Source organism: Larimichthys crocea, chromosome III (assembly GCF_000972845.2).
Source record: "Larimichthys crocea isolate SSNF chromosome III, L_crocea_2.0, whole genome shotgun sequence".
NCBI classification, from domain to species: Eukaryota; Metazoa; Chordata; class Actinopteri; family Sciaenidae; genus Larimichthys; species Larimichthys crocea.
In genome coordinates this window covers 2672936-3249651 of record NC_040013.1, presented here as the reverse complement: position 1 = coordinate 3249651, position 576716 = coordinate 2672936, and the positions used below count along the sequence as shown (strand labels likewise).

Here is a 576716-nt window from a genome sequence, read left to right as displayed (position 1 = left end):
AACAAATGTATCACTCAGATGTAATGCGATTACCTAACTTGATATCTGTTTTTCTTACTGCATATGCCAGGGGACAATGGGCTGTCAGAAGACTTGCGAGGTGGAGAAAGTCCTGAAACAGTCTCAGAGGGAAGTAGTGTGGAGCCAGAGACAGAGGTTAGCCACAGCAAAGAAGAACAGCCGGATGAGAGGCACAGATAAGGTGAGAGCGACGTGTTGTTGCCTTGTTAAAGCTTTCGATGAATAAGCTTTGATTCAGCCTGTGTCTGGACACTAGCCGGATCAGCACTTGTTGATGCCTGCAGCCATAATCTGACCTCACCCTGCGCTCCTCTTTACTGTCAAGGCTCATCATTAACAAATGCATCCATATGTGGCACTCAGTGATTTTATTTTCATCTCTTATGTGGGTGATTTAGCTACCAAACAAGATGTCGTAATGCTTTATTATTAGTAGTTTTTGCTCGTATTTAAAGAGATTACCAAACATGCCATTATGTAATATGCATTTTACTAAATTAATCCTAAAATATACAGGATACTTTGGTAAATATTTTGTATTGTCTATAATGGTAGATACCCACACTTAAACAATTTGTGGAAAACTCATTTAGTAATGTTAGTTTTAAGGAACATTTCACCCTTAAAGGGACGTTCTGGGTTATTTGAAGTAGGGTTGTATGAGGTACTTGTCATAGATGGCGATTGGCACGCCCCCCAGTTTTCGAGAAGCAGACCGGAAGACCAGCACGGAAGCTAAGCAAAGTACTGCCTGAACAAATCAATATCAGTCATCATTATCAATCAATAATGTGTTAAAACCCCAAAGTCACACAATAACACAGCGCAGTGGTGAACCAGCAGCTCCCATGTTCTGCAAAAAACAACAACATTAAAGTTACTGTCAATGAAGTCTGGTGGTTTTGAAGAGAGCATTGCCTTTTTTAAATGTCCAAAGCAAGATCATTGCTCAGCTTCTGACACAACCCCACTTCAAATAACTCAAACTATTCCTTTAATATGACATACGAGCTGTAGGTCAAAAGAATCAAACTATTTTCCTAGAAACTAAACATAATACACCTATTGAACACACAACGGTTGTGACATTGAACTACTGGTAGCGTAGTTGTGTGCATATTGGACTCACGATTTAAGAGAACTGATTCGCAATTGCAGAAATTAGATGGTGGTGTTACGGGAACAGGATTTTAAAAAGGGTACACTTCACTTAAAATCTATATTAAGCTGATTCAACTTAAAAGTTAAAAGTTAACTGAACTTAACTTGAATACAAATGCATCTCTTGAGTTGTAAAAAATCTATTTTAATAAACTTCAGGATACAATTTAAGGGTAAAGATTAAGATATTATGTTCAATCAACAATTGCTGACTTGACTTTAGACTTTTAGTTAGATGTTCATCTATTATTACTTGTAATTTAAATTTGGAATGATAATGAGATATTTAATAGCATTTAATAAAAATAAATAAAAACTTAGTCACAATAACATTTAAGATACAGAACTTAGAGATTATGGAAGTCCTGTTTTTATGCATGACAGGGAGAGAGAAGATGAACAGAGACACCGACTGCATGCTCACTTTTCCTGCCAACACTTCGCAATTTTTGCCTCATTTGGCTGATAAACGTCATCAGTATTACTCGTTTATCTTTCATCCTCTACCGCACCAGTCCCTCTTGTTTCACCTCATTTATCAACCACGTCACAATTATCCGACTTTCTAAAGAAACTCTTGGACACTTGCGCTGCCGTGATATTTTGCGATAGCTCGACTACGTAGCAACACGGCCCATCAATGTGATGCTAAAGCAGCAAAACTACGGGGCCATGTTGTGAGATTGATACGCACACTGCCTACCACCTGGACAGGGGGGGTCTACTACAGGTGGTCTACATGTTTACTTAACTGTACTCAGTATTAATCCCTCAAAATGACAGACGGCCTTCAGATTTTCTTTATTTTTGGTCATACTGACAAATCTGTCATCCTTCCATAACAGCAGTGACTCAGCATTGTCAAATACCAAGCGCAGAACTAGTGTCCTTGCTCTGTTTTTTTGGCCAGGTATTGATGGAAAGTAACTCATAGCTCAAGGATGCAGGATTTAGAGCTGTACGATTATATTGCAACACGGCGTCTTCTGTTTGGTGTTGATTCAGTCCCATTATGTTCACAGTATCATTTTCCAAGAAGAAAGTTTCTTATGGCTACGTGTGAAAGTCGGCGCTTGTCTCTAGCGTCCTAAAAGTGTTGGATCACTATTAATGTCACGCCGTCCTCTCAGCGGGCCATATTGCTACTGTTCACAACATTGAACAGCTTCATTAAACGGTCGTTTGCTTAAAAAGACTGTAAGATGCATGCAAAGAGAGTAGCACGGGTTTGTTGTTTGCTGTTAAGAAAATCCTCAGTCCATTGAGGAATGCATGTGCGTCATTTCAGCAGACTCGCTTGGCTCACAGATGCTCGTTTTGAGATTGGAGCCAAAGTCTTCAGACGGGACTTTGATGCAGAAACAAGAGGCGTGCAAGTGCTCAGCGGATGCTGGTATGGACAGCATCACAGCACTTCAGTTCTGAAGGCAGACAGCAGGAGGGCAGGACAGGACCTGCTGTACAGGGAGCTTCATTAGGACTGAAGAAGTGCCACAAAGGATAGCATTTATGCTTTGGAATGGGGAATGGTGATGAACTCGATATAATATGAAATACAAAACAATTGAGCAATCAGACTAGATATTATTTACGTGTTTGGAAACCATATTTTTATAAATCTTACATCAATATTTCAACATAAAACATTTGTGTTGCTGCCTCTTGATATGTAAGCTGCCATAGCACTCTGTGATATTGTTGCATCTCACACCGTTTTTTTGTTGTTGTTAATCTGCAGAACCCTTCACAAAAGGGAATGTCCAAACAGTTGTTCACACCTCCAAATGTGTCTTGGCCAGCTGAGTTAAAGGCAGGCCCGGAGCTCCCTGGTCTGCCTTTCTGACCTCCTTTGACAGCTGTCTGAACAGGTTTGGTTCCCTTTTAACATTTGAAGGTAGGCGTGCGTCATCTGAATCATTATGAAACAGCACCAGCTAGTCGATGCACCTTACACAGCCCTGCCCTCCCGTGTGAAGGGTCAGTAAAATGCCTCGATCGCACTTAGCTCAGACATTTGCATCTTGGCATTAACGGCTTTATTAAAATGTTCCATCAGTCTCTCGTCTTTTCCACTTGACCCCAAACTTTAAAAGCACTCATAGCGACAGTGTTTGACCTGCTCAGCTTTGATGTGTCTTGGGAGGGAAAGTACTGTAGAGCTATAAATAAAGGACTACATTATTCTCCTTCATGGAGACACATTAAATCAGACGTTTGGAGGTCATCCGTTACCTCTACAGATTCACAAACACAGTTTTCTTGTCAGAATGCTCAAGGAAGTTTAATGCTTTTAATCCTGCTGTGTAACGGTGTTAGTTAATTTACTAATGGGGCCTGAAGGAGAGCTAAAGTACAGTGCAGTTGCCCCGTAGCAGCTGATGTTGTGGTGAAAACATCAGGTGTGCTTCCTGCTCATTGTCAGAACGCAGCCCCTCCCCGTTCAGTGTTTACACACCAGGTAGAGGACATGGGCGGGAACATTTGGCATCCACAGTGTGCGATGTAGTCGTCGTCGCCGCTGAACAATATAAGCTCTCAATTGGGATTGCAGAGAGGGTCCCGCTGGAGGGGGAGGGAAGGCTCTAAACAGAGGTAAGGACCTGCTGTGGTTGCTAGGCATCCACACTGAGGAAAGGATATCTGTTTTGGGCCCTGCTCCTCCTCTCTCCTTGTTTTTTTTCTTCTTCTTCCCAGCACAGAGTGCAGCACTGCTGTCGGCCACAGAGGGCAGCCATACTGCACACACCAAGCTGCTCCCCTATAGTGGAAAAAAAAAAAAACCCAGGATGGCCCAAATAATCCCCTTTAATACCCTTCTGCACTTGATTTCCAGATCTGTGATTGGACGGTAATGGCGTTGCTGCTGTTTGTGATAGCTGATTGGTCTGACCCACCGTTCAGTGAGTGAGGGTTTGTCAAGCTGGGGGAGCCTCTGTGACATAATGACCCATGACGAGGCAGAGTCCCTGTATCAGCTTACAAAAAAATAGAATAACTGAGATACATTGCAACAAAACTGGGAGCCAAAGGCCAAGAGAGGAAGGGTGGTGGTGGTGATGGTGGTGGAGGGGATGCCAGAGAACCTCACATGACCTTGCCATCTTCAATCATGGCTGCTCATCAGCGGCGGTTGTGGTGGAGCACGTGGCTGGAAGGGTTTATTGACAGGATTGTCTGTGACTGCCGAGAATAAAACACAGAATGACCGGCTCTGATTAAGGGAGACGAGAGACATCCCGGAGAGGGAGTGATGCTCAGTGCTGCTGCGCACTGCACTGCCTCTGCACCCCTGCGTGCCTGTGCCTGTGTCTGTGTGACTAAGCGAGTGTGTGTGTGTGTGAGAAAGTGAGAGAGGAGAGAGAGAGGGAGAAAGGGGGCGTGTTGATGTGTGTGCTCTGCTGCACAGCCATGGTAGTGTGAGCTGAGTGATGCTCGCTGTCTCTCTCTCTTCCTCTCTCTCTTCCTGCGCTGCCTGGCTGTGCCTCTTTCTGCCCGAGCAGCATTGATGAACCATTTTATGCTACAGAGCTGCCATAGCCGTCGTACCGGTCCTGCTGCTGGCTGCTTTTCTGTCTCTCCATCACAGTAGGAAACACCTGCCACTGCATCGGCCCTTTAACCGCTGCTGCTGCTGCTGCTGCTGCTGCTAAGGTACTGTACCGTCTACTGTCTGCTGTCAGAGCCGTGTGTGTTTTTCTAAAGCAGGGGTTGTTGTGCTGCCTCTGCTGCAGGATCCTTGTGATGCTGCTGCTTCTGCTGCTGGAGGGATAAGGATGATCATAACATGTCTCAGACTCTTAGAGGCTACAGTAATTGAAATGTGCCCTTCTGCTTACGTACACATGTAGTCCTCTACCCCTTATTCTTAAGGGATGGATCAGCCTGTTCTGAGCTGTTCTGCACGGGAGTGCAGAATATCCAGTTTAGACGGCACCGAGAAGAGCCAGAGGACATTGCACATCATTTGCATGCAGAACAGGATTCACTGTCATATTGTTGTACTGTTTGAGTTTTGGTTCCTATCTGGAAACATGCTGCAGTGTGTCTTAAGAGAACACCTCCGTCTGCACAGCGAGAGAGAGCGTGTGTTTATTGTCTCTGGGTGATATAACATGATTTTTGGGGGTTGACGTTGGTTCCGGTTGTCACTGCCATGCCTGTCAGAGGTGCTTTCTGTGGAGTCTGCATGCATGAGATGTGGCAGTCTTTAGCTGAGGCAAATCATTTTGTTGTTTTAATGAACTGGAGATATGAATGCTAATCAGCAGACAGCGGTTATCTGATACTGATCTGAGTTGCTTGCGTGGATTTTGTCAAGCATTTGTGCAGATTATCCATCACCTATGTAGACTGTTATCAAGGATGCAAGGCTGTTAAGACAACAGCTGATACTGTACTGTTTTTCACATACCAAAAATGTGTCCTTGAGTGTGTGTGTGCATTATAAATTGATACTGTGAGGCTGTCAAGGGCATTAATGGATATGTAAAGCATACATGTGTTTCTGTATCTTGTGTCATCAGCCACAGAGCTCAGTTTGCAATGAGACAAGAGCCTATAGGTGGCAGTCACGAGGGGCCTAGAGGGTGGCGGTGGGAATTAAGGCTGAAACCGTGCGAAAATATGTCATCTGTGTGTACGTACGTGCACGTGTACACAGGTATGGATGTTTCTGCTGCCTCCCAAGGTCACTCATTTGAAGAGCTTCCATAATTAGGGCTGTCAGTCTCGATCCACACCTCGGATATGACGGCAAGCTCATGATGACAAACTCCCATTCATGCCCGTAGCTCCTCCTGCCCACCTTGACAAGCCGGCATGGCCATTCATCATTTCGCTGGTTATCCCTGAGCTGCCAGCATGTGACTTTTTTTTTCCACTCCACACGGGAGACAGGTATTCATATTTCTAACCTAAATTTGTTTGCTCTGCAGTGAGTTGATTGCAACGGAGGAGGGTGGGAGGGTGGTGTCGGTGTTGGGGGAGTTCAAGGAGGGAGGAAGAGTAGTTTTTAAATCCAGCTCTGGGTCAAATGATATTTGCATAAAATTCTTTCTGTTTATTTCCTCCTTCTGGCAAGAAAACGGATGGTGTTCACCGCACTGGGAGTTCAGACATTTTGTTTTCAGACACAGAAAACTGTACTGAATTTAAATTAAAAAGCATCTGCTCGATGATTTTACACCATAGTGAAGCCATCTGGTATTTGTCCATATGTTATATGAAGAAGACTCAAGCATGCAAGATTTCTGAAGTGTGATATTTGAGTTATGTCCTATATTCATATATTGGCGGGCATTTGTTTTATATGAACACGACGCTGACATATTATCACATTTTAAGTTAATATAGTGAGCTTGTTGGCAAATCGTTTCCTACTTACACAGCCACCAGACACGCAGCAACATTAGCATTCATTTTGAGTCCACCCGGTAAGTGTAAATCTAATTTTCAAGCCTCCTTTTAGCTCTGTTTTTGGTCTCCTGCAGCTCCTGGTGGAAATATCTGCCTCTTCAACTGCTAAATACTCCTGCTAGTCAGTAACCATTTTTCTTTTGCTGAAACTAGCTGCCTACTGGGTCTGAAATAAGGCAGATGAAGTAAAACTGGAAAGTTGTACAAGCACAGACCAAAGCATGGAGGGTGGACTGGTAGCTGGAGAGGTGCCAGTTCACATACTGGGTACTGCCGAGGTGCAAGGTAACGAATCCCCAACTGATCCCAGGACGTCGCTACATGGCTGCACATCTCTCCACCGTGTTTGCGTATGTGTGTAGTATGTGTGTAGTGTGTGTGGCCTATGTATGTAAAAACTTGGATCAATAAAGTATCTATTCTATTCTTTCTGCAATAATTCTTGTGTTCATCACTAGACCTGACCTCTTGTACACAGTAATTAAGACATTTGATCCATTGTTAATGTAAAATGATTCGTTAGAGCAGCTTTAAAGTTGAAAAATCAACTTGTCATTGCTGTCAGGTGGACAGTCTTTGTAATAGGAGAAGTGTTTCTGAATTACCTCAAACTTATCTCTGACATTCCTGCACTGATACTGATATACATGCCAATATCGATCCACCTGTGATGAGCAATAATCCTAAGTATTGCCGTACTTGAGTATCAGTTTGGCTCTGAATCAAACTCCCTTTTGAAGCTGATCTGTTCAGGACACAACACTCACAAAAGCAACATCGTGCAGCATTTGCATCGTGCAGTGTTATTAGAGTTTGATACCCCAGGTAGTGACCCAATTGGCAATCTTTTGGCCAGTCTATATTACACATTCAATTAGGCCAGTTTTTAAAACCATTCAGCAGCCTATTTAAAACCTTTTTTTTTTTACTTTATTAATAATAAAACAGCTCTGAATGTAAGATGCAATCAAACTCTGCAGTCCCTCTCCTGTGATCCTGCTGGAAAGTTTGTCCAGAAAGTTTAGTGTTTCTCAATGGGGACTTATTCTTTAACTACTGCTGTGCACTTACAAGCACTTGCCAGCTGGGGCAGAGTTAAACTGGTGGTTTTCAGTGTCAATGTAACCTTTTAATAGCCAGCAAAACCAACTGTCAATAGCCAAAAAGCCAGAAAGCTTGACAAAATGTCAATTCATGAAAGAAATCTGTAAATATCATGCATGATCTGTGCAACTCAACAGAGATGAGGAGAAAGCTTTGTTAGTTACTTTCATGCACTTATTATGTAGTTTGCTTATTTTGTCATATTTATGTATGCCTGGACACCTGGAGGGCTGAATGTGACCGAATAGAAATTAAATAGGTTGGGTGGTTTGAAGTTTTCTTTATCTCCCCTTCAGTAAGTGATTTGGATATCCGGTTGAATCCCAAAGAGAATGCATCAGTGCCGTAGCCGTCTGTCATGTATACATTGCTTGGTATAGCTTGGCATCGCTGGTGTCAGAGAGACCAAAGTGAAGGGAGGAGTGCCGAACATGGCTGCAAAGTGGAGAGGATGTAGCAGTGTGAAAGGAGCATGGCTCAGCATAGTCCTGAGTGACTGAAGCTAGGCTGTAGTAACAGCTGGAACGCTGCTGCTGCTGCTGGCGCCTGGATGTGGCCTGGATAAAGCACGTGACCCCCCCACCACCACCACCACAGTGTGAGGCATTAGCAATATGAACAGCAGGGTCCAGGGCCGCTGTTACATAACACCATCTTCACTGGGAAATCTCTGTAAAGATGGCTCCGGGAGAGTCAGTGACAGCAGAGTGAAAGTGCATTATCATTGTCAGCAGCCGCATCACTCGCTCTGATTGTCGGACTGTCCCGTGCATGACAAAGCAAGCGTGCGTCCTGAGGGTGTTTTTCATGTGGGGGCAGATTTGTGTAGATGTTTTGTGCCGTATAAGCCTCCAGATTAGATTAGATCCGCTCTGCACACATGTTCAGTGTATTTGTTTCCATGTATGTGACTTTACAGTACATGAGAACTGCCCGTTGTGTTATGCCATAGCTCCTGCAGCTCAGAGGTAATATAAGTAGATATGTTGTGCCAGCTGTCTTCATGTTGGCAGTTTGACTGACTGCTGTGTTCGGCCAGGAGTGACTGGCTGCTGACTTCAGTGGAGGTCAGAAGAAAGTAGGCAGTAATCACCTCAGGGATCTGACTGCATTCATAATTGATTGTTCCTGGAGTTGATCAGGGCTGTCCATTCACTCTGTCAGATGGAAAACACTGATCTGGTGTAAACAGCATGAGATTAGATGAACCCCCCCACAAGTTAGTTGTCGTGGTTTGTTGTTATGGCAGTCTCTGTGTGAAGTAAACCTTCCGCTATCTTCTGACACTCTTTCGAAAGGCCGGCGTGGTTGCTGCACAGCTTTATGCTGCTGAGTGTGATTCGTTTAAGGAAATCCAAAAAAGAGCTGGCTCAGTGCTAAAATGAAATATTATTTTTACTCCAGCTTACAGATGGAACTGGCTACTCATTTCTTGCTGTGGCATTTTCACAACAACAAATGTTTGGATTAAAGAAACGACGCGTAGGAATGGGTATTTTTGATATGAGTGTAATCCAACTGTCATAAATATGGACAGCTGTACACGTGTTTGTTCCGATTATATTACTTATGATCGAAAACTAGCGAGTCGACAACAAGTGCAACAACACAAAGACATAGCAGCCAGCTAATAATACTTACTAGTCCAACAGCAAGACGCCCAGCTCGGCGTCTTTCTTCTTGCTTTGTCTCTTTTTCTCTTCTTAGTTTCTTTCATCAACGTCCTCTTCTGCCACATAGAGGCTGCTGAGCCCGGTTACGTTACCGCGCCCCGGACCTGAAAACCTTTTCTTCCTGATGGTCACCACAACACCTGTGCACACATGTACACCTGTACAAACACTAACAACGCTGCTCTGAGTTCACAGTCCGGGCAGCCCGGCTAACAAACACAGTGTCAGTGTAGGAAGATTATTTAAAATCTGTTATTTTACGTTAGAAAAGTTACTCAATCTTTGCATTAAAAGCAGCAGACCCTACCGTGGCAGTATCAAACTCCATCAGTGTTACATCGTTATGGACAGGTCATTGATTGCAGGGGGTGTAAACTCTAGTTTGTCCACCTCTTTGAAATGAGGCTGAGGGTTTACTCACCTATTAAATAATCAACTGTATCAATCAATGAGGGGAAACAAGGTGGGTAGACTCCAGTTTGGAGTTTGGAAGAGTTTATCCACTCCTGGATTTACCACTACACCTCTAATTGATTGTCTTTGTAGGAATTCATAGCAGGAGTTGGACTCCCAAGTTAAAGCATCAACAGGATTTTAGTTTGCAGCGATGCGCGCCTGAGGCAGTAGGTTGGGGGGGGGGTGATTATGTGGATCTTGCCAAAATCCACAGGCAGTGATGATTATTTGTCAGGATTTGCTTTGTAATAAAAAAGCTTATCTGCACAGGTTCAATCTCGGTCTGTGTCTCTGCCTTTCTGCTTACAGGTTTTTTTTGCTTACTGTGTCGACACTGAACTCTGAACAAAATTGCGTTCATAGCGTAGACGTGACAGTTCATCATGAACGAACCCTACACCTTCACCGTGGAGGTGTAATTATAGAAAACGGTTGTTGAATCTCAACTAATAAGCTGCTACAATGTCACAAATACTCTGAACTGTTATCTAATATTTTTCCAGAAAGGCGATGCATAGTGATTTATTCAGCTTACAATAGGCAACAGGAGCCGGTTCCTCTGATCTTCTGAGGTAGTTGTTGAACACCGTGTCCAATGTTTGCGTCTGCTGTGTGTATTGTCCACCGTGTTGGAGGTTAATTGGGCACTCTTTGATAACATATTATTGGCAGGCAGTGCTGCAGACTTCACTGTGCGAGTCAGTTCAAGGCACACTCGCTGTTTCTACAGTACTTTTTAATGTTGAGCCTGATTAATGGAATGCTAATGTGCTCCGGAGTTGATGCTTTGTGTTTATGTGGGGATGTAATTGATTCCAATGTCCCGATCAAGTGGAATTTCACAGCAGATCGCTAGAGAAAATAAAAAAATAAAAAGAAGCTTAGCCGTGCAGTGGGTGCTGCAGCGCAGTGATTCATCTTTGTTAACTGTACGCTACATTGTTCTAGGTTATAGGTCTCTGTGGGGTTGGTAAAGGCTTCTGTCCAATCCACTGCCTCCACGTTGGTCCATCAGTGAACAGGGGCACAGGCTAATTGCATGAAGACGCTGTAATAAGGTGGATTGAATTAGCTTTGGCCTGACTAAAATGAATTAAAGAAGCCGTCATGACATACAGAGACTCGAAACTGACTCGTTATACGCGCTCAGCCAGATATATCATAATGTGGTATCATCCTAGAGATGCTGACAGTCTAGGAGCCCATCGTGAGTTTGTATAAATGCCCGTATGCTGGAATAACAAACAGTGTCTAATTCTGCTTAATTAGACATGCCTGCGTGGAACACTCGTCCTAACAGAGATGAAAACAGAAAGCTTACCCTCGACCCTCGCAATTATCACAAATAATGAGCTCATACTGTTCTGAAATGACATTCAATCAGAATCCCGTGTTTGTGTGTGAGCAGTCCAGTCATGTACACACTGATGAAATGTTTGCAATTTCACATCTCAGAACTCTCAAATAATTGATTAGTTTGATTATTTTAAAAATTAAATGGAATTTTTAAAGAAAGACGTTTTTCAGTTGTGAGGATTTGCTGCTTTTCTCTGATTTATAAAACTGTAGAAGGAATATTTTGGGGGATTTTAGACTGTTTGAAGATGTCACAAATCAGAAAATTGTTGTTGGCATTTCTCTCAATTTTTCTCAGATTTTACAGAGCTGCAGAGCAGATTTCTTTAATAAATCATTAGTTGTAGCTCTATGATGCACTGAGGGTGTCGCATTGCGTAAGTAACCTACAAGTAGGTGTTTGAACAAAGGTTATTATAGTTAACTAAGCGCCAAACCTCTGTAGCTGTGAAATGAAGCCAACTGCAGTTCCTCTTGTCGTCCACCTGAGGCTGGCTCCAGAAGTGAGTCAGTCTCCATAAGTCCCCATGTTCAAATGTCCAACTTCACAGCAGAAATAAACATGTTTACAGCCTGGTACAAAAAACAGTTTTGGTGGAACAGGTAGGTCCGCCAATGAGCCACATCTTTGCCCATTTTTAGATTATCCAGGAGTCGGGAGAGCCAGGATTACCATCAAGGTGTTTTTTTGCTTACTGTGACGACACTGAACTCGTATTTTCTTTAAAAAACAAAATTGCGTTCATAGCGTAGACGTGACAGTTCATAAACGAACCCTACACCTTCACCGTGGAGGTGTAGTAATAGAAAACGGTTGTTGAATCTCAACTAATAAGCTGCTACAATGTCACAAATACTCTGAACTGTTACTGTTATCTAATATTTTTCCAGAAAGGCGATGCAGAGTGATTTATTCAGCTCACAATAGCCAACAGGAGCCGGTTTCTCTGATCTTCTGAGGTGGTTGTTGAACACCATGTCCACACCACGGACACGTTATGTGCCACAGATTTTGAGCCTTAGTGTTACTTTGGAAACCTCTGTGACATCCATTTGCTATACTGTCACATTGTGTAAGTAACCTACAAGTGAGTGTTTGGACTGAGGTTATTATAATTAACTAAAAACTAAAACTAGGTGTGAATAATCATAAATAAAAATATAAACTAGACTTTGTGGTTCAACACTCACAGTGAGGAGCATGTTTCTTACTGAGACTGGGAAGTCAACAAATAAACACACTCTGGACTCCACACTGAGTTAAAAACAAAAATTATAAAACAAAACAAATGAAAACTAGAAAAGTATAAAGTAAGAGCTCTGATTTTGACTTATCAAGGAGTCACTTTTACTTTTTAAATTTAAACACTGGCACAGGACGAAATCACTTTCAGCCAAGGCCATGAATTATTGCATGAGTGGGTATATAAGTCACCCTGTTTCCAGAGCGAATGACAGCAGATGTTGGGGAGAAGAGCTTCTCAGCTCCTTTTAAAGGTGGACGGAAGGACTACGTGGCTCTGGGGGTCGTGCCTTGCGGCGGGGGTACAGGGCAGGACAGAGAGCCTTTGTCCAGATGTCTGTTTGTGTTAGGGAGGTTACGGCACTGCCTCTCGCCATTAGAAACAAACACTAATTGCCCATTGGCCCCGGGTTGGAGATGTGCAGCTGGGGACATGTGGCTATAAATAGCACTGCTTGTTCCCATGAGTGGCGGGCACACAGCACCATAGCATTAGTATTCAGCACTGAAACATGGCATGAACAAAAAAAAAAAAAGGTCATCTTCTGGCCATGGCCACAAATGTCAGGGTGGGGTACAAATGCGACACCAATGCGGTTGGTGGGGCGGGTGAACTGTGAGCCGAACCTCAGGCTTCGCCCACATTTGGACCAACCTACTGAGGCGTCGTCCTCTGTCTGAACACTTGCAGGAAAATGTCACATGGAAACAGCCGAGCGAGTGTCATGACATCCCCGTGTTTTGTCCGTAGTCCAGCAGCATCCACGCCCCTCTCCCATGAAGTCTTCACCTTCCATGCTTGAGTCGAGTTACAGCTCTCCCTCTATGACACAAAAGCAGCATCTGGTTCCACCTGACTGGAGCCATGAATAATTTAATAGAGGGGGCATTATTATTTCCAGCCAGCTCCACTAGCTTGGCAATAACAAGCAGTTTAGGTAGTGCTATCAGCGTTGCTTGGCTAAGTGGTTGAACATGGAGAGAGGATGTTATTTTACCTCGTTGGCATTTTATACTTGTGTGGGTTTGTAAGTATCTGGTTGAATGAGTGCTTAAGTGTTATTTTTTTTTGATACACTACGTCAACATGTTGCTTGGATGTTTGCAGATTTCAGATGTGAGTGGGATAGGCACCATTAAACCAAAATCAGTTGACGTCTTGTGACGTCGTGCACAGATTAATAAGCACAACCCGTGGGAGCTAATTTGTCATAAAAAACATTCTTCTTTTGTTATCGTTTGTTGTGATTTGTTCAAAGTTTGGTGGAGCGCTGTGTTAAGCGTGCACTCAAAGCTGCAGGTGGGCAGGTAGTCCAGTGGATTCATGCTATTGTGCAACAGAACCTGTGGAGATCAATGAAGGGAGAGCACACTGTTTGCACGGCATGGGTGTACCTGTTAGCTGTTTTTCCACCGAGACCACCTGCTGGCTCTGAGCGCCCCCTCCTCCAACACTCTTACATGCAGATATTAGACGGGAGACCAGTGGTGAAGGGTTGATTCGGCCAAAAACTTCTTTGTTATCAGTTTGAAATTCTGTAAACAACTTTGTGTTCTTCTGTTTGTCTCCCGCCTCCCACAGCTTAGAAACGAAGTTTTGCCCCTCCAGCTCCAAGGCGTGCAGCGTTTGGACAGTTTTCGTCTTCTAGAGGACAACAGCCGAGCTCTGAGACTCAGCCAGGAGGCACTGAGTCACCAAAGGCTGAAGCAGAAGTTACTGGTGAGTTCTCTGCGTGAGAGCAAGATAAAGGCTCGTTGATGCCGGACATGGACCATTAGGGACTGTTGAAGACCGCTGTGGAGGCTTTCAACAGCCGCCTGGCTTTCCTGTTCCGCTCCCTGCTTTGGATTGTGAACTTGTGAACCATGAGTTGTTTCTTCCCTTCAGTTGTTGGTTTTAAATTTTAAATGAGCCGTGCGTCCCGTCGTCATTGGGATTAATTGGGGTCAAATTGGCAGGTTTGTTGTCAGCAGACGATGCCTCTTAACTCAGGCCTGTCCAAGGAGGAGACCAAGCCTTCAGGGAGTTGTTGGCAGACGGTTAACTTACTTTCCACACTTTTAAGTTTAAGATGCAATAAATTATCCATATTTTCCTCATGAATAATTAACCTGGGTGGTGATTTTAACCTTTTTCTTCATTGTCAGTGATGCTGTGAAGCTCATGTTTGAGTATGTAGCATCAGTTTTGTGTTGGAGATTGTATAGATGATTTCCCCTGTGAGGATGTTAGTAGGAGCTATATATATGTATGTACCGTAAAATCAATGCATGGCTGCTCATCAAAGCTGGACAACAATCAGTGTAAAAAAGCAGACAGCTACCCCCATGGCGTCCCAAAGTCATCAGGATCAGTCTGCAGCAATCATCGTAAATGAGTTTGTACCAGTAACGTACAAATAAACTGAAATATTAAAGGTCATTCAAGCAGCCTTTGTTTTACTTATAGTACTCTTGGCACCCTTAAAAATACAAACGTAATACCTTTTAAATGTATCAGCTAGTATCATTTATACGTGGGGGAAATACTTTGATAAATGTAATTAAGGGATAATTAACGATTAGCCTAATTAAGAGAGCAAGGGTGGCACACATGTGATTTTTGGCCCGGGGCCCCCTAGTGGTTTAATTTGCTGCTGCTTATTTGAAAAAGTTCCAAAAATATAAATGTGGCTGTAATAAAATATGAATCTTTAACAAGTTTTAAAATACAGGATTTAGAGCTGCAGTGGTCAGTCTGTTCAATTAGTTGTCAGCTATCAAATTAATTGCTATTGTGCTAAGAAATAATGTTCAAATTCTGCAATTTTTTCGAGTTTTTTAGTCTTTCATGACAGTAATTTGGGTTGTAGACAAAACAAGACATATGAGGAAGCCATCTTGGGCATTTTCTGACATTTTCTGGACCAAACAATTAATCGATTAATCAACAAAATGATCATCAGGCTAATTTATAATGAAAATAATCATTATTTGCAGCCCTGGAAAGATTGGTTCAACACGGTGTGTATTGGTGCCACCACCAGCCCGCAGAAACCCGTCTACCGGTCAAACGTTAAGGTTCATTTTCCTCACAGTTAAGATGTATATAACACAGTCTGGTTTAAATACTGTTGCACCTGTTTAAGTGTCATTTCCCTCAGAGTGAGGAGACCCAGTGGCCATGTTGTTGAGAGCGCTGTGCACAGTAAACAGCAGGTTTCCTGAGCGAAGGAGCTGGGTTTGTCTTTCCTCAGGCTTCCTACAGGCTGCGATCTCACAGCGGAGGCTGCTTGTAATTCCCCCGGCTTCCCCTGACGTCTGTGGTTCAATATGAATGAGCTGCATCGATTAGACCTCAGTGTGGTGCTTGTGCAAAGGGGATGAGTCGTGTGTGTGTGTGTGGGGCGGCTGGCTTTCTATCCTGTGTCTCCTCGGCACTCAGCAGACTGTTGTTTTCGCAGAGGGCGACGTTCTGGGTGACATCTTCTAGCTGAACCATAAACTGTAGCTTTGTTATTAGCAGTTTCTTCTTGCGTGTTAATTGTAACCGACACTGCGTGATCTGCAGAGGAATGCACGTAATCGACAGTTAATCGTAACATTAGAAACTTGCAAAGGTGTCGTCTGTGTCGTCTTTCTCTTCCCTGGGTTACATTCGGACACATTTGCACAGATTTACAGGAGCACATGATGTTCTCACACGCCTCTCACAGCCCTCAAAACCTTCTCGTCTCACACGCTGAGAGCATGGCCTTCTCGTGTTAAAGTCCGCCAGCTGTAGTCTATAGGGGTGCGAGGTTAGCGCTGCTGACTGTGATTGTTTGCATAATGAGGGTGGTGTGAACTTTATTTTTAAACTCTCCGCCTGCTCGTGACAGGGCTACTTGATAATTAGCCTGTCAACATTTTCTTAAGGGGATCGCCTGCCATTTCAGTCATGTGACACGGCCACATCTGAATAATGACGTGTTTTTTCCGTCGAGTATCATAATTCATTCATTCTTTAGGGAGTTTAACTCCTTCCTAGCCTGAAGGAAGAGAAAGAGAATAGATACTTTACTGATCCATCGAGGGGAAATTCTTTTTTTTTTTACCTGAAATACAACCTCACACACACACATGGGGTCATAGACATGCAGATGATGGTGGAGTGATGGGCAGCCACACAAAGCGGCGCCCTGAGGGCAGTTGGTGGGTTTGGTGCCTTGCTCATTGGCACCTCGGCAGTCCTCAAGAAATTTTATTTATATAGTGCCAGATCATAATAAAAGTTATCTCATGACATTTCCATACAGAGCAGGACAAGACTGTACTTCATAATATTATTTACAGAGCCAACAATTCCAGTCCACCTTCCATACTTGGGCACACTGGACTTGAACTGGCCACCCTCCGGTTCCCAAGCGAAGTCCTGAGCTTCTGCCGCCCCCAACTATAGAAACTATGGTGGTTGGAAAACATGAAAAAAATGTGAAAGGCCTCATGGGGAGCCAGTGTTTAGTGTAGAAACAGTGTCTGTAAATATAAAAAACTCATTCTATGGTAACAAAACCATAAAAATACTTATTTTCAGGTTATATTCTGTAAATAGACACAAAATGTTTAGTATGAAATATGGAGTTGATAGTGTAACTTAGCAGTTCTTCTCCTCCATTCAGTCCTAATTCAGTGTATCTCCTGAAAAACTACAACGTCATGCAAAAGCTCTCTCCTCGTACTTTTGGCATTTGCTGGGAAACGAGCGCGTTTGAAGTCAACGCGCATCCTGTCGTGTCATTAGGTTGGTGTTTTGCACCGCTTAGTCAACAGAGAAATAGACTGGGAGGAACAGGGGTATCGGTGTGAGCTGGGGTGGGTGGGGGGATTTGGAAATGGTGTTGTTTGCTCCCTCAAGTGGAAAAACAGCTGATCATGGATCCTGAAAGATTGGCATAGCATCAGTAATTACCAATACTGGATGGTCCCACGTAAGACTGAGTGAAGTGGTAATGAAAAACTGACAGAGCATGAGGCACTTCTTCAGCAAGCTCCATTAGCCTGCAGCTCTGTTATCTTATGATGGAGATGCAATCAACAAACCGCAGACACGGCCTGGTAAAGGTATCGTCCTCCTCGTGTGCGGAGCTGACTGCAGTCATTACATCTCTGTGTTTTCCTTGTAACTACAATAAAAGTGACTTTTTTTAGCCTTAGAGGGTTTATGCTTAAATTTTTTTGAAGTACAAATGTCTTTTAGGCGTGCAGATTTGTGCTGAAGGGGGAATTTCACAGATACTGAATTATACTTGTTATTCTGCAAAAGTTGACATTTACACAGCGTTTTCCTCTGTTAAAGGACTTTTTAGCGAATGACTGGAGCAGTTTTCGAGATCAAGGGAAGTGGCAGAAGAAAGGAGCAGTTATCTGCCTTCAGTCATTCTCCTGCCTTTGAATTATGCATCTAAAGTGGGAAAATGCAGTCACAGGAAGACGTTACGGTATAACATACAGTATTTTTGAGCATCCAAACAAGCAGAACAGATATTTTCAACCAATCAACCAGCTAGTTCTGTATTCTCTGTGGAAAGTTCAGGTATTTTCCTCCAAAATGACACTATTCACTAGCAAGGCCCACAACATCAACAAGATATGTTTGAAGGATTTATTAACAAATGAAAGAAACGTGAGCTATTATACTTCTTCGGTCTGTTGCTGCGTCGTGGTGGGGAATCAACGGACCCCTCTGAGAATCCGATGGGGAGTAGGAAGGAGAGGGAGGAATAGGAGAAAGAAATAAGGTGGATAGGAGAGGTACGGATTACGAGAGAGAACGAGGTCGAGAGGGTTAGGAAGATATTTATAGGAATGTTTGAAGTGGCATGGTTGAGGTGTGGTCCTGCTTCTGAAGCGGCTGCTAAAAATCTTCAATTGTGTAAAAGTAGAACAAAATGTATCATCAGTTAATGCAGCTATTTAAACCAGTGGTCACCGAGCAAGGTTGTATGGGCAAAATCTGTGAGTGCCATGGTGTGTTTTACTCCTCATTTGCAAGAGGAAGAATGTTTTATTCCTCCTTTTTAAAAGTTGCTTTAAATCGTCTTGAAAATCAAGCAGGACCGGCTGTACCGGGGCTGTTTCTCTCCCCGATAAGCCGGTCCTCGGACATGTTTTCCTCCCGCTCTGCTGCAGGGGTTGTGAGTTGTGAGGTAAATTGGCAAGCTTTTCAGGACGTCAAAAAATAAAACAGGCGCATCTGTCAAAGACCGGTCGAAGTGATGCTTGAGCATTTTTGATAGATGTGAGTAGCATGAACAGATGTGCTCTTTAAAGTGGAGGACATTTTACTGATTCACTGCAGTAATGGGATGTTTTGGCAGAGAGCTACGCTTTTGCATTTCTGTTTGTACCTTTGCAGACCTTCTCTGCCTCCATATCTGTCGGTTTTTCCTCCTGTGCTCCGATTGGCTCGCCGGCATATTGAAAAGCTGAGGATGTGACTTATTACCCATCTGTCTCCGAGAGTGTCTCATTGTCGCAGCCGGGATGGAAAGGGGCGAGACTTATTAGGGCTGTGAACACTTTCTCCTTGGTTAACTCCTGCCCTCATAACTATTCATCACCGGGAGCGAGCCTACAGTCAAGCCTACGGGTTTGCTCGGGCTGCGCTCAGTTGGATGGTCAAGTGAATCATCAGGCCAAGGCACATCGGAGTGCTGGTCATAAATATGCATGACGCAGATTGGAAAAATCACACTGACTTCGCAGTATAGATATCATAGATTGTGGGCACCCATCATGTTCTTCTAAACAAACACAACTAAAAATATTCCCTGGTGTCGTCTTAATGTGCCTACACCACCATCAATGCCAGATTTATCATTTATTCATATTCAGAAAACATAAACATCACACAGAAAGGGCTGAGAATTGATGTCCTCCTCGCTGCGAGCCACCGTACTGCACCAGATCTAACAGATTTATTGACACTTCACAGATGCTGCCCAAACACCGCGCTGAATCTTTCAAGTCCCGGGCTGAAATCTCATGTATGTGAGGACAGGATGTTACATCAGACAAACTGGCTTATTTCTGCAGGTATTTTTGTGGGTGTGTTGATGCGGGAAGGCCCCTCCGTGCTGGGGGGGGGCAACCACATGTTTACATCACTTGTAATGAAATTAGAGCCGCGTGGCACCCACACTACAGGCCTCCACTGATCCTCTAATTCAATTACCCCCCTTATTAACGCTCAGATGCTGCTGGCTGACCCAGGACCACACTCTGCTTTTTTTTTTTTTTTTTTTGCTACACACCATTCACTCAGTGGCTCTTTCTGCTTCTCTAGTGGACTGAGTAGTTATCAGTCAGTCATTGTCTTACTGATGCTCAGGGGTCATCTGATTTTCTCCTTCATATCGATGTGTAGCAACCCCAGGTCTCTACTACAATACAGGCAAATACAGCCTAAGAGGGAATAGTTTACATGCCTACAGTAAGGCTGGAGCATTTTTTTTTATGTTTTCTTCACCTTGTCTTGTTTCTGTCATCTATTTTTACTAGATTATATGCACAAGGTGTGAAACACAAAGTATCAAAGGCTGCGGTGTAGATATGAAGTTAAGTTCAGAATAAAGCTGGAGTGTTGTTGCACAGGTGTTATTTTTACCTTATGATCTGGCACCTTGAAGACTTGACAGCGATGATGAAATGAGGTTAGGGACCGTCTCAGAAGTGCATTCAAAGCGATCAGGAGTGTAGACTTCAAACCACCTGTGTTTTCCTTCTGGACCTCGTCCCGTTTGTGCGTAAAACCCACAAAAAGATGCAACGTTGCAGTGTATGCTCGTATGGATTTGTATTTAAACTTAACTTAACAGTAACTTAACAGTCTCCTCCTCCTAAACCGAACTGCAGTTTTTAAAGAAAAAGATATGCAGTGTTCCTCTCAAACCTTTACCACTTATAAAGCTTAGAAGTTACATATACATACATACAAGGAGTGTAAACGTTTAAAAGATAAAATGAAGCAATCTGGACACTTCCTTTATAAATTTGAATCCAGATTAGGGCTGCAACTAGCGACACTGAATATTCTTGATTCTTCATTTAGTTGTTTGGTCAATAAAATGTTGTTTTATCCACAACCCAAAGATATTCAGTTTACTGCCATAGAGGAAGAATCAGAAAATTGACTCAAAATGATTAATCAATTATCAAAATAGTTGGCTATTCATTTAATAGTTGACAGTGAATTTAATCGACTAATCATCGCAGCTCGAATGCCGGAGGAATCTCTTCAAGAGTACCCAGAAAAAGTAAATACACTGTGTTACAAATAATTGCTTCAACGCTAATCGGTGCACAGACGAAATCCTCCATGAGGCGTGAACATGCTTCTGTCTTATTTCCTGACTGAGACACAAGCTTTGAATGTAAACTGTAAAGACTGTGTTGCTGTTGGAACAAGGCCCATTGCCTCTCTGCTGTAACAGGTCTGCAAGGAGCTGGCGGGGGATGTATGGCATGATTTAACAAACAGGGTGTCTGGTGCCAGCACGCACACACACTGACAAGGGCAAACACACACACAAACATACATACACACACATCACTGTATGTAGTCACCAGTTGGGCCTTTACCTCACCAGATAACGGTACACTTATGATGCCGCGATAAACCTTATCGCGGCCTTATCAGAGATAGCAGGGAGAGGGAGAGAGTCCTTTCCAGTCTCCTCCAGGGTCAGGTGTTTCCGAGCCTGCTGACACCGGCCACCTTCATCTACAGTCTGGTCTGTCACGATGGCCATGGGCTTCAGCATCACGCTACTCTCTCTGTATTCATTCAACACAGCGATGGGAAAAAAAATCAGCATTTGTGCAAAACATGCAGATTTGAGATAACAACAAGACGGTGTAGTAAATAAAACCTGTGATATAAAAATACATGTAGTCCTGATAGGATCTTATTATGCTGAACTAAGAGGGACTAGAGTAAAAATAGCAGTGCAGCCGTTGCTTCATATTACAGATTAAAACGCGGAGGGGAAAGTGTGTGTCAAGTTAAGCCGGTTAATGGGTTTATCACAGGTTTGCAGAATCCCTTGTCTTTTGACCCGCTTGAGTGCATGCATGATACAATGAGGCTAAATCATCTCGTGCCCATATTCAGGATTTCAAAGCTTAATCTCTGCCAAGTTTCTCAATCTCCAGCCACTGCATTGAGCTTATTAAAATTTCAATCTGCTACAGGCTCCCTTTCTCGCCTCGCAGGATGAATGTGCCCTTTTAATAATGTAACCGGTTTTAACAAGATCGTAAAATGTTCATCTAACTTTCATAAGCCCTGTTAGCAAAGTGACAAATTCATGTGATGGCAGGAATCACTTTGGCAGTCCCTCAGTTTTTGAAATGAGAACACTTTTTTTTTTTTCTGCCTTCCTTTCGTTGCTGCTCCACGGAGAGGCCCGCAGAGTTGTGCCTGAGTTTTACAGCCGCCTGCAGGGAAGACTGAGCTTGTTGCTGTGTCACCCCTGTGGCCCTGAAATCGAGGTTAGTCATGATGGGGGGGGGGATTTAGATTGGCCTTCTGGTAACTGATCCTGTGAACACTCGGCTTCTCCTCTGCCTCATCCATATTGTACACGAGTTACACAGGGCTAAACGCTCAGAACGCCACCTTTTCTGACTCGGCTAGAGAATCTGCCACGTGACGGCTTTCATAATCTATTCACGGCTGATGAGCTCTCTCTGTTTTTACGCTCATACAGTACGTAGTTCAGTGACATTAGCTGAACTGGGGCAGGGTCGGGGTGGCGTGAATGAAAAAGCTGCTGGCTGATTTAGTTGAGCGTATGCGTGTGTGTGTGTGTGTGTGTGGTTCACGCTCCCAGGCACCGCTGGAGTAATGTGACCTTCATAGGGAGATTAAAATATGTAGCAGGCGTGCATTGATTTTTTTGGACTGGCCACTGGTATTTATGGACTCAGTCAGTGCATAAATATTGATACCCTCCCTCCTAAAGAATGATCTGACTTTGTGTATCTGTGTGTGTTTCTGCACAAAAAACAACACCACCACACACACACACATGTAAAGGGCTGATGCACCTGATGAATTGGTGGCTCATGTGTTTTTTTGTAACCTAAATCTTCTTGTGACCCAGCAGCTGCTTAATAGGGTCATTCCCATTATGTGCTGGCTAATTACAGTGCCTGTGAAAAGTCCCCACGCTGCACTGTCAAGTAAAAGAGCATTAAAGAGTTAAAGGGACAGTTCACACTTGAATGCTCGAGGTTTGACTCGGATGTCGGTCGGTTGGTTCGTTGGTCCAACACTTTGGTTCAGACTGAACTGATCTGTTGGATGTGGATGGTTTGCCATGACATTTGGTAAAGTTATGCTCAGCGTGGTGGCTCCTGGCAGCCCTGCGTCTGTCGGCTCCCAGGTAATCTATAAATAGGCAAAAAACGTGGAGCTTGAGGAGTGGTTGCTCAAATAAACCACTTGCTACAACACCTACCTGTCGATTTCAGCAGCCGTGCTCTTAATCCTGCATAACTTTAAGCCTTAATATAATGTGAACAGGTGAGTTGTATATAAATTCACCCTCAGTACAGTTGTCATGAACGGGGAAATTAGCTACAGAGACCAAAACTGTTTTTTGTGCCAGGCTGTAAACATGTTTATTTCTGCTGTCTAACATGGGGACTTATGGAGACTGACTCACTTCTGGAGCCAGCCTCAAGTGGACGTTTGAGGAACTGCAGTTTTTGGCACTTCCACATTGGCTTCACTTGCCAAATACCTTTTTAAAAACTAACAACACTCCCATCAGCCTCAGGTGTAGAGCTCCATGTCCACAAACTTGGTACCACTGCCCCACCCAGCTATTTAGATCTGATATCCTCAGGTCTAGATAATGTTTTTTGCTAAAAGATGCATTCAGTGGCATTTCTTTTCTGCATCCTAATGTATTTTTTTTTTATTGTTTGTCTTTAATTCCATAAATATGCACATTCGTAGAACACGTTCTCAACTTTATTTTGAAACCTTTGTGTAATTGTAAATCATCAGGAGGTGGGTGATTGTGCTCAGTCTGGAGCCCCTTAATTAGATTGGTGCCTGGGTGGAATTAAAGGCCAATGATGGCTGCCAGCGTTTCTCATACACAGACACAGGAGCCGGCTGATAAGTCGGCCACTCACTGTGTCAGAAGAGTTGCGATGAGCTGTCTCCGTGTCTGGGGTGTTGTTATTGTATCCCGCTATAACCCTCTCTTGCTTCCTCCGATTGCTCCTTTGTCTCCGCTTGTTCATCAGAGCGTTTTGTTCAGTGGTTAGGAGTTGTTGTTGTTTTTTTCTTGAGGCTTGGTGTCGACAGCTCAGACTCCTGCCTCCTTGCTACATTTGAGGTGCTGTCCTCTGTGAGATTTTCTTCTTAGCAGGTACTTTGGGATGAGTGTGAGGGGCAAGCGGTCCTGACAGACCGACTTGGGCTGACTCACGCTGCTGACATGACTTTTTGTCCAATGAGTTCACCAGAAAAAGGTTGTTTTCTGGGTCATTTGCTTAGATTGGATTTCTCTTCGTCTCCTTTTCGTTCTCTTTTTCTGTTTTTTTTCTTTTTTCTGTTGATGTCTCAGGTATCACACAGCTTTCCAGTGAAATGAGAGCCAGCTTTGGGAAAGTCCTGTGAATGTGCCGATGAGAGCAAAAATCATAGTGAATAAAACTCTACTGTATTAGGAGCCAATCTCCCGCTCCCAGAGCTGCATCTTAAATGTACTTAAAGTGTAGTCTGACAGAGCAAAACGTGGCACAGAGCCACTAAATATTTAACTCGCACTCCCTGAGAGGGAGAAAGAGTCAGAAAATACCTGTTTACACTGTCGAAAGAAACATTTGTTTCTACCGCAGCTGTCTGCTCCCACATGTAGCTGTTATATTGGCCTTGAGTTGGTATTAATTTACCGTGTCAAACACAGTTCTTATCAGGTAGAGTCCATGATGGCGTGTTATTGGCCGACTGGAGCGATTGCAGCACGCTGTAATTTAATCAGCAGGCTTGGATAACAGCATGGACTTCAGCTGAACTTCTGGATCAGGTTGCAGACTTGTGCCCAGGTTTCAGAATTCTGCTAAAAGAGGCCCGTCTATCTCGCCATCGCCGCAGTCCGCAACAGTCCAGACAGACTCACGGAGACAGAACACCTACAGTTTGTTACCTGCTGCTTGTCTGGACATGAGGGAACTAGTCTTTAAGGCTTGCACCGTCTCTGTGTGGGAGAAGGTAAGGACAGGCCAGTGAGAGAAGAGAAAAAGTTACTTTTGTTCAACGTCAGTGGAAAGTTTGGACAGATGTCTGATGTTTTCATGATGGGGCAGGTAGTCAGTCTCTGTGTGAGCAATTACTCTTTAATTATAGTCTTATAAAAGCTGTTCCTTGCAGAAGAATGTTTCATTGATAACAAGTGCATACTTTCACAGTCTCACTTTTCAGATTCAGTCTGGGTAACAAGTTGTTTTTATGTAAACTGGTGAAAAGTATATGTATTCATTTTAACGTGTCATTTCGTCTCATATTCAGCCTTAATTTTTACATAAAGCTTTGGAGCCTGAGGTAGCTCCACCTCCTCCGTCTCCGTCTCTGGAACGTTCCAGAAACGAGCGTCATTACTTCACGATAAAACAAGGTGCAGATTCCTCCAGGTAGACGCTTCATTTAGTCAGAACTTAACAGCTTTGCTCACTTTGTTGGACTCTGATGATAAATGCTGCAGTTTGTGCAAATTCTATGCAAATTTATTGCATTTTAAATTATTCATTCATCTGATTAATTATTTAATCTTTAGTGTATAAAATGTCAAAAATAATAAAAGAATGTCCGTCGCAAGTTCCAGTCTTTAAATGTCTTTGAATATTTAGAGTTTTTGCTTAATCGTTGACTTGAACGTGCAGTTTGTAATCTCCGCAACAACAAAAGACGTAGTTTGTTGACATCGAAGCAGCATGGGATCATGGGAGTTGGTGTCTTCATTGTTAATTGCTGATAAAAATCTGTTTGACGTTAAGTGTTAACGGACGAGGTCGTGTTTGCAGACTTCTTTCTTTACTCTCTGACGTGAGCGACGTATCCTGAGTTTACCCGGACGTTACAGCAACACTGAATAAACATTTGGTCTGCTCCTTTAACTGTGGAAGTGTTCCAATTATATCTTTTAAACAATAAACCCAATTATCAAAATTGCTTCCGTTCCATCAATTATTCGACTAATCATATCAGCTCTGAGATCGACCTTTGGAGATGTAATTTACTGAGCTCTTTCTGAACAGTGTTTTACATTTACCCTTCACTCATTTCATACCTTGTAAACAACAGCGCTGCGTGCAGATCCGTCTTCATTACAGTAATACGAGCACGGTGGAAAGTCGCTCATTATTATTCAAACACTAAGCTTAGACTTGGCCCGAGCCAACAGTGTCTGACGCTCTGATCATTCACATTAGAGTTTAAGACTGAGACAGCAAATATACTCAGCAGCCTGGCAGTCTTTGACCTGTTTGATATTTGTGGTGGATTTTTTAAAAATTCTGGTAAAGAGGCAGGGCTGTTTGGTGTTTCCTTGCTGCATTGCTGCCATAAGCACTGCCTTCGACTTAAAGAATGCCTCTCCCTTCTTTCTCTCTCTGCACTGATGATGACTCACACTCCAACACACCCTGCAGAAATCTCCTCTCATGCACCCGAGAGAGAGAGAGGGAGACAGATAGAAGAGAGGGATGTGTTCTTTTTACGTGGCTCTAACACACACAATACCTGTTCATGTGTCCTGATCTACCTGCTCTGTTTACAGAAATACCCGTGCTCATCAGTATTCCCTATGGTTCCCCGCAGGGTGGAAATGCAGCCGGTGTTTTTTGCACCGCTTGACCCCTTGAGTGTATTTTGCATTTATTCGGGCAGCCGATTCTCTTATCTGTAACCGAGGGGCTTCAGGAGTGCATTTACATTCATCAGATGCCTTCACTACCTACTAAAAAAAAAGAAAAAAAGCCCACGTTTGAGGTCATTATTTCAGCAGAGGGAGCCGAGTGTCAGATCTACGCAAACATTGCATCCGTAAGGTGCAAAAGTGCCATTTATAGATGGTTCTCGTGATCCTCTCACTGTATGCTGCCCTCCAGTGAGCGAGCTAACATTGTGTGACATTTGCAGTGATGCTGAAGTCCAAGCCTGCACGTGCTGCTGCTGCTGCAGCGCCGTAGGCCGGCTGCCCTCGGGCCTCCGCTTCTCTGGAAACAGGAGAAAAAAAAAAAAAAGAGCAAAAGAGACCGAGCGTGATTAATAGCCATGTATGTGCAGCAAGAAAACACACAACAGGGCCTGTCTGCCGCCATTTCCTAACACACGGACCCACAGGCTGAGAATTACATAACGGATCTGCGAAAGTTGCTCATGCTGATTCTTAATTGCTGTGGTTATGTTTTTGTCGTTTTGTGCGATTTGCGGTTGACATGCGTGTCAGGCGGGATCACGGTCTCGCCGAGATGGGTCCAGATTCTGAGTGATTTGTCCTGCGACGGATCCCTCTCGTCTTATTTTCCGAGCCCCCTGGTCCAGCTCTCATGACTGTCTTTGGATGTGAATGTTGTACCCCCCCCCCTCCTCCGTCCGTCCCTCGGATTTGACTGGCACTCTGTTTTGTTTTTTTCTATTAAGAATGTGCTATTTTTAGCGCTCTGTGTCAAAACACGGCTGTCTCATCCTGTGTATGCATGTGCTCACTGAAATAACTTCCCTTCCCCAGAAGGCTTGAGTGGTCTCTTCAGCTACATGTGCTGAAGCCCTGTTTGCTGTGCTTCACACTGCATGCAGACTCATTACGCAACCCTGTGCATCAGCCGTGGGGGCCACCGGGCCAGAATGGCAGCCAGCTACTAATCACTCCCTCCCGTTTTCATCTCATGTCTCTGTTTTACCCTTCTTTGTTCCTTTCTTAGTCCCTGTTCTAAAGGTAAAGGAGAGTACACGGTGCACTGATTTGCTTGTATACCAAATTGCAGCAGTCTATGTTTTAGGGAGTTGGTGAAAGCTGTGGATTGCCGCTGGCGTGCAGCGTGGTTCTCTCTCTCTCTTGGTGTACTGGAGTGTGAAGGCAGGTCAGCAGGGGCCAGCGGAAGAGGAGAGGATGATCTGTCCTTCGTTGTCAGTGGGCTTCCTGCGCGCTCTGCCTCATCTTAATGCAAAGTAGAGGGTTGTATTTTCAGAAGTATCGGACCTCTGAATGGACGTAGCCGGCTCGCACTCCACTAATTGTCTGATCTGCCATTTTTTTAGACAGTAGTCTTGGCAGATTTAACAGAGCTTTGAATGTGCTTTGAATTCCCATTATGCTGTCTGCTGATAATGATGATGTGTAACTGGAACATGCGTGTCGTCGTCATATTCTCATGAAAAACATACCGTTCTCTGTTAAAGGCAGATTTAATTGGATGTCTACATGTGAGGATTTTCTCGTTGGAGAGTTGTTTTTTAAGAATCAGCGTGTTGTCAGTAGCTCAGTAGTAGTTTATTACTCACTGGAGTAATATTGGTGAGTTTCTAGCTTTATATTCATCGTGCAGACTTATGAGGCTGCAGCCAAAGACCGTATAAAGAATGGACGTTGTATCAGTGACGTCACCAACAGGTTTCTAAAGAGCTGTGAAGCTCAGTGTGGTGCAGTTTACTTAATATGCAATGTGACACCGTCAGTTGGTCAGACTACAACAAGGCGGGCTGAATGAAGCCTGGTTGCTCAAACAAGCCACCTGTAACAACACCTACCTGTCCATTTCACTGGCCACGCCTTTAATCCTGCAGCCTTAATATAATGTGAACAGGTGAGTTGTATATAAATTCACCCTCAGTACAGTTGTCATGAACGGGGAAATTAGCTACAGAGACCAAAACTGTTTTTTGTACCAGGCTGTAAACATGTTTATTTCTGCTGTGAACATGGGGACTTATGGAGACTGACTCACTTCTGGAGCCAGCCTCAAGTGGACATTTGAGGAACTGCAGTATCTGGCACTTCTGCATCGGCTTCAACCTTTGTTCAAACATATACTTGCAGTTTACTTATGCAACATGACACCGTCAGTTTGTCATAAACTACAACTAATGATTATTTGATACACGTTGTGGTTAGGCCGGTTGTTTCACCCCGTCCCGTCCACAGTCGTCTCCAGGGTAGCAGTTAAGTTAGATTAAATACAAACCTACAACTCTGCAGTCGAAGCAACACACATCATGATAACTTTTGAGTTTGAAAGAGAGAAATTAGAAACAAATTAAAAGCACATTATGTTCCATTCAAGTCCACTCAGTGTGTTGAGTGTGTCTGCTTTGACATCTCACGCTAGCTGAACCTGAAGACATCAACATTAAGGTGGTAAATGAGCCTCGCACAGATATCTGAAGTAGTTTTAATTAAATGAAATCACTGCCTCCAAGAAATACACGACGTTCTTCTGTTACTGATGGATTTATTCATTTTGATTGCACTGAAGTCAACATCACTGTCATCAAATCCCCCTGTTCAAACACATGACAGTGTACATATCACGCACAAACTGCAGAGCCCTCACTATAAATATGCACTATTAGACCTGCTGCACACAAACAAGAGGGAGCGAGGTCCACTTGAGCAAACATAAATCTTCAAAACGGGCAATGAAATATCAGCTCGCGTCCTTGAACAACACGGAGCGTTACCGTAGCTCCTGCGTAGCGTCAACAGAAATTAATATTAATGAAAATAAATCACATGAATAATATTTCACGGCAGTTAAAGTTTGACCCTCTTTTTTTTCACACACACACACACACACTTTTTTATTCCCTGTGTTGGAAAGGCAAGGCATGAACACGCAGCCTGTGAAACACCTGTGATGTGGCGTTGCATTGTGTGCGTCTCAGCACAGTCGAAGTTCTGCATCGACTCGTATGTAGATGCGAAACCTTTTTTTTTTTTTTTTGCCAAACAGCATCCCTTCACTTTCAAATACAAACTTTTGCTTTGCCAGCACAAATGCCATGGTAACTGCTGAGAGCGGTGCAACATTTGCTTAAGTGTTCTCAGTGGAAGGATAATCAGCGCGGTCCTGTGTTGCACAAAGGGTGGAATATGGCTTATTCTGCAGTGTGCATTCACTGATTGTACTGAACTGTACTTTTGTAGGAGCATCCATCAAACTCTATGCATTGCATTATTACTGTACGCTGGTAGCTTTGCAAAACGACGATGAAAAGGCGGACATGCTCGTTGTGTTTAGACTTTTCAACACATGCTTGCAGTGCTGATGAAAGCCCTCCTATAACTACGTATTGTTGTGAGCTCCAGTGAGCCTAAACTGCTTGGATCAGTACTAATGTTGGCGCTGTTCCCTCCGAGCCAGCGTCACCCAGGCGCCCCTGCTGAGTGGAAGCAGCAGAGATTGATGGTGCTACAGTTGTGTCCTTTCTAAGAACCGAGCACATACATATTCTACACTGCTCGCAGTCGGGTCAAGTCGGTTTTATTTATTTATATAGCCGCATCTATCCTTAGACCTTTGGATGGAATTAGATACATTTAGATACATGTAGACAAATGTAAAACATATGTGATTAAGGCTAGAAATGTAGGACATGAGCATGGACCTGGAAAGGTCCACTCTGTCTGGCAGTCTCCGGGTATATTGTCACTGTTTGAGGCAAGAAGCATGACATTTTAGTGTCCATTCATCATAATTACTCCACCTCTCTCAATCCCACTTGTCTGCTTTGGAGACTTCTGAGTCAATTTTAGCAAAGCAAAAAAGCAAAATTGGAGTTCTTTCTTGTCTTAAATGGAGTTGATAGTGATAGAAATGGAGAGTCCAATGACTGACAGGTTGGAGTGGTGTTTTTCTGCTGTTTATCCTCTCCCCCTGTGTGCAGGAATCAAAGTCCTGACAGCCCCTCTCTGATTTCTGGATGAGGACCAGCGAACATATTGACAATCGAGCCTTGTGCAGGAGCAGCCATCTACTCCGGGCTGTTGTTTATATGCTAATGCTGGACTGACTCACTCTCTGTTGTGCTGTCGGGCCGTGCACAGCAGCAGGCTTCATATTAATCTCAACTCCTGTTCACTTTGACAAAAACGTCACCTGTGATGATCTTTCTGTCTGGAGCTTCCGTGAGATCACGATAGCTGCTAAATTTAGTTTACCGGCAAAGGTCTGTTGATTATAAAATTTACTTCACTGTGGGTTCTGGGCAGCCATGGGCCCAAAACAAAATTAGTTTCAGATTTGCAGTTCTCATTTACCCTGGAGTTACGGGGCTCTCTGCTGTAAAAATAAGTAATTTGTTTTCAATTGAGCCTCAGCAGGGACGCCTCCTCATTTGTTCCAAGCTATGTGCGACCACAGTGTCTGCCTGCGTACGTGAAAACGTGTGTGTACATTTTCTCATATACTTCCATGCATGTTTCGCTCCATTAACTGACACCTCCAAGCGTTTTTGTCGCTATAAAATATCTTGTAATACCATAAAGGGCACCTGATATTAAGACTATTTTTAGCCACGTTGGCGTCATGGTTTTATGGCGGTGTTGGTTGGTTCGCCACTTTGGTCCTGACTGAAATATCTCAACAACTATTGGATAGACTGCCATGACGTGCAGACATTCGTGGTTGCAATAACTTTGTTTTTTGTATCATTGGCACATCAGATTTTTAATTTGTCAAATACTTCTACTACTACCTGGAAAACTAATTACATTCATAATGACTTCACCTGATTAACAAATGTTTGCACGCTAAGGTGACAGACATTACATGTTAAACATGTCGCCATGCTGCATGTGCATTTAGTACAGTATGCCAATGTTACACGGATGTAGCAATGTCCTTTAGTGTTTAGCTCAGTCTCACAGGGCTCTTATTTACACAATACAAATATACTGTATTTATGAATATATAATGATCCAATTAATCAATTAATTCTGTATAATGTCCTTGATGGCTCAATTAAAATGACTTCCTGCTCCCTCACACACACATCGTTGCGTTGTGTGTCTGATCTATTTATTGTCTCTCCTCTTTTTATTTGCCTGTCGTGTTTTAATAACCCTTCCCTACAGATTGTATTGCAAGCATTATGATAGCAATAGAGCGTAATCAAATTTGTCTGTATCAATTGCTGGCATTATTCAGCTTCTCCGTCTGACCACTTGTACGATTTGGCACTTGGACGCTGCAGGCAGCAAGTCCTCGCTCAGGTAATGACCGGTAATTGAGTGTCCTGTAAATTGGCAGTGATGGTGAGAGAGCGTCCCCCAGATGGGAGGCAAAGGCGTCTGTTTATGCTGCGATTGTGCCAGACTCCTGCGGGGTGAGAGCCTCACTCTTTATCTCCTCCTGGGCACCACCTGTCTCCCATTACTGGACACAGGATCTCTCTTCACCCACACCCCAATGCGAAAACTCCTCGCGTCACAGTCTGTCTGGATTTTGCGAAGGCCAAAAGCCAAGTCTGACACCTCATAATGATCAATTCACAGACGGGCAGCCTTTCTAACTCGGACACGTACAGGCAGATGATCCTCTACACCAGGCCATGTACGACCTTCCTCTCCATCTTCCTCTTTTTCTGGCATTAAAGACTCATTAATGGACACCTCTGTTGGGCCAGTCTGACAGCAGCTCTTGGCAGGTACTGAAGACTGGTCAGGGGGAGGGATGTTTAAGCCTGGGGCTGAGGTTAGACAGAACAAGGATCTGTCTGAATGTGTCAAAACATGCAGTGTTGTACAAACTATATTTTGCCAACATTAAGTTTGTTTCCCTCTGACAAAGGATATAAAAGTTAAGGTGTATTCATTATATTAGTTATGCAATCTGGAGAGCAAACTAATTGGTCACCAGCTGTTGAAATGGTACTTACTGAATAAAAAGGCGTTGCAGAGCTGTTCCCTGCATCCAGTACAGCTCCTCCCTGCAGGATGGAGCAGCATATGTCGGTGGCTCTGGCTCAGGATCAAAGTGGGAGACGAGCCACCTCAGCTGGTGACAGGCACTTCGCCTATGACGGCCAGAGCTCTCGCTGTGTGGGGCAGGAAGACGGTTAAATTAGCAGCAGCTACTCTAGAATTAGTCTTAGCGAAGGGTTTATCATTACATTCAGTCAGGATTGAGCTGAGGCAAAGGAAAGGGGAAGCACCATGAGTGTTTGACGTCAAACTCCACTTCAACACAGAGGTGTTATTGCCGTCTGACGCTGTTGAGCACAGGTGGTAATGAGTCTATGTGCTCCTCATTATTTTGCATAAATTACAGGTGTAGATGAAATTATTGGACACAATTATCACAGCTAAGGGTAAACAGTCATGTGTGTGCTAAAGATCTGCAGGGTTCACTGTATATACCTCATAATTATCCATCTTAGTCTACCTTGACATTTCATAGGTCAGTGATTTTGCATTACCCGGCACATCGGGATAACACTGGATCAGAACAAATAGGACAGCATGTAATATTTTGTGTTATAATCAGCTTATCTGGTTGGGGCCCAAGTGTGCAGACAAACCGGCAGCCTGGTTCGATGTGAATTAATTCGATCGTGGCAGGTTTGTGAGATTCTCTTTCCCTGCTGGCTTCCGACCGAGAGGGCCGCAGATGTGCGAGCACGACTCCCCCGTCGACGGCCAGCGAGCGATACCAGCGCAAATCATGACAGCATGAGGGGAAACATGGCTGCTCTTATTATTATTATTATTATTGTTATTATTATTGTTATTATTATTGTTATTATTATTGTTATTTCTAATCCAATTCTGATTATAGGAACTGCATCTATTATTTAGATTTATGTTTTTATTGTGATTAGTCTGTGGCGCCATGAGGTAACTTATTTTGTAGACGTTTTAACTGACAGATCAAACTATTTAATACGTGGCTTTGTCAAATACTCAACAGTGATTGGTCAGTTCTGCTATGAATGCAGTTCTGACCATATCATAATTTTTAAATCCATAAAATCATTTAAAATCAATACTTTGTTTCAAATTATTCACTACAAAGTGGGATAATGTGCAGCCAACGGTTCACTGTTGCAAAATAAAGGCTGCTTCCTGTACATTATGCTGAAGTTCAGTTTAATTATCACATGTAATCATACAGGTACACTCCTAATGAAATGTAATAAGCTTCGCAGACAGTTGGAAGGAAGCACAGTTGTTTCACATTTACAGAAGATAAGATTTAAAGTAATCTGAATCAACTAATTACTGTCATATCTGTATCTGTGGCCAACGGCTGCTAAGAAGTATAAACAGAAGCGTCTGCTGTTGTTAATGCGCTGGCCCGGGCCTCTTGATTTCCTGTGTGTACAGTTGCATGGTATTAACGGGCTTTGATTCATGGTTCATTTGTTCTCCCGTTTGCTCCCCTGCTCAGTTTCCAGTGTTGACACTGCCTCCTGAGGGTTGAACACTCTGTCCAGACCGCTCAGAGAACAGTCCATCATCTCAGTTAGCTCATCTACCTGCACGGCTACTGGCCACTCTAATGAGACTGAGGCGGCTGTGAAACAATGGTGTGTATTTACACACACAGTCCATCTGGATACCTCTCGTAAAGGTTTTCAGCATTATTTTATATGTTTATACCTATTTATTCACAAACCTGTCATGTGCTGAAAGCAAGCTCTTTTCTGTTATCCATAGGTGCCACCATCTTTTTTTTGTGAAATTGGATATGTTTGGATATTATTCTGGTCATTCATTTCTATAAAATGCCTGCTGGGTTGTTTCATTCCTAACAGGATCCTCACAGTGCTGGATGTTAGTCTGGTGAAATGTGATTGATTTTGCAGTTTGACTGTTTTGAAAAATTGGGATGCAATTTGCAGCTTTTTCTTTATTTATTTTTTTTGGCAGAAAGAAATTGGTATTTGGAGTGATACCCAGCCTGCAAGTGAGCTCTGTCTGAGAAATAACTTTGGGTTGACATAGGAGTGTAATAGTTTTGTATAAATAAATCAGAAAAACATGCAGTTGTTCGTCTGTTTTGACCAGTTTTGCAGGAATATTCAGAGGATTGTTTGAAATCCTCCTTTGATCGAAAACCCTTTAGAGAAATGCAGATGTTTGGATGTCCTCCTGGCATGTTTCGTTCCCTGTTTTAGAGCAATTAGCTTGTGTGTGTATTTACGCGATTAAGCCCGCTGTGAACCTCTGAAGCTCCATAGATCTCTGTTGTGTGCAGTTGCACTCTCTAATGAAAAGGAACAACACGGCATTAACTACACACCGCCTCACACATCTCTGTGCTGCAGGGAGTCAATCCCCAAAGTTTACAGTCCATAGAAATAAAATAACTTCCTGCCCACCCCACACACACAAACACACACACATCACCAGGCACTTTGCAATTGATGTTCTGGTTTTTGGTCAGATGAGTTTTCTCCAGACAGCCGTCACAATAAAAAGCCGCAGAGGTGATCAGTGTTTTGTTACACGGCGTTGATGAGAGGCGAAGGTTACCATGTGAACTGAACGACAGTCTGCAGAAGCTCGGCTCAGAAAATCCAGCTGGGGATGAGTAATCCTCCGTGTCTGAGTGGGCAACAGAAGTGGGCTTCCAGCATTCGCTTGCTTGCAGCAGTAATCATCAGATGTTCTCTGTGGACCTTTAGTCAGCGAAATGTTTCCACCTGCCAAAAAAAAAAAAAACAGGAAAATACGACCTGTTTATTTCTCCATACAGTCGTTTTCAGTGCATCACTGAATCCGGCATTGTCGTAGGGAAATGGATGCATATCACAACGCTGCACAGCAGCCTCCTACAGAGATAAAGGAGGCTGCTGTGCTGTCCATTTCCCTACGACAATGGTCGCATGAGTCATTGTTTAGTTTCCATTAAGGTGAAAGTCTCATCTGACATCTTTGTGTTCATGCACTGGGATTATCAGATTTACAGTCCTCTCTCTCTGGAGCCTCCCATACACACTGATCCTGCTCTTTCAAATTAGCCTCGTATTCCAACACTCTTGCATTTTATTATAGAGCCTGTTATCCTTTTTGTTCTGCTCCTGTCACTCTCCCTTCATCACTGCTTTCATCACCGAGGCCTGTGATCGTAGCAGAGCTCCTCTTTCTGTTGTTCTTCTTCCATCCAGTATTCCCTTGTCTTCTTCACTCTTCTTCTTCTTCTCCTCCCTTTGTGCTCTTCAGTAGTAGACTCAGAAGACATCAGCAGTCAGGTGGCGTAGCGTTCGGTGGCTCGGCGAGGTCAGACCCCGGTGATAGTGGCAGCTTTATTTCTTATTCTACAGCACGCCGGTGCTTGTGGATCCTGGTGGGGATGGGAGGGGGAGAAAAAGAAAAGAGGGAAGGAAGGAGAGGAAGTGGAATCCAGACTAGGCTACTCCTTTTGCCACTGCTGCATGATGTTTAATATGCCTGATAGAGGATGCCTCGCTGAGGTCTTATACCGCGGGACAAAATGCTGCAGAGCCGAGGAGCTTAGACGGTAAATCCTGCCTCCATCCCATTTTTCATTTTGCCCATTCTCCCTTCTTTTTTCATTTGCATTCATATCTAGGCCTCGCTGCATTTACGTATCTCCCCTGTGATCATGCGTTCATTCACTATCCCTCCTTTTTTCCCTCCCTCTCACCTCTTTACCCTTTTCTTCCTGCTGCTCGTGTGTGTGTGTGTGTGTGTGTGGAAGCATGTGTTGACCTCTGGGAGTTGCACTTGTTTTTCCTGTAAATCTGTGATTCAGCAGTCGGTCTGCATGTTGCCGTGCAAACATGCACACGGGCACACACTTGCAGGCGGCAGACGAGTACAGTATTAGTGGAGTGCAAGCATCTGTGCCTGCGCGCACAGACTTAAGCGGTATGGGGTTATGTAACTCACTCTGCCATTTCAAATGATTTGAAATCACACAAATGCTGTGCTGTGCTGTGCTGTGCAGGACTAGAATACTGTGTGTCTGAGCTGGCAGCATGTGCAGCACATTCACATGCTATATGATAAGTGGAACTGCTTGTTTGGGTGTTGAGTAAGAGGGGAATCCTCTCTTTAAGACCCCGGCGACACTCTCACAAGCATTGGTAGTCTTTTCTGCAGCCTTCCTTAATGGCCTTTTTTCCCGTGGCTGCAGCTTGGCTGGAGAAAAGAAACAAACACATAATAACAAGGAAAAAGCCTCTCAGGACAATATATATATCTCAGGGAGCACCACTGACATTTTGAGAGGCAACAAATTAGCTGTAAAGCTAAAGTATTTGCCACAGTTAAAGGTGATGTACTGTACTACTCCCAGGAAAAAGTCAGTTTTACTATAATACACACTGCATGCCTGTATATTTCTTAAAGGATCAGCATTCGGCGTCATAATTACATGTGAGGTGGCTGGTTTAGAACTAAAGTCTTACTCCCGTGCATGTCTGTCTATATTTGATATCCCCATCAGATGTCTGCTGTTTGCATACTCTGCTAGAAAACTCAGCCATAGGCAGGATTATTACCCATCATTACGCATCATGCATATTCAACACAACAAGGGATGAAAGAGAGAGAGAGAGAGAGGAAGAGGGAGAGGAGAGAATAATGAGGTTACCCCTGCTCGCCAGAGATTATGCACAGAGCTTTCCCAACTACAAAAGATCAGAAGCCTGAACGCTGAGAATAGGATGGGGAAAGCCTTCTGTGTTAATTAGTCATTGCAGAAGTAAAAGTGTAGTATTTGAACCTCATTTTATCAACTTGTTGGTGAGCCCTGAACTCGCAGTGGAGAGTCAGCAGCACTGAACCGCGTATTATACTGTACTGTACATTTAATGTGTATATATATGCAGTATATACATATGTTTTTACACATACACACACCCCACAGGTTACTGTTGTGTTGTCCTGGGGGAACTCTCCATGGTGCTGAACATTAAGGCGTCCATGTTCAGGGCTCACAGCTGAGGCTCGGCTGTTTCTTTTGCAAAACATTTGCAAAACCTCTGCTGCTTGATTTTACGTCTCAAAGAGTGAATGAGAACGAGTGCTCAGTCATCATTAACCTATAACCTGGATGTCTTTGGACTCTGGGAGGAGGCGTAGGAAAAACATGCATCGTGCAACTTCACACAGAAACATCACAGCTGGTTCAAACCAGGAACCTTCACCGCCACCAAACAAACAAGAGTGAAAAGCAAGAAGCTAAATTAGTGCCGCACGATAGCCAGTGTGTTGCGAGATTGCATTCCAGCCGAAGCGCTCCACATCTGTTTGCCTGCATGCAACCAAAGCCCGCACAAATGTGATTGGCCAGCGCTATTCGGACTACAAACGGGCTACAAACAGAAACCCAGAAGGCTTTCAATGCCAAAATCTTGATTCTGCATTCACATGCAGATATTTGTTGACAGAGATTAGAAAAACACTAACAAGACTCAGCTGTCTGTACTTGTACCCCAAAATATTCACTCTAGATATAAAAAACTGTCGTATTTGAGGAGCTGGAAACTGAGAATATTAAAATTTTCTGTCACTTGGCTTAATGATTAATAAACAAATCTTTTCAGTGTAATCAGTGTTCACAACAAACCAGACCCTAACCTTTTGGAGCGCTTGTACTACACACTAACCTGAAAAGTTAAGTCAAGATATTGAGTTTCAAAGATTTTCCACCGTGAAACAGAATGTGAAACTCCTGCTGCAATACACTGTAGTACACAGGAGACACGGAGGAGGTAGTGTAGGTCACTGTGGATGCATTTGCATTAGTGCCACTGAGGCACGAATGCTAGAGATCCAGCCTAAGGGAATGGTCTTTCTCATCTGTCTTCATCTGCTGCACAGTAAACGCCTCTTCACTTACACAGGACCTCATTACTCACAATGGCAGCCATTTGAATCTTTTATCAGAGGGATTTTTAATTGAACATTGGCAAATGTGCTCCAAACAAATGGGCCTAAGCAAGCCTGAGAGCTGTGTGTGTGTTTGCATGTGTGCATGAAATATTCGTGGTGTGTTTTGTGGCCGTCTGGTCCTGAACACTGTACACATTAGATACCAGCCCACATGGCAGAGATGGCAAGCTGTCTGCGGAGGCTCTGTGTGATTCAGTCAAAGGAAATCGTTTCAAATCAACGTGGCAGTGTATACGTAGACTTTTTCTTATTTTTGAACATTTCATTCATCTGTTGACTGTATCTGTTTTATTTTGTCTGAAAGATTTTTTTCAGTACAGAGACCACAAAGCTGGAAGCTGGAAATCTCTCTCTTGTAGATGAACCTTCATTTTAGTAGTTTGATCCTTAACTTACTTTTAACTTAAAGGTCCAGTGCGTAGGCGTTGGCAGCGAGCAGCGAGGCTGCAGATTGCAACTGACTGAATACCTTTCGCCTCACCTTCTCCCTCCAAGCGTGAAGGAGAAACTACGCCGGCCACGAAAACATGAAAAGTCTCACCTTCATCTTAACTTTTCATCCTAAGCGGGTATTTAATCGTCAGAGGACATATTCTCCACATCCTTCTGTCCTTTTTTAGTTCTTTTTTTAGAGCACATGCTAACACATACATACAACAGAGCCGGATCACTGATCGACCAGCTACCGACGGATAAGGGGTCAAAGATTTAATCACACCAACTGTCACTTGCCCCCGAGTGAAAACGCCACAAGGTTACAGAACTCGCGAGGGTCAAAGCTCGTTCCTCATCCTTTCCGCTTGTCCTGTTCTCTGACCTTATTGCTCACTGTCTTATTAAATATTGTCGGCACTCGCGGGTCAAGAGGGGGAAACCGGCTGATGTAGCAGAAACAAAAATGTCTTCCGTTTGAACGGATTCCAACATACTGTATATTCAAAGTCAAACCGAGCTGTGAGCTGTTTCCGTGACGTGACGTTCTCCCGTGCAGCATGCATTGTGTGCTGTGGGCTTCTGGTGCTTATTTTAGTCTTGTTCAGGGACACGTGGTGCCATGCTAACAGAGCAGAGATGTGTGTGTGTGTGTGTGTGTGTGTGTGTGTGTGTGTGTGTGTGAGCACACACTGACACAGATAAAATCCTGTTTAATTCTATACGCTAATCTTGGAACATCCAGCTGCACTTCCACTCCCATCCATAGCAGGGATGTTCCTCATACACTGATGGAGAGCTCAGGATCTGTTTGGTGATGTAACGCGTTGATTTATTTTATACTGTAACAGTACAGCAGTTGATAAATTAAGGTGTGTATCCCCTGTTTGAACGGGGCAGGACACACAGGCAGCGTTGATGGGGGGATCTCCCGTTTTGTGGCTGTCTGCCTCGAGTTTGAACATTGATAGACGAAACAACTCATCCTCTGTGGAAACCGTGGCAGACTTTAGTCATGTTTCTCGGCTTTCAATCGCATGTTGTGAAGAAAGCTGAACTTCTTTTTGTAATTGCAGCGTTCAGCTGTCGGCTCAGTGAAGCGGCTGCTTGATGGAAACACAACAGGCTTTTGAAAAACCTCATATTAGGTGTGAGCTAGTCACCGGTTTACCCTTTTTTTTATTACAAAGGGACAGGATGTAATCTACAGTACACATGCAAACATATTTAAGTGTATTTATCCATTCAGAGACAGAATAAAACTTTAATTGTAGATTTTTTTTAACATATCTCAGCAGAAAAAGGAATAACAGTTAGTTCAGACTAGTATCCGTGCCGGGGATCTGCTGCTATTGTGCACGCTGCCTCACTGGGACCCTTAAATGGAACACAGCCATCGTTAAGGTTATTAGTTATTGTGCTTTTCCTGCTACGTCAGTAAAAACCTGAAAACCTCCAACTCAACAACTAACAACGTGAAAGATGTAACGTGGTGTTATATTTAGGTTGCAACTAATGATGATTTACAGTATAGATTCATCTTCTTGGATTCATCCATTAGTTGTTTGGTGATCACTACTTCCCAAATCCTAAAGATGACATCCTAATATGTTCAGTTTTGTCCACCACCCACAGATATTCAGCTTACGGTCATCGATGAGTAAACAAATCAGAAAATATTCATATTGGAGAAGCTGAAATCATCTTTTTAATCAATTTAATAACTAACCACTAACAGATTTAATCCATTAATCATTGCAGCTCTTATCAGCACAGATGTTATGCACATTCTTCGGCAGGTTAAAGCCACCTGCAGATCATTGAATTATCATGAAACCATTGGCATGACTGTGTGCTGCAAACAACGTGAGCAACTGCTCCAAGGCAATACCAGAGGTCAGAAACTCCACGGGGAACATTTAATAACGTTTCAATTAGTACTTTCAGTTCCAGGTGTCTGATATTGTGCATGCTGCTTTTTCTGCTCCACGTAGACGTTCAAACTCAAAAACAATCTGTGACAGCGATATAAGAGATTCAAGGTGACGTTTTTAGATACGCAAAACATCCTAGACTTGTTGAATGTCAGCGTGTTGTTATTGTCAGTGTGCTGCTGGCAAGGCTGTAGACCGTGTGAGCTTTAGTATGAGGTCTGATTTTGTTTGGCGTGTGACGGTCTGAACCGTCATATGAAAATTCATGTGGCTTTCATGTCACTGACTCGTCTGAACTCTCTCTCTCTCTCTCTGAGTCTTGTGGTGAGGCGCTGACAGGTGAAGTTAAAAGAAACCCTTGAGATGTGTTTCTGTGTGAAGCCTGTCAGGTGACGATCTCACCTCTCCACACACACACACACACACACCTCAGCCATTGCTCCACAAAAAGCCAGAATCTTCCACCGTGCATCAACTTCTAAATGAAACCGTGAACGCTGACTTCAGTGGCCTCCTTCTGTACGACAACATGCTGCACATCCAGGGCCTGTTAAGGACCGAGACCTGTGCACATTGGAATCCGATATGTGAAGGGCTGAAGTGTGGACGTAGACTTAGTCCTGTTGTTTACAACAGATTAACAGATTTCTGGTTTGATCCGTTTCATCACATTATTCCTCAAGGACCGCAGCCTCAACTTTTGAACCGTGGAATCACTGCAGCCTCCTGTCTGTTTTCCCACAACAAAAACATTTTGTAATATCTATTAGATAATCTCTGGAAGTCTGCACACACACACACACACACACATATGCACTCACTCGCCTAAATACTGTTGAATAATGAAATGCTCCAGCTCCCTTTCCCTTCGCCTGCCTCGTTTCGAATTCTCTGATGAAGCTTGTGTTCCTGACAAACCATAGCAGCTGTCCTCTCTCTCTCTCTCACTCTTTCTCTTTCTCCCCAGGAGACAGAGATCAGCGCCAGAAGGAAGGAGTGTGAAACACTTGAGGCAGAGGTGAAGAAAAAGAATCAAACATGTCAGACTTTGGTAAGTGCTCCAAAAATATACCCCCGGCCCTCTGAGCGTAAAAAAAAAAAGGACGGAGGCTAAAATTGATTTGTACCTGAGAGCCTCGCCTGCTATCATCACACACACAAACGTCCCCTGAGAAAATGAGTGGCGGTCTACTGTAATGATAGCTCGCTTCTCCGGCTGGTGATGACTGAAATTGAAAAATGGGAGCAGTTAAGTGCAAGTTGCGGTATCAGTGGGTCGGGTTTTGTTAGCGTGGGGGAATACATTTGCGAACGAGAGATGCATTTTTTGTAGCAGCAATCATTTACTGTGTGTGATCAACACAGTTCTCTTTATGAACAAGTATCCCCAGGCCGGGGCTATATCGGCTTCTTTTGTACACAGAACTTCATAAAGCTTCTGCTGTTATTCACAGCCGTACCACGTGTGTTTATCGTACGTTCCACAAGTCTTATCATTTCTGTTCGGTGCCTTTCTTTAAGAACATTTTCTCACAGTGCCCCAGAAATGTCATTCTGCCTGCTGGAGTGGCCTTGACTCAGGACAAAGAGAAGAACCTGCTGAGAAGGAGAAAAAAAAAAAAAAGAATCATGCTTTTATTTTTTATACGTCTCATCTTGACATTTTAGTAAAAGCTGCATGTTATTCTTCTTTGAGTGCTCATAATATGACAAGTTAATCCAGATCAATGGTTAGTTTGAGGTTTGTATATATAGTGGAACGTATGGAGTTACTTTCTCGCTGTCCGTCATTTTGACAGACAGCTATTATTATTATTTTTTAATCCTAATGAGACTCTAACAGCGTTTACTTTTCAAAATCATCTCGATCACAATGATATTTAATACACAAAACTTACACATGATGCATTTTTAAGGACACGGAGAGTAAAAGATGAACAGACGCCGACAGATGAATGATTTTTACCTCCTTGCTGTCACTCTCTTCCCCCGTAACATTAGCTGCCGCTGGCTGATAATCGTTATCAGTATCACTTCATTGTCCTTCATCCTCCACGGCATCAATCCCTCTATTTTCACCTCGTTTATCAACCACGATCACAATTATTGGGCCTTTTTAAAGAAGCTTCAGACACTCTGCTGCCGTGACAGTCCTATGTGAAGGCTGAAGCCAGCTAGAGTTGAAAGACTACTAGACAAATTGGACATTTGCTTGAGGTTGATCACCTTAATGTCAATTTGTGAAAGAGACACTGTCAGTGTTTATAATATTTAGTCAGCGATGGAGAATATTCGATCAACTGAGCAACTACCAAGCTCCTAGTTGAAGGTACCCTGTGTTTTTGACCACTAGTGCTGCAGAGTGACGTTTGAGCGTGTTTCCCTGTATTGTTTGCATGTCAGGGGGTGCATGGTGCACGGTTTGTGACTGCAGAGGGCTGCAGTAGTGGCAGTCGTACCCTATAAAAGATGCACAACAGCGATACATCAAAGAATGAACGAAGAAGTCTGGACTGCGATATAAATGATGCATGGCTGATGTATGAGTGATCTGTTTCATCATTTGACGAGTTCAAGACGGACTGAAGTGAAGTGCTGGAGACCAGATGTCCACTAGAGTCTCATGGCCACCACTTTTCCGTTGGTTGAAGACTGCGGCCGTGTTAGAAGACAACAGTTAAAGTAACCGCTGACCAGCAATTAGCAGCCTTGCTATGTTATATTGTAGGTTTTAAATAAGAGGAGTCATCCGGCTCCATCGCTCTCACAGCAGGACGACACCAGAGTTGTAAATCACGGCACAAATAAAGCTTAAGCGAACGGTTCTGGTCTGTGGGTTTGGGAGCCCCACTAAGCAGAATGACTAATCACTTCATATTATGTTATCCTGAATGGAGAGCTCTGCTCAGCTTCTGTTGAGGTTTATTCTCAGAGACATCTCACTGCTATGATGTTCTCTCAAAGAGTGGTCCCTGTGGGGCCGTGCAGCAAAAATGTTGGGTTTAATTTTAGTAGAATTCACTTGAATTTTTAGAGAAGTGCAGACGTTTGTAGGCCTGCGATCTGTGGTTTGGGACTTGTTAAAAAAAGAAAACAACACAGGCTCTTAGATGACTGACATAAAAGCCACTTTGTGAAAGTTAAAGTTTAGTACTACATAAAAAATGATACATGTTTGTAACCTGTGGAAACAGGAGCAGGCGGAGAGTAGCGCAGATGGCCCGGAGTGAGATTTTTCCTATGAAAGGAAGGAGCTGGAGAGATTCAGCAGTGATTGAAATGGCACTGTTTGGTCCTGGACTATTTGAATTCATTCCCTCATGCCCCCAAAGCCCCTTTTTCTTTAGATGAACTGCCTTTGTGTGTGGCTCTCTGCCCCAAATAAACACTCCATTAGTACTGTTTTCTTTGCTGAGCTCCTCTCACGTTCCCTGCCCACAGCAGCACTTCCCCTCCTTTTGCCCATTGTCAGCCTGCTGACTCCCGGGGAAGCTACCCAAAGGACAAACTGTCCCCAAATGGCGTGCAGAAATGGCAGGCTGGTCTCCACAGACTGCAGCACAGCTCTTATCTCCTCCCGCGCTCCAAGCTCCGAGAACAGAGACACAAACACAAGACAAGACCAATGAGCGAACAGCGTCGTGAGGGGATGGCGAGTTGACATGACTGTCGCTCCTTGTTTGGTCTGAAGTGGCTCACCTCTCTGTGTTTTTTCTCCTTCTCGGGTTAAAGTAAAGGGTGCACATGCAGAATGAGGTGCAGCTGTTAGTGACTCAGTGATTTTTAACAGCTTATAAAGGAATGCACGTTGATGTTTTTTTTAATAAATCCCAGCTGGTATCAATGCCATGTCTCCTCATGGTTAGTTCAGCTGTCGTGTACATAAACACTGAGTGTGTGAGTGACGGTAAACATAGCCACAGCCATCTGGCAACTGCACCTTCCTGGGTATCGGGTGTGTGTGTAACTACAGTCCATCAGAGGAGAGTGCGCCCCTCTCTCCTCTGGCATTTAAGTCCTGTTACCATGACGACAAGCATCTGCTGTGCCAGCGTTGCCCAAATATATGTATATGTATTAATCGAATATTAAATACCGAGGCAGACGGCGGGCAGGCTCAACAAGTCCAAAGACCGGACTGTGCTGCGGTGCCGAGTGTGAAATGTCGGGCCTTTGTGGTCAGCTTGGCTTTCATTATGAGCCGTTTGTAAGCACAAACGCAATCTGTCAGAGGCTGACCTAGAAGTTCTCACCGCTCGGACACATGGCATACAGTAAGACCTGCAAACGCAGGAATGTCAGAGGTCGGAAATGTTTTTTCCAGATATACATTAGTCCTAAAAAGGGAGGTTTGTGCTCTACTAAGAAATCATATTGCAATTATTTAGATACATACCATGCTATATGATTGCTAAATGAAGGTCACACAGAATGCATAGCAATCTGCGGAGTGAAAGAGCAAAGTATTTGTCAGACACTTGACCTTCTTCCCACAGTCTAGCTGTGCAGGAGACGTCATATGCTAGTTATCATAGTGCAAGGGCATCATCCTGCTCGTCTAGGAAGAAATATATGACGACTGCAAGAGAGGAAAAACACTTTATATAGCTAGTTGATGGTTGAAATAATTCAAAACGAGCATCTTAATACAATTCTACAAGCACACATCCGAATCACAGTTGGTGTAGAAAAAATATAGAACTCTTTTACGCCATGGTGTGCAATTCTTCACGGTAATTTCTTCATCTTCAAACTTATTTGAAATAGTTTATACCTGTCTCTTCAATGTTACAAATAGCCTGTATTCAGAAGAGTAACGTTCATCATACCTGTAATATGTGTACGTTCAGTCCTTACAGTGAGAAGCTGGTCATTAGTATAATGGAGACGCTGTGTGCTCTGAGTCTGCAGAGTAAGTGGGTGAAGTATTCGCTTTGCTCGCGTGTTAAATGGCAGAGTTGATTCATCTGTCCAAATTAAACACACGGCTCTGCCTCGCCAGGCTGAGTCACGTCTGGACAAAACACACGACTGCCTCAGCACTGCTTTAAAAACATAGAAGTAACTCAGGTACTCCGCCCCAGGCCTAATAATACTGTCCCACAGTGTATTATTTATGAAACTCTTCGGGCTCGTCAGGAGCTCCTGAAAAGACTCCCCTGTTCATCTCAACACGATCATGAAATGTTTTATTAAGATTTAAAAATGTGTTTTCATGTTCAGTCTCTGAAATCATTTCATTTATGCTGCGTTGCGTTTCATGTGTACGTCGGTGTTTGTGTTCAAACAAAATCTGAAAGTCAGCAGGAAATCTTTTCAGCTTTTCAGCTGAATAACGTTGGAGGCGGCGATGTATTCTGCGTGGAATTCTCTCCATCACTGCGCTCGCAGGCTCGCCACAAAAAAAATGAATGTCTTGCCAAGGGATTATGACGTCTACTGATCTGTTTAAAGCGTTAACGCGTTGACAATGCAAGACAAAGAAACAGCTGATTCTGTGTGTCCAAGACAATTTGGTTTGTGTCACTACGTCTGTGTGTTTGTGTCCAAATCCCCTCCCTCCCTCCCTCCCTCCCAAAAAACGAGGACGGCAGTTGTGTCGAAATGCTTGAATCAACAACAAGCTTCAATTCCAAAAGTATTTCAGTGTCATTGTTCTCGTCAGTGTGTGCATACAGTACGCTGTTTTCTCAGTTTGTCCTTCAGAATGAACACCTGGAGGCTTAGCCGGGCCCACATTAGCTCCGAATTGAAGGATCAATGGATATGAATAGGGATGCCAATGCAATCCTAGTGCTTGTACGGGAAGCATTAAAATTGACTGGACACAATTGATGCAGGTTGAAATGCCAATATTTTTTGAGGGAAGAGGGGGGGGAGGAGGGGAGCGTGACAGAAATGAGATTAATGGAAAAGCAGCAGATTTCAGATGTGACTTTGGGACGGTCTTCAGGCTGTTGTTTACTTCTCACTGCTCGTCCTTGACGGGATTTCTCCTCTGTGGTGTGCATAAGTTCACAGAGTACATGTCCATATTAGAATCCATTATTATTATTATTATGAGTGGCAGTTATTCACATACAAATATAGAAACGGATGACAGATATTGTGCTACATGGATCATATCATCATTGTTTAATAACTTAAATGTGGCAACAGTGTTAACTTTTAATCAGGTGGTGCCATGTTGGCTTTGTTCCTGACCATTTCTTTCAGATGAATATGGAATATTTCAGTAGTTATATGATATACAGCGTGTTATTTTCAACCGTGTCTTAACTCAAACCTAGCAGAACATCAAACATGCTTGTTAGAAGTAGTACTAACAGCAGAAATCATCTGGTGACATTGTCAAAAAGTCGAAAGGTGCGCTTGAATTCATGCCAAACGACAGCCTCTTTTTCACAGCAGATTTTTTTTTACTTGCCGGTGCAGGAAAATCAGGTGTTACTAATAACATCAACAATACCAGGAACCTAAAACTGAAGCTGCTAAATGGAATTCAGCCTCCACTGACCACCTTTATCAATTGTGATTGGTTAAATTGCTTCACGTGCACTGTAAACACTGCAGTTGAAGCGTTATGTTATGATATTTTATGTTATCGTCTGGTTCTGGTCACAACTTAAAAGTTATTACACCGGTTTTAACCGCTGACAGTAAAAAGAACGGACAGCGTACGCGTAACTAGAGCCGTTTTTTAAAGCTCAAAATCTGTGGATCCTCAGCAGACCTGAGGTGGGCTTTATGACGCCTGGGTGCCCAAACGAGCCATCTGTGAAGTTGGAGCCAGCCTCAAGTGGCTGTTTGAGGAACTGCAGTTTTTGGTACAGGCTTTAATTCAAAGTTATGGTGGAGGTTGCCACTTGCTTGAAACCTGTGTAATATCTTTAATGTAATATTGAGTTTTAATTGTGCAGGATAGGACATGTCAAGTCTGGGGATTGTCTACGGGGCATTTTTGAAATTGCAATTTAGATTTTGACAGATCCATCATTTTATTAGTGTACCTTACATAATATTCCTACTGTGATGTCAAAACGTCAGTTTTTCTTGTGCATTTACCAGACAACACACAAATCACCGCAGCAAAGGAATTTGCTTAAGATTTCCTCCTGTGTTCACGTGTGTGCATGCATTCTAGTTTTTTTTATGTTTACTCCTGTCTGCATTCGGCCTCTGCAACATCCTTCATAAGATAAACATGAGGGAGCTGGAACAGGCGCACCATCACCAGCCATTAAGCAGCCCTGTATTTATTGTAAATGTATCATGCATGAGCCGGTAGGTTTTTCCGAGCTCCCGACGAGAACAACACTTGGCCTACATGCTGCTGTAGCAGTGCAGTGGATTGCACATCTCAGAGAACTCTCCAGTTGACACTGCAAATTGCATCCACGGCACGCCTCATGACTGTTGATTGAATGTAATTAAGTTTTCCTCCTCTGCAACGAAGACATTTTTATTTTTTTCCCCCACCATCGGCTCAACACACTTGGTAGCAAGGACGGGAGGTTCTTAGTGTGTGTGTGTGTGTGTGTGACTGTGTGTTTGATTTACATCCATTTCTTATTCCATCTATTCCAGTATGTTTAAGACGTTGACATAAAAGCTAATATTCTGACTGCATTAGTGTTCTGCTGGAGCGGCAGCTCATGCTTTCTAGAACATACCAGAGAACCTCGAGACGTCTCCTCAGGTGAATAATGCATGGGCTATCTCTAACAACCCGCTGCTTTCTGGTCTCGTCGTGGTGACTTGTCGGGGTTCTGAACGTTGTTTTCTCTCTGCCTCTTTTGCACAGGAGAATGAGATTCAAGATTTCCTCCAGGAGAACAAGCACTTTAATCTCCAGCTGTACAACAATAGCCACAAGGCATCTGAATATGAGAAGGTAAGAGGCTGAGGGGCCTTTGCTTTTTGACTTTTTAAATACAAAACATTTGCACTTCATGCCAGCGTGTCTCTTTGGGTAACAGTGTTGTCGTTTGATCAAACAGACTGAAAGGCTTCACCGGTTATTGGATGTTTTGCCATGAAATGGTTCCCTGATTGTTTCTGGCGTGCAACCTTGTGGTTGACGTTGACATCTGTTGGATGAGTTGCCAGAGACTTTGGTACAGGCATTCATGGTTCTGCGAGGACTTTAGTGTTCACCTGACTTTTCCTCTAGCGAGACAAAGAGGTTTCAAACGACGTGTCTTGACAACTATTGGATGGATTGCCATAAAATGTGGTTCAGAAATTCAGACCCCACTCACACCAGGTATTAAATGTAATCAGTATCCAGACACCAAGTAAAGACGCATGTTAATGTAAGGTGTAAATGTGTTCGGCTGGCATCCATACACAACATATAAATGATACAAATATTTGATATTTTAGCTATTACTGGGACAATTTAATTACATTTGCTGAGGGGACAAATAATTACAGCAACTCAACAGCTCACAAAACTCTCTTTTTCTCTAGAGGACAGATCTGATTAAAAAATTAAATATTTGTAATAACTAGTGCCACAGTCAGGCCAAGATTTCAGGCCTGTAGACTCCCAGTCTTGAGTCTTCGTAGGCCACAGCCTCTCTGGTCTTTAACACTATCAGATGGCTTTCTGGGTCACAATATAACTTAGCCCTAGGATGCTGTATATATGTTTTTTTTCCCCATTGAAAGCAACGAGCCTCGAATTCCTTTAAAACACCTTCACTTTCCTTTTAGCCCCAAGACCTCAAAGGCCGTCAGAGCTGATAACACAAAGTCAAAGTAGATCAACAAACAAAGAGCGCCGGGCCTCTCTCTCTATGGACAGGAAGGCAATTTCCTGAAGGAGCTGACTGGCAGGTAGTTGCTGTTGGGGGGGTGAAGAAGGGCGGGGATGCTGGTTATCGATGTCTTATCAGGGCTGGGGGTGGCTCTCGGAGCAGCTATACTGAACTGCTATCACACTGACGGATATGAGAGCGGCACTCTTCAGGGCAGTGCGGATATTAGCCCTCGCTTACACCCCCCGTGTTCTGATCCCTATCGTCTCTGAATGAACTAGGAGGAGCTACAAACAGCACCTCCCTCTTCTCATAATAGACTATTGACCTGCTTCTGCTGAATCCAATATAGTTTCATTCAATCGGTCTGCATTAGGTCTGACAGTCACTCCTATCCGTGTGGAGAGAGAGTTTTCTGCTGTGTGGAGGCGGGCTGTTCGGAGGCAGACTCACTGCTTTGTGTTTGTGTTTCGCTTTGCTGATGTTTGTTGAAACGCCCTCCTCGGGGAATCATTAGTCATTCATGGCTGCTCCGAGGAAGGGGCTTTGCCACGTTACGGCTGCAGGAACCAGGGTCCCTTTTTTTAAGGAAAAACTCCTGCCTGTTAAGTCACGATGTAACCGGTCTGTGGGAGTCAGATCATGAAGAATATGTTGAAATACAAACTCATCTGTGTTGAATCGGTGCACGGTGTTAATATAATGTGCAATTGCTTCACTCGATTGAATGCTTAGTGTTTGGTTAACAATAAAGAATGAATAATTTATTAATGTTTTGGTCTACATCCATGGGAGTCAGTGAATTATGTCTTATGTATGCATAATTATAACACTTAAAAGCTTTTCTTTTGTGCCTCTTTAAGAACTTGAGATGTTTCAGGTGGCGTTAAAGCAATTCTTTAAATCAACACTGACTACCTGAAAAATAAGAACAGCTGAATTCAATCCAAAAACAAACAGCTCAACCTTTTATGTTCAGTTATTGTCCATGTATCAAAGAGGCACTGATTTCACTCCGGTCACTCTAACTCTAGGCGAAATAGGTTGGGAGGCTTTGTGCTGTTATTGGATTATAATGAACGGTCTTCCTGATGCTTTGTCGATCCTAGAAAAAAGGAAATTGGGCCACCGCAGGAAGTGACTGGATACAGTTCTAATCGTATTATCTAATTTAACATAACGCAGCTTTTAAAAAATATAAAGAGAGTCTGATTATGATACGAGTAGGGAGAGACGCTGACCCTTTTTCCACAGTGACTTCGGCCTGTCACGACCCTGCAGTGAATACATTATTATTTTAGTCTGCAATTATGCATCTAATGTAAAGCATGGTATGATTAGGTAATGGCAACACAGATTTGAAGTACTCAAAGCTGCAATGTTTTGATGACCCCACTTTGTTTGCACCTCGTCGGTGACACGATACACCTTTGCACTATTACAGATCACCAGTTTTATGAGGAAGGAAACTCTTTCAAAAATGTTGTTCAGCCTGCAGGCTTAAAGGAAGCATGTGTAAGGATTTAGTGACATCAAGTGTCAACAGAAGTGGACTCATTGCATAGAGGCACAGAGGTACGGAGACCAGGTATGAGACAAAAAGAAACTTTAATCACTTACTCGTTGGGTGGTCCTGTCGACACATAAGGAAGGAAACACGGGAACTAAATAACATTGCAAGACAGGTGTCAAACACAGGCGGGAAAACAAGGCAGGAAGTCGAAATGCAAGACACAGTCAGGAGAAAACTACAAAATAAAACAGGAAACCAACTCAAAATTGTTACATCTAGTGATGTAGTTGCTGGTTACAACTGCTTTGCCTCACTCCTTCCTAGCATGAAGAAACTATGATGGCTGCAAAATGCTTGACAGTGTGAAATATATCTAGAGCGTGTTTGGTTTGTCCATTTTGGGCTATTTGGAGACCTGTAGATATAAAAGTCTCATTCTAAGGTAACAAAATCATAATTTCAGGTTATTTTCAGGTGACTATACACTCAAATGGACATACCAGGAAAGGATAACCTCTTTCTTGGCGAAGCTAGACAATGACCTCCAAAGAAAGATCCTTCAAAAGGCTTCAAAAGATGCAACTGATCCAAAACAGCCTAGTAAAACCAAACTGTTTGCTCCTTGCTCCTTGTTCTGTCTGCACAGGTGAAGTCTGAGTATGCCAAGCTCAATGAGACCCTTGGTGCTGTGACGCAGGAGAGAGATTTAGCCCTGTGGGAGAGGAACCAGCTCCAAGACAAACTGGAGAACCTAGAGCAGGTGCTCAAGGTGAGGAAGCCATCTCTGAGCCCACTATCTGTCAATACTGCGTGCATTTCTAGTTCTGGTAGTCCATCTGTCCTCGGGATTCCTAACTCAGGTGTTTTTTATGGAACCTAACCCTTTGCCAGTATCCTCCCCCCCTCTTCTCCCACCTGTGCTACACTGCCTCCATCTGGTTATCTTCAGCTAAACTGTCTAATGTCCCTGACATTTCTGTTGCCTTCCAGTGTCGTGTTGGGAGGTCTGACCAGGAGCTGTGAAAGAGTAGAAGCTTGGAGCAGTCTGCCCCCCCTTTCCTTTCCCATTCCACCCTTTCATGTCGTCCCACCCTTCCCCGACATGTCCCTCCCTACTTCCCCTGTCCCCTCTCCCCCCTGCTAGATTTATAAGGTATCACTGCAACGTCCATCTGTTTAGGGAGCAGTCCTACTCCGTCCCATTCTGAATGCTTTCTGTCCACCTCAGTGGCTGTGCTTTTCTCTCCCTTTATCCGTGGGCTGCTTACCAGACATATGAATGGTCACCTGGCTATACGACCACGGCACTGTGGAATGTGATTTTTGCATGAGGCAGGACAAAGAGTTTGGCTTTATGACGACGGGATGGGGAGGCAGAAGGAGGAGGATAATGTCACCTATGAGTCTGATGACATTACCTTGTCTTAGATCTTAATTTATCTACTGGCATGAAGATGTCATTTGCTTCTTTCACCTGACAGTGTCGCAAAAATATTCACATGTGTGTGTATATATAAATATATATAGTGGGAGCAGTGATGTGACTGGATGACGCGGGCATAATGTGTTATGAAGAGCCTAGCATTCAGTCTCTTGTATTGTATGGCTTCTTTTGTTGTTATGGATGACCACAGACAAGTGAGCACGCTACGGTTGTTTGCTCACCCTTTTCACGTAACGTAAAACCCTGTATTGATCACGCAAACGCAACATCGCTGAGGACAGCTTTTTCCCAAAACAGTCCCAGTGACCAGACTTTTCTGACGGGTATTGTGTTACCTAAAGGGGGCAGCAAACCTGACCTGTGGATTGATGTTAGTGTCCTTTCTGTTCACACAGCAAAGCATCTCAAGTCCTCATCCATAAGCACCTTTCGTGCAAAATCTGATCTGATCTCTCCCGCAGATCATTCGACATAAACTGTTCTCACGCGGCATAGTTTATGTCTTTCTTGTTCTTAATGCTTTAAAAAAAAAAAAAGGTCAGTACACTGTTAACCAGCCTCTGTATGTGTGATGTGTGTGCACATGTAAAAACACCTGTGTTGTCTCTGAGTGTGGAGTAGAAGACTGGAGATGCATTTTGTATTGGCTCAGTGCCATTTGGGTTTTAGCTCCACTAACATCAGCCCCTCTCTATGCTCCTTCCCCCCCTTTTCTCCTACAATCCTTCCCCCCACCTCCGTCTGGCTCTCCACCCCTGCACCCCCTGCGGACAGCATATGCGCGAGGCTGCGGAGCGGAGGCAGCAGCTAGAGTTGGAGCATGAGCAGGCCTTGGCTGTACTCAATGCAAAGCAGCAGGAGATTGACCTTCTTCAGAAGGTAAGGGGACTCAACAACACTCACAGCAACCAGAGGTTTGGGGCCGCATGCGCCTGTGTCGTGGGGTCAAAGAGCTTTTTGTTGTGCGCGCACAGTCCAACAAAGGTGAAAGTCGCCTCAAAGACTGCATCATAAAGAGCACGGGGAAAGAAAGGTTCTCTCTATAGACTGTAGCACTCAACATTTTCATCAGAGCTCCCACAGTGCAGCCTCTTAGCCCCATCCTTCAGCTGTCCATCACCCTCCAAACCCCCGAGTGCTTAACATTTCAGGAGCACTCCTCTTGTTTGTTACAAGCAAGCAAATCAAACATTCAAAACCCAGAGTAGATATGACACTTGAACAAAAAAAAAAAAGAAAAGAAACGCCGGCCGAGGCCTTTTGATGGTCGGCGCTTCGTCGTCTGTGCACTGGAGCCGACTGTAATGTCAAAACAAGCCCGGCAATGACTGAGATTGCTGATAGTGCGAACGTGATAGGAATTGTCACCAATTCCTTCTCTGGAAACAGTGTGTGTACCCCTACAGTGTTGCTGTTGTTGCTCTGACTTGACAGTCAGCCTTTCACAGGCAGAGTTCTCAGCTTTTTTCCCCTCATTAACAGAAGCTCATTACTGCCTTATCTTCCTTCAGACACTGGCTTGCTTCTCTGCATTCTCCTAAATTAATTGCCTGCAAAGTAGATTTATGAAATTGTAAAGTCCACAGATGCTCTCATATTCATGTGGAACACTTGTGTTTCTCAACAGATGTTTCTAGTTCCCATAAGAAAAATGGCACGTATTTATGCTGCGTTTCTATACGGTTTAATGCTTCTGTAATACCCAAACCGTATTCCTCTTGAATGCACAAGCCTCCTTTATTTATTACGGATGGAAACACGATGCATGTTTTTTTCTAAGCCGCTTTTCTTATCTGGCTAGAAATAACAATTCAAACATGCACCCAGGCGACGTGTTCAGAGTTTAACCGAGGAGCTACTGCAGGTAATCATCATTTAAAGAGAAGTAGTAGGCAGAATCAGACATGCAGTGCAACAGATAGATCTGGTTTCAGCCAGTGTTTGATGAGATGATGAGCAAAAGGAAATTACCTGGTGGCAAGTGTTCTTACCTAGGATTCAGCTTTCTGCTTGTAAAATGATGCAGGACAGAGCTTTATTAAACTCCAGCTCCAGGTCCGAGCTTCTTTTAGGGTTTAACAAAGAGCCGTGTGGGTGTCAGGTGTGCTGTGAAGAGTGCTGTTCAAAACTTGTTGCATGCTAAATGTGAGTGTGGGTAAGACGAGAAGATGGATACCACCCGATACATCTGTCCTTTTTCGATATACATGCAAATATACAAACGGCATATTTAACCGACAGACTTGAGAGTGGTATCGATCTTGTTCTTCTCGAATGCCAAGTTTAAATATTCCTAACCAGTTTCAGCTGTAAAAAAATAAAATGATATCCATACTGGGGGGGAAATCGTCATTTATTTGTTGGTTAGATTTAAATTCTTCGATGGCTCTCAGGCTGGTAGTTTGAGATGCTCTCAAGTTGTCTTCGCGGGTGAAATGCTTCCTTTAAAAACATCAAAATAAAAGGTGAACATGGTGGAAGAAAAGCCACAATATCTCCAGCCTGGTTGAGTCAGATTTTAATGTTAAATGCAAAGAAAAAGAATACGTTTCGACCTTCATCGCCGGCTGATGGTGGCTTTCTTTTCATGCCATTTTCACCCCAGCTAACGGTGAATGAAAAGGTGTTTCCGTCAATGTTTGTGAAGGCCTTTTTTTTCGTTGGTGTTTTTATAAACTGAAACTAAACTGCAATATAAATGAAAGTGAACTGAAACACTGCACCCTGTGTTTCCCAGGCTCAGGTTGAGGCTAAAAAGGAACATGAAGGCGCTGTCCATCTGTTAGAGGTGAGCGTCTGGACTCTTGGGGGTTGGTGGGGGTGACTGTGTGTTGTTTATGTGGTTGCTGCTGGTGGAGGGTAGGGGTGGGGGTGAGTAAGTCAGCCCTGGGGCAGACCTGTGTGTGTAGATACCTAGAGCTTCTTGACCGCACTAGCTGAAGCTGGTGTGCTGAGTTTAGAGATTACTTCTCACAATGCTGTTTGAATTAACTCGTGAAGTTCTATAAATAGAGGTGAACAGACAGACAGACAGTGTGAAAGCAGACTTTAATCTAGAGAGTGCTGTGCTTTAAAGATGTGTATGAGTGATCACATGTGTAATTGTGCTTTATTTCTTTCCTGCATCTCTTTTTACTGAATGGGTGTGTGTTTATGCTTATACAGAACCACTTGGACAGCATGCAGGTATTTCAGAATTGTTTTTATTTATTTACATATAGTTCATAAGGGTGTGCAGTAGCTTGTTTACTTGTGGCGCAGGAGGTGATGGCGATGTAACGCCACATAACGAACACAGTAATTGATCAGGATCTAAAGTTTTGTATTGAATGATGAACACGATTTACTCAGAAGGTGAAAATCCAGCCAGTTAAAAAAAACTAATCTGATGTGTGATCTTTGCTTTTTGGTTTTCAGAAATATTCAGGGCTGCTTCTTTTCTTGGGCTTTACTACCCACTCAGCTCTGTTTCACATTTCCCATCAAAGCAAACTCACAAGTGGAGGGCTTTTTTGAAAGTCTGGAACATGACTGACAGCATAAACTGGAGGTCTGTCTGACTTGATAAAGAAATATTCAGCCACACTCGCTTTAACAATTGATGAAAAGATTCTACTCGTAAAGTCAAGTTTCAGAATATGGATCGACTTCAGTTAAAGACGAATGCCCGGGGACCTCAATTCCACATAATCAAAGCCCATCAAGACATTGAGGCGAGCAAATTTAACTTTATAAAAGCAAACACGTGTTCAAAGTGTGTGTTTTTTTATTTTAGATGTGACCGAACTAAAAAATATCAGCCTACGTTGAGTGAATGCAGAACATCTATTTAATCAGTTATTAAAAGTCTTTGGAAGTCTTTATGTTTTATAGATATTTTAGAATTAAATCTTCAGTTTTCCATCCCGAGTGCTTAAAGTTTTTGTATTGTTATCAAAGGATCACATCGCCAGACGGTGACGAATGTGATCATTTGCAGCATTTGCATGTATGTCACCGAGCATGTGTTCTTGCCATACAGCTATGAACTGTATGACGCCATCAAAAGCAGTAACTCCTTATTCACTAATTCTGTTCCACAAGCGCAGGACTACGCCGTCTGTCTGCTAACCGCATGTTATTTCCAGCAACGACCTGTCTGCATGAACTGGACTCTGCATAGACACAGCATAGAAAGTATTGGAGTAGTAGCAGAGGGTGTTGCTGTGTTGGGCAGCGCTTTAAAAAAAATTCCACGGTGGCTTCAGCGTCCTCCAGATCGTCTCCGGTTTCAGATTGTTGTCAGTTTGAGATTGATGTGTTGGTGACTTTTGACAATCAATCATTCGGCTTGATGAATCACGCTCCAGCACCTGGAATTTTTCATTAAACCTGCCCAAACAGTTCTGTTTAGTTTATCACTGTGACTTTGTGCAATGAAGTTTCTTGCTCTTAAAGTATATGACTGGTGTTATTTTTATATATTTTTGTTATTGTTATTAAATCCCATGGAGAGAAAAAAAAGACCATACCAACATTTATTTATTCGTTTCCTCACCCTGAGGCTTAAAAATCTCTATTTATTTTCAACTGTAGTTTTTAAGCAAAACTGAACTGTCGTGAGGCCTTCTTGAGTTTAAGCAAAGTAAGAAAATTCAAAAATATATCAGCATTTTATTCAATTCAGTGAACAAAACTAAAATAAATTGAAATTAAAAAAAAAAATTGGATTATTATTCAAGATGTAAACTCAAAGAATAAGGACACGGTGAAGAGTGTTCACTCTCCGCTAAACATCCTCGTCCTACTTTAGAAAAGTACATGGTTAAAACAACCAGAGAGCAAGCAGAACAATGGACCATTGTCAGGGAGAAGAGAACACAGAGGAACAAAGTATAAAAAGTGTTTAAAAATATCAGGAAAACTCAGCTCTGATGCAGCATTGACAGAAAATAACACCTGAAACTTAACTACCTGGCTTAATAAACCTTTCTGTCTGTTGTACAGTGCATCAGCACTGGCTTGTACAATGTACGAGTACGTGGAATTGACTTAAAATAAACTCCAACGTGTCACCCAGTGTGGCTCATTGATGCATTTTTAATCATTTTTTGGACAACAGTGGAGCAGAGGAATAAGATATATAAGACTCTGTCTGGCACGGCTTGTTAGTATGATTAAATGAATGTTGGTTTTGGTCTTTTCGAGGGATTACTCGACAATGAGAAGAAATATAGAACACCACCAGCCTCATGCTCTAAGACACTGGGTAGTTTGAGTCTGCATACTCCCCTTGAAGCAAGAGGCTTTTTATTTATTTTTATTTATTTTTTTTAGCACTGATTGTAATTGTGCATGTGATTTGTACACGATGCTGGTTGTAGTCGTAGTTAAAAAGTCATTTCAAGAAGTTTTTCTCTGTAATGACTGATCCACGTGTCTACAGTAAATCTCATTCCATGTTTTATTTGTGTGCAGACAGTAGACGTATATCATTATATACGTAGCTACTGTGTGTGTGTGTGTGTGTGTGTGTGTGTGTGTACTCTCTGTGTGCAGAATGTTCAGTCCTGCATGCTATGGTTTCCTTATTTTTTCTTCTATTTGTGTTCCTTTGTTTCCCATCCTCTCTCTCCCTGTCTGTCTGTCTGCCTGTCTGTCTTTCTGTCTGTCCCTCTCTCTCTCTCTCTTTCTCTCACCCCTTCTCTCGATGACTCTCCTCCCTCACCGTCATCAGGCCAAAGTTCGCGAGCTGGAGGAAAAATGTCGGAGTCAGAGTGAGCAGTTCAACCTCCTGTCAAAAGAGCTGGAGAAGTTCCGGCTCCAGGCTGGGAAGTTTGATATTCTCAGCAATGAACCCTTAACTTTATGTGAATCTCCCGGGTCGCCCAACAAATCCCTGTCACAGCTCCTTAATGGACTGGCTGCCCCCATAGGAAAAGGTATGTGTGTGTCAAATCATATCGATGCTCAGTTTTATGTTGTAGAGGTCATATATTAATATTTAAGTATTTTTAGCAAAAGAAAATAGTAAGATTGATTTATTGTCACATGCACAAGTGGCTGAAATCTCATTTATGACTGAAGTTAATAAATTAAGCACACTCTTACTAAAGTGCTGTGCAATTGAATAAATGAATTCACTTCTGCCGTGTGAGAGCTGCTGGCAGTGACTCCACACAGAGTACGTATTAGAAGAGGAGTCCCTCACAATGGGGTGGGGAAAAAAATCAGCAGCTGAAAATTAAAAGTCTGAACGGGCTTCTGACTTAATCTGCAGTAAACATAAACTGTTAATGAAATAATCAATCATAGTGAGAAATAGCCTCTAGCTGGCTGAACTTGTTCTCTGTTTGTGTTTGACTTGTTTTTGTGAATACACAAATGCTTCACTAATTACAGTACGAATCATTCCACTCTTGCTGTGAATTTTTAATTTGTTAATTTTTTGGTGGGGGATAAATGACTAAAAACTGAAGAATAGAGTTCTGTGAGATGTGCTTAACATGTAAACCTGCTTTTATTTAAGTAGTAGTGCTGTTACTATTACGGCTTTTGTTTCTGTATTATGTTAAAGGTATAGTTGAGGTTATTTGAAGTGTGGTTGTCCTAGCTACAGTAGATGACGGTCGGCACGCCCCAAGTTTTGAGAAGCAGACGGCAAAGAACTTATAAATGTGCTGCTGTGGACGGGGGCAGCAATAAAACCTTTTTTTCAGACACCTAAAAAAAGCCAGACCCCCCCAAAAAATGTCATTGTCAATGTCATTCTAAGTGTGCACTATATTTAGAATATTTTCATCGCTTTAGTGAAGCAGTTATATCACTCTCTTTAGAGCGACCAGACCAGACATTGACAAAAACAGTTTACCATCGCCTCAGTCCGCATCAACTAACTTTAGTTTGGGTCTGGATTAACGTGTTAAAACAGCAAAGTTCTGGTGGCTTTGAGAGCATAGGTCGATATAAATGGAAAGGGCTGTGTGACGTTAAGGTAAAGCAGTCAAGATATTCTAAATATAGCTCACACTTAGACTGAAATTGATTTTTTAAGGTGGCTAAAATATGTTTCGTTGCTGCTAGTCCACAGTCGTCATTGCTTAGCTTCAGTGCTGGCTTCTCCAAACTGGGAGGACAACCATGTGACTGTGGATAAGTTCCTCATACAACCCCACTTCAAATACTGAATGAGTTTTTGTCACAAGCTTGATATTATTGTTGATATGCGAGGATCTGATGAGGGAAGTTTTCTCCGATCCACAGGCAATGAGCCTCCAACAAGCAGATCTTTGATATCCGAGTTCATCCGACCGCTCCAGATCAGTGGAGACAAGCCGGAGCTCCTCTCCGTCAAGCCAACATTCCTCACTCGCAGTCGAGCCCGCAGCCCAGCACGGGCTTTCCTCTCTGAGGTATCTAACAGCGTCTGTTTGTCTTTTTATTGCTTTATTGTTGCACATTTCTCCATTTGCACGTTGTATGACATCTATTGGCAAAGATTGAGTCTGATGGGCTGCAAGCTGCACAAAGCAACACTATCTAAACATCATAAATGACACTGTGAGGAGAATCCCCGAGTCATTTAGATGCTTTATTTCTCCACGTTTTACGTGGATGAAATCCTGCTGTCGGGTATGCAAACTTCCACCAACAGCAGTCTCTCCTGAGTGGGCTCCATGTTTGATCTGTTACCTTGCTCATTTCCTTGTTATCCTTTAATATAGACAGCACTTTGTAACAATTTAGGGGAGAAACTCGGCTTCATTTTAATCTAAGTAATGTGTTTGAGGAGAACGAGAGAGATTCCTTGCAGCAGAGATGCAGGAGGCATCCCAGGTTTCACTCCTGCAGACTGACTATTTGGGATTTATCGAGATATTTTTAGTGCACAAATTTTAAACAAAAGAAATATTATGTGCAGTGTGTGCTTTTTGAAAAATACAGTTATCTTGCAGTTTGTAGATTAAACTGCAGCAGGACATCTAGACTTTCTGGGAAGGTTTTCATCGTATTTAAGAGACGCCTGGATGGAAAGCTTACCACTCCAAATAACACAAAGAATGAGCACAGAGCATCTTTTTTTTGCCTTCTGTAGATGGACAAAGAGTTCAGCTCAACTACCAGGTCCAAACCGAGGTTCACAGGGAAGGTTCGTCTCTGTATTGCTCGGTACAGGTACGTACAACGCAACGCACAATCGCCAGCAATTCACAGCACAACTCGTTTCTCGTTGCTTTGCACCAACCCCCTTTACATACTTCTTTACAGTAAACAGAAATGGCTGTCACAGACAAATCTTGCTGAGATTATTTGCTTTCTCTCACAGAGCTTTAGGCTATGGTCTTAAAGATGATTCAGTGTTTCTATCTCCAAAGAAAATTACCTGTCAGCACAAAAAATAATTGGAATCCTCAGAGCACAAATATGTGAAACGGGGCCAAAGCTTTCAACCCGTGGTGTCCTCGGCTCCGTCGTGTTTGTAAAGAAACAAAATAAATGAATCAAAGATAGAAGCAAACTTCATATTTTAAAAGCAGCACTCAGTAAATGGATTTTCCCTGACATATATATTGCAGAATTGCAGTGTTTGACATTAAAAAATAAAGGTTTGTGTTTTTTGTTGTAGTTACAATCCTTATGACGGGCCAAATGAGCATCCTGAGGCAGAACTCCCGCTGGTGGCAGGGAAGTACCTCTACGTTTACGGGACGATGGACGAGGACGGCTTTTACGAAGGTCTGATCTGCCTCGGTATTGTTTAAATCCTATGTCATTAATATCACACACAACACCAACTATCTCCCTTTGGTTCCTCAGGAGAGCTGCTGGATGGACAGCGGGGACTCGTCCCATCCAATTTTGTGGATTTTGTCCAAGATGAGGAGAAACCCTCTGTCCAACACAGGGACACAATAGCTAAAGAACCTGGCTACCTCAACCACAGTAGCCTGGGGCCTCAGAGACTGGGGGTCGGCACAGGAACGGTGACAGGCATAAGCAGCCTGCTGTCTGACAGTAAACTAGACTGTCTAAGCACCAGCAGCTTGGGCATGGACCTCCTGGGCTCCTCCAGCAACGGGACAGGAACCTTGGATGTCAGCATTGACGAGGTTGGTGAAGACATTGTGCCTTATCCCCGCCGCATCAACCTGATTAAACAACTTGCCAAGAGTGTGATTATTGGCTGGGATCCTCCCGTGGTCCCACCAGGCTGGGGCTCTATCAGTGGCTACAATGTCATGGTGGATAAGGAGTTACGCATGAGTGTCCCCTACGGGGGCAGGACAAAGTCTCTTATTGAAAAGCTCAATCTGGCCACCAACACCTACCGTATCTCAGTGCAGAGCATCACTGACCGTGGCCCGTCGGACGAGCTCCGGTGCACTATGCTTGTGGGAAAGGATGTGGTGGTGGCACCTTACTACCTGCGGGTGGACAGCATCACGCAGGTCTCCGCTGAGCTCTCTTGGATGCCCAGCAACAGCAACTACAGTCACACCATCTTCCTCAACGGTGCAGAGTACGACATGGTCAAGGCGGGGGGCTACAAGTACAAGTTCTTCAACTTGAAGCCCATGACAGTTTACAAGGTGAAGGTTGTGGCGCAGCCGCATCAGGTGCCTTGGCAGCTTCCGATGGATCAAAGGGAGAAGAGGGAAATCTCTGTGGAGTTCTGCACTCAGCCTGCAGGTCAGCGTCCAAAACATTACTCACATTAGCACTTTTATCTGTTTAGTAAACCGCAGCGATGCAAGGACTTTCTTTTATGTGGTCCAAGGTGGCGTCCTCAAATGTCCCGCTTTGTCCACAACCCAAAGATATTGAGTTTCCTGTCATAGGGGACTAAAGAAAGCAGAAAGTATTCACATCTAAGGAGCTGAAATCAGAGAATTTGGACATTTCACCTAAGAAATTACATAAAACGATTAATTGATGATCAATTTGAAGTGTCAGCTTTGGCTGGAAACAAAGTTGACGACTGAACCAAAGTCTCTGTATTAGTGCTAACAGGTTCCCCTCAATCTGATTAAAGCAGAACAACACATTAAAGTCATCTGATATTTCACAGGCAAAGCCATCTGATAATTTACATCCAACACAGCGATCTATTTATTTACTCAACCCTGTGGAAACCTGACAAACATCTCAGCCACTTTTAGATTGCCCACGAGCATTTGTGTGCATACTACTGCGATAAGATACATGCATGGTCGAGAAAACATTGAAACATTGAACCAAAAACATGGAAACATTGAAGAAGAATTTGCTGAATGAAGCTGCAGAACACTGAAAACGAGAAACGTCTCTTGAAGCCAAATTAGTGTAAATAGTGAGCGTAGATCTCTGGGATTTCTTCTCCCATGGGGCTCGTTGTTGCTTTGTTGTTTGCCAGCACGAACTCGGGTCTCGGAGACTGTCTGCCTTGCTACGGGAAAGGGAGCTATATTTATGGCACCGTTGTGTGTGTGTGTGTGTAAAGGTACTCTTACACGGCAAGCATGGTTACACAATTGTGGGTGCAGATAAAAGGGTCAGACATTTCATATTGTTGCTTTTTTTCCACAGCTGAGAGCTCATTGTTAAGGTACCAGGATGAGAGAAGCACAGACAAACAAAACATAACAGAGATATTATGAAGAAGAAACAATGTTGAAAGGGAGGGAATGAAGGGAGAACACAGAGGGAGGGAGAGAGGAAGGGAGTGGGAGGACAGAGAGAAGTTTGAATTGACATTTTCTGTTGGCAGCTGACAAGCTAACATGCTGAGAGTTCATTAAATGATCTATCTATTGAACATGTTAATTAGAGGCGTCTGAAATAGTCTCAGTATCAGTGGCGGACAACTGTTGTCGATAAAGAGGACAGTGTCTGGAGGCAGTATATTAGGCTTTCACACTCGGCGCGTGCAAGCGACTTCATTAGTTCTCAGCGATACAACTTTTTTTTTATATTAATATTTGTGGCACAGAGGCGGTTCCCTGCCTGGAAATCAGCGTCTGCTGTTTGTGTCCAGTATGAATGAAGGTGGCTGCACTGAAATAATAATTTAAACACTTATTTCAGTTCTCAAATTAGCTCATTTGTGACAGGCGTAGTCTAAAAATTAAATCTCAGGTGCTGCTCCTGTTTCTACGACTGCATGTATGTATGTCTGTGTGTGTGCGTGTGTTTTGTCTGCTGACAGTCAGCGTAGAAATGTGATTACGATTGCACTGATGTGGATTCTCGGACGCACAAACAGCTGCGCGTTGCAGCTCGGAGATACTGCCGACTGCATCTGCTCACCCTGGCTCGCTGTGTGACTGCAGGGGGAGCAGCAGCTCTGCACAGATGGGTATGTTGTTTGGTATGCAGGCAGCCGTACAGATTGTGGAAACAGCAAACTGTGTTTCTTTGATGCTCCATAGAATATTGTCAGCGAGATTCCTGGCAACAGGATATGTGCTGTACACACGATGATGGATGAATGTTGGCAAACTTTGGCTTTTTTTTTCAGCCCGATACGCATGTGAATAAATCTCAGGATACACACCGTGAATCTGCACAGAGATGACTTACAATATGTGAATATAATAAACACGTTCAGCTGTGTGTCACAGCTAGAGCTGTCACTGTGTGGTTGGGTCTCTGTAAATGATATACAGTCTAGTCCCTAACCATCCTGACCCCGTGACTAACCACTTGAAACCTCATCTCAGACTTCAGACATATCTAGTACAACAACAACACTAAGGATGCAATAATGCATTAATGTTTTCTATCCTGCTCTCTCTTCACAATGTGGGGAGCATGGTGATGGTAGACTCTGTGTTATCTGGTTGATGGCCCGTGCACTGCCTTTGGCTCTCTAACCCCCAAAACTGTGTTAGTCGTCGGACAGCACAGGGAGAGTCAGTGCAATAATCAATAAGCCTAACCCCAACCCTAATAAAACAGAATTGAACTGACGATTACTTTTGTTATCGATGAATCTGCTGATTATTTTCTTGAATAAATAAATAGTTTGGTCAATCAATGTCAGAAAATTGTGAAAACGTCTTTAAAGATTTGATATAAAACAGAAAAAAACATGAAATCTCCATATCTGAGAGGTTGAAAACGGCATTTTCTGCAATTTTTGGATGAAGAATTACTTAAACAATTAACCATTATCAAAACAGTTGACTAACAGCACACGTCAGCTGTTAAGTGCAGCTTTTAAAATAATGTCAGATAAATGATGTTTTTCATACAGCTCTTGGCAAAAGCACAAGGTTAGGCTGAATGCAGCACTCTAGATGTGAGATATATAATACAGCTCCCCTAGAATGAAAATATCCTCACTTCATAGCACTGTGAAATGGTTATTGAATGTCCATAGTACCGAGGTCAGCACATTCTTTTTCTTTTTCATCAAATAGGCAGAAATGCTTCAGCCGCTGTTGAGCTGTCTTTTTTTTTTTCTTCTCTCCTTATCCAGTGTGTGTGTTGTGTTCCCCAGGGCCCCCTCTCCCTCCCCAGGAGGTGCAGGTCCAGTGTGGTCAGACGCCCGGGGTCCTGCAGGTCAGATGGAAGCCGCCGCCTCTGACGTCTTCAGGAACGTCCAACGGGGCCAGCGTGATCGGCTACGCCGTGTGCACAAAGGGACAAAAGGTACCAAACGTCACAACAAGTCATTTTATCTTCAGTTAAAGTAGCTGTGGTCTTCCTCAGCGGTGGCTCCTTCTATGAGTAGTTCTCTGTTGCCATCTCCTGGAGAAGTGATATAATGCTGCCCCCAGGGATAGACAATATTGAAGACATAACTGCAAAAAAAAAGGAGCTGTAACGGGCTCCAGGATTATCCTTTTTCCACAGGGAGGTATTATTTTATGCCCATGAACCATGCACGCTTTAATTTGAAATTAAAGTCAGCATGCTGGAAAGAGATTATAAAAATAAAGTGACCATTTTCCATCAGGCCTGCAAGGGGTGCTATAGTGAAGATAGTTAGATAGTTTCAGGTGTTTCTCTTCATGTAGGTATGTTTCTATGATGTTTTTGTATGTGACATGCTGAATTTATAAGAACTCTCTGGTTCCTCTGTGAATGCAGATAGCAGAGGTCTTGTATCCCACAGCAGACTATGTGACCGTGGAGTTAAACAGGATTCAGTGTCTGGAGGCCAGGGAAGTGATTGTAAGGACGTTATCAACTCAAGGAGAGTCCCAGGACTCGCCCGTGGCCATCATCCCGCACAATCTCTTGGGCTCTCCACGCCTCTCCCACCGAACCACTGCACCTCCCCACCCACAGTCCCATCCAGTGCACTCGCAAACCCATCCTCCTTACCCGTCGACGTACCCCCCGAATCACCCTCAGCCCCAGGTGCAGCCTCTGCCTCGAGCTCAGCCCCACACGCTGCCCCACGCACAGCCTCACTCGCAGCCTGTCCACCACCCGCCTCCTCCTTCTCCTCACCCCTCGCCCCAGCCTCATTTCCAGCGCCACCCCATGCCCAAGTCCAAACCATTAGTAAGTGCCAGAGAGCCAGAAACCAAAGAGCATGAGGTGGGCATGCGATCAGCCCAGCCCTGGGAGCGATCTCCCTCTCCGCTGCCTCCCATGCGCGGACCAAACCTGGAGCCGCCACACTTCCAGCCACGGCGATCGCCCTCTCCTCAGAGGATCCTGCCGCAGCCTCAGGGAGTCCCCATCCCCAACACCATCGCCAAGGCCATGGCCAGGGAAGCCGCCCAGAGAGTGTTTGCTGAGGGCAACCGGGTGAGTGGGGATTTAATTATAAAACAGTGTATGTCAGGATGATGAGGTAATCTCACTTGTTCCTTAAAATCGGCTTGTTTGAAAAACCATTAATTAACAAGTATCCAAGGTTTCAAGACAGAACTGTTAGACACTACATTGGCAAAAAGTAGAAAGTACAAGTCTTTCTTTTTCAATCTAAATGCCCAACATTTCTCTCATCAGGCTGAGAAAAGGAATATCTTTAGTGAGCGAGGTAACGCCTCGCATCCGCTCAACTCTGATGAGGAGGAAGATGGCTACGACTCTCCTCATGCGAGGAGGAGAGGAGCCTCGGTGGATGAATTCCTCAGAGGCTCCGAGTTGGGCAGACAGGTACTTTACAGAAAAACACAACAAGCTTGTGCTCGGCCAATCAGTGAGTGTGCATCACTTGTTTCTGGGAAGAGGCGAGGTTCCACAGAGTAGTCGCCTATCAGAACTACTAGTCGAGCATTGTTGTAGACTAATCGTTCATGTGTTCGACGATGCATCTGCAGCTGTTAGGCAGCTGGGGGCGCTGTAATCCTAACACATCATAGTCCTCTATTTAGAGCTCTTGAGAGGCCTTCTAACAAAGTTGGTGTTAAATAATCAGAGTATAAGGGAATTAGAGAAGAAAACACTTCTGTTAGTCCTGCAGTGAAGCAGCTGTGTTGTTCAAGCAAGCTTGATGGGGGTTTAATCCAATCAGATCGCAGCTTTGTAAGCAGCCAAACGAAGAATTCATTAATGCGAGGCACCACTTTTTGGGAGAAATTGAAAATGCAGCAGTCGTGCATGCACTTTCTTTCGTCTCCTTGCAAATATCGCCACGTAATCCATCACCAAAGACGTCACCAAAGTAAAGTGATAAGAATATGAAGTTATGAAGTCGAAGCTGATCTCTACCTAATAAGCTTCTTTTCCCAACTTCCTCCGTCCTGTTTCCTCTCAGCACCATCACCACCACTACAGCCACAGTGAGGAGTACCACACAGAGAGCAGCCGGGGCTCGGACCTGTCTGACATCATGGAGGAGGACGAGGAGGATCTTTACTCTGAGATGCAACTGGAGGAGGGCCGCAGGCGCAGCATTAACTCTCACAACACTCTTAAGGTACATACTGCACACCTTCAGCCGGTCGTGGTTGGGGTGGGGGGGGGTTGAAGAAGGTGGGGAGGAAGGAGGTTTAGGGATGGAGGGGTGGAGGGAGGGTCTCGCCACCTGCAGTGGTACCTGCTCTCTCTCACAGGCTCTACTACCAGGCCCGTCGTGGCTTTGCCTGGCTGAGCTACCCCTGCCTTGCGTTAGCTGAATCTGCCTCCCCAACCCCAGCCTTGCTCCTCCACCTCCTCCAACACCTCCTCCCCCACCCCCGCCCCTCCAGCACTTGCTTTATTCATTCAAGGCTGAGTTCATGGGAATGGCTGTGTATACATAACTATACAGCATGCGACAGAGGAAGGTTTTTTTTTTTTTATGGTTTGCATTGCATTTTGATGCTCTGAATACTGCACCGGAGAAGTGTTAAAGTGTTAGAATGTGATACTAAAGTGCAAATTTTAATATACTGTACTGTATCAAAGGGTCATGGCATATGAAGTGCATATGGGAATCTCATTTAAGTGAGTACTTAAATGGAAATATTCACTTTTGTTCATGTCTGTCATGTCCGGATGTTTAATTTGTCTATGGTCGATGTAGAACATTGTCGGTACATGCTCCTGTCTTCATTCGGTCTGTCAGTGGGGATGTGTGGATGTAAAACCAGTCGTGATAAATCAAATATAAGACGTCTACAAAGTCGCTGCTAATTTGGTTCTTGTTGTTGTTGTTGTCCAGTTACCTGTACAGTTTGTTGTGTTAATGAGCGGTTCTTATTGGTGTATTTACCCTTTTAAATACACCAATGCTGCATCGCCTGCATTTTTGTCATCGCCATCTATCTGTAAATCACTGTTGCACATTATCCACTGGCCTATATTTCTGTAAAAAATAAACCATTTTAAAGTATGTATAGTTATGATGTTAAGATTTAAATTAGATATTGTTAAGAAGAGTCAAATTTGACTTTTCTCTGAGCGCATAGAAGGAAGTTGTGTTTGTTTTTGAAATTGTCCAAAGATGCAGCTGATTCTTCGGCTCGCTCGGCTTCACGTTGTTCATTTCTGGCTTTTATTTCTTCATTTCATCCACACTGATGTTTTCATTTCTTCCTCACCCGTGGCACTAACTAAGCCTGTCACCTTTTTTTGTTTTTGTTTGGATATTTCTAATTTCTCACAAACGAAATTCCCTTTTTTCCACGTTTAACCTCCGTGACCACGCTCAGTTATTTGAGTTATCACTCCATATTTGAGCCTTCACAGATTCCTGTTCAGAGCATGCCATTTTCTTCTCACGGAATGAGACTGCATGTCTTACTACATTGCCACAAATAACTAATTCTGTCTTTATTTTGTCTTTTCCCCCCCATTTGTTCTATTCACATACTGTGTTGTTTCCTGCCTGTTCTAAAAACCTTCGAAAAAAACAAAAAACCCTCTCGCACAAAAAAACAAATCTAAACTTTTTGAATTGAACTGACTAACTGAACTGTGAAATTGTGGAACTTTGCCTCTTGGTCGTGACTGAAGGCATATTACAAGCGTCAGGACTTAGCTGAGGAGAGAGACTGCTGGGACCTCCAGAGGGAGGTGGTGAAGCAGAAGTCGCTCCGCAGTAAACGTCTCCACAGCATCCCCGAGGTGGCTGAGGAAGAGCTGGACGGCGTGGATGGCATGGGCCAACGCCTGTGCTTCGAAGACGGCGGGCGGCCAGGAACGCCACACACTCAGCGGAGGATGTACCCCCAGGACAACCACGTGCACAATCACCTCACCTCCGGCAAGACCTCCCGCCACCTGCAGCGCCAACGCTCCTCCCCTCGCTTCACCGACAGCCGCTACTGCTACAACCCAGATGAACGCAGCCTGGGACGACCCAACCGCCAGAACACCAAGAGTCCTGACAGCGGGTTGGACTGTGGCAGCGAGGAAGAAGGCTCTCTAGGCCGTGGTTATCGAGGGTACTATGCTCATGGGAGCCCCATGCGGGGACCCGTACACATCATCCACTGTGAAGGCCCGGTAGAAAGGCGGGCTCTAGCTATGGGCCGTAAAAGAACTCTGACCCGCCAGTGCAGCGTGGAGGAGGAGTTCTCTGATATCCCAGCGACTGCAGCCAAGTCGGTACACACGGGTGACTTTAGGAACAGGGACCACTTTGGGCCTGGTCGGGAGGCCGGGTCGCGAAACTACTCCAGGGAAGGGGCCCTGAGCGAGGGCAGGCTGAACGAGCTGGACAGGGTCTATTACAGCCCCCACAGGGAGGCTAGGGCCCAGTCTTTGTCCAGGCTCAACCGGGACCAGCCGCTGGTGTGTGATTCAGACTTTCTGCTGTACTTTCCATCAGCAAGCTGCAGCCATTCTGTTTCCTTAATGTCGTCTGTTTTTCTTTACACTTACCTCCCCCTCCCCCCTCTTTCTTTATTTTGGCATTCTGTTTTTTCATTTTGTGACGAGTTCTCACACGTTCATGGTTGTTCTGATTTGATGTTTTATTTTGTGTGGATTACTTTGCTTGTACGCAGAATGTCAGGTGGATTTTTTAAAGTAAAGCTTTGAATTATCTAAAGGCCATTTAACCAAGTTTTGACTTCTCATGTCTCTGAGGGGAAAGGTTCCATTTCTAAAGGAAAGTCTCTGTGCAGTGCATGGGGACGTGCCGCTCCCCCGCTTATCTTCCCCTTTGCCGCCCCTCCTGCCTCTTCTCTGCCAGCTGCCGGCTTCATCTGCCGCTCTCCATGTCTCTCTTTCTGCGGCTGTTGTCGTTCCACCGTGTGCTTGGAGATTTATTTCAGCATCTTTTGCCTCTCATTGCTTCACGTACACAAAATAAGGCCAGATCAAGACTTTTTTTCAGCCTGAGGCGATTCATTTAACCCATGCACATCATCTCTCGCTTGTCTCTTTCACTTTTTCAGCAAAAAAAAAAAAAAAATCTCTTCTTCATCATCAATTTTCATATATCAAATGTTTTGATTGTTGTAATACGAAGCCCCAGGCTGAAGCTATAATGGCTTTGCTCATCTAACCACATCACACACGCCCTCCACTTTTTCTTCTCGTCCACTCTTTCTCTCTTTTTTCCTTGCTTCATCGTTTTCTGTCTTGTCGTGCCGCTTTCTTTTCTCATCGAGGAGCTGACATGCACAGAACAAAACAAACCAAACAAATGGTCTTTAGCTAAACATCTGACCCTTCCTAACCCCTCCCCAAGTCCATGTTGTTGTGTTGGGGTTGATTTGATTTACTTGTTGATGGTTTAGGTTTCCTTATCGTTTATTTTACTATTATTTTGCCTCCCTAAGGACAAATGGAAGCCACATCATTTGCTCTTATGGTTTTTTTTAGTTGTTTTAACAGGATTGTGGGATTCTTTTTTAATTGATTTTCATTTTTTCTGTCATCTTCAAAATGCAGCCAGTCCGTCGTTCTGACCTCTCATCTGTTGTTTTTCACTCTAAAGATCATTGGGAACTCACCGTCCCATGGAAGCGCTGATCGTCTGGACCACTCAGGGAGGAGGCTGGTTCACATCGGCACCCCCCCTCAGCAACGGCCCATCCCATCCATTGGTTAGTGAGGTCACCACATGAGGAGACGTCTCATCCCCACCTGCAGGGCCACTGATGTTTGTGCTATTTATACCATGTGTTTCCCTTTTTACCCATGTGAGCCGAGCTGTAACATCTCTCCCATAGAGCTTAAACAACCACGTAGACCCTTATTTTGTGGGGGGGGGGGGGTCTTGCGTCACCCCGGTAGCTGTCCATCCTCACGAGCTGGATTCCGCCAAAATGTTCACACGCAGTTTTGCAGGAAAGTCATCCCAGATACACTCCCGATGCCTGTGTTTACTGTGGGTTAACATGTTTACCACCCAATCTGAACCCCCCCTTCCTCCTCCCGCAACAGTGCAAGCATTGCTGTTTTACACCCAGTGACTCCAGAGTGAAACCTGTTGCCTTGTACACCCACCTTTCCCCCCTCCCCACCTCAGGGCAACCTCATCATCCTACTGTCTCAGCATGAGTGAATGGGCCATGGGGGTAGAGCAGAGTGTGTGTGCAGGGGGATCTCTGACCGTAACGCTGTGATTGGTGTCTTCTGTAGAGATCACCATGGACAGTAACAGTGAGGGGAGTGAGGGGAACCTCTCACCCGTCAAGGAGGATGTTTACTATGGCAGTGTAGCTCGGCGCAGGATATGGCGATCTATGTCCTCAGAGGATCAATATGGTATGTGGTGCAGCTTCTCTCCAAGATGACAATTCACCCTGACAAGGTCAGAAAAGGCAAAGAATCGTTCTTGAACACACATGCAGTGATGTCATGGTGGTCTTTGTTCTGTGCTGGACAGTCAGCTGCTTTGTTTAGTTTAGCTGAGCTTAGCTGAATAAAGCTGACGGGGGAAGACAAGACTGGCCACTTTTCCCCGTTGCTGGAGAATGAAAATCCCTTCCCTGTATGTACTCCTACACCTTTCAATCCCAAGAAACCCCCCCACCCCAAACTCACTCACTCTTCCCATTCACCCTCCATATCCAGGCCACTCTCCCACCCCCACCGCAACTTAGCCCGCCCTAATTTTTCCTAAGCTTCTCCGCCACCTCCTCTTTTCCTTCTCCTCCCGCCTTCATGAGCCAGTAGCCCCATTTCCTTTGATTTTGCATGACCCATTTACAATACAGTGAGAAGGAAAGACACATTATTGGATGAGTTGGTGCATTCTTGCCTTGTTGGTATCGCTCGGTTGCACTCATCAGAATCAAACATGTCTTTACGCTCTTTGAAGCACATTTTACATCTTTCCAAAAAAAAATGCATATTTAAGTTCAGTTAGCACTGGTTGAGCCATTCTTCTGACTTCAGACATTTAACATGGTGATCCATGAGAAGCATGGAGAACTGATATCAGGTTCATCTCTTCCCCCTCACTGTCCCTGATATCTGCGTTGCCAGGAACTGCCGGGGCATTTGATGTATTATCTCCCCTCGGGAACGTGCCTCCCTTTGCCCTTTTTTTATTACCGCTGCACATTGTTTCCGAATGTGTACCCCAAAAGCATGACAGTACACCTGAGTTTGATGTAGGAATGCTGCCCTCATCATGTCAAATCCCAGGAAAGCATGCATGTTAATCAGCCTCTGTGAGATAAGGCAGTGAAACAGCAATGAACAATAGTGCAGTGATACTTGTGTCCTCCTGGTGTGCACAGTCATTCAGTTTCCCTTTTGCACCTTCCAAAACTGCTTGACATGAGTTTCCTGTCCTGTGCTGTGTTGTATTGATGTTTGGTGACTGTCACGCCAGCAAGCAAGAGATGTGTGAACGAAGAACCCTGCTGTGCTACGATTGTACCGAGCCTGTATTGTAAAAAGCATCCTTTTTTTGCTTTTAGTGCGTGAACGCAACAGGACTTTTCAAAGTTTGGAAAAAAAAAAGATTAAAAACCTAAAACGTATAATTATCGCATTCGATCTCTGGCTCTTTTTTCACACATGCATCTCATCGCCCTCTCCCCTGTCAGCTCTAACAAAGAGACATCTTCTGCTCTCATTGCCTCTACAGCCAGCGTGGCTGTATAAGGCTGGTAGTAGCAGCAGAGGCCTCCTCTATGTTTCAGACGGCTATGGCGGGCGTAGGCAGGGGCGGGGACGGCGATCCCTGGATTACTATGACGAATCAGAGCTGGAGGAGATGACCCGCGTGTTCGTGGCTCTGTTTGACTATGATCCCATGTCCATGTCGCCCAACCCTGACGCTGCTGATGAGGAGCTGCCGTTCAAGGAGGGCCAGATCATCAAGGTGGTGATTTCTCACATTAAGAAGGCATTATCTAACGATGAAATGACAAAATGAAGCGAAATAAACACTTAGATCTGTACTTTGGGTGTTTTCCTTCCACTACTCTGCAAGAAGACATGCTACGGAAGCAAAAGAGGCAAAGCAATGCTGTGTTTTTGCCTATCCCCTATGCTTAAATGTTGTCTCAGCTAATGCCTTAGAATTACATCTAAATAGTAGTAATCTTTGCCAGTCCTAGTTGCAGGTTTACAGATTCCGGTCATTGTTTTCTGGCTGCGTGTCCGCCCCTTCCTGACGCTCTGTTTTTCCTTTTAGGTGTTTGGGAATAAAGATACGGACGGCTTTTACAGGGCACAGATCCGAGACCGAGCGGGTCTGATCCCCTGTAACATGGTCTCTGAGATCCAAACGGAGGATGACGAAATGATGGACCAGCTCCTCAAACAGGGTTTCCTGCCACTCAACACTCCTGTGGAGAAGTTAGGTGAGATGTCGTTTTTCCTACACGACCTCCTCAGCTTCTTTTCTTCTCCCTTGCACCCTCTGTCTGTGTGACCGACCTAATGCCTTTTACTGACACGTTTCTCCTCTCCTCTACTCTCCCCCACTTAATCGTGTTTTTCTGCTTTCCTGTAAAGTGAACTGTGATCGTTTCAAAGATGGCCGCTCAATAAATCGCAGGTCCAGAAAATCCAAGAGAGGTCTGTGTCCAATGAGATGCTCTTCTCCTCTCTGCTTCATCTCTATTGCTCTTTTTTTCCCACTTCTCTTCATCCTCATTCATCTGTCAAGTGCCTTTAGCTAAACTCATTAACTGTAAACGTTGTTTTACCTTGCAAGCCGGATGATCAGATTGCAAAGATTGTCGGACTTGCAAGGACTGTCATGCATCGTCACTGGTCATCACATCCTTCAGCAAAGTTTCCACGTTATTCCCGCTGACTTTAACGTCTTTTATGACTTTTTCTCTCCACAGAGAGGAACAGGCGGAGCGGCCGTCAACATCCGATGTCGACGCGGAGGATGATTGCTCTGTACGACTACGACCCCCGAGAGAGCTCCCCTAACGTTGATGTAGAGGTACTGCCCTCCTGTGGCTCCAGCTATTCGCTTTGTCTTCACCATTCTCTGTCACCGCCATCATGTTGACGAAAAGCAGCCAGAGCGCAGAATACTTTGAGATGAAAAATGTTGTTTGTAGTTTATTCAGAATTTAAAGGAATAGTTCGACATTTTGGGAAACATCGAGTTAAATACAAAGTTTGATGCCACTTTCATGTCTGTTCATTGAATATGAAGCAGGGCTCGACAGTAACAGTTGCCAGGTTGCCATTGGTAACCATTTGAGAAATTGGCATCCAATCATCAGGAATCAGGGAGAGCAAACCCCAAAACAGATACATTGTTGATTGAAATATTTGCTTTTACAGTGTGAACTGGAACCAGACAATGCTGCGTGAGTATTAGGTTGTTTTACTGTTGGGCTGACACGTTCGACTAATATCACCCCAAAAAAAAAGTCTTGAGATTCGATATACTTCAGCATCTTTGAGCTGGACAGAAAATTATACTGCAAAGCAACCAGCTGAGTTTATTTTTGAGGGATCTGTGAACAACAGCTGCTCTGCTATTTGCATATTAGGAATTAAGGCTGGACACGTTTACTCTAACACTTAAGATTCAAGTTCTCTTGAAAAGAGTCAGGTGAGGTGGTTTAGGCATCTGATCAGGATGCCTCTTACAGAAGTCTTGGTTTGGAGGTTTTCTAGGCACGTCCAATTGACAGAACGCCCCAAAACAGACCCAGAACTCGCTCGAGGGACGCTGAAGTCCACCTGGCCTTGGGATCTGGGTGGCATTGCTCTGGAGAAGGACATCTAGGACGACCAGCCGCCACCACAACCCCGAATAAGCAGAAGGAAATGGATGGATCCTGTAATAAAGCTTTTAAACATTCGTTTATGTCACATTTTCATTGTTGAGCTGACGTCTATCTGCAGATCTTAATTACTCTAAAACATAAAGTGACTGAAAACACAACCAAACGCTGATGCCTGCTTTCCAGTCTGGCAAACCACTTTTCAAATGTCAGTGTCGAGCCCTGTAACGTGTTAATTGGTGAGCTTTAGAGGTGCTAGCAGACAGATTTAGTTTCCCTCACACAGCCAGCCTAGCTGTTTCCCTGCTTCCAATCATGTCCTCGCTGTAGCTTCATATTCAAGGGACAGATTTAGGAGTGCTATCGATCGAGATGATGTCAAACTATTCCTTTAAGTGCGATTCAGAGCAATATGTGCGGAAGTTGGAGGAGGGATTACAGTAAGCACTGTGTAAGCTAGAAGATTGAATTACTTTCCCGTGCTGTTTTATTTTCATTTATTTTTTTGCCCCTCCCCCCCGTTCACTTACTCTCACCTTTCTATTGGCACTGCCACCGACACAGTATGAGGGCAGCAGACTGAATGAGGAGGTGAGTGAGGGTGAGGAGGGTATGGTACTGTCTGCTCTGTGTGTGTTTCCTCCCCCCGTTTGTCGGAACGCAAACGAGGAGGCTGGGGCTTCGGATGACGGGCCACGGCCCTCTGTCCCTGGCGGTCATGAATACAGCCCCTCATGCATTGCCTTGAGCCAGCATCTCCCCTCCTCAGTTTGGTCTTTCTGTGTTGACTTCTCTCCTACATACTGTACATACGCTACGTTTGGTCTGTGTGTGTTCTCGAGAATCCCGTAAGGAAAGATGTGCCCAGTGTGTTGCAATCCTGTCTTCAAAGTTTCCAACATCCGATGCATCTGCAGTTGCAACAGTCCGTCTGCCGAGACTGAATTGACACTCGTGTTTAAGATGCATCACGTTGGGGTTTGGAGAAGGAAGCACGGCATTTCAAACTCATCAAACCACAGTAGATTTGATGTATTGGAAAGTTCTCCGGCACGGTTAAAGTGCCGTAAACAACAACAACAAAAAAAGGCACAAATGTATCTCAAGGCTGTTTCTTCTCTGACAGGCTGAACTGACTTTCTGTGCCGGTGACGTCATCACAGTTTTTGGTGAAATAGATGAAGATGGTTTTTACTATGTAAGTACTAAACATTTTTAGGAATTTTTTTTTTGGTGTCCCTGGTCCTGGAAGTACAAGTGCTGTTCATTTTCTGCATGTACACGTGGTCTGAGTACTTTCAGGACTTGGATATTAATATCTCCCAGTTATATCATCACCACAAAAGATGATTCTTTGATTAAAAAATTAGGAAGAAAAGTCCCAAAAGAGCATATCCGTAAGAAACATCCACTATGTCTGTTGAGCTTTATGTTGTTGCACGAGGCCGCGTTGTCTTTATGTTGTTTCTTGATTTCTACGTGGATCTTCAGCTGTGAGGAGGCTGAATTTGCCTCCGACACAAAGCTTAAGTCTTAATGATGTGAAATGAGTCACCTGAAAACAACTCATTAAACTAATGTTAAATTAATTAGCTACAGCTGATCAAAAGTCATCAGCTACAAATGAGTAACCTGATTTTGCCGACCTCTGAAATCAAGGCCCAATCTAGAAATAATGAACAGTTCTAAGCAGTACATTTGCCACTGAGCTGTGCAAGAAAGACATATATGATTGATAGGTGTAGTTATTTATATACAGTATATACACCTCTTTTTTTCACCTTCTTGTATGTACAGTATTTTTATCCTGATGTTTCCTCGTTTTCAGCTGTTTTCTATTTTCTGTCCGTCTTCCTGACAATAGTTCTTTAAACTGTGTGTAAGTACACCGACGGCTGCATCAAACCAGAGTCAAATTCCTTGTATGTGCACACATACTCGGTCAAGAAAGTTGATTCTGATTCTGAGCAGATGTCCAATAACGTTGCAAAGAGAGAGAGACGAGTTTGTTGTCGAAACTCTCTCACTTGAATCATCAGCACTGAAGATTACTAAGAGCTGCATTAGGAAATATCTTAGTCCCAATTTGAATTTCAACATCCAATCACTGAGCTTGAATTTCTGTGACATACGCTGCAAGCAGCAGGTAGAAGCTAAAAAATGACGGTGTCCGTCTGCAGCTTCAATCAAGTCCCTTTCAAGTTCTGGTTCAGACATGGGTGAATTCATCTGATTTGTGCCCGAGGCTCATGGGTATTGTAATATTAAGAATATTGCTTAAAAAAATTGAAATGAGAAACAAACCCATGTGGGGAAAAACACCTGTCCTCCCGTGCATCATTAGCAGAGGGTAAAAATAATTCTCCCCATTCCTCAACTCTGTTGCAGCGTTCACTTGAAATTCCCATGTGCCTCCTCAAAGCATGGGTATAAATAGTTAAACGACGGGGCTAATTCAAAGTCAAACACAGCGGAGAGTGTCTCACTGTCTTTGTGTACTCTGCAGGGCGAGCTCAATGGACACAAGGGACTTGTTCCTTCCAACTTTCTAGAAGAAGTGCCTGATGATGTAGAGGTTTTTCTCACTGACTCACCATCTCGTTACGCCCAGGACACTCCAGCACGGATAAAGACCAAAAGGGTACATGCTCCTTCGCAGTACTAGCCCTCTGTCATCCCGTCATTTACTCTTTTCAGTTCCCTCTATCTCCTTTTAGTTCCGTGTCTGTGCGTGTGTGTGTCTCATTGACGTACAATGGGATTTCTGACTGTAAATAAATAGATGTCTAAGATCTATGAAGAAAAAAAAATAAAACTTTAAGACTAATACTTGACAGAGGTACTTTTTATTTTTCATGTTTACTGCTGTGAAAGGGGGGGAGGGGAGGGAGTTCTGCATTGTATAATACATGGATATATTGTATTCATAAAGCATTCTCAATGAGAGTAAAACGGAGGTGGTGGGGAGGGGAGCTCCTGTGACTTTTTACTTGTTCTGTCATGTCTTGGAAACAACAGCAGTTAACACTTTTTTGCACACGCATATTTAGCATTCTAACAGATGCTTTATGAATATATTCTGTGTTTGATCTCAAATCATTTCTAATAGAGTAAATAGTTTTGTTGTACTGAAAGATGAACTATGTAGTCTGTAGCTCAGCATGTTCTATAGTCCAGATGCATGAATTCTTGAACATTTTATATAAAGATAAGTCCTAGTGTAGTACAACTTTTGTATCTGCTCCTGAACGCCTTGTTTTTGTATATTGCTTTCTTGTAAAGTAGCACGCAAAAGGTCACTTAGCATATGTTGCCATCAGAAGAGAATAATTTCAGAAGCTAATTATTTACTAAATGTAAATATGTGATGTTATTTTTGTGTTTAACAAATAATGCAATTGTTGAAATATTAATAGGTGTCATCGGATATTTCTTTCCTTGTATTCTAATTTACCATTGTCATAGTGCAAACTTATTGAAATGCCATCACCATATATATTTTTTTTATTTCTTTTCCTCACCCGCTTGGCAAAACAGAAGAAGAGTGTTCATTTCACACCTTAAAGGCTCTGTTTCCGTCACGTAAGTGAGCAACTGAGGATACCAAGATTACGCTCCCCTCGTCTAATGCAGATGACATGGGTACCCCTTAGTTTCTGGTATGCAAACATGTGTACTTTATATGACATTCCTTTAGTGCTGCTCTGCCTTTAGGTAGTTTTAGGAACCTTCTTTTGTTTTCACCAAAACAATCAGTACTGTCTGCTGGTAGGAGGTAGTGACCCTAGCCAATGCATTAGACAAGAAGTATGGTATCTTCAGTTGTTTCTCTGAGTGTTGTACATGACAATGTCCGTCTCCTGCAATAAGTCTCCTGCTGTAACTCATGGTAAGCTAAAAGGCCATAGTTGTACTAATTGCCCTCAAATATCAACGAGTTCTGTTTAAAATGAATGGTACGAACATTTAGACTGCTCAGAAAGAAAATCCAGAAAATCCACAGATTCTATGCAAAAACCCAAAGAAAAGCATAAAAGTTTTTTTTTTTTTTACTTCAAGAAATTTAGGAACACTTCCTCCTGTATGCAAAGAATAATGTGAAATATAAAAACGAATCAGTTAGCATTTTGGTTTATCAATTTGATTTGGTTTAAAGTGAGACGATGCAACTTTTGCTCAGCAGCAGCTACAAATAATTATGGGATAATACTAAACTGCAACACACACTGACTGTAAACAAGGCGTGTGTGTGACATGTTGGCTGTCCTGCTTCTTCTGGCAGAATGACATGGGTGCTCAAACAAGCCACCTGTAACGGCACTTACCTGTCAATCAGAGTGGCCACGCCTTTAATCCTGCATAACTTTAAGCCTTAATATAATGTGAACAGGTGAGTTGTATATAAATTCACCCTCAGTACAGTTGTCATGAACGGGGAAATTAGCTACAGAGACCAAAACTGTTTTTTGTACCAGGCTGTAAACATGTTTATTTCTGCTGTGAAGTTGGACATTTGGACATGGGGACTTATGGAGACTGACTCACATCTGGAGCCAGCCTCAAGTGGACGTTTGAGGAACTGCAGTTTTTGGCACTTCCCAGCCACGGAGGTTGCAGCTTGGCTTTTTACCATTTAGCTAAAATGCAAAATTATTGTAACAGCAATATTTACCCAAAGTTTTTAGCCACAATAAGCTGCTAGTCATAGCAGACCAAATAAGATTGTAGCCACGAACCCCCCTCTAGTGTACTGAACTGAAAGAATAGAAGTCAAATATTTGATCTGTTCTGTCAAAAGTTGCATATTCTCACTTTAAACTTTAAGAAAATACCAAATGCAGCAGAGTGATTTTGATATTTTAGATGTTCTGGTGTTTAAATTACACTCACACACACACTGTATATGTAAATATAGCCTCACAAAAATGGAATCTTGAACCATCCGTCTTCCCAAAGTGCAATTTAAAAGAGCCTTTTAGCTCATGATTACAGAAAAGGAATAGTGACTCGTAGTTTCTCTGTAACCCAGTTGTATCAGTAAATATCTATAAATATAAATAGCTATATATACATACATATATATATTTGAGAGGAAGGAAAGTGAATGTGATATAAATATGTCCCAAAATGCAAATGTATCTGTTTATGTGAGAGAAACTGCCCTGCCTTTGATATTCATTGTTGGGAAATGTCGTCACCTTACATTGATGTGGAGGTTAGTCAATGTCATGCTTAAATTCTGTGTTGTTGTTGTAGCTTATTCGTTAGCAGCTTGATTAAAAAAACAAACAAACTACTGTTTCTACCTGACAGAGAGGGTGGGGTGAGGGAGGGAGTGCACAGGACAAACATCCAGGGAAGGTAGACTTCAGAGCTATGGTGGCCCTGCTGAGACAGGAAGGACTTTTAAAAAAGAGAAGCAGGGGGGAGTAGTGAGGTGTGTGAGAGACGGTTGGCTTTTTAACACCCTCAACTGTCCCTTACGGGTCTCCCATTAGGTTCCGTTGGAAAAATCGGGTCCGCCCAGAAGAGCAGCCTCTCCCACAGTGCGTCCACACATCCCCGGCTCTGGCTCTGCCACCGTGGGGCCCGGCACGCCCATCAGGGCCCCACTGGACATGTACTACTCCTCCAAAAAGAAAAAGGGACTGCTCTCCAAAGGGAAGAAACTATTGCAAAGACTTGGCGCTGTAAAATAATTTCTCGACACACTTTCTTGTAGTGTTTAAACAAAAACAAAAAAAAGAAAAAGGGGAAAAAAAAAAATCTAAATATAACACAGTTGACAGGTGGCATTTGTGAGCTCAGCAAATGCTTTATTCTTGTACATCTGTTGTATACTAGAATATTTGTATTTTGTTAACAGTATCAACTTATTTTCAATAACACATTTCATATTTTTGGTCCCGAAACCTTGTGGTGTCGGCCGATGTAGTATTAAGTATCTTACCTCCAAGTCTCTGGCTGATGAAGTTGTGCTGTAGACAGAGACGGGGCCTGGGGGCATTCTTCATTTTGCACTTGGTCAAGTCTGACGGGTCAGCGTCTGTGTGTGTGTGTGCAGAAATCAGAATGTCATTCAAACACAGAGGGCTCGGTTAAACGTTGGGGAGTCCGCTCTGAATCTGAGCAAAGACCCCTTGAGGACCACGAGGACTTGAGCTCGTTCAAAAAACAGCCAGTCACGTCAGCTGTTGAAGAGGTTTGCATGCTTTACTTCAGCACATTCCCTCCCGATCCCCTCGAGACTGCATGCGACATGATGGGGGGGGGCTCAAAACCTACGAGCATGCAGTACTTTAATACTTGCTGTGCAGTAAACTGTGACAAATCAGCAGAATTAACTCCTAATCTTCTGCCCTATCTCGACACTGTGATAGAGGCAAGTGCCCCCCTCCACCCTCAAACATCTCAGACACCTACAAAACAAGCACATACTGTACCTACGACAGGGTCTCTGCAGTAAAATCAGCCTGAATGGAAATGCCTAGTAGATCCAACCTCCATGTATTTGCCTTATAATCGCACAATGGTTAGTACTTTGTCCAGTAGAGCGTGCAGTTCCATGCCTACTATTCATTTATATTCTTACTTCATGAGACGAGATCTGTTAGATGATGTTAATCCTCACTTGTGATGTGCAGGGTATTGTGTGATTGTCGTGATTTCCCCCCCCACCCAATAGGACCAGAGCTCACATATAAACCAAGTCCGAGGCTCCTGTGTTGACTATCATCCACGTTTAAGCCCCCCCCAAAAATTACATTTTTAATTTTTTTAAGTTTTTGGAGCTTCTGAGTAAACAAAGGCACTTCATTTTTTTATTTAACCTCACTGTTTTTGATGCACATCTAATTTAAAACAATGACTACTCTACAAAAAGAACAAAGAGTTGATCTGTGCGATATAGCATCAGCAAACGAAGTCCTGTTATTGTACTGCATTTGATTCATAACATGCAACAGTTTTGGGCGTCACTAGAAGACTAAAGGTTCGACTGTTTTCACAGCAGTTTAACGGTGAGACACAAGGCTACCTCTGCGCTGCCCCCCTCTGCCCCAAATCTATTAGATCTGAAAGATGTTTATTCAAGCCAATCTGTCATCGATGCCTGTTCAGTGTGTCCCGAGTTATGTTGGTGCAGGATACAAGTACTGTATATCAATATATATAATATATATATATCTACACCTTAATGTAGAGTAGTGAATGTATGATGAATTGAAAGCCAATGTATTTTCAAAAGCTGCCCAAAAGGATTGTGCAGATGTCAGTCTTTGTGCGTGAAATGAAACAGTCCACCTTTATTTCCTCGCACCATTTCCATCTCATCCTCATGTATTTTAAGATCTAAGCCTATTTTTTCTATAAAACAACAAGAGTTGAACTGAAACTGCCAAAAAAGAATGTATGCAAAACATTCTGTAATACTTTCTGTACAATTCTCGGCCAACAGCCATGTTAACCTACGGTAAAAAAAACAAACTGATGTACATCTTTTCCTATTTCTGGACCATGTCTTCAGACATTGCTTCTGTTCATTTTGACTGTTGCTCTTTTTGTACTTTGTCCATTTGTAAAATTGTTTTTAAATGTTTATACTTGATTTTCAAACTGCCTTTTTTGTACATTTAACTTTATAATCAAACAGTGCAAGCTTTCCCCATGGTGTCTTGAAGACCATATTGTTTTAAAAGTCTGCAATTGTGTGCTAGCTTTATGATAAGAGTTATCAGCCTATATTGATGGTTACAAATTATTGTGTGGGTGTGCATGTGCAATCTTTTCTAAAAAAAAAAAAAAATCTAAATAAATTTGATATTTTGTAATGTTTGCATGTGTAATTTAACTTAACACAGAAATTATTTACAACACAAACTTTTTTTTAATTAAATGCGTCGCAGCAGCATCAGCCTCATTACGAACAAAAATAAGACATTTCAGCAGATTTTTTTCTATCTACAAATCACCAGGAGGCTCACTGGTGTAAGAAATAAAATAAATAAAGACTTCAGGTGCTTAACTTAGATATTTGTCCTTACTCAAAAGTCCAAACATGAACCTAAATGAAGTTTTAAGTGAATACAATGCTGACATGTAGTTCTGAAACCGTTTGGATTAACCTGAACCTCAAGTGTGTTTCAAACATATTCACAAATGCTTTGAACTGAACTCTCGTCTTTGCACTTCAATGTGTAACGCAAACCTCAAACTGTTCAGTTTAAATGAATCTAACAAAAAGGCTGACACACATAAAGATCTTAAGAAGGAAGCTGAGCAGAGTCCTCGTGTCTTTGACCTCACAGGTAGAAGAGGAGGTTATCCAGTTGCACATGGGGCTGCCTGTGGATGCTCTGACCCACAAGGAAAGCCAACTTGTGGGCGTACTGGCAGGGAGCGGGCACTCTGATCACCCCCTGAAGCACAAACAGGAAAATAAATCTGAGCATGTCGATTGTGTGATCAGCTCTAATGGTTGTTCTTCTTAAATATCCAAAATGTTCAGCCTACCTGCCAGTTGTAGTACATGTGGCACAGCTTGTAGGTAAGCCGCTGCATGTGATCAGGCTTCAGTCCACTTGTGTCGTACACGACGTTGTAGTGGGATGGGGAGACGCATCCAAACGGGACAGCCTGGCTCACGATGTAGAAGTCGTACCTGATAAACGAAAGTCGCAGCAGTTTGATAGCAGTGCTACTAAATGAGTAAATCAAAATACACACACGCACAAAAAACACGCACCACTCTGGACGGGTGACCTCTGAGTCAATGACGGTCCCGGGGGGAGGGTTGGACACTTTGCCATTGGCCCGAGCGAAGAACCTGCTGCTGATGCGCTTCTTCACCACCACCACACTCAGCTTGGGCCTACGACCAACAGATGAAGCAGGTCCATCAAAAACTGGCAGGAGAACTGAAGCTTTGTTCTGATTATTTTGTGACTGGTGACACGGCAGAAGTAACGTCAGCACGTTGGAGATTTCACAAAGCCTTAAAAGATGAAGAGCTCACATGTAGTCGTGCCCCATGGACTTGATGCAGTCCATGATCTGGGAGACCTCATAGTTGACCACGCTGTGCAGCTGGCCGTCTCCCACCCCGTCTCGGTACACGATGATGCGTGAAGGCAGGCAGTTGTTGAACTTCAGGTATTCCTTCAGGGCACCTGGAAAACAAAGTTGTGACAGTTATTGCTGAGACACTTGACAGATGGTTGACGTAACAATAAAATGAATTTGTCAACTTAAGGAAAGAAACTTGCCATTTAAGGCCATCTTCAGTCCATCCATGATTTCCTGGCCTCTGTCCTGCAGCACACACTTTGAGTACCACCTTGACAGAGAAATTCAAAATATCACAATCAAACTTACCGGCTATAGACTAAGGTCCAGTTGAGGAGGAGTCACTCAGCTGCTTGTACAAACTAACCTGCTCATGTTCTGGTTGAGGCTGGCCACGAGAGCGCCGATGGACCTTTTCCCAGCAGTAGTGTCATGGTAGCAGTCGATGCCCACAATCATCACATGTTTGAGCTGGTGGGACAAGTGAGCAGCACAGTGTAATGTTCCACTCCTGCAGTTTCACAGCTTGTTGACTTGCCGCGGTCACCGTAGCAGATAGAAGCCAGTCTAGTCAATGAGAGCACTCACACAGGGCGCGGCTCTGAAGCGGCTCTCCGCGCCACGGCGCGAGCTTTCCGCAGTATTTCTATTTTTTCCCGCGAGCCGCAGCTAAACCTCGTAAATTTCAACAGAGCACTGCGCACCAGACAGGAAATCCGACACAGAATCAACGTAATAAACTTCCGCCCCCTTTCAAAATAAAACACAATACGCAGTTCATGTAGCTTTTTACAACTTCACATCAACGTTACGTCACGACCGGTGGCACCAGGTGATCAAAGATCGATCAAAGGGTCTCAACGAGAGACTAATTGTTGAAGTGGAACAACACACAATCATTTATGACACAACAGATGCTTTTTATAATCTCCTCCACGTCGGAGAAGCAAAGTCAGCCATTTGTTGTTGTTTTCTTTATACGCTGATTATCGCGGGGTCTCGGGTATGTCCAGGATTCTCGCGTGATCTCGTGTGAATACGGCCGCTGGCGTTCCGCGGCTGATCCGCGACCGGTGTGAGTTGAAGCCGGGCAAAGGACCGTTCCGCTGCCGTTCCGCCTCCTGTGTGAGTCCCGTGTTAGTGACACGGTACCATTTGTATTCTCCATCTGCTGAGATCTGAATTCTTTAAGGACACACCTTGTGTGTCGAATGAATGACTTACAGGGATTTCCACACTCCAGAGCTCTCCTCCCATTTTGCACGCCACCTGCAGTGCAATCTTGGTGCCCACAGACATGAGCGCCTTTCTCAGAGTACGGGCAACCACACACTGGCTGGGAGTGGGACACTCCACACAGAGGAACCTCTTGACGGTGTCGTACTTGTCCTTCCTGTCAGTGGGGAGGATCACCACTACCTAACAGACGGAGAGAACGTGAAGGTCTCATGCATACAACATATGAAATGTGACAGCATTGATTAGGCTAAAGTCAAACATATGAAGGTCACAAACCATCTGTGTATGGGGTCCAACATTCTGCTTCAGGGCTCTGAGCAGAGACTCCTGGTGATCCTCGTACTCGATCCTGAATCAAAGGACAGCAACACAAAACGTCTCCCGGTAAGAGGTACCAGATCAACAGCACCACCGACTACAATAGTTTAATAGTTTCTCCAAGAATCTTGTTTAGTTTGATTCACAGAAAAATAAAATACTGAGATACACATATTCATTTTTAAACATGTTCTCTAGCATTCCTTAAAATCAAGAATTCCTAATAAACCGTCAGTGTATTTAAATGTATTCCACACTAAATGTGATCCCTACAACAAACAAATATTGCAAGGACATCAGTTGGACTTTGATAACTCTTTTTACACAAAGCCTGTAGAATACATTGTTCTCTTGCCAGAACTCACATGAGAGGGCTCCTGATGCGGATACCGAGAGGAGCCGAGACTGTTTTGAGGGTCTGCAGGAGGGACTGGGCTTCATTGCTGCAGCGACGGGTGCAAAACATGATCCAGTTATCCAGCGGAGGACTGTTCATCAGAGGTATGCCACGCATCTGTCTGCTCCAGCTCGCATCCGCGGGGCCGTAATCGTACTAGGTGACACAAATTATGTTAATCTCTCAATTAAGATCGTATGAATAAATAAATTTAATGTATTCAGAAGAACCACAAGCAAATTATACCGATCTTGATCCCTGGAAAAGCGTCTCCCTCGGGAGGACTCTGCCAGTCAGATTTAGGACTTTGGAATCAAAGTTGAGGCCCCACTTATCCAGCTCCGCCTGTGCATCAGCGTTCCTAACAAATCAAATCAAAGCCCGGGATTAAACTTGCCTGAAGATGTTGACGGAAACAAAATCATGGTTTAACTTCTGTGCATATGAACAGACAAATTACACAGCGAAGAGCCTACCTCTGTATGTTATTGATGAATCTGTTGACGCCTCCCTCTCTGGCCTCTGGTGACAGTTTGGTGTGGCTGTCCAAGGCCTTCATGATGGTGAAGTCAGCTCGGATCTTCTGGGTCAAACCTGTCAAACACGACATGTTTCACTTCGTGGTTATACTTTACCAAGTTCTGCAGCAGACTGGGTGTGTTTTTTTTAGTTCATGGAGATGTTTGGATCATATCCCACAGCTGACACTAGCAAGAAGAATCACACACACTGTACAATGACCTGTGAGGTAGCACAGCTCTGGGATGAGCATGGCCGGGCCAGGAGGGGGAGCTCCAGCAGGACCCAGCCTCTTCACATGGCTGACGAGCAGGGCCTGGTTGTCATCGGTGATGTCCAGGCCATATTGCTTCGAACAGAGTGAACAAGTCCGTGAATAAGCCTGAGGTTTAAGTGCTCTGACTAGATTCAGCCTATGAATTCCACAAGTCACCTTAAACTTGAAGATGGAGGAGTAATCTATCAAGTTCTGAGTCTATATTTGTTTCCTTCTCTTTGTCCAATCCCAATCTTCCAACTCAACGTGCCACTAAAGAGTTCAATGCAACATTTAGTTGCCAGTAAGCATACTGTTTATCGTCCCGCAATACTTGACACCTACATTCTTGTAGTAGTTCTTGAAGGAGATCTCTGTGTCTCTCCTCGAGAAGGTGTTGGTGGGAGTGTGATCCCAGGCGATATCATCAATCCTGTAGGTTCTGTTGTTGTATCTAAAGAAATTGAGGCAGCAGAAGAACAGAGCAAGTCCAGTTACACAGAGGTGCTTTTGAAACCGATGCATCACTTCCAAGCCTAGATTCAAAACTTCTGCATATTAATCCAAGAATGTGAGTATAAAATGTGGATCCTACTTTGTGAGGACTATGAGTCCGATGAGCTCCTTCGCGCAGATGTCAGGGAAGCGCTGATTTCCAAACTGGTGCCTCAAGTTGACCATAAAGTCAAGGACCGTCTCACTGCGCAGCACCTTGTGGCTCTGGTCGATACACAGCATGATGGACGACTCGTACCGCAGGATGGTGGTGCTGTAGCCTGGCCAGATGGTCAGCCTAGGATAGCGGGGACAGGTGCAAAGTGTGTCATTCCAAATTTAATTAAACAGTTGTTTGCCGTCATATCAGACTGCCCCACTAACGAGTTCAGAAAAGTGAACTGCTACAGCTTCTGACTGGACTTAAATCACTTTTAAACATCAGGATGTGAAAAAACAAAACAAAGACGAATGAACAAACTTGTGCACTGGGATGTCGAGTGGATCCTGGGGGTTGTAGTAGTTGCGTCCAATCTGCTGCATGTTGAGAATTCTCAAGACCCTGTGGAAATTTAAAAACTACCGTTAATGAGAAGTTTGGAACTTTCCAAAGATCCAAAATGTCGTGGTGAACTGTATCCTTGTCTTGTATACATACAATCCAGTTATTGGACTGGTGCTTCACTTATTTTTTAAGAGACCTGAAAACTGGAAAGTTTACCTTCTGAATATGATGTTGTAAAACTGAATGCACATCGGAGATGTGGGTGGCAGTTCGTTTGTCAGGGTGACTGTTATCTGAACCTTCTCTCCATTCCTCGTCTCGCTGTGCAGCACAGTCTCCTAAACACAAGAAAGAAAACCAACATTTGTCAGGAGCTGAATTCATCAAAACAAACTACCGAACCTTCAGGTCACATTCAAGGGAACAGTTTTGCAAACAGGGCAGTTGTGTGTCTTCAGTTTGTTTTAATCTAAGTGTTGGACGTTGGAATGATCACATCACCTTGCTGTGCAGTCTGTTAGGCAGAAAAAGCAGGGCTCCGTCAAAGCTCCGCGCTGAGCCTAGCACTTCTTCGTGCTGGAAGAGCAGCGCAGATCTCAGGCGTCGAGACTCCATTGGCGGGTTGTAGTCCACGTGGTACTGATAGAGAACCCACTGAGGGCGGGACACTATGCGGAAGAAGTTTGCTGTCAAGCGAATGGGGGAACCGCTCGTTCCTGAGGAAGTACACACACACAATTTCAGGGAGTAAATTATAATCCTGTCCACCAATGACACAATTTGCTGAATCAACATCAAGTGATGACAGACCAGTCTTCGAGTCCTTAACGTGCGCCATCGCCTGCCTGGTGTTGATCCCCGCATCGTTAAAATCGCGGCGGCGTCCTCCTCTCTCCCCGAGCTTCACCTGCTGAAAGCCGACTGAAATCTGTTGAAGAGCTGATGGAAACAAATTCAAGCCATCAGAGACGTTAAATGAACCACACGCAATAATCCTGAGAACCTATGATAGGCAGAGAAAATCTTTTAGGGATCGCCACAAGTCTCCTGCACTGCAGTTAACTTTATTCATAGAAATTGTCTACGATACATATTTTAAATCCCTTTCACAGGAAAAAAAGGAATAACCGAGATCACCTGACGTAAGAAACAAAACATGTGATGACTGTATGTTACCATCTCCAGAAAAGGGTCCCGGAGCACCTCTCTGCCTCCCTCTACCGACCAGCTCTCTCTCTGTGGGCGGGGCAGCGGCGGCGGCGGCGGCTGGTGCAGCCTCTTGAGCCTGGCTCTTCAGAAAGAAAACAAACAGGAAAAGGAAACGGTCCGTTCTTTCTAGTGAAGGAAGTCAAGTTTGTAACGCAGTGTTCAAACAGAATCGCATATGTCAAATTTCAAAATTACCATTTTACATTTTGCACAACAATTTTCCAATTAAGCTGTTCAATTTCTCCTCTTGGTTTGCTTCTGCATTTTGCAGCACCGGCGTCTTGTGAAGACCCACCTTGCTCGGACAACTGCTGCTGAACAGATTCTGACACCCACTAGAGGTCAGCAAAGCTCTGAAGGGGGGCTGTGAGGCCTTGATTTTAAGTTTTGGTACAGGACAACTTCTGTGTGAGACTCACCCCTAAAACACACTGCATACGGAACGACTCCGGAGCCGATGCGTTTCAATTTTAGTCAATGTGTCAGCTCACACAGTCTCCAGTTTCATATAATTTCTAACCTAATTTTATCAATCATTACAGTATTAGTGTTGTCTTATCACTATGCACACTCTAAGTTAAAATAAAGAAAAATAAAAAAGGTCACAGTGAAGGTCACAGTGAAGGAGACAGTGAAGGAGACAGTAAAGGAGACAGTAAAGGAGACAGTAAAGGAGACAGGGAAGGTCACAGGTCACAGTTAAGGACACATTGAAGGAGACAGTAAAGGAGACAGGGAAGGTCACAGGTCACAGTGAAGGAGACAGCGAAGGACACAGTGAAGGACACAGGTCACAGTGAAGGACACAGTGAAGGACACAGGTCACAGTGAAGGTCAAAGTGAAGGACACAGGTCACAGTGAAGGTCACAGGACCAGTGAAGGAGACAGTGGAGGACACAGTGAAGGACACAGGTCACAGTGAAGGAGACCGTGAAGGTCACAGTGAAGGAGACAGTGAAGGTCACAGGTCACAGTGAAAGACACAGTGAAGGTCACAGTGAAGGAGACAGTGAAGGTCACAGTGAAGGAGACAGTGAAGGTCACAGGTCACAGTGAAGGTCACAGTGAAGGAGACAGTGAAGGTCACAGGTCACAGTGAAGGACACTAGTCACAGTGAAGGAGACAGCGAAGGACACAGTGAAGGAGACAGATCACAGGTCACAGTGAAGGACACAGTGAAGGTCACAGTGAAGGACACAGGACACAGTGAAGGACACAGGACACAGTGAAGGACACAGTGAAGGACACAGGACACAGTGAAGACTCCTCTTACCGCTCCAGGTGCCTTGGTCTCTTGACCTCGCGCTCTGCCTCGTGCTCTTGCTCGTGCCCGACCAGTCATTTTTTTTTCTTTTTAGCAGCTGTTTAATTAAGAGAAATATTTTTAATGTGATGATCTAAACTTTAATCTGATCTAAACTTTAATCTGATTAAAACTCAAACTAACAGTTTTACTCTTTAAGGCACAAAATGGCGCCCGTATAGCTCGACCGAGCTAGGTTAGCTTAGCTTTAACGGTTAACGGTCAGTTCTTAAGAGTGACCGTTAAAACCGTTTTTTTTTAACCGTTTACCGAATACGACACGAACATATTGAACTTTAAAAGCAAGTTTAACACGTTAACTCCACATTTACGTCGTGATATTGTCATTTTTTGACGGATTTATTAGCGAATTTGATTAAAATATTTAATGTAAATATTAAAAAAATACATTTTACTTACATAAACTTTTGGATAAAGTTTCGTCGTAAATTGCGATTCAACGGAAAAGACACGCGCGGTCTGCCTCGAGGAGGTTATAGGCCTCTTCACTGAGAAGATTAATACGCTTGACTTGTTTTATTATTTTTAAACACTTCTTCAGTTAATATAAGACATCTATAACTACCATTTAAGTGCAGTTTGTTTAGTATTAATCTAATAGAGACGTTATTAAAAAGGTTGAAGTTATTACTCGGAAAAGATGAAGAACTACTTTTTCTAAGCGGAGTGATCCCGTTTTTAATCTAGTGCTGCTGTGCGCCTTATTTAAAGCGGTGTAATCTCAGCTGTGGCCACCAGGTGGCAGCAGCGCTCCTGCAGTAAACATAAAGACTCTGAGCTCTGATACACACACACACACACACACACATTATTGCTGCATTTAGAAATCAGCAACTAACTTGACACATGTCAACTTCAGCTTTTCAGCCCATAGCTCATCGTGCACCACAATAAGAGTAAATGCCAACTGTCCTAACTGCAGAGCTCTGCACTCCAAAACAAGTATGAACAAGAACAGTTTGTTCCCACCACGCCATCGTTCTGATTAACACCAGACACGTGTCAGCAACAATCACTGTGCAGTAACCTCCAAACATCCACCAAACCTGCAAATTATTTATCCCCATTGTTTAAAGTCGGCTTGCACAATCTGTGCGCACGCTACATATAAACTACCTCCTCTACATAAAGCACTATTATTATACTACGTACAGGCTCTACACACGTTTATTTTTATCTCATCTAGCTTATATCTGTGTATATATGCTGATACGAACTGGTCTAGACGTGCTATATCTATATGGAAAGAGATAACCTCTGTATGATTTGATGTTACATAAATAAAATTGAGATTTAACAAATTAGTCTTAAGGGCTAGTAAGTACTAAGACTAAATGGATTGAGGCCGAGGCTTACTGCGAGATCTTGGTGAGTTTAACTTATAACGATGATAAAAAAAAATAAGTAATGATTCAGAAATGAAAGTGTTAAGAATGTTTCTACAAAATCCTCTTATCCACTCCTTTTAAGAAATACCTGATCACGAGCTATTATTTCTTCCCAAAGTTTTCCTCTCTTCTCCACATCCCACCATTTGAAACAGAACTTGGCACCTCAGAGGGCATTTTTATGAAGATGTACGCAAGTCTTTCATGTCTGAGATCTAAGAGTGATTAGAGATTCAGACCTGAGGGACTAGTCTGCAGAGGACCTGCTTCAGTCACTGTTTACCTACTGGAAGACGACTGAGGTGGAGATGAAGAAGAAGGGCAGGTACATCAGTGTCATCAAGATTGATTGTGGGGGTAAAAAGGGGAAAGTAACACACAGAGGATTGGGTTTTTGTGTCTATGAGCATGCGGGAACAGTTCAACATTATACACACGTAACTGTATCTTGTCAAAATGCAGAACAATGTGCACATGACAAAGTCCAGTACTGTAAGTTTTCTTCAAAAACCTACTATCTCTTAAACAACAACAAAGGCCACTGAAAAAGAGTCAAATATGAAAGAAAAAAAGATGAAAATGTGCCCAGGGAGAGGGCTGCAAGCTGAGCAGTGCGAGGCTGAGAAAGGTGCACCCTGCCAGGGACGTTGATGAATGCGCTTCAGGCTTCAAGCTTGCCCTGCAGCCCCCCAGTGGTGTGGATTCCACGTTTATGCTAATCACACTCTGTGAGAAAGCTGATGAAAGGAGACACGCAAGTACACAGTTAGTACATCAAACTGGCTGCACTTTATCATCATCACAAACAAACATGTCATTATGGTCATCAGCATCAGTGCCAGGAACATGTTTCTGTATTAACAGACAGTGTTTGAGCGGTTCGGCCTCACGTTTCGTTTTCGAAACGATGAAAACAAAACCTCTCGTTCTACATGAATCACAGTGGTCCCATTAAGCTTGAACTCCAAATCTAGAACAAGAGGGGATTCGGAATAATAAGGAGCTACGGTGCCACGATATCAGTAAGCGGGTTAGCAAAATTAGATTATTCTTTCGCCTGCCGTGGAACCTAATCTGCTCTGCATCAGTGCGTTTATCCTTTAAAAAAAAAAAAAAGATGCAGGCACACACACACACACACACACACACACGCACACACACACACACACACACACACACACAATTTGCACCGTGGGTTTCCGAGGCCGTGCTGGATGAAGAAGTCAAACCAAGCATACAGTATCTGACACAAACTGGTTTTCTATTTATAATGAAGACAGAAAAAACGGCAGAAAAAAAACCAAAACAGTTTCTGTCTTTGTTAGCGATGGTGCACAGTCGGTATTGTCAAAATCACTGAGGTTGACTTCCATCAGACGGAGTGGTTCAGTTCCACACAGACTTTGAATGAGAAAGCACCATAAAAAGAGATGATTTCCTTCCATAATAAAGGTCCAGTGTGTCAGAATATGGAATATAATATACATTACTTTGTTTCTGATGTTGAACCGTCATGTTTCTACAGTGGCCTAGAACAGACAAACACTGACTGTAGATGCGGACATTGTTTTGGTGTTTTGGATCCATCATAGTTTCTCCTTTAAAGACTGCGATCTGCAGCTTCACTGTTGCCACTGAATTCTACGCACTGGTCCTTTAAATCCTTTAAATGTTTTCTGCAGCATCGTGGTTCTAATAGATTTTTAAAGATCCAGTTTGTGGGATTTAATGGGGTCTAGCAGTGAGGCTGCAGATTGCAACCACTCGCTTGTAGAAACATGGTGGACTCTGTTCTCTCTGTGGATATATATAAAAAACTTTCAGGTGATTATACACTAATGAATATTATATTCCATATCTGTCACTATATCCTTCTGCATTGTACACACTGGACCTTTAAGAGACAGATTTTCTGCAGCATCGTGGTTCTAATGGACGTTTAATTCCATTTTTCCAACATTTTGTGGTTAAAATGAAACACACAATAAGGCCGAATCTCTCTTTATAAAACCAAAACGCTCACACATCATCATGATTCAATCCCTTATCTACATTTCCTGCAAGCCTGAACACCAAGGACGTATCCCATTCGGGTTCCATTTATTTGGCAAATGCCGCTTCCTCTTTATTTGATAACAAAACCCTCTGGTGGTGGCCTTGACTTGTTGGAGATTATGTGTGTATACAGACACAGGGAATCTGGGTAGACAAAGATGTGATTCAGTAGGCATGGATTTGTCCGGAGAATAGAGTCAATGCAGAAAGCAAAGTGGAAAAACTGTCTGGAAACACATTTGAAATGTTTGTGAATATGCTTGATGTGTTCAAACATGAGCCCAACCCATCTTTTTTTTATTTTTTTTAAGAGAGGCAGGGGGTAAAGCCAGCAGGGGGAAGGAGGCCCGTGCTGACCATAGCAGAGTCCTGCAGAGGCAGAGCCCCCTCGGAGCCAGGCACAGTAAGGATGCCATGTGATCTCTGAAAAGTCAACAAGGGTTGGTCCACAGCTGGGCTGCAGGAGAACAGAGAGCAGACACGTAGCAACACCCTCCTGCTGGGAGCAGCCGAGGATACGGAGGACTCACAGCCTGCCCATGAATCTACTGTAGATTTCGCCCCCTGAAATGTGAGAAGACAGCAGGGAGGAATCTTCCCCATTTCGGTTTTCATCGTTTCAGAAGCAATTCCTATGTTTAGCGCTCATTTTAGTTTACATACATGGTTGGATACTAACCCTTCGGACTCCTGCATTTCAATTCTTCAACAATAAATATCACGCTGCCTCCGTCGAGCAAACACACAATCCATCTCCGCTGTGCCAGAGAACCAGCGCACAATGGGAGCGCTGCAGATTTAATTTCCTCAAAAGATTAAGTTGCCTTCTGCATCACTGAAACTTTCTAGGGGTTTGAAGCTGAAATCTCAGTGGTTATTCCTCTCTTTGTCCAAAGCATTGGTTTGAACAAAGGTGCAGTGAAGCATCAGCACCAAAGAATCTAATAAGCACAATGTGGGAATAAAGCAGAGGGGAGTGAGCATCAAAGGCAGCCAGGCACAGCATGACTGGCATCGGTCTGAACTCCCAACCTAGGACACTCAGCATGCGCTTCAGCAATCACCCCCTTTAGACCAGTCCTGGGCAGTAATTAAAACCATCGTTCCCACTGCCTCAGTATCTCATTAGCCACAGGACCCTAGGCTTTCATCCTTGCTTGTCCAAAAATATCACAACTCCACACACCAGCAAAGATGAGCCCGGCACAACCAAAAACACACGATTGTGACATCTCAGAGATGAACAGAGCATTATCTAACTATCATCTAACTCCAAAGAACAGTGGGCGATCACAAAAGCCTGTCTCTCCATGTCCAATGTAATTATTATTACACCTAACAGGGATGATTTGGAGAGAAACTGTCACCCTGCTGTTGGTTGATTAAATCTACCTGTGCAGGAAACAAAGAATAAATACAGACATGAAAGAGTAACCAAAACGTAGCTGCGACACATTTGCTCAGCGGGGAACAAGGCAGAGAAAGAGTGCTTTGTATAATTTTGTTTTCAGCTGCAAACATCAACCAGTGTTTGCGACTGAAACCCATTAAAAAAATGAGGACAAACTGATACATTTGAAGCTCCTACGCTTTCAGTATCAAAGGGAGGATTTGAAGTGGGCGAGTATCGGTTGCAGTGGTCAGATTTAGTACTTTGGCTGTAGATAAAAAGAAACTCTTCTTCCCATGTTTAATTCAGTATGAGCCATGACTAACTCATGTAATATACTGGGCCTCTGAAGTCAATCGAAGGCGCTTTCGCTCTCTTTGTGTACTGTAGACAGAAATGAACGTGTCACTGTATTTTGACGATGATGCACCTCAACGTGCGGATGCAGGTCAGGAAAATACGTTGGGATAGGTATTTTCTTCCCCTGCTAAATCGGTTCTTCATTGGCAGTGCAGAGCTATACTAAAACCTTAATCCACCGCATGTTATTAACCTACTTGGCATCACTTCCAGGCTGTTTTTGTGCTTTGAAATGACAGCAAGAGAACTAATGCAAAAGACAGGATGTCAGCAACAGCATTGTGTCTGCATCTGTCTTTAGGTGGCCTGTTCTATCGTACAAATATGTTGAATGTGCCATGAGCCACATCAGTTGGTTCTGCAGCAACAGTGGCCCGTAAAACTGGTTTCGCAAAGAATTTACGACATGTTGTGTATGAATTTTCAAAATAATTTTATGGTCTTCCATTGGAGAGTTGCAAAATAGTTGCAGTGCCGAGATGCCCCACCCAAACATATAAAGTCTGTTCTTGAAGAGTGGTGTTACATCGCCCTCACAAACATGCCAACCACTCCTCCTCCTCTTCCTGCTGCACAAATGTGTGTATCTGTGTGTGTGTAGTGTACGTACCTGAAATGGAGTCTCCCCATTCTTTGGTCACGAGAAGCTCTCTGATCTTTCAATGACACAAAGACTAGTGCAAGATGAGGATGAGCTCTCAACCTTTGTCAACATCCAGTCTGAAGCCGCGGCTCTTTTTTTAATAACAGCGGCGCATTGTTTATGTGAGTGTGTTTGCTCATAAAGGGCCTTGATGCCACAAAATAAAAACATTATAGAACCGGGTCCCTGTTTCCTCCTCAGTGCCATTATGAGTCAGTCAAAATTAAAACCCAACCACAAGCTGGTTCTCAGCCAAATTCAGCTAACCGACTCTCTCCCGCTCTGTTTCTTTGAGAAGCCTTTGATGTTAGCAGGGGGCTTTTGCACTCGCAGTGATGGTAACGAATGATACTTTAAGCGATTCTTTTTTATCCGGCGAGCTTAATGAAAGATTAATGGGTTTGATATTTTCCCTTGTTTATATTTTATTCAAAAAGTAAGCCGCGGTCCTTGGAACCTGTTAAAAGCTTCTTGGTAATGATTTTATGGATCAGTGGAAGTCACATTATGTTCTTTGGCTCTGAATGCATTGAGAAGTGTCGATTGTCTTCTTCGCAACATTATCTCAACATGAAAGGCGTTGACCTTGAGCGCCGCGCCTACGTCTACGTCTGATACGGATGGGGCATATTGCAGCTGTGGCAGAAACGTGTTAATTTCCATATGTCCTAATTCAGCTTGCTGCAGACTCCCATTTCACAGCTCAAAGGATGAAATGATTCAGGCTCGGTGGATTATGTCGTGACAGTCTATAGATTTTCCCTCCAGTAGAAGATACTGCTTGTTGAACAGATGGGGAACTTATGATTTGATAATAGAGAGGAAATTTACAGCTGACGATCAGAGAAGATTGGTTCTCTTATTCCAGGGTTGTCAGTAGAGCTGATATCATGTACTTGTTTATTGCTGAAATCTGTCTAATGTTGGGAAAATTAAAAGATCACAATTAAAGCCATATCTAAACACATCTGATGCTGATAATAGAGCTGGATTGCACTCTTTAAAGAGTCACTGAAATGGTTCAATACTGGTTTGAGACTGATGGAAAACTGATGGAAAACATGAAGAGATGAAGATCAAAGACTCCTCTAAACAATATTTTCTGCTGCTTTTATGGGATGCATTCAGAAGAAGCCCATTGTTCATTTTGAATATAATCATATGCCGGTTATCTTTCTGACACGTACTTTAAATAAACTGGTGATCTTCTTGGTGATTATAATGATATGTTGTTATTCATCGTGTAGTCAAGGGTGCCTCAAGGGGCACACTACTGATTTTACACATGAAGTTCATGAGGCGCTCTGTCCTCTCAGTAAAAAACAAAAGCGCCAGTTGTTTCAGCAAACGCCCCCAAAATAATGACTCCTGTCCGCAGGGAGCAAAAAGAGGAAGTAGTGTCACGTTGTAAGACCAGACAGCCATCCCGTCATCAAGCGCCAAGGCTGTGCTCCGTTCTAGAAGAAAGAATAGTTCTTTCATGTCATTTAGATGAGAACAAACAAGAGAAGGGCAAAAAGAAACTATAAATACCCATACTGAAAACCAAAGCTTACACACACACTCATGAGATGAATGCATTCCAACTCCTCCCGGTGGATCCGGAGGTGTTCCCAGGCCAGATGGGCTATGTAGTCCCTCCTGCAAGTTCTGGGTCCTGCCAGTTGGATGTGCCCAGAACACCTCAAAAAGAAGGAATCAGATGTCCAAATTACCTCGTCTGGCTCTTTTTGATGCAAAGGAGCCCGCAGATCTACTTCAAGCTCCCTCCGGATGTCCGAGCTCCTCACCCTGTCTCTAAGGCTGAGTCCAGCCACCCTGTGGGGCAAACTCATTTCGGCCACCTGCATCCATGATCTCAGTCTTTTGGTTACTAGCCAGAGCTCATGACCATAGGTGAGGGTTGGAACATAGATTAGAGCTTTGCCTTGCCCGCTTAGCTCCATCTTCCCAGTACAATACTCCCGCAATACTGCAGACGCCGCACCAATCTGGAGCTGCCAGAGATACTTGGATTTCTTTGCTTGGGGTAGCAACTCACTCCCAACCAGGCTGCAGTATAGGTCATAAAAACTCAGCCCCCCTCATGTTAGCAGATGGCACATGGGCCAAACTAAGTCATCTTAAGTGGTTCTTATCACACTGATAATAAATATAAAAAGGGGGTTTCACTTCATGATTGACAGCTGAGCCTTGTGGGTGTACGACGGGATCTGAGATGGCACAAGATGACAGTTGATGTAAGGATGTGGAGACGTGGAGATGTCCTTACGTCGATGTTTTGGAGCTTCGTAAAAGAGACTAAAAGTTTCTTAACTCAATAGTAAGAAGTGATGTGGTGGGTCGTCCTGGTGGCCTAGTGGTTAAGACGCACACCATGTATGCAACATCACTAGCTGGGACTGTTGATGGCTGTCACCCCCCCCTTCTCATCCGCCTCATTCCTTGTCACCTCACTTCTGTCCAGCTTCAAAATAAAGGCACGGATGTGCAAAACATGATATTAAAATGTAAGTGATGTGGTATTGCGGTAGAATACCATGTACTGCATTTCACTCCCTAAAGACGTCTTAGAGGAGTAAAATGTGGATAGATTTGATCTTTGACACATGTAGAGAGTCTAAAATTTCTCCAGAGGGATGTGGAAACAAGAGGAACGGCAGAGGTCCACATCAGCAGTCACAGCCGTTATTTCCTGTGGTCTGGTGAATACTGCTTTAATGTGTACAGGATGAAAGAGTGCCGTGCAATCAGGGACCCACAAGATCCAGTAAAGGACCCACTATAGTCCGACTGCCACAGCCACAGGAAGGATGTGAACTCTATGTTTGTGTTTGACTGTGTGGGAGCGCCGGCAGAAAGAAGAAAGAAAGAAAGTAAAAGAAGGGACTGAGGGGGAGAGCATTTAGGAGGGAACAGTATGTCTCTGAGTGTCAGGGCCTCCTCCGGCCCTGAGGCTATATACTTTCTCTCCCCCTGTCTCTCTCTCTCCAACCTCTCGCTCTGTGATTTATGCCTAACCTCTGTAATTACAGTGCCAACCACAGCAGCCGTCAGGTTCAGATTGGGTGAAGCACAGACATGCCCCATCACCTGAGAGCAAGCGACTCGCCAGCTCTACTGCTAAATACAGCTGCAATTTTCCCTTCAGCCTAATCTCCTTGACATTGGCTCTAGGAACATATTTGTGTGACAACAAGACACCGCAGCGCCAGACATCAGTCAATTGTTTTCCATTAGAAGACGCAGTAAGGTTATGAGGAACATATGCAGCAAAATATGAATGTCTGTTGATTGATTTTTTTTTTGCTCTCATCTGCGAGCTTTTCTTTTACTGTCGTCCATTATTTAGACAGCGTAGCGTAAGGACGTAATAATTGTAGCTCAAAGTAATAATGCGCATGACACCGGCTCACTTGGCATGAGGCGAAACAGTCCTCCGCTCAAGCTGCGGGATGGAATATGATTGGCGGTTATTTGGACTTGGTGACCTGCAGTGTGGATTCACCACCTGACCCGACATGTCCTTGGATACAAAACACCCGCTCAGATCGCACAACAGAGAGGAAATATATCTGTTGCCATGCGTTTTTGGGGAAGTGAAGCCTTTTGGATTTTTTTTTTTTTTTTTTAGAGGCTGCTCTTCTTTGCACTGTATATGTATAGGGATGTCCATGACACACCAGGCATTGTCAGCGGACAGAAAGCTCTCTTTGGCAGCCCCCTCGGTGAAACAGCACGATAGAAAGTCAGAGAAAGAAAAGAAAGAGAGGAAGAAAGAGAGAATGTGCCCACATGAGTGTGACATAGTGCAGCCGGACTGATTTGCTCACCATGACAACCGCACAGAGAGAGGCGGGGGGACTTGGGGGACCCCCTGGCTTTTCGGCCCGGCACAATACGGAGAGGCACGGCTGTCTTAACCTCAGTGACATCCCTGTTGTCAGCGGGTCAAATCCTTGAATATCAATGAACTGACTCAGTGCCCCTTGCAGTGGTCTTCAAAAGTGTCCGACTCACATAAGAAGCTCTTGCTGTCCTCTCTGACCTCTCCTGACCTGCTTCCAGCCTCTCGCTGCATTCAGACCCCGAAAGAGTGATTCCTCCGCAGGGTTAAACAACACTTAATCAGCACACACGCATTCCTGCTTCCAGTTTAAAGTCGGCTCAGTCACTTTGTTGTCTGTTAGATCGGTGATTCCAAACTCGCGGCACATAGCTGCCAGGTGGAGAGATTCTGGAGCACCTCAGCCGATATGATAAAGAATTTACTTAACTGCAAATTGTTGTGATGCTGATCTGATATATTTATTGTTGCAATGCATGAACAAGTAGGCCACAGGAGTCAGTTGTAACACATGAAAGGCATATGTTGCCATAGAGCATGAAAACTAGTTGGCAAATGAGAAGAAGCGTCAAAATAGTTTGGATAAAATGTTTAAATAGTTAACTAAGAGTGGATAAACATTTGAAAGAGCTAGCCAAAATAAATTGATGAATAATTAGAATAATTACCTAAGATTATGGACAGTATTCGATTAGTTAACAACCTAAAACCTGCATTCTTTTAATGACCAGTAGGGGGCAGCTCCATTGGCTGCAAAAAGAAATACATTTGTATTGACTGCAATGGAAAAACAACTGATTTATTACCTCCGTGAACAGTTTCCTCATGAGTTTATTATATCAGTCTCTAGGCATGCTTTAGGGCGTGGCTAACATGTGCTTGACATGTCATTCTCAGTGAATCAGACAAACTGTCTGTAGCTGTCTACAAACCAATGGATGACGCCACAGTGAGTTGACACTTTACCAAACTAGTCTAAACATTAATAATCCCATTGTATGAAAAAATAACAACATCTACTATTATATAGCATTTCACACGTCCGCTTTAAAATCAACTGAAACCAACACCTTCAGACATAGACTAGGAGGTAAATCACATGAAAAGGGTTGGTAACTGTAAGAAGAAACAGATTTGTAAAGCACGTGAGCAAACTCCTAGTGTTCCTGCAGCAGCGCCACCTATCAGTCGATTCCCCGTCTGCTTCAAATCACGTGTTTCCTGCTTAATAGAACATTTCGTTGTCTGCGGCACTGCTTCTTTCTCGCCTTTGAGAAAAGCAGAAAGAAGAACAGAGGCTTGTCTTTATGATGTTTTTGCGAATCTACCCATGTTGGTTCAAAGCGTTGTCCGTGACCCGAGGCACCGATCAAACAGGGAGCTAAATTTAGTCCCTCATTTTCATGTCAGACATTCTTGCCTATGATACACTACATGATGAAGATTCATAAGCATACAGTGCAGGTGTTGTGCAGTAAATATGCAGACAAATAGTTTGCATGCTTTTGTGGAACACCCATTACCACAGTGCAAGTGCGATGGCATGCCTTTGGCTCGAGCCTTGTACTTATGACAGCTGTTTTATGGACTACAATCAGTTTTCTTTCTTTATTTTTTTTGGGCCATGTAAATCCTGGTTATGTTCACATCTGTTCTTGAAGACTGGTAGAAAGAAAGAAATCTTTTGGAAACTTTCCTAACCGATTGTAACTAAAAATACAAGTGCGTTTCATTCAAGCGTTGACAAGTTTACGGAAAAAAACAAACCTCAACCAAACATCAAAAGCTCAGGAAATACATTTCAGTGTGAAGAAATGTCTCAAAGCCAGTAAGTCACTGTGTAAACAGAGGCAGCAGAGGGGCACAAGTGTTTCAGCTGGGTTGTCATACTGCAATCACAGATTGGCCCTTTAAGTGGGTCCTTATTTTCCACTCACGCCAGATAAGTAGGCTTTGACCCCTTCTCTGTGTAGATTAGCTGCTGCTGCCATCACTCCCATTACTATTATCAGGACCAGACAATCTGGCCTGCCACCAGTGTCCAGGAAACCGAGATTCTTTCTCCATGCAATAGCCTGATTACTCAAAGGAACACATGCACTGGTATCAGATACAGTCGCAAAAGCCAACAATAAAGTCATTTATCATCTCAACTGTTCCTCGATACTTTTCCCAAATTGCTTCCAGTCCTGTCACTGCGTAAAGCCAGCTGGGAGCAAAATGGGACATTGTCTTGGACCGCCATAGAGCAACACATGTTATGTGTTGTGTGTGCCCATTCATATTAACTTGATGCCCAGGGGGAAAAAAGAAAAGAAACACTCTGCGAACATTCGTCCTATACTGAAGAGAATGTGGCCCAAACCTGAGCAGTGAACAAGCTGACAAACAGTGTAGTGTGTGCGTGTCAAAACAAGACTTTGAATTGCAAATGCGGGATCATGAGGATATCAAGTAACTGATCAGCCACAGTGGACTGTGTGCAAGTCAAACCCCAAAAAAACAGACACCATTATATTTTTGTTGCTGTCATCGTCTAAACTGTTTCCCCCATGAGGAGGGGGTGCATCAGCTGCAGGAGAGAGGTGTGGAGAGCAGCGCCAGGTGAGAGTGATTGGCACACCTGTATCCAGTTAACTAATCACTCTCCCTTTTTAACACAGAAGTGTGCTGGACCTGCGAGAGCAGTCAGAGCAGACAAAGCCACTGCGAGGCGGTAGCAAGGGTTGCACAGACGAGAGGTCTCAGAAGCCTGCGATCGTCTCAAAGCGAAAATAAAAAGATAGAATCTAAAGTCATTTGTTTGTACGTTGTCTGTGCCAAAGAACCCGCAGTGACGACTAACAACGTGTAGCTCGACTCAACTGCAACTTGCACAACAGTAAAATACTTAGACATGAATATATCAGCAGTCATCACTCATAAGGGCCAATTTTTTACTTTTATTTTGAATGCAGGACTTCTTCTTGTATGTTTACATCGTGGTATTGTTACTTCTGAATGCTTCTTCTGTCACTTGCAAATTCACTGAAACTCCCCATGGCGCCTGTTATCCCGTTTTCCATTAGTTTCTCAGTATGCACTGTGTTTTAGTGTGTTGTGTGTTGCCTTCTGAAGAGATTTTACTTTGCAAATGTCCATCAGCCGGATGTGGTCAAGCAAGAATATTTGAAATCCCCATGTGGCCTAAATCACAATTGAAAAAGATCAGATTCCACGTGATTTATGACGTTCTCACTGATCTCATACTGTGTGAGTCACAGTTCAAAAAGATACTGAAATCATGACTGTGTGAGCAAAAAAAAAAATGGGTTGGGCTTGAAGTTTGATTATGGCTTTTGACGAGTTTGTATCACTTCTTAACAATAAAGTATACTAAGTAAATAGCCTTGGTCATTTATAATTTTATGAATTGTTAGTATGTTGTTTGTCTTATGTGTCAGCCCCCTGATGAACTGGGGGCTTGTCCAGGCTGCGTCCCGCCTCTCGCCCAGTGCCAGCTGGGATCAGCTCCAGCTTCCCGAGACCCTGATGACGATAAGCGGTTACAGAAAATGCACGGATGGTTTGATTTTATAGATGAGTGAGTGGTTAGAATGCATGCATCGAGCAGTGTGCTCACAATTAAGCGGTTGATGTGACATTCAAAGTCATTATTAAAGCGATGGCGGTGGTGGTGGTAGTTGTGTTATTTTGTGTCTTGCTGCCTTTTTTAGTTTATGTAAAAATAGTCAAATGTCTGCTTACAGTATATTCAGCCAGCAGGGCCAGGATGTTTTCTCCAAGTTTATGTGAGAGATGATTGTGTAGTTTCCTTTCATGTTCTCCCCCTCTGTGCCATCTTTCTTTGTTAAGTTTGCTCAGAGTGTCTTTGAACCACAGGCATTTTCTCCCAGCGGTGTTCGTAAGCCCTGCCAGATCCATCATCATCCCCTCTCCTTCTGCCTGTCCCTCTATAGCTCCTATAGTGTCTGTAAAACTCACGCACAAAAAAATATATACACATGTAGAAAGTCTCCTGTTGTGTCTCTGGTTCTCTGCACTCCACCGTCAATCTCCGTCGCTGCCTTCGCCTCTTACATGTGACAAACAGGAGCATGGTCACACACACACACAGTTGAATACACGTATGCGCTTTTAGATATAAGAAACACAAATCGTTTGTTTGTTTGTGTGTGAGAATGTCCACTGACAAAAAGAAATCCGCCCCTGTAATTCAGCTGCGTTTTAAAATGATCAGCCCTCTTTGCAGTGCGGCTTAGGAAGGTGGCAGATTAAGAGTCTGCTGCTAAATCAAACCATGGCGAAAGAACCTTTTTGCTTCCAGCTGACACCAGACTGTTCACATCCCTCCTAACCACACTTGCCTTCTCAGTCACGTTGCAGCACATGGGTGCTGGCGCTACTCTCAGATCTAAAAGGAAGTAATACTACTTCCTTTTAGATCTGAGAGTGTTGTGTTGCATATCTGTCATCGTGATGAACATGAACATTATGCTCCACTTGTTGTTATTAAAAAGATGAATAGTTTGTCTGCTGAATATAAGGATAACAGCTCTTACAGCTGACTGTGCTGGTTTCCCCCCTTGTGCTAAGTTAAATTATCCAGCTGTTGGATGTAGCTTCATACTTGCTGCGTGCAGACATGAAAGTGGCGCTGATCTTCTCATCTTACTCTCAAGCAAGAGTGTGAATCAGCATATTTTCCCAAATGTATAGCTATTTCTGTACGGATTAAAGCTTGAGAACATAGGATGAGTATATTTTGAGGACCCTCGAGCCTGCTGCGTTCAAGTTCTCTGTTTTTATCAGGATGGGGGACAACTCTATCAGTGCTTGACGTTTGAAGCCGAAAACGGCGGCCACCATGTTGGATGTACTGCTTCTTTCACCTCCCGGTTGATATAAATATTGGTAAAGACGTGGATCATCAGCAGACCTGAGACAGAATGACGCTCGGCTGCTCAAACAAGCCATCTGTAACGGCACTTACCTGTCAATCAAAGCGCTCATGCTGTTAATCCTGCATAACTTCACAGCCTTAGCCTTATTCGAAAGGAAGAAGAGTTAAATAATAAATCAAAAAAGGAAAACCTGGTAGTGAATGTTGAAAACATTTTTACAGCTATTTCTAAAACCTGGGTTGAACAGGCTCAATCTCGTGCAAGTTGGAATATTCGGTCGTCTAAAAAAAAAAAAAAATCTAAATGAAGTTTACAGGGATGATCATGCTGCCTGAACCTCGCTGAATCTTGATGAGATGTTGTGGTCCGATATGATCTACTGGAAAACCCCTTGCGGCTCTTATCCAATTTCCATTTGTTGCACAGTGTGCGCTGTGTTTTTTTGTGCGGCGTGCGTGCATGTTTCTGGAGAAATTTTCAGAAATGAATCCGAGGAAAACATCTTTGATGAGTAGCCGCCAGTTATTGGTGTTCTCATCTCTTGGTGTAGTTTGCCAGATATCAGCGTGCATGCTTTCACATGCAGCGAACCAAACAAGGCAAGTTTTATGAGGAAGGGAAAAAAGGGAGTCTTAACGGAGGAGGCTTATCATAAAGAGAACAATGTCTGCCACGCTCTGATGTTGCATTCAGCCTAACTAGTCCTCCGAGGAAGTGCGCCGCTGCCCTTCTTGTATGCGGGGAGGGGGAGTGTCTGTTTGCACAGGTCTCTGTCAGTTAACACTAATCTGCCTGATCTCCACCTCAAAGTCACTCACTTCTCCACATGCAAATAAACATATTCAGTCGTCTTTCAAACCAAAGCCACTATCAAACACTTGTTTGATCAGCAGAGGGCCTGCGAGGCAGTTCATTATGCATTTGAAAAAAAAAAAAAAAAAAAAAAGTGTCCTGCCCTCGCTTTGCAGGCAGAGAACTCATTGTTGCCAGGTTTTTATGTAATTACTCTCACCTTCAGCAGCGGCTGGGAACAAATGCCTCTACAGCAGACAGAGGGGTGTGTGTGTGTGTGTGTGTGTGTGTGTGTGTGTGTGTGTGCAGATTGGCCATATGTACTGTACTTTTACATCGCCCTAGATTCTTTTGCTATATGGCTCGATTCAGAACACGACGCCCACCCACACCTCCTTCAACCATGATCCTCGGAACTCTGGATTCATGTACCAGAAGAACTTGAGGGATGAAAGTGTGCTTTCATTGCATTCTCTGATAACACTTTGGTCTATGAGACTTGCCGCTCTCTCTGTTTTTTTTTTCTTTCTTCAATAACCTCTTTTACTTGCTGCTGCTTCAGTTGTCACGATTCTTCGTCTCTGGTGCAGCCAAACTCTCCAAAAAGACAGAGGCGACAGATTTACATTTAGAGCAGCTGTCTAATAAGAGAAACAAGTGCCAAGAATCTGCGCATTAGGAGCATACATGTTGGAAGAAATCCACCCCCCCCCTGAGCACAAGCCAAATTCCTTTGTGTGTATGTTGTGCGTCATGTATGAGTCTATGACATTGAGGAGGCTAAGCACTGCTTTCCAAACAGACAGGCCTGAACTGGTAAACAGGTGCTGCTTGGAGCAGCTGAGGATGAGGACATGGGGCGTCTCCACAAAGCCTGATCAAAGAGGAGCTGCCACAGCCACCAGTCATCCCTGCAACATGATTTATGTCACCGTGTCAGAGAACTTTATGACTGCTTTACTTTGTCTGCTGCAAAAACAGCAGACAAAGTAAGGTGTTGCTCTGCAGCCTCACCTACAACAACAACACGGCCCGAGAGGAGAAGAAGAAGGTGGAGTCGTGTGTTGATACAGGAGTGTAATTTTAAGGTCTGGTGGAACCAAAATGAGCCTTTGACATGCAGAGGAGGCTTAATTGTTCTGTCATGTCAACTTTATGTTGGTAGTACAACTCACTCTGCAAAGACACTTTACATCAGCTCAATTACAGAGTGTGGAAATCTGAAAATGAAGGCTTGATTAAATCCAATCAAGTGGATTATCAACGGTTTGATGCTTTCACACGCCAAAACAGACACCTCCACCCCCCCTGCATGCCACAGCAGACAGACTGAGATCAAGGATGATGGCAATCGTCGTGGTGGAGTTTATGGATACGTGGGTCTGAGATTCATCAGCCTTAGTCACATGGTCATGGCGGGATTCCCCCCCCCCCCCCCCTTTTCCTTGTAAAACATGTCATCACAAAGAACGTTTAATGATCAGCGACACTACACGAAAGATGTTTCAACTCCGGCTGACAGAGACACGTCTGGCTTGATAAACCTGTGATCTGATGAAATAAGATCTACTCTTTAAAAAAAAAAAGAAAGAAGCCTGAATCCATTGATACGTAAAAACTTTCTCGCTAGCAATACTTTACCCTTGCTCTGAGCAGGATTTTTCCCCTCCTTTGAAGAGAGGAGAAGAAGAAGTGAAGCCTGCTTGGCTGAAGAAGCCCTGGAGGGGGGTGGTAACTGTCATTTATATTTACAGCCTTCCCAGACACCTCGGGGGCTGTTATCCAGGTGGCCTCTGTTGAAGCTCTCAGAAGCACTCACACCTTTTTCGCAACTCAGAGTATCAATAGACACTGGCTGACTTTGATTCAGCCACATAAAGGTTGTGAGTCATGTGCTTTTGACTGTTAAAACGGGTTGGGTTGACGCTGGAACTTGAATGCCCTGCGGGATAAAGCATTACTACACTTCTGAAACTTTATTAGACCATAGAGGACTCTCCGGCATCGGTTTTAAGGATTTGAAAGTGAGGCGGATAACGGTAGAAAAAGGTTGTGTAGTCCAAAACTGCATGAAATATGCTTATTAAATGTATCCGTATTCTCTTGTGGTTCTGTCTTATGTTTGACATACTTACGTACACGTAGTCACGGACTTTTAAGTATCCATGTTTCACTGTTGCTCTGACAGCACTGTCAAGACAAAAGTCAATTTCTGTTGCTCGGATTCAAGACTAGACTTGTGCCTCGTGTCCCTTGAAATTGTTTCAGTGTATGGATCGTTTAACACCAAATCTCTCAGGATACCACACAATATATTCGGGTTTGCTCATGCTTTTAGAAAAGCCTCTTCAGTCAATATGTAACTACTTCAAATCCAGGCCAGATGTGTCTTTTGAAATGTCACTATGCCCCCGCTGATAAGAAGAGAAGAGATGACAGATATTCTGTATTTTTGGTTCGCAGCGATTCTCCCTTTTTCAAAGTCAAACCCTTCAAACAGTCTAATCCTGTCCTGAATGAGAGCTGGATTATTGTATAACCCCCCTCCCCACACACACACACACACCCTCTTCGCTGATACCGACACATGCAACACAGCGAGAGAAAGTGAGAGACTGGGGGAAGACTAAAATGAAGTTATATTCACTTCAGCTTCAGGGCTGTATAAATATCCAGCATGAAGGCGGTGAGGAATATGACATAAAAATCATTAACAGGTTGTCAAAACTCTGATGTAAACTGCACCTACAACACTGGACACTTTCCCTTTTGATTACAACTCACTTTCCATCTTTATGAACATTGGCTGTAATGTCGACTAACAGGAGTAAAGTGTGCACGCTGTTTCAAGGTGAAATTTTCTCAGCACATACTCTAACCTACCTGAGAATAACATTGTGATCTAAGACTAAAACCTATACGCATGAGTGACTCTGTTGCCTTATTTGTGCTGAGCATAAACAGGGAAGACAATCCTTTCATGTCACACATTCTTTGGCATGAGGAAGTCGCAGGGTGACATACATAAACGTCCCATTGTTTCCTCCTGAGCGTTTGAAAACAAGATGTTTATGTGCATGGTTACATACTTTTGAGCTGCTGAACTGGCCATAAAACCATTAGTAAACACTTTAGCAAAGACGTGTCACTTTCTGTATGATAATACCCAGCTCTGACGTTCACAGAGAAACGTTGATTGAAATGTTTCTGCTGCAGGCTGAGAAGCTGCATGCAGATGTGTGAGAACTCCAACAGAGGCAAGAAAAAAAACAAGAGTAGCAGTACACAAAATGCACCTTCACAAACATTTAAAACTAGAACGTTTTATTAATTTTTCTATAAAATCTTTTTCTTTTCTTTTTTTTTTTTTTAGAAATAATATAGACAAACGTTCCCTTGTGCTATAAAACAGCAAAGACACACACACACACACGCACACACACGCAATGGAAAACTCAACCGCGTGTACAAATAACTTTTTTTCAATAACGAGTGCTTGATTAATTTATGGCGTGGATTTGCCTCACAATGGGGGGCAGTTCGTAGGGTCTTTTCAACAGCTGCTCTCACTCCAGTTCAAACGTATATGACACTGCCTCGATTTCCATTAAAAAGCCTCCAAACACAACACTCATCTCTCTGACCATTTGCCTCCATTGTCTGTGGGGTCCTTTCATTGTCTGTAATCTGTCACTAACAGTACAAGTGTCTTTTTTTTTTTTTTTGCCTGTAAGGAAAACATCTATTGCACATTATTCAAGTAACCCCATGGCACATCCAAATGGTTTATTCCACTCTTTTTGTCTTGGGAACAATAAGATTTTTTTTTCTTCCTCTACCAAGTTCCTCAATAGGATAAGTGAATCCAGGAGTTTCAGTTTTTTTTTCTCAAACAAAGGCAGCTCTTGTTGCATGAGATGGCTCAAGATACAAAAAAAAAAAACCACATTGCATGATCTTCAATGGAGTTTGCATAAATAAAACATAAACCTTGATTCTTTTGATGGCACTCTGATTACAAAGTCCCGTTTTAGGGTAAGGGCTTTACACATATTTTTGGGTTTATACAAAGAGAGCCAGCTCATACACATGTCGGAGGGGGCCGTGTAGGCTCATACTTAGTATTGGGCCCTTTGAGAGATGGGTGAGGTTTGATGTAAGGCCTGCTGCTGGTGAACACGCTGGCAGCCTTCCTTCTCGTCCTCTTCTTCAGCTTCCTGCTGAACACATTCTGCCACGACTGCAGCGTCTTTGAGGTCCAGATCCACATGCCGCTTGTGATGCCCACCACCAACAGCATGAAGATCTTCACCATGAAGATCTCAACGGCGGGGATGGAGGTCTTCATGACGCACTCGTCCGACTCCGGCCCGTTGCTGTCCATGCACTTCTGCTCCCCAGCCAGGACGCGCCAGTAGTCCATGTTGAGCCTCTCGTAGAAGTAGCAGGCGATGACGCAGGTGGCCGGGACGGTGTAGAGCACGGAGAAGACCCCAATGCGAACCATCAGCTTCTCCAGCTTGTCTGTGTTCTCTCCTTCTGTTTTCATTATCTTACGGATGTGAAAGAGGGCCACGAAGCCCGACAGCAGGAACGAAGTGCCAATAATCAGGTAGCAGGAGAGGGGAATGAGCACGAAGCCTGTGAGAGCTTTAACGTCCATGCTGCCCACGTAGCAGACGCCCGTCAACTCATCTCCAGCCACCTTCCTCATCACCAGGATCATGATGGTCTTCACGGCCGGGATGGCCCACGCCGCCAGGTGGAAATAGCTGCTGTTGGCTTCGATGGCCTCGTGACCCCACTTCTTCCCTGCAGCCAGAAACCATGTGAGGGTCAGGATAACCCACCAGAGGGAGCTGGCCATGCCGAAATAATACAGGATGAGAAACACAATGGTGCAGCCGGTGCTCTCCAGACCCTCCTGGATAATATACTGGACCCCATTGTCTCTGTCACAGGCTATTCTGTCAGCTCCCACAAAAAGTCGGATGAGGTAGCCCACAGAGTAAACACAGTAGGACATGGAGAGGAAGATGATCGGTCTCTCTGGGTACTTGAATCTCTGCGGGTCTATGAGGAAAGTGAGCACCGTGAAGGCACTGGAGACAAAGCAGAGGATGGACCAGATGGCCATCCACACCAGAGAGAACTGCTTGTCGCCCTGACTCCAGTATACATCCACTTTGGGGTAACATTTAGGTGCACACGACTCACTTTTCTCCACAAAGTGGAACTTGCCAGGATTGCTGCAGGTCTGCTTGCTGCCGCTGTCTTTAAGTTGCAGGTCCTGCCCGCTCAGAGGCCGCTGTGGTCTGAAATCTGGAGGCTGGGTGTGGGAGACTTTGGGTGGCTCATCTGAGCCGTTGTTGGGCGCCTCCATGCAGAGGTTGTTGGGGTCGTTTTTGGTCGGCAGCCGGGAGCAGTCCAGAGAGTCGGGCCAGGGGAAGTTAAACTGCTCCAGAATGGGCGAGCATTTCAGCTTGACCTGCTCACACATCACCCTACATGCTGGGATCGGGTTGGACACCTGCTCGGTGCACATCGGAGCATACAGCGAACACAGGAAAAACTTGAGATGACTGTGGCATCCAAACTGAATCAGCGTGGCAAACTCCTGCAGCTTCATTGCCGCCTCTATTTGGTCATCGTGGCCCATGAGATTTGGCATGCGGGTCATGTTGTAGCCAATGTCTTTACACTGGGGGATGTTGATCTGTTGACATCTCCCTTCTCCTGACCAGTCCGGGTCTATTGAGCTAATGGCTGAACTCCCATCACTCCACAGGAGCAGTAGCACACAGATGAGGCTCAGTTGAACAGTGGAAAGCATCCTCTCCTCTTGATTTAAAGAAAACAAATGAGGCCAAATGTTCACCACAAACCACAAGTTTCTGTCATTAAAAAGTCAGATGAAGCCTAAGTTGGTGTGACAAGATGGAAAAACTTACAGAACTATCTGTTGCAGCAGCACCTTTCCCTCATTTCAGGTCTGGAGAGTTGGATAAAAAAGGTCCGAGAGGGTTTCCCGTGCGTTCTGGTCCATGCTTTCATGCGCTCAGCTTGTCTCTGAAGTGTTGGAGCTACTTATTCAGACCTCTCGCAGCGTGCGTATCAGTCTACTGAGGGTGAAACAGACTGAGTATGAGCTCCGATTTGTTCCTCACTTATTTCCAGAACACTCACACGTCCGTCCGCACCGCATGTCACTTTTTCTCCCCGGAGTATATGTCCTGGTAGCGGCGCGATTTCACTCCAAGTTTGGTTAGGGGGAGGAAAAAAAGCAACCAAAAATAAATCTCCTCCGGTCTTTTTGCCTTTTCACAAGGCACCGAAACACTCAGCCAGTCAGCAGAACAAAGTGGAATAAATATCCTCGGTTATAATCAATAAACGCGTCCCTGAAATGCGGGATTGTGCTCCTCCCGCAAAAGCCGCCAGTTGATGCGTTTGGTGGCAGCGCTCGTCTGAGCTGGTCGGAGCCTCCGTCCCGGTCTAACCTGCCAAAAGATCCGCCTTCAAAGACAGCTACTTTGCATAAGAAAGATGACACTGACACGCGGATTATTTTCAAATCGTGCGGAACAGCTTGTTCATTACAGCAGCTCTCAAAGGCTCACAGCGTACTTCCTCCCCTCTCTCTCTGTTTGTTTGTGCTCAATCCACAAACTTCGACACGAACAGGACACACAGACGTTTTAGGAGATTTTCACCTCACTTAAATGTTGCGTAATGTGGCTCCCAGGCGCACCGGTCCAGAGGCGCACCACAAGCAGAGCTATTGACACCACTATGGTTTTATTCTTTGACACTTTAATGCTTTATCCAAGTTTTGGACTGCACCTCCCCTAAAATATCAGATAAATACAACATATTGACAGTTTTCTCCATCTCTTTACATGTTCTGGATCAGTGCAACATTTGATTTTTGCATCATATGTTTCATATAAGATAGATGTTTTACTTAAACTCAGAATATAACATGAGGACATCCAAACACAGAGATGATGCTGCTCTTCTGCAGAGAGCAGCTCAGGTACTTTTCAGTGTAAAAATACTGCAACAATGCAGAAGTTCAGTACTTTAAATAGTAAAATATACTTCTTAATCTTGCAGTTGATCCAAGGTGGAGCTGATTTGAACTCCGTCACATCTTGGTTTGATAGTTTACTCAATAAAAATGCATCAAATTTGATTTGTTTTGCATGTAAAATATGTTACACCTGTCAAATAAGTGGTTTTTCTAGTACAAAGTAGCATCAAACTGAAGAGTGAGTACACACGGTGCATCTCGAGTTTGTCCTTTAGTTCAGTACTCCATCACTCACACTGACACCTTCTTGCAGAGTGACTGGGATCATCTGAAGTGATTTTCTGGTGTAGAAAAACCTAAAACATGGTGATCATAGACTGAAACTTTCAATATTATGATAGCAAACTGAATGCTGATCATCTATTGTAGATGGACTTATCACATCTCGTAACTCACTTCAACTGAACATGCTTCGTTTATTCCTGGGTGGGAAAGACGAGTTTGCAATCAACATCCAAGAAGACAGTGGATGTAAAAAGTTAAAATAACAGCTATATTCTGTCCTGTCTGTGTTCTGCATGAAACCTCAGGGTGTTGATAAAATCATATCCCCCTCTGAGATCCATTCAGACGTTAGTCATGGAGCGATCTGCGAGTTCTGGCTGATTGTCTCAGTGCAAAACACTTTGCAGCCATTTCCTGTCTTTTTTCCAATGAAGGAAGTGATTCAGTAAACAAATAAGAAGGTTAAATTCCTTCTAAAACATGTCAGCCCAAAGTGTTGACATTGTTCTATTGTGAAGCTCACGTCAATAATTCAGACACAGCTTAGCTTTCCTCACAGTGACATCGTATTCTCAGCAGATCTGGACGTTTTGAACTCCGTCTCGTTGGGATGTCCACGTGTTCACTCAACAACGTGGTTGTTTTGAGCCAGTATGGCTCAATATCACACATAAATCCACCCTCATTTACACATTTCTCCCTTCATGCGCCTTCTATGAATCATTTATTATCGTCACTGACTCTAATAAGAGTCGCCGTTAACGTCAAGCTGAACGTTTCCCAACATGTTTGCGGCGGAGAATATTTTTTATGCCTGCAAGATTTACTATATTGTGTGAGTTAGATGATGAAACATTCCCATAAATCAGAGAAAGATATTTCCAATAAAAAATTAATGCGTTAATCGCATTACTCAACAACATTCATAAAGCGCTGTCTACAAGTCAGTGACTCATGGGGAGAGAAAAAGGCGCCAACAAGCTGCCCCTGCTGGTTGAATGTGTTTGATTCACTTCAACTTCCTCGGGAATCAGTGTTGTTCTTTTTGAAATAACTTTCACATTGACTGACTGAGTTTCTTCAGACTTGCAGTGTCTGTGCGGATGTGTTACACATGTGCTAGCCCTGTGATAAATCGTCCGGCGTATGTCCTGGACAGGCTCCAGCCTCCTGCGACCCTGGACAGGATAAGTGGCTTTGAAAATGAATGGATGGATGGTCTTTTATTAGTCTGTTAAAGCGAGACAATTCCTGTAGAGAGCCGGCCTACATACCAAAGTCGTAGTCCATCATAAAATAAACGGAATACAAGATATCAACACATAGACTGCTGAGATAAATGGCTAGAGTAAACCCTGATGATGCATCGTTGTCACAGCGAGTAAGAGCTCCATCGTGTTTCTTGTGGAGGAGCTGAAAGGCATGCGAGAAGATCCGCCCGTGAGGCCTTCTACCTTTTTTTTTTATGTGTTTGAGAGATCCTCCAGACCTCGCTCATATTACCTTGTAAAAAGTTTGTGGCGGCAAGATTTATACCCTAGCCTCGGCCGTGGTCTTCATCACGGGTGAAATAGTGATCACAAGTAAACAGGGGTGCTTTTAGTACATCACTAAAGTGCTTTTAGAAGTATGTCAGAAATGTGTCCGGGCAAGATGAGAAACCTGGCACCAGCGTGCATAAATGGTTTAAGCACAGCATATCTTCGCAGTGGCATTTCAGCTGTTAGCGCTCAGCGTGTGGAGCAGGAGCATAAATATAGGGTATGAATACACTTATGAACACAATACCCTCCTACTATGCAGCACATGTGCGTCTCAGATTTCACTTATCCAGCTGTTAAATGTTTCGAAGATGTTTTTGGTCCAAACTTCAACATCTCGAATAGAATTAGCCACGAATGTGTTTCCAGCTTGTACGCGAATGCCTTTAATCGCCTCGTTGGTCTGATCTCGTGCCTTTTGAACCCGTCGTGTTAAAATCATTTTGCTGGGAAACTCATAAAGATATGCAAACCATTTTTTTTTTCCTTTTGTCAAAAAGCCCAGATGCTGCAGCAGCAGCATGCATTTTATACATCCTGACCTCTCCACAAAGGCAAGGACAACAGCTGACATGCCTGCCCCGTCCCTCCCCTCTCCACTAGACTTTTATTATGTAGCTGATGTGTGGGAGTAGAACAAAAAGAGATGACAGCTTTAATGTGAAGAAGAAGAATGTAATATCAATGCATTTCCCAGAGCCGGGGCCATGTTCTGCTCTCCATTTACTGATCATCCGGCTTTCAGGAAACCCCGTCTGGCATATTTTAAAGCAAATATCTGCCCTTATTATCGCTGCCTTTGGTGTAATGAAGCTGACAAGATAATACTGTCACACAGTCTAATAAGAAGACACAGTCTACTGGTTTGTTGTAATTTGTCGCCTTTGTTCTGTTCTCGCTCCCGTCTTTCCTGCTGCCTCCCCTCTCTTTCATGATTGTTTTTGCCGCTCGTGATGATATCTCTTTGAAAACGAGACGGGGGGGTAAAAAGGAAGGAGGGATCAGGCCTGTTCAGTCTTTAGCATCTGTAGCCTCTGCAGCTACTCCTGTCTCTCTTTTTACGATTTCTTTTCTCTACCACCCCCTGTTTCATATACAACCCCTCCTATAGCTCATTTCTAGTCACACATGTGCATAACAGACACATTCACTCACTCACTCACTCACTCACTCACACTGCAACTTTATCTCATCTCTGCAACCACAACAGTGCGACGAAGAAAAGCAGCGCAGCTCCATCTCTGAGAAATCAGCAACTGTGAGATAATTCTGTAACTAATAAAGTGAAAGAGGGGGTGGGTGGTGGTGGGGGCCGCCTTTGATGGCTGAAGCTGAAAAGATATTTTATTTTTTTTGTGTGTGGGATTTGCGATGTGTGATTCTATGGAGCGGGCTCGCTCCCCTGCTGCTAGGCTCTGGCTGGAAGCTGGCCCCCCTCTGGCTAATGTTATGGAGAATCGGAGGAATTTTATGGCTGTCTTTTCCCTCAGCCCCCTTTTTTTTTTTTCTTTTGTTCCCCTTTGAAGAATGACTTTAGACATTTTATTTACATATTTAACCACGGATGAAAGCAATGAAGGGTGAGGAAGCAAAGCTCCTCGCGTTCTTAAGGGAATTTTGATCAGTAAAAAAAAAAATGAGCCGAAGCTGAAACATTTTTGTTTGCGCAGCCTGAAATTAGATGGCTATCAAAAAAAAAAAAGGACGGTGACATTTCTGAAATCTGGGAAATCTGATCTACTCCCAGCCAACGCTGCATCAGTAAGAGCACTCATAGTGTTTCCCCTAATTGCGCTGGTTAGATGACTGGCACGCTGTTCCAACATGTGAGGTATGCTATGGGAGAAATGGGGGGACGTTTTCGACATGTTTGGCATTGTTGCCGGCGTTGAAAGGGCATGTTGATTAAACGTACGGGTGGGGTAGGGCTATAATCTTCTTAACCAAGGCCCTCCTCTTCTCTTTCAGGGGGCACAATGAGAAGAAACAACACACTCAGTTGGAGGTGAGACTATTTGTCCACATGGTCTGCACATTGTCCGAGGATCCTGTTCTCCCTCCCGATCGCACGCATTCAGCGTTTAGCTCAGGATGATCCTATTTATCAACATAATCTGTTATTTTCTCTCTCACGTCGCCACTCCACGCAATTTGTGAAGAGGTCGGTGCCAGAAACCCCCCCCCCCCAAAAAAAAACATGGGTATGGTGGTAGAAGAAAAGATGCTTGAACATTAAAGTAAAAGTCTGTTTTTGCAACTGCCGGCAGAGATAATTCTGTTCAATATTATACGTGTTATTTTTTTTTTTTTTGCTGTCTCGTTTTTGAAACGCTGGAGCTTTTAATAAGAGCACCAGTTTGAGTAAAGGGTCAGACGTTTTGAGGAAACGCATATGAATCAAGCTATTAATTATTGAAGAGCTCCGTCAACATCAAAGCCCGCAGTATTCTTTGCTCATATGGTTTAAATAGTTCAATAAAGTAATTTATTAATGAGGACTAATTCGTTGCACTCTCGTCTTTGCGCTTTGCTCCGTTGAAAAATCAGCTTTTGTTTCAAACCGCTCGGCCCCATCAGCTGAAGGTTAACCCTCCGACCTCGTTCATTGTGTATTGTGGTTGATAAGAGGAAGTCGCCGCGTTCCTGCGACCTTTTCGAGTGTTTATAGAGCAGATTAGCGTAATTATAAGCATGGTGGACATTTATGTGATTGGGGCGAAAGCCGTCAGCCAGCGTGCAATAAACAGCGGCGTGATGAATTTTTGTTTTGTTATGAACATCTGGGCTGAGGCTGCTTTTGCAATATTAGCTCAGTGTTCTTACATCATGCTCTTTCATGTGGTGGTCCTTCAGCAGCAAAGAGAAGAGAAGAGGAAGAAGTGGTGGAGGAGGAGGAGGAGGAGGAGGGTGGTTGTTGGAGTTCAGCAGCTTGTGACGAAGCAATGGACCAAAACAGTTACAGTCAACTGCCTGCGGAACATGTTTTTTATTTTGTTTGTCTTAGAAAGTCACATCAGGCTCGGCGGAGGACGTGTGCTGCTTGTGATTAGTGGATGTTCTGGATGAAGGAGGAGGAGGAGGAGAAAGTTTAAAAAAAAAAAGGAGGTGAAAACTTTATTGCATGCATCGAGGAAGGACACTGATGGCAATATTATTACCCGAGGTCCTCGTGGGGGCACTTGAGTGTGAATTGCTAATCAGGAAGGCCTTCTCTGGTCTAATCCCTCTTTGAGTGGCCGGCCTGGAATCAGCACGTCTGGGGAGACTCCCCACTGCTTCTGGCTCTGGAGGCTCCATTCAATAGTGCAGCCCTCCTGTCCCATTCCCACAGTCTCCTCACACTGTGCACTGCACACACACATGCATGTCCACGCACCCACACACACACACACACATCCTCCTCCTAACCAAATTAGATTAGACCCTTCCCTTTCTCCCCAGCAAGGCGCTGGTCTTTTCTCTGCCTTGGTCATTTATCCTACCCCTTTTGTCTCTGCTTTATAAAAGAGAAACAAATTCCCAAACAACTCTCCTCCTAAGAATGCACCGGTTTGGGGAAGAAAGAAAAAAGGATGAGGGAAGGGCAGACATCTCTAGCAGATCTTCGGTGATGCTATAATATCGCCGTCCCTTTGGTGTGTCAGCTCTAATGAGGGGTGAGGGGAAGAAGAAGAAGAAGAAGAAGAAGAAGAGTGGTGTGGTGGCGATGTGGCCGAGCAGTGAGAACGACGCCAGCTGTGCATCTTGTCAACCTGTTACCCGACAACAACACTGAGCCGTTTCTGACAGCAACACTAAGGATCTCTTTATTGTGGCCCCCCTCGCTAACACTGTCCAACATTTGCTCTGCTTTGGCCTGACTGAAACAGATAAAGTGCAGTTGGTGAACTGTCTGCGCGGGATGTGCAGCAGTGTGTCAGAGCCCTGCAGTATCAGTTGTTTTTTTATTCCTCGTATCTTTTATTCTTCGCGAAGCAGTAATGGACACCGACGCATATAGGCAAAATAAAGGCCTCAGTTGAAAGGGTCTTTTTGTAAGAAAGCCCCGGTGGAAGCTTTATTCCTCCTGGTTGAATGTGCAGCCAAGCTATCCCAAAAGCAGCAAATTGAGATCAAAGCAAAATTAAAGCTGACTCGTTCAAAGCAAGATAAAAATGTGTGAGCCTGCAGCAATATTTTCTCTATTGATTTCCTCCTTTTGCTTGCACTCCGTGGGACTGCGCTGGCTGTGCTGTGCTCAGCGCCAGCGTCGGAGACGCTAAGGCGGCTGCTGCTGCTGCTGCTGCTGCAGGGAGAAAGGAAATGACTATCGATACAGACACTGTCATAACGATCAGGGATAAACGGATTTCACAGAGCGTAAGAGATCTAAGTGATTGGGTAACTTTTCATTGCCGTCCGAATCTGTTTTGCATTAAGACACGGGGAATGAATAATGAGAACGTTTGATGGCGAGCATGAGAGTGGCATAAAAGAGAGCGAGCATGGGAACGGCATTGTCTTGTGCTGTTATTAGCTGTGATTCTCTGATAGAAGCAGGCGTGCACAGCCAAGTTTTGTCATTGTCTTCTCCTCCGGCACATCTCTCTCTTTTTTTTTTAAGGGAACCACATGTGGAGTCCATTTCTCTGAAGTTTATTTAGATTTGCAAGAACACTGAAGAGCGTCTTTCACACACATTTCTCTGGCCGTTTCTTTTTATGCGCTTTTATGTTCAACGCGAGCACAAAGAATCGGGCGCAGATGAAGTTTTCTCAGTGCTGCACAGCAGATAACTGCAACTGTTGGAGAGATGTCAGCTTTAATCAGAGAGAGCTGGCTCGAACGTGATGTTCCAGTAATAACACAAACAGCACTAACAAAATGCCTTTGTTGCGTACGCTGAGCTCAAAGCTCGGTAATTATGTGTAATTTACCATCGCCGTACTCGCGCCGCAGGTTTGCACGGCAAGAAGGCGTGAAGGGATGAGTGAAGGTGCAGGTGAAAGATTCGGGCGCTTTCGCGTTTGAAGTCTGCGGAGGGATTGACAAGCCTCGCAGTGAAACCTGAGCAGGTATGAAGACAAGCTGGAACAATCAGACGCCGCAGACCAAGAGTGTTTCTCTCTCTCACTTGATGTATTTCTTCTCATGTTGGATCTTTACACAGCCTTGCGCATAAATCTTTAGCTACAATGTGGCGAGGATGTCGGAAAAGAGCCGATAAGGAATCTGAAATGTCTGACAGGCGACACTGGAGATTTCAGCGACTGATAATAAAACAAACAAAATAAAAAAGCGAACTCTCTTTATTTTCTGCTATTCTTGTGCACTCGCACACCCTTCATGCACTCTTCACCTTTCCGTCATGACGTGCAGCACCTGGGCGAGCTGAAAGGAACATGAATCAAGCTGAGGAAAATGTCTTTTAATCTGTTTCAGATATTGTTTCATAGCTGTAAGCAGTCTTACCTCATCTATGAAGCTTCCTCTTCAGACAGAGGGATCACTGTGTCTGTAGGCATTCCTCAGGCTCAAATATCAAAACAGCAGTAAATAACCTGTCATACACCCTTCCACCCTTTCTCTGAACATAGACCCTGCTGCGTGATCAAGCTTGTGGTCCATTTTCTTTTTTTAAAGGGGGGGAAAAATTACCCTACAATGGTGTAACCTCTAGTTTAAAGGTTATACCACTGTAAGGTCATTTATAGACAGAGCTGAGGTGTTACCTGGAGATGAAGGGGGACTAAAAACACAGTAAAATCCATGTGTATATATTAAAAAACAGTTAAAATATCTTGTTTTTATAAATTTAAGCCCTTGTCAAAGAGACAGCTGTTGGTAACCCAGTTCTGGAATGTGCCCGTGGGCTTTTTACACTCTGAGCAAGTGCAATGGCTGTTTGACTTCTGGCGCGTTTGGTGTTCAAGAGGTGTCCCAGACAACATCGCTATCAAACCCAACACCAAGCTTTTTTCCTCTCGTTTCACATCGGCGCCTCCCGAGTCGATCGAAACAGGGGAGCCCCGTGAGATATCCAACACCGCCAAAAAAAAGACGAAGCCACTACACGACAGTCAGTCGAACGTCGTCCCGTTCGGAGCTGCTGACATGCGAGTTTCGTGCTTCCCGTTTGATATGTTTTAGTTTTTATCTCCAAAGCGAGCAGGATGGTATCTTTGGGGAAGGGCTGTTTTTCCTACGATTAAACAACGCATGAAACAATTCATCTGTATCTATCACACCTCGGCAAACACACGAACACACACACACACACACTTTGAGACCATTGCTGCCTCTTGTCACGGGAAAAGATGTTGACGTAGAGGCTTTAGTACGAGGGATTTTAAAGCAGTTTTATTGGTGGTGGTGGTGGTGGTTCTGATAAGAAGCCAGAGACTTAAGCAAAAGAAAAAGCTGCACACTGAAATGTTCAAAGACGGCTGCTGTTTTTTACGATTTACAAGAGACTGATGCAGATTGGGTGTGACGGACTCAGGCTAGGTTTGAGCTTTTAAGCTCATTATTAAAAGCATTCATGGCCTAAAGCTTAGAGTGGCTCTTTGTCTGCTCTTTTAAAGTCGTTATTATTTCACTTAAAATAAAGTTTTCTTTTCGTTACACACATGCACGGTAACCGAGTCGAGGAGAATTTATGTATTGAAGATGTTTTGTGAATTTGACTTAAATGTTTGAGCTAAACAGTCCACACACTGGCTGATACTTAGAGGTCAGATGTTGCGGGTCCTCTGCCACAGAGTAAGTAGTAAACGCTGACTCTAAACAAGTTGGCGTGGTGAGGTGAGGGGACTGCAATCAGCAACCACAACTCACTGGTCCATTGAAGCAACAGTTTGACATTTTGTGTTTAAATCCAAAGTTTGCTTTGACTGTTGATGAACTTCTCAAATCTGTCCAGTAAACACCAAGCCACAGCCAACAGCTGGTCAGCTTATCTAAAGAGAAAACTGTCCAGTCCTCCAAGTCCACCTACCAGCTACTCTAAAGCTCATTATTTAATGTCTCCTTTACATTTTTACCTTGCAGTAACCTCACAGTAGCAACACAGCTTCAGGAAGTCACATTTGGCGAGAGCTCGGCTGGCTGCGTCTCCCTGTTTCCAGACTTTGCTATGATAAGATAACAGGTTCTAGCTGCACAGACACAAGAGTGGTAACTTCCTATTTAACACTCAGCTGTGTGCAACTCAGACTGTGTGCAGGAGTCGGCACGCTCCAGAAAATCTTTGTCTCACAAATTTGTGCGGTTTTTATTTCACGTCAGAACTCATCGCCTGTTAATTTTAATTTATGCACTGGAGTCGAGTCTGTTTGTTCGGCGTGGAACATGACACGCCCTTTTTTTAATTGCCGTTCATCATGTCGTTATGTAATGGACAGATATTTCACAATTGACACATGTTTGTGTCTGTTTGTGCATGTTCCATCTGCAGTTCATACTGTGACACAACCTCTAAACTCTTCCCTGTGATGGAGGAGAAGGCCTGTGTGAACCTATTCAGTTTCATCTTCACTACAGATGTTGAGAACAGGATCCACGCCTTCATTTCGAGACCAAAAGGAGGGTAAACAAAACTTCTTAAGTGCCGTCTTGAGTGTCAAGTGCTGTTGACAGCCTGGGTTCAGAGCAGGAGGACTGCTCGCTGTCTAAATAGGGTGACAGAGGACGGTTCACTGTAGTTCAGGTCAGCAGGAGTGAAAGACAACACTGGCTTGTCTTTCCCTCTGTCCTCCAGGAGCTGACACGACCCCAAACTCCTCTCCCTTGTGACTGACACTCTTGTCCCCTATCCCCTAGCTACCACCGTAAAGAATAGGACATGCTGTCACCACCATGACCCTCTCTGTCTGGACAAACAACTGACGCCTCTCTCACCTCTTTCTCCCTCTGTGGTTTTGACAGAGAGGCTGGTTGTTTCAGGTTCAGGACGTTTCCATTAGCACCTTTTGGTGAAGCCCTTTCATCCAGCCGTCGCAACTCTTGTGATGTGACCACGGCCGAGGCTGTTAACCAGCCGCCGTGACGACGTCGAGGCAGACAGATCCGACAACACTGGGAGGAAGTCCTCAGTTCTGTTTGCTCTCCCTCTCTGATAATTGTTTGCTCTGCCGTCTGGAGGTGTTTGTTTACGTCTGTTGACACATGGCTCAGTGTTGACGTCTGATATGTGGTAGCGATATCTGTCATGAGCGAATGTCATTCCCGAGTACAGAACAGTTCATTCTGAGATGGAGTGTCTGACGCTGTTGTTTTAGCTCAGAAATGTGAAGATAACATTTCCTGTCGGCGTCCTTACATGCATTGTATTGGATCGTTTTACTCTGCAGGAATGTTTACACGGCGCACATACAGCTAAAGACTCGGTGTCACCTTCAATGTTCAACCAGCTCCTGTTAGTTAATTCAGTATTTCTCACACCTGTCTTGGGATTTCTAAGATGAGTTAGCATCTTCTGCCTCTATCTTCTATTAGAAATTAAAAATTTGCAGCTTTAAATATTTAAATGTAGCAAAGAAATGTTTTTTTTTATTAGTGTTACTAGTTATTTGCATTTGCATAACAGTAGTGGATAGAAATTTTGCTTTAGTTTTAAATTTGCACTGCATTTGGATAGAAACCTGGTTTATAAAACTCACTGCAACACCACCCATTGATTTGTAGACAACCTAATCTCTACTGTTGTTGTAGTTTCCATTTATAATCTGAGTAGTCTTGACTAGTCATGGTTGAAATGGCTAGTCTGTGTGGAGAGCAGACGAGAACACATTGGCTGATAGACAATCTTGGAACCCAGTATCTATCGATTTAGCTTTTTATTATCTTTCTATAAAGTCATCTGCATTCATAAGCAGATATGTGTTTGAGATTTGCAACCTGAATGAGGAGAAAAACACATTTATGCTGATCAGGCTGCAGAGGACGTCTGGCCTGGTTATCCGTTATCCATTTTCTAGATATCTACTAGCTGCTCGCTTGAAGTCCAGAAACATCAGAGGCTGAATCATTGTCAGACGATAGTCGACGGGTTTTGAGATTGTGACGTTATGGCCTTTGCCATGCTGGTTTTTAGGAGCCAGAAGTGACTAAGGATGGGAATTGATAAAACTTTTATTCCGATTCCATTATCGATTCTGCTTAACAATTCGATTCTTTATCGATTCTCATTTGGGGAAAAAAGAACAAAACAGTTTCATCAGCATCAACTTTGTTTAGTTAGAAGTATCACGACCTTACAAAACCAAAAGAGGCATGCAGCATGTTTAACAAAGAAGCACATGGCGCTAACATGGTAGGCAGTGTGTTATTTACCTTCCGTAGTAACTGCAGAGGTGGTCATAGCCTGGCTGCTGCTGCTGCTGCTAGGTTGAGATTCATCTCCAGTCCGAAGCGTGTCAAAAACACGACATTCATTTTAAAATATTGCATGTTGTGTGCGCAAATGTTTATGCGTGTTGGTCGTGTTCCCTCCCGACGCTGTTATCTCCACTTTGCAATGATTGCAAGTCGCCCTGTTGCCGTCTGTTTTGGTAAATGCAGCCAAACTTTGGAGCGTTTGAACCGAGTGGGTGCCATTGTTTACTACTGATTGCACTGCACGTGCCAAACTTGCGTAAGTTACGTGGCGTAATTAGTCGTGCTTGCTGGAATCAAGCGTGCGTAACTTCTTGCGGAAGTTACGTGACGTAATTCGTGCTTGCTGGAATCGATGAGAGAATCGTTAGATAAACTGCCAAACGATTCCATGAAATTGAAACACACAGAACCGGTTCACGATTCCCATCCCTAGAAGTGACCATATCTGGACGGCATGGTGAGGGATGTACTGCAAGTCGGGCTGCACTTAGCTTTGAATCAAGCACTAGTTGGACACAAACTAGTGTCGAAACTTGGTTCCGAAGAAAAGCAACTGCGGTCACGCCAGCCGTCTCTCGTTTTCGCGTGGTCACGTCAGCTGCTCCAATATTTTCTATTTACTTTGACGTAATTCGTGCTTTCTGGAATCGATAAGAGAATCGTTAGATAAACTGCCAAACGATTCCATGGAATTGAAACACACGGAACCGGTTCTCGATTCCCATCCCTAGAAGTGACCATATCTGGACGGCATGGTGAGGGACGTACTGCAAGTCGGGCTGCACTTAGCTTTGACTACTTGGACACAAACATTCTCGTATAATAGCTAAAACATGTTTGAAGACATTTGAGCAGAGAAATAGTCAATGCAGTTACAGACTCACCGAATGACTCGTCAATCCTGAAGTAGCCACGCCTTAAAGCATACCCTGCTTTTTTATATATATATTTTTCTCTACATGGGACCAATATTTACAAAATGAACATCATGCTGTGTGGAAGAAGACTTCAAACCAGAGCCCATAAACTTATGAGGAGACCGTTTACTGCGGTAATAAATCATGTGAGAAGAAAAAACATTTTTACATAGCTCAATATAATTTGCCTCCTGCTGGCCATTAGAAAGAATGCATGTTTGGGAGTCAGTCCACTAATGATACCGTCAATGCTGATGATAGATTTGTCCTTATAAAGACATAAACAGTGAACTACATGCCTCACTGCTGACATGATTTTTAACGAGGAACTTGGATATTCTGGTTTCACTCTCTCCATAGTCACGTGTGCTTGTGGTAGAATTATAAATGGATTAACCATCTATAGTTATGAAGACTGGCCTGTGTGGAGTAATGTGGGCTTCTACCAGCGATTCATTCTCAGCCAGATTATTTATCTCTCACCGTTGGCATCCAGTAAGTCAAACCATTAAAATGATTAATCAAGTTCTCATTGAATACCAAGGGACATACTTCAAATGATGGAACAAACAATTAATGGCATCCTGTTTATTTGAAGTGATTACACTGGGTTTGTTCCCATCTGCCTCGTGGGAGGAAGTGGCGTCCCTGGTGCAGATGCTGTTTGTCAGAAGTCAGAACGGTGAAGCGGCGAGCCAGCGTGCAACAGAAGAGAGAGATTCAAGCAAACTGAAATAGAACAATGGCTCTTCCAAGCCTGTATCCTATTTCACAGGGAACAATGCTTAGTTTGTGGCACTTTTCCATACACATGAAAGCCAAGCAGCCATGCCTCTGTAGCTATACACTGTACGCATTTTTGTGATATTTTGGTTCCGTTCGCTTTGAAGTGTGTTCGGGGAAAGACAAGCCTCTGCACGGCATCAAATGCTTCGCTCACTCGTAAGGATTTGTGATACGGATATAATCATTTAGTTCCAGAGTATGTTTTAATGGTTATAAGCACAGCGTTTTTATGATTAGATGCTGCATCTCACGCCTCGGTCCTTGCAGGCAGTTCGAGCTGTAAATGTTGCACTGTTATATTGCAGAGGAGGTTAAATTCAAGATGTAGAAAAGAGGCAGCTGGATATTTTAGTGACGGCTCTCCTCTTTGCGAGGACCCCCGCTGACCAAAGTGTGGTTTAGAGGGACTCCTCCTCCACTTATTGTCCAATGGCATGATTGTTTGTTGTCCTTGCGGTATTGTTTTCGCTGTCACATTTTGATCTTTGGTTTATGGTTCCAGATGTTGGCAGAGGGGTGCAATCCCACAGAAAAGACATTCGAGGGCTGCGTCTGATGTTCTCTGTGGTGTAGTTCTGCAAAAACAGCAAACACAGACTCTTCCTTCTTTCAGAAAAAGCCCCCCAAGCAGCCGTCGGCCTGTACAGAAAAGAAATCCAGCCCAAGCCTGTGGCAACCTGTTTCTTAAGTTAATAGGTTTTATTGTTTTGCAATTACAATAGTCTACTCAGATTCTCAGACTCGGTAGATTTCTGCATTGTGGTTACAGTACTACTGTTTTTCTACAGCTTGTTTATGCCGGGGCTGCTGTTTCCTCACATGAATGCTGGGAAATCTACACCCATCTCCTCTCTCTATAGGTGACTCCTACCTCCACTCCTCACTCACTCCTCTGGTTGCTGTCCGATTGGTGTGAAGAGGCCACCCCGGTCTTTTTCTACTTGTGTAAAGGTTAGGAGATGTGAATGAATCAGTTCTGTGTGTGCCCAGGGAAGAGGCAGCACAAAAGCCTGTTGTGGGGGGGCGAGATGGCCCCAGTATAGCTTCTTACCACCAATCAGCAGTGATAAAATAAAAAAAAACGAGGAGAGGGAGCCAGAGGCGGCAAGGGGAGTAGAGCTCCTCTGTAATTACAACATGGTCTTAAAAAGCAAATACCAAGCCCTAGCAACCTCAGCCGGGAGACAGACAAAAAAGACGAGAGAAGGGGGGGGTTAGTGGAGAAGAGGGGCAGAAAAAAAATAGGCAAGGGGAGTTAAGAAGCGCCACAGAGAGCGACCCTGCAGTGACCTCGGCTCTCCAACAATCGTCCCCTGCCAGCTGGAGCCAGGGTTAGGGGCGAGAGCGAGGGGCCGGGCAGGATCCCCTCCGATTTATGACTGACTATAAGGCCCCTGAAAGAAACCCAATCACCCAGGATTCCTGCGCAGCATGACTCTGGCTGGAGAGAATAGATAGCCCAGGAGAGTGTGGGACTGGGGGGCTTCGGCGGCAGAGCCAACGGCTCACACACAGGCACTGACACAGAGGGCCACTTTACCAAGGGGAGGGCCGGTGGGCACCGGCTCTATTATCTGCAGCACTCCGCATTGAGCATGATATCATTGCACTGCGCCGACTCTAAACCTCATCTGCCCAAACTCATCCTCTGAACTCTGCCTTTGTCCGACATATTTTGCAACCTGGATTTACATGCACCCGGTTAATTGCTCTATCTGTCTAATTAGTAGAAATGTAATGGTTATTAAATTTCAACCTGCTATCAATGTAGAGTGGGAAAGAGAGAGGCAGGCTGAGAGTAGGGCATGAAAAGAAAGGGAGAAGGCAGCTGTCTTTTAAAGCGGGGTAAGCCGCGCTTGGAGCTACCCCGCTGATCCATTAGCATATCTGAATGATCCTGTTCCTGCACAGCCACCACCACGCTGCAAGGTGGCACATCTGAAGAACGCGACCCTTTGAATGCGCTTGCAAACTGGGGAAACTCTTATTTTTCAACCCGTTTGAAAATCCGGAGACAACTTGATGCTTGAGAAGCCAACAAAAATAAAAGAGGGAGAGGAAAGGGAAGAGGGGGAAGGGGAAAAAAAAAGTTTGAGATTTTGAGGAGGACAGAGTTTTACAAGCTTTTTGAAGCTGGATACTCAATAATTCACTTGATGCTACAAGCAGCAGTAAGGCAGTATGGAAACACACTCATGCATGACAACAGTTTTCATCGCCCATGCGTTGTCAAAAGAAAGTGTGTCAGGCAACAGGAATGTAGTACTTTATAAAAAGTCGTGTTTCAGGGATCCTTAAAAGCAAACTCATGTCCGAGGATGGATTTTTGTTATTCGTGCTCACAAAAAAGTCTGGCTTAAGTATTACCTCCACTCTCTGCCCTCAGAGACAGCTAATATGATCCTGAAGTGGCTGCAGCTTCACGTTCAAAGCACAATTATAGTGCACTGACACCGTGAGGCGCCTGCCTCACACGTTTGCAAAGAATATGTAAATAATTATGAAGATGGTTGGTTAAAAAGCAGGTTTGTCCAGATGGATCTCACCAGAGAGACACACCCAATATTTGTTGCACAGAATCTCACGAGCGGTTCTTGAATGTATAATATATGTCTGTGTTCTGATTCTGATCTTATTTGGTAAATGTGTCAGAGCTTAGTTTTTTTTTTCTTCTTTCTTTTTGATTAGCCTTGAAGTTGGTCTCCCCTCGGCCACAAAGCGGTCTTCTATTGACTGGTTCCAGGGAGCGTATTGATGGTTCCATAATTTGGGCACAGGAACACAAAAAGGCTGACCCCCGCTGGGCTCAGCACGACAGCCCAGTCAGCAGGGAGGCTTGCATTTATTAGCCTGGGAGAGGAGCTCCTGCAGAATTAAAGCACATTCACCCACCCATTGATCTCTGTCATGAAAACAATACTCGCCTCCCTCTCTGGCAGCGAGCTAGGCACTGCGTGCTCTGAGGTAATTCGGCGGCCATAGAAAACAGGATGGCTCACACCCTCGGGCTCCAAGTAAACTATTTGAAAAGTGAGAGGAATAGGATGAAAAAAAAAAAAAACTAAGCCATATTAGATTATCAATCCACCTGTCTGATTGTATTATGCCATGAATCGGGATGAATGGTGGGTGTATATGAATGCAGCTGTTGTGTGCGAGCTTCCAGGGTGCAGAAACCAGTCTTTGTTTTTTTGGCTGTGTTGTGACATGTTGAATGCTACTTTCAGAGCCCAGGTTTCCTTTTTTTTTTTTTTTTTTTTTTGTGAAAAGCTGTTTGTGGATTGGAGCGAGGCCGGGCTTCACGCAGCGCTTTACTGGACTTGCTTTTTACTTTTTGGCTCTGGCATTATGGTCATACGAGAGGCGCAGACAGTGTTTGCATAGCTTCCCTCTGTCTCTCTCTCTCTAAGGGATCTTATCAGCTGACCGGTGGACAAGGGTGATATATGGGATACAGGCTTAGGGCAGTATGTTCCAACATGCTACGCCCCCCCCCTCCATCATCTTAGTTTCTGTTAATCCACTGATAATGGACTTCATCACCTCCAAAAATACCAGAGAGTCAGTCACAAGGCAGGAGCACGCCTTCCAGCATCTGCTATCTGATGTGTCCTGAAACATAGACCTAAAACCGCTTTACAGCCGAGACAGGATTCATGAAAACTGAGTTATCATTTGACGTTTCGGTCTGCAGGCCTTCCTCTGGACGCACAAGAAACACATCTCGAGGAAGCTACGAGGGGGAGGGCTGCACTGAAACTGCTCTCCCTTTGTGTGTGTGTGTGTGTGTGTGTATGTGTGTGTACACACAGCCCTGACTGTTGACCTAAGGAACTTGCAGGGCTTTGATGCTTGCCCTCAGTGGCTAGTGTCCAAGGAGCACAAGGGTGGTGGTGGTGGTGGCGGTGGTGGGACTGGACTGTCCGGTCAACTCCTCACACACGGGCCGCAGTGTCAACACATGACACAAGAAGACAGAGAATGTCACACTTCACACATAGTTGAAAGGAGCGGTGCGTCTCATTATGCCACCTAGAGCTGCTTTTGTCAGCCGGGGTTTTGATGTGTGGAGGGGAAGGGCTCAGGGAGACGCCGCGGCCCGGTATGGGGGCCTGCCGCATCCGCGTTTGAAGTCGCTGTCGGGACAACGTCTTTCATATTTACAGAAAAGAGAGGAAAACTCAAGGGATGGTCGTGATTGGCACGCTGTTTTGTTAGCGCAAAAAATGGCTTGAGCTAATCACCGTTTGCACCCGCCCCGTTCATCAACCCTCTCGCATCCCCAGGAGTTTTAAAAACAGTGCTATGCAGGCACTTTTTTTTGGCTCCTCAAGCGTGAAACTTCCTTTAATCTATTCTTACTCAAAAAGCCGTTCAAACATCTTACATAAATTATGCTCTTAGCATTAGAATCAAAGGCGAGCATCTCTCCTCATGCTGTCAGTGATCCTTTTTGATAGACAGATATATCGAGGCTCGCTTTATGGGAAGCATATGCGTATTGTGATTCCAAGAGCGACTTTGAAACATGACTGCATTGCATCCCCTCGGTTACAGGGAGAGTGGGAACCGTCGCAGTCATCCTTCATGTCGGAAAGAACGCTGTTAAAAATGTAACGGGACAAAAATTAGAGCAATGTCTGCAAGCTCGGAAGATATCAAAATAGTGCGCAATGGAAATGATTCACTTTACTACAAGAACTTTACTTTACTATCCCTCTGTACCTGGATAAATCCTACTAAATATACCAAACAATATGCATGAACTATGACCTGCTGTGAGAAGCCAGCTTCAGGCTAGCTTCTTAAATCATTACAGAGCATTCCCACCACAGCAACACTATACTGTATATTATATATGAAAAGAACAGCTTGGTTGCACAGAGTTCATCGTCTGTTTGTTCCATATGAAGCTGCAACCAGCAGCTGGTTAATTAACTAGGAGGCCAAAGATGCTCTAGAACAGAAAATCATGCATCACAAGCTGCAGCGATGATGTGAAATGGTTCCCGTCCCCACCTCGTCAAGTGTTGTGTGTGTTATTGATCATCTTTGGTGAAAGCAGACCGCTAAAACCAGGAGAAGAGATATCTGTGTTGACAGATCTTGCAAAATTGTTGCTGCTGACTGTGTCAGGTCAGTTTCAGGAGCCGGACCACACCTCAACCTCCTAACCCTCTGGTTCCCTTCGTTTCTTTCACCTTTCCCCCTCTCTTTACTCTCCATAGGGTTCTGATGGGGGGTCCATCGTGCCCGGGTGCTACGGCGGATTCCCTACCGAAGCTTCCCCACACTGCAGCATCAGACCGAAGAAGTACAATAGCTCACGCTTCACTCTCAGTCCTTCATTTTGTCAACGTATCTTGTTGATGGTGTAGGTCCATGCTAGTGAATTATCCGTTTGGATGTTTCCTTCAGTGCTGGTGGATCTTCAGCTGATCTCCCAAAGAGGAGTGACAGTGACTAAACTCATGTGACACACATGCAGGAAATGACTCTGACAGAACCGGGTTAGTCAGAGGTGAGCTAATCATACACATGTTATAAAACAATGAGTGATTTCTGATTGTTCATGTCTTTATGATAAGCTAAACTAACAGTCATCTGCTCTGTTTGATATGTATGGACAGATCCGGCCTACAGGCTGCTCTTCAAATAACTTTCCCTCTTTATTCGGGCTTTGTGCTGCACATAATCGGTGAGATTAATGGCCTAAGTGTTCCTCCTCTTTCCTGTCTTTTAGCTCTTTGTATGTAGTCTGTTTCTAATGTTTAACAGGAAGAGCACACAACATTAAATATGCTTTGTACTCTGGACATGTAAAAAAAAAAAAAAGAAAAACTAGGCCTATGATCCTGTGTCCTTCCTCTATATTTCAAATGAGAATAGGAAGACTTAGTGGTGTTGACTAGTACACCTCAAACCGCCGTGGAAGGTCATGGTCAGGGCCTCACTTTGTAATAAACACAAGCCTTCTTTCATAAACAAAGGAGAGACGAAGATAGAAGAGAGGGTGTGTGTGTGTGTGTGTGTGTGATGGGGGTGTAAATAGACTCTGTTCTTATCTTTGTTCAAAGAGTGTGGAAAGGGAAAGTCAGGATATAAACAAAAGGGAGAAAAGGAGAATGGAAACAAAGCCAGGTACAAGATAATGACAAGGTCAAGTGTGCGCTCAATGGCTCAGTTCAGTCGGAGAGAGATAAGGCTCAACCTGCTGACAAGGTGTGTGTGTGTGTGCAGCAGAGGGGAATGGGAGGTCAGGTGAAGCTCTGGGGATAGGTCCTCCACAGACAGACCAGCTCTCCAGCACCACCTGCTGGGTAAAAATAAGCAAAAGTAGCTGCTCGGGCATAATGTGAGTGACAGCAGAGCAGAAAAGATGAAGTACTATCACTGAGATCGTCCTGTGAAGTGGAAGCTGCAGGAGAAGGTTAATTTCATCTATCACTGCTCTGCTTGTATCATGTCCTGGTGTCTGGAGTCCAGCAGCGTGGGAAGCTTTCAAAACCCAAACCCGAAAAAAACAATGCAGGCCCCGAAAAAGGCACGTTGCCAGTGCATTCATCAGCCATTTCCGAGAGCAACTCCAACAATAACCAACAGTCTGACTGGAAGGATTTTTGTCTTGCTTTGATGTTTAAGTTTCTTCTGTGCACATCACAGACTGAGTGAAATTTAAAAAGGCAGCGAGCTCCCGTCTGACACGGAGCATGACATTAAGCGTGATTTCAAACGACAACAAATAAAGTGCGGAAGGGGCTACGGGCTCGCAACTTACTTCCACAGAGCATAAAGGATGGGATTAGTTGAAGGCCATCTCTGATGTGTCACTCATCTCCAGGAGAGAGGAGAAGGAGAACACATGATAAAAAAAAGTCTTTCGGTGGACCAGCAAAGCTTAGAGAGAGGAGAAAGGGAGATGGAGAGATATGCCTCAATAGATATCTGATACAACTGATCTAGACACTGACCCTAATCCTGATCTGGATTCTGATCTCATGCCTGGATAAAGGGATAAAAAGCCTTTGGGGGGTTTCAGGCGAAAGGAGAGGCCTTGGACGGGATACTCAGAGGTTTGGGCTTGGTCAGTGGGACACCAGGCCGCACTTTGACCACAGCGAGCCTTGAAGATGTGAGGCGCCTGAGGTCTGTAAAGTCTCATCCAGCACAGCAAGGCTCACCGAGAGAAAGCACCAGGAGAGGGGGCTTGAAGTGAGCGACGGGGGAGCAGGTTAGCTATGCAAGTGTGTGGCTGATAAAGCAGAGAGTCAGCAGCTCCGTGCTCGCCTTCATTTACCTGCTTTTGAGACCAAGGACTGGTCTTCCGGGAAGCGGGGGTCTTATATCACACCATACTTACTGATTGCATATTCGAAAAAACCACAGTGATGCTGACATTTAGATCAGCGGTTTCCAAACAGGTGCACTTGTACCCCTGAGGGGAACCTCTGCATTCGGCAGGATTTACGAGGAAATATTGCGGAGTAGCTCAAGTGATTTGATAAAAAAAATAGAATTTGATTAAGGAATATGTCTACATATTGATTCAAGCCAAGTCAATTTATACAGCCCAAGGACAAAACAGTTATCTAACAGTAATGGATGAACGGTTGAAATAAGTGATCATAATCAATAAAACGCTGTAGTCTTTAAGGTAATGGATGGAATAGATTGATTTTATTTGCGTCCTGCACCATGTGGTGTCCAGCGCAGTCAGGGTGGCCACGTGCCAACTCATAATGTACAGTTCCACAAATTCAAACAGACAAACATTCACTTCTCATGACAGAAACTTATTATTATTATGATGCTGGAGGCTGCGTTCTCTGTCTTAATTAGCCACGCATTCTCTATTAATCTCACTAAGGCATACTTCTCATTAAAGAGCAAACTCAACATCAGTTTCAAAAGTTCTCACGCTTCTTCAGCTGGATCCGTTTCAAACAGGCGGTTCCTCGAGATGATGGAAAACACACAAACGCTGCTCCTCAGGAAAACCTGCCCACCTCAGCTGCCAGCGTTAGTGCGACCTCTGCCCTCTCTTTAAATTGAATGTAATCCAAGGTTCTGTGTAATAGTCTTGCTTGATTTGAACACAGTTTCTGAGCTTTGCATTACACCAAATCAACATTGTTCCGTCTGGATCTTTAGGTCAGCCTTTCTCCGGCTTTCAGAACCGAAACTTTCACATCTCTGATCTACAGGACCTGATGGAAGTCAGACATGCTCCCTTCAAGAGTCCACTTAGCAGTATATTTGTGGACCTCAAGAAAACCAATCAGGCCTCGACTTGAAAAATAGCATTACTATCAGAGCCATCCTTAAAAAGAAAAACAACTGATAAAAACAGATGTAAGCAAATGCAACTGAAGCAACTTAACATTGACAAATGTGTAAAAGTACTGTAATATCCACTTTTAGTGTTGAATAACTTCCAATTTAAAATCCAACATGACGGATAGTGTCAAGGAAAAAAGGTTGAAAACCACTGAGATCTTACATCAAGTGAAGGAAAGGAGCAAACATAATATTAGTAATTTTTCTAAATTGTTGTCATCCAAGTGTTGGTTGAACTAATCTGTTTTAATTTAATAAAAAAAAAAAAAACTACCCAATTTATTTTAGCTGATGTTGCCATCTAGTGGTAACACTTGTGTATTTGATTAATTAGAACTTCAGCAGGTCCCTGTTGCTAAAGCAGTTAATGGAGGAATGCGCTTGGCTTTATATTGTGGAAATATGTAAAAAATGTCCAAACTAACGACATGCACTCACGCCAAAACGAGCCAGAAGGCAGCTTGCATCTCGGAGGAAGGCAGTCTCGGGTCAGAGATGGAGGTTTACCCAAACACAGAGTCCCTGCCAGAGCTTGTGCTCTGTGTGCGGAGGATTAATCGGCCATAGCAGGGGCCCTGATGGAGGGGGAGCCGAGCGTAGAGAACATGGCCGGCCCCCACTCTATCAATCAGACAACTCTTCTTCTACCCAAACCAAATTGACCTGCCGATGCACTGGCCACGTCCAAAGCTCTGCCTGGAAATAAATCACATTGGATGAGAGGTAGGTACCTGTCAGCTCCACTGAATGCACCATCCCTCCCTCTGCTCTCCCCGGATCGAAAGATTTGTTTGTGTGCATGGCTTGCTGCCTCACACAGACTGAGCAGTTGACTTGAACTGCACATGCAGACGATGCAAAGAACTTGTGTTTTTTTATGTACGATGTGTTATTTTCTTTATTGTACAATGCATTTTTAATCCCCTTGGATCATCCAGCCACTCTGCGGCCAATGCAGACGAGGTTAAGTGGAAGTTTTGCAGTCAAACTTTAACCTCCTCTCCTTGAATGAGAACAAATGAGATCTGTCTAGCTGGCGCTGGTGCAGAGTTGTCGATACGTCCTTACCTCGGTGCTGACAAGACAAATTCCCTGACACTCATTGTACTTGATGAATACAGTGATTTGGAGTCTAATTCTAATTAGAAATACAACCACAACAGTGTGCACCCGATGGTGTTGCATGCTCCCCCTCATCCTTCAGCCTGTCCCTTTATCCCCCGGGTTGTAAAGTCTGTTCCAGTGGCTCTTAGCTCCAGGAAGCCTTGCAACATGAGCAATGGTTCGAGGGGAGATAATGTGAGGAGGGCCGGCTCTAAATCTCACTTCTGCTCATCTCCTCTCATCCACCGGTTTCACCTACGCAGCCGGCTGACAGATGAGACAGTGTGCGGTCCGGGCTGCATCTCTGTTCCTGGGTCATTCATTGCTTCCCCGGAGTGATAAGTGGCTCTGTCCTGGCGTGGCTCATCCAGCTGCATACACAGTCAATCACAGGGGTAGAACCACAGTACAACAGCAGCCTGTGGAGGACAGCAGAGCAATAATAAAACTGGAGGTGACATCTGTATCACCCGAAGTGACAAAAGAATAGTTTTTACTGTGCTGGAGGTCCAGTAGAGGACTGGTCGCGCTACATTTGCCACCATAAATGTTAATTAACCATCAGCAGTAATTTGTCTACCACTGCTACTGATTATCCACAGATTACAGAGGGACTATTTCTTCAGTAGAAAGTTGTGTTTTAATGGAATTTCAGACTATTTCAATATTTAAACGGGACGCAATAATAAACACAGAACAAACAGAGTCAGGTCAGAATCCAAAATCCAAACAATCTGAATCGATAATAAAGAATTAAAAGCTGTAAACAGAAGAAAAGTGATCTTACTTTTTCCAGTCTTGGACTCGACTCTGGACTCGAGGCGTCTTATCTGTTGGCTTTTTCTAAAGCAGCTTTCCCGTTCCAAAGAAAACAAACAAAAAACATCTGTGTTATTTAACTGAAGCATGATATTTGTGTTCCATTTTCGACTGGCAGCCCAGGAGAAGCCGGGAACAATCATTTATTTTTATTTCGGCTGTTCACACAGTAAGACACACTGTGACACACTGGAGAGATGAGAGGTGTGTGTGAGTTTGAAATAATCTGTGTAATAAATGGAAAGGCACACAAAGGTACATCCTGTTTGAAGATATGATTTCTTTTTTTTTGTTATTTACCTGCATGCAGGATATTATTGTTACACCAGAATAAAAAAGACTCAATGTTCTACAATGCTGAGTCGATGAAAATGAAGTGAAGATGCACTACAAAGATATATATGACTGATGATATGACTCGGTGACTATACTACAGTGTTTTTATGCTGCACTTGCAAAATGATCATGAAGTAGAAGATATACAATCTCTCTATAGTCTTGAATAAGATTGTTTTTTATGTCTCCATCTCTCTGATTCTTGACTTGGACTCGTAACCTTTTTGGACTCGCTCAAGGTGACTACAGCTCTGCATCATATATACAAATTAATATCCTTATTATATGGAAATCCTGAAAAAGAAGTTCAAATCAAATACTTTCATTCCACACAGACTCAGTCTCATCCTGTCAGGCAATTCAAACAAAAAAAAAACATAAAAACAACAACTCTGACTGTCTTCTGATTCCCTCTGGGATCACGCCTTACTCAAGACATGTGCACTTCTGGCACAGTAAGATGCTCTGAATTAAAAAGTGTGTGCTAAAGCGTAATCCCCTGCGACACACACACACACTCACACACACACTTCATGGGAGATAAATGAAAAGAACATTTTAACATTTCACTGCGAGCTGCAGCCTCGCAGCACTAGATGGCAGCACAGCCGCGCAGCAGCAGCTCCTCTCTCCCTCCTGATTGAATATTTAGACGTTCACACATTTCACTTGATCATTTGTTTGACATAACATGATTACACACAATGTCATATCTGTCCGTTCACCTGCTGTTAGATTGACGTGTTGCCTTGCCCTCAAACTCCTCACGTGCTTACCAACCTCCCGAGTAAGAGGAGAGAGAAAAAAAAAAAAAATCTAATAACATGGATGACTAACTGCTCAGCCTGCATGTCATGCTGTTGTGAGCTTGCACGAAAAAGAAATATACATAAATTAAAGTTGAGCTCTGACATCAACTCGCTGGCCTTTTCCTAAAACCAGCCTCTGGATGTGGAAAGAAAAAAAAGTCAGACTTTTGGAAGAGAATATTCCTCTTAATCCTCTGGACCTGATCGCAGTTCGCCAGGTAATTCCTGGAACTTGGCACTCTATCAGTGAAAGGGAAATTGGGCTTAAGATGTGGAGCCCCTCTGGTGTTGCAGGGAGTCTTTAAGAATGCTGAAGGGAAAGGCTTGGAAGTTTGATGTTTACAGTCTGTGCGACTTTACTTCTCAGGCTGCTGTTTCTGCTTTTCATGTGTAGGAACTCACACACTTTGGGTACTTGCATCCAGGACTCCCAAGAACCCGGCTCCCGTGTCCGAATAGATACCGTGGCTGTGAATACATTGCGTGGTATTTGGTGTATACATACTTATCTCACTCGGAGATTCCGGCCCATCTTGATTCATTCCATCGTGGCTGCCTGTGTTCCCCGGAGCGTGAGGGGGAGAAGCTTATCATCTGTCTCCTCATTTCATGCCCTGTAGCAGGCCGTCTTCAGCTATGGAACAAACTCAAGATGTAGCCGTCACCGACACACCTTCATTGCTACACAGGAGACATATAGGAGAAGCAGCGGCACACGTTTAATCATCATACCCAAAAAGAGAGTTTTTTTTTCGGGGTGCGATATCCACACACAAAATGTAACCTTTCCGCTGCAGCGTTTTCGGGATAAGGTGAGCCGGCTGCAACCTTAAAATGTGCTGTAAGCTGAGATAACCTATCCAATATCAGCAACTAATGAGGCAGAAAGAGGAGCTGGAGCAGACAGACACTATCATTTCAGCTCCATACGTTTTCTTGTGCAAGATAAGCTTTGTCAGAGGTCAGATAGTGTGTGATAGTTTGACCAATTTTCAGCACTATTTCTGGCAACGGCTGTCGATTTGATGGCAGTTTGGATTGCCGGCCGTGGTGAATGAGCAGCTGCACTGCTTTTGGCTCACAGGGGAAATCTGTTTGGGCTGCCTGGAGTTGAACTGCAGAGCACTTTTACTCCTGGTGAGAAGATTGCTCTCATGTTTTATTGAACGTTGCCCCCGGCACCTCTCATCCTTGACAATCTGATTCTACCAAGGTCTACCTCATGACCTTAATGTCCAACCAATGGGGTGTTGCAATTCACTCACACTGACCCCTCCATCAACCTCATCAGCCTCATAGGTCCTCTGGGTAGCATTTATGGGCCTCTCCGAAAGTGGATTAATATCGTCGCTGCCTGCCTGCCTGCATTCTACTTACCTGTCCTTGCACTTAAATAACCTGTCATCTTTGCCCTTTAGTTCACTTGTCCGATAACAGACAAGACCAGACATCACTTTATCATCTATTCCTGGTTCTCTTTCACGGTTATAGTGCGCAGCCAACAACCTCCTCATTCTGAGTATGTACAAACATATTAAATTTGGGTCAAGGCCTTTCAGCTTGCCAGCAACTGAAATAAGAGTCTGTCTAGTCTCCTTGTCTGACCTCTAGAGCTGTCACCTAAACTGTATTGTAGTAGAGATTTTAATCCACTATAGCTGTCATGGAGCCAGTAAAAAAACAAACCCAGTCCTCTGTTATCCATTTTACCACTTAACCTCTCCACCGTTTAAACAAAAAGCGGGAATACGGAGGAAAGACGGAGGTTATTCTTAGAGATTTTACAACTCCAAAGTGACAAAGAGTCTGCAGCTGCTATGGGGCAGTTATATTAAACCGTACCTTTGACCAAGTGAGGTGAAGCTGCAGTTCCTCAAACAGCCACTTGAGGCTGGTTACAAAACTATATTATATTTATTTATATATTAAAATGTTTAGAGCCTGGATTTGGTCTCTACAGCATAGGGGGATTTTCTATACATCTCATCTGTTCGAATTATAGTAAGGCTTATGCAAAATCAACTTCATGACAGGTGGGAGCTGTTACAGGTAGTTTGTTTGAGGAGCCAGCCCTCATTCAGTCTTTAGTTATGCTGCGTTCCAGACACCTTGAAATTAGATTCAAATCCATCTACCCTGACTTCACGAGGAAGCTGTCTGACGTCAGACAATCAAGAGGAAAGGAAGTTAGGATGAACCTTCCATACTCCATCTGACTGTTCAGTCGCCTTCGTGGCATCTTGAAATTCTGTATGCACATTTTTATAAATCCTGTCCAACCTTGCTCTCCCTTTGCTCCAGGAGATCCTGCCGGTCGATTCCCTGCCCAGTCTGTTTTTCTGCCACCAGCAGCCCCGCACCTCTCCTCTCCCATCCAGTCACTTAGTGCTTAAACTGCTCAAACTGATTCTGGACTCTGATTGTTGTGTTTGCGTTCTGCTACCATTCCCTATGACAGTAACCTCATGTGTCTGTTTCATTTACATATGCAAGGAGCCTGCACTGCTGACTGTTTAACTAGTGTTAGACAAAGTCAGGGGCTCATAACAATTCATCCTCTGGGGGCTGTAAATTAAAGGTGTAGTGGGTAAGATCTGGGGGCATTATTGGCAGAAATAGAATATAATATTCATAAGTATGTTTTCATTAGAGTTTAATCACCTGAGAGGACGAATCATTGTGTTTTCATTAACTTTGAATGAGACTTCATATCTATCTTCTGGGCGGCTGTGGCTTGGAGGTAGAGCGGGTCGTCCACTAATCAGATGATCGGCAGTCTGCATGTCGAAGTGTCCTCGGGCAAGATACTGAACCCCAGATTGCTCCTGAAGGCTGCACCAAAAACTGACGAGCAGTAGGCACCTTGAGTCATACTACGCCGTAGTTTCTTCAACATGCTTGGAAGGGGAGGTTGAGGCGAGCAGTATTCAGTTGGTTGCAACTTCATCAACCACATGCTACTAAATGCCACACACTGGAACTTTAAATGTCAATCTAGTGGCCGGTAAATCTGGCACAAATCCACAAATATCAACCGTAATGATGGCGCCGGAGGAAAAGTCAGAGCATGCCCCGAATAATTAGAATTCATCATCTGATATTTAACAAATATGTGTGTGTACAAAATCTCCATAAAAGTTCCATTCGTACAGCCTTGTTAGCAGAGACACGCATTTGAAATTAGAGATGAGCGAGACAGACGATGGGATCAGAACAAGTCTTCGGTGAGATATGTATTCTTAATTATGGCCTGAATACTGCATCACTGATTTCATTTCTTCTACAACCTCCTTAGGATAACTAAACTTGAAATTAATGAGACGATTATTAAAACATGGGGGATTCTGTGTGTAACAGATGATCTATGTGGGAGACAAACTAACTGTCTGATAATTGCCTCAGATGTATTCATTTCTTCTGTGGGCTTTAAAAGGAAACAAATCTTTAGATGTCGAGACCTTATTATTATTTTATGTCACTATTGTTAACATATTTCTTGGATAATTGTCAAGGCAGCAGCCTCCGGTAAAAATTATTGTCTCTCAGAGACATCAAAGCTTCCTCATTAGGCCAAAAAAAGAAGAGAAGAGAAACCACGAGGATGGAGAAATGTTTGCAGAGTGGGAAGCAGAAAGCAAACATCTGCTTTTCACCAGCTAGATTCCATCTGGTTTGAGCTTTTTTTTTTTTGAGACAGATGTGAGACTACACAGCGGGGTTACACTGGATTTTTGTCTTTAGAAATTTTGTCTCGGCTCAGCGATCCTCGAGATGCTATCACCATCAACTCAGGGGGAATCAACCAAATAAAAAGAACGATTCCTCCGGTAAAGAAGATTTCTTTGAAACAGGGGCGTCATTTATGCATTTAGATAAACAGTGTGCGCGTGAGGTGAAGAAAGCCATATGTCATAAATCTCAATCACACACCTCCCAGATTGGATCCCGAGAAAGTGACTCAATTTCGCTCAAAATGCACAAATCAACAAAACAATCCTCAGCCGCTTTGTGGGTTTTTTGTTGTAAACATCAATTCAGTCATCAATCAAGCGTGAGAGCCAATTTTCATGTAAAGTGGCTCTTCCAACTGTGTGCGTCTGCTTGTGTACGTTACACTGTGTTGCTGCAGCACCCCGTCCCGCCTGCCCTGGTGTGTCTGATTTCTCTGTTGTGGGATGGTGGGATTACTCTGGGGATTAGCAGGATACTGGCAGCACCCATCGATGGGACAGTGATGACAGTTTCCATCATGTAGTCCCCCCCGCTTCAACCACCCCCACCTCCACCCTCGAACAACTCCCCGGACTTAAAGTGGCACAAACAGCAGATTACACGAGTACGACAGCAGGGGAAGAAGTCACACATCCCACTGAGGAGATTAGGCTTGAACAAACTCTTCCTCGGCTGCCTCAGGGTTTTCAACCCAAACACGGAGAGCTGTCTCTCATGGCCCAGTTTGGGTTGGATTAAGAGGATGCTAGACGGCACAAGGGTTTGGAGAAAAACAACTATTGGTGTGCTATTCAAATAAGGGTGAACTAATACGCCTGTTTGCAGTTGTAAGCGTCACTATTTACACTCAAGAAAGAGCGTTGGCAGGACTTTCATCTTGTGTTTGTGCGGCTTACTCCACAAAAAATGATGCCAATGCACATTGGGCACTGTCAAAGACTCGAACATGGAATCACCTGCATGGCTTGATGCTTTGCATCTTTCTCTACAGCTAACTTGTACGCCTCTAGGACCCTGAGACATGAATGCAGACCAGGCTCCCGGGTGTATTTGAGCCATCTGAGCTGTGTTTGCTCAGGTCTCGCCTTTGTACCTTTCAAGTTTTACAGACTTGCTATTAATGTTTGGAGAGCGGCTTGTGTGGGAGCGCGGTGGAGGTTTGTACAGGCATGTAATATGAAAAGGACACAGAAGCCATTTCCTCTGTTATTTAATAGGAAGGAGCTTCCAGCATATCAAAGATTTGTCTATTGCTGTTTTATCCAGGATATAATAGAAAAACGTGCTTTAGCAGTAGAGGCCTTGTTATTCAACATAGCTTGAAGGTTTATTGGGTGAGAAAGTATAGACGGAGCCCTGTGCTGTAATTGCATGTAGTGACTGACATGCTTACAAAGGCTTTAGTGGGTGTAGTCAGATCTTATACGTCGCTCTGCGTTACATATTTATTTTACAGTGCGGTTTCTTGAATCATAGCCGCCACCACCAACTGTAAAATGCGTAAGGTTTCCACCAGACGACACTTTGTTGCTATCAAGGTCTTTTTGCTTTCGTCTGTGTGTCACCGACTCTGCTAAAGTCTTGTTTATTCTGGTTAATTGCCTGCCGTGTAGTACAGGACCTCAAGTATGTATTTAGAAAATTAATCTTAGTCTTAAAATTCAGCCTGATGCCAGGATTCATACGAGTTAATTAAACACCTTGAGCAGATTTGAATATTCAGCCTTCTTTTTTTTTTTCAAGGTGTTGATTTATCCGCTGAGAAACGTCGACACTTGTTAACTCAACAGAGATCAGGCGAACGAGTAGCATGGTGCTGATTTTCAACACATTAAAATGACAAAGTCTTCTAGAAAATTTATTTCTAGTGTATCAAAGGCCATCAATAAGAGAAAGCAACATTAAAACGTGGTAAGACTTTCACCTCCTCAGACACGTAAAAAGTCAATAAAAACAAACTCAAACGTGTCAAAATCAGCCGTGCGATGAAAAGATGAACAAACAAAAGCTGCATTTTGCTTCGTTTTCACGGCGAGTATCGAATCCGACTGTCCTGTGCGAGTCAGGCATGTTTGTTTTATGGCTGTTGTTTTATTCTGTGCTGTTTTTATTCATTCCATTTTCTTTAAATTGGTTCATATTCGGAAGAAACTGTGGTCAGACATGAAGATGCAGGAGGGAGGATGTGTTTGGGTTATGGGGGGTGAGGGGTGGATTGATCTGTGTGATTATATTTTTGCACATTGTTGCATTATTCAGCCCCGAAGGTTGTTATGCTACAAAACCAATAAAGATAACCTTGAAAAAAAGTTTCTAGAGTTTGCAACATTTTACATATATACTGTATATCTATATAACTGACGTCTTCATTAGTGGCTGATAAACCATTTGCTGATGTTTCAAAAATCTAATAATCCATCAATAACAACAACAAAACTTGGTTTGCTAAAACCTTTAAGCGGGTATTTATTCTCCTCAAACTTTGTCTGTCTGGTTTGTTTTGTCAGTTCCTGGGAGAGAGAAGAAAAAAAATCACAAAAAGCTGCAAACGTCTGGACCACACTGCATATTTTTAAACTATTTATTAAACAGAATAGAGTGACATTTGTGGAAATGAGCTCATTTGATTTGCTGCCAAGATTTAGAAGATACCACAAGCTTATGAAGCGACAACCAGCAGCTGGCGAGCTTAACTTAAACAGCCTGCGTAAAGGTAGAATCCAGACCGGCCTTATTAACATTAACCCTCCTGAGATGTATGAATCAAACAAATAGAGATTGTGTTACCTTTACAGGGCCATGATAGCTGTTGCCCCAACCAGCAACCTCCGTGAGGCCAATGTGGAAGTGCCAAAACTGCAGTTCCTCAAACATCCACGTCCAGAATGTCACGTGAAAGATATCTGTCTCATCACCATTACCACTCCTAGATAGATTGAGCTACTATCCAGTGTTTCAAAGGTGGTTCTCACTCTAAGCAATGTATTTTTCTGAGCTTCAAAACGACTCTTTAGAAACCTGCGCGTGGCGTCACGTATACGCTGTCCATTCTTTATACTGTCAGCGCGTTGCCCCCTGTGTCCAGTCTTTATACTAATCTAGAAGAAGCTAAACGGCCACTGTCAGCTGGCAGCTTCCTTGCTATCAGACAGTCATGACAGAGGTATCAATCTTCTCATCTAACTCCTGGCAAGAAAGATGAATGATCAAGACGGCAAATTAGAAAGTGAGAAACTCACTTGAAGGATTACTAACATTTACATTATTATCACGCAGAATCACCCGGCAGACGCCGTTAGTAAAACTCAACAACAACTGATATAGGACCACTGGAAAGGCCGAATGAAAGACATATACAAGAGTATGCAGATTAAATCCGCACATAAATACTCTATGACTATATATATCCAACGTCAAATGGTTAGGAACAAAGTTATTGTAAAGATATGTAAATCTGAGTGCACTCACTTTCTGAGTTTGCGACGAAAATGGGAATGGAAACATTAGAGCGTCGCGTGTGGCTAAATGCACCTCAGCAGAAGCTACCTCTATCTGTCAAACAGAAGGATGATGTACATTGAAAACACATTCCCTTCCTCGTGGCACTCACATCTATCACCAGTTTATGGCCACTCTCCCCACTCTAGCACGTCTCTGCTGTGACATCCATCTATGTCAACGTCCTAACTTGCATATCCGGAGGCCTGTGTTGTTTCTCTGTCCTTTAAGTGTTCATAACATATTCTTGACAGGCGTCGCCATATGTTTTCTGTGCATCTGCAAGCTGTTGTGGATGTTTCTTATGGAGGGAGGTCACCAAATTCAGTGTTTTTTGTTTTTTTGCAGGGGCTTAATGCCGTCGTAAAATGATGTGTGACACTTTTGACAAGTGGTTCTCCTTAGGTGCTACATAAGGTGACTAAAAAGAAGCTGTTTCCTTACAAGAGCATGCTTCTGCTACTTTAATGAAGATTCGGTTGGGAGATCATTCAACCGTTCAGCTGCCAATTCCGCAAGTCGAAACTGTTTAATTTACATAGCAGAGGGAAATGTGGCTCTTTCAGCCGAATGTCATGAAATATTTGTATTTGTACGCATACATGACGAGTATTCCTCTCCATGCAGTCTCCGGTTCTGGGTTTTGTGAGTGAACGCAACATTAAAAGGTGCATCTGTAGAATTACAACAACTTCAGCACCAGGTTTGGCGGCTGCAGGGGGGGAGGTAAATCTCCTCAGCCTTTCTTAATACACAGTGTAGTTGCTGGCTCTCTCTCTATGTGAGGAGCAGGTAAATAAGAAAGGATCTAAATGATCCTACGGCAGCACTACAGCATACTGGAGCAACCCCAACACACAGATGCTGCTGCTGCTGCTGTTGCTGCTTATCACTGTGCTGCAGTGCTGGGGAGGAGCTCAAATAAGCTCACAGCAGTAGCTTGTGGCAACTTCCTCTTGTCTCCAGATACTGTGAGGTTTGGTCACACACTCTGCGTGTTGATATGTTGGTTAATCCTCTTTATTAGTCAATAAAGCGCCATTACATCAAGTACAAGTCTGCAAAAAGTAACTTTTGTTGGAGTGAAAGAAGTCAGTGCGTGCACCAAGTTCAAATGAACTGTGAATATTAATACTGTGCGTTCCCAAATCGTGCAAAAACAGGGTGTTGCATGAATCCCACGCAGCATGTGTTGTGCGGACAGATGCATGAATATAAATTCAGATTCATCAGATTTCCTGTTAACAAAACGAGCTAAAAATGAGTTAAAAACCTGATAATTTCTGATGCAACTGACCTGCAAGCAATACCCCAAGTCACTCACCTTTTGCTTTAGAAGCAACTCTTAACCATCAGAGGGCACTAAAAACCCACCTGATGCTCTCAACCTCAAACGCAGAGGCCGTTTCCATCTAAACACAACCAGAACTAAAGACAACGCTTCTTTTCATATGTAAAAACAGGGTGCTCGAGTTCAAGTCTGCTTGTATTATGTTCAACAAGATTAATCTTTAACCAGTCTCTGAATTCTGAACGGTAATAATGAGGTATGTGTGATGTAATCATGTCCTAATTAGCCTCATTTGTCCTGGTTGAATATTAAATGTAATTATTACAAAGCACTCTTTCCTCCTCTACCAGTCAAGGTCTGTGACAAGGTTGCACAATTCTTTTGGCTGTCAGCGATGAAAATCAGACATAATTTGTGAAGAATAATAAACTGTTGATGTTAAATAAAGCAGGAAATTGAATGAAATTGTGCTGCAGAGAATTATGGAAATTTAAAGAGAAGCTTAAGTTCTTTTGTTTCCAAATGGTGAATTGGTGATGCAGTTTGTCTATATTAGTAGACTTCCATCCAAATTAATCATCAGGTGTATCAAAAATAGATTACATCTTCAGGAAAGTATTAATTTTTACACCTGAACGCACTGTAATCTTTAATTTTTCATCAGCCTGAGCATATTTTCACAACACTGAGAGGTTTGTCAAGTGACTTCCACTACATCCACTGCTGGATCCATCATGGCTGCACACTGCACACTGACTCTGGGTCAACATACAATGAAATCCCACACTAAGAGGTCAAAAATCCGTGGACACTAAATGCATCACGTTTGGTGATTTCTTCTCAAAGCGACGCAGGGTTAATCCCACCAGCTGCGCACTGGACGTCGCTTCCTGAGCGGATGAACAGTGACAGATGATGAGTTTAGTGCCCTGAGGATTGCGCACAAGACAGTCAGTGATCTGCTAACAGCCGTTTAACAACGCACCGAGTCCCAGCCGCGGCGGCAGACCGGGAGACTGCGGGAGTCTCAGTCTGGAGGACTTGTTGAGATAATTCGCTAAGAGGGTTAATATCGATCGAAAAAAGGAACCTTCTCCGTCACACAGCATCTTCTCACCGGACACAAAGTCTTCAGGAGAGGCGTCTCCTGGCTCGTTACGCACAACTTTTACGCACAACCCTGCCGATGAACAGACCTCGACGCGCTTTCCATGTCACTTGCAGCACGGAATACTACTTCATACTCCCACAGGTGTGATTATGTGAAGTGAGCTGCGAACTGCAGAGATGGATGAAACGTTCAGCTTCATGCTCCGCTGAAACAAGACAGACACCACGGAACACTGGGGGAACTTGTCTGGAACGGCGAGCCGCACCGGGTGCCAAAATGAGCCTTTGCTACCGGAGCTGGAGGATCTTACAGATATTCTTTGCGACAATTACAGCAGTCCTCACGCAAGGTAAGCGACCCCGGGGGAGTAATTGGTTTGCGTTCTGCATTGTGTTCACCAGGGACGAGCATAGGAGCAGCTTATGCCAAAGCGCAATGAATTAACCCGAAGCCCCCTGAGGGGCTGTCTCTCATACAGTGTGTGTACACTGCATTTAATGATCACAGCTGAAAACAAATGAGCTATCTGTCCATCTTATTAATGATGGAGGGAGGTGGGCCTTCACTCAGCAGTGCCATGCCAGCAGAAACATTTTTTTTTCTTCTCTTCAAGTATAAATAATACATAAACGTCCTCATTTGTGCCACAAACTTACATCTAGTGAGCTTAACATGTACTGTATGTGTTTCACTTGTGGTGAGGGGGTGTCACAGCAGTGAGTGGGATATAGAAGATTCAGGATGAGATTGGTGAGTAGTAAAAAGGACTTGATGGTTATATTACAACTTGAGTCGTGCCTGAACGCTCAGTGCTTTGCCTCTCTCTGGGAAGTAACACTTTCCTCCCCACCCTCCTGATAGACAGTTTACCAGAATCCCAATGAGGCAAACGAGGAGAGGACAATCTAAATCGTCAACTTTGATAATAAAAAAGCACGTCACAAAGGCGTTTACTGTAAAGCCCATAACTGCCTCGTAGATGGCTATTTCCAGGGAAGGCAGGCCGGCTGATTTATGGGGATAAAAAGATGGAGAAATTGTGATTTTTTTTTTTTTTTTTGTTAAAGCAGCTTTAAGAGTCTCATTGGACAGAGCAATCCCCACCAATCACTGCACAAGCTTAAGTCTCTCTCTCTCTCTCTCTCCTCTTGTCCTCCCCCACCCCTCTCACCATACCAGGCCATCAGAGCACATGCTATATGATCATCTCTGTGTGAAGCTCGATGTACGATGAGAATTTGCTGCTACGAGATTTGACTGATCAGAAACGTCGTCATCTAACATTTATCCTGGAAAGTGCACATTACTGCCGGGCCTGTTCTGCAGCTCGGCTGTTGTCAGCACATAACTCACTGTCGTAATAACATAAAGTAAATGGTACAACAACAAATCTGCAGGAGAGTGGTGACCACAGAACACAAACCACCCCTGACTCATCATTTTAAGTCAAGTTTAATGTGTGCTGCAGGTTGTAACGACCTTAAAATTAGCACAAGCTCTTGTCATTTAATGTTACCACAAGGCTTCTGTGCTGCAGACGACACAGCTTGTACACACAATATGTCTTCCAGACCTTTTTTTTTTGTATCCCCACTTTCTAGCTGACCTTTTATAATCAGCCACAACACTGAAAGATACTTCAAGTCTTTGCAACTTTGCAACAAAACCCCCTAGCGGCTCGTCTCTCCTCTGTTCTTTTACCGCCCCAAGATGACTGCTCAGTTTGTCCCACAAACTCAAATCTTTGTTTTCAGGGGACCGATATATCAGCAAGCTGTCAGATCCTAATGAGACTTTTTTTGGTGCTTTATTAAAGGGAAGATGTATCGCAAAGGTCAGCCGGGTAAAAGATAAAAACACACAGTGCTAATATCAGTTGCAGAGAATGTTGTCCGCTACAGGTGCTTAATTAGTGCCATTAGTATCTGGGCCATTTGCCAACCGTTCCCTCCTTTTTATAATTAAACTATTACCAGAGATGTGACCTATGAGCAGAACATAAAAAGTATTAAAAAAACCTTTGTGTGAAAGAGAAACTCTGAGACACAAACAGCTCATTTTATCTCTCGATTACCGACTGAAACGCAGACATCCATTGTTGTCTTGTGTGGAGCTGGTGGTGGGTGGTGGTGGTGGTGGTGCTATTGGGAGTCGACTCACTTCTGCAAGCTGTTTTGCACATATGGTAAAAGTCATTACCGCACATTAGAATTCAAAGAGGCTGCTCGGGCTTTTGCGCATTTTAATAGAATAATACAAAGATTGATTACAAGCGGACAAACAGTGCTAAAAGACAAACACATGGAAAATAAGTCAGCTGACGTGCCTGTGAGACAAACTGCAGGGCAAAATACAGCTCATTACATACAAGAGTGTTTTTTATTGAAACTGGTGACGAGGAACATTATTTTGAAATGGATCCGCGAGCCAAATCTCTGTTACTGTACTATACTTTTCAAAGTTAAACACCGGGTTTAGCTGCCAAATCTCTCATTGAACTGAGAGATAACGTACACATGAAAAGCTCCGTTACAAAAAAAAAAGTCATTTTGAAAAGAATATCTCCACCTGAAGTTCATTTTCCACCATCACTCAATGGCACGGTAATATTACTTTCAAATGATGATGAAAAAACAACAACTCCTGAATCTAATTTCATACACAGAGACACAAAGATTTGATTAACATTGTACGATTCAAAGCTCGACATGAAGAGAATCTACACATGAAGCACTTAACCTACATACTGTGGATGGGGGGAAAGAAGCGTCTGCATGGCAACACCGATGCTCTCTGACCGAGCCAAGAAGTGAAAGGAAAAAGCTCAGGGTCTTCAAAATGAGTGATTTGAGAGGCTGGAACAGCTGGTGCAGTGGATTTGCTCTCATGTTTATCAGTCGAGGGCAGGACTCTCATCATGATGAGAGGACCATAAAAGTTGAGTTGTGTCTCACATTGGCTACTTGTTTAATATCTGAAGTATTGGCAAAGGAGTGCCTGCAAAGTGAACACAGCGTGCTTCATTCAAACGCCGTCGTTTGGGGGGTTTTATCCAATGAAAAGCACGTCGAAGAAGAGGAAGAAGAACACAGGCGATCCATCAAAGCTAACTGTAAAGGGATGCTCTTGCATGTGATGTACTTTGTTGCCACGTTTGGTGGTGCGTTCTTTCCTCCTGGAGGCTACAAGACAGTTTATGTTCACTCCAGCCGGAGCTGCTGCCAGCTCTGGTATTAAACAGCACATCTGTCACTGTGGACACTGGTAGGCTAAGCCAGGACAGCCCCTGTTCCCAGCTCCCAGTCTCTCATGCCCACTCTGCAAACATGACTGACACTCTTGTCTCTGTGTGGGAAAGACAAAATATAATAAATAAATAAATAATGCTGTTGTCTTCTTCCGAGGACAGCCGGGTTGACATGGCCGTGACACATACAGTATAGTTATTGCCGTGTGAACTGTCAGGCATGTCGTGACAGCCTCTTTGCTGGGTTGGATGAGGGAGGATGAAAAAGCAGACCATGATGGACGGACCCGTTAAATGCCAGCAACCATGAGGGACAAGACGACTGATACTGACACAGAACAGGCTTCCTCAATGGACAAATAATTAATAATTCAGTGACACACAGAGCTCTAACTGACATCTTTTGTCATCATTTCACCAATACATCTCGCACACATGTACAGATAGCAGTGTATAGTTTTGGGATGATGGTTTGTTTAGGTCTGAGATGCTGCTGAAGCAGTTTTCTCACCATGCAACATGCAGCTTCTTTCACTCTGCGATAATCTGCAGACTGTTTTTGTGTCCTTAATTCATCAAGTAGGGCAATTAGCCACCAGATAAACAGTGCACGCTCAGGTCGGGGCCGCCATAATCTTCATAATTCTATCAAAATAGATGTTTAATGGGGACACGTGACGGCAGAGTGACCTCTGCCTCATCGTTAAGCTTTAAACCAGATCAGATCCACGCTGTTGATTTGTTCACTCATATATAAAAATGTGATTCATTTGTAATCAGTATTTAATAGTAGACTAGTAATCCTTGTATAAGTACAGTGTCCAGCACAAAGCACCTGATGCATAAAAACCCATCTTACTGAATAATATAACATTTTTCTGTCCGTATTCCTGCTCTGGTTCACTTAATATTTTCATTAGAATCTGCTCCCATCATGTTTTACTTCTTCTCTCACCGGATTCTCGTTTTTCATCTTCTCATTTTTCTCCTTTTCATCGAGGATCTGCTGGGTAGTCGCAGCCTGCTGACAATCTGAAAAGCCATTTTTAATCCCAGTTTTTTTTTTTTTGATGGCTGATTTCCACCTTGTGCCAGATGTATTAGATCCCCACCTTCCCCTCATCATGTCAGAGAAAACAGGTCATCCATGAGGGAGGTGAAACTGGGGCGGTGGAAAGGAAACTATGTACATACAGTACTATAACATGACGGGCAGCATTTTTAATGAACATTTGACATTTTGCGTGGTGTGACAGTAAAGAGCTTTAAAAAGTCAATTCTATGGGAAATGAAGAAACAGGTGTAATCCCCCTGTGACAGGACGTTAGATGGTCAGGGTGTTGTAATTTTGTTGGACTTTGTAAGAGCAGCGTATTACTTTGTATTCATGTTGTAAAAGAGAGATTTTCGAGCCTACTTACAGCTCAAACATGTCAACATTCACATAATCTAAAGTTATTAGAAAACCATCAAAATGACGCCACCTGCCATCAGATAACTAGTGGACAATATCCTCGCTCTCCTCCCGACAGTAACAAAGGGAGAGGCGTTATCTGTTATCACGTTGAAAGACGCGGACACATCATTTATTTTACAAGCACGGATCAGGTGAACACGCCCGGTTGGTGCCGATGTCCTTTGGTGGTACCATGTTGGTTTTAATCGGCTAAATCATCAACAATAAGACTCCTCCACATGTGGCTCGCCTGCTGCTGCTGCTGAGAAAATTGAGGATTTTGCGGCGACTTCATAGAAATACTTGTGTTCCTGTCTGATACAGTGAGAGAAACAAAAGAGAGGCAGGGTGAGCAGGTGTGTGTGCAATAAGAAAGAGAGTTTGTGAGTAAGCACTAAAATAAGGTGGGGAATTAAAATGGCAAAAAGACAAATAACATACTGGAAATATGGTAATGTATTCAAAACAAATATAATATCCATCCTGCAAACGCTGCAACTGGTCCTCAATATGTGTTCACTGACCTTTCCTGTACAGGTTGTTTAATTAAAACTAGAAGAACTATTGTTTTTTAACAGTTTACAACAACTTTAGCTCAATGCCTTGCTCAGGGAACCCCCCGACCACCGATCCATGCCAAGAGAAACATAAAAGTTCGTAAACAACTCAAATAATTTGTGTACGGTCCCTTAGCAGAGCTGCAGAGTTCACCGTTGCCAGAGGAACTAAAACGCTCCCGAGCTCCTCTTGATGTTCATTTACATTACTCCACCTATGTGCTCCATTACAGACAATTTTATGGTGAAGCTCAGAGGCCTTTTAGTGTAATACCATCAGGCCCCACTCAGTTGATCAGTTGGCCTCGGCTGACTCGTGCGCTCAAAAGGTTTAGTTCCTGAAACACTGCTGGTGTATTTCATTAAACGTGGAAGAGAAGTGAGATCATCGCTTCTAGAATCCGAGTGAAGTGTGGTAACATAAATTCCTCTAACAAGCAAAGTGTCATTTTTTAATGATAAATATCTTGCACGTTTTAAATATTCTGCATACTTTTGCACACAATCTGCTGAATGCTTTTCACAGCCCTGCACAAAACTGTGCAGCTCTTTTCATTTAAAGATGAACACATTGTATTGCATGTGAAAATCTATAAACCTCTTTCTAAATTCTTTTTCTCCCTCACAGATTTGAGCAGTAAAGAGCTGATGGACAGTAAAGGCCCAGTGCCCAGTGCCTTCTTGCCGGTCAACTACGAGGTACGTGATGCGGACTACCTCTTCCTAAAGGAGGCTGGGCAGGACTTTATGAGGAACTCCAGCATGCAGAGTCACACGCAGCCCTTTGTTATCTTAAGAGCCAGTCGCCAGCCAGCTGTCAATGCCAGCTACGGCACTATGTCCACGGAGCAGCTCGTGCCTCTAGATCTGGTCCAGTCGGTTCGGCTCTTCAACGCTCCGGAGGTCTTTACGTTTAATTGGAAAATCCAGGCCTTCATGCTGACGCCTCGGGTTTTCTCCTCCAAGCCCAAAGTGCGGGTGCTCTTCTACGTGGCGGGAAGGGACTGGGGCAAGGGAGAAGGAAGTGTGGATGAGCTACCGTGTGTGACGGCGTATGCTTTCTGGCAAACTCAGGAGGTGAGGGGTTCCTGTGCAATGGGAGGTGAAAAGGGAACCTGCATGGCCGAGCTGGCGCCTCCACCTGGATGGTTTGCTCAGGGGTCAGAGGGCACCAGCAGGGAGAGGCAGGATCCATCTACCGGGAACCCTGTGGAGCTGTACTACCAGGCACAGCCTAAAGTAAACGGGAAGTGTAATTCTGTGGATGGAAGTCGTTGGGGTGGCTCGCAGCAGCAGCAGCAGGCAGAGTACGTTCCCGTCACTCCCATGCAGAGGATTGGAAGCGTACGTCTCCTGCAGGTGCCTAAAGGGATGGCAACACTCTCTCGGCTCAAGCTTGGCAATGCCATCGTCATTCGGACATCCTCCAAACCGCTGAAGAAGACTGATATCGCCACCTTCTACATACTCATGGCCAGCTCGGCTCAGCTCACTAACTTCACTCTCAGGTAAGACTGTGTTTCCTGTTGTCACAGTTTGTAGAGGTCGGGTTGGCTTTACTGTAAAGACACATATTCCCCCGAGGTGGCATACTGCCATCACTTCTTCAGAAGGCACTGCAGGCCAAATTAATTAGTCATTTAGAATTGAATACAGGAAACTACTCACTAGCAGTCCTCTTCTCTAGTTCTTGCACAAAACCTGTGCCATCAAAAAATAAGTGGAAATTACAGGAAATGAGATTCTGCAGGATTACGGCGTTTCTCTGAAAATACGATGAGGTTCACTGTCTTTCCGGGAACTGTAAGCGCGGCTCGAGGACACTGAAGAGCGGGAGTCATCGAGATTGACACGGATCAAATGAAATCACGTGCAGCTTTCGACTCATTATTGCTCTGCTTTAAATGGTATGCATTATGTAGATATAACACAGGTCCCACAGATCGGTATTGAATGTATGGAGATCATGGGGATTACCAGCTAAACTCAATTTAATTTAAAGGCTCTTTTTTTTTTTTATTTCGCTAAATGTTCCTACCATCTTACAGCTCATCAGGTCTTTGTCCAATTATCTATAGCTATTTTTAAAGAGATATACTTGTATTTTTCAAAAGAATGAATTATTCTCTGGAAGAAAAGGCAAATATGAACGAACAGAAGAGAGAAAAACAGGATTTAATCGGTTCTCACCGCTTTTCCCTAAGATGTCAGGTTGTTACTCTCATCTTCAAGGTGAAACGATGCAACATGGAAGACAACTGGATTTGAATTAAACGCCTCCATCTCGTTCTCGACGTTTCATCGACGGTTTTCATGGTCACCTGGCGCCACAATGCCTTTTTATTATCGCCGAGCAGACGGAGATCAGAGAAGCATGCTGCGGCGTCGAGGTTAGCTGTCAGAGCAGACAAGTGGAGATTTACGCCAAATTGATTAGAGCATATACTTTTTATTATTGTTATTATTCAAACATTATCTGCTTTGCTCCAAGCCGATGAATAATGGACTGTCAGGAAAATGCATTTTTTTTTCTGGCATGTCTCAGTTATTCAGTTTTTGTAGATTTGGATCAAGAGTAAAATCCGTCATAAATCATTCAGATGTGCTTTGGATTGACATCATGTGAAAAAAATGACCTGTGTCTGCAGTGTTGTTGGGAGATGTCCAGTTAGGTGTCCTGACCTAAGCAATAAACTTAACAGGAAAGTACTTCCTCCGCAGATTGAGAAACGCTGGCGTACACAATCAATATCTGCAGAAAAATAAATAATTTCAGAGTTTCCTCCGCCTTGACTTGTTCATGCATGCTTCAGTGGAGGTGAGCAGGTGAGGAGACAGTCATGGATTATTAATTCCCTTTTCACCTGCTCCTGCGTTCACTCGCTTAGACAGTCACTTACTTGGACCGATTGTGAATGCAGGAATAGGTAAATATTGATTGAGCGGACAGCTGTGCATGGGTGCACAAGTCCTCCACGTCAGCTGATTCTCTGCAGAGCATTCGCTCTCAGGTATTCAGTTCTTTTCTGGCGTGCCGAATGGAAATAAAAAAACCGAAACCCAGTGTTGAAGGTGTTTCGTCCGACATTTCATGGTTTGTCAGGAGTTTCTGAGAATCCTTAACTTGCATAACAGACCTCTGCATTCATATTTGAATGATTTGGACCGTGTATTTTTGAATAAATTAGCTGCTTTTCTTTCCTCTCTGTCTCTCCGATGTTTGCTGAGGCAAAGAAACCAAAAACAGAAATCCTGATTTCCCCTCTTCAATCTGTCACTTTTAATCGTTGCTGCTTTAATTTGTTTTTCTCAGACGCACACGTTTCTGAACAAAAAGCAGATAGCAGAAATGTTGCCTCTCCTCTATCTTCTCTTCTCCTTCTCTTCTCGTGCTTCTCCTCCTCCCCTCTCGGTTTCCTTTCTGTTGTTTTCCTGCCCTCTCACCGCTTGCAGATTGGCAATCTTGTTAGGAGACTTCTTAGTAATTAAACTTGTGCGATTGACACTTTGGTGTATTGGTGATTAAAAATTCTCTGAAATTCAATTTTTGTTTCGATAAACCTGACATGATTCACTCACTCTTCGTCACTCACGTAGTCAGCGCCACAGTGCCACCCTCCCCCAGCTTATCAGCACATTAACAAGCCCTGTGCATCCGGTCCTCAACAGCTGTCTGTGTGCTTTATCACTGTCTGAATGTCCCATTAAGCTTTGCTTAATACTCTCTCATCAGCATGATAAACCTGTTATTGATGTCTATAGCTGGAGTCAAGGGACACACAAATTGGAGGTTGATTGAGAAAAAGACAAGCCACACCTGTCCATTCCGGCAAAATGAACCTGTCATTCTCAGCGAGAGTTTGATAAAGGTCACCGATAAAGTATTGCACCGCCATCATCACGCTGCCAAGTGAAGGGTAATTAGATGATCCTTTTGGTGTGTTCTCAGGAAGTTGAGTGGCAAGAGTTTCTTTCTAGTTTTTTATTTTTGTTTTCTCTCCAAACCACTTAAAAGTCAGCGATGGAGCACAGCGGATTCTCGAGTTCTCGAGTTTTTTTTGGGAGAGTTTGGGTTACTTGAAGTGGAGTTGTATCATAGACAGGATAAAGAATGGTCGTTGTATCTGTGACGTCACCCACAGGTTTCTGAAGCTCTCTTCACAGCAGCACACACACACACAGATGTTACCAATGATACTAATTAAGCTTCCACTCAGGTCAAAGTGAGTCAGGGTGCTGCTGAGGTGCATGTTGGCTCACTGGAACGGCTGTGCTACAGTTAATTTGTATCATTGGGAGCATCTGCATTGACCATTTCAGGTCAGAATGTCTTTTTGCTTTGAAAAAGGTCTATTAGGTCACTCTGCCTGCAGTCCTTCCTCTGCTGCCTCCTGGCTAATCTAAAAATCAGCAAAGACGTGGATCGTTGTGGACCTGAGGCAAGCTGAATCATGCCTGGGTGCTCAAACAAGCCACCTGTTCAGCGGGTCAATTAAATATGAATTCAGCCTCGGTACAGTTGTCATGAACGGGGAAATTCGATTTAAAGACTAAAACTGTATTTTTGTACCAGGCTGTAAATGTCACAGAGAGGGCAAGGGCTCATGAGTGGACCCAAATGCAGACACAGGTATGTTCACAGAAGATAACTGTAATACTCAGGAGCTGAATTAAAAAAAGGTAAACACAAGACAAACTAAAAGGCAGCTGGTGATCAGGACAAAAACATACAAATTCAGTCAGAAAAATCTGAAGCTAAGAACTAAACCAGGAAGAAACACAGGACACCAGGTGAAACTACTCAGGGACAGGTGCACAGACAAAGACAGGCAGGTAAACAAGGCACGAAGTAGAAATGCAAGACAGAGAACTACAAAATAAAACAGAAAACAAACTCATATCTGTCACATAAAACGTGTTTATTTCTACTGCGAATTTAAATATTTTAACATGGGGGCTTATGGAAACTGACTCGTTCTGAAGAAGAATCATGTGTGATCTCTATATTTTGAATATTTTCAGCGCCTTAGTGACAGAAGCCATAACGTCACCTCGTAGAACACAGAAGTTGCTGGTCCACTGAAACTAGTTTCTTCGACTTGGATGTAAACTAATGCTAGTTAATGCAAATCTGCGAGGTGTTTATTTCCCCCCTTAGACTAATACTGATTGTTTTTGGGTAGCTAAAATATTTTTCGCTGCCCTCGCCAGCATTTCATTGTTTACCGTCCTCCTGTCTGCTTCTCCAAACTGGGGGCGTGCCAGCCGCCGTCTACTGTAGGTAACTGTGGATAAGTGCCTCATCCAGCCACACTTCAAATCACACAAACTATCGCTTTAAAGGCAGAATTGTGGCAATAAATAAACTGGAGCCTCTGTGTCAACAGGGCGCCGTGTGAGTGAGCTCTTCAACCGGGGAGCCTAATCATTCATCTGTGTGACAAATAGGACTTTTACATCCATTTTTAGTGCCGTGTTGCTTGCCATCTGGCAGGAGTGCTGGCACGAACGTCTCCCCCAACTCCCTAAACTGCTCCATAAGTACGATAAGCACGTTGCCGATGGCTGGCCATCAGACTGGCTAAACGGTGGACATTTGCCTGCATAATTAACGATTGCATCTGTTTCCGATTGCGCCGGGGTTCACCGGCGGTACCGTGGCCCCGCAGTGATGCGCTCACGAAGCCAGAGATGGGAACACAAATTATATCAGGGAAGTAATCACAAACACTATGTAGCGTCTCGATAGCCTGTGATGAAATGCATCTGGGCCAGGCTCGCAGAGGATAAATGCATCTCGTAGATGTTTAATCAAATTCAGTCTCTGTTTCATTGCATTATGTATTCGCTTTTTTCTTTTTTTTGAATTGCCTCATTGTTTTACTTTCTTTACTTGGCCCACGACTCTGTGATCCTTCAAACAAGTTTAAAGAAAACAGCAGTCCACAAATAAAAGAAAGGAACTGCCTAAAAAAAAACCCAAGACGGTCTGCTTTGAGTGTGTTTGACAGTGTGTGTGTGTATTCGTGTAATCGTTTGTGTGTGTGTGTGAGAGTGAAAGAAGAGTATGTAAAAGGTGAAACAATAGTGCCACTCAAGCCATGGTCAGAAGTGAGATGGATGGCAGGTGCAGCACCTGAGAGCTGCTTTTCTCACACACTGTCAGCTTCGGTCTCCACAGCCATCCATCTTCTCTGCCCTGGTGCCTCCCCCTGCCGGCTACCTCCTCAGGGTCTGCTATCCAAAGCCATGGACACTGGTTCCTGCTCCCAACCACTCAGAGGGGAGAAAGAAAAAACGCCTATTCCACTCACACGGGAGGTTTTTATTTTATTTCTTTTTCTTTTACACAAGGGGAGGGTGAGAGAGAATGAAAGGGCTTCAGATAAGTCTTCTTGTTACTGTCACTTTTTATTAGTTAAACTCTCCTCCACTCAGCTCAATACAGAGGTGTTTGATCACAGCAGGGCATGTTATTCACAAGTCATTACTGGATTAACAGTCCTGTTGGGTTCTCTCATTAATACACCGAGCATGCTAGCCTGCTTATCTCATTGATTATGCTGGATTAGAGTTTTTTTTTCCCTCCTCCCAGTTGAAAGCAAATGATCTCATCGCACTTACAGTTTTGCACAGTCAGCATTAGGAGTGCAATTGTATACAGATATATGGGATGAGAGTTGGGGAATAGAGTTCATATTGTACATTTTGTTTGATAAATTCTGCATCAAACCATGCCAGCAGCTCTGGGGATGGCAGTGTCTGATGTTCAGGTGTTTGATCCGCCACTTTTGTCCCAACTTGAAACTGCTGGATTGCACTGGATGCAAATAGTTCCAGGCGTTTGTGGTTCCCAGAGGATGTACCCTAATGATCCTTGCAAACACCAGCCAGACGATCAGAATCATTTTAAACAGGTCACAGCTCAACTCTGGGTGAGATCCAGAACAGTGGCAGGGCAGGTGATAGCAGTAAACACCTGGAGGAGGTTGCCGGGACGAGACTGAGCTGGACAAGGAGAGATAGGATTCAGGTTTGTTGTGTATTTTAATCAGCAGGGGGTTTATCGGATGATGAGCAGCAGGTGGTGAGGTGACATTCAGGTGAGAGGGCGATTGGAGGCCACGCCCAGCAACACACACACACACACACACACACACACACACAGATAAAAACAGGGACAGAAGGAGAAGCGTAAACAACAGGAAACACTAGGAAGTCAACTTTTCGTTTGCCGGGCTTTAATGTCGCTGCATGTTCATTAGTGAAGCAGCGGAAGGAGGGGTGGTGCACAGGTCTTGGCCAATGACCTGTGTTCCGGCTGTCGCAGTGCATTGTGGGGTTTGTAGTAAGAGCAGTGGGAGTGCGATTTACCAGCGAGCCATTAATAATTATCTGATGGACCGTATGAAAACGAGTGAGATCTCTCAGCAACATTTTTAATGGGTTGTTAAAATATAGTTGCGATCAGCCTCAGCTCTACTTTCTGTTCAGTGCTTATAAGAAAATGTTTAAAGGAGCAATATGTATGTGAAGAAAACATTTGACACGATGTCAACAACACAGAGGTGGTTTTCTTGTTGGCTTTGGATGAGCCTGATGATGTCTTTGGCATCCCCGGAGTCAGAATCCTGGCTGTGGATCACCTCATTACTGTATCCCCCTGATGTCAAACTGGACTCTGTCGGCTTTTGGGGGCTCTGTTCTGTCCTGATTTTGCTTCGCTGGGAGGGTGCTGAGCAGCGGTCTGCAGTATGAGTCTGACAGGTGCACCTGCAAACAAAATGTGGCATGGTGGTGATCTGCGTCTTGTCTTTTGCAAACAAAAGAGACACATCTAAAAAACTAATCATGCACTCACAATAATACACTTTAATCTGAGACTGGATATTGGGTTCAAATAGTGGAATAGAAAAGCGATTCAGAAATAATTAACTTCCTCTCCCCTCTATTGTTCTGTCATTAACATGGGTAACAGGGTGCAGCTGCTTTCCATCTTATCGCTGCATCTTTCATCTTCCCTAACCAGAAAGCTGCAGCCTCTTTACATCAAAGCAGCGTGTGCTTCTCTTTGCTCATTTGGCCGAGACTGAGTGTTTGTCCCCCGTGTTGTTGGCTCTGCTGCCTCCTGGGAACCTTCTGACTGATAACAACAGACCGGCTGACCCTCTCTGCTCATTCACTCTAATGCACAGCACACAGAGGAGCTCGTTTCATTTACTAACACAGAGACCATGCAACACCTACAGTATTTGGCTTCTTTTTGTGCTTTATTGGATGAGAGCAGCTCAGAGCCAGAAGTAATTTAATTAGTTGCAAGTGTGTTTCCTGGGACACGTCTGCAGGAAACTTTGTGCTACACTGAATCAGGGGTTAGAGGCATCAACACTTAGTTTCTGGTAAATAAGATGGCCAGCGACTCTAAAACTTTGGCACAGATGTGTGCAATAATGACTAAAATGCAGGCAAGTTTTCCCAGCCAGACGCAGCTCCAGATGATTTCACCTCAGCCCTCTTCTCCCTGATTGAACTTGGTAATCAGATAAATTAGCGGCTGTTGCACGCAGCTGGAATGGAAACCGTCGGCCTCGTTGGCACAAAACTGAAACCACTATTGGAAAAAAATAAATAAATAAATAAAAAATGCTGCTCAGTCATCTGGTTTTAATTTTGACATTTAACCTGTGAGGTGTTTGCCACAAATGTCACAAATGCTACAAGATAAGCCAAATTCAATCCATCTGAGAAAGAGGAGGGAGCTTTCTTTCCATGTCAGACCTCCTTCCTGGGTACACATCCTTCCTGTGGACGCTTGCCTAAAAAAACATTAAAAAGATGTTTTAAGTATTTCTGAACTGACTCATCCTTTGTATCTTTCATTTTAGCCAGTTGAAGTTGAGTTGCAGAGGTACCGACGCACAGAGGCGCTCATCCAAGTCTGACGTGGTTTATTGAACTGAAATCTTCACTTTAATTTCTGAAATTACAAAACTAAATTAAAACGAGAAACTTAACATGTAAGATCTAAATATTTGTGGAACGCTCGACACCTAACCACTCCACAAGCGTTCACAAATTAAATACTGTCATCACCAAACTGAGATAAAATAAGCAGTTTTAAGTTTTAAACTCACTTCACCAATTCTGGATAATTTCCTGCATAATTTCTTTTATAAATTTTATGATTACTGTAATTAACTCAGAACAAGTTTATATATGAAGATTTAATATGGCTCCAACAATTTCAGTTACCTTTCTGGAGTTTGCATGTTCTCCCTGTGTCTGTGACGGTTCTACTTCGGTGTCCTCCCGCAGTCCAAAGACATGCAGGTTAACTGGTGACTGGAAATGAATCACAAATGGTTAGGCTGTCTTTATTTGTTAGCCCTGTGATGAACTGCCGACCCAGCAGCTCCAGGCCCCCGCGACCCCGATAAGGACATACGGTTATGAAAAATGAATGACTGTTCCGTGCTGAACAGGGAGTAATGTCTCCTCTTCTTCCGTCTAGTTTTTCGAAGCCCAAACCTCGGGCACCAAAAGCAAAGGAGAAGTGCTCTGATTTATCATAGATTACACCTCCTCGGAGACTCATAATGTGCTCAACACTTTGTGCTCATCTCAAAGATTCGGAGATAAACCGCGCAGCTTTGCATGCAGATGAAAACGACGGATGTTGTTCTGAACAATTTGAGACAACTCGTCTGAGAGTCATATAAAAGAAGTGAGGACAGTTATCCATGTGGATTTATAGTAGTGTTGCAGCAGTAGCATTATCACACGCATGCTTCCTCTCGATCAACTTGATCTCAATTGTTGTAGAAGAATATCTCATTAACATTTGACCCACTGCAAGCTGCTTATGCTGTAGCAGATCACTGGGGAGGTCGACATGTTCAGCTGTGTAACGCTTTCCATTTGCAAATTAGAGGCCAAGAAAACTAACGATCCATTTGTTGAGTTTAAATAATGAGAGCACACACGAGGATGAACAGAAAGACCGACGCTTTCTTTGCTGTTTAAAATGCACAGAGGTGTTAGGGCAGTGGGGTACAGGTGAACGTAAATCATGTTTTTATGTGACTGATAGCTCCTGTATGTCTAATAAATATTCAGCTTCATGTTATATGTGTGATATCAAACACAAGAGGTTGCCTTCTTGCGGAAATTGCAGATTTATTGTTATAACCTGGTTGTTTGGGTGAATAAATTAAATATATTCTGTGTGAGGAAACTGAATTTTTATGTGGCAGTTTAAATCTATCGAACTCTAGCAAGGAACAAGTCAGAAGAAATGGAAAAAACTCAGAGATCAGATCAGAAAGATTGGATAAATATGTTTCATTAATGGTTCACACTGCAGAAAAATGGAAAACTTTTCCACTGGTTGTTACTATGAAGACATTTCTCAGTTACACACATTCTTGACCTTTTTCATGTTTGACTCGTCCACAGAGCGACAGTAAAGAAAGGCGTGACCTTTCGAACAGCGACACCCACTAACTCTTTACTGTGGGACATCACTCTGGATATGGGTGCAGATGGAGCCATCGCTGTTATTTGTCAGAGGAAGGCTCCCATACCTGGGAAAAGGCAAGTGTGTTCTCTTCACATTACTCTCTGTGCCATATTTTGTTGTTTGTATTCTGCTGTAGCTGGGAAATGCATCACACGTTTAGAGGCTAAAACCGCTTGTTTGAAAGGGACAAACAACACTCCAAAGGTCCAATGGGATTTTCTTTTCATGTGCCGCTGGTTGCCAGCGTCTCTGGCTGTTCAAAGTGGCACTGTTGTAACATATATACTGGGAAGCATATCAGCATTTGTCTTCGCGCCTGTGGAGTAGAAGACAAACAATCTGTGCAGCACAAGTCTGAAGACGGCTTACCGCAGAAGCACAGTGCCGTGTCCTGGGATGACATCTCTTATACTCTCTAAGCACAGGTTGGCTGCAGGTGCTCCTGTAAAGCTGCCCCTTGTAAACAGCTATTGCTTTTTCTCCTTCATTGCCCACCTTCTCCACTGTGCTTTAATCATTTCTAAACATTTACCAGCCGTGCACGTCCATGCATTCATTGCAGGCTGTATAAAATATGTTTTAACCTATGACTTAAGAGCAGCAAGCGTGGACTGTAGTTATATCAAAACTTAGAACAAACATGAACTATTCACACGACGTCTCTGCAGGTCGGTCTGATCAAACTCAGCTCTTTGGGCTCCTAAGCAGTACTTAACTTGCCCCCATAACCTCATTAAACGGGGCTACACCCTTTTCCCAACATGCAGCTTATCTCAGACGTCCTTTCAGGTTCAGCTGAGTGCAGCTCATTGAACTGAGGCGCATGCCTCCTGAGATTACGGGACATCCTCTGTTTTTTAAAGAGGCATAAGACTTTCAAGGCCTCTCTGTCTTGTGTGGTGGCTTCTTACCTTGCTGCCACAACAGTGGCCCCCCGAGTTAAAGCTCTGTTCTTTTACATTACGTAGACTATAACACTCTTATGGCTCACTGAAAAATATATCACGCGATTAAGACTCCGAGTTATAGCCGTGCCAGTGGCTCTGTGAGGCAGTGTCTATGCACAGAGGAACATGCTGACAGTGACAATGCAACATGCCGATTAGCACGCTTTACGTGTTGTCAAAGCAGGTCCAAAGTGATTATAATTCATCCTGAAGGAGACGTGAATGCGTACCAAATTTCATGGCAATCCATCCTACAGTTGTGGAGACACTATACTGTAAACCACACATGGTGGCACTAATGGAAAAGTCAGTGGATCACCAAAGTACAAACCCCTAGAGACCATAGAGAGAGAGAAAAAAAGTTGAGTCCATGTTAGATTAGAAAAGATAGACTTTAATGATCCCACAACAGGCAAATTCACTTGTCACAGCAGCTCGGGTACACAAGGTGGATAAGAAATGACTCATAAATAAGAAATGTGTAGAAGAAAGCTGGTGTGAAAATGTGTGTGGAATGAAGGAGCTGTGGCAGCGCTCCGTCTAGAGTCAGCACAACAGACCGCCCTTTCTCCTCGAGGCACAAAGCAGCGGTACTGCTTCAAGAGTTCAACCAACCAGCTGTACACTGACAGAACAAAGTACACAATAAAAGAAACCTGAACTTGGCGTTGATTCTTCACTTATTAAAGTCTGCGTTGACTGACAGTGACATACTAGTGTGGCTTGTAGTTTATACTGTATAGCTGGTCCAGCTATCTTGAATGCAACATGCGTTCAGGAGAATATTATGTTGTTTTTGCTGCTGTGCACTTGGTTTTAATTATCTTTGCCATTCAAGAACTCAAATAGTACCATTTAATTCTGCCTCCAAGAAGCGCTTGTAATAACATTTCTAAATGATAAGAGTTAAAGATAAACTCGCTCCAAAACTCCCTGCAACTAAACATGTGGCTCAGTCTGACACCGACTCTTCAGAGGTCAGACAACAATAGGCACAGCTTGCTTTAAAACAGAGCCCGGAACAATGACCTGCTCGTCATTATTGGCTTGACCTCATTAAGTTGTTTTCCCATTCGGTGTGGATTATGACATTGTTTATCACGAGTTCTTTACGGGTTAACATATTCTGTCACCCAGTCATTGCCGCTAATCCTCTCCAAAATGTCACGAAACTAACAGGACCCCTGCAGTGAGCGTCTACTGTCACACCACTGTGGGGATTTCTCTGACTTTTTGTCTCGTACGGGCTTTAGTGAGTACTGAAAGTGTTTGCTGTATCTGTACATTAAAGCATTCTTTTATCCTCTGTTGCAGCAGCTTGGCCTGGATCTTAATATTAAAGCACTGCTAGTCACAGACAGAGTGTCGACCGTAAACAAGTTGTTGCAGCATCATTCCCCTGCAAGCTTCACAAGAATGATTGAGGACGTAAAAAGCGCGGCAGAATCCCCTTATTTCATCTTGATATCTGTGTAAATGCATACTTAAGGGCATGCTTATGTGAGTTTGTTTTGATATTTGACAGAAGTCCTTTATGATCTTTTAATCTCAGGTCTCTGGACAATATGCTAAGATGATTCAATTACAAAAAAAAACCCTCTGCCTTGTCCTTAATAAGGGCAGATATAACGAAGCGCTGAGCAAGAGCAGAGAGAGCATGCTTTGTTGTCAATTTGAAACTTAATGGAGGATTAACAGAACATGATTTGCAGTTTCTCCAATTGTTCTTGCTCCGATGCAGAAAGGCGGCTTGATGTGAAGCCCTTTCTCTGGAGGTCATATTCATGCAGTAAATTGGACTTACTGTGCATCTGCACAGCCCTGACACAGATATTTATAACACACACCACACAGAAACACTGAATCTGATAAATGTCCATGTGGGTACGTGCATGCTTATTGTATTTTTGTCCACCAATATATCTTTTCTATAGTTCAATAAACCATTGCCAAGGAAAGAAGAAGAAAAAAAAAAACAGGATACTAACTTGGGCCATGGGAGAAAATTGAATCCATGGCGAGGACACTCTGTTCTCGCTGGCATCACTGAGAAGCCATTATAAGTTACAAAGGCTTATACTTTGTTGTGTATGCAGGATGACGCTGTCCTTGGACCACCTTTTATTCAGTTCACATTTCACAATACCGGTAACTCAAGGGTAGACCCAGAACAGAGGAATTCATTCTTTCTGGTTTTTGTTTGTTTTAGTTTGTGAAAATACCTGAAGATGCAAGGGAATCAAGTAAAAATAAAAAAAAGGGACTGGTCGCAACTTCAGGGATCACAAACGTCTTTCAAAAATCTCTACACTTTCTATCCACAAGGCCAAATTCATTGCAAAGTCACAAAAAAATCAATCTTCATCAAGTTACTTTATACTTTTCTTTCAGCAGCCTCCTTGCAGACTTTTTTTTAAAAACTGTCATTATGAGCTAAATGTTGATTGTGCGTCGTAATGGCTTTAGAATAATGACACCATCTGCATTTAAATTGGTTCCTTATAAGCCTCGCCTTCGCTATACAATTGTCTCTCTGCAACTGGGCATGATATTTTGAGTTATGAGACTAAATGAATGAAATAACATTTTCTCTTTTCTACACTTGTTGCCACTCCTCCCTCCATGCTGACGCCCGCCCTTTGCTGTAGTTAGTACTTCGTGCAAAGCAATAATGTTGCTCAGACTGTTATCATTCCTATCAACCAAAGGTTTGACTGTTCCCAAAATTCAGTATAAAAATGACAATTTACCTCTTCAGTGCACATGCTTCTTTCTTTTCTCTTCCAAAGTGGTGTAGATCATTTCTTCACAGAGGTAGACTCTGAAGAAAATGGATAGCAATCCTGTTGTTGCAACAGCAGCACAATAATGATAGAACTGGGAGACTTTAGAAAGGAGAGTTTAAAAGTTTCCACGTTAAAATAATGACTGAGTCCATGAGTTAGGGGTGTGTATTGTAGTGCTCATTAGAGCCTATATAATACACACTTGGCGTCATACAATAAATGAGATATTATTAACACAACATTACTTAGAAGTTGTTTTTGCAGTTTAGCTTAGCATTTGAGTTATAGCCTTTTATTTCACCAAGCGCTCACCAACGACTAAAAGTCAGTCCCAGATTTACTCTTGTCTAACAACCTCTCAGCTGCTCTTGTTTTCACTTCTCAGCTTCATCCATCATTGTCCTATTTGGTCTTGCATCTGCCATTATGTGCAATGCTCTGCTTGCCCAGCTCCGGTTCTGGCACGACACCGGCTCTGCTCCCTGTCGCCCTGGGGCTGAAAACATCCTGGTGTGGGACACTAATTGGTCTGGGCTCCCAGTCCTGGAAGCACGGCTAACAAACTGAGCTAAGATGAACTAACAGCAGCTACAGTTGGCAGCGGTTTACTTTACTGTCCTATCAGGAAACTCTGTAAATCACAGAGAGTTGATGTGCAGAAACCAGAAGACACAATATGTATACGCCAAAATCAGCGAAATAGTCGGTGGTGTGTGACTTGGTGGCATAAAACTTTACGTACTTACAGAGTACAAAGTTACATAGTATGAAAACAGGTGTGTGTGGGGTGCAGAGTGGGAATGCCAGTCATCAGAATTATTTAAACTCTGTCTAATCAATGTTTAAAAAGCGACTCAATGGGGATTTAATACATTCTCAGCTGGATGCCTCCACATCATGTTTGTGTACTTCTAGTTAGAGTTAGAGTTAAAATGATTGTGCTTGAGGTGGCTGAGGTCATACGGGCCGCAGTTGTTTCACATACGATGAAAAACATTTGGGTATTTTTATCCTGTGATACATTCTGTGTGCGTAAAAGACAAGATGAGCCTAAAGGAAAGTGGAGCACATGGGTTTCTGTGCTAGAGGCAGGTCAGCATGCTGTAAGCAAGCTCGACGGTGCCTGAGCACAGCCTAACAGAGCCGCTAGCATGCCTGCAGACACTTGGTCTTGTTTAATGCTATTTATCAAATGAAATGTCTGACATTCAAATGCAGACACAATACAACAAAAAGCCCAGACTTTGCTTTGGGCTCAGCTACGATTTGGATCTACACTGACTTGTCCTGTTCTGAGAATAATGAGCCACGGGCTGAAGTACAGGAAACACTGCGGTGTAATCACTGCACCTTTATTCAGGTGTGATTATCTCTACAGGAATTCATTGTGCGGAGAGAGAACTGCAGACCCCAACGGTGAAATAATCATATTAAGTTATTAGGGGTGTGATGGAAAGATTCTGTCTTTGCTGTGGTAATTTGCATTATGGAGAAGTTGAAGATATTAGATCCCTTACTGCCAGTAAAAACACAAAAAGTAGCACTTCTTGCACCGCAATTTGTCAAATTTACAATCAGTTATTTTCAAGAAATCACAAACATCATTGCATTTGGAATTACAGATGGATATGAGTGCATCTCTCTAAACAATCCTGCTTCCCATTGCAGGCTTGAGAGCAGTCTGCTGGAGGTGCTTCAGATGGATTTCGAGGTGGAGGAGCTGAGCAGTCCTCTCGACAGCCAGGTGATCATATGGAAACTGGAGCTACCGTCCGAATCCAAAAATGTACCCAAGACCGAAGGAGCCATGAGGATCTACACCACGCAGAGAGACTTTGTCGGCCTGGCCCCTCTTGTAATGGTGAGTCAGCTGACAGCTTCCATGATCGTTATTAAAGCCGGCGTCGATGTTACTGACAGCAGTAATGCCAACTCTTGAACTGCATCCTTTGAGCGTTGGTGCATGAAAATATCATAAAATGCACTCTGCTCTGAACCATTCCTGTCTGGTTTGCATACACAGAAGGCTGGATATGCTTTGTATTGTTTAGTAAATGGGTTCTATTTTGAGCAGAGAGTGACCTTGTGTTGTTGACTGTCAGCTAGCTGATGTCTCTCTTCTGTGTTCTTCTGCTCTGTTCTGGCGTGCAATATGTGGTCATCCGCTGCTTCGAACAGCTGCTTCATGTGCTGCTATTTTGGTGCCGCAGGCCTCTTTATCATGCTACCTCTATAATTAATCCATGATATAATCTCCACCACTATATACGGAACATTACACAAGAGTTTACACCACTTTGATTTGCATTATTAAATCTGAGTTAAGGGTCATCAGGGTCGGTGCACCACTGGAACAATAGATGGCAAAGACATGATTGTAGAAGTACCTAGATTTTTTACTTGAGTGAGTACTGCACAGTACAAATACTCTGTAAAAATTATTGCTTTTATTGGCGGAATATGGCAGAAATATAATATGTATAGCTATGTTTTCATTTGTATAATCACCTAGAAAAAAGGACTGAACATTGGCTTTAGATTGGGGAGTTTCACCGCCACTGTAGGTGAGGCGAGGGGTATTCAGTCGGTTGCAACTTCATCGCTACATCTCAACAAATCCTGCACGTTGTCTTTTTTAAGTTTAAGTACAAAAGTATTGAGTGATGAACTGAAGCAAGTGTGAGTATATACAGTATTTGAAGTATATATACGGTAAAAGTATTCGTTATACATAATGACCTCATTCAGAATAATGTATATTATATTACCGGATTATAATTAGTGATGCATTAATGGTGTTCATCACTTTAATGTTGCAGCTGGTAAAAGCTGGAGCTGATTTTAATTACGGTATAATGCTGCTGGGTGGCTTAACATACAATAATACATCATAATTTATTTATTTATATGTTGTTTTATAATCTAAATCTGCAAAGTAACTAGTAACTATCAAATACATGTAGTGGAGTACAAGTATAAATCAGTTTGAAATAGTACAAGCACCTCAAAATTGCTCTTGTAAACGTACTGAGCTACTTTCCATCACTGAACATAATACACTCAGAGCACCATTTTTCTTTTCTCATGTGTGTTTAGCCACACAGTACGGATGAAATATGTAATTTATACAATTAAAAGTTAAGACTGATTACAGTTCATGTTATTCTTTGGGGCAGTAGGTTACTTCCCGTATATTTCACAGTTCTCTCTGCCGTGTTTCCATCATACTGGTGCTGAAGTACTTTAAATTATGAGGATATGCCACAGTGTTCTGATTTGTGAATTCGACATGGTTCATCTCTCTTGTGGATTAGAAGCCGACCTCAGGCAGAGGGCCAAACACGAGGAGATTTGATAGTTGGCTCGAGGGGCCATTAGCGCTGACTGATCACTCTTAGCCTTGTGCTGTGAACTCCAGCTAGTGCTGCTGCTCAATACTTCTATATAATGGCAAAGGCCTCATTGACACGGGCTTCATCTGATCTGAATTTTTTTTTTTTAAACTATATTGTAATGACAATGTTCACTTATTTCAGCCTCATTTAAAACCGTTTTTGCAGTTGAGGGACTCGTATCCATCTGCTTCATTTTTGTACTGAGTGGCCAAGTGTCTCTTTAAATTTGATTCGACTTATCATTCACGCAGCTGACCGGGCGGCGCTTCACAGCACTCATACTAATTCACACACATACGAACACACGCATACACACACGCACTAGTGAATTATTTCAAGCTCATTTAAAACAGTTACAGAAGAGGACACATCTCCATCTGTTTGATTTTCATGCTTTGATTATCCATGCATGCATACAAACACACACGCTGCATTTATATAGGGTTTTCATCCAAAGCGCTTTCTAACTTGCCTTACAGTCACACACATACACAGAGATCGATGGAAGCCACCCACCATTCAGGTTGGCAACCTAATCATCCTGGAAAAATGGGACGTCTTGCTCGAGGACACTTGACATGTGGACAGAGGGACCCAGGGATCGAAGAACCAACCCCGCTGTGATTAGCGGCCGACTCTACCTCTACCTGCCACAGCCGCCCCGTATAATAATACAGTGCGTGCTAAAGAACAGCCGGTGCTGTATATGTATAGAGATTATTCTTAGTCCAAGTCCATGGCTCTAGTAATTTGATCATGTTTGAACTGATATGACATCGCTCCGGGGGACATGCCTGCCCAGAGAAGTCCAAGATTAGGTCTTACTTCTGTTTGGTGACCTGGCCTTCGTACCTCATCAGGACTGCTGAGTCACACATCATCGCCCCTGTCTCTCCTACCTCCACTTTCCTCCCACAGTGCTCCTATCCTAACAACTTTCTGCCCTGAAAACATCAGCTAAATGTCTATTTTTTTTTGTCTTGTATGTGGTTTTCTATTCTATGGAAGTAAATATGTAGTGACTGAGGTTGATTTCCCTCTCTGCAGGACACAGACATCCTGAACACAGCCGTTCTGACTGGAAAGAAGGTGGTGATGCCTGTGAGGACAGTAGCTGTGGAGGAAGATGGAGTAGTCACTGATGTGTCTGACTACACAGACTGTGGCTCCACTGATGAAGACGTACTCAAGGTATGATTTACTCCTCCTGCTCCTCGTTATATACCCCCACATGCCGCACCGAGAGGAACAAATCTCTGGATTCATCTTTGTGTCCACACATTCCAAGTGTGATTGTTTTACTGCAGCTTAAATGGCTTCTTGAAGGTATTTCATAATTGGATAATTGACAATGAAAAGGTAACAGGTGAAATTGCTTTGAATTATTTTCCAAAAAACATTTTTAAAAAATTTGATCCAACCTTGGTCACTTGTGCTGCAAAAGTTTTATGTAAAAGATGTTCAATCACTGCTGGTGAATGGTTACCTGAGAACAGAAATGAGTTCAGCAGCAATAAAAAGAATGTTTTCTATTCGCACACAATACCGAACTTGCCCATGAGCGATTCGATATGGAGACGTCGTCTTAGATTATTGAGGAACAATATAGAATGGTGAGAAGGGCTACAGACCTATTGAAACAAGATTTCTCAATGTCATGAACGATAGCCTTCCATAGACTGTATTTCACCTTCCGGTGTACAATATCCTTTGTCCAAAATAAATGTGTTTGCATGTATTAAAGCGAGGTCAGTTTCTTCGGGGTCACTGTGCTGCTGAGGATTTTTTTTCTTTTAGTACTGCTCTTCAAAATCCTGGACTGAAAACTGAAAGAAATCTCAGAATTTCTCTCAAAATGCATTAAAATGCTTGGATTTATATAATCAGGGTCAGACTGGGAACAAACTTTGGCCTTGGTAGTTTTAATCTGGACCGGCACATGTTTATTTTTTTGTTCTTTTGTTTATTTCATTTGTATTTTTGATTCAAACTGACCTTTGGCATTACATGGACGGAGCCACTTGAGGGGGTGGTGGGAGGCGGTGACCTGCCTTACTGTCTCTGCTTACAGTAAAATTAGAAATCATTGAAATGAAGGCATGTCTAACTCCAAATCTCATGGTCTATTCCAACATCAAGTGGGCCACGACCAGAAACTCAGTTGCCCACTGGGTCGGCCTGCCCATCTGGCGTTTGTCAGAATTTCCAGATTGCTGGTCCAAGCCTGACTGTACTAACCCCCCTCTCGCAGGACTAGGACTCATGAACTCAGTATTTTTAAAATGTTGGCTACAGCTCTAGCCTTGACACTTAGAGACAGAGGGGTAGTTTAGAGTGGTTCCATAGGGGCAAAGTTGGTTTCATGTGTGATGGTAAGGACAGATGCAGACAAATAAGTTGTACCAAAGTCACCTCTGCTCTCGGTCTCTTTTCCACACGGTAAAACAAACTATTAGCTGGGCTCCAACAACACCACCCATCAATCACTCCGACAATGAACAGCCACTGAGCTAAATCACTCACCACAAATGACCTCACAGTCTGCCACTGTGCTCCCATCCCGTGACTTGTCCCTTTTATCCTGAACCTGAGCACGGCTGACTGCCAAAAGCCGGCTTTGTTTACTGATGAAATTGAAAGTCAGGCCCCTGGCCCCTGAGGTCAGGGTCTGTGAATGTATTTACTCAAGAGTAAAGTGGAATTGTAAACAAAGAATAAATACATGCAGCGGGCTTCAGACGTCTTATACATTTCTTTTTTGCTGTTCAAATACGTCCCAAAGCAGGTTTAGCTAATAAATAAATGCAGTACTGTACTCCGATTGCTGCTCCCTGAGGAGACTCACAGTACAGTACACAGTAAGTGCACATGTATTAAGTGCAGATAGGCGTCGGCTATAAGGAAAGCAGGATTACATGAGGATGTCAAGAGGCTGGATGTGGCCTAAATCATTATTTTCAACCCTGTAATGTAGCCGTCTTTGCTGTTGTTCTAAGCTTACTGTAGCTCCCCAGTGTATTTGCTGACCGGAGAGCAGCTTCAGTCACAAACATTCTCTGTAATCTTCTTAGTCTAACAGCTTGACTCTGATATCTTTTCTCCTCTGGTGTGTCTGAAGAGTATCAAATCTGCTAGTGATAGATGAGGGGGGGAAGGATTTATCTAGAATGGATAGCTCATGTGACAAAACAAAAGCAAAACAAAAGTCTAATCTGCTGTGATGGAAAGGTTATTTTTTATTTTTTTTTAAATGTGCATGAATAACAGAGCGACTGAAAATGTGCCCAAGCATTCTCTTTGTCAGTTAAGGACTCAAGGATTGACACTTGAACATTTTAAGCGGGGACATATTATGCGAAAAACATCTACTTGGCTGATTAATGAGGACTTTGTCATGTCATGTCATCGCGATTTGACTGAATCTAACTGATTTACATCTAGCCTGAACTGAACCGTAAGCCTTGAACTCAACTTGCCCCTTTCCTGTAGATATATTAATATTAACACACACACGCATTAAAACTTATTTAGCTTGTGCTATTTGCACAGCCGTGTCATTTCTGCCTGTCTTTAATACTGTACCCTGTGATGAAAGTCGAATCCCATTTGAAGTAAATATCTATTTTGACACCAAAAACACTGAAGGGATATTCTTGGCTGCAGGATGAGATTGTGACTGGGATGAGTGGGCGGCTGACACGTTAAAATGGCATTCCCTTTTAACTGATGCTTCGCAATATTATTTGAACGCGGCTCATGGAAGTTCAGCAGAGCTCTTGGAAGAAGAAAATAAGAAACAAACATAGTGTCTTAAGATTGTGGATGACTGGTTGACTGCCTCCGATGCTGAATTAAAAACAAGAAACCTCGAGATGACTTCACTGGAAATAATCACTCCTGGTCTGTTGTTCCATGCTTCCATTAGGAATTTTCTATAACTGGAAGAATCAGTGCCACATATTTATTGGATATAAACCAAGCATAGGATTATTTGCAGAGAAGAGGTCAGGTCAGGGCGATCTCAGTTAGCGGTGACACATAGTGATGTGGTCATTTTTAAAGCTTAAGCTCTGCAGGATAACTGATGCTCAGATGACAAGATCCTCTCAAACACAGCATGTCCCTGTGACAGCACATCGTCTGGCTAATTGTTGGGTTCATAAAAAGAACCGCTATTTGTATTCCTCCTCAGGCTATCTGTCAAAGTCATTGTTTTGTTTTCCCCCCTGTGCACTTTCAGGGGCTTGTGACTGAATTTCAATGCTGCAGTAATTATCCAATTTGTTTAAAGCAGCGGCTTTAGAGAGGACCGAGGAAAAACCTCCTGACTCTCATCTCAAAATGTCCATGAGATGTTTGAGCAGACGCCCAAACTTGCCAAGGTCACCTTTGAAATTACAGTGTAATGAATGCACTTGGCTGTGAAGGACTGATGTTCAGCGCTGCACCACATGATATTTTGATTAACATAAAATTGCAATGCTGCCTCTTCCTAACGCTTCGGACCGGTGATCATCACAGTAGTTTATTAGAGCCAGCTGACATTACTCTGGTAACACATGCAGTGCAAAACTGCCGCAAGGCCAGTTGTTGTTGTAGGAATGGCCTATTTGTTAAAATAGTGACTTTTATGAGAACATTTGATCATTTTTTGTCATTGGTTTGATGACTAACATCTCCGTCATTGACAACAGCATCATTCTGAGTTTGATATAGATTGTTTACACAAGCGTACTTTACACAAACTCTTTGGTATAATCAGGGAAATTAAAATGACAAATGATTCACGTTGTGATTGATCGTCCCTTTTATATTTATCATTTCCTTTTATCCAGGTGTCGGACAGATGTGACTATGTTTTTGTGAATGGCAAAGAGATGAAGGGCAAAGTGAAGATGGTGGTGAACTTTACCTACAGCTACCTGAGTGCTCAGCTCGAACTGAACGTGTGGATGCCCCAACTCCCTCTCCAGATTGAGGTGTCGGACTCAGAGCTGAGTCAGATAAAAAGCTGGAGGGTTCCCATACTGACCTCAAAAAGGTGGGACACACAAACAAACAGTTTTTCACCATTAAAGCTAAAGGTTTTAGCATTGTACTGCAATATCTGAGTGGGATCCAATCAAGCAAAGAGGCAGGGGCAGACTGAGTGATTGGAGGACAGCAGGTCAGAGTATTTATCATGTGACAGGTGTGACCTGCATGTGTGTTTTTGTTGTGCTCGTGTCCCAGAACTGGCTGGAACAGTGAAGAAGATGACAGGAAGGGGAAGGGCTGCATGCTGCAGTTCCAGCACGCCCTGGTGCGAGTGCTAACTCACTTTGTGGCAGAGCAGGCGGACCCTCGGGATCCAAAAGCATATTTCCTGGGCTCGGATTGGCAGGTGGATGTCACGAGGCTGGTTCGATACTTCATGAAGGTGGAGGACCCTCGTGTGGCGAGGCTGCAGGCAGGAAGGGTGCTGTCAGGGCGAGATCTTGGGACCACCACCATCCAGGTAATAAACACCAATTTATATCCCAAACACTGGTCCTGGTAAGAATACACTTGGAGACACCCTAATTAATTCACTGTATCTAATATTGTTTTGTGACAGGTGTTTTCTCCGCTGTCTGATGCTATGTTGGCTAAGACAACTATCAAAGTTGTGGATGACAAAGTGACCATCACAGAGTTGGGGGTCCAACTGGTTACAGGCCTCTCCATGACTTTACAGCTCAGTCCTGGAAGTAATAGGGCCATCTTGGCTACCACAACCACACAAGAGGTTTTACAGAGCCCCAAACAGGTAACAGTCTTCATCCATTGATTTTTCAAAGATGAACTCCTCTGGGGTTCGAGCAATGGCCCTATCAATTGCCTTTGCAATCACTGTTGATTGCTCTGATGCCAGAGGTTTGGAAGAGCAATCACAATCTCTCCTATTTTCTATTCTTTCAGGAAGCCTTGGTAAGTGCCTGGCTGCAGTTCAGTGATGGCAACCAGACACCTCTTGACATTTATGATCCTGCTTACTACCGAGTGACGGTGACATCTCTAGATCAGGGAGTGGTGTCAGTGCAGGACAAGCCTACGGTCGTGGTGGCAGAGGGCGAAGGCGAAGGAGTCCTGGTCAGAGTAGAGATGTCCATTTGCGAGGACTGCCAGAAGTCCAAACGCAAAAGCACTGTGGCCGTGGGCAACGGCAGCCTCAAGGTCAAGTTTCAGGTGAATGGCCGGCGCCCGGGAGGCAATACCAGCAGCACTGTTGGTGGCAAAGATAACAGCAGGAATGACGGGGAATCCCAGAATCCTCCACCACGTAGCTCAACCTCTGATAGAGAGGAGAGCGCAATGCAGAAGATCACAACCACGATCAAATCTACAGAACGAACCTTCATGACCAGCGGCAGCCTCGGAGGAGTGGGTAAGACCAGCAGTTCAGGAAACCCCGGCAGTCCTACCAGCGTGGTGAACATCAGCATGATGAGCAGCCCCAGTGACAGCAGCAAAGCATATGGCTCAGACAATATGATAGTGGAGGATATGGGCAGTGTTAGCTTTACTAGCACTGTGAAGGCCCCTGGGAACCTGGTGAACTACAACAACTTCCCCACCAAGGTGGAGGTACCTGGGCAGGAGACGGAGGTAGAAATGGGTGGTGATGAAATGTTGGCCAACAGGCCGCTCACAGACTTGGAGATTGGCATGTACGCTCTGTTGGGCGTCTTTTGTCTGGCGATCCTGGTTTTTCTGGTGAACTGTATCTCGTATGTTATTAAGTTCAGACACAAGAAGCCTCCATCTCATGGCCAGGAGCCCACAGGTCACAGGCATGACTGGGTATGGCTCGGCACAGACGCTGAGTTAGTGATGAGCGTGCCAGGCAGTCCTGTCCAGCAAGACTCCCAGACCGCAACCACTATCATAGACATTGGGCCGGATAAAACTGCCTCTCTGTCCAGAAGGCCCAGTTGCCTGGCCTCTGTTACAGACTCTCCCCTTGGCTGCGTGGGCTCCCTCAGGAGCAAACCTATGCACACCGAGTCCCTCAATTCACCCACGAGCAAGAGAAAGAGGGTCCAGTTCACCACCTTCTCCACTCTGGAGCGTCAGCATTCACCACATCTCCCGCACAGGGAGAACGGCCATGGCATCCATTGGGTTGGGAAAGAGGACAGTTGTGAGGAGGACCCCCAAGTGCCCATTACAGAGCCTGGGCAAGAGTTTTAATACAGAACCTGATCAGACCTCACATGTACAGTAGATGTGGCTTTGGTCACCTCAATGCCTTTGTTATCTCCAGCAACTGTGTAGAATATGTGATTTTGGAATTTCCCTCCTCCACATTTCATTACCTATCAAGGCCTTTTACATGTACATGTACTGTATATTATTGTTAATAACAGAGAGTGGACGTGTGTGGTAATGTTTCAGATGGTTGAAAAGATGGACTCTTATTTACACAATGTTTAAAGCCACCAGACGTTAATGCTGCATGTGGATATCTACTTCTCTAAAGTTTTGCGCTCACATGCTGGTATAAACCGTAGAAAAACACACTGAAAGAGTATCCCGAATAACAAACACAAAATACCGGTTAGACAGATATGGGTTTCACCAAAAATGTGGCTTTGATTAAACAAAAAGTCTAAATGAAATTTGTGTTTTTCTATCATGTAACATCCAACACCTTTATCTTTGTAAATTTAAGTTGATCTAATTTGAACTAGATTTTGTTGTTTTTTATTTATCATTAAAACACCAAGACCTTGAATTCCACCTTTCACTTGATTTTCTGTGTTAAGCACACACGTTTTTTTTTCTAACACGCAGGTGTTTCAAGTCGGATATCTGTTTATAGTTTGATGCTTAATTTCAGAGTTGCATCAATAATGTGGCACAGTGCAAAACTTTTGCAAAGTGTTGCCAAAAATTTACTTTTGTAACTGCAAATTACAAGAAACCTTTTGTGGCCCTCTGCCCTTAAAACAAATTGAATTTTTGCTGGAAACTTGAATGTGTGCAACCCAACAGTTGCACTGTATTAAAAATGAATGTGTTGGCATACCGGCTAGAAAGAAAAGAAATATTGGAACTGTTTTTTTTTTTTGGCAATAGTAAATTAGCTGATCCTGCACTGCACAGTCAAGTTTTCGTGGCACTTTCAGAATTTTAAGTATGACAAACAGCTATTTTTGTATTAATAGAAGGAATGGTAATTTTCCAGACGGTAGCGGTGCCTGAGGGGCAGAAAAGGGGGTAAGTCGTGATGCATTCGAGGTGAAACAGTTCCAGACCTTGGTCAAGATCAAAACTGTTTTGTTATGACTCAGATTTAAACTTCGAATTATTCAATATTACTAATCTTGTAAAACATGGAGCTGCCTACATTTTCTCCACCATATCATGTTTTATCTACAAAAACAACCCGTGTAATTGTTATGTCTCTTTTATTAATTCGAACAAATAGAGAATCAATCATTCGATATTTATACTCAAACATAAATAACACTTCATCATACATTTCAAATATATTAAATATATTTTAAAAAACAAACAAGCACTCCTGATCTTGGTCTTTGGCTCTGCAGCATAATTTCAATCTGGCAATGCAGATAAAACAGGATTATTTTGTAAAGACACCTTTGTAGCCTGATTTCTTAAAAGACTGGGAATAAAGACACTTGTGATAATTATATAAATATATATGTAAGATATATGCACCTGTGCATTCTGTGTTTGCTAAAGTTCCTGAGAAAGTATACAAAGTGAGGCTGAATGCTGTGCTCAGAGCAGAGTGTCCACCAGACACCGGTAGGTTTCTCTCTCCTGTTTCAGGCTGTGATGCTCTTCCACGTAGAGTTTTCCATTTCTCGCCACTCTCTCTCTCAGCTCCTGGTCTGACACCAGCCTCTGAGATTGATGCACAAATTCCTGGCAAGCATAACGGCAAAACGTGAGTCTCATTTACTGCCAAAATGCCACTTAAAGCTTGTCATTGAAGCTGCCTGAAGATGTGTTTTTTTAAAGCACAAAAGATAATCCAAAAGCGCGAGAACAGAACTCAGATAAAAGCTGTGCGCTGATAATAAATACTTCAAAAAAAGTGTGTACATTGCCAAAGAATGGAGATATTTGTGGCTCTGGATTCAAATCCGGCTATCCAAAAGACCTTTTCAGTCTAATCTAATAGCTGCTACCTCTTACCTTATGAAAAAAACACAAAAAAAACAAAGTGACTGCTACACTCAAACACCCTAACAGCTGTCGCAGGGACATGGGGAGTGAAAGATACGGATACAAATGATGGGACCGTCATTGAGATGTGTTGATTCCAGACAGCATCCTCAATCCTGGTCGCTCATTTGTTTTTCCCAGCAGACAGAGCAGAGTCTCCAACAAATGAAAGTGAAAGTGCCTTAAAGTGTTCCTGCAACACAGCAGCCAACATTCAGTGCAGTAAGGAGCCAATGGGCACGCCGTGGTTTAGCCACTGCCAGTCAGCAAGCCACTTCACTATACTTCACTTCACTCGAGTGATGTGATTATGTCTGGAGAGGCTCTTGGTAGGAAACAGCTCTTCTGTATGACTATATGAGTGCTACAAATCCTCAGCAACAGGATTAAAGCTCAACTTATGAGCAGCATGCATATAATCACTTCACTGTTAGTGGAAATTACTAGGCAAGAAATGCAATTTTTCTCTTTAAAGCTTTAAAGTGCTCGTGTGGTTTGTTTCTTTTGACACATTTTTTGATACCTATACTTTCTCATGTAATTACTTTGAAGGCTTACCGAAGCAGAAACACTGTCACTCAAAAAGAAGAGAGGATTTTAAAGTGTGTTCAGCAAGTAAAGTTTTGGCTGAACGGCTAGCGTCAGTCATCGGTGCCCATCCGTCCTGGCTGAGGTCGATGGTTTATCCAGCCATCTGTGAGAGCTTCGTCCTGGCAGCTCAGCTGAGCACACGTGACCTCCGTCCAACCCCCCCGCAGAGGATTTATCTCTGCCGCTACAACAACATGGTGTCTTGACAGCGCCGTGCTCGAGCCCTCTGTGAACTCGCCCTAACCTCTGCTATTTTCCTTGTGCATCAAACCTCATTAAGTATCAGACTGAACAGTTCTCGAGGGAGTTCCCACTTTGCACTTGCCTGCATCCTTCTTTGTGTTGCATCACTGCGCGGTTAATGTGGTAACTCTTCGCTCTGTCCCTGAAGGTTGCGCTTTTGGATTCTAATGAAACATCAGCTCCTTTTTTATTGTTATATTGAACCTGCTCAGATTAGTTTAATGATGAGAATCTCAAGTACAAAGTTTTACACAAAAGGATGTAAAGTTTTCCTACTTAAAACTGGGAGACTTTTGAAGATATATATACACATCTTCAGACATCCTGAGACAGTGCTTCAATAGTACTTATCAGCAGTAGGTACTTTTGTAGTCAGCTGACGTAACAGGAGTAGCTGCTGGCAGAATATCTTCTCTGTAGTCCATCAGAACAGTCAGTAGTTCAGGTTAATGAAAGAGGAGTTGTATGAAGTACTTTAATATTCTAAATAGAGTTTAAGGTGTTTTAGGTATTTAGGTATTTTCTTGCACCTCATGGCACCCCACTTTGAATAACCTGAACTATCCCTTTAAAGCATGAAACATGACTTAACACGGGTCAACGCCGACCTTAACCCGGGTTGGCGTTTGTCCCTACACACCTGAGGAGATGAGTACAAGAGGCCAGTGATCTCATGCTTCACCACAGCTGCGTTCCCTGGAATGTCCCTGGCCAGCACGGGCACCCCAAGATCCATGGCCTGTTGAAGCAGAGAGATTAAATACTGAACTCATTAAATATATATATATTTTTAAAGATACTCACAGACTCACCTTGGAAACAGTACAACTCGGCTGTTCTGCTCTTTGGTGCCTTATTTCGCTTACAGAATTAACTATCTGTATCGGCTAATACCTTCAGCTAGTTGCTGAGTGAAACATGCGAACACATTAATCAGACCTTAAGCCCGCTGTGGCTTGTCTTAATCGACTGTGTTTAAAAGAGATTAAGTGGATTTACAGGTTTTGCTCACTCATGAATTGGAGTGAGGCAATTAATTTGGGTAATTGTCCCCGAAGTGGTCAGATAACATTGTAGCTGAGTGGGAAACAAGGAAGATAAGGACTCCTGTAAATATTCACAGGGTTTGAATTTTAAAGGCTTTGCATGGCAAATTCTAAGTGTATATTTTTAAAGTACCACAATGCACGAGCTATGAAATGATACAAGTGTGTTTCCGCATCTGTCACCCATGAGTCCTGAAGATGTTTACCTCTAAGATGGCGGCCGACATGCCCTCTGAGACGGAGCTGTTGACCACGGCGAAGCACCTTTTCATGGCAGCGTGAAGCTCCTGCTGGCTCCTCTCCTGGGCCAAGAAGACCCCTGCTGTTCTGCAGGAGCAGCGGCAGAGCTCAGTTCTGCGTGACTCAGGGCTCACAGGAGCGTGAATGATGCTAAAGGGCAGTGACAAGCTCGGGGCAGGGGAACACGGCTGAGCTTATTGTGTGACATACACAGAGAGTCCAAGTAAAAAATAAATAAATAAAAAAGTCCTAACCAGAGAAGGCAGCTTCCTGCCACACACATCTTTGTAGCGGTGAAGGCCCTTTGGCGAAAAACTGAAAGATCAGCCAAGACTTAAGAGTGGGAGGACAGATAAAAAAAAGAAAAGGAAGAGAGAACATCTTGGCGTTCTCCTCAGATTTTTATTTTGTTCACATTATATCAAGATAAATATACGTTGGGATGAATAGACGGAAAAGTCTTTGAATCCTCACTGAAGCAAAGCAATTAGACTGTCAGATCTGGAGTTTACTTTTATGAGATTTGAGATGTTTAAAGAAGAGAAGGCTTACCTTTGAACAACAGCTTCCACTTCAGCTGTAAGTACAGGATCAATCTGAGAGAGAGCGACACATTACGGGCAAGTGAAACCCATTTCCTGACAGTTAAAAGCTTTTCATCAAGGATGAGAGCAATGACTTAATCACTGGGATACAATCAACAATGACGCAATTAATCATTTCTATCGTGAGCAAATCATTCTCTGAAAATCCTGTATTTTCACAGATTGGGGTCAGGGGTGGGGTGGGTGGCCAATCTGATTAATTGCAATGTGGGATTTGCGTGCATTAGCCTGCCCACAGTAAAAGTCAAAGCAGAGAGCAATTTAGGTCAAAGACGCTGCCAAGCAAGCTGCTACTTTTTCCCCTCTTTCATTCTATAGCTGGCGGTATTTCGAAAATGGATTCTGCTGTAAAGCACGTGGACGTTAAAAGGAAGAATCTAAACTGATAACATGTTTGTATCCTGGTGTAATCTGGGATTTAGATAGATCCCGATAAAGGCTGTATTAACACACACAAATGATTTAAGCACTGCGCTGAAATCCGCAGAAATCCTCGTGGATGTGCAGAACCTGTCGTACCTTTCCTGTTTTATGATAATTGCATTGTTGTTTTGTCCTTTGCTTCGTATTTTTCCTGTTCTTCAGGAGACACACTTCCAGTGAAGAGGGTAAAAATCTTTTGACTAATAAGATATCAGCATGAAACTTCCCCAGGTTGATTACGACATTAATTTTTGTTTTGCAAGTTTAAAGAAATTGAGTTTAAACATGCAAATGAGGCGTAATCTAATTAAAATGTGCTAATTTGAACATTACATGAAGACAGGTTCACAATTCCTCTTTCACTTTGTTTATATATTAGAGCCAAAGCTTTGTGCAGAGATGGATATGTATAACAATTATAAAAAATACATTTTTTGCCATTTTTTAAAACTATAGTGACTATTCTACAGATACAAGCAGACAAAGTGAAGTAAAATAAACACCTAAATGTGTATTTGGGTCATTTCCTTTCCACTCGTCTGAAAGAAGACACGTTATAGAAGTAAAACACATGTTTTGTGTCTCAAAGGAAAAATTTGGTCCAAAAGCTAATGTCCATGATTTAATGTTGTTTTTTTTTTTTTAAATACGTTTCAGATTTATTTGATTGAAAAACAGAGAGCATGCTGCACATTGTGGCGCGAGTGAAATGTGTCACTGCTGATAAACTGACCTGGATTTTCCTCCTAATGACAGATGCTGTGCAGCCAGAGCGCTTATTACTTGAAGGAGTAGCTGTGGATATATGGTACGTCACGACAGCGTGAGCAAACTTCTGTTTGTATTCTTGGATTTTATGATTTGCTTAATTGATTCTATTAATAATATTCATGTTTGAAGGAAAGTATATTCTGTAATTCTCAAGGGGAAAACTGCTGGTCACACAAACATGGTAAATATGTTTGTTATAAAGATAGAATATATGGCTTTCATTTCTCACATAAACAAACAAACAAACAGGCTTCCTGTGATTCAGGAGTGTCGAGATGAATCACACGTCTCTGCTTCCACTGAACTATTTCATCAAATAACAGCATAGCGGAGCAAGAAGCGGCAGTAAGAGCGTGCACATAAGCCCCTAGCCGTGTCTAATTAAGTTGTTTCTGGGCAAAGCTGAAGCAGAACATACCTTTTGCCTGACACCACTGTTTGAAAGAAAGAACAGACACTAAAATACTATACACTCAATGTCATATCAAAGCAAGTCAGGGGGAAGAAAAGATGAAGAGAAACACGGAGAGAAGTCAATGAGTGGCAGATTGGAAAAGAAGTTGGGAGAGCACTGAAGCTGCTGTTGTTGACTGCGATATGACTTACATCTGCAGTGCTAAGCAGACAGAAATTCATATATAACAGAGAAATGCAAACACTAAAAAATAAAGAAATAAATAAACATAAAAAAATCCTCTGATTTGATTGTCTGGCTGACTGTTTGATTTATGAACATCATAAATCATGGCGGACAGGAAGAATTGTTGTTTTCCCAATTATATGACGCTTGGCATGAAGCCACATATATGTGCAGTTAGGAACAATACACAAGACAGAAGCATGGTGGTGTGTGACAGCGCTACAAAGTGCTGCAGCTGTAATTTATACCAGCACATCATCCCCACATATAAATGCCCATCCATGTGTATGAAAATGAGGCAGCTCCACACAGGTCACTAGTCAGAGGTAAAGAGCTAATCTGGAGTAGACAGTGCATCAGTATATCAAGCAGTCAGCCACTCAGACACAAAAAGCTGCCATTGCCATTTCCTCCCAGCGTTAATTCCAGCTGAACAGCTAAAGCCAGTGTCTCTCTGCTACATCCAATTAGAGGCTGCTTGAATTCCCAGGGAAGGTTTCTAGGTAATTTCAGTCACGGTACAGGAGGGGAGACAGAAATCTGTATAATGACTGTGCACTTACCTTTGGCCCGATAATGACCAAAACATTCAGGGGATTCTCACAATGCCACTCTGAAAGACAGAGAATAAAACTGCCGATGTAAGAAAACAGGACAAAAGTGAACCACAGAAGAAGTTCAGGTGTTTGTTTTTGTTTTTAAGCGTGTGAAAAGTTCATTCAAAGACATGCCATGTGAAAATACACACACACACACACTCATATCCGGATGAAACATTAATATACAATTTGACGCCCCCTAGTGCTGTCTTATTACCATAACTGTGTGCCAGGAAAGCCACAAAAAATATTAATAAAGAAAGAAGCCGCTGATCGGTGCCAATTCTCACAGCTGACTATATTAAATACATATACGATATATAAGACAGCCGTCTTAAAAATAAACAGCAGGAAGGTGAGCAGACTCGAGCAGATAAGATGTCTTTGTCAGGCCGGCATGAGCAGTCAGAAGAATCCCACTGCACTTTCACATGAATTTTCAATTGGCTGAAACTCAACCGCAGAGATCTGACTTCATTCCTAATTGATGGTGACATTGCCACTGCTGCTACCACAGGGCACTACAGAAATACAGCCAGGAAGGCTGTCTAATTTGGAGGTTTACCTGACATAAAGTTTGAACAAGCTGAGAACATGCCAGCAAGTAACACCCTCCCCTCATCTGTGGCATGTCTCTCCATCCTGGGAGAGGGATCTCTCCTCTCTGTGGCTCTACCTGAGGTTTCTTTGGTGAGTTTTCCCTTACCTGGATCGAAGGTCTACTGCTGAATGATGTGCAGACCATTACATACATAAAATAGACCTATAGATATATAATGCTACCTGAAAATCCCTCCACCAGGTAGAGGGGGTCCTTGACTCCTCTGAGGCCACAGACCAACAGGAAGACGTGCAGCTCATCCACATGCTCGCTGCTCACACCTGGGGAGAAGCCAGACACACAGAAAGACAGCGCCACAATATCAAAACACTGCATAATGAACATCCCAAGTACATCGGCAGATAATGAAAGCAATACATCACCCAAGGTCATGAGGAAAATAAGACAGGAGTGACTAATGTGCTCGCACAATTCTCTGATCGCGGCGGCAACACTCAGCAGGGGAACAGTCTGCTGAAAACATTGGAAGGTTGTAGCCTAATCAGTGTGTAATATGGCATCGCAACTACAGAGGAGGAGTGCTCGAGTGACAGTTTACTCAGTGAACGGCGCTGGATTAAAATTAGCCAACCCTGCGTCGGGCTAACGACATCAAACATTTCGAGAACCTCGCTTTAATTGAGAGGCAGCGCCATTAAATTGGCTCTTTTCCCAGATTTCAGGATCAACCCAGAGATTAGACACAAAACTCACACTCAACCCACAAAAACATAATCAGTGATCTTTTATTAAAGGGATAGTTCAGGTTATTTCAAGTGGGGTTATATATGAGGTACTCCAAAGTCAGTGTGTTACTAAAACGTGTTTAGCCAGGTGTGCACATCGTATTTAAACTATTTTCACTGGAAACCGAAGTGATTTTATCTCTCACTCCAAAGCCACCGGGCTTCACTGGAAAAATGATTTTACCTCACAGAACACGGGAGTTGCTGATCCACCGCTGCCTTGATCGGTAAGTTTGTTTGTGTGTTAGTTCACAGCTAATATTTGTTGTTGTGGACTGAGGCGGTGGTACACCAGCAGCTCCCGTGTTTATGGGAGGTAACATGATGTTTTTTTGGCTGGTGGCTTTGGAGATGCCGATATAGCTGCTTCAGTTTCCTGTTGGAAAAAGCCATGACATGGTGATATTCATTTTCATAAGTTTGACTTTCTTAGGTGGCTAAAATACATTTTGTTGCAGCACTTTGCTTCTGTCCTGGTCCTCCTGTCTGGATGTGCTGAACACTCTCTACTGTAGGTAATACACTGACTACGGAGAAGTACCTCATATAACCTCACTTTAAATAACCCGAGCTCCCCTTTTTTGGGCTGAGGGATCAACCAATCTTTAGAATTCATCCTGAGGGGGACATGAACGTATGTGTCAAATCTTATTGGAAAAGTTATGAAGACATTTAACCTCGCGGTGGTAAGGAAAAGTTAAAGGATCATCAAAGTCTTTAAGATGCATCATCTGGGAACCATGAATGTTTTGTGCCAATACATGAAGATATTTCACTGGATACGTGAAAGATTTTGACCTGCTTTCCATTTGCCAAGTGGAATATAAACCTCATGTGAAGAGGAAATTTAGACATCACATCAGTTTTAAAGCCATTATGCTCAGCTCTTTACAACCTCTGAGAAAGTAGTCTAGGTTTTTTAAAGGAAAGTCAACACTTTAAGGTCAAAGTCTGCTGGCTGAATGGAAACAGATATATATTAATCTGCACCAAAACGGGCAGATGTATAACGATATTTTCACATTAGACCGTTCCAAGTGTTACATTTTTAATCCTTGACCTTTAATCCTTGACAATGACCCGAAAGGATAAATCAGAACTGTTGTGATGGTCCTGCTGGCAATGGTTTTGCTGGTGTTTTTAAGTAAAGCAAGAAATAAAAGCTCACAATAAATTGTAGCTTGTGGCAAACCGAGACACAAACCAATTTGAAAATAATACCGCAGACAGACAGGAGCACGTGCTTAAAGCACAGTGACAGTCGAATGAAATCCCCTGCTGCCAGATAAGTCCAGATCAGGAGGCTGAGGCAGCTCTTTTAATGCTATTAAAGAACATCTTAAAATGACAGCGTGGAGTGCGGGTATTGACCCTGATCCTAGGAGCCGATTGTCACAAAAAAAAAAAAAAAAAAAAGCTCTTTGCGGGGATGTATCGAATTTTCTTTGCATTGATTGGCGGGATGAGAAAGCACATCAGCAAAAAGGGGGAAACAAACATGTCACTACCTCGGAACAAGATGCAGGAGCTGGAATCACACCAGAGCACACAGCTGTCAAAATGAGCAAGAAATTCAAATAACAATACATATACATATACATATACATATATATATATATATATATATATATATAAAAACTATTCATCTTTCCTCGGGGGAGAAAAAACAAATTGTATAAATCATCTGTGGTGCCAGCAGCAATCCTTTCTCCCTCTCTCTTTGCAGTTCTGTGACTTCTATGCAAAACACATTGTTTTGTTTGTTCGCCTTTCATTTCAGAAGAGCGTCCTGAACAATCCCCAGCTTTAATCAGGATGTGTGTGTGCACACACACTGGGGTGTGGAGGAACACACATGTATCTGAACAGCTCCTTTAATAAATCTGCTGAGTGGCACACGGTGACAACGGGAACAGACACTGCAGGAAGTGGACAAATCCATGACAGCACGAGTGTTGAGATAATTAGCTTAAGTGTCTCAATTTTAAAGGGGTTTGACAATCAACCATTCTACGGCAAGACACTACAGGTGAAAGATTGGAGATTTTGAGCTGTATGGTTTTGTGTCTTCTATTCACATTAGTTTGCATTAGATAAGGCTTAATTTGCATATTTAAACATACAATTTTACTAAACTTGTAATACAAAAAATAAATGTTTTGATATAAATAATCAACTGAGGAAGTTTCATAACAGTGTCTTCGTAAATTCACCTGTAGCGTCTCACAATACATTAAAGGTATACATCATTAAAGGTAATTTAAGCTTAATTTATACATTTCATTCCTAAAAACATGGAGTTTTTTTTATGGCTGTTGACAGTACATTTAGATTCAGAGATATCAAAAAATTATGTGCAAATATTCAACATGGAAAGTTTCATTAACGAATTCCAAAGAGAGAAAATTGTGGGTGGGTGCTCGCCACAAATCTGAGAAGGCGGAAGAGCTTTGGCTAGTTTCCTTCTCTCCACCTCAGGACTGCCAGATATCAGACGTGAGAGCAGCGATATGGTCAGCCAAAATGAATTAAACATTACATAAAATCTTATATATAATATGGGCCTTGACACTTGTTTAAATAACAGACATAGGCAATCAATACAGATCACAGGGACCGAGTGTAAGTAATTGTGCCTGCGACCTAAAACTTTGAGGGTAAGCCAAGATAAATAATCATTTGAAATATCGTTTTTTTGATATGTCAGTGATCTATTTTTTATGTGTCAATGTGGAAAACTCATCACGGTAATATAAACAACCAAGAAGCACGAGGCCAATGTCAAACACGGCATGACCCGCACTGCTCCCTGATCGTGTTCCCACACTGTAACATGAAAACAAGCTCTGCTCTTGACATCTCACCTCCCCTCAACCCACCTCTTCCCCTTTTATTTAATATTTTACACATAATAACACACAAGAATCACACTATTCTTTGAGAAGCAAGTACATGGAGGTAACAGCAGACTCCCTGCTTGTTTCCCCCTCATCCGCCAGTGATCCAGAAGCATCGCACCTCACTTTAATTCGTTCTTCATGTATCCCTGTAACCCCAGCGCACAAGCACCACACAGCAGGGGCCCACAAAAAACACACGGCGAGCGGCTCTCATGGACTGACAGCTTCTGGATCCCTTGTGCCTTGGGAGAGTGCATAACACAGGCACACACACACAGTATAGTCATGTATCTTCAGTCAGGTAGGAGGGTTGCTTTGCCTCTTTTATGTTCACAGGTGGAGGTGTTTTGTGCCACTGCAGCACTGGGCCACACAGAATACATTTATCCTCCGCACTCACACACCAGCCACCGTAAACTTACGCTCTAGATTTTTCTATTTAGTTATGATTTATTTACACTCAACAAAAATTTATAAGCAACACTTTTGTGACTGAGATTTCTTGTGTGCACACATTTCCTGTGTGTGAGTGCAGAGATAATCCATCCAGTTGACAGGTGTGGCATATCAAGATGCTGATTAAACAGCATGGCTACGGCACACAGGTGTGTCTTGGATAGGCTTGCAAAATTAAGGGAATTTGAACTTTCCATGGGAGTTTATGGGAATAAATAGAAATATGCAACTACACTTGAATATCTGCTATCACATGCACACTGCTTACTGCAGAACTGCTACATGCACAGATGATTTCAAGAACCCTGGACCATTTTTGGATATATATACTGTTCAATAAAATAATTAAAACTTGATAAAGTTTACTTTCTTAACTTTGTTAAAGTCTACTTGTATTATTTTGCCTGGATGTCTGCTCATAAATTCGATAAATCACATGGAGTTGCTTTCGGAGTACATTTCCAATATTCCCCAGCTCCAGAAATGTACTGAAAACGTTCTGCCCCTTTGAACTCTACTCTTGGACTTGGCTCCTCTAAAATGTGCAGTTTCATGCTGAAAAAGGACATTTATTAAGGACTAAAGGAAAGAAGAGTAAAGCTTTATCTATGATTCACACTGACTCAGCCTCACATATAAACACCTGTGTTTGTCCTGTGGTGACAACACTGACTAATCCACATCTAGACCAACTAACACCATCAGACAGCGTCTAACAACAATAACAACTACAGGTCAGATTACAGTGTTTCCATCATGTCTGAGGAAAAGCACAATAGCAGTGACTCTGTTTCAAGTATAACAAATGGAGAAGTGACTGTGGGCAATTAGTATTACTTGCACCGGCTGTGAAACGTGGTGACGAATGACTCTGGGCTGGGGAGCTATTAATCAATTGCTCCTCTCTGTACTCAACGGCACTCTCTATGAGCGCTAATGTACCTGAGATGAACGTCATCTTGCAGTGTCCAATTTAAGGTCCATGCTGTTTGTGCAGGGGATTCTTCGAGTGCATACTTACTGAGCTATCCAAATGGGAGTTGGAAGACTGAAGAGAGAAGGGAACAGGGTGGATGAGGGGAGTTCCTCTACTAACTCCCCGACCACCACACTTATGCGTCTACCAGAACACAGAGTAAATGTATTTATTTATTCAGGTTGGGGGTGGTGTATGAATGTATTCCCTGTCGTGCTCCCAGTGGTGGCTCCGCTGCACTGCACTCTGACTGATAGTGGGACAGGAGAACAGTCACATGGTAGACTTATATGTACAGTAACACAAATATGAGGCACACACTGTGTGTAAATGGTCAAACGACAACAATAAAAATAAAATATTTGGGCATAAATTTCAGTGTGCAGTTACATTTTATTGCACCGAGCACTGAATCCAGCACCACTGAGCTTCTGTGGATGTGCACACACTTATGTTGTATGTATGCGTAGACCTGACCAAAATACTACTTGTCAATAACAAGCTGTTGTTGAAGAGCACAAAATATGAAGCTAAGATGCAGTGTGACAGTTCAGTTCTCTTGTGAAAGAGTCACTTCACCATCTAGACCTGTACATATTGTCCCAGGAATAACTGCAATAAAGAATATAATTGTTATTGTAAGACCATTTTATGCCACTGATATAAGGATAATTTAATAGCACGACAAAGCAAGTGCACCCTTTCAAAGAGCAATGAACTTTTAAGTTAAGTATAAAGACATTAAATTAATATAACATAACTAAAACAATAAATAAAATGGGCTCTCTGGCTTTTGGCTCTGTTTGCACATGAATAAATACACAGGTACGTTTGTCACAGGTGTGTAGAGCATCAGTTATTCTTTAACAGACAATAGAGGTGTATTGCTGGAGTGCTTCTCAGAGTCCATTTGGACTTTTTTTTACCCAAACTCATCAACTGGCTGGAAAAATTCACTGGGAAAACACCTATTAGCCTCGAGTAACATGTTATCTTCACTTCACCTGGTTCGCTGTCACTGTGTGTGTGTGTGTGTGTGTGCAGGCGCAGCCTGAGACCCGGTATCAGTGAGCAGACGATGAGAAGACAGCAAAACATGTCTTATTTTTCTGTTAATTCATCTTTGGCTCTGCGCCCGAGTGTTATAATTACGGAGGAGAGACCTCGCTGTTTCTTCTGTTTCATCATGTTGGCTAAAAAAAAATTTGTGACATTAAACAAACGCCAGTTTTTCTGACCTCGATAAGTCGTTAACATAATTATGGTGGCAGGCTCAACACCAGCTGGAATTATAATATTTTGCTCGCTCTGGACGATCCACAGACCTCCCTCAGGATGAGATAAAAGAAAAGAAGAAATAAACAAACCTGAAAACTGTCCACAGTGAGGTCTATGGATTATCGAGCCTCACATTATATAGCTGGAATTAAAACCAACTGAAGCTGAACAGTACCTGAGCTCCTCAAGAATTCAGTCCAGCAGAATTTCTCAGCCACTTCCGTCTGGATGCCTTTAAAATAAACACAGACACAGTGTCCTCGGTAAAGCTTTTACTGCACATCAACACTGAAATCCATTATGCAGCAAACGGCCAACATGGTTTGATAAATAGATAAATACATTCAGAAGTGTCTTTTGGCTTTGTGATGCACCCAATATGAAAAACATCACTGTCGTCCTGTGTCCTTCATAACCTTTATTCACATTAGAGGCACACATTTAGGGTTTGCATGAAATTAATCTGAGCTGTATGTGAATTAAAGTGTTTTAAAAATGTTTCAAAGCACTTCAGCATGATAACTATCTGGTGTAGCTCTCCCTGGTCCAGGCTCAGCCATGCAACCAGCCAAGGGCTCTCCTCTAATCTCTGAAGAGACACTATTTGCCAAACACGGCTACTGGTGGGAAACAACATGGAAGAGTGATTTGGACTGTCCTACATGGAACCGTGGCCAATGGCAAGAGCAAATACGACTCTGCACTGCAGACGGCATGATAATGGAGGGAAAAATGTCAAGGCTGATTAATGCAACACTTCAATGGCGAGTCAGGGATGCACAGAATCAGGTGAGGATATTCATCCTGCAGAGCTTACCTTGGGGCTGGACATAGATTTTACTGCTCTGGGACAGCTTCAGAGAGAGAGAGAGAGAGAGAAAAACATGTTATTTTGAATTAATCAGTCATTATTTGTCGCGTCTGCTATTATATTTAATTATTACTAACTGTCTTTCTCTTTGTGCCGGACAAAGAGAGAAACAGTCAGTTAATGCTCTTTGTGTTCCGAACATCTAATCCAAACTTTAAAAAACAAAAGACAGTTAGGGAAGCAGTTGCAAAGATAATAGGGCATGCTACAAAATAAATCAGAAGGGATGGAGAGGAAATTGACTGGATGTTATCACGCTAGATCCATCCCCTATGTGTGTTTTCTGTCACAATAAAAAGTGTGGCGATGCCTCTCACTGCCTGTTCTGTCTGCCTGCTGTCAGCACTAAAATGGCAGAGATAAAGCATGACGCTCGCCTCAATCTGCGGCCTGCGGCTGCAATCTAATCTGAGAATAAAACACGGTAATATTGTTTTAATGCCAAACTATTACGGGACAGGGCAGGGTATTGTGTTTGTATAGTAAAAGCACTTCTGTTTTATTTATTGGAGCTGTCAGGCATGTGCCGTCTCTTGAGGTGCTGTTAAATATGAACAAAAACTTTTGAAATCCTCGCAGTAGCTTTGAATGTGGGTCAGTATTTTATGCTGTATGTTCAAGTATAACTTCTGACAGTCAATTTTATGTCAGGGGTGGGGGTTGCTGGATAGCAGGTAGTCAGAAAAGTGTCGATCAAGCAGCAATTAGCTCATGCACAAAGTTTCTAGTAAAACTTAAATGAGTACAACTGGTAAGACAACTTAGACACAAACCTGCACATGCAAGCACCAAGTCACGTCATCAGTGTGTATGAGATAAAAACTACTGCAGTCGGTCCATTAAAATACAAAAGAATATAATCATACCAGAAATAACTCTGCCTCTTCTTTCATTCTGTCAGTAAATGCAACTGCAAACCTGATTTTTAAAAAAAGAAAACACTTTATTATCACCCCTGTGAAAGCCATTTCGGTAAGATGAATATTCATTGCTGACAGCAAGTTTTAGCCTTTTTCAAGCAATGACAATTTTGACAACAATAGAGGGGAAAAGGCAGGGGTAACAACAGCAAAACAAAAAAGTCTCCAGGCTGAGACTGAGTGCGTGAGAGCAGAAAAAACCGCTTGTGGTTGCGAAGGCAAAAGGATTTAAGGATGAATACACAGAGAATACAAAGAGGAAAACAAAGAGAATGTGGAGCAAAAAACAGTGGGGAGATATTAATTTGTGCGTGTGTGTGAGCGTGCATTATTAAATGGGCCAGCGGGCTCAGAGTGGTGACTGAATTTCTTGATCAAGGGTTGTGTGTGTGTGTGAAGGCACCACAGTGGGAGGTGCGTGGATTCAGATGTTTGAAGTCATGAGAGACTTGGATCTCCCCAGATCTCCCAGAAGGCAATTATCCCCTTAGATTTACAAGATGGATGCCCTACCACCTATTTTCAATACAGCGATAACAGAGACACCACTGTGTGTGACGCCTGGGCACGGGACGAGGTACTGATAATTATGTGTGCACGCTGACTGTTCTGTGTTAAACTAGGGGAGGTGTGAACACACAACCTGCACAGACGGGGCTGGCTTGTATGTGCTCAGCCTTTCATGCGAGTACTCCAGGCACATAGAAACATCATTGAATCAGTCAATATGAGCAAAATGCTATAACTATAGTAAAAGGATCACTGCTCTGCCTACAAAGGTCACATATGCACTGGTTACAAATGTGACAATGATCCTTTGAGGCTATAAAAGTTTCATTATTAGTGTGCCCAAAAGTGAAAATCACACCATAAATTAAAGGTTGTCTCGATTTCATGTGAACAATTTCAAGTTAAGAGGCGTAAATGGTCACATTTACTTCCTGCTCGCACTTCAGGATGGTGTCGTCTGCATCAAACCTCTATGAAAGGAAGTGAAACATGTGGTGATACATTACGAGCATATCTGGTAATGACAAAACGCCTCATAAGGTAAGTCTATTTACTCAGGCTACTGACTTTTTTTGTCCACAACCCAAAGATATGCAGTTTTCTGTCATGGAGGAATGTTCACATCTGAGAAGCTAAAATCTGAGATTTTTTGCAGTTTTACTCTGCAGTTCTCCACTGCTGATAAAACATAACGTATATTTTCTTTTTTTCTCAAACTTTAAAAAAAAAATCTGTTTTTAAAGGTTTAAAAGTCCCTGTGATGTATTAAATTTAAGGATTAAGCTTCATGTAGTCAGTTTGCAGTTATTTGGCATTAAATGGGTTAAAAACAGCGGTTTGCAGTAACATCACCTGGCTTTCAGTAGCACCTGCTCCATAACCGCACGCTTCTGCTCAACTTTCACATCTTCATTTATGTCTGTTCCGCCAAAGATAACGCCAAAGGGGACTTGGGTGTCTGGGGGAAGAAGTTAAAAACTAGTTAAAGTCCTGAATCTGTGGGACAGGTAGCATCGAGTGTAAATGTTGACAAAAGATAAATCACATCAACAACATGGACGGTTACCTAAGAGAAGTCTGCCTGCTCTGAACAGATGAATGGCCACTGCACCCTCAAACTGAGGATTTTCAGACACTAGGTTTGCCACCTCAGCAGGAGACTCAAACTGTGCTGCATCTCGGAGCTCACAGGTGTGTCCTGCTGATTCAATGTGGGACCTGAAACCAGAATCAGAATCGCTTTATTGGCCAGGTATGTGTGCACACAAGGAAGTTCACTTTGCGCTCAATTGTACATGCAGGTATAGACATAAGTACAGTTTAAAAGACAGGCAGGCGCAAACATAACATAAAAACATAAAAAAATAACTATATACATATTTAAAGAGGTATATGGAAAAGAGTATCTATCTATAGACATTTGTGAACTGGGTAAACAACTGATGATCGTGCAATGGTGCAGGTGGAGGAATACATTTCTATAAATGGTTGTATGTGCATGAGGTAACACTACCGTCATACCATCAGTACTTTTACCATCATCTTGCCACTGTACTGTTGCCACTTTTATTTTATTTTTTCTACTTCAGTATTTTATTCTATTGTATTTTTATTGTATTCAAATATAGACTGCTACACCCACGGTGTAAGAAGGAGAGGTTCTGCAGGTCCTTCATCCCTGCTGCTGTCAGACTTTACAACACCTGCACCACCTGATCATGTCGTAGTCTCCTGTTCATGTCTCATTGCAATTTTTTTTTACTATTTTATTTCATTTATACCTTTTGCAGTTATTATTTGTATCATGGTCACTTTCTTTGCAACATTTCTCACACTATGGTCACTTTACATTACAATACTCTTTTTATATATCATGCCACTTTTATCCTCAGTACTTGGTTGTTTGTTTTTTAGTGTTTATTGTGTAGGTTATAGATATTTCTGTCTGTTTATTGTGTTTTGTTGCCTTTTCTACCTTTTTCTAACTCTGTAGTGTATGCTGCACTTTCCTCTGCTGCTGTAACAAGTACATTTCCCCGTGGAGGGATGAATAAAGTATATCTAATCTAATATAATCCGGTATAGATTATATTAGATTAGCTATAGTTTATTCATCCCTGCTATGACGACCTAATTTCCCTTCAGGGATTAATAAAGTCATCTATCTATCTATCTATCTATCTATCTATCTATCTATCTATCTATGTTTTTATTTTACTGTCACTGGTTTTATTTAACTGTTATTTATACATAGTGTGTACATAGTGTTAAAATAGGATATTGCATATCTCACTTAACGTTTGGGAGCTGCTGTAACAAAAAACAATTTCCCTGCAGGGATTAATAAAGTATTTCTGATCTGATCTATAACAGACTGAATGTAAACAGCGGATAAAATAAATTATAATGAGCAGGTATTGCACAGAGTTACAGAGTAACATTACAGACATGCAGAGTAAAAGAAGAGAAACATGAACAAAGATTCAAATTAACTTTATTTTTTAAAGAGCCCTGCTGCAGCTTTAACAGCAGCAGCAGCTTTGTTTTGTTTTGGGGTTAAAAGTTAACTAACCAGCAGTAATTAGCACCACCTGCAGCAGCTAAGCACGCTTCAGTAACATGCAGATTACCTGATCCTCTCAGCTGTGGTGTGGTTCCCAGTGCTGGGGCTGAGACAGGCGAGAAACAGTAACTTCATTGCTTTGACGAGCTAACTTCTCATGTAAACACGTGTGGAGCAGGTGAATAATGCAGCGAGCAGAGCGTCTGTGTGTTTGTCTAACCGACTCCTCTCACATTTCCTGAACTCATACCTGGAAGTTACACCACGTAAGCTACAAAAAAAAAAAAAAAAAAAAAAAAAAAAAAGGAGGCTAGCTCCGTTAGCTGTCAGTGAGCACATGTTTACTACAAGTCCGCCTGCTAATGTGCTCCCATGGAAACACATGCCGGCAGCACATATAGCACAGGATGAAGTGTTCTGTTGTTTAAAAGCGAGTCACCGAAACACCGACTTAAAACAAACACCTGTCACCTGTCAGGTGTGTCAACAGTAGATTTAACGGGTAAACAAACAAAACAACAACGCCTGCGCGAGCTCCGCAGACTCACAAACAACACGGATAAGGCTGCTCCCGCCTTTTTCCCACTGCGCATGTCTTTTGTAGATCGTCGCCACGGCAACGCAACGACGTGACAGCTCGACGACCGAGCTGCGTGTCACGCGGTAGCACCGTGACACAGTTTGTTTGTTTGTTGACTTCCAGTTTCTTCCTTTGACGAAGTTGATGAGTTAAAGACGGCACAGAGTGAATGTTGAAGCTGTGAACATGAGCCACGTTAACGGGGAGAAGTGAGGAACGCTCCGTGGGTTAAGGTAACGTAAAAAACTACAACTCTTACCGAGCTACCGAGCTAAAGCTAGCCCCTAAAGTGTTACATATGAGGATTAAATTAGATTATATTAGATTATATTAGATTATTCATTCCAATGTACTTGTTACAGCAGCAGAGGAAAGTGTAGCATACACTACAGAGTTAGAAAAAAGTAGAAAAATCCACAATAAACAGACAGAAATGTCTATAACCTACAACAATAAACACGAAAAACAAACAACCAAGTACTGAGGATAAAAGTGGCATGATATATAAAAAGAGTATTGTAATGTAAAGTGACCATAGTGTGAGAAAATATTGCAAAGTGACCATGATAGAAATAATAAATATTATTGCATGAGTAGTGACCATAATATAAATAATATTATTGCAATAGTAGTGATTATAATATAAAGAATATTTAAAAAAGTAAGTGACCATGATATAAATAATATTACAAAAGAAAGTGACCATGATATAAATAATAACTATATAAATGAAAGAAAACAGGAGACTACAACATGATCAGGTGTCACATGTGTTGTCTTTGTTTTATTTATTGTTTTCTGTGCAGATTTTCAGCCGTTAAACAGTGCGAGGATGGCGTACAGCAACAGGGATGCCGGTGAGAGCACCCCTCTTTTGGACTCCGATGCTGGGAGCAGACCTCCACCACCGCCGCCATCCGTTTTCCAGGGGAGGAGGCTGGCATGTGCAGCCATCCTGCTGGCCGAGTCGCTGGAGCGGATTGCGTTCTACGGCATCACGTCCAACCTTGTGCTTTTTCTCAACGGCAGCCCTTTCTATTGGGAGGGCACCCAGGCCAGCCAGGCGCCTCTGATGTTCATGGGAGTCACCTACCTGATTTCGCCGTTCGGAGGCTGGCTGGCGGACGCTTACCTCGGGAAGTTCTGGACGATCGCTTTCAGTTTGATCTTGTATATTATGGGCATGCTGTTTTTCCCTTTCATATCTAACGAAGACACCAGGATAGAATTATGCGGAGAAGAGATGGCGTTTCCTGTGCAGCCTATCGAGTGTACAAACGGTACCCCACCAAGCAACGTAACGTGCCCCATCCGTGCCCCATATTGTGGCGCAGTAGTCTACAGTGGACTTTTTCTAATTGCAGTAGGTGTGGGTACCGTGAAGTCCAACATCACTCCCTTTGGGGCAGACCAGGTAGAGTATTAAACACTTTCAGATCTCAGAGTTAATATTAGAGGAGGAGACATGGAGTTTATTTCAGTCATCACTGTTTCCTGTATAAGATTGATTATGCAGTGTGACGACATGGAGGCCAGACATGTGATTGGATTTCCGTTGCACCACTTAGACATGCATACTTTTGAACACCACGGCCAGTCTTCTTACCCCGCTCACACTTGTGCACAAACACGCACGTAAGAACAATCACTTGACTGATAGTTCACTGGTGATAAGAGGTGAAACACGACACATCTGTTTGGTGACGATACAATGCCAAAAGCATTATCCTGAAAATGGGGAAAGCTCATCAATGGACTCATTGTTTTTCAACATAATCCAACCAGAAGTGGGTAAAACCTTTCAAAAGGAGACCAGTGGATCAAATACGATTAGTTCTTGAGCCAGCTACGCTCATTACAAGATTTTCACGTTTCTGTCAATGCTCCCCTTGATCACACGCACAATGCACAACAAAGCAAAATCCATACGTTTGAGGCAAACAAGAGAAAAACGTCAATATAGGGAATAAATCAGCTACAGCCACAGTGATTGCAAGCAAGAAACAATTATCAAACCTGGCTAAAATACTTATTTGTGAGTTGCGAACATCTAACGTGAACCGCGTCACTCAACGGCACAATCTTCAGGCTAATTCCCCTCCAGCTGAAAGTCCTAATTAAATGGCAGTGGTGGCTGTTAAATACTTGAAATGTGGCTGGTTTGAGTAGAGTTTAAGATCGCTTGGAACATGCATCTTGATTTCTGTTGAAGAAGTAATTGCACCCTCTTGCAACGTGAAAATTGCCAGCGTCAGTGTTGTGAGTTTGTTTTTAAATGAACGTGGAACTTGAGCACAGTAATCATAAAGTTAGAGTTTTGCTGGTGCTGCTGATGAAGCTGTGTGGGGAGCTAATAGATCTTAAAGTTGGGACATGAAATACGACAGGAAACTGTATTTTTGTCCTTTTTATGAGTCACTGCAGATGTGACGTCTGTCATCTTTTGGCCATTCTAATATTTACTCATCACATTTTGCGTTTGATGGAGGGTCAACACTAAAACAAGACAGTAAATTAAATGTTTGTCTCGTCCTGACGTGATGGAAGTCTGGAGGGAACACAAGCACTTAGTTTGATTGATCGTCTGTCAGGACTAAATGTAGACGAGGCGCTCCGAAAGTACCAATCTCTATATTTTAAAATGTCTTATAATGCACTTCTTGGTAACACGTGGCAATCAGGTGGTCAGTTTAAGCGTGATGAATCATTTTCTAACTCGGCTGCACAGCTGCAGAGAGGAAACCCCGGAAAGATTTATGCTCCGCATCGGCCTGTGAATGCCGTGACATTATCTCCACAGTAGTTAATTGTAGCTCTACCACTGCATCCTTTGTGCTCACATACAAAAGAAATATCCACTTCATCATGCATTGATAAAATCTTATCCTCCACTGGGATAACTATATGTGGAATGGATCATTGCCATTATGAGAATAATATTATTATGATTACATAGATATTTAACTGAATTTATTGCTGTTTTGGTAAGCTAATGGTGGAAGCTCATAGAAAATTCTGTACGAATGCCCAAAGCAACAGTGAGCAGATGAATAATAAAGCGAAAGTTGCTTGTGTACTTCCACTTTTTCACTTTCATATGGCTGTAGGCTTTCTGTATGATGATATATGAAACAATCCCACTATTTTTATTAAGAATGTAATGTCTTGAAAGAAATGTGACATCATGTCTTCGTCTGTCTCAGCTTGTAATCGTGGTTCCTCTTTTCTGTCTCGGTGTTTCGGCACATTTTGTTCCTTTGGGCAGCTGCTGTTTTACACGCATAAGATTGCGTCTTTCTTGACTCATTTTCCCACCATGTGACTTTTAAGGATGGGTGTCAGGATGTGGTAACAGCTCCTTATTCAAAAATGTCAGCTCACTTCTCTAAATTTAATGAAAGTGCAACTATTTGCTGTGACTCAATACCTTGAATCTTTGCATGTCATGTCTTTCCACCATCACCAGTACTGATATCAATAAAATCCTACAGATACACGCATCCATCGTGACTTTAAAAACTCAGATATCAGAGTGCACACTTCTTTTCTAGATGACAGATGTAGCTAGTTGACAATCACGCCTTGTATGACACACAGAGTTCAATGTCTTATCTTTAATTGTTGCTTCCTGTATGTCTGATCTGATTTGTGGCTATCATGTGATCTCAGGTCAAAGATAGAGGGCCAGAGGCCACCCGCAGATTCTTCAACTGGTTCTACTGGTGCATCAACTTAGGAGCCATCATGTCTCTCGGATTTGTCGCCTACATCCAGCAGAACTACAGCTTCGAACTTGGCTACATCATTCCCACCGTGTGCCTCGGGGTCTCCTTCCTGGTCTTCATCCTGGGCCGCACCGTCTTCATCAATAAGCCTGCCGATGGCAGCGCCTTCACGGATATGTTCAGGATCCTGGGTTTTGCCTGCTGCTCCCAGAAACCAAAGGAGACTAACTTAATCCGGTGAGAGTGACATCTCAACTTTGTGTGTCAGGCGTTTTTATGAAGTGACATAGTATAAAACTGTATTGTCAGGCAATAAATGTGGTATGTTCATTCCCTAAATGACAAACTGCACGCTCGGAGTGACTGTGGAGTAGCAGAGTGTTCATTAATCTCAATGGGAAGGCACTTTCCAGCAGTGAGAGGAGTATTTTAGTTTATGGCAAAGTTCAGTGGGACGGTGACTGTGATGTTCAGTGGAATAACACAGCTAGGTGTTGTTGGTAGACCTTTATGTTAAAGCCTCCTCTGATCCCCCCCCACTGGTCCAGGCATTCATCTTCATTCATTCCCATTTTCTCCAGAGATGAGGATTATGGGCTTTAAGAATAAAGTTATTTTTCTATATCTTGAAGCGCTCTTATTTAAGGGTGAGATGATCACTTCAGTCTCACACATCAAGAGTTTAGTATCCTATATTTATGTATATTTCTATCAATCACAAAGTATTTTAAAGGTCATTTTATCTTTTTCTTTACTCCCATGAAGCAACAAACCAACACTACTAGACAGTGCCAAAGTGACCTACGGAGGAAAATTTCCAGAAGAGAAAGTAGACGAGGTGAAATCTCTGGTGAAAATCCTCCCCGTTTTCTTCGCCCTCATCCCGTACTGGACCGTGTACTTCCAGGTAACATCAACCCATATTAAGCCGAATCAAAATGCATGAGCCGCGAGCAGTCACGTAAAATGAAAAATCAGAATTTAATATGGCAATATTATCTTTTCTTGGATGCAGATATGCATGTGTTTAATACGAGGGAAGATTATTTTCCTGTTTCAATATTGAAGAGGGATGGTTTTTGTGCCAGACATCCCGGTGATCATAAAGTAGAGAATCACTTCACGCTGAGACTGTAATCTCCTTTATTGTGTTGCAGATGCAGACAACCTACATCCTGCAGAGCCTCCATCTGAAGATCCCTGGTAGTCCTCCGAACAACACTGCCGGCTTCCACCAGGTAAACTAAAGTTAAATAAAGTTCCTGTTTCTTGTTAAATTATTAAAAACATGGAGGGTTGTCTAGATATTGTGATTAGTGTTTCACAACCACTTCCATTGAGGTTAAACACATTAGTTCGCAGCTCCAACCTGCCTCCACTGAACTAGATTTCACTGCTGAAACTAAAGGAGTCAGTAGGTCACTGACACACATCGGTGGGCAACAGCTGGAGGCAGTAGCAAAGGTTGCTAATGCCTTTTGGGATTAAGTCGGGACTTGACTTCACAGACTAATACCTCGCAGATTAGCAACCTGGCTGCGGTTGTACATCCACAGAAGCACCTACAACTCATCCTTCTTCCTGTCTGGTGTTGCTTTTGTCTGACGGAAATGAAAGACTTGTCAAAAATCAAAAAGGTTCAAGAGCGATGAAAATGGAATAGACAAGGAAGTAAAGAAAGTACAGTGTGCGTGTTCTTCTTTTTGAAAAGGTGACAAAAAAAAAAGTGCACTGACTGACTTCATGGAAATGTGAAGTGAAACTCTTCCCTGCAAACCACACAGTCAGAGTGTTGCACAAATGGCATCCGTACAGTGTACATTCTTACATTCAACAATAACACGCACTGAACCCCGTGACACCGCGAAGCCGTCTGACAGTTTTGTTTACTCATATTCCTCCGTGTTTAACTGTGCTTTCACGACTGTACTGCTCGGTCTTCTCTTCACATGCTGTTTAGTATCTTTAAAAAAAAAAAAAAACAGAACTAAGCCTTTTCTGCTACCAGCCTTGACACTTCTCAACATCAAAAGGGAAGTGAGATTAGATGCCTCTGTGAATTACTCCCTCACCTCACCTGACACATTTCAACGACTGAGACGAACAAATACTGCCTCTCGAATGAAACGGCGCCCATACGAACGGTAATGAGTGGCAAAGGGAGGCAGGAGCGAATGTGTTGTAATTGGATATAATAAGATTAGGTACAGAGATTACCACTCTGCTGGAGCGGCAGGTATTTTATGTCTCTGTGAATAGACAGTAGATGTTTTTGCATTCATTATAATTTGAATTGCATTTTAATTTGTCTTTATTTAACCCTGTGATGTATATAGAGAAGCTGCTTCCAACCCCCTTTAACTTGAGATGCAACACAATTAGCGCTCCGTCTAAAAAAATAACACGTTTTAAGCAGAGACGAAATTATTTTCTCACGTTCTCACGCTGTTTTAATCTACTCAGCAGAGATATAAACTCTATAAACCTTCATGAAGTAAAGTATCTAAGACACAAAAGGTTTCTTGATCTTTTTCTTCACAAATGTGTTAAAGTCCACCTTTTATCTCGTCAGACACAGAACTATCTCTATTTCTCACAGACTGCAAATAACATGTTGTTTTTTTTTCCCCCAGTCGGGCAAAGTCATGACCCGGCCCCCACACCTGTGTCACAATCATGCTGTTTAATCAGCATCTAGATACGCCACACCTGTCGGGTGGATGGATTATCTCGCAAAGGAGTGTGTGTGCACTATCGTGAACTTTAACACGCTTTGTGTGCAATAATTGAGAGAAACAAACCTTTTACTTCGACTAATGAAATATGGAAGCAAAGAGTGTCGTGTTTATATTTGATTTAAGTACATTTTAATGCCAGTATTCCAGAAAACGCAAAGATTAAATTTTAACTTCCCTGATAGCGAACCATGATGTAGATCATGTATATTCATCCATATGCATCTTTAGTTCATTTCAAGAAGTACAAAAAGCAGAACGTCATGCTAACCGCAGACTTGGACCTGCTGAGCCACCTCTGCCATTCATACCAGGCTTTCCTTGGCAAAGTCTCACTTAGCACTTCCTATCATTTTGAATATGATAATGCGCAAACAAGGGAGGAAAACAGTCTCCAAGGAGCTGCGTATGGATTGCCGGCGGTGACTCGGAGAAATGGAAATTCAATTTGAGAATAAATGATGCTATCAGAAGTGTTAAACCAGAGACACATCAGGAGCTCAGATGGCACTCGGAATTTGAATTGCAAAGAACGTCTCCAGCAGTTTGCAGCCTTTCATTGCTCACTCAATGAGATATTGCCTTAACTTGTAGACACTTTGTTTGCTCACAATGGATTTTCTGTTTGATTAATACGTCTTCCACTGTGTTTGCACAGTGTAATTATTCCTTTCATAGGTTCAACTAAAACTTTAATTTTAGTCTTTGAGTACACTTTGTTTTGTCTCCCTCCTACATTTTTAGTAGATATGTAAAAACACAATGCTGCTGCTGCTACTAATGAATATGTTAACATCAACAACAATAATTCTAGTACTCGCATCCCAATTTATTGATTTGAATCTCTGCTTTCTCTTCTGTGATTTGCATGAATATTTTTTTCATTTCATTATGTTTGCCTTTGACCACCTGGGGGTGCCAAAGCAATATCAAGCTGAAAGTAGACACACATGCACACAAACGCTGGGTGAGCTGTGTTGGAATGCACAGACATCCTCTGTAGTTTTCATGCTTTGCTGCTTTTCTGCACAGCTTCACCTCATCTTTCTCTTCTGGATCTCGCCCCTCTCAGATGACGTTCCGTTTCCCAGCCGCCTGGCTCACCATGTTCGACGCAGTGCTCATCCTTATGCTGATTCCCCTTAAGGACAAAGTGGTGGACCCCATCCTGAAACGCCGCGGCCTGCTGCCTTCCTCTCTGAAGAGGATCGCGGTGGGGATGTTCTTTGTCATGTGGTCGGCGGTGGCGGCAGGTGAGAACACCGACTGACGTGTCCCCCTCTGTGCTGTCACATGAGTTGGTCACACAAACAGAAATGAAACAACAAAGTTAGTGTTTGTGGTGAATGTCACATGCAATCAGTACTTACAAGGTAACAAGCAATGCAGCTGCAGTGCTACCACATCTAAATCATCATGCTTCTGGAACATGGTATATGAAAATAGTAAAATATACATGTTGATAGCTGTATGCTGCACAAAAACTATTTTTCTAAATCATTTCTGACTGACTAAATTCCTTTTACTGTGTTGTTTTTTGTGCGACTCGGCAGATGGTTTGCCACAGATGTTTTAATTGTCCCTGAATTATAACATCTGTCACTGATGTATTAATTGTCCCTAAATCAAAGCACGACTTTCCACCTGGGGAAAAAAGAGCGGGGGAAAAAAAGCCCCGGAGGTTTTTCTTCTTTTTTCTTTTTGCCCTGTAGAGCACAGGGGGAGCTGTGGCATTTCTCTTTTTGGTCCTGAATGGCTGCATCCGCATGCAGCAGCAGCAGCGGCAGCGCTGCTCAGTCCTACTTCCAGCCTGTGGATTATTTTGGAAATAAAGTCCCAGCCAGGCCTGTCAGCGGACACTGCTGCATTGATACATCCAGGCTAAAATGTTTGAGAGAGACAAGCCTGGAGGCAGGAAGAAAGAAAGCAAATCAGTAACACTCCTGAGAATCAATGCACATTATATTTTCTACAACCACTGCCCTTTCTCCTCTCTCAGATGCACAATACATCTGCCACATAGAATATGAACATGTTCTGTCATTAGTGACCTTTCAGATATTGACTGGTGTGCTTCAACCTGATTGCCAGTGGACTGTTAAACATGCACTGAATCAAATTTGACAATGATTGTGAGGGATAATTACATTTTTTTGTGAGTTTGTTAAATATTTTGTTCATGCGAATTAAAGTGAACATAAATTAGGCACTGACAAGATTGATATATGATCTGATTAAGTCTTTTTAGAGCCTTAAAGCATCTATTAGAAGCCTGAGCAGCTCTGGTAAATGTTTCAAATGATGATTTTTGAGTCAGTTCCCTCCTATAAATAATTCCATAAATGTAATTTGCACATATAACAATATCAGATATGATTTCCCTGTTGCCAAAAAGCAATTCTTTACCTATATGTTACATGAGCAGCTCCACTGCACTTTGCAACAAGGCTACAGGAGCCGAATAGAATAAAATCAAACTGTATGTGTCATGTCACATTCATAGACTGGTAATTCTCTTCATCCTCATCTGCATAATTAGGTTATTAATTAATCTGACAACAGATGTGTAAAAGGCAACATGATCAACAGACAAATGTATAAAAAAACACATTATTTAAATGTGATATCAATATAAAAGAAGGAATTACATTTTTCATGTATGGTATAAACTCATCTTGAGGCATTAAAGGTTATGTTAAGAAATAGAGCACCAGTCTCAGACTCCAGTGACAAAAACAAGAAGAAAGAAATTTTACCTCACAGGTAATTAGAAACTAAATAAAATACAATAAAAACAATCACCATTGTTGGTTTAAAATAACTTTCAGAGTTAGATTTGAACTTTTTCCACAACCCGGGCTGCAAAAGCGGCAACGTATTTAATCCTTGAGGACAAATGCGCCTGTCAGAGCACATCCACTAAAAGTGCTTGATTTCCTCGGGCACAGATTTTAAGTGTCTGGCAATATTATGGAAAGGATCCCTACAGAGATAAAAACTTTTGTTTAACCAGAAACAGGCATTTTATCGCTCCAGAGTCCACAGACACAAACTGTCATTCAAAGTGGACAGAAACAAATCCCCCAAAACCGACTTTTCAAACACAAACTCTTTTAAATAAATCCTCAATTCAGAGATTTAGATGAGAAAAACAGCTGTTTGAGTCGCACTAACATGCACGCACGCCAGCCCGGCTTAACAAAGCACAGAGAGACTGAGATAACATCACAGGCAGAGGCAGCGCAACGCTATTCTCCCTCTTTACATAGCAATTACTCAGTAATTACTGCTGCATATTAATGTTTTAAATGATCCATAGACTGAATGTATGATCTGTAGAGTAAAAGGACTGAGACAGACGTCTGTGCAGTGATGTTTGAAGTGCAAAAGAGAGACGGGCGCTGAACTAAACTCTCATCCTGGTGCTTTACTTCATACGACATGTTGAAAAAGAGATGAGAAAGTTTGAGGGAGAGTCTTCGGATGTTCCCGTCTGAGAGTTATGAAGGCCTGACTTAACCCATCAGAAACATCCTTTTCAATCAGCGAGATGCGGTAGACGGTCTATTAACCAAATCTAATATGTCTAATGCGTTTCGCTTTAGAGTAATGTTTTCCTTTCAGAGGACATGAGCATTCCAAGAAGGAAAGGTGCTCCAACATGTTCATTTCAGATGTTCAAAAGCCATTCAGGTATTTACTTTTCCATTTGGCTGCCTGAAAGAAAGTGCAATCCTTGCATTTGAATTGAGGCTAAATAAATTCTGAATATTGCAGAAAGCAATTTTAAAAGGCCCTGCAGTGGAGAGAAAGGGTTTACGACGGTGCAGCGGTGTGGCCATTGGTCACAGAACAGTAGTGTGCAACACAGTTCTGACCTGGATTTTAAAGGAGTCAAATCAAACGACTGGATCAGATATGTACTTCAGATATGAATGAGCTGCAGCATTAATGATACTGTATCTTTTTATTTGAACTTTTGTTCAGCCAAGAATGATTCGCTGAGCCTCTGCGCTGTTTATCCCCAGCATTGCCTCTCTTCACATTTATTCAGTCACACACATCGACTCCTGGTGGCTGACTTACACCGTTGTTGCGTTTTGAACCGCATTTCCCTCAGAGCTTATCTGCATCCGTCTACTAGCTCACACCGCGCTGTGTTCAGAGACTGACAGTTGGGAATGTAGTAGTATTTTTTTTTTTGCCTAGAGAGTCGCCAGCCTAACACATTACATTGTCAGCCTGCCACTCTGCGTCCACACCGCTGCTGTTCAGAATCAATTTCATCAGCATGTGCAAGAAATGTGCAGAGCTTTTTTTCCATGATGACATTGGTGCAGCGATATTTCACAGGGTTTTCTGTCATGCTTGTCGACACGAGTGGCGCGAGGACGGCTGGACCTCCCGCGCGGGGCAAAGAGACAGCTGAAGACTCGCTGTCAGGCGGACAGCGGACTTGTTTCTGATCCTCTTTTCATTTGTGTCCAACAGTCCCAGACTTCAGCCACATACTGAGTCCAGCTCTGAAAAGCCGTGCTGACATTGCTTTTGAAGAGATTTCCTTTTTAGTTTTATCACATTCCTTTAACTTTACATACTAATCTGCTTTAGTTAAAGCTCAATAGCTTCACGCTGTCCAAAGACATCTCTTCTTTCTTTTAATAAAAGCTGGAGCAGAGTTGCTGAGAGAGGGATCACACTCGGTTGTCCGATGTGTCATGAAGGGGGGGTAAAGATGTGTGTTTATAGCGAGACTTGCTCTGGGCAGCCCAGTGGCCACACAGCCTGAGATGGACGCCGGGTATTATAGGATAGCCGGATTACAAGACTACAACTCCTCTCAAATGCAGCATTAAGTGTAGTTATGATAGGAGGCTGTCTCTGGGAGTTATCTGGAAATAGCCGCTGGTTACATGATAATAGCTATCGAATAAAGCTTTCAGGAGACGGCAGCGGTTGATGACAACGGCTTGGCTTTTATCATTGAACCGTCTGCACTGATCCGTTACTAACTGCCATAATATGGAAGTGTGCAGATGTGATCTTAATGAAGTTTTAGGGTAGCCTTAAAACTCGCCAAATGCTTAATGGACTGTCGCTAAATCCTTGAACTCTGGATGTTTGTTGGTGTCATGAGTGTTTTTTTTTTAATCCTGACTAAGATACACAAGCCTAGATACAGCCAGTTTGTATTTTTCCTCACTTTAGCGTGTATTTTGCCGAGTTATGCTTATTTTTGCGTGTGGTGTTTTAGGAGAGTACTCTCAGCCAACTGTTCTTATGTAAATTTGTCTGTGCGTCTGCCCTCTCAGGTATCTTGGAGACGAAGCGCCTGGAGATCGTCAAGTCAAATGGTACCATTGACCAGGTGCTTGGCAACGTTATCTACTACGCAGCAGATTTACCCATATGGTGGCAAGTGCCTCAGTACGTGCTGATAGGAATCAGCGAAATCTTTGCCAGCATTGCAGGTACAGTTGTCCGACATCTCTCGTGTCTCATTCAGCACTGCGGGGTCAGGTAGACATGATGATTCAGACTAACGGTGATGTGCAGTATCCTCCAGTGACGAGCCTTATGGTTTGAGCTGGACTCATTCACCTCCACGATTGTAGCTTATAAAAAACAAACAAACGTAGGGCCCATTCCTCTGAGCAGAATGCGATGAAGACTAAACCCTTTTTCTGAACAGTTTGTTTGATTCATTGCCAGACTGTGCCACCTTTAATGTGTTTGCAGGTCGTAGTAAATAGCCCAGGAAGCTAATAGATAATTGATTCACCGGATTTTCCCAAACCACTCCATACGATGTGGATAAAGTAACCTTTAACTGAAACGATGACAGCTGTGTGTTCACTGCAGCCTCATATTACCACTCTTACTCTCACTATATATATATGTGCACTATATGCTATACCATGTATCCTTGAGGGTATTGTCGTCATGGCAACACAGTTGACATCATAACAAACTTCCTCACCTCCATGTTCAGTCAGCTGGTGTGTTAAAACTTGAACTTACCAGCTTGGGGTGTCATAATTATCTTAGCTTAGCTTCTAATTTTAATTATCAAAATCAAAAGCAGGATCACTGAAGCCACGCAGCCGTCCACTGTCGCCAACATGTGTCCGAAGGTGGAAGAAAAGAACAACAACAACACAGCTGCACTTTTCAGCTTGACACCACGACTGCTGCCAACTCAGAGATGAGTCATCCTGGTTCCCTGAAGTCCAGCAGTGTGGAAAAGTGTTGTTGGTAGTTATATCACACCAGATATCATGTAGCTGATCCTTTAAAAATCTGAGAGGCATAAAACAAAAAAAGGTTGATCTTTACAATTTAAGATATAGTTTAATAATCAGATAGCTATCAGCGATTAAAACAATATTTAAATCAACTCGTGACACCTCTAAAACCAGCATATGAAATAGTAATCATAGTGAGAGAGAGAGATAATAATGACAAATTGTACTGACATACGCTGTAGTGCAAGTTCAACTCTTAATTATCCGATTAGAACAGCTGTTCGTGGGGACTTATTCCACTTGAATACACAGAAAACGATGGTATGTTTAATTACCAGTCCACCACATTGAGGATGCTGACAGTTCTATTTGTACGTAGAGCAAAGACTTCCAATTTTAGAGGCGTCATCGTACCGTAGAGTCGACTGCAGGTATTAAAAAAGATTCTTCAGGTTGACAAATCTCTCGCTCAGAATTTGATTAACCTCCGTTGGAGTAACGGGGTGGCAGCCAAAATTTCTAAATGCAGATTTCTCGAAACCTTGGCACAATAAACTGAAACTATCTGCATGACTAGATACCATTTGGAGTGAGTGTGTCTTTGGTTAATTAACTCTTTCTGAAAAGTCCTACATTTTGTAATAACTCCCCTTCCCTCTAAATTATTTTGTCACACTTCATACCAGAACTGACAGCTGCAAAACTTCTTTTTGATACTTCCAGGGTATCAGCTGAAAACCCGCTCTGCAAGCCAGCTCTCATTTCTTTTCGTTTTGTTTGTTCTTGTGAGCTGTGACCTGAACGGGGAAAATACCCATTTCATTAAAGAAAAATACTGGAAGTAAGGCCTTATTGCACCATTCATACAATAACATGACAAACTGAGAAATTGCTCTCATGTTATATCAAATTGCGGCAGCGAAATCTGAGACAAGAATGGAAACAACAGCTACAATATTCTCCTTTATTAAAAGAGGGGACTTTGTGTCTGTGGAGAAATGCATTGAATGTGATGTAGCACAGTGCAATGTGGCAGCTGTGGCCCATTTTTGTCCCACACAATATACTCTACAATGCACGACAGAATTCGCTTTGTGTTGCGTTTATCTGTTTTCTGTCTGTATAGTTTGTTTTCCTGCTTTCTTTATGTCTTTTTTCCCCCGCATGCCTCCAGGCCTCCATTATCTTAGTGATTGGACTTTGTTAAGACCTCGAGCCACGATTGAGTCGTTCACCTATTACTACGGGTCATGTTGTTGCAGGTTCTTCCGTAGAGCGCTCGCATTTATTTCTATATCAACAGTGAAGATTGAACCATTAATATTTTAGATCTCTCTTCGCTCGCCACAGTGGATGGATTATCTGGCTGATCCAGTCACTGCAGGATTTTTTATAGGGATGAGCGTTCACATTCGTCATGTTTGAGTTTAAAATCCATGGATACTGAAATTTGTTTAATAAGCTTGGGTATTATAAAGCTCTTGAACAGAACTCCACAAGGCGTCTATAAAACACTGGAATTCGCACAAAACTATCAGGGTCCCTATGAAAGTCAAATCCAGACATAACAAAGCTATAGGGATCCTTAAAATAAACTTAACTCCTCTTCTCTCCCTCTATACCATCCCACAGGGCTTACCTCAAGGAAAATTGGCTGACAGAATTGTGACATATGTCTGGTTAGGAGGAATATTTCCCCTTAGTCTTCTTCTTCTTCTTTGAATAAATCTGTTTAAAACCTCCGGTGCCGTTGAACTTCCCTCGCCGCAATCCCTCGGTCTTGTAGGACAACGGGGTAATTCTTTGCTTGCACACCACCCAAGTTTGTCTGCTTACAGGCAACAAGAATATGCAAAAAAAAAAAAAAACTTTTGCAAAATGACTCCCTACAGTATTTTTAATTATGTGTTTGCACTTTTGAAAATGTTAAAGGGTAATATTATTTTCTAAGAAAGAAAAATCACCCCTGCAATGACGCCCTTGGGAGGCAAAAATTCTCTCCACATTTTGAATTCCACGCCTTTCTCTTATTTCCTCTCCCCTCTCGAATGATTCTGCCTCTTGGATCGAGAAAGGTCAAGCTGTTTGTTTGCGCGTGGCGATATTTGTGGACGTCACTTTGATTGTTTCTTGCATTATTATTGTCACAGACAGACAAGAGATGGATCCAACATAGCGTTACTCCGTCCGCACCGTGCACGGCCGTATCTGAGAATCCTCACCAACCTTTGCAATTCCCTCTGATATGCATAGCTATTGACCAGTTCGTTGCTATCAAAAGGTTAACTTAGGATATAAAACAAATGTATTGTTGTGAACTTCATGAAAGGTCATTCATGTTTCCCACTGAGTAATAAGCTTATGTTTGCCATGCTCTTATCTCATTCTTTTTCTCATGAAGCTTCTTCTTTCTTTGCACAGCTAGCGCAGGTATCTGTAAGGAAACTGTTTGTCACATTAATTTGTGCGATGTCCTCCTCCAAGGAAGGTCTTAAACAGCAAGCGTATTTAACCACGTCTCCCTAATCTCTTCCCTGACAGATGTAGCTATAGGGCCTCATTTGAAAAATCACATGTTTGAGGTGCCATGAAATTATCAATGTCAGCTCGCAGGCAGACAGATCTCGAGGCAAAAAAAAAAAGACCCATATTTGATGTTTTTTTTCCCCACTCCCCTCATGTCTCTTTCTCTTAGGTCACTTGCCCGTTTTCTCAGCCATTTAATTTCTTTCCAAGCAATAGAGTGATGTGTGTTTTCCAGAAATAACTGTTTTGACAAGTAGCAGGCAGCAGTAGATGTCCAATGAGGACACCACAGAGGAGTGCCGCCATGGAAGATTAGCTGTCAAGCAGCTTCAGGGGAAGCCTTTTCCTGCCACATACAACAAACTGAAAGGAAAACAGTCACTGTCAACAAACCCCGTCATGTTACACAGATGTAAAAGACAGATATTATACCCAAGAACATGGAATTACCTTGTTTGATCCACTATCACAGACACGAACTTGACAGTATGTGTTCAGGCAAAGCAACACAACACCATCACTGGCAACAGGTGTCACTTTTTCCACTCATTGAATATTCAGTTTAACAAATATCTGTCCTTGTTGCAGGTCTGGAGTTTGCCTACTCAGCAGCCCCCAAGTCCATGCAGAGTGCCATCATGGGGCTCTTCTTTTTCTTCTCTGGGATCGGCTCCTTCGTGGGCTCCGGTTTGTTGGCTCTGGTCTCCATCAAGGAGATTGGCTGGATGTCCTCCCACAAAGACTTTGGTAAGACACGCAGTACTTTGTACAGTTATAATATGTGCAGTCACAGTTCATCACCAAGAGGTAGAAAATGTAACACATTAAAGCAGCTATAATCCATATTTTTATAATAACAACAGATCAAATGACTATTTGTAATTTGGGGTCCAAAGGGGTCACTCAACCCAGAGCATTTTAGCTTCTTTCAGCCCACTGATTGTATATTGTATAATCATCAGGTGGTAAGAAATAAAACTCTGCTGCGGGATGTGTAAATACACAGCTGCTGTTCGACATATTAACTGACAATAATGGAAGTCCTACTGGGTTTAACTTAAAGGTTATACATAAGAAATTCACTGACACTAAATGTCACACTAGATCACAGCATCTCAGACCAAAACAAAGACTAAACAGACTCCAGTGACCAAACAGTAATTTTATGCTGCAGATAATCATAAATCTTCCTAAAAATTCAAACTGGAAAGAAACAGAATAAAACTCACTCTTACACTGCTGGTTTGGATGAAGATTTCCACAAAATCACACCAGGGTACAAGGTGACAGTGCAGCTAATCCTTGAGGACAAATGTGTCAGAGAAAATCCTCTAAATGTTCTTGATAGTTCAGGTTCAGATTCTTATTCTAAATGTCTGACTATATTACGACAGGGTTCACTACAGAGATAGACCTTTTGTTTAACCAGACCAGAAGTCACTCATCTCCAGACTCCATAGACACAAATGATAGTTCGACCTCGCAGAACATTGTAACTTTACTCAAAGTGGACAAGAATAAAACAAAACTCACCAAAACCTCCTCTGTTAGTCTTTCCACTGTTCCAACAATCACTCCACTTTAACATAACAAATATTTCTGTGCTGCATATTAATGTTTTGAAACACACACACACATTTACTGTATGTAACCTTTTAAAGAATGATGTTACTGTCTTGAAAACAGCTTCAGCACACAGCTGATTGATCTTTACTCATACAGTTTTCTTGGGGCGGTCCATAATCCTCCTGAATTGAGCATTACAGTTGTCAAGCCTGCTGTTGGTGCAGTATTGACTCTGCACATCGACTGTATGTATGGACTTGTGGAAATAGAATAGTAGGTATCGATTCAGAATCCAGAAATTCATTTTCCGGGGACATACCTTTTAAGAATTTTAATGGCTTGTGCTGATTTAAAATCCACTTAAGAGTTTGTAGGTTAGACGCAGAGAGAAGGGGGAGGAGACAACGCTGTGCAGACCTCTTGTTTTAAGAGTGTTTCCCATAATAAATAGACATGTCAGGCTAACGACAAAAGGTTTGTGTAAATCTGTCCATGTGGTAGAATGAATAGCGTAGTGGTGGCAGCAGATGGATGGGCTCCCTAGCAAGAGGAGGCTCCCAACCCAGATGCACTTTTCCCTGAGCATGCGGTAAATAAGCCAACACTGTAAATTGTTTACCCACAAACACCTAATAGCTCATTAATACAGTGTGCCGACAGGTAGGGAGGTACTTTTGATGATGTTAGCACTGGAAGATGCTTGGCACGCTTCATAAATCCACCCTTTGCTCAGCCTTGCTTCACTCGGGGGGCAGTTAAACTCGAGCCGGATTGCCTGTAAGACTTCTTTTTGCTTTCCAAAATAAGTCATTTTAAAAGGTGAGCTCCAGAAATGGAACAAAACATCCTCCTGGCCACTGATAAAAAGGCACACGACACAAAGCTTCAGCCATTGAGTACAGTCAGGAATCACGCGGTTTGTTTTTGTGGCTCTCGCACGTTAGCTTCTTCCACATCTCATGGCTCTCTAGGTGGAATGGATTCAACTTATTTCCATGGCTGCGGGCACAATGATGTGCAGTAAACAGCATCTTGGGTGAGCCGTGCTAAGTTGTACTGAGCTACACGGGCCTGAGGACAGATGAGCAACATTAATCACAGGCTGGGGGTCTGATTACATAGCCCTGCTTCTCTTAAGTAAAGCTGTCCCTGCAGCATTACACGGGGATGGCGCTGCTCGTCTGCCATCACATTGGTAGATGCTCAGCTCTCCTGTCGTGCTGTAGCTCCATCTCTCCCCGCTCCACTCTCACTAATGTTAGCCGGCGTTGCCAGAGTCCATCGAGTCTGTCCGATGTTACGGTTACCAGCTGATTTTGGAAATGGTGAAGTTCAAGTCTCACTTTCTTGGTTTGCTAAAGACGTCCAGGGACGATCATGGAAAGAAAAGTCATACCGACATTCATTGTCTGTGTATAGCTAGATAAGTCCCTCACTGATCCCGCACTCAGGATAGATACAATCAAGACTGAAACTTTGTTTTCGTAGTTTAAACATTTAGAGTCAGCAAAGGAGTTCAAGTATCTTGGGGTCTTGTTCATGAGCGATGAGAAAATGGAGCTTGAGATGGACTGGCGGGTTGGAGGATGTACCGGGCTGTTGTGGGGATGAGGGAGCGAAGCCCGAAGGCCAAGCTCTTGATTTTTTTCAGTCCATCTCCACTGCAACCTTCGTTTATGATCATGAGCTTTGGGTAGTGACTGAAAGAATTACATTGTGGATACAAGCAATGAGCTTCTTCCACCGGATGGCCGGGCTCGGCCTTAGAGATAGGTATTGGAGCTCGGACATCCAGAGTGAGTTAGGAGTAGAGCCGCTGCTCGTTGGCATCAAAAGGAGCCAGCTGAGGTGGGTGAGTGGAACAAAATGGATGGATGGATGGCATTTAGAGTAACATTCAGTTTGATGATGAAGGCTTTGAGAGTGTAGACATCTTTAGTTAAGGTACTGTAAGTGCTTGAATTGTAAGAACCCAGTTAATAGTTGCAGCCCCATTAGTCGTTTCTCCATATGTGCCGACCTTTTCACAACGTCCTGTAAAACACGAAGCATAAAATTTATGTTATGTGTTTCACAAGCTTACATAACAAGGACATTACCAAAGAAAACGCTGGTTCTTCAAAGCCCTCTCATGCTTTTGAGTCTCCATAAGTGACTGACCACATGTGCGGGTGAAAGCTCGGGGCATCAGTCCGCAACTCGGTGATGAAAGTGGTTTGACTGTATTTCAGCCACATCTGTTCTCAAACTTAAAACACAGCGAGCTTATGTGCTGAAATTATTGATCCTTCTGCACATTGTTCCCCCCTGTGGTCACATCTGGTTGAGTAGTCATCCATCACGCTTTTATTTGGTGTTTTTATAGGCCTGGTATAACACTATCTCATCCTTTTTCCTGGCAGAGAGAGAAGCTGTTTTAACCTCTGTAAGTCAGTCAAAGATCATCCTCCTCACCAGCATTATTCTTCACACGCAAGAAGGTTCAGCCTTTGTGTCGAATGAATGTTTCTCTTTGTTAGCCACATGGTCACATGACAGGAAATGGCTTCTTTGGCCAAGTCCTGACTGATCTCCTATCAGATGTCTGGGACGTGTCGGAGCATTCAGAGCGAGCTGACATTCGCACATCCTGCTCGTGAAGTGTTGGATCACACTCAGCGAAATGTCAGTGTTTTAATGGGAGCCTTTAATGTCAGATCTGGCAATTTTAACATCAACTCTTATTTCTGTCTGAAAGGGCTCTATCGGAAAATGTCTTTTTTTTTTTTTTGCAGTGTGTATTAAACATGTCAGAGGCAACAGAGGGCGCATGGAAATACTTGGCCTGTTGTGACCGTTTACAAAACCGCATGCATCAATCGTGAAGTTTTAACGAGCGCCGGAGAAAATAACTATATTTATATCTGAAACAAACATGCATTGATTTCATCTCTGATTTCATTCCGAGGCAGACGATGGCATCGAACGCATTGGAGCATTAAAATATTGGGTCATTGCACTGAAGGCCCGGATCAATTGATCCATTTTCAAACGTTAAATTGATATTGACCCGTTTCATCTGGATTCACAAGGTTCTGCCTCAAAGCCACTCGCAGGTGAATTGTCCCACAAGTTTTATATCGACGGCTGACCCACTCTCTGTTGGGGGCGCTCCGTGTAATCACAGTCTTGTCATTTACTAACTCAGAGCTGTAAAACAAGCCCTCAGAGAAACACGTGGAAGAGGAAAAAGCTCTGATTGGACGCTTTGCCTTTTAAAAGAACTGTCAAATATTCATGGGCTTCGTTAAAGTCCTTGTTTAGTCTTTTGCTGCTGTAATTAGCCTTCCATATTTTTTTGAAAATGCTTAGCAGCCGAGTGGGCCCTGGAGGGCGGAGGCTGAAAGGGAGGAGGCAGAGCCTGTTTTAATGTATAATGGATATAGAACAAGAAGCATTACAAAACTGAAACCTTGCACAATTTTCAGGACTTTTTCCCACTGAAAAGAAAAAGCTTTTTTTATTCCTCGGGTCCTACTTAAGAGGGACTTTTTGAAATCTGGAACAAAGGTTTGAGAGCCAGTCATCTGTCAGAATAATCTTTAGGCCGCGCTAACAACATTTTTTCTCCAGCAGCGAAGTATAAATGTCCTAAAATCAGGATTTGTTGCATGCCTCACGCTGACATTTAGCAGCTGCTTAAGAGTCGACTCAGAGAGTGTTTATATCAGGCACTTATTTTCCATATCTACTTTAAAAGGATCATATTTTACTAAACGCTCCTTCGCCCAGGATACATACCTCTTAATAATTCCTGTTCCTTGTTTTTTTTTTGTAAGCGATGCCGCTCCATTAATTAAGTTTGCAGAGGCAGAGACTCTTAAGGTGAATTATCGATCGAGAATACAAGCGCCCTCGCTGCAAATGCACTTCCTTTTCCTGCCGCGCCTGCCTGTCAAGCACATTGTTTTGCACCTCATGAATAATTCAAACGCTGCTTTTGTTTTTGATGCATTCCTCACATTTGACCAGATTAGGATGACAAATAAGTTAAAACTGTAACAGGAGGTCAGCTTTTCCATTTGCCACTCATTTCATTAATGCGCTGGCTGGGGAAAAAAAAAAAAACTTGAGTCATCAGCCAACTCTCTGTTCCTCGATCAAAGGTTTCAGCCTATAGAGCTGGCCTGACTGATGAGGAATCGCTCCTGTGTGATGCATCCTATCATTACTGCGTTCCTTTATTTCCCTCGATATCTAATTATCCACAAGAGTACGCACACGACAGAGAGCGCGTGGAAAAAGAATTATTTATATGCGCGATAGTGACATTACGGAGTGTGATCCGCTCTACTGATCGCGAGTGATCATGCAAAGCGCCGGGATCGCTTGTTTCAAATGATTTGATCCTGCTCTTTGATCAGGGAGGAAGGACGCGCTGCTAAATCATGTACGAGGACATGAAGGTTTCCGTGTTAACATGAAGCAGCCGCCTCCAATGCCAGCGAGGTGGATGTTACACAGGCCCTCGCTGTGAAGCTGTTGACATTATGCAGTCTAGTTTAAAGAAAATTTATAGGTCATCACCATGTTTTCAGTTGATGTGTATATTTACAGAACCTCCTCCCACTTGTCAAGGACCAATATTTGCTTCTCTGTCTTCTTTGATTTTCCTTTATTTGATAAGCGTAACTCAGCAACTGTTGACTGAACTTTGGTACAGGACAAACTCTAATGACTTAAAGTGTGCTCACGATTAGTTCAACTGGTTTGTAATTATTAAATTTAAGAAGTTTTCTGAAGTAAGTAAATTCATTTGCTAATAATTATACATAGTATAATTGAACATAGTCCTGAAGAGTTTTCAATGATAGATGAATATTAATTAAATATTTATTCATCTTTAATAAATGGATATTTATTTGGGTTTTAAAGGAGGTTTAGTGACACTGATGAAATGTTTTGTTTTTTTAGGGATGAACATGAGACATTCAAAACATGCATGAGATTTTCCCTCAGCAGGTTAAAAGTTGTGGAGTGTGCTGTTTAGGGATTTTTAAGACCTGAACCTCCCAAGCCCTTTATGAGGGGCCAGCCTGCACCACCAGACCATCAAAAATATTCAGGAATCAACGACTTGAACCCAACCCGACCAGCAAACTGCCAATTTTATGCATTATAGCAGCAACGGCCATAAGGACAGAGCGCCGCGGTGCTCTCTGAGGGGCTGATCCAAGCTGTCCACAGCGCTCTTTTTTCTTTTCAGTCCTGCAGCAGCTCTCCAAACTAACGTCGTATTGTTGAATAGCAGAGAAATTATTCCAGTAAAAGATGACTGAATAAACAGAAATGACTAGAATATGATGATAATTAATAAGCATGTTTGTCTTGAGACTAAATCTAAAACAGCTGGCAGCTGTCCGAGGAAACCTGCAAGGTGATGAACATGTAAACATTATACCTTGTAACCATCATCATAAACCACTAGTATGGCTGTAGCTATGCCAACGGCTTTTGAAATGAGTTTTGACCCTCTGTCAGGCCCAGCTCACGGTGCACGCGGTGCACAGGTGGGAGATTCATTCAGATGAAGCAGTGCAAATCGAGTTTTTGGCATTTTGGACTTTGAACGCTGAGAACTGATGTTTGAGAACCACGTCTGTTTGTGTTGCAGCGTCAGTCTGCTGCGATCTGACGAGTGTGTCAACAACGGCAAACAAAACACGCGAAGAAAGTGTGCAACAATAAACTAACAATGTTTAAAAAGTTAATAAACAGTTTTAATGACTCCCTTCCAGCAGATGTGTCCACACAGATATCAGAGAATACCGTTTAATGTGGTCAGTAAATCTGCACTGATTTCTAAATGAGTTACTCTCGTAGCAGCTGCTTTACACTGAATGAAAAGCTTCTCCTTTAGTTCATTAAATCCCTGCAGCCGGATAGACATATGTGATAAACCTGCAGCGTCCTATTAGAGGAGCACAGGGGCTATTACGCATGCCCGTCCACTGTGTTTAACTCCATTTAAATTACCCCCAAATGACACCAGACTGCTACAGAACAACCACACACACACACACACAGACCGGCTGGTTAGAACTCCGCATTCTGCTGTTTATGCGGGAGACATCGGATTAGCAGAGCTCGTTAATCCGGCGCATCACAGCCTCCTTTCCAATTTATTAAAAAAAATAAAAAAATTAAATCAGCAGCTCATGTGTTATTCTTGAAATTCATTATCCGGCACTCTCACACATATGATGTAACAACGTCAGATACATTCGAATTACAGTACGACTGGAGGAGCATGATCGTGTAAAGTGCTTCACCAAACTATGTTTTTAATTTGACTTTAATCAATTTCTGATCACGGTGCTAGGGGGAAAAAAAAACTCAAAAAAGCCACACCATCTGCCTCTGGCTGCAGATCTCTGGTCCGGCGTGTTCACGTCATGCCTCTCTGCACCATATTTCCATTCGTTGATCTGTTGATGTCATGCTTCACTGTGATTGGCACAGCGGTTTCCGAGTGATAAGACCAGCGACGTGACTGAGCGTATTTATCTAAGTACATACACAAATATATATATTCATTTTTGTATTTATATTTACTGCTATTGACTGCTCCCCTCGGGGATGTTAAAGCTTTACGTTTCTCTGATTTATATTCCACCTCAGCCCTTTTGCACTCTGTGTTGCGGCACAGAGCTTGGTGATGCCCACATAGTTTCTGTGTGTGTGTGTGTGTGACCTACCGCATTGCACTTGTCATTGTGCTTGTTTAATTAAACCGGAGCTCTTAGTCTTGTTAACATCTTTCAGCAGCTCATCTTGTGTGTCAGCACGTCATTCCCAGACTGTACAAAGGCCAGGTTAATTGAAGCGACGGCAGCTCTTTGTTTGCAACACTTTCGGCTGCGGACAGGCAGCGACCTCGGCGGTACAGATGGATTTAAACTGTTCTGCCTTCTCCTCCGAAAGTAAACATTTCCAAAAGAAAAGTTTTGGCAGTTGCACAAACAAGTTAGCAAAGTATCCGGTTTCTGCTGTGCTTGCATATATGTGCACGACACCGAACACAGAATGATTCAATAAGAGTAAGCTGTGAAATAAATGAACAGTCGTGACCCATGGGGCTGTTAATTGTAAACTGACAGGTATAATGAGACTGTACTTAAATACACGCACGTGCACGAGCACACACGCGCACATCCCGCCAGGTGAATAGGCAGAACTTGAGCTGACACCACCATATCTAATTAAAATCAAGCCTCCTTCTTTTTCTCTGGCTCTTTTATTCGCTGTGACAGCTGCACATGGAGGTGCTAATAGGAGCCTTCTGAGATGTACGGCAGCATTGCCCCGGGGGCTTCACATCCACTCGTTTGACGATAATGTAGGATGTAAGCTCTATAGGTATCACTGTCCACTGTGCCCGAGGCTGGACGCCTGTTCTTAAATATGCCGAAGCGGAAAGAAAAATTAATCCTGGTTTTGCTCGGCGTGAGGCAAAGCTTCACCCCAAAGAGCGTCCTCGTCCAGCAAAGCGGTGAACACAGCCGCATGTCGTGCTGTCGACTACAAAGTCAGTTGGCCCGCCTGACATGGTCAAGAGGACAAAAGCTGCTCTAATGCCAATTCAATTGTTTCCATACTCAGCGGAGACGATTGTACTGTCGTCAGCTTTGCCCTTCATGTAAAACTGGAGCGAGGCGAAAACAGGATTTGTTTAGAGCTTTACTCCGGAGCTTTGTTGCTGCATGAGGACGACCTCTTCAGTCAGCAGTGCAGCAAACGTCGAGACGGTTCGAGTTTAAAGGCTGCTGGTTGAATTCTCCAGGCCTGGTAGGAAAAAAAAAAAAGTCAACAAATAGTGCCCTGGAAACTTTATTTCCTTAGTGCTGCGGTCTATTTGTCTTGACAAGTCACACAGCAAATCACAGCAGAGGCTTCAGTTTATTTCTCCTCCTTTTTATTGCATCCCTTTTTCCACAAGGAAATAAACCGTCCTTTGATACCGATGAAAGACTGCGACTTGAATCACAGCTGTACTGCTCTGTTATTTCCGAAACTTCATCGTCAATACTTCTTTTCTGTATCGATGGTGAAGGGTGGGGAGGTCAACCATCTTCACTTTAAGGTTTTTTTGCACCATGGTGAGATGACAGAATCGTCTCTCCCTGCTCGACAGAAACACAGAACCCTGCCACATTTTGCAGGCTGTTTACCTTTCTAGTATTTCCTGATCAAAAACAACCCACCCGCTGAGCTCCTGCTGCTCGACTGCTGACCACATTTCCTTTTGTCATCTCGCAGCACTTAAGCATCATCTAAGCACCGGTCTCGCCTCTGAGATGTTTCATATTCTGACGCATTAACGTTCCTCCTCTGTCTTTCCAGGTAATATCAACGACTGCTCTCTGCACTACTACTTCTTCCTCCTGGCGGGGATCCAGGGCGTCACCTTGCTGGTCTTCCTTCCTATCTCTGTTAAGTATGACAAGCAGAGGAGCAGAGCGGGAAGCCAAAGGCAGAGAACCACGTCCTCTTGACCCACACAAATGTCCCTGTATTCCCCTCACCATGCCTGCCTTCTCCAGAGCCCAAAGACCCTCATACATACTAATGAAATCCTAAAGTTCGGTTTACCTCTTTAAGAAGAAGTCACAAATAATCCTGTCATGACTATATATATATTTCTTATTTATGTTTAGGTTTTAAGTGGGGACTCTTTGTTTTTTTTAAATAATAATAATGGTTTTACGTCACTGAATGAATGCACAGGCGAAAGTCTAGCGATGAATGCAGGAGCCACGTTTGAATCCTTTCTGCTGTGCTCCCTCACTCCTGTGTTTACTCTTGTTGCCTTTCTTTGATCGTTTGCACTTGACTTGAGGAGTGGTGCCATTAAAAACAAAACAACAACATCTAGATATTTTCTAATCACGAAGAGTACGCTGTTGTTTTTATAGTTAGAGTTTTACTTTCTGTTTTCTAACAAAGTCTTATTTTTGTACTAACCCTTTTACTGACCACGATATCGTCAAACTGGCTGTTTAAAGGTCCCATGTTTTACATTTTTGAGGCGTTATATGTGAAGAAGAAAACATATTTGTGTTTTTTTTAAGCACCAAAAACTCCCAATATAGTTTCTCTCTTGAGCTCTAGCAAGAACAGGTTGTTCCGTCTCGTTAATATTAATGAACCTCTCTTCTGATTGGCTGATTTGTGAGTGATGCCCGACCAGGCCAACCACAGGTACAGTGAGCCGAAAGTACAGTTGTGACCTCACAGCCTCGCATAAGTCCTGACGGCTCGTTTAAAGGCACAGTTTACAGTATTCATACGTCACTATAATCAAATAGAAATGTGAATCTCACTTTCTACAATATGGGACCTTTAAATGGTTTCTAGACAAGCTAAAATCGGGGTATTTGTGCATTAAATGTACTTGAATATAAGCATTATTTCTTGATTTCAGTATCTATGCAGTAACATAGTTGTGATCACAGTGAATGGGACGTTTGTTAGACTGCAGTGTGGCATTGCTGTAAGTGTGGAGACAGAATGGGGCTTTTGTTTGAGGACTTAATCTTTCATTCAAATCTAATATTTGGAGAAAAACATTTCCAACATTTGTTTCCGCTGCTGCGCGTAAATACATACTGTAAATCCACACAAATCCTCAAACAGAGCCATACATGAATAATGTTAACTCCTCATGTTAAAAATACTCTGACTCCCGCAAAGCTGTTTTTTTGTTGTTGTTTTTTTTAAATTCTGGTCAAGCTGCAAAACCGTATGTCGGTATGACAAACCACTAATTAGAAACTAACCTCGTGCCTAACGAGCAAACCTTGAGCGTAGCTCTTAAAATATCCGCTGCAGAAATACTTCAGGATCAGGGTGAGAAATACAAACAAATTAAAAAATATAACCCTTTCACACTGACATCATATTTAGATTTTGAATTTCATACAGCAGAAATAAATCACAACTTTCTAAGTATTTGTTGTCAGAAAACTTTCTGCAGTGTTATCGCGGCTTTGCAGCTTTGCCAGAAAATGTTTAGCTGTATTTATTAGACTGTGATGCATTTGTTTTAGCTTCATTCTCTCAAGAAAAATGCCTCTTTGTGTGAGTGAGTGTGTTTCTTTGATTTGTCAGAACAGGTACAGCACAAGGTACTGAATTTTATCAGAGGAAGAAAACTCAGGGCTTGGGCAATAGTGTCGAGTGACATAACTCTCCAGGAAAATGTAAAACTACCTTTCAGAGCTCCGAACAGTTTTTCTCCAGTGGTGCAAAGTTAAATCTGTCAGAGCACGTGAAGAAGCAAGAAGCTCAGTACGGAAAGTATGTGGCGCCCGGTTTGTTTGTTATTTTCGTTTGTGTTTAATTGGTCGGATAAAGAGTTGTTCCTTCATTTTATTGCATATTTTATACACTGTGTGCTTGCTTTGACATCTCAGTCAGATTTATTTTGTTTATTTTGGAACTATATTCTGTTTTCATAATGCTGCAGAACTGGAATATTGTTTCGTGGTGATATTTGTGGCCATTAAAGGATATTAAACTGAGAATTGCGTTTGTCACTTTCAGCTGTCAAACCCGTCACTTCACCTGCTGTTAGTTAACACAGCGCTCATAAAATGTCTTTTATTTTCTCCACACTTTTATTATGCATATTTAGTATTCTTTCTTACAGCTTGTGCAGTCAGTAGAGTCATACATATAAATGAAAAATTAGTGGCCTAATTTTATTCTGTTCACTATATCTCTAAGTGTACTCCTTTGTTCTAAAACATTCCTGATGTAAACAAATATTTTAAGCATCAGAAAACACAATCTAATAATAACAATTTCAAGTGATGAACATCCAGTCCTGTGTTTGAAATTCAGGTAGCGGGCTGACCCTGTTCTTAACACGTGAATCACGGATTGTGCCTTTAAAGTCAGCCCGGATGCTTTCATGATTAGGCTTATGGTTTGTTGACCCTCAGGGAAAGTCAAAGTAGAGTGCCTAAATTATTTATATTACAAAAAAACACACCTTGAGGCAGCTGTTTGGAAAAAAAGGTTGCAAACACAGAGGTGTAAAGCGTCATTTTGCATTCCCAGCGGGGGGAAGGCAGCATATTTCTTCGTAGTTTCATCAGACATAGAAATCAACACGTCATCACAGATCATTTTTTAATGCCGAGCCCTCCCAGCCATGAGGCTCAGAGAGGGCCATTTCCTGTTTAATTTGGTCAGAGAGCCCATATAGCCGTGACTGAGCAGACAGCTTGATGTTTGAAACCAACACAATGCCTCCGGGTCATAATTCTAGTGTGGCGGCTTGTTTCTCATGTTGAGAGGAATTTCTTGACACATCGAAATGGTTATGGAAGCAGAATTGCGAAGGCAATAAGGCTGAGATATATCATTTTTTTTTGTACTGGTCTCTCACATATATTGAGTTAATTTATCAGCCAGGATTTAGGCAAACAGCAGCGCCTTGGAAAGAACACGTGCTGCATATATTCATGTTTGGTCGCTGTTTGCACCAAGATAATGCATTTCAGTTAAATCATTTAAAAACAACCTACTGTACATATATTTTAGCACACCAAAACACCAAGGTGAATTCCTTGTATGTGATTCTGAAACATAGTGGGTTACGTCAGGTATGGCAACATCCAGTGAAATAACTCTCACCAGGCATTCATGGTCTCCAGGTTTTATATATCTTGATGACTTTGCTGGCATTTCCTCTAGCACCACCAGCTTTTACTTGTATCTCTACATTTGTTGGATGGGTTGGGACTGTGGGACAATATTTTGGACAGACATTCGTGATTCCCAGAGGATGAACCCTGACGATGTTGGTCGTCTAGCATCACAACGAGGTTTGTTTTTAGTGAAGCTATTAAAACAGTTTTTTGGTATACACATTCATGTCTCCCAGGATGAAGGGTCATTTCAGTGATCCCTCAACTTTTCTTTCATCCATCATTTTTCATTTTCCATAACGCATCGCTCCCAGCTGACACAAGAGGCGGGTTACACCCTGGACAGGTCGCCAGTTCATAACAGAGCTGACACACGGACAAACAAAGGACCACTCAGATTCACACCTGAGGCCAATTTTAGAGTCACCAATTAACCTGGAGCACCCAGAGAGAACCCACACAGACAGGTGTCACCGTGCCACTCCCCGTAACTTCTCAGTGTGTCTAAATATCACAAAAAAACAACGAAAGTCCCACGAACCTCAGCGTGACCTCGTGATTTAAGCTGATCATCAAATGTTAGACAGTATTCATCATGAACATTATAGCTGCTTACATGCACAGCACACACTCACAAAGATGATGCTATGCCTGAGAACAGCCTCAGAGAGCTTCACAATGGAGGGATGGATGGATGAAAGACACTTTATTGCACTCTATTTCCTATAATTACAAAAATAACTCACCACACAGTGATTCACAAGGACCTGGGACCCTTTTACATGCTTCTTGATGGAGAAGACCAAGAGGATAATGATGGATTAAGATGTTTTTTTCTTTTGTTTGTGTTTTCTTCCTCTTACTTAAGTTTAGCCTGTACAATCTGTGTTTTTTTTTTTTCAGTTGAGAGCTCTCTTAATTCATGATGAATGGAAACACGTCAGAGGGACATTCATGAGCAGCGTTTGGACGGCAGAGGCTTTAGTAGTTTGGATTTGTAATTTGTCATGTAAAAAGCCAACAAAGTCAATAAAAAATAGATTTAGACAAACCAAAAAAAAAAAAAAAGAAAAACGTTACTGCCATTTATTTTCCCAGTTCTAGGTAGAAGTGTATCACCATGACTGTCATGTTTTGCAGTGATGCACGGGTTGATCCAAATTGAGCGGGTGCCCGCGGTCACGAGTCACCAAACTATATTTTTAATGATATTTGGGTCGTGGTCGGTCGGGTCGTTTGAAATAAAGATGTCGAGTAAAGTTTTGTAATTTATGTAGCAGACAAAATTTTCTGTGAAATGCACAGACTTTATTGGCTGAATAACTGGGGTGAAGATGCCACAAGCTCTACAGGAGGTAGAGAAAGTGTAGACTACTTTTTAAAATGCGGGTCAGGAAGCGGGTTGGGTACAATAATTCACAATTATTTGCTGCGGTCCGAGTTCGGGCGGGTTAGTTTAAAATGTCGGTCGGTGCAGGTCGATCAAACATGGACCTCCGCATCACTGATGTCTTGTTAAATCATGTTTTCAGTTCTCCTTATGTTTCACCTGTGTGTTATCCCCGCTCTCTGATTACCTGCCTCTCCTAATGTGTTTCACCTGTGCCTGATTTTGTCTGAGCGTCCCCTCCCCTTTCCTCTCTGTATTTAGTCTCTGTGCTTCCTTTGTTCGTCTTCTCTTGCACAGCGATCCAGCGTTTCCTTGTCTTGTATTTGGTTTTTGATTGACCCGATTCTTGACCTTGTGCCTGTTTTTTGATTCTTGCCTGATGATTTTTTCGCCCAGACGTTTATTGCACCACCAAGTATCTGTCTAGTAAACTCTTTGCATTTTTGAACCTCTACCACCGTCCCTGAGTCTGCGTCTCAAATCCTTCTGTGTGCCCCGTGATAATGATGTAAAGTAGAAAAAGTTTTGAGTGTGTATCTCTGGGTCTATTCTCTTCATTGCTTCATTCACTTTCCGCGCTGTACGTCAGACAATTCTGTCTCATCCCCGTCTACTTCAAATGACTTTTCGGGGACATGTGACAATCTAACATAATCTACAGAGCGCTAAGCTGCTTTTAATTGTATTACTGAGTCTTACCTGTGTAATGAGCGACCAGCAGATGCTCCAGAAGATGTTTCTCCAGTAATTGGAGGATTAGGAAGTATCATCACATGTTAATTAAGATAAGCTAATGCAGACACAATGTTTTAAAAAAAACAAAACAGCCAAATCGGCCATCTCTAAGTACTAATCATCCGCATTTACATACTTAATTATCTGAGCTGTTGCTATCCTGGAGCCTTTTCAGTGTTCTGACCAGAGTTAATCTGTTTCTAACATGCTATCGCCGATGAAGTCACGCTCAGGTTATGAGCCGCAGCAAAGAAAAACAACGTATGTAGAGCCTGTCGTAATCTACAGGATGTTTTTCTGCGGGCCTGAGCACGGCGGCATGTTAAGGGTGTTCATTCAGACAGATGATCTGTGAAATAAGCAACCATAAAATGCTTTAACAGCGTACATCCATCCGGATTTACGGCGTCAACCTTGGTTATTAGGTGCAAGACCGATGGTTCAGAGCGTCTTATTTGTACAGAATGGGCCTCGACTCCCATAAAACAGTACAGGTATCAAGATAAATCTCTCTCACCGAGGAATACTATTCTAGCAGGTGTATCTCGGTAGCCCCTTGACCTTCTATTGTTTTCCAGCAGGCAGAAAAATGCCCCATTCTGTCTCCGAGTGCCGGCTGATATGTCGTTCCCCCTGTGCACGCTCCCTCAGGGCTGATATATCTAGAAGACATGGTTGGGAGTTCACTTCATGCTGCTGCAGGGCTTCACTAGCTACTAGTTGTTTATCGCCTTCTGACTTTTTGATTCACTGCTAATAGTTTTTGAAGTGAATATGTTCGTACCGCCGTGTGTTAGTTTGTATTCAATCAAAACCTGACTGTCCGCTGTGTTGTGGGGATGTGTCTCCATCAGCAGGCTGATCTCCACAAACACTTTCATCAAGAGGGGCTTGAATTAAGGGTCAAAGGTCCAGTGTGTAGGATTTAGAGGCACCTAGCAGTTGCAGATTGCAACCAAATGAACACTCCACCACGCCTCAACCTCTCCTCCCAAGCATGTAGGAAAGACTCTGGCAGTGACATTCAGATAAAAAGCAAAAGGGCTGTATCCAGATCAGTGTTTGGTTTGTCCGCTCTGGGCTGCTCCGTTGATTAGGACTCACTGCAGATATAAAGGGCTCATTTTAAGACAATAAAAACACAATCATTCTTATTTTCAGGCGTTCATACACTAGTGAAAACATATTATTGATTATTTTACTCAACTCCTGCCAATAAATACTCCTAAATCTTACACACAAGTCCTTTAAGGTTGAAGGATGGGGTTGGTGGTGTTCCATATTTAATTTTCTGTCAACAAATCCCATGAAGAGACTAAAACCAACATTAAATTGACCCTGCAAAAGTCCTGCACCATGCTCCAAACCCAGGAGAGCAAGACTCGGTCAGAAGTCAATTTTCTCCTGTCCTGTGCATAGATATGCTGTGTTGAGACAATATATATAGATAATATAGAAAAATATAGAAATAGAAAAGTGACAGCTAGAATATATTTAGTTATATCTATCCAGCTGATAACTAATAGCAAAATGCAATAAATCTATGACCATGACTCCTCGCTCATTTCCTTGTCTTATTCACTTCACTGTTGCACTTTTGATTTGAGTCAGACCCACATATATCATCTTACTGTTGTGAATACTCACTGGAGCACCAAATGTGTATTAATCCGCAGGTAAAAGTAGTCCACAATTAATGCAGTATTAACTCCACTGAATGCATTGTCAGATTGTCACTGGCAGTTTAGTGAAGTCATGAAGTATTGAGAGACGTGCAAACACACTGTAGGTCTTGGTAATAAAAATACAGGATTCGAATTAGGTTTAAGGTCAAGATTAAGGTGTAATGGGTTAGACTAAACATAGTCATTAAAAAGCACTTACATGGCTAGTTAGACAAGTTGCTCTGTTAGTGGTTACCTCGAGGGACACATTTCAGACTAGAGACCAGTTAATTGGGGATGTTTTGTCCAATTGGGGACAAAAGCTGCATCCCCAAATGAGAAAAGGCTGACTCCTGGTTCGTTGGTTAAGGTCGGGGTTATCAGTCTGCAGGAAATGGATGTAAGCCTGTGCAAAAGTGACCTAAGTCCACTAGTGTGTGTGTGTGTGTTTGTCTTCACACTGTGGTACACTGGTCAGGTGGGAGATTGTGTTTACAAGACACAGATTTGGCACATGGGCTTTGTTTGTGAACAGTGTTGTCTTTGGTTCCCTGCAGCTCCATCTGTAAAAATTGGTCAGACTGGAAAAGTCAAGCTGACCTTGCCAGCTGCTCTTTGGTTCCTCTGCGACAGCGTGCGCCTGCTTGTTTAGCTGCTGTAAAACTGCTGTTAACTGATTTAAAAAAAAAAAAAATCAAATTCAAAAGAAGAAACATAAATCAAGTAGCAAATAATCATTTGGAAATTGCAAATCCAGACCCGGCACATTAGGACCACAGGGAACCCTGCCAACCATTAGTGAGAGTTTGTTGGTCTCACATCATCAATTTAATTAAAAATCTATTTAAGATGGAGGCCTGGGGAAGGTTTTTTTCTTTTCCTTTCAGGGAAGTCAAGACTTCAAGGCCAACTAAAATGATTCTTGAGTTACCGTGCTCCAAGAATGGAAGTTAATACAACCATTATATCTCTTGTGCCACATACCAAAGCCCAAGAGGTTAGAGACGATGGTCTTTAATAGGCTTCACTGTTCTCTTCCTACCTGGTTGAAGCCACCGACGACGGTCACTGAAAAGGAGTTGCAGTGGTGTTTTAATTACAAAGGGCCCTCCATCAATCATGCCCCCTGTGGCTGACAGTTAAATCCCTCCCCGGACCCGCACAGGCTCTCCTCGCCCTTCACAGTCCACGGGCTGAGCACAGCAGCCGTGGTCCCAGAACACAGCAGAACTCGGCTGCACATGGACCCGCTTCAATCCCCTGCAGCCACCGATAGAGCCGCAGACGCAGGAAAATCACACGGGAGACGGCAGAAGAGACAGAAGAGAGTTTTTTTTTTCCTTTTTTTTCTGTGTGTGTGCATTCGTGTGCAAGCTGCACGGCCTCTATCAGCTTTAACAGCTGAACTGATTTATTGTGGATTTAGTCTTTGAAAGTAGATTGTAGCTTAGCACAAAGACTAGAAACAAGGGGAATCTGCTAGCCTGTCTCTGTCTGAAGGTAATAAATAAGCTCACCAGTATTTAACATGCTATATGTTGAGCCTCCAGGGGGCGCACTGACCGCTGTCTATTAAGCTAAAATAAGAAGAAAGTAAATACAAATAAAGATATACTAGAAATAGAAAATAATCTATATATGCATCAGGACCTTATACAACCCCAAACTATCTTTTTATAATGTGCTGATGTGGTTGAGGCCCAGTAGGATTCATCACTATATTGAGTCATGAACAAAACTTTGTTTACTGCTAACAATACTGTAATGAAACAACACAGTTTAATTTATGCATGCTGTACATAACGGCAGACTTTACCCCAGTGTGTACTCGTACCCGTTAACCCTCGTGTTCACAACAGCGTGTGATATTTCACAAGGAATAAACAAGGTGTGTGGAATTTCTTCATTAATTGAGCATTCTTTAAATATAATTACAGCAACTGAAATTTCCCTTGAGCTATTAAGGCAGTTTTGGGTTTTATTTACTTGAATAATTTAAGAATATCTGCGCTTACAATGCATCAGCATCAGGCTAGCAGTTTCAAGTTAACTGTCTGCCGGGTTGAAGCTCCGTACTTCCACATGAGAGTGTTATCGACCTTTTAATTTAATGCCACTTTGCAAGAGAGCAAATAAGGTTGTTATTTTTCTATTTGAATTCCATTTGTTTCTGTTTTTTTCCTCCCGCCGTGTTCATTCAGCGTCGTGGCTCAGCATGCAGCCGATCGATAGCAGCACCACAGAAGTATAAAAGACAATCAGTCAACACGCTGCTCGAACTAATTAAATAAAAGTAGAAAAGCCACTTAACTTTCATCCAGGTGTCTGAGGGGCTCCGTTCAGCGCTGACTGTTGACATAACCGAGCTAATCTAAATGGCATCCCTAATTATGCTCAAGGTAGTGCTACCGTTTGCCGAAGCGTCTCGCCTCCCCCTCTTCTTCCAGGCTAATGTCTTGAGCGTTGCTGATTAACAATCTGATCCACGCTGCAGCAACAGTTAACATAATGTGAACATTTCTCTGCTTGATGGAAAATAATAACACACACACACACACACAAAAAAAAAAACGCAATCAGCCGACACCACTGTGACGATAATAACGTTCACTGAGCAAAATGCAATTTTTTAGCCGACTGCCCCTTTTTTTTTTTTTTTAGGAAGTTTTCAGAGACGATTATTATTTGTGCAATTATCTGAATAACAAAAGATCCATTTCCAAAAAGAAAACATTTCCCACCTTGCCTGTAATTATCCCTCTTTGTATCCACAAGCTCCCCCAGAGACAGAGAGCACGTTTTCATCCCGGTTTGTCCACCAGTATGCTTTTCCTGCAGGCTACGGGTCCAGAGGTTAACGAGACCTTAATTGGCATTTTCTTCAAAGCTCAAACAACTTTAAACTGAGGGGGGGTGGCAGGAGAAAATGTCACATTACCAATTTCATTTAAAAGCTCCTTCATACACTGGCCGTCATGTTCGGGCGCTGTGTTCTAATAGTCGAGATGAGAGTATTAATAGCCGCTGCCTTCCTCCACTGGCCGGCATTAAAGGGGAGCTGATTGTGCCGTGGCTTGTGGCTAAACTGCATCCCGTAAAATTCTCTTGATACAAAAGATGAATGTGTAATTGGCTTTTCCTCCTTCTTCTTAAAATGAATGGCCTGGTGATGCTGCGGTCAATAAAAGCTAATACACGCTCTTGACATTGTTGTGTATTTCTTAAATGTTATGAAAATACAATATACAGAGCAACAATACAATGCTTTGGAGACTGTTCGGTATATACATAACAGGTCTTCTGCCGTGTTAAGGAGGATGATAATGAACCGGAAAGTTGTGCCTCTTTTTTTTTTTTTTTTAATCTTTTTTTTTTGTTTTTTTTTTGTTCCAACAACATGCAGAAATTTCTCTTGGCTTTTGCTTTGGCCTCCCCAGAACTCTTCCACAGAATAAGGATCTGGCGTAGTAAAATTAATATCCAAAATGTTACAAAACTTCCAAAACCATTTAATGTACACACACATTCAGAACATCTATCTAAGTCATGTTACTGTTTTTGTTTTAACATTTACATGTGGTCTGGATTATCACAGGTCATTGTTGGCTGCAGGATCATTACTTGATTCTACCTAAAACCCTGTAGTAATAAAACAATGATAAAAAGGTAATCATCTGATAAACAAATGAAAAAGAAAAGAACCACCTGACGTCCTTGTTCATTGAAATATTTTTCCGTTACTTATTCATCCTCAGTCACTTGGACAATCCTCTTAACTTTAATGACCCTTTGGCAGTTTGGGGTGATTCTGAAGTCCTCCTCTTTCACCTCCTGGAGGTCCGGTTTCTGTCCAGACCCGCTTTCCTCTGAAAGGCATAAGGGTGAGTTTGTTACAAGTGCACGTACAGTTTATTATGCCACCTCTTTTAAAGCACTGTCATTTAACCTTTCCATGTAGTTGCGCAACTCCTTGGAGTCTCCCAGCTCTACGTCTTGGCACACCCACTTAATGTCCTGGCTGTGGCTTCCAGTCAGTGTGTTGACAGTGGGGTAGCTACTGTCCGACGGGATGGTGGTGAATGTGGTGAACTTGACTCGCTTCCTCTTGGTCGTGGGTGAGTCTCCTTTGCTGTCCTTGGCTATGCAACCCGTGTCCGCCGCCCGATGCACTTGGCCCTGCACGTTCTTCTGAGCCGAGCCTCCGTTCAGCAAGTGGCTGCCTTCCTCGAGTCCGCTGCTCGAGTCCATCATGGAGGTCTGCTCCTCCTGCTGGGGCGACAGGCTGATCTGGCTCTCCAGCAGCTCCGCCTCGTTCCCCAACCACACCCAATCGTGGGCGTGGTTCATGTTCTCCTGGCCCTCGATCGAGAGCTCCTTGTGGCGGTATTTCAGGGTATAGGAGATGCAGTTGATGAGGAAGACCAGGATGGCGAGGCAGAAGACTCCCAGTAGGGCGTACATGCCGATCTCCAGGTCTGTGAGCCCACGAGCAGTCTGAATGAGGTCGTCGTCCATATTGCGGCCACGGGGGAGGTCCACTTGCGCGGGGAAGTCAGCAAAATCAATTGGCATGTTTTGGCTACCATCATCTGAAAGCTTATTGCCATTGGGTCTGCGCATTATTGCGCTTCTCGTGGTGGTGGCTCTCCTCAACACCCCATCCTCCATGTCAGAGATGGAGCTACCATAGTAGTGGGTGTCAAGGCCAGTCCTATCCTGTGAAGGGGGGAGCCTGCCTCTGTTCTCCATATCGTCTCCATCAGGGCCGTAGTCGCTGTTACCTCCCCTGTCATGACCAAACTTCACCCTGATGTTACAGTTCCCCGCTGCCAGGATGCTGCGACGCTTGAACTTCTGGCACATTTCGCAAACAGTCATTTCCACCCTAACCAACAGGCCTTGTCCCTCCGCCTCGGTCACGATGACAGGCCATTTCCACGAGGGGTTCTGCTGCACTGTCACTACTTCTTCGTCCAGGGAGGTGGCTGTCAGGACAAAAAAGTCAGCGTTGTACAGGTCTAGAGGAGCCACGGAGCCGTCGCTGAACTGTAGCCAGGCGCTGATCAAAGCCTCCTGTGGAAACACACACACATGAAAAGAGAATTAATTATGAGGCCTCTTTTCTGGGTAGTTAGGGCATCAACCAGATGTTATTCAGGTACTCTGGATGTTACCACTTATCTTTCCCCTCAGCACTGCCCTGGATTGGTTAAACAGTGGACATACAATGATTATTTTTTGCATTTAAAGTACCTTTTTCTTAATGTAGCTCATAGACTCACAGTACATATGGAGCTTTCTAATTGTGGAAGACATTATAAGTCGGATACAAGCCAACTACGCAGCATGGTTCTGCTAACTCAGCGGCTATTATCTCTAAGCTAAAGGGGATACAGATTAAAAGATAGGCTGAAAAGATCAAACAGTAACATTAAACATTATTCGTGTGAATGAGGATTTGCCATACATGGTTATCTTAAGGCCTTCTCCTACCGCAGTTTCACAATTTGCCTTTTAATGTTGCAGAAGGACAAATCCCCAGAGGCGCGCGAGTAGATCTCCACAGTGGTCTACCAATGCTCCCTAATTACTGGCACCAGAGGACTTTGCAGTGCAGTGCCGCTCAGTTATCTTCACACTTTGCATGTGGAGATTGGGCAGATAAATGGCCTTTCTATGCTTCCCTTACTGGATGGGAGCATTTACGAGAACTCGATGAAGCTTGATGGACAGATCAAAAAGGCCACAACCGGGAGTAGCCACGGCAAACGAGGGAGAGGAAGGAAAATATGATATAATATAATTCTGGTGTTGCTTTTGCATGTTTGCATGAGATTAAGCTCCAGTTTCTATTAGCTGCCCAAGGAAACACGTTCTGTCACACCCCGGTTTTCAAGCCTCGGAGTTAAGAGGGTTAGGGACGGTGTGGAACAAACAAACAGACACGTGTACACGAGTGCATGCACACTCAAGGCTTTCTTTGATTGTAAAATTGCTCATTCAAGGACCCTGATGGCGTGAAATAGAATCTGGAAGGAAGTCTTTTGTCTTGGAAAAGCGCAGTAATCAAAGCTGCAGAATGCACATTTTCGACTTCAGTGCCACGCCGTTTAAAATTCAGCAAACGGCTATCAAGCCGTTGAATACATTTAATATGCTCAGAGATAATAACACTGTTGTAAAACAAATTAACATCATTGTCTGCGTTAATCAGACCTGGTTAAATAGTGTTTGCAAATAATTAGTGGTCTTTGTTTTTAATCTGTTAGATCATAATCACCATCATTTTTGTAAAAGGGGCTTTTGTACGCCGTGGCTAAGAGAGATGTGTGCTATAAAGCAAAGCACAGTTCTCGTTTAGTTTTTATTTTAAGCTCGGTTCACTATCAGATGTGCCAGAAAAGCAGCAAATTATCACACTCAAGAATCTGGAGGCAAAAAAATCAACATCAGAATCGTTTCTGACTCATTTTAATTGACCGCTCTACTCATATATATTAAAGTATCCTGGTTATAACCAAGCGGCAACCTATATATATTAAAGTATCCTGGTTATAACCAAGCGGCAACCTCTATGGCTGTGAAGTGAAACCTATGCACAGGTGCTGCAGTTCCTCAAACGTCCACTTGAGGCTGGCTCCAGATGTGAGTCAGTCTCCATAAGTCCCCATGTTTCACAGCAGAAATAAACATGTTTACAGCCTGGTACAAAAAACAGTTTTGGTCTCTGTAGCTAATTTCCCCGTTCATGACAACTGTACTGAGGGTGAATTTATATACAACTCACCTGTTTACATTATATTAAGGCTTAAAGTTATGCAGGATTAAGAGCGTGGACGCTCTGATTGACAGGTAGCGGCCAATAAAGAGGCTTGTTTGAGCAGCCAGGTATCATTCAGCCCGCCTCAGGTCTGCATGATCTACATCTCTGCCGATTTTTAGATATGAAAAATTTGGATGAAACATTGTAATCAGTCAAATTCATCTTTTTTTGTGTGTGTTTGTAAATGAATGGATTGTTTACACAATATTATCACTTATGCATATTACCATGATATCTGTATTTCATCTTTTAGTTGTCATCAATTATATATCATGCCGCCCCTAACACTGACCTGCTTGGGGCTCTGCAAAACCTCCTGTGTGGTCGTGGTAGCCAGGATGGCTCTGTTGCTTCCCGGACTGAGCTGCAGGCTCATAGAGAGGCCGGTCACCAGCTGGACCCCCAACTCAGTGATGGTCACTTTGTCATCCACCACTGTGATCGTCTTCTCTGCCAGGATCGAGTCTGACAAAGGAGACAAGACCTAGAAGATGCAAGAGACGAAAGGAAACTGCAGCAATGAAGGAAAAGATTTTATTCCCCTCGAACATGTGATTGTTAAGCAATAACCTGCAACCTTCTGGTATGATCAGTTACAGCTGTGCTACTCTACAATAGTAACTCAACCTATTGTGTAGCCTGTTCATGAAAGCTTTTTCATTTCCTGCTCTGAACACACGGGGTTAGGGAGGTCTCTCCCAGGAGAAATCAGCAGCGACAGCAACCAAAGCTGAACAACAGCACTACTTATAGAAACTTCATCAACAGAAAATCCGAGCAGAAATAAGTCCTCACCGGTCGGCCTCGCCGCTGGATTGACAAGTGATTCCTGGCAAGTGGAATGCAAAGGCATCACATCAATAAGCACTTAGCAGTGAAGATGTCAGCGACATGAAAGAAAAAAAGCGGATTAGCACGAGTTATAGGTGATTTAAGAAAATGTCTTTCCGAGTGTTTCATGTAGCATGAAAGTCCCTTTTGCAATATGCAAAACGATACACAGAAGCTACTTTTTTTATTTTATCTCTTCACTCAGGCTGTGTGGATCAAACAACAACCCGGCTACCTCCTGTAGGTAAGAATCCATCCGAGGAAAGGCACACGTTAACCCCAAAACAGAGACAGGAAGACGAACAATAGAAATGCAATGTGTGAGTTTTCTCCCCGTCTCAGGTAGTCACCGCTGTTAGACCTTGCACACGTCATGTTTTTTTTTCCGGTTTGTGCTCGTTCTACGTGAATACACACGTCTCAATACAGACAGATGAGATCTCAATGTCAGGGAGCTGATATTCATCCTGTTAGTCTGAAGAGGCTGACAAACCAAAAAGGGCCGAGGGGGAGGACGCACTCACTGCTGAGAGGCTGACACACCAGAAAACACCTGTCTACTCAAATGTACCATTGAGAAGATGAGTAAGGTCTACTTCATGAAAATAATTTGAATGTTCTCAATTAGTTTTTCATAATTTTAGATAAAACCGACCCAAGATCGCTGGCAGCATTCAGCATACATGGTGTGGGGGCATTCTGGACACAATAACTTGATTGTCGCTGATTTTTCCGACACAAATGTGATTCAAGCTTCAAGAAGTTTTCAGAGCAGCAGATGGTATGAATGACTTGAATACGTATTCACTGTTCAAGAGCTGTTTCCGGACCGCACGGCTTGCTGTTCACAAAGCAGAAGGACAAGTGGATAGAAACTCTTTCAGGCCATATTTCCCGTGGTTCATGGGAACAATGGCACAAGTGTTTTTACAAAATTAACAACACTCCGAGCACCTGAATCATTAACAATGCTTCTATAATGAGATGGTTGCTAACAATTATGATCATTTTACTTAAATTAAGCAGCCACTGCAGAGGTCATGGATAGAACTGGTGTTGTTTCACTTTAGCTGTAATAAACTGTGATTAATTTTCAGCCTACCTGGATAGTGGTCATCCCCACGTCCAGTCCCACCAGTATCCTCCTGTCCAGTAGCTGTGCGATCTGGGGGTCCTCCACCTTCAGGAAGTCCCACACCAGCTCCGTGATATCCACCTGCCAGTCGGTGCCCAGCATGAAGCTGGTCTGGCCTCGAGGATCGGCTGACTCGGCCACAAAATGGGTCAGGACTCTGACCATGGCGTGCTGATACTGCAGAGTGCAGCTCCGTCCTCGTCTGTCTTCGTCGTCCTCGTCCTCGCTGTCCCGCGTGGACCTGCAAGAAATGGAAGCAACTTCAACCTCAAGCTTTGGTCCACTCCGACACATTTCAACCACCTACTGGTAATTCTTTGATTGATTGCCATGAAATCTGCTACAGACATTCACGGTCCCCAGAGGATGAATCCTAATGACTTCAGTGATCCCCTGACTTCCTTAATTGCCATGAGATTTGTGGTTTTGAGTGAAATGTCTTGACAAATGTTTGATGGATTGCCATTAGATCTGGTGGACACATTCATGTCGCCCTCGGGGCGAATTGTAATAACTTTTTGGTCATTCTACCCTTGTTTTGTCTTATTATGGGCTTGTCAGTCTTCTGTGAAGTCCTTTTAAATTGGACTAATCTGTATGAACGGTGCTCTACAAATGATTTGATTGACTGGCTAAGTGACTTTTCATATAGCACCGTGTTAAATATCTGAAGAACTGAAGACATTCCCAGTTTCAGCTGTATTTGTGTTTAATGATGATCAAATTTTAGCATGCAAACACACTACACTGATTTATTTGCACATCAGGCATTTCAGGTTATTTCTATATTATGCAAAAAAAGCAGAGCATAAAATAATTGTTGCAATCCGTGCAGAGTGTAAACACACAAACAAACACTCGTGCTAAATATACTTTTGCAGGTGAGGAGTGAAAATGTCAGCACTGCACTCATCGTGCATTTAATGTGTGGTTTGTGGTAGCGTTTTAATTAAACTCGTCTCTGTCAAACATACACACACACCTTGACAAAGCTCGAGTAATGATGCAGCGTTGCTGATTAGACCACTAAGAGAGGATCAATTCATCGTATGGCTTACCATTTTTCTCTCTCAGTGTCTCTCCTTCACCGTTTTGGAGCACCCGCTCTGAATTGTGAATGTGCATACACCTCCTTACTGCTTTACTTAATAGCCTCCCTGATTGCTCTGTTGCTTGCAAATCTAATCTTATTACTTTGGGCAACAAATCAGCCGACAGAGGCTCGGCTCTTTCTCACCAGGAAAACGACTTTGAATATGACAAACTGGGTCTAAATGGTTATAATACAGCTGCAGTATCATTAGATTATGCTCATAACAGTTTTTTTTTTTTTACATTTTGCCTCAACAAACAACTTTATAAAAACAACAGATGAAGCACCCCGAGGAGAATAAATGCCGTTACAGCTCTTCAGTGTTGCAAACAGAAAAGTGCTTCGTCAACAAAACTACTAATCATATACTGCTGTACTGTAGACTTACACCCGCCTTTCTGTCTAATCATCGACATTTGTTCCTCTGGCCCACTCACACACACACACACTCTCTGGCAAAGGTTGCGGTCATGATAAAGGGCAGAGAAGAAAATAAATGAATCACTTAAAACTATTTTTCTTGTGATTATCCGCTCCACTTGTCTCGTTCTGTCTGAATCCCCTGAGAAATCGGAGTGCACGCGAAGCCGTGGGAATAAAGACATTAGCTGCACACGACCAGAGAAAAGCCGAGGCGAGAGATTAGAGACAGCAAGATTTGGAGTTAAAGGCTTAAAAACCTTCGCTGGCAGGAGTGATTTCACATGCGACTGAGTGACGTGACATGCACAGAAGAAATTATTCGACTGTGGATCACTAAAGGAGTCAATTTAGGATTCAACAAGTGATGCTTCATCATGACTGCGAGGGTGTGGTTGGATCAGATTTGATTGGCAGCTGCTGTCATGCTGTCTTTATTCAAATGATCAATGTCACCTCCTTCTCACTCAAAGCACTGATGGCAAGATATTTAACTTCAGGAATAAAGACGGTTGAATCGATTGTAGATTTGGGAGGAGAAACGACTGTGTCATCAGACCAGCCTTGGATGTCTATCGATCAGTTTATAGACGTGCACCGACACGTCGCTGAATCCTATTTTAAAAGTTTATTCTAGAAATGTGACATCAGATTAAAACATCAGCTGTGACTCAGCAGGTCCTACGTGACACATTTAATGCATGTGCATGAACACTGACTGACGTTTATGTCGTTTTCCAACACAGAACACTGCTCCAACATCCCCGGTGGGAAGATTTGAGTCCCCCTGTTAAATATTATTTTAATTTTATTATGTGAAAATGGTTTTAACTTCCCCACACTAGCATGGCAAGTGGAAATTTTAGTTTTTGTGCCACTGTTTCTGGCAATGTGTCATTAATTCATGTTACTAACGTTCCAGAAGTTTCTGTCCTGCACCATCCACTACATATATTATTACTCAGTCATTATTGCTGCCACATCTCCATTACAGTTTATAGCTAGTTACTGATTTGCTGCTGCTGTGTCTCTCTATCTCTCTATTAAACTCAACCGGTCGCGGTAGATGACCATCCCTCAATGCAAAGCTTGGGTTTGCCCGAGGTTCCTGCCTGTTCTTCCTCATCATCATCGCCAAGTGCTTGCTCATGGTGGAACTGTTGGTCTCTGTAAATAATATAAAGAGGACAGTCTAGACCTGCTCTGTATGAAAAGTATGAGATAACTTTTATTATGATTCGATGCTATATAAATAAAATTGAATTGAATTGAAAGACTGGAGTGTTTTTCCCATTTTCTTCAAAAATTTGAGAACAGGCAAATGCTACTGTAATCATGTGCATTGCATGTAATGTGCCGTGGTGCCGGGGCGAGGGCGGAATAACGTCAAGTGTCGTAAATGGAGCTTTCATTTTCCAGTGGGATTTACAGGGAACCAGTCTAAACATGGAGGGTGTCGTTATTCTTTAGCCATTACACTGTGCACCTGCAATGAACTGGTGACTTGTACAGGGCGTACCCCGCCTCTCGCCCAACATCAGCTGGGATAGGCTCGCCTGCAACCCTAGTGAGGATAAGCGGTTACAGATAATGTATGTATGTATGTATGTACACTGCAATCAACATTTACTCCAAAAAAAAAGTGTCTCTTTGTGATTTAAATGCACGGAGCGTCCTCCCTCTGTCACCTTTAGTCCACGCTGGTTAATTAAAGGCCAACCTTCAAATTCACATACAGGCAAAAGAAGTAGCAGCTGCATAAAATGTGCAAGTTACCCACAAATATTGTTATTCCAAGAAACTAACAAGGTTCATTGATTCATGAATTTGTGATCAAACATTAGTTTTTCTTTTCAAGTTCCTGCTCTCCTCTGATAAATTCACATTCTGCCTCTCCCTCTCGCCTCATTTACATATTAAATACAGAAGAGAAAAACCACCTGCCAATGATTTCAGTCTCCATCATCCAAATTTATTCCAATAGCTGAAAGTTTCCCACCAGTGGCTGCTGTGGTTCAAACCTTTTGCATCACATTTGAAGCGTTTTGAGCGTAAACAGAGTTTGTGACATTCACGGTTAATGAATTGACAAATGGCTACTGATGTTACAGGTGCACGCGCTGACATATTGACTGAATCAGCGTTTGAACAGTACACTCATAAGGTATTAGTCAGGTGTAACGGATTCAGGAGTAAACAAGCAGGTAGTGGAGTCCAACAACTTTAGCTGTGGTATAAATCTGATACGCCCGCTGCTTATGCAGCCGTCTCCAAATCTAATCTAAGGTTAATCTAATAAACAAATCACACTCCTCAAACTGCTTCACAAAGCAATTCTTCTTTCCGCTTCATTCACTTTTAAGCCCTCTTCTGACTTCACAGGAGCTGCTGCATATCAACGTGTGTGTGTGTGTGTGTGTGCCCCGTGGATCGTACACCGTATTTGCTTTGTCATTTTGCTGCATTTCATTTTCTGCTACAATAACAACAACGACGACGAAGGTCATTTTTAGACAAAAATAGGCGGCGCTGCTTCTATATATACAGAAGAAGAAGCAGCTCTGTCTGACAACGGCTGATTGTTTTTTTATTGTTTGAATCTTGCAGGAAATTCAAGTGCGATTGCTTGTTTTTACAGTAGGAAGAGAACACCCCGGTGCGCACAGTTTAAGACAACTGAGTCTAAAAAAACAACATTGAAATTGAGCAATAAAAGATAACTGCCAGAGATTTTTTTTTTAAACACTATAAAACAAGCCGGGAAAATAAGAATCTCTATGCGCATATCTTGAAAGACGCGTTAAAGGAGTGATGCATGCCTGAGTGCTACGCCCACTCTGAGGTTTGCTGCCTGCTAAGGCTTTTCTTGTCCCTGTTTTGACAGGGCTTAGGGAGGGAAGAGGTGAGCCATACAGGCAGTGTCAGTCAAAAACTGTGGGAGGAGTACTTTTGCAAGTATCCCACTTACAGACCTGATGTCTCTTTACTTCTAACTACTCTCTCTCCTGGATGGAGGCAGGTCCCGCCGCTTGTTACTTGTGTGGGCTTGTGGACGGATGCCCATTCTCACCGACAGGCATAGTGCTACTCTGCAAGGTCACGCCTGTTATCCCTCGATAAACAAAGACGGGTGAAAGACTGGTGGGAGGGGGGCAGACAAAGCTCGGTGCAGCCCATCAGCGGTGGCGCTGGCATCAACAATGACAACACAACCCGGCTGTCCCCGCTGATAAAGGCATACCGGCAGCATCCTCGAGACAAGCCATGGCATTAGTCGAATGCTGTACCTCTGTCACTCAAAATAAGAGGGGAGCAGGGATAATTAGAGGAGTCACACTGGTGCGTGGGACGACCAAGTCCAAGTCCAACCTCAACGCTTTTCCAGAAGTAATTACTGCAGGTAGGCTGATAGCTGCTCCATCAATTGATGGATTTCAACAGTTGCAGAGTAGCACTACACAGCGGTGTTGGCAGAGGTGTTGCCAGTGATGAGGCCCCAGGGGAGACGTCTGACCTCCAGACAGCTCTAATAATGTTCTGTCCTACTGATGACTAAGAGGCACGATGGCAGGCCACCTTAAGCCCGTCGTAATGACAGGCCGTATTGCACAGGTCAGCCATTTTGTTATCAGCCAAGAACTGTCAGTAGGGAGGAGACAGCCGGTGTTCGGTCACACTTCTCATCATTATCTTATCTAAAGCTGCCATGATTGAAATCAAATACATCACCTGGAGTAAAGGCGATCGGTTACCTGCTTACACCAAAGCTGGTGCCGCTGCGAGATAGGTGGACAGAGGACTCTGATCATGAGCATCTATGTGAAGCCAACAGGAAAATCAAGAAAAGAACAAACTTTTTCCCTCAAAGGGCCAAAAATGAGACTCGTAGGCCGCCGGCCAAAAGCAAAATGATACGACGAGCCCAAGTTTCCTTAATCGACTGATTTCCTGCCACAACAGATCCTGAAAGTAATTATAATTAGAGATTCTACATATTTAAAGATCATTTTAAATCACCAGAATTAAACTGCAAGAGGAACAATTTATATGATAGTTTTGAAAAATGAATTTAAATTTATTTTCACACTATCTGTCGAGACAAATCGAACATCACGGTCAGACAACGTTGACACCCGGGTCTCGCTGTGGGCAGCACTGATCTAGGAGAAGAACACTATTGTTAGAGAATAATTCAAACTCGTATCCACTCAAATTAAAATTGACCCTGATGCCATTTCACTGAGTGGAAACAAGAGCCTGTGGGAAAATGTTGAATTGTTGTGCAAAAACTAAGTAAAAAAGTAAATGTACAGGCTGAGTATATTTATACTTCATCCGATTAGACGGCCTAATATCTTCTAATTTACTTCTTTATTTGATTTGATTTGATTTATTGTAAATTATCATAGGAAAACATGTTTCTGTTCATTCCTCTAGTTTATTCTCATCCAGACGATGAATACGCTATAAGACGCTTCATCATTAGGTCTGACAGACTGGTATAGTCTTATAGATTCAAATATTATAATATAAATAAGAGAGCAGCACACACACAGGCGCGATGCCCTGTGCAGTACAGTACCTCTGACTGGTGGCCATGACGGGTACCCTCCACCCTTTGATCTGGCTCAGCTCCGTGTCTGACACCTCAATCTGGAGGGGGAGTCGAGGGATCCACACGTTGAGCTCCAGCTGAGCGCTCAGGTATCCGTAGGTGAAGTTCACCATCATCCTCACCTTGCCCTTCATCTCCTTGCCATTCACGAAAACGTAGTCACACCTGTCTGACACCTGCGTGGGATGAGAGAGAAGGATTAAGAGAGACAGTATTTAAGTTGAGCTCCCCTCTGACTGTTGCACTAGATGACTACACAGTGAATTACACAGTGCAATACAGCGGACACTGTAGACCGGGGCCTCCGAGTTGATTATATGGCTTTACACTCCCGAGCTCTCCACTGATACAGTATTTCTCTAACTACTTTGAACAAGATGAAAGGTCCTACGCCTGCCCCACACTCAGGAAAAGAGGCGAGGAGGACTGCAAGGACATCTTTGAACCTGAGGGAAAACAGGTCGTAGTCCGTTCTTCTATTATAGTCCTGCCTACAGCTAAGAGACAAACCAACAGATGGAAACTAGTAAGAGTGGAGCAGTTGTCTCTTGATAAAATGACTAAATTCAAAGCCATCTGTTTCATATATTGCTTTATAAATGGAATGAGCGGGCCAATTTTGTGCTATCAAATGACACAACTCCACGTTGCTTACTGTCTTTGAAGCTTTGAAGCTTCTTTCTTTACTCGTCCCAACGTTTGATTAATGTCCAGAATCTCTCTTTAAAAGCCTTATGATATAGCCGTGCAGGCAGTACTAACACGCACCATGCACAAAGATCTCAAGAGGAATATCCAGAAGACACACACATACATAGAGGTAATTAATCAGTATGTCTTAAACGGAGATAGCCTGTTTTCTGGGCTGTTTGTCAGTCCTATTGATCCCATCATAGAGCAGACTACCGTGGCTGGAACCAGATGGAATTAGATGGTCTGGGGAAATATCTTTTTTTTTTCTCTCTCTCTCTCTACCCCCAAAGTTATTTCTCCACATCGAGATAAAACCATAAACAGCCATTCATCATGAAGCCACGGCAGGATATCCTCTGTGACCAGAAAACTTTTGTGTGTGACAGATTCTATTGCTTTGTGGGAGCTCCCTCCGCTGCACATCACCTCCAGAGTGAAGCCAGCAAGCGTAGACCTTCTGTGGAAAGTAAATTTGTCTGCTTTGTATAAATAAAAGCAGATGTTCGGAGAATTGCTGCATTGATCTTTTTTTTTTTAACACTCTGCACCGCGGACTTCCAAGGGAACCGGTGCGTGGTTGGACGCGAGTATCCTGGTGCTGGCTTAATCAATACAGTCATCAAAGAGCTTCCAGCTGATTCCCTTTGTCACGTCCATGTAGATCCATGCGTGCACGCCTTGTAGTGTTAAATGTCAGTGAAGAAACTTAATATAAGCATCCATACTGCATGCATACCTCAGAGGAATGTAAGCAAAATAAATGATATAACCGCTCCCTGCAGTTGTGCAACGAAACGAGACGCATACAAACGTTTAAGAAGCATCAGTTTTCCTCAATGTCAAACACTGAAATTTGACGTTTGTTTAAGCAAAAACATACTATGATGACACTGCAATTATTGTGCACATATTCCAGTTTGCAAAAGAGAACAAAAACATATTTTGTACATATTCGTAGAGGCAGCATCTGCACCTCAGGTCTCTGGGTGGGTGTTATGACTGACATCGAAGGACCAGCGTTGCTGACTTCTTCTTTTCCTTTGTCCAACAAGCCCACATGGCGTTGCTTGTGCATTTTTTATTGATTTTATTGACATTTATCATTTCATAGCCTTCAACATCTGGAAAGATCTTCAGTTTGCACTCCACTTGAAATTGGAAGCGATCGAGCTCGGCTAAATGCTCCACTTTGGATAAGGAAGTTAATAAGTTCAGTTAAGGAAAGTTTTTTTTTTTTTTTGCATTTCTGCTTTTTGTGATAGCAACAGTAGCGACGGGAAGCTCAGGGAGAATGATGACACGTGCTGCGGTAAGGAAGTCATGCCGTGATGAATGGTACGTGCGGTACCAGGTGAGCTACCCAAGGCTGCTAATGTTAACGCTGACCCACCAGCCGTTTATTTTTTGTTCATGTTATTTCAATACCTGCTGAGTCATCGTCACTTTCCACTCACTCAGTACTGTGTTTGTCCCACTTTTCAAAGAAAGCAGGGAGGTTTGGCTGGTTCACTTTTGGTCGGACAGTCCAGACTAAAGGCGTGGGCTTGATTCGAATCACAAGTAGTCACGGAGAAATGTTGGGAATGCCCAAATCAAAGAACCCCCATGCAGAACACTAATGGGTTGGCGATATCACATGAATAAATAAAACATTTCTTCTTATTGGTAATTACAATTTTGAACAAGTAAGTAAACAAGTCAAAACAAACACCAGTGAAACTGGGATTTATACGGATTTCATGGCATGAATCAATAAAAGTTTCATCCAGTCCATTCTGCACAGTGGCTCAGTGGTTCGATTATCATTTCTTGTCATGGCATGTTGCATGTTCTCCTCGTGTCTGTGTGGGTTCTCTGTGGGCTCCAAAGACATGCAGGTTAATTGGTAACTCTAAGATTGCACCATGGGTGTGAATGTGAGTTTGAATCCTTGTCAACCCTGTGATGAACTGGCAGCTTGTCCAGAATGTACCCTGCCTCTCGTTCGATGTCAGCTGGGATTTAAGACTATCTAATGGCACAAAAGGCTCTCCCACCTGACAGCAAGCTTTATGTTTGTACTCCGGCCTGAGGACCGAGAGCTGAAAGGCGTCCTGCAGAGCGTCCTTCAAGGCTGCAACCAACCACAAGCCAGGCAACTGATCTTCTGATATTTGTCTCGTATTCTCAAGTGGACACGAGTGAGATCAATGGCTATTTGTTCTGCGTTATTGCAGCTAATAAAGAGTACAGAGCATACACAGTAGCACCTCGCTTGTGCACTAATGCCGCGCGACGTTCGCAGTGTAACAGCGATGGAGTTGCTTAATGAAGCTTTTTGAACATTTCCACGAGGGCAGCTTTGCTCCCCTGGCTACAGTCAGTCGTGGAGCAGATTGGAGCTCCGTCAGGGCTCGCAGTGTGAGAGAGAGAGAGTGTGTTTGAACTGATAAAGACGTCAGAGGAGTCCCTGCTCCTTATCAAGACTCATTGTTCGACTCTTTCTCTCTCACTGCGCCCAGGCTGCTGATACTGAAATGCGTTTAACGGCTCCTCGGTCTCCAAATTTTTCTTGCGATCTGTCGAATCGGGCACGGCGGTGCAGGCCAGATGACATTGATTAGGCTCCACGTGGGACTCATTGACCATATCTAACATGTATGATACGATTAACAGACTGATCAATAATCAAATATCTATAGTCTTATTCCAGTTCACCCTTAACTGTTGCTGTAGGAAACGTATGTGTAAATGAAGTGTAAGGTTTATTAACATACAGCTCTGCTACAGTATGTCTCATGACAGAGAAAATGAACTGCCTGCTGGCATTTCTTTGATCCATTCCCAAGCAGTCTAAGCTGAAACAATTATGGGAAACATGGCAACTGACATCCCAACACATCACGCTGATGCGCTCGCCCCTTCCTGCTGTGCCGCATCATTGGCCACCATAGCCCTGAATCAATATTTTAACATACAAAGGCTTCCTGAGTTAATCAGCGGTACCTTTAACCCCCTCGTGCAGCCGTCAGAGGAGGACATGTGCTGTGGCAGACCGAGGGTGGGACTGTCTCTGTGAGTTACACACCCTCCGTCATTCTGATTCGCAAAGTATCATAAACGTCCAGGAGGATCCGCTGCCACATTAATCAGACGCATTAGGCAGCTAACGGGAGAATACTTACAGAGGACATTAAGGCTGTCTCTGGATCTAGCCCAGGAAATTAACAACTCACCAGACAGATACAATCCACAGCAGATATGAGCGATGGGAGTAGGGAGCATGAAGGTGGGGTAAGCCTGTCTCTGGCTTGTACACAGACTTGGCTTGACAGAAGCAATTAAGCCGCTCAGACTCCTCTGCATAAGCTACAGCACTCACTTCAATGCAAGGCGAAGGTCTGTAAATATTCTAATAGCCCGGCTCCGTGGAAGCAGCGGTTATAAGAGCTCGCTCATGGCATGACCTTGAGTAAGTACAGTCCATGGCTAACATGGAGACGGTTTCTGGAAACTCATTAACACATAACATAACTGTGAAACGTGTTTGTGCTGTTCAAATATACTTTTCATGTGTGTGTGTGTGTGTGTGTGAGTGTGGGAGCTGAGATATTTCTTTTCTATAAAGAAGTTTTTAAGGAGTCAGAGGTAACTTCTTGAAGCGTGACGTACCCAGAGAATGTTTGGACCTTTTCTATTTAAAGAACCAGACACAGCACCGGCAGAATTATACATTTACACTCACATTTTTATTCACATCTTTTTTAAAACCCGCAGCCATTTGGGGGCAGCTGAAACAAACTATGAATGCAACATTGACTTATTGTCATCTTTAAAGTCGATATGACAAAGCTGTTTGCTAACAGTTGTGTATTTATTACACATGCAGCAGATGCAGAGTCGGTCTTCGCACCAGCTCCCGAGGGGAATATCTGGACCTGTATATATCCATTTTCCTTATGTGTTTGTTGATTTTTGATTCACGCAACAATAGCGTTGGTCCGATTGCACCATTAAAGGCTGGAAACTAATCAGCATGCTTCGGTCCCTTTTGTACCCTGGAAGTTTACTGTCCTCCAGCTGCATGCTGCTGAGACCCAGGGTGCAAACTACAGGGGGGGCCAGAGGGAGAGCGGCTCCTTTGTAAGACGCAAACTCGCCTGAAAACATTATTTGTGAAATGCCCCTGAATTTCTCTTCTTCCGTCTCTTCATCATTGTGAATCATGTGTAAAATTATCGATGTGATGATTCGTGCATGGGGGTGATTCATGGCCGATTCACTTTAATAAAGATAACAGCAGAGTTTTAGGTGGGTTGCACACATCACCCACACATTTTTATGTCTTAATTGTACAAAAATTCTCAATTCCTTGTAGGCAACCTGGTGTGCTCCAATACATTTGTGCTATGTGCTGCTTGCTGTGTGTTTTTAGAGCTTTGTAGTCAAGAAGCAGCTGCAAAAAAAAACAGCCATGTTGAGGGCTGTGGACCAAAACAGTGAGCTGAAAGACGCTAAAATGCTCCATAGAGGTGAGGAGAACTGCAGAGCGGCGTCATTAATAATTTAACTGTTGATTATAGCTGCTTTAAATCTCATCACTGTATGCAGCTGCAACATAGCTGAGCCTATTTATGCCAATGTGATACTACAATCCACCCACATCCAACACAGGACTGTATGCATCGATCCAAACTGAACTGTCAAAACTATAAATCAAAAAAGAGCATCAATAATGAAGACTTGAGTCCTATTTCAGCTTTTCTTGCTGTAAATGTTGGACAACAAGTGAAGCAAATCTCTGAAGAAAACATGTGACCTGAGGTGTTTCAAATTCTCTGTAATTACAGAGCCACAAGTGAATAGAAGGATAATTGAATGTGCGGAGTCATTCATTATTCAGGTTTAATTTCACTCTGTGTTTACTTATAGCTAATTCCCCAGGTCAGAATCAGATAAATTAGTCATGTTTACGTACATGACGACAGGCTATGATTAGAAACCGGCTTCCCTGAGTGAGCTGCGGTGAGCGCGTGGGATCAATGTTCTGACCTCGGGATCTCAGCTGCAGAGCTGTGGCTTTTTTTTTTTCTTCAAACATCTTTGACTGGAATTTAATTTCCCAGCGGAACTCACTTAACCATCCCTAACTCACGCATCACACACGATGAAGGGGATCGATGCGGTAAAATATCCCTCCTCTACTTTTGATTTTGTTTCATTATTGCTCTTTAGTGTACATTACTCCAGTTTGATTTGCTGTATGCTACCATCCCTCCTGATCTCGACAGGCTCAGACAGGAAACACGGTTGCAAGGAGCTGCTCCTACGCTGTTTCTTCCCTTTGTATAGATCATTAAGGAGTCATTGGGATTCTGCTGGACATCGACTTCTTTTGTTCTGGGAGCAAAGTCGCTGATACCGGGGCTCAACTTTACAACACCGAAGGCATTTTTATTCTCTAAAAATGAAGGAAAACTGTCAGCAGTCTCCGTATAGCATATAGACACTCGCTTTCATGTTGTTTGCCGCTGTTTGTTTATACTTTCCGGAGGATTTATATAGACGTGCTAAACATAGACAATCTTTTCATCTATCCTTCACACAAGCCAGTCACAATACATGTGTATCGTCAGCCGTTAATTAACTGCACACGTTCGTTGTTCCTTTTTCAGTTCCATCTTGCTCTGACAACCAGGAAAGTCTTGCAAGCTGCCAAAAGTCTGGAATTTTTAAAAAATATTTAAATGATATTTACAAAATTCTTGACTCTCTCTGACTTTTAATTGAAAAAACATCCTTTCGAATGTTGAACAGTTGAAAAAAAAACCTTGATGTTACACAACAAAGAACAAAATAATTCTATGCAAGTCGTAGAAAAGCGTCAGCAAAACTCTGCTCGGAAGTCCAGCCGATGGCGAGGCACGTTTATTTTGTGCTACAAGCCAAATGTAATATGAATTTTAAGTTCGAGAAACTCTGCAAAAGAAAATGTGGAATTAATATGTGTTTTCCGTCCACTGCTGTTATATGAGACAAATCACGATAACTGGTTGATTTTTGGTTAGTTTTCAGTCGGGTGCTGCAGAGGAAGAAGACACAAACGGTGTAAATGTAGAAAACATGATGTAAATCTCACATTTAAGTTTGTTTAATGTAAAATCTGTCTCCTCGTGGCTCCACACGGATCTGTTCTGCCTCTCTCCGGTGCAAGTGCAAGCTTCAGAGATGTTTAAGTCACATGTTCATCATGACTCAGCTGTTCCCGTTATCACTATTTGCTTTTAGCAACTTTTCCACCTCAGCCAAGTGTAACAAGTTTCAGCACTTTCTTTTATGCACAAATTGAAAAAGTACATTCACACACACACACACACGCACACACTCGCTCTGCACACACACATACGCTGGTTTCTCTTTCAGCGTTTCATCTCACTGACCTTGACCACATCCTCGTCTGTGGAGCGACACTTGACTGCCTCGGAGACATCAATAACAGAGGCATCTATTCCAATGGTCACCACCTTCACTGGGACAGCCACTGTCTTCCCAGTCAGCACGGCGGTGTTCAATATCTCAGAGTCCTAGAGGCGAAGAGAGAGAGAGAGAAAGAAAGAGAGAGAGTAATTACTGGCTGCAAAAGAAAAGAAAAAGTAGGATTGGAAATGACCTCAAGAGACTCTTCACAATCACAGCTCAATTAGTGATTATCGGTTAAACTCCTGAAATCACAACAGGACAGCTAATGGCTGATGACAGGTGAGTGCAGGTTTCTGTCGTCAGGTCAAATGTGCATCTACGGTGTGAACTCAAAATCATTCCTCCCGTTCTTTAAAGGCGCAGCATGCAGCATTTTGTTTCCCATTCCCATTCTTTTGAGCAGTTGAGCTGTTGCGTCTGTAAGACGAGTCTCTAAATATGAAATTAACCCCATCTACGTGGGGGGTTGTTCTAATTATGGCGAACGTCATTAACGGTGTGAATACAAAACATTCCACGCTCTTCATCCAGCTAATTGATGGAAGTAATTAGCATAACATTGTGGTTGGCTGGTCACCAAAATTACAGATCGGCGGATAAAAATTCGATTCTACTCGATTATTAAAAAGAGACAAATGGAAAGCGCTGAAAGAATTATATTTCATGTTGGAAAATCATCCATGCTGTATTACATTTTCCGTTTCCACTCAGACACATCATCGGTAATGCAACATGGAGTGTTCTGTTGCCAGGGCTGATCCAGCTTTTATTCATGCGGTCCTGGATCCACAGCAATTTGAAGACTCTCTCTCTCTTTGCAGTCTCTGCGGTGGTTATGATTACCCTCCTCTTGTGCATGTGTAATTTCCTACTCTGAGCTCTGCCAGAAGACGCCTCAAACTCTGCCTTTACATAGCTAATACCATTTGTACCTTCAGTCATAAGCCAGGCATCTTTCCTCACTTGGTTTCCTCTTTGTTCCAGCAATTATTGATCCAGTGTCATAGATGTATAATTGTTAATTAGAATAATAGATTTTATTGATAAGTGGTGTTTCTCTACAGAGATGCAAAGTGAGGTAAATGTCAAAAACACCGAGTGGTACTGGGAATAATGTACAGTAAATGCAAAGAAGAATACAATAAGATGCACCAGAAAATATACAAAGAACAAGGGAAGGTTTGAGGCTGGCCAGCAAACTGTGTCATAGATAGAAAGGTTGTAATGCCCCTATTTCCAGACGGCGTACATAACGAGAGAAAAATGCAGATACTGTGCTCTGCACCGGGAGATCTTCAAGGAGGAAGGAAAAGGCAATGTCCGACTGTGTTCTTTGAGCCTTCCTGTCCATAAAACACCTTTATTTTAATAATTTACACTCCATGGAAGGCATTAACTATCTCTGCTTTGCTTGGTGTGGGACTGAACTGTGGTTTGGTTTGGATTCAAGCAATTAAACTTAACTTTAAGTTCAACACATGGGAAAAAAAAACAGGTATTATGTCGTACATCTTTACTGTATATTGGCTTTATAGGGCGGAATAATTCAGTACATTCAACACAATGTATTGAATATACAATACAATGGATACAACTAATGGTGAGACTTAATGTGCCAGGACTCATTGAGCTTTCACAAGGCTCTCTGTGTGAAAAGAACCAATGCTATCATTTGCTCTTGGACTGTACTTAAAGATACTCTTAGTGAGCGACAGCCATGGTTCTTTAAGTTCAATGGCACAGCTTCATCACTCTGGACATAAATCTTAACCTTTTATTACATACACACACTCTGTCTCACACACACACACACACACACACAGAGGTATTGTCACAGAAGATAATTGGGGCCAATTAAGATGAGTCTGAGTTAACTTTTACTCTCAAAAGTCACCCATGCATACTGGATTGTCTCTGCCGCGTATTCAACCCAAAGAACTTACACTTCAATTAGGCAGATTGTTAAGGAACCCCGGGCGGCACATTAAATGGCTGCCATTGAGGTCAAAGTGTGCTCCTTAATACTCAAACTATACGATGAACATGGTCTTCTTGGAACTGGGGAGCCCAAATGACTTCAGCTAATTGTACAGCATGACAAACGTCTCTCATTCTGCCATTGGGATGGTCTTAGACAAAAGCCCTGCTCAGATTTTCTTCATTTCAATGGACAGAAAACCTCAAGATACTTTTTTTTTTTTTTTTTTGCCGTTGTGTTGAATCTTTGCCAGCACTAAAGACATTTCAGTGCTTTTCTATTCAGGTAGCTACTATTATTTTCCTTTCAACGGAGAAATCTTACTCCGGAGTGATGCCTGTTGAATAAAATGTCACATTCGTTTGGAGTAATATCGCTAAACCTGACAGTGGCACTCAGGAACCAATCTGCAGCGTCTGACTTCCTGTCACTGCATTCATGTGTATCCCACTGTCACCGTGTGGAAGTACACAAGATGTATACACAGCCCCGTTAACTCGCTTTCTAAAGACTTCCCCTCGTGTTTGTGAGCTTGTGAATCAGAGCCATTCAAAGTATGAAGAGGAAAAAAAAAAGAGAAAAGGAGGATTAAGTTTGGTTGAAAGGAGCCTGGTCGTTTGTAAGCATCAATTACTGAGACCATTCAGCTCTGGAGTGAAATGATTATTAGTTGAGCCAAGAGATACCAATGAATCACAAAAAAAACACTTAATCTTCAAATGGCTTTTCATTACAATTTTATAGACTGTGACAGTGTTATATCGCAGTCTAAAGCCCCCTCTCACTGTGCCACTGACTCTGATTCAATTCCCCTTAAAATCGAGGGTTGCTGTAAATTAATTCCGTGTCTGCTGGGATTCCTCCATTTCCAGAGGGTCATCTATAATACATGATGGGGTAAATGGTTGGGACCTGGTGAAAGCGGAGGCTAATGTTAGATTACAGCAGCTGGAGATGACCCAGCAGGTTGAGAGCTGCAGAGTGCAGGGCCCTGGCAGTAATAAGCCACAGCGGGATCCCGTGGTGATGCATCAATGGTCCACACACTCAGACATAGACAGCGCAATTAAACACGAAATGGAGGCCAGTGGTGCACATCAGCAGTGTTACTCAGTCATCTTACAGTGGTGTGAGAGAAGATACAGGGAAATTTGGGGCCTGTGAAACTGATGGGGGAGAGATTATCATTAAAATGCAATTTAACCTTTGAGCTCTGTACCTGCTTTGTTTTATAGTTCCATATTTCAGAACATTAAGAGGTGCAACATGTAGCCTTGTGTGCTTTATAAGTGTGTTGCTTAGAAGAATGTAAAGAAGTAACTAAATACCCCGTTCACGTCTGTCCGGACATTGAATTTCAGGACGTATTTCTTGATAACACCCAATGTACGAGGCGTTCAGATGAGATAAATGTGTTGGACTGAGCGACGCAGATGGTTTCCCTCCGTATCAAATAATAATCCAACGGTTTCCCCGACAAACAAGCAAAATTGATGTGGCAGTGATTTATTAGGAGATAACCGAATGACGAAGTGTGACGTTATCTGAAAATAACACACTGCGAAAAGAGTGCGTTATTTATTTATTGGATGCGCAGCGGTCTGAATGGATGATCTCAATTACACAGCAGCAGCAGCATGGCCGCTGCCAATATACTACATCAAAATGTACAGTGAAGTATACTGTGTATTCATGTTTAGGGGCAGTGTGTTCTTTAAATAGATCAGCAGACACAGCGAGAAATCAACCCTTAAAAATATATTTTAAGAAAAAATTGCAAAATTATGCAATAATCAGGATGGTCCCTATCATTCCAGTTTAGATTGTGCTTTTAGTGGTGTGTACGTATAGTATAATTTAGCTGATTTACAGCGAATCATATTACAACATGCACCACATAGTGAAGCCTTGGGATCTCCTTAAAGTTATGAATACCGGTGCAGTAGTCCACTGAGGCCTCCAGCAGAGTAGTAGAAACAAAAATCTAGTTTTCATTCATGTTTTGGGGCAGTGTGTTCTTTAAATAGAACAGCAGACATTGTCTTTAAAAGGGACAACCTTTTTTTACCCTTTACTATATTTTAAAAATATATTTTATGCTCCCCTCTGCAAGACGGTTCCTCAAAATCATGTAATAATCCAGTTGACACATTACTTAAGGGCCCTATAATTCAAGTTTAGATTATGCTTTTAGCTGTTCTACAATTAATCATATTACAACATGCACCTGGAGTCTTTGGGTGCAGTTGTTCACTGTATGGTCACTTGGTAATCCAGGCCAAATCTGATTTTTAATGTGAAGTAGTAGTTTAAAAGTTTTAATCTTTGTTTTTATCCATGGAGTATTGTGCCATGAAGTTGGAATCAAATTTCTTTTTTTACCTCTTCTCATGAAATGATTGTGAACATGTGATTTATTCTTGATGGATAAAGTGTAAATCTTCTCTTAACTTTATTGATTCATCTCTTCCAAAAGTGTCACAGTGAAAATTTAAACCACAATTAACCTGATGTGTATAAATAGGAATATAAGGAGGAATATGTCTGAAAATGTTTTTACAGTGTAGATATTTTGCATTTCATTATTTACATTTTTGCTCCGTTCTTCTAAGTAAAGCACTTTGGATTTGTTTTTTTATGAAAGGTGCTTTATAAATAAAAGTTAAAAGAGTTACAAGTTACAAGAGTTTGAGCATTGCACTTGAAAGCAGAACCGTATCATCTCTATAGATATTACATTTATAAAAAAAAGAGTTTAAGATGAGCATTGATCAGAGCAGACGTTTAAATGACTCAAGTTCTATTTGTCTCATATTTCTGTCCTTCAGCTCTCCATTCTCTCCTCTTCAGTAGCACATATAAGAACAATGAGAACAATAATGTTGTCTTAAACATTAATATAAATGTACAAATGCATTTGTTAGTACCTTCAGAGTAGTTTCTATGCATGCGGCATGCTTTGTGGTTTATTTGATTGTCACCTGTTGACGCTGGTGTTTGTACTTTACGCATGCACCAATCTACCCCCTCAAGTCTCGCAGACAGGAGTCTTTTTGTTCAATAATCTGTGGGAGAACTGCCTGTCTGCTTTATCAAGGATCTCTCTCCGTTAGCATTCAGCACGCTGCTGTGGCTGGTAATGTGCTCTGGGCCGTAATTTCTGCCTCTGTCTCGGTTAGATCTGAAAATAAGTGAGATTTATGGTGTCAGCCTGAGTGACACCGCCGGCATGAAAAGTAGCGAGGCTGCCCATCCTGGTGTTGCGATTGGCCTCTTGCTTCTCTAACGTATACCGTAAAACGCATCCGCATTCTGACCCTGCTATCCGGGCTACTGCAACAAATGAACAGGTCAAGTACAGTGAGTTGGGGATTTTAGGGGTTGCATTATTCATGGTACAGCCGAGAAAGAAAGAGAGAGAGAGGAGGTGGTAAACAGTGTATGTGCTTAGTGTGTACACCTATTTCATGTCGGCACCTTATTGTTGTGGCCGTCCAGATAAACCCAAAAGCACAAGTCAGGCCAATAAAAAATCCTATAAGCTAAAACATCTAATCTGGTGCTTTTACTGCCGTGATTGATGACTTGTCATTGAACATGAGTCTCTTTATGATCCTTCATGTCATCTCAAGAGCAAAAGCATTAAGAGGGAACCATGAAGTATGCCAATAGTCAGCTAACCTATAGTAAACGAAACATTCATGGTTCTGATAAACATTTCCATCCCTCGGTGATAAACTGTGGGTACGTGTGAGGAAACTCAAATTGGAGTAGAGGGACAGTGAATTATATGCTGTAGACATTAAACGCCACTCAGACACTGTCCTGAAGCTATTAAGCAGACTAAAAGAGACATGTCCTTTCATCAGCTCCTCTCTCCACATTGTGCAATGCTCAATGTGCCACTTCCCCTCTTCTATTCCAGTGGGCGTTTAATTGGCTAGAAGCGAGAAACATGGAGGAGAGTGGGAATAAAGGCCTTGGTAGCACCATGCAGAGCGATACATCACTGCATGACAGCGCATTGAAGTGGTGGGATGGTGGTGAAGCCAACACACTGCCTTTTAATGAGGGTCTCTCTCTCGCTCCCTTCTCTTCTCTTCCCACTCTTGCTCCTCCAAGAACGAGCCAGTTCCTCCTCCCCCCCTTTCCCCTTGTTTCTTCCCGGTTGGCTGGATGGAGGTGGCCTGCAGTTATGTGGCACACAAAGACCCATCTGCAGTGTGCGTGGCAGTGCCCTGTCTGAGGTACAAGCAGGTCAGAGATCGGAGCTGCTCATTACTGTTGGCAGTGGACGGTCGGGGAAGGAGATTAACTCGAAGGCTGCTTTGATGGTGGATCCGCTCCAGAAAGTGTCAGCTTAAGAGGAGAGGTAATGGGAGATCACGGCGAGGATCACATGGACAGGATGGATTGGTGCCATGTTTGAAAATAAAGAGAAATTATAGAAAGGGCACTTCATTCCTTGTCACAGTAAAGAGCGGTCGAACGCACAAAAGTGGAAATGTGTGAATGAGCTAAACTGTTGGATGGCGTCATAAATGACACATTTTCACCAGAGTCCTTTATGAGAACTGTTGTATTTACAATTTCTGCATTTGTGGGGAATCTTCTGGCAAACCAGATACATATGCTCAACCTCAGGCAGTTTCATGCATAGTAAACGCTGTAGTTGCTCTTTCATAAGTTGCTTCTTTCATGCCTCACAATCACTGGCTAACTCAGCTGCTCGGCTACCAGCTGACTAGTAACATCACACATGGGTGGCTGTGGCCTCGGAGGTACTGTAGAGCGGGTGGTCCACTCAAATCAAATGATCGGCGGTTGATCCCCCGGCTCTCCAGCCTGCATGTCGAAGTGTCCTTGGGCAAGATACTGGACGGCTTGTGTGTGACCTTGCATGGCAGCTAATGCCATCAGTGTATGAATGTGTGTGAATGGGTGAATGAGATATGTAGTGTAAAAGTGCTTTGAGTTGGTCGGAAGACTATATACTTTGGCTCAAGGTCACCGTGCAGCAAATAGCCCCCTGTATAACCACAACTTTACTACCCAGGCTCGCTGTTTCCCCCCTGTTTCCAGACTTCATGGCAATTGTCTCCAGGTTGTGGATTGTTATTTACCTACTGGACATGAAAATTATATCATAGAAAGAAAATATCTATGTCTTCCTTTACGGATGTATTATTTCTCCCTCTTGCTGCTGCTCTGATTCTCCAAGGTCCCTCAAAGGACAGAGACTTTACTGCAAAAAAATCTAAAGGTACAAACATTTGCTTTCAATGTTCAATGCCTTGAATTCTCTACCTGAAATAATAGAAAAGCAGCATTTTACTTCTGAATGTCTGACCAGAATTTGACTTTTGACGACCAAGCTAAAGACTCGCTCGGTACCTGAATGCGCTGCATAACAATCAGAAACTCTTGGGCCTAGTGGTGGAATGATTTATGTCGTATTGCTGCCCTCACATACTTTAAACAAAGGGCAACCAATGACGCATCGAGAACTCCCCCGACTCTTCATCTGCTTGGTCAGTTATGCAAGAGGATTCGCGCGACAGTTCATGGACGGTATCGACGTTTCAGTCTCATTGAATTTCTCTCACATCATTTATGAGTGCGCATGATTTAAGGGTAAACTTTGACTGTGGGGAACTGTCACACTGACAAACTGACAGGACAAATATCTAATAATAAAACTGTCCCTGGTTCCTGAACCTATATGGGTTGTTGAGAGTATATTTAATTTTCTCCGGAGTCTATTTAAGTGTCAATCTTAAATCAAGCATCAATGTTTTATATTCAGAGAGATGTACAGGATGTAAAGGAGGACATTCTATGTGTGACAGGATATAGTGTAGTTCTTTGAACTCCTCTTTGCTGCATCCATCCATCTTCAGGGCATCACTTCCCACCATCCCTGTCCATAATATGAGTATCAACAGAGCTTATTCATGTCTATACCTTCTAAATAAAAACAGGAATTATTGCGGGGGCTTGTGCTGGATGGATGGAGCCACCCTCTGGAGCCCAGCAGCCACAAACACCACCTCACGCTGTGAAAAGGAGCTTTTGAATAAAACATCGCCGGACCCTGAGAAGAAGTACAATATTTTAAATTTATAGGACGAATGCCCTGCAATTCTCATGAATACGATAACTGTAATACATCAAGATCAATGGGTCAGGAGGGAGGAGCCGGCGTCCCTGGCGAATTTCAACAACAGTCAGAGTCAGATCCTGAAGAACCAAGGTCAGGCACGAGGGAGACGACCAGCTCTCTGCTCACCTAGATGAGTAAGACAGCTGCAGGGGCTCCGGGGGGAGGCAGCTGGCGGCTGCTTTGACTGATACTGGATCTGGTGCATGGATGTCTCACTGGTACCCCTGCTGTTTGCCCATTGAGCCAGTGCCCAGAGGCCAGAAGCCAAGGAAACAACCCTGCCTGCGCCAGTCTGCTCAATTTCAGCCCGATATCTATCACACTTGGCCGATCGATGAAGAGTTCTTCACCAACAGCCAACCATGCCTGCGGGAGATGACCTCCTGATCTCTGTCTGATTTCTTCACCCGGCTCTGATCGAGATCCATACTGCCAGCTTAGCTCAGCTTAGCTTGGCTTAGCTGCCCTCTGGACACAGACCTCTCTCAGCAGGCACAAAGGTCAGCTCCACTGTAGAGTCCATTACCGCTAAGAAATACACACATTCCTTTCAAACCTCAGCAGGTCAGGATTAAAGTCAGAATGAACAGAAATGGACCAGAATGTGAAGTGGGAAGTTAACAATTATGGAGAGATGTGAGATATGGACATTTAGTCTGTCGCTCTGAGATTAATGTGTCAGTCTGGATCGTACCCTTCACTTTATCCTTGCTTTTTTTTTTTTTTTTGCCTTTCTGTACAAACTATTTTCACCATAACTGACAGGGTTAGAAGAACAGAGCGGGCTACAGTGACAGGGATGAAGGTTCGCAGCATTCAATTAGAGAAACTCGAACATAAGTGGTTCCAAAGGGCACAGGTCTGAGCCATTTTCTGTAGGCAAAGCAAAATAAACTTTTACACAAATGCAGTGTTTGTTGCATAAATCACGCTATGCACTGTGGGTCATTTTCCGAGAATCGCAAGACAAGTCATTTAACCTCGCCGCTGGAGGAGCTTTCAGAAGCGTTTGGGAAAGGTTAGCTTTCTTAATGGTGACTGATAATTTTCTGATGTCACCCTAATGAGCGAGCCTTGCAGAAATAGGTTCTGCAGCAGCAAAGCTCTAATCACACACTGCAAACACACACACACACACAGGTAACAGCCCCAATCCCACAAGTTTAAACTTTCAAGCATTTCCTCTTCCTATGTGACATTGGAAGAACTTACCACTAGGCCGTAATGTATCTGCTCTTTTTGAAAGTATCTCCAGTGTGTGCAGCAGTGCGATGTGAAGTACAGGAGTTCACCCACTCACTTCCTCACTGTGCATGTTGTCAGTCTTCCCAAATACTTTTTGCATCCTTAGTAGGAAAAAAAAAAGGAGTTGCATGGAAAATGTGCGAGCACCGAGGACTCTGACCGTGTTCTGGATTAGGTGACCATTTGTCACAATCTGTCCTAATTAGCATTACATGTAGTATGCTACACATGCGTTATGCCGCAGCCTCAATTAGTACGACCACTTCATTGTCAGCCTCTGAGCTGTACAGATGCTAATGGATGGCCCACTTGGGGTCCATCCATCAGCCCCTTATTGTAAACTGTATGACTCATGCTATGTGGGGAAAAAAAAAGAAAGAAAGAAATGCTATTCTGTTCCACTAAAACACTCGAGGCTTGCAGCAACAGAGACTCAGCACTAGCGGAACAGAGTGGCTGAGGTTATTAGATAACTGAAATCAGGTGCTTTCAAGCGAGGTGTAGCTTTTGATAAACAGCTTGCATGATATTACCTGCGCCCGTGCTGCGTTCCTGCAGGATTAGCCGGCATACAAGCGCTTATGTCTGTATGTCTAACTATGTGTTTGATAAATGGTCCTCTCGCCTGGCAGGGAGAAGATGTGCATTGCAACAGAGGGAATGGAATCGAAAGGAGTAAAATGAAACATTCATTGGAGGATGTTGATAGATGACTTTATCATGTGAGAGCAGAAGTGGCCAGAGGAGGCCAGGGTGATGATGTATTGTTTAACGATACATTGGAGCGGTGCGTGAATGCAAACGGCCGCTTTCATTTCTCCTCATCTCTATGCCCGCGGATGCCCGTGTGAGTGAGCACAGTTTGGTGTCTGGGCTGGAACAGGAAGACTGATGAGTCCAGATATGATGTATGCCCTGTCCTCCTGCTCCCTCTCCATCACCAGGCATCCACAGCATGGGTAATGATGATGAGGGCAGCCTGGACAGGAGCGTATTACTTCACGATGGTAAAAGATAATGGACCAGCCTCCTACTGTGCAGGGGAATCTGCTCAGGCATCCAATTACTGCCTTTAAGATCCATCTCAACATGACCCAAAAAAACACACAGCTCACTCACACTATAAGTGAAATGGAGGATGCCAACAGAGAGAGGCGGAGGGTGACGAGGAAGGCAATTAATCTACACTGTTAATATATTAATGTATGTTTGTCTGGAAAGATAAAGCAGACAAAGACCTGAAAAATCAGGTGAAGAGAAGACACGGGACAGGTGAGTGTTGTTACAGAGCTCTGAGGCATCTCCCTCACTCTAAACCGACTGACGAAAACTTTTCAGTATTCTTTTCATTTTCCTGCTTTTGAAATAATTGCTGCATTTGCAGAACTCTCGCTTCGCCGTTTTGAAATCGGCGACAAAAGTGGCGAGCGCTGCTCTGAGCTCCCCCGATGCAGGTTTGGTCTGTGACAACACGCAGGAGGAGTCCTCTTCAAAGGGAGCAGGCATAAAAAAATAAAAAAGAGCGAGCTCATCTTTAAAAAAAAACGATGTCGCTGCTTTCCCAGAGGTGTCACCCATGGCAGAGCCCATCACTTGGCTAGGAAAACGCAATAAAAAGACCTTTTTATAATAATCAATTCCAGCAAGGGCGCAGTAATTTAGAACACGCCGTAAACGGGCAGAGAAACGGGGTCCGAGGAGTCATTGAAGTAATAGGCCATAAATGTGATCAAACCCAAAATAAGCTTCCCATTACTAATAGTCATTAGCTTTATTACATTACAACCTTTACAGACACGGTCAGTTATGGATCCTCGTTCCGTTTATGGGATTATTTCTGGTCCAAACACAATTACGTCGGCGTTTCCATTACGACAAAAGACAGTCGAGCTTATTAGACTAATTAGTGCTAATTACAGATGAAAGGACCTTCTAAAGCAAAACCACAGAGCTGTTGTGTCAACAGATGCCTTCAGCGTGCTCTGTGAAGTCTCCCCTCTCAACTTGATTAAAAAAAGATTGGAGAAATTTCCCCCCATTCCACTATCTCCGAGAACAGACTAAACTCTGTGTGTCTCCTCAGCACTTTCATCTGCAACCTCCATTTACCGTCACTGATCACAACAATGCTTACAATAGCTGTAATAATGAGACAGTACTTCAAAAAGGTATTGAATTAATCTTTACTTTGCAGTTATGGTACCGTAGCTAACTACGAAGGCTTGGGATGGGCGTCTGGCACCAGGTCCTGACTGGTCAGTGCCACAATACTGATAAGTTTCTGGACAAACAATATTATTATCTGTATTTATGTAGCATTATATATTTAACTAACAGGGCAGAACATTAAAAGTGTGGGCTCACTTCATTAAATTTGATAATATGTGCACCTAAATGCAAAAACTCAGTGAACTATTTAACTTATTTCTCTAAAAAAGCAAAAATAAAATGACTGTTGAATCTTTTTACATCTTTTCGAGTTATGTGTTTATTTTCTGCATCACATTATGGTGAGTAGTATGAATAAGAGTACCAATAAGTATCAGTACCAAAAGACAGTATTGTTATCGATATAACTATGAAATCCTAATGATACTGTCGTATTTATTCAGTGGCGATGCAGTTGGAGATGTTTGAAGAGAAACTCTGCCGACATTGTCTTAGTTGTATAACAAATTTATTACAATGAGTTCAGTATCGTAGCAAGTAAAACGTTACTTGGAGAGCTCCTGGTCGAATGATGAGACTCTCCTGATCTATGCGGGACAAGCCCTTTTATACGGTGGAGGTTATGCCACAAGACATGCGATCAAAATAACTCGAGTCAGAAGGACAGAGATAAGAAATTCCTTTACCAGGATACCCCAACCTTTGGCCTGACCTCTTATCTATCCAGTTAAAAGAAACCCCTCAACCTACATCACATCTTAAACATCAACACATCTGACAGCGGCTCTTTGCCTTATTCAAATAACCTCAGAGTCAGGATGGATCAAGGTAACAGCTAGTGACCATATTATGTATATAATAGTATTAGCATTAGTATGTGACTATGCATCTATGTGCAGACACCTTCATACGTCTCCTTACAAAGGCAGCTTTCAATGATGTGATGTAGGACTGCTAATACTGCCAGTCCCGCTGTGAATCAACACCACCGTCTGCTGCCCCAGTTTTCGGCCATGGTCAGCTCATGACTTTGGCTCTCGGAGACCCAGATGTTTTTTTTTCTTTTTTTTTTCCAAGGGTTAGGGATGAAATATCAGACTTCCACCAGTGCTGAGAAATAGGACGAGATGTCTGTGTCGCTGTGCCTCTCCTGTTTAAACCTCGCCAACAGGGCGACCTTGCGAGGGAGGAGGAATCACAACCCAACGTTCAATGAGGAACTAACAGCAGCTACGACATGAGCTACGGTCATGTGTGTCATGTGTGTGTGTGTGTGTGTGAGGACAAAGTAACAATGACTGTTGCTAAGGAGATTCATGTAGCTGCTGCTACTGTAGCATCAGTTATAACCGAAATGAGAACAGCACTGAAGACTTTTCTGGATAGAAAAGAAGTTTTCGCTCTTCTTTTCTGACAGTGCCTGCTCTTTCCCGAACTTTTTTCCAACAACAACTTTCCAGATGGTTCTGCGTAACAATCCAACTGGCTCCAACTTGTAGTTTCTAGTGGGAATGTTACAAAGCGGCCTTTTTAAGCTACAAGGCAGCCTTGTAACAATGGTATCCAAGGCCAGTATGAAGACACAGAGGCTTCCAAAGTCTCAGAGTACTGGAAAAATGTCTTGCGGTCAGTGAGTGTGTACTCCCTGCTGGAGAAAACTAGAGGAAGATTACAGCCAGCAGTCTGTAGCTGTAATAGTAAAAACATGATGTTGGCTCTGTAGCTGTGAGCAGACATTAGAGTTATTAGGCCTGACCGCTACTCTGTGTGGTTTCTTTATGATAATCCCATACTGCTATACTCGACATTCATGAGCGCGTTTCCCCCTTGTCCTCCCGGTACACGTGTGATTATCATACATTCTGTCCACCTGCATTTCATATTTCAAGCCTCTGCTACATCTCCACATCTGCGTCTTCACTACTCCATTACGGTGACTTCAGTTCTTTGCGCAGAAACCTGTTTTCGATTGAAATCACTGAGTTTGTTTTCCGTTCGGTGGAGGCGACAGTGGAGGGATGATGTGTGTGTGTGTGTGTGTGTGTGTGTGTGTGCTCTTACATTACCTTACTTCCTCTTTTCTACCAGTGTAGCAGGGGGAAGGGAGAGGAACTTATCTGTGGGCCTTTCATGCCACAGTGATCCCGAGTAATCTAATTCAGCCTTCCTCTTTCTCGCTTGTGTGCTTCTCTCATATTGGTGCATGCAGATTGCAAAAACCCTCGTGTGAGTGTGTGTGTGTGTGTGTGTGTGTGGTATAAGAAAGAGAAAAGGGGACAGATAGAGTTAATGAGTTCTGAATGTGTCTGCATATATAAGTATTTGTGTGTTAAGTAGCGTGGAGTGGCTGGAGATGTTGTGCACCTTGGGAAGTTGTCTGTGCCGGAGAAGCACTTGAAAGAAGATGAAGAAGAAATGCAGGCGAAGACAATGCGGGAAGCAAAATTAAACAAATTTAAAACTGTCCCAATCAACCTCTTTTCAATATAAAGTCGGATGATGAAAATGTTTGAAATGTTTCGCATCAAAGGTAAGCGCTGATCAGTGAACTCCGTCCTTTTCAATGCACTGTATCCACACACTCTTGCTTCACTGACTCGCTGACAGGGCCCTCTGAAGAGAATAGCAAATCAAGGTACGAGAAAAAGGGAAAATCAAGCCTTTCTGTACATGTAGGGTACACACACACACACACACACACACACACACATACACACACACACACACACACACAGTACATCGTCTGTTTTAGTACACACGAAACACTATCCATCTCCTCTCCTTAGAGACTCCTGCCTAAATTATCCTGTCCCTAATTGATTTAGCCAAGTTTAGCAAATAACGTAATATCAGGTTAATTGAGATGGATATTTGCCACCGTGAAAAAAAAAAAAAAAAAAAAAGTAACATGATTTATTAGTGAGCCATAAACCTTCTTCTGTGTAAAATTAGCCGAATATTTAGACTGATTGATGAGTGCATGTTTCGGTTTTTCATGTGGTCTTGCAAAACAGCCAAATTCTTTTTTATAAGTAAGAGATAATCATGCAAATTATCTTTGCATTATTTTTTTTTCTCCCCGTGGAAGATGTGGGAGCAAACTGCACGTTCCTCGAGCGAGGCGAGGCGAGCAGGCTGTTGATACATCAATGACATGACGTGAGAAAAGAAACTCGAACAATACTGCAGCATTAAACACACCGCTTCAATTATCCTGAGAATGGATCAGTGGGTGAGGATGCGCTTGTATTCCTCTGAATCCAGGAACAGCCACCCACACACATCTATCAGCTACACAGCTACGGGCAATACTTAGAGAATAACATTGACACAACAGTCAGGTATGTGCCGTGCACATCAGAGGCACAGAAATAGAAATGAATGCAATTTTTGTTTTAGTAATCAGCGCTGATGTGAGAGAGCGCGTCTTTCGTCTTTAGGCGGAGCAATTGAAGTGACTGCTTTTTTTTTTTTCCGGTCTTGATCTAAATCAGAAGGGGTGCTCTCCGGGTCGCCGAACAAAGCCGCAGAGATGCTTTAAAGGCTCTCTGTGTGAAGTTCTATAGGGGGAGCTTTGGTTAATCTACACAACAGAGTACCTGTGCCAGGCTGAGGGAGACAGACAGCTCCAGGCTTACCCTCAGGCCAGAGCCAGACTCTAGACCCCCATCTGAGCTACAGATGCTCCCATTCCTGCCCCGCTCCTAAACACACTCCACGGGCACAGTCCTACATTGCAGCTCTGGCTTCTCTGTTTACAAGTAAATGTAAGTAATATCAGCAAACGATACATATAAAACATAAAGTATCAGAAATAAATGTATTCATTATGCAGAGTGGCCCAGTTCAGAGAGTTATTGTCCATATATTATGTGGATTATTATTACCAGTGCATTAGCATGTTTGCAGCATATGGATGTAGCTGGTCAAGGTAGAGTTCATTTACATAATGCTGAGCATTGTTTAGGAGATATTTATAATTAGTTTTGAGTGTTTTATCTGCATTATTTATTTTCATTTGTCTGTTCTTTGTTTTATTTATAGAAGAATTGTGTGGCACGACTCAGCTTTGTACAGGCAGCATGTGTAGGACCGACTCATCACAAAGTCACTGTATGTAAACTCAGACTAACTGCAGCTGTCAGATTAATGTAATGAAGTATTTCCCTCTGAAGTGTAGAGGAGTAAAAGTATTGACATTGTACTTATGAGCAATATTTAAGTAAATGTACTTGTGTCATGTCATCTCTCTCTGTTTGTGTGTCTGCTGGGCGTGGCCTCTGGCTTCCCTCCCACCTGCCAAGTCATCACAACAACCTGTTCCCAATCATCCAATTAACCTGCTCAGCATTTAAGACCGGCTCAACCTCCCCTCCACCTGATCGTACAGTCTCTCTCATTGTTACAAAGTGCTGCAGTGGTTTTCTGACCCTGACATTCCTTCAGCGTCTAGCTCTGTGTCATGTTCTGCTCTGTTTTTTTATTTTTTGGGGGATTTTGCCACCACCAGCCTCTGCACCGCTTTCAAACACATGTTATCTCAGACTCCCCCTGCCACCCTGTCCCTGTGCATTGTGTTAAAACTAGATCCCCTATGACAGGAAACCTTTAGGGTGTGTGGGCAAAACAAGACATTTGAGGACGTCACCTTGGACTTCGACTGACCTTCTTCACCATTTTTTGACATTTTATGGACCAAACAACTGATCGATCAGTTGATGATTATAATGATTTGCAGCCTTGTCAGTCGGGGAACAGCAACATTTACTCTGACAGATGAAGAAGCACCGACTTCACTATTCAGACATACTTTTGTTACTAAATACTTCATTAAAACATGTGACCAGATCATGAACATGAATCTTTCTCCCTCAGGCTGCCATCAGTCACGATTAAAAGTGCAGCAATTCTATTTCCAATGCAAAGTATGTCATCCATGTGCTGAAAGAAAATGCTGATGCAAAGATTCAGATTGTGAATTATGGAATATAATCTATATTATCAGGTTGCACTGTTTCATTCAGAGTGATGAGTGTGTAGTCATCTCTTTGGGCGTGGCACTGAGCTGGAAGTGGCATCACTCACCATGGCCAGGGGCACAATGCCGGCTAGGTCCTCCTGCGCCAGACGGATCTCCGTCTCCACCTCTTGTGTGACAGCACGGCTGGCCGGGTACTCCACCTGCCAGGCCATCCAGCGGCTGCCCAGCGGCTCTGGAAAGCTTTCCATTTTCAGATCCACCTGGAGAACCCTCTGAACTCCCATCTCAGACCTGCCGGGAAAAAAAGCAGAGTGTGTCAGTGAATGGTTAGGCAGATGGCTGGTGGGGGAAAAAATAATAAAGTGTGTGTGCTCATGTGAGCTCATTCAACCTGCTGTCCGCTCTAATGATGACAAACGGTAAAGCCTGATGAATGTTTCTGTGGCTGGAATCTGTGACATTTTACCACCAAAATGTCAGATCCCTTTGTGTTTAACTCTCTGGTCGAGCCCTCTGTTTCTTGGAATAATATCGGCCCCTTTTTTTCTTTATTCCTCTCACACGTTTCCACAGGTGTAAATAGAACCTATAATCTTGTGGCTGCTCCTCAGAGCAGTTCAAAAGTAATGCGCCACCAGGCGTCGTCCCTGCTCAGGTGTTGATGGTCGGGTTTGTCATCGGTGCCCTTGTTTGCCGTAGCAGCGTGGAAATATACGGCATGCTTTGGCCGCGATCTACGGCAGACCTGAATTAAGTCAGACAAATGGAGAGCGTTGATAATAAAATTTCCTATGGCACCATAAGTCTCTGGTGCTCAGAGTTTAAATATAGCCTGGAGGCAGGAAAGGTCAGCTTTACACGGGAGCCGGAGGAGATGGGAAATGGCACAAGATCTGTTAGCCATGTCTTGCGTGTCAAATGGCGGGACTCTGGACCAATAAATTTCATACATGGTCTCTGCGGCGCAAAACAGCATCTTGTAATTTGAGCGTGGTGAGAGACAGTGAAGAGGAGAGTTGAATAAATCCACACGGTATGTTGTTTGGAGAGGAGGGGGCATGTAACATGGAGAAAATACTGTAAAGCTTCAAACAAAACGTTGCCATAAAGAGACAAAAACACACTGAAAAGAGCAAATGTATAACATCTTAAATTATGAATACAGTAAAGCGATAAATAATAAAAATGCTCTGTCGTATTCACGTACAGTCTGACACTATTTCCCGTTTTATTCCAAGAGAATGACAGATTTGTTGCACAGCAGAGCACAACAACCCAATTTTCACATCCAACAGAGGTGTGTGTGTATAAATAATTAAGATGACAACCAAATAACTTGTGTCACATTTCATAACGGCGGTATGAGTACCGAATCATTGAAGGCGTAGTTCGATATCATGGACTTATATAACCTTACCACGATGGGGGGGGGGGAGACAGACGCTAATGTCTCCTTTCAGGCTGGTTTAAAAAGTCACGAGGTTTATCAGGCAAACAAAGTTAATAGATGATGAAGCGGACGTCCAGAAATAAACCTTTGAGCGCTGCGCAGTCACCGAGCGTCACACACAGGGGCCCCCGTGTCAGACGTCAGCACAAATGGCCTACTTTCTACAGCACAGGCACAGACTTTTGCCGCCAGAAAAAAGGTTGCTCCGGCAAACATCACAAGCTTTGTGTAGGCAACGAGACAGGCAGACAAAAGAATGAAAGTGACTGCACAGCAGAAAGGGGTTGGGTGTACTGTACCTACACTACCAAGCACAGGAAATAAACTCCCACCTTCGAAAAGTTAAAAGGCCTCCAGAAAAGACAGAACAGTTGACTGTTATTAGTTTTTTTTCCTTTTCTCTCCCCCCCTTCATGTCAATTATTTCCCACCTCGCATGATCCAGTTGGTGGAGTTTAATAGCAGCTATGAATGCTATGAATTTTATGGGATTTTTATATTTCCTTCTACAATAAAAAGCCATGCAGAATACGGGGTGATAAGAATGTACAGTGCAGGCTTCCTTCTGCTGCAGACGTGCTGCTAATTTTGCAGTTTTGTGCCAACTTTAAAAAAGAGGATCTGAAGAAGAATGAAGACGTGCATGGAAATCTAAAGTATCATTTCACTTTGGGCATTCTTTAATGTCACGTTCCTACATGGAAAATTAATGTAAACAACGGCCGTGTGTTGAGAATGTGTGTGCTTGTGATTTAAGTTACAAAAATGTGCGCACAAAGCTGTAATAAATAGGTAAAAAGTCATAAATGTTCACGGTAAAATTGTCTCATTTATGGCGTTTTTATGATGACTCTTAAAAAGCAAAGCTGCTCCTGTTATATATCTAACTGGCCAATAAAGCAGATGGAAAACAGAGAACACAGTAAACAGACATTTTGGGCTCTTTAACACACACACACACACACACACACACACACACACACACACAAATGCCTGGCAGCAGTTTGTTTTTGATTGTCCTGCTGTACTTGACCCCCATTGACACGCGTCATAAAATGAAACCTGACAGAAACGTCGGTGTCGGAGTGAATGTGACTCAGACGTTGAGTCAGAGACATCAACCACACGCACCAGCGCGCCAACCTGAGCCGACCTCCCCTTCTCCAAGTCTGCTAATCACATGGCTCGCTGGGGGAAACTGTTCATTTCTCTGTCACTTCCAGCATGGGGTCTAATTCAATTAGCAACAAAGGGCCTGTGGATGCGTGCCACACAGCTGGCCTCAGCCTGATAATTATCTGTAAACTAGCTGCGGTTTGACTAAATCTGAGGCCAGGCAGAGGACCGGAGGGCAGCCAAAGGCAATAGAGAGCGGCTCAGTAGATAACAGGCCCTAGAGTTGGAAGCAGCTGGCCCTGTGGCTTCAGAGACCGGACTAGAGAGGAAATCAGACTTGACAAGGTGCTGCCCGAGACGGCTGACAACCAGCTCACTGAGAATAGCAGGGAGATGGCTGAGAGGATGCTGTTTAGGCACATTTGGGATACCCATTAATCACAATGACACCAGCCGATCAGCAGTGACACACAATAAAACATAAGTGAGTAGCTCATAGCAACATAATGTATTGTTTGAGATGCTATCTGTAGCATTTTTATGCATTAGAATGACAACGGTAAGCCAAGCGTTGACATAAACTGCAGAGGGGACTGTGATGAGCGCCGACAGTCGACTCTCGGTTGAAGTGAGCCGACACTCACCAGCACACTGTACCGGCACTTCTGCATTTTACTATTTGGTGACTTTCTTCTTGCACACCTGCACTTCTCACAAGCTGCTGCCCTCTCAATATCACATACTCTGGATGATTCATAATGGCCTTAAATAAACTGTGTTACCCAGGGGGGGACAAAGAATTTGGCTTCCTATTCTCACCTGCCTGCTTTCCTCTGTCTGCAACTAGTCTAAGTAACATTACATTAACCTCACAGTAACGTTGGCCTGATTACAAACAACGCAAACAGAGTCAGACGACGACACGGCGGAGCTTTGAAAGTCACATCCAGCGTTAGAGCCAACTACATGAATGAAGCGGAGTATCAGCACCAATTTCCAGTCGCCGGTGTGGTCAGAGCCGCAGTTTTTAGGAAGCGAAGAGAGCCAACACCATAAAGCTTGTTTCCTGTCACAAAGGAAGCAATGCATCTTTGCATTCAACAACACAATATACACAGTATGACATCTGTGTGAGTAGTTGCAGCCTGTCAGTATTCTCAATGACGACTTTTTCTCTTGCCAGCCGATCTCATTTTTCTTCGTGTCACTTAAACTAAATATTTCGAAGCTACATTGCATCTTTGAAATGAGTCGGCGCCAAGAAATCGATGCTATATCAGACTGTGCTCTGCAACTAAGAATTATTATTCGGCTTGTTTCTGGAAAAACAGTCAACATTCAGTTTACTATGATGTATATCAAAGACAAACATTGACAAGTACGATGTAGGAAAGGAAGCTGTTGCTTGAAAATCTCGCCTCTGGCTCCAAATCCATCCTATCCGAAGTATAATAACAAATGTGACAGATGTCATGCCTCCCCTTGTTGTTTGTCGAAATATACCGAATATATATTGGACATATTCTTAAGATTAACCTACAGACACATATCTTCATTGTCCCAGAGGATCTGTCCTCATTAAAGGCTAAACAAGCAGACGTTGTCCCTTTCACACCTTCGCTGGCCCGTCGCAGAATTCTTCTTAAATGGCAAGTTAAGTTTTCTTCGAGGGGTTCAGATGATAAAGTGTGAAGTGGCAAAGAGGAAACCGTTTATATCATCCTCAATGCCCTGCAGAGGCTGCTGTTCTGATGAGGGGCTGTAACTTGAAGTGTTCCCAGGCACTAAGTCACGTTATTGCCACTGACACGGGCAATTTGCAAATTAAATTTTATTTATTTTCTTTTCTTTGCCTCCCTACTGACAGCCCTGCAACAAAAGCTTGATTCTGTACAGTCAGCTGGGTGAGAGGTCTACTCTGCGTCTTTGAATGATTGTAGATTTTTGCATGAAGGGTTTGCAAAGAAAGTAATGTTTTGTACGGAGAACAAAACAAACCGGAGAACAAAATGCTGCACAATGGTTCAACCAGAGTGACAACTGAGAGGGCAGAGAGAGACAAAGAATCTCTGAGCGAGCAGTAAAAGACTCTGCAGATTTAAATCAGAGCAGGTTCCTGTTTCAAGTGCACAATCAACATCAATCAACGGGCGTGTTACTTCAGCAAAACTATTCTTCAAAGTTAAAATATGAACAGAAGTTTGGTCTAGGTCAGAGTGTAAATCTATCCTAATGAAAGTAGTGACAACAATAGTCTTGCTGTCGATTGAATGTAAGTTTTACTTGAGTTTTATTAGACCCTTTTTCACAGCAGACATTTGGACATGACATAGTAGGTGAACACAGGTGTTACCACTGATAACACCTGTGTAATACTAATTAAGGTCAAACTGAGTCAGGGTGCTGCTGTGCTGCATGTTGGCTGGCTGGAAAGTCTCTGCTGCGGTAAATGGGACAGAACCTTAATTAGTATCATTGCCAACACCTGCATTGACCCGACGGTTTCACGCTGTGAAAAAGGTCTGAAAACCCTTTCAGGTGTAAATAAATACATTTGGTGTCTGGAATATATCTTCTTTTTTTTTCTTTTATCTTTGTTAAAATACCCATTCTTGAAGGAAAGAAGAATATCATCAGCATAAGAGGTGACCCCAAACTTTTGAGCAGTAGTGCTTATATAATGTTAACCTCATAATTAACTGTAGTGACAGCTTTGTAATATGTTGATTTTTTTTTTCCAGAGTTCAAAGCCTCCGCGATGTTCATGAGCTTTGGGTAAGGACCAAAAGAATGAGATCGTGGATACAAGAGGCTGAAAGGAGCTAGATGAGGTGCCTGCTGGACGCTTTCATTTGGAGACGTTGTGGGTACGTCCAACTGACTGACCGAGAATGACTGAACTCCATCAGGGAACACTAGGGAGAGGGTTGGAAAAGGATGGATGGATGGATGGATGGATGGAAAATAAAGTGAATAACGAGACAGCGGGTAGCTTTCAGGTTCAGACAAACAGCTGAACTTAAGATTCTGGACATCTTCCACAAGTCCTTTCAAAATGAGTTATCAACTAATCCAAACTTCCATTGTTCAACTTCTGTTTTCACTAATTACAGAGTCTCAGAAATTCTCTGTGACTGCGCTCCAACTCAGCTTGATGGAGCGTGTTAGGGTACGTATTGAATTTGGGCTGCAGGAAGGTTCAAGGATTTAAATGTCGAAATGAATAAACAGACGCAGGACACAGTTATTGGAGGAATTTCCTCCAGATTTCTCTAGAGAAAGAGCGATAATTGAAACAGCTTCCTTTGTTCCATTATCAAACTCACTGTGTCATTGTGACACTCCTTGTTTAATCTCTCCCTGATGTGATAGGATCCGTATGTCCACTGCCTCACCCGATGGGGATTAGAGAATAACCGGGAGATATAGACAGAGAGCCTTTGTTGGAATAAATAAAGTGACATTTTCAGGTCCAATTTCGTCATTTTTTTTTTGTTCAACTTGCAGCTCAAGTATTCCTCGACACTTCTCTTTGTGTATTATCGGAACGTTGAAACAACAGAGCGGTGTCTGGCAAAACATTTGGAGCTCACGCAGACTTTTCTCTTCTGAGAATGTTTTATGTATAAGATACATAGAGTAAGACGTCGTGTACATACCACAAAGAGCCATAACAAACCTCAGCAGAGCGGCACGTAACGCTGCTGATTCACTGTAACAAGAGCTGTTCAATGGAAACGGAATGGCAGATGAATGAAGATGCATAATGCAGGCTGCTGGAACCAGAGGAGATGTGGTCCACGACGGTGTGAGGCAGCTGTGTGTGTGTGTGTTTGTGTGTGTGTGTGTGTGTGTGTGCGGCAGGGGTCTCATGCAAACCCAAAACTACTTGTGGAGGAAAAAAAATAATCAAATTTGTGGCTTCAGTGATGCTTGAAAACAGCACCTTGAAACTCTGCTGTTCTCATGCTCTGTCACCTGGAACAGCAATAAACCAGTCAGCACAATGAAGCCAGGACACACACACACACACACACACACACACACACACACACACAGAGCTATGCATACATGTATGAGCACACACAGTATATAGTGTACACTAGTGCATCCATGCATGAATCTGTGCCCCCACACACTCAGACAAACATTGCAGACCTAATCGCTCATGCAAGATTAAGTTTCTGCGACTAATACAAACATCAATATGCAACAAGCCATCTTGACTGTACGATATAATGTCCAACACATGTCTTTTGAATGTCCCCAAAACCGTCTGCTGCATGCTGAAGACGCAGTTTGTCAAACGTACAATGCAGCACATCAGTTAAAATCACATTTTCTATATGCAACCGTGTCAACAAGACGTGAGAAATTACAAACACTCAGCTGCAGACAGTCGCGCTAAAGAAGTATGAGAGGCTGAAAATAAGTATTTCATGATTCTTAATGCAATTTATTTTAATTATCAATTAATCTGCTGATTATTTTCTTTCTCTAATCGACAGAAAACAGAGAAAAATCCCAGTCGCTGCAGAGTGAGTCACAGATAATGGGAATAATTATAAATGTTTTAAAGTATGAGTGGAAAGTGAGTTCCAGTTCTTCCAAAAAACGTACCATCTCAGAAAATATAAGCCTCTCCAAATATACCACCATTATGACATGCGGTAAGATACAGCAGTGGAGATCGACCCAATTGAGCTATGGACAGTTCACCAGAACCAGAGCTAATTTGAGCCATGGTTACCTCTGCTTACTGTCTTGCCATCAAATTTTAGTTCATAACTAATCATGGATGTATGCACGAGTGTGACTATGTAGCACATTGATAAATGCAAAAGTTATTTTAAATTACATTTAAGCAATCTAAAATCAGCAAAGGCAGGATTTTGAGAGAATTTGTTTTGGAATTTTATTTCAAATAGATTATTTCAGACATTCCTCTAGCACTAGAGAGAGAGAGAGAGCTGGAGGACAACACAAAGTTCCAGCTGGACATTTAACAGATGCCAAACAAGAGCAAATATCAGTCAGCTGCAAACATTATGAGTGTGTTTGCATTTCAATATCGTTAGCACAAAATCTTTTGTGAATAGGAGCTCGAGACGGGGCAGATAGTGATGTGCATTCATGGTGCTATTCTCAGCCTTCTTGCCCCTGAGGTTCTGTTCTCTCATTATGGAGGGTTTAATAACATTTCACCAAAGTGTGGTGCCGCATGCGAATGCATTCTCAAAACTGCCAAACTGGTGTTATTTATAGATTATTATTATTATTTGCTGACAAAACTATTGCTCCTGTTACACTTTTACCAAAACAATAGACCCAACTGCTTAAATATATTTTTCAGCTCACCTTTCTTTTTAGATTTCAAAACCTTCCCCACGATGTCAGGATGCTTTCATCTGAATTTATGTTACAGCCGAAAACAAATCTAAAATCTAATTTAAGAATTTGGACTGAAATTGTGGGTTATAAAATCCTCCTTATCCTTCACATTTCTTGAAAAAACACTAAACAGATGACCTGAATGGGAGCTATTGTGTCTGTGCCTGACTATTACTACCCAACGCAGTGAATGGGTCCTGTTGAAAAGAGAATTAAAGAGGAGGACAGATGGAGGGAATGATGAACAGGCGCATAAACAGTTGATGAAATATATGTGATCATATGACAACAATAATACGACGTGAATAGGAAGAGTTAATGTTTATACAGCACAAAACAGTCTCTGCCATCAGGGCGAACAGGCTGTCTAAGCTGTGTGTGAACCTGAGGGAAGCCCATTAGAAGCAAATTACTTCCAACAAGCACACACAGCCGAGAGGTCAGAGCCTCTTTTTAGGCCTGATTTCGGAGAAAGGACCCCAATGATCACAGCGTGAAGTACAATCCCACAACCCCTCTGCTGAGCGAGCCCAGTCCAGAAACCCACGAGTCCTTAAAGTCACATTTTCGTGGCCCTCTGATTAGCAGCTCTACAATCAAAGCAAATCACTCCGAGCCTGAGTATACTATAATCACGGATGCATTCAAAAGCCAAAATGTCAAAGCAGACAACAGTGGAAACTATTCAGCATTGATTTGAAAAGCAAAGGAAGAAACACTGCATATGGACCGGAGTTTCCATGGATACCTATTATTGTGGTAATATTTATTATTAGGCTAATTTCCCAGAGGAGATTGAGCGTGGAGGTAGAGTGCTGTGGAGGAGAATCGGCAAACTTCTGCAAGTTACACGGGTGAAACCTGAGCACAAAGGTAGGTATGGTAAGTCCATTAGTAATATAATAGAAAAATATTTCCAGTGTGTTTGCTGAGAAAGTGCATGACAGGAGATGGAGAGTAGGGGGAGAAAAGCCAAAGGGTGGGAAGTTTGGGGGGGTTTTTGGAGCTGTGAGGGAGCGTAGGAGGAAAAAGCACCCCTTAGACGCCCATACCCAGCGGACCTTTTCAATTCAGCCTTGTCCAGAACAGACAGAGAGATAGTGACGGGAGGAGAAAAAAGTTATAACCCCCCCCTACACCCCGAAACACTGACAGATAAAGGGAAGACAGGAGTGGGAATAATAGTGATGAATGTCAGGAAGGTGTAGCTGCCTCTGTGGCTTTGGAGCTTCATGGTTATGCAGAGATATATTGTATGTAGTGGCCACAAGAGACTTAGAGGCGGATAGAAAAGAGAGAAATGGTCCAAGAATACAGACACTTTTAGATAATCCGAGAGGAGAAGAGACTCGATTCAGGTGAAGGTTTAAAAATATGTGCAATGCCAGCTCAGGGCGAGGGAGATGTCGAAGTCTATATATGAACCATTGTGTGAGGTGAGAGTGAAAGTACATATCCATCAGCTTATATCCACCAGAAAAAACACTGACACCCTCACAGTAAGACGAGACCTCAGTTGATAACTTACATTAAGATGAGTTTTCTGCATCGAATGTTTAAATATGCAAGCAGGGCATTATCTCATTAGAACATGCTAATACGCATCCATCTGCACAACAGTTGTTTCGTTGTGTTAACATAAAGGTCAAGGGTCTTCACCTAGGGGATCTGTTTCTATCACTCCGGAAACCGTTGAAAAAAATCAATTTTTGCCATGTTTTGGGAATAAAATATTGCATAAATCAGGCTCTGAATGATTCAGTAAGAACCTTCAGAATAAAGCTGGAAGGTTTGTATGTACGTGCGACTGATGTTAAGAGTTTTAGCTCAGTCTGAGAAAACGGCCTTTAAAGATATGCGTTGTGAAATTCCACATATTTTAAGACACTACAGGTGAATGGGTTCGAAAGTTTAACTAACAGACATCAGCATAACTTGTTGTACTACAAGGCGTCATCTAAGGTTAACCTTTGGTTAAATCTACAGTCCCAAAGAGACAAAGTGAAGTAAAATAAACACCTAAATGAAAGAAGACAAAATCTCAAAACTCTACAGTCCATTAAAAGATTGGAAAAACTGTTTTTTCCCCTGTGGAGTCGTGCCACACATCAACTTTTTTCAACAGTCAAGAACTGCACTCATACCGATTGAAGGTTCTGAACCGATTTCAAGTGCTTTTAAAAAAAAAATGTCAATATAAAATTCCACTCCAGGTTTGACACAAAGTAGGAAGAGAAAAAGCTTTTTTTTCTCTTTCACCTGACAGCAACAATACTTTCCTGCAGCCTGCGACTGCTCTTTCCCAGCCTCTCCGGGATGTAAGCTATAAAGATCTTTCTGTACAAAGTGCCTGCCGACGGGAGCCACCGGCGCCCAACATTAACTTGTCAATATGACATTCAAAACGAGGCCAATTTTACATTTGATTAAACTTTAATACCAAGCTGCCTCTGGATGTATGGCTTGGTGATGGCCGTGTGGGCGTGTGTGTGTGTGTGTGTGTATATGAATGTAAGTGTGTGTGTATACAGTATGGATCCCAGTGCAGGATTCCTATATTTCAAACATGTGAAAGTGTTTCGTACACGAAGGCTGCAGCGCACTGCTGATACAATCAAATGAGCCGGAGCATCCCTCATGTTGCTATCATTTCCTCCAAGATACTAAACCAATACCTTTTGATTTATGGTGCGTCAACTGACATTCATTTACACACCTCTAAACTGGCAGAACAAAAGCAGAGGAAATACTAAACTGAGCTGTTAAAAGAAGCTCTGCTTTAAAGGTCGTGTTAGGGGGTGTGATGGAAAAAACACAAGATTCTGCAAATTTACTACAGGAAGCATAAATCCTTGAACACATCTCTTTCTTGGCACACAAATTCTCCTTGAGTACATTCCTCACTGTCATGGCGTGAAATAATCTTCAGAGCATGTCCGGTTGTACAGCAGGAGGCACTGATGTTAAACAGGAACACAGAAGAATTTGTGGAGGATTTTAAGATGTTGTCAGGTGAAATAATCGATTTGTCTTTGACAATCATTTTTAGAAATGTCATCTCATCCTGGAATTTAACCGACTAATGACTAAAATTCTCAGTAATAAAACTATTCAGAATTTAATTCCACTATAATATAAAATATTGTCAGACTCACTAGGGACAGGATCAAAATCAATGCAGCAGAAACCAGAGTTATCGTCTTTTTAATTCAATGCATACATTACCCACAATAAAGCTTGGCTCCAGACAACCTGGAACCAACAATACGACAAAAAAAAGTGTACACCACCCAAACTCAGAGTTACGACTTGCAACCTTGAAGCTAACGCTGCAAATCTTTGTCCTCGAAACGACCTCTGACTTTAAGTCGGGAGATCCATCTCGTCCAAGTTCGCTGAGAAAAACACAACCGACCTCAGAGCGATATGGCAAACAAAGGTTTTCATCAGCTGTAGTGTTTATGTTGTGAAATATGTTTTGACAGCTTGGTAGCTCCCTGTTCTGGGCGTCCATGAACTGGGACGCAAAGTTATCGATTTCATATTTGCAATGGATTGCAGCAAAATCCACCAACCCCAACTTCATGAAGAAGTCACACAACAATGGTAAACTATTAAGTAAGAGGCAACATAAAGTAAATTTACCTTCATGCGATTAGCTGTAAAAACATGAAAATATTCCGACAACATTACTGACTTTTGCAGATTTCTTACTGATACAGCGAGATGGGAACACAGTTTATAGTATATGTATATTCATGTCACTCGTTTGTGTGTGTGTGCATAGCTGCCGAGGAAATATCACTTTGTCAAGGTCAGCCATGTTTTGTGTTTACATTCGAGGGTCGGAAGTTGAAAATATCGACTTGAGAAACTTCGACCTCCAGCTCTGTCTGGAACACATCGAATTCAGACGTGTTCCTCCAGTAGTAGCTCCGACTGACCCCAAAGTTCATCTTCTTCTAAATCTGTATTTGCTTCTACATATAGATTCATCTTGGGACTTTAATACCTTGACTCTTAGTTTGTGTCCAGTGTGGAACCTGTCAGGCCTATTTTTATTTATTGTTTTGTTTCCCTCACTTCCTGTCTGTGTTCCTTCTACGTGTCTTCAACTTCCTGTGTGATTGTCTGTTGTTTTCACCTGTGCCTCGTTAGCTCCTCCCCCTCAGGTGTGTATATATGCCTGACTCTCCCAGTGTCTCTGTTAGATTGTCTGCATCCTTGTGTGAGTAGCTTTCCGGCATTTTTCCTTGTAATTTGTCTCCTCGTGTTTCGACCCAGTTTGTTCCTTGACCCGTCTTTGCCTAGTGTTCGGTACCTTTGCCTGATATCACTGTTTCATGGTTTTGACCCTCGCCTGATTTTTGGACTTCCCTCCTGCCTCGTGTTTTTGTACCTCTGCCTGAGCTGACTGCCTTTTTGTGTACCGACCCCGGACTGTTTAATAAACGGCCTCTCCACACATGTCGGTCTCTGGTCTGCTCTGTGGGTCCAGTTTTCTGTCTGAACCGGACAGGACCACCCTGCTCCTTCTCTCTACCTCTCTTGTTTATGCAATAAAAACATAAAGATCCTACATAAAATAATGAAAATAGTGCTCGAGTATAATAGAGTAAGACACTTTCCAAAAGGTGTTCTACACCGTACAGCTTTGTTATTCCCCAAAAGGCTGGAAATACATTCTGGAAATGTAATTTCCATTTATCTTATTCTCCAGGATCCCATAAGAAAAAGCAGGCTGTTACATTTCAAATAACCTACAGTGCCTGAATTAAAACCCACTTTTAATAAGCATCGGATTCCCTTTTAATTTAATCATTTATTCTATACCCCTTTCTAACGTGCACACAGAGAAAAGGGCTGAGTACTATTAATTATACAATTATAATGAGCCATGGGTGGAAACCGAGGGCTTCTGGCTTGTGTGCATCAAACCCAATAAGGGGATCAAATTTCCGATTAGCTTAACAGTGTTCTGCAGCATTCATCAGCTAAAATATTCAAACACTCACACACACAACACACACACACACTTACTCGCTGCTCTCTTTCTCTACCGTCAGCTGGTCTTGTTTCCTCTCTAAGTCATGCAAACTGTCACACATTTGATTAAATGCAAACGTGGGAAAAGTAAGAGAGAGAGAGTCTTTCTAAAATATCCAAGCGTCATGTGTGGCCTTGAGTTTTTGTTCTTTATGGCCACTTCAGTAAAAATGTTTGGTCCGCACAGAGACTAAAAGACAATATTTTACACATAGATTTTATCAGTGTAATAATGTGCCGTGGCAAGAAAGTGGTGCTATTATATCTCCAGACGGTGAGGCTAGTTAAAAGTCAATTTGTCTAGGAGGAAGAGGAGGTAGGGGGGGCGGATAAAGAGGGCAAGGACGTTGGATGTGAAAGGTAGGAGAGTGTCAGGAGGGGAAGGTTCCATTATTACATTTGTTTCTTAACGTGCTCCAGATTGCCTTGAGGGAAGCAGATCACAGTCTGTTACAGCGGGGCTCAAACTGTGGCATATCAATTCCCAGACAACAAAATCTCATCTTGGAGTTAATGAAATGCACCATGCCAACAATTGTCTAATCAAAACTAAATGCTCCTCTGCAGCGCAACATCATTAGAGTCCATCAGCTGAAGCAGGCTCCACGGTGTAACGGATCCCTAATGACGGCAGTTATCATCACCGGTGACCTCAGACCTTTTGTGCGTCAGACATCGCTTCCCAGTCAGTTGCACTCCGTATCTGTCTCATTCAGAGCAAGGCTTTCTAAATAGCAAATTGCGATGTAATAAATTGCTACTTGTCCCGACAGTTACACTCAATTTTCCCCACATCAAAGCACTCATCTCCAGGCCGGATAACCACCAGCAACAGGCAACAAAAGCTGCTGATAACTCATCCACACACACAAACACACACACACACACACACACTAGGGGGCAGCAGTGACTGAGCCCTGGGGTGCTGATGCAAATGTCTGTGCAGATACACCGATCCCTCCACCACTCCCCCGCTCTACAGGCTCCCACCCCCTGGTTGATCTGTGGGCTGACATCATGTGACCGTCTGGGCCTGCCCTTGCACCTGACACTGGCAGCGCCTGTCCTCCTCGCTAAAGTCCTTAAAGACCTGCAAAACCTGGGTCCTTTTTTTTCAGCTTTGGCACTGTTGGCATAGCAACAGAACCTGGAGAACACACACACACACACACACACACATACACAGGAGTCATTGACCAGAAAGGGCCAAGAACATCAGATCGATGTTTCTCTATTGCAACCTAGGCCGTGTCAACGCCTACACTCCTCCCCCTCCGCCTGTGCAAGGTTAAGCTCCCCCCCCAAAAAAAAGTGAGATCCAAAAAGACAGAGTGGGGTGACGGAGTCGGATCAGGATCGGCTCAGTGTTACAGCATGTGTTTTGCAAACAGGTCAGTGGTAAATAAGGACAGCGGAGCCAGATGTCGAATATGCTGAGCCAGATCTGTGCCAGCATCTCCTAAAAAAAATAAATAAATAAAAAGTAGCGCAGGGATCTAAAATGAGGATGTTTAACCTCAAGTAACTACGGCGGAGACCTTTAACGATCTGATTAAACAATGCTGGCAGGTAAACACACACAGTCACGTGTGATATAACATATGTGTGTGTAAACAAGTCACACTCCCGCTGTTGCACATTAACACGCGTGTAGACAGAACTTCTTTTGTTTGTGATAATTACAGTGTTGGTGGGGAAGCGATGCGGAGGCTGTGTGGGCATGATTGATTTGTACCTCAGTCTTAATGCAATGTCCCATGGATCAGTGGGGTGAGAGGCAGTGATGGAGGAGTCAGCTCCTGCATGACTCCTACATTCCTAGGAGTCCTTAAGAGATCCATTTTAACTGAGGGACTCACCCTGTACGATGTACGCGACACCCACACAGCGGCTGCACTTTCATTAAAAAAATAAAATAAATCCCTTTAGCATCCACCGCTTGTCAGGAGCACCTGGTGTTAAAAACTGAGAGCTTCAAATGAATTCTCTTACATTTAACTCAGATTATGCAAATAATTGATTCAGTGTTAGCTATCAAACAGGAAAAAGTTCAGTGCATTACCGGCCCAGCGAACAGGCTGCCCACTAATCACCAAACGGGTCAATTTGCATCCGCTTTGAATGATGCAGCGAGGATTTTTGCTGCTCATTTGCTGCTGGAACGCAGCAATTATAACACCGAATCTTTGATTACTTATTGGGTTAATCTTAAATTTAAATTATATTCATATGAAGGTCTGCAGGAGTGGGAGAAAATGTATTTAACCTTGCATACTTGCAGATTTTAAAGTTAGTCTGCTCTCAGAAGCATCAGAAGCACTGGAAGCATTCCTCATCCGTGCATTGCCTTTGAAATCCCAGTGTACCTTTTTAGATGTACTGCATGTGGACGGGCACGAGACAGTTAGCAGTGAGATTAGTTAACATTTTAGATTCATAAAAGCCCCGAGCTGCTATCATTGGCTCTAGGTACTGAACCAATAGACCCTAATGGCCATTTTAAAAGCACATGAGTAGCATTTTACAGTCTCAGAGCGCTCTATCAGCACCTCCTTCCAGTATGCACCCAACTCCCAGGCAGGAGTGCATTTAAGTATTAAGCAGAATTTTGCCACTTCTCATGCACCGCTTAATGAGCTCAGTGCTAAATTACTACCAGAGCAATTACACACACACATTCCCCGACATACTGCATCCACTATACACACACACACACACATCAAGACAGGCCAAATCTGAAATCTGATCATGTTTATATCTATTAAAAAAAAAAAAAAGTCCTACCAGTGCACATAACACATATCCGTGGGCTTACAGCAGCACAATTTCTGATTGATCAGCAGTTAGAGTGTGATGTGAATGGCCGCCTTGGCAGAGGAGAAATTATAAAGCATTTTGTGACGGGGGAAAAAAAAAACTGCCTCCACACACCCAGAGTTCTGTGTGCAGAAATGAGACATTGATCCATAATTGGAAGCACTCAGTCATGAAATCTAAAGACTAATTAAAGAAAGAGAGCTTTAATGGCGCCCATTTACATATTCAGCACCGTGATTCAATGCCCGCTCGCTGACTTACAGCCTGTGAGCGATGGAGGGTTGATCCAGAAGCTGTGAAGACTTGAGTTAGATCGCACGCTAACGACAGGCTTTTGTGGCTTTTACTGTTCCAGACAGACACGTCAGCTGTGAAATACATGCAGATATGCAGCTTGTAACGGCAGGAATGTGGTGCACAGATAGCAGTGGAAGTAATCATCGATTAACTGAGAAGATTCGGTGGAAATCTTTTCAGCGTGACCTCCACAGCCTCTGACGCTTTCACTATCACATGGACCTGCCTGTGTGTGTCTGCGTTTACATGTGAAGATTCAAGGTGGAGGATGTGACATGCACAAAGTGCGGCACGTCCGCTGCTGTACTGCTGCTGTGTTGAGACGATCACGGTCCGGCCGTCTGAAACCTCCTGTGGTCCACTGAGGTGTACACAGCGCCTGATTACATGTCAGGGCTGGTAAGTCCTGCTAAACAGACACCGGGCTGCAGGTGAGGGGTGTCTATCAGTGGCATCCTATAGTTTTCCCCTCCAGCACGTTATCAGCTGGACAGAGTTCCACTTTCAACCAGTTTCACCGGCTGGGAATGATAACAGAAGACAGGAAAAGATTGCTTGTCAGTATTGGCACGCACAAGTGCTGTAGTGCAGATGAGAGGAAGAGACCCGTACCTTTTCTGTTTGTCTTTTGCTTGATTGAATATCTGCTTGACTGAAAGCAAAGCTGCTCAGTTGTGTTACATGCGCCGAGTTCCACGACAACCCTTCCCCGCGTGCACGTGGAAACTCCCTTTTCTTGCATTTTCTTTTCTCCAAATACTGCATGTATACCTATCTCAGCAGCCCAGGGCCTGTTTTAATAGGCTCATTTAAATATTTCTCCTGTGCAGGTTAGAGAAATGAGACAGCATCGCTGCCAGAGCAGGCATTTCTTTAACTGCGATAGGCTTTGGTATAAAAGCCAATCATCTTGAAGGCCAAGCTAAACTGAGGTTAATTGGAGCCAACTACAGGCCAAGGTTTCTTTTGCCTATTCACTTAGATAAATCTATGGGGGGAAGGAGAAGAAAAATTTGAATGGCCATATTAAAGACAAGTGGAGCTTGTTCTGCACGATTGTTGTTCATCAGTAGAGAGTGCTGAATGAAGGGAAACCTCATTGCGGTGCAATCAAAACTGAGTGCTTGTTCAATAGACACTACCAAGATGTAATTAGAAGAGAAACAACCGGCATGTTTGTCAGAAAGCCTGTTGACAATTGCATGTTTACATCTCAGCCCACTTTGCCTCCCCTGACTGAGTGCTACCTGCAGCGCGCGGCAACAATTCTGATCTAACCACAGGTCTAAACTGTGTCTGTCTGCTCAGAAGACGTAAGGACATTTCTGCAGAGAGGGGTACAATCATACATTTATTTATGGGAGGAGAGCAAGGGAAATAAATCAGTGCGGTGCTTACAGTATTCGTGGCCTTTGTTTCACACTGAAGTAATTCAAAACAAAGCTGCTCCTGATCCTTCAAAGAGAAGGATGGAGGACACCAGCACAGAGAGGAGTCCCATCCACTGTTTACTGTGTGCTTAATACGTTTATCTAATCATTCACAGACACACATACAGTTGTACAGTTGAACAAAGTCACTATTTCATGTGTCAACAAAAGAACAATGCTTTAAGATTACAGTCCCCGAATTACAGATTACATATTCGGATTCATGGTGAACTCCCATGGAAAATATTACTGAAGTATTCAAAGTAAAAATACTGCAGAAAAATGTCTCCTGTGACTTTTGATATATATGATATCATTATATTATTATGACTCATGCATGAGTAGCACTTTACTGTTGTAGTTGGAGCTGTTTGGAACTATTTCTAATATGGATTAGTCAGAAAATTAAACAAAATTAATTAGAAATGGCACACCATGGCGGCAAACGAGGATGCAACCAATCACGCTGCAAGTTTAAGACCAAAAAGAAAAGCAACAAAACCAAAGTTGACTTTTTAGTCAGTGTATATATGTATCTATCGAATGATGAAGTAATCCAGACTATTTGGGATTAAACTGGTGTAAGTGCATTTAAATTGTGTCAAATTATTGTTCATTAAATATAGTGTCATCCACGTGTTTATGAAGTTGTATTCTTGAAGCTTAAATTTAACAAACAAAGTCTTTATTTTATTTTATTTTGGTTCTCCTGTAGTTGATCAAATATCACCTGTGTCTCTCACCTCTCAATATGTAAATCTTTTGACCTACAAATAAGTACTTTTACTTCTCATATTGTGTACTAAAAAGCAGTCTTGTAAGTAAGTAAAAAAAAAAAATCTTCTGGTAATGCAACACTCCCAACACTGGTGGCCACCATCTAATCCTCCAGGGGATTAACCTCTAAGAGCAGGATATTCACTCATAAACCTTTATAAATCTGAAACACATGAACTCTCCGTGACACACACGCAAACCTCAATCTGTCTCCTCTCTGCACATACAACATGCACTGCAAACACACATCCGGCACGCTGTGAATCTGAGCTATTATATCACTGACAAGCTATTTAGGTCACCAAGTGATGCACGCGTGTTTTTAAACTTAGCGGACCTTTGCAACTTCGCGGCGGTGTAGACGTACAAGGCACAGATCAAATCCTCCCCACTGATTGCTATTACTGTCTGGACTGAACTGGGAAAAAGTGCATTGAGGCAGACTGGGACATTATTTCCCCCATATTGTTTCCTTGGCGATGGAACAGAGGAGCAGCTTCAGATGTAATCTAGGCTGACTGCTGTAATCAGCTCGATGTCCTGGGGAGACACAGAATATTCCACATCTCTGCTCCGGTCCTGATAAAGGAAACCAAGCCTCATCTATTCTATTAAATACAATTTTGAATTCTCATCAGCCTTACAATATGACACCTAATGACACCTCCATGGTTCACTCCATCTTGATAAAAAAGAAAGAAGAAAGAAGCGGTGACACGCGAGCACTGATCACATGTCATGTGTCTTATTAAGAGTTGGACAGGAGAACAGAGCCGTGCAGACAGCAGCGTATTGGTAAATACTGCCAATAAGGCTCCAGTCAGAGTGTTTACGGTAAATGGAGGCCAGTGGGAGTTAGGGCTGATTCATTATTAAGGGTGTTAGCATTAAGACTGTCAAGTTAACGTTCCTGTTTGCCCCTAATGTAATTGGGGCTATTTCCATTCCAGCTTTGATTTAATGCAGCATATTATAGCATTAAAGCCTATAGCCTGTGGCTGTTGTACAAAAATCAAGCTGGACTAGCAGCTGATTTCAAATCAATTTGAAATCACAGAAATAGCACCGACCTGTTTGTCCACTGTGCCGATCATCTTGCTCACTCGCTATGAGAAGAATTTCTTTAACGTTGCTCTCGACTTTTTCATGTCTCTGGAGCAAAGTGCAGCGACGCAAATGTCTCCGGGACCTTAAGATATCACAGGAAGAATTATCTTTTTTTTTTCTCCCCAGGACTGAAAAAGCTATCCTGGGTCCTTTGTTTCATGGCGGTTTTAGCAGTAAATGTCACAAACTATAAATAATTATGTTCTTAAAGGTTCTCCAGACTTTTAAATTGAGATAAATTGCAAGGTCGCTGCCAAATCTCACCCGTTATTACATAGCTGTATGATTTCTTTCCCTCTGGGATCCTTACCGTTCACATTGATGAGATTTACAAGCCCGCTTTAGAGGAAAACTCGTGTATCTTCATAGTGAAATTAATGTACGTTGAATTTAATTACATTAATCTGATGTCCGATTTGATTCAGATAATGTAAAACAGGCCACGATGAGGCCGTTTGAAGTTTGAATAATTAAAAAAGATATTTAAATACATACTGCATGTACTGTACTCGCCTCCCTTCCCTCCCCTTCTCACTTAGACTGGCTCTCTTGTGGAGTGGCTGTTATAAGTGGACTGCCTGCTGTCCCTCTGCTGGGTGTGGCATGAGGGATTAATGAAGTGGAGGCTCAAAAGAGAGATCCATCTGCGCCCAGACAGTCTTAATGAACTGCCAAGGCCCGGGCATTGCACTTTTACTGAGACCTCCACTTATGGCTTATGACATGCTGAGGAGGCAGGGCAGCTTTTGTTTTGAATGGGCTCACCTTTAATGGTGACAAAGTGAACTTTTCAATCTACCAAAGTGCACTTCAGCCAATATCACACGCTCCCCCACACGGCAATTTTCTCCCTTTCTATCAGGATTCATTTTGATTTCTTTGATGTATACCGAAGCGGCATAGCTGGAAATCCCTGTCAAAATATGAAAGGCTGCATCTTTATGTGCTTGTGAATGCAGCTAAGACTGTCATCTCTCACCATGCAAGAAATAGGAAGTCAGGTGTATATAAAAATCATACTCTCATTAATTATTTACCCCTTTAGTTACTGTAAGATTTTGTTGGTTGAAACGATGACTGTTGCTGGCACATTCTGTCAGCTGGTTATGTAACCTAATACTGATGCCAACCTCTGAGTAAACACTCCAAGTATATGCAGCTAAGTTGAACTATATATAGGTTGCAGACCGGTTTGGCCACGCCCAAAATGTGATGACATTTATCTCAAAATGAAAGAAAATATTGTGTTACAGCAAAGATGCATCCCTAATGTGTTTTTACAAAGACCCTGATTGGTTTAGAGATAAAGAGTGATGAGGTGGTTCTGGTTATAAAACAAATTATCTTTATGTTTATTAAATGTATCAAAAACTATGTGTGACATTTATAAATATCAACATTCATCATCACTGCTTCGTAGTTGCTAAGATTATTGTTTTCTTCTGCTGAGTCACCTTTTGTTGGCACTCATTGATCAGAATATTGTTGTGGGTTTAACACCGAATCCATATTTATTTGTTTAATTGCTACCTTTAATAACATTTCCAATTTATTTTCATCTGCTGCAGTCTGTTATCTTCCTCCGTCACTGTAGCGTCATGTGTTTTGGAGCAGACATGGTTAATAACTCCTTCACCTAATAACTAAATGATGAATAATAAATGATGATTGTGGCTTGTAGAGTCTCGAGAGTCTTTTTGAAAACTCCCCAGATGACTTTTTACTGTTTAAAATAAGCCTAGAAAAACGTCTGACGTGACGTAAAGCTAAAACAAGAGCTGCTCAGTTGTAGCTCTTTAAAGTATCAGTGTCCAGTCGTGTCGTTTTTTGACTGATTATAACCCCCTCGCCTCACCCTTTCTTTCCTAAAGGAGAAACTATGGTGGCTGTGAAAAAACAACAAAAAACAGCTCATTCTAATTTACCAAAAACATAATTTTCAGGTGATTATGCACCAATCAAAACATAGTTATGAATGTATATTCCATTTCTGCCTTCTTCTATAAATAGGCACCCCCCCCCTAAACCTGACACAATGGACCTCCACCTCATTAATGCATACTTTTGAAAGGCATCAATCTTCAAGTCTTCAAAGTAATAACGTGCAGAAATACATAAATTATTCAGTCTGATTTGGCTGTAAATGACTGCAGCTTTACGGTTCTGATTGTGACCCAGCATGCGGCACAACCGGAGAAGATCTTCCATTAAAACACCTAATGACAATATCCTGGACAGCTATTAACTCATTATTGCATGCTCAATAGATTCCTTTCAGTAATTTCAAAAAGAACTGACATCAGCTGTTTGCTGGCGTTTTTGTTTTTTTTCCCTTCAGGATGGATTCAACTCTGTTATTTCTCAGTCAAAAGACCAACCCGTCTTCACACTGTAGCACCCCTTGATGAAAAACTGTCACCTCAGTATTGCTTCTATTAGACTGGATGGCACCAGTCAAGGAAAGTGTGTAGGTTTGCATTACCAGAGGAAAATTCAATGTCTGCAGGGCTGAGAAACTTCAAAATATGTCAGTCCTCTGAGAATGCCATGATATTCCATTGTTTGATGAGTACTGACAAAGGTGTGTATACAGTACAGGTTTTAGCTGTAACGCAGAGCGAGCACGACGAGTCGGCGAGCACTAAATGGTAACATCTGTTTTATTTTGTAAAGATTATTCGGGTGTGGTTGGAGCATCAGCTGTGAGCGGGGAAGAAAGCAGCAGCTCAGCTGGACACGGTGAGCGGCTTCAAGTGACTGAGTGAAGCTGCACATAGAGTACACCTGACACATCGGCCACACTGCGCTTTCATGCTTACAGCAGGGCTGAGCTCACATTATGGCACAGCAATCCAGTCCACAACTCAAAGTCCAATGTCCCATTTGTATCACGGCAGCTCCGGTTCAGTCTGCGTCCAACCTGGCTGCAATCATGAGAGCAGTTACCGATCACATACAGTATACGTTTGATGGTGTCATCAGCTCTCTCGCTATAGCCTGGACAACTCTTTCCCTTTAATCCACAGGAAGTTTGCTTTAGATGTGCAAACCATGCACATACTGCACCAGCCTAACGACACAAAGTTTTCTGGAAGGTGCAAAGAGGTTCCTGGTTTGGCCTTTCTGGGTGGAGTTTGCATGTTTGCATGTTTGCATGTTTTCCCTGTCTTTGCATGGCTTCTCTTCTGGACCTTCAGCTTCCTCCCACAGTCCAAAGACTTAACGGCACTTAACATTGGTGACTGTGGCAAGGCAGCTGGGATAAGCTTGAGACCCATCGTGACCCTGATGAGGATAAACGGTTACAGATAATAGATAAATGGATACACAGTACAAATCAGGCTATAAATGCTACATGAACAACCGTCTCTTCGTAAAAACCTCGGTGCACAAGGTTTAGTGTCTGTAAGTGCTACTGGAGTGGAGATTTCTGGTTCAGGGTCTGAGAAAAAAGATGTATAAGATTTTTTCGCAGCAGCCTTTTTCATGTGAAGTAGTCGGGTCAACACGGGTGTTTCCAATGATACTAATGTATGTTCTGTTCCATTTATCACAGCAGAGCTTTTCCAGTTAAATATACTTATTATCCATTATCTTAAGCTAACTTCTGGTGAAATCTACAGACACAAAAGTTTTTCTGAAAGCAAAATACTGCAAAGTCTCAAATTTGACTAGTTCATTGTGTCCTGCATGTGTTTAGTTTGAGGCTTTGGATTAAAGAATACTCATGGTTCTGGTTAAGTCAACAAACTATGCAAACCAAAGTTGCAAAACCTTTTCATAGAGGTGAAAGAAAATGAAGTGCAAATCATCTTAGATCCATGACAGTTTCTAACAATTGGTAATTCACCTTTTTTTGCTTCATCTTTGTTTGCTAATTCCTTGGCTGCAACGTCTCTGGTGGTGTGACAGGAAGGAGTAATGACAGAAATAAAAGAAGGGAAGGGTAAACGATATGATACCAATGCTTAAATAGATTACAGCAATTAAGACAGATCCATACTTCTCAGAAGTGTAACTTTTAAGTTTCCGAGCACCTTTTTTTAAGAGGATTGGTTTGATCTGCTAATAAGGAAGATGGTACGTGCAACGTCTGAGCGTTGAGCGCAGAACTCGTGTGGAGAAACGGATAATCGTGTTCATCCTGTTGTTTAAAAAAAACAAAACAAGAATAAATATGCAAACAGGATACGTTTGTTTGACCTGCAGCATTCACACGCCTCATCATCCTCGTATCCTTGAGGAAGGAGCAGAAAAGAAGAAAGCGTGGCTGAATGACAGCTCAACAGATGAGATAGCTACGTCTAATCCCCCCTTTCTGAAAGAGCTTCATTGAAACGACTGGGAGCGGGGAGGACAAGACGAAAGAAAAACTGGAGCATTGTGTATTGTACAGCCATCACAGGGTGTCTTTGGTCTTCTCTCTGAAGTGACTTTGACAGTTTTGGGGATTAAGGAGCAGTCCATCGTACATGGGCCCCAAACAGCAGGGATTAGACTAAATATGCTCACTCTTGTCTCCGGTTCTTTCACTTAGTAAATCAATAAAACATGATTTTTACTACGGTAAAATGTGTGTGGGGGAGAGAAGGTGAGGTCGCGCGACAGGCACAGCACAGGGAGGAAAAAATACCTGCATAAAGAGGGAGAAGGAGTCCGGAGGGAAGGAGGAGCCAGCTGCCAAGTGTTGCTGTAGTTTGCTGAAAGGCTCTTTTTTATGTTTAAGATGCCGCAGCTCCGCTCGCAGCCACTCACAGGCGTAGTATATCACTTCCATGGGAACTTTATTGTTAAAGGCCAAGAATTCATCTTGGACCAACTTGGCCAGCGCTCCCGCTCACTTAAACACTTTGGCAGGTCTTGTTTTGGGATTTGAAAACAAAAGTTTATCCTTAAAACATGTTCACGCTTACTGTTTTTTTTCCAGAGAAACTGCTGACACCAGCTGCCAGAGAGTAACTAAAATGGCTTTCAGCATTCAGGCGTCTTTATAATTATATAAAACCAACTCACACATATAAACTCCTCTGTACGGTGAGGCTACAACAAATCTGATAAAAGAAATCATTTTCAGCTCGCAGCCTCTAATGCGCTTCTATTCGGTCGTGATCACAAACTATAGCAGCTACAGATATCCCATCCATTATTTTTACATCAATATAAAAAAAGAGGGCGGAGGAGGCAGATGCAAACAAAATGATTATCAACAGCATATTTTGCATCCCTGTGTGTCTGCAGGCAGCAGGAAACCTTTCTATTTTTAAAGACTGCGGCTGTCAAAACTTATTATATGAGTAAATGGAAGGTCTGAAAAGAAGTTTGAGTGCGGAGGCGACTTTGAGTTCCTGGGGCAGATCATGTTTGAAACTGACTGCTAATAAAACAAAAATAAAAATAAAGTTGTGCTGTATGAAAAGTGAATATTTTTTAAAAAGAAAACATGCCACTGAGATCTGAGTAAGACTATCATGAAACGCTGCATCACAGCCGAGCAGCAAATCATTGTATGAGAAGTCTATTAAAGAAAATCTTTATTAGCTGCTTTTGATTTTTACAACCGCGGCCGTTAAAATGCAGCCTCTGTTAGCTTTTGTTTTACCCGCTGCAGCATTGCAGTTAATCATTCCTCGCGGTGGTCCACTAACGGCAGCACGTCTAAACAAATCACTGCACCAGCAGAATCAAATTACACATGTTTCATAGACAAGTAATCCCTGCATAAACTGTAATTATGAAGTTGCAGTTGGCATGTCAAGTGTCCTGTTTTCTTAAGTGGAACGGAAGCTAAAGAGCAAATAAGTGGAGCTCCCCCCTCCCGCTTCCAAATCTGCCTCTAATCCATAAAATTACACCTGTCACTAGAAAGTTAGATCTATTAAAACTACGTCCTGATCCGAGAAGGAAAAACCATTAAAACCACACAAAAGCCTTCAATCAGAGCTTAATTAACACAGCAACCTTTTTTCCCCGCTCAGTGTTGGCAATCATTTCCATATCTGCCAGATTAGTTTAAGGACGTGAATACAGATAGGAAATGACCAAAACAACTTTGAGGCCATGCCAGCGGAGAAAATAAGCAAATAAAAAAGAGAGAGAGACGGATGGCGGGAGGGTGGAGAAGAGGGGATATTGCAATAGTCTATTAACTTTTCCCTCCCCACAGTGGTCTCAGCAGACGTATCCCATGGCCTTCATGTCAAGTAGAGTGTGTCATTTCAGCTGAGGGAGCATCACTTACATAACCGCTCACAAAGCGGCCTGTGTGTCTCTTTGCAAAATGTTGAACGATCACAGACTGCACTTTCTAAAATGATGGTAATGTAGAGGGCTGTGAAACTTTTATTTATTTTATTTGAATTTGAACCAAGACTCAATCTAAGTGCTGGAGCTAACTCAAAGTTTGATTATCACAAAAGCCAGAACGTCTTGGACAGTTCTAGAGATTGACAGCAGCATTTTAAAGCTTTGTGTTCTTTTGGTATCACAAAGAGCCCGCGAGAACTAATTATGATCATTATTAGTATTGTTAGTATGTTCTGAATCATGACTAACAGCTAGAAACCAGATGAAAAGTGCAGTAATGACTCTCGGCTTATTACCGTGGAATCGTTGTCATGCACTTTTTAATAGACTTTAATGAGCTGACAAAACACACAAAGTACGAACAGTTTAACAGCTTTCAAACTATTAATAAGAGATAACACGATGTTACCATGGTTACCAAATGATTTGTATAACATAGCTCACACAGATCGATTATAAGACGCCTTCCTGAACGGATTGGATAGTTTAGCTTTAAAAAAAAAATCATGTTGAAATATCTGATATCAAAAAATCCTTCAAACGAACCGCACCAGAGTCCGGAGTGTCCGCACCAGAACAACCCAAACGAATTAATACAAGGTAGGTGTGAAAGCACATTTAATAATAAAAACCCAGGGTCGTCTAAAGGTGAAGATAGCGGCCTGTAGGAGGGAGACTTTATAACCCACCATGAGTCTGGGTCCGTTCAAAGTTTCAGCCACTTGAACGTGAAGTAAGTACGTTTTTGTTTGCCACTGTCGCAAAGTGTTTTCTCATGGTACGTCTAGATCTGCTCTATATGGAAAGTGTCATGAAATAACTTCTGGTATGATTTGGTGCTAATACTGTAGACACACAGATTAAATCTGCATTATGTGACATGGGTCACCAGAGTTGATGAACCCATAGAGAATTGTCACCAAGTTCTGCCTTTCCCTTCCACAACTTTATCATATTTCAGCTCATTGTTTTGTTTTTGTCTTTTTATAGCACGCAACTTTGGTTCACAGACAGGCGACCTCTGCTAAACCCACTGTATGACACCAACCTGGCAACAAATTGCAAACAAAATCAGCTGATTGGCAGATTTTAGCCAAACCATGACAACAAGTAGTTTTTGTGGCTCAAATGTTTGGAGGGTGTTCATGTCCTGTAGTTCTGTGTGCCTACAGATAGACCTACTGGAAACATAGTGGAGCATTTAGCAGCTACAGGGCCTCACAATGTAGAGTATGTCCATCAGGAGTTGGTGGAGACCAAAACAGAGTGTGTAAATAAGTGCTATATGTTTGCTATATAAGGTTGCATGTTGTGTTTAAGAAATCAGGTTTAATATCTCAGGGAAGGTGTGTTTTTTGTTTTTCATCTGCTCGATATACTTTATTATCTAACTAACAGGTCAACCTTCTAAAAATTGGATGTTCTCCTTTGAAGCAAAGTCAATGATCTGCTGACCTTTGCTGATCATAGCCGGACTCCTTCCTGCGGCAGTGGAGAGTCACCACCCGATGGCCTTCACTCCTCACATCCTGGCTAACAATCCACTGAGTCGGGTTGCTGGGACGAGCCCCGAGAAATGTCACTCCTTCTTTCAACTTGACTCTGTGGATAAAAAAAAAGAGAGAGAGAGAAGACAAAAGACGTGTTAATGACTGACTCTCGTCTGCTGCAGTGACTCATGTGTGATGTATTCAGCTGATCCATGCACATGGCAGCTGCGTCCAGACAGACAATGATTTTTTTTCTTTTCTTTTCTGTCTAGAAATACATTATCCAGATGGTTCATCGTGCCTGCCGTGTCTTCAAAAGATGTCCCAGCTGTTCTTTGGGTTTTGATCACACTTTTTGTTTTTCCCAAGAGGACAACTGGCGGTCTTAAACATGCGTGTGTGTTTTCTTATATTTTCCACCGGTCAACTGTCTGATACGTGTAGGTCTTTGTCTTTGCTAAAATCTCGTTAGTTTTGACTTAAAATTGAGGTGATCAACGAAAAAAAGAAAAAAACTCCCTGAGACTTTGAAATCTGCCATCCATGGTGAATGTGCTGTTTGTCATAAAATGAGGGAACCATATAAGTGCCACTCCTCTCCCTCCCTTTACCTCCCCCAGTAATAGACTCACTCGCTTGCACTCTGAAAAGGACATTATGAAAAGGTTTCTTTGACTGCGACAAAATTATGTCCTTGGCTGGGTGGAAATACAAAGGAGGGAAAATGTCCACTGAAAGGAAAAAACTGTAAATGAAAATCTCTTTTAAAAGTAAGTCTATTGTCGAGTATATCCACTCTGCAGACAGTGATCTGAGGAGCAAAGTGGCGACGTGGAGGAAATTCAAACTAATGTCCGGTAACATGACATGGAACGTGCGTCTGAGGGTGACAGCGAAGTTCAAGGATTGAAGGGAAGACTAAATTATAAAATGGGAGGCCAAATCACTTTTCCTATCCGATCCTTACCAGGTTGGCAGATGAGACCAAAGATAGGACTCTGCTTTCATCTTGAATTTGTTGCTGCACTTTACATGCACTATGTGATTGCCTGTCCGTATGCCCATGAATATATCTGCCCTCTCCAGTCAAGCCTTTTTTCTTTGATGTGATGTCTTATCGTGTAGTGAAGGGGCTTATATGTGATGTGAAAATGGGTAATATGACAGTTGGTGTGCGCTTCCCCCTCTAAAGGAATGAAGAAAAACACGACACCTACTCCTGTTGCAGTATTTCCATAATGATTTGATGTCTTTTTGCCAGCTGCGTCCCTCTCACGCCGTGTGTGTCTGAATGAAGTCCTACACATTAACACGTTTTGCCACATTGCTTCCCATGCGTAGTCTATCGCTGAGATCAGACCTCACAACGTTTTTGTCAGCACATCACTTAGCTGCACATTGGACCCCGACCAATCATAGCTTCCTGTCTTTCACAAATTCAAGATCACCGTTCTGCCCGACAACACCAACAAATATTGAGCTTATGAATAAAAAAAACAACAACCTTGAAACATTTATCATCACTCGGCAGTGAAGTTGGTTTGGTTTGGTTTTTTTTTTTTGCTTTTACCAGTCTGCAGAAAAAGGATGACAGTGTGGGTGTGCGGCATACATTGTGCTGCACCCGGAGGTGTTAAACATTTGTTCCCGACTGCTTAAAAGGTTAGATGGAAAAACACATCCACAGTTGTGTACTGAACCGCTCTCTATACTTGTAAGGGTAAACATAATGAACAGTTTGCTAGAGGTAGTAGTGTTTTTGTCTTTTGGGGGCCATTTCCAAATTCTGCGTCAGTTGTCTTCCAGATTGATCAGCAACTGTTTGTTACTGGCCAGCATGGGCGGACTGGGACAAAAAATCGGCCCTGGCATTTTGGACCAGAGCAGCCCCAGAGTGTGTTTGGGGTGTGTGATCTACTCGTTAAATATATATATATATATATATCGGGACTTGTCGACCCAAATAGCACGTCGGCCCACCGGGCAAATGCACGGTATGCCAGATTGCCAGTCCGTCCCTGCTGGCCAGTATCGATGATGACACAACCGTGCACACAGCAACCTCTCCTATGTATAGTTCATTATAGTTCGTAGGAGTTATTTCATACAGATCAGGTCTAACTGTACATTTTATAATATTATTTACAGACCCAACAATTCCCACCATGTGCGAGCACTTGGCGACAGTGGCGAGGAAAACACTGTTAAGAAGAGCTTTCAAGAGGCAAAACCCAAATCATGATGGACGGCCATCTGCCATGACCAGCTGGATTTACGTAGAAAGACAAAGATATAAAGCAGCATTAATAATAAAGAAAATGACCCACACAGCCACTACAGATAATAGTATCTGTAGGATGGATCAAATCCATGGGAACCCGAGATAAGTTTAACATAAGTTTAGTCTTAGAAACTACCATTTTTAAAGTCTGTGTCAATGTTGAATAGCTTGGTATTGAGGGTTTGATAGCAAAATAAAATATAGGTTACTGATTTTCCCACCACAGTAGCATAACTAATACAGTGCAGCCACAAGACATACAGCATATTTGCTACCTAAAAAAATCCCCAGTGTTCACAGCCTAGTTGGCGAGAAGGTTATATTTATATTCCTGTATCCGTCCTCCTTGACTGAAAGAAACAAGAACCCGCTTGCTAAACTTAAGCATATTGGAAAAGCTGGAAATCACCTCAACTTGTCCACTTTAGCTGAGACAGGTGGGGAAGCGACTACACCGAAAAGTAAATTACAGCTCTTCATCTTAACCTACTGCAAATCCAGAAATACACAGAACATCACAAAATAAAAGCTTACAGTGTCGACCCAAGGGGAAGGATTTTTTTTTCCTTCTACCACTAAATAGAAGATCCCACAAGTCAGAGTGAAAGAAAGTGCTGAGGAGGAACTTACTGGCCGTGAGCATACGACTGTAACATAAAGAGCTTGTGCACAGGCCTCCTCAGGTCCCAGTGGGGGTAGTGGGGGTCTTGTATCTGGTTTCTTTACACTTCAGTGGTCAGGATGTCTATGAGTGGTTTCCAGTGAAGCTTCAGAATGTTTTAAACACGTCTGAGTCTCAGAGGGGAACCAGTCATTACTCCACAGACCATATCTTAGCTCACAGAGTAAGCGTTGGAGTATGGTTGAAGTGTCTTTTATTGACTTGTTGGTCGATTCGGCCTTGTAACCAGCCAGCGTAGGAGTCCCCTGCAGGTTAAATAGCACTCACCCCATTACCAGTGACTATTAAACTGTCGTAACCTTGGTCAGGGAATATATGCTCTAAACATAGAGCAGACTGAGCAATCCTTGTGTTCGTCAAAAATGATGTTAGAGTACGTATATTATTATCTGAAGAATTATTCAATAAGACTACAGCCATACCTCTGCATGTACTTACATGCATGCTTACAATAAAACGAGACAAACTGAATCTTCAACTCTAGACTCGAAAGAAAAAATTCCCTCGGATGCAAACTTACAAAAATGCATGAGGAATGACATGGTAAATGGTAAATGGACTGTACTTATATAGCGCCTTTCCAGTCTTCTGACCACTCAAAGGGCTTTCACACTCTGATGGCATTGGCTGCCATGCAAGGTGCCACCTGCTCATCAGTTTTTTAGGAGCTATTCATACACATTCACACACCGATGGCGCAGCCTTCGGGAGCAATTTGGGGTTCAGTATCTTGCTCAAGGACACTTCAACATGCAGACTGGTCGAACCGCCAAAAATCTGATTAGTAGACGACCTGTTCTACCTCCCGAGCTGTAGCTGCCCCTATTAAAATATATACATATAAACTACTGATAAAGGACACAACTAACTGTGAATTTAAAACTTGAAGGTTAAGTTTGTCACAAGTTCTTGTGTTGAATGTTTGCTCTCTGTCTCATCCTGCATCACCTGCCACAATCCTACAAGTCTACTTCAAGTAAAGGTCTGTTACCTTCTGCACTTGAGGTCCATGAAGGCCTCAGATATGCAGTTCTCTGACCCATTTGGGGTCATTAGATGCCTTACATGAAAAGTGCGTGGATCAATAAAGTCATTACAATTCATCCTGAGTGGGACACGAATGTCTGTACCAAATTTCATGCCAATCTATTTAATAGTTGTCGAGACACCTTACACAAAATCTCATGGCGGCGCTCGAGGAAAAAGTCAAGCAACCACCAAACATATTATGATTTTATGATTCTGTGGGGAAATTTGTAAGTAGATGTTCAGCTATTTCACTGAAAACAAAGACCTGTTGGTTGCGGTAGAGAAGTCTGTAGCATTCATCCACTGGGAACCATGAAAAGTAATTATCATCCCATGCCTCCAGAAGTCTGATGTACAGATTGTGTGATTTCTGCTTCAGGTAGCTTTATTTTTCATGTTCTCGTTAATATCGCCGGCTTGTGTACACGTTTAATACAACGAAAGCGTATCACTCTTGTGTGACAGTGCAGGACACAAAAGTGACATCAAGGGCAAGCCAGACAACAGTTCTGTTGAACTTTTCTCGAATTTTGACAAGTTGACACAACCTCCCGAAAATGAAAGAGGGAGAAACACTTTCTGTCAATGCACCTGGGCTTTCCTCAGTCTCTGAATAGGTCTCCCGTGAAGCCGCTGAGCCACAGTCGTGACTGACTGTTCTGAATACCAAGTATTAGACAACTACAGGGGAAGTAAAGAGACAACGGTCCACAGAGCGAACAGAAAGAAGAGACACAGTGTAAAAGGCAGTAGCTGACAGTTTAAAGTTACACTAGATGCAAGTAGTCAAAAGTCAGCAATCATAGGAGAACCGAACAGTCTTTATTGGCACCGTAGTAAGTCTGAGCCAAACTGGGCCGAACAAAGAGAAGTGCAAGTTGTACAGAGGCAATCAGAGAGCACATAATGGTTCCATATCCTTGTGTCATTTCGAGTCATGGTGACCCTTTCTGGTGTAAAAAGTGGAGAAAATCATGCTGCAGCCACTGCATGTGTCGTTCTTTTCTCTCTCACACATCTGTCTCTCTACTCTCTTTCTCTCTACCGTCCATCCTCCCTCAGACCTGATTGTATTCTTGGATTCCTCGGAGGGCTCCCTTAATAAATAGTGATGAGATAAGTAGGCGAGCGTCTTCTCAGTGGGGGCAGTGAAAGGAATAAATATTTCCGGGGGAAATCCAATAAGGTCGAGGCTAGACGCTAATGGGAGTCCCCAGGCAGTGGTCTGTGTCCCGCAACCCGGGCCATACTCCAGTTACCTCTGTGGCCGGCTTCCATCTGGCTCTGCTGGGCTGCTCCTGGCGCACATGCATCACTGCGTTTGGTGATGTATTCTGACCATTTCCTTCCACATTCTCCTCTGAGGACCATACGCATCCACAATCAGCAGCTCCCCAAGGAAGTGTTTCCTGCTTCATTGTGCTATCCCGCCTACATAAACAGTGTGCAGGGAATGCAACAGCTCAGTGGGAAACTGGGAAAAAGAGAAGCTGCAGTGCGGGGGAAAAGGCAGAGAGACAGCAGGAAGATAGTGCTTTGTGATGGTTTGAGGTTGACGGCTAATGGAACAGTGTAAAGCACTGCGCTCCTCTGCGAGTCTGCTGCTTCATACACCATAACTGCCACGAGAGCAGACACTGGAACGAACATACACCTACACACACACATATACACAGTGGCAAGCAAAAAAATAAATCAGGCCAGACGCCTACGCTCCAATTCAGAAGTGACATATCAAAACAGATTTTGTTTCTGCAGCGTACAGTGAGACACGGAAACTTTTGCAAAGTCTTAAACAATGCAAAAAATAAAAAATAAAGACGCTTAAGGCTTTTCTTACAGACTTGTTTGTCTGACGGTGTATGCAGGAGGCCATGTCTTAATACATGATGGTATCATTGATGGATCTGCCCCACTAACCCTCCTCCTTGGCGGCTATTAGACAGCACTGAGCAGGAGTGAATGCTTGCTTGCTTACTAATGTAAGGGTTGGTAGCCACAGTCTGTCAGTCTTCGCACTTCAGACTCAACAATGATGAACTGCGATGACATTTGTTACAGATTTTCATTAGCTCCAAGAGCATCAATGACCGCTGAAAGTTTTCACCCATTCTGTGAAATACTTCAGCTTTCTTTCAGCGAGATGACCTGGCACAAAATCTTGTCCAGACTTTCATGGTCAGACACTGTGTTCTGACTTTGGTGATAGTGAAGGACTTCACTTATTAGCATCCTTATTAGCATGGAAGTGGGACACAGAAGGACATTGAAAGAAGACTGGGGAGTGCCCAGGTTGTGTTTATCCGACAGCAATGTTAAGTCTATGTCTAATGTGTGGGTTTGCAAGTTGGCAAGAAACCAGAGCTGGAAAGGGGGATTGAGGTATTCCACAGTGGGTGCCTTAGAAGGCAATGTCGCAATTTCAGGATCACAACCTTGGAATTATACAGAAATATCATAAGTACTGCTATAAGGCAGTAGCAACTGCAACGGCTGAGATGGAGAAGAAGAATCGAAAGAGTTATGTGGACTCTTCGATTGGAATTGTGTAGTCTTGCTGCGGCATTTTAAAGTGGTTGAAGTGTGCAGAGGGTGTACTGAATGAAACAGAAAAGGAGCAAGCAAAAATAGATTCAATAAAAGCAAAAATTCTCAGTGGATTACGACAATTCAGAAAACACGATTGAACGACTGACTTCGCCGAGTTTAGTTTAATATATCTGACAAAAGTTTGAATACAGTATAACATGACAGAAGTTCGTGACTTTTTGCCATCCTGGTCCCTGGTATTCTATCACAGAAGTAGAATTATTTGAAGTGGATAAATCAGCAACAACTCTTTGAGAAGTTATGATAATGGCAATCGGACTAAAGGGGAGATTGAATAATATGTTCTTTAAAGAAGTGTTTGAAGAAGGTACAGTGAGCATGAGGACGATTTCATTCATTTTAGTAATAACACTGGTTAGATGCTTGACTTAAATGCTAGCAGCGTGCAAAGTGTTTTATAGCAAAGGTCATGGAGAGTTTGAGAAGGAGGGATAATTGCATTTCTAACATCTCGAACCTTATTAGAAGAGAAGTGTTGGAGAAGAAGAGGCTTCTAGAGTCATGTTTATGTTTGGCTTTGAGATCAGAAAAGTTATTAGTACGTGTGATTTTAGCTGCCAAGTTACAATTTTTCATGCCTTTCAAGAGAGGAAGGTTTTATGGCCCTCCATTTGTGTTCTGCTTTCAAGGCAAGTTCTCTTCATTAAACCGATTTTCACCATTAAGCCGCGGCTGAGAAGCAATGTTGTGTAAAGTATGTACACAAGTAGAATTAACATAATTTAAAACAGCAAAGGTGTTCATTGAGGAGCAGAGCCGGAGGTCATAAGAGGCTTGGCAAAAATGTACCTGCTCAGGATGAATTGATAAAAAATAAGAGTGCTTATGCATCATAGTAAAACAAGAAAGTTTATGGTTAGAATCATCTTGATTTCTCTGCATTGCATGTCCAGGATGGAGCGCCTTATTGTGCATGGCTTTGCCGATTAGGGAAGAGGCTGAGTGACTGAAGGCACAGAGCGTGACTGTGCGCTGTGCAGTTACTTAAATCAATGCATTGTACTGCTCATCTCAGCCGCTCACCAGAGAAGGAAAACAGATGCTTCAATACTATGGAGACTAAAATAAGTGCTGAGTTAAAATCATCATAAAATGTTAATAGGACGACAACCGAGCGATTCCGATGTAATTCACTGACACAACACTTTGGAGTCCCTTTATGAAAACTCTAATAGAAGCATGAGGCGGCGACAGATGGCCGGCTGTCAGCATGGTCAGGTAAACATAATATCCTCGCTCGGCCTCGCATCAGGCTTTCCTCTCAGCATGAATTATTCATTTGCTCTCTTTTTAGGCGACGTAATGCCAACATGAATGATAAAGAAACGTTTAGGATTCCCTGTCCGCGTCCGAGTAAATATTGACATTTATCTCAGCATATAGACAGACAGTTTCCAGCCTTTAATTGGTATGACAGAGCAGAGTTTTAGGAAGTTCTGCGACCTGCCAGAATTGAGACTGTAAAATAAGAGTCTGAAACAATGAAATGCATTTAGTCTATTATGTGCCATTTGCTCATGTGTCAATGGGGGAGCCACTAAGTGCTGGCAACACGCGCTACCTACAGTAGCAGTCATTTTCCACCACATGCCAGGAGACACATTTCATTGGCTTTTCATTTCTGAATCACACAGCAGAGATTACAGAAGTACCCATTGTTATGCTGAGTGGTCATAAAAGAGAAGGGGGGAAAAAACATTTTGTATGGAGATCTGTTTGCCAATTACTCCGTCTTTAGTGTAGACGCGGTGTGAAAAGGGGAGCAACGAAAATCCCATTTGAAGAATTCATAAGATTGCTATCGCGCGGCGTGTTTCTGTGGCGTTCTCGCAGAATGTGTCCACCTAATTGGATTTTCACGACATTCAGAAGCACGGTGAGAGCGGGAAAAACATGTAAGAAGGTAGAGGAGGAAGGAGGAGGAGGAGGAGGAGGAGGAGGGCGAAAATCAGCAAAGAGATGAAGAAACAGTCAATAACTCTCCGCTGTGAGATATTTTAAGACTTAAATATAAATATTACAAATATTTGCACAGTTTTTCCTCCCGTTTCATCAGATAAAAGGGTTTCAAATAGTACCAGACTCAAATTTAATTCAGCAAATTCAGAATGTCTCTCTTTATTAATGCAATATGACCGAGTGCGGTGGGTTAGTTTGAGGATTTGTGAAATAGTTCGTCTAGCCTGTGAATTGCAGTATCATCCCTTGTTGGAGGATATTAGAGTGCATTTGAAAGGAGCTGATTTTAGAGCGAGCAGGTAGTGGGGCTCAACAAAGGCTGATGGTAAAGTGTGTAGCTCCTGCATGGGGGCAGGCAGGCAGGCTGGCAGCCGCGGGCTAATCTGCAGATGAGCATGTGTGGAGGTAAACACGATGCCTTTCATTTTTGAGCACAACAGCAAACACTCTCAGAACTCACACAAGCCAAGCACAGGGGAAAATGTGCACACGCACACACACACGTGCACCTATGTACAGCTTGCACATGTAGTGTGTGTACAAACAAAAACAGAGACACACTCACAGGAGCAGGCCTCTGTTAAGCTGTGACGAAGAGATAATGTCGCAATGTTGCCTTTGGCAAAAGAGATTAACCCGCACACTTGTTTTTTTTGTTTTTTTTTTCTCCTTTCCATTTCCAGTTTTGAGAATAAATAGTTGCGTGCCCAGAGGAAATGGTTAGTAAATGGGAAAGTATATTGAAGGCCCCGGCTCTTCTGCCGCTCACACACTTACTGTATGTCTCATCTCTGGTTTCATGCGGTGTGTTGGACAAAGGGTGAATTCTGTAAAGGTAAGGACGTATCGTTCAAACGTATCTGCATGGACAGATAGCCTTACACGCAGCTGCCACCTGTGCAGTGTACGGAGGTGGTAGCCTCCAGTTTTTACACTTGTCTCATCCAAACATGTCACTAAGTCGTCTAAATGCTCTCACGAGTTTCACATGCACGCCAAAGACAGTGCATGACTCGTGGACAGAGTTTCTGAGGCAGTCTGCATTCTTTCTAATGGCCAGCAGGGGGCACCTCCACTGGCTCCAAAAAACAAGTTAATTTGTATTGACTGTAATGTAAAAATTATTTTATTTCTTACATAATTTATGACCTCTGAGAAGAGTTTTCTCATAAGTTTATGATCTCAATCTCCAGTTTCAAGTCTTCATCCAGACAGCACGATGTGCATTCTGTAAACGATGGTCTTAATGAAGCAGGGCATGCTTTTAGATCATGGCTCCCTTGTGATTGACAAGTCAGCACGCACTGACCGGGCTCACGAAACTCAGATCAAACTGTCAAACTAGACAGTGCTGATCAAATCTGAGTCCAGATGCTGTTAGTGCATCGACTATTTCTCTCCTCAAGTGTTTTCAGAAACTATTTAAATGTACTCTAATGAGGATGCTCACCAAGTGGCAACCTCTGTGAAGTGAAGCCAAAACTGTAGTTCCACAAACGGCCACTTGAGGCTGGCTAACTTTACCGATATACTTTTAGTTTAAAGGCGTAAAATGATGCATAATTAAGAGCATGGGCGCTTTGATTGACAGGTGGGCGCCCTTACAGGTGTCTCGTCTGAGCACCCTGGCTTCTTTCGGCTCGCCTCAGCTTAGATCTATGATCTACGTCTTTGCAGGTTTTTAGATTAGTCAGGAGGCGGCAGAGGCAGGACTGCCAAGATGGCAGATCATTCTTCACTACAGCTCTTCAGAAACCTGACACAGATCTGACACAATCACAGAGACTACATCCATATTTATACTGCCTGTGGTGCTCATGTGTACAGTCAGTCTGGCTCCAAAAAAAAAAAAAAACAAGATGGCAATGGGCATGATGTCAAACTTGAGGCTTCAAAACTGTCCATAAAGAAATCAGTGACATCATAGCAGGTGCATGCCTGTGTGCACTGTATGTTAATGATAGTTCAGGCTCTTGAACACTTCCACTGCTGCATTCTGGGTGAGAAAATAGTCATTTCGAACTGCAGACGTGCAAAGCAAGCTGATATAATTATTCCATGTTGGCACAGTAGTTCTGCTATTTTTATATTGTCTTATTTTGTCAGGTTATGCATAATTTCAAAATGTCAAAGAGCATTTTGTCTTATTGCAAAATATATAAACAACCACACGTACAAAAGTTGGTCCAAAAGCTATTTTAGGCACCAAGTTTTGCCTGAAGTTACAGGAGTTGGCACTTCGCTTCCACCGACTTGAACCAAAAAGCCTTCAGGCTTCCACCTGTAGTCTGCCAATGCAATATTAATATACCTCATGTCCATCATCAGCATGGATGGTGGTCTTACAGCCGGTGACGGTTACTGACAAACGGAAACCTGTGTGCACTGACACGCCGCTGTGATGACTGCCGTCATGTTACAGAGCTCTGTCAGGTTGGAGAGGACAGGGCGGGTGCAGAGGGAACAGGATCCTTCAGGGAGAACACTCGGTATTCAGCATGGTGTTGGCTTCTTAACCTTCCCCGGGAGCCCAGGGTTATTTACACCAGCTCCTTGTCTTCTTTCACACATCCCCTCATCTCACGCCCTGCCCCAATGTCTCTCCTTCCCAGGGGGGTAAAGGAGTTACTAAAAGATAAGCTCTGTGTCGTGGCAGAGGCAACTGACACCGCTTCGACAACACGAGGATTTAGCCTGCAAACAGAACTAATGCCCCGCACATGCAGGGAATTTCACACACACACCCGCACCCATCTGCTCACGTATGCCCAAAACATGAATGGAAAGACACAAACATGCATGCAGCACACTCATGCTTGTGCAGACACATTCGCAGGAGTTAAATAAGCATAGCAGAGGCACCCAGGAGGTCAACACAGAGACAAGCGGGTGCACACACACACATACTGTACACACAGATACACACACACACAATGAGGTAATGAACAGCCTGCTGCAGTAAACGGCTCCCGGCATGGCTTACTCTAATGCTCACAAAATTGCTTTTAATTGGTGGAGGAGAATAAATCAATGCAAAGCATGTTTAGAATACTGGCAAAGAGAGGAAGAGGAAAATGAACAGAGAGGAATGAAAGGCTGGCATGTGCGGATCATCAGACGAGGCTGCGTTAGAAATGAAAAATGTTACAGCGCCGTGTTGTTGACGAGTTTCTTTCTCCCTCTCTCTCTAATAAAATGGTGTTAGAAGTGAACTGCAACTTTTCAGAGCGAGCAGATCTGAGCAGACTGCAGGGCCATATCTCCACACAGTGAGTCAGTAAGCCTGATAAGTAGTGGAGAATCCTCAGAGAGGCGAGAGGCCCCCCAGGCGCCTCACGTCTCGTCCTTTCCCCACCACCGCCCACCCTCCCTCTGCGCCTCCCCACAGCTGCTTTGATGAAAATTAGCTGTCAGTCTGCGGCCCTCATCTGATCGACACAACTTCATCCGCGGCTCGCTGACCTTTACAGAGCACGGGGAAAGGACGGCCGCCCACCTCGCACAGAGATCAACACACCGGGAGATAAAACAATAACAACCTCAGAGGCTCGATGAGATGACACAGCAAAGAGTTCGACTTCTCACTGAAAGACAAGACCGAAGCCAGCAGGGCTGAGGTGTACAAAAGGATTCGGTTATGTGTGCGCCGTGCATGAGAGCGTGCGCGAGTCTGTGTTCCAGTGACGAAAAAGCAATGGTTAAGAACATCAAATGGCTCGAGGGAGATAAAAGCAAGGCAAGAGGGACTGCGCTTTTCCGAGGACGAATCAACTTGAATCCAAGAAGCAGATTATAATCTGTGTGTCACCAAATGAATATTGCACCTTTTCTTTTCAGTTACTCCGAAAGAGTTGATATGCCGTGAAATATTCAATTTGCAGGCTCAACAGGTAAAATCCATTAAAGCCCGTCGGTAATGTCAGTTGAATTAGGGCTGCTTCGTATAAAGCATGGATTCCCTGTTCCTTCAGCTGAGTGGCTCCGCTGGCACCTTGTTTGTAACCACAAGGCAAATGGGATTAGAAGGAGACACCGGCCACTAATGTAACGACACAACGTTTCGAATCATGCAAAACCACAGAGAGACTAATATAGCGCAGAGAGAGAGAAAGCGCTGCAGTCTATTAAAGACTCAATTCGGATCTGCAAATTTGCAACCTAAATTGCAGAGACTTCATCCGTCATCCAACTGGTGCTTGTTTATGTAGCGAATTAGATGGGATGAGGACTTTCTCTTCTCCGAGAAATTAACTGTGTGAGCACAAGACTTCAAGCACTGTGTGATGGTGCATTCTTTTCCTAGATATTAAAGTAATGTTGGATCTGTTCATGTATGTTACACAACTTCATTTGCCTTCTCTCTTTAATATAATGATAATTAAGTTGTTGACCAATGTACTCGAGCCCGTGGATACCTTTGTCTGTTGGATTTAACAGAATCTTTTAAAACAGCTGCTGTAGAAGAATGCAAGAATAATTTTGATACAGATGTTTCCGTTCATTTGAGCGGGGGTAGTCTGTGTTTGCTGTGACGGTGCAGGCGTCAGAGGTGTCCACCAAGAAACACAGCGACCTGCAGCGGAGAAGTTGAGGCTCATCCAGCTTTTGGAAGTTTGACGTCACGCTCCGGCCACCAATCAGACGATCATACCAGTCAAACCCTAACCCAGCCTGAAAGCCTACCTGAAAGACTGTCCAGGTAGATTCATGGACTAAACTCTGACACTCTACCTGTTGTGTTCTGGCTTTGTTTATTTCATGTACCCAGCTTCTAAATGTGAGTCTGGCTTGGAATCACAGCGTGAAGAAGTTTCCTTTGGTTTGTGTCCGAGTCAGAGAGAGACAGGGAGAAAGCGAGCGTTGTTCCAGAGACATAGACAGTGAATGAGAATGAGTGAGCGCCGGTTAATCAGCGAAACAAAAAGTTTTGATTGTTTCACAGCAGTTGCATTCAATGCAACCTAAAACACAAAACATATTGATCAGTGCAGCTTTAACTCAAAGTCCGTTCACCGTGCTAGCTCGAGATCTTTTTCTTTTTGGTCCTAATTGGCGGATGTTGTCATGGAGATGGAGCCAAGTGGACCCCCAAGCTTTTCCAAGCGCATCCGTCTGTTAGGGTTAAATATTTCACCGGTAATACAAGTGCTGCATTATATCAGAAAACAATGAGTGTTGTTATAATATCAGAAAACAATGAGTGTTGTTATATGAACATAAGTGTTATGATGTGCGCACTCACATAATAATTGTTGGCACATTAAGGGCGTGGCTGGTGTTGTTAAAGATCTGCACACCCAGGGTGTAATATAATACCATGCTCTTAATGTGAAAGGAAGTTAACAGTCAGGAGAGGAAGTGTAAGGCTCTTTCTCCCCAGGTTGCTGACCTCTTCCGATTGGAGACCGGAGCAGAGGACGGAGATCGAGATGGACCAATCAGGGGGGAGCTAAGTTTAAACCACGGCTCCTCCCCTTCGTCACCTTTAAACCAATAAGATAGTAGCACATTTCCATATAAATACTGTTTACCTGTAAGTTAGGCACTTCTTTTTGGGACGTTGGCTGCAGCAGCAACTCGCTCACTCTTAGAGTCAGTGAACTGTGGTTTCCAGAACAAAGAGAGTCCATGTACATGTGCTTTTAATTCTTCAATGCTCAAACACATTTTTTAAAACGGACTTCCGACTTTGAGTCTCCTTACTTGCAAAATAACGAACACGCTTAACACGTCGCAAAAGACACAAACAAGTAACCACGGTTCCGAGGTGGAGAGAAGAGTAACGTTAACGTTAGAAGCAGACATTAGGAGAAAGAGTTTGTAGATTCATTTAGCTCACATGAAAGTCTTCAAAAGATAAATCGAGCCTTCATTTTCCATTTTCCCCAGGAAATATCGTGCCCGGTGGCAGATGGAGTTGCACAGCGAGAGTAAGGCTCATAGGGAACGTAGATGGTGTCATTATTCTATAGCCATTACGCGCCGCAATAAGCATTCACATGCTAATGATTCCACTTTAAGATTATTTCATCAAGGACATGATAATCTCTGCAAGCCTGCAGTGTTTTGTTGCTGTATTTGCAGAGGTGAGGGCGAGAGTTGTTGTGAAAGAAGCACTAGCTGGACGTAAGTGAAATAATAATAATCTTGATTCTGTCACTTTGTTCACTGAGGATGAAGTCTGTGACTGCTGAAAGCTCCAAGGCCACATCAGGAATATAATGCTATACTGCTACACCGACCGACTCGATACTGCCATAAACTCATAAAGACTAATATTATCTAACATGATAAAACATCACTAGTGCCAGCTGCTTGTAAAGCAGGTGTGTCTGGATCAATAAGGTAAAATAATCATCGACTCTGTTTATTATCTGTTGGTTTGTTGAGCTTTTTTAAATTTGACTTCCAAATCATATCATTAATTAAAACTTCATCCCAAACAACAATATGACCTTTCCTAATACGAAGTGATGTGACTCTGAGCCCCCCCCTCTAACCCCCAACTCCGTTACTGATGCCTGGAAAACCTCCAGTGTTATTTTAATCACACCGCTCCTCACAGAGGACAATTCATGCCTAATGGCAGAATTACAGTGGGGTGTGCTGACCCCTATTATATGACCCAAAGGTCTTCCAGAGTTAATTATCACCGCAGCCGACAGTGCCCTTGGCCTGTGCACTTCGCAACACATTACCGAGCCGTGATTGACAGGTGACTCAGCCTATGACAGGCTAGGTGACGCGGTATTGAAGTGGGCAGCGGATGTTGTGTCCTTGTCCTGTATGTGTGGTCAGAGGACCGCTGATAGAATCACCTGTCGAAGCAGCATCCCCAGAGCTCTTAAGGCTTTTTCCCATCCCACCGGGGACAAGTGCCTTTCTCACTCGAACACGCACCTTTACACGTTAACACCGATTCTGCAGTGCCATCGAAGGGAGAGGAGGATTCACTCACGTGTGCATGTGAATAAATAATCTGTAGACGTGCATCCACACATGTTTCGTCTGCACAGATGAAGCTCGACAATACAGATCTCTAAGAAACACTCCAAAGTTTCTGAATATCTTTAAACCTCCTGGAGATATGGCTTGAAATAGTAAGAATGCAGAATCGATAGCAAAGCTCAGTGTCTCATTAAACATCTGCAAGAATCCAAAGTGAAAATACACGTTCATGCTCATAACTATCAGAAAATCAGACCATCAGGTTCAGGTTCAGGTTCAGGTTTCTTTATTTGTCTCCACCAGGGAGAAATTTGTCTTAGAGATAGGGAAGGTTACAGCACCATAAAACACATATAAACATACCACAAACAGAACAGACGTAGCAACCTACAATATACACATACCAGCATGACATGAAATAAAAAGATAAAAAGATGGATATTCACAATACATATACCAGTAATATTCATCCTGCTATAAATATAGCTCAATCATACATCCCCTAAAAATGATCACACTCACAGCCACCAATCCATTTCCACACCAACACACATACACTAACTTTATAACCTTTATAAAAAGTTAAGAAGCCGTCCAAAAACAACTACATTCATTTCTGGTCATTAATTAGCTTAGTAGATAAGGAAATAAAAGAGTACTTGAAGCGATTGTGCTTGCACAGGGGAAGCCTGTATCTCTTCCCGGACTTAAGAGACAGCTCCCTCGCCACGGAAACAAAGCAATGTATAGCTCTGGATGAGGGAGCAGCTACCTGAAAACATCAATATCAGTTTTAGCGTGCGCTATATTTAGAATATTTTCACCGCTTCTAATGAAGATCTGAAGCTATTAAACCACCAGAACATACTTCTTTGACAGTAATTTTACAAGAGTATTTTTCAAATCTCAAATCTCTCTCATTACGCCGACCGAACCAGAAAGGAAAGGAAAGGAGTTTGAGTTTGAATGTGTAATTAAACTAATCTTAGTCTGTTACAGGAGAGAACCTGAATTTAGAAGCTGGAAGCTTGGGTAGTATTATATATATAGTACAGTAATATTATAAAATCTGGACTGAAACTTAATTCCTAACACATTTTTGATGCTTGCTGTTGAGACATGACACCCGAAATTAGAAGGCTGCTGTGAATTTTTGGCTTCCAGCAGCTTTGAAAGAAACATCTGCTCTCAAGTACATAAAGTTTTACATATTTTACATAAAATCCTGGAAGTATCAGAGAATGAGACCCTGCAGAGACACAGAGAGTGAAAGACAGATAGATAGAGAGACTTAAACCAATTTCTTCTCCAACAGCAGGGCCTCAAAAACTTTTCCGAAAGGTACACTGGCTTCTCTTTTACTACAAGATGAGATAGTTGTTGTGAGAGAATTGAAACATTGACTGACAAATCATCTCCACAGATAATAGGTAGAGTACATCGAGGTACTGTACGTACTGTTAAAGCTGCAACATTATATTAACGTAGAATCACATGACTACTGTGTACATGACTCTGCAGCTCATCCCGGCTTTTTTTTTTTAGCTTGTTGCTCCATAACTTTTTTGTTTTGGTTCACTCTCACCACTTTCATCAATTTTGTTTCCAGACAGCAGCTGAAAAACTGTGCACCAACTACCGAGCAATAAACGGTAGCCACCGATAAAGAGGGCAAGGTCAATGATTTGGCAAATTTTTGGACTTGAATTCACGAGGTGGCCAAACATCATTCCAAATTAGTGGGTAAGTGGGCAATAAAAATGGGTTAAGCGTCTCTTACTCAGTCCACCTCTGCCAACAGAGCAGAGACAAAGAGACCGAAGGGCGAGGACGCTGATGGAGGAAGTTAAGAAGGCGAAAAGGAGAGAGAGACCGAGTGAGACGCCACCGGACAAGACGAGAAGTCGGCGACAGCTTCATGAAATAAAAGGTTCAACTGGATAACTATATATATAAATAACACAGTACATATTTGCGTCAGAGGCACCAACTCTTACATAATGTTGTTTTCAACACTAAATTATTTTTGGGTTCAGCTTCTATTGAGCGCATCCATCATGAGCGTCTATTTTCCCCCTCTCGTGTCCAAACAATCTAATTTGTATACAGACGACAATATGACTCATGAATAATTCAAAGTCCTCACTGATGCAACAATGAAGACCATATATGATACATCATCTGTATATACAGTATGCATGACGTGACAGAGAGGTGGAGCTGAACAACAACACGAGGCAGCCGACACCAGTCAGCACCATCTGAGGGAGTCTCTCCTCATCGGTGTCCGTCCATACTGTACGAAGCACGAGCGTGCACGTGGCATGCAGCTACAGCTGTTAGTTAATGGATGTCATGTTCTATATACAGATTAAAGATGCACATTAAACGATGCTTATTTCATGGATAGTTATTTCATTGACAGGAGCGTGTTAATAAAGAGGCTGATTTATGACCATCTGTCTGTGATGAGTCACTGTCATGACAGGGCTGGGCTGACAAAGAGGAGGAGGGGGGGTGTAAAGGAAAGCAAACAAGAGGAGAGGAGAGGAAAGGAAAGAAAAAGAAGGGAAATAAGGAAAGGAAAGGAAAGGAAAGAAAATGAAGGAGAGGAAAGGAAAGAAAAAGAAGGGAAATAAGGAAAGGAAAGGAAAAGAGGGGAAAGGAAAGGAAAGGAGTGGAAAGGAGTGGAAAGGATAGGAAATGAAAGGAAATGAAAGAAAATGACAGGAAAGGAAAGGAAAGAAAAAGAAGGGAAATAAGGAAAGGAAAGTAAACCAAAGAATATAAATGCAAAAACAGGAAAGGAAAGGAAAGGAAAGGAAAGGAAAGACAAAGAAGGTAAATAAGCAAAGGAAAGGAAACAAAAAGAAACGAAACGAAACAATATGAACTGAAAACCAGAAAAAGAAAGGAAAGAAAAGGAAAGGAAAGGAAACCACAGGAAATTAAACGAAACAAAAGAAAATTACAGGAAAGGAAACGACAGATAAAGAAGGGAAATAAGGAAAGGAAAGGAAAGGAAAGGAAAGGAAAGGAAAGGAAAGAAAAAGAAGGGAAATAAGGAAAGGAAAGGAAAGGAAAGGAAAGACAAAGAAGGGAAATAAGGAAAGGAAAGGAAACAAAAAGAAACGAAACGAAACAATATGAACTCAAAACCAGAAAAAGAAAGGAAAGAAAAGGAAAGGAAAGGAAACCACAGGAAATTAAACGAAACAAAATAAAATTACAGGAAAGGAAACGACAGAAAAAGAAAGGAAAGGAAAGGAAAGGAAAGGAAAGGAAAGGAAAGGAGGGGGAGTATTGTTTAAGTTGAGTTTACTTCTGCCTGTTGCTCTGTTGTCTTCATCCATTCTCTCTTAATTATTCATCCTCTCTCTCTCCGACATTCAATTATCATTTCCACATGTTGCCTGTAAGCAACCTTGACCCAATCCATTACTGTATACACACACACACACACACACACACACACACACACACACACACACACACACACACACACAGTTTCCACTCACTGCTAAGTGCACATTATTTGTAGCATGCTTCACTTCACCTTAACTAAGCGCTGTTTACTCGGCATACACTGTGAGTTAATGAGACTGTGACAATTAATACCACTTGTTTACAAAGTGCCGAAGTCTTCGCTGCTGAAATGGAATTTTTTTACAGGGACAACAGTGAACTGCACAAAGAAGGAGAGGTATTCAGAAAGTGTGTGTGTGTGTGTGTGTGTGTGTGTGTGTGTGTGTACTCCTGCAAACACATTTGCAAAGAACACACACTTCGCCACAACTGAAGGAAAGGCCACACGAGAGACTTTCCTCTTGGGGGTCTATCAGCGCATCTGCAATGAGCAAGCGTGTCTGTGTTTGCCACGCGCATAATAAATGCAGCAGGATCCACATTACAAACTTTAGAGTTTCAAGACAGCGACCTGCCCTTCTTGTACGATATCTAAAGGTGACAATGCGCCCTGCATAATGCTCATGTGGCATTACAAAAGAGTGTGGCATGAATACGTGATCGACCACAGGCCTTTTTAGAGACTTTAGTTTTATTCTTGGTGTAAAATGGGGCTTGAAATCACCTCCCCGCAGTGTTTACACAGGATGTCTTAAGCTATCTCCGCTATCTGTCTGCAGCAAAGAAACAGCACAGCTCAAGTTTTCCCTGAGCTGCCATCAGCTTAAAACTGGCACAACAGACGCGCAAACAATGTCAGGGGCCTCAAACATCGGAGAGACCCGAGAGCGATCTGCTTGTAACCATGTTGGTCTCCGTGCTTTGCAGTGCTGCAGTTTGTGCGAAAAAAAAAACATATAGTGGCATTTTACCGAGGCTCAGGAGGATGGATATAGCTGACACTCGGCGTCCTCTGCTCGGCAGCAAGGAGATGGGGACGTCACACAGTAAATTGCCGACAGAACAGGAGAGCTGAATCCTGTGAAATTTGCATTTTAACAGCTACGGTACACATAAGTGTCAAGAGCCACTGCCATACAAGATGATACACTAAAAAACCAGGAGGAGGCGAGGATACGTGAAGGGAGTCTGACTCTGGTGAAAACTGGTGGGCGGCGGAAGTCATATGAGGAAACACATCAGAGAAGTTTTACTGTATGCGTTGGCAATTTTACACCTACCCTGCCAAACTGTTCCTGTTTTACTTCCTTTAACTGCGACTGTTAGGACTCCGACTAAAGAGAAAAAGTTTTCTCTGCAAATTTAACAGTTCTGATCTTTTTTTGTGTGTGAATTGTTCTTTCGTCTGCAATAAGCTCAGTGCTGAGAACGCTGAAGGCTGCTTCACTGAAAGTACAAAAGAATGAAACGTTGTATTATCTTCCGTTCAGAGGTGTTGAAGGTGAAACGAATAATAACCACCTGTCGATGAACGAGCAGCTCGTTCACAATAAAACAGCTTGATTACGTGGAAAAGGTGGTTGATTATTCAGTAAGGATTTATTATATTTTAGCATTAAAAGTCAGATCAGGTGAAGTAGGTTGCTATAATCTTTGACTACAGCAGGGGTAGTTAATTATGATTTCATGAGGTCTGGATAGAGAAAATTTGCTCATGTTCAGATTCTGCAGCATCATTATCATCAAACAAGGAAAGCTATAATTCAACGTCATGGCAACAATATTTATTTTCAGTGCAACTCTGGACTGTGGAGAGCTACATACAATAATAAATGAAATAAATAAAAAAATGAGTAATACAGGTCAAAGCAAAGCAAATTTGAAAAGGAAAAGTACTTTCATACTAATTATAATTAAGTTATTAAGGATTGAAAGACGGTTTTCGATGTCAACCTTCCTCCGTTTAGCACATTGACTCACAGTTTGACCTCTTTTCTCTCTCTTGTCTCCTCACTCCTTTATATTATTCTCTATGTTACTGTCACTGCCACTCTATTCAGTCAAGGCCCACCCTACCCTGCCTGTGATTGGCTAACATTCGTGCCCTCACCTTGACCAATCTCAGCCCACCTCGTCCCTAAACCCAATCAACTCGAAACACACAAAGGCAACGAGTACTGGCCAATCAGAGACAGGTAACAAAAAGAGTCAAAACTGAATAAAACTCAATGATAAGTCGGTTCCAGCTCTGGGTCCGGACTCAGACTGCAGTCCGCCTTATTAATGGCCTGTGGATTTCAGAGTACCAAAAAAAATACACTGCATTGTACCACTATAGGCCTGCAGACTTCGGTGTGGTGCAGGGTACACACAGGAGTATACATGCATGTATTATTTTTCAGTGTGCATTGGTTGTTCCCACTTCTAAATCCCCTCTGAGACACATATTTCAATTTTGTTCTGTTTTTTTTCCCCACCAGAATAGAAAAGGCATGAGTGGACGGAGTGAGCAACACTTTGCTCAAAATGCATAATTATGTAGTTGAATGAGTCTGTGGGTCAGCGTTTGTTGTAAAAAATCTGCACCTCCTCTGTGACTAATGTTGATTTCATGATGATCGTTACTCTCTGAGGTCAAGCAGCAGAAGTTCACAGAGACAACGTGCAAATATTAGTGGCCCATTTTAATTTTTTTTTTGGGGTGAGCTGAATATGCATGAGTAGTCTCACGTCACTGTTTACAACACAGAGCGCTTGCTGGATGATAAATTAAGAATATACCAACTTCTCCAAGGCAAATTATAGCACATGCACAAACACTCAAACCTGCTGTCAGCTGACACACAATGAAAACACAAGTTTATACCCCAGCAACTACTCATCACTACTGGATAAAACTGAATAAAACATGCTGTTCGTCTCCCTCTCGCTCTCTTATTAAGTATAAAGCTGGGGCGCATTCATGGATGTGAAAATATTTTTGTAATTGAACAACATGTTCCCTCCCAACTTCCCCAGCACCGAGCTGAGCTGTGATTTAAACAGCAAAGTGGCACCGAGGAGCCATTAAAATGCTGCAGGAGATTTCTGTACCATTAAACACAGACACACTTAAACATTTGCAAACATAATTCTATGAGATTTATTACACAGAACCACACTCATTTGCCACTATAGACCAACAATACTTTGCAGTAGTTGCAAAATATATATATATATAAAGATTTATAAACAATAGCTGAGTCAAGTTTTTGTTGAGAATGCTAATTTTATATTATTCATTTTATTTATTCAGTGACTAACAACACTGTAATGGAGTTGTAATCAGTTAAGTTTATTAATTATCTCATTATATATGCACAGTATTTTGATATATTGTTATTTTTTATCTATTTATACACAAGCCTGTGCTTGGGTACAAACAGGAGGCGTTATAGTGGACAATACATTAATAAACACTATATATCTGCCATTATATAGGACCTTTATGTGTCTACTTATGTGCACTGTATAGTGCTTTTAAATGCTAAATAGGGAAGGCGAAACTAAAGTTTACTACTTGTATTCTGACCCGGGAACAGAAATATGTCGGGTTTTCTGGAGAAATCAGAAATGGGAATGATTGTTCCGTATTTTTAATGTGAAAACCTCCAACACAACCTGACCACGAAAACCCGCCAAACAATGGGACGTCACTAATTCTACAGCAATGTAGGCGAGCTGCCTAAAGCCAGAAAGAGCCGGCGGTGAATACCGAACTGTGGAGAATATATCATCAGGCGTTTGGTGAGAAATTTGGCGTGATCGGTGAGAACAACATTGTCAGTGGCTCTGCTGCTGCTGCTGCTTGAGAAAAGTGCCAAAAAGTATTAGCTTTTGATAGCTGCAGGCTCAGCATGTCCTCGTAGCTGTGAAAACACACGGACAGCTGCAGCAGGAGCACAGGTGAGGCACCAATTGACAGATACTTTTCCCAAGAACACCACTCTCAAAGCGCCAAAAAAAAAACCCAAAAAAAACAGGAGGATGCCATAACCCAGTTAAGGGTAAAATTAGTTTTTCCTCTTTACCAAAATAAGTAACAACAAAGTCTGTCTTGTGCAGCGTGCCGTACTTTTGGATTGAAACAGCAGCTTGCCCGTCGATACAAATTCATCATGGCAGTGGGCGACACAATCATTTGTCAGCAGGCAAAGAAACAATTGAATCTTTTCCCCCTAGTCAGAGGATTGATTCTGAAATATACTGATACTTTATTTTTGACAAATGAACAAAAAGAAAATGACATCAATCAGTTGAATAGCCGCTCTAATATTCCGCAATGAAGTGATTAAAATGAAGATGAAGGTGATATTTTATCGATGCATGACTGCAGGGCTCCTCCGCTCGCTGCTGCTCTTCTGTGAAGTTCTCAGGGAAATGTTTGAGCTCCACAATTCACCCACATTCAGCTCAGTTTGTCCTGCCTTGAGTTTTTTCTTTTCTTTCTTTAAGTGACTACAGTAACTACAGTAAACACTAATCATCCAAGGATATCTTTTCTAATTATCGTTATTCAACCGGGGCACCGTTTTGCCTGGAGAGTTTTGAAAAAGGACACAGAGAAGGTGATAAAAAAAAAAAAGAAAAAAGAAAATCTATAATCTCTTTTCTTTGCCCTCAAGGTGACATCTGTTTTAAAAGAACTCTAATCTGAGCCGATATAAATGGTCTTTGAAAAGCCATTTCACTGGCTTTTGTTGCACGTGTGTGTGTGTGTGTGTGTGTGTGTGAACTCCCTCTGGTGTTGTCCATCCCATGGAGAAAAAGCAGAGCTGGTGAATTTGTGAAAAGGTTCCACAGCTGAACCTTCACCCTGTTTTCTGAACATCATTGTGTCAAGGAGACCACACGGCTCTAATTTACTTACATAAGCTTCACGACGCTCACTGAGCCATTCCTTTTTTGTTTTTTTTCTGTGGCGCTGTCCGTCATAATTGCCTCTTTCTTTCCTCTTATGGTGTAACATGATAAAAATGCAACCATGGCATTTATATTCGAATCAGCTCATGAGTGTTGGAGTGGGTTGTAGCACTTTTGGTCGGAGCACGGTCCAAGGTATCATCCTGACCCAAACAGACAGGCTCCTGCCTCAATCCATGGCTGCTAAACACTGAATGCTCCTAATGTTATGCAGTAGCCACATCCATGTCCCTGTCTCCAGCCAGCTGGCGCCCCCACCTCCCTGCTTCTTTCTCCCTGTCCTGTCTGCTCCCTTGGCCCCCCTCCCACCCGTGTGGGACAGCTATCTCCCAGTATCAGCTGGAAATGTGATGGATGACAGGTGGAGGGAGAGAGAACAGGGCTCCTCAGAGCCCGTCAGACTCGCTCCCACTACCCATTAGTCTTCCATTTAGCCCAGCGCTGGGCCAGCCACCCTGATCACACACACACACACACACACACTTGAATTTTCTGGTCAATGATGAATCCCTAACCTTCCTGCTGCAGGATGGGCCCGCAGGCTCCTTTCACAGGAGAGAAAGAGGCCACCATGGTTCATCTCTCTCAGTCTTTAGCCACTCAGACCAACCACTTCGCCACGCTTCTCCTTCCCCACTGTCAGATAGCGCCTAATGCTACAGGAGGAGCTGTCATATTCTCAATGTCTGTCTGTGGTAGATATGTACTGCAGAGGACAGGTCAGTCCTCTGCAGGAAAGGCACATCGTGTAGGGGGCATTGTAAAAAGCCAAACCGCCGTGAAACAAAAGAGTGATTTTGAATTTTTAACTTGACAGTTAGAAAGTTGGGGTCAGCTGTTTTAGTATGTTGTTTTCTCTCTTTGCTTTGGTGCCGATGGCCTTGTCAGAGAATCCTCGCTGTGCGCTGGCATATCTCTTCACAGATCTGCCGGAAACGCAGCTCTGCAGCCTGTTGGGTAAAGCGTAGGTTCATTGATTAGGTCTGCGAGATCAAAGAGAGAGCGGCAGGCGGAAAAGATCACAGAGGACCAGCAGAGAATTGATCGGTTGTGCCGATCAGCCCGTTTCTGCAGCCCTAACAAGGTCCAGACCTCTGACATCTGCCCCGGAAAAACTCATGTTGAACACAGAAACACTGACATCGCAGGCACCAAATGAACAAGTAAAGGTTGCGACCTTTGGAAATGGCAGACCTAAATAACCTAACCAGATTTCGAAAGTGTGCGTGCAAAATGCCAGAGTTTGGCGTCTGAGCGGTCAGATCCGGAGGTGTTGGGGTGAGAGTGAGACAAGATGGAAATATTGAGCAGAATGCACCAGCAGTGGGCTGAAACATAAAGAATAATGTTTGCTTTGTAGTCAGAGTGCATGTTCGCGTTAGTCAATCAGGCCAAGACGCAGCATCTCCATCAAATCTGTCATTGAAACCCAAGCGCCGTACTGAAAGTAGAGGCCAAATACGACACCGCCTCACTGCAACTTTCTGCTATAAAATCTAATTTGTAAGTCGTTTCGTGTTCTATCTCCATATTCTCTTTACGAGAGCAGGGTCTCTTCAGGTTAATAACAGTTTCTTCCAAAGATTATTACAGGAGGAAGAGGATGAAATGTAAATAAGGGAGCTCGCATTCTGATAATGCTCACGCAGCTCTCGGCTCCGTTTCCATCCAGCGAGAATGTGGAAATGGTTTATCAATATAGTATACTTGAGAAAAGAGAAATTGATATATTTAACGCGCACACACCTACACACATATAGTACACCTCCCTTTTAAGACACTGGGAAAAAAAATATGCAATCTTCACTACTTAAAGATGTCCCACTTTGCGGAAAGAGTGCTTTTCCATGTCGAATATCCTGCAAGGACACACAGTATGTTGCCAGCGAAGATGTATGCCCAGCATGGTGCTATCTATAGGCTCTTTCAGACAGGCACTTCGATCCATACATGTTCTGGCTACATGTTGGGCTCATGTTCGAAACAGTCGTGTTTTTGTTCTTTTGTGTGTGAGTGGTGTTGGACTGTTGGACTTGAGACGCAGCGGAAGGTTGAAACTTCAACTTTACTTGCAGAATCGACAAAAAAAATTAGGATTAAATGAGACCTAAAATTTACCCGTGAAGTCCAGATGAAACAGAAAGCAGAGTACTGATTGCTCGCCTCCCGCCATGCTGCTATTAGTTAATCAGTGAGGCCCGGTGCTCTGAATCTTAGCTCCATGTTGTTGATGAAGATAGTAGGTGGATGTCATGATACCACTGGTTAAAACTGTATGTGTGACGTCATCCAGAGGTTTCTGAGCAGTCTTTGTTAAGCTCAGTGTGGTGGCAGTCCTGATTAGAGTGCACATTGTAGTGATGGTGATAAGTAATTGACAAGAACAGCTTGTTTTTGTCTCAGAGGTTAAAATATGTTGACTAAGGATGACTTTAGCGACTCCTAGTGGTCACATGAAAAAGACAGCGGTTAACTGAGCATGTGCATGGAGGAAACAGAGCAGCTAACAGGTAAGAAAAGTCTCTATATATAATAAATATGCTATAAGTTACATGGACCTAGTATGCATGACATCGCCAACAGGTTTCTGATGCGCCGTTGTGAAGCTCAGTGCGGTGGCAGCCATCTGTAACCACACCCACCTGTCAATCAAAGCGTCCACGCCTTTAATCCTGTATAACTTTAAGCCTTAATATAATGTGAACAGGTGAGTTGTATATAAATTCACCCTCAGTACAGTTGTCATGAACGGGGAAATTAGCTACAGAGACCAAAACTGTTTTTTGTACCAGGCTGTAAACATGTTTATTTCTGCTGTCTAACATGGGGACTTATGGAGACTGACTCACTTCTTCTGGAGCCAGCCTCAAGTGGACGTTAGAGGAACTTGCTGGGTTTTTGGCACTCCTGTCTGGTTGTAGCTTGTGGAAGCAAACATCAATTTTGTTTTACAGGAGGAAAGTATTCAGTTTAGAATCCAAAGATTTTAATTTTTTGGCAGCTATATTCAATAGATGTGATGTATCATTTTTCATTTCTTCTTGACTTTAAGGCTTTTTTGAGAGACTGTAGAGGCCTTGGTACAGACAGGCTGCAGAATTCCATATTCAAAGTCTAATAAATTATATACTACCTGAGATGATTTACTGAGGAGATTACATGGAGTTTATCTGTGGAGTTACCAAAGCCTGGGCAAGCTTCCCCCCACCCCATCCGCCAGCTATAGATGTCCAGCAATCAAGCTGTGACAATAAACAGTTTGTCATTGTAATCACTGAGGCAGCCCGTGTTCAACGCTCTTCTTCTGTGATGACATTATTTCTCAAGTCGCTGCTGTTCTCCGGCAACGCTGCCGCTGTTTCCAGGAGGGAAGGGAAAAAAGGTCTGGAGATTTCCTTTATCATGCAAGTGTTGTGTCTCTAACAGCAGAAGCCCTGTCATGTTTTAACAGAGTCAGCATGGAGATTTCCATAATGGAGACGTGTGTTTGAGAGCCAGAGAGACATTTTGTTTTCTTTTACCAAAGGTGACTTGACGGGAGTAAACACAGCAAAACATACAGGCACTTAGACAAAGAAAACATTATAGGAAATACACATCTGAACAGAGGGAAGGGCTCAGTGCAGCAGTACAGCAGCGGCGTGTCAGGAGTAATGTAAATCCATACTCTGTTAGCACACGGAGCGCTGTGATACAAACCTGAAAATAAATTGCACCAATGAAATCTGCATGTGGTATGAATCCTAGAAGGAAAATGTTAATTACGACTGGAGGGGAGCATGCGTAAGGTTGTGTGTGTCCATGTTTTGGTCAGGGGGTTTTGGCTCTCCTGCTTGAGGTGGTTTGTTGTATCACCCCTTTTTGTTTTCACAGCTTTCTTACATCTTGTTGTAAATCTGATCTTATGTAACCACACCTCTTCCACACTAAAGGCTCAGTCCCACTGCACATTGCTGCGACGCCTTCCAGCTGCACCATGGCGGCCGACGGAGCTGATCACGCCCGTTCTGAACAATGATTGTGATTGCAACAGAAACGCCACAGTTTCAAGTCCGTGTAAAGTAAGAATATATATGTGAGTTTGTCAAAGTGTTATTAACCACCCAGCCAAATTTGAATGATGAAAAATATCGACTGAAATGTGTCAGATGAGTTCAAAAAATGACATGACTAACTTTGAAACACTCTGAGCTGAGATGAATTCATCTCTATCTCTCTGCTCAGGGTGGCCTCAGCGTGTCATCGAGCCGCCCTTTAAGGACCGCCCACAAAAATCCTGAGACTGAAATCTGGTGAAAAACTGTTTAAACTCCACATTTCAGTAACATGTCATTCAAAGTCTTTTCACGTGTTTTCAGCAACTTTTTTCCAACATATATGATGTATTTTAAAAGAAATCTCAGAGTTGCCTTTAGACAGACTTTAAGAAGTGTCCCAGAAGCCCACTCACACAGAAATAAGGTAAATATTCTACTTCGGACGGACGCTGCGACAAACAGCACAAAGTTGATCAAGGTGGCCTGAAGTCTGAGGAATCTGTGCAAACTTCTGATTGTAAAAACAGACAAAAAGGAAACAATTTATCTACGCAGCATGTTCATTTACTCAAGGAAAAAGCACATATGCCAAGGAATCGGAGCTAGTCTGACGAGCAAAACACTCGGGCTGAAGCCATGTGGAGAACGGATCAAGGAGTCACAGAGAAAGTCTGTGGATGGATGGTAGTCAGTAGAGACTAAAAGGCGTCGCCATAACATGCAAAGTTACTTAAGACACTGGCACGATACCAAGTCTGGTGCAGATCCGCACTCTACTGGATGAATTCTTCTAGTTAATCAGCGTATTAATTTCACAGTCCAGTCATTTTTATCCACACACCTGTCATTAGATCATATACTAATTCTGTGAATCCAAACTGTGACAGAGAGCTTGCCCTAATTATTATATCTTCCTTCATCATAGTTAATTTTCTTCATATTTAGCAGTGAGAGAAGATTAAACTGTTGATCCCTAGATCAGTGTGTTTTCTCTCAGTCACTCTTAATATTTGGAACAAATATATGATCATGAGGAAGTAGGACTGCACCTAAAGAATAAACCTAAATATACCCACGAAATAAGGTCACAAAAAGGAGCGTGCATGACTCTTGTACTCTCCTCTAAACATTCAGTCACAACCAGTTACAAGAAGCATATCTCAGGAAATTGAGACACCCCAAGGTCTCCTAATCTTTACAGCTGGACAGTCTGTACCCTCTCTCACATCAACGGCTCATTTTGAGTTATTCAACCGAAGATTTCACAGTGATTCAGCAAACTTTTTGTGCGTGTACATTTCAGACATCTTCTGCCACTGTACCAAAATAGATCGGGCAGGTTGTAGGAGGGCTGGTGGGAAGGTATTAGCAGGTGATGTTACAAACAGTGTAATATATAAATAGCCTCAGAAAGGTATGTGCAGTGAATCATCCTCTTTTTGTTTTTGCACTTTTCAAATGTGTGTGCAAACATGTCCTGAGGAGAGCAGATGTTCACACGCCATGAGCGTTCATAGTCCAATAATTTGTGCACATGAAGCTTTGTGTAATCATCATTCTGTCAGCATAAAAAAAAGTTGAAATCTTCCTTCTCCTGACACCAGATGAGCTCTGGCGTGTTGCCCTTCTTGCGCTTTGTTAGTGTTCTTCTTAAACGTAGGATTATCCCTCACTGATCTGGTTCAGGGGTCAAGGAGCAGTTCTCATTTCCATTGCTAGGCTGTCGACACACGATGAGCGGTTGCTGCAGGGTCAGAGTTCAGCTCAGTGCAGATATGTCATCAGATATTTCTTCAGATATTATAAGTTATAACCACGATTTAGAGGCCTTTATTTACCTCCATGTTTCTATTGCACCCTGAGGAGCGTTTCACATTTTCTTGCATTATTTTTGCTCCTTCCCTCGAACTAGGAAGAGGGTGAAACAACACGGTTGCAATAAGCAGCCAGACACACATGTCCTTTAAGTAGCCCTTTGTTAGCTATATTTAATGTATATGTTTTAAACTCTACAAAGGTTTATGTGTGGCAATGCGTTGTCATGGATACCTAAATTCGTGTGTCGTATGTTTCTGTTCTGAGCCAGAGCATGACTCCCGTTTGTGTGTGAGGATCTTTGTGTCGGTGCCGATTGATCACAGCTGATGGGAATCCAGCTGATCGAGGTGCGGCCTATTTAAGATCCTGGTCCTACCAGAGACAAGAGTTTTGGTCTCTACTGTGTGCGCCTTGTGAAAGCGTTTCCTGTGTTAGTTGTGTTTGGTTTGTCTTGTGGTTGGTACATTTATGAAGGTTAACAAGTGTCTTTTTGTTCTTTCTTTTGGTGCAGGGTTTAGGGAGCTCCCCTTGAAAAATAAAATAAAGTAGTTTGTTTGTTGTGTTGGCCTAAATTCTCTCTGAAGAGAAGCATCATTTTCAGTTTGTGTGTATTGTTTCTGTGTATTCACAGCAGCAGTAAACTGCCTGTCTTTTGGACTCTGAACAAGCGACTTACAGAGAAGGGGAAAAAAGATTTATCATGTCCTGTTGATGGTAGTGTTGGAGAGGAGGTCCTCTCTGAAGAGCCGGAGGTCTTCAGGAGTTTTTTAAAGGTAGAGAGGGACGCCGCTGACTCTGCTGTGGTCATGTCAAGACTAGATTACTGAACGTCCTCCTGACGGGCCTCCCAGCCTGCACAGTGAAACCCCTTCAGATGATCCAGAATGCAGCCGGTCTACAATCAACCCAAAAGGCCACGGTACCCTGCCGCTCATCGAGCTCCACTGGCTACCTGTTGCAGCCCGCGTTAAATTCAAATTACAAAGTAGTCTTTGGTACTGCACCCACCTACTTGAACGCCTTCATACAGGTTTATGTTACCTCACGACCGTTGCACTCCTCCAATGAACGATGCCTGGCTCTGCCACTGATTCGTTCAAGGCAATCCAGACTCTTCTCGTCTGTTGTTCCCCATTGGTGGAACGTTCTACCAGTTCATAATAATAATAATAATAATAATAATATTTTTGTTACTTAGTCATATATTTCAGGGTGTTATTGCTACTTTTAATTAAGAAAATGATCTAAATACTTCTCCCATTATTGCATTACACCATTATGTGAACAGTGAAAATTTCTTTTTTCTGGTGTTTTTTTGTGGAGTATTGAGTTGGGTGGTAAGTCAGCTCTGAGTGCTCCTGCAACATCATCATACAGGGTAAAAACACTTTTCTTTTTGAACACTGGTGGTGATTGATGGTCAGTGACAGGAGAGAGAGAGAGAGAGAAACATACCGGCTCTGTGAACAAGGAACCATTTCACCTGGGTAGCAGATAGACCAGTTGGTTGCTACGGAAACATGGAAAAATATCCAAACATGTTTATATTCGACCATAATTATTATTTTTTTAATTAGAAAGGTTTGCATTGCATCCTGACACAAAGGGTTTGACGCATACTAATTAATGTGTTCAGGGCCACTGCTTGGTCGTGTACTGGACTCATCTATACATGCATTTCTATACGTATCATGCATTCATGATATGCTTGTTACTTGTACTGCATAGCAGCTAGACAGGACAGGACAAGGGGAAAAAAACCTGCCTACCACAGTACATGGAGGTATAATGGCGCTCTGCCTGAAACCATTGATTTGATGCATGTCTAAGGGGGTGGGGGTGCTCTGGGGGCTGTGTCTCTGTCTGTCTTCTGGCTGTGGGGAGCAGAGAGCTGTTGCTAGGTACACGTTTTACTGTCCTGATCCCAGGTTGCAGCCAGCCCAGATACACACTAGTTGACACACACGCAGGTGGGGATGAACCGAGCAAATCCTACATTTGAAGCGGTTTCCAGCTGGGCTTTGGACCGAGGTCATCAGAATCAGGACAGAGATTATGTGTAAAGTGCTGGATTGGCAAGGCAACCTCTGGCCAAAGAGATCAACCTCAGGGTCGTGAAACTGTCGATGAATTTGTCCATTTTAAGCTGACTGATGCTGCAAGCGTAGCTTTGAATAGATGCATTGTTCTGGGATTGCCACAGTATTTTGATTACATGATAACTTTTTATTTAAAATGTGTGACACCTAAAGTCAAGATACACAAGTTAAAATGTAAGTTTGTCTTTCACTGTTCACAGATAAAGTGACAGAATGCACATAATGACAATCCAAACATTCTCACACTGATCCAAACTGAAGCGGCAGCATGTTTTCCGTCTGACTTCAAACTCCAAACTCAGACTAGACAGACTCAACCCGAGGCCATCTGCGATATGTTTCCCAAGACAGGACTCGAGGACAGCCCTATGTAAAATGTATTCTTGATGAACAGATGGATAATGAACAAACATGCAACATTTCTTTGCTTTGATTAGTAACGGACACTATTTACAAGCAGCTGGTCATTAACAGTTCTCGGTCATTTTGTTTGCTGTGTTGTTCCCAAAGTGAAATTAGCTGTGCTTCAACGAATAGTTTGACTGGTTTGCGAGTCACATGAGAAGATTGATACCCCACACATGCTATGTGGTGTCACATACTGTGTGCTCCGTCCAATAGGTAACGAAATCTGCCTGCAAGCTTTTTTTTAAATCTCACTAACATCTTGACCATTTTATTCAGATTCAAGGAAGTCACTGAAACATCCACCTGTAGTCCTGACTGCTTAATTCCACCAGGCAGAGCTGCGACGTAGCCGATGGAGCCTCTCTAGACAATGCTCGTGATTCCACCAGAAGCGCCGCAGCTCTGGACCACAGAGACGACGCGTTCTGGTCTATTAGCCTCAAGCAGAACAAAGCAGACTGAGATGGCCGGAAGTCAGACACAGAAACAGGATGGAGAATCCGTCCAGTTTTCATAATATAAAACACCATGTGCAGACACCTGATCGTAAAAAAAACCCTGAAAAAAGGGGAACGATTTAACTTCATAGCCACTTACCCATAGTAGAAGCACATAAACCAAGGAAAAATGATCCAACTGAGCAAGTTAACAAGTCAAAATGCTCCAATTCAAATAGAATGGCTATCAAAGTATAGTAATAAATGTAAAAAGGTAAAGAAATTAATAACATAATGGATCAAACACCGAACATTTCTCCCTCATCTTGCATTCTTGGCCTAGATAATCCTCCAAATATTCCTTTTTTTTTTACCAGTTAAAACGTCTTTTAAGATTCTGCCTTCCTGCGCTAGAAGATGTATTTTATTAATGCGGGTGTCAGACGAACCCCCTAGCACTGCAGCGTGGATAAGCAGTGTGTTGGAGCTCATGCCCCTTGAAGCCCTTAACTTTTATTTGAGAGAAGAACTTTTTTCAGTTTCAATAAAGTCTGGGGTCCGTTTACAACCTGTTTAGGACCTGATGGTCTGCAAACAATAATTTCAGAGTTTGGCGTGGGGAGTGTAGACGCTTTATTGCCCATGCAGGGTGTCTGTGCATCCTTGATTTGTATTGTGTGCTGTACTGAAGCGGCTCTTGATTCTGCAAGATAGAGTTATTGTTTTTTACGAATGGAGTCTGGTTCTTTTGAACAGAGTGATATAGGATCCTTTCGATACTGTTGTCAGACAATCTGAGTGTATCAGTTGCAAAAACAAGCACTTTTCGCGGGCGTATGTTGACGCAGCATAATTATTAAGAAGGATTGCGGCTCATTAAGTGTCTGCAGCACTTTCACTAAATATTGGACCAATTACAAAAATTGTTGTCGCCATTAGTCACTCAGACGCAATGTGAAAATACATACGATTTCCATTAAGGGCAGGCAGGCTGTTGTGTTTGGGGATTTTGGGGCATTCACAAAAAAAGCAGCCTTGTGTCTTCCCAAACTTAATCTACTAAGCATCTGATGAATTTGATTACACTTGCAAAGATAATCCTCTTATGTCTTATCTGGATGTCAGAAGAACGCCAAGGAGTGAGAGATCCCTTGAGAATAACCATGTTCCTAACTGCTGACTATTTTTTTTATTTACTTCCCATAAAAGCGAAAATACAACTAACTGAGATAATTAGCCGCTGCCAGCGAACGAGTGGCTACAAGTGTCACAGAAGATATAATACAACCAGTTACAGCGCCAATTACAGAGTTATAAGGGCACATTAAAGTCCATGAAAATGAATAGGGAAACCATTCAATTTAGTCTTATTGTGTTCCCTCCAAGAAGCCGCAGTAAATCATATCTCTGTACTTCCCGACTGCTAATAAGCTGAGCATCATTCAAGGTCTAATGGACGATACAATCAAAGTGAGTCAAAGAGTCGAGGTTTTAGTGTAGTCTGCCTGACATGCTGTATTTCTCGGGACATTGTGAGGGTGAGCGATGGGCGGTTATTTTAGGACCTTTTTTATAAAATCAAATTAGGCTCTCATCTCTACATCTGCTTTTCCCAAGATGTTTAATATAAAACATGAGAGTATCAAACTAAATCAAAACTATCCAAGACTAACTTTATTAATTTTCTGAAGAATACTCAGTGGTCATTCGTTTGAAATGACAATTTCAATTTCAATCAGGCCTTTGGGATGGACAACTATTAAAAAAAAAAGCCTTGAAGAATCCATAAAATAATGACGCTAAATTAAACATGAAACTACAAGATAACAGGGTCTAGCTTAGAGACTGCAATTAATTATGAGAAAAAAACGCTTTGATCGTGTTTGTGCTTAGAAGGGAATAAAAGTGAGAGGGGCAGAAAGAAAGTGTAAGTAAAAGACTGGGGACTGAATAAGCTGACCCTTTAATTAGCGCCGAATAACAGACGGAATTATTGTAATTTAATTCAGCTGTTCTACAAAGAAATAATTACCGCTGCATGTATAATGCGGAGAGCAGAAAAACTTATTGTGATCTCCGAGGCTCTGTTCTTGTCAATATATTCATCGGCAATGAGAGCTCGGCCTCTATTAGCCTTAAGGGTGGGGGTATCTGATTCTGAGGTTAGGTGCATTTAATATTCGTCAGCATTCAATTAGTGTTCTAATCTTACCTGTAACGGTTGTTCAACGCGGGGTGGATACAAAAGTAATCAACGGATCGAACTGAGAGATAAGTTATCTTTAAGTAAAGTCTGGATGTGGACAACTGCTGAAATCCAGGAGAGAATATTCATCTTTATTTCTGGTTTATGAGATTATATTTATGTCTTAATTGTTGTTGTTTTGTTTTTTGCAAGAGCAGATATTTCATTTTGTACCAAAATTAATAACACAAAAAAGAAGAGAGGGCAAGAGTGGTACAGACGTTATTATTGTGCATTTATGTGTATAATACATAAATAAATTCACGTTTTTTTTGTTTGCTCAAATGAAATTATTCTTTAATAACTTCTCCAGTGTGTTGTGTTATGTGAATATAATATTTATAAGTGTTTCATGCTTAAGTAGGGGCACTAATATAATTCAGCGCACTCGTCTGCTCACTGTATGAAAGAATGCTTACAGTTCATAGAAAATGGTTTGCCATGATCTTTTCTTATGTTCACTGAGTTCGTTTGAGCTTTACATGTAATAAAATCCCAGCCATGTTCTTACAAGATCACACCGGTCACACGACTTTGCATGTTCCTCATGTAACGTCTGCAATTAAAGAATTTGAAATTCCAGCCTCGCCGACTGCGCACGGTTGAAGCTCCCCGTTGATGATTGGCTTCTTTCTCTGTGGGACCTCCGACCCAATCACCTCCTCCTGCACCACCTAATTTAAAAGCTTGCCGGCAATCAGTCTTTCTTTTCTTTTTTTAAGAAGAGGAAGCAAGTAGAAATCAACATGCATGTTTTATTAAAGAACCAACACATGTGGCTTTTTCTGATTTGTTTCACCGCGGGGGGGATCCGTGTGTGTGATTTGTCCACGGTGGGCACGACAGTATCAGAGATCAATGACGACTCCCACAGGTGTAAGAGTGTGACCTGCTTGAGGATGGACACGTTAATTGTTACAGGCAGAGCGCGCGCACACACACACACACACACACAGACACACACACACACACAGCAGAGGACATCGTGCACAGGGGAGCATGCTGAGAGCTTCACAGTGGTCAGATATGATTCAGTATTCCCTGCAAATGAAAAGCCCCTTATGCCTTTACTGCCTTTTATATTGTAATATATTTCTTTATATATCATGTAGTTTAGAACATTTTTGTGCCTCTCTTGCGATTCAGTTTTACTGTGTGTTAAAGTGTCGGGACAAAAATACACTTTCACCGTTAACTGTGGATTCTTTCCCCCGGTGCTAAAAATGTTTCAGGATTCAAATCTACTGCCATCCAGCCTGAATTCAGATGCGAGCTGCAAAAGAAGAAAAAACATCTCTCTGTGTAACGAGTAAGCCAACAGTATATCTATGTTGCTCTCTAATTATATATGAATGCTATTCCCGGGTGTACATACTGTATTTTCACTAAGAGAGCGACTAGAAAGGAGCCTCGGCAGATGATAGGACCCCCCACAGAGATGTGGGGGAAGGTTTGGGTGGCTAGATGTGTGAGTGATGCACCACTATGCTCTGTTACTGCACACTCTCTGTACCGAGCTGCTGGCAGCAGTGTTTGTTAACAGGACCTCAGTCCGCTGCTGGCAAAGCCACAAACTCTACCAGCTGATAAAAATGTAACAAACAGACCGAGACAAGCTTTATTCGGCGAGGTCGGCATAGGAGACGATGATGTTTGACACCTCCGAGTAAACGTGAGGAGACTCTTTGTTGTATAGAAACAATACAGGTCTTAAATGTTTACAGCGCTGAGGTCAGGACTGTATATTATTGCATCCAGACGGGCTCCGGAAAGTCTCCGCCGGTGACACTATTAGCCACTCTAACTGGAAAGTTTTCTGGAAATGCACAAGCAATCTGCTGCAGGTCGCCAAATCACAATGCAACCCATCACAGACTAAATATAAACAAACTACAAGGATATTATTCATAACGACGAGGCGACATCTGACAAGATTTATTTAATGCATATTTGAAGCCGCTCCGGCTCAGATATGTTTAGTCTTAATCGTGTAGATCTGGTCCCCGGAGTGCTTCTTTCTTCCACTTTTGAATGGAGAAGCTGTTTTAGGAAAATGGCTTCAATGCTTGCCAGGAAATGACGAGGCATTTTCTTAGTCTTTCATCACATATTCTCCTCCGCAGAAGCACCCGAGTGGCTGCTGATTCAGTGCCTGTTTATAGCCAGCGATGATGGCTTTCAAATGAGATTGCAGTATAATGAATCGGATATGAGTATGTGACCACTGAGTCTGATCTGTGTGTTGTGGTCTTTTGTGGTCTTGTCTTGTAAGCCAGCCTCCATATGTGCTGTTGTCCATTTCTCAACCTGATCAGTTGCTCGTTTATTTGGATGAAGAATTGGTTTTATTGGGACTTTTGTCGCAAAGCCATTAGTGGTCAGTGGTCAGCAGTATGACGTGTAATTAATCTCGAAACCACAGGATAGAAAACGGGCGCGTGCACGTGATTCAAGCACACAGACCGGTATCTGAAACCATCCTCGCCCTCAACCGCCAAGAGTTTGTCATGTTTGACTTTTGAGACTTTGGAGGTGGATATAGACATCGGCTGCTGTCTCCACACCTTATATTGGTCACTTTGAATGTACAAATTTTCATTGGCTGTCTGGTTCGATGGCTTGAAGGCGCCGATTCGGTTTACTAAATATTTAATGTTAGAAAAGAGTTCTCAGTGGTAAAAATGACCAATCAAAGCAGGGGAAACATCAGCGTCTATTTCATCCCTGCCTCTAAAGTCTCAAAATGATCGAGGGTTGAGCTTGCGAGCATGTAGGGAGACTCAAACTCATGTCTCATGACTCAAACGGTCCCTCATAGGGAGGGAGCTCAGCTTTTCTGCTGTTCTGTGTGCTCATATTTTATCTTTTTTGGTTTTAGGACTAAACAACATACGACAGAGCTGAAACAACATGCATGTGTTTACGTGTGTCTGTTTGGAGGATGTAGATGTAGAAGATTAAACGATTCTGTTAATGTGCAAATTAACAGACATTTGTTAGTCTTGTAAGATAAAATGGGAACATGTCCTGTACAAGCCATTTGAATAAAGGTTTTTAACTTGTTGTCAGAAGACAGTGGACCATCTTCTTCTTCTTCTTCTTCTTTCTCACCAAAGACCACCTTCATTTTCTTTTCATGAGAGTATCTGTCGTCCCATGTAAGTTGCTGTAAGAGAGAGGACATGAGGAAATCTTCCCAAAAGCTGAATCGATGAGTTGCTTAATCAGTTGTTGATTTTTTTGACAGAAAGGGATCAGCAAGAATTTTGATAATCTTATTAATCATTTTAATCACTAATCAAACAAAAAACGCAAATATTCTTTGGTTCCAGCTTCTCTGTGAGGATTTGCTTTCAGTTGTTTTACATTAGTAAACTGAATATCGAAGATTTGGACAGGTGTTTGGGGGAAAACAAGAAATTTAAGACCATGAGCATGCACACTGATGGTTGACTATTTTTCCAGGTTTTAAATATCTGAAAAGGTTTGGTCTTAATTCAATACTCGGTGTTATATGTGCACTGAAAGATAGGTCACTGTCCTCTCCAGTCTCTCCTGTCGGGTTGTTATGCAACACTTTCACAGAGCAACTGCAGTGTAATAAGCTGGTGGACAAAATCCTAATACAAAACGCTACTTGTCGAGTACGAAATTGCAGAGTTCACATGAAGTGATTATGAGGCCCCTGATAGACAAATAGGCATCTTTATCCTGGCAATCACATGCAGGTTTATTGTTGATGCAACAAACCTCCCAGGACGAATCTCTCATCTCAGCGAGGAAACGCTGTCTGGGGAAATACAAAGTGGAGATTTCACAGTAAAAAGAGGGTAACTGTAAAAGATAACCTCTAGATTTGGTGAATTCAGACTGCTAAAGCCTCATATCAGCTCCGGCTGAACTTTAGATGCAGAATAAGGAGTGTGGATTTCTTTCTGTGTACTCATTCCACCATGGAAAATTACAGCAACCCATATATTTTTTATACCACATATGAATATTAACCCTCTAGACCCTATTATGCCAATATTTCACTATACAGCCTGGGAGTTCCCATTGTTATGGAATTTTCTATCCTGAGGCTACACATGGTCACGTGTGGGCCTTGTGGTCCTCGGCAGTATTAATTGTTTGTCTTTGACTGGGTGCCGGTCTATCTCAACACTGTGGTGTCCAGGGTCAAAGAGACCTTTTGCTGCCTTCATAGACATAATAGAGATCTTGTTGTTGACGTTTCAATCTGCGTAAACAGACATCTGTGTCTCCAGACTAGAATATGCTGACAATAACATCTCCATGGGTAAAGACATTCTCTGTGACTAATTCTGGGGCGTGTCATATTTGGGGTGTGATCTTTAAAGTTTAAAGTTATCCCACCATCACGAGTTTGTCAGAATGCGAGACCGACTCAGGCACTACTGATGAACTTTTAAAGTGTCTCTAATTCTCCTTGGCCAAGCGTCAATAAATAATACAGCATAAGACATCAGAGGCTCCTTTCTGAATACTTTCTGAACTCCTGACCTCACCATTGACCTTTGACTTCAGCAATTTCTCCACAACACCCATCATGGAAGCTTATGGAAGCTGTACGATTATGTTGTGAGGGAGATCCTGACCCACCGTGGATGGTGTGAAGAAACATGACACTGTTTTCCAGGAGGTGGTTCTGACCAGATTGCGCCAGATTTTCACATAAATTCAACTGCCAACAATTCATTTTTTTTATACCAGTGTCCAAAGACACTACCGACTTCCACATTACTGTGGAAATTGTATCACATAATCACCTAAATGGCGGGACTTGATTGGTTCGAAGAAGGAGGCTGTTTTCTGGGGGGACGGTTCGCCAATGAGGACTGACCAGGTCGCAGTGACTTTCACACATATAAATTTCACTCTGTTTAAAAAGCCACATTTGTCAAATTCTTTCTGTTCTTTAGAGCTGTTGTTTGATTGAGTAGGAAAAAACGCTCAATAGTTTGAGTGACGATTCTCAGTGAACTGCAGCGACGTTAGAAAACTCTCATAATCTAAAAGGTTTATATTAAGATAGACTTGAAAAAAGTCGACATCTATCCTTTTATTCCATAATGAAAATTATTATTAGCAGTAAAATCAGACCAAGGAAGCAAAATATGACTTATGGAAAATATTCCTATACCACAGATCAGAAGGTTTTTAACCCTTTTCAAGAGGATTATTCTATCCTCTTATATTCTCTTCATCCCTGTTCTCTTCATCATATTTTAGGCCGTTGCTTATTGCATACATTAGTCACTGTTGTCCATCAGCACACATAATGAAGCGTAATGACTGATAATTTCTTCACTAATGCACTGGCTTTTAAAGATGAGGCTAATTGATTCTGTCACCGTCACTCATACAGTTTTATTTTTTTTCTTCTTGGTTTCACAGTGTGAGCATTGCACAGTGCTCTGACTTGTCATCGTGCATACACACACACTTACACACACACACATGCGTACACAATGTGATTGCGAAAGGCTTGACAGTTTTATTGAAATCTGTTTACAAGCAAATGTTTGGTAGGATGTTCTCCATGGGAGGCAACGATTAAACAAACTGCGCGGCGGAAGATCGGCGGTGTTTATCGGGTTGGCAAACATATCAGCTGGAACACACAGACAGACAGACAGACTTCAGTCGTGTACACACAACACACCTGCATCTGCACACGCGATCAAAGTATAACCCCGGCAGTAAGAGTTATTGTCTCCGCACTGATGACAGACCTGCATTTTGTGTCATTGCAACCAATTTTATTCCAAATGATGAAATGACACCCGAGGGAGCGAGATCAAACACTCACACTTTAGAACAGCTTAAGCAAAATTCATCTGTTGATTGCACAAAAGTACATCTGTCAGCTGCTGGAGATGCTCTTACAATAAAGCACAATAACATAAACCTGGAAAGAAAATTCCATATTTTGTCGTATTGATACTGGTGTGTGTGTGTGCATGGAAGATTTCAGTGTTTTTCTTATGAGACTGTGACTCAGACAAAAAAAGATTAGGGGTGGAGAGGTGTCAAAGAAGATGGAGGATATTGTGCATTTTCTTTCGGCTGAAAGGAGAGGAGTCAAATTTTTTTTTTTAGGATGAGCACAAGCTTTTCTTTTTTTTCTACCTTTCCCACCTCAGATTAATGTTTTATTTCAAACTTTCTTGTGAGAGCTATTCGCCCGGGTCCAGACCTTCCTTCCTCCACAGAGTTGACTGATTATGGAAATGGGATGTAACGTGTTAACAATTCTGTCTGATTTCAGGCAACAGATTTAAGTTTAAGTGCAGCTTTGCAGTTATTAGCTGAAAGAATCCCTTTAAACTTTAAACTTACATAACAGAAAGCGGAGCTACGGCAGAGCGTCACATAAACCGGATGATTCAAGCTCAGCATCGTTCATCGTGAGCTTGTTCTAATCAGTGAAGTGAAACACGATGACAGTGCCTTAAGATCAACTGACTGACGTCGTACACAACATCATCTCATCTAAATCATATTAATTTTTATAAATTAGGATCCCGGGGTGAGTCGAGAATGCAGCGGCGGACCCGCCAAAGAGCCGCCATCCGTGCCCAGTTCATCCGTTTAGTGGCACTAAAAGCATTTCTTTATTATTAGCTCTTTATTCAAATGGATGGAATATTTACCATTTTAACATTTTATGCCATAAATCCAACATTTTTTTTTAATTTTCAGGTCTGATGAGTGTTAATGTTCGTATGTGACAAATATTGCATTTATTATTTAAAAGCTTTGCCTCTTTTAGTAATTAATGGTGAAACGAGTTGTGTCAGTACAGTTGTATTATTCTAAGACACTCCAGGGAGAAGTGTTTGAGTTTTTTTTCTTCATCAGGGGGAGATTTTAAAGGATATATATTTGAATATATGAGATTTAAAACATTAATATATTGCTATGTGAAGATAAAGCGGAGTCCCGAGCAGAGAATGTCGTCACACTGTCTCTGCCTGTGTCGTTATCTCAGTCTCTCGTGATTTGTTTACAAAGTGTCTATTTCTGGTCTGCTTGTTTCTGGATGTTTCTGGTTATATGAAAAATCTGTCTCTGTGGGGACACTTTTATTCTCTCACACGCATTTTGTATCTGTCCATCTTATGGTGATCTGCAAGACTGGTGAAATGACTGGTTTCAGGTCTGGTGAACAGCTGTTTCTGATGGAACAAGAAGACGATCTCTAGGGACCCTTTCCACGTCATCAGAAACTTAACATAACATATAGAATCACAATCTGAGTCAGTGGCAAAAACAAGCCCTCAAGGACAAGGGTTTATTTTGACCAAAGCGACATTGGTGATTGTTGGAAAGACTGAGAGACAGTTTTGTTGAGTTTTATTTTGTGTTTTATGAATATCTACGATGTAAACTTATTGTTTTTGTGAATGGAGTCTGGTTCGCTGTGGCACCCAGTTATTCTTACCTAAAATGTTGTTCTCTAGTGCGACATAGTAGCCATTCATTTCGTGTATAAAGTAAATGTTAAAGCTTGTACACATTAAAGTCTGCTTATGGGTCTGCAAGTGATGCTTACCAGACATCTGTAGCCAATACACACCCAAATATCCAACTGTACTGTAGGCAAGTTGCATTTTGGGTAATGTAGGCACCATGCAGCATAAAAAAAGACAATCTCTGGTTCAGTTGTATCGACTTTGACCGTTTTTTTTGTGTCCATGGTGAGACTGACAATGTTATAGAAGAGTGAAACTAAATTGTAGAACACTGGGGTGGAGTTTTTAGTTATTCTCCAAACTATCATCAGTGTTTCATCTGTTCTCCGTTGTTACTTCACCACAGCAGGAAACTTTTTGTCCGGTAAACAATCTGCATACAAAGACACGAGGAACACAGTACTACTCTGAAGAATATCTGCCATTATGAAATGTTGTTACCTAAATCGACTCTAATCTTTTGTTAAACTGATGGCTGAGCACGACCAGGCGAGGACAAAGCTCATAATGACCCTCGCTGTACTGTGACTCATGCTGTATGGCAGCACTGCACCAAGACTGAAAGAAAAAGAGCAATTTCCTTTTGTGCACTGTTTTTTATTTTCTTCTATAAACCACAAGAGACTGCAGGAGGGAAAATATCCTTTAAAATAATTTCCTTTATTGCATCTGATTTGCATATGAACAATCTAATATGGAGGGCTAATAACGAATTATCAACAACATATAATAATCTAAATTGCTCACGCAGTGATACCAGAAAACATATTATCATAATGAGACCAACTTATACATTACTTGCATATTAAATTTAATGATCTTAAAGCCCCGAGTGCCTTTTCAATGTCTTTTCCTTCATTCAACTCCCCTGCAACACATCAGGATCTGCTGCTGTGCAAAAAATGTCTTTTTTTTGTTTAAGAGGAGTAACTCCTGTTCATGATGAAACAGCTCTACAGATGACACATCCAGCACAACAAAGCAGGTAAATACCAAGGACAGTACAAAGGCACAGGACCAAAGTGTACAGCAGAGGAACACAACAAAGGAATACGCCGCACTCTTTGCTAATCAGTCTTTGCTCGCACTAATCCACGTTTTGAAGATGACATTGGCAAGAGATTTTAAACCCATCATAAGATGTTATGTCTTATGATTCCCAGTATATTTAGCAAATCTCAACAAGATTTATATCACCCGGTAATGAAATGGCTGCAGGACGTGTAAACCTGTCGGAAAATGTCGTGAAATATCTTCATGTAATTAACTGCTCGATGGTGACATGGCTTGTCGTTAATGCATTACCTCCGTGCCGCGTAACACGAGTGCAAGACCGTGAAGCTGGAGACTGCAGTGTCGTGTAGTGCACTGTAAAAACATAAACCACGGTGGTTCAACATGAACAGCATCTGCTGTGTGAAATATCTGTATCTTTACTTTAATTACAGGTGATCTTTGGTTCAGGCAGCGTGCCTCTAATCTTATTAACAACTGAATACTACTGAATGGCTGAATGATTGCATTAAATACCACTGACATGAAATATTTTACCTTGAAAGCAATCTGACTGAATCGAAATGACATTTTTGAAATGTGCAGTATGTTCGAGTGCACACTTCAGAAAGAAAGGTTTCAGAAATGTACAAAAAAAAGACAAGAAAAGACAAAAATTTAAAGAAGTTGCTCTGTTGCAGAAATTCATTTAAACATTTCAAACTTGAACAGAGCTGCCCTAAGGTTTGATGTCTTGACGAATCAAACCTGGACAACAAAAGATCAAATTAAATCAGACTATTTCAAATTACTTAGCCACATAAAATGAGTTACAAAGTTTCTAAATAAAATATCGTAGTGCTGTAAATTCATAAATCATTTGCTGCTGTCATTCGTTAACATCACAATCACCAATTATTTAACCAGTTTTTCGGACGCTTTGCTCATTATCGAACAGCTACTACATGATCAGCTGTCGCATACCTGCACTCTTTATTGAAAACAGGTGTTAGTGATGTCTAGACTTTAGATGAAGGTGTGTTGTTGTATGCAAATAAAGTACCATAGTATTCTGAGAACGCGTTCTCTCTCTACAGGGGAGCTGTGCAAAACAAGAAAAGAAAACTCAGGAGGGCGAAATTAAAGAGGTTTATTAATATATTATCATGCGCTATTTTCTGAAACAGCTTCTTCTGTCTCGGCAGACAAACATCAGTGTAGATTTTAAATGAAAAGCTCGTATAATGCTGCAGACTGAAACTCATATATTCACAATTATTGATTAGACTACAGAAGGATGTATGTTTTTCATTTAGTGAACTCAAGGTAAAAAGGTAAAGCATGTTTTTAGACACTGAGGACAGTCAAGAGTAAAATGAGAGACGGGTTGTATGATTAAATTACAATAACGATCTTATTCTAAAGTACTGCTGATGGAAAAAACATAAAAGTAAACATGAGACGCTCAGGCAGTTCTCTTCAATTCACATCTAAACCATTTTACCCCAGCGGGTGACAGCTTGAAATACAAATATATTCATATGCCAGGATGACTCATGATCGTGACTAAAAGTAGCAACGATAAAACCAAAATCCTTCTAATTCTGAGCAAAGTAAACTACAGTAAAAAAAAGAATCAAACTTTTTTCCTGTTTTTGAGTGACACTGACTATTAACACAGGGGAGGTCAAATCAAATCACAGTCCGTCAAATTATAAGAAGCATGTCAAGACGGAAATAATCCCAGCAAGGAACACCACGCTGGGCATCAAAAGCAATAAATTGGCCGGATGATTGGCTATTAAAAATATGTGAAATTAGCTTTCATTGCATTACATCGATCACAGCGTGAGCCTTTCAGCATAATGGATGACACGCAGGTGAAAACGGAATCGAAGTAGAGGAAAGAATTACCGGCGATTTTAATTTTTACCCTTTTTTCATCCGACCACACGAAGACGAAAACAAGGATTTTAATACAAATACGCTGTTTACTCATGCTCAGGCTGAACTATGAACCGCAATATGAAGATTTTGAAGCCGGAGGAACACTAATAAATAACTAATAAACACCAAAAACTAAAATAGCGGAAGGTCTGTTTGACGGATTTCATAGGATCATGAGCTCATCCCACATTCAGGGCTGCACTGGCCGACAATGGCCGACAACACAGACGTGTGCACAGTACACAGATGATAATGATGTTGTGAATATAGAGATCAAAGTCTTCTCCGCTCTGGTGATTAAGCGTCCTAACAAATGCATGTATGAGGACAGCCTTATCACCTTGGACCACACAGAGGCCTTTCCATATCTGCCGCTCTCAGATGGCCAACCTGCGCCCGCCATGCGCTACGCTGCCAAATAAAAAAAAACACCACAGGCATTGCCTCTGTGGCCACTCTGGCCTGTTCATTTGACTGATGAAAGAAATGTTTTTAGAGTTTTCTCGGGTTTAGAAAAACATAAAGTTTTCAATGCCTTTATCACTCCAGGACAACTATTCTGTAATTAAATGAAGCACGGGAAGGACACAAGTCTGGAGAATTGGTTTGGCTTGTTAAAACTTCACAGCTATTGTGAACTTGTTTACCTCGGCTCCACTTCGGAGCCCAAAGCACACTCTGCGGATCTTTTTTCCGTTCGCCGAGTAAATGATCTTCATTAGTAAACAACTGGAAAGAGAAAATAGGAGTGGAACAGTTTTATATGAACATTAATATATTTCATTTTAAAGTTGCTTCTGTCCGTTTACCTTGCCTAAGCAGAAAGAAAAGCTCCTGTTCAGCACGCAGCTTGTTTTTGTTGACGAATTGGCTTGACCCCTCGGCGCAGCATCTCTGAAGGTTTATAAATGTTCTAAACCAGCGTGATTAAGATCGGCTTCAGTCATTACACTAATGGACATGCATTTTAATTAATGGCATCCTCATTTGAATTGCATGTTAATTATCAAAATCATTTCGTCTCATCTGTTCACTGTAATTAGCACCTATCAACAGCTTCACTGGGTCAAGCTATTTCCCGGAGATAACTCTGCTCTTTTCCGTTTCTCCGTGGAAGAAGTGTTTAGTTACCTTACGATGTTTAATATGTTAATATGAAAACAACAAAATAACTGCACCATCTAATTACTTTTAAATTGACTCAAAGATCACTTTCTAAAGCCGAAAAACAAACAGAAGCCAGCTCGGTATTCTGCTGGATCTAGTCCCACGGCCAAGATAACTGCTTCACTTTGCTTCATTCCTGTGTTAAAGGGAGAGTTCAGGTTATTTGAAGTGGGAGCATCAGACAGCCCATTTCATGGGAAACTGAAGCATTTATATCGATCACTGCTGCCTCGATCGGTTCGTTTGTTGTGGTACTGTCTTAGCATGTTAGTAGACCAGCAGCTCCCATGTTCTGCGAGATAAAGTGACCTTTTTTATCTATGAAGTCTGGCGGCTTTGCAGAGAGCGATAGCACTGAGGGTAAGGTAAAGCAGTAAAAATATTCTAAATGTAGAGTACACTTAGACTGATATTGATTTTGTTTTTTATGGTTAAAATGTTTCATCCACTGCCGTACTCTGCTGCTTCTCCAAACTGGGTTCGTGCAGACTGTCGTCTACTGTAACTACCTCACGCAGCCCGAACTATCCCTTTACAGGAGATTGATACCACTCGTATGTGTGTGTGTGTGTGTTTTATGGATTGTCCCCCAGGATGTGTTGTTGTCCTTTGTGAGCTTGTATGTGCACACAAGTAGCCGTCTGATATATGAAATGCAGGACGAAGGTCGCTCGGCTTAAAAATAGTTCTTGAATGAATTCGTCACAAGTGTCAGCAGTGTGAAGGAGCTGACTCCTGTCACTCTGACTCATCTCTCATCTCTCATCCTCCACCACGCCTGTCTGCATACAATAAAGACTTTTCTGACGTGTGGAGTAAAAGTTAAGAAGCAAACTTTCCTCTCTCTGATCACTTGCTTGGAATTCCAATACATCCAATCAAGACAACAGCACAACACAATTAAGTCTCTGTCATTAGAAAGTGTTTACGTTTATGTCGTCAGAGGACTTCACGATCGATGCTGATTTGATTTTGCTTCCTAATAGAAAGAGGAGAAAGGAGAAGCCGAGTTCCCGTGTGGATTTCATCCTCGGTGAGAAAAATAAAAGCGTTAAAGGAAACGCAGGGGTCAGTGGACGCTGTCTGCAGAAATCCACAGTTTGACACTGACCGAGAGACTTCACAGACAAACAAAAGGAATGCATTCCTACCTGAGAGTAAACATCTCCACGGGAGAGAAGGCTGACACCGTGATAAAAGCAGAGATGGTTTCCCTCTGCCTCATTGGCGTGGCCGGCACCATGACCATGAAGTTATTATCCAGCCTGTGTTCAGCGAGGGGTGGTGGAGTGGGGTTCTGGTACAGCCTCACACCACCGATTCTCTTCAGCGGCGTTGAGGTATACGAACCAAAAAGCCCCTCCTGGCTCGAGCGAATGAAGCTGTCCTTCCTGGCCTCCTCTGAGTGGCACTCTCCTGCTTCTGTGGACTGCAGCATGTAGTAGAGCTCCACCGGCGTGCCCTCGGACACTTCCAGGTTCCTCTGGCGCCCCGGCACCACGCTGGGCGGGCTGAACCAGCTGGCCAAAGGCTCAAGCTCGGCCACACACAGCCCCAGCTCCCCCTTCAGCTGGCAGGTGCCACGCACCTCTTGGGTTTCATGGAAAGCAAACATGTGCACGCAGGGCAGCTTGTCGATGGCGCTGTAGTCGTCCCAGTCCCTGCCTGCGATGTAAAACAGCACTTGGACTCTGGGTTTGGCCAAGTGAATCCTGGTATTCATTATAAAGGTCTGCACCTTCCAGTTGAAGGTAAAAACGGAGGAGGCGGGAAACGTCCCCGGGGTCTGCAGGAGCTCTAAAGGGACGGGTTGCTCCAGAGAGAGGGGCCCATAGCTCGCGTTCACCGAGGGCAAACTTCTGGCCTGGTAGATGAAGAAGGGCTCAGTCCGTGACATCAGGCTAGAGTTCCTCATGAAGTCCTGGTTGGCCTCCTTCAGGAAGAACGCCAAGTCAGCGTTGAGCACCTGGTAGTTGACAGGCAGGTAAGTGGGGATGGAGGAATATCTCTGCAGCCCCTCCACGATTCGACAGTCGGCTACTAAAAGACAGAAGAAAAGAGCTGAGTCAGTGCAAGCTCACCACAAGATGACTCTAACTTTCTTCTGCCAAACAGCACTTATATGAACAATCTTTATATAGAAGCTAGGAGTGAGTGACAGCCATTTGAAGCAGCAAAAATATGACATTTTCTTTCTTACGATCAACTCCGGTGGGTTGACCATTCACTACACTGATTGTGTTCCTGGTCTTAATGTGACATTAGATATGATTTTCTGACATTTACAATATGTCACTCAGTCAAAGCATTATGTAATAATTAGTGGAATAAGTAGAGAAAAGGTGCACAGGAGTCTAACTCATTCATTCATCAATACACTCATCGTTGCATGTCACCCCCTTTAATTCTGAAGAAGCTCTGGCTGGTGCCACATTTACTCCATGTCCATGAAGAGTTTGTATAAACCTCTAAATCTCTAGTGAGTCAAAGGGTCACTAGACTAACCTGTGAGGCGACCTCAGGGTTAAACATTTTCTGTGGGCGTCCTTTTTAAGCTGTATTAAAAAATGACCTCTAACCTTATCACAGCCTTGTGAGAAACTGTACAACCACCAACTAGAGCGTCCAGAGGACGAATGGACTTCACAGCGTACTGACAATAAGAGAGTTTCTTAGCAACCTCCAGGAGAGTGAAAGTGTTCAGCATCGATGCAATTCTTAAAGAAATCTCCAAAGTCCTGTGGTGTTGTATCAACCCAAAACAAGCTGCAACAACTCATGAGACATACTAAAGCATGGCTCTGACCGTCATATACTTCTATACTTCTTGCCAGAGCAAGTATGAAATAAATTATTGTACATTAGTGATGTCATTTCCAGTTAATTTATCAAAACCTGCAAAAGTTTTTGAGGTGTCTCCTCTCCCAGGGTAGTTTCTCTGTCCACAACGATATTAAATATCAGCAAGAATTAAAAGCTAACATTGAATTTCTGTTTTATTTTCTACTTAACTATTTTTTGATTGATAATTTTATTTTAGCAACGTTCTTCTATGTCTATGTACTTTTTTGTGTTTATTTTTTTTTTGATAATTAATTTTTTTGGGAGAAAGACAAGTGTTGTTTTGCAATCAATGTCATTTTAATTTCAGTACTGATGCTGATTTATCATATTCAAAGCCATCAAAGCATTTTAAACAACATCCAGCCCTTCAGTGGAACTCCAGCTCTGCATGTATTGCTCACCCCATTCCTCAATTTAGATTTTAACAACGTTACATGCTCTGTAAAGTCTCCAACGTACGGAGATCAATCATGTTTAGATGTACAGACAACCTGTATGGCCGCTTATCAAATCAACCAAATAATTACAATTAAGCCCGCAATGTGCGGTCTTGCCCTCCAATACAGTACGGACTCCTTTTGTTATGACCTATGGCACCGCTGGATGAGGAGCGGCACAGCCCACATAAAGAAAAGGGTTTTAATCACAATAAGAGTGGGCTTTGACCTTCTCAAGAGCAATCTGCTGTGTGATTACACTCCCGGAGGATTTCTTTCCTCTGATCAGCCCTGTAAATCAATTTCCAGGCAGTTTACAAATCAGATGGGGATTTGTGATTCATGGTTCCCCCTCTTGACCTCAGTACTGCCGTCCCACCGTGGGACACAAGGGTGCACGCGGGACGGGCACTAACCCTCAACCCGTGGTGCAGCAGTGGCTCTATTTACAGCATCAGTTAGCTCCTTCTGAGAAAGCACTGCTCCTCGTCTTTTACGACGGGGGAACACAGACTTCAGAGCGGCAGGGCACCACAGAGCAATTTGTATTTCTCCTGAACAAGCAGGAGCTTTGTGTTGTTTGTTGTATACGTGACATTACACTGCTGACAAATGAAAAGGTTGATAGTCCAGCAAGACGGAACAGTCAGGAACAAAGTCATCCTCTGGTCCCTGGATAGTAATGTTACTCACTCACATCTGAGCCCTAATGTCTCCAGTGAAAACAAAGTGCTCTCTGCACAGGACTGTGCACCTTACTGTCTGTGCTGAAATGTGATTTATTGTCTTACGCAAAGGATTACACTCGAGCTCATGCACACAAGGTGGAAAATATACGATGGCATGCATAGATCTTTGCTCACTCCTCATTAATAAAACATGAAAAATGTACGTAAAGTTAGTGATTCAACTGGATTCACCACTGTGAGGCTGTTTTAGAAATATAAAATGTACACTGTAGCGCAAAAACAGGAGATCCACTGTTCAGAATTTGATGCAAACATTACAAATAATGAAATTCTCAAAGGTTGGATGGTTTGTTAAATCTCTGCAAGGCTGCTCCGATAATATTTGATACCAGCAAAAGAGGAACACAAGAAGCACACAACAAGTCTCTATTTACAACACAAGAGAAAAGAGAAGAGCTCCTGAATAACATGAGAGTCAAACCACATGTACCTAAAATAAAAATAAAAACATATCTGAATTCTACTTAAAGCAAAGCAATGAGGCACATCGTGTGTACAAACAAAATCTAAAAGCGCAGTCATCGCTTAATAAAAATGAGTCGCTATTCTAGTGGAAGAGAGGAAATGGAAAATCCAATACAAATTAGTATCTTGGTATGTTTGTAACAAACCATTACTGTGACAAATAGTGGAACATGCAGTTTGTATAATAATTACTTATGGCCACTCAGAATCAATGATAAACAAGGTTTAAATTGATGTTGATTTGGCTCAAGACCTAATCTTAAAAACGTCTTTAATCCTTGCTTTCTTATTAACTAAGACAACCAAATCCAGGAGCTTTAATCCTGCCTGTATGCAGCAGCCTTTTCAGTGTATTTCACTGTGTGCATCCCCCCAAACAGCAGAGAGCCTGTGCACCTCGCATCAGCATAAGCATGCAAACCTTATTTAGGACCAGTGCCTGAAAACTGACACTGAATTTATAAACTGGAAAATAATCCTATCTCAAGCCAAATAAAGCCTGGAAATCTCCAAACACGGAGCCAACATATTCTGAATCAGCAAGCCCGGTGTTATGGATTGGAATTAATAAATCATACAAATCTATTTCAAGACGAATCACTCCCTCCTTTTGTTCCAGGGAGGAGAAATTGAAAAGCGCAGTGCAAACCTACTTTTCAAACTCCGGTGGCTCTTTGTTTGTCTGTGCAGCAGGGATGCAGCTCGGATATCTGAAACCCCCCGGAGAGAAAATTGCTCTGGGCGCTCCTGTTTAATAAAATCATTCTTTTTGGAATCTGTGTGGACCCTCTCTCCGACTGTGGCCCCCACAACTGTCACCGTCTTCAACCCGCTGGCAGTTTCGCTGCTTTGCAACAGAGACCAGGCAAGACGCAACTACCGTATGTTTTAGTGAGACTGTCACAACTTTTCCTGGAATATTTTACCTGCATATCAGCAGGAGTAGCCACGTAAAAACAGCGTGCAGCAGAGTGATCTGTAGTTAAGGAATAGTTAAGACAAATGTGTTTATGTGTAAATATGGACGACGTATCCATGACGTCACCCACATGTTTCTGAAGAGCCACAGTCCTGCCTGTGTTACTCCCGGCTGATCTCGCTCTCGGTGGAGCTGAGACTGGCTGAATGACGCCTGGTTGCTCGAGCAAGTCACCTAAAACGGCACCCGCCTGTCAATCAAAGCAGCCGTGTTGTAAATCCTGCATAACTATAATGTGAACAGGTGAGTTGTATATAAATTCACCCTCAGTACAGTTGTCATGAACGGGGAAATTAGCTACAGAGACCAAAACTGTTTTTTGTACCAGGCTGTAAACATGTTTATTTCTGCTGCGTGTTTTAACATGGGGACTTATGGAGACTGACTAACTTCTGGAGCCAGCCTCAAGTGGACGTTAGAGGAACTGCAGAGCCACAGAGGCTGCAGCTTGGCTCTGGCTTCATCTGGTTAGTGGAGTGAGTATCACATTGCCACAGTTGCCTCTGAGCAGCTCTGCCGGGGTTAACGGTCTTGCTCAAAGGCTCAAGGTGCTAATGAGGGAGACGAGCACTGATTTCCTGCTGGTCGAGGTGTGAACTAACGACCTTCCAGTTACAAGCTCACTTTCTCTGACCTTTTAACCTTTAGCCACCACTGACCCCAGTGATGTTAACAGTCAGTCACTCTCACAAATTGGAGGTCAGTTTGTTTCCTGTCAGATTTTGGGCCAGTTCATGTTAGTTTGGCACCAGAACCGGAGGTGGGCGGAAGCAGCTAACCTCTGCCACGAAGAAGCCCACCTGATGAAGTCAAGAGCAATAATTAACCCTTGATTAATGTAATTATATTTTCAGTCAGTAATGTAATGAGCTAACACATTGGTAGTTTTAATGAGCTGCTACCACTATATCACATCTATAAACAACTCTCAAGTCAATCTCTGTCAGCTTCTAATTACTGTCACTGTGTGAGCCATGTGATAGCAGGAGCAATCGAGCAGGCAATTAATTGCAACAATAGATAAATAACACAAACTCCAGTTTGACCGCGGCAGTTGTGGGAATGATACCAAATTTTCTATTCATATTTCTTCAATAAAAAGTGTGTATCTTCCAGTGGGCGCAGAAATGCAAAGGCCAAAGGAAGAATAATGATAATTCAACTGAGAAAAATGTCTATTTCAGCACACACTTTATGATCCACATCATGTATAATTAAATTCCCCTATTGTGTGGCATTAAATTGTAAAAAGCATAGCCAGCAATATGCTGAGCCAGATAAATTCAAATGTTTGAATCTCTTTCTTCATTTCCAATTTTTAATAAAAAGGGATTTTTCTCTCTCTCTCTCTCTCTCTGTATATTTATGGAAACGCTGTCGACGCTGTGTTTTCCTCGCGGAGCAGCTGTCAGGACCTCTCGCTTGATGAGACCTGTGTGATTGCGGCATCAGAGGATGGTCGCGTCATTAAATGTTGCAGGTGAATGTGTATTGTGGAAGCTCTGTATGACTTTGCATAAATAGTTGTTGCATAAAAAAAGCCTGAAAATGCAGCACAGTAAACATGCAGATATGATACTGAGTGAAGAAAACTTGCACAAGCAGCTCATTCTGCTGTTCAGGTCATTTCTCTCTGGACTCTGTAGGCGTGGCAGATCCAAGTTTGATTGACAGCAAAGCTAAATGTGATGTATTTTAGACACTTAAAAATCAGTTTGAGTGTACGCTATATTTCTAATATTTCTAATATTTCACCGCGTTAGTCCGACATTCCTTTCCAACAGGGAGCTGAAGCTGTTATCCACGCTCTCTTCAAAGCCACCGGACCAAACTCCTTTAACAAAAACAGCAATTTTACCAGAATATTTCCACATCTCACTCTGTGAATTGAAGATTTATATCAACCAAAAAAAGGTGTAAACCAGACTGATGATTCAGCATCAACAAAGAGGAGAGATATCTGCGTTGCCTGATCTCACAGGAGTGTGTTGCTGCTGAGAAAGTTAATTTTATCCTGGTTTGTCTGCCTGAAAAACATCATTTTAGTATCAGGATGTTCAGAAGATTTATGGCTTATGAAAACAAGCGGCGTCTAGACACAGATATACGGGAAATGACTGTTCACAGAGGCGTCTTGTTCCTTGACCAAACCAGAGTTGGTGATTGACTAACCGAGATGTTTTTTGGTGGGTTTCATTTTGTTTCTGTCACATTTAAATGGAGTGTGTTTTACGACGGAAATTAAGCTTTCAAATCTGGATTAAGACTAAACTCCTTAACATTATGTACATAAGACCCTATATTAGAAGGCTGTTAGTCACTGGCAATGTCAGCCAATCGGTCCACCACTCTGGCCCAAACTGAAACATTTCAACAACTTCCCTACCGGATGGATTGCTGTGACATTTTGCACAGTATTCATATGATGTATCCTCATGATCCCCCCTTGACCTTTCCTCTAGGGCCACCATGAGACTGGCATTTGTTTTGCGGGAAATGTCTCAAGAATAATTGGACGGATTGTCATGCAACTTGATCCCTCGACAGTTTATCTAGAACTATAACATTTTAATTCATCGAATATGATCTTTATTTAAAAAAAGCTTGTGTATAATGTGAATAGAAATCATGATATTTAATGTTCTGTTGAGCTGAATGTGATGTTGACAGGTTAAGAGGCGAAGGAATCATGGTTGTATACTTGAAAAGCTCATTTCATTACAAGCAAGGACAATATTTCTCAACCTACGATTGCAAGAATTTTAAAGATTTACAGTCCATAAAGATTCAGATAATACAGAGAAATCTCTGCACTGCTGAAAAACAACAATGAATGCAATCACAGTTTGTTGCTGCATCTACAAATGCAAAGAGAAGGCCGACTATGAGCAACATCCAGGAAAGCTGCAGACTTCTCTGGACCCGAGCTCATCCTGAGATGGACGGACTGAAGGTGGCAAAGTGTGCTGTGGTGCAGAGTCCACATTTTAAACCGGTTTTGGAAGTCATGCACATCGTGTCCTGTGGGCTAAAGAGGAAACGGACCACCCAGAGGACCATAAGGGGGTTTAAAGCCCATAGCATCAGTAACATGAACATCTGTAAAGGCACCATTAATGTTGTAGCAACATGTGCTGCTTTCCAGACGCCGCATTTTAAACAAGACAATGCCAAACCACGCTACGTGTGTTTTACGAAGCTGTAACACTCTGGTTTTGGAGTCAGAGAGTGCAGGTACCGGAGTTGTGGCTGGAGTCCAAAACCTGGAGTCTGGACTCACTGAGAAAGTCGCATATCAAGCAAGAACGGAGAAGAACTCCATCAACAATTAGTGTCCTCAGATCCCAAACGCCAGCTAAACTAGTGACAATCCCATCAACCTCTGCAAACACTGCAAACTTAAACGGTGAATATGGTAAATATATCTTCTAAAAAATCAGCATCTTAGCATTGACACTAAGAGCATCTCAACATGCTGACGTTGGCACGTGTGTGCCACTGTGCCGTAAATAGCCTCACAGGTCCACGAGCATCCCTGTGGAGTCTGTATACTGTTCAGGTGCAGACTCCACCTGTTATTTGCAGATGCAGGATGGCCAGTAGCCCCAAAAACAAGATGGATTTTGATGATCAGCTTCAGCTCTGAGAACGACTGTCAGTGTCCTCGTGGACGGAGCTCCTGTCAGCGCTGCTCTATTTTCTGTGTAATCAACTTTCTAAGGCAGCGTGCACTTTAATAGCCTCACACATATTTCAGCTTCAATTAGTTTGGTTGTCATTTTAAAATATCTGATGCCACTCTTGCACATTCAGGCTTTCCAGTTTCTGAGGTTACCAGCGAGGCGTTTTGCTGTCAGACACGGCTGCATGTGCAGGTGTACGAGAGTGTGCAGGGAGGGGGAGTCAGGTCCCAGATGAGTGCTAACTACCCAAGCAGCACCCTTCCTATACCTGGCCTCATACAAGCTCACTCAGCCTATCACTGGGGCTCCACGCTCGGATATGTAGAGCTGGAATAGGACTGGCGGAGCGAGGAGCAGCCTTCACACTCGCAGAGGCTGAGAAAATGAACAGCCAACAATAGAAGACACCAGGGAAGGAGAGAGGCCACGTTCCGGCTACCCACTCCTGGCTGTAATAATAATATGGGTGGACACAGAGGTGAATGGCTGCCCGTGTGGCTGACTGGTCGGTTGCTTGTCTTTACGCTTCGTCACGCGCGGCAAGACAGACAAGAGATAAAGAGCGAGGACAGAAAGCTCAATAGGAAGTAAAAAAAAAACAGAAAGTAGATGGGGCGACGAACAAAGACGGACGTTACCTGGATTCCTTTCAATAAACCTGACACACGGAGCACATATAGACGAGTTTTTTCGACATTGACAGTCTTAATGTGGTTTTCCAGATCATGTTGCAAAGCCGACGGAGAGACGCTCTTTGTCGAGGTTTAAAATTACACTCCCTTTGACCCTCCTCCTGACCCTGAATCAGTCCGAGCTTTGCCATGAATGCCAAACAGACCCGTCTTAAACATGAGGGATGAGAGAAAGCTCTCTAGTCCCATTGAATTACCAACATCATATTTCTCACCATGTTCAATTAATAAGGGCTATTGAATTTGTGACCATGCGTCAAGAATAATAATTACAATATTTCCTTCAAGGATCATTTGCGGATGATTTATGCTTTTGAGCCACCACGAAATTCAAGAAAGAGGGACTGGAAAAAAAGAATCAATACATGACATGGTAGGGTATTACTTCATGCCAGCCTCCATAGAAAAGAAATCATTCAAGCAGATAGAGGTCTGCGGACTCCGCCTAGCTCATAAGTAAGTGTCATGGAGGATGGAGCTAGGGCCACAAGGCAAAGTCTGGGAATCTTCAGAGGGAACAAGCACCACAGGTGACTCTTCTTTATCTCTGCGCTGAGGTGAATTCAATGCGTAATAATTGCTCTTGATTAAGGGTAAGTTTAAAGCAGCGTGTGTGTGTGTGTGTGTGTGTGTGTGCCGGCAGGCAGGCTACTGAGGGACCTGCTGGGGATGTTTGTTCCCTCGCCTCTAATGGATGGCCACATTTAAGACGCTAAGAGCTAATAAAGAGTAATGGGCCCGTGGCTTCACTGGGGAGGAAGAGGAGCTATTTTGAGTTCATGAGAGAAAGCATCATCTCGGGGATTAAAGAGTATCGACCGATGAAGAGTAAACACTGCAATGCCGTGGGCCTGCTGGCCTATTTGGTAAATCTGTGGATGAAAAAGACGGACCCAAATAAGCGGCGCTGTCAGTGTGGCTCGGGAGGGTCAGCGGGGATGTCATTACGGGGATGCTGAGAATGGCCTCCAGGTGCTCCGAGGAGGCCTGATATGTCTGGAACGGTGTTATCGCAGCGGGAGACTGCAGACTGAGTGGCAAGAAATCCTGGGCATCCTGCGAGCTCAGGACAACACGTCCTTTGTGCCGTCCAGTGCACATGGCTTGAGGGGAAAGGAGCTAAGAGCTTTTGGCTCGGGTTGGGAGGATGAGACAAGCGCATATCTGTGTGCCAATCAGTATTCCCGTGGCCCCTCCGGACTTCTCTAAAACATAAACTGGCCTCCTTAATGAATCCCTTCCCCTCACACTGGCCTTTATTGCAAAACGATATCGTAAATCAGGCTAAATACAGAGGCATTCGCCGGGGCAGAGTCAGTCGGCCTCTTTGTGAGTGCAGAGGGACATTTAATGGTGAGTGAGCTCTGTTAGGACACAGGAGCAAGTGGACACAAATCCAGCCAGGACTTATTGGCCACCTAATGACGAGGGCTCGGTTCGGTTAGGAAATATTGTCACACAGCAAATAGGATTACACGACAGCTGACGATAATCAGCGTATCGCTATAAAAAAAAAAAAAAAAAATCTTAGAAAATTCAGATCGGTTACTGTAATTTGCTCCTCTTTGTTCCTCAACTCAATCGTCGTTTCCCAGCGCGATCGCTGACACATCGTGTCACTCTGCGGCAAATCAAGGAACCATAGAGGATCTAATTGAGAGAATATTCAACACAAGCAAAGCAGATTGATTATGGATGGAGGGCGCCCCGGCTGTGATTTCCGCAGCCTGAAAATGAAATACTGTGCCTCTCTCTCTCTGATGAGTGTGAGAAACAAGTGGCAGCTTGTCACAATGGAAGTGGCTCTGAATCAAGCCATAACATGTTTTCCTTCCTCTTAGAGGTCAAGACACATCAATAAAAAAGTTTTTACTAACCCGGAGCAGAGTTTGAAATCTCACAATGAACTGTTTTTACCCCGAATTTGTTAAAGCCAGTACAGTATTCTGAGGCTGTAGAGGGTTCGCAAAGAAACCGTGGGATGATAGCTGTTAAATCCGTAAAAGTTAATTAAATCAGTTTATATAGTCGGTACAGAGGGAAGATTTCCCCCCCAAATCCCTTTATTTATAGCAAGGTGTGAAAAACAGAGCTTGTAAATGAAAGAGTTCTGTAGCACAGTGTCTCTGCATGCTTAAGTGCCTCCACATCCAACCTGCTCCCTCCCCAAATCTACTGGTAAACCTTTCCCCAAGGTCACCCACATATAGGATGATAAATTCTGCCTGGAGCTCTCCTGACAAGCCTGAATCCTTGTAAATGGAGCCACACTGCTTCAGTCTTCAGGCTGTGCAGTGTAGGTTTTTTCTCTCTTTCTATGTTCTACCGCACCAGACCTTACGTTTGCTGCTAATGAATAGACGATAATTATTCTGATAATTGACCTTGATTGAATAATACGTTGCTATTAGACCATAAATGCCTAATGTGGATGTCTTTATCTGAAGCTCAATGGTGCTTTCAGACAAATTGCCAGGCAAAGATTTGGAGGTGGTGCGAATGTATTTAACATCAATTTAAAAAAAAAAAAATGTGAATGGAGAGAAACAGGTGTGGATTCGCTGCAGGCGGTGCAGACGGAGACAAACAAAGATATGAAGCTCAGAGAGGAAGAGACATGAAGAAGCCGGCAGGAAAAGTAGTGAAACTATCAAAGAGCTCCTGCTAAATCCTAAAATCTTAACTGTCAGTCAAACAGACACACACATTAGTTACCGCGGCCTTGGCCGAGTAGATGTAGAGTTAAAACAGATACAAATACAGAAAGACAAATGTTTGCTTGGGTTTGTTTCCACACATCAAACAAAGGATTGCATCGAATCATCTGTATTCTCGGTTTATTGACGAGCTTGTGCAAAGCTCTGTCATCTGAAATCTGAAAACAGCTGGAAAAACATCTGAAAGTTTGAACAGGCATTCACGTTCCCCAGATGATGACTTCTGAGAGCTCCTGGTTTCCCCTCTGGAACCACCACCTGACCAAAGTTTCCACGTATATAGGGAAATAAACATCTAGGGGATGGATAAATTTGGTAAAAACGTCCGTGGTGCCAAGAGGATGAATCTCAATTATTTAATTAATGCTCTGACTTTTCAATCTAGCACCAAATCTCAATCTGTCCAAAACATTAGTTTATGATCAAATATCTATAAAAATTATGACGTTCAGCGTCACAGGTCCACGAACCTATGTGTCAAATTTTAGTCTAGTTTATTAACAATGGACATTTGATGACATGACACGTTAGTGCTCTATGCGTTATTCTGGTTGATATTGATTATAGCATTAGAGGAAGGTTATTCTGAGACTATGGAATCAAATGGGATGTACACTATCTGAAGCACTGTTAAAACATCAGAAGTTTGGAATTTTACCATCATGCGAGCCAAAAAGCCTAAAAACTAAACTAACATGTTTTTGTCTTGAAAACTTTTTAGTTTGAAGTAAGCAGTGTGTCTTTTACACTGTTTGTAGCTGCAGTGAAACATTGATTGTATGAACCAATCGCAAGTATCTTCCAAGAACCGCACCAGGCTCCTGTGACAAACTGACACACAGCACAGAAACATAGTAACGATGATAAACAACATGTTTCTTTTACGACTGCAGCGGCTACAATAATAGCAGTGGTAGGTGTTGCACTCTGGCCAGATGTCATCTGACTCTCTGTACTTCTGTACACCTTTGAAAACAGGTCAAGGTGGTCTTTTTTTTGCTTTGGTGCACATTCTTAAATAAACCGTACAGAGAGACAGAACAAAAAAAAAACACCAAAGAAACCTTTAGCCTTTAAATGTAGCTACTTTCATGTTTCAGCTAGATATGCATACACACAGAGATCTGTCATCGCCTTCTTATTAACATGATGTGTTTGTCACGTTTCATTCTCCAAAGGGTCGTGTGTGTGCGAGTGTGTGTGTGTGTACACATAACACTTAATCCTCCGCAGTGTAAAAATACGACGCTCTCTGTCCCTCTATAGAAGTGCCCATTCGCCCAACGCTGCCTCATTCCCCTGTGAAAAGAGCTTTTACTGTGGCTCCAGATGGGCCGGCTTTAAATCTGCAGTTTAACCTAAAACCTGTCAAGAGTGGGGAACTAACTCCATGAACAAGTAGATCTATTTTGGGCCAGGGGAAGAAGAAAAAAAAAGCTATTAAAGCAAGGGGAGAGAAATGTTTGTATTTCAGATTTCAGTAGGAAAAAGCAGTGTGCTTTCACGCCACTGACAAAATCTTTTAGTTTTAAGGAAATATTTCCAACCAGCAATGCGGCAGGGCACATTTTGTTTACGCTGCCTTCCTGTCCGACTGCCAAGCTGAACTTTATTTCGGTGATTGACAGCGACTCACTCTACTCTCCAGAAAACTGGAGGAATCCTAGAAGACTAGACGATTCCTCTCGAGCCACCTCTGCAGACGTGGGCTTTCTAATGTCTTGGAAAAAAATGAAAAAAATAGGTAAGGAAATGGAAGCTAATTATAATTTTTGTTCTACAAACATTTCTTGGACGCCGAGCTGCTCTGCAGGCAGAAAAAACAATCACTCAGTGTTTGAGTTAATCCTCGGCAGGCCAAACTGAAGCACCACGCTTTTTTCCTGCCTAACTACTGTAAACTCAACGCCCGTGGAAAGCAGTGAAGGGAGCCAATATTTTGAAACCATACGCTCTTTCTGTGGGAAAAAAAAGTAAGCAACGTAGTGTCGGCATATTAAATTATCAGTCAGACGTTACACCTATCTTAACTGTGAAGTTCAGCCTATCGTTGCTGCAGGGATCAGGCATGACAAAGAGCTCTCAAGGCCCTATGCTTTTCCACTTTAGCATTTATAGCACTAAAATATATTCTCCACCCATTGAGAGCACAGACTGCATGAGAGAAGTGGATGTAGTGTCCAGATCTTAAGTGCCTCAAAGCTGCATTCTTTCTAATTGCCACCGGAGATGGGGGCAGCTCTACTTGTCTGACTGAAGTCTATGAGAAACAAACTTGATTTATGACCTCAGTAAACAGTTTTCTCATGAGTTTATGGTCTCATTCACTAGTTTCAGGTCTTGATTATTGGTGATAAAGCAGGTTATGCTTCAGGGCGTGGCTGCCTTCTGATTTACGACTAAAATGACAAATCAAGTTGCTACCACTGCATCTGGCCAAACGCGAGGGTTCGAAAACAGCAGTCGACAAAACCAACAATGGGCGACGTCAGGATGTCTGTGCAGTCTATGATCCAAGAGAAACACTGAGACCTACCTCAGATGTGAGGATCAAGGTAGAAGTTAATCAACGGAGAACGCAAAAGACGACTGTCCTTGAAAGATTAGTTGAGAAAAGTTTGTTACAGTAATTAGTACAGTAGCTTGTTTAGCTTCAAAACGAGAGTCCTCATTTAGAAATAATTGATAGTACTATAAAAATAACTATGAGAGAAAGTCAGCTTCTCTCCAAAATATATATATATATCATAACTCATGCACACATATAACTTCTTGTTCCGATTCTGAAAACTTTTCTGTGTGTCTCACTCTGGAATAGACTCTCTCCAGCTCTGTTTAGAAAGTCTGTCTGGAGAAAATGGTAATAAAGGAAGGAAACGGCTCAAAGACGAGACAAATACAAAGACAAATCACTTCATTTTCAAATGTAAATTCCAACTAAAATCTATTTAGATGAATTTAAAAGATCAAAAATCTGCAATAAGAGCTAGCCTGCACACTAAAACCTGGCCTTGCAGGTGGTAGCAATCTCCCCTGAGAAACATTAAGTAATGTGCAGCAGCATTTCTGGTGATTATAATGACCTCTGGTTCCAGTTATTCCAGTTCTGACATCTATACTGCACCTAAAAGACATGATTCCAATATCACTGTATAATATAATGCTCATATTTGAGAAGTAGAAGATCCAACAACACAAACAACACAAACATTTTTATTAGCCTTTTTGGATGTTGGCTGTTCTGTAATTCACTTTCCATTCTGCATTTCAGTTCAGTGCATTTAGGGTTCACGCTGCCTTCATTCATAAACAAACCAAGCATGAAATCAGATGGACCGACGGGTCACCCGCTCATTGGATGACTCTGGTGACTTGTCATTCTTTTGTCAGCGGTGCTACGCACTGTAAAAAAGAAAAAACCTGTGAGGGGGAAAAACAAAACAAACCTCATTCAGGTGAGTGACAGCGCGTCGTTCTGCACTTTGCCGTGCTACACGGTTTGATTTATTTTCTCTGCTGGTCTGGACCTCGGCGAGCGGGTGAAGAAATAGCTGAATATGGTTGGAGTTGTTTTTTAAAAGTGAATTTTGTCATGCATCAGGTGAAAAGAAGAGTCACACGTCTATACCCACTGTATATTGCAAAATTGATTATTTTGGTGGTGGTTTCACGTAGGAGTGTGTAAAAGCATGGCTATACAGGTTCAGTCATACTGTAGGAGCCTAAACAAAGTATGTTGATGTTTAAATAATTAGCATGCAATAATTTAAGTTGATATAACAAAAGTTATTTCCACGCTTCATTCATTTATTAAGGAATCAGAAGGAATATCTGCAGTATTTACATGTTTGGTGCATTTACAGTTCATATTTACAGTATGTAAAATGTGTGCAGATCGTTTTAAATGTGTAAAATTCATATTACATTTGTTATATTTTGGAATAGCTGACTATGATTGTTGCTTCCTAGTAGCTAAGCACTTTTTTTTCCCACTTTTCGATACTCTAAAGAGAGTTTGGGGGCGTTACCGGGAGGCATTCAGGCGAACAGAGCGGAGCTGCACAGTTTTTGACCTCTCGCCTTCCTTCTACTTTTTCTTTTTCAACAATCTCTTGAAATTGATAAGTGGAAAAGCAAAACAATTGTTTTGTAGCAGTTTCTTCTGCCGTCGAACAGTTTAACTTTCACACGAGGGGAATCATTAGAGGTTCAAGCCGAGGCTTCGTTCATTTCCATTACTATGATTAAACGCTGCTTCACCACTCCTGGTTCTCTCTCTGGATCGCCGTTTCCCACTTGTTACAACATAGGTCTATTTCTTACAACATGAAGAGATATACCAAAAAATAAATCACAGTTAGAGTTCACTTCCCAGTTCCCTCTCTGAAATTGTGAGATCTCTTATCAAATAATTGATAGAATTCCTCCATATATCCTACGCGGTCAGGCTTTATGTACTTTGTATGCTTTTGTGCGAGACGACCTGTGTTTCTGTTTCTCTCTCCTGTGTTTGTGAGCTTGTGTTTACCGTGCCACATCACAGGAACAGGGAGTGATTCTTCACTTCTCATCTGTCTTCATTCGCAGGAGGCTGCTGTCTCTCTCTCTCTCTCTGTGTGTTTGCTGGTCAGCTCACAATTTATCCCCAAACGTATTTCTCATTCGGACAAAAGTTGCCGTGTCGAGACCCTGAATATTTATTTGGATGAACCGCCCTGGCTTCCGTCTCGGAAAAGACCAGATAAGCACAACATCTGACATGCTTGGCTGTTTTTTTTTTAAAACGTCTTATCATGCTGTACTTTTGCTTTCTCCTTTTCCCTTGGCATGGATATTGTTAAAGCGGTCATCCTTACTTTAAGAATGCAGGCTGGCACTGTTTGTGTGATCCTCTGTCAAAGCAATTCTGTTAGTTCCAGACAGGCTGTATGAAAAATAAAACCCGACAGAGAAACGGACAGATTTTAAAAAATATAAACCGTTTCTGGGTTAAATTAGCCATCCTACACACATGTTATGTGCAATTAAGGATGGAGCAAAGATTACATCACGACGAGTTTCAGCAGTTGCCATAGTCCCAGAACATCTAATTACAGGCCTTCACACAACAGTCTTCAAGGTTCTCTGGGAATGCACAAAAACAGCACGAAACAAAGCGGCAATAGTAATCAAATGCAACCCAGCAGGGCAGAGAGCCACTCACAAAGCGCTTGTTTGCACTCATCTCCGGCTGATGCGTGACCTCTTGAGCGACACCACACCAAGGCCTCCGTCTCTCTGCACCACGTGTCACTGCCGAAATCGATTTCAAGACTCATATCAACTGATAATATTGTGTTTAACATGCTATACTCTGCTATATGACTTCTGTGCTCACAAAAAGGCATGTGTTATTATTATTATTGTTCAAAATCCATACGGCTCTTTATTGTCTGCACTGCTGCTGTATGAAACGATGCTGCTGGGCTTTTTAATGAATGCAAAGACAAACAATCAGATCATCCTCCCTGCACTGCCTGCCGATACATCTCAGTTCAATTCTAAGGTTCAACGATCGTCAATTATCTGCCTGCAGCCTACATTTCTGAACTTTCAACCCATTAAGTGCTAGCACCCACCCATGGGTATGTCAGCAAGTAAACTAACTAAAGTTTGATTACCTAAGTCCCTGAATTATTGTCTTATTGTGTTTTGTTTTTATGACTTTTCATAACCTCTTTTAAATAAACAAACTGCTCACAACGACACTTACAATAATGAAACAATCAGGTTATTTAAAGCTGCACTAATCAATATAACAACAGACTCACTCACAACTCCCCTCAGCTCTATGGAGCGTTTTAGGCTCTTTAAGCTCATTGTTTTGGATTTACAGCCCTGTTTACAGTGGGGAGAACAAGTATTTGATACACTGCTGATTTTGCAGGTTGTGGGGAGAACAAGTATTTGATACACTGCTGATTTTGCAGGTTTTTCCACTTGCAAAGCATGTAGAAGTCTGTAATTTTTATCATAGATACTCTTCGACTGTGAGTGACGGAATCTAAAACAAATATCCAGAAAATCCCAGTGTATGATTTTTAAGTAATTAGTTTGCATTTCATTGCATGACATAAGTATTTGATACATCAGAAAAACAGAACTTAATACTTAAATACAGAAATCTTTGTTTGCAATTACAGAGGTCAGACGTTTCCTGTAGTTCTTGACCAGGTTTGCACACACTGCAGCAGGGATTTTGGCCCACTCCTCCATACAGATCTTCTCCAGATCCTTCAGGTTTCGGGGCTGTCGCTGGGCGACACGGACTTTCAGAAATATCACTTCTACATGCTTTGCAAGTGGGAAAACCTGCGAAATCAGCAGTGTATCAAATACTTGTTCTCCTCACTGTAGCTTAGCATTTAGCAGCTAAAGATATAAATATTTCAACCAGGAGTTTGTTGTGACCAAAACAGCTAAAGGAAGAGTGAATATTGGACTTGAACTGGAGCTGGACCTGTTTGCCACATGGACTTTATAGGGTGCTAATATGTCCGTTTACAGCTTGCTGCCTGCCAACCATGTCAACATTTGCTAATAAGGCTGATGGGATTAGTTTTCAGGGACTACTTTGTACTAAACTTTTGACCTGATGACGGAGCTTAATGAAAAGTCAAGTGCAAACATTGAGACATTTCACATAAGTCATCAGGATTCATCCTCCAGGGAACATGAACAAAATTCGTTTAAGTCTAAAAGTGGTGGACCGACTGAGAATCCAGCCCGACGGACAGTGCCGTCCACAAAGTCATGGTGCTAGCATGGCTAATAATAATTATTATGATGTGACTAATCCAAATTCTAATTCCGAGCAGGTGGAAAGACAACATTCAGCGCTGCATTAACATCCTTATACGATTTTATTCCCAATTTGAATTATTTTTTAGGCTAACCCCTCATTATCGCCGGGGTCATTCTGCCTCAGCTTGGTGTGTCTCCTTCCAATTTGTGTGAAATTGAGGGCCTCTGGGTTAAGAGGAGAATCTGCAGGAGCAGATAGTGGAGAACAGAACGAGCTGTGGCAGGATGTGCTGACTGCCAACTGCTGCCCCTCCTGGCCCGGGCGACACCACTGAGCACCACGGGGCCAATGACTCACTATTGCCGAAAGTGTCTGTGTGTTTTGAGTGGACAAATCTAATCCTCCCTCGTCATCGGCTCACTGTCCCTATAGCAAGAGGGGAAACAAAGCAGCAGGAACACTCCGGGCTGCCAAAAACTGGAGAGACTGTAAGGCTGCAACAAGGACGAGATGAAAACATGTCATTGCTACATGCATGTGCCGAAGATCAGGATAAACCAGCGTCATCTCGGTGCATTTTAGATTCAGTGTGCGTAAAAGGACTTTTGTGCTCTTTGTCTATGAAAACACTGACTCAGTGAGTTCACTCCGGGGAGTTCATTAAGTTAGAGCCACTCCTGCCAGACTAACTTGTACACTGATTGTACTCTGAGGTGGCCATTACTTTCACACTGATTAGGAACCGGTGATTGTGTCAAGACTGATTGGGTCAACGCACACACTGGCATTCCAATTACACCAAGTACCATCCAGCCAATGGTCAGAGTGCACTTCAGACTATTTAACTGAGTTGTAGTGAATGAACACATGATTATTATTATGTAGAGATATTTGTGTTGAGTACCAGTGTTAAAATCAAAGAAACATTTCCAACAATCAGTGCCACAACATCTGAAAAGTGTTGTAACGGAGTGGTGCATGGGATTTAGTGGCATCTGGTGGTGGAGCAGCTGATTGCAACCACCTCGCCTCACCCCTACTCCTTGCTAAAATAAAGGAGTAACTACGGAGGCTGCAAAACTTCACAACGATTCTTATTTTCAAGTGATTACACACTAATTAAAACAACATTTCGCCCATATTCTGTAAATCTTCCACACTGGTTTTCTTCCCATTTGGTCCAATTTGAATGCAACCGACAGAGACAAAGAAATATTGACACATGCAGGCGATGTATAATGACACACCACGTATAGTCGTAGTATATATTATGCATGCAGCCTGTCATTGGATAGGTCGATATTAATTTTCTTTTTACATAAAAACACACAACATAAGCAAACGTTTCCAATATGGATTTCTTTAAATCGGGTTATTTAAAGCTGCACTAATCAATATAACAACAGGTAACGACTCACTCACAACTCCCCTCAGCTCTACGGAGCGTTTTAGGCTCTTTAAGCTCATTGTTTTGGATTTACAGCCCTGTTTAGCTTAGCATTTGGCAGCTAAAGATGTAAATATTTCAACAGGGAGTTTGTTGTGACCAAGAGTGAATATTGGACTTCGATCTACCGGCATCCTTGAACCGGGACTTTCAGATGATTGGTATTGCTCCACACCTGCTGGATACGAGGCACCTGTTTGCTGCATCAACTTTATAGGGTGCTAATATGTCCATTTATAGCTTGCTGCACTGCCCCCCCAAAAGTGCCTCCAATCAATTAATGCAGATTAAAAGAATTATGACCGAGATATTTTACAGCTGAAAAATAAACTTGTCAGTGGCGCGCGAGCTATGTAACCGAGACTTTTTAATTCTTATTAGAATTTATTGGCCTACACATACGCCAATAAATCTTCAGTAAGTTAATATCAGCCAGCGTGTTGTTGTTGGACCTGCCGACTGATTGGTCTGGTTCTAATGAAGATCACTGCATTGCAGCAGTCAGTGGAAAACAAATAAAATCAGAACTCTTAACTTGTCTCATCTTCGGAAACAGCGTATGTGGCGAGGGCTGCGTGATGATGAACTTACATTTTAACATGCAAGCTTTACTTTAAATGTTTTTAATTAATACTCGCTCTAAAGAACATCTTTTAACGTGCACTTTGTTTTTCTACATTCTACATTTGCTTCGATGGCAGCTGATATTGTTCCATATTTTAATTAATGCTGTGATAGTGCTTTGTTGTTCTCTCCCCTGGAAAGCAATATTATAAAAGGCACATTAATAAATACTAATAAAAGCAACTGCTTATAGCCGGTGCTGTTCATAGTTAAAAACAAGAGATAAGAATGTGCATCCGTCTGATATTTCAGGTAGAATAACAATGTCGTTATCCTGAACCGGAACAAACCACCACGGGCCTGAAAATGTAATCAGTGACGTCACGCTGAAGTAGAAGCCCAGAGCTGCTTCACTGGCAATAAATATGTTGATTCAAACAGTGATTTCTTTCTATATCCCAAAGAGTTTTATATTAGGCTAATGCTCTTTGATTCACATTATAAAATATGCTGTGTCAGAGGCACCTTTCCGTCTAACATAATTCATTCTTCCTTCGGCTGTGCATTGGATTGCTGTCACAGATGAGAGGGCACAACAAACTCTTCGCTCTTGTTCCAGCCACAGCAGACAATAGTGATTATTCACGAGCAGAATGAACTGCTTGAGGGATAAAACTAATATATTTTAAAAATTAAAATTCAATGGTAGTTTTAAAGGTTGCTGCTCAGCATTCCACTGCATGAGCGCACCACTCTGAATCACAAAGAGGAAGGCGACTCCCATTTTAACACAATCTCCACAATCAATCAGCCACACCACAAAGAAGTCAATGGGCCCTGACAATATGTACCTGTCAGATCATTGCCTCTAATGCATTAAAGCTCTGAAGCCTCTGATAGACAGCGACAGGTCTCTCGGATGTAGTGACAGCTTTTTTTTCCGGCCACCTGCCTGTGATTACTCAAATCAAAAAACTCATAACCAATTGGAGTTATGGATCCATCTGGGCTGACAGCGAGGAAGCAAGACCGGGCTGAGGAACGGAACATAAAGTTAACTAGAGAACGTACCTACTGTAAAGTTTAGCTCACGGAGAAGACCCAGCTCCAAGGAAATGTAGTTCTTGGGTGTATTCATATTGTTTAAGCCTTAATGCAGGATATATTACATAAATATCTAATATCGTGGAATGCTGTCTGAGCAGTTTTTGTTCCCAGCTCAGAAAGCTCCCAGGCTAATGACATTTTATTAATGTATTGAAGTAATAAAAACATAATCCACTTCTTAGTCTGGTGGTTGTTTTTCTTTTTCTTTTTCTTTGAGTTCAATAGTTTTTACATTACAGTAAACAGTGCAAATCTTTTTGTTGCCTCATTTTCCATTTGGAATAAACATGCACGAAAATTTACAGTGAAGAGGGAAAAAAAAGCATCATATCTCAACGTTATTAAGATGTCTGCGCCTTAAAATAAAAAGTTTGGTGAAATTGTTCTGCACAGATGCGACGTTGCATTTGTATTAGAGCCCTCTGTGCAAACTAAGTAAACAGCAGAAGAACATGAAGGCACAGAGCCGAGACTGTTACTAATGAACCAAGAGTAATGAACCCATCGCAGAGCCTTTACTCTTCTTCAGAGTGAACAAGGTTTTATCCCTGCGTTGCAGAAATATTACGTCACTCGGCATAAAGCATGCGCTCCATCTCGCCCTAATGTGACCACAGGAGGTGGTCACTTCAAGAGGCTGCCATGTCAGCCACAGAACCGCTCACTGACTTTCACAAAGCCATCGAGAGGTGAGAGGACACAAGTTCACGTTTTCAGCAATCTTTCTTTTCATCTGTGTTCAAAGTAAAAGAAGTCACTAAGTGACTGCTGCAGAGACAGCATTAGTGCACAGATTATGTAAAGGCATTCATAGTCGAGAGGATGAATTCAAATGTGATCGCTCTCACCGAAATGTCTCAATAACGATCGGGTAGTTTGCCATGAAATTAGGTCTAAAGTATTCATGGTCTCCAGAGGATGAATCCTCTAGCACTACGATGAGGCTGACATTTTTGGTTTTTAGTGAAACATCTCGACAACTATTGGATGGATTACAATGACATTCATGGTCCCCAGAGGATGGACACCACCAGAGAAAAATGTTCTTTTATCCGGTAAAATATTTCAACACGTTGCTAGATTGAGAAACATGTACACCGACATTCATGGTCCCCAGAGGATGAATCCTACTGGCTTTACTCGTCTCTCCGCCCAAATCTGTTTTATGGAATATCCAGATTGATTTTTAGAAAGTCAGAACACCTGCAAGTTGGAGCCAAGCCACATTTGGAGGTGGTTGGAAACACGATTACGATTAGATTAGATTTCTACAGATGCATCTCAAAGTGTGCGTGCAAAATGTCTTTTGCTTCACTCGGTTTAAACAACAACATCAAGTCCAGAGTTTTAGAAGCGCATCAGAGCAGCGGAGTCATGCTGCTAGTGGCAGAGCGGTGCGGAAGGACACCAGTAGGACAGAGGACTTCTGCACCGAGGCTTGACAGCTCGACTGTTTGGAGGACGAGATGATGGATTTTAATTTTCCCACGTGCTTCCACGTTGGGAAGCCGCGTCACCGGAGTACGTAGTTACTGACGCCTACATCGTTACCGCAGCAACCCATGCAGATGGGCTGGTGATGTCTGGAAACATTTGAACAAAGCCCAGTCGTCTTGTTTTAACTTCACACGAGACATTTTAGCTCTGAATCTGATACCTCACCAATCTAAATTGAAACTGCCGGAGCCGCCTGAGTTAATTCACTCCTGTTCATTGAAGTTTTCAGGTTGTTGCTGGTCTCTAGTCTTTCTTTCATCCGTTGCACCACACCTTAGTTGGACACAGCGTGACTGGAGCGCACAGTCTGGCTGTGAACTCCCGCCCCGACAGATTTATGGGGAGGAAGTCCTCTGTTCAGACACACAAACTATCCACTGATGAGAGAACGCACAAACACTGCATCAGCATGTTTGTTAATTATTACAATGACCCCCCTCTCCACCACACACACACACACACACACACACACACACACCTCCTCCTTCTTCAGACACACACACACACATTTCACGACCCCTCCCTTTAAAGCTTTTACATAGATTCACCTTCTTTAATCAAGAGATTTGATTAAATTGAATGTGAGATCACGGCGGTTATAAAGAGCCAATTAACATAGGGCAGATGTGCTTTGTGGAAATATTAAAGGACATTACACTGATGATACATGAATTTATGGGAGCAAAAACCCTCTTTTGACTCTTGGATTGGAAATGCCTCCCACACATACTTTAACTATAATGTATGAGGAATAGTAATGGTGTGCCTGCACACAGCCGAGACACTAATGAGCATGAAAGGGAGGTATGAGGGAGTCCACCTACTCAGTGTGTTTCATAAACTGGTCATTAAACAAACAAAGGTGCACAGTTTGACATATAAACTTCTGCTGCACAAACAGTTGATGCTTGGTAATTACACAGCAAGATAAGTTCAAACCCAGCTTGAGCCGTGCCGCTACTGTGATTTTCTTTTCCTACAGAAAACACCCAAGCCATGCCAAACTGGATTTTTTATCAGCGTCCTCCGTCACGAATCTCAGAAGTGCACCACAGTGGTGAGCTCAAAGCGCAGCGGTAAGATAGCCTTGATAAAAATACCACAGAGCCGGGGATTTCTCCCGTTCTTCTCATGTCCTCTGATCCGTAAATAAACACTACAACCGAGTTAACGCCAAACAAACCAGCGGAATTACATTACAGCTCCGAATGCAAGCTCGCTTTAACACAGAGACTCATTTGAATCTTAACGACCATATGCTCCTGATACAAGCAGAAGTGATGAGCTGTCAAAGGGTTGTGAAAGAATTCAGGAGTTCCTCGATGAGATTTTCCAAGACTTGGATCCAATGCAATTAAACACTGACGAGGAGCGTTGATGAACTCGGGCCTCTTTGGTTAACTGGAGAAAAAAACATCCGGCTGACAGTTTAATTTCAGTTTGATGACCTAAACCAAAGAGACACAGTCATATGCAAACGTGCTTCAGAAGCAACAGTTCGCCTCCTGCAGATAACCTCACGTCGCCCCGTCTTTTCGTGCACTGGTTGGAGCGTATTTTCCTTTTTACAGCGAGTTTTTTTAAAAACACACCATTTGTCTGCTCTTGCAGCTTGTCACTCCTCTCTCTCTCTCTCTCATTTCTTGGTCCTTGCTTGCTCAAGGACATGAGTCGCGAGGCTTAAAGGACTGCCAGGGGCAAAAAGCAGAGGATCTGGATGTGTGCCACAGCGATGGGGTGCGGGGACCACGGCGGTGGTTCTTTTTTTTCTGAAGACAATTACAGATAAAAAAGAATCTCTGCGCTGGTTAATAAAAATGTTGGGTGTTCCAAAATATCAAAAAATCCTGCAGGACAATCCTTTGGCACGGATATTGGAGACAAGAGGCAGCATGGCCTATGTGCTCAGTACTTAAAGATGTAGACTGAAGGCTATCCTTGCTTGATCCCTTTTTGGATCTTGTTAAGCTCAAGGATAAGGCGAAGGGAAAGAAGATTGGTTATTCCTCTCTGGAATCCCAGCGAGACTTCTCACTGGAACACACCTAGCGGCTTCAATTAACAGAGAGGACAGGCTTTTCTAAAATATAAGGAGTGAAGCCGCCTCGCTGCAAACACAAAGAGACACTTAGACTTTATCTTCACTCCAGCACAAAGACATTTTACTAGATTTGAAACAATATTTAAGGTCTGATAATATTTCTGCTTTTCCAAACAAAGGGTCACAATCACCCCAGAAGATTTCCCTCCCTAATTACAGCTTCATTATGCTGTGCAGGCATTTTCTTTTCTCTCTCTTTCCTAGCATGGATCTGATCCTCTCATTTCCTGGAGTGTGTTATCAATTTCCATCACTATTCACAGTGAGGAGCTATGTCCTGCAGCTTTATGACACACAATGCTCAATTAGTATCACACTGTGTATGGTTACTGAGAAGGCCTTGGCATATGGCGAACATCATTACCCGTACACTTCAAGCCAGTGAGTCAGCGCTCATAACAGAGACGCTGTCAAATCAGAGTCATCCTCTGAAGCTCTGAAGAGAGAGAGGGGAGCATGTCGAGGAGCAACGCGTGAGATGCAGTTTGAGAGTGTTTAGTGTTGACTTACTGGCAACGCTTGACCTTTTAACTCAGCGGGGAATCTGTGGACGTGTTTCTTTTATTGTAACTGACACACGATTGGCCGTACACACAAATACAATCAGATGATGATCCTTTGGAAGAACAGATAAAGCAGAAAGATGTTTTCTTCTTTGCTGTTTGCAGATGCAGAGTTGAACACAAACCTTTCTAGTAACTCAAAGTTCCGTCTGCAGCCGAGGCCCGTGCAGAGAAAAAGATTCACAACAGAGGACAGGATACATTTTCCAAATAGACTTTTAGGTTAAACCCTTTTCCCACAAGACAGAAGGGATTCATTAACGAGACCGCTAGCTGCCCTCCGATCGGCACAGTGTGGCTGCAGGGCAGCCAAAGTAAATGCTGCTTTCCCTGCTTGTGGCACCGAGATGACTGATGCAATGTCATGTGCATAGAAAATGAGTTCTACATTATTATTATTATTGTTTCAGCACGAATGCACACACACACACACACACACAGTGATTGTCATGTTGTGATTTGAGCTACATGAAAGCACTGCAGGTCTCTGTAACTTTTCCCATTAAATAATTATGTGCCCGGGGATGATTTTAGATGTAATAACCTGACAGGGCAAGAGGCAATAAAGCCCCCAATGCTTCTGTTGTACAAGAGAATCACTGTCGCACTGAAATATTCATGAGATAAATGTTATTTAAGGCCAAAGCTGCTCTGGGTATGTTGTACAGGTTCCACTGAGCACTGGTTCTCCCTGATATATAATATATAAGTGAACAGATTTGAACACTGCTTGTTGTCCTGCACTACAACCTCATTAGAAACCATGCAAATGATGGCACATATATTCAGGTATGAATCTCTGACACCCTCGCAGCAGTGCTCTCCTGTTCCTCAGGTAGGATTTGTCTCCTTTACCTGCCAAAGACTCCTCCTCCACCTTCTATTCAACTTCTTTTATGTGTGTCTGCGTGTGATTTGTAAGGACACATTTCCTCAGATGAAACTAGAGGACAAATAGGCTGAAATCGTTGCTTACCTCCAAAAAGTAACACCACCGACTGAAGCGCAAGGATATGCAACATGTTTCTTTGAGCCTTTAGGAAAAACAAGAATCCCCCCAGAAATTGTATGGAAGCCGAAATGGCTTAGTTCAAAGGAAAAAATCCTCCTTGCAGCATCGTTAGTAAAATATGAAAGAGAGAGAGCATCTTTTTCTGCGTCTCATCCAGTCTTCAGTAAAAGAAAATCCTAAAAACAACGCTGAAAGCCTTCTCACGAGTGTCTTATCTACTTGTTTCTGTCTGGAAAATTCAACAACTGAACACAGGGAACTTGTGCGCAGCTTTGCATCACTCTTTGGAGCATTTTGTGGAGGAGAAAACGCATCTCAGACGCCTCGTTAAATGCTTAAACCCAGTGTGAAGCGTCTGTGGTGATACATCTTCACAGTGGCTCCTTCATCTAGCTCCAAAACTATTTTCTCCCCACACAAAAAACAGACAAATAAAACAGGCAAAACGTTTTCAATCCCTTGTTGTCAGTTTGTCTGCTCTGCGTCCTCCGCATCACCAGGCTCCTGAAGTTGGCTGCTGTGCAGTGGGTAGAGTCCGACACTTGGGGGAGGAATGGCAGCAGCTCCAGCCCGGCATCATGTGTGGTAAATATATCAAAGTAAAGAAATTGCAACATAAAGTCAGCATACATCCATACCCAAGACGACCTGAACGATCCGCGGAGTCCTGCGCGCAACTCCAGCAGCGCAGCAGAGCAAGAGCGCGCAGAGCCCCAAAAAATGCTCCTTCTAATTAGACAACCGGTTCAAAATATTCAGCACAAGTCCGGTTTCCAGCCTTCATCTTTCGGTGTTTATGTAGACAGGTTGTGTGGGCTACAGTTTTCAGTGGAGCTTACGCACTGTCAGCCGTCCAATGCGCGTCGAGAGAAGCAGCAGAGGAGATGGAGACAGAGCAGAGCGGTGACAATCACTGGCGCTGCTGGCTGGCGCCACAGCAACACACCACTCCTCACAGGTAGCAACGAGGATAAACACCAACATTTATATTACAATTTATTATTTATTATGCACTTTTCACCAAATCACATTCGACCCAAATGTTTCCCTCCTAAGTTCAGTGCGTACCCAAACTCGTGCCTTTGGCTCCTGATTAATTTCCCCGTTGCCCTCTGCGGACAAAAAAAAAAAGACAGACTTTAAAAGTTGTTATCGGACGGGTTCAATTTATTGCATGATCGCGCCACTTGGCAGGCACTAGTGACCCCGTGTGGCACGGGAGCTGAACTGAACAGAGCTGTGGATGTGGATGTGGATGTGGAGGTGGAGGAGGTGGATGTGGAGGACAGATATAAAGGCGTGCAGACACTGTGGACTGAATTAGAAATCTGTGATTAAAAGTGGCTGAAATCAGCAGTTTGATGAGAGCTGCTGCTGCTGGGTCTCTACAGTGTGTTCAGTTGTGGCCAAACTTCTTCCCGTTCAGGGCCATGTGCTCCATGCCAGCACGCAGATGAAGGTTCAAGCTCCTTTCATCAGCAGGAATATGTGTGTGTTCTTAGTTTGAAATCATTTGTTGCTGCTGATGAATTCATCAAGACTGAATTTCAGAAATAAAATATTTTATTTTAGTTAATGAGTGTCATTGATTAAAGCAGTGAGTCACGCAGCAGATTTCTTTTTTGTCTTTTGCAGAGCAGATGGTGTCGTGAAGGAAAGATAAAGAAAGATTCATAAACACTAAATGCAGAAATATCAGATGAGTCAGCCACCAGTCAAATTTATACTTGTTTCTTCGCTTTGCTTGTCTGTCATGCTGGGATCAGTGTGACGACCTGACGTGAGTTTGGAGCTGTTTTTTTTTTAAGATGCATTGAACCTGATTAATGATTAATGACTGATTTATTTTACAGAAGGAAGGCAGAGTTTGTTAATCAAAAATGAAGCAGACACGAGCTGACAAATACTGATCTAACATTAACCTCAGCATTTATGAGCTACAGCTGTTTGTATGTTGTCTACAAGTACACCACACACCAAGCAAATGTAACTTTACATGGATTAGGGATGCACGATATCTGATATGCCGATATTTCTCAACTCATCTTGGCCGATAGGCAGCACGGTCGTGCAGTGGTTCCCCCTTTACAGCAAGAAAGTTCCTCGTTTGGACCTGCAGGTTTATAGGTGACTCTAAACTGCTCATGGTGAGTGGTTGTCTGCCCTCTGATCAACTGAAGACTTGTCCACAGTGTACCCAAACTCTCAGCCCTCCAGCGATGTGATAGGTAAGGATAGGTTATTGAAAATGGATGGATGGATTTTGGCCAGGGCCACCACTACTCACAGCAAGAAGGTTCCTGGTTGGAACCTCGGTTGGGACCTTTCTGTGCAGGGTTTGCATGTGAGTAAGAGTGTTTGTTTGTCTCTGGGTGCCCTGTGATGAGCTGGCAACTCGTCTTTGCCCTAAGTCAGCTGGGATAGGCTCCAGCCTCACCGTGACCCTGATGAACCGTTACAGATGGATGGATTTTGGATTTTGTTTCCACCTAATCGCAGAGAACATTAAGTCTCTCTGTAGTGGAGTGAACACACCATGATGGCCCACACTTAAAACACACTCCTCTGACAGATCGTCGTCTCTTGAGATTTGCAAATAATTTTGTAGTGTTGAAGAAATACGATTCGACTCCTCGTCACATGACTGACGCTATAATGCTATGAAGTAATCATTGAAAATACATGTAGCAACTTTGTGGTCCATTTCAGAAACCACAGACATACTCGTTGAACCCACTTAGTCATCATATCGGCAGAAATGTTAGACATTTTATTTTGGTGCCTGTATCTGCTGTTGCAAACGATATGCCAAAATTATCATGCATCCCTAATATGATTTTTTTTTTTGCAGCTTTCAGGCCCTACATGTCACATACAGATGTGCTAAATATAAGGACAACCCAATATAAAGTGTCCAACATGAGCCACCAGAACAGATTTCACAAGCCTCAGAATTCTACCGGAGGGATGAACATCATTCTTCTACAAGATATTTTCTCTCATTTGTTGTTCTGATGATGAGCACTGTCTCACATGTCGCTCCAAAAATCTCCCTCAGGCGTTCGGTTGGGTTTGACATCTGATGACTGCGGAAGCCATACCGTCTGATTCACGTCATTTTTTATACTCATATCTGAACTAATTATATTTCTTCTCACATTTATTCGGATGTTTATGTGCCACAACTAAAAAAAAATTGCCAAAGTACATCCGTAATGCAAGCTGTGGTATGACAACCTATACTTTGACTCTGTTTGGGTTGTATGCAGCAGTTATGTCTAAAAAGGCTAGCAAACAGAGAAGTCTCCCAGAACACTACTTACATTCAGACTGATGGATACTACGCCACTTAGTACTTGTGTTTGAAATCTCGTCTGACCACTAAATTACGGTTGCGTCTTCTGCTTTTTAAGACATCATTTCTTGTTGACTTTAAATTCTGTTTTTCTCCGTGCGGTGCAAAACTTTTGCTTTCGCCTAAATGTGTGCAATTTGATCGTGGAAACAAATGCACTCTTGTGCAGCTGCAAAAAGCATTAGAGGTTGTGGTGGTGGGGAGGACGAACGTGTTGATGTAGAGCAGTCATTTCCCGAGCTGTAATGGTGGGCTGGAACATCACTCACACAAAGGCTGGTAGCCGTCCAAGAGTAGCCCCCCGTCTAGAGCTCGACACTCAAGACAAATCCCTTGAAGCCCGCGCTATACTGAAGTCTGTTAAACTGCTGGGAATCAGAGCGAGCACCAGCAGAGCCTGGATGGCTTCGGTTACATCGTCTGTCGCTGAAAGTCATTAAAAAAAAAAAAAACTCCTCAGCGTTCAGCACATGGTAAGTCCATTTTCCGGGTTAAATTACAGCAGGCTGTAAAAAACTTACACACCATCCATCTCCCTCCAAAAAACCCGATAAGACACTCTAGATTAGGAAATTTTAAAAACAGGCTGGAGGCACTGTTTAAAGAAATATCTCGCAGGTAAGAATTACAAGCGTTTGTGTGTGCGGACAGATGTGACGCTCAGATTTGCGGACCCCTCCGAGGACAGGTCTGAAATCTTTGATGTCTTGAAAAAGGTCTTGAGTCTTTGATGTCTCTGAAAAAAAAAAAAGATCTGCAAGCTTTCATACCTTGAAAATACACTGGAGACTGAAATGTCAGACACATGAAGCTACAAGAAACTGCATTTCCACTTGCAGACACCTATCGCCATATTTTACTTTGGAATGTCAGGCAGTTTAGTTTCTTGCAAGGGCACGCGCTTTCTGTGCAGAATACTGAAAACAGTCGCTGCAAAGAAGTATGTCTTTTGTGGGATATGTTTTGGAAGTTTCTCATACTCGCCCATGACCTTCAGTAGGTCCCCGAGGTATATACTATCCTATACTATACATAATGAATCGTCCCTTGTGTCTTCTTTTGGGTGGTATCCTTCATCCGTGACCTTACCCGGCCTCAGTGGCTTGTCCTCCAGTCAGTTGGTAGACAGGAGACCCAAATTCATCACCACCTTTCATTGTCCTCCCCTGGCCTATCTGATCTATGATAGCATTAATAATAACCGCTGCAGAATGCCCCGTCGCCCTCTGTGCCCTGCCCACTTCCCCGGGCCTGTGCAGATTACCAGCAGCCATTCACAGCCCATTAAAACTGTATTTACTTATCAGCGTCTCTGGGGCTGTCACTCTGTTTTCAAGACTGATGCCCAGAGGGAAGTCGAAGAGTGACCTTCCCATCGCCTACAGTGCTGTAAGTCACGATTCCCAAATGATCTGTCCTCTCTGTTGGTGCCTAAACTTTACTGAGAGCCATCACTCTGTCTCCATAACAAGACGTTCACACTTTAATATCTCTTTACATAGAAATGATGTTAAAGGAATAGTGTAACCTTTTGTGAAACACACATATTCACTTTTTGGTGAAGACTCTCGTATCTGTCTATGAAATATGAAACTACAAACAGCATCCGGGTAGCTTAGCTCAGCACAAAGACTGCAAACGCCTTACATCCTAAAGTGTGAAGTTGTGACAGAGCTTGACGGTTTCCGAAAATATGCAGCGTCCCGGTTCATCTAAATATCGGCAAAAACGTGCATGATCAGCAGACCTGAGGCAGACCGAATGACGCCTGGGTGCTCAAACAAACCATCTGTGACGACACCCACCTGTCAATCAAAGCGTCCACGCTCTTAATCCTGCATAACTTTAAGCCTTAATATAATGTGAACAGGTGAGTTGTATATAAATTCACCCTCAGTACAGTTGTCATGAACGGGGAAATTAGCTACAGAGACCAAAACTGTTTTTTGTACCAGGCTGTAAACATGTTTATTTCTGCTGTGAAACATGGGGACTTATGGAGATTGACTCAAGCAACCACTCGAGGAAGGGAGCTGTGTTAGCCGTGTCAACTTCAAACCTGATAATATCTCACTGTTTTCTGCTGCCCCCCTAATAATGCACGTCTCATAACCTCTGAAATTTATAGTATTACCGTCAATATCAAACTATTATTCAAGGCATTACTCTGTCTGCTTCATAGTTCTTTAGCCAGAGCTTGGAGTTTCTTATAGTGGCGGCTGAGCACACTGCGTATGTGCCATTAAATTTGACTGACAGTTGAGCAATCACGATAGCACAAATGGGACAAGGTGAACTCTCCTCGTTCTTTCTTACACAGACAGTTATTTCTTATCAGCTAGAATGTGTCATGGTCTACTTTGGGTGTGCTTAACTTCCCCTGACCTTTAAAGGGGCTGATTATTTCCATCCACAATCTCCATTCGGCAATACGCTGCCAGCACAAAAGGATATTAGGCCCCAGACCCGCTGCTCTGATAATTTCAGCTCTCGGTGTGGAACTGAGGGAAACCGAACTACAATGCCGCTGCCACTCTATTATCATTTCACTGCCTCCACCTTCACCTTCACATCAGTATTCTGTCACCTTTCACCTCGGCGTGTGAAGCTTTTTCAGGAGCGTGTGTGTGTGTTCTGGCTTTATTACATCTTAAAAGAACTTTGTATCCATACTAATTAACTTCTCCTTTATGCATCATCCTCCTGGGACAAACTACACAGCTTTGCACAGCCCAGAAGTACTTCTGTTTAAATCTCTGTGCAGGGAGACTCTCATGCCTCAAACTCCCCTGACAGCACTATTAAACCATTAAATAAAAAACAGAGGGAATCTAAAGTGAGCCAACAGGTCTGCATGTTTTAATAGATTTTTATTTTTTACATGTGGTTATCTTGTAATCACAGGTTAGAGGGGGTCACATCTGTCTTCCCCAAGGGAACAAATGAAAGTCTTATTGTGTGTCCTGCCTCCTTTTCACCTCAGGAGGAAATGTGAACCAGATAAACGATGGCCTTGTTTCAAGAGAGGTTCAATCTATTGCCAACGATTTGTGGCCAACAAAGTAATTTCGATACCGGTCTTTGTATTGATAGATGGAGCCTAAATTTAATAAAGAGCCAATTTACTCGTAAAGGGGGTATAGGAATGGAACTGCAGTTATCTTCCCTCTTTTCTTCCCCCTCGTTACCTCCATCCTCTGATCCAGGTCCAAATTAGACGGGGAAGAAAAAGGCCAAACAGCACAAAGGGTGATGTTTTTGACAAAGCTTTGTCCTTAACCACCACCATCACTCTTCGATACCTATAATCCCGGCGAATTGTTTCATCACACGCAGTATTGAGAGAGGTTAAATTACTGTATCAATGTGAAATGTTTGGGGGCTTTCATTTTTTTTTTGTTGGCTGGGTTGGGATTTTCAGTTTAATGGAGGAAGGCGAAGAAAGAAAAAAAAAAACAGCACACCAGCTCATAATAACTTGTGTATTTCCTCTATTTCCTCAGGGAGGATACAAATAATGGTGGCTTAGAGGATTTTTGCAAAAGCAGTTTCAGAATCTTACGTTCTGATGACCACAGGCACTCGAAATGCAACGCTTTGTGAGCGACATTGAGCCTCGCTGTGTCATTTTGATGCTTCAACTTTCAGAAGTGGAAGCGGCCCTGCAGCTGCAGTTGAAATATGCTTTTTTTTTTTCTTCCATGGTCAATCACCGGATGTGTCTTTCCACCTACTGTTACTGCAGTTTGACAAGAAGGGGTGGAGGAGGGGGGGTGGTCTGCTTCACCGGGGGAACCCCGACAGGTGTGTGCACAAAGACTGAAGAACTAATCGCTGGCATATTTGTAAAAGGAAAGATTATTCATGAGCACATGGCTCAGGGTAAATTGAGTGTGGTTGCAAAATTGCAAAAGAGACTTCAGCCACATTAGAGAGGGATGCTGTGCAAGCTGCCGTGCGTTCAGGGAACAATGCTTCATCGATCAGGTGACTTGGATTAGAAAATGATAATTGTCTTGAAAGTGACAAAATTAGAATGAATCAAACCTTGATTAAACCTCCACGTTCTGTTCTCCACATCAAAGGAGGATGTCTCCGCGGCGTGCCAAACAGATTCTCTGAGGTGCTGCTTGGTTGTTTGCCTCTCTGCTCATGTCTGCATTTACATGATGGCTTATGTTTGCCTTCATGCATGTGTAAAGCCGTGCGCTCATGCGTGTGCTGTGTAATGACAGATGGGCACCACTGATTCCAAGCTCAGAGATGGTGTGTGTGTGTGTGTGATGTGTGTGTGTGTGTGTGTGTGTGTGTGATGTGTGTGTGTGTGTGCGTGTGCTGCACTGCTGCCACCTAAAGACAGTTTGCATCAATCATCATTTTGTCAGCAGTCTGTACCTACAGAACACAGACAGCTGCAGTCAAAGAATTCATAGTATTCCTTGTTTATTACATTATTTAAACACATTTTATGTCTCTTTTTTCATGCCTTATTAGTACAAAGTATGAACAGTATGTGCTTTTGAAGTCCCATTATTATGGTCACCAAAACAGCTGCAAACAGAAACTTCCTGTTCTGCTTTTCTTGGTTCTGAACATCCTTTGTTGAACTCATTTAAAAACATTTCCACTTGGTTTGGCAGCATTTATCCTAACGCTCAAACCCCAAACTATCCAAACAGCCCATGTTTAACACGTCCTCTGGGTTTTCATTAAATTCACCGTTCAAACAAAAATGCTTTTTCTTTTTTACCGCCGGTCTCACACTCTCAGAAACGGATGTGTCACTTTAACTAACTAACATGATACAGTATGTCTTCGGCAGCATATGTTGTGTTAAAATGCACTGTCATTAACATGCGTCTGTGCTCAAAATCAAGACACACAGATGTGTTAAAAATGACATCTTTTGTAAAGAGAGCACTCCTCGACGGTTCTCAAAGCGAGCCATCTGTCACCAAAACCCAGACACGACGGGGGGGGGTCTTTGCTAAACAGGACAAAGGCGACTGTTAGCAAGCAGATGCTGTCAGCATAATGGAGTAGTTGTCAGAAAATACATGTGAAAGCTGCCGCGTTGGACTGATGTGCCATATGGACACAGTACATTAGAGTAAAAAAAAATGTTTCATGGGGCAAACATCAAACTAAAAATGGTAATCAAAGACTTGAACTCAGGAAGAAAGAGGCATGATGAAAAATGTTGTTATGGTTTGTTAATTACATGACAAAACATTGTGAGTAATGATCTGTGTAATGTGACATCTCTAGCTATTTAACACAGTGTTTCACAGAGAAACTGGCATTCATTTTGTCTGACATATGTTCACAGTTTACAGGATTTCTTTTTGCAATTATCCAAACATATCATTAAAATTTTAATAGTCACAGTATGCCTCAGGTCCAGTATTTTGTACTACCTGCCAGATACTGCTGAATTTTTATCATGTGTCATATTTATGTACGCCCCACAGGTGAGGACACGGCCCAGCGACATCGTAAATATTCACATTACTGACTTTTACACGGTAATTGTCGGATTTGTTCCCCTGAACACAAATAGTTTGACATTTTTATCAGGAAAATCAGTGAATTCTTTTAAATCACTTCTTAAGACACATTTTTTATAGACTTTGTGTTTATGTGATGGTGTCTTTTTATAGAAAGGTTTGTTTGCATATGTTGTTTGTGTGTATGTTTCCATTTATTACTATCTATATTGTTTATGATTTTATTGTTGTGTTTTATTTCTTTATTTCTTTTATGTTTTATTATGCATTATTTAGAGCTAACGTACCCCGCTTCTCGACCAAAGTCAGCTGTGATAGACTCCAGCTCCCCCGCTTCTCGACCAAAGTCAGCTGTGATAGACTCCAGCTCCCCCTGTGACCCTGATAAGGTGACAGAAAATGGGTGTATTATTTATTTTGAAATGATTTGTCTTGTCTCATCTTCTAAATTTTTCCTCTTCTCATTAGAGTGTTGATTTTATGTGTATACATTCATATTTTTTAGTCTTTTATTTGTATTATATTCATTTTATCTTGTGCGGTTAGTACTTTTTATTTATTTTATTTTATTTTATTGTTTTTTTTAATCTTTCTATTGTCTACTTCATGTTTTTATTGTGTTTCTATTGTGTTATTTATTGTGTTTTATCTTATGGAAACCTTGTGTTTGCTAAAAATCGTGCTATATAAATAAAGTGGATTGGATATTATTATTATTTTTTTTAGTCTTGTCTGTCAAATAAAAAATAATAAATAAAGTTAGGAGTAAAGAGGAACCTTCGTTCGCCCTTCGTTGCTTTCCGGGGAGGAATGAAAACACCGCGGGACCGATGTGGGCGTGGTGTACGCTTCCTGTTTTGAAGGCTAACGGCTGGCACGCGCGTCCGAGTGAGTTTCAATTAACTTTAATTAATCAATTAATCAACTAATCAATTAATTTACCTCCGACACGTTAACGACGAACCAGTGACGCGGTTATCCGGCGTTAGCACGCGAGCTAACCGCGCTGTAAACACAGTTAGCTCTCACGTTAGCCACATTAAAGCTAATCAATAAATGAAGAGTGACGTCAGAGCAGGATTTAAAATCTCATTGATATTAATGCTGCGTGTGAGCGCGAGGATGTTTGGGCGAGCTGAGCTCGAGAGAAAAGACACGTTCACTCAGGGCGGAGAGTCAGCTGATCAGAGGGTCGCGGGTTCGAGTCCCGCCCAGGTCCATCACAGAACAACACGTGGAGGATGGACCCATCACTCCACCATCACTCCACCATCACTCCACCATGTCTCCACCTTTGACTCTCTATGAGCCGTTTGTGTGTGTGTGGTTGTACTGCAGGTGAAATGCATGTAAGGACTAAGAGTTAAAAATAATAAATAAAGTTTCTGTTCAGTTCTTCTGAGTGTGACAGGAGTTAAAAAAAAATAATTTCCCCTCGAGGGATCAATAAAGTTTCTGTGTGACAGGAGGTCACTGATCAAATAAAACTGAGTTTACAAACAAGGTGCCAACTGCTCATCAGTTTGAGGAGATAACCATTCATACACATTCACAACTTGGGGTTCAGTATCTTGCCCAAGGACACTTCAACATGCAGACATGCAGGGGATCGAACCGCCGATCGTCTGATTGGTGGACGACCTGCTCTACCTCCGAGCCGCTCTCTACCTCTAAGCTGCTCTACCTCTGAGCCGCTCTACCTCCGAGCCGCTCTACCTGCGAGCCGCTCTACCTGCGAGCCGCTCTACCTGCGAGCCGCTCTACCTCCGAGCCGCTCTACCTGCAAGCCGCTCTGCCTCCGAGCCGCTCTGCCTCCGAGCCGCTCTCTACCTGCAAGCCGCTCTCTACCTGCAAGCCGCTCTCTACCTCCAAGCCGCTGAGGTGCTGTTCAGTCTCTGAGGCCTCCTCAGACAGAAACTGCTACACCATAAAGACCGTACACCTCACACCCAGAGGAGTGATCTGGTGTACGCTGTGCAGTGCAGTGAGGAGTGCGCAGACCTTTACATCAGGGAAACCAAACAACACAGGAGGGCCAGCTCATCAGGACTCACATACTTCTTACATCTTAAAGACAAGGGACGCTCCTTTAACGACAATGATGTTCACATCTTGGACAGGGAGGACAGGTGGTTTGGAAGAGGAGTGAAGGAGGCTATCCATGTGAAAGTAGAGAAACCTTCACTCTACAGAGGAGGAGGCCTCAGTCACTTAACCCAGACACAGAAAAACATGAATCTAATATTCTGTGAAGCGTCTTCGTCAGTTAGCACAAGATACTTGGCAGCTGAGCTCGAGAGATAGTGTTAAGTTGATACGAAGCCCCTGATATCACTTTGACACACCCTCTGTCCGTAACTTGAACGTTGGCTTTGTGTTTGTTTTTGGGTTTTTTAGGTGCTGACTTAAACCGGAGGAGCCATGCCTTTCCTCCACGGGTTTCGCCGGATTATTTATGAGTACCAGCCGCTGGTGGATGCTGTCATGTGTGTTGTTGGGCTGGAGGAAGGAGATGGTGGTCAGGAGGACAGGTACCCCATACCACCACCACCACCCATGATGTTGCTCTGCTTTAATGTTCATTTGCCTGTAGCACACAGTTTAAACGCTCCTCTCTTCCTCCTCTTCTTGTGTCCAAACAGAGCCCAAACCCCGGAGGACGAGTCTGGTCTTTGTAGTTCTCTCGTCGAGCTGCTGGAGCGGGAGTCCCAGTCCGAAGTGTTCGTGGAGGGAATCAGCTACGCTCTGTTTAAGGTCGCGGAGCGAGGGCTGACGTACGCGGCTGAAATCCTCCTACGCTACGGAGCCGATCTAAACTTTGAAGGTGAGAAAAAGCGCGTGAAACTTTTCCACTAGTGTTACAAACATGCTTGTCCTACAGCGCCTCGTGCGTAAAGCAGCATTTCTGTTACTTTGAGTCTGCAAGAGATACTTTATTGATCCCTCGAGGGGAAATTCTTCCATCCTTACATGCATTTCACCCAAAGTACAACCACACACACATAAAAGAGAGATGGTGGAGTGATGGGCAGCCACACACAGCAGTTAGGGGTTCGGTAACTTGCCCAGCTACCAGTCCCATTCCCTACAGACTGACCCACTGCCGCCCCTTCCCCTGTATCTCGGGCTTGTTTCTGTAAAAACTTTATATTTCAGTCCTTTATCTTCTATCTCAATCCAGTTTTATTGTGTGATAATGGGCCTCTTCTACATGCACAACAACTCGTCATATAAATTCCTAAAAAAAAAATCTCCCTGACAGATTCTTCCAGACATGAGCGGACCTGCCATTTTCACATTTCACTCAAATGCTGCTGCATTCGTAAAAATTGAGCAAAGTGTCCAAATACACTTGAGAGAATGAAGCAGGAAAGAGGAGCAGCATGTCTCGCTGCTCTGATGAAACCTGCCACGGCTCGTCCAAACCCGGCTTTGGTGACCTCTGCTGGTAGCAAAAAAAAAGTCTTTCCCCAGGGACATAATTAGGGGGGATCCTGTCAGACGCTGCTTCATTCATGTTTTACATTTCTTGAATGCCTTTTTTTTTTTTCCACCCCCCAGAAAGTTAACACTGACAAACGCTCCCACATAGCATGCAAAAATGTCCAAGTTTCTGCCAGCCGCTGCCTTCAAGAATGTGCTAGCCTGTGCCAGCTGTCAGACACAGACGCCGCGCTCGAGCCTGAGCGTGTAGTTATTCCAGTTACGAATCCTGTAAGTGTCATTTAATAATCCGAACACTGATCATAACGTATACATTAAAGAGAATTTATAGACACATGCAGTAAGTAACAACCACAGTCAGGTACAGGTGCAGTTCTGCTCCGTGTTAAGGTTTATTACCTGCTTTTCACACTGGACTGCTGCCAGCTGCACGAGGTGAGAGAGTCTGACACGCAACCAGCTTGTTAACACGTATGCTGCTTTTTAAAAAATACTCTTTTAATTACAGAAAACATTTCTGCAGTGTTGAAGCTGTTGGATTGTTTCTTGTGTTCTCCACATTTGTTTTGCTCTGTGTTTGTGAGGTGTTGGAGCTTTAACACTACATTCACACACATTCATATGCTCATCAGTTTTCACAGCCTTCGGGAGCAATTTGGGCTTCAGTATCTTCTCCCAAAAACACTTCGACATGCTACAATTTATACTATATTTATACAGCAGGTATATGTTTATAAAGCAATCGCTTTTCTTTGCCACCGATAGGATATTTTCTTTTGTTTTGCAGTGATATAGATCAGTTTGATCACGTCAACAACCAGACTTTACTTGCACACATGCAGTTGTTACTCTGTGTTTAACCACACGTTTCAGCTAGAAATGATTTCAATAGCAAAGTTATTTTGGTTATTTAAGTATCAAAGCAAATGAGACTTGGATTGTCCAGCAAAAGATGCTTCAGCATGTCTGTTTAGGGTGTTTTGGATTCGTCCTTTGTGCGGAGGCACTGGTGTGAGTAAATCAAGGCAACACAGGTGAGAAATTGATTCAAAATCATGTTGGTAGGCAAAGTTCTCTTTTAGGTTTGTCAGCGTGAGATAATGATGCAAACTGAGCTGAGAGTTGCCAAGCAGCGACTAGAAAACGTTAATCCAGATCGTTCTGTCACTTCTTTGTCTGTCTGGTTCATATTTCATCCCTGTGATATTTATTGTGCATGCATATTTGTTTTTAGTCTCACACACGCACACACGTTTGTAGTACTTGGATTGTGTTGCACAAGTCTTTTGAGATTTTTTAAAACGGATAAAAAAACGGGAGCGCCTCTTCAGTAACTTTGAGTAATTCAAGGCAACACAGGTGGGAAATTGATTGAAATCATGTTGCGAGCTGAAGTGCTCTTTTCAGGTTTGTCAGTGTGAGATAATAACACCAACTCAGCTGAGAGTGGCTTCAAGTTTTTTAAGCTTTCGCAAAAGCAGAAAGAATCCACTGAATATCGTCTGTTCGGTCTTTGTCTGTCTGATTCATATTTCATCCCTGTGATGATGATGTAATATGAATATTTGTTTTTATTCTGCAGACCCTGTATCATACTACAATCCTCTACATATAGCAGTTTTGAGGAACAGGCCAAACATGGTGCGTCTGCTGGGCGGCCACGGAGCCGACATTCAAAAGAGAGACCGGGTGAGGCAACCTTTTTTAAAATGTCTGTTTATATGGCGTCTCGTCTGTCTTCTATGAGCTTCACAAATAAATGTCACTTTGCAGATCCACGAGAGCAGTCCTTTGGATCTGGCCAGCGAGGAGTCAGAGAGGCTGCCCTGCCTGCTGACGCTGCTGGACATGGGCGCTGACGTGAATGCGAGGGATAAACATGGTAAATCTACTAAACCTAATTCAGAAATATTCATGTTTCCACTGGTTTATTCACTCTGAGAACTGCTTGCTTTGCTTTCGCCCTCAAAGGAAAAACACCTTTGCTCCACGCCTTGGCAAGCAGCGACGGACTCACCGTGCACAACACAGAGAACATCCAGATTCTCCTGCAGAGAGGTACCGACTGCGCCTTCGTCTCCACTTTGCCGTCCTGTCCGCTTTTGGTCATTTAAATTATCTTCTCAAACAGGATCAAGGTTAAAGCGCTACATTCAGAAACCCTGTGTTAGTATGCACACCCGTCCACCTTGTATGCATTTTAAGATCAAAGTCAAAGTGTCAGCGGTTGTCAGCCTAAAATATGCAAATGGAGCAGAACCAATCCTGTGATCCAGGCCAAAGCGACTGACTTACAAGATTTTTAACTGCAGGGTGTTGAGGACTCAAAGTAAGTCTTCTCCGTCTTCGTAATATCATCAATCTTAGTGGACTGGTACAGTGTAACCTCATGTAGACCTCATCTATTCAAGGTGTTACAGCCGGTGCACCCTGACCTAAAAAGGCCACACAGAAACCTGAATATTTAAGTACAAGCCAACAAACTTTTTCATCATTTTCAACGTTTGTATTGCTTAAAAAAAGAAAGCAACACGCAGGAATGGTACTGTGTACTGTGAGGGTCGGTTTTAGTCGATGATGATGGACACGTTATTGTAAGTCTGATCGATCCCAAACGTAACAGCCTGCTGTGCATTAAAAGACAACGGCTTCATATACACGCAACCTTCTGACTACAGTGTCAGAGAACCAGTGGAAGGTATCGTGCCAGTGAAAGAAGGTGAGTGCATGTCAAAGAGAGGAGGAAATTAAGATCGATTAAAAACGAGTTTTCTGCAAGTATGCCTATTTAAAATAGTCTTTAGTGAGTCTAGAACAAAGTTTCTTATTAAATGTAAAGACTTGGATATTCTACTCAGCAGCAGCTAAAGGTGCAGACTCGTGTTTGATGTATACGTCTTCTTGTCATGCAACCTGTAAAAACATTCGTATGATGTCTCGTGTAGCGCTGGAGGAGCTTCGTCCAGTTTAAATAAATAACCTGAATGATGTCATAGTGATGTCGACAGGGTTAACTCAGGGTGGAGACTGACAGTCAGTGTTTTTAGAGCGTGAGAACATGCTAAGGACTAAAAGTCAGATATCAAACTGAGTACAAACGTCCTTGACGGATGGGGTTGGTCAATCTAGAGGAAAATGATTGAGCAACTATCTTTCTCTAGAATGGTCGACCCTGTAACCAGTAACTGCTCAGTGGTTTTATTAGTTTCTATACAAGTCTTAGATTTGATCACAAATGTGGTTCTGCGTGATGCTTTCTTCACTCCAGGTGCCGACATTAACGCTGCCACTGTAGACGGTGAGACCGTGGAGTCCTCGCTGGTGTTTCTCGTTAAGGAGGCTCTGGAGGCCAGCGCGGAGGACGCCGCCAAGATCGGTAACTTCTGCTTGAAAACCACACAGCAGCTGCTGGCTCACGGCGTGGACCCCAGCAGCTGTCTGAACGAGGACGGCGAGCCCTCCCTGACACAGACGAGCCTGGAGCACTTCGACCTGCTCTTCCCTCTGGCCGTGCTCTTAATCCAGAGCAGGGCCTCACTGGTTTGCTCCTATCACGGCGACTCCTGTTGGTCGGGTTACAGCCTCCTCTTCCAGCGGCTCCAAACAGCCCTGGAGCGGTGCTCCGATCAAAGTCACGCCTCCGAGCTCCTGGAGCAAGCCGAGGTGTTGCTCGACTTGATGAGGGTCGACACCCCCACGCTGCATCTCCGTCCCAGGCTCGAGCTTCCTGTGCCCGGTCAGGACCCTCACCCCTACGCTCAGGCTCTGGTAGACCTCCACGAGTGCGTCGTAGAGCGCGAAGCAAACCCTCCTGCTCTGCGATGCCTTTGTAGGGCTTTCATAAGGGCCCACCTACAGCCTTGGCCCCTGGAAAGCAGAGTCAAAGCTTTGCCATTACCCGACAGACTGAAGGACTTTCTTCTTCCTGAGCACACGTATACCCCGAAGCCTGGCTGGGACTGCTTCAAGCCCCAACATAACCAGCACTGACGACACAAGCTGCTGCTCATTCTAACTGAAAGAAGACAGAAATCATCAATCTGAAAGTCTTTCTTGACGTCATGTTGTGTGTTGTCTGTGCCAAATTTACAGACAGATACGTGTATGCTTCAAGGCACAGAGTAATGTCTGTACACATTTGCCTTTGACGTCGTGGTTCAGCATCTGTGGCAGCTGAGCGACATGTAAAGGAAGCTGCGGTACAAAACAAAAGCCACCAGATGGCAGTGTTGCTCTTGCGTCTCAGACGCGGCTCTGATGTCGGAGGGGTCAAACATTTTAGTTATTCACAGCGCAGCCCATTACTGTTGTTGCAGCTCCGTTTATATTTCATCTCCTCCAACGTGATGATGATGATGGTGGCGATGGCGTACTGTGAAAGTCGTGTATCTTCTCACTTCACATGAAGGTGGACCAATAAAACAGTCGTGTATCTTGACCGTCCGTGTCCTCTTCTATCCGCTTTGACATCATTTTTCTGTTTGTCAACATATTTGCTGCTTGCGATTGACCAGTTAGGGGCAGCGCAGCGCCGAATATGACTCCCGAGCTCACTGGATGTGTGTTATGTGGGGGGGAATAATTGGTGCTCTATATTTACCTCATGCTTGTGTTCATACACCAAACATCAGCTGAGTAGCAGTGAATGCTAAAATAAAGAAGCAAGAGTGTGTCTTGACATGGTTTCACTGTGACATAGCTGCAGTGGCTGCCGGCATGGAAAGTTTTACCAAGCATTCTTAATGCTCACATTTAAAATCAGATGAATTTAGGGCCCCCTCTTCCTCTTCTCCTGCTCCCTCGCATGCAAAAACAACCCTATTCCTAACATCCTGTCTTTGGTGATAAACAAACAGAGCCTTGAAGAAATACACCACGATGGTAGAACACCATAGGGTACCATCGTATGTGTGTTTGCGTCCATGTGTGCATGTGTGTGTGACGAGCAAACTAAATAGGACATTGTGTTACACAACTAACCCCTTCCTGACATTGCTGGAGCTGGAGTGGCTCCAAGGCTTGCAAGCGCTCCAGCTCCTCTTGGTTATCTAGGTCACAGCCTCTGAGGAGAAGAGCCTCAGCAGCAGCAGCAGCAGCAGCAGCAGCAGCAGCCCTGCATGACACACGCTTCACTCTCCTGTCTGTCTCAATCTCTTGACAAAACCTCAACACTGGCCCTGGTCGAAAGGAGGGAGGGAGGGAGTGAAGGAAGGGAAGGGAAGGGAGGGGGTTGCAGGAGGCAGAGCAGTGAGAGAGGGGAAGGAAAAAAAAAGTTACAGAGCTGGTATAGGTGGAATGGTAGTGGGAGCACTCATGGAGGACACATGGAAATAGGAAAGGCAACGTTGGATTACATTTATACAATACACTAGCTGTAGGAACATAATCCACCCAACCAACAACGCTGGAGATAAAAAGAGTCCAATCCCTGCATGTAGCAGGCGATAGAATAGAGATAGTGTTGGGGGGGAGGGAGGGCTAAGCCAGTACTCTCCATCCAGCCTTTATTGGAAAACTGTGCGAGTGAAGCTCGGTACTGAAATTAGTTATTGATCTATTCTCTCTCCCCGAAGCCCATGGGTCTTTCCCCACCACACCTGCTCATTCTCTCACAGCCTTCCCCTCTCACCGCTCTCTCATTGTATCTTTGAACCGTTGCTTCGAGCTCCTGCGTGTTTTCTCTTGTTTCTTTTTTTTTATTTGTTATTCTCTTCTTCGAATCGGCCTTTTCATACATAGAAGGAGCCGTTCCAAGAATAAGATAATAACGTGACGTCTGCTGGAAAAGTTTAAGATAAAAAAAAACAAACAACAACTTTAAAATCTGAATGTTTGCTTTGCGAAATCAAACCCTTATATAACATGTATAACATGCTTAGTTATTCTTTCTTCAGACGATCTCTTTTCTGTATTTCTTTACTTTTTTTCCGCTCTCCGTTCTCTCTTTTCTGTATTTCTTTACTTTTTTTCCGCTCTCCGTTCTTCGACGTCCTTGCCACCATCTTTTCTGTTTACCGGCACTACAGGCTGAAGGATGTGGAAGCTAGATTCGTGTCACACTTTGGAAAAAGATTAGAGCACAAGGACATCTAATAACGCACAGTTGAGTAGATGTTTTGAAGGATAAACCCACAAAGACCCGATTTAATTCCATTGACTCAAACTAGGGCTGCACTGACTCATATGAATTCATGAAACTGGATCATAACAGCTTAAATTTAGAAAATAACCGGAATTATTTCCACATAATTCTGCTGTTTTTTTGTTGTCGTTCTGTCGGTCGCTGCCTGTTGGCTGAGTTCCTGCTGAGGCCCTAACCTTTTCATTTACCACCACGTCACTAACTGAAAGGCATTGTGGTCTATTCCAGGCCTCTTTCTTCTTCTATAGAGCGCAGCCTGTGCCGACTGTGCATCTCCTTGTCTTTCACTAGACAATGTCTAGACACGGGATAATTGCAGACATCACTGAACACTCAGCTGCTGCCTGAAAACCTCACGGGATTTGAGGTGGACTTTGGAGGGAAATGTCCAGCAGTCAGTCCGTCAGTCAGTGAGTGAGTGAGTGAGGGGCTCACACACACACACACACCTCTTTTTGTGTGTTTATGTGGTTACATCTACGTTAGTGCTGGTGTGGAGGCAAGTGTGTGTGTGTGTGAGAAGGAGAGAGAGGGGGGAAAGAAAGAGCGAAAGAGAGCGCAGACATTGAAACACAGTGTTCATAACCGCAGATGTGGTGACTTCATCAGAAAGAAATGTACCCCATCCAACTGCTCCGCTCGTGTTGATGGAGCTCTCCGAAATTAACGGCTGTTAATATAAAAGCAAATTCTCACTGGATGTCAATGCACTTCTGCTGGCTTCCATACAGATGACTTATTTATTTATTTATTTCTCTCCTATAAGATTACTGGCTCAGTTGTGTGTGTTGGTTCTTTTCTCATCCGTCCCTGAGAGATGTCTGCAGGTCGCCGGGTTCACCCAGGGCACAGGACTAATCTCAGTGGGGGTGGATTGGATGCAGGATGACTGAATCCTGTTGGGGCAGGCCACCTTCTCAGCGTGCTCCAGGTGTCTGTTCCTGGTTTTAGATTGACACATACCGTCTGCTGTGCTCACCAGCATTTACAGTTTTCAGTCAGCTCGAGGGCTGGATCGAAGGACAAACACGCCAAGTGTTAAAGATGTTACTTTCCTCGATTATGCTACTTTTTTGCCCACTTTAACATCCATTCGATGTTATTTTCCTCGCAGAATTTAACTCTTTGGAAAGAAACAAGTCACGTAACCACGCCGCTGCATACTAGTATCAACACAGACGTGCTCTTGTTCTTCGAGGGGGCAATAATTTTGTGTAAAGCGCCACCGAAAAGTTAAAGTTCCACACTCCGGCTTCTTATTTTAGAAGCGCACCAAATCCACCACCCTCTACATTTCTACAACTGACGCCATTTCACAGAAATTCCAGACAACTGGCGCCTGAGCTCTGCCTCTGAGAAGGACATGATGAATAGGACACACCCTTGGTATGCTAGTGAATGGTAGAATATATGGCACACTGCAGTGTTACAGCCTAGATTCATTACAGCCCCTCTCTCTCTCTCTCTCTCTCTCTCGTGTTCCCGAGCTCTTTTCACAGTGTCGTTCTCCCTCTCCCCTCTCTGCGTTTTCATGCTGCTCGCACTATTTTTAAAAAAAGGAGAGTTTGAGTGAAATGCACTGAGGCACCAGTAAGGCGAGCTACAGCTCTTTCCAACGCTCTGGTTCCTGATCCACCTCTTTGTTGTGGTCTATGCATGCCTGCTCTAGTCACGTGGCCGCGTTTCTATGGCAACTCGGGTTTGAGTAATCATTTGCGTTACGACCTTTATTCCCTTGAGGAAAGGGGAGGGGGAGGTTAGACTGAGCCTGTAGAAAGAGGGAGCAGGAGGGAAAGAGAAAAGACAAGGCAGAAGGGGAGCGGCGGAGAGACAGAAGGGAAAGAAAATAGGCAAAAAACAACGGCTGTAGAGGGGGGAATTTTACCCTTTTATTTCCTTTTTTTATATTTTCCATTCCATCTTTTTCTCTTTCACACTGCACACCAACCTCCACCTCTCCGTGTTCAGTAGCTGGAAAAAATGAGGACAAAAAGCTCGCCACTAAACACTGGCTTGTGTTTCAGTGTGTGTGTGTGTGTGTGTGTGTGTGTGTGTGCTTCAGTTTCACCATAATGTCTTTTGTGCTGTGACTCACTGAGTGACTAGGACAGGCGATGTGAGTTTGGTTGGAGAGAGAGAGAGAGAGAGAGAGAGAGAGGCAGCAGCAGCAGGCATGTATGTTTCATAAGGGCCTACACACACACACACACACACACACACACACACACATCGCCTCCCCTTCGTTTCTTCTCGGAGGAGAAGCAGCACTGTGCCACATGTGCAAGTCTCAGCAGAAACAGATTCTGTATGTTCCTGTTTCTTGCTCTCCCGGCTGCGTTGTCATGGTTACCGAGCTAGTCCACCAAGGCATGCAGCTCCTCTCTCCCTCTCTCTCTTTCTTTCTCCCTCCCTCCCTCCATCCCTCTCTCTCGCCACCGTTGGGTGATTCAACCCATCAGTTGGGTTGTGTCATCTCCTAGATGGAGTTTCGAGCTCCCACATCTCCTAAATGGAGTTTTTCCAGTTTAGGCTCCTGGTTTTAAGAAAATGTAACAATTGTGTGTGTGTGAGGGGGGTAAATGGGTGTGTTTTTACCAGCAGTGTGTGTGGGGGGGGGTTGTCCATGCATTGACAGGAGGTGGGCTCAACTGGGGGGCTTGCGTGATAGACACTGTGGGGGTTGAGTGGTGCTGGTGGAGGTGCTGGTGCTGGCTGCTTCCAGGTGCCTGCGACTGGGGCTGAATATGAATGAGGGGCCCCGGTTCTCCAGAGATGGCGGCTGGGGAGGGTGAGAGGGAGAGAGAGAGAGAGAGAGAGCTGCTAAAACCAGAGACCAGTGGAGCCTGGCTGGTTGAGAGGCCCCCACAAGCTGCTGACAGGAGCTGGAGCTAGCCATCACGTTAATTAGCGTTTTTTACTCTTGCAGCGGCGAATAGGGGGAGTGGGTTAGAGAGGGATGTGGGGGTGGTATATGACTCATAGACACAGTATGGTTTATTCATGATGGAGGAAGGGGATGTGTGTGTGTGTGTGTGTGAGAGAGAGGAAACAGACATTTGATTTGCACACAGTTCTGTGTGTGTGTGTTGCCTTTAGTAGATCACTGATTGGCACCGAGCCAAGATATTATTATGTCTTGAACATAATACCAGGCATTCATTGTTGCTGTCATTGAGAGTTTTTTTTCTATAATTTCACATTACACATCTGAAATGAATTCATTTGATTTGAAACTAGATCCTCCGTGTGATTTCGTTAAAACAAGTAAAAGATAGTACGAGCCGACAGGAGCCGGTACGTTGATCTATTTATTTATTCCCCGTTCCTACCGGTTATCGATCACAGGCTTTTTTTTGAGGGCCTGTCTGGGACGCATCAGACTGATGAAATGGGTTAAGGGTGCCTCTCTCATGAGGTGACCTGACCTTGTCTCCTCTGCCTCAGCCCCCCTCCTGACAGTGAGCCTCACCCCCATGAGGGATGCACGGGAATCGATAGATTTTTTTTTGCCCGGGACTGCCCATCCTGGTCGAGCTAAAGCTCGAGGAGAAGAGCTGCCGCAACACACAGAACATTCCAGAAGAAGAAGCAGCAGCATCTCCTCCTCTTGGCTCGCTTCATGCCAGAGCAGCGATACGAGGACTTGTGTGTTTGTTTGTTAGTTCCTGTATGCATGCATGTATGTGTGCATGTGTGCATATAAGAGGGTGTAAGGGGGAGGTTACATTACAGCTATGCTATTGTCTAATTGTCTCCTCTTATCATTAGTGACAACCATGACCTCTGTTATTGGCATATCTGCATTCTGCCTGCACTGCAGAGCCTCCACCACACTACTCGCAGCGTTTTCTCTCCCAAGAGCGGCAGGGCCCATGCCTCATAAATACAAACACAATCTCTCCTACACCTCCTGACTGCAGGACAGGACTCCACACATATCTGCCCGTGGAGCGCAGCCCATTTGCATACATATTAAAGTGACGCCTCAGAAAAAAGGAAGAGAGAGAAAGAGAGAGGGGGGGAGTGAAGAAGAGGGGAGGGAGGGTGGGGAGGAGAGAGAGAGAGAGCGGGTATATGCAAACAAGGCTTTCATCTAATATGCAAGAACCGGCATTGCTCTGGCATAAATCTGCATCTGAGCTCAGGCAAAGAGAGCGGAGCCCATTTGACAGTAAATGGGCTAGGGATGGCTGTCAGATGCACAGGGGAACACTGTGTTACCCCACAGAGAACCGGGGCGATTGATCAGTATGGTATGTCACATATAGTTAGAACTGCAAGGTACAATGAGACATGCAGAGTGAAACATATGGATAGTATTAAAGGGGGGGAAAAAACAAGGATATATGAGAAAGTATGTCAGGAAAATATGGAATGCTTAAAGGAAAAGTTCAACCTTTTGTGCAATCTGCTTATTTGTTGTGTAAATATTAAACAAATGAGGTAAAACAGTGAATGCTGGTACATTTAGCACCTTAGGCACCTACCGTAATATTCAGACTATTGAGCGCACCTGAATCTAAGCCGCACCAGCTAAATTTTAAAAGAAAATACATTTTGTGCATATATAGGCCGCACCTGAATATAAGCTTTTATGATATGATATGATATTTACACTTTTTTTTTTTGTTTTAATTTAAGACACATTCAAACTGTGCCTTAAAATCGTCAGTACGGCACCAACACGGGATGCCAAGATCACGTGCAGTAGCTCTATTTCCTTTCTTTGACGGCCAGATCGAATGCCTTTAACTTAAAAGCTGCATCATATGCATATGCGCACATGACAGTTCAAAAATCAAAACTAGTGTGTTTTTCGCCGCATAATCTTTCCCCACGTCCGTCTCATTTTTGCGTTTACTGCTATAGAGTCCAGTGGCTGTTGGCCCATGTGAAAAAAGTAGCAGCTTATAGTCCAAAAATTACGGTAATTTCCAGTCTTTATGCTAAGCTACACTAATAGACAATTGGGTCTTGCTTCATATTTGACATATAGACGTGATGTGGGGTGTCCATCAGCTGGAAAGAAAACATAAAAACATATTTCACAACCTGAGTAAAACATGTTCGCATGCTTTACTAAGACTTAAACTTGCTAAACATGAGCATGTTGGCATCGTCTCTAGTTTCTAGTTTCTGAATCTTGTTTTATCTTTTGACCCGGCCGCACCAGCTGGTTTCCCTTGTTTCCAGTATATATGCTAAGCTAAAGCCAACTTCACATAGTATTGATCTCACTCAAAACAAATAACCTATTTAGAAAATGTTATCCTGCCTAACTAAGATAAGCACGTTATCATTGTTACTGTGAAGACTTCAACATGTTTGCATGTTACAAACACTGCTAGTATAGCTGCACAGAAACACTAGTGTAGGTGGAGACGAGTGGGGCGGATCGATCCAAATATCGATAGTATCGATACCAAGTCGGTATTGGATCCATACCAGCCTGGTGACATCGATTCTTTACTTTAAGTTCCGCTCTTGTTTGCAGTGGAAAGAGGAAACAGACAGGTCGCACACTTTGCTCCACGTCCCGCCTCTTGTGTTTAGATGTTGCTCCGTCACGTGACTTAGACGCACAAAGCAAACAAACAAACAAACAAACAAACAAAGTTACCGGCTCAGGTTCATCAGCACGGACAGTGCGTGCCTGTTTCCTAGAAAAGAATACAACAGAAGAAAGGCATAGAGGAAGAGTTTTAACTATTTCATAATAAAAAGGAAACATCACAAAAACACTCAAGGTCATGAAAATTAATTGAGATTTAGCAATTCAATGATGCATCCACCTTTTTATTGAAAAGTATCAGTATCTGCGATACTGGCTCATATTTACTTGGTATCGAACCACTAGTGGAGACTATTCATCTTCTTTTACCTTTGAACACAACCCTGTTTCTAGTCTTTAAGCTAAGTTAAAGGTCCAGTGTGTAGGATTTCAGAATAAGGCATGGACATGGACTGTAATGTTTGTAACTATGTTTTCATGATTGTGTAATCAGCTGAAAATAAGAATATTTTTATTTTTGTTGCCTATAATTGATCCTTTTATATCTACAGTGGGAGCGGGTCCTCTTTCATTGTTCGTGGACCCTGCTCAATATGTTTTGCAAAATTCTGCATTCTGCCTTTGTGTTTTCAAATTTTTTAAAATGGGTCCAAATTCTGCTTCTTTTTTTTCTACTATCACTCAACGGCTCACGAACCGGAGCCGGCTCTTTGAACCGGCTCGTTCACGACCGACATTTCACTAAAATCCACAAGAAATAACACAATACCTTTTCCTACGTGTACTGGTTAATATCTAAAATTAACTTTCTGTGTGAATGAGTCAAAGATTCATTGTCACTGTATCTTAAAAGTAGATTAGTGTACACATTAAAGGTCCAGTGTCTAAGATTTGGGGCCTTTATTTTCGGAATAAATAATCACCTAAAAATAAGAACCTTTTCATTTTGTTACTTAAAAATTGTCTTTTTATATTCTACAGTGGGAGCGGGTCCTCTTACACGGAGGCTGCTGTGATAAACGCTGTGTTTCTACAGTAACCCAGAACAAACAAACTAAACACTGACTCTAGACAGGAGAAGTGTTGTTTCTCCTTCACACTGGGAAGGTGAGGGTGATGTGAGGAGAATGCAATGCAGCGATTACACCGCTAGATGCAACTGCATCCTACATTTGTATGTACAAATCTTCACGTCTAAGTTTGAGCAAGAAAGCAAAAAAATCAAAATCCCAAAATGTTGAACTATTCCTTTAAAAAAAATTCCATGAGCTGTCAAAATACTGTGCTGTATCCAAGCTGCATGATCCTGTTAATTTATACTGAAATGTATGTATCGTCCCAGATTTTTTTAACATTTCTAGAACATTTTTTTGCACAAGCCAAAGTAGAGCGCACGATGGCAGTGCTAAAGCAAAAAAAAAAAAAAGAAACTTTTACTTACTGTCTTCAGAAACTGGAGTGCTGCCACGAGCTCTGGGTTTCCCCTAACTCTGTGAGTATTTCATGTTGGACACCCTTGAACTCCCTTTTCCTGTTTTCCTGCCTGAGCATGTTGCATTGAAGCACGCCATTCTGTCTGTACAGGTGATCTTACGCACAGGAAATGGAAACTCTGAATGTGCATGTGTCGTGGTAATGTGTGTGTGTGTGTGTGTGTGTGCGTGTGAGAGAGTTGGAGGTGGAACGGGGGGGGTTTGAAACAGGATATGTTGGGAATAACACAAAGCACAAAAAAAGTGTCACATGATCTGAAACACAGGGTTGATTTATTTGGCTTCAGAAAGAATCTGTTGCATGTGGTTTGGAGGAGAGAATGTTTTCCTTCTTTGCTCTCAGTGTGCTCAGACACAACACATGGAAACATTTTCGGAGAGGCCATGGGTCTGTGAAAGAAAAAAAAAAAAAGAAAAGCTCCAGACATTTTATTTCTTCTCCGTCTTTTCATTGCCCCTTTTTTTCTCCAAACTGATTGAATTACATACATCTGCTCGCCACATGTACAAATATCTCCCTAATGAATATTTGCGATGCACTCAGGGGGTTGTGACTGTGCAATTAGTAGATATCTTAATCGTTTTATTTTGGTGGGAATCAAACGTTTCGAGCGGGGCTCTTCACCCGTTCCATCCGTGTGTCCATGTGTGGCGGGGATATATCAATGAACATCCTATTTACAGCCTCTATTTCAGTCTGTAATAAATACACTTCCACTCACATGAGACAGTTGCAGGTCTGCTCTATTGTCTGCCATAAATATGCTGGAAGGGTTGGTTAAATATTGATAACACCAATTTTCTGCCCCCCCCTCACCACCACTCCCACCTCCTCGTACCCCACACACACACACACATACACACACACACACACCCTCTCTCCATCACAAACACGTACACACACACACACACACATCTCGCACTCATACCAAACCCCTCCTTCTTTCTCTCCCTCTATCTCGCAGTTATTTCACCCTCACAGTAACCTTGCTTATGCATATTGCATATGTAAATAAAGCACACCCGCCTCTGAAGTAATTGTGTGCATCTTCTACCCAGAGCTGCATATCTCAGCTCCGTGTTTAAGAGGACGCACTATGGAAGAAGAGCAGATCTTCTTTGTTTAGCAGTGGTTCTGTTCGGTTCTGGACTCCAGAACTATAGATTTATTGATACGAAAAGTACTGCAAGTTCATTTCTTACCACTTCTCTTCTCAATATTTTTTTCAGTTCAGAAGGAGTTGGTTATGGGCGGGGCCCTTATCCTGGCCCATACTGCTGCACCCAAAATCCTTTATTAATAAGTAATATGAAGTAACTTTACTTTGTAATATTTAGGTTGAATGTTAATGTAGAAATACATAAAAGCGTAAAAATGTTGCAGGCATCTTCCATCTTTAATATTTTGCTCATTTCTGCTCCTAACACATCATTCAGTTATTTTATTTTTCATGTCTTTACAAAACTCAAATGAGAGACATAAAAAATCAACATTGGTCAAAGTTGTCGCCCCTTTTCAGTGGAGCGGTACAGTTTGCTGTCCTAAAAGCCAGAAGTAATCCATACTTTTTGTCCATGAAGGTTTTCCTTTCATGCACAAGAGACGGTCTTGGTTCATGAGACTCTCTCTCTCTGTGGTTTACAGATTCACAGTGAAAACATATTCATACCATATATACTATACTATACCGGCAGTAATGCTGTATGCAGCGACCAGAAGATTTGTACTCGTGTAGCTGTTTGTGTGTTAAATGTGTTTTACATTCTGAGGCTGCGACTTGTGGTCATGTTGTGATAAACTAGTAATGAAGTTGTTTCTAATATTCTGTCCAAATCGTGCAGTGAACAAAATCAGAAACATGTCAGAGTATAATGAGAAAAACACCACAAAGCCTCAGTAAATCACAATAAAAATAGATTAGTGGTCATTGCACCGTATTATATTTAATATATATATATATATTTAAAAAGTGTATCTGCATGTGTTTTGGTGGAATATTTACAGGCTGTGAAAACAATTCTCCTGCTGGGCTAATGAAGACATCTGTCTGTCTAGAAGTTGAAATCAGTGTCAGGTTCAGTTGTAATGAGGCTGGAGTGCAGGAGTATGGAGAGAAATCACTGCTAAATAAAATACGACATGTTTAATGTCAGGAAACTAAGTACAACAATGATACTACAGATATACTGCAGCATACTACCTTTACTTTAAACTATATGAATAACGTCTCATTTCATTTCTCAAGAATCATATATTTGATGTCATGAACATTTAAAGGTTTAAAGAAAGTTGATTTCTCTCCAGTTATTTTTTTTAATGCACTCCAGCCTTATTGTTTCCATTGTCATTGAACCAGCAGAGCCTTCACTCTCTCATGAGCCACGTAAAGATTACTCAAACTAACACGAGTGTGCGTCTTCAAAACTGATCCCAGGTCCGTTTGACATTTGGTCTGACCTTTGGTTCTGCCTCTCACAGATTGTAGGTTGTGGTTTCTCTCCCGTGATGCTCAATAAAATGTTCTTCCAGTGTGACATTTTGGCACGCAACCTTCCTTTTTTTTTTCCACCCCGTTTGCATCTCCATCGCGTTGCCCAGAACATGATATACAAATCTGTATTAAGCGCACTTCTTGATTTCCTTTTTGCTCTAAAGGTAACACGAATACCATGTTTAGTTTTTTCTATTTAAGTTGTTTATGTAGTATGTATGTCTTGTCTGGGCAACACTTTATTTGAATAGTGCACCTCCACAGTATTTGTATTTTATTTTATGTTATGATTATCTACAGAGTATATGTGACAGTTCATAATCATACCCTAACCAACATGTTGTTTGTGCCTAAACCTAAACTACTAAACTAAACCTTGACCATGTTGGTGTAATATCATAAAACGATTGTTGAATCTCATGTTTAATCTGTAGGCGGACTGTTCCCCTTGTCTGTCTGTTCTTTACCTTTATTTGTTCAGCTTTGCTGTCTTTGTTCTTAGCTGTCATGTCGACTCATGAGTCAATGAGTAGAGTCGGATTTCTTCTGTGTACACATACTTGGCTAATAAAGCTGATTCTGAAACTTTCCATAGAGGGGGCATCTAACTGTTTTATTATTTACAGAGACCCAACAGTTCCCACCATGAGCATGGCAAACTCGGCAACAGGAAAAAAAACATCGAGCAGAACCGGGCTCATCGTGGACGGACGTCCGCCGAGGTCGGGTGAGTTTGTAGAGGGGGGGATGCTGGGAGGTGCACAGCAGCAATAAGAATAACTACAACTACAGCTACACAACCATGTGACTAATTGTAGGACCGATGATCAAGAATGTTTGTAGTCGCCATCAGGCACAGCCGATCCGTGATAACCTGCGAGATGAAAAGCACAAAAACTCAGGGGAAGAAGATGAATTAGTAATGTGCATAATATACAATATATACCCTGTAGTACTCTTCTATACTACACTATATCTTCTACTATACCGATCACCTATACACGTTGAATCAAGGCTATGTCTCAATTCATGCACTTCCATACCTACTCTTGCTATTTTGAGTACATAAGTGTGTTCACGCTGCCAATTATGTCAAACGCAGTGTACTCACAGCGGTTTAAAGAGTGTGTGAAACACCGGACGCTCCTCACCCTCGATGCTCGCCATTTTGGCCACGTGGAGGAAGAGGAGGGACCACCGGCATTGTCAAGATGGAGGCAGAGGAAGCTGCTGGAGCTATAGCAACACCGTGACATGAAGATTTAAGTCGTGCTCATGTTTAATATTTAGATTTTGACAGTCAAATGTTGGAAGAAGACGATGTTGCAATCGTCACAGTTGCCACATTCAAAATTGAGACAGCACTACCCTGCCAGAATTAGCAAACTACTCCGGGAAGTACACAGTGTACTACGTAGAAGTGTACTAACAGAAGTAACCGGATTAAGTCATAGGAGAATACAGCTCATAAGAACTTAAGATAAAGCGTCATCAGCTTTAACTTAACATGAGTTGTGTCATTTATAATAGTGACAATAATCATAAACGTACATAAAGACTCATGTCATGTCATGGTTACGACACACAAAGTCTTAGTGACAGTTAAAGACACTTTTTAAAGACATTAAACAAATGGATTTAGTGCTACCACGCCGTACTACTGCTCTGTCACACGTAGCACACTGTACCTTAATACGTAACATCAATCTGCTCGCTGTTATTGAAACTATATTCCGGAGAGAGCACACATGTCAGACTCCAATTTACACATATTATCAGAGCATGATAACCATAATGGTGGCTGTCCTCCTGATTCACGTATTTGGCAGGAAATCAAAGTCACATCCAGGTGTTCGGTGTGATGTCAGCCATCTGCGTGTGTGTACACACAAACAGATGTGGGGCACGGATGACAGATAATCTCTCTACAAAGAGCTCCCACCTCACGCATCTGACTGCAGTAACAATATTTCTGTTATCAGAGGCGGTCCTAATGACATCACTGTCAGGTTCAGACATGACATTCATAATTTACTGCATGTGTGTGCATGAGCATTACAGCCATGTACTGTGTGTGTGTGTGTGTGTTTAATGTAGCTTTTGAGGAAAGAGCTGCGTTACACTCACAGTATACACTTATAGAACAGTGTCGGCTGTTATAATCCAGAATTATAGACGTGAATATCCCCATCTTCGTTCAGAAGCTCGGGCTCTGCTTCATGGAGCAGACGTTCAGAGGATCTGTGGAAAATGTTTGTCCTTTTCAAACGTCCATCCAAAACATCTTTTTTTTTAAAACTTCTCTGTTGTTTCGACTCTGACGTGTTTTATTTTGTCTTTCTGGCAATTACAGCTCTGTGAAGATGTTTGAAATATAAATTTCTCTGTCCAAAAAGAGCTCTGTTAATAAGTTTGGTATTCTATTCTATTCTGTTCTATTCTATTCTATTCTATTCTGTTCTGGCTCTCTCTGTCCTGCTCTGTTCTGTTCACTTTGGGATTATTCTGTTATGCTACTTTATCTCGTCTGTTCTGTTGTTGCTGCTGTTCTATTTCTCACCTTCTGTTTTTCTATTATTCTCTATTAGGTTACGCTCTACTGTTCTTCATTCAGTCGTGTTCTATTATGTTCTACTGCTGTGTTTTGGCTTCTAATGTTACTCTGTGTTCTGTTTTATTCTATTCTGCTCCTCTCTCTCTCTCTCATCTCGTCTGTTGTTGTTGCTGTTCTGCTTCACACCTCCTGCTCTGTTTCTTCTCCTCTCTTCTGTTACTCTGTACCAGTCTTCATTCACTTCCATTCTATTATGTTCTACTGTATATTCTCTTCTAATGCTGTCCTGTGTTCTGTTCTGTTCTGTTCTGTTCTGTTCTGTTTGGTTGCTCTCTGGAATATATTCTATTCAGTTCTGTTCTACTTCTCACCTTCTATCCTGTTTCTTTTCTGTTTAATGATACTCTATATTCTATATTCTATGCTGTCCTCTTCTCTGTTACACTGGTCTAGTCTATTCTATCTTTTTTCTCTGTAGTGTGTTCTATTCTGTTCTATTCTGTTATTCTGGGATGTTCTATTTGATGATATTCTACCTCTCCCTTTCTATTCTGTTACTTTCTACTACCATATATTCTCTTCTCTTCTAATGTATTATGCTATATTCTATTCTATTCTATTCTATTTCTTCTTTTCTTAGTTTTCTATTCTCTGCTATATTCTGTTCTGTCCTGTTCTATTGCTCTCTACTTCACTCTGTAGTCTGTTTTAATCTATTATTCTAGTATGTTCGATTCTGTTAATCTTTATTCTATTTGCTTACTCTGGAGTATTCTATTCTATTCTATTCTATTCTATTCTATTCCTTTCCAGGATATCTCATTGCTCTCTGCTCTACTTCACTCTGTAGTCTGTTTTAATCTATTACACTCTAGTATGTTCTATTCCATTACTCTTTACTATATTTTATTTGCTTACTCTGGAGTATTCTATTCTATTCTATTCTATTCTATTCTATTCTATTACTCTCCAAAATATCTCATTGCTCTCTGCTCTACTTCACTCTGTAGTCTGTTTTAATCTATTATTCTAGTATGTTCTATTCCATTACTCTTTACTATATTCTATTTGATTACTCTCTGGAGTATTCTATTCTATTCTATTCTATTCTATTCTATTTCTTCTTTTCTTTGTTTTCTATTCTCTGTTATATTCTGTTCTGCCCTGTTCTATTGCTCTCTACTTCACTCTGTAGTCTGTTTTAATCTATTATTCTAGTATGTTCGATTCTGTTACTCTTTATTCTATGTGCTTACTCTGGAGTATTCTATTCTATTCTGTTCTATTCTATTCTATTCTATTCTATTCTATTCTATTCTATTCTATTACTCTCCAAGATATCTCATTGCTCTCTGCCCTACTTCACTCTGTACTATGTTTTAATCTATTACTGTCTAGTATGTTCTATTCCATTACTCTTTACTATATTCTATTTGATTACTCTCTGGAGTATTCTATTCTATTCTATTCTATTCTATTCTATTCTATTCTATTCTATGACTCTAATCTGTTCTATTGTAGTTACTAACCATTACTACCGTTACTAACTATTCTACTTCACTCTTTCTGTTCTGTTTTTCTACTCTAATCTGTTACTCTCTACTTGTTCTTTATTCTATTCTATTACTTTCTACTTCTACATGATCTGTCCTCTTCCAGCGTCCCTGTGTGTTCTCTTCTGTTACTTTCTTCTCTTCTATCACTCTTCTACACTCCCACTCCTCTCCCTCTGTTCTGTCCTCTTCCACTTTTCTACGTGAACAATGTTTTTTTTTGTCCGCACTGAGATTTAAAAAGCTCAGGACACATTTAGTGAAATGCAGCATGCCAGCTCCTACGTGCATTCTGAATGAGGCTCGTAGTGATATTTGCGTATAACAGAAGCACCGCCTCCCTCCCATTGGACAATGTCTACGTGAGGGCGTGGCAAGGAAAGATGAGAGTTGCAAATCCATGCCCTTACTGGGAAGACATGGAGCGCTATGGACACAGTCTACACGAATCGAGTAGGAATCTCAGCTAAAGACATAGATATTTCCTTCAGTTAACAAACAGACGATTTGAGAGACTGAGAGGAAAGAAAAGGGTGGTCCGGTTGAGGATGGAGTGTGCATTTGACGCACAGAATCTGATTTCCATTTCTTTGAGGAAAATCCAAAGCTCCAGGACGCAGAGAGGAGGCATCAAGCTCCACAAGAACTTACTGGTAACGTACGTACTGAGAAACGCCAGGCAGTTTTATATGAGCAAAAACTTGTCGCAAACGCAGAGGACGCATCACTATGAGGATGTAGCCGCCGTCCGCGAAAGGCACGACTATCTTGAATTGACTGGGAGCTTAACAGAGTTGGCCGATGACTTCTACTGCAACTTTACTGGGGTTGAGTCGGACACTTGGCACTGCGGAGCGCACCAGCCCATCGGCCAGCCTGCAGAGGTGGCGCACCAAGACGCATCTGCCTGCGCAATGGTCTCACCAAGTGACTCTGACCTCATGGTTTCGGAAGCCTGTTGGAGTTGTGCAGATAAATCCTCCTGGGAGTTACCTATCCCAAATGCACAAGCCAACCAAAAGACTGTCCTGGACTTGGACACGCATGTGGTGACTACTGTCACGAACGGATACTTCCACTCAGACTGTTGCGCGCAGTCAAAACAGCCGCAGGGCGCGCAGTGCTACGGTAAAAAGCGAAAGATGGACACAAGTTATCATATTGTTGATCCAGAGTTTTATTTGCCAGACTTTGGGCCGGTGCCATGTAAAAGGATGAGGACTGACGATGATTCACATTCAGACTCGGACCAGTTGGACAGCACGAACATCTCCAACCTGATCTCAGTGTTGGGTTCAGGTGGACTATCTGAGTTTGTGAGTTGGCAGCAGACGGACCTTGAGCAAATATTCGCCGCTCAGACAATTTGTTTAAAACATACACTGTTAACAGGCAGCGGCTGGACCAGAGCGATCGAAGCATTTTGATTTGTATGACTGTTTTTTTCTTTGTATCGTTTTATTTTATTGCTTTCAAATAAACCATGACAGACTGCAGCTCTCTCTCTCTCCTCTGTTATTGCATCAAATGTGGTTATTTAGTCCAGTTCTGACTTTTACGCATCAACATTCACTGTGCCGGTTCATACCATTCATCCACACATTAAAAAATGAACTGTACCTTTGGTTTAAAGCCTTTATTTTTCTGGTGGTTGGTTCGGGGTACTGGAGTCTTGTCTCTGTTTTTTTTTTTTGTATTTCCTGAAGAAATGAGCTTGTTTCTCTGGAAACATGTTGGACGAGCTCCATCATGTGGCGAGTAAAGATCTGTGCAGGCTCAATGCATCAGCTCCGAGGCAGAATCTCAGTCTGTATATGTGTTATTTATACCAGGGTCTACTTTATTCATCAATAAAACCAACATCATTTTAAAAAACACACTGATGTATTGGCTTTAAATTACAACTTGTAAAATATTTTGAGTATCAGTATATGGATGGATGGAGAGGTTTACACTGACCTTGTATTTTTCTAACAGTCTTATGGGAGATCATATTCATAATTTATGACTCTTCCATGATTAAAACTCAAAGATAACAGCTCATTATTAATTCTTAAAGATCACTTGACTTCATTATTTCATTCTAACACACTGGTAATTTTTTTTTTTTGCATGCACCAAACTCTATTTTTAAATAAATAAATAAATCCACAATCAGGACTTCTTTTTTTTTTGTGTTTGTTTTGTTTTGTAGTGGTTGAGCTTCACACTTGTCTTTCCTGTGTGGGTCCGATGGGGGCGGACAGAACAGACAGGCTGAGAATAGACAGAGCACTCTGTCCTTGAGACATGACTGCCCGAGGCTTTCCCATCTATATACCCGGGACAGTCAAACACTTTTACGCGTCTGTCGGACGAACATGTTGGGCGTGTTTGTCAGATCCGCGGTGAGTCTAACGGCCTTTCATTTTATTTATGTGTATATTTCATTATTTGCATGTTATTTCCAAGTGCGTAATAACAAAAACGCACTTAACGCTGCGTTTGGCTGCGGAGCAGCTGGAGGGGGTGGAGCGCGGCACGGCACGGCACGGCACAGGACAGCACAGGACGGCAACAATGTCATCAAATTATGTTTGATTACAGCTCAGATATAAAGACTGCAAGGTGTCAACATGTGTCGTGTGCTGCCTGCACATGCATGGTGTTAATCCAGGCTCGTTTCACTGTGACATTAGCCTAGCACGTAGCACAAGCTTACTGCGCATGCTTCAAATTAAAAGGACACCGTTGGATTAAAGCTCTATATTCATAGTTTTTGATCACAACAGAGCTTATATTATAGCTATATTTATATTTACAGTATTTGTTATGGTATGTGTCACTAAAGAAGGCGTCAACAACATTTTATTTTGAAAATCCAGCCGGAAGTATGTGTTGTATTGACACAAAATAAAGTATTTATCCTCTGATTTAATTTCTAACACCAGTCCTTAATTAATCAATATTCCCCTAGGATTTTAAATGAACTAACACCTACATAAGACCATATTTTTAAAATCTTATCATTATTTTATCAGATAATGACTTTATTTGACTGATAGCAGGAGGGCACACACACACACACACATATTTCTTGCTTTCATGTGTGTTTGTTTAAGCTCCCATTTCAACCTGTGTCAACCTTCTATTTATAAGCTGGCAGATCTCTTCACCGCCGGGTCCAAACACATAGTGCGACTGGCCCCTGGCCCCTGGCCCCCCTCGCTCGGTTGTTTTGGTGTCACTTTTCACAGTCACCTTACTGTAAAGTATATGACTTTGTAAATCGTTAGAGATGGAGCTCAGTCATTCACAGGTGGAGGCTTCGACTGCATACATTTGATCTTTATTGAGATGTTGACACCTTTGTGAGGCGGCATCTGTCAGCAATTAATCCACTGATTAGATTATCGGGGAAATTAAATGTTTTTGCCACGTAGTCAGTGAAAATATTTGACCAAAAGAGCAGCTGTGATGCTTTCTTAGTTTAGAGCTGCAAATAACATAATAATCAATTATTTTTTAGATTGCGTTGTTAATTATTTGGTCTATAAAATGTCAGATAATCGTGATAAACATCCATCTTATTTCATTAATCCATGGTGTTGTCTTCAGGTGTTTTGTCTCCGCCCAAAATCCAAATATATTCACTTTATTATAATATTATTATGAATATTTGAGAGGTTGTTTGCATGCCACGTGTAACCTCTAATGTCAGCATTATTGTGACCGTCTCTTCCAGCTGCGGTCTGGCGTGGTGAAGCCGTGTCGCCTGGTCAGACCGGTGACACAGATCCCAGAGAGGTCCCTGGTGCACCAGGAGGGTTTACCGAAGCTGCCTGTGCCGCCTCTGAAGCAGACATTCGAGCGATACCTGGCTGCTCTGGAGCCCATCGTGAGCGAGGAGGAGCTGGATCACACCCGGCAACTGGTGGAGGAGTTCCTCAAGGGTGGTGTTGGGGAAAGGCTGCAGAAAGGCCTGGAGCGACGGGCACGCAAGACAGAGAACTGGGTAGATATCTGCTCATATTTTGTGTATTAGACGTCCGTATATATTTGGAATCCTGCTCTATGACTGCTCCTTCATTTATGTAGCTGTCAGAATGGTGGATGCAGTCAGCCTATCTAGACTGCCGTATGCCGGTGGCGGTCTACACCAGTCCTGGGGTTGTCCTGCCTCGTATGAACTTCCACGATCGACAAGGACAGATGAGGTGAGGAACCTGCATCCACCGTGAAACCCCGCCACGCTATCTAAGATGTTTGTCTCACTCAACAAAGTGCACAATCACACAAAAAAAACAGATCCAGCACTTCCAAAGTGTGCTGTAAATTTCTCGAGTTCATATAATATCAGTTATAAATCATAATCATCTGACTATAAGCTCATAAAGTTGTCTCCAAAAGTGATCTACATCGCGCTGAAGCGCAGTATAAACAAGCTCGTACGAGGCGACCTTTGCACAGGCTTCCCTCTGCATGCTGCCTGTTTATTTAAAGCCCTTTGGCCACTCTTAGCATGGCTCAGCTGTTTTTGGCCACGGTGACCCATGGGATATGCAGTGAACACAGCGGCCCCATAGACGAATACTCCGATGAAGCCAGTGCTGGAGATTTAGGTGAGCAGGGGTACAGTAAGCTCACAGCCTGACAGCCAGTGGCTCCATTAGATAATATGATATGGTGTTTGCGTTGTCTGTGCACCCCCTCATATGCACAGTGTCCTTCAGGGACCCTCGTCTAAGTGACATTTTATGGATACTGGATATTATATCTAATTGCAGAACAGTAACAGAGCAGAACAACTGAAACACTATACAATTAGCTCAAACAGTGAATGCAATAACTGCACGATGATTATTACATTTAAATATCGCATCAGAGTTGAGCTTTTCTGATATTTTTAGGAACTTTTGTCCGTATTATGTTTCATATGCTTCTGCTTTGACAAATCCAGTGTTTCATTCTCCCCGACGCTTGGTCATTGTTCTATTTTTGTCAGGTTTAATTCAGTTTTCGTCACAGAAATGAATGAAATGCCGAGCTATAGGCCTGATGTATGTATATTTTTAAAGTTTTCTCACACCCCTTAAAATCCAGAAGGCCTCATGAAGCTTCAGATTGGGAATCAGTGCCTGTGTAACACAGAACAAACCCCAGAGTCATCGTCTGCCTGTTAGTAACACGTCTTCTGTGCAGGTTTGCTGCCAAACTGATCGCAGGAGTCCTGGACTTTAAAAAAATGATTGACACGTGAGTTTTCATGCACATACCGTGACAGATCATCATCATGACTTGCAGTTTATAAATGGTTCATGTGAGTGTGTGCTGTGTGTCGTAGTGACACCCTGCCTGTTGAGTACCTGAGCAAGAAGCCGCTTTGTATGGACCAGTATTACCAGATCCTGTCCTCCTGTCGCATCCCGGGCCCAAAGAGAGACACTGTTGTGAATCACACCATCGGGAAAACACCTCCCACTCATATCACAGTGGTCCACAATTTCCAGGTACTCTAGATGGCGCTGCTGTTCTTCTCTATCTTGTGCTCATCATCATTGGTGCAGTGGCTCAAGAAATCAGCCTGACCTGGCTTCCTCTGTCTCCCCTCAGTTCTTTGTCTTGGACGTGTACAACAGCGATGGCACCCCGCTCACAGTTGACCAGCTGTACATGCAGCTGGAGAAGATCTGGAACTCTTCATTGCAGACTAACAAAGAGCCTGTTGGCATCCTTACGTCACAGCACCGCAACACCTGGGGGAAAGCCTATAACAACCTCATTAAGGGTGAGTGGACTAAAGACTTGAAGAGCCTGTGCAGAAATGCTCAGTATAATTTCGATTTCATCGGTTTCTTTCCTCCTCAGACAAGACAAACAAGGAGTCGGTCCGTGCCATCCAGAAAAGTATCTTCACGGTGTGTTTGGATGCTCCGATGCCGAGGGTGTCCGATGAGCTGTACCAGAGCCGTGCAGCTGCCCAGATGCTGCACGGAGGAGGAGCTCGCTGGAACAGCGGCAACCGCTGGTTTGACAAGACGTTACAGGTCGGTTTGAGACAGATTACTTTTACTTTTAAAGGTCCCATATTTTGTGTTTCAGTGTCAATGAATATTTTGTGGTTTTAAAGTACCCAAAACCATCACAATTTAGTTTTTGTTATATAGTTCAGCTCCTGTCTCATGCTTCTTTCTGCAGCTCTAGCAAGAAACAGGATGTTTTGTCTCTCACTACAATATGGGACCTTTAAAATAAGAATCAGTGCTGTGGTGATGGTTGAGAATCTGAATGTTCTTGTAAACCGTCCTCAGTTCATTGTTGGTGAAGACGGTACATGTGGACTGGTGTACGAACATGCGCCCGCAGAGGGGCCACCCATCGTGTTCCTCATCGATTACGTCGTTAAATACATGTACGTCTCTCTTCATTCATACGTGAGGGTTTTCCCTGCTTTCAAATGAACCGAGCGTGACTGTTTGATATTTTCTCCACACAGACGGAGAACTGAAATGGTTCGCTCTCCCATGGTTCCACTGACCATGCCTCTGAAACTGCGGTTCAACATTACCCCCGAGGTCAAGAGAGACATTGAGAAAGCCAAACAAAATATGAACATGTATGTCACATGCAGAAATTCTCATTGTTACTGTCAGCTCTGATGTCAGACGTGTTGTTTAACTCCTGTTTTTCTGGCTTTCTTTAGGATGGTGCATGACTTAGACGTGAAAGTTCTCATGTTTTCTCATTTTGGGAAAAATGTCCCAAAGCAACATAAGCTGAGTCCGGATGCCTTTGTGCAAATAGCTCTTCAACTCGCCTACTTCAGGTAAGAGACGCCTTTTTATAGTCAGAACATTGTGCTGGATGTCATCAGATCATATATCATGTGTGCTGTTCTTGTATTTCAGGATGTATAATCTTTGCTGCTCCACGTATGAGAGCGCGTCCTTACGCATGTTCAAATACGGCCGGACGGATGCGATCCGTGCAACTACTGTAGACTCTTTCAAATTCGTGCAGGCGATGCAGGACCCAGCGAAACAGGTACTGTTAGATCACCAGAATTTCACTGTAAATGTGCAGTTTAAGGCTTTAAAGATATCTGACTGAGGCGTAAATGTTCCCAACAGAACGCAGAGAGGCTCGTGCTGCTGCAGAACGCCGTGCAGACGCATAAGGAGAACACGTACAACGTGAGGACTCGTGTTTATTCAGAGTCAAAGGCTTGGACTCTTTTCTGTTAAATCAGTTCTACACATGCAACTTTTCTTTGTTAGGCGATCCACGGACAAGCCATAGACAGACACCTCCTCGCGCTGAGGATGCTGAGCATTGAAGACCTGACCTCCATGCCTGAGATATTCATGGATACATCTTTCGCTGTGGCTCATCATTATAATCTCTCCACCAGCCAGGTATGTTTGTATCCAAGAATAAAAAGTCTATGATCACCGAGTGATTATCTGTCGTCATGTTTGTTTGTTTGTTTGCATCTCCGCGTGCAGGTTGGCTCCAAAACAGACTGCGCAATGTGCTTTGGTCCGATGGTGCCAGATGGCTATGGAGTGTGTTACAATCCCATGGATGAGCACATCAACATTGCCATCACAGCGTTCAACAGCTGCGAGGAGACGCACGCTGCCAAGTTTTCCCAGGCTGTAGAGGATGCTCTGTTGGACATGAGAGCTCTCCTGGAAGACACAGCAACAGCCGAGCAGTGATCCCACGCCGGAGCCTGGCACGGTGTCGGGTGTCCCGACGGGCTGGACGGGAAGCTGGAGCTGAACCGGTGCCGGAGTCCGGCTGGCAGAACGCCACGCCGGCATAGACGCACAATGTACTGAGTGTGCTGGAACCGGTTATCAGAGGGTTGTGGGATGTAGAATATGTTTTATTGCCTTTGTGATGAGGAGATATTCGGAGATGGAAATTCTATATTTTAATATATCAATGTGTTTAATATATAAACAGAATTTACTGATTGTTATAGTATGAATTTTTGTTCCTTGTTTATACTCCATAGTTCCTGGTGCGGCCTTCACAATGATGCTGTCATCCCTGAACTTAAAGATCTTAAATGCTTTGGCTCGTTTATTCTTTTATTTCAGCACAATTAGCCATGGAGACAAACAGACAAAAAGAATTCTTTCTAATCAACAGAATAGAAGTTAATACCTGTAACTAAAGAAATGTCAGCGCTGCATAAATGAATATTCGGCTCTGAAGCTCCCCTTGGAATGCAGGTAGTCTCCGTGAAATTCAATCTCGGCCATATTTCCAGAGGAGTGCCACAGAAACAGCTGCTGGCCTTTAAACACGTTGGTCTTTAGGACGTCCATGTCCCGGATCTGAACAAGAAGCACAGTTATGCAGCAGTTATCACACTTTTTTTCCCCCCTCCATGTGAGTAAATAAGCGTGCAGCATATCGAAACAGAAACAGTTTGTCCGCACCATGATGTACGTAGACTGGGAGTTGGTGGAGTTGAATGTTAATCCTATGTGCAGCGCTTGGATTCTGATCTTCACTGAGGGAGGGGCGTTGATGAGGACTCGACAGGTGTGGTTAGTGCTGGACGTGGTTGGATTTTCAAAGAGTCCACTCGGGGAAAACATTTGAATGTCACAGTCTGTGTGCAAGAGACGTGCCACGCTTAATATTTGGTAAACAGGTAAAGACAATCATGAACAAATCCAATGCAAAAGCACAACATGAACTACTGTTGTTAAATCAAGACCACATTTTAGGTTTCACCCTCACTCCTGCAGGACTTTTGCATACGTCTCTCTACCTTCAGGTTTTAACCTTCATGTTGCAATAGGCTCAAATCATCGGCCTCACTTCTAGTTCCAAAAAGCAAAGTGAAGCCTTTCACCAAGTCTTACTCTGATGGTGGCTCTTCTTCGTGTTCTTCTGCGAGCTGTAGGTGAACACAATCCCGTTTCCAGGGGTGCGCAGATGTTGACGCACCAGCAGGACGTTGGTCCTGGTGGTCAGTTCGCTACCTTCTACCAGCCGGCACTTCTTTATGAATGCCAGCCGGTCGAAAAATGCAACAAACTCCTCTGTGGAAGCAGAGTGGCAGACGTTTAGTTGACTTCAGTAGCAAACGTATCAACCTTTATGTCTGATGTAACTCACTTTTGCTGCAGCTCAAGGAGCCAGATTCCACTTTAACAGAAATGACTTCATCCAGGGGGCGACCTATGGACACTGTGCAGCGGCCGGCTGCATCTTTCAGGTCCACCGTGCCTGATTCTTCCAGAAGTAGCTGTCCACATACACCTGGTTAAAAGCAGAAACTGGAATGACAAATCCTGTATCTGCCTTCAGCTCGTACTGAGGATGGGTAAGTAGTTGGAGTGCATGTGTACAAACTGGGTTTAGGCGTGGGAATGGCTGTTGTGGTGGTCTGTGGGATGGTGACGGCCTCTGTTGGAGGAGGTGTATCGGGTGGTGGTGTATCTGTGCGGCCCACAGTGACAGACAACAGAGATCCCTCCTCTCTGCAGCTGCCCATCTTGCAGCCCTGGATTGTGATGGGCTTGGGCATGTGCATGCAAAGCACAGGGCTGAGGGGCTCCGTCTTAGAGGGGCCCATGCAGGACACGGCTCTGGACTGGATCCCGTATCCACAGGGTACTGAACACTGAGAGCAAGACAACATAGCAGCAGTTTCCTGCAGTTATTACCTTCATATTGTGGCCAGGGTTGGTGGAATTTGTCTCAGTGTAGCACGGTGCTCTGCTCGCAGTGTTAGGAACATCATTTATAAATACACACCAGTATAAGATCACACAGTAAACAGAAGTGCATAATTATAGGGCGGCATGTCTCGGGATAAGGAGAGGAATCCTTGGAAAGAAACCGTCCTGTACCACTTTGCTTGCAAATAAAACTGGTTATTTAAAGTGAGATAGTGTGAGGTTGTCAGTGTATTAATCAGCCCACAAACAAACTAACCAATCGAGGCAGTGGTGGACCAGCAACCCCGTGTTCTGCAAAGTAAAATGTTTTTTGCTGCCTCTGGTCCAGAGCAGGGCGTTGTTTAGGTTCCTTGCTGCTCCAGTGCTTCTCAAAACTGGTTGGTATACTGACCACCGTCTACTGTAGGTAACACACTGAATACTTCATACAACTCCACTTCAAATAACCTGAAATATTCCTTTAAGCTCTTGTCATAGAAATTATTATTTTGCTGACGATTTTTGAATTTATATCTACAATTTCTGGATGTATTATTTTGTTTTTTCCGTAAAAATATCATCTGACAAACTCTTGAGACTTGCTCGAGTTGCGTGATCCATCACACGGAACAAGTCTGCATTACTCTTTGTCATTGCACATTATCATTGTAATGCAGTTAAAGTGCAGACTGTGATGGATTACACACCTCAAGCAAGTTTCAACACTCTCCACTTGACACCTGGAATGGTGGAAAAAGAATCTGTAGATGTTATTTTAAGTAAATGGTCTATGCAAAGAGATAATCATTTTAATTGAAATCATTAGCCAACTAAAGGTTTCATGAATATAATCTAATCTTTATGTATCAGTCCATTAGTCTCCCGTGGGAACATACCTGGCTCCATGGTTTCAGCTCCCATCTGACGGTGCAGACCTGCACCAGGCAGGGCACTGCGGTGGCTGGTTTCACAGCTGCGTGGCAGTTCTCCTCCGGCACCACAGTCTCTTTGCCGTGAACGGACTGGACGCAAGACACAGCCCGCTGAGCGATACCCAGATCACAGGACGCCGAACAGGGAGATGTTCTGAATACTTTCCACCTGGAGGACAGAGACGGTACAGGTGAATAGACGTTAATAGAGATCACCAAGAAAGTCAGAGCAGAAATGTGAGCCAGCTTTAAAACTCTTGTTTTGTTTTTTTTTACAGATATTTCTTTTTAATCACTTCATAAATCAGAAAATAACCAAATCCATGTTCGTCCTGTATTTATGAATCAAATGTTCTTGTATTACCAGTTGTCTGAAATGTCATGGTTTAAATATGTAAACGTTTGCTAACCTTTGTTGAAATCTACAGACACAAACAGAAGAACTCTACCTTGCCGGGCAGCTGTGAGTGTTACATGAAACCACTGCTGTGGGTTTGGGAACGTCTCTGCACTCTGAATCCTCCAGCACCTCCCACCACTCTTCTCCCGCTTCTCGAGCACAGTACATCACCCTGATGGCCACCCCTCCTCCACACCTTACACTGCAGACTCCTTGCTTAGAGTGCCACCTGGTTGTCGTAACAAGATTTTGCATGCATGTCATTTTCAAAACCCTTAGCAGACAAATGTGAGATGTACTGCATTGTGCTACACACAAATACTGTTGTGTTAACTGTATGTTGAATGCATGTTACGTGTCTCACACAGGAGGGCAGGGCGACGTGTTGCAGGCCTCAGAGTGAGGAGGAGGTTTGGTAGAAGCGTCGCAGTGGAAGTCAGGCACCCCGAGTCTGGTCTGGTGGTCCACGCAGGAAAACCACACCTGCAGGGTTCCTACATAAGCATCAGGCTTTGGTTGACCTTATCTGATGAGGAAACGCTGTATCAGAGTGAGGGTGAGTGCGTCGTTTCACATACCGTTGCCGCAGGTCTTTGAGCAGTGACTGATAACAGGACTCCAGACGTACACCGGAGCCTGTCTGGATCGTGGCAACAAACCAGACTTCAGCACAGGCTGTTCCTGCTCGAGAGAGACGATGTTTAGACTCACTTCACATTAAGAAATAAGATTTCAGTTTCTGCTTTACCTCTCCCTTAGATTCCCACCCAATGGGGCAAACATCGACCACACAGGGCACAGAATCAGCCGGTTTGATCTCCTCTGAACATAAGTTCTGATCCACTTTGACGTCTTGACCGCCCTCTGACCGCACACATGACACGTTGCGTTTGGCTTCTCCTGGCCCGCACACTGCTGAACACTCCCCTGGCTCTGACACGCGCCACCTGTAAACACATATGAACGAGTTTCCACATAAAACTTGAACTTCAAACACTTGGAATTCTCCATATCGTGGTTTAGAGCGTGTTATTTGACCCAAGCACTCATGCTTAACAGTACAATGACTTCATACCTGGCAGGACAGTGCTGCAGGTTACATTTTTCAACCGTATTCGGAGCTGTGTCAGGTGAGCATTCAGAATCTGGAACCTTCACCACGTCTGCTCCGTGTTTCTGAACACATCTCACAGGACGCACTCTCTCTCCTCCACCGCACAAGGCGCTACAAGGCCCAAACGTCCCCGTCTCCCACCTGTAAAACAGAAAAGCGTTCATGTATACCCGTCTGTGCTGAGCTCAGTCCACAGGGAAAGAACATGAGTATGAACCGAACCTGGGAGGGCACGGAGAGAGCTGACAGGTTGTGTGGAGCGGAATGGTTGGAGGAGGTGTTTCACAGTTGCGTTCCTCCAAGTGGTTGTTGGTAGCTTCATCTACACAAACGTATATGTGCTGCTGTACACCTGTAAACAACAAAATGAGTTCAGTGGACATTTGGTGGTATTTCCCGATGAAAACATCTGAATTTGGCATATTTAGCACTGCAGTGTTATTATCACAGACAGATGCTGTAAATACGAGATTAAAAAGGTCAATATTGCGGCTCCAGTTACACAAACGCCTCCTCTTTTTTATCTCATTTGTAAAACAAGAAAGCTGAGACTATAATGTGCAGTCGGTGGATTTATAATGATCAAACACATTTTTCTTTTTGTGCTTTTCAATGTGACTGAACGGTTACCGACCTGATCCACAGGAGACAGAGCAGGGTGTCGTGAAGACGACCCATTTGCGTTTAGGTGTGATGTCTGTCAAGTTGCTCTTTCTGGTGGGTACGTAGAAGTGATAGCTAATGTTTGGATTCGTCCTCTCTCCGTATTCTTTTCCATATTTGCGGTAGACCTGCAAAGAGACAAAAATGTATAACTGACAGATGTAAAATACACATCTTTCAGTTTTCAGATGTTAAGAAGATAGTTTACTCCCCTGACCTGCACGTTTATCTCCTCCTGCAGCGGTCCGGGCAGCAGCAGCTCCTCCATCTCAGGCAAAAGGTCAAGGGTCAGGTGGAGGCGATACTCCAGGCGGTCATCATCCAGCAGGGAGGGGTGGGTCACATTCAGTGCAATGCTGCCGCTCCCAGACACGATGTACCGGTCTCCAACCGTTACAGCTGCAGACAGAAATTCACATTTTAATCGAGTTGTTGTAGGAACGTGGATCTGTTGTAAAGGGATGACGCTCACCCATGTGAGTGAAGAGAGGCGCCCTGTTGGTGATATGAACCTGTGTGGCATTCACCGGCAGAGAGAGGAAGGTGGTGTACTCTGAAACAAACCAAACAAATCAAAACTATGACTTTAAATGAGTCACCAGGACTTCCATAAGGTTGTGATGTCACAGCTATACAGTCATTCCTCTTAGTCACGACCCCAGCAAAGCCCATCCTTTAAAATCTTTTACTTATGCCTGGCCGCAAGGCACTCACAGAAGAGAGCCTCATGTATCACTATTTTTAGTACTTTTATGGACATCAAACTTAGAAGTTAAACACCAGAAAAATGTAACATGTGGGAGCTTTAATCTATTGATTATTTCTGCTGTTAATCAGAAAAAGATTTTGTCTATAAAAGGTCAGAAAAAAGTGAAAAGTGATCCAAGATCCAAAGAAGAAATCTTAAAATCCAGTTTACAGTCATACAAAACTGAGAAAATCTGAAAATAATCATGTTTAAGAAGCAGGAACCAGACAGTGTTTGATAGTTTAGAGTCATCATCTATCATTTTCTGTTCAATAATTGGTTGTTTACCACCTTTGGCCTGACCACCGGTGTAGGAGTCAGACGTCAAACTGCAGGATGATCCATCTCCACCACACACCCCGCACACATCCTTCACTTTCCCAGAGTGCAGCGCACCATCACAGCCAAACAGCTGTGACAGCGGGAGACAAAGAGTGGAATTTTAAAGAAGGTGTAAGTCTGTAGTGTAAGACTAAGACTGCATCTGAGTCTCACTTAGTCATCTCTACCTGACATCTCCCTCTTAGGCAAGCAGCTGTGGAGCCAAAGGGAGGAGGGCTGTCTGACTCACAGCGAGTCCCGTCCACAAACTGAGAGCCACGGCTCACTATGAAGTTTTCTCCATCTGACTGGCACATATACCGGCACTGCTCATCACCTGGTTACAATGAGAAAAAAAATATTAGAGATAAAGAGTTTTTTTCACTTCACGTATGAAAAATCAAAAGGTTTTCCCTAAGCCCACCTTTTGCAAAACCTACAGCAGGGATCCAGGTGTAGAAGGAGGCGGTGTTTGGTAGCAGGTAGAGGGGGTGGAGGTCAGTTTGGGAGCACTGCTCTGCCATGAAATCCAGCTGGGTGCGCTCACATGGCTGCAACAACAACTTTTCTTACTTGTCTGGCTCCACCACCACTCAGAGTTTTACACCTTCAGCCCCAAACCAACATTGATATGCTGAGGGCAAAACATTTTTCTTTGTCTAAAACTGATTTCAAGAATAGCTCTGCAACTTCTTCGCCTTCGAGTTCTCTGAGTCATCCCAGCGCTGCTTCTGTTTTTGGAGGTTTGTTTTGGGAGAGCAGGCTAAAAAGAAAACGTGGGACGATACTGGGTACAATGATTGATTGAGTAAATAGTACTGACAGACTGTATGGAGTCCCACTGTAAACATAACCCACAAGAACTTACCTGCTGGTGACAAAGTTCAGCCTCAATATCCGGCCCCTCACAATCATTCCCTCCAAAAGCAGGTCTGAAAAATGAGACAAGCTTTATCACACAGCTCAGGATCTTCTGCAGTGGCTTTGCTTGCGTGACATGTCTTACCTTGGGTTGTTGCATTTACGTGTACGATGAGTGACTCCCCCACCACACGACCGTGAGCAGGGGGTAAACTCTGACCAGCCAGACCAGGAGCCGTTCACCACCACAGGGGAGCTGAGCTCATTCGGGGACACACAATGCCCCTTTAAGCACCACTGGAATAAAGGATTGCACCTCATGAAAAGCTCAGGCCTTATTTCAGTAACCAATAACAGTCTGGGGGAAATGATTGCAACCAAAATGACTCAGTGATCTCAAAGAAGTACCTGATTAGGTGCACACTCTGTCCCATCCAGCAGTGGAACAAGGAGACGTTTGCAGGAACTGTCATCATCGGGGTTAATGTGACAGGACAGAACACGACAAGCTGGCTGATGGGAAATGAGTATCATCAGTCTTGTAAACAGGACTAGAGATGAGGTAATACTGTATGTTTTTGATGTGCCGCCTGGTGGTCTAAAGCTGCTGTTACAGGTGACTCACCAGGTCAGGGCTGGTGAACGTGCACGCTCTTGCAGAGCGGCCGAAAGCTATACGGCACTGGTCATCAACGCCATAATACAGACCAGGCTTCCAGTCTTGTAGGGAGCCTCCGAGAGCGGGGAGGTCTTTTACACATTCAGCTTCACCTTCACTGGGAACATTGAAACATGTGACATGACATCTCACTATCAAGTCCAGATTAGAGCACAGGTGTAAATGAGAGACACTACAGGTGAAGAAGAAGGAAGAAAGACTAATAGTAGTACATGTGTATTTTGGGTTTTTGAAAAATGAAAAGCAAAAAAGCCCTGTTGTTGTTGTTATTATTATTAATATTTGTATTATTTTGTTTCTTTATTTATCTTAATTTTACTTTTTTAAATTTTGCTTCATAATTATTTATTTATTTATTTATTTATTTATTTATTTATTTTATCTATTTTTTTACTTTTGGTATGTAACTCATACTTTATTTATTTTTAGTTTGGGATGAATTGTTGAGTTGGATGGACGAGGAAGTGTACTATTGCGTGGACTGGATTATTATATTGCAGGTAGGCGACCTTGGTTTATTTATTATAGGATCCTTTTATTATATTTAATTTAATTTTATTATTTTTTTACTCTTACTATTTAACTCTACTTAAACTTTATTTATTATTTATTGATATTTCTTTATTTTTTTATTATTTAAAAAATTTAAACAAAATATCCTAAAATCCTTAAAATTCTATCAGTACTGGAAAAAAAACACGTTTGTGTCTGGATGCTATAAAGACTTAATTAGACTTAAATATTACATCTACTTTTTTCTCAGTCAGTTAAAACAAGCCGAGGTGAAACAATAAAGATATGACTTATAGACGAAACGCCCTTTTCAACAGAGCCAGGTGTGCATGATGAATGAGAGGCATTGTCGTGCACAGCTGCTCGGAGCAGGTTGGCCCACCTGAAGAATGAGAGCAGCTGCTGTCTGCTGCACGGGGACCAGGTCAGATCCACACTGTTGTAGCCTCCATCAGAGGCCATCATGAACCCGCTCATGCTGCAGGTGTTTCCTACTCCATCATGGTTGATTCCAAAACTGGGTGAAAGTGAATTAAATATAAAATAAGTTGAGATGAGATTTCTCCACTCAGACGCTTAAATCATGATATTTAAACTTTTCATCGTATGTGGCAGTCTTGCGACACATACACTTAAGAATCTCCAACTCTAAGGATTTTTCCATTCAATTACAGAACGTAACGAAACCTTTCTGCTCTGTCATTTATAAGAACTTCCCTTGGAATATCTTGTGCTAATTATAGAGAACGTTTAAAGGAAGGAAAAGCTAAGATCAACCACTGGAACATCTTAAAGAACCACTAAGACCTTATAAAGACCGTTAGACCTGTAATACCTCCTAAAAAACCTCTAGAACATTATAGATAGCGATGAAAACCTCCTACTGGACCGATAGAACATCATAAAGAACCACTAGAACCTCCTAAATGACTATTGGGACTCCCTTAAAGGACCACTATAACATTATCAACGCTACTAAAATCTTGAACCTCGAGAATCGCAATCAAAACCTCATGAATAACCTACTAAACAACCCCTAGAACCAACTCTAGGACTCTCCCACTGACCACTGGAAACTCCCTAAAGATCCAGTATGTAAGATTTAGGAATATTTAACTATTATCCACCATATAATAACCTAGAACAGACAAACCAAACACTGATATAGATACGGCCCTTTGCTTTTAATTCGAATCTGGAGTTTTTCTTGAGGTGAGGCGTGGGAGAGGACTTATTTGGTTGCAATCTGTAACTTCGCCACTGGGTGCCACTAAATCCTACACACTGGACCTTTAATGAGACCCAGAAGCACCTAAAGAACCTTTAGAGGCTTCTCAGTGAACACTATAACCTCCTAAATGAGGACTACACATCCTCAAATGACTGATCTGTAAATCGCAGGGTTACCTTGTAAGGTTTCTAAGCCGTGATGCAAACATTAGACTCACTGATGACATGTCTGAATCTGCTTTACCTGTGGCCAATTTCATGTGTGATGGTGATTCCCAGGTCGAAACCCGTGTCCTCTGCGATCACACAGCTCCACTCATTAGAGCAAGCGCCACCCAGCTGCGTCACACCCCTCACCTGCTTATTCCCATCAGGCAGCACCAGGTCGTACCTGTTAGTGATGCAAAAGCGTGCAGTTAAATTATTGTTCATTCATTAAAACGTGAAGAAAACATCTGCTTACAATAGCAAACCTTGTAATGTACAACAGGAGATCAGCGTGTAGCGGGTCTGTGTCGTTCGAGGGGTTTATCCTTCTGCCCCAGTCACACACACTTCTGAGAGAAGAGGTAATGTTGGTGGACATTTGGATCTCTGGCTAGAAGAGTGACCACAGTAACAAAAAGTAAGGTACTGGTCATGAAGCACAAAGACTTTGTGACGGTCTAACATACTACACCAGGCTCACCTCTGGCTCTGACAGGATGATCATGCGGACCAGGTGCACCCGCATGTTGGCGCCCAAGGTCATGTCTCTCAACAGCTCTGAGGCCTGGGTGGAAATTGGAACATGAGTCGGGTTAATATGTTGCAGGATCAGCAGCTCAGTCTATACATCTGGTTATATAAAGATCAGATTGTTCGCCCAACTTCATGATTTATTCCCTAGTCTTTATTGCAGCCTCACAGTGCTGGGAATAGTGTACACCAATGGCAATCAGTGTCCAGATAACCATCGCTGTTTACTGTGTGCTTGTTTGCGCTCAGATTTACAATGTTGAGGTTGGTGAGGATGTATCGCTCTGTATCCTGCTTGTGGACCTGCTGCACATCAGGCCCTACCACCACCAGCAGTTCCAGATGTGTGATATCAGGCATCACAGCCGCCCGACGCAGCCGCCCGCTCGCTGTGAGACACAAGACTGTTTTTGTAGTTAAAAAGTACCATAGGATTTCATATCACACATCATTACTCTACAACAGAGAGAAAAAGGTTATCGTTGCATTATATATGAGTCTTCAGACTGTTTTTACACTTCAGAGACGTACCTGAGACGTCAGGGGAAGAACCAGGAGAGGAAACTGTGTCTTTCTGATGGAGGGAGTGATGAAAAATCTTAAAGAGGACACATTCAATAACACCATTTTTAGACAGTGTAGAAGCAGCCGTTTTAAACCTGCACAACTAAATTTAGATCTGTGACCCAAACCCTGAATGAAACTACAAAACTATTTTGAAGCCTTGTGTTGTTTTTCTATTTTATTTTTAGTGACTGTCGAGTGAGTCCAGTAAAAACACACAGAGTCTTGACTCTGGTGCAGATTTTCACAGGATGATAAAGAGTTTAAAGTTGAAGAGTTCAATGTACTTTGCAGAAGGAATCACTAACCGCAGTGCTCCTTGTTCACCCGCAGCTTTCCACCTACCTCTACCAATGGAGAACTCATTAGAGCGGCGAGGCCAGGTCGCAGGAACAGCACACTGAGCAGCAGAGTCATAAAAACCATGTTTCCCCTTCTTCCTGTGCGTCTACCTGCTCTGATTCTGGCGATATGTGACTCCCCCACTCCTCTATCGAGCAGGACATGAGCCCAGCCAAGAGGGCATGAGTAACGTGTTCATGTAAACAGCAGGGTCATTGCCAGAGGAGAGGACAGCTCTCATTGGCTATTTCATACTATGACTAATTTTTGTATTTTCTAGCCTTTCATCAGCATTCAGACTTTTTGAAACATTTTGATGACGAGAGAGAGTCAGCTGCAGGCTTTATTTAGCAACCAACTTTGGATCCTACCCATATTTATCTTTAGACCTTTCAATCACTTCTGAATTAATCCTCATTATCATAAATAATCATGTGTGTGTGTGTTGTTGTTGCCCGTTGCAGCCATCAGAGGGCAGATGAGATCCTGTGGATGGGCTGAAAGAAACCAGGGAGGGGAACAGAAGCAAACACACTCCCTCACAAGAGTGCAACAAAATAACATCCCTCACGTCCATGGCAGTCATAAAACCTTATCTAATGCGAAACAGCTTGTTTATAAGGCAGAAGATTCACAGTGGAAACAATAAAACAACATGAAAGATAGAATTGACAGGCTTTTTCCTTTCCTTTAGGCTACTGCTTAAACTGGGCCAGATGAATGACTCCTCTCTCTTGATTCAGTGAGTGAGGTTTTGGGAGGCAGAGAAGTCATTTTAAATTATACAAATACAGTAAAACGAGACCCTGCAGACTGATTCATGCTATTCCTTAATAGGAAACACCGTCCCCCTGCTGTGATAATGATACAAACGTCCAGAAATAACCAGAATGCATTCTTTCAGATACACTCTGAAATGTTGTTTCACCAAATTTGCCCAACCCTTCTCCTCTGTCTTCTCCTCTTCTGTCCCTCTCCCTCCCAGAGGGTGCACCGTTTATCTCCGTAAATCTGAGATTCAAGCCCCATCTGCCATCAGTCTGCCAGATATCTGCCCGTTGTCAGTCTGAATTAACAGCTGGGTGTCAAAGGCATTACACCAGCAATCGCTGCTCCACTAAAAACCTCACTGCCCTGCTGGATTTACCGAGCCCAACAGACTGTGTTAAGTGTTGTTGGATCCTCTTGTCTGTTGAGAGGAGGGTAGGGATTGTATATTTATGATCCTAAATTATACATATCTAGCCATATGGGACGCTCAAGTGGGAACAACAGATGATGCCTCAGGAAAATGTTGTTTGGTTGCAGTTAGCGAGGAAGAAGAAGAAGGAGGTTGTTCTGGGAGTTAATCATAGAAAAATCTATTTTAATTTGTCAGATAGATACAGTCACATACACATAATCATCCAGAAGCTTCCACGTGGTACTTGTTACAACCTCTCTGATAGACATTTGGTTAACTGGCCTTTGTGTTGTGAGGCCCAACCTCTCCTGCAGTGTTTCACTTTGAGATGCATTTATGTAGAGTGGTTCTGGCTTGGTGCATAAAAGGATTCTCGTTCATCTGCTGCTCTTTGTCATTCCCTCCATCTGTCACGCCGTTGTAAAAGATTCATGTGTGCAAAAACTATAAATGTTCACCTCTTTTACAGTCAGCTAAACTCTTTATGTTTGTTTGTATTTGTTAGAGAAGAAAATGATTAGGGATGTTAATGCCAGTAGCTGGCATGACAGAGTGAGAACTTTAATAATCAAATTCCTTGTCTTGACCGTGTCTTTTTTTATCCTCCAAGTTATCATTTGTTACTACAACCAGAGGGCCTTGGTTAAATCTAGCACATCTTTCATGTCTGACTCACTGAAGCTGCATTTCTGTTAGGTATGCGACTATTTATAAAACTGCCAGAGTGATGGATCAGATGTTGCATCAAAGTTACAGCCATGCATAAAAATATCACCACTGAATGGCCTCATAACATCCGTTTTTCAAATACATGGACGTTCCTCTCAATCATTATGCGCTTTGTTTACACAAGAGCAACTCCGTCTTCGAGTTGTAATATCATAAAAAAATCTGTAAACTCAGGAGCGTTTCCTCCTGCTGAGGGAGTTTTCGCTGCAGCTTCTTGTGTTTTCGTTGCTAATTAAGACAAATATTGTGTTGATGGCATATTGTCAGCCCTGAGATGATGACTTTCCAGCCTTGTAATGCAATACTGAGAGTGGCACTGCAAAATAAAGCAGAAATTTTCCAGCCAGTGTTTTTCTTTCAAGTAGTCCCCCAGCTGTTTTAACACATGTCAGCATATCGTGGTAATGCAAAGACGCTGCAGGGGCATTTAATGACGCCCTAATGTGCTGATGATGATTTAATGATCATGGTGTGTGCTTTTTGATAAATTGACAACTATCTGCAAGTAATTTCACTGAATAGTTTTCAGGGGAAATGCTCTCGTAGTGTGCGTTTGAGTCATAGGAGGGAAAAGGGGAAATGACTATGGCAAACCAACAGATACTAGCGTAGCAAAGAAAGTGGGAGTCAGTGGTGATTTTCACATGTTGTAATGTGCATCTTTTGGTCTTGAGAAACTCGTGATGAAGCTGTAAGAAAACAGCCTCTCTCATCATTTGTTTGATGGAATAATATTCCGGAGGTTAAGATCTATATTGGATTAAATGGTTTGTGGTAAACTGTGTTCTGCTAATAAAGCGAGTCATCTGTCAGTTTCGATACAGCTGAAGCTAAACTGTGTTTCTAAAAGGAATCAAGCCCTAACCCAATCCTACCTGCTCTTACGTCTACAGCATGAAAAGATTAGAAATCTTTCATTAATTCACCCCATTTTGCCATGGCCTCTTTCTCCTGTGTTCGGTCTTGTTCCCTCTATTCCTACGAGACTACTGTAACTGCAGTTGCCTGCAATAAGGGACTGCAGGGAAGGGCACAGAATACTAAGATGGCCAAGCCACACAGGCTACATTTAGATCCAACCCTCCCTGTGAAAGGGCACAAAACTCTAGGCCATAGAGTGATGGCGTTGCAGTTGTTAATGGACAAATGCTATAACTGAACATCTGTTAGCAGCGGCTGATGAGACCAGAATTTTAATGAGCTGCATGTGAAAAGGTCTAACTGCAAAGTTTGGACTCGAAGCATGAGTAACAAGGATGAGTCACAAATGAGATAGATTGAGTCTCATGGGAAAAATGGCTTGTCCTTGCATCCGTCATGCAATCAATACACGTGAGGGCTGCAGAACATGAATCTTCTGTTTCAAATCTGAATCTCTTCCCTTTCTCCGTTTGCAAATATCTGAAATAATTTTTCCCCCCTCATTGCCATGTTGCACAGTTTCTCAGCTCAGCCTCGTGCTCGCCAAATCAGTAATTATAGTAGGCTATGTTTGGATAAACTCAACCTGAATTTTCCTGGTATGTTCACTCAATTTGACATCCCACTCTCAAGCGTTTAGACTTTTCTTTCCTGGTCTAAGGATGTGCATTTTTATGTAATGGCCAAAGACGTGTAAGTATTACAACAGAAGTTGGACTTTACTTGTAATGTAGAGCGAAAACAGCTACATGATGAGGGAGGGAGCTTAAAAAGAAACTCTCAACTCGTAAGACTTCAAATTTTCAACAGAATGTGTATTAAAGGTGCAGTGTGTTAGTTTTATGGGTCTCTATTTACAGAATAATATGACATAAATTGAATATAATGTGCATATTTATTGGTGTTAAAAATAAGAACTGTTATGTTTTTGTTACCTTTAGCCGCTCGAGTTTCTGCTTCATGCTAGGAAGAAGGGGGTGAAGCAAGGGGGTTGCAATCAAGCGGCAACCTCAGGTGAGCCAATCTCCATAAGCGGTCGTATTAAAAATGGCTTTACAGCAGAAATAAACACGTTTACAGCCTGGTTTTGGTCTTTATAGCTAATTTCCCCGTTCATGACAACTGTGAGGGGGGTGAATTTGTATTTAACTCACCTGTTCAGATGATATTAAGGCCCAGAGTTGCATATAATTAACAGTGTCAACGCTTAATTGACAGGTATGTACCGTTACAGACGGCTTATTAGAGCACCCAGGCATCATTCGACCTGCCTCAAGTCCGGCGATGATGTACATAGGAGGAAGAAGCAGTACTTTTTTCTTTATACGGTCACTGGTTGCAATCTACACCGTGAGATAGCACTAAATCCTACATGATGGTCCTTTAAGACTTTGTGGGTGGAGTTTGAAAGACCTGGGTGTGAACCAGACAGATTTGTTGTTGTTTTTGGAGACTAAAAGTCAGAATATTTCAATATTTCTCTTTTGTCTCCCAGCTTAACAAAAGTGCAATGCTAAACAATAGTCCCTTTAATGGCTCTCACTTCTAGCCTAAATATTGCAGTCTGTCATGCGTCATTTGAAAGTAATATGTAAAGTCAATAAGCGGACAGACTGCCCTATTATAGCAATTAAATGTCAGAGTTTTGACATCAGGTCATTTCAGACCATGTCACTAATAATAATAATAATGATAATAATAATAATAATGATGATGATGATGATGATGATGATGATGATGATAATAATAACAATAATAATAATAATAATAATAATAATAATAATAATAACTAATCAATAATGCTCAAAGCTCAAAATCAATAAGAAGCAGTTTATTATAGCTTACTCACACTAGGCGTGCAAGCAACCTAAAAAGTCCCATATATATATGGCTATATATATATATATATGATTCTATATATGCATATATATCAGAATCAGAAATACTTTAATAATCCCAGAGGGGAAATTATTAATTGTTACAACTACTCCATTACAACAAAACAAAAACAATACTGTAAACAGTAACCATCTATTAAGAAAATAAAATTATATATATATATTAATTATTATATATATATATATAATATATATATATATATATATATAATATATCTACACATCTATATGTGTGTGTGTGTGTGTGTGTGTGTGTGTGTTTAAACTGTGAATGTGGGTCAAAAAGTGAGTTTGGGTTGGGTTCACTGTAACGAGACGACACGTGTATGGTGTGTTAGAGCATACAAAGAGAGCCACTGTGTGTGTGTGTGTGTGTGTGTGTGTGTGTGTATGTGTGTATAACGCGTCACGTCAGTGTGTGTGTGTGTGTGTGTGTGTGTGTGTCTCTGGCACCGGGGCCAGCGAGCAACGTCACTCCCTGACGGCGGCATCAGAGCAGCACACAGGCGGACAAACCATCCGCGCAGCAGCGAGACGCTCCGGAACTCGGCGGCGGGGCGGGCGGAGGAAGAAGAAGCAGACAACCAGCCAACGGCTCACTGTCGGACCGCCGACGACTACTACTACTTTCTGGAGCTCAGGTAAATAAATAAAAACAAACCGAACGGAAGTCAGTTTTTAAAATTAAATTTAAATGAAGTTTTTTATGTTTTATTTAAGTCAACTGGCGGCGCGAGCACAATGACTTAGCCAAGGCTCGCGCGTTAGCCGTTGCACTGTCGTTGCCATGGTTGCTGCCAGGCAACGTCCCACCTGCTGCTGCGGCTAACGCGTTTCTGCCTCACTCCTGTCAACCAAAACAAACATGTAAGCGGACACATGCGAACCCAGACGTTTTTATTTCGTTAGGAATTGAGCTTGTGTTGTTTTTCTCTCATTTGAATATGTCATTTCTTATCTGCACTTTTTATATTTGCTCCACATAGCAGATTTTAGTGTGTCTGTGTCTCCAGGTGACAACACACACCCCATTTAAAAGCAAATCATTAAAAATCTGTTTACTCCACACAGTAAGTAAAACCACGAGGAGGAACTGCAAGATGGTGATCACCAGCGTGGCATCCCTCAGAAGGACATCACTGACCATGGAGACGGTGAACAGATGTCTGCAGCAGTGAAGGTGCCCAGTGCGTACGGTACTTTTCTCTCTCTCTCTCTCACACACAGACAGTTGCTGTGGTTCGGCATCAGTGCATGCATGCCAGCGTGCCAGGCTCCCGTGATACAAAGAAATTCCATTATCCCCTCATCTCCTCCTGTCCGCTATGACAGAGAGGGAGGAAATCACCATACCGTGCTGTCGTGAGGCCAAGGAAGGAAGGAGGGAGGGAGAATTATGAGTCAGAACGGAGAAGAAAAGGAAAACTGTCACTCTTCAAATCCGCCTATAAGCTTTCAAGACAGCTCACACACTTATTTTAAGACCAGATCTCCTTTCAGCTGCCACCTAGAACTATGTGGAGCTCTTGTTTTTGCTTCTCGTAAATTATTACCGACTTTTTTTTTTTCTTAAACTGTTACGTCTGTGTAAATTCCAGGGATTTAGAGTCAAGACTTGAGTGAGTGCAAAGTGCAGCGGGGTGCATCCGACTAAGGCGAGCTCTTGTTCATTGTGTTTTAGCTTACACACCTCCTTATCTCGGCTGTCAAGAGGGAGGATTCTTCTCTACAGTAACTCACCCAGAGCAACAGAGATAGTGGTGGGAAAAAGGAGGGGTGGGAGGAGTGAGAAGAACAGAGGAATGACTGTGAGGGAGTGAGCGTGCTTAATACAGCCACTGAGTGACTCTTGTATCCAAGGACGAAGGTAGCAACGCATCTTTTGCCCACAGCGTGCTGTGTGAAGAAATGAGGCGCTCACATAGGGACTCAGCAGCAGCAGCAGAAACGCTCGTATAGACTCAACAACCTGCCGGCCCTTCTTCACAGAGGGCCCCTCGGGGGTTTTGACTGGCCTGTCTGGAGTGCCAGGGCTGATGACTGAGCAGATCATGACCGCAGGATAGAGTGAACTCCACAGAACGACAGGCTCAGTTTAGCTCGAATGGGATTCTCTCTCCAAAACAAAACAAAAAGTGTGTTATTTCACCGGTGTCACCTCACCTGAACTGGCCCCGGCGTTTTTTGTGTGTATGTTTTTGACAGAGGAGCAGACGGGAGACGAGGTAGTAACAGGTGCGGCGTGCCAAGGTGGATTCGGAGGTGTCGGTGAGAGCTGAAGATCATGGGTAAATCAAACAGCAAGCTCAAGCAAGAGGTGGTGGAGGACTTGACAAGGAAGACCTACTGTGAGTACCGTCAGGCCGCCTTCTTTTTCTGCTTGTCTTTGGACAGGAAAAAACACAGACTTGTGTGAGAATAAAGCAGCAATCTGGACAATACAGTGTGAAACTTTTAATTCTATCAACTCACATTTCGTGCTGTGCAGTGAGTATCCCTGACTGTTTGGGATATCTTGGGATTCTTCACCAGTTTTATCGACAGAGCAGAGCTACAGCTAAATGTCAGCTGGGACTAAGCTCTCCCCCCTGTTTGATTTAAATTTACATTTAAATGTCGCGTATGAAATCGTGATTGGTTGAGGTCTGAGCAAAAAAAAGTTCTAATCAGCATCTTTAAATCACGCTGAAGGGTTTTATGAATATGGAGATGCTGAGCCTGGTATCAGATATCGAGCTAAGGGGGGATTCAGAGAGGTGGAGGATGTGGTTTTATGTACAGATGGAGGACCTCCACCCCCTGTGTATTTTTTAGAGACAGAGATGGAGAATATAAATTAAATTAATTAGCCATTAGAGGCTGACAGCGATAGTTTGATTGGTGAGAATGAACCAAGTGAAACACCATGCACGTACATGGATTTATGTTGTTCCTGTCCTTAAAAATTTGACACTGTATTAATCATTTGTGTGTTATTTCTGAAGCCCAGCGTTATTATTATTAGTATTAGTATTGTTGTTGTTGTTTGAGCAGTGCTGTGCAGTAGCGTGCAGGTGTGGGTGGGAGTTGACAAGCATTGGCTGCTTAATGACAGTGTTATTTGTGTGGTGGGTCTCTCCGCAGCAGAACCACGGAAGGCTGTTGTGGCAGGAAATTGCTGTGGAGGGAGATTGGGCTTCGTGCTGGGCTGCTTACTGCTGCCCTGTTCTCTCTCTCTCTCTCTCTCTCTCTCTCTCTCTCCTCTGTCCTACCCTTTCGCCCTGTCTCTCTCGCTTTATCCCCTAATTGCCCTCTTTGAGCAGGGAATGGAATAGTGTAATTAGGATCTTATCTGGTTAGCATCGCTGAGAGAGGGGCACCAAGCTTTCTCTCCCAGCGCGATCATTCTCCCTCGTTCTGCCGTTGCCTTACTTGAGACTCTATCATTTCTGCTTTCCTTCATCCTGTTGTCTCTTTCTTTTCCCATGACAAGCTTTGTCTGCCATTTTAGCCAACGCTTTGGTTCTTGACAGATTTGGGACTTGGTACATTTTGTTTCAGAGTGTTTTCTTCCATCACATTATGCCCTCTGTGCTAACAGGCAACCGAGAAGGCCACAGCAGAAACACAGCCTGTTAAGTCCCAAATAATTGTCTGTCTTGTGCTTTGTTGTAGGTTTAAGAATGCAGACGTTCTCATGAGAAAATTATTACGACCTTAGATTTGAATAAAACCCTTTCTGGCCAGAGGCAACGTTAAGCTGCACAAAAAGGACTCGAGACGGCTAGACAGTGTTTTTCCTGTTCTCAGGGAAAGCTCTGGAAAATGGTTACAGCCTCACCTGTACTTTAAAGACCATTTCACACTCGGCAAAAAAACCACAAACATCTGGCTTTTGTCTTCAGTGGGAAAGGGTACAGTCAGGTCAAATGACTCTGCAGTAGTCACGAGGTAGTAGTAGTCGCCAGCTCCGATCAGCGGTGAAGGAAACATGACTACGGGGTATAGACGTGCTAATTTCTGCCCGTTTTTTTTCCAGCACAACGCTATGACGTGCGCTGAAGTTGTGGGCTTTGGCACGTAAGTAGCCAAGAACGTTATTTAGTGTTTGACTATTGGCAATCTCAGCCACGAATTGCATCCGTCTCCACTCGAGCAGAGCTCGAACATCGCTCCAGGTTAGTCTGCGATGAGTTTGAAAGAGAAACTACAGCATAAGAAATAAAGAAGTAACCACCGTAACGTTGTAACATTGGCTTATTGTTTACTAACACTGTTTTTTCCAGTTTGTGATGTCGTACAAAGACAAACTTGTCCACAGCCTATTTTTAGTGAGTTGAATATATATACGTGCTAGTATTGGTGTAAAAAAAAAAAGGTCACGAGAGCTTCGGTTAACCCAGAAGTGGCATCACATGAAAAGACCAACGGTCCTATTAAGATGTCCGCAGGATGTAGGCTAGGCTCGTGTAACAGCACGATGGTTTTGTAAGATGTCAAAGCCATGAAGAGGCTCACAGTGACAGAGTGCAAGCTGGATGTGTTCTAGCACACCCTGGAGGGCCTACCCCGGCTGAGCGGGCCCTGCACTCTTCTACACTGGGGCTGATTGCATTATTGCCCATTGCCTCTGACTCAGTTTCGTAATAATGTATACGGTATATATATATATATATATTTTGCTAGCCATGGTAAATTGCCTCAATTTTGGACTACATTGACTTTTGAGGCCAATTTAATGGTAGCTTGGCTCGGCTGACAGTCGTGAGATTGACCCTGACATTTATTTCCCGGGAAAAGGGGAGGGGGTCACATGACGGGGTTTCTCGATGAGCAACAAATTGGGGCCCGGGATGTGTGTGAAGACAAAGGCTACCTGACCTGGCCCTGTCATCGATAGCCTCCGTATGATTCTACTCCATCACTGCAGTAGTCACATTATGAAAACATGAGCACATCTCAAGTGTTTACACAAAATCCTTTTTTCCTTGAACTGAATATATATTTTTTATGACCTGCAACGTGAAGGTGTTGGATAATTTGCCCAGAAATGTCTTATTTGTGTCAAGTGGAGGTCTCGGCATGCTTCCCTGGTTGTATGCTTTTGCAGTCGCCGTGACTGAGCAGCTCAAGGTTAAACATTACAGTACAAGAAATTATTGATTAACTAACTAGCTGTTTGTTGTGTTTATAAGCCCCTTGCTCTGCCCAGGGCCCACACAGCAGTGACAGCATCTATCCTCAGACTTACAGCAGCACGAACTGAGGAAGTCTCTCTCGAAGGACCTCCTGGTTAAACTAATGCTATTGATTTGCAGCCCTTGTTTTCATTAGCAACCCCAGAGGCCAGAGAGGCTGAAAATTGCTTTGGTTACTTAAGAGAAAGTAAAGAGACATGGGAAAGCCATGAGGGATTGCTTGATTAGATACTGGCAGATAATGGTGTTTGTGTGGGCTTGATAACACATCCTGCCTCCTAAACTGTTCTCGATCTTAAATCTGCGGCTGACCTTCATTCCCTCGGCCTTGTTTGTCTTTTTTTGCGGCTCCCTGGGGTTTACTCCCACTTGTCCTCTACTATACTATGCCAGGAGAAATTCTTATTATTTTTCTTTTCCTCTGATAGTATGCTCCGATCAATGAACCACACTTACACTCAAATAAACATGTCTGTTTCCCAATAATCGCATGTTTCTTTTGGATTCTTGGTGAAGTCAGTTTAAAGATGTGTGTCTGAAAGGATTAGGCCAGGATGATTAACGGTTCCTGGCTCCTCCGTTGTAACCTAACAGCAAGCTACTTTTTTTCTAGGACAGCCAAAGTTTTCCTGAAAGCTAATGTCACTCTTTGTTTTCTTTTCAGTTACGGAGAAAGAGGTGCAGCAGTGGTAAGTGTATATATTCATTTATTAAAGAGAATGTTTCCATCCCTGTTAGGCTTTACTGGCAAAGCTCGCAGGAATCAGGGGGTCTCGTCTTGTCTTGTCTTGACCTGCTTGGCCTGCGTTCGGTTCCTTGAGTCCACAGATAGTGTTTTTACTATTTGTTTGATAGTCGATCCATCTGCCTCACTCCACCCTGAAGACAGATGACTTCCGAAAATAGAACGACTTTGAAGCCGTACTGAGACTGGATGACTTTGAAGGCTGATAACGGCAGATACAAACGTTTCCATGATGCATTCCTCAGCAACCTTTTTGGTCTATTCGCAAAAGGGATGCTAGATAACAGAAGAATGGCGTAAGGACACGGGGGTTGTTTCACTTTCAGGGCTCTTAATGACTACACAGAACCACAGAGCCTCTACAAGGTTGCCGATTAGTAATCCTTCCTGTCAGATTCTGTACCCATTAGTCAGCGTGACCTGCACCAGCCTCTGGTAATCTTACCGAGGCCTGATCCCAGCCTGTAGTCAGTGTTGTAACATGTACTTAGACATATCCAAATGAAACATATTCGTGAACCAGAGACACCTCAGGCCAGGATAAGTCACACAGCCATGGATAGAGTGATCATTACTGCTCAGGTGTGAATTTCTGAATGTTTTTCTGAAGCTACAATTGGACAGCTGCCGGCACACGGATACGAGACAATGCATCTTTATTTGCCCGGATGATTCGAGCACGAGCACAGTCATCGCTTTTGTTTGCTGCATTCTGCTTTTGAGCTATTGTTTTTCCTTTCGAAAACAAAGAATAGTGCATATTAGAAGAGGGGGGCGCTGTAATGAAGTGATCACTCTTCCATGCTCACACTTCAGTTCTCCTGCGCTGGTTTTGCATTTCACTACCTAATTTTGCATGCATGAAAAGAGCTCTGCCTCGAGAGCTAGTCACTGCTCATGTGCCCTGTTAGGAGGGGTTTATGGGGGGAAGGAGCCAAGGCACATTCACAGCCACGCAGCAGCAGCAGCATTAGATATCGCTGGGCATCGGCAGGTCCAGAGCCTCCGAGCAGGCCTGTCTCTGGCGCTGCCTGAGTGTGCGCTGGGGCGGAATACCCCCAACCCCTTAAACCTCCACTCCCCTCCTCCTCCTCCTCCTCGTCCTCCTCCTCCCCGGCTGTGCAGCCAGCTAACTCACCATCACCCTCGCCGTTGTTCACAGGAAAGTTTGCATGAGTCCTCACTTGAAGATCAACAGCAATCAACACGGCTGAGTGTGAGGGATGAGAGGGAATTTTACCAGGGGAAATGCCAGATGGCGTGTAATTAGAGCACAGGCACAGACACAGAAGAATTAGCAGGGTTAGATAAATGCCTGTGTTGTGCATTAAATTTGTTCCCTTTTCTAATTCTCCTCTAAGGGAACGTCATTAGTATGCTCGAGGCTCACCTGAAATCAATAGCAAAATGCCATAGCGCAGTGATGTTCCTGCCAGCAAGGCAGGAGCAAGAGAAACATACTGCACAGCTCTTCAGCAAACCACCATGCTAGATGCCAAGGAGTAGGAGCCAGTGCCAGTAATAAATACTTCATCTTCATGCTGGCTCTCCAGCATGGTCTGATGCACAATGTCACGTCTGCTATGTCCCCGCGAGTACAGTGCGTAGTTGAATTATTGCACTACTTCCAAGTACAGTCCCACTGTGTATGTGTCTTAGCACCAAGTTTCACCGTGTCAGATATCTCGAACATGATGTGTTCTTGGCAAACGAAGGTGATTCTGATTATGACTCCGATGACTCTGACACTAGGCAAACATGTTTACACTGCTGCAGTGTCTCAGTACTGTACCAATGTACTGTATGTGTCATCTGTTTGTGTAACTGTAATGGTAATATGTTAAACGGGGTAGTCAGCCTTATGAGGTCATTTCTTCACGACTGGATGAAGACGGAAAATAACATTTTGGTGTCTTTAAATCTTTGATAAATCAAAAAATCTAAGTGCATACCAATACTTAACTAATATATTGACTTATCTTATTATTATTTTATTAAAGAAATAACTTCCAAACAGTTTTCATAAGAGCTCCTCAAATGTGGTTATTGACTTGTGACCATTGGCTGTATATAAAGATGGGCGACCCGATAGCTCCACAAAAGTGAGACCAGAACATCTTTATCAGCCCCTGGTGGCTGGTTGCAGCATAAGTCATAAGCCCCACCCCCTTCCTTTTTAGTGGATGGGAGTATGCACAAAATCATTTTTTGGTTTCTGAGCTTTAAGAAGTTTTTATCACTCCAATGTTCCATTATTCAACCTTTCTGATAAGTGTGGTTTCAGTTAGTTATTTGATGCTAGGCAGCAGCTGTATCCAGGAGGAAGTGGAGATGCAGTGTCCATCTTTATGTACAGTCAGTGATACAGTACATAACTTTTATTTTATGGACATTTCTGTTACATAATATAAATTAATTTCCTTCAGTTTGACCTTTGCAGTGAGGTAATAAGGTGCTTATAAAAGGCATCTCAGGTAGATATCTAGACATCTTTTACTTCCTGATACAGATAACTTTGCATATTGGCTGATATGTAAAGAAACATATAAATAATATATTTTTTTCATTGTTTTATGGCCTGGCTAATCTCTTTGTAAAACATGAACAAATACATAAAGAGAATAAATGAACTTTTATTATCTAGTTTGACAGTCACTCAGATTGCTGACTAACGTTACACGTCACGTCAGAAATCATCTTTTCTTCGAAGTTCTAAAACACCAGTTAGGATAAGCCAATCAGAGTCAGGGTAGGTCAGGTCATGACTTTCCTGGGAAAACATGATGAGGTGCTGCTGGGAAGTGGACTAACAAATGACATGACATCATAGATATCGGACGGGAGGCATTTCCGATACTCGTATCGGTCTCGGAGGAACACTAATTCAGAATTGGGTTTTTATGAAGTTGAGCAACTCATAGGAGCAACGGGAGGCATGTTTTCACAGGTAGAAATACTCCTCATAATGATTTAAAATGCAGATATGTTTCCACCTCAAAGGGTCCTAATCAGGGCACCATGACCTCATTCTTCATGTGGTCAGTGTGAGGCAGGATACAGGAAAGCTTGTTGCAATATTTTGAATTAACTCGAATAAAAAAAAAAACACGTTTCTGCCCTGTTATTTCTTGTTAAGCTAAAATATTAGTATTGGAGCACAGATCGGTTTTATTTGTGGGTCATAAACTTTATCTGACCCACCTGAAAAGATAATAAGAGCAATAGAGCCTCTCCTGTACTGACTAGTACAGCAGCTATACCGTGTATAATAGTATCATTTAGTCTATGATATTCCACAGTCATCAAAAATGAATGAATTCAGGTGAAATGGGTCGTCTTTGGATTATGATATGCATTATGTGTTCTGCACTTTGAATACCAATTAGCCTGCATTCATTCATACATTCTGCATTATAGCGAGCGAGGCTTTCGTTTCCCCGCATATCTCCAGATAATTCACGATTCTTGCTTCTCTCCTTGCTGAACTTTTTCTTTTTCCCCAGCTGCTCCTCAAAGCGTCCCTCTGTCTCTCTCTCTCTCTCTTTCTCTGTTTGACTGTATGGAACCGCTTCATTATCTCCAAGGCAGATTAAAAGTAAAGAGTTTAAGAGGAGTGCGGAGCCAGAGTGCGAGTGGAAAAAAAAAGAAAAGATCTGCTCTGGCCTTCATTCTTCATCCGAACGCTCCCTCCCTTTCTCTCTCTCATTCTGGCCGTAATTACAGCCTTATTTTTGAAAGGCCCTAACTGAATCACAGACGAACACGCAGCGCTCCCTCGTGTGAACTTGCGTCATTTTTGCTGTTGATCAAGAGCAAAAGCTTTCTGCTGCTTTTTATAACTCAGAGTTATTATTTCCCTGCTATTTCCTTCCTGCTTTTGATCCAACATTTTCTAAAGGCTGTGACTCTCCTCCTTCCTCCCTGACCTGCTGCAGTCTACTTAGACTATGATGGTGTTCCTTTCACGGACACGTACGAGGAAACCGCCTACCTTTGAGTGACTGCGCTTGAAATTGCTTATGAGATGCGTCTATATTTAGGTTAATAGAGATATTAAGCCGCTCTCTAGATATGTCATTTCCAGGGGCGAGAGGAAGCTCTCAGACTTATCTATCAGCCACGCGTATTATCAAAAGAGAACTAGAGAGTAATTTGATTAGAGTTAACCACTATGGGCTTGATATTGGATTAAGGCGATCTTCTTATCCGTGAATGAGACAAATAGCTTTGCACTTTACCTTTTTTGATCTCGCACACGCTTTCAGACTGAATCAGTAACGCCTGCTTTAGACGTGAGGACGTGACTTCGGTCTGTCATCATCCCTGTCCGGCTTAGTCCCGATCATGTCTTTTCATTACACTGTAAACGATGTTTTAAAGGGATAGTTCGGCTAAGTGGGGTTGAATAAAGGTACGTATTGATACTCAGTGTGGTCATCATGCCTCCAGTTTTTGAGACGGGGATCCCGGCACAGAGGCAGAGCTTTGTGTCGATATCTGTGTGAGTGTACACTATACTTTACCTTACCGTCACACAGACCTTTTCTCTGCCACTGACTGTATTCCTGTCGAGCAGCAGCCTGCAGTGTGCGTAGGAATACGGAAGTTCTGCGGTTAGCTCCAAAGAAAACTTTCGGACAGTGAGGTGTAGCGCTCTGCTTGTGTGCCCTGGTGTTGTGTGCTGACCACCATCTTCTGTAGATAAAACACTGAGTATAGGATGGTTACCTCATATGACCCCACTTCCTTTTAAATAATCTCTGTCTGTACTTTATGTTCCAGGTACAAAGGCTTCATTAAAGACTGTCCGAGCGGGCAGCTGGACGCTGTGGGCTTCCAGAAGATTTATAAGCAGTTCTTTCCTTTCGGAGATCCCACAAAGTTCGCCTCCTTTGTCTTCAATGTGTTTGATGAAAACAAGGTTTGTAATCATGTCATACTTTTCTTTCTACATCACGAGGCAGAGAGAAAAACATTTGTACCTTTTTGTTACTTCGACATGAAAGAAATCGTTTGACATTGGCTGTGCGTCCGAGGTCGCTCCTAGATAAGGAAGGGGATGTTAAAGACGACTGAGGACAGAGTGAATCTGAAAGACCTTCTTCCAGACAGAGGATGAACTGAAGAAAAGAGAAATCCTCTTTTAGAACTGCAGGCTATCAGTTTTATATACAGAAAAAGGTTCAACCTCTTTGAACGAAAGCTGCTTTAGACTCTGAAATGTATTAAAACTCCAGGCGCGTGACTCATTGCTCAAATGACTTTGTATTCTTTGTTTGTCTTTGTTTTTTTACTGTGAGCACAAACAGAATTCTGAAACGCTTTCTAAAAGTCGTTCTCTGCCCGAAAATTGTCATTCAGTTTTTCAAACAGCAGAGCAGATGATTCTGCCCTCTAAAAGAAATAGATAAACAGTGAGCTGAAGATGAGTCACGGCATCAGTAGTAACACACAATCGTAACTCTCCAGAAATCAGTTTTCGGGAGTGGATGCCGATATCGTTTTCAAAAGATGTATTTATGTTTTTTTTTTAAATGAAACTCGCTCCTGTTACGTGGGCTCAGGACGTGGCTGAGTTTTCACAAGGCCAAGTTGTTACACGCTACATTTGTCTGAGGTAATCCAACCCTCAGCACAGCTGTACAAGATGGTTTGAGTGGCGTTTAGGAAGACGAACTGTAGATGAACAGCTCCTGGGATGTTGGCGAGCCCCCCCTGGAGGTTTATTGACTTCAGTTAAGAGGCTTTGTGTCACGAAGATCAGACAACCGCTCTGTCTGATGTTTTATCTCTGACCTTCATTAGCGTTAGGCACCCCATAGTTAGAGAATGCATTGATCTTAACAGTTTTTATGACTTATGCAATCAGCAATGCATGACTTCAGCATCGTCTGGCTGGTCAGATGTCTGGTGGAGATAAAGTCAGCCGACCCCGAGGCCACGACGAGCGCTCTGCTTTTCTACTTCAGCTGTGGCTGAACTCAGAGCGGTTACAGGTAGGCAGGATGTTGGAACAACTTTTAGGATTAAGTTAAGCAGTCCTCGTGGTATCTGGTGAGACTATGAAATGACCAAATCCACATTGTCCACATGGTGTTGAATTGAATTTTGATGTGAAGTCTCCCGCAGTCGCCTGAGGCTGGAGGTCGTAACGTGACGAGTTGGTCTAAATTTGCTCCATTCGAGCCACTCTGAGCCTTCGTTTTATTATCCACGGTTTCACAAAGCGTTGCCTCGTGGACGAACACTGAAGGCCACAATTTTTTTGGGAAGGTAATTGAAAAATGTTGAGCTTCTGTGGTGAGTTCCGCTGCGTGGGATTTTTAACAAAGCAGAGAGGAAATAAGTGTCATGGTGGGATCTTTCATACCTTGTCGGATAGAATTATCTGCCGTGATGTAGAATGACTGGAAAAAATGAAATGAAACGTCTCCGGCCCCAAATATACAACGGTTGTTGTGCTGTAACTTTTAGACCACGAGCCAGTAGCATCCATCTTACTAATGACCAGAAGTGACATGTCTCTGCCTCAGGAGAGAGCCAGGTGGAGGGCAAAAATAGCAGCTGACTTGGTGCAAACCGTCTGGCCCCGTTTTCAGCCGAATACAGCAAGGACATCATGAAAGAACAGCAAGGAGCTCATGAAAGTACAGCAAGTGTGGAGACTAAGATGCCATGTCCTGACTGCCTCTCTCTTTCTACCCCGTTTTTTGTTTGTCACTCCGCAGGACGGACGCATCGAGTTCTCCGAGTTCATCCAGGCCTTGTCTGTGACTTCTCGGGGGACTCTAGATGAGAAGTTGAGATGTAAGAAGACACAAAAAGCCCTCCCTCCTCTGTTTGTTTGACATTTAAATCACAGGATTTAGGACCGGCTGCCATGAATTACATATGAAAGAGGACCTGCGGGTTCCTAGAGAGCAGCAAACAGGAGATTATTAGCAAGATACAGCAACCTGGCGCTGTTTGGAGATGAAACGCCCCAGAAAAACTTGCTTTTGAAACACTTTTGAAATGGGACCCGGCCATGAAAGGCTGCTGCCTGCCTGTGCTCAGTTTTCACCACTTCTAAAGACATGAAACACCGCGTGCTATGTAATCCATGAAAATATAGTTTAATATAATCTTTTGAAGTCACGGTAGCTTTCTGAACTCGGCCCAGCTTCAGTAAAAACGCCACATGTTTAAACATCTTTCTCTCTGCAGGGGCTTTTAAACTATATGACCTTGATAACGACGGCTACATCACCCGAGACGAGATGCTGAACATCGTAGATGCCATATATCAGATGGTGGTGAGTTTTTACCAAACGTTAGGCATAAATATGAGTCTGAATTGTTTGAGTGGTCCACATGTCTTGACTTGATGTCTTAGGGGAACACGGTGGAGCTGCCAGAAGAAGAAAACACACCAGAGAAGCGAGTGGATCGTATTTTTGCAATGATGGACAAGGTCAGTATTCGAATATTGAAATTGTAGCGATAAATATAATAATAACGCAAGCGCAGTTAAAAACTGACTGTATCTGCCTGTTGCCACCCTCGAGGGCTTTGACATGGACACTGTTAAGTTTAGAGCTGTTAGCCGCAGCCATCACAGCGTCACTAACACCGCCTGCGGTCTATAAACATCATATATAGTCTCCTCCACCACTGGCCCTCGGCGTTAATTCCCACTCCCCTCTCAGCCCCAAGAATCCACTCAGCTTTAGTGAAAGATGAGACGCAGCCTGCACACGGAGGGGGTGTGTCCGCCGTCCCACTGCTGCCAAGATGAGCTCGTTGGACGAGCTGTGCAGCAGCAGCAGCAGCACTTACTGATTTGTATTGGCAGAGAGTGGCCACCATCCAAGTGCACTGAACCAAAGATCAGTCCACCAGCATAGAACAGGAGTTAACATGAAGAGGCTCTTTTGCCCCCTGCTGGACAGTGTGTGTTAGAGCATGGAAAGCTTCACTGTGTCGTGTTCTTCTTGCAGAACGCAGACGGGAAGCTGACTCTGCAGGAGTTTCAGGAGGGTTCAAAGGCAGACCCTTCTATTGTTCAAGCATTGTCACTCTATGATGGACTTGTGTAGGAACGTAAGGTGAGTGGGGGTATTAATGAGCTGGTACCTGCGTACCTCTCCGCTTGGATGACTCTGAATCCTCATGTCATGCTTCAGCTCCGAGATAATAAAGAGTAATTCTTATTTTCACCCGAGCAAAGAATAAAAGAAAAAATGGGAACTCGGTCCGTGGGCTGGAAACCAAAGTGAAGAAGCCACTTCTCAGTTTGTTCTCATGAATTATTCAGCATGGCCCACTTGTTTTCTGGCAATCAAATAGTCTTGCAGTGCTGAGTGAAGAGCGAAACAGCCCTCTCCTCTCACTGCCTGATGCAACGCAGCGACCGCTGCCAATTGTTGCTGACATCCTGCTCAGTGTTTTGTCAACTGTGAAGTGAGCTCGCGAAGACATATTTTAGTGATGCAGTAGCTCTGTTTAGTGATTATCTTGTGCATGCTCTTAACCACACACACACACCCAACACTTGACTGTCATCTTATTCACTGGTGCTCATTCTCACTCGACTCCTCCAGATGGATCCAACGTCAGCATCCGTTACACGCCAAAAAAAAATCCCCCCCCAAAAAACCCTCCAGCACCATCACACCTGTAACGGGGAGACGATCGCTCACCCAGAAGTGGACCGCAAAAACCTTTCGTCGCACGGCCCCGTACGGCATCTGTGTCAAGTAGCTGTAACGTCTACATTTCCAGTAAGGATCGTTTAAAAAAACCCAATAAATATAATCCTCTGATGTGACGGGAGATTTCAAACATGTCAGCAAAAACCTTCAGTCATTTTTGTCCATGCTTCTACAGCTATGTGGCACCACGTACGCACTTTTTGAGTGTTGTGGACTGTGTGCGAGCATTTCAGCAAAGCAGCAGTGTTGTGATCCCCCCCTCGTCCCGATGGACAGTCCAAAAGGAACTGAATCCCCTCTGAGATGTTAGTGTGCAGTCTGGTTCACTCACTGTAAAAGCAGGAAGATGCACGCTCAGAGGAACCGTGGACGGAGAGACTCTAAAGTGGTGAAAACGTGAACACTAACAAAGCAGTATAGTGTATATTGTATAATGTAAATATAATTTATTTTCTGCTTTGCTGCGTTTATGGGGATTTGACTCATAAGTATGGAATGAAGTTTTATTTTTTATCGAAAAGGTGTTCAAATGTATTGCACTGTATTACCGTGGGATTGATTTCTTTTGTCTCACACTTCCTTTCTCCTTCAGAGAGCAGGCTTTTTATTTAAAGAAGAGTGTTAAAGGGAGCCTATAGATTATTTTACTATGTTTGCAGTCTGTGCATTCTTTTGTGTGTTTCCACTTCCCCGTGAGCACGAGCGCCCAGTGTCTGCACGGCCACATCCTGACCGAGGCGCACCCGGCGACACTGCTCACATCTCATGAATTGAGGCTCATTATGTCTTTTGAGAGCATCGTGCTCCACCCTCGGCGCATACACAAAGCAAACCCCCGGTCATTGAGAGGCACAAACAGACATCAATTCTGGTTGTAAAAGCTTTTTGCGAGCTCTTGTGTGGTTGCAATTGTCCACTTTGTATTTGTCCTGTGCGAGCTAGAGCATGTGATGATGATGCCTTTTTCTTTTCTTCCCTTCTTCTTCTTCCTCTTCTTCATCCTTGGACATTTTAGTTCCAGCATTAAGAAGTTTTTATCAGCTTCACTGATTTTATGTCTCATGCAAATGATGATTTACTAAATGATAAATGTCATTTACCTGTTGATTAACAGTATAAGAGCACAGAATAAAATGCATTTACGTGGCTAACATTCCTATCACTGGATTCTTAGTGTTTTTCTGTTTGAAATGAATGTTTGATTTATTTCATCTGACATTTTTCTGGAGCCTCCTCATCACTCATGAGTCTCATCCAGACTAAAGACTCCACACACACCCGAAAAACATTAGCAGACCAGTATTGCACACTGAGCTGCTTCACTAATAAGGGATAATGTCTCATGCTTACTCCCTCTACGCTTTAAGCCTGCTGTATGCTTGTATAACGAACAATGAACTGCATAAAGGTGTGAAGTCTTGGCATTGATTGGTGGGCTAATGAGGTGGCTCAGTGGCTTTTGTGCTGCTGCTGCTGCTGCAGCTCACTGGGCCTGCGCAGACCTGCTTTCACCTCATCAAGGACACGTGATGATGAAGAAGAAGAGGAGGTCTGGAGGGTCCAGACTTTTCCCTGGGCGCATCCTCGATTCATTTTAAAGCAAAAGTTCTCCTCATCTCAAAAAAATGTATTCTGGGTTCACTTAGTTTGGAAGAATTATTTAGATCCATAAGATCAGGCCTGACTTTCTCTTGAGGTCTCAGATAAGAGGCTGTGTGTCATAGCTCGACATGAAGCGTGTGAGAATAATGTTTAATAATCAATAACATGTCTCTGAATCCAGATCAGCCACACGGTGAAAAGAAACAGACACATTTCTGTGTGTGGCGCGTCAAACCATTCCATCCATTCATATGCCAGGGGGATGTTTCTCAGGGTGGGCTATGTATAAATTTAGATTGGTGTCAGCTGAATATAAACGATGGCTATTTATAAAAACGAGGCTGTTACTGAGACAATGTTCTCGGCATGTCCAGAACACAGACTCCAGACTCCGCTGGTAATGTGCGTAAAGCTGTTTGAAAAGCGCGTCTCCAGGGGCCCGACGGAGATTACGAAGAAAATCGAATTAAAGGTGGAGGTGGAGGTGGTGGTGGTGGGGAAGGGAGGGTGGATAGGGTTAAAGCAAGCAAGTCACAGTGGGGTCGAGACACACACTCACTCTCTCACAGAAAAATCAGGTTGGGTCTCGGGAACCTTTTAATACCCATCTCCGCCCCCGTTTGAAGCGTCAGAGCACCACCAGCTCTCCAGGGGCTCTCCAACGCAGAGCCAGTCCACACACGCTCCTCCAAACTTTACGCACGGATGTTACTCCTGTGGAAGTATTTGACTCTGGACTCTTGATGCGTTTCAGCTGAGCCGTATTGTTCCAGAGATCTTTTTTTTTCTTCTTCTTCTGTCGATTGGAAGCAGTGCCAGACTTTGAAATCTAAACTTTTTAAAAACTTTCACTTTTTTTTGTGAATGTGATTTGCCTCATTCCAGCAGACAGATGCAGTAAATCTAAAAGATGAGCGGTGTTTTATTAAAGTTCTTAGCTTTGGCGCTCTGTATCAGCGCGCACAGGCTCTTGGCAGTCCCCCGGACTGAGGAGGATGATGGATCCGGTGACAGCGCCTCGACCCTGGCCTTTGTGTTCGATGTTACCGGCTCCATGTACGACGATCTGAAACAGGTGATAGAGGGAGCCTCGCGGATCCTGGAGAAGACCCTCAACCGGAGAACCAGACCCATCAAAAACTTTGTCCTGGTACCCTTCCATGACCCAGGTACTTTTCTATCCAAACACAATACAAACTTTTTTTTATGAATGTGTTAGTCCTGAATTCTTAATATATTTGTGAATTGATGCTTTTAATTAGGAGATTTATTGCAGAATTAAACAAATCAGCCCACACTGTCAGATTGTCTTTCACGGTCCAGACAGCACAGCAGACTGTAATCTGCTTTTTGGAAACATTTCTAACATCACTGCAGGTTTTTATTTGATTTGAGTTTTCAGTAGCTCTGATTCAGTAAATTGAAGTTTCCCTTGGAAACAAAGTGCAGCACATCTCAGGACCTGTAGCTCAGCAGCTGTTTCAGCCAGTACAAAGTGCTCTTACATGGAGCAGCACAACTGAACTCAGAGTGACACATCAAGCAGGAATATCTGAGCTCTTTGGAGCAAGGGCGTCTGCGGGACAGGTAAGACTCTTCAACACCCCCACCGACCGGCATCTGTCCTGCTGTATGGGAAAAAAAGCTGCAGCTTGAAAATAAGAGTGCTCTAATGGGGGGAGGGTGTTTGAGCACTGATGAGAAGCATATGCTGTCTGCTTGTGTGTAATTACCCCAATCACCCCCCCCATCCACTCCCACCAGCACCACTATTACCCCTCCCTCTCCTGCATCCAAAGCCGGAAAACCCTTTTAGCCCCCCGGTTTAGCCAGCCAGTGTTGGGTGGAGAGAGGGGGTGGTGGAGGAGCTGGACTAAAACACCACACATTTTGTCTGTGTTTAATGTGCCCTGCCCCTGGGGGGACCTTGTAAACTTCCAGGATTGCAAAAAGGAGCCGTGGTGGCTGACAAAGAGGCGTGACGGTTGCTGTCAGTGTTTTACAGTCACTCATGAGGAGGAGACGAGGACTTGAAAGCCTCCTCTGTCGGAGGAAAAAAAAAAAAGAGAGAGAGAGAGAAATGTCATCAGCTTAACACATGTCTGCAAGTTCTGTATCATCAGTCTCACACTGACGCTTCAAAATGGTATTTGACAGTCGGAATAACAAGCACGGGGCTCCACCCTACCTGATGAGGGTCTTTTCTGTAGTAATTATAATGAAAGGCTTGTGTTTATGGACAACAGTGTTCCATAGCAGAAACAGTGCGTTCTCTGTGTATTGGTTAATGTTTACGGTTCCATCGATTGACCCCAGAAGGCGTCCAAGTAAGCGTCAGGCCCTGACAGGCTCTTATCCATCATGTTGGGGGTCTGCTGCTGCTGCTGCTGCTTGAGTCACCGTCATAGAAAATGCTGACTACAGCCGAAGAACAAGATTATTCTGTCGTCACCCGAACTTTGGACAGATTGTAGTGATTTGTGTAAAAGAAAACCAGAGGCTTGTAACTCCAGTCAGTGCACCAACCAGCCCGAGCTGTGTGTGTGTGTGTGTGTATGCATGTGATTGATATTCATGTCTTGCACAAAAGCTACAGGGCATCACTCTGGTCCTGATAAATTAAACTGTGGCTTAGCAGGAATTCTGATGCTGCAGATGCCTTTTCTCTGTTTACAGATGCTGAACTGCTGAGAGGGAACAACTAAATCCTTTGTTCAGATATAGCTGCTTTTTGTTGACTTTGAAGAAAAGTCCAGACAAGCTACACCTAAGCCACCTCATTGTCAGGCACACGCTGTTGTGTTTCAAAAAAACAGAACACCTCTTATTGAATCCACCTGATTTTTGTTCTTTTTTAATTGTCTCTGTTTGATGATCTACGTCTCCAAACTCGCAGATATCGGCCCTGTGTCCATTACCACCGACCCAAGGAAGTTCCAGCAGGATCTCCAAGAGCTGTTTGTCCAGGTGGGAAGCAGATCACATTGAAATGATTATTGTACATGGACAAGCGAACGCTGTGCTGTTCCACACTGCTCCGAGCTATCGCTGTGCAGACTGCCATCGCTCTAACTTGCTCTGACTTTTACCAAGCAGCAGCTACTGTGGCCACAGTGATGTAACGGAGGTATAACGTCATGTAATTGTCACACAATTCAAGGAGAATCATTAAGTTGCCAATCTGACTCGGAGATATCACACTAGGCAAAGTAAGGCTGTAGTGCTTCCATCAGTCCTTAAAAGTGTGCTATGTCCTGCTAGTTCTTATTCTAAAAAGTCTCAGTGTTGTAACAGTAATTAACCTTGATCCATGTTTCAAACTGATTCAGACTTTGATTGAATTTGGCCTGGAAAGTCCTTGAATTTATTGTTTCAGAGAGTACGAGAACCCTGGAGTATTGAGTTGAGCAATGGTTGCTTTAGTATTATGTTTTAAATATTTCTCTGCACCCATGTCCCTGACACAGCTGACTTATAACAGCTGTCCAAGTACAAAATCAAGATAAAATCAGATATTCAGAGTTTATTTCTTCCAGGTGTGTTTGATCACGTGTGATTCTGTCTCCCAGGGTGGAGGCGACTGCCCCGAGATGAGTATCGGAGCCATAAAGAAAGCCTTGGAGGTTTCCCTGCCTGGATCCTTCATCTACGTCTTCACTGACGCCAGAGCCAAAGACTACCGGCTGAAAAGAGACGTGCTGCAGCTGGTGCAGCTCCGCCAATCACAGGTACAGACTGAGAAACTGTACAGATCTGTGAGAACGCCGGAGACATACTGCACGAGTAAATGTCAAACATTAGGGGCATGGCACATTTCTGGAGGTTCCCTGGTACAAAAACATGTTTCATTATCCTTGTTCAACCCTCCTGTAATGTTTTAACGCTGTTTATGTGACTTTAGCGGCGGAACGGTCACATTCCAAGCTTTAAATACCTGCCTCACACAGTTTTGAGTATATTTGCATTTATTACATGCTGTAACAAAAGGAATACAGTGGCATGCGGTGACGGATCTACATTTCAATGAAATTCCCCCGATGCTCGGCGGAGCTGTGGGGGAAAGTTTCTTCAAAAGTTATTCAGTGTCAGCGTCTGCTCGGAGCATGACAATGAGCATTAGCGTCAGTTTGCAGCCAACTGTAAGCGAGCCCGTAGAAAGCAAACACCGAACAGTAGTAATCCTCTTAACTCTCCTGCCCCCTTCGTTTCCCAGGTGGTATTTGTGCTGACCGGGGACTGCGGGGACCGCTCTCAGCCTGGCTACAGGGCGTATGAGGAGATTGCCGCCACCTCCTCCGGACAGATTTTTCACCTGGACAAGCAGCAGGTCAACGAGGTGAGAGCACTGCAATGACCAAACCTTTGTTAAACACAAGCACTCATGATAAAGCGGGAGCACCAGAGAAAAAAAAACCCAGCGTGACCCACTGATGTAATAAAAGCGATTTGATTTAAAGGAACCAAATGGTTCCAAAGCTGATATTAAACTTCCTGGTCATATGATACGGGTGAGTGACTCTATTATATCGGAAGCAGCATGTAACAGAAGCCGTGTCTGAGAAGCCAAAGACAGCAGGGCTCACTTCCCATGCAGACGTAAAAGAAGCCAGAGTTTCCTCTGGAAGAGACACTGGTATCCTGCATGTCAGCACAGGAGATGACTGGGCAAGTGCTGAGCTGGAGCCAAACAGCTTCGCACACTGGTGGCCCACTGAACCTCTGAACTCTGACGTGTTTGTGTGTGTGCGGGTCTGTTTCCTGTCATGTCATGCTCGCATGTAGCTAAACATGTGAGTGTGTGTGTGTGGTGCCTAGGTTCATTATCACTCCATAATCCCGCCAGCTGTTTAAGGAGTGTTTGAAAGTCATTTTTGTGTCATATTGTTCAGGGAATAAGAGACTTAATTAACTCGGGGCCCTCACACCTCAGCTCCACATGCCCGTGCGCTGAAGCAGTGAAGTGTTTTGACAAATTCTTGGTGTACTGTTACACGTAAACATGTGCATACTTTCTTGGATTCGCATTGAATTACTATATGTCAGTCCTTTTTTTAGACCTGTGTGATTATAGCTCTTGGGTGGCATGCTTTTTCACAAAATTAATGCAAATCCTTTAATCCTTAAAAACCTCAGAAGTACTCCAAATCTAAGCAAAATATTCTCCCTTAATAGCAGTTTAATAAAGTGCGTCCAAATCAAATATACAAAATCTTTTTGTGCTCTCTGGGGGGAGAGCGGAGAGAAAACAGACTGCTTATTTTACTCTGTAATCCCAGGATATGATCTGTCATGGCTCCCCTCCTTCCAACGCAGCTGCCCGGTGGACTTGGCTCCAAGTCCTCGCACAACAGCTCATTGTCAGCTCCCCCCTTGTATCGCAATCTTCACACACTTTAAATGTGACTGGTTATGATCAACAAATGGATAAGTTAACAAGAGCGTGGACAAGAAAGCCCCCGCTAATGTGCTGTCAAACTTGGACGCTGATCTGTGCTCCTCGTGGTAAACGATGCCATCTTTTAGTCATCGGCAGCCCGAAGCGCTGATCGAAAAATGAGGCCTGTGGTGCTTAAGCTTCCAGATAAAGTCCACTGTGATGAAAGATATCGTGAAGATGCAGTTCTGCTGCCTAGGATATGTTTAAATATGCAAATGTGCATTATCTCATAAAATATGCACTAATCCGCAGACGTTTTCTAGATCATAGATGCAAATATTGGATAAACTCGGGTTCAACATTTTTGTTGCATTGTGTCAACATATTAGAGTCAAAGGTTTTTTGCATATCTCTTTTTTATCACTCCATAAATCAGAAAATACTGTCAACAACCATAAAAAATCCAGCTTCGCCATGTTTTAGTCATAAAACGTTGTATAAATCAGGCTGTGAATGATATATGAACTCTGTTAAACCCTTCAGAATATAAATAAAGGAATGGACGTGTAAGGTTAGGGCAAGTTGTACGTAAGAGCTACTGAAGTGGAGATTTCTGACTCATACCCATTTGGAGAAAACAGCCATTAAAGATCCTGAAAGAAGACACAAGTCTTTTTGTTTTGGCCTGTAGCGTCCCGCCTCATGTGAAGAGTCATTTCTAACACTGCCCTTATGGTTTCCTCATTACATGGATGCAGCAGCAAGTTAAAGAGCTGGTAATGACATTTTATCCTCATCTTCCTGAGTGCACCAAACAAAGGCACCAACTATGTCGTAGATGCCGCTCTCTCTCCGAAACAGGCCTCTAGTGACAGGTGTGCCAAAGAAAAAGGACGCATGGGGTCCATCTGGGACGATTCGCTCTAATAACCTTGATTTGTAGCGGGATATCGTCCCCGGCAAATGTCGGCAATTGTAGTTTTTAAACCTGAGTAAGGACTAAGCTGACCCCGGCTCGATGGGAGGTCTGGAGTCAAGCTGTTTTGCTTAACCACAGCGCAGCTACGTAGTTCTCCTGCAGGTAATTCACCTGAGCAAGTGAGGAGAAGGCAGCAGCAGCAGCATCACTCCTCAGCCTCAGCTAACTCTTCCATTCTGGCCCATCTGTCATGCTTCTATGAATAGCAGAGAGGGGGGGGGGTCCTTCCTGTAACAGCCCTGCAAGCAACTCAAATGAGACACGCCGGATGAGGTTTCACAGGACTTAAGATCCTCTGCATTCCCAGTGGTTGAGACAAGGGAGTGGCCGCAGAACTCAGCATGCTCCCTCCAGACCTACCCTGGTCCGGACAGTAAGCCGCCCCCCCCTCTCTGTGCTCAACTTCCTTTTATCTGAGGTCCGAGGGGCAGAGTAATGCCCGCTCCTCTCTGCACTCTTGCATAAGAAATAGACTCTATCCTGGGGCAGATGTAGGTCACTTCTTAGCAGTTTCCTGCTCTGCTGGTGATGGCTGCACATGTGGCAGACATTACAGCTGTTTCCAGTTGTAAAACGAGCGAGGGGAACCAGCTGCTGTCAGCGCCCGGTGGACCTGATAGACAAAAAAAAAAGCGGAGGCCTGATAATTAAATTATCAAAGGCTTTCCTTGTTTTGTTTTTGCTCGTTTTGGTAAATGTCTTAAAATGTGTTGCCGTTGGCGCCGTGTCCCAGAGCCCGCTGGAAGAAATGTCTTCATTTTTGTTGCGTTGCAGACGCAGCACGACCAATAATGCCTCTCTGTATGAGGTCAAAACAAATACTAGACAGCAGTTGCTTGTTAAGCTTTTGGAAGATGGAAGAGTTTGGGGCCCGCTGTGGCCAGTGAAATGAGACTCTGTGAAACATCAGCAGGCTCTTCTGCTTCTGTTTTCATTTTCGAGAAAACAAGCGGAAAACTGCGTCCTGACTTAAAACCGTGATAATGATTATACCTCCAAGGTCAAGCACCTGTCGAAACTTGAAATCCAACACTGTCGTATATTTCTGCGGAGGAACATTATCATCTAAGCGGTGATTGTTTTTCCCATTAAATGTAATCAAACTGTCAACCGTTATGTCAGACTTTGGGTAATCTTTGCTCTGAGTGGTGGAATGACTCATTTAAGAAGAAGTGAGCCTCTTGCAATCCTAATGTGGTACCGTCTGACCTCATCTGGCTTCTGAAGCTTAACCGATTCAACAGAAAAATGGGAAACCAAGCCCAGCTGTCTCCGTCCATAAATGATCCTGCTTGACAGTCAGTTTGATACTGTGGAATATACAGTTTAAATTTATTTCTAAAACAAAAGGAACCCCCCTTCCCTCCCTTTGACGTCTTACCCCCGCCGCATCCACATAAACCACTGCTTTCTATTCTGAGGAACAAGCCTCATGATTCATGAAAGCTGTAGCAGCAGGAGGGGGACCACTGCATGACAGACTTCCACTGCGAGAGACACTCTTCTGGGAATCCGTGCTTGAGAGTGCAGAAAACTGTATGTTATCAGTTTGACAGTCGAGTCGTTTCACTTTTCCTTTGTTTAGGCAAAATCCCTCGGAGGGATACTTTAGCAATGAAAGAATAGTCCGGCGACAAAGAGCAGCCTGCTGCTCGGGGAGAGGAAGGGTTTGATGGAGGGGGGGGCCTTTTTGAAAGGTCCCAGCATCACCCGTCGACGAGTATGTCTCCGTTACAGTCCGGTGATGGTGTTTTTGTCCCCCTGCCAGGTTTTAAAGTGGGTAGAAGAGACAGTCCAGGCCATGAAGGTCCACCTGCTATCCTCCAACCATGACAGCGCCCAGGAGAATAAGTGGGAAGTGCCCTTTGACCCCAGCCTGCGAGAGGTCACCGTGTCGCTCAGTGGACCAGCACCGCAAATCGAGCTCAGCGACCCTCTCGGTAGACACATTACCATACATCACACTCTCATCTTTCCTGCCATGTTAAATAATTCAGACATATTTTGAATTGAAGTCACTCGCCTTCTTCTTTTCTCAGGTCGTGTAGTTGGAGAAGCGCAGGGCCTTAAAGAGCTCCTAAATATTCCCAACTCTGCTCGGGTTGTCAATCTGAAGTTTCCCAGACCTGGGGCTTGGAAACTGAAGGTACTGCCCCGGTGAATGATCCAAAAATATGTTGACTTGAGCATTTCTGACAATTGAATACTACTGCTTTCCATCAAAAGGTGAGCTGCAGTGGGCGCCATACTCTGAGAGTCACAGGAGTCAGCAATCTCGACTTCCGGGCTGGATTTTCCAGCGTACCTGTCTTTGAGTTCAACCACACCAGAGAGAGACCGATAAAAGGTGCCGGACATGTTTCCGTTAGCTTCTTGAGTTCTTATTTGACCGACACCACGTTGCAGGAGATGATCTGATGACGATCTTTCTTTGTCTCTCAGGACTTCCAGCCCATGTTTTGCTGAAATGCGCGGGCCTGAAGCCTCCGGGTCAGCTGAGCCACGCTGAGCTCATGTCAGGCTCAGGCCGCTCCTTACGTACAATCCCCGTGCCTCTGCCCTCCGACCTCGGCCAACAAGGACTGTGGAGTCTCCCGGAGTTCCGCACCCCCTCCCAGAGCTTCTTCATCAAGGTGACGGGCAAAGACGAGGAGGGCTACCGCTTCCAGAGGCTGTCCAGTGTATCCTACACCAACATCGTTCCAGGCAAGACAACCCCCTTCCTGTGGACACCTCACCTCACCAGAGCCACTCCACAGTGTCTCTCACACCTCATCAATCTCTCTCCTGACCTCTAACCTTTGTTTCCTTCCTCCTGTAGATCCCCCAGTTGTTAGCATGCCTGATGTAGTGAAGGGCCTCTACATGCAGCCCGCTGTGATTGGCTGCTCGGTGCAGAGCGACATTCCCTACAGGCTGCGATTTACCAGGAATGGGATTACACTGGGAGACGAGAAGTTCTTTCAGTGAGTCCTTCCGTCTCTTTGCTCAGCGCTCTGTCACATTTGGCTTTGCCTTCCCACAGATGCTGCAGCTTCATTCGCCCATTAGCTGCCGTAAAAAACGCTAATTAGGTCACTCACTGCTCTTACCAGTGAGCTCGCCTGCAAAGCATTAGTGCTTCTCGCGTTTTATTGGCTCATCTGTCAGGAAACTGGTATACACAGTCGATTTTGTGAACATTACATTATCCGATTGTGTCATCTTGAGAAATTAACAAAGCGCCTTTTCTTTTGCTCGGAGTTCAACGCTCTGCTTTGAATTACATTCATGAAGCTGAGCTGACTTGTGGTGAAAACTATTCCCACTGTGTGTGTGTGTGTGTGTGTGCCAGAGACACTAATTGAATGTGCTGTAAAATAGGATCTTGTTGCTATTGTCATGCTCCAGCCAACGAACCAAGCGTGTCTTTTGTCTCAGGAATTCTGCCATAGCATCATGGGAGATTGCCCGTGCATCAGCTGAGGATGAAGGCCTGTACGAGTGCGTGGCGCAGAGCAGCGCCGGACAGGGACGCGCCTTAACACAGTTGACTGTTAGAGGTATGTCACACACACTTTGTTTTTCCTGCATGCATCACAGTCACAGTGAGGCTTTGATATAAGTTCCAGACTTTTATTTTAATCTCCAGATTCATGAATCAACACGATACAGAGCATGCCAGGACAAACATTTGGATTAGAATAAACTATTTCTGCTCTGTTTGTTCACCGCTGATAACAGCACTCTGATGTTTTGCTTGTGTTGCCACTAAAACAGAGCCTTCTCCGGTCCTGAGGCCAGCCGTGAATGTGAGTTCCCCCGCGGGAGGCGTGGCCGTGCTGTCCTGCCAGGTGGAAGGCTCCATGCGCCACAACCTGACGTGGCACCGAGCGGGTCGCGCCATCCGGGCACGAGCCGGGAGGGTGAAGCTGCTGCCCGACTCGTCCCTGCAGATCAGCGGGGTGCAGACTCAGGACGCCGGGGAGTACCGCTGCGTGGCCGCCAACGACCACGGAGACGCCAGAATCACCGTGTGGCTTCTCGTCCCAGGTACGGTAGCACGATACCCTGCAGGTCATCTGCTTAAACACTTAAACACACCGGGGCCTCACGGCTCCTCTCTGGCCCCCGTCATCTGTTTTCCATTATTGGCTCAGCCTCCTCGCAGTCCAGATTGAGCCACTTCCTTGTCAGAAAATGTTTCTCATCTGGCAGAATGGATGCCTGTTGAGAAGTGCGGCTTCTAGCGTGGGCATTCGTTCAAGATGCTTGTAATGAATTTTCAAAAACAGACAAATAAATGTGAAACGCTTTCCTCGCTGCAATCCTGCAGTCATGAAGTCAGACGGATGGATGGATTGCTGGTAATCGTTACCCACATTACGAGGATTTTGCTGTTGTTAAACTTGTGATTGGGAAGTTGTAAATGACATCATGCGGCTCTGACAAAGCCCTGAGTCATCATCATCATCAGCATTCTGTTTGACTCCCTTTGCAGAGCCTCCTTCTGTGGTAGTCCGGCCCCAGAGCCAGGCTTTCTCCCGAGGGGCCGAGATTCGCCTCGTCTGCTCGGCGTCCGGCTCCCCCCCTCCCCAGCTCTTCTGGAGCCATGGAAACATGTTCCTCACTAATCGGCCGAGGTAAGGGGAACTCTCAGCCCACTCAACACCTCTGGCACAGTGGACTTCGTGAGTCGTTACGTTCCACTTTAACGACATGCACGATTGCCACATCTTGTTTGCATCATCGCTAGATTTACATCTTCTGATGTGAAATCTCGCTTTCCGAAACCACAAGCGCTTCGTGCGTCTGTGCAAAATACATATTCGAAGAAAAATGTGTCTCGTGATACTCAAGGATCTCAGGAAGGTTTGAGAGATGAATCGCTTGTTTTTCCATCTGCGCATGTAATCACAAAGAGAACGACAAACATGAATTGTGTCGATTTGGTCGGCAGGTTGAGTCTGCACCAAAACGGAGTTCTGACCATAAGAGGGGCTCTCCCGGAGGATGCTGGGAACTACACATGTTTGGCAACCAATGATGCAGGGACGGCCTCCCAGTCTGTGTCGCTTACTTTTGCAGGTGAGTCAAGATATCGCCACAGACGTGAGGTTGATGTTGCCAATGTGAAGACATGCTCTTCCTGGAAGGATCTGTTTTAATATTTAGAGTTTATTTTTCATATTCTGCTCTGAATTATCATTCCTTGTTGGCGTTCAAATGTTGTTGACTGTTTTTCTGGAGCATTCGTTTTTGAATCAGTCTGTGCGTGATAGATATCCGGGGTGAAGAGTGCACCGACTCTGAGCAGAGTACGGCCGCATGCCGCCCCAGCCTCACACAATGGGATGCTTCTCCCGCTCGTGAGCACCGACAGTTGTCGGCCTGAAGTTTCCGTCACGGCGTGTCAGTTAGCGGTTGACAGAAAACCTCGACACTGATGGAGCGTGGCAGCTCGCTTCCTGCGGTGCGCTCGGTATTTTACACACTTTCGTCTCCGAATGTCATTTTTAACAACGCTGATCTGTCAAGGCAGCGAGAGCCTCGTGAGATAGATCATGTCATCCTTTCAGCTCAGCTGTCTGCCTGCTCCAAAAGCATGTTTCCCCTGATCCGTCGGCTGGCACAGAATGTGTGTGTATGGTTTTTATATTTACCTCAGGTCTGTTCTGCAGCCTGTGCTGGTGTAAGCCAACATTATTCTACTATTATTTCTGTATATAGCAGCAGCACATTCAGAATAAAAGGTCTCTGTCTTCTTTCCTCCAGAGGTGCCCAGAATAACCGTGGCAAAGCAGGTGGTGCTTGTTTCTGTTGGTGGTGATGCAACTCTGGAGTGTCAAGCCACAGGCGTTCCCCCTCCTCTTGTGCACTGGTTCAAAGGTAAATTAATGTGAAAAAACAGCGTGTGTGTAAAAATAGTCGTTGAAAATGTCCAACAGGTTTGTTTTACGCGTGTTTCCAGGTGAGCTCGAGGTGGGCTCCGCTCCTTTCGTCGAGCAGGACGTATACCGCGGCACCCTGCACATCCGAGGTGTGCAGGAGGTCGACGCCGGTCAGTACAACTGCGTGGCCAGCAGCCTTGCAGGAGTCTCGGCCGGCAGCGTCAGTCTGGAGGTCGGAGGTGAGACGACACTTCAGCGTTCCACATGAAGCTTTATTTTCCTCTCAAAATGTACACAAAGGAAAAATTCACTCTCCCCTCCACAGCGGGCCCTTTGTTCTCCGAGGCACCGGTTGACGTGACAGCTAACGTCGGGGAGAATATCACCCTGCCCTGCACTGCCCGAGGTTTCCCGCAACCGACAGTGACCTGGCACAGACAGGGCGGCAGGCAGATTCTCACAAGGAGAGACAGCCACAGTAGAACAATGCAGCTGGAGAACGGACATCTTCTAATCCAGAGTGAGTTCTCCGTGAAACACTATCACGGCAGAGAGCTTTGGTCTGCAGTGCAGGCTGATGCAGCTCGGTGGTTTGCTCTGCACTGACTGGCATGACTGAAATTTTGAGAGTGATTATATATAGAAGAGGTGGCGCCTTTCATATTGAATTCAGCTAACATTTTCTTAAGAGAGGGGGGGCGACAGGATGTCTTTACCATCTGTGAAGTTAGAGTGTAAAAATGGCTCTCAAAGCATTATTAGTGTTGGTATCCGTAACCTAAAAGCACTTCTTCTTCTTCTTTAATGCTATTCATCAATCTGCAAGAGGAAGTTTGTCCATTTATTTATCCTTCATTGTGAGGGATTTAAATGTTGAACTCTGGAGGCCTCTCTGCGTGCAGTATGACTAATCCCCGACCCTTTGTGCTCCTGAGACTAAATGTTTATAGCATGCATAATATTATATTGGATAGGAACGGACGTATTTGCATGGGCTGCTTGTGTCAGTGTTTCCATTTGTGGCCGCCGTCTGACCCAATTAGCTCAGTCCGTTGCAGATGGATTGATCTGCAACAAATCCGTTGTTTTAGAAAAATATCTCCGTCTTTATATCGTGTCCGCCGCCCCTCGCGCCTTCTGCCCCCTTTTTGCTTTAATGCTCGATGTCTTGTCATCACCTGTTTAAACATCGGCCAGACTATCTAAACACAAGGAGTGAATCATATGTTGATCTTCCAACATGTGATCTCCAGAGAATTTACTAAGCAGCACATGTGTGTCAGCAGACTGGCAGCTGAGGCGAACCCATTAATCCCGTTATTTTCTATTTTTAACTCTTAATTACAGCCCGGTCAAACCAATAATACCACTTGTTATTGAGAAGAGGACTTAACCGCTATTAGCGTGGACTTATTCTTTTTTCCAGATGAATTGTTTTCTCTCTCGGCTGCTTATCTCGGATGTATAGACGTGTGCTAAGTTTCCTCCTGTGTGTTTGACTGCAGGTGTCTGGCTGGATGATGAAGGCCTGTATTTCTGCGAGGCCAAGAACCAGTTTGGAACCGTCAAAACTGAAGCCAGAGTTAGTGTCACTGGACTCGGTAGGCTTGTCTAAGCTCTCTTATCTCTCTCTGGCAGTGACTAGAAAGCTGTAGCCTCAAAATACATCCACATTTTACTGCTCTTGTCAAGCATTTATGTCTTTACACGTCCTTTTCCCTGCAGAGCCTCCTCTCTTGGCTCAAGGTGCCCCAGTCATCACCACTGGCATCGGTCAGTCCCTGAGTATTCCCTGCATGCTGTTGGATGGAATACCTCTTCCGGACAGACACTGGTCCCAAAATGGAAAACCTGTAAGACCGAAATATCTAATACGTGCATGCACGCCACACAAATAATCACTGTACATGTGTGATGGTGGTTGTTTTTACTTCTGCGCAGCTTCAGCTGAATGGGAGGATGTTCCTGAGGAGTGATGGCAGTTTGTACATCGAAAGAGCCGTCCCAGAGGATGCTGGGACATACGTGTGCACTGCGGTGAATGTGGCGGGCTCTATGAACATCACAGTCAGCCTGGAGGTCCACGGTAAGAGCGCATGTTAGACGTTCGTCAAAGCTTTCCAAGATGAGAAGATCAGTACCTCGCTCACGCGAACTATAAAGCTAAAGCCAGCAGATGATTAGCTTAGCTTGGCATGAAGCCTGGAAGTAGGGGGGATGGTTAGCCTGGCTCTGTCCAGACACAACTTGCAGATACTCCAGGAAGTCACCTGGCACGGCCAAAAAGTAGTTCCAGTACATAACCGCTGTGTAAAACCACAAATCAACTTTAAGTGTGTGTACAGATTACACACATGAGATGAATGAACGTTTGAGGATCTTTCTTATTTTTTCTTTGGACCAAAGCAGGCTAGCTGCTTCCCCCTGCTTTCATTCTCTATGCTTAGGTTAGATAACCTTGGCTCCAGCTTCTTCTTTAGCACACCAATGGGAGTAGCATTGGAAGTGTGTCTGGGTTTAAGGGGTCACAGGACCCTTTGGGAATTTCCGTCTACAGTGACTCGCCCTACTCTGCCTCTGATTGGCTTACCGTGATGATCTTACCCTAACCAATTTCACTCATCATGCACCAACCCAATGAATAAAAGTAATGAGCACATGCCAATCAAAAGTTGCATGGGTCATGCCTTCGCCAGTGTGAGATTGGTACGTTCCCATTAAATGCCATAAATCCGAGGAACGTAGAAATGATCCCATATCATTTCTCATCTAGAAAGTTTCCCAAAGGGTCTTAGACTGTTTCTTTAAGTCTTTAAGACACTGGACCATTTTATGGTTGGACAGTCAGGTCAACAATGTGCTGACTCAGTGTGGAAAACAACAATATGTCATATGTCAGTGACTCGACCACCTGCTGTCATCATAGTGAGAGGGTTCATTTACTGCCTGCTTTGATGAAAGGGTCATTTTGTTCATAGCCTGCACGTAATGACAGACAGGCCAGATTACGGTTCATCATCGGTTTGTAATGAAGAAATGCCTCGAGCGCTGATACTGCTCGCTTGGTTAAGGCCAGTGATAATGCTCGTGGGCCCCCTCTTCTTTTTCACGGTCAAGTCAGACAGCTGTGTGCTTTGTGACCTACTTCTTCCACAGTGCCCCCCGAGATCAACGCCGGCCCGTACCACTACATAGCCAACGAGGGCGTAGCCATCACGCTCGCGTGCGAGGCCAGCGGAGTACCAAAGCCAAATGTTGTCTGGTCCAAGGTAAGATATCGCACTCGCTTTGGCTGCGTCCCATAAATTCGTCATGCGTCAAATGTATGACTAATTGGCTCCCACATTATCTAGTGAGGATCATACTTGGCGTTCATTTGTCTTTTACTTAATCATCATGAACACTGTTGAAATAATAGATACATCAAGCATGTTACAATCAAACTAAATGTCAATATCCAGTCCTGGAGGGGTAGATTTCACTTTGAGCCAAAGCAATCATCAGGAGACTGTGGATGTAATCAGTGCAGGAGTGATGATACTAGCAACCATCTTCAACTAATAATGCATTAACTGCTTTAACTCAAGTGTGCTGAGGCTCTTATTAATTACTTAATTCAATTTAACGTTGCACGAACATCCTTTGCTCTTACCCTCACACAAATTTAAATGAATAAATGTGTTGGGGTTTTTTTCCTGTCTGCCTTATTTTCCTCTTGATTTGTCAGAACACACCAACAGTAACAGTTTGCACTGCAATCAAGATGTGATTAGTGTGACCAGGATGGATGTAACCATGGCAACATTACCATATTGCAGCTTGACAGTGAGAAATCACTCAGGGTTTTTTTAAAATGTTATTATTGTACCTGAGGAATCTATTTAAAGCCTTTCCTGCAGCACCTTCCTGTACAACACTTAGAATTAAAAAAAGAAGAGAATCTCAAAGGTTACATGCAGCACAAAGAAAACATGAACCTCATCAGACGTTTTCATCCTGTGTAATACACAGCTACACCTTTGCCTTGTTGCCTGTTGACTAATGACCTTTCACAAAACAGTCAATTATAGAAGAGGGTGGAACAAATGTATCCATCAAAGTTATTAAAGGTTCTTTGTGTGACATTCAGAGAACCCTTAATAATGACACCTTTGGCTGCATTGGACCATTGGCTCCATGATATTAACTAGCTTGTCCTTTAGACCCTTCGGCCACAGTTAGATAGTTGCTCCATGCCTTCAATGGTTAAAGACTAAAGTCTTAATGTACGATGTGATTCATTCGCCGACTGTAACTCATTGTAAGCACAGCAGACCGAACAAGCATTACGTTAGCTGGTGAAGTCATTTGGCAAGCTATAAATAAATAACATGTCCAATCAGATTGCAAATTCGATAACAACAGGAAGCAGGCGAGCTGGTTAACCAGCTGCAACCCATCTACGTTGTGTGTGTGTCCGGCTGCCTTGCAGTAACTTCCAAACAGCCAGCCAGTTTACCAGCCAGATCAGCCCCCGGGAGCTGACAGCAAGCTAATGCAAGCCAGCTAAAGCCACAATACCACAATATATTTCACATGCTTTGCAGAATATTAGGTCTGACTTCAGACTTGGTGTTGGTTGTAGTGGGTACTGCTCGTTTATTAACCTGCCGTGAGCTCGTGCTGCACGCTGTTGACACCAAGCCCACCAGGAAGAGCGCCAAACCTTGACAGCGATGATGCCTGTCACGCGATAACTGATGCACAGAAGCTTACACTGAGCATCAAAACCAATTGAATTCAACTTTGAGTTTGATCAATTCAGTCTGAAAATCCAGAAAAGTCACATGATTAAATCATTTTATCCCCACTCATGTTAGCGGACGGCCCGTGGAAGTCTCCTGTGCTCTATGGGCCACACAATGCGTAAGATCCGAGTGATTTTATGCACGGAAATTTAAAATTTTTTGGCTTCATGCACGACTGAGCAGCTTCCACAAGAATGAAAGGAGCCCCACCTTTAACGCTGTCTCCAGTTCTCTTCATGCATCCATGGTCGACACTGTAGGGAAGCAGAGGGAGAAGGCGCCCTGGAGTGCACATAAGCATCACATCCTTTCTTGGAAAATTAGTCCAGAGTCCTTTACATACAAATCACTTTACAGGCTGTTATAGGTAACCGAGAAAATCGTGGAAGGGCTCGGTTTTAAGTTATGTAGCCGTTTGCAATAAAAAGTGAAGTGAAGAATGAATACATAAACAAACCTCTGTGCTTTTACACTTGGCACCTTTCAAAGCAGCGATCAGACCTGCTCCATGAAGGAAATCATTCCACAGTAACACCACCACCCCGTTACATAGTCAGCATTACTGAGTGAGGTCGACACGCTCTCGTTTCCTAGATTTTGTTCAACTGAGCCCGATTTTTCTTCCTTGTTTTTCTCTCTCAAAAAATACTCCAGAGTGGAGTAAATTTCTTTTCTTGTCAGATAAAAGCAAATCTGTAAAAGCAATTTTTATGTTCAAAGCAAGTGCATGTGCAGCGGCCTGCGTTCGTGTGTATTGGGGACAGAGAGTGAGTAAAACGGGTGCTCTGTAATTACATTAGACATCAAAGGTTGGGCCATAAACCGGAACTAAGCTCGGTGTCCCCGCACAGCTTTTTTATCTGCAGTATATTCTGTCTGGTCTTCCAGGGGAGGCAGCCTCTACCCAGGGACCGCTCCTCTCTTCAGTCTGACCCTGATGGATACCTCCACATCCCCCATCCCACCAGCGACGACGCAGGCATCTACATCTGCACCGCCACCAGTCCTGTGGGCTACGCCAGCCGAGAGATCCAGCTCAGCATCAACAGTAAGCAAATAAACGTCGTACCACAGTCACCCAAACACAGCAGCGTTTGATTCAACAAAGGCCGACTTCTGTCCACCGTGTTTGACAGTGTGGCTTACTGTTTAGAGACACAAAGCAGGTCGGACATGGAGCCTGCACGCTTTTCTTACAACTTCTCTCCCTCTTCTCCAGGCATGCCGAAGATAATGGGCGTGAGTGGCCACGACAACATGGTGAAGATGGCAGCAGAGGTGGGAACGGAGGTTGTCCTCCCATGTGAAGCCCAAGGGAGTCCCTCTCCGCTGGTCACATGGAGCAGAAACGGACACCCCATCCCCCCCGTCACAGCTGGGTAAGAGGAAGTCTTACCTCACTCTGGAAACAAGCAGTAAAATTAGTAAAACATCTTGTAACAAAAGACACAGGTTCTCACCATACCTCACCTCTGACTTAGCTAATATCTGACTCAACTTTTACAAGGCGCTCTGATTGAAGCTGGCCGCCATTCAGAGCTGCTGCTCATGTTTGGAGTTCATCGTTCTGCGTTTTTGAAGGGGCGGCTAGTCAGACGCTGCAGCGACGGTCTGGTGTGTGGGGGCTTCACTCGCTGGCTCAACTGAGGACGAACATCTGGTCCCGCATGGTTCGCTGATTCCTTCGGCTTTCATGTGTGGTCAGTCCTGGTGCAGACAGGACACAGACTGGATACATGACAGACAGACTCTCCTGGCCCAGACACCAGACCGAATAGGGTTTTTTTTTTTTTTTGATAGAAGAATGACGGAGTGGGTTGAAAGCTGCGGTGACTCAGATACAGTAAGGCTTGTGTGTGGGGTCAGGAAGAAAAAAAGGAAAAGGTTGGGGGAGGTGGAGTGAGGGGGGGGATGCCAGGAAGAGGGGAGGAAAACGAACTGACAGAGGAAGAGATACAAGGCCTGTCTGCCTGATGTTCGGATTCCCCGGGGTGTTTAGAGCAGTAAAACAACATGCTGACTCTTTACTAGTCCTGTCTGATGAGAATAACACATCTCTGTGAACAACCCCCACAACAGCCAATGCTTTGCATATGCAGGACCTTGCGGAAACAAGCACACTGTGAAGGAGGGGAGATTCATGGTCTCCAGCTACACTCTGTGGGTCAGAGGAAATGACCAGGGGGTGCTGATTGTTGAAATAACTTAAATGAGTGGGCGGTAAGACTTCTGCCGTAGCCATTTCTAGCGCCAGCAGAAACAAAGAAGGGGAGGTGGCGAAGACAAAGAGCTGTTAAACTCTTAGTCTGTGTATTTGTTGTAGACCTAATCCTGACGAGGCCAATTTGTCCCAGTTAGTCTTCGTGTCAAGACTGCGTACACAGATGACTTGACACCAGCGTGGTGATGGATGGGACGAGAGGGGTGGTCCACGTCTCGTGTCGGCCCTCACCGTGGCGTCGCTGAGCTTCCAGCCCGAGGCACAGACCGGCCACCGCCGCAGAGTCATTTGGTTCCAATCTTAGACGTTGCTGCCTCTCCCAAGGCTGTTCTGAGGAGGTGGTGGTGGTGGTGGTGGGGGGCCGTCGCACCATATGCGCAGCTGATATAGAGAACTCTTTGTGCTTCGAGCTCATTTCCACTTCCATGAACATGTTATTGTTATAATTCAGTTGCTTAGCAGACGCACTTATCTAAGATAAATCACAGAGGTGTGTTTACACTCGTATCTTATGCGTACAGCTGGATAGCTTCTGGTGCAGTTCAGGTTACCGAGCACGCCTTTATAGTCGTTGAACTACATTTATTTACTTTTAACCTACATTTAACTTCTGCATGCTTTCGCTACAAATCATGTCTTCTTGGAGCGGAGGCCTCGTGTATGTGATCGCCTCCATCTGTCCACTTGTTTGTCCGTGACAAACATCGATGGAAGGAACGGGGCCGAGTTTTGGCGTAAACTTTTGCTTTTCCACATGGTTGTTCTCAGAAACATATTTATAATGGAGACCTGCGTGACCTTCCATCCATCCAGCACCACCATCAGGCCAAACCTCTTGTGCGATAAACACACAATAGTTGCTACACAACAGGAAAAAGTGCATTGATTTTTTTGCGAGCATGTGACCTTTCCCATGGCGACGTCATCGGGTTAAACTCTGGCCACCCTCTTACATCATAATTACCCCATACAATGGTAATTGTGAAAGTAACAACTCACTAGGGAGATTACTAGTCCGTGGCGAAGGCCCACAGTCCACTTAGAGCATTTTTCTTCTTAACTTTCATCCATCACGGATCCATTTTTCTCCATCACAACCAAACAAGACAAATACAGACGCCATCAACGCCTTTTTTCAGCTGTGTTTCAACTCTGCGTCTACGTCCTTCAGTGCTTTGTTTTGTACATTCAGCCCCGTTCTTTTGACAAATAGCTCAAAAAAAAAAAATCTCTACATATTATCTGATTATTTTCCAGACTAATGAACCACTTCATCAATGAGCCTCTGGCAGTAGCTGCCCTGGGAATTCACCGTCTGAATCTGTTTACAGAAACTGATTTCATCTTCTGCTAAAAATAGCAACAGAAGCGAAGCTGCATCTTGAAAATTCTCCTCACGGACACGCAACTCTCAAGCTCGATATCAGAATATACATAAGTTACATATGTACAGTAGTACTGGCTGTACAGTGCTATAAATCCCTGCCAGCCTTTATAAATATTTTACTGTTTGTGTGCTTGTATAGATACATCCATGCTCCACAGTGTAAATAGGACACTAGAGGACAATATCACTTCCAAACAGGAACCTCTTCTCCCGAGGCGCGGCGGCTGTAGATCTTCAGTGACTCATGAAGTGTTTTGTTTTCTCCATTTCTTTGCCCTTGACCCCTAACCGCTCTCCAGGTTCACTGTTTTGCCTTCAGGCTCTCTGAGGATTACTGATGTGCGCCTGATTGATAGTAAACTGTACACCTGCACGGCAGAAAACCCAGCAGGCAACGTGTCCCTAAGCTACAATTTACACATTCAAGGTAACTCTTTGGGGCTTCATAGAAAAGTTGAACTTCCTAGAAACCGTTAAACTTGTCTGGTTGATGGATTTTTTTGTGCATACATCAATATGACATAAGTTAAATATGTCAATAAATCGGTGTCGTGTATACATTATTTATTTTTGTCCTCAGCTAAACCAAGAATTCAGCCAGCGCCGTCCCTCCTGAAAGCCCTGATTGGACAAAGAGTGACTCTGCCATGTGTGGTCCAGGGAGAACCAACCCCTGAGATCAGTTGGTTTCACAATGGACTTCCTGTTGGGGTCAAGAATACTACACCCCTCAGGATACAGCAGGTCAGCCTCGATGACCAGGGCACTTACCGGTGTGTGGCCAGGAACAGCGCCGGAGAGGAGACCTTGGAGATCAAGCTGGAAATTCTTGGTGAATATCTGCAGCTCAGTTCTTCAAAAAAAACTTTTGTGTTTCTTGCATTGTGAAATCTATTTAAACATTAATTTCTTAGCACATGTGATCCAAACATTTGGAAACACTGAGTGTCCTAGTTTTAGGCTCCCCCAATCTTTAAAGGGGCATTCTCTTCATCTCTAAAAACAACAATGTGCTGCATGAGGATAAGGGCGCAGAGTGAAAAGTCTGATATTTCATATTGTGCAAATATGAGGATAAAGGTGCACATCTTCAGACAGTCTTTCCTGGAAGACGTCCATTTGTTCACATAAAAAGTGACAGAGAGAACCAGAGAAAGAAGTCCCTGTTCCCATCCTCACCTCCGCACAGCTGGCCAATCATTGCCTGAAGTGGGTGTGAATGTTGGATTGTCAGTTTTTGGAAAGTTACAGACGCACCCACCCACCCTAATCCGACATTGGAAACTTCCGGATGTGTTCAGATCTGATAAAGTGGCCTCTTAACCCCTTCAAGTCTCTATCAGCTTGTGTAGGTCTGTAGGTCAGACCGTTGTGGGCAGTCGTTTTTGAATCAGCCTTCTTGCTATCAGTTTTGGGGTGCCTCAGGGGTCTATTCTACATCCATTACTATTTACATAAATAACTCTCCTAATCTGCACTTTAATGCCTACTTTTATACAAATAATAGATTTACATGCACCTGGTTCCACTCTAACCCGGGCTCAGACTCATCGTCCGTCTGCTTTTGATGCTTTTTTTTTATGTTCCCCCCCCTAGATGCAAATAAAACCAAATACATGTGTATATACTAACCATGGCAGTGATGGCGTCCTGAAAACTGGACTCAAACTAGATTAATTCATTCCACTTGGAGACTTTAAAGCTTTACCATCTGACTTGTATTTACTTTTGCCTTGTGCATGCTGGTTGTGTGTTTGTCTGAAAATAAATGTTCTTTGTTTGTAGGTCTCTCCTGAAAAAAGAGATCTTGATCTCAGTGAGACCACCTAGTTAAATATAGTGACTAATAAGAGGTCAGCCTGGCTGTGGGTGTTCGATGCAAACGCCCCTCAGATGCCCCGAAGGCTTCTCCTCGCTTGCTTATTTACCCGCGCTGGAACCTCATCGCACACTTTTGATTTAATGTTCACTGTCTGAACTGCTCTTGCACTTTGACCCAGTGTGTTTTTATTCCTGTCCTCACAGCGGCCCCGTCCTTCGCAGAACCTGGGGATGCCATCATGGAGAAAGTAGCAACCAGCAAGGTCATGATCCCGTGCCCCGCTGAAGGTACGAGATGATTCAGAGATGTGTCAGCGTTCGTTGACAGTTGAAAGTTTTTAGAGCATAAAACGGACAGGCATTTTTTTCTGTAGTTTGTTTTCATGACACAAGAGAATATTCCACTTTATATGTAGGACAGATGTACAGTGTATTTGTGCGCCATCAAAGCATTGTTTGGCTGTCACTGCAGACTTTTGTCAAACCTGTAAGAAAAAAAAAAGAAAGATCCACGTCATCTTAAAAGGCGCAGCTTCTTTTCATCGCAGCGCCCAGAGACACGCTGTTGTCTATATATTTTAACATCTCTGTGCGATCGCGGTGGGATGTGGGGAGCTTTTGCCGTTTTATCAAAACACAGTGAGTGTCTGTGTACGTTTGCAGATGCACTGATAGATAACTCTGACAGCGCAGAGCAAACAGGTATTGTTTGTGTGGAGCCGTGCCATGGTAACCACCTCACCGAGAGAGAGAAAAGGTGAGGACTGTGTCTAATGTGGAGCAACAGCTGGAACATCAGTCTGCCTGCTGCCTCAGTGAGCCACATCTGCTTTCCTCTGTGTCGGGGCCTGCTGGGAGAGGAATCCTAATTACAGGCTGCTGCTGGCAGATGAAGGACAGAGATGTCTGAGGTGCACCGTGAAGCACAGGAAGAGATGAAGATGAAGCCACACTAGCCCACCTCCGTCCGAGTCTTACCAGCAGGCAGGCAGGCAGGCAGGTAGTACCAGGCCTCAGTGGACTCGCACTGAAATGCTTGATGCTCTTGACACCCTAGAGAGGCAGCCGGCAGAAGGAAACAAGGATCCCTTTATTGTTCTCTTGAGATCTGTCTGCATAAGGGAGATAAAGCACGGCCTCTGCCAGAAGGATACTATTAATTCAAGCACATTGCATTTGATAGAGGTAATTATTTGAGAAACACACATGGAAGGGATAATCTCCGACTTCGTCAGCCTGAGCTAATAAATTCAAAGCCTTTTAATGAGATCTGTTAACATCTAAAATAGAACATCTGTATGCATTTCCTCCCTGCAATGAGATAATGAATTTGCCTCAGAGCTACATAACTATAAACATGTGTACAGAGAGAGGCAACAAGGACGATAACATCACCTTTGCTTGTGCTGCGTCTCCTGTGCTTCGTATTTTTTGGACCTGAGGACGGGTGCTGTGTTTGATTTCCCCCTCCTCGTCCGTGGTGTTTGTATATGTAACACCTCTGTAAATAGACAGAGCCGTGGCATTTGGATCACTCCGCTCCGCTTGCTCTTCCCACTGCTGGACTCTGCCGGTCTGTCCTTGTCCTGGGACTAACTAGTTGTTGTGTTTAGGTACGAAATCCTCCACCTTTTTTTTTTTCCCCCTCCCCATTTCACCTTTCCCAGCTCTTCTCCAACCAGTAATCCACAGAACACATCTGTTTCAGGCCCTGGCGCCTTTGAACTGCTTGTTCAACCACTCCTATTCTTACCGCTCAGCAGTGTTTGGTAATAAATCTTGATGCTCGTGTTTTAAATCGTGCGTCTTACATCTCTACAAGCATACTGTGTCTTTGCTTTTTTTATGCGACTCTGACCTTGAAATCTTCAGCTTGCAGGCTACAAGGACTCGAACCATTTTGGCACGGTCTCCCCCGCTGTTCCGCTGTCCAACAGATAAATGTAGAGCTGTCTTTTTCTAGTCTGGGCTGCGTGCCCATTAAGTTCTCCTGTAGAGAAGCAGGGAGATGGAAGTAACTTTTCTTTCTGTCAGACGCGATCAATAAAGCTCAGTTTATTATCCCCCCCTCCCCTCCGCACCTTGCAGGTTCACCTCGTCCCAAGGTACGCTGGTTCAAGAACGGCCTGGAGATACACCCCGAACAATCAGAGTTCTCTGTGACGAGGGACGGAGCGCTCGTAATTAGCACGGCGTCTGCCAGCCACAGTGGGGACTTCAAGTGTGTGGCGACCAACGAGGCCGGCTCCGTGGAGAGGAAGACGAGGTTGAAAGTAAACGGTGAGAATTCAGTTCCCGTATTTTTCTTCCTCCTAACAGAAACACGAGTTTAAACACGAATCTTCCCCCTTTTTTTGGTTTCTTTAGTTCCCCCAGAAATCCAAGACGACGGCCAACCCTTGAACCTCACTGTCACCTTGAAGCAGCCTCTCACTCTGGGCTGCGACGCCTTTGGGATCCCCTCCCCAACAATCTCCTGGACTAAAGACGGCCATTCTGTGAGTTTTTTTTCCCCCACCTTGAATTTACAGTCAATGCAAAAACCTGGCCTGCATGTTAATAAACCTTGTAGATATCTAGCTGTACAATGCCACCAAGTGGCCACCGTTCCCATTACAATAAAAAAAAGGGATGCAGTAAACTGGTTTTCTGTGCATCCAGGTGGACAGTCCTGGGGTTTACCTGCAGAACGGGAACAGGCTGCTGAGGATCTACAGAGTTCAGCCAGAACACGGGGGAAGATTTTCCTGCACAGCCCAAAACTCAGCAGGAGAGGCCCGGAGGGAATACAACATTGTGGTGCAAGGTGAGCTCATAAAGCAGCTGTCACACTGGTATTTAGTATGAAGAAGAATAAAGGCTGATTTAAGGATGCCTGTGACATTAAGTAGAGAGCTTAAAGGAATATTTGTCTTGCCAGGAGTGGACTTAAAATCTCCTGGAACAGCTCTCTGAAGAACTTAAACTGTTTAATTAAACTTTAATACTCCATTTAATGATTCACACACACACACACACACACACCTTTAAAGACTAACCATTAATGTCAACGCTAACGATGTCTTTAAAGGCTAAAACGATGTAATCTGGATGATTTTGATCTCATTCAGCATTCAGATTGATCTCATCAATCCATGTGAGCTAATTAGTGTATTTCTGGTGTGTGTGTGTGTGTACAGCTCCACCCGTGATCTCTGGAGCATCCCGACTGCAGGAGCTAACTGTGGTACTGGGCCAGGAGGTGGAGTTCCAGTGTCGGGTTAGCGGACGGCCGGCACCCAGAGTGGAATGGAGCCGCGACGGAGAGTAAGCATCGGCGTATTGACGTGACATTCAGCTCCACGCACAGGATGCAGTGCCCCTAGTATTGATTCGTCCCTTCCTCCCTCCCTCTCTCTCTCTCTCTCTGTCTCTCTCCAGGGTTCTGTCCCGTGACGGGGACCCCCATGTGGAGTTCCTGGAAGACGGCCAGGTGTTGAAGGTGAAGTCGGTGAGGCTGAGGGACCAGGGGCTTTACCAGTGTTTGGCCAGTAACAACGCGGGGACGCAGATGCGCCAGTTCAGACTTACAGTGCAAGGTTTCTGCTTCATCTAACACACACACACACACACACACACACACACAGCACACACACACACACATTTCATCTTATAATCTCATTTATTGTATTTTGACACAAACAATTAAAGGAAAGAAAAAAGAAACAGAAGAGAATCCGGTAAAAGTTGTCAGGATATCGAGTTTCTTTTCCAGAAGTGCTGCGGTAGCAGTCCTGCTGAACATAATATTTAATTCATGTGCAGACCTGGCCTGCACACTTAGATGATTTGACTTACACCACACTGCCTGGTCTACGAGCACATACTGAATTCTCTTTACGCGTCCCTCTGGGGATTTCTGTGTCAGCTAAAGAGCATGTGCTGTAATTACCCAAAGTATTGCATGCTGCATTTCTGTTTTTAGCGGGCACACAACTGGTCTATCCCCAGAGGATCCATTCATTCTGTGCTACGGGCTGGTAAAAAGTCTGACTGGCTGTTAAACATTAGTGTATTCTTTCTTCTCCAGCTCCCCCAACCATTAAGGGCCCCAATGAGACCACCGAGGTGTCAGTGGTGCTGGGTTTCCCCACAGTCCTCCCCTGTGATGTCGAGGGCTCACCAACTCCCAGTATCACCTGGCTGAAGGACAACCAGCCCATCGTGTCCAGTCCCCAGATGACATACACCCGTGGAGGGCAGGCGCTGCGACTGGGCTCAGTGCAAGGAGATAGCACGGGTCTTTACACCTGCAAGGCCACTAATCCAGCCGGCACCGCCATCAAACATTATTCTCTGAGTGTTCTGGGTAAGAGACGTCTGAACCACATAGAAACCAAAGTGTTTGAGGCAGTAGTTTTAATGCTACATCTGTTTGTATCCCCTCTCTTCAGTCCCACCACAGATCGAAGGCGACTCGACATCCTTAACGTTTGGTGGTCAGGAAGAGAAAGTACGCATCAATGGGAGTTTAACGCTCTCCTGCCTGACCAAAGGTTTCCCTGAGCCAAAGGTTCACTGGTTCAAAGATGGACAGGTTGGTTTGTCATCTCTCACAAACACAAACATACTACGAACCCGTAAGGTGTTTTTAATGGAACAAGTTCAGCCTCTGCTGGCACCCAATAAGAACTGCAACAGAACTGCACAATCCACCTCCACCCTCCAGATTTTGTGCAATGAGTAAGCTGGTTAATTATAGCAAAGACAAAGAAAGAAGAATGCAGTGATTAAATATCACAGCGTTAAAATACTGTGATTACACTGCTGCTGTGTGTTTTTTTCCTCGACTGACACTATTTTCATGTGCAGCTTCATTTTTACTGTGTGTGTGTGCTTATGTGAATGTTGTGCAGGAAATACACGAGGATCAGGGTGGAAATATCGTTTTATTGTGTTAATTTTTATGCCATCTGCCAAATGTTTTGACTCAGTTGTCAAACCTTTCAAACCATTATACTTACGCCTTTATATAAGTGAGGCGGGAAAGCATTATTTACAAATTTCTCCATGCACGTTTAAACACAGCGTACATATATTGGGTGTTAGGAAATTATGTAACTTGACTGCCATGTCTTTGTTTTTGCTTGTGAATGTTTTTTTAAATCAACGCACAAAGAGAAATTAAATCCTGAGAATGCTTTTAGTCCTATTTAGATCATAGGTAGTGGAGCACTTCATCCTCCTGTGGCCAAATAAGAGTATTACAACAATAAACGCTTAGATTACCCTGACAAAAACAGATTTTTCACAAGTTACAAACAGAGAGAAAATAATTTAGGTCACTGTAATTCCTCTCTGGCCGTATTCAGACTCACGGTGGACAAAAAAAGGATCCAGAGTTATCGTCTCCTTCTTCCTTCTCCTCCACAATCACAGCTCGAACACCAACACTAGTCAGAGATTCAGGGTGTTATGCATGTAGTAATGTTTACTGTGAGACTTTACACAACGCCTGTGAACAGACTGTGCTGTGTAAAATCAGTGGAGACAGATTGCCAGGAGCATTATTTCCCCTGCACTGTGTGGTCTGAGGTATTCTCTTTGTCTTTAGTTGCTGAGTGGAAACGTCCATGTCGGCATTCAGGAGAGTGGCCCCGTCCTTCACATTGAGAATGCCATGTTGTCCCATGAGGGGCAGTACACGTGTGTGGTCACCAACTCTGCAGGAGAGGACAAGAGAGACTTCCACGTCATCATTCAGGGTGTGTTTAGTTTCATCTGTGTACTTTCTCTATTGTTTCAGTTCGTTTGAACTCAAATATGCTCTCGTCCTGTAGTTCCGCCGGTCTTCCACCGGGTGTCCAACAGAGAAGCAGCCTGGGGTCTGGGCCACGAGGACGACGATAACGAGGACATGGTGGAGAAGCGGGAAGTGGTCCTGGGTCATCCAATCAGCCTGTCCTGTGAGAGTAATGCCATTCCTCCACCCAAACTCAGCTGGTACAAGGATGGAAGAAAACTCACCTCTGCTGATGGAGTGGTACTACTTCCAGGTCAGAGGGAACTCCTTCCTGTGTGAGACCAGGTTACACCAGCAGATTCACACTCATGGATAAAAAGGTTTTGTCCTTTCAGGTGGACAGGTGCTGCAAATCGCCCGAGTGCAGAGAGAAGATGCTGGAAAGTACACGTGTCAGGCTGTTAATGAGGCTGGAGAGGACCGCATGCACTTTGAACTGGAGATCCTCGGTGAGCAGGAGCGCGTGCATCATTAAGCTCTAAACTAAAATGTGTGTTTGTTTCTCACGGAGCTGTCTGCTGTGTCCTCCTCCTCCTCAGTCCCTCCTGTCATCATGGGAGCATCAGAAGAGTTCATGGAGGAAATGGGAGCGGTGGTCAACAGCACCGTGGTCCTCCACTGCGACGTGACCGGACACCCTGCTCCGGCCGTCTCCTGGCTCAAAGATAGGCAACCGGTGCAGACAGACTCACAGCACCACATCAGCGAGGATGGGACTCAGCTCCAGGTGAGTCTTGGTGGTGTCTTTTAGATAAATACCAGCGTGTGAACGTATCCAACGGTGACACATTCAATCCCATCTTTCAGCTCCTCAGTGTCCAGGTCTCAGACATGGCTGGGTATTTGTGTGTAGCTGAGAACAAGGTGGGAACAGTGGAGAAGCTCTTCAGTCTGACCGTGCAAGGTAAGAAAAAAAAACACTACCTCTTACAGAAGATTCAGTTTCAGTCATGTCTGTCGGGTGTTTTCTAATGGATGTTATTAGATGTTCTCCCCGACAACACAACTTGTTTTTCTCTTGCAGTGCCTCCTAAAATAACTGGCAGTAAGGAGGAGGAGGTCAGTGTGATCGAGGGCCTCATGGTGTCACTGCTGTGTGACGTCCAGGCGTACCCTCCTCCAGAGATCACCTGGACCAGGGACGGGCAGCTCCTCCACTTCAGCACCGGCATCCACATCCTGCCAGGTCAGACCTCGGCCACTCTGTAATACCCAAATAATTCTCAAGTCGGGAGCACTGCCTTTGTTTGAATCTAATAATGGCACAATATTACGTTTTATATATATTACAGGAGGCCAGATGCTGCAGTTGCCCCGGGCGAGACTGGAAGACGCGGGGCAATATGTGTGCACGGCCACCAACTCAGCAGGCCAGGACCAGAAGAGTATTCTCCTCAGTGTTTATGGTGAGCACACACATGGTGACCCATCTGCACAATTCAGCTACATATACAGATGATCGAATCTCAAAACATTGTCTTGGCACAAAAAATAAAATAAAAAAGGAAGAATCTGTTTACCGCAGGCCAGCTGTGAGCGCGGATAGTTCAGGAGTGAATCACACCGACTGTGAATGAATCAAACTGAGATCATGCCCTCTCTGTTTCTGTGCACACCATCAGTCCTGCCCACCCTGAAGCCCCGTCTGGATGCCGAGTCAGACTCGGTCACCCCGCAAGTCGGCTCCTCCGTCACCCTGAGGTGCGAAGCCCATGGCGTTCCCGAGCCCGAGGTCACGTGGTACAAGAACGGGCTGCAACTGGCCGCGGGGAACGGACTGAAGATGGATCGTCACCAGCTGGAGATCATCGGAGTTCAGGTCGGGAGAAAGATCACGTCATGCAACGTTTTAAATAAATCTATAAAAGGACTCAAAGTGGCTCTTGGAAGGACATGTGAACAAAAATACACATTTAACTTTCACACATTCAAATCATAAAATACGCAAAGTGGACTAGGAAAATTTGACACATGCTTATGTGACCGGCTGTGATTTGAGTCTATTTTAAAGTTAATTGTCCTGATTCAGAACACATGCACCAGCTAGCATGGCAGGACAGAGCCAAGTCCTTTCTTTGCCTGCAGCCTGTGCTCCCAAAACACAATGACCTCCTTTTTTTTTTTTTGGTTCCTAGCTGGCAGATGGTGGCACCTACACCTGCAAAGTCTCCAATGTGGCTGGACAGGTGGACAGGACGTTCAGAGTGACAGTTCATGGTGAGAAAACTTCTGCTATGTTCTCAAAGTAACCTTAAACAGCTGTTTTTCCTCCCCCTAAAATTGAATATAAATATATTTCCACAGTTCCACCTGTCCTGGACGGCTCGCTAAGGGAGTCTCTGAACTACACCCTTGGCTCCCATGTGGCCCTTCTGTGTGAGGCCTCGGGGGTCCCTGTGCCTAGCATCACCTGGCTCAAGGATGGGACTCCTATCGGTAAGAGAAAAGAAGTGATGGGCTAACTTGAAGTATGCATTTGTCATGTGTGAAAGCTGGTGTAAGTGGATGTGTTTGATACCCAGAGAGCAGTCTGCAGTGGCAGTGGTCCGTCCGAGGAAACAGGCTGGAGCTGGGGCCTCTCACTCTGTCTCACGCTGGAACTTACACCTGTGTGGCCAAGAACAGCGAGGGACGAACACAGAAAGACTACACACTCACGGTGCAGGGTAAGAGAGACATTTGAGCTCTCACACTCATCCCAGACAAAGATTTTTTCAGTGGCATTCAGCATCTTTGTCCTTCGCAGTATCGCCGACCATCCTGGACTCTGAACATCCGTCTGATGTGAGCGCACCCGTTGGAGAGGAGCTGACCCTGGTGTGCAGAGCGACCGGGATCCCCACGCCACGCCTCAGCTGGCTGAAAGACGGAGTGACTTTAGAGGGATCAGACACCCGTCACATTGCGTAAGTTATCCACATTCCCTCCTCACTCCCAGGGCTGTAAACACAGCGCGAAATGATATGAAGTAATAGTCATAATAATGACGGTAATTTATGTATCGCTCATAGCTGCTGAATTTGTTTTACAAGCAGCGCAAAGGATCGATCAACACGCTCCCTTAAGGTTTGGAAAATGAATCATCGCGGTCGTAGATGATGTGCATGTCAGAGGGATGAAGTTGTTTATGGTCTGTTGCCTAATTTGATCATGGGGAACAGTAAGAGCAGCTGTTTTCCAGCTGTTCAGAAGCTTATGTGATCATTGCAACTGTCTGTGTGTGTGTGTGTGTGTGTGTGTGTGTGTGTGTGTGTGTGTGAGAAAATCGTGGGACGATGATGATAATGATGATGGGAAAGTAAGACGGTTTAGAGGTGGGCTGGACACAGAGTAGACAGGAAGGTGGATGAAGTAACACATGGTGTTTTTCTAACCCCGGCAGTGTGACCCCTGACGGCAGCACGCTAACGTTACTGAGGCTGAGCCCTGAGGATTCTGGGACGTACACCTGCTCAGCTGCCAGCCCGGCCGGACAGGAGAGCAAAATCTACACCCTCTTTGTGCTGGGTCAGTTTAGAGCATTACCTTTGTGTTTCTGTATCCACGCTGAAGTGTTTTTTTGACTGATGTGATCTGATCTGACTCGTCACAGTCCCTCCATCTATCTCCGGTGAGACCAGCGTCCCCAGAGAGGTGCAGGTCACCCAGGACAGTGCTGTGACTCTGGAGTGTCAGGCGGCAGGAAACCCTCCTCCTCAGATCAGCTGGCTGAAGAACGGACGACCTGTGCTCCTCTCTCCTCGTACACGGCTGCTGTCTGGCGACTCCGTGCTGAGGTCAGCTTAAAGACAGAAAGATGAACTCATTTGTTAAAAGAAAAAGATTGCGTGTTTACAGGTGAGGTAATGCTAAGTGTTCCCTTTCTTTGTGAAAAAAAAGGATTTCTCCTGTGCAGCTGTCTGACTCTGGAGTTTACACGTGCGTGGCACGGAGTCGAGCTGGTCTCGCCGAGCTCAGCTATGACGTCCAGGTCCAAGGTATAATCATAACATACCACCTACTGATTTTTACTGAACGCCCTGAGAGGCAAGTCAGGAAACATGATCCAAGTCTGATCTAAACTGTTTCTCTCCTGTGTTTATGAAAGAAACAGGTTTTGCCAGGGTAATCTTTTTAAGTTTAACACTGTATGAATAGAAATAGACTCTCTAAACTCTAAATAGTCTCTGTGGCTTCACACACAAGTTTCTGAAGAGTCATTGTGAGGTGTGTGGTGGCTCTGGCTCTACTTTCATCCTGTGTTTGTATGGTCCACAGTCCCACCAGGTGTGGATCACGTTGAGCCAGTGGAGCCAGTTACAATAGTCCAGGGGTCTTTGGTGACGTTAACCTGTGAAGCGCGTGGCGTCCCCCCTCCAACACTGACTTGGATAAAGGACGGCCAGCCGCTGTCCCTTCACCGCAACCTGCTGCTGGACGGACAGGAGACGCGGCTGCAGCTGCCTGACGTAGCGCCTTCGGACGCGGGCCTCTACAGCTGCGTGGCCAGTAACCAAGCCGGAAGCAGCACAAAGAGCTTCAACCTCACCGTGCTCGGTAATCCCGAAATGATCTGTGTGTTAAATTTCTTCCTAAATCTAATTCCCAGTTTAAACTCATTGATCTGCTTCTGCTTTCTAATGCAGAGCCTCCAAAGATATCCACCTCCAGCTCTCCAGAGGAGCTGACCATAGCAGTGAACAGTCCACTGGAGCTGGAGTGCTCCGCGGTGGGAGTCCCACCTCCCACCCTCAGCTGGCTCAAAGACGGCCGCCCCTTGGAAGGAAGTGACATCGTCCAGCAGGATGGACACTTTGTCAGGATTAGCAAAGTTCAGGTGAGGATATCTGATAATACTGCAAAGTTAAAGCAGCAAGAGTCAAAATGTTGCTGCGATTTTATTGGAAAGAAGCCCATCAGAGCGTGACGTGAAGTTAAATATGTCTGAAATATTCTGTATATTGATATAAAATGTCAAGTATTTATCTGTGTAACTAAAGTTTAGACGGCCAAACTGGGACACTGAAGTGTTTACAGCATCACTCCGGGCAAATACAGCATTGTCATGCAGGAAAAAAAAACACTCAAGTTGATTAATGTCGTCTTTTTTAAAGGTGGAGGACGCAGGTCTGTACACCTGCTTGGCCAGCAGCCTCGCCGGAGAGGATGGAAAGAACCACTGGATCCGAGTCCAAGGTGACACAAGCTGTTTTTTGCATATTGTTCAAAATATATCACGTCTCTCCCTCTCTGTTCTTTTCACTCTCCCTCTCACGTGCACCTGGGACTTGATGAATAAAAGTATGTGTACACTTAGAGAGTAAAGATCAGTGAACAAAAGTAGAACCAGACTCGGTCTGGAATTAGCGTTTTCCGGCTACAGTCACGCAGCGTTTCTATCGCGTGCTCTGTTATGCACGCGATATGACGTATTTACAGTATGAAGGCACTTTCATGCATGTGTTTGGACTGATGACAGACATCAGCATCGCTACCTCACTTCACTATTTGTTCTATAAATATCAGCATATGCAATACTGTTGAGACCCATTAAACCGCTGAGAGTAATGCTCCCAACTTCATGTTGTTATCCTCCTTTGCATTATAACATACTCAGCTCAGCTGAGTCATAAAACTGAATAATGATCATCAGCAAAACACTCACAGCATATCCTTGTGTGGAAAGCAAAGCTTGTTTTTTTTTTGTGCCAGCACATGGTTTTTACATCTGGACCCTGATTTACCTTCTTAGTTTATCCGTTCCACATGTCTTTACCTCGTCTTTGTTTAAAGGAAGCACTTCAGACATAAACTGTTTAAGTTTTTGTCACGTTACTTTTTAATAATCGGCGGTTGTTCTTGTTGTTTCAGTCCCGCCGACCCTCCTCGGCTCCGACGACGTGAGGACAGTGACGGTGCCGGTTAACGGACATCTGACCTTGGAGTGCCTCGCTGGCAGCGACCCGGCTCCTGATATAGAGTGGTACAAGGATGAGGCCAAACTGCAGGTACAGAGTTTGGGCGATAAAAACATTTAGTAGTGAAGAAAAAAATCTGTCTCCTCTGACTCACACGCCGTCTCTTCCTGTTATATCAGCTGGGTGGTCGTATCCAGCGGCTGGCAGGGGGTCAGTACCTGGAGATCCAGGAGGTCAGGCCCGAGGACAGCGGCCAGTACAGCTGTGTGGTCACCAACATGGCCGGAAGCAACAGTCTGTTCTTCACCGTGGAGATTCTCTGTAAGTCAGCCTGTCGATAAGCAGCTGATTTAAATATATATATGTTTAAATCTACATGATATGTCACTGTATTTCTTTAGTACCACCGGTGATAAAGGAAGGCAGCTCAGTGGTGACCGCACATATCGGCCAGGATGCAGTTTTACCTTGTGAGGTGGAAGACGACTCTTCCGCGACAGTCATGTGGAGGAAAGACGGCTTCCCAATAAGTCAAGATAACAATAAGTAGGTCCAAACATCAGCCTCTGCCGTGTTTTCCACACTCGCCTGTCTATTCGGTCATCTTTTAAAGGTGTATTTGTTTCAGGTACACCATGTTATCAGAGGGCTCATTGCATGTACATGGAGTTCAGTTGAGTGATGCTGGTCGCTACTACTGCACGGTGTCTAACCAGGCTGGGTCAGATCACAGAGGAGTGGATCTACGGGTGTTTGGTAAGTACAGGAAAAGGTTACTGCACGGTTCTGATGTGATATGTTAATAGTCATGTGGTCAACATGTGTTCTGTCTCCTATCAGTGGGTCCATCCATCAGTCCGGGTCCATTCAATGTGACGGTAACCACAGGGATCCGAGCTGTGCTGAGCTGCGAGACCACCGGTATACCCCCACCTAAAATCTCCTGGAAGAGGAACGGCACTCCGCTCGATATCAGCCAGCAGCCGGGTGCCTACAGGTAAAGATGAAGCTCTGTCTGGACTCATATATATCTCACACAGACGTAAAAACTTTAAAAGCTGATGCATTTGTGCTGCTCCATCCAGGTTACTGTCCTCTGGGTCGCTGGTTCTTTTGTCACCGTCCAATGAGGACGAAGGTTACTTCGAGTGCACGGCAGTCAATGATGTCGGGGAGGAGCGCAGGGTCATCGAGGTCATCCTGCAAGGTACTGATTTTGAGTTTTGTACAATGAGCGGACAGTGGAGAGTCATTGGAGATGATTGAACTGATGAATTTGCTATTTGCTCTTTGTATCAGTCCCGCCGTCTATTGAAGACGATGTCACGACGGTCACGGCGGTGAAAATGTCTCCTGTGGTGTTGCCTTGTCACGTACAAGGGCGCCCGCAGCCCGCTGTCACCTGGACCAAGAGTGGAGCTAAACTGGGCTCCAGAGGGGGAAGTTACCGTGTCCTTCCCACCGGTAAGAGGACAGATCATAGCCCACTGCGAGGGCAAAGAATATAGTTTTACTCATTAAATCTGATATTGAACCATGTATCTTTGTACTCTTTTCAATGCAGGAGTGTTGGAGATAACCGCTGCTGCGCCGAGCCACGCGGGCAGGTACACATGCTCGGCCCGCAACCCAGCCGGAGTGGCTCACAAACACATCTCTCTCACCGTGCAAGGTAGGCTGTCTAAAGACATGTTAAACATGAAACATGAAGACACGTATAACAAAGACTTTGTTTCTCCCATGCGCTCCAGAGCCCCCAGAGATCAGGCCGATGGCAGAGGAAGTGCAAGTGGTGTTGCATCACGGGACGATTCTGCCCTGTGAGGTTCAGGGATTCCCACGACCGTCCATCACCTGGCAAAGAGAGGGAGTTCCCATAGCAGGAGGTAACGATGTGACTCATGATGGGAACTTTTCACGCTCGCTTCAGGTGTTTTTTGATGTTTAAGCCACGACTGATCAGCTGTTTCTGTTCCTCACATTAACACATGAAACGAACACAAATGTCTGATTTTACATCCAGTTTTTTTTAATTGGCGCTTTTAAAATTCTGGTTTTCCGACAGGAGAAGTGGCGCCACCTACTGCTTAGATATTTGCACGACAGTAGCAGTGGATGGAAACAAACATTCATTCGCATTTTATTTTGTTGCAAGTTAGTCGAAATTCTGCTAAAATCTGCGATACATTTGGATGGAAGCGTGGCATGAACATTTGGTATCTCTCTGAAGCAACGCGTATCGCTGAAAGTGATTTCCCAATAGTAACATTCACTAAATCTAATGGGAGGGTAGCTTCAGGGCTTTCAACTTTTGCAGCTGATTTTCATGTGATGTGACTCCACAGGTCACAGGCTCGCCGTGCTCTCAAACGGAGCTCTGAAGTTTTCTCGTGTCACGCTCGGCGACGCGGGGACCTACCAGTGCCTGGCAAAGAATGACGCTGGCGTAGCTGTGGGCAGGACCAAACTAGTCCTTCAAGGTAACATGCTTCCCTTGGTGTTTCTCTCTTCTAGTCGTATTGTTTGTCGCAGTGCTGTATAGAACTGGTTGTTTTTCTCCAGTTCCTCCCGTGCTGAGCGTGCCGGGCGTGGAGTACACTGCAGTGCTCGGCCGGCCGGTCAGCCTGGAGTGTGTGGCCGACGGGCAGCCTCAACCTGAAGTGACCTGGCATAAGGAGAGGAGGCCTGTGGTCGACGGTGCTCACATACGCGTCTTTGCCAATGGAACCTTGGCGATTACTTCCACGCAGCGCAGTGATGCGGGGCTGTACACGTGTACTGCCAAGAACCTCGCCGGCAGAGCCAGCCACGACATGAGGCTGGTTATTCAAGGTGAGTTAAGAGTGGCGTCACATTTTATGTGAAGGCTGAAAAAAGCAGGTTTTACGTTAAATACTTTCTATGTTGCATTTCAGTCCCACCCATGATTACTCCTGCGCAGACAGAACTGTCGGTCATTCAAGGATTTCAGGCGCTGCTGCCCTGTGCTGCTCAGGGTTCACCAGAGCCCAGGGTATCATGGGAGAAGGACGGCGCCCTCGTGCCAAACCGTCCAGGCAAATTCACCGCCCTGCGATCAGGAGAGCTGATTATCGAGAGAGCAGAGGTACAACCACGTATTCCTCTCTGCATTATAACTACATCTCTGTCGAGTTTCAGTCGTGTGGATCAGCTCTGATTGCGTTCTTCACACAGCCAGGAGATGCCGGTGTGTTCACGTGCGTGGCTACGAATGCAGCAGGCTCTGTGAGACAAGACGTCCGCCTGTCCATCAACATGAGGCCTGCCTTCAAGGAGCTGCCAGGCGACGTAACCCTGAACAAAGGGCAGAGTCTGGCCTTGTCCTGCCACGCTCAGGGAACACCTTCTCCCGTCATCTCCTGGACCTTCAACAACAGTCCTTACCCAGGTATTTTCTGCATCACACGGTGACGCTTGGTCAAGGTGTCCTCTTCCTCTGGTTTTCCGACTGGCGCCACCTACTGTTTATGTCGCGAACCAACTCCTAATATTCAGTCGTGGATGGAAACGAGCACTGATTTGCACGTCACATTTGGATGAAAACACGGCTAGTGTGACAAACATCACACCCTGTTCATGCTGGGAGCTTCTGTTGTTCACAGTAACATTAAAAATAGCAATAAATCTTCCGGTTAATGTTTAATCTAATGCAGAATTGTGAGTTAAAACAAATAATTGATTAAAACTGATGCAATGTTCCAGGTGCCACTGTAGATGAGGCCAGCAGAAGCTCCGTGATCATCGAGAATGTGACCACGAGTGACGCCGGGACCTACGTGTGCATCGCAGAAAACAGCGTGGGCTCCATCCGAGCGCTCTCGTTCGTCCGCATCAGAGGTGAGCTTCTTGTCGAGGCTTCGTCAGAGCTATTCATGCAACTTTCTACAGATACACTGATCTTGTAAACATGTGCTGTGTGTGTCTGCAGAGCCTCCAGTGTTGAAGGGTGAGGCCCACATGTCTCAGACAGTCACCCAGGGCGGCTCCGCCGTGCTCGACTGCCCGATCCACGGAGATCCCAGCCCAGTCCTCCGCTGGCTCCGGGATGGAAAACCATTGATCCGCTCCCTCCGAATGCAAGCGCTTCACAACGGCTCCTTGGTCATTTACAGCATTACGGTAAATACACAGCTCTCTTTGTTTCATTTTCACAGCAGAGATCTGCTCTCCAGACGAGTTTTTGTTAAACCAACTCACTCAGGTTTGAATGATTAAGCCCCCCCCCTCGAGCTACTTCCATCAATGAATGCTTCATGTCTTGGAGAACATTGGAGCAGTATTCATCCTGTTCAGGCTTCATCAGCAGTCCCTTTGGGTGGAGGAACAGTGTGTGACTGTCCTGCAGCGTCCTGCCTAAATCAGATTGAGTTCAGTCAGAAAAGGCTAACAGCATTAGCAGCGGAGGGAGGAGATGAACAGAGAGCTGGATGTTCCCAGACTCTGCCCCTCTTCCCTGTAACCTTGTTAGATCTCTAACGGCCGCTGTAATTGCACAGCCTGCAGTTGAGACTTTCTCACAGACGGATGACTGTCCTTCCCACAGAGCACTCTAATGTGAAATTTTCTCTCCAATATCTATTATGACAAAAATTCAGTGGAATAAAGTTTCAACTGCCCGATAGAAAAAGCTTCTTTTGCTTTTTTAATACTATAATGTCGGCTTTCTTTTACCATGAACCTACATGTGATCTAAGGCACAGTTTTGTCCTGGAGGTTTGTGGCTCCAGAGGAAAATTGTTCCTCCGAGTGCCAATTAAGCCAAACTCTCCTCCTCTGCCCGCTTGATCGACAGGCTGCAGATGAAGGCGAGTACCAGTGTGTGGCTGAGAGCGAAGCTGGAACAGCTGAGAGGACGATTACGCTCAAGGTTCAGAGTGAGTTAGTGCTCACACACACACACACACTACACGGCGGGAATCAAATCAATGAAAAAAAAAAACACACAGTCAAACATTGATTTTATGTCATATATATTTCAAATTATTTATTATTTTCCTCACTTCAGGACGACCTTCATTTGAGCTCTATAAATTTGTGATTTTCTGCTCTCCTCTCTCTCCGTCAGTCAACGGAGGCTACTCTAACTGGGAGGAATGGGGTCCGTGTAGTAGCACCTGTGGACAAGGCTTCCAAGAACGAATCAGATTATGCAACAACCCCAAACCGGCCAATGGCGGCAGATCGTGCAGCGGTCCCAGCATCGACTCCAGGAAATGTCAAGCCGGTCTCTGTCCAGGTAAAAATGAATCCGCAAAATCATAACTTGATTAATATTTCCTTACAGACACAGAGCTATCGGTGTTCTTACAGTAAAAAGATTTAAGTTAAAGCATTAATAAGTTCAAGTGCATTTAAATTCACAACTTTTTTTGTCTGTTTGGTGATGAAAGGAGAGACTCCTCGCAAGACCAGAGGCAGTCTGATCGGCATGGTGAACGAGAGGGAGTTTGGCGTGTCCTACCTGGAGGCCAACATCACAGACAACGAAGAAGAAGAGAGCAGCACTCTGCAGGCTCGCCTGGACAACATCCCCCCCAGTGTGGGTGAGTGATACTGATATCCTCACCCTGCACTGTGCGGGATGCAAACTTTAACTCACCTTTTTATATTTGCACAGTTTGGGATTAGTGAAACTAGCAGAGCTCAGTCGACTGCATGTACTGTTTTTCTTGGAGAGCTCGACAGATGTTGTTTGGTTACAGGTCCTCTGCTGCGGGTGCTCGTGTCTGTTTTCGCTCCCATCTACTGGACCACTGTGCTGCAGAGCGGAGCAGCCAGAAACGGCTACTCCCTGACCCAGGGCCAGTTCAGACAGGAGTCACAGCTGGAGTTTGAGACCGGTGCGTCGTTGTTGTTGTTAGAATATTTATTTGACTTATTACATACAAAGGGTTTGACTGTTACATGATGACATATTGCACTTAAATCATGCAGACATCACATTCATGCCAAGTTCAGATTTTTCTGGTTTATAAAACAACCAGCAGATGGCACCACTCACTACCACTGACACATGAAGACTGTGCTGTGTAAATCACCTTTTAATTTCTACAAACAGGCGAGGTCCTTCGTTTGACCCACGTTGCCAGAGGCCTGGACTCTGAGGGAGTTTTACTAATTGACATCGTCATTAACGGATTCGTGCCTCCTTCGCTGTCATCGTCTCATCTGAGCCTTCAGGTGCATTCATCTATTTAAAAAACACATCTCGTTAGATAATTTGTTGAGCTCCTGTTCGGTTTTCCCCTGACTCGATTTTCCCTTTTCGTGTCCTGCAGGAGTTTGACGAGTCTTACGTGCAGACGGGTCAAGGCCAGCTGTACTCGTGGTCGTCGCAGACCCACCAGAGAGGAGGGAACCCCATGGTGCTGCGCTGTAATCACACCATTATTTACGAGGGCCAGGAGGAGCGCCAGGGCCCGCTGCTGCAGCTGCTCAAGGTCTCCGGGATGAACAGCGTCTACAACATGTTTACTCTCTCCTTGGACTTCCATATCACTGCCAGCCTCATCATACCAGGTCTGAGGATAAAAAAAATAAATTACAGTCATTTCAATACATCACATGAAATCCTGGATGTGAACTGAACTTTTGTGCTTGCAGACGGTTACGAAGAGACATGCCCGAAAGGTTTTGCTCTTGACACGGCCTCCTACTGCGCTGGTATGCTGCTCTCTTTGTTTTCTGTACGCCTCATTTGTCTTTGAACGTTTGTCACTGCAACAGTTTTATTATAATGAATAAATATGTCCTTGTTATTAGATGAAGACGAGTGTGTGCTGCAGTCTCCCTGCTCTCATTCCTGTAACAACATCATGGGAGGCTTTTCCTGCGCCTGTCCCTCCGGCTTCACCATCTCTACAGAGACCAACGCATGCCAAGGTGAGGCCGGGAACAGCACGCCTGCTCGACTTTGTGATTAATTACCACAGATACCATGACAATGTCCTAGATAAGAAAAGGGAAAATTAATCTTTTGGAGCCCTCGTCTTCATCTAATCCTCCACCCCGTGTACCCGTGTTTCACTTTACACCATTCAGATATAGATGAGTGTGCCCAGGGCTCGCACATGTGCCACTACAACCAGCAGTGTGTCAACACAGTGGGCACATATCGCTGCCAGGCTAAGTGTGGACCAGGATTTAAGCCCAGCATCACAGGAACCAGCTGCGAAGGCAAGTCACTGTTATTCACTGTTAAACTGTCGGCACAACAGTTCATCTGGAGGCAGAACAACTCAATCCCGGAGTTGTTGAGCACTTTTTTCCGGCCTGTTACTGCTGTATTCAATCAAGACTCACTTCTTAGCGTACAGTACACTGGATCGATAGTGTCATTTGTGTGTTTCAGATGTGGACGAGTGCCAAGAGTCTACTTTCTCCCCGTGTCAGCATCAGTGTCTCAATACTCTGGGCTCCTTCCGCTGTATCTGCCACCCCGGGTACCAGCTGTCAGGACACCGCTGCATCGGTCAGTCACGTAACTCGGTGGGACTCCCACGGGGTTAAACAAATGGTTGGATGGTGTGGACTTTCTGAAGTGTTGTGTGAGGTACCAAAGTCAGACAGGAAGAACAGCACAGATGCAAAGCGATGTACTGCTGTGGACAGGGGCAATATATCAATATCAGTGTACGCTATATTAAGAATATTTTCACTCATTTAACCTTCAGACAGCTCGTTCTTTAGGGAAACAGGAAGCGTTTATATCGATCTATGCCCTCTTCAGACTTTGTCATTCCACCTTGCAGAACACAAAAGTTTCTGGTCCAGTACTGCCTGCATGAGTTGGTTAGTTTGTGTTATTGTGTAACTTTGGCACTCAGATCTGGACTGACGTTAGTTGTGGTAGACCAGAAACTTACGTGTTTTTCTTGGTCAAATGACTGTTCCTCAAAAGAAGTCTGGTAACTCTGGTCAGCGCTTCAGTTTCCCATCAGAAGGGTTGAATCACAGCGTGAAAATATTTTAAATATAGAGTTCCCTGACTGATATTAACTATTTAAGGTGGCTAAAATATGATTTGCTGCTACCCCCCCCTGTCCACAGGAGTGTACCTGTTTGCCTCTGTAAAGGCAAATTGGAAACTTTCCATGGGAATTACTGGGAATTTATGAGAATAAACACGAGTAACCCAGAAAGTTTGGCCCTTAACAGGAAACTTAAATATAGTTGAGGAAAATATATTTTATCATAATCTTGTCTAAAACAACCAGACTGAATTTCTGCTATCACATGCATATACTTACTGCAGGGCTGCTGAGGCCACGCCCCCTACCTGCACAGGTGATTTCTGTACCTGGACCACACTTTAGAGCCCAGAGCACACAGACTGTTGAAGACACACATTTGAGCTCGTGGACTACATAATAAAATAATTAAACAAATGAAATTGGATATGATAGTGAATTCCCATAAATTTCGAAAGTTCCCAAATTCCCCAGCTTAACTTCACATGGAAAGTTTCCAAAAAACTTTCTGCCCCACTTCAAAGAACCCAAACCAACCCTTTAAGATCTGAGAGAAAAATAAAATAAATCAAAGCATAATTGTTGAGCCAGTCGATAACCAACAATCCATAACAGCTCTGTTGTGATGTTCACACTCTTACAGACATCAATGAGTGCATGAGAAATGTGTGTCCGGCTCACAAGGAGTGCCGTAACACAGAGGGAGGATACCAGTGTTTCGACAGCTGCTCAGCTGGCATGACCAAAGCGGAGAACGGAGCCTGCGTGGGTTAGTCTGCCTTTCACTTCATTTTTATCTAGAAAGATCCAAATGTCGCGTCTGACTACACATCTACCTTCGAAACAACACCTGTGATTTCTCAGATTCATGCATCCTTTGAGGTTGAACATGTACACTGGATGAAATATCAGTCTTGTCTGCATTCGTATCATCTGTGGAAGCCGACAGTCTACAGACCTCTGCGCTGCATTTTACGTAACATCAGGTCAGATTTCACAGGATTGTTTCAGAAGTCACTGCTAGTCCTCAAGAAAGAAAAGTAGAGCTTCTTGAAGAGTCTGTTAATTTGTGCGCAGAGAAAACCTTTGACCAAAGATACAAAGATCCTCTTTATCACAGGATGCAGCAAACTTTACGGTGGTGTGGTCTTCGTTTTGAGAAACTCTATAGTCCTATAAGCATTACTGGCATGAGAGAGAGACTACGAGCCGTCACAACCATGGTCTAGAACACTTATAATTAGAGGGTAATGCTGTGCTTTGTGGCTGATAACGTTGTTGTTAAATGTTGTTTTTCAGACATTGATGAGTGCAAGGATGGAAGCCACATGTGTCGCTACACTCAGATCTGTCAGAACACGGTTGGAGGTTACGGTTGCGTGTGTCCCAGAGGTTACAGATCCCAGGGAGTAGGCCTCCCATGTCTGGGTACGACATCTGCTGTGTTTCAGAATACAACACGCCGATGACGCTCTCACACGAGAATTCACTCGAGCTCCGTTCTACCCTTTCAGACATCGACGAGTGTGTGCAGACGCCGAACCCTTGTGCCTACCAGTGCCGCAACGTGCCCGGCAGCTTTAGGTGCCTGTGTCCTCCTGGTACCGTGCTGCTTGGAGACGGGCGCTCCTGTGCGGGGCTGGAGAGAGGGCAGACGTTCACCAATGGCACCAGAGTCCGGGCGAGACTTCGCCCACAGCTGGTGTCGTCTCTCGGCAGGCCGATCCTGTCTCGTACTCACGGGGTATCTCGCATAACCAGGCAGAGCTGTCCCGTGGGCTACACAAACAGAGACGGCACGTGTGTGGGTGAGTGTGCGTCCAAACTTCACTTTTTAAAAGTAGATCATCTGGAGTCTCACACTTTCCTCTACTCTGCACAGATGTGGACGAGTGTCTGCTCAGGAAGCCGTGTCAACACGAGTGCCGAAACACCATCGGCAGTTTCCAGTGCCTGTGTCCCACCGGTTACAAACTCTTACCCAACGGCAGGAGCTGTAAAGGTAAGACTGTCCACTCAACTGTAACCGCATAACCACATAACCATCTTCTTCTCTTTAAATCATTGAGTTCCTATCCCCGTTTTTCTTCCTGTAGACATCGATGAATGTGTAGAACAAGGCATCAAATGTGGACACAATCAGATGTGTTTCAACACCCGAGGGGGATACCAGTGTCTGGATACACCCTGCCCTGCGTCCTATCAGAGCGGAAGAAGCCCCGGGTAAAACTGTTTTTTTGTTTTTTGTTTCATTTTAAATGACATTTCCTACAGAAGAGGATTAGCGCCACATAAAATGTGGCAACTGCTGCTGTTATGGGCATTTGTTTTTATTTTATAGAACAGTCATCAGTGTTGTATTTGACTCGCTGGAAGTAGCATTTCCATTATGTGATTTCTGCAATTAATCTCTCAACCGCAGCCACTGTCCTGCCCCACACAGCGGCAGCGGTTGAGAGATTAACTGAGTTTTTTTCCTGACTTTCTTTCTCAGAATTCTGACTTTAAAAAAATAAATAAAAATTTTAAAAAATATGACTTTAAAACTTTTCAAAAAAAAAAAAAAACTTTAAAAGTCAGAAAAATTTAAAAGTCAGTATTCTGAGAAAAAGTCAGAATTCCAAATGAAGTAAAGAAATAATGTGGCCCTAATCCTCCATAGATGGTGGCTAAGGAAGATTATCCAGAGGAATTAAACAGTACAATCAAACACCCAAATATTGTGAAATACAAGTCCAACTTTGCACAAAAGTGTCAGACAGTCAACTGCAGACTCATTCGCTCCATCATGTAGACATTTCTCAGTCTCTGGACCCGTTGACCTATGGTTGGTGGTTCCTCCAGTTCACCGTAATCATTTTCTGTGCTACTAGTAAAAGAATCCTCACTATACATATCGCTGATCTGCATTATATAGGTCTTTGGGTATGGCTCTCAACAAAAACAACAACAAAAAAAATTGGTTCTGGAGCAAAAAGTGTTTCTAACAAATGAATGGATTATAAAAATAAAAATTAATTAATTAGAGGCTGTATATTTGTATGTGTCAGTGACACGTCCCTCTCTCCTCTTGCCCTCTAAAGGACGTGCTACAGGCCCTGCTCTCTGGACTGCGCCGCCGGAGGCTCCCCTCTGATCCTGCAGTACAAGCTGCTCACCCTCCCCTCTGGCATTCCAGCCAATCACAACGTGGTACGGCTGTCGGCTTTCTCGGAGTCGGGCGTCCTGCAAGAGCGCACGTCCTTCACCGTACTCGAGCAAGAATCGGAGACGGGCGCGATGGGTCGCGTGTTCGGCATCAGGGACGAGGCGGGCAGGGGGATCATCTTCACCCTTCGGCCTCTGGACAGACCGGGACTAGTTCGCCTCAAGGTGCAGGCCACCACCATCTCGCCGCAGGGCCGCATCACTTACCAGAGCATCTTCATCATCTACATCTCAATCTCGACATACCCGTACTGAGCCTGTGTGCTGCTTTACAGATGACTCTCAGTGGCCTCTTAACCCACAAGGCAATTCCCCAAAAGACTCTGTGCCTCGGACACATTAGGGCCATGCAAAGACACTCTAACATACAAGACAAGGTGGACGCGGTTAGTAAGCGGATTTCATGAAGATGTGTAAACCCCCCAGTCGTGAGTGAAAAAGATTTTTGGTAACGTTAACGTTCCTTCTAATGTTAATTATTAGAAGAGGTGACAAACATGCACAGTATTCACACGTCCTATGAGTGCATCTTTGTGATCAATATCCGAAAATGCAGAATGTAAAAGTGTAACAACAACCAAGCACTGAAGTTATTTCGTGTCCGTAAGGAACTGCCAGATTGTTTCATGTTTTTTTTTTCTATCTATCGTTTTGTATGTTAGTTCCAATCACACGTTTGCAGCCTGCACTTGGAAATACAACAGTTCTGACATTGTACAATGTTTTCCCCTATTATTTTAATTTATTGAAGTCACTTGAACGCATCACTGGTTCAAACACAACCTCCCAGAAGGATCTACTAGCATTGTAATGACGAACCTTTGAACGGCACATTGTAACGGTGGCTTGTAGCGACAGCGTTTCATCTATCGTATGTGTTTTTTGTACTCTTTTATAACTTTTTTTTTTTTTTTTTAATCGCGTGAGAACGTTTAAAGGTGCTTTTCTGAATGTACTCGAGTGTTTTGAGCTGACTTCAGTGTTGGTGTCAGAAGGAAAACAAGCCGGTATTAAAGGTCCAGTGTGTAGGATTTAGTGGCACCTAGTGGCGGACTCCGGTCCCTCTGTAGATCTAAGCGGTTCATTCGCAGGTAACGAAAACACGACGGTTTCTATTTGCAGGTGATTATAAACAAATAACAACACACTACATAAATCTGGACACACACTGGACCTTTAAATGCCGCAGGGTCGGACTGCACTTACAGGTTCTGCAGTACAGCATTAGCTACGAAATGGCACGACTTTCCTGCATTCATGGTGCTACAACAACATGTTAGTGCTCTCGTGTTCAGTAATCAAACCTGTTCCTTCAGTGTGCAAGCCTGAGAAGGGAACGTATCTGAAACCCATTAAACGCCCGCAGGTCAAACAAATATTTTCATGTTGCTGTAAAATAAATCAAATCTTTGTAGAAATAAAATGGACTACACATTGTCTCTGTCATTTTTGGTTTTATTCTTGTTGTTAAACCCGAGACTTTCACAAACAGCATCTCGTTGCAAACATGTTTCCCACAACAGAAATCAATGACAAATCAAACCTGATGGCAGCCTGAGATCATTTCTACCCAGTAAACCTCAACACGACTTCTTTCCTCCTCTGTTATGACTTGTTGTCATGCATCCTGTTTACTGACAGATATACAGCAGATGCACTGAAGCGGTTGCTGGTGGTCTCTCTCTCTGTCTCTCTCTCTGCGGTTTGTGTCCTGTCAAACGGTGGTCTCGGTAGGAAAAATACATAAAATGTTAAGCGTTGAAAATTGTTTTGTTCGCTCATGGAAAGTCCCTAAGCGTGCCGTTAAAGAGGAGTAACCTGTTATTGTGTTCCATGACGTGCAGTCATTAAATACTAATCTGCAGTGTAAAGGTATTTCCATTCTTCTTTATTTAAATACAGCTCTGCTGTATGAAATCTAGTCATACACATCCTCACCCAGTACAATAATATGAATGAGCTGCGATGACCAGATGCTTGTATTCAAACTAAGTTGAAGGATTAGATTATAATTGGTCGATATTAACGACGTCCAACATCCAAACAACAACAAACTATGATCTTCTCCGTGACCAGCGGTTCACACAGGCACAAAAACTGCTCTGCTTCGGTACGAGGTAAAAACATGTCACTACAGATTCCAGAATCGATGGAAACGAACGGTTGTTACAAAGGAAGAAATCAAACTAAAAACCTTTTCCAAGCTTCGGTAAATTGTGCAATGATGTGTTGATGATTTCCAGTTTAAGGTGAGTCACTACAGGCCAAAACTTTTTCATGCACTGGTTAGTTTTCAGATTGCTCCTATAACACGTCTTCTTTCAAACGACCAAAATCCACATTTATTTTACGATGCCGTCTGAAGATTTCACCAAACGTTAATAAAAGTTTTCTCTGCGACATCTATTAGTTAAATGTCTGGAGGTTTTTTTTTTATAGAGGGATCTGTTCATATATCATTCAGGGCCTGATTTATGCAACATTTTATCAATAAAAACACGGCGACAATGGATTTTTAGGGCTGCTGACAGTTTTTTCTGATTTAGAGCGTGTGCCTATGTCCAAAGATTCCAAAGAGATGTCCAAAGTTCCCTCTATAAAAACCTCTGAGTCGAAGAATTTTGAACCTGGTTTCATCCAATGTTCACATTTCTGCTCTGGAAACACATGCAAATGAGTTTCATGGTGATAACAGTTGAATTTTTTACCCTGTTCACCTGTAGTGTTTCCCCCTAAGTGCAAAAACATGTGAAGCCAACACAAAGGTCTCTTTAGAGCTGAGGAGCCTCACTCTCTCTCTCTCTCGCTCTCACAGACTTCACCTGGATTTCTGTTTACTTAGTGCTTCAAAGCCAAAAGCAGCTTTAGATTTGGGGGTAAGAGGAAAAGATGGATGAAAGCTGACAAATGCCTCTAAGAGGCAGCATCAGCGTTTATAGAGGACTGATTTCTGGTCTTATAATAATCTTTTACACTGAAACTCTGTAGTAAATCTGGTTGTGATCTCAGGTAATACCTCGGCTGATCAGTAGGTGGAGTGGGTGCCGGGTGTTGTTGGTCTCTTAGCTGTCATCACCGTTGCATGTTGAGAAGATCGATCTCTACAAGAGGGAGACTTTCAACATTACTGCAGTTACACGAGGCTGCCGGCCGCTGATTTATTTTGTTTGCTCATTCCCTTCAAATGAGTAACAGAAAAGGTCAAGAGCAGCCGACGTGAGGCCGAGCTGAGTGTGTGTTGATGCTTCACTGTTTTGATTTTTGCTGTTTCTGTGATGTGATCATTAGCTTCATCTGGATGTTAGTTACTCACTAATGACAGGATATAAACTGTTTGCACACAAACACTCGAAGAAAGACGCTGCCTGGGAAACGATTCTTAATATTGCGTACACGTAAACGAGAAGTCATTCGTTTGTTCTGCAGACCCTGTCCAGCAAACTGGGGTCACACTTCTACACCAACTATGTCAAAGTCAAACTCAGCCATCATCCCTCAGCCAGCTGTGTTTCTAAACAAACAGCCACCAAACTTAATTCTTTTTGACGACGGTACACGTCAAGCTAATTAAAACAATCTGTTCTGCATTTTTAATATCTCTGAAGCATCATGAGGACACAAACACACGTGAATAAAAGATGCAGTGGTTGCAAATAATCACAAATAGCATTAAAAGGAAAAAAAGAAACGAGCATTCGTTCCTGAGAAAAACAGCAGGTCTGCACACGGCACTGGAAGCTGGTCATTCATTAAGGTTTCATAAGATTCCCCTGTAACACGTCTGATGTACTGTAAGGCAGACTGGAGACTTTTAGCCCGTCTTCTATAAAACACAAAGTATTTGTAGGAATGAATGCTTAGGGCTGAGCGACGGCTACCAGTAACATCTCCCCTACTGCTTTACACAGTCAGGATGTCAGGAGAAATGGGGACTCGCTGTGCTCCTCTCACTAATGAGCACAACACTGCTGCCTATTAATAGGTATAAGCAACGGAGAGCACAGCAGAGCATTACCAAATTAAAATGTGCAAACAAAAGAATTCTTCAAGTTTAAATGTTGTCAGGTGTTTGGCTTGATTCTGCCTTAATATGCCAGAACACAGTGTTCTGTCACAGCGTCACACAACATGAAAACTTAAAGCTGTGTAGAATTTAGTGTCATCTAGTGGCAACGTTTTATTTTGCAACCAACTGAAAACCCCTCACCTCTCCCTCTTGGTACAAGCATGAATGAGTGTTACGACCCAGCTCAACGTTTATCAGGAAGTAACATGAAACAAAGTTATTTAACAAAAGGCATTTTGGATTAATTTAGACAAAAGGAGGTGAGGTAAACTAAAAAAGTGAAAATTATGAGGGAAAAAAAGTGAAAATTATGAGGAAAAAAAGCGACAATTATGAGGAAAAAAAGGGGTAAATTATGAGAAAAAAAGTGCAAATTATGAGAAAAAATGTCAAATTTATGAGGAAAAAAGTGAAAATTATGAGATAAAAAAGCGAAAATTGTCAGGGGAAAAAAGGTGAAAATTATGAGAAAAAAAGTGAAAATTATCAGGGGAAAAAAGGTGAAAATTATGAGAAAAAAAAGTGAAAATTATGAGGAAAAAAAGTGAAAATTATGAGGGGAAAAAAGTGAAAATTATGAGAAAAAAGTGAAAATTATGAGAAAAAAAGTGAAAATTCTGAGAACAAAAAGTGAAATTTATGAGGAAAAAAGTGAAAATTAGGAGATAAAAAAGCGAAAATTGTCAGGGGAAAAAAGGTGAAAATTATGAGGAAAAAAGTGAAATTTATGAGGAAAAAAGTTAAAATTATGAGATAAAAAAGTGAAAATTATGTGGGAAATAAGTGAAATTTATGAGAAAAAATGTGAAATTTATGAGGAAAAAAAAGAAATTTATGAGGGAAAAAAAGTGAAATTTATGAGAAAAAATGGGTAAATTATGAGAAAAAATTGAAAATTATGAGGGAAAAAAGTGAAATTTATGAGAAAAAGGGTAAATTATGAGAAAAAAAGTGAAAATTATGAGGGAAAAAAGTGAAATTTATGAGAAAAAAGGGGTAAATTATGAGAAAAAAAGTGAAAATTATGAGGAAAAAAAGTGAAATTTATAAGAAAAAAAATGAAATTTATGAGGAAAAAAAATTTAATTTATGAGGGAAAAAAAGTGAAATTTATGAGAAAAAGGGTAAATTATGAGAAAAAAAAGTGAAAATTATGAGAACAAAAAGTGAAATTTATGAGGGAAAAAAGTGAATATTATGAGAAAAAAAGTGAAAATTATGAGGGGAAAAAAAGTGAAATTTATGAGAAAAAAGGGGTAAATTATGAGAACAAAAAGTGAAATTTATGAGGGGAAAAAGGTGAAATTTATGAGAAAAGAAGTGAAAATTATGAGGAAAAAAAGTGACATTTATGAGGAAAAAAAAGCGAAAATTATCAGGGGAAAAAAGGTGAAAATTATGAGGAAAAAAAGTGAAAATTATAAGAAAAAAAAGTGAAATTTATGAGAAAAAAGGGGTAAATTATGAGATAAAAAAGCGAAAATTGTCAGGGGGAAAAAGGTGAAAATTATGAGAAAAAAAGGGGTAAATTATCAGAAAAAAGGGGTAAATTATGAGAAAAAAAGGGGTAAATTATGAGAAAAAAGGCGTAAATTATGAGGAAAAAAAAGTGAAAATTATGAGAACAAAAAGTGAAATTTATGAGGGGAAAAAAGTGAAATTTATGAGAAAAAAAGTGAAAATTATGAGAACAAAAAGTGAAATTTAATGAGAAAAAAAGTGAAAATTATGAGAACAAAAAGTGAAATTTATCAGGGGTAAAAAGGTGAAAATTGTGAGAAAAAAAAGTGGTAAATTATGAGAGAAAAAGTGAAAATTATGAGCAAAAAAAGTGACATTTATGAGAAAAAAAGTGAAAATTATGAGAACAAAAAGTGAAATTTATGCGGGAAAAAAGTGAATATTATGAGAAAAAAGGGGTAAATTATCAGAAAAAAATTTGAAAATTTTGAGATAAAAAAGCGAAAATTATCAGGGGAAAAAAGGTGAAAATTATAAGAAAAAAAGTGAAATTTATGAGGGAAAAAAAGTGAAATTTATGAGAAAAAAGGGGTAAATTATGAGGAAAAAAGTGAAATTTATGAGAAAAAAAGTGAAATTTATAAGGGAAAAAAAATGAAATTTATGAGGGAAAAAAAGTGAAATTTATGAGAAAAAAGGGGTAAATTATGAGGGAAAAAAAGTGAAATTTATGAGAAAAAAACTGAAATTTATGAGGAAAAAAAATTTAATTTATGAGGGAAAAAAAGTGAAATTTATGAGAAAAAAGGGGTAAATTATGAGAAAAAAAGTGAAAATTATGAGGGAAAAAAGTGAAATTTATGAGAAAAAGTGAAATTTATGAGAAAAAAGTGAAAATTATAAGAAAAAAAAGTGAAAATTATGAGAAAAAAGTGAAATTTATGAGGAAAAAAAGTGAAATTTATGAGAGAAAAAGTGAAAATTATGAGGAAAAAAAGTGAAATTTATGAGGAAAAAAGTGAAATTTATGAGAAAAAAGGGGTAAATTATGAGATAAAAAAGCGAAAATTGTCAGGGGGAAAAAGGTGAAAATTATGAGAAAAAAAGGGGTAAATTATCAGAAAAAAGGGGTAAATTATGAGAAAAAAAGGGGTAAATTATGAGAAAAAAGGCGTAAATTATGAGGAAAAAAAAGTGAAAATTATGAGAACAAAAAGTGAAATTTATGAGGGGAAAAAAGTGAAATTTATGAGAAAAAAAGTGAAAATTATGAGAACAAAAAGTGAAATTTATCAGGGGTAAAAAGGTGAAAATTGTGAGAAAAAAAAGTGGTAAATTATGAGAGAAAAAGTGAAAATTATGAGCAAAAAAAGTGACATTTATGAGAAAAAAAGTGAAAATTATGAGAACAAAAAGTGAAATTTATGCGGGAAAAAAGTGAATATTATGAGAAAAAAGGGGTAAATTATCAGAAAAAAATTTGAAAATTTTGAGATAAAAAAGCGAAAATTATCAGGGGAAAAAAGGTGAAAATTATGAGAAAAAAAGTGAAAATTATGAGGAAAAAAAGTGAAAATTATAAGAATAAAAGTGAAACTTATGAGAAAAAAAGTGAAATTTATGAGAAAAAAGTGAAAATTATGAGAAAAAAAGTGAAAATTATGAGGAAAAAAAGTGAAAATTATAAGAAAAAAGTCAAATTTATGAGAAAAAAAGTACAATTATGAGGAAAAAAGTGAAAATTATGAGAAAAAAGTGAAAATTATGAGATAAAGTGGAAATTATGAGAAAAGAAAGTGAAAATCACGAAAAAAAAAAGTGAAAATTAAGAGGAAAAAAAGTGAAAATGAACAAATCACTCACTGAGGCTACTCATTGGAAAAAAAGTGAAAATGAACAAATCACTCACTGAGGCTACTCATTACTACTTATAAATATTATATTCCATTTCTGTCAATAGATACCTGTAAATGTCACACACTGGACCTGAACCAAGATAGTTTTATACATCGAAGACTAAATGATAATATGAAAGATGTTACTGTCAGCTGTCTTTGCTGTCCACGTTGGGTGGAAACATACGACTTGTCCAGCAGCAAACAGCACAGAGACAAACAGGGACTACCCATTGTTCCGATGGCTCATTATTTCCAAACCCCGACAGCCTGAAAAATGTCCCATTTGTCACTTTTTTGGTATACTTGGATGTGCGGGAAAGGTGATCTTTGTCATTATGGTAACGATGATAAACACGTGGTCAAAATTGTGTTGCACAGTTCGGTTAGGTCTGGGCAAAATAACTACTTGGTTAGCTTTAGTCAAAGATTATGGTTTGGGTTCAACTAAGATAAATCACGTCAGCTAGGTTACGTACATAAGTTGGTGATACATGGGTGTATTTACGGAACAACAGGCCTTTGAAGCAACGGGCGTGTGTTTTTTGGAATAACGGGTTGCCTGACAAATGGGTTTGGGGTTTCACCATAATGGCCTATCAGAACAAAAGGCATGGCACCAGACACATTTAGAAACTAGCCGGTGAACACAGTGAAGCATTTATGCTGCTGTGAAACAAAACAGAGCTGAAGGGAGAGTCAATTTTTGTCAAGTCAGAAAACCAGATGCCAAATGAATGCTAAGGCCCCAGAGACAATTTACCCCCTGCAGAAAGCTGCGAGTTGCATGGAGGAAATAAATAAATTGAATTTCCCTGTCAAGAACTCCTTCATCTGAGGCCCTTAAGCCAACTATTCCCACACCTACGTCAACACATGCATAAGATGGATCCTGTTGACTACTTAAGACTTGAGGGAATGCATTAGCTTTACAGAGGAAGTGAATGGACGTTGCTTTGGATATCCCCGTCAGGAAATTGGTTTAATGGGTCTTTTTTTTAAACATTGTCTCACTTTAACTACCTCTGCTGTCAAAACACAGTTTCTCAGATACTCAGAGTTACTTGTAGAATACTAACATGACAAAAAAGTTATTTTAAAAAACTGAACATGAGGTCAGTTTTTGTTCACCCGGAAAAGTTGGATTCAATTTTCCAGACTATTTTTCTTCGACACTGCACAAAGGAGTGTCATTGAAAAAAAAAACCCAACGCTCTTATTTTCTACCAGTAATGAACATGAGTAATGTTCCGGCTTCAGACTGTCATAACTCCACTGTCTGTAACTAAGTGTGGGGAGATTGAGTAATACTATGATGTGGTGACTAAGAACTAATGGTAAAAGTGTGGCGGAGGATGTAGAGAACCAGATGTCAAGACTCAATGAGGAAGGTCAAAAATATAGTTTTAAGCACAGAGTATGATGTTGGTGTTTGAGTTGAGTCAGCTTCTTTAAAAGTTAAAGTTAGCTTTAAATACTTGTCAGACTGGCTGTCCCACTGGGGGACAATCACAGTCCAACACTTCCAACAGTCCTATGTCCCCCCTCTGTGTGTGCTTATAAGCCTGAGCGCTGCCTCCTTATTAATTCACACAGGATGAGCGTGGCCTAAATGCCAAAAATGCAAATGTAATCAGACTGCACACTGCAGCGACTGTGTCCGAATAATAATAAAGAGAGGTTGGCAATGCGCTTTGAAACCATTAAAATAGAATTTGCTCGCGCACACTTTGTCAACATAGCACTCAGATTTATGAAACTTGAGTGTATTTTTCCAGATGACATATTGAGTTTCTCGCTTCGTACGGCTGTGCCGCCAATAAATGTGATAATCAAAATACGTACGCGGCGCGTTTCTTTTACCCACATTACCCCGTGCCCCGCTGGAAAGTACTCGTGCACAGATGAAAAGGATGCGATGGCAATATTTACTTGTTTCCATGGCAGCAGTGAAACATACATACATAAAATCTTTAAAAAGTAGGCCAATGGAAACATGTAGACATGACACAGAACTGATAATTTGGGGTAATTTGGGTGTTAAAAAGCTGGGAGCTTTTTGTGTTACTAAATCTTTTGTTGAAGAACAAAATTGATCTTTTTCAGCCTGAAACAATGATAGAGCGAGTGTGCATGAGCTCATGGAGATACGCATTAAAAACATGAAATACTGCACTGCCCCTCAAAGTGATCACCCCTCTCAGCGGGGCAATAAAAGACAAGCGCACTGTGTGGTATCCTCCTTGACATCATTCTTTTCAGCCGGCCTGACAATATTTCCTGCACACGTAAGGGAACAGCTTGCCAAGAACATCAATGACTTTTTGGAGCAGTGTTTACCTTTAACAGCCCCGTATAAGACTTCATATGGCTGTCTGTAGAATATGCAGCCAGTGATATCATCCCCATGCACCCGTGACGCTCCCTCGTTTTTAATATTAACCTTCAGGAAACGCAGGAAGACCCCAGCTTGTCGATAACACTCGTGTTCTAAACATGTTGGCGGGAATGTAGCTGTTGTGTGAGCACATGCACTTGGTTGACTTTTAATGTGGGCCAGACGCTGACTTCATCACCGCAAACGCTTAACCACAGTAGTTCCATCCATCCTGCTTCCACCGATCCGCCAGCCAAGCCCTGCTTCCTACCATTACTCCTCGGGGCTGCAGATGGGAGGAAAAAGAGAGTTGTATCAAATCCTAGCATTTTGTAGCTACGGATGGAAAGAGGTAAAAAAGACCACCGCATTTGGGGAAAAAAAAACAAGGAGAGAGCCCACACAGTTCTTTGGTTGCATTCCATGCGGAGTCTCAAAGCTACTGTTTTGGGTTCGCTTCTACGGTTAATATCTTTCACATCGGCCCAGGCATTACAGCAGAACTACACGACGCCAGATTTTCTTGTTCCTCACATTTGTTCCAAGCAGAATGACTTTCCAGGCTTAAAGAAATAAAATCTAATATATAAAGATTTACAGAAAATGTTCAGGAAAATTAAAGACGATCACAGCGCACTGGTAGCAGCAGTTAAGTGCGAATATGGAAATATACTGAAGCGTGCATAATTCATTAACAACCGTGCGAACTGAGAATTACCTTACAAAGGTCCAGGCTGTCAGATTTAGAGAGTTTTATTTACAGAATATGGCAGAAATTGAATTTAATATTCATAACTATGTTTCTATTAATGTATAATCACCTGAAAATAAGCATCTTTATATTTCTGTTACATCAGAATGAGCCTCTGGCTCTAGATATGCCTTTTTCAGGTGAGGCAAGCTAAACTGCTGATAGTTGCCACTAAATCATACACACTGGTCCTGTAATGCTAAATAGAACTATAAATATGAATTTAAAGCTGAATATGTTTTTTGGCTGTTCATCTCTGCAGAGCTTCATTGTGTCTTTTAGCTCCCTGTTTTGATTTCTCTCTAGTCTACGATGGATTCAGCAGCAGCAGCAGCTGATTTCAGAAAAAAAAACATCTACAGTCTGACTGTGTGCTTCCTGCTCGGCACCAAACAGCACACAGTGCAGCATTTAGCAGCCAAAGAGCCAGATGTATCCCTCAGGAGATGGTGGAGAGCACGAAAAGCAAGCTCAGAGTCAATGATGGACGTTTCTTCCCCAGCTGGTATCAACCATTTGGACTTCCTCACATTTTGCAGGAGCACTGTGTCTGCTGCGAGGTGAAAAAGCACTCTACATCATTTGCATTTGTCCAATTGGATGATTTAAGAGTGACCACAACGTTTACATCTACTTGGAAACAACAACCACAGAGGACAAACTAGCGGTGGCTGTTTGCAGGACGCCTGCAGCTTTATGATTTTACCAACCTACGTCCCTCGATCCGAACAGAAAACAGCAGGCCTGGAGGCTAATTAGTGTGGTTACTGGAGATTTCAATGTTAAACCAAACATAAACTGAAACTGGTATTCATTTTTGTGAAAAGCAGATCACCAAACTGTCTCTGACTCATCCCAAAATATGCGTTAAACCGACCATCACCCAGGTCAAGCTCCCTAACCAGCGGGTGGTACTTCCAGTGATCTCTCATGGACCCACATGGATCTTTTCTTGTGTCTTGGGAGCAGTCTGACCCCCTCAGTCATAGAAAAAATAAAAAAAGCATCACAATGTTAGCTTGTCTGTCTGTGTTTTGTTAGTGTTGACCTTATAGCTTCTTTCTGTCCCCGCATGGCCAATAAAATCTGTTAATGTAGTAAAAGATAAGCTCCTGATAACATGTTGCAGCAACTTCCCCTTCCACCGCCATGCTTTTAACATTCGGATGGAGCCAGCACGTTTGCTGCCCCCTCAGGATATTTTCTGTGTGCCCCATTAGTGAGGCCAAAGCCTCCATTTTCCAGGGCCACAGTTGTTCACTAATCACTCTGCAGAGATTTACTGCCCCGGTGGACAGGTAATTGTCAATCCTGCTCTCCGGTGATTACTCTCAGACACAACCCATGCTGTGCAAGACTGCTGGTAAAGAAGGACTTTCTCACGCCAAAGCTGGAGCACCTTAGGCTATCTACAAAAATACCACTGCTGCAATTTGCTACCGTGTTACACCACAGGTTAAAATAAGAGCATGCTTTGCAGCAGGTAAACCGTGTGCTCTGTGTATCATTTTGTTGCCTAGTTAAAACTTGTTGTGTTGTTGGAATGTGGATCTCTAGCTCGGTGTGAATACTATGCAAATATATTTAATGTAGAACTGCTTTCAAAGAATGAACATGCATGAACAGGGAACGGGGAAAAGATTGAAGCCATGCACGAAACTTGAGAAACCAAACCCCGCTTGTGTTCCCTGTTTTCAACCAGATGCCCCACAAGTCCACGTCTGTAATCACACAGTTGTAAAATGACTTTTTAAAGTTCAAGTTGTTCGGTTTGATGTGTTTGCGACAGCTGTTCTCCACGATCTGCAGACGCTCACAACGCCGGCCCTTTCTCGACTTTATAGATAAAGCCTTGATAAACAGAAAATACCGTAGGTGCATCAATAGCAGCAAGTCGCAACTGGCAGTGGAGCACAAACACTTCGAACACTTCATTCACAGGCCTGGAATGGGATGAGATGGAAATATCATAGTCATAAATAGCTTTGCAATGCAGAGGTAAAGGGAAAGCCAAAAACAGCCCTGCATCTGTCTTGATCCTCCCGCAGAGCAGTGGCTACAGAGTAACTGTGGTCGTGACTTCAAATGACCTGTTGCGTAATAATTGGAGGAAAAATCAAAGGTCTTGACAGTGGGGAGGCTACATTTTAGACTATATTTCAACAGCGCTTATAAATCATTCATGGCAGATATTCCTTTTTCCAAAAGTAACAACTGATAAGAAAAATCCAGCTCAGGAGAAAAAAAAAAAAAAGAGTCCAAGAAATGTTCAAGAACTCGAGTTGAGCAGCAACAGTTGTAGCCGAAACCTCCTTTGACTTCCTGCCTTTGATAAGAAGGCAGACACTACACAGATCATCAACAAATCTGTGAAGTGAACATGGAGTAATTTGCGGGGTGACATCACTGGATGTAATTGCAAACACAGAATTACCTCAGGAGAAAAACATGAGCCTTTACAGTTCAATAAAGGGAACGCTCGACCACTTCTGAAAGACGCCCAGTGCTGTATAGTTTTTAACCGGAGACTTTTGGTCACCCTACAAGACACTTCACGCTCTGTTTGTCTTGGCAGAATCCTCGTTTAGTTTAGTTTATCGCCAGTCCCCCCCCCGAAACATTCAACATTTTCTGCTTTGGCTCTTGTTTAACAGTCTATGAGGATGTATTGGATGAGAGTTTTTCTTCCTGGAACTGAGAGCGTTGGTGGCTCACTCCCAGAGAGACGTGACCTCCAGCGGCGTGACCCCAGGAAACGGGGGTGGCACTTGAAGGAAGGAGGGCGGGTTAGGGCAGGGGGTTGACAGCTATTCATCACGGGGCCGGTACGCTCTGGGACACGGCTGCAGCGCCTTTTTACCCCCCTCAGCGCTGACCATTTCATGCTTCTTGAAATCCAATACACGCTTATATTTAGCCTGTGCCTTCAGCATTTTACAACACGGACAGGGCCAAGCGAATGCCCGTGACTTTACTGTTAGACCTAACCGTTTGTGGTTGTATAAAACTACTGCAGTCCATGGCAACGGTAACTGCTTTGCTGATTCTTTGTTGTTGCAAATGACATGCAGTGGCACCGCAGATATATAAAAAAAGAATTATAAATGGAAGTCAGCTGTGCATAATAAATCAACACACTCGGGTAATGATGTTTTATACTTTAAAGATTGAGTTAAAATAGCTTGTGCCTAGAATCTGTCAAGTACCAGAATATCTCTTGAAAACGAGAAGCCCTGTGCGACGTGTGCATGCACGGTCTTTTCATCCCATTACACATATCAAGACTTTGCATATTCCCAGTATAACCATTCCTTTACTCGGTGAGCAGCTCAGGATCAAAAGCACTTTAGGTGAATTTTAGTCCAGTGATCGTGGAACATTTGGCCCGGGCCGTGTTTGATCTGCCAGTCTATTCAGGTGTACAGATAAAATCTAAAATTTTAATATTTGGCTGAGCAGCATTCTTCCAAAACAGTAATCATGAGCTCAAACGAGCTGCAGTGCAGGTTTAAGGCTTACGGTCAATCATTGAGGGTAATACGGTGGAAGATTTAGAGAAACATTAAATAAGCAACGTCGAACTGGCAGAACACCGAGACTCGCTGAGCTTCGTTCGGCCGACACGGGCTGGAAGGAAAAAAATCTGAAACTGAAAACAGGTTCTTCCTGAAGTGAGACGTATGGTGCAGTGCGGGGTTTTTATCTGCCAGAAATGTGGCACGTATGAAATATGACAGCAAGAGTTTGTGTGAAGAATGAAAAAAGCTCGACAGAGAAGTTAAAGGTTGAGTCAATCCGGCCAAATCAGACAGCTCATCAACAAAATCACTCTGTTAAAACAAAACCTCACGCTCTCCCTTCACGATGGATTTATTAATCGTGTGGTGAAATATGGAGCTGTGTGGGATTCAAAGAAAACAAAATATGATTTTTTATTTTTTACCCCACATAGAAACTGCTCGGTTGCCTAGAAACAGCCAGTGTTTGGACGTCTTTTGATAAGCAGGCTGCCACATCGCTAAAGCTAAAACTAACCAGATCTGACGGATATTAAGCTGGATTTTGATTTGGAAAGATGAAATGAAGCAGAACGATGAACGCACAAGACGCTCTGGCAATGTGGGAGAATCAGATGAAGAGATAACGTGATTGCGTGAGTCACTGACAGTGTGTGTGTGAAAGAGAGCCAATAACTAAACCACACACTCATCCAAAGTTTTTCAACTTTTAAAGTTCTCCTTCTACAAGAAACAAACTATTTATATCTATTAATTAGAATTATTTGTTTGTTTGTACAGTTTATTGTTGAGTTTTTAAATATGTTTGACCTTTTCTGTAATGAAATCAATAAAATAAACCCCATGAATTAAATTTAAACTGTTGTTTTTGTCGAGTAAATACAACTTTTGTGGTCTACTGACCACTCCAAGTGCTTATACAACACATTCACTCACACACACGTTCATACACTGATGGCAGTGTGATATAAAAATACTAAGCACACTCTCACACACAGCCATCAGGAGCAATTTGGGGTTCAGAATCTTGCCTCAACTGGACTTGAACCAGCCACCACCATCACCTGAGCCAACTAGTCTGAGAAGTCTTACTCATTATTTGAATAAGGCACTGAACTATGACAATGATCGGCTTACCCTGATACTCCACCAAAGGCACGGAGTGCAGGGTGGGTCAATGGCTTCATGGAAAAAAACTGCAAATATCCAGAGAGAGTTCAAAAACACTTTCTAGCTTTCAGTGAAGCCGTTTATCCTGAGCACACAAAAGCACACCTGAGTCATAGTCAGCATCTCGATACACCACACCTGTCAGGTGTTTGGATTACCTTGGCACACATTGTGAAGAATAACAGATGACTTCATGATGCGGGTTAAATTAATCAACAATAACTACAGGATGGAAAATCAAGTTACTGATGCCTCAGGGAAAAAATCTGTATATTTGCACTTGCACATTTGCTCATTTGAAATCCCTGGATTAGAGAAAAACTGAAATTCTTTCCTTGATCAATAGTAGAAGAAATGCCAGTTACAATTTCCTCAAACCTCAAGATCTGAGCAGCTGGATCCGGTGAAAAATAAACGACTGAAACAATTGATCGATTATCAAAATTGTTGCTGACTTCACATCAATTGATGGATTACCTAGCTGATGGTTGCACTAAGCCACTCAAACTTTCGGCCTTCGCTTCTTATGAGAACATTTTTAATATTTCAAAGAACCCTAAAAACTGGCAGACTTGGATAAATCTGTAAAACCTGATACAGAACTGTTTCGAGCCAAGGCTTCACCGTACCATCCCCTGCATGTCCATGACTCAATTTTACAAGACTGATTGCTTTTCACTTTTGCAACGGAGGCTTCCTCGAAGCTTGCTCTCCTACAGTCATTTAATATACGCCACGGGTGCTTGCACAAGTCCTGTTCTTTTACAGGCTCCATGCTGGTTCAGGGGAGCTGTGAGCAAAGAAATTCAAGCTGCTTTTTTTGTGTATTTAAAGAAATGGAAAGTTTGAGGTGTGAGACTCAAAACAAACAGGTCAAGTACTCTGACCTGACTTTTACTTTACTCTCTGGGACATTCCTCCAAAATGACCTCATAGGGGACAGCCGGCCTGGAAAGCAATAAAAAATCTGTCTCGGTGGAGATGGCTTTTCCATCAGTGCTCCGGCTTCATTGTTCAGGGCCACGGTACAACCCTGCAGTCTGGGACCCCCTGTGGCAGCTTCAAGGATAGGGGGAATAGGTTGTAGCAGCTTATATTACTCAGGAATAAGCTCGCACATCTTAAACTCTTACACCGTTATAGTCACTGTGGACTAACTTTATAGCCATTGGTAGCTGTAAGGTTAGCTACTGTGAGCCGTTTTTGTGCACAGCAGAAACTAGAAAACTTTCTGGGGGGGATTTTGCTGGATGTGTCAAAAGAAAATGGGAGCAAGGGAATACAGGAATCACTGAACAACAACCATTTCTACACAATGCAGTTCATTTGTTATCAGAAGAAGGAATTAAAAGGGAAAACAAAGGCCAGCTGTGTATATCAGTTTCATGGCAGGGAACAATATTTCTGGGACCGGCTTTTGATGAATTAACTTTGCACAGGCCAGTGAAAACATTCTGTCTATGAGCCTTCATTTAGGCATCTTCTTTTTTGGCAAAAATGTCAATATATCCTTGCAAAAAGTAGCCACTGTGACTGTCACGACCAAAGCTAATGTCTTTACAGCATGGAGCACACCCTCCCTCTCAAACATATAAGAAAGAAAAAGTAGACGCAAGAATAAAGAAGAATTTCAACTACAAGGGTGAAAATAACTTGGCTGAACCAATCAAGCTTCTCTCAGCGACTTCTTCGGACTCCAACTCAACATGCTGCATTGGTTAAACAGCCACTGATAGCGGTGAAAGAAAAAAAAACAGGGCCTGACTATCAGCTGTGTGCCTGGGCTCTTATCTTGAAAAGAGAACAAAAAAAAAAAAAAGATCATAAATCAGGTTCCTGCAGAAATCTGGCAATAACAAGCTATTTAAGTGCCTGTAAGTACGCTGACGAGCAGCTATAATACATCACCTCGCCGTGAGGTCCGACATTACCTGTCTAATGTGTAAACGTAACCGGAGAGGATGCAGACTTTGGAGTCCATCCAGAGTCTGCACTTGAGCAAAACTACCCTCGGGTCTAATAGCACTAATGATAAAACTGCTGTAAACATTCAAGGCTATATGTTGACATAACACTCAACACTGCGACACACACTTTACATCATCTGTGAATGTTGGACAGACAGACAGACTTGTGCAATAATGTCTGTCTGGGGCTCTCTGCCCTTTAAGTGGCAACGCTTAGCCTGGCCAGTGGAAATAGCTGACTAAATATTGGCAAAACTGTCAAGACTAAATATTGGCTCAAAGCACATGGAAGCTATGACTGACAAGCATTAGGTAACTGTTGTTCTTCCCTTTCAATTTAAGGTATTTAGACATAGAAGGTAAGGTAATACTTGCATAATGCCCAGCATTTAAAATAATCTTTAAGGCAATGGATCACCGGCTACTCTTTCTGGACTTGAGATTGATATTCTTTCTGTAATCAAGTATGGCATCTACCGTAAACAGCTGTGCAAATGAGAGCTTAGGCTTGATTAAGTGTCCGACTAGAGCAATGCGCTAAATCTGCGCTGAACAATAAAGCTTTTGAGTTGAATACTTTGCAAATTGCTACCTTAAGATCATCCAAGTAGGGGTACAAAAACGAGGCTCTTGGAAAAGAAATCTGCCACAATGCTTTTGGAGGAACGTTATAAATTTTAACTTCGGAGACAGTTCAATCGACAGGCACTCTATTGTTCCAAAGCGAAACTGACTGCCAGTTTTGTGAAGGGAAACCAATAAAATATTTCATCTGATTGCCGTACGAACGTAACTTTTGAGTAGCAGAATTTTATGTCCCCGCGTCAAGTCTTCAGCAATGACATGTGACATTTACAACGATCTGTCAAATGGACAATTATGACTACACGCTGCGCCACTTGAAGGAAGTTAAACACTTGACGCTCTAAAGTGTGCACTGTACGTTCATCTGCAGGGAGCCAGTGGCAAAAAGAGTCAGCAGCTCAGAAATGACCTCAGTTTCACATCGACTCTGATGAATGTGCGTTTGCCCTGGGCTGCCATTGGGAGGGGTGTGGGGCAATCAGGATACATTTCCCAGGCCTTGATTTAAGTGTTGCCCGTTGATCAACTACTGCTGTAGGAAACTGCAGAAATGACGTAAAGTTTTGTCCATGCACGGTGTCTGTTCGGTTCAAACGTTCTAACCAAATTAAAGTCTAAAGAGGGTCATCTATTTCGTGGCTGCAACCGAAGAAGTGGAAGAAGTAAAAGAAAAACTGGGGCTTACATGTTCAGAAATGTTTCCAAGGTAAATTTCCAAACACACAAAGATTGACGTTGTCCAAAGAAGGAGTGTTGTAGTCTGACCGTACAGTACAAAGAGTCTGCAGACGCTCAGCCAAATTATGAGCTCAACGCTGGCCTCTGACAGCAGCTTGCGCTGAGAGGATACTAAGTGTATACATGTGTTTGTTCAGAAGTGTGGGGTTATTAAGCTTGTCTCGTTTTCTTATGTGGTCCAGGAAATGCCTCACTGCTCCACTTAAGCCATGTTTAGGTTATAGCAGTAAACATTATATAGCCAGATTTCTCCACGCTATAAGACTCATGGTCTATAGGACCCTTTAAAATGAAAAGGGTCTGGAGGCACGTTCTCATTATCAACTATAAAACTAAATCACATTACGTCATGCAAGCTGTTTAATCTAATAAAAAAAGAGAGGAGGATATCATCAGTTCTACATCAACAGCTCATTTCAGAGAGCTTGTGATATGAAACTCAAGCAGACACTCGTTCTCTTAATAACCGACTTGTGAAAAATGGAAATAATGCTCGAGTTTGGCAGCGGAACTGAGGCACAACACTGCACATTATCTCATGTGCAGTGGAAAAAGCAATTCCCGTTCTGTGGTTCCTTTGGTTTTTCTCCTGTGAAATTGGGGTCTGTCTTTGGAGTAAGGGTAAGCGGGTGTGCTTTAATCTGGAAAATGTTACCGGGGGTGGAAGAACATGGGAAACAATAACACTAGGAGGATTCCTCTTCCATCCTCTGGGCTCTGTGATTTGAAGATATGCTTTAGTCTGCAATTTTTGCTCACCACAGCCACCCGCTTGGCCCCCATCCTATGCTACTCTTTTTCCACCTCCCTCTAAAGTGGGCTTTTGTCTTGGCCTGCCCGTGGGAGTAGAATAGCTGAAGAGCAGCTCAGGAAGAGCAGAAATCCCTCAGGTAACATTTTGGATAGATGTCGTCTGCACTACAATAAGTTGGCCTCGCTCCAGGTCATGTAAAAGATGAATGTTCAATCACCTTTGAGCTTTCAGGTGACTCCACCATCCTCCTGCCAGTAGAGTTGTAATAGATGACACTGGTGTGTTATGAGGTCTTGCTGCCTTGCATGGAAAACTTCCCGTGTTCAGTCAAGGACTTCCTCTTCACACATGGAGAACTAATCAAAACATGGAGGCAAATGGAGCAAGTAGGTCTTCCTTCAAAGCCGAACGAGTCCCTTCTGTTTTTGACATTGAGACAGCCAAAGTCTTCCGGCAACTGATTAACTACTGTTTTCACAGAGGAAACCATAACAAATGATTTGTAAGCTGTTGTCTAACAAAAATCACAACTGGGACAGTGAACGGAAAATCTAATCTAACATTTGCTTCCTACTGGGATGAATTGTAGAAAGTGCATCATAAAAAAGGTGAAAAAACTGAAGGTAGATGGAGGCACAAAACAAACAGCTGGAAATATTTGATCAGGTAAAGTATTGGTCAATTGACAGTCTGTAGATGTGGCACATTCCTGACAGTCAGGATTTAACAGAAGTTGATTTGTGTTGCAAATCGGCATGTGTTAATACTCATGATGGTCTGGTTTTGGCAGGCTTATTTTGAGAAGCTACTGTACACTGAAAAGGTGGCAGTAAAGTCCCCAAACACAACTTTAGCTGCTTATTTGACCTAGACTGATCCAAGACAAACATTCTGCAGCTTCAAAGTATAGCCATGCTAACTGTGTGGTCCGTTTCCATCTATGGGACCATATTGTACCCATAAAGACTCTCAGCTACTAGCCTCTAATGTACACTGAACGCAAAAGCCAACAAGTCAACAAGCATGCCAAGTTATGTGGTAAGTGTTCTTGTTTCTGTTTGTAGTAAGAGTAGTACTGACCAATCACGTTGGAGTGGGTTTGCATGCAGGTAAACAGTCCGTGTAGAGCCCAAAAGAGGCAGAAAGCATTGGCTGAAATGCAAACTCTGAACCCTGAAAGCTTTTTCTCTGCATTCATATATAGATATGTTTAAAGATGAGCACAAGTCTTATCCACTGGCTATACAAGAAGCTTCATAATATTGGCTGTTGACCCACAAAAGCTAAATGAGTGGAAGACATTAGCCAGTGGGTTCCAGGATGTTTACTGCTCGTACTTTCTCCTCACTAGTTTCTAATTAGTCTTTCAGTCTCTGACTGGGACAGTGTACCTGAACAGGAATACTATGGTAATTACTTAAGCAATTAAAACAGGGCTACTCACCCACAGGGTCTCATATTAACAACTTAATCTGTGTACGACCTCAACTGGAGTACAGCCAACTGTTAGGTTACATAAACTGAAGCTGCAGAAATTCAGAGATCTCGTTAAAGGAATTCGAGTCGAGTTCCCTTACAGCAAATTCAATCTGGAATGATGTCACTTACTGCACTTAGTTCCAGAGTGCAAAAGTTCAATATTTTGGGAAATGTGCTTATTTAGTTTTGGTTGGATGAGAAGCTAGATAACACACGCATGTCTGTACGGTAATATGAAGTCACAGCTGGCATCCAGATTATCTTTGCACAGCTAGCCTGGCTCTTCCAACAGAAACAAAATCCATCTAACTAGAACCTCTAAAGCAATTAGAGGTATTTATCATTAGCATTTATCATTGGCTGGTCACAGAACAACTAATAACAAATACACTGCCTAATCTGCATATCATGCCAACATCTTTTTCTGCAGAAGCCCTGACACAGAAACATTGTGGGTCATCAGGATTTGAGAACAGTTTCTTAAATACTAATCAATCCCAAATTTGCTTCATAAAATACCATAGTTATATAGCAAACCAGACAAACCAAGAAGTCTGATTACAGTTGATGTTCTGGCAGCCTATAAATTCATCATTCTGTTGCTCGAACTGTGCAGGCAGCGTCCGTGCATCCTGTGCTTGCCAGTCACTTTTTTAATGATGTGTTTATACGATTCCCATCAGTCTGTTACATTTGGAAAGATCATGTGACTGTGTTATATTGGCCATGTGCTTGCATTCAGGTGGTTACTGGTAATCACTGGTAGATGAGATGAAACAGACCAATAAAAAAAAAGGCAATGGAAATTTGCTTACTCTTTGGTTTGCTTTATATCAATCTATGATATTTTCTTTCTACTGTCATGTATCATTTATTTTACATATTATTATCATAGTATTATATTGAGTTGGGTAACATGGAATTTGCCAACATTAACCACTGGTATTTTGAATTTTTCCAGCTGTCTGAGGTCAACGATCCCAGTTGTTAACGTGGAGATTTCTGATTTCACGAGTTGTCAAGGCGCACCAAACATTAGTCCTGCTCTGTCAGGAGGCATGAGCTTGCAATGACGCTGAATTCACCGTGGACTGTCTTTTATGAGGACAACGCTGTTTCGGCCCAGAAGTGTTCAGACCTCTGAAAGCTTCAGAAGGATAGTGAAATAGAACAGCTGTTGTTGAAGCTGGAGAGAAAAAAGAAATATATAAAAATCTAAGTTGTAACTTTTAATTTCTAAGTGCTTTAAAGCCCATTAGCAGAGTTCCTGATTGGCCTAATAAATTCGAGTTCTTGGCAAAATTGGTTCAACATTCATGGTAAGGTCAAGCAAACACACACACGCTTTGTTCAAGCAAAGGGATGGAAAGGCCACACTTGACTGGATTTGGTCACATAAACTGGAGCGAGTACTCCCTGGGAGTTTCAGGTCAGTGGCTTTCACTTGCAAACCTGCTCATTAAGTGAGAATTTTTTAATAAAATGCAGTAATTGAGAACAAAAGACATGTTTCATGGATCTCTTGATTCAGGTACTTTGCTTGTTTGTTTCATAAAAGCACTCACAATCATTCAACAAATTTTGATGAAGGCAAGACAAAAAAAATGTACCCCAACCACCTCGGTTCAAGGATGACATGACATGGCACCATATTATATCAGTCCTGACACAGGAAATTCGCAAATCATCAGTTGGGTTGAGGTTGCGAGAAGCTTTTCAATTCACATTGACCCCAAATTTAGAGAAACCAGGGATTTGTTGAGAGACATGCTTTTCGGCTTCTTCGATTGCTGAAGATGAAGCTCAGACATCTCCCTCTTTATGCCGAGGTAATGCATCAATGCACATGTTTAGGTAACTTCATAAAAGACAGTACATGCATTGCAAAATGTAAATTGCTGCATAAAAGCAAACTATTTTCTAAACCGTACCCAATGGTAGTCCAACACGACTCCTCAGCGATACAAAAGAGGTATTATTTTAGCACCGCTGTGCTGTACTTCCTACCGATTTCCTCACACAGGAAATTAGCAAACAGAACGTCTCTGACAGGCCCAAGACTCTTTACAAGGAATAAAGACATACTCTATGAGATTGTTTACACTATAATCTCTCCGTTTGGGATGTCCCCATAAACACCACTCAGATTTATGGGGAATTCGTGCTTCTCTAATCCTACTTAGGTCAGTGTCAGGCAGTATAATATACCCGTACAGTAACAGTTTTTAAAGTCTGGCTGAGTTGGGGGTTTGGGGGTGTCCCTGCTGCCATCAATAGTTCCATAAACAGTAGGGAAATGAGCTATGGTCTACCTTGAGCCTGGGTGCCGTTCAAAATCATTCCCCCGGCTGTCCTTTCCCCAGGACATCCGTCATTAAAGCTAGCAGACCTAAACCTAAATACACAGCTACAGAATACACCTTGTTCTCTAAAGTCCGGAGGCTGAAACCAGAGAGAAACAGGCTACGATTCCTGTGTAAACACGGCTTTACTTCCAAGTCACACCTGGCCTGGAGGCTCGCTTCTTCAAAAATGATATTGTTGCCTGAGATCCAGCAACATTTGACCAAGCCAGGAAGATGACATTTAAAGAGTGATCACTAAAACAAACCATAATAACATAACTGGGATCCAAGATTCATGACTTGAAGATGCTAACTTTCATTTCTGAGCAGAACCTGTCTGCTTTATATGTACATGCCTGTCATAGCTGCAAAACATAGTATGTCAAGAACATTACACACTTTCTAGACAACATATATTATATTGCCTTTATGATATATTGTATTTTCTAGACTAGTTTTGTGGTGGAACTCTTTGTTTGCACATGCGACGGTCATTGTGCTGAAAAAGTAGGTCAAATGTGCTGCTGACATAATCCACACAAACTTCACTGAGAGCCGAGCTGAGATTTCTGAAACCTGAACTCTATTACCGATGGCCTCCCCAGATGACAGACCTATATGTGTTTACCATGAAAACTTCAGGACTCTCCTATATATTACAGCTCTGTCCTGCGTGAGTCTATGACAAGCTGTCAGACTGCCTCCTTGAAATTCACTTACAAATACTACTCATATGGACCAACCGCCATTGCCTTTCAGCAGCACATTGGGTCACACGTCATTATACTTTTTTTTAGGTTGATCTTATATTGGCACACATGCTCTTATTTGTTGCTCTGTCCCGCTTCCATGGATCCCAAATCACAACACCTGTTAAAGAACCTTTACTTATTGAGTGTGTTCCTTTGGATTCTTTCCAAATGATGTAAAGACGGCGCTCTTGTAAAACATGTCTGGAAACCATACGCTAAAGCTTTAGTGCTCTTGACAAATAGGTATTGTAACCTTGATATTTGAATTCCAAGGTACAAGGCATGATGTCAAACCTAATATATGCCAGCTAATGAGCTGCTTTGGGGCTTAATGCTTGTTAAGAAACAGGATGCAAAAGGGGATGAGGAACTTCAGTGACATTTAAATTGAGGCAAATAGGAGTTGTTCACTCTCTGCACATGTGGCCAGATCTCCTGATGTTATTTGCAGCTCCAGCACTGTTGGCAATACATTGTTCAAATCCCTGCATGAGTTATACCGAGTGAATTTCTAGACGAGGCTGGCCACACATGCTGCTCGTGCTTTCAACATCAGCCTAACGAAGTCTGAATGAAATCCTGTTCCTCACACGTTCTGTATTTACTGGTCTCGTTTGGTGGTTTCTGCAACAGTTGGGGTGAGCTTGACAAAATCCCGAGCCAGTCCCATTCTTTCCACTCAGATCATAAAACTCAGATTTTTCCTCCCAACAGAGCGGTCCTTGTAGGTCTAGCCACCAGGCACAGTGAGTGCTACACAGCAAGAAGGCCATGGAATAATTAAGCAAACTTTCCACGCCACATCACAGAGGAAAATATTAATTTCTCTATTTTGATGAATTCGTTACAGTACCATCTGATCCATAAAACAGAACAAACATGTCAGAAAATCTATAAAATCGGACTCGCTTGTCAATCAATACACAACAAAGAGCAAAAACAGTTGGCTGAGGGTGACAAGGTCGATACAGGTCACCAGAGAGCCATCCATCATGGCTGGCAGACAGGGAGACATGCTGGCCTTGTACATACCCATGTTTAAACAAAGGTCACTATGGTAGCCTCACACAGTAAGCCACTCATACACTGACAGCCTAAACTTAACCTCCTTTCCATGTGAACTCATTCGTGAAGAACACACCATGGAGTTTACAACCTAAACTACAATATTAATACTTTGAATAGTTTCTATTGAATGATGGGAGCTGCACTGACTCACATATTTATGTCAGCCAAGGCCAAGGCTGAGTAGCATGTGAATATGTATTTGTACCATTTGCTTTGTAATTATTTAATTCACTTATTTATTACTTTCTCCTGGAGTATCCCGAGGCGTTCCCAGGCCAGATGGTATAACTCCAGAGAGTTCTGTCTCTTGTTCTACTTGGATGTGTCTGGAAAACTTCCAAAGAGGCATCCTAATTAAATGGCAGAGCCACGTCAGCTGGCTCTTTTAAACGGCAAGGAGAAGAGGTTCTACTGTGAGCTCCCGGGCTCCAGCTTATCACTCAATGGATGAAACAAATCACCCAAAAGTCATGGACATTATTGAGGGTTGGCACCCAGATCTGATGGTAAATCAAAAGCACATCACTGCTGATGCCACATTCTTGTGTCTGTCCATCTCACACTCCATTCTACCGTCACCCACGAACATCCTGAGATACTTAAAGTCATTTGCTCGGAGCGACAACTAACCCCCCGACCCGGAGGAAACAATCTAGTTACTAAAAGATAACTAACTGAACCTCTACCCTACCCTTTCACCTTTAGCAGATTGCACCTACTTACTCTACTTGTGCGACTTTATTGACCCTTCATTTTTGTTTATAGCTTTGGTGTTATTGGGGTCAGGGATGGTACAATTTATGATACACTGCAGGGCTGGAATCAGGCAAAGTGACTGGGCCCCTCATCAAACTACCGCAAACCTTCTGACATACTGGACAGAAAACCTGGGGCCAGTTAATAGACATTGGAGTCCAGAGTAATGTTTGGCCCGCAACTGAATATCTTTATTCTGTTCATATTTTCTGATCATCCAATTGTTTACTGCGAGAGATCTGCTAATACTTATTCATAATCTCTCACTGCTGAGAAGAAACCTGCTTCTAGAAGAAACCCTGGAAAATAAAAGACGTGAGTCTTATTGTAGATTTGAAGGATTTAAGAGACTGGCTTACTAATGTGCTACCATATTTTGCATAAACACATAAAAAGTTTTTATTTATTTATTTTGCACAGAAGATTTCATACATCCAGGATAATAAAAAAAAAACTCTGATGTCATGCTTTTCCTCTCAGCTCTGATGGAGCTAACATCAGCTCATGGAAAAAAGCCTAGGCTGTACATCATCATTCATCATAAAGTGCTGCTACTCCCAACTATTACAGGACATTTGTTTCCTGCTCAATATTTATACTCGACTAGGGCTGCAGTTTTTGGACCACAGCTGTCATAATGAACATCGGAACAGATCATAAGTTGCAGATTAAACTGTTTTTCTTTTTTAAATATTGTAATATTTGAAACATTTCACAGAAAAATGCTGAACAGATCTAAGAAAGCTGCGCTGCAGACTCACTACTCTTTCTTCACTTGCTCATATCTGCGTGAGCTTGTTTTGCTTTAACTCCCATGCAAGTTACAATTCCCCAATTAACAGCTGTCACCTGTATGCGAACATTAGTTTTATTGACTCAGACATTGACTAAATGATTTGGCCACTGTTTTCCTTTTAAAGGATAACATGATGAATGATAAAATTAATTTCATTAATGAGCAATTATCCCATCTTAAACTCCACATTTTTATTCGACTGGTCACAAATTGTACTCATAACAGAAGCTTTCCTCCCTGCTAATCCCAGATGAACGGGTAAACATGCTCATTCATTCACCAACACAGAAGCCCATCTGTGAAACATTTCCAACGGGAAGCCACTTTCCATGAGGTCTCCCATGTGGTGCTTTTACATGCATTGATTGGCTACTATTTCAATATGGGAGTAACATTTTCCCCCCTGACATTTTTATGATCCGTTGTTCCTCCACCTGCTGAGGATTAGAGATGGAAAGAGAACTAATCACTGTACCAACACCGTGGTTTTGGATGAGACCCAATGAGTCACTCAAAACGCTCGACAATGAGGAGCAGCTCGGCTTCCCAGCCGCTGAGTAAGAGCGCCGTTCACCAGTCAGACGCAGAGTCAGCTGCCAGTTGTCAGTTAGGAGAAAGGGAAGAAGATGGGTGTACACTTGAATAATACCAGTTCAGTTCAACATGTGACGCATGAGAGCTGAAAGTTTAATCTCATTTTCTTTGATCAAAAACCTCTTTAAGGGATTAGCTCGTCAAATATGTGACCGGTCCTTCAGGCTGACTGGATGTTACGAAATGAATTTGTCCATTTCTCGTCGGTCCAAGATCTTCTGCCAGGAACTTTGTCTCACAACGCCAGTGGTACATTCTCGCCGTGTCATCAGGGGAAACATTTAGACGTTCCATTCATTAAATGAAGAACCTGAAACTGGAAGAAATCAGTGGCCATCTGCCTTCAAATACCGAACCACACATGATCTGAACAAAGAAATCATAGATGGAAGTGAAATTAATATAATCCTTTATGCAACATTCATAACGACTATGTTTATTGCAGTGATTAGCTCATTATAGATATTTAATTCTCGAAAACTACTACTTGCTTTAGCCAGTTGCATCTTCAGCACTTTATAGTTCACAATATTTTCTTTCACTTACGCCTGAATCGTGCCTTGAGGATGTTACAGCAGCTCGCATCAGAAAGGTTAAAAGTGACCAAATAGCTTTTCCAGTCTTACTACATTTATAGTCAATAGTGCATGGGAACATTTCCCCAAAGTTGAAATACCAGCGTTTTATGAGCGGAGCGTAGCATGATAAGAAACACATGAACGCAAAACTGTACAAGAGCCTGGATTTCAGAGACTGAGCGCTGAGGGCGATGTTTGGGTCTAATGTAAGGGAAGCGTGTATGAAAATTATAAACAACACAATGGAAAACTATGACTGTACTATGAACATACATAGAACACAAAAAAAAGGAGTTCATGTGAAGAAGAAACACAGACTATAACTGCAACATCTCAGCTATTAACTTGAGCAACATGCTCTGATATTTAAACCCACATCATGGAAGATTTGTTGTGTGTGTGCGTAATATCACCGTGGTAAATACGGACAGTTATGATTTAATTACTCATGATCAAAAACTCGCCAACGACTAAAACCCAGTCCCAGATTTACTCTCGTCCGATGAATTTTTGCTCTGGCGCTTTCTCTATATCTCTTCTTCTGCATTCTGTCTTTATTTTTTATGTCTCTTTACCTCTGCCATTAACTACGTCCATCGGCACCGCTCTCTGTGACCATTCTCTCCATGCCCAGCCCTGAAGAACACCTCCTGATGGACCAAGCTCCTGTGCTACCAACACCAAGTGCTCTGAGCACCCAGCACCGTGATGTACTGCTAAGCTAACTATCTAACAGCGGCTACAATAACAGTTTACTGTATATGAAGGAAACAGCAGCAGATCAGCTGGAGGACGTCAGAGTTAAAACATTTCCTCTGTAAAATATGAGCTAGTTTCACCATCAGATACAGTTGGGTGGTGTCATAAAGCCACTTCACCCGGTCCCAAAGTTACACAGTGTGAGACGGACGCAGAGCGGGACTGACAGAGGCAGCATCGACTGCATTTCAAGTCAGTGTAGCAACAACATGATTCTGAAAGAGTTATTTTGAGATACAAAAGTTACATCATGAGTTTTTTTACAGCGAAATGAAACGGATGCAGGATAAAGTCACATGAGAGAGACAAGCATCTTTCATTGTTAATTCCCTTCCCTTCCTATTTATTACACATCCCAACACTTTTACAGTTTATAGCTGACACACATAAAAGTCTCCATCTGCAACATATTTAATGTTTATACCCCAGAGGGCACAATTACACATCCTATGCATTGTAAAAAACAGACTCCACAGCCATACTTAGACATTTTATTAAAACACAAACAGTAAAACACTCCTGTAAAGTGTCTGCACAATCCTTTGGGTACGTACTGTATGATAAACCGAAGCTTGATAAGCTGACTACCGACGGGCACTGATGAGAAACGTTGCCACTACAAGTTGGGTCCAGTCGATCTCATTTTAATAGCCGACAAAGCAGTTAATCCCAGATTACCAAATTATTTTAATAGCAGCGTGAGACGTGTAAACTCCTCTGTAATTAAGGGAAATGCCTCTCTGAAGGGTCTACGTGCTCTGAATAGAAAACCATTAAATGCTAAATAATCAAAAGTTGAAACAGGAAACGTAATGACAGCATGATTGGCCAAGCGAAGGCTTAAATCGTATTGAAAACAGGAAGACAATGGAAAAACAACAGACAACAGCCAAAGCAACAGTGTCTAAAAGCCAAGGGCTTGCTTGACAAATTTGTTGTATTGGCAGCAGCGTCCACGCTCTGACATGACAATGTGTTTCATATCCTTTTGTCCGCCGACGCACGAGGACACGGTTCTGCTTCTGAAGCAATTACGTAATGCTTCCCCAGTAAAAACACAGTTCAAGTGTGCGGCTTTGTGCGCAGATCCGGCCCTGGTTCAGACATCACACCTTCAGGCTATAAACCGGGAGGGGGGGGGGGGTCAGCAGTCGCTCACCCAGACCTGGTCTGAGTCAAACACCTGGATCCGTTTCCTATCTGTCGGCCTCTTTCCGTCTCTCCCTCTCTCTGGGAGCAAGTGTTCGTTCACGGTCAATTAGGATCTGATCAGTGTAACATCAGTGCTGTCCACCACCACCAGAACAACCGTGCAGTCCAGGCCAGAAATAGTGGTGGTGGTGAAACCAGTGGCCAAGAGGGCAGGGGGTTGGAAATTTGAGTAGTGTGCATGTGTGTGCATGTGTGTGTGTGTGGCTTGTGTTGTGCATGCTTGTGAATCTCTTTTGTGCCATGGGGAGGAGGAGGTGGAGGAGGGGTGGAGAAAGAAGGCTGTTGCTTTAAACAAGAATGTGTTCATTTTTTAAAAAGGGGGAGAGGGGTGGAGGGGTGGAGGAGGCGGCTCTGGGCTCAATTTGTCTGCCTACTGAAACGCTGCAAGAGGATTTTTCATCATTTAAAAGCACCAAGAGAGAGAGAGAGAGAGAGAGAGAGAGAGAGGTGCAGTTGAGAGAGACAGCCTCTTAGAGCTGTGAGGCAGAAGTGATGGATTCAGCCCACAGAAAAGTGACAGTCTTCTCCTAACGGGCCACAGGCAAGTACACACAGACCTGCCCCGGGCTCTCACCATTCATCAGGAAAAAAACCACCGTCCAATCAAAGTTGTCTCTTCAGACTGTTCCAACTTTTTCCAAGTGGATTTTTTTTTTTTTTTTTGGAACAATCCACTCTAATGTTTGCTGAAGAGTTTAAAGCTTCTGTTGGGCTAATGACGGTCTTTTAATAACAGGCTTTAAAAACACGTCCCCACTGCTGCTGCTGCTGGAATGGACTAAAAGGTGACGGACAGTGAGTAACTAGACGGGCAGGAGGAGGACGCAGAGGTGGCAGCTTTCACACTTGGGATGACTTTCCACCAGGAGAAACTTCAATCAGCTTTGCCAGGAGGGCAAGGCAACTGAGGGAGCCTCATCAATACTCTGCAATTATCTCGTAAGCATCCCGTAACCTTTGACTCGTTTACATCTCATCTGTTGGTCTGTTTAACAGGCACATTAGATTCATTTCGAACATTCCTTCACTTCTCTCACGCACATTTGTAACAAGTTATCTCGCAGAGTAAAAAAATGACCTCTCTTGGTGTGACAGAGCTCAGTGATTTTGTCACTTTGTTACACCGACTGCGCTCCGTGTCTTTTGGCTGCTGACCTTTCACATAATGTGTTTCTTTTGATCGTAAACTCGTCACGCAGCATCTGTTATCTGAGTCATTCTTTGGTGCCAAAGGCTATTATCTGCTTCCCGATGAGTAACCAGACAGATGACTCTGAAAAAAACTTGGTTAATTCAGCGCAGGGGGATGCTGGAGAGCGGGCTCTCCAGGCTGAGGGCTTCTCTGCTACTGATAAAACACTCATCTCGTCAAAACACAGGAGGTGAAATAAAGGCACCTGGGAAATGAAGAGGGGGTGTGTAGCAGATGACAAACACAGACAAAGAATTCTTTTTTCTAATTTTCTAATATCTGAAAAGTACCATTCACTTCTTTTTTTTTAAAGATAACCTATGTCAAGCAGTCTGCAGCTTCAGGATGTTCCCCTGGGCTCAGGAGGACAGGGAAGCAGGCGGTTGAATCCCGTCTTTGTTTCTGTTGCCAGGCTTGTGTTTGGATAAGGGGGCTTTGAGGTAGAATGCTGGAACTTATCGAAACAATTCCTGAGACCCCCCGCCTCCCCCGTCTGACTCAGATCACACCAGCGAGGTACGGAAGAACGCACCGAGCGGAGCCTCTGCTGCTCCGTGGAGACTCAAAACAAATACCGTCCTGTACCGTCGAAACCGAGCAGGTAGTTGAGGTTAATCATGTTCCGAATGTCATGTTACACGCTTACAAGGATTACATGCTTGAGGAAAGAATGAGGTCACACTCGGGAGGTAATGTAATAGTGCAGATTACCATGAGCAAATTGACTTTGACTCTGATCCAACACATATTGGGTGTCATGCAGGAGACTGCCAGTTCTCAGCGGAGCTGCCGCTAATTTGAACATGCAGCAAAGTGCCCGCTTCTTTCCAGCTACTGACAAATGAGGTGCTGTGTACTTGTGTTGTGATCTCATGTTGTGGATGATGATGATGTGATTGCGAAGCATTCGCACAGAAAATAGGACGCCGGGAGTGAACCGGGCCAGTTGGATGCAGCGTGTCTTGTAGGAGCTGTGGGGATGAGGAGAGCAGGTCCTGCCTGCGTCTTGAGGGTCTCGCTCTCTCTCCCGTCTGCCACCGCCGCTGTCGACTCTCCATGCGTGTATGGCAGCTCGCTCTAATGAGGTGACGAAGAATGCGAGGAATGCCATGCTCACGCTGAAATGAGAGGGGCTGGTGTGAGAGACATCAGTCTGAGTGAGGCTGCCCACCTTCTAATTAATATGTGCTGAGCATGACCAAAAAGGCCGGAGACCCGATGACCTGTCCGCCGCACCGGCCTATCACACTTGATTTCACGTCGAGTAAAATCCAGGAGGAGGAGTCGGGTAAACACAGACTCTCCACCTGAAGACAGTAAAACCAAAACATTACGGTGTGAAGCAGACTTGAAGAAATCACCCAAGAGGGGTTTGCCAGTCAAGCTGCGATGAGAAGTTGTTACTCAGCGCACCTCGTTTGTCTGAGCAGAGCACTGTGACACTTCTCAACACCAGTTAATCACTGCAGCGTCTTGCCAGTCAATGGCAGCTTGTTAAAGTGAACTGATGTTAGGACAATAATGAGCTGTGGGGGGCTGTTAACAGCGAAGAAGAAGGAGGAGGAGGCTTTCTGTTGTTCCCTCTGGCAGACTGTGGATGGGTTAATAACAGGCTGTCTCTGTCGGGGCAGATGGGACTCTCTTGGGTCCCTGGGAGCCTGAGCCCAGCGAGCGTTGTTATTTGAAAAACACGCATTAACGGGAAATACACATATTTCATCACAGGCTGCAAACATTTTCCCCCCGTCCACTTTGAAGTGTAGTGAAGCCTGGAGCAGGAGATTCCGGGCTAACAACGTCCAACATGGGACTCCTCCGCAGCGGGTGCATTTTCTGAGAGACACGGCTCATGTTCCAGGGGGAAGAAACCGCAGGAGCCACTGGCCAAACACAGTCATCAGCACATTACAAGGAACCGACTCTGGGCTGCTCTATTATCTTACTACGGGCTTAGTTGTGAGCTATTATTAGTGATTGCTTCAGGCCTCAATCTATCAGATTATGAGATAACTTCAGTGGATAGGAAGTAGCTCTTTGCATGGTGTGAAAAAAATATTTACGACAGGACGAGCTCTGCGTCAATCGGCGTTCGCTGAGGTGACGTCATGCAGCCGGTCAGGCTTTGTTAGCAGGACTCACAGTGCCTCATACTGTGCTGACAGAAAACAGTTTCATGGTGAATTTAAAACAGAAACTAGACTCTCTTTTTTTTTTTTTGTTATTCATGACAGTCATGTTCCAGCAAGACTTTCAACTTTTAGGTAGTGTTTTATGATGCATGGGAAAATCTGATCTTATGTCTGGTACTTTTTTGGCTCAGGTGAATTATAATATCAAAAAAAAAGCCGACAGGTTATTCGCGTAACAAAAATCCCCTTTCCTGCTTTTTCCATTTAAAAAAAAAAAAAGTGTTTACACATTCTACTTCTAGACAGATAGAGCCAGGAGGGTCGAATGTGCTCGGGGTCATGTTCTTGGAGAGCGCTGCATTTCTCTTCTCCATGTCTCTAACCTAATGTGCTGGCAGCGTGCCCGGATTAACAAGACAAAAACATTTCTCCTCTCTCTTGCTGATTTTTGTGCTGACTATTATTGTGCTAGATTATCTTTCACGCGGAGATAAGCTATAACAAATGTGTGAGGGAAGCACTCGTACGATTCCTGACGTGGACGATATAGGCCCTTCTATAATGGTTTCTGATTAGACGGGCCCCTCATGGCTCTGGGGAGGTGTTACACTGGACTCCTCTGTAATCCAATATGCAGCAGCTTTCAATTAAGGTGCCCCGGGAGTTCAAGGCCTTGACGTCCTCACACAGGAGTTACATTCTCTTCAGCGCTCAGTGGCATCCCCTAATAACACCACATCATCTAGAAAAAGTGCCCGCACTTATTTTTCTAATAAAAAAAGGTCTACACTTTGAATTCTGGGGGCCAACAGTTAAGAGCCTCACTCTCATTAACTCTTGAGGAGAGGAGGTATGTGCTGTGCCACAAGGTCAAGTTATGAAGGAAACGGAATTTAAGAGACGATCTGAGGGAAATTAAGATTTATCAATCAAAAACTAGAGAGTCGACAACAGCCAAACTTCAAGCAGGGTCAACAACAGCAGTCAGCCCAGCTCGGCGTCTGTCTTTCAGCCTTTTATTTCACCAAGCTCTCACCAACCACTAAAAGTCAGTCCAACAACCTCCCAGCCTTTCTACATAACATCCTCCGGGACTGTCCTTGTGGGTCTCTGTCATGTCCACAGAGGCTGCTGGGCCTACTTATACTGCCCACTCGCTTGGTTTCGGTTCTGGCACGGTGTTCCCACATGCCACGGGTCTGTAAACCCTCCGCTTCTTCTTCCCGGTGGTCCAAAACGCTTGTGGTAAAAATACTAACACTCCCCGCGGTGCTCTGAGCTCACAGTCCGGGCGGCCCGGCTAACAAACTGAGCCAATATCAGCTAACAGCAGCTACAGTTGGCAACAGTTTACTTCACTGTCCATCGGGAAACTCTGTAAATCACAGAGAGTTGAGGTGGAGCAGAAAATATGATCCAGTTTCACCAAAATCAGTGAAATAGTTGATTTGTGACTTAGTCAAGTAAAGTGTTACACACCTCTCCTGCACCAGAGCCCAGAGTTACATAGTGAGAACAAAGAGGTGGGAATGACATTCATCCTAATGTTATATGTGGTTTTAAAGTAAGCTGTTTTTTGACAAATGCATTATAAATAATTACCCTTCAGCGTCTGAATGAAACTTATTTGCCTCTTAGAAAGGGCAAAGGACAGGACTGATGCAACGCGATCAACATTTAACAGTTCCTTGAATAGCATCATCTGGTGGTGTGTCAAATTTTCCATAAGCAAAAGATGTCCAGGCCTGCAGAAGGGAGCAGAAGGAAGCAGATAGGAGTGTTTCTGTGTGTCAAGGACAAGTGGTGGCAGTCGCCCAAAGTGAGCCTGAGCCAGCACAGCAAGCTAAGCTAAACACACTCAACTAACAGCAATGGAGCTGACTAGAGAGAGCAGCACATCATTAGACAAGAGAAATATTTTTCTTAGGGGCAGTGAGGGGATTAGTAACTTTTAAACAGCGTGCACCGCATACATCAGATAGCGGAAAGTTGAGTTAAACATTTCAGGAGCAACACCAGATGTATTCAATGAATGACACTTAAAAGCCGTGGGGGAAACAACACTGTGTGCTCGTGCCAGTAGTGATATGTAAAGTGAAGCAACCATGAGATTCTTGATTTATATGTTACACAAGAATATAAAGCGTTTCCTGTCATGGAAGCCACCGGAGCGCTCAGCAGGGCGAGCGGGTGATTTCCTTTCAGATCTAATCTTTTTCAGTAGCCTATATTTTTGGGATCTCTAATGACCTCCAGCCCTGCTTAGGTTAGGATGTGTATGCACAGGGCTGCTGTGCCTTCCTGGCAGATAATGGAGGATAGCACCAGGGTATCCTGGCTGCAGTCTGCATAGCTGTGAAGGAGTCCATTGATGCCCTGTCAAAATGCAGCCCAAAGGAAAAAAAGTTTAGGAATTGGTCTGTTCATACAGTCTTCTGTTTATCCACTCTCCATTTTCTTTCCCGTTCTCCTCAGGCTTTGGTGTGTTGGACACAAACTCATGGAGCCACCTTCAATGGTCCTGCTGGGGCTCCTTCTTGTTTTTGGACTAGCCTGTGGTGTCCAGCAGACTCAAGGGAGTCAGTCGGACAGCAGCCATGGCAGGGACAGGACCCAAGAATTCGAGAGCAGCGACGACGGTCTTGAGAGAGAGTTTCTCTATGCTGGACGGAGCAAACGTGCTCCAGCTGACCCGCCACAGGACAAATGTTCCTACACTTTTATCGTGCCTCAACAAAAAGTGACTGGAGCCATCTGTGTAAACTCCAAGGAGCCGGAGGCCATGCTGGAGAACCGGGTCAACAAACAGGAGTTAGAGCTGCTAAACGTGGAGCTACAGAAACAGAAGAGGCAGATCGAGACCCTGCAGCAATTGGTAGAGGTGGATGGAGGTATTGTCAATGAGGTCAAGCTTCTGAGGAAGGAGAGCCGAAACATGAACTCCAGAGTCACTCAGCTGTACATGCAGCTGCTCCACGAGATCATCAGGAAAAGAGACAATGCCCTGGAATTGGCTCAGATGGAGAACAAGATCCTGAACCAGACCTCTGAGATGCAACAGCTCACCAGTCGATACAAAGATCTCGAGCACAAGTACCTGCACTTGGCTTCTTTGGCCACAAACCAGTCAACTCTTATCGCCCTGTTGGAGGAGCAGTGTCAAAGTCGCCCTCCACCTCGTCACATGCCCGTCCCACAGCCACAGCCGCGGCCTCAGCCACCGCCACAAGCGCCACCTCTCAACAGGCCTTATCAGCCGCCCGTCCTTCCACGAATCAACAACCCGATCAGCAACGAGATCCAGAGTGACCAGAAGTCTCCTGTTCTTCCAACGATGCCCACCGGCACACACAGCCCATCCACCACCGACAAGCCCTCTGGTGAGTGTAACAAAGCCCGATCTGAAATTTTGAATAGAGACACTTAATTTCTCAAGCTCTATTTTGGTTGCATGCTTAGAAAGAAACACCCCGTTGCCATCACAAATAGCGGTCACAACAAAGCATTGTGTGTCTGAGCAGACTACACTGTGAGCCTCTTAATCATTAATCACAAGACACCACCAAGTGCCCATTCTTCCAGTCGCGGCCAATTTAAATACGTCCCACACATTCCCAGAGCAAAGGGCACTCGGTGAGAACACAAGTGCCGTTGTCTACAAGCCTTTTGAGATGCATATCATTTAATTTGCCATGATTCGACCCGCACACAAACACAAAGCATATTAGCAGGGTAAATACATGAGCCTAAATGGACAGCTGGATCCGAGCCCATGTGGCTCTTGAACACATGTTAGTGGATGATAAAGCTTTAAAACTGATGTGAAGGGGATTTTGTGGTATCAGCTGCAGTATAGAGTCAACTGCCGTTCCCTTTCATTAGGAGCCTTCAGTTTTAATATAGTGGAAAAAGAACAAACATGACTACTGGGAGCTTTTTTTTTTTCAGTTTTTTCCATTTTGACATTTTGTGATGCTGCTTGCCATTTTCACTCAGCTGCATGTGAACGGTAGCCTTTGTATGGAATCTTTGAGAAAAGGAGGCAAGTAATTTCCTGCCCCACCGCCGTGCAACTAACGTAAACGCCTCACATGAACAGAGAGCTCCACACGATGCAGGCACGGAGGCCTGCAAGAGAAACAGAAACACAAGGATGCACTCTAAAAGGGGGAGGAAGGGGGGTGGTAGAAGAGATACCGTGAGTCAGTGATGTCATTTGTTCCAGTTGCACCAGGCAAGAATCAGTCATATGTTCCAGTAAGACTTTATCAGGCAGAACAGAGGCAGGACGGGGCAGGGCAGCTCTCTGGCTTGTATCTGCTCAACAGACATTCCTGAGAGTAAATGGATGGCACAGGGTGGGCTGAGAGATCAAGATCATCCAGGGTGATTTAAAACAACCAAAAAACACTTTTACAGGTCTAGGTGTGACTTGTCAGGTGAGCAGGACTTCATGGCATATGTATAACGCTTTGTTTCGTCCACTTTCTTCATGTCTTGCAAAATGTTGATGCACGCCTTCCCTCACCTCTACCCCATTGCGTGACCCAGTATCCTGTTTTCGTTCGCCCTCATCATATTGGAACACTTTATAATCCGAGCCAGTTGGCAAACTACACACGTGTGAAATCTTGAAGACTTTCACAGCCAATTGAAGCGGAGGGAGCCAAGTTGCCACATAAGTGTTTTTCAGCCCTTATCCACTGGGTTTGGAATTTTTAGAGATCAAATCGTAATGGCACACAGGAAAATTAGGTTTGGCTGATTTGCACCATGAAATCGAAATAATACGAGGTTGTCCCTGCACGAATTCGACGAAATATTCGTTCTGTTTCTGGAGAATAAAGCAAGGATGACGCTCCAAAGTTTATTTTCATGCACACAAACTTCTGCAGACTTACTGAAATTTACAATATGAGGCCTTCAGCATGGAGGCCATGGACATGTCTGCACGATATAAAATGCGTTTATACATTGAAATATAAAGTGAAACTAATACAAAATAATAACCCCACACTGTAAAGAATCACAGACGCTCGAAGGGTTTTGCTACTGTTTCATCATTCAGTAGTCAGGATTCCCTTTGCCCTCATGCCAGTGTTTCTGTTGGCTGCACAGCCGGTAGCCATTTCCCTTGCGAGGGGAGCAGCCAAAGTCAATTCTGCTGTTAAAATGAGAGCCTCTGCTGAAAAATGGGATTCCCTATGGCAGGGTATAAAAACCTTTTGTGACTATGGCTTTTTCTCCATTTCCCTTTTCTAACTTTTTGAGATACTGCTGTAACTGACTGGATTTTTGCCATGCTATAAATGCCTCCATCATCTCTCTGCTTAGGTCCATTTAAGGACTGCCTGCAGGCTCTGGAAGACGGCCACACTAACAGCGGCATGTACCTGGTGAAGCCAGAGAATGCCAACCGGCTCATGCAGGTGTGGTGCGACCAGAGACACGATCCAGGCGGCTGGACCGTGATCCAGAGGAGGGTGGACGGCTCTGTCAACTTCTTCAGGAACTGGGAAACGTACAAGGTGCGACAACCTCACACCAAATCAAGGACCTCATAGTTTGCAGGGACGCTGGTGGCTTATGTAGGTTGTTTTAGACACTAACCAGATGTGAACTTGTAATGAATAGGTAATTGTTTAGCTTTCAAAATGTCTGATGCAGCACCAGCCTCAGTCGCTGCCACAGCGATGACTCATTAATTCCAGCAGATCAGTTGGTCTTTGTGAATGACTTCACACTGAAATAAAAATGTGGAAATATTGGACTTAAATGTGGCACTCGTTAGCTGATCTTGCGAACAAAATAAGCTTATTCTTGGAATTATGCATCAGTAGGTGCACGGTAAACAGGGCTGAGTAAACATAATTGTATATTCCGGGGAACTCTTTTGAAAGGGAAATCCCTCCTGCATGGAGAAACCGTTCATTGGTAAACGTTTGTTTGCCGGCCAAAAATTCACAAGGGCCCTGATTAAATCTCAGCTTGGGGGCAACAATGGAGATCTTTCCAAGAGTTTTTGCAAAAACCTTTAAACCACATGAGATCTAAAATTGCATTGTACACTCATCAGGAGGAGTGTTTTCCATGATTCAAAGCATGTGTAGGGTTAGGGGATACCACAAACCAACCTGGACCGGAGCCAGAGCAAAGCTGTAAGGCAGCATCCGACATGTTTGATTTTTATATTATATTCACTGCATCCTGCTGTGTTTTCAATAACAAAATAATGGTGGAAATCTGGACACCCGATGCTCGCTATAAATATGACTCAAAGGGTCCATTTATAATGATGTTCCCTGGCAATAAACAACTCCATCGAAAGGATAAACCCATAATTACCTCCAGAACATGCGCAATGACCCTGAATCATCCCCAAGTCATCCAAACTATCCGCTAAAGGTTTTCACATTCAGAAACAATTCAATCTAACTTCGTATTTCTGCACTTCACAGCAAGGCTTTGGCAATATTGATGGCGAGTACTGGCTGGGTCTGGAGAACATCTACTGGCTGACCAACCAGGCAAACTACAAACTGCTGGTCACGCTGGAGGACTGGTCGGGCAGGAAGGTGTTTGCAGAGTACGCCAGCTTCAGGGTGGAGCCTGAGGCCGACTTCTACAAGCTGAGGGTGGGACGTTATCATGGCAACGCCGGGGACTCCCTCACCTGGCACAACGGCAAACAGTTCACAACACTGGACAGAGACCATGATGCATATACAGGTAAAAGAACTGTAACGTCATGATGCATTTAACAGGACAAAGCAATGATGGAACATGTGATTAATGAGACATTTTCAATGTTTCTAGGCAACTGTGCTCACTACCAGAAGGGAGGCTGGTGGTACAACTCCTGCGCCCACTCAAACTTGAACGGAGTTTGGTACAGAGGAGGACACTACCGCAGCCGCTACCAGGATGGAGTCTACTGGGCTGAGTTCAGAGGAGGAGCCTACTCGCTAAAGAAAGTGGTCATGATGATCCGTCCAAACCCAAACACCTTCCACTAAACGTCCAAGAAGGATATGTTCCTTCTACTGTACTGTATCTCTCACTTGACATCTCCTTACATCTCCTTGCAATCTTCTTTGTTTGAGAGGCATCAGACAAGACAAAAGATGATGTTGAAAGATGCAACATCAGGCCGAGATAATGGTACGTCCTGACAACTCAAAGAATTATTAAGAGTTATTCAGTCGTCTCTAACATTTCCCCTTTTTACATATCACTCATAGCTCAGGAGTTGTTTTAAATACGTCATCTTTGATTAAATCCTGTTGAGTCGACAGTGCTCTTATTTAAAGTCTGTGTAAAGGCAATTCTGAGATTTCTTTCAAAACACATTAAATACGTTGGAAAATAGTTACTGAAAACACGTGAATAGACTTTGAATGATATATTAATGAAATGTGGAGTTTATAACAGTTTTCAGTCTCAGGATTTTTGTGGGCGGTCCTTAAAGGGTGGCTCGATGACACGCTGAGGCCACCCTGAGCAGATAGATAAAGATGAATTCATCTCAGCTCAGTTGGCTGGGTGGTTAATAACACTTTCTTCTTTAGCCTGACAAACCCAGAACACATATTTACTCTGACTTTACACAGACTTTAATATGAGTGAGAAAAACGACCTAATCTGAGATAAAAGAACAGAATACAACTATTCAGTTAAGTAGCTTTGAGATAGGGACCCTACAATATATATTTAGTAGTATGTAAAGTTTTTTTTTGTTGTTGTTTTTGCCGTAATAAGCAAATGAGGTTGACACAGGAAACGTATCCAGTGACTTTTCATTTCAATCTAAATACATTTTTTCAAATGTGTAATTTATAGGAACGGTAACATTTATTGACTTGTAATACAGGGTTGATATTCTGGCCAGTGTTTTTCCATTACAATAAAATATACTATAAAAATGTGCCATTTTATTTTCTAACGTTAAAACCAAAACTCTTAATACCAATATGTTATTAACAGTCTGCTTATACAACATGTAACAGATCTGAGGAGGTGCACTCTCTTCGAAGTTTCTTTTCTTACTTGTTTTGAAATCTTGAATTGCTTGAACAGGCGTCCATCCATTTGCTTGTATGAATCAAGCACTGTATTTACTGTATAAATTTAGTGGTTTGTTGATGTCAATAGATCCAAAACATTGCGTTTGTACATAAAAGATATTTGTAATATAATGTATTAAAAACCTGTAATGTCATTATTAAGTTGCAATAAAATATGTACAGCTTGTGTGTTCTTGTCCATGTTTGTCTGTCTATAAAACATTGGATAATAACATCACGTTCAATAAAAGGTTGTCACAGATCTGTCATGACAGTGCTAATAGTGTTAAAACCATATATTGCGAATTAAATCGGATTAATTATATCCTTCAAAGGCTTCTCAACTCTACTGTTTAACTTGAGCTTAACAACACTTAATGACAACATAACCACTGATAAAATTTATTTAATGTTCATGCCAACTGTCAGAGTTTATCACGCTTTAAATGTTAATCCTTTGGATTTCTGCTTTCTCAGCACCCTGTGACATGAAGTTATGTTTAGTGCCAAAGGAAAAAGGCAAGGTAAAGCCTGGAAAATATATGTATATTGCACTTACACTTTAAAAGGATACTGATTTTATTTTTATGAGGCTAAGATATGTTTTAGTCCCAGGATAACTGTCTGCTTCTCCAATCTAGAGGCCAGCTGATCACCGCTTGGAGTAATAAACCGACTATGGACAAGTACTTCACACAACCCCACTTCAAAATACACAAACTGTCCTCTTAACATGCTCCCCTCAGTTCTTGGTATAGAAAATACCAGTAGTGTAGCTGTTATCATATTTTCCCTGTGACTGACAACTTTAAAGACAATCTGAGATTTCCTAAACAGAACAAGTGTCAACAGAGCAAAAACGTGACCCGGTATTTTGGATTCCCTCGCTTCGAATAAAACCTGATGCACCATGTTTGCATTAGTAAGAGGGATGCTTATGTGACTGTAGCCAAAACACTTGTCCTGCATTAAACAGACAGCTGAAACTGGCTCATAAGTCAAAGGTTAAAAAGCTTTCGACAAACAGGATTTAGATGGGACCAAAGAAGGCATCCATCACTACAAGTGTCACAGTAAACACACAAACGCACATGCGTATATATAATATATAAATATTATAAGTATCACTACTGCTAATTTGTTTTGGTGTGCATATTTTGCTCAAGCAGCAACAGTTCCTCAAACATCCACTTGAGTCTGGCTACAGAAGTGAGTCAGTCTCCATAAGTCCCCATGTCCAAATGTCCAACTTTGTTTACAGCCTGGTACAAAAAACTGTTTTGGTCTCTGTAGCTAATTTCCCCGTTCATGACAACTGTACTGAGGGTGAATTTATATACAACTCACCTGTTCACATTATATTAAGGCTTCAAGTTATGCAGATTTGATTGACAGGTGGGTGCGATCACATGTGGCTTGTTTGACACCCAGGCTTCATTCAGCTTACCTCAGCTCCAACCACACTCCACCTACTCGCCCATTTTTAGATTAGCCAGGAGGCGGTGGAGACAAGACGGAGACGACCAGAGTCACCACACTCTGAGATTCACAACAGCTCTTCAGAAACCAGTGGGTGACGTCACGGAGACTACATCAATGTTTTATGCAGTCTATGGTTTTGCTGTTTGCTGTTCCTATTTTTCACATCAACGTGGCCCTGAACATATTTCCACCATGCAGCAGCTTCTTCGTCTTCCTGCTTTTAATTATACAGTGCATTATTTTCATTGGTTCTTTCTCATGTCATTAACATAATTAAATGTTTTAAAGTATTAAACAAATAACATGTCACCATAAGAAACTGAAGTGTCTGTCCAATCACAAAAATTGGAACCAGCGGCATGAAGGCATGTTGTCTCAAACACCATCAGGCTCTCAGTGTTCGCACATGAAGTAAGCACACCCGAGACTGACAAATGAAATGTGACAGGCTTGTAAAACTAATGTATCCAGCAGCCCCTTCCACTGACAGCAGAAACCACCTTTACTATGTGTCGATGAGGTTTCCAAAGACAGCTGGAAAATGAAGCAAAAATTACTTTGCACTGCAGTGAAGCAGGCTCCATTAATGTCATATTTTGTGACCAGACTTAGAGTTAAAGCAGGTTCAGACAACTTAGAGAGCATTTGAAATCAATTTCGTGCGAATCCCTGAGACTGACAACTTTAAAGACGATCTAAGACCGTCTAAAGAGACCAACTGTCAACAGAGCAAAACGTGACGCGTGTATTTCAGATTCCCTCGCTTCAAATAAAACCTAATTTACCATGTTAGCATTTTGTGCTGCCAAAGTAAAGATGGACGCATATGTGTCAGTAGCCAAAAACACTTGTTCTACATTGAACAGACAAACACTGGCAGCTTAAACTGGCTCGTAAGTCAAACGCTAAAAAGCTTTTTTCCCTGTGACAAACAGGATTTGGACGGGACAAAGGAAGGCATTCATCACTGTCACTGCTGTCGGCTGTTTCCACTGAAGACGGATGAGACAGTGAGATACCTTTGCACCAAATCCTTCTGTATTAGCAGATCGGGTCAACACTTTTTTTTTTAAATAGCAATTACATCTTAAAAGCAGTTTAAGTCTGCTATGTCAATCAGCTTAATCGTGGTAAAACAGAGGCCGATTTTTCACCGTCTCCATAAACAGAAACGACAGACTCTTTGGATGCCGCGTATGTCTGAGGACTCACCACGATGGAAAACCTTCAGTAAGGGTGGCCTGTGCAGCCCCCGCTCCTCAACCAACATGGAAAATCACGAGCTGACACAGTGCTCACTCAGCACAAAGAGAACCGCATTTCCTGAGCCTTCAGACCTGAACCTTCAAACTGGCTCTGTATTGTTGTTTCACATCTGTAAAAGTCGGTGTCCTCGTGCTGCTAATAGAACCGTTTCTAACTTCCCCCGTGCCCCCGCGACCCCTTCTCACTTCACCTTTTCAGTAAACGCAGATGTACCGGGAAACCGCGGCACAGATTTGTCATTGGGGGCTTTGACTGCTCGGATTTCATGCTTTCTCTGCAAAGTCTAGGCATTCCCGAAGAGACAAGACATGACATGACTCCAAACATATAATTTATTGGTAATTAATAAAGCCTCCAGCAAATATGATGAATTGGGGAAGATGTAGACTTGAAAACAATTCAGTCACATTTAAAAACGATTTGTGACCCCTGGACAACCCACTGAAAATCATTCAGAGCTTCAAACCGAGATCTGTGCATAACACACAGAAAGGCCTATTTCTTATATGCACAACAAATAAAAAAAGGTACTCGCTCACATGATCATTTATCGACAACCTATATGACTTTCCACACGACAAAAGCAGCCCGTCTTTTAGGTACGAGCTCCTCGTTCTGTGTCACGTCCATGTTTGTTTGTGTTGCCTACATGCAGATTTTTCTTTCCTGCCTCCGTGCCGTTTCCTAAATTATGAGAAATTCCACTGTATGGTGTGCGTGTGATTTGACACAAAGAGAATAACGAGACGTTACATGATATACACATATGGTCACATCACATGGCTCTTTTGAGTTTAAACAGAATCTTTCAGAAAAACACACTTTGCGTCGACAGTGACCATGAAGCGCCTGCAGAGTCAATCCACGTCCATCTTTCTGTCATCTCCTTTCCCCTCTCTCCGTTCTCCTGTTCGGTGTGATCGCTCCATCTCCCTGTCATAACTCGCCACAGACTAAATACATACCGACGTACCACCGCAGCTATCGTTTGAGAGCATCTGGATCACGTCTCCGTCTCTGTCACGTCTATGTAATGGAGCATTCCACTGAGGTGACACAACCCTGACTTGAGCGCAGCCTATCATTGTCATTGTCACACTGCAAGTCAGCGAAAAAAACACATACACAGCTCTGGACACTGCGGAATAGCAAATAGAGACCCGACGGCAGTAAAAAGGTAATCTTTTTCCAAGTCATTTATTCAAACCACTCCCCATTGCTGCTGTAAAATTATTGTGATACATATGGGAGTTATTAAGAAATGCTTAAAAATAGAAACACGTAATAATGTGGTGAAGCTTCTCTTCAGGGAGAATAGTCACTTCATTGTTTTTTACTTGCATAGTGGAACTATTGAATCAAGCGTTTTCTTTCCGTCTCCCAACAGCTCGCCATCTGAACTCGTTTCCAACTGTGGAGATGTGCAGATTTGCTTATAGCTTTATGGCCGTATGACCACTGTTTCATGTGCTTCCAGAACGTCTGGGAGTCCTCTGCAGGGAGCTTACAGGAAACCTCTTAGGGATGGATGAACAATTTCCCCCTAGCACAGTGGAAATTTTAGTTTGTAAAGGTTTTACTGTGGCTACGCAGCATTTCACGGCTTCACTTAAAACTGTGGTAGCCAGGTATCTTTACTGCTGCGCAGAAATCTCTCACAGTCGATGTAACACATTGCTTTGATACATTTGGTTACATTTCCTTTTTCCATGTGCAGCCGCTGACCTTTAAGAGCCAAACTTCGCTCTGTGTTTCCATCCCTCAGCTCTCTTCATCGATAATTGCACACAGACGCAAAGACACACATCCAAAATGTAGTTATCTGGCATTAGTCTGATAAATCCATTAAAGAACAATTGAAGGCGGTTAAGTGAAATCAATCTCGCAACCAAAAACGAATCACAGAAAAGTGCATAAAGAAAATCTTCAAATACTGAACAGACTGATGTTTTTTTAAACACGCTGGAGAAAATACAAGCAGAAAGCCGAAGTGGAGCCGAGAGGCCACAAACTGCAGTTCCTCTAACGTCCACTTGAGTCTGGCTCCAGAAGTGAGTCAGTCTCCATAAGTCCCCATGTTAAAGCAGAAATAAACATGTTTACAGCCTGGTACAAAAAACAGTTTTGGTCTCTGTAGCTAATTTCCCCGTTCATGACAACTGTACTGAGGGTGAATTTATATACAACTCACCTGTTCACGTTATATTAAGGCTTAAAGTTATGCAGGATTAAGAGCATGGACGCTTTGACTGACAGGTAAGTGCCGTTACAGGTAGCTTCTTTGAGTCATTCAGCACCACCAACAGAGCCAGAGTCACCACACGGCTTCATATCCAAACTACATCCCTATTTATACTGTGTGGGTCTACTGCTATGTGTCAATATGAAAAACACATCTTGTACCAGAGCAGAGCAAACACCGCCTCCTAGCAACTGTAGTAAATTAGACAAAAATAGCATTCCTGTCAAATCCATCAAATGGTACAAAACAAAAACACACACTCCTTACTGTTGATGCATGTTCTGTAAGAAACAAGCTGAACAGAAGTGCACCAAAAGCCTTTAAACCATTACTTGACTCTGAGTCAAAGCGACTGGATCGGCTCCAACAGAACAGATTGACTGAGTTTTAATAAAGGAAAATATGAACAACACGAACGGCCTTACATTGGGGGATAAAGGAGTGGCTTCAAAGAATCTGACAGATGTTCCTGTCTCTCTGGGCTTTGGCTCACGTGTCATGCCAAGTCAACTCATCTTGTTCCTTTATTCCCCAGGTAAGCTCACATAATTGGAGGCGTTAAAGTGCGGAGAGATAAATGTAATTCACTTAAAATACTGACTTCATTCATCACCGCACTCTCATGCCGAGAGTGTTTTCCAAAATACGAGCATTAGAAGTAATGATGTAATGACTGAAAGATAAAGTATTATGAACTTTAAACTTAAACTGAGGAATAAAGGTTTGTTTTTCGAGTCACTCCCTGTCATTCCAGCACAGCGAGGCGACTTACAGACCTGGAAATTGTACAAATCTCCCAAACAACAAATGTCAGAGTGGCTCTGCATTAAAACTCACCTCAGCTAAGTGCATTAATCTGCAGAAACATGCACACGACTCTGTGCTCTGGTTACTTTTGAGTGAACGTGTTATATAGTACAAAAAGTTACAGATAAAGCTAAAAAAAGAAGGTGAAACATTCATCCATGCTGCAGCATTCATTCAGTGCATCTCATTTTGGACCCTCTTCACTTAAAAATGCCCCAACTCACTCATTTTCCCACAGCTGGCCTAATGGCTATCAGACAAACATGCATGTGTTCCTGCCATCTTCAGAGGTGACAGGCCTCTGTTTTCTATCATAGGAAAACACACAGGTGTTACTAATAACATTAACAATGGCTCTGTTGTATTCTAACGTCCTGATAGCGAGCCATGTGTATCTCACTGGGATAGCGATGCTGCAAACATGCGATGATCTTATGGAATATGATGCAAAAGCAGCAAACTGTGTGTGAAGCATCTACAGCAGTTAAATCCTACATGCACATGAATGCAGCAGTGATATTAATCCAAAAACATCATACACAAACAGAAAACTATAAATAAAAGTTCATCATAAGTACTTTCTTTGATACTTTTACTCATCTACTACTGAGTATTACTTACAAACGCAGCTCTTAGTCAAATTAAATAAAATGTATTTGTACAGATACAGATAAAATGATATAAAATGGTATGGATGCATGTTTAAAAACAGCAAAATTAAGCACCAACAGGTAAATGTTGGTTATATTTGACTATTTATTCATCAGGATATGATACGATGAGATATAAATATATGTACAATATGGTTTTAATGGAAGAAGCTCTGCAGATTTGTGCAAAAATGTTCAATCATCAGATAGTGTGCAAAAGACGTGTGTCCATACTGTATTTCACTGTGGCTGGGGTAATGTGGTAGTAGTAGTGGGGGTATTTATTTCCTAATTTCACCTGCGGGGCACTAAATAGCTCGAGTTGGCCTTCTATGCACAACACCAGCATGTTGTAAATGAAGCAGCTGAAGCCAGCTCATTACATGTTTTATGATTTACACCTGTGTGTTGTTCCTACTGTGCCAGTGCAGCAGTCTGGACACAATACCACGAACACCTTCAACACAGGCCTGATACTTTGAGTCACACACAGCGACCGACCAGACTGAAGACTGTCACTGTCACAGGTGTGTCAGTTCACACACAGGTAGATACAGTTCACCTCTCCTGCATGGAGATGGAGATGCTTCAGAACGAACAAAACGCCAGATGTTCAGTTTCCAGACAGAACTCTCACCTGCTGCTGCTCGCTTCCATTGCGTCATTGATGTCGTTCACATGTGGAGCACACCTGTGGCCCGCGGGGTGGTTACCTCACCTCAGGTCATAGGTTAACTTTTCTAAATTGTCACGTTAAGTATTTCCTATAGTGTGGTTTAACACTCTTATGGTTGAGGTAGAACTACATTTTCCAGCGGGCCCCCTCTCAGCTGAAGGAGGAATAAACGAGCCTGGTGACCACAGGATTGTATATTTTCCTCTCGTGTGGGTGGAAACCTCTCCTCACCTGTTTTCCTCTTCTTCTTCTTCTTCTTCATCTTCTTCCACTCCGTTTGTCCCAAACCCCTCGTTAACGTGGCTGCATTATCTCCTTCAGAGAGCTCTCAGGTAATCACATCATGGACAGGTCATAGGATTTGCAAGCAGTGGCGGAGTCAAGATATCTGAGGGGCGGGGCAAACAAAAAGAAAAAGGGCACCTCACGCAAATTGTTTTATAATAATAATAATAAATTTATTTCAAGTGCCTTTCAGGATACTCAAGGTCCCTTCACAAATTAAACAATTTAATAAATACCATAAGAAAAGTATTAAAATAATAGCAGGCACATATTTAAAATTAGGAAATAAATACTACTAACAATAATAATAAAATCTGTTGAGCCGTGTTACAGTCCATACTCACTTGAGGCTGGCTCCAGAAGTGAGTCAGTCTCCATAAGTCCCCATGTTAGACAGCAGAAATAAACATGTTTACAGCCTGGTACAAAAAACAGTTTTGGTCTCTGTAGCTAATTTCCCCGTTCATGACAACTGTACTGAGGGTGAATTTATATACAACTCACCTGTTCACATTATATTAAGACTTAAAGTTATGCAGGATTAAAAGCGTGGACGCTTTGACAGGTTAGTACCATTACAGGTGGCTTGTTTGAGCAACCAGCTTCATTTAGTCCACCTCAGCTCCAGCCATGTTCCACACTGAGCTTCACCACAGCTCACCTGTGCGACGTCATGCATGCTACGTCCATGGTTCTCAAAGTGGGGGGCACCAGGAAGACCTCAGCAAATCTGAGACAAGATGAGGGACAATGCTAAAAAATATTATCAGCAAATCTGAGACAAGATGAGGGACAATGCTAAAAAATATTATGTGTTTTAATATATAGTTTAGTTGCAATTACAATACATTTGCTGTAGTATCATAAATAGGTTTTTCAGGGGCCCGGCTATAAGCTAATGTTATTTGGGGGGGCCTTATGGCATGGAAAGGTTTGGGAATCCCTGCCCTGGGGCACACTTAATCACATTTTGTCCACTGGTAGGGCACTCCAGAGGGAACTTTATCATGTTTTATCGACTGTACGGGCATGCAAGAGGTGTTGTGTTTTTTTCAAACACGGAGGCACCAGGGGGTGTGATCGTCCACCGGTGTTCACAAGCTTGAGTCATCAGCCCGATTACAGTAATGTCGAATAACGTAGTGGAGGAGAGAACATTTTAAAGGCTTCATCTACTTCATAAGAGACACTGTATCGCTCTGTAGGGACAGTGAGATTAGGTTTTTACAGTAATGGAGACAGGGCTCATATAAGGCCTGCTGTAGGGCACGAATAACCCTCTCTGAACTGTGAGATGCAGCTGCAGTTTCAGGACTGCACACGCTATATGAAGGTTGAACCAAAGTGCAACCAAAGCACGTGAGGAACTGAACACCTACAGGTCATGGTCCAGTTGCAAAAAGTGCCGTAACAAATCTAATGATCATCCTAAAAAGTTAATATCAACGTACGCGTGAAGCGACCGTGTCCTCCATCCAAACTGGTAAGAGTTTGTGTTACAGAGAGCCACAATACATCATAGCCATAGAATGCAGTTAAAGACTCCTTGTGGAAACACGACTACCTCGGGTTTCCTGGCCTTGTATTTTGTGGTTCTTTTTTTTATTCTCATATTCCACTGAACAGAGCAATTTAGTCTATTATTTTAGGATCCGATGTCTGTGCAGCCATATAATGCTGTCATTTAAACAATTCACCCAGTTTATTAGAACTTTCAGCAATGACTGATGCCTATTTTTGCATCACATGCTGCCAAGCGTTGTGTTATGTTGTGTTATGACCGAGAGGTGCAAAACATCCAAACTTCCTCTCGGCGGAGAATCCGCAGGCACAAAGCTGCACCAGTTTGGTGGTTTATTAGTCATTCGGCTGCCTCACGCTCTTAGTTTTTGTAAACCCACATACAGTGGTAAAACTGCAGGAGGCTGCTCCACAGCTGTGCCACTTCATGAATATATTTCTCCCCTTGGATGCATTTTTTAACACTGTGGGGACAGGAGCAATAACACTGCCGAGGATTAAGCAGAGAAGCTGACTGGACATGCAGCAGGAAAAGGAGTCCGTTTGGTGATAAATTAATGTTATTACCGGCCATCTGAGACCAAAGCAATTTATTGTTTTATATTCTACTACTTGGCCTGTGTGACTTGCAAATGGCCTATTTTCCACAGCATAGAAGAAAAAAAAAATGATTATCCTCCTCTCGAGAGGGAAAACGTCTTTCAGACATCTGGTTTGTTAATTATTATCTAAGAAAACATATAAAATCTAATTTCACACCAGTGGCTGTTTATATAAGCAGCGTTTTAATAGTGAAGTTAAACGTTTTTCAGCCATAATGGCCTTTTTTAAATTGTGATGTATTTATTTCCTCATTTGGATTAAAGTGCAGGATTTCTGAGTGACCTTTAAAGATGGATTTGTGATTCTCTAGCTCCCTCTGGAGGGTTGAAGGCGCACATGCATCAGACGCTCCTGCTGTGTATTCATTCCTGCCGAGTTGTGTGAATGTCGTGCAACACGTGAGAAAAGAAAACAAAAGCTGTCGAGACACAAAAGACAAATCGGAGCCAAATCAGCGTCTTTATTTTACAAACGCATTATTCTATTGACATTTTTTTTTATATATATCATAAAAAAGCAATTTACAAGCTTAAGAACCAAAATGAAGCAGCACAGAATGATTATGAGTAAAATATATAATTTGAATAAATATATTTTATTTCATGCTATAAAATAAATTCATAAATGGCAATAGATACAACATCAGCTCTAGCTAGCTTCATTTACTTCATAGTTGTACAAAACAGTAGAGTTCTGAGGTTCACAGTTGGGTTGTGAGGTTGTGTGTAGAGTGGACAAAACGGGAGTTTTGGGGGCTTTGCTGCTGACATGGGTTCGGTTCTCGGGCTCCGGCGCTCCTCGAGCTGCAGCTCTGTGGAAAATATGGGCTCATTGAGACCTTGAGGCAGAATGTTTGGGAACCACTGACTGAGGATTTGTTTCCCCCACCTGAAGAGAAGTGCACAATTATACTATGGACATAGGATGTATGTCCAATGAGACCACTTTTAACACTATTATACCCTGAGTTCTAAGTTGTTGTTTTTTGCCTTGTCACCAAATACATATGAGCCAGAGACGTCATAGTGCAGAGGATGATCCTGAACGACTACAGTCTCGGTGCCCGAGGAGCCCACGAGGAGCCCAGCGAACCTCGACATGCCAGCAGGCAGCCCGCTCCCAAAAAACAGTGGCTATTCAAGCCCAAAAATCCCTTTCATTAATTGACACAGCTGGAGGTGCAACTCTGAACAGTGCCACTGAGTGTGATGACCGAACCACGCGCTCAGTTTCTTCGTGTTGCAGTTTACCGACTACCCCTGGATTTTTTTTTTTTTTTTTACGATGAGCGTTTCTTTTTTTTTTTCTATTTATTTATATATATATCTATTTTTTTTATTTTTTTCTGAAGAGGAAGTCAACCTGTCCAAAGTTTCAGAAAATATATAAAAAATAAATCAATATCAAATTGTCCTGGTCCTACTTCAATTCCAACAGCTCCCTGACATTCAGTTTGTTTGATATATGACAGGCCGATATTTCGATAGGCTTGATGATCCCAATACACCACTTTTTAAAAAGGTTATTGCTTTTTCTCTTTTTTTTTTTTCCTTTTCTTAATAATACACAGTGGACAGAAACTGACAGAAAAGCTATGGAAGACTTAAGATTTTTTTTCTAAGCCTGTATCAGTGTTTGTAAACTACCTGAAGTGAGTTTATTATAAAAAGAAGAAGGACGAGCTGCAATTTCAAAAAGTAGTCTGACAGCCTTCCCTGTAAACACTTCCTTTTGATTACTTGTGGCCCACAATGCATCTCCTGTTCCTTTCAGAGGTGTGGAACTAAGAGCTGACAAAGAGTCGATTCGAGTGTGTGTGTGTGTGTCAAGTTCAGTTCGGTTCTGTAGGTGTGTGTACTATCACATAAGTCATGAGAAGCTTTTTAAATAATTTCCCCCTCCGTTCACCTATGATGATTACATGGATTTTACTCATTTGATAATAATAATAATAATAATAATAATAATAATTCAAAAAAATCGGACTAGTCTAAAAGCACCATTTAAGGGGGAAAGGTCCCTACCGAAGTGATTGAGGCCGTTATAGCTGAGTCCCTTAAGGGCAACTACAGAGATAAACGGGAGTTTATCGGATGGAATTTGTGTTTTCTATCAATGAAAAACTGTAAGTGCACAATCGATGACACAAATACAAGAAAACCCAAGTTAAGAAATTATCCATTGGCAATTTTATACAATTTTTGTGGTTGAGCAACGTGCAATTAAGCTACATTATATGAGGGTAAGCGTTTTTTTTTTCTTCTTTTCCTCCTCCACAAATATTCAGTTTAGTATCTGCTAAATACCCAAGCAGCTGTTCTCTTTGCCAGATGCTCCACGAGAACAGAGAGGAAGTAGATCTGTGTTTCTCATGCTTCTCCTTCCTACATTAAAATGCCTAAAAACTACAGTACATAGCTAAGATTGTCCTCAGTGGTTTTTAGAGAGGAGGGATACAGTATAGTCTCTGATCAACCGGGCGTTTTGGCGTTTTGCAGGGAACCAGTCTGCCTCCTCTGATTGTAATCAATTGCTACGAAATCGGTTAAACCTTTTTGTTAAAAATCGTCGCTGTCCATCGCGTGGCAAAAACGCTTAAAGTCCGCGTAAAGCAAGAATAAATATGTGCTTAAAATTTGTCAGAACAAAGGAGCAAGTGTTAATAAACCACCCAGCCGAATTTGAATGATTAAAAATATCGACAAGTTTATGAAATCAGGTAAAAATGAATTCTCAGCTCTGGGACTGTGGGGGCCTCAGCGTGTCATCGAGCCGCCCTTTAAGGACCGCCCACAAAAACTCTGAGACTGAAAACTGGTGAAAAACTGTTTTAACTCCAACATATTTCATTTATTTTGGAAGAAATTTTGGATTTGCCTTTACACGGACTTTAAAAAAAAAAAGAAAACTGCGGGTGGTTCGGGGAGTGAGGAGGCAGCGCTTAAGCTGAAAGAAAAAAAAGAAAAACTACAAAAATGGACGTCATGAGCTAATATTTAATCATTCTTGGCACCACTTTAACGATAAATGATGTGGCCATATTTCGATTATAATCTCTCTTAAAAAACGAAAAGGAGGCACAGGAATCTAAGTGCCAGAATCTAAAATGTAAAGCTTGTGGCAAGGCACTAAGTTTAAGATGCCACTTTTTCGTGAAGTATTCTCTCTTTTGTTTACATTGGCTTTAAAACAATTACAATACCTATTGCACAACTTTTATATCGTCAGCTTTCGTATGGCTTAATATATGATGCTATTTATGACTTCGCTGCTTAATGTCTTCTTAGCAAATTGTTCAAATTTTACACAAGTGATTGTTACAAGCTGGGAAACGTACATTCCTTGCAGATAGCACTCAACTAGTCCTACATTTAAATTAAGAACCTATTCTTCTTAAAGAGCATTCAATTATTCAATACAGTCAAAAAATCACCTATTAGTCTTTGGTGTGAACTCTTGGCACACAATTGTTTTAGCAGTTTGTACCTATTACTCACAAAACATGACTGACAATAATGCAAGAAGGTATGCGCTCCCTCCTTTTTCTTCTGGATGAAGGGCAAGAATCATCGTAGGCGGATTCAAATTAGCTAGCGGCTGATTTTGTTGAGGTCAGATCGGCCGTTGAGAGAAAAAAAAAAAACCCTGCGGATCACGTCCGCAGGCCGACAGAGAAATGAACTTGAATTAGTAAACATTCATCTATAAAGTATTGTACAGGTCGACAGACTGTGGTTGATGATGATGATGAAGTGTTTGTGTGATGAGTCCTTACGTTAAAAAAGACAACGGAAAAAAAGCTAGCTATACCGATTTTTGCAAAATTCCCTAAAAAGTTTGGTTTTGCTATTTTTGCTGTCAACGAGCGAAGACGATGACGGCACATTCAGTGGAATTAAAAAAACATTAGACAGAAGCAAAAAACAAAACAAAATAAAACAAGATTCACGCACACAAAGTAGAAAATTATATGAAAACTGTGAAATAATCTAGTTAAATGACACAACTTCCGCGTGGACCGGAGGAGACGAAGTAGAAGCATAAAGCAGGTGCTCTTCTTTTAAAAAAAAGGCATTCATCAGCTGGATGGCGAATAAGGAAAGCGGGATAGCACAAAAAGGGACCGCCCAGCTGAGCTTTAAATTAGCTAAATACAACAGGATAACCAATCAGGCCTTTCTAAGTGCCTCTCTCATGTGAATGAAGATTATTTTTGAAATCACAATGGAAATTCAAAACCCAAGTCTCTATATACTAACAACACCCCCATCCCTGATCCCCATGGTTCAAACAGTTTAGATAAAATACGACGCTGTAGCCAATAGTATTCATGTGATTGCAGAGCTGCTGTGAACAAAGTACTACTCTGCCGCTGCCGCACCAGAATTAAGACAGAAATTAGCACGTTTTTTTAAAATCAGCGGGACGGCGTCCGTCCGTCCATCCCAACCACTAACTCTGCAAAGTGCATCAATACTTTGGATCACCACTAAACCACCCCTCTAACAATATTAACCTCTTAAACCTTAATCTAGCTACGCCCGCATGTGTCAACACCATAAAGTAGAGGATTGACAAATGAGGAGAAAATAAAAAATTTAAAATCGTGCTCCAAAAAGTCTGCACATGACCCCGAACAAGGCAGAGAACAAAGATCACAGGTCGTCACAAAGGGCGGGACAGAACGAGAAACAAAAGAGGAAACAAACCAATAGCTCTTTCAAATTATGGAAGAAAAACCATGTCAAGATGGCTGAGATTCCTTTGTTCTTTCTGTTTGCATATTATTCAGCCTATGTAGGTTCATGTGAACAGATCCACAGCTGCTCCTAACTGTGCCGAGCCGACGGCGAGCACTCCCGTCTCTGTTAGACGCCAAGTATTAAAACCTATAGAAGCCTAGCTCAGGACAAAACAATTTACACATACGATAATTCAGTATAAGTCTGCAATCAGAGTATAGAGGAATACAAATGACTTCACTGTATGGACGTAATTCACCCATTACATGGGCGACAGCATCGGAAAAAAAGCCACGCCTTGGCCGACAGAGTGAGATCTCCAGTAGTGATGAGAGATATAAAGTGTTTTGTGGAACAAACATGAGACAGCAAAATAAAAAATATCTTGAAAGTATACAGGGCCATTTTTCTTACTCTATTCTCTATCGCCAAAAAACAAAGAAAGTAGAAAGCTAGCAAATGTAATGCACTCCTAACATAGCACCTTCTTAATAATCTATTTAACCTGGCTGACCATGAAACGTTTGACAAGGACTTTGTCCCTAATCCATACAATCAGCAAGGAATTATTCCCCTAAGTATCAAGGCTTTGTGTTGAGAGAATATTCTTTACAGGGTTTGGCAAGAAGATACTGTACATAGAAACTTAGAATGGATTTCAAAACGGTGAACACATCTGTGCGTGGTAGGTTCTTGGCTATGAGGTAGAACCTGGTGAGTTTTTTCATTTAAGTTAAAATACTGTCTGTTATGAGTATGTAGTTGCATCATGAGGTATTGAACGGATATGTCACACGAAGCTTTGCACTGGCAGAAAAATCATTCCTTGTGAGTAAGTGACCTCCTGTGGTCACATGTGCAAAAACAGGTCAGGTAAAAAGGTGATATGACTAGCATCTTACCAGAGCTTTCACATTATCAATTATTGCAACATGCCTATATAACTCTGTAAATATGTTTTTTAAAAAACATGGAAAGATAAAAAGAGAAATCAATTAGGGAGGGGTCTTGATTATTGTGACCTCCTCAAAAATAGTAAGTTGTTACTCCCTTTGCTCGAAAGAATCAAATTTCTATAAAGCACCCATTTGCTCGCTGCATTCAACATCGAAACTTTCACAAAATTTGACAGAAACCCTTTTGACGCAAGAAATGTCCATAGTGGAGGGAGCTGATTCAAAAAACGAAGAAGAAAAAAGTCCTTTAAGTTGAGTTAAAGTTAAAATAAACATTTCTTAAAGCTTCCTTAACCTGAAGCAGGACCTAAAAATCACATCTTGATGCTTGAGCCTCCTCCGGACTGCATTTTGAACTCTCCTCCATGTCGTTGGCCGGTGCCTCTTCTGCATATTGCGCCTCAAAGGCCATCCCCTCGGACGTATCCTCTTGGTCCTTCTGACCTGAGCTTCCCTCCGTCCTCTCTGGAGAGTCCACGTGATTGCTGCCCTCCGACGCCCCCATGTGCTTCTTCCTCAGGTGCTGGTTAAGGGTGCCCTGAAACGGGAAGCATTTGCCACAGATCTGACAGTGGAAGGGCTTGTTGTCCGTGTGGCCACGGATGTGGTACTCCAGCTGGTCTTTTCGTGTGTACTTCTTGCCGCAGAATTTACATACGAATGGAGTGATTCCCATGTGCAGGCGCATGTGGCGGTCCAGGCTCCCTTTCTGATTGAAGGTCTTTCCACAGTAGATGCAAATGAGTCTCTCATTGTAGGGGTACCACTGGCTCCGCAGGCTGCGCTCTCGCACGTCGTTCTCCAACCCCGCGGGGCCCCCGGGTGTCTCGCCGTCCTCCGGGCCTGGTTTGACGTGACTCAGCGCCCCTGCTGGGATGGCCAGGGGGCGCTTCGCCCTGGCTCGCCCACCTCTGTAGCCACTGAGTATGGAGCGGGAAGGACTGGAGTTGCTAAGGTTGACGAAGCATGGGGAGGACAGCCCTGAGTAAGAATAGGTAGTTGACTGGATGACAGGACCGTAAGAACCCACGCTGACAGCCAATACCTGTTCTCCATCTACCAGCTCCGTGTGGTAGCCGTCATCGCCAGCTGAGGAACTATCTGAGTAGGTGGGCCTGTCGATCTTCTCTATCTTCACATGCACGTCCGTTACTTGCCCATCTTTGCCAATCAGTTCCACTTGCTCCGTTTCTCCCTCAATGGGAGCGTCATGCTCGGACACACTATCACTACTGCCTCGGTCCGACTGGCCTTCCTCTTGCTGCTGTCGCACTCGGCCCAGGCCTTTTCCCACCAGCTCGAAGCGCGCCTCGTGTCCTGCCTGACTCTGCCGGGAGTAGTAAGGGGGGGAGATCTGGGTAGGGTTTACAAAGAGGTTGCTGTCGTTGACCCCGTTGTGGCTTCCCTGCAAGTCGTCCTTATCTGGGCTGCAGACAGTGACTGGGATACTGATCTTGGAGTGGATACTCTCAAGGATTTGGGTACACTTGTCAATGATGGCCTGCATCTGCAGAAAGCTGGCAGCGGTGAGGAAACTGATAATATCCTTGAGCTGCAGGGACATGTGACCGGTGTAGCAGAACGCAAGGAGCTGCTCGAACACCTCGGGGCTTTTGATGACCGAGATGGAAAGGCCGCTCATGGTGCTGAGAGCTGAGTGGTCACGAAAGTAGGGTGAGCTAGCTGCCAGCACGGCCTTGTGGGCGCGAAATGGCTGACCCTGAATGTGAACAATGATGTCACATAGCTTCCCTTGCAGCCGCAGCTCATTGAGCTGGGTAAGAACAGTGTTACTGAACTCCGGCACATCAAACTCGATGTAGCTGCCGTCGTCCATTTCTTGGATATGTTTCTCCAGTTTGCCGACAGCCTGATGGGAGAAGGAGAGAGAGAGAGAGAGGAGGAAGACATTAGGCTGTGAAACACTTTCCCCATTTAACAAAACACAATTGTGCTGTGTGTGTCAGACTGTAGGAGGCTGTTTAAGATGAACATTAGAGAGAGAGTACTTCATATAGTGTGTGTACATGACATAAAGGAAACTGAATGCACCACAGGAAACACTTTATCAGCTGCATGAGCAACTTTAATACAGTCTGTTGTTGTTGGTTTTCTTGGATGAAGATATTTAAATGTATCAACCGTCAGAGGTTTGATCAAACTGCTGATATCATCAAGTTACGGAAACACTTCACGCCTTTTAAACTGTGCCAGTAAACTTTCTTCCATTATATAACATGTTATAGTGTCTGATAATAAACTGTATTGTTTAAATCTTGCTTTAAATGTGAAATGTGAAATATCTGTTAACGCAGGTGCGTGTAAAATAAATGAATATTGCTGCTGTATCAGATTGTCCACACGTTGATATTGGCTTCGGCCTCGGCCTCGATAATCTGATCGGGCTCCATTGTGTTCAGGAGGGTCGGGAAACAACGCGGAAACTCACAGGCAGCCCGATTATAACGACATGCACCTTATGAAACGTTTATGACAAAAAACAAAAAGCACAAGTGTCGACTGGTAACCTCAATATTTAATCCAGTGATCCCCAACATGATCTGCATAGCACTGATCCTCACACTGTGATACGTGTCCCTCCAGAGGCATGAGGACGGATCTCTGAAATATATGTTTCTAATTAAATTAATAATTCATGCTAACAATATGCAAAAAAAATGCTTTACATGTAATATTTTCTTTCAGTATCAGCCTGCAACTTTGTCACACTCATGCACACAACACGAGCACACATCCGTGATTAGTTATGAGCTAAAATGTGACAGCAGAGTTGAAGTGAATGTTTCATGAAGTCCAAACAGGAAATATTAGAAGGAGAAGTGCAACAACAGTCAACACTGAATAATCTGCTCGTTACGAATAAACCCGCCTGGAGCTGAACAGGTTCGACCTACACTGCTGTATTTAAACGTCTGTTATATGCCAGTGTATGACAACAACCAGCATTATAAAGAGGTTGAATATATACTTTAATCCTTTGGGATTGACACCACTTTAACAGAAGATTTCATCCTTCATTTAGTAATTAATGATTATACATCTGATTAGTTAGTGCTAACAGGAAAACGAGAGAACAGATGGCAGATGTAACGACTGTAACCGACTGAACACAATGTACCAACGTACCTACACACACTAACTGAGGTGAGGCACAGCGCGGCGGTGGTATGAACGCAGCCATAAAGGTGTGCAGTATATCCCACATTTGGCAGAGAAAGAAGAAAATCTGGTTCTGCTTGGAAGGTGAGCGACGCTTTCCTGGAAAACCCTCACAAAGCCTGTGTGCGAGGCCTCCGATGGAGCCGAGCAGACGAGCGCCAGCGAGGACTCTCATGCAAACTACTTTGCAACTGCTTAATTGTGGTTATTTCTGGTGAGCGCAGCCACCTCTCCCTGCATTAGCCAGGGCATTTCTTGCAACATATCTCCAGCAGCAGCAGCAGCAGCGTAGTAGTGGCATACAATGCTTAGATAAAAATATACGGACTTGACCCGGTTGGTGAAATATTAACAGACACGAGCGCTGTCTCCTCAGCACAACATTTGGAGAGCTGCAGCTGTGAAATCAAACTATACTGTACCGACTGTGTTTATAAATGCAAATATATATCGCGTGTTGCAAAACCTTTAGTATGTGTCAGTTCTCCGGCCTCCCCCCACTCCATCTGCCTTCTCCCTTCCCTCCCTCTTGGTAGCAATTCAGCATGATCTTGTGCGCATCGAATCCCTGTCAGCACTTTGGGAACGTAAACACTTTCTCCATTCGCCAAAGCTTGCCAAGACACCTGTCCAACAAACCATATGCTCTCATCCTGGCACACACACGCGGGAGCGAGGGAGTGGGAAAGGTGTAGATGCATCGTAAAGGTGTGCATTATTTTCACTCGCACGTCACCGGCCTTCGAATACCGACTGCTCGTACGCTAAAAACTTATCAGCGAAGGCTGCCAAACAGCATATGTGCCGAATGGAGCCAAGTTGAAGGGAAGCCAAAGAATGCATGCTCAGTAGTTGAGATGAACATGCTGGGTGAGGGTCACATGCTCGGCTCACGTGGGAAAAGGAAAAAAAAAAAAGAAGAAGAAGAAAAATGTTTAAACTCAGCTCAAAAAAATTCCATCTGCAGCTCGACTTCTCTGCGTGCTAATAAAACTGACACAGCTGCTTCATGTGAGAAAGGATGCTCGACGACGTCACCCGAAAGTCACTCTAACGATAGCATGTCACACACACACACAAAAAAAGAAAGAACAATATTAGAATAAAAATCAAAGTCAGCAAGCCGGCTTCGTGTGCTGCTTTCCTCGACATCAGCAGCATTTCACCTACTTTGAAAAACAGCTTGTTGGGCAGACCGGGCCCAGAACAGAACTGCTTAACAAGCAAAGGTTGGAGGGGGGAGAGCAATTTAAAAACAGATAATAAAGAAAAACAAGACAAAAATAGAGGAGACTCTGAGAGGAGTAAAGGTATTAAGGCACAGAGGGAGCTCAGAGCGTTGGGTGTGTTCTTGGGAGTAAATGAGTGGAAAACATGAAAATGCTCATCTTTCATTTCTGCCTGCTCACATGCTGATCAGACGAACACGAGCCCGGCGTCTTAAAGATATCTTTAGTCTCGTCCCAACAACGTGTCCATTCTCAAACTTGCTCCGATACGCCACGATCGCTTAATCACATCGTCCTTGGTGACACGGAGGCATCCACAAGGACGGCTCCACGCCAGACATCCAGTGGAAAGTCGGCAGCGGTTTATCGCGTGTTTTTGTCTGCGTTAACCTTGACCGATTTAGCACATCTTGTTGTTTCTTTTTTGTGTGCTTTTAATTATCCAGGATCCCATCCCGTCCTGTCCCATAGTGTCTCTTCACCTAGAGCCACTCTGCAGTGTTGCAATTACAGTTGGCAGCGATACATTTGACGCAATGCCCTTAAACACGAGTTTTTATTGCCGCCAAATGGTAGAAAAAGAGTTCACCGCCGCTGCTGACATGCAGCAAAATCCTGCAAATGTCTCCATGTCTTCTCCAAGACAGGCAGATACCTGAGTAACAGTTTGACTCACACTAACCTTTTACCTGGTTTAACAGCAGATATCGTGGCTGTGAGTAACGAAGTAATAAAAAGCAAAAAGACGCAGCTCACATCTGCAATACTTTTTAGTTGCACAATCGCTTTTTTTACGGCTCATCCTAAACAGAAACAGGACTGTGAGGGGTTGAATGAGTGCAGAGTGCATAATAATGCATGCTCATGCAAAAGTCCTAATTGGCTGCACTGTGTTCTGACATGCCTTGGACTTAAGTTAGGCTGTACTACTATAGTTACTTAGTCTCAGACGCAATTGTCCTGCAGCAAAGTGGGACATTTGAGAGAGAGAGAGGGGGACAGATGACAGCAGTCCGTCTTTGTGATGACCTGGCTGAACTCAGGTGTCGGAATAAACTCGCCCTTTGTCCCCCCCCCTGTCATAACAGCACATTAAATGAGTTTACAGCTCTGAGGCCTTATTAAAAACAAGCTCTGCGCTAACGTTACTCATTAAAACAAAACACCAAGACACCAAACACGTCGTCATGTTTGCATTAAACTTTACTGTCAAAGCGTTTGCTGAGCGTTAGCTCCTGATGGGAGGAAGGTGGGGGGCGCTACCCTGCGGTAACGGCTAACGTTCAGCTTTTTAACCGTCACATCCACCTGATTTATTTGTTGTTGTCGTCGCCTCCACCTTTTTTTATTATTTATTATTTTTATTTAAATCGTCACCACGGCAACTTCCACACAGATTAAACATGTTTGAGGCTCTAACAGGGGGCGAGCTATCAGGCTAACTAGCCGCGCTAGCCTAGCCTAGCCTAGCCTAGCCTGAGCTAGCCTAGCTTTGAATTTAATTATATCGTTTAAAAAATTGTTTTTATTTGTTTGTTTTTTTACACACACATAATAGAGGGCTTCACCTAATTAGTACACTACACGCGTGTCAGTGTCGTGTGAGTTAAAATGTTTAAATCACGTCGAAACAAACTGACAGTTGGCTCCCGGCGGCTAGTTAGCTCGGAGCTAGGTAGCGGCTAGGTTGCTAACGTACGGTCACGGGCAGTTATTTCCACCTCCTCTCTCTCCCACCTCCTCTTACTTTCACCGTTACTAAAAAAAAAAACGCATCACGGTCACAGTGACCGAGTCCGACCACAAAGTTAAACAAAAACACAAAAAACAAACTCACCGTCTTCCAGATTAGCATAAATCGTTGTCCATTCCCCTCAGTAGTTCGCTCACACCGCAGCCAGGCCTCCCCCCCTCTGCTCCACGGTCCGTCCAGATGTGTCAGACAGTTGCTGCTGCAATTTTTGCATCAACAGGAAGTGTTCTTTTGGCTCTTTGCATTCATTCTATCAGTGTGTTTCTGCAGCAGCAGCAGCAGCCCCTCCCATGCTCATGTCAGTGTTGTGTGCGCAGACATCATGTTCTTATATATAATATATATACACACATACATTCATGCTGAACTGTGCGAGGAAATAAATGCAGAATGTTTGCACATAACTCATATCTGCTGACTGACTACACCCCATGGCCACAGCATACCACGATCAGCTTCTTCACAACACTGAATGTACTTTGCAACAATTAAAAAATATTGTATAAAAGTGTATTTTTGTGGATTTGTGTCTTCATTAGATTAGATTAGATTAGATTAGATATACTTTATTCATCCCACCACGGGGGGAATTTACTTGTAACAGCAGCAAGATAGAAAAAGAGGCCAAAACAAAAGAACAAAAACACAATAAACAGACAGAAGTATCTATAACTACACAATAAGCACACAAAAAATAAACCTTCAAAAACAGACAAGTACTGAGGAAAGATTGCAAAGAAAGTGACCATGATATAAATAATAGTATTATTGCTATTAGTATATAGAATATAGAATCTGGAAATATTAGATTAGATATACTTTATTCATCCCACCACAGGAGAAATTTACTTGTTACAGCAGCAAGATAGAAAAACAAAAGTAGAAGAGGCCAAAACAAAGAACAAAAACACAACAAACAGACAGAAGTATCTATAACTACACAATAACCATGAAAAAACAACCTTCAAAAACAAACAAGTACTGAGGATAAAAGTAGCATGATATATAAAGAGTATTGTAGTGTAAAGTGACCATAGTGTAAGAAATATTGCAAAGGAAATAATAGTATTATTGCTATAGAGTAGTGACCATAATATAAATAGTATATAGAATATAGAATCTGGAAATATTAGATTAGATATACTTTATTCATCCCACCATGGGGGGAATTTACTTGTAACAGCAGCAAGATAGAAAAACAAAAGTAGAAGAGGCCAAAACAAAAGAACAAAAACACAATAAACAGACAGAAGTATCTATAACTACACAATAACCATGAAAAAAACAAACTTCAAAAACAGACAAGAGTATTGTAATGTAAAGTGACCATAGTGTAAGTAATTTTGCAAAGAAAGTGACCATGATATAAATAATAGTATTATTGCTATAGAGTAGTGACCATAATATAATTAGTATATAGAATATAGAATCTGGAAATATTAGATTAGATATACTTTATTCATCTCACCACAGGGGGAATTTACTTGTAACAGCAGCAAGATAGAAAAACAAAAGTAGAAGAGGCCAAAACAAAAGAACAAAACACAATAAACAGACAGAAATTAAACAGACAGAAGTATCTATAACTACACAATAACCACGAAAAAAACAACCCTCAAAAACAAACAAGTACTGAGGATAAAAAGTGGCATGATATATAAAGAGTATTGTAGTGTAAAGTGACCATAGTGTAAGAAATATTGCAAAGGAAATAATAGTAGTATTGCTATAGAGTAGTGACCATAATATAAATAGTATATAGAATATAGAATCTGGAAATATTAGATTAGATATATACTTTATTCATCCCACCACGGGGAAATGTACTTGTTACAGCAGCAGAGGAAGGTATAGCATACACTACAGAATTTGAAAAAAGTAGAAAACACAATAAACAGATAGAAATATCTATAACCTACACAATAAACATGAAAAACAATCAACCAAGTACTGAGGATAAAAGTGGCATGATATATAAAAAGAGTATATATAAATGACATTCTGATGTTTTTAATTAAATTTTCTTCTCTTTTTAATTTTTTATTTCTATTGCTATTGCTTGTCTTAATGTCAAATGTTTTTCCTTGCCTCTGTAAAGCACTATGAATTGCCTTGTGTACGAATTGTGCTATACAAATAAACTTGCCTTGCCTTGCCTTGCCTATTGTAATGTACAATGACCATAGTGTAAGAAAATATTGCAAGCAAAGTGACCATGATACAAATAATAAATATTATTGCAAGAGCACAGCTGGAATATTTATTTCCAGCTATGCATCTGTGCAGCTGACCCCTTTCCAAACACACAAGATCGAGTCTTTACTAATAAGTTTAAACCTTTTGATGGTATAAACCCTCGCTAATTGAGGGGATTTGATTAGATTATCACCAAGAAGCAATCACAACTGTGCACACTGAGATTTGTCACTGTAACAGCCTCTTGCACTGATCAGATTATAAGCTTCATTAGACACATTTTGGTTCAGTTTGCTGTGTTCAACAACAGCTTTTTTGTTGTGGTTTGAGTGGCATATTGTGTTGATTTATGAACTTAACAGAGTTTATGTCAAACTAAAAGTTAAGTCAAACTGATGTCATTCAGTTCTGCGTGGATACCACAAAGGGGCGCCAGAGACTAAATTGATGAGCAGACATCAACTTTGCTGCCCCTCCTTTCACTCTGATGCACAACTCTCATAAGGAAATATGTTATTCACCAATCAGATGGCATCGTACCATAAATAAGATTATGAATTATGAAACTTAAGCGGCTGATGAAAACATGTACCTGCTTGTGTTCATTTAATTTTTTGATGTATATCATCTATGCATATTAATTTGCATCTTGATTGGGTATTGGCAAATGATCAAAACATTGGAAACCCTGCAGGATTTAATGAGGAACTTTATCAGAAAGTATTTCCTCGGAGAAAAATATTCCTGATCGTCTGCACAGTATTCCCATTAATCCAATAAATAAATAAACATACAGAAAAAACACAATGGAAAATATTGCAAGTCTAACCTTCATGCAGGATGTTTACAAAACAGAACTTGAATGTAGCTTAAAAAAGTTTGGCTGTGAGCCAGTGTAGACAGAGATCAGCAAAAATTTGTTTAATCTTGTAATGTAAATCGTAATGTAATCACCCTTAAGTATACTGTAGAGCTTTGGATATTATAATTAGGAACCTGCAGCAAGTGTTATTATTTAGAGGTGTAAGCTGGCCTTATAGTATTGTGTATTTAATGACCTGTTTTATTTAATTAATTAAGTATATTTGTGACCCCAGCCTGAGGTTAAAGTTCATGGCCATGTCTGACTGAATTTTAGCTGCTCGTGGACGCTGTGCAGGTTTTTGTTTGCCTGTTTCAGTTGGTAAAAAAAAAAGCACAGGTAAACTCCTGTCTGCCGTCTACTGTTAGGACTAACGTGAAATGAATGTGAGCTGTGTGTGTGTTTCTTTTTTTTTTTCTTTAACTGAGTGTGAGTGACGGGTTGGCAGCTCAGGTGAATATCTGACCTAATCTGTGTGCAGGTGGGTGATCAACGTAGAGAAAGGAATCGCTTTGTCATTGCACGTGCTTCTTGTTAAACAAATCACTCCTCTATTCTCCGCCGTGATTTTTTTTTTCCTCCTCCTCTCCTCTCCTCTTTTTTTTTTCAGGAGATTGATGCACAACCGAAGGTGCAGCCAAGGTATGGTGATTAGAGATGGTTTTGTTGATCCGCAGGAATGATCAGGGTATTGATAACATTTCAAACAAACTCATAATCAAAGGGTTTCCTGTTGAAGTTGTAATCTTTTCTGAAATGGGGCTTTGTTAGCTCAGTGTCATTTGGTTGACCAGGAATTATTTGGCGGTAAGCTAATGGGGCTGGTTTTGAGTGGTGCAGCGCCAGGGATCGTATAGGGGCTCCAGGTGGTGTGGCCTGGGGCTCTGATGTGCTGCTCCTTTTTAATCCCAGATGACATTGCAAAATCCCCAAACCCTCTGCCCCCCTTGTATAAGACTGTATAGGAGCAGAGACCAGATGATTTGTTTAAAGAGCACATATCATGTATCAAACTGGAGGAATAAGGAGTTCCACTGTTTTATGCTAAGCCCAAGACCATAGGTTATGCCTAATATGAAAGATAGGTATTTACTCTTTTTCTGAAAAGGACATTTGTGTGATCATGGTCCAACAACACCGGCCATTTTTAAAAATATCCGACCCATTTGTGCCATCAAATGCAATTATTCCAACAAACCCCATCATATTTGAGCCTCTTTATGGGTAAATGTGTTTTATTTCTATACGAAAAGCCATTAAACTACCCCATCGCAGTCAACAAATACCACTCTAATCGCAGTTTGTTTGGTAATGTCGAATAAGTAGCCCAATTTTTAAGCTTAACATGAATAACACATTGTTTTCTATGTGTGCCAAGAGTCCCAGAATACCTTGGCTGTCAGTGCTGTGGAGAACAATGGTCTCCCAGTGCTCCTGTCCAGAAATAGTCTATAGCTCACTGATGGAGAACATATTTCCCAATAGCAGGTGTCTGAGTCAGTCAGTGCCTGATCCTCACCATGACTGTAAATGAAAGGGCCAGCTCGTCCAGGTGCGGGAGCACCTCTTTGGCCCTCTCAGGTTTCTTCCTTGATGGAGGAGGTTTTTGTGGAAGAATGAACAAGAGAGATATTGACATTAAAGTATGTTTATTACTATTAAAAAGCATATACATCATTCTTTTTTTTTTAGGGGGTATGTAATATTCTACATGAAGCTATAAATTTACTCTCAGAGGCCAGACGCATGCAGGTATCTTATCTGTGTAGACTGACAGCCTGTTATTAATATAAGTGTTCTCATTCTTCAGTCCGTGCCTCGTATTAAACAAACAACATGCCTCAGAATCCTTTTGTGTTTTTCTAAGTGCGCTTTTGAAGCAAACACAGCATAAGCTTATGAAATATTTATACACCACGATGATAGTCAGTTTGACATATCTTCATTTCATTTTAAAAATCAGCTGGACTCCAACCAAAGCCATTGAAGACGAAACCCCGAAAGCTGCAGGAGAGTTTCACCAGTAAGTACAATAATCACTTGCATTGCGAGGATAATGAGCTCTCAGATGTGTCATATATTTGCCTGAGAAATTAAGCCAATTTGTGGAAATGGTGGCCTGGGGTTGAGGGAATACAGAGTGGCTTGTAAAGATGAGTGATATCTGGCACAGCATGAAGAGAATGAGAGGTGTGCTGCCTGGTGCTTAGCTCAAATGAAAGCTCTGATTAGTGGAGCAAAGATCAAAATGACAGAGCGGTGGAGGCTTCAGCTGGGCCTTTGTTATTGATAAGTCTGTCATCTCTGCTGATATTGGAGCAGTAATGGCAGCTGATGATTAGGCCACTCCTGAGCTATTAACTACATTTCTTATCCTTTTACTGGGGCCCAAGAGAGCCTGTTTGGGAGACAAAGGAGTCCTTTATGAGGCTGGCTTCTTAAACGGCGTCCACCTGACCTAAAAGGCACAACTGTTACTGTCTTTCTGCCAGGCCAAAGAAGTCAGGGACGAGATACATGTCAGAGGTCGCGGTGTGCTGCTGTTTGAAATGAAGGGGTTCTGAGTGAGTAAGCTGCTGAAAGACGGCTGCAGGAAAATTACAGAAAATTGGCTGTTTTGTCAACATTTCATCAAAAGATTTACAGAAAGCTGACCCTGACCCTTTCTCTCCCCCTCTTTCACGAGGCTAAGGAGATTGGGTGGGTCGGAATTGACTGACAAACAAATCTCTTCTTTATTTCTTTCTCGCTTTCTCTTTCCCTCTCTAGAAGTGATATTCAATATGATCTCTTTTTAATGATCCTAAGTGGCTGAAATTACATATCCTCAACACATATTGTTGGGGTTGTTTTAGTCTGATTCCAGGGCATACAAAGGGCATAAAAAGCAATTATCGGAATGTTTCAATTCTCCGGCGAGAAGAATAATGTGGCAACCATTATGTGTTATTATACCACAGAGTACATAGATCCAGTAATTTCAATATTTATCTGTTTATATAAGTGTACAGTGTGACAGCGTTACGGCGCTTAACATGTGTGACCCAGGATAGATAAGAAATCAGCTTGCTAGTGTGCTCGAAATCAGTGATTAACAACTAGGGAGTACTTCTGCAGGTGTGAGGACGAACACTGGAAGATTGTGTTGAAGCCCGACCAATGTGGAGGGAAAAATAAATTAAATTACGACTTGATTAAAAAATGTATCCAACACTTGATCACTAAATGTTGCGATTACGGTTGCGTGAAAAGTGCCTAACCCTACAAGACAGCAAAGAGTACAGATGCTGTGGTCAAACATTTTCATTATAGATTGATATAGATTTTTACAGCAAAATATTCAGACTTCTGTCCCAAGCTGAGCAAATAAAATCTGCTGAAGCCAAACCCAGGTTTTTCATTTCAAACGACAAACACAGTCTTTATGCTGAGTCATGGATGACAGGGTGAAATAGATAGATAGACGTAGCCAAATGAATAAAGTGTTCAAACAGTTCATTAAAAATAACAGACTGCCAATAGGAAGCAGTTCAAATAAGTAAGAGATAAATGGTTGAAACAGCCGAATAGTAATGGATAAAAGCGAAAAGTGACCTATTGGTTGGTAATTAATTAGAAATAATGGACAACTGGCAGAAATAATTAAACATAAGAGATAAATGGTTGCAACTGTTAGCTAAAAGCAACAGACACATGCTTCCACGTCTCCAAACAGTTTGTACAAAGTTTTATATGATTACATGATTACAGGATCAGGTTTAAAACCAATTTAAATGAACATGTTTGGAACGTGACAGGTGGTGTCACTGAAAAGTACTCGAGCACATTTGACAGGACTGCCTGTGGGAAGTACGCCTGACTAAAAAAAAAAAAAAAAAAGAGGTTGGGAACTGCTGAGCTAGATTGCATACAAGCTTGTTTGTTCCATCTTCAGCTCCGAGCTTTGTCTCTGACCTCAGCTCTGTCCGCTCCCCGCCTTTGGTATTCCCCTACAAAGGCCAACAGGAATCCTAGGCTTGTTGATTTAGCCCCCAGTGGCCGGAGGCAAAGCATCTTTCATTAACGTCTAAAACCTCAGGAATGAGATACTGGCCTCACGATAAGATCTGGTAATGCAGTAACATGGAATTATGGAAGAAGAAAATTGCCATTTTGTATATAAGCACCTGTGATCTCCCGTGAAAGCCCCCTGTTCCCCGGGTTGGGTCAGTCCCAGGAGAGGCGAGGGTCCTGGAACCCAATCCATCCTTGCAAGAGGAGAGATTTTTAAGGCCTGGAGCAATGGAAGGTGCTGCTGTCTGTGGAAGGTTAGAGTACCAAGACAGTGATCCTGTGTGCCTGCCAGAGAGAAAATCATCTCCTACCCCACAGGAGAGACACCCCCCCCTCGCCTGTTACTAGTTCTGTTTGTGGTCAGCAAATGCTTTAAGGTCAATACAAAGCATTTATGAGACACTCCAGAGGTATTGTCACAGTACTTTATCAGTTTGCCAGTAAGTGTGGACAAATCAGAGAGCTGCTGTGAGAATATGGGAGTTCTTGTTTCCTCCATTGCTCTTGGAAAAGTATGTCAGCCTCGCCACTTTTAGAAAGGTGTTTCTTTATCCGAGCCTCTGTGGAGAGGACACGTCAGGAACAATAGATTTATGTGGCATTTCTGACATTTTGAAGAAGTTGGATACCCTTTTACTCGTGCGCTGAGGTCAAATTCAGAGTCCTCCAGAGCCTGGAAAATTCAGGTGTTCTGCTTGCAGCAAACAGCCTGAAGAGAAGAAGAAGAAAAAAAAAATCCCCCTTCACCATCCCTGAGCCTCCTTCATCCTGTAGTCTCAGGCGAAAGCTGTTCACATGGCACACGCAATGATGAAGTTTCCAATATCTACAATCTTGGCATGTATTGGTCATTTACACATCATTGTATCAAAGAACTATCTATTGGGAGCTAAGCCAACGATTTTCATCCAAACCGGGGGTCCTTCAGGGATTTCACAGAGAAAGGTTTATCTGATTTTCCCAGGCTTTCCATATGCGTAACCACAACCTTACGCTTGCATGGCCGGTTGTCAACTCATTGCCATTGTTGGCACGGTGAGACACATCAACTAGAAAGAGAAGAGGCTTGGAAAGAAGGAAGAGAAAAGTCTTATTGTGGCAGAACTGATGTGTTTTTGTCTCCTCTGGATAGTTTCTTCATCACCTCTTTAAATTTTAAAGCGTTTGGCACGCAGCCTGTGGCAGGTTCTCTTGAGGAAGCCGCAAAGCAATGAGGGTCAACGGTGCCATAAATCTTCCACTGTCCACTGTGGAATCAGACATGGACACTTGAGATATGCATATTTAATAGAATGTCCATGTCGGTGTGACTTGAATGTCTAAGTCGAGCCCATTTTAAATAAAAGGGAACTGTTGCTATAGATGCTAACAAAGCTGTTTATCCGCCCGGGGATCCGCATTGCCGAGGGGGTCTTTATTGTGTTTTTCCTATGATGCAGAGTGGATAACACGCATGAAACGCCACATAAGTCCTGCCTTGGGTTTTTTTTTTGAAAAGCCTGAGGGGGAAGAGAGCCGGCAGCCATGTTTTTGTACCTCATTCCAGAGCAATGCAATAAGTGACATAACTTTGGCCTTAACATAAGAACGAGACTCGCACTCCAAAGACGAGCTTTCCTCTAACCCCGGTGCTAGATCTAGAAGAGTTCAGCTATAAAAGCTGAATAACTTGGGGCCAAAACAGAGCAGGTGTTCACTTCTTTATAATCAAGTAAAAAGCCTGCCATGCAACATATGAAGGACTCGATCACGTAGCTTTATTTCATGACAACTACATTAAATAATCTTTTACAGTTCAGACAGCTGTCTAGTTGTCGATGAGATAAAACAATCGTTTCTCTGTACCAGAGCCTAAAACTAAGTCTAAGTAGAGAAAAAAAAACTCTCCAGCATATATAATGTAAATAGTTTCTGGCAACAGAGAGGGGTATAAGTTCAAGACAATATTTGGAGGCTAGGAGACTGACAGTAATTCAATTAGACAGGAATCCTCACCCGTTCTGTGGGTCAGAGTTATCCATGTTAATCAGTAGAGACCGGGGACATATAAGCTGCTGGTTTCCTGCTGGGGCTCCTCTGTCTGACTGTGCACTGTTACCACGCTTTGCATTTTATATTAAAACATGTGTCAATACAAACTAAACTATTAAGAATTACTAGTTAAACCAGTAACCAGTCAAAGGATAGTGAAGAAGTAACCTGGCTTTAATGTTACTATTATTAGTGACTTTTTAATAAAATAAAAATACACTTACGTGAATGTTGATTCATAAACTGAACACGTGCTGACTCGTAGTAGCGGGAGAAGAGCAGGTGTAAATGATCAAATTAATGAGGGTGCTTGCTATAGTGCACGCTGGCTCACTATCACGGCTCACTGGGACACTTGAACTGAACCGAGCCGTTGTTAATGTTATTAGTAACACCTGTGCTTTTCCTGCAAAGTCAAAGAGGCCGCCTGATTCTTTGTGCTTTGGAATATTTTGACATTTTATTTAATTATCTTCTCCTTAGAAATACAGAAGATGTGGATTACATGGATCTGTGACGAGAATCGCCATCATATTTGTTATTGACTTAACTTTGAATTATATATGTGAGGAAAATCAATATAGACGTGCAAATGAATGCAATGGTGATTAAAGGGCAGGTTCATAATTCTTCATGTCAGTCTTTAATCAATACTCACATGTCTCCTGTGTGCTTTGAAACATTATTAACACTAGTCCTTTTTTACTACATACACAAAACCAGGACTCCACTGTCACTGCAGATCTTTACGTGTTGTGGACATGGTTGTTGTTGTTGTGGACGTTGTTGTCAGTGTTGTTGCTCACGTTGCTGACGTTGTTTTTGTTGTCAGTGTTGCTGACATTGTTGTTTTTGTTGTCAGTGTTGTTGCTCTTGTTGCTTACGTTGTTGTTTTTGTTGTCAGTGTTGTTGCTGACGTTGTTGTTTTTGTTGTTGTGGACATTGTCGTTATTGTCAGTGATGTTGCTGAAGTTGCTTACGTTGTTGTTGTTGTGGACGTTGTTGTCAGTGTTGTTGCTCCTGTTGTTGTTTTTGTTCTTGTGTACATTGTCGTTGTTGTCAGTGTTCTTGCTGACAGGAACAATTACAGCCACCAAGGATCTTTTAAATTTACATCTGAGCATGTGAATATTGTTTGAGCACAGGCTTACCCTTTAAGTAAACTTAAATATATACATATAATATCCGTGTTGTCCTGTATTAGTTACTAATGTACTAATAGATCAATATATTATTAGTGATTAGCTAATCATTTAACATTTCTCTCCTGAACGCCGGTTCACATCCATCATGTGTCAGCATTCCATTCACACGTTAATGCAACACTTCTTCGTTCACGTCTAAAATATTTGTTTGTTTTTTAAAAATCCACTTTAAGGTCACGTTAAAACGAGGAGGCTCCTTTTGGCTCGGTGGCACATTTCCTCTAATTACCCGTCTCGATTGTGGCGAGTCGTAGTCACAATCTTGTTATTTTCACAGTGTGAGAGCAAACTTTCCTCTTCATTGTAAACAAACCTTAAAGAGTGCAGCTCCTCCTCTGTGTTTCAAAGTGCCAAGAGTATTATCTTGAATACCTCGAGAGAGAGAGAGGGAGAGAAAGTGACACGGTGAATACAAAGATAGAGTTTCAAATGGTATTTTCTGAACAGTCCAGTTTGGTACCGGAGTGAGCCTGTGACCCCGAGTGCCAGTTTAAGAATGCGGCTGTCGTCTGGACACTTTGCACCCTGGGAGATGTCTGCAGAAAGTAATTACTTCAACCAGGATGCAGCACGGCTTGAAGCAAATGATCTTTTGTCTGAAAAAAAAAAAAAAAAAACCCTGAAGTATATCAATTATTAAGACAACTCAGGGGGGGAGAAGGCCGATCTGTTGTTCGATATGTGTATTAACAAAATAATTGATTTGAGTAACCGAGCACAAAGATCCCAGTCACTCCAACGATTACTTCTACCTGCCGCCACCCCATCCATCCATCCACCCACCCACCCACTCCAAGAACAGGTGGATGCTGTTGAAAATCGAAAAGAGCGAACACAAACACACACACACACACACACACACACACACACACAAACACACACACACACACAGGGAGGACAAGAGCCAGAGCTGTCATCCTGACTTTCAGATGAAGTGGGGGATTAGGATGGAGGTGAAAGCATGCTGAGGACCATGGTGACAGCAGATGAAGGGGAGATAGCGCAAACTCTTGTGGAATTCACAAGCATTCATGGAGGCGTAGAGATGGAGGCGGAGGTGGAGGTGGAGGGGAGGCAGGGTCGGGTGGTTGCTACGAGAGAGCCGTAGCGCTCTCCAAAGTATTTTTTGGTAATGTAAATTTCATCACAAAATGTCAATAGTAATGATTGAGTAAGTTTTGCTGCGGGGAAAATTACATTTCTGAAAAGATCTGAAAGGTTAAATATGCTTTTCAGATGACAAAGTCCTCCAGGGAGCATAACAGATTGCTGACAGTCTCTCTCTGTTTTGAACTCTTATGAAATCATGTACCGTATGTGAGTGTTTATATGTGTGTGTGTGTGCGTGTGTGTGTGTGAGACCACAAACCCAGAACACCACCAGTCACACCACTGACAACACTGATATTAATACCAGAAATGATGTCTTACAAATTACAACTTGTGCTCAGGATATTCTTGCCTGTATGCATGTGTGTGTGTGTGCTATGTCATGTGTCTTTTCTGGTGTTATGGCTGTGCAGGAATGTGCTTTTCAGTCTGTTCCCCTCCTCTCTCCTGCCGGGTCTAGCTGTGGTGGTCCCGCGGCAAACCAGCCATTCGTCCTTTTTCCACAGACACGCTGACTAGGCCAGCCCGGGCTCAGGTATCTCCACTAACCTCCCCTTTGTCCCGCTTTAAAATAGACTCTTTTGTCTGCTGTTTTCTGCAGGTCACTGTGAGGAGCGCTTCTTAGTGTCAGCTTTAATTCACACTGTAACCCAAGCCGTGATGCCTCCCAACTATCCACACACCGCCGGCCTGGCATTCAGCTGCTCCTTGGAGAGCTGAGGCTGCATTATCCCCCCCACTCGCTCCGCCACCAACCCCTCCAATAACTGCACCCGAGGGACGACTTGCAAACTTTGTTGCTTAAATATTTAAATAGCCCTTTAATTGACATCCGTCAGACCTCACCCAGAGCACAACCTGAATGCTGCTCTGTGAACATAAAAGACGCCGGTGCTGTTTTTCAGTCATTGTCTCCTGGTGCTGTAGAGATTTGATTATAGCACTCCATTTTTCCCCCCTCTCTCTCTCTCCCAAGATCATAGATCGAATTCCAAAGCCACAATTCATCACTGCAAATTGATCGGTGTCTGCTTTGTCGCAGTGCTTCTTTTTCTTCTTTTAAAGCAATAGTTTTTAAATGGCGGCAAGCGACAGAGGAAGAAACAAAATCTGCAGGTAGACACGCACCTATTATTATACCTTTAAATGACACTAAATGAGCAGAGATCAGCAGCTCGCGTTGACAGTGTTTCTCTAACCTCTGACCTCAGAATGAACCCGAGCCAAAACAATTGCTTAAATTAAAGGAACTGCTGTCCCAAGTACAACAACAAAACCATGTGAGGGGAATTGTCCAGCGGATAATGTGAAATAGAGTTCCAATGCACAAAAAAACAGTCAACAACGGAGGTATTTTTTCTCTTCTCGACGCTTAACCTAAGATCCCAGCTGGGGAGATACAGCCCCCGGGCTCTGTCTGCCTCTGTCTACCCTTGAAGAGGAGAAGAAACAACAGGAGAAAAAGAGAGAGAAGAGGCTCATGTTAAAACAGCAAACATCATAACCTGATATCGACACTCGGCTGGGGTTCGCTTCACTTCTGCCGTCTCTGTTTTTCTCTCCTGGGAGGGTGCAATCTTTACGGCTTCCTCAAACTATCTCCACGGCTAAAAATAAATCCGGCATACAGTGCGGCTGGTGTCAAAAGTTTAAAAAGTGAAGATACGTGGACGTTATAAAGACATCAGGAGGTCGGTTGATTACCTGGGCGGTCTATCCAAGGTGTTATGTAGTGATGTGAACTGTGAAGGGGAATGTTTTATACATGAACGCAGATGTAAGCGTGGAACAATCAGCTGTTTTGAATATATTTTTCAATGGAAAATAAATGTTTCACAATTACTACATGTTTTACAGCCATTAGATGTCACACTTAATAGAAAAATCAGTCTTCTGATGAAATAAAGTTAAAAAGAAAGGCATACTAAGTAACAAGAGAAGCTATATATTTCATTTTATCCAGCTTATATAACTTGAATTAGTCCATTTCTGTTTAGAGCCTTCATCCATCTTAAAGGATAAGTGTAGCAATATTCTATATTTTTAATATTGTCATTTAATCCAAACCAAAAGCACTTTTTGAATTCTCTGTGGCTCTCAGCCTTCAGTGCTTCCTGCTAAAGACACGAATATTCAAAAACAGGTCACAAACATATAGTTTACAAAATGCTAAGTGATCTCCTTAAACAGCTGGGCACTGTAGTTTTTAGTAGCTTGGATTTGTTTGGACCTATTTCCGGAGGCGGATTGATACACACATGGAGTTTACTTAAAAATAAACAGCAACAGAGTTTTTTGTTGGTTTTGGTGATTTTTGAGAAATTTCTGACGTGACAAACACAGAACGTGAAGTGCAGTTAGCTTTGACTCGGGACCTCGGTCACCGTGAATCTTTGTCGAGCTGACATAAATTTCATTTTTTGACACTTGTTTAAGATATACAGCGTTTAAGCGTGCACCTAAAATGTGAAGAAGCCTAAAAACGTGACAAAGATTTTTAGATTTAGATGTAAATCAGATCCCGACGAGTAACCACGGGACGGTAGACTTCCCCCCCTCTCTGACAATCTTTCAGACGCGGATTGCTGTCTTGAGGAATGGAGCGTAGGTTTGTGGGAGCCCCGTCTCGGCCCAGTTCCTCCCGCTCGGCTCACATTCTCCGGGTGAACCCGTGTCCTGGGGCCAGTTGGGCGGCACAGTCTCATGTCTCAAGTCCTCACAGTTCACTGGGCCCTTTAAAGTGAGCACACCCACTAGGGGCCCTGAGGACTACAAAAACTACAAACACTGGGCTGTCCTGGGCTTCTATCTGAGACACACAGATGCACACTTGCATGCACACATGCACACACACACATACCAACTGTTAACAGCCCATTTATCTTTGATACAATGGAGAGACAATAGCAAAGACAAAGATATTATCTGGTGTTAGGAGTGCAGGTTTGTACTTTCGCTCCTGACAGTCAATTCTCTGGAATATTCGTCTTTTTTTTCCCGTGTTTTTTTCCCTTTTCTTACAGTTCAACAGATAAAGATCCTGAGATGGTTATGGGAGGGAAATGTCAGAGAGCGGATCGGTTTTCAGACATGGCACACTCCGGTGAACATACGCACCAAGATCAAAGCGAGCCCTTTGCCTACCGCAGTGCATCCCCAACAGATCTGACAAAGTGCCCCCATTGTGTGACCCTGACCCATTACTGATAATGGATCGCCTCCAGAACCGCCCCCCCACCATCCCTCCCTCCCTCCCACGGAAAGGCCTCGAACTGGTCCTGCACACAGAGCTATAGCTTGCGGTCTGCGCTCCGAGGAGCGTTGATGAACACACACGATATGACATGTCAACTTTCATGCGCTGTGACAGCCTCAAACAGATCTGGCAACACAACACGCCGCAGAGTTTTTCTTTCTCCTCACCGTCTCCATTGCAAGAATGCGACCGTTAGATCTCCACGTGTTTGAATTTGACTCCTGCCATGCGTTATACCTTCACGATTCATTCTGATCGCTCTTTTTTGCCACGACTATGAATTTATTGTAATACGCGAGCACGTAGGACTTCAAAGACGGAGAACAATTGCCAAGTTTTGGCGAGTTCCTTCCAGTTGTTTGATATTTCTGCTGAAGCAGCAACGGGCAGGATTTGGTTTCCATCTGAGCTATTTTCTTTCACTTGCAAGAAAAACTCCACACATCTGTGACCGCTCAGCGCTTTAAATTCTGCTTTATTTCATTTAGTAACTCAGCGGAGCCACAGATTATTTCCCAAAAGCCGACTGTGGTGTCGCCGCGTCCTTTTGTTTTGTAACAGCTGAAACAATGCTGCACCTGGATGAGTCGTGACATGACATAACTTTACATCTGATGATCTGGTTTGAGCTATTTATGTGCTGTGTCTGGGTGTTGCTCGTGTTCCAACTGAAAGTATGTGCACACACCCACACACATATAAACATTTGCACACACGCACACTTTGTGCTCTTCTTCTCTGCCACATCCATAGCCTGGGGCATGTTCTCAGCCCCTCCCTCGTAATTACTTTGGTGATCAAGGTTAGAGCAGTAGTAAAGCACACTAACCCTTTAACCTTCGGTGAACTCTCCCATTAGTCCACCTTGGAAGCTGAGTGTCAAACACTGTCGCCCGCAACAAGCATGTGAATTAGTCTTGGCGTGGGTCTGAAAAAGGGCCCAGCCGATTCCGCTCTCCACGTGAATCAGACGCTGCGGCAGAGACAGCGAGAACACGAGGGGGTCAAAAATGCAGCGTTATCAAACGGCCCACCACCGCCCTCCCTCCTTCTTCCTCTCTGACCCCCTGCCTGGGCTTACAGAAACAGGACAGACTCCCACAACGCACCCTGCCATTCCTGCCAGCCCCGAGGGCTCATCCAGACAGCTCAGGAATTCAGGGACAGGAGATCCGACAAGGTCTACAGCTGGGAGGAGAATTTCTACCATCCTCCGGGTTTGGGCCCTCTCTCTTATTGTCTGACACTGCTGGCATCCCGGTGTCCTCCCTGTCTGGCTCCGCGTTGTCCTCCAGTGTTTTGATATTGTTTTTTTTTTTTCTCAAGGGCAAGGGTCATGTGACGTCTGAGTTTGACAGGAAATGAATTGCAAACAGTGATCGTAATAAAAGGTGAGAATTTAAACTGCAGGAAAAACACCAAGGGATGAAGGGAGGCTTTGTTATTAGCACCGATGCTAACCATAATGATATCTTTCTCACAGTTATTAAAGATAATCCTCACGGTGAACACATCATTATTTCTTTCCACGTGTGGTCTAACCCCTCACATCTTGACATCACTGTCGAAACGTGCAACCGCCGCCCGTCCAGAACTTCACTGCAGGCAGATGGGAGGACTAAATGCTCGGTCCAGGGGGTTGCCATGTTTTTCACATCCTCTGATCCAGCTTTTGTTGAGGGCTGCAGTGCACAGACTATTTTCCAGGGGGCACTATTGAACTAAGAGAGAAACACACACACATGAGGGAGGTAGAGAGAAACATACATTGAGCTGTGTGTGTGTGGGGAGAGGGTGAACACATGGAAGGTTAAAGGCAAATAATCAAACCGATTATCGATGACTCTCAGCTCGGATAGATTCATGTTTCAGCAGCTGAAACAGGTCTCTCTCTCTTTCATACAGCGCCTTGTGTTGGGTAAGTAAAATGCAGGGATGGTGTGACGAAACACTGATCAGATGAAGCACGATGAAGCTACTTACAATTGCATTATCAAGCTTATTATGATCATTTCTGCTTTGACAAGTAAGACTGAATCTCTGTGCCACTGTTATAGATACTCTGATATTTATCTCAGATCAACAGAATCAAACTAACAATCAAACAAAAGAGAAAAATTAGCCACCGAGTCCTAATTTCCATCGAGGGGACTAAAAAAAAGAAAAAGAAGAAATTACAATCCGAGGGGGGGGACGACAAAAGATTGCACAAATCATTTGTCACCGCAGGATCTGAAAAAATCAGTCCGGCAACAGCTCGGTGACAGAATGAAAGGAGTGTTCACAGCTGAGGCCATAGTGCTGCCGTCACATAGAGTTTAGGCTGCGTGATGGACAGATCAGATGGACTGGGCAGATATTAGGAGTGGGAGTAGGATACGACTGGGATGCAGATGAGGCTTGTCAGAGCCGGAGAAGAGAGAGAGGGGTGGTGGTGGTGGTGGTGGTTGAAGTAGGGGAGTCGGAGGGAAGAGGGGGGGGTTCATATCCAGGGAGACTGGGCGAGCAGCAGTATGCAGGTGGTGGCTGGCTGGTGCTCCTCAGCTGGGACTGCCGCCAGCTTGGCCCCTGGGTGCCCCGCTTTGAATTCAGCCCTTTGTGCTGCCCCCGGGGAGGTCAGACAAATTCACGTCTCATCATACACTGAGATAGCAATGATACAGGGTAATGACTCAGCTGCAATTTCAACCCCGTCGCCTCTGCTGTAAAAAATGTTCATGAAAACAGCTTATCTGGCGCGGCTCAATCAGCTAATACAGATTTTAGATCAACTTATTTGCATGTTTTGATCCCTTGAAGTAACAGATACACGACGTGTGTGTGTGTGTGTGTGTGTGTGCACGTGATATTTAACGTGATGGAGTAAATCTGAGCCATTTGAATCAGTTCAAAGCTTTTTCTGTTTGCTCCACCGGCTTGAATATTTTTAGCTCTGTTGCTGCCACACACCAAAGTAAACTGTTTAATTAGCCCAACTGTAATTTCAGTAAAACACGCATGCATGCACGTCGACCTGACGACAAAGACGAATGAGATTTCATCGGAATCTGAACTGACGTCTTCATCACAGAAAAACTCACACACATGCGCGGTACTTTGTGTTTTTTCGTGTCAGTGGCCTGGGTGGCAGTCTACTTAAGACCCAGTCAGACCAGTGGACAGGCTCTAATGAGAAGCAGGAGCAGTGAGGTGGGAGTGGGGACTGGCTCTAGGGAAGGGTCACATGGGGTTAACTATCAAAGATGAGTGCAAACCTATCCCTGTGGAAAAGACTCAGAAGAAAACATCACCCTGCACATGCTAAGCTCCCCAAACTGGGAGTTCCTCAGCTTAATTAATCCAAGACACAACCCCCCCCAACACAATCCCACTCCCTTGAACAAAAATGTTTGCTTCCCTCCACGGAGGAGCGGACGCAAAAACACTTTAACGTCACGCTCGTTTAGCTCGTAGACATTTTTTCGGGCTGCGTTGTCGATTTTTATCAACTTTGATTGCGCCAGATTGGAAACAGGCTGTTTAAAGAGCTTGAAAGTAATTCCATTATTAGTTGATCATAAGGTCATCGCTGGTTTTCCTGTCAGAATAATTTATGGTTTCTATAAAAAAAAAAAAAAGAAAATAAAAACAAAGCACCAAAAGAACTGACGCATATTTGTGTATTCAGATATTTACTGAAATGTATAGATGGTTAACCACAGGAAAAATATGAAAGTCAATTTATTATTGGAGCTGGAAAGATTTGTGTGGGCACATTGAGAAACACCCAGCAAATTTTGGAAGCCACATTGTGACAGACAGTTAAAACCCCATAGGAAAATAAAGACAGATGTGGAAGTGTAGAATTAAGCTTGTCAGAAACAGCGGCAGCTACGTCTAGACGGCTAATTTTTTATGATGAAGAGCCGCGTACTGTACATTAATGTGACACAGTGATTAAAACTGCCAGAATCAAACGAGCGCTTTTGTTTTGTACATTGTGCATTTTTCTTTAAATGAATTTTAATGATCTAAATCATAATTCCACTGCTGGCTGCAGCTGTCAGCGGCTGTCAACAGAAGGCTGAATGTTCCTCCACCAAACTTAAACGTGTGTGAGCTACTACTGTCTCCATCTTCGTTCTCGAGCGCATTCATCACGGATGCGAAAATTCGAAGCGTGTAAAACAAATCTGCGAGTCGCCAGGCCGTTCATTAGCTGTCGACACAACGCGGCCACACTACTGCAGCGTTTCTCAGGATTTAATCGGCACACACCTGAATAACAATCTTCTATTTTTTAATGATGGGAACTAGATGCTGCAGCAACACACTCGCTAGCTTCATTTGCAATTGATCCTATCTTCCCCCTCCCCTGTTCGGCTCTTGCTGCAACCCTCACAATGAGAACCTTTCGTCAGAGTAACACATTAGTTTCCCTCCACTTGTCCAGACAAGGATTTCACTAGTAATGGCCCTGTAATGGCCTACAGGTCCTTGGGCATAGGCTGTAAAGGCTATATTATTGAACAGTCCCTTCTTGACTGACAATTCGTGTGCATCTGTAGAAATTGCTGGGCGGCAACTGGATCCGTTCGCTCAATCAGTCAAATTGAATACAAGACCGCCAAGAATGAAACTGATGAAAGAGAAAGTAAATGCCTCGCGAAGACGACGTGACATGTCAAGAGGGGCCGGAATCCGTTCAGCAGACAGGACCCTGTCAGCTTTCACTATCTGGAACACGCTGGCTTTCAGTTTCCAGTTGCCTCGCAGCAAAAGAAGCTTTCTGTTCAGACATGCAGAATGTTTTTCACACCTTTCCTACCATATCAAAGAAATATATCAGGAGGACAGACAATGCTCATTAACCCAACTGATTTATAATAAGCCGTGCAGTGTAAATAATGGAGCTCTCAGCACTGACAGTTTACAACATACTTACTGATCTAGATATGTAAGTTCTTCTACAGATCGGATTACTTCATTGTTTCAAGCCAGGACTCCTCCTGCTGAGATCATTTACTGTTTTAGATTGTTTTCGTCTGAGGTCGTGCTGAAATCCAAGCTCCCAGACATCACGTATTAATCCAGTTTGATGCCATTTGCTGGAGGAGCTTTGCCGTAAACACTAAAGATGGCTGGCACCTGTCTCCGCACATGCAGCACAGCAGCAGCCTCCTGTACTTTGCATATTTATGTTTTAATTGTATTACAACCCGCATGGTCTATTAATGTTGCTCTGTTCCAATTGCTGGAGTGACACAAATATGCCATGTTCCCCCGTCAGCTGTGGTTGTGTATGTGTTTGTTCAGGCATGAAGCATGCGGGAGAGAAATGTGGAAGGATGGTGCACTATTCTGCAAAGCTGGAATAAAACAAAACTTTGCATTGCGTCATCTATATTTTGAAGTACGGGCTGCAAAGACGGTGCATCATAGCGCTTTGAAGCTCACCTCAAGACATCAGATCAGAATGCGGGGGAGCAAAGGGCTGATACATTTTTTTTGGAACGGTTAATATTGACTTTGAGGATTAATGACGGTGTACCTCCCCTCTTGAAAGACATTGAAGTGGTTTATATCTCCTGCATCATGCCAGACAGTTTGAACACAAACTGTGTGTGGACCATGACGATGGAATCCAATGTTCCCAAGGCAGGTTGACAAGAAATGTCAAGAAGAGACATGCACCTTCAAAGGGCAAGCCACAGGCAAGGGTTTGTGGGTAGGACTCTGCTGTGTGCAATGGCAGCTCTCTGTCAGGGCTTGCTGCCTCCTCCTGAGCCTCCAGTTCCAAAACAGAAAAAAAAAGAAGAAGCAGAAAATCAGGCCGTTCTGTCAATCCTGAAGGTTGACAAATCCTCGTTCACGTCGGGGAGTCGTGAATAATGAAACCATTTTATCATCACGTAACACTACGGCTCTCAGATCAACAACTTGGAGCAACTCTTTGACATTTTGTTTGACGATATTCACTTTCCGGCCGAGAGTTAGATAAGAAGATTGACATCACTCTCATATTTGTCTGTTATATGGACAAATAATGGGGTCGTTCACTAATCAGATGATCGGTATACAGTGGTCCCTCGTTTATCGTGGGGGATACGTTCTAAAAATAACCCGCAATGGACGAAATCATACATTCGAAATTATACATGTTTTAAGGCCGTAAAACCCCTAAACACACACTTTTATTCACTTTTCTCAGACAGGCATTAACATTTTCTCACATTTCTCTCTTATTTAAACTCTCAAAGTTCAAACTTTCGCAGATTTAACAAAAATAAGTACAATACTGTATTAATGAAACCAAAGATCAAAACCTGTTTTCAAGCCCAAACAGTTTTAACAAATTTCATTTTAATAATCAATTTACCAGTAACTCACACGTATTTCGCAGTTCCTCTGTCGGTGCCGAACACAATGCGCGTTCCTACTGTACAGTAGGCTGTAAAAAAAAAAAAGCATGCAACATTACACTAAAAAAAATCTGCGAAACAGCGAGTCCGCGAAAGGTGAACCGCGTTATAGTGAGGGACGACTGTACTGGTAATACTGGTTATAACAGCTAGACTAGCTATGTCTAAATAAAATCTGCCTGAAGTCGCTGACTCTGAAGTCTGGCAACCTCGGGGAGATAAAAAACATTCAAAGTTACTGTTGTCGGACAAAAAATGGACCAGAACACAACCTTTATTCTAAGCTGAGCTACCTGGCTGCAGGTGGTACTTCTTTATTTACCATAAAAACATTATAATGGTATCAAACCTCTCATTTGAGTCTGGGAACGAAAGCAAACAAGCGTATTTACCCCCAAAATGTTGGACTATTTCTTTAAAACACGCTCATTAAATCATACAGGGATCTCTGTCGCGTATGAATCAAACACCACTGGCCGCTCTCAAAAAGAGACTATTTAATACAGAAAGCCACAGTATAGGCAACATCACGAATCTGGCAACGTAAAGAAGCTCATAACAGAGTTTTACTTATTCTATTTGGAGGCTCCTGCCTAGTGGTTAGCGCTCAACGCCATGGAGCTGGTCACGTCTCGCTTGTCAGCAGAGGAAGTCAACAGAGAGCTTTCATTGAAGCGGGCACAGCGAGTCTGATGACATGTATGTAAGGCGGGGGCGAGGAACATGGGAACTCAGATACTGCCATACCATCTCGGGGAAGTCAGCCAGTCCAGCGGCCCCCACGAGGAAGCCCCCCGAAGCACGAGGAAAGTTTCAGGAGCCTATTCAGGAGGGCACACCGCCGCGAAGGTCTGACTGCACCAAGCAGGAGCTCTGAGAAACCTGAGCCTCGCATGCTGATACGCACAGCAGAGAGAAGTGCACCGGCTGGGGCTGAAGCTGGGATTAGGCCAGATATTACTCCTTTGAAAAAAAAAAGAAACACACCACAGTACATGGCTGTGTTCTGCTCTGGTGGCTCCACTTAGCTGACTGACTGTAGTGTAATCAATATTTACTCATAACGGCCACACTGGGAGGTCACAACCTTTGGTGTTTGTGACTGGTTATAATCCTGAGTTACAGCTCATAATCTGGATCTATTGAACGGGGGAAGGAAATGACTCTCACTGAACAATTACAGCACATTATGTTACAAATATTTACTGCAGATAAAATATGTTGTAACTCCAGTAGAATCTGTTTAAATCGAAGCGTTAGTCTGTTCAAACTGTCGGCATGTTTGTTTTCCACTTGTGGCAAGGCCCCTTAAAGGTCACGCCGTCTTTATTACACCCAACATTTCATCTCTAAATCCATCTTCATTAAACACGGAGGAAGGACAATGGCCTTCCTTGCACTTTCAACACTTAACCTCACCAGGCTTGACAATATTGTAAAAGTGCAAATCTCTCTCTCTCTCTCTCCAAAATGGCCCCACAGTTAATAATTAAACCATGACATTTGGGAGAGACACCAAAAAATCCATATGGTGAAATTTACTAACCTTTTGAAAAAAAAAAAAGCAAGCGAGGCGAGGCTGTTCATCCGTGCTTTATTTGGGTCGTTTTAAGTCCTTATAATAAAACTGTCAAAAAACACCGGGGTGGCGACACAAAGGATGATTGTCTGTTAACTGGAGGCTAATCAATGCACTCCAAATCAAAGCTCTATTAGAGGAGGGGAGGGGAGCTCGGACAAAAAAGACACGGCTGACAAATGATATTCATATGTAACAATATGGATTATAATCGTCATGATGAACTGATAATCATGTTGGTTCTCGCTATAATGAAAAAGGTCACATCGGGGCAGAGTGGCACCGACCTCTGTCTTGTGAAAACACTCATTATCAAGTTAGAGCGGGGTCATGCGAGAGGTCGGATGTGGCCTCAGTGGTCTCGGCAATGCAATAGCATGTGCAACGCTCACTGGATCCTGATTTACAGTTTTATAAGGAATCGCTTAATTGGATTTAATTTATATAAACAAACAAAAGGTATATAACGGACTTCTTTTATAAGTTGCCACCAGGAGGACGGAGGTCAAGCTTTATTTTCAGAGCAAATGTATGTCTTATAAGTAGTTGATGGTCTCCAGAAAGCCTCTCATTGGACTCATTAGGGTACATAATAAATAGGGCACACATGACAGGAAATGTGCCAAATACAGAATTCCTAACAGTTTGGTTAAGCCCTCACCCCCGCTGTTGACTTTCAGATTTACTGTCCACGCTCAGCTCCGAGTGTACACTGCGAGTGATTTATCAGCCTCACAGGTGAGTCCTGTCGAAACATCCAGGGTTTTTAAATATACAGCTCAGGGTTCACCTCGGCCTGCGCCGTATCCCACATCCACAGGCGATGTTTGTTGTGTGTGTGTGCGTGCACGAGCCAGAGGAGACTCCTGCCTCCTCTCCTCTTTAAGTTCATCCAGACGGAACAAAAAAGGAGTTACTGTGATTTCAAACTTTAACAAGCTTTCAGATTTCGCCGATAAAATTTCTCTTTTATATGCAAACATGTTTCGGGAAGAGGAGTAACACGCGTAAAAGGGGATCTTTATTGACACGATTAAATTGCTGAGTAACCTGAACTGCATCGCGCACTCTCTTCCAACTCTTGTGGTTAATATGATTGCTGCCTCTGTGACAGATTTAATTCTCTGCTCGGCTTTGACAAATGCACATCCAACGCACAGACAAAACGGAAGTTTCCTTAGTCACTGCTGCTGTTGTTGTCTGTTGTCTATTTGCCAGAATGGAACTTAAGCTGCAGATAGCTGCAGATCATAAAAAAAGCAGGTATCAGTTAACCGTGCATGCCGAAAAGTCAACACCATACTAATGACCAATCACACTCATGTAAACTTGATTGATCTGTGTTGTCAGGGGGTCTTTATTAAAGAAAGATGCCAAAATTACATGTGTACGCGAGCATAAACTATCCTCTGCCGGAGCTCGAGCTAAAGGACAGAGTGATCGTTCTAATCTGCAGTATTACACCGCTGTAGCCTGGAGCCGATACACTGATTATAAAAGCAAAATTCACTTTGGCGACAATTAGAATGTTTGCTTGAACTTTAATTTCTTTGAGCGCCTTATTGTAGCTAATATGATTTTGCAACTAAAAGTTCTAAACCAAGAAGGACTGATTCCCAGACTTCACTGTGACTACTTTTTTAAGGGTTTCTAGGCTTTAGCATGTTTTAAGTCCAGATTGAAATATTTTGGATGGACATTCATGGTCCTCAGAGGATAAATCTGGCTGTTTTTATGTATCCAGTGAGTTATCTTAATATCTACTTGAGGGATTGACACTCCTCTCGCGCCACCATGAGGTTCGTGGTTTGGAGAGTCTAGACAACTATGGGACGGTCATAATATTGTGTACACACATTCTTGCCCCCATCAGGATGAATCATAGTCACTTTAGTGATCCCTTCACTTTTTATGTAGCGCCACCAGCAGGTCAAAATGACCTCACCATTGACCTTTGACTTCAGCAATTTCTCCACAACAAGTTTGATCAGCATCAGCTTGGTTTAGTTTAGAAGTATCACGACCTTACAAAACCAACAGCGAGGTCAAAAGAGGCATGTAGCATGTTTTACAAAGAAGCACATGGCACTTACATGGTAGGCAGTGAGTTATTTACCTTCCGTAGTAACCGCAGAGGTGTTCATAGCCTGGCTGCTGCTGCCGCTGCTGCACGGTTGAGATTCATCTCCAGTCTGAAGCGTGTAAAAAACAAGACATTCATTTAAAAATATTGCATGTTGTGTGTGCAAATGTTTCTGCATGTTCGTCGTGTTATCTCCACTTTGCAATGATTGCAAGTCGCCCTGTTGACGTCTGTTTTAGTAAAATGCAGCCAAACTTTGGAGCGTTTGAACAGAGTGGGTGCCATTGTTTACTGCTGATTGCACTGCACGTGCCAAACTTGCGTAAGTTGCGTGGCGTAATTAGTCGTGCTTTCTGGAATCGATAAGAGAATCGTTAGATAAACTGCAAACACACAGAACCGGTTCTTGTTGAGAACCGGTTCTGTGTGTTTCAATTCCATGGAATCGTTTGGCAGTTTATCTAACCCTCTCGATTCCCATCCCTACTAACAAGTCAGTTAAACGTCAGAATCTTAACACTGTGTTCATGTTAGCACAGAGTTGCTAACATGAACTCACACGATTATGAATTTGCCTGAAGTGCCAGATGAATCGGCAAGTCCAGGGTGTCCGAGTGCAGGACTTGGATTCCAACATCAAGGGAGAGGCTCCTGGAGGTTAGGAGTGCTGGCTTGGGTTAGACCTTAAGGTCATCATTCCTTCAACTAATGCCCCTGGCATCACCTTGCTCCTTGACTTCAAACACCCTGGCTACATTCCTAGACCATGTACCAATAAGCACTAATAATGCAGAAAAATGAAAACCAAAACAGATGGGCTCCAATAGTGGTGGGGATTACCGAGCCCTATCCCCGGGATCTATCTGCACCCCTGGGCACTGAGAGGTGAATCCTACGCCGTCTTTTTCTCAGCAGAGAACAGACGCAGGAGGTCAAAAAACAGTTGCGGTAATATGTTTACATGTTCCAGAAACGTCTGCGGAGAGGTTCAAATGGTCATCTCCTTCTTAGACGTGAGGAATGAAAGTTACAGAGCGCACCTGAACTTGTATTTTTTTACTTATCACAAGATTCTGTCCGGTTCTCTGTGTTGCATCACTGCGGTATTTCAGAAAAATGGTTCCCTACTGTTGGATCAAGTAACAGTAAACCCACTGTTACTACATCTATGGACCTGTAGCATGCAAACGACGCCTCACGCTGTGGCGGCTGGTGTTTTGCGCCGCTGACTGACACAATAAAGCAACGTGCCGCTGTGTAGGACATACTTGGATGTTTTGGTCGTGACCCCCCTCTCCTCTCCTCGGTCAAAAACCGCCGCATAGTCTGTCATTTGATTACGCGCGAGGCCCTCGAGGCTCAAAGAATATGTGTCAGACGCTGGTTAAAAAGTCTCCCTTAACAATTAACCACGCGCCGTGGAAAATGCCCAACGAAAACACCCAAAAGCTTCTCCCCCCGTCCCGCTGCTCCCCCCCGCTGTGAACTCCTGTGAACTCTGTGAAATCATGAGACTGTACTCAACCCACAAACGTCTGAGTGTCTTTGGGTCCTGACAAAGCGACAATTAATTGGGGCTTTGGTTTGCTCCAAAAAAAATAATAAAAATGTAATATTGGTCTGCTGTTGAGAAATGACAATTAGGAATGCCAATTACATGTACAGTAAATTTAAAACAATGGCTATTTCAAAATAAAAGCGTCTCATTGGTTTCCATTGAGTCACTCCTCTGACTGATTTAGTGTGATGAAGTGACCTGCGGCCTCGTTGCAGCTACTGTCTTTAGGTCACGCTGTGTTTTTTTTTTTTTACGAGGCAGCTGGTGAGAATCTTTTTAAATTACCCCCGAATAACAAATCAAGCTCCACGTGTTTTCCATGGGTTGTGAGAGAGAAGCTGAACAGTTAGTAGAGAAAATGAATCACAAACCTTCAATTGTGTCTCAGGTGGAAAATTTCAGGATTTTGGTTATCTAATGAAAATATTGTCACTAGACTCATTTCCTATGCGGTGCCAGAACGGCAGAAGAGTAAATGTGTGAACAGTTCACTGAAGGCCTCGACTCTTAACACTCCGTGAGTTTCGCATGCGTGCGTCGTGTGTGTGTCTTCGGCTCGAGTTTCAGCACGACTGTTTTCATATCGAGGCCGCGCTTACCTCAACCTCCGAGTGTCTTCTTTGGCCGATTCACGACCGAGTGCCCCGGAGAACAAGCAGCGACACAGGTCGTATTCACTCACTGCCTGCTTTGCTTTGCCTGTCTGAGGCTTGAACTGAAGAGAGCGGGGACAGAAGGAGGTAAGAAAGCAGGAAGGACACAAGGATGCAGAGTGTGGATGTTCAAACGGTCAATAAAACGCATCCTGGGTACATTTTATTTCTGTTTTTTACCCCGTCTGCTCTCGCTAATCAGAGTCTGGGTGGAGCACAGTAAAGCCTGGATATTTTGGGAAGTACAATCTGAGTTATGAAATTAAAGTAACAGTGGAAAATGTGTTCATTTGCTTTCTTGTGTGGAGTGTGTTGTAAATATATATAGCTCCTGCCAAAATAAATACGTGTATTTCCAAAAAAATACGCACGAGTTTATTGATGAGGTAGTGAAAACAGGCCGGTGTGGCTCTGCAGAAATACTGAGATCTAATGTTTGTCTAATCACCTGAAAATAAGAAGCATTATGATTTCGTTACCTTAGAATTAGACTTTTATATCCAACATGTTGAACCACCATGTGTCTACAGTAGCTCAGAAGGGACAAACTACACAGCTGTGGTTTCTCCTTCACGCTATAGGAAGAAGAACGTGAGGAGGAAGGGCCAACACTAAATGCTACACACCGGCCTTGACAGAGATTTTCATAATTATGCAACAAGTTGTAGTTCAGCTGATGTTATTCCTTTTATATTCAAGAAAACATATATTGATTATACACTGCTGCAGTTGCTGGATCCTTGAAGAAACAGCAGATTGACGGGATTTAAACAAAGAGTTTCATAAATGGTCAATAATAATAAATCGGTTTTGTTTGACCCTGTGTTGAGTCACTCTTACGTAATCTGCCTGAAGCTTCATTGTGTGTTTACCCTCTGCTGTCTTGTGTTTACCTATATTATTGTGAGATCTGTCCATCTTTCTATCAGGATCGTATATTTTTGTGACAGAAATAAGCACTAACATGTCTTAACAAAAACATTTTTATTCATGAAATCATAATTTATGGTTTTTGAGGGTTTACTCTGACGTTTACACGACACCGTCTGCAGCAGGGCCTTCTGTCCTCCACTTCACCCGGACACCTCTCTGTAAGCTCACCTGGCCTGCCCTGAAAAGGGAGAGGTTCAAAGCTAATTGTACTGTCTGTCCCGTGCAAACAGGACATGTGCGGAGCAGCCCCGTCCATGTTTACTGTAAATGGGAACCTTTGTCGCGTCTGTTTGCTCGCTCTTTCACACTTTAATCCATAGAAACCCGACACGAAGCTGCTCATTGTCCTCGTGATTCTCGCTTATAGTTACGCACATATGAACACACACAGAGACAGGACAGTGTTTCCTGTTCATCTCCACGGCGTCATCTCACACAAAGACACCTCAACGAGGAAGAAAAACAACTGTTGGCTGGATTTCATCAATCGTTTGCATACACAAATAACAAATCCAAGCCAATCAGGCTCGCAGACTAAGATGTCATTGCACGCTGCTTCTGGGGATGTTCCCCTACTAGTGACATGTGAAGATGTATGGCGGTGTAACCTTGCCAACAAGTCCAACACCTGGCTGTCAGATTGAAGACTAGATAGTAAGACAGATATATATAGGTCTGCACACCTCGCTGTGCTCGTGCTCTAAATCCTCACAGATCTGACAATTTCATGTGCTCCCTGTGCTCAGGAGCAGCAGCCAGGATGATTCAGGCCTGCCGTGACTATTAGTA

At 43.1% G+C, this 576716-nt stretch overlaps 15 protein-coding genes across 24 annotated transcripts in view; 9 read left to right on the top strand and 6 right to left on the bottom strand.

The window, feature by feature from the left end:
• Positions 1-82972, top strand: part of rimbp2b (RIMS binding protein 2b) — an 85819-nt gene extending 2847 nt beyond the window's left edge. Inside the window, exons 4-31 of one of the 3 annotated variants that reach the window (XM_027277604.1) lie at positions 71-202; positions 14012-14149; positions 41670-41753; positions 48507-48596; positions 51624-51746; positions 53196-53300; positions 55159-55209; positions 55587-55607; positions 58138-58342; positions 59664-59812; positions 60496-60575; positions 61027-61136; positions 61218-62090; positions 64882-65033; positions 65475-66143; positions 66348-66497; positions 67099-67260; positions 68781-69560; positions 70714-70822; positions 71361-71486; positions 72875-73056; positions 73372-73540; positions 73695-73757; positions 74033-74136; positions 75500-75526; positions 76062-76133; positions 77442-77576; positions 80434-82972. In XM_027277604.1, coding sequence (XP_027133405.1) covers positions 71-202; positions 14012-14149; positions 41670-41753; positions 48507-48596; positions 51624-51746; positions 53196-53300; positions 55159-55209; positions 55587-55607; positions 58138-58342; positions 59664-59812; positions 60496-60575; positions 61027-61136; positions 61218-62090; positions 64882-65033; positions 65475-66143; positions 66348-66497; positions 67099-67260; positions 68781-69560; positions 70714-70822; positions 71361-71486; positions 72875-73056; positions 73372-73540; positions 73695-73757; positions 74033-74136; positions 75500-75526; positions 76062-76133; positions 77442-77576; positions 80434-80634 — 5262 coding nt within the window. In that variant the 3' untranslated portion in view covers positions 80635-82972. Of the gene's footprint in view, positions 1-70; positions 203-14011; positions 14150-41669; positions 41754-48506; positions 48597-51623; positions 51747-53195; positions 53301-55158; positions 55210-55586; positions 55608-55950; positions 56135-58137; positions 58343-59663; positions 59813-60495; positions 60576-61026; positions 61137-61217; positions 62091-64860; positions 65034-65474; positions 66144-66347; positions 66498-67098; positions 67261-68780; positions 69561-70713; positions 70823-71360; positions 71487-72874; positions 73057-73371; positions 73541-73694; positions 73758-74032; positions 74137-75499; positions 75527-76061; positions 76134-77441; positions 77577-80433 lie in introns of those variants that run through there. The other 2 variants (XM_027277606.1, XM_027277605.1) reach the window with 2 other exon arrangements.
• Positions 82827-90864, bottom strand: piwil1 (piwi-like RNA-mediated gene silencing 1). The gene is made up of 21 exons (XM_019260318.2): positions 90662-90864; positions 90212-90299; positions 88904-89018; positions 88538-88666; positions 88229-88443; positions 87944-88065; positions 87704-87784; positions 87323-87520; positions 87073-87181; positions 86694-86820; positions 86429-86546; positions 86199-86313; positions 85921-86108; positions 85514-85586; positions 85223-85417; positions 84366-84469; positions 84199-84269; positions 83949-84102; positions 83679-83804; positions 83447-83594; positions 82827-83352 (listed from the first exon to the last, which is right to left on the bottom strand). Exons 2-21 carry the CDS (start codon positions 90278-90280, stop codon positions 83236-83238), a joined length of 2574 nt encoding a protein of 857 aa, XP_019115863.1. The 5' UTR covers positions 90281-90299; positions 90662-90864; the 3' UTR covers positions 82827-83235.
• Positions 90865-109351: 18487 nt separating this feature from the next.
• On the bottom strand, positions 109352-112505 carry fzd10 (frizzled class receptor 10). Its single transcript, XM_010736076.3, has one exon. The coding sequence runs from the start codon at positions 111472-111474 to the stop codon at positions 109723-109725; it is 1752 nt and encodes a 583-aa protein (XP_010734378.1). The 5' UTR covers positions 111475-112505; the 3' UTR covers positions 109352-109722.
• Positions 112506-146431: 33926 nt separating this feature from the next.
• On the top strand, positions 146432-177248 carry LOC104923093 (transmembrane protein 132D). Its single transcript, XM_010736083.3, has 9 exons — positions 146432-146946; positions 152486-153365; positions 162313-162450; positions 167778-167970; positions 170552-170695; positions 174340-174545; positions 174737-175001; positions 175101-175292; positions 175445-177248. Exons 1-9 carry the CDS (start codon positions 146778-146780, stop codon positions 176714-176716), a joined length of 3459 nt encoding a protein of 1152 aa, XP_010734385.3. The 5' UTR covers positions 146432-146777; the 3' UTR covers positions 176717-177248.
• glt1d1 (glycosyltransferase 1 domain containing 1) lies at positions 159098-195903 on the bottom strand. Of its 2 annotated transcripts, none has more exons than XM_027278214.1 (12): positions 195770-195903; positions 194206-194357; positions 193992-194097; positions 192576-192627; positions 191656-191692; positions 191014-191070; positions 184665-184763; positions 183846-183895; positions 181396-181439; positions 180810-180930; positions 180198-180296; positions 159098-159630 (listed from the first exon to the last, which is right to left on the bottom strand). In XM_027278214.1, the coding sequence occupies exons 1-12, from the start codon at positions 195835-195837 to the stop codon at positions 159508-159510; spliced, it is 1008 nt and encodes a 335-aa protein (XP_027134015.1). In that variant the 5' UTR covers positions 195838-195903; the 3' UTR covers positions 159098-159507. The 2 variants fall into 2 exon arrangements, with proteins under 2 accessions (XP_027134015.1, XP_010734377.1); XM_010736075.3 differs by lacking the exon at positions 159098-159630 and adding an exon at positions 177920-178420.
• slc15a4 (solute carrier family 15 member 4) lies at positions 195714-223641 on the top strand. Of its 2 annotated transcripts, none has more exons than XM_027278213.1 (10): positions 195714-195880; positions 196406-196515; positions 197089-197696; positions 199952-200244; positions 200773-200914; positions 201165-201245; positions 203815-203995; positions 208055-208213; positions 212102-212260; positions 221462-223641. In XM_027278213.1, the coding sequence occupies exons 3-10, from the start codon at positions 197115-197117 to the stop codon at positions 221611-221613; spliced, it is 1749 nt and encodes a 582-aa protein (XP_027134014.1). In that variant the 5' UTR covers positions 195714-195880; positions 196406-196515; positions 197089-197114; the 3' UTR covers positions 221614-223641. The 2 variants fall into 2 exon arrangements, with proteins under 2 accessions (XP_027134014.1, XP_027134013.1); XM_027278212.1 differs by having other exon boundaries at positions 195857-195968.
• A 7767-nt stretch (positions 223642-231408) lies between these two features.
• On the bottom strand, positions 231409-369569 carry si:dkeyp-14d3.1 (transmembrane protein 132C). The gene is made up of 10 exons (XM_027273735.1): positions 368486-369569; positions 342032-342920; positions 294359-294505; positions 267274-267460; positions 250594-250737; positions 243449-243657; positions 237321-237594; positions 235680-235871; positions 232511-233637; positions 231409-232430 (listed from the first exon to the last, which is right to left on the bottom strand). The coding sequence occupies exons 1-10, from the start codon at positions 368529-368531 to the stop codon at positions 232343-232345; spliced, it is 3303 nt and encodes a 1100-aa protein (XP_027129536.1). The 5' UTR covers positions 368532-369569; the 3' UTR covers positions 231409-232342.
• Positions 369570-378166: 8597 nt separating this feature from the next.
• On the top strand, positions 378167-385265 carry asb6 (ankyrin repeat and SOCS box containing 6). The gene is made up of 7 exons (XM_019274602.2): positions 378167-378271; positions 379781-379914; positions 380026-380207; positions 382410-382516; positions 382601-382709; positions 382799-382885; positions 384096-385265. Exons 2-7 carry the CDS (start codon positions 379805-379807, stop codon positions 384815-384817), a joined length of 1317 nt encoding a protein of 438 aa, XP_019130147.1. The 5' UTR covers positions 378167-378271; positions 379781-379804; the 3' UTR covers positions 384818-385265.
• A 15786-nt stretch (positions 385266-401051) lies between these two features.
• LOC104923082 (immediate early response gene 5-like protein) lies at positions 401052-402721 on the top strand. Its single transcript, XM_010736069.3, has one exon. It carries the CDS (start codon positions 401122-401124, stop codon positions 401998-402000), a length of 879 nt encoding a protein of 292 aa, XP_010734371.2. The 5' UTR covers positions 401052-401121; the 3' UTR covers positions 402001-402721.
• An 83-nt stretch (positions 402722-402804) lies between these two features.
• On the top strand, positions 402805-408634 carry zgc:154046 (Carnitine O-acetyltransferase-like). Its single transcript, XM_010736068.3, has 14 exons — positions 402805-402960; positions 404298-404567; positions 404651-404769; positions 405755-405808; positions 405897-406062; positions 406166-406340; positions 406421-406599; positions 406864-406964; positions 407049-407168; positions 407256-407378; positions 407461-407596; positions 407683-407745; positions 407830-407967; positions 408058-408634. The coding sequence occupies exons 1-14, from the start codon at positions 402934-402936 to the stop codon at positions 408271-408273; spliced, it is 1887 nt and encodes a 628-aa protein (XP_010734370.3). The 5' UTR covers positions 402805-402933; the 3' UTR covers positions 408274-408634.
• A 10-nt stretch (positions 408635-408644) lies between these two features.
• adamts13 (ADAM metallopeptidase with thrombospondin type 1 motif, 13) lies at positions 408645-419536 on the bottom strand. Of its 2 annotated transcripts, none has more exons than XM_019274638.2 (29): positions 419347-419536; positions 418969-419011; positions 418693-418826; positions 418388-418471; positions 418173-418297; positions 417944-418090; positions 416852-416986; positions 415903-416053; positions 415686-415790; positions 415423-415574; positions 415285-415348; positions 414841-414967; positions 414605-414753; positions 414387-414507; positions 413820-413900; positions 413565-413746; positions 413319-413475; positions 412907-413036; positions 412646-412825; positions 412319-412517; positions 412149-412251; positions 411935-412064; positions 411620-411799; positions 411135-411339; positions 409931-410201; positions 409694-409837; positions 409438-409617; positions 409006-409181; positions 408645-408900 (listed from the first exon to the last, which is right to left on the bottom strand). In XM_019274638.2, the coding sequence occupies exons 1-29, from the start codon at positions 419425-419427 to the stop codon at positions 408745-408747; spliced, it is 4092 nt and encodes a 1363-aa protein (XP_019130183.2). In that variant the 5' UTR covers positions 419428-419536; the 3' UTR covers positions 408645-408744. The 2 variants fall into 2 exon arrangements, with proteins under 2 accessions (XP_019130183.2, XP_019130182.2); XM_019274637.2 differs by having other exon boundaries at positions 418969-419035; positions 419347-419535.
• Positions 419537-424495: 4959 nt separating this feature from the next.
• On the top strand, positions 424496-438626 carry ncs1b (neuronal calcium sensor 1b). 5 transcript variants are annotated; one of them, XM_010736067.3, is made up of 10 exons: positions 424496-424715; positions 425146-425254; positions 426280-426422; positions 429916-429940; positions 434779-434917; positions 436725-436803; positions 437203-437291; positions 437372-437449; positions 437976-438083; positions 438579-438626. In XM_010736067.3, the coding sequence occupies exons 3-9, from the start codon at positions 426359-426361 to the stop codon at positions 438072-438074; spliced, it is 573 nt and encodes a 190-aa protein (XP_010734369.1). In that variant the 5' UTR covers positions 424496-424715; positions 425146-425254; positions 426280-426358; the 3' UTR covers positions 438075-438083; positions 438579-438626. The 5 variants fall into 5 exon arrangements, with proteins under 5 accessions (XP_010734369.1, XP_010734366.1, XP_027133949.1 ...); XM_010736064.3 differs by having other exon boundaries at positions 424497-424715; positions 425146-425261; XM_027278148.1 differs by lacking the exon at positions 424496-424715 and adding an exon at positions 424815-424941.
• A 2567-nt stretch (positions 438627-441193) lies between these two features.
• On the top strand, positions 441194-487056 carry hmcn2 (hemicentin 2). The gene is made up of 81 exons (XM_027273359.1): positions 441194-441460; positions 443188-443258; positions 443861-444019; positions 444505-444627; positions 448416-448587; positions 448687-448793; positions 448874-448994; positions 449090-449353; positions 449469-449613; positions 450068-450189; positions 450407-450679; positions 451128-451269; positions 451587-451714; positions 452402-452515; positions 452598-452756; positions 452843-453037; positions 454023-454118; positions 454243-454370; positions 454459-454603; positions 455674-455786; positions 458193-458352; positions 458524-458683; positions 461212-461339; positions 461493-461744; positions 462938-463021; positions 464822-465013; positions 465101-465231; positions 465395-465539; positions 465913-466039; positions 466154-466311; positions 466803-467081; positions 467167-467309; positions 468327-468477; positions 468553-468768; positions 468851-468964; positions 469055-469242; positions 469323-469419; positions 469540-469701; positions 469808-469921; positions 470138-470334; positions 470651-470732; positions 470820-470951; positions 471038-471181; positions 471262-471421; positions 471898-472022; positions 472108-472291; positions 472395-472492; positions 472773-473051; positions 473141-473331; positions 473609-473690; positions 474366-474502; positions 474592-474733; positions 474814-474958; positions 475041-475168; positions 475253-475409; positions 475498-475619; positions 475712-475876; positions 475977-476084; positions 476164-476298; positions 476758-476892; positions 476975-477244; positions 477328-477518; positions 477608-477821; positions 478136-478270; positions 478362-478552; positions 479226-479307; positions 479499-479669; positions 479824-479976; positions 480136-480273; positions 480492-480613; positions 480712-480952; positions 481037-481096; positions 481196-481315; positions 481475-481609; positions 481785-481904; positions 483047-483172; positions 483703-483831; positions 483918-484211; positions 484286-484405; positions 484500-484626; positions 485487-487056. Exons 1-81 carry the CDS (start codon positions 441202-441204, stop codon positions 485863-485865), a joined length of 12603 nt encoding a protein of 4200 aa, XP_027129160.1. The 5' UTR covers positions 441194-441201; the 3' UTR covers positions 485866-487056.
• A 28495-nt stretch (positions 487057-515551) lies between these two features.
• On the top strand, positions 515552-525938 carry angptl2b (angiopoietin-like 2b). Its single transcript, XM_010737919.3, has 5 exons — positions 515552-516170; positions 521028-521932; positions 523887-524080; positions 525011-525281; positions 525369-525938. Exons 2-5 carry the CDS (start codon positions 521053-521055, stop codon positions 525566-525568), a joined length of 1545 nt encoding a protein of 514 aa, XP_010736221.2. The 5' UTR covers positions 515552-516170; positions 521028-521052; the 3' UTR covers positions 525569-525938.
• A 13996-nt stretch (positions 525939-539934) lies between these two features.
• zbtb34 (zinc finger and BTB domain containing 34) lies at positions 539935-548340 on the bottom strand. Its single transcript, XM_010737917.3, has 2 exons — positions 548092-548340; positions 539935-543715 (listed from the first exon to the last, which is right to left on the bottom strand). Exons 1-2 carry the CDS (start codon positions 548107-548109, stop codon positions 542153-542155), a joined length of 1581 nt encoding a protein of 526 aa, XP_010736219.2. The 5' UTR covers positions 548110-548340; the 3' UTR covers positions 539935-542152.
• Between the last annotated feature and the right edge of the window lie 28376 nt (positions 548341-576716).

What these genes read in the sequence shown, in the direction of transcription:
- slc15a4 (XM_027278213.1), top strand. Translation starts at nt 197,115, where the DNA reads ATGGCGTACAGCAACAGGGATGCCGGTGAGAGCACCCCTCTTTTGGAC. An exon ending in CTCCCTTTGGGGCAGACCAG is followed by an intron (nt 197,697 to 199,951) that starts GTAGAGTATTAA and finishes ATGTGATCTCAG; the next exon opens with GTCAAAGATAGAGGGCCAGA. An exon ending in ACTGGACCGTGTACTTCCAG is followed by an intron (nt 200,915 to 201,164) that starts GTAACATCAACC and finishes ATTGTGTTGCAG; the next exon opens with ATGCAGACAACCTACATCCT.
- fzd10 (XM_010736076.3), bottom strand. Translation starts at nt 111,474, where the DNA reads ATGCTTTCCACTGTTCAACTGAGCCTCATCTGTGTGCTACTGCTCCTG.
- asb6 (XM_019274602.2), top strand. Translation starts at nt 379,805, where the DNA reads ATGCCTTTCCTCCACGGGTTTCGCCGGATTATTTATGAGTACCAGCCG. An exon ending in GATGGTGGTCAGGAGGACAG is followed by an intron (nt 379,915 to 380,025) that starts GTACCCCATACC and finishes GTGTCCAAACAG; the next exon opens with AGCCCAAACCCCGGAGGACG. An exon ending in CCAGATTCTCCTGCAGAGAG is followed by an intron (nt 382,886 to 384,095) that starts GTACCGACTGCG and finishes TCTTCACTCCAG; the next exon opens with GTGCCGACATTAACGCTGCC.
- si:dkeyp-14d3.1 (XM_027273735.1), bottom strand. Translation starts at nt 368,531, where the DNA reads ATGTTGCATATCCTTGCGCTTCAGTCGGTGGTGTTACTTTTTGGAG. An exon ending in CAGACGAGGATGTGGTCAAG is followed by an intron (nt 243,658 to 250,593) that starts GTCAGTGAGATG and finishes CATCCCACGCAG; the next exon opens with GTGTCAGACAGGTGTGACTA. An exon ending in TTGCGCAACTACATGGAAAG is followed by an intron (nt 232,431 to 232,510) that starts GTTAAATGACAG and finishes TATGCCTTTCAG; the next exon opens with AGGAAAGCGGGTCTGGACAG.
- hmcn2 (XM_027273359.1), top strand. Translation starts at nt 441,202, where the DNA reads ATGAGCGGTGTTTTATTAAAGTTCTTAGCTTTGGCGCTCTGTATCAGC. An exon ending in TGCAGCTCCGCCAATCACAG is followed by an intron (nt 444,020 to 444,504) that starts GTACAGACTGAG and finishes TTCGTTTCCCAG; the next exon opens with GTGGTATTTGTGCTGACCGG. An exon ending in CTACACCCTCTTTGTGCTGG is followed by an intron (nt 472,023 to 472,107) that starts GTCAGTTTAGAG and finishes GACTCGTCACAG; the next exon opens with TCCCTCCATCTATCTCCGGT.
- ncs1b (XM_010736067.3), top strand. Translation starts at nt 426,359, where the DNA reads ATGGGTAAATCAAACAGCAAGCTCAAGCAAGAGGTGGTGGAGGACTTG. An exon ending in GAGAAAGAGGTGCAGCAGTG is followed by an intron (nt 429,941 to 434,778) that starts GTAAGTGTATAT and finishes TTTATGTTCCAG; the next exon opens with GTACAAAGGCTTCATTAAAG. An exon ending in ATGTGTTTGATGAAAACAAG is followed by an intron (nt 434,918 to 436,724) that starts GTTTGTAATCAT and finishes GTCACTCCGCAG; the next exon opens with GACGGACGCATCGAGTTCTC.
- angptl2b (XM_010737919.3), top strand. Translation starts at nt 521,053, where the DNA reads ATGGAGCCACCTTCAATGGTCCTGCTGGGGCTCCTTCTTGTTTTTGGA. An exon ending in CACCACCGACAAGCCCTCTG is followed by an intron (nt 521,933 to 523,886) that starts GTGAGTGTAACA and finishes CTCTCTGCTTAG; the next exon opens with GTCCATTTAAGGACTGCCTG. An exon ending in GGAACTGGGAAACGTACAAG is followed by an intron (nt 524,081 to 525,010) that starts GTGCGACAACCT and finishes TGCACTTCACAG; the next exon opens with CAAGGCTTTGGCAATATTGA.
- adamts13 (XM_019274637.2), bottom strand. Translation starts at nt 419,427, where the DNA reads ATGGTTTTTATGACTCTGCTGCTCAGTGTGCTGTTCCTGCGACCTGGC. An exon ending in CAGCTGCTCTCATTCTTCAG is followed by an intron (nt 416,054 to 416,851) that starts GTGGGCCAACCT and finishes CAATGTTCCCAG; the next exon opens with TGAAGGTGAAGCTGAATGTG. An exon ending in ACTCACAGCTGCCCGGCAAG is followed by an intron (nt 411,340 to 411,619) that starts GTAGAGTTCTTC and finishes TCTGTCCTCCAG; the next exon opens with GTGGAAAGTATTCAGAACAT.
- piwil1 (XM_019260318.2), bottom strand. Translation starts at nt 90,280, where the DNA reads ATGACTGGTCGGGCACGAGCAAGAGCACGAGGCAGAGCGCGAGGTCAA. An exon ending in TACAACATCATATTCAGAAG is followed by an intron (nt 87,785 to 87,943) that starts GTAAACTTTCCA and finishes AAATTTCCACAG; the next exon opens with GGTCTTGAGAATTCTCAACA. An exon ending in ACATGTACTACAACTGGCAG is followed by an intron (nt 83,353 to 83,446) that starts GTAGGCTGAACA and finishes TTTGTGCTTCAG; the next exon opens with GGGGTGATCAGAGTGCCCGC.
- glt1d1 (XM_010736075.3), bottom strand. Translation starts at nt 195,837, where the DNA reads ATGAAGTTACTGTTTCTCGCCTGTCTCAGCCCCAGCACTGGGAACCAC. An exon ending in TGAATTCTTGAGGAGCTCAG is followed by an intron (nt 184,764 to 191,013) that starts GTACTGTTCAGC and finishes GCTTCTCCCCAG; the next exon opens with GTGTGAGCAGCGAGCATGTG. An exon ending in TCTTGTACTCATCTCCTCAG is followed by an intron (nt 178,421 to 180,197) that starts GTGTGTAGGGAC and finishes TATGCTTGCCAG; the next exon opens with GAATTTGTGCATCAATCTCA.
- LOC104923093 (XM_010736083.3), top strand. Translation starts at nt 146,778, where the DNA reads ATGAAACGTTCAGCTTCATGCTCCGCTGAAACAAGACAGACACCACGG. An exon ending in TACAGCAGTCCTCACGCAAG is followed by an intron (nt 146,947 to 152,485) that starts GTAAGCGACCCC and finishes TCTCCCTCACAG; the next exon opens with ATTTGAGCAGTAAAGAGCTG. An exon ending in GCCTGGCCCCTCTTGTAATG is followed by an intron (nt 167,971 to 170,551) that starts GTGAGTCAGCTG and finishes CCCTCTCTGCAG; the next exon opens with GACACAGACATCCTGAACAC.
- zgc:154046 (XM_010736068.3), top strand. Translation starts at nt 402,934, where the DNA reads ATGTTGGGCGTGTTTGTCAGATCCGCG. An exon ending in CTTCAACTCGCCTACTTCAG is followed by an intron (nt 407,379 to 407,460) that starts GTAAGAGACGCC and finishes CTTGTATTTCAG; the next exon opens with GATGTATAATCTTTGCTGCT. An exon ending in ATAAGGAGAACACGTACAAC is followed by an intron (nt 407,746 to 407,829) that starts GTGAGGACTCGT and finishes TTTCTTTGTTAG; the next exon opens with GCGATCCACGGACAAGCCAT.
- LOC104923082 (XM_010736069.3), top strand. Translation starts at nt 401,122, where the DNA reads ATGGAGTGTGCATTTGACGCACAGAATCTGATTTCCATTTCTTTGAGG.